Source organism: Manis pentadactyla, chromosome 6 (assembly GCF_030020395.1).
Source record: "Manis pentadactyla isolate mManPen7 chromosome 6, mManPen7.hap1, whole genome shotgun sequence".
Taxonomy (NCBI): Eukaryota; Metazoa; Chordata; class Mammalia; order Pholidota; family Manidae; genus Manis; species Manis pentadactyla.
The window spans coordinates 134,680,480-135,101,984 of NC_080024.1; the positions used below are offsets into that span (position 1 = coordinate 134,680,480).

Here is a 421,505-nt window from a genome sequence, read left to right on the forward strand (position 1 = left end):
TATAACCCCCTTGCTTGGTGGGGTGTACACCATCATGTACTTCTCCTGATGGCTTCTCTGTGCCATGCTCAGTACCTGGCATCTAGTAGGTACTTTAAAAATATTGGTGGTTTGGTTAAGTGATTACTGAATTATCCATTACATTGAATTCTCCCAGCCACCACGTCCACTGTCCCAGCCCTTACCATGGCCAATGGAAAATTAATTGGTTGCAAAGTGCGTATCTAATTACAACATCCCGCCCCTGCCAAAGAGATGTTCAAATGTTAATTATAACATATGCATCTCAATAACAGACGTTAGCATTTAATGCAGCATTAATAACGCCACTTGGGCCGCCCAGTGCATATACAAAGCTTCCTTTTATCTGCCATTCGCACTGTAACCAGAAAAGTCCTCATCCATAAAGCTTTCCTGCCCCTTAAAACCAAACGTTTCCCTGAAAATCGCGAGAGGGCCTAATCCCCGAGTTCTCTCAACGCAGTGGTCTCCGCTCAGGGGTTCGCTAGCGTAGCAGGGGAGGGGTCGTCGGGCGGTGAGTTCCGGTGTCGCTAGACTGGGCTGTCTCGGCTGCTCAGGCGGCATCCCCTGCGCCCCGGCGGCGGCTCCCTACTCTCCAAGGCCCGCCATCCCGGGAAAGAAAGGCGAACTACATTTCCCAGCAGTCCTCCAAACGCCCTCTTTCCTTTCAAGTCTTTGCACGTGGCCGGAGGAGCGGGCGGGGCCTGGACGTCACTCTCCTACATTCTCTTTCCTTGTGTCAGAGCAGGGATCATTTTTTTTTCCTTCCTCTACTCCCTCCCCCCCAACCCGCCCCTCCTTCCCTCTTTCCCTTCCCTCCCTCCCTCCCCTCTCCGCTGGGTTTGTGCGCTGGGGCGCCGGATCCTCTCCGCAGCCCGGACGCGCGGAACTCGAGGCAGGAGTCGGCTCGCTGGAGCCTCCTCCCTCCCTTCCCCTTCCCTGCCCCCTTCCCCCATCCCCGGACTTGGGCTCGGAGCCGTGGCCAGAGGAACCCCAAGGTGAGCATCCCCCCGTCCGCTCCCTTTAGTCATCTCAGCTTGCCGATCGATTCGGGTACCCGCCGGGAGGGCTGCGTGACGTGCGCGTGCTTACAGACAAATCCGGGAAAACCGACCCAAACAATTAACCCCCTTCCTCCTCCCTGCGCCCGGGTCAGCCGGGCGTCCGCGCCCATCCACCGGCCCCCACCTCTGTAGAGGACTTCACTCCACGATGTCGCCCCTCCCCAGGTTTGCCGCTTCCCTGCAGGGTCCTCTCCCGGGGGAGAGCCGTAGCTTTGGAGCTCCTTTGCGGTGGGGGCTCTTAGGGGGCGCACGGCTGGAGCCTGGCTCGCGTTGGAGCCGCGAGGTGTAGCCGCTGTCATGTCCCGGGTTCCGACCCGGGGGTCGGAAGAGAGCGAGCGCGATCCCTCCTCTCCCTTTTGTTTTGAAGCTCACATTTGCTGCATCAAGCAGTTGGTTTAGTACCAGCCAAACTTGCAGCTGTTCTGACCGTGCTCAGCTGAGGTAGGACGCGCGGTTCCGGGCGTGAGGCTGCTGCACTCGCGGCCGCCCTAGGGACCCCGAGAGAGTGTCTCCACGCCGCCCCGCCCTCCTCTGGTGACTGATTGTGTCTGTGGCAGCGGCCGTGCGAGTGAGTGTGCGCGCCCGTCCCCGCGAGCGCGGGGATGTCTGTCGTCTAGACAGGCTGCACCCTCCCTCCGTCCCCGGTGAGCCTGCGGGCCAAGGGGAGCGCGGGGGATGGGAGCAAAGGAGGAAACCGAATCGGTGGATACACTGCGGTCGCAGCTTTGGACATCCCCCACGGTGGTGTTTCTGTTGGCATTTTTTTTTTTATTCCTGTTGCCACGGTGTAATTGGGCCTGGGGAATAGATCCAAGGCCGAGCGGGGGTTAAGTTGACAGGCTCTGAAAAGCCAGCTCGCGGTGGCTAATGACCCGAGCGACGGCGGGGTGGGCTCCGGCTCGGGTTCTTCAGGACAACGAGCAGGTGACTGTCCGGGACATCTGTTGTCGGGGAGAGCGGGCAGGGGGCGGTGGCTCGGTCTGAGGCGGCGGAGGTCTGGGCCCCTCCCGGGCCGCGTGCCCCAGCCTGGGTGCCCCTGGAGGCGGCGTCCCGGCGAGCGCGCGTCTGAGTTGGGTATGTCTCTCCATTGCAGTTAAAAGACAATCGGAGGTCTGAGCCTCTCATCTGGGCGGCGTTGACTGGTTTCCTGGAGTTTTCGGGTTGGGGTAGAGGGGCAGGTGTTTGCAGGGAGGGGAGTGAGGTGTGTAAAGGCAAGGGATGGCTGGCGGCTCCAGGTGCGTCCTCACCCCGGGGAGTGAGGCGTCGCCTCCCCCGCCCAGCTGTTTGTGTGTGTACACACCGCTCTGGCGTGGGGGCGGGGGGCGGGGACCGCAGCCCGCGGCGTAGTGAGGACACGCGTGGGGCCCCGGCTCTCCGCGGGAATCGGACCCGCCAGCCAGCTCGTGGTCCCAGTTGGGCTCGTACGCGTGTGTGTCCCCGCGCTCGCGCCCGCTCCCGGGTGACTTAGGATGAGGGTAGTGTGACTGTGCGCCCTGAGACCAGGGGGCTTGCTTGTGCGCCGATCAAGCGCCGAATCGGTTAGGGAGTCCCGGTCCCGCGGTGCGGTTGGAGACATGCTGTTCCTCACTCCGCGTCCCTGACCTCCCCTGACCCCGCAGACTGGCCTCCTACTCCGTGACGCGGGGACTGGTGCTGCTGGGCTGGGAGGAGCCCCGGGCGCGCGCCTGTCGCCACCCCCGACTCGACACGCTCGGGTTGACCCCTGCACCACTCCGTGGGTTGCATGCCCGCACAGCTGTCGCTGCCCTCGTGGACCCTGGAGAGAACCAACGGGCTCTGCGTCCCTTCTCCCAATTCTTGGCCCCGGAGGCAGTGGGGGCCAAAGGCTGCCGGCCCTGCCCGGCCCGGGCCCAGCCCCAACTCAGCGCTTTCGCCCCCGTTGCTCCCCGGTGCTCAGCCGGCCACAAGCCTTAGCCGGCTTCTCCCACAAGGCTTCTGCGGGCCGGGGCTTATCTCCCAGGAGAGAGGCCAGGCTGCGGGCTTCTCGGCGGCTGGAGGCTCCGGAGAGTGAAAGTGACACAGCACAAGCGCCGCCGCCGGAGCCGGAGGAGAGAGGAAGGAGCCGCCCAGAGAGCCGGGAGGGGCCGCAGGCTGGCCGGCCTCGGTTCCTCCTGCCCAGCGCGGGGTCTGAGCCGAAAACCTCAGGAATCCTGGCTCCGAGCATGCTCTCACCGCGCGAGGAAAATTGCCAGGCTTTCATGAAAACCCAAGTACTTGGAACATAATGCACAGAGCAGACGTTCGAAAATGACCAGTCCCTCACAGGATGTACTCGTGTTGCCTGAGGAAACTTCCTTCGAGTTTTTGAAACAGGATTCGGTTTACACACAGATCATCTCATCTGCTGTGTCAAGTGTCTGTTCTGGATAATGTATACTTGGAGGCAGTAATTTTGTAACACATTCTGGGGTACAGTGTCATCAGTGATTAATAGATTGCTAAAGTAATAATCTGTATGGCTTTACAGGGCAGCCCCCTCACCCTGTATCTTCACATTGATTAAGAGGGTCCTATGAGATGGGGGATGGTAGATAACCCTATTTTACAGATGAGCACACTGAGGCTCAAAAAGTGCCGTGACTTGCCTGAGGCCTTTTGGTGGGGAAAGGGCTACTTTCCTCCTCTCTGTGATTTCTCTTTTTAGCCTATGGAATTTAATTTAAATAGTAGCCACTTTTATTTTTCTTTTCTCTTTTTGAGAGTAGGTTTTGATACCCTGAAGTACTGAACCCAAGAAAGGAGGTAAATTATACTAGTATTTATTTTTTGTCAAAACTCTTTTGATTTGTTATTAGTCCAAATGTTGTTCAGTGGTTATCAGCTTTGATACTTCTCATATATGTCAGCATCATACCTGCATGGAATAAATGCATATGGTATACATATTAATGCGACACATGCCAATATTCATACAGGTATGTTCATGGAGTCCTTATAGAATTCAAGGTTTGTTCTTTAGTTACTAGATTTTCAATCATCTGATTAAAAGTGTAGACCCCTGAGAAACCTCCCTGGTTGTACTCCCCATACCACGCGCTCCTCTATTTCCAGGGATGGGGAAACTGAAAAGATCAGAGCTCATACATGCCTGTTTGTATTTCTTAGAGTTTATGTACAGGAAGGTTCTCAGACACTGCCTGGAGGGTTTTTAGATGTGGCCAACTAATCAGCCATTCATTCACCAGGGTGTATTGAGCACCTATGTGTTTGTGTATCTTGAAGTGCATACAAAGAAAATTTAACATATGGTCCTTGCAACCGAAAGTATATTCTAGTTGCAGAGATAAATGTAAGATTTTAAGTTCAGCATATGTTTATTGAGCACCTATCATAGGCTCAACACTCACCTGTATTTGGGACACAAAGATACTGTAGCAGAAACATCTAAGTTATAATGCAATAAAATGAATGATTCAGACCCTACAGGAGGGAAGAAATCATAAGGATTTTAGAGAAGTCGCCTTGGGAGTTAGACAATCTCACATATGTTGGTTGCAAGGGACTCTTAATGCCTGCTCCTATCCTAGAGCAAATACAGAAGGAAGCAACAGAGGAAGAAGAGCCTTATGTCTCTTGTTACCCTGGACTTCAGGCTGTTTGGAACCTCTCAGGTGGGCCCAAAGGTATGTCCTTCTGTAGAACTTAGACAGCTAATGGGTAATGGCCCTGAAGCCAACCAACAGGTTACTCTGCTGAGCAAGGAGGAGCTGACAAGTTGCTCTCCAAGGCTCTGCCCCAGCTCTGCTGGGCTGTAAGGGGCAGTGACAGCCGATCGTCAGTGATAGGCTGTGGCTGTGGTCAAGGTTTCACTTAGGCCCTGCTGGGTTTGGTAGTTTCTGTCTCACAGGTTTGTATAGATGTTTTAATATATGCTTGCTTTTTATCTGTTCATTTCCAAACTCACTTCTGGAGTTCCTGATACTGTCCTCTAATTTCACCTCAGTTTTGGGGTCCACTGCCCCTGTTTTAAGGTTCTGTTGTTTGCAGTTCAGATGTTGAAGGAGGAAGCAGGAGGTGGTAGTTAGAATGAAGAGAGAATCCAGAGCCCAGATAGAGAACAGGAGGTACAAACAGACGGGCAAATTGCAATTTTTGGGAATTTTCCAAATGTGATGGCATTTCTGCATAGCTTACCCAATAATGTGGCAGCTTCTTCTGATGTTCTTTTGGGGGGATCCTTTACCTCTGGGCCTTGCTGCTGGCTCACTGGTCAACTGAGCTCAGCCGCTCACTTTCAGGTTCTGCTCTTCTGCCCCTCTGCCTCATCACACATGCAATTTAATGCCAGGATGGTGGCCTTCTCCCTGAATTATCACCATGCTGACTATTGACATCTGCCTCTTATTTCTGAATGACCCAGGCCAGAGCTGTGGTTCAGAGCAGTGTGAAAACAGAAGCATCCTCAGATCCTAGGCACCTGGAGGATGGAAGGGCCTTGTTGATGAACTCATCTCCATGTGAAGCCCTGAAGCCCTGAGAGGTGGAATGACTTGCCCAAAGTCACAGGGAGCCCTTGGCAGAGTGGGCCCAGAAATCCTGGATTTTGATGCCTCATCTGATCATCTTTCTTTATACTATGATGCTTTCTAGAAAAAAATGGAGTTCTTACATCCCAAAGAGTGAGAACTCTATGTCATCTTTCCTCTTGTTCTGAGAAAGGCTCTGGAATTCATCGTTTAGACTTGAGATTGCTTTCCTTTGGGATTAGCCTTCCCTACCCTGTCTTTCATCTTTGATTGGCATCCAGAAATCTGGCTGAGGTGGTGGGCCATGGGGCCTTCCAGTACCTTTTGGTTAGGTCTTTCCTTCCTATGGCAAAGTCCTCAGGAACCTCCCAGAACTGTGTGAAAAGCTGTTATGCATGTGCCTTTTCCTAGGAAGAGGACCTACAGATTTCATTTGGTTCTCATCTGACCAGAGTAAAGACAGCAGCAGCTGGGGGAGGGGGAGGGGAGCGGAGAGGGGTTGGTTGCACTGGGCACTATTAAAATTCCAACACTTGATTTGGATTTACAGTTAGCAAAGTATTTCACACAAATTATCTCATCTGCTTTTTACAATAGCCCTGTGAGGCTGTTACCATTATTTCCATTTTTCAGATGAGGAAACTGAGTCTCCATGATCAGTGACATGCCCAAGTCCTGAGTGACTAATAGAGCAGGTCTTCAGACTTTACATCCAGTGCGCGGGGCTGAGGTGGCCTCCCATGTCCAGTGCAAGGGGCACCTGTTCTAGCCTCAGAGATCATGGAGGGTTTCCTAAGGGAGACAATGCGGGAACTGAATGAATGGTGAGGAGGAAAGGGACAAGAGAAGGTCACTCATAGGCGAGGAATGGTATGTGCAAAGGTACAGAGGCTGGAGGCTGCCTGGGTATAGGAAGAGGTGGCAGTCGTGAAGTCAAGTACAAGGGTGGAGAGGCAGACAGGGCTTAGATGTGAGGAGCTTTGTGAGCTGGGCTATTAGCCTGTAGATAGAGCATGGAGGACAGGGCTTTAAGCAGAGACAAGCCTTGCTTCCATAGATCAGAAGGGAACATGACTGGGAGCCAGACAGCCACAAGGCTGATCAGGCAGTGACAGGCTCCATACAGTATCTAGGTCACAGGGGATGAGGCCTGGAGCCAGAGCTGTGTATATGGGAAGGGAGAGAAGGTTATATATTGAAAACATTTGGGCAGTAAAGTCTGCAGTGATGGCTAAGCTTTGGGGAATAAAGGAGAAGCCCCAGTGACCCTCGGTTTATGCCCCTTTAAAGCGGTAGATTGTGGCCTTCACCCACGTGTGAACTGGTGGCCACAGGAGCAGGTCTGCTGGGGAGCGGGTGAGAGGGAGGATGGTAGCGAGTTCAACATCTGACACGTTAAATTTGAATTGCTGGTCAGATAGCCCAGGGAAGCTCTCATAGGCAGTACGACCAGCAGAGTAGACGCCTCAGGAAGAAGCGTGGGCAGGAGCTACAGTCCTGGCAGTGGGGAAGGGTCTGCTGCTGAGTGTGACCACGGTGGGGCTGCTGGAGACAATAAGAAGCCCTCGTCCTCCTATTGTTAGAGAATCCTTTGTCACGCCAGACCGCTGTCGTCAGGGAAGCCAGGCAGGGATGCTGTGTCATGCTGGAGGCCCAGCTGGCAGAATCCAGCCACAGCTGAGAGTGCATTTCAGCTGGAAGCCTTGGAGTGTTCGGGGCCGGGAGGTTTTTCATTTTTCATGCCCACGGTGAGCAGAGGCTGGTCCGAGGACCTCGGCATGACATGGGTCCTGCTTCCGAGGAGCAGGCAGTCTAGCTGGGAGATAAGATGTAGACATGTGAAGTGACTAAAAAGCTGTAACGACCTGGGCAAATAGTAAAGTGCAAATTAAATGGGGAAGTGTTGCAGGTATTTATCTTCCAGCTGTCCTGCATTTTTGCAGAGCTGATGTGTTTTAGGCAGAGCTCCGGTCTTTTCATTTTTGAATCCTTACTACCTAAAATAGCACCTGAAACACTGTAGGTGTTCAGCCTACATTTGTGGATCTGCAGGAATGTGACCAGAGGTGCTTGTTTGAGGTGGGAGACCAGCCAAGGAAGATTCCCATGAACAAGTCCGAAGAGGGTATCCCAACACCGAGTTAAAATATTTTTAGTACCATAGTGGAGTAAAAATCTTGAAAACCTTCCAAGTACCAAACACCTAGAAGTGCTGCATAAAGTATAACTAGCATCCTTTCAGAGAACAGCTGAGCTCATAGATTGTGAGGGAAATCCCCAGAGAACTCACAAGTGAGCGAGGACAGTAAGCTTGCACTTAGGCTAGGCCAGTCCTGGGGGAGGAAGGGACGGTTGTGGGACCATTGAGGGTAGATACTAGGCTCAGAAACAAAGGGGACTGAATCCTGACAATGTCTCCTCCAGCGCTGGAGGTGAGCTGGGAGTTGGTATGGAGAGCCCTGCTAAGGTGGGCCCCTGAAAGGTTTTTACACTTGGAGAAAGGATAGAATGGACGTCAGCCCATTGGTATGGAGGGTAGTGTGGAGCTACTGGATTTGGGGTGAGGAAGAATGTTCCCTGGAATCTTGAAACCTCTTCGGTGACTTTGGATGTCCATGCCACATGGGGTCTGGAAGTCTCCAAGAGGAGGACTTAGCAATATAAAGCCTCCCGGGGCCAGCATCCCCCAGCCTGTAGGCTTGCAGCTCTCTGGGGTGCTAGGAAGACTCAGGGGCTCTACACCCTTCAGTGACTTAGGTCCCCACCTTGGTGAGAGGCTGCAGGCTTTAGGTGGGCTGAGTGAGTGAGGAGGAGGAAGAGAGAGGCCTTGGTGGGAACCTTTTAAAGGGGCTTTCGAGACACCTGCACACTGGTGGAGAAGGGCTGTTTCTGCCCCAGGGCTTCATCTCTTAGCAGAGGCCTGCAAACAATCCCTTCCAGGAATGCCACAGTGTTGTCCCCTGCTCCTTACTCAGGCCAGGCCCTTACAGAAGAGGCTTCTGTCCTGGTTCCCCTAGGGGTATGCTGTGTAAATTCCAGTTGCTGCTGGCCCCTCAGATCATGTGTCTTATTATCTCCCCTAAGCCCAGAGTCTGAGTTCTGAGAACTTCAAACTTGGGAGGCATCGCCGAGATCACCTAGTCCATCACCTACCTGGTGTAGGAGACCTCCTACCCCAGCATGCGCTCAAACACTTCCCACTGCTGGGAGTGTACTGCTTATGAGGCAGCACCATCCCTTCTTAAAAGGCCTTTGCAGCCAGGAAGGCTTCATATGAGCCTCAGGCACTGCCTGGCCCTTGCACCCATCACCCCTTCAGCTGTCCTGAGAGATGCCAGGCCTTTCACCATGCTGCTTGCTTCTGCTGGCAGGGCCTTAATTTGTCAAGCTAAGACTGTGAGAATCTAGCCAACTTCCATTCTTACGTAGCACAGAGGGAGCTTTTGAAGGTCCATGTAAGTTAGCTGATCTGGCTGCAAAGGCCGCAGTCTGTGATGTAGAAGTTTCCGTAAGCTTTGGTTAAGTGCTTTTCAGGTCACTATGAGAGCAGCAACAGCGCACACTGCAGGTTCCTTCCTCCAAGACCCAGAATACATTTCAGCTTGTAAATTAAGTGGTGCGGGAATCTGATGCTGGGAGCTGACGTTTACTGAGTGTCTGTTATATGCCAGGCACGGTGGTAGGTGTTCTCTGTATGCCTCACTAAATAAAAGTAAGTTCTGTGAGGGAGAGAGATGAAGAGGCTGAGACATGGAAATGCCTAACTATAGCTGGGACAATTGAGCCTGAAAGTTTCTCAGAAAGAATGTGTGTGGTTCCATCCAGAGTGGGTGGAGCTGACATTCCCTATGCTGTTCCCTTATAGGGCCTTCCTCTGAGACAGGCAATGTCATGATCTCACCAGTAGCTGAGAACCCATAGGCCTTTGCTGTATTTGTGGCCCATTTGCTGAGATACTCACAAGTTTGAACCATGAGGTCAAGAAGTGGCCTGCTGGAGAATCCACATCTTGGTGTGTCACTGAATAGGATGGTGTTCACAATCAGTGTTTCTTAGAACATGCAGTTTATCTGTCTCCTGATGTCTGCCTGCGGTGCCCCGGCTTTCTCAGGAAGCCAGCGGCTTTCTGCTCCTTTGCCTGTACAGGATGGCTGACGACTGCAGGGTTTGTATGTTTACCAGGGGCTATGTTAGGAGTTGCCTTCACAGTGAGGTGGCAGCAGCCAGCTGGACACCGGATGTGAGCTGCCAGTTTCATGTAGCACTCCATGCTGACAAGACCCAGTAGTGAGGGCCAGGGATTCTCATAAAGCCCCCAATACTCCTCTTTTCCCTCCAAAAGTTGTTCCTCATTTACCTCAATATTTTTAGCTTAAGGCTGTTACCCCCGTTTACATCCAGTTCAGTTTAGCAGATGTACATCAGATGCCTGCTGTGGGTCAGGCAGGTTCAGGCAAACCTGGCAGGGCCCCTACCTCCCATCCTTATCTTGGTGGAGAAGACAGAATGGCTTCGTGTTCATGTGATGTGGGTTCATGTAATGTGCTGGGTGCAGAGCAAGAAAAGTGCTGAGGCAGCCAGAAGTAGGGTTACTATAATTTTTTATCTAAACAGAGGCACTTATGAGAGGTGAAACAGAGTGCTCTTTAATAATCATGCCAGGACACAGGTGTAAACTGGGATTGTCTGGGGCAAATGGGGGCTTATGATCACATGGACCAGGGAGGGTGTATGTGTGTGATTCATTCCTGACACTACTACCAGTCATTTAACTGTGGTATGCTAATAGGGATGATGGAGGGGAGGGGCTTACCTACAAGAGAAACTGCCATCTACTTCCCCATTTTGCCTTGGGGATAGAGAGGAAAGCATTATCTGTTGGGACTATGGACTCAGACTTCTGATGTCTCACCATCATCAGAATGATGTTTTGGCGTTGGAGATGAAATTGTGGAGAGATAAAGACCCCCTGGCTTGTAAGATGTTACTGGCTACAGGTAAGAGAACAGTGGACTAACTGGCTTAAAAGCAAGGCATTTATTTATAGATTTACATAACCAGAAGTCTGAAGGTAGGGGTTTTAGGGTTGGTTAATTCAGTGGTTCAAAGATAATTTCAAGGACTCGTTCTAACTTTCTAGGCAATCATTTACATCATATTGGCCTTTGTCCTCAGGGTTGTCCCCTCATGGTCACAGTATGGCTGCTACTGCTCCACACGTCATGTTCTCATGTGATTGTATCCAAAGGCAGTCAGGAACATGAGTTTCTCCTTGTATCTTACATTACCAAACATGGAAAACTTCCCAAGTATCTCCTGCTAGAATTTCCATCAAGTCCCAATGGAGAGAAATGGGTTGATTCCCACGTCTCAGCTCCCTGGAGGCTGAGAAAGTTTGGTGCTTTCTGCCTCATCTATAGGAAGAGATGAGTTCTGTTTGAAGGAAATGAGGAGAGGAATGGTAGTTTGGTGAGCAATGATTAATATTTGCCTTACCAAGTCTCAATATGATTTTATTTACTTGAGGAGCTGTCAGCCTTATTGAAATAGAATTTTTTACACCTCAGTATAATTGAGGTTAAAAAAAAAAGCATACCCAACCCCTGGTTCTGGCAATCTACCTGCTTTCTTTCCCTGTAATTTTGCTTTTACTAGTAATTACGATTTCTTATCCCACAGGTAATGTTAGGGCCAAGGGGGCCATGTCCTGTGGGTGTTTTCTGTATGGTGTCAATAGGTGGATTCTGTGCTGCCTCCCCCCAGCCCCCCACTTACCCACCACTGGGGCCAGGTGGAGAGCTGCAGCGGACAGAAGTGCCCAGAGGGAGGGAGCCTGTGTTGCTGGTGGCCTGGGTAGCTGGTCTGGAGATGTCTGAGGGGCTGGTTAATGGCAGACAGTGGTCACCTATGCAGGTAGCTGTGAAGACTGAGAGAGGAAATTGTTTCTTAATGGCTTGGTCCTTGGATCCTACAGTCAGTTCTCTTGCCCATGCTGATGAGGAGCTCTGGCCCTAGGGAACAGAGGCTGTGGCAAGATGTGGTGGACACCATCCTCCCCTCCCCAGACCACTATCCCCTTCAGACACACAGCCCAGGCCATGGGGCAACCAGCCAGTCCTTGGGGGGCAAATCTGTCCCATCTGGGCTCTTCTCCACTCTGCTTATATGTGGTTTTGTCCTTCTCCTTCAGCGTTTTGTCTGTAACTCTCCTGTCATTCCAGTCATCCCTTTGATCCTTGCTTGATCCATTCTGGGAGATGAGGAGCACCTTGAATCCTATCCCAGAGTCATCATCAGTGGATTTCTCATAGGGCTAGGGCAGTGACTACCATGGGACCCATGCTCTGTGAAAACAAAAAATGTTTTTAAAGCAAAATGCATATTTGTAGAATGAGGAAAGGTACTTGCCCATTTTGGACATCTCTGCAGATTCCAAACCAGTTCAGTGTGGCACAGCACAGTGTCCTGGTTGAGATTTATGGGTCTCTGCATCAGCCTTCCCTGAAGAGGAGGGGAGGTAATCCACTATATTGTTAGGGGTTGAATTGTATCCCCCCTGCTAAAAGGTATGTTGAAGTCCTAACCCTCAGTACCTCGGAATGTGACTGTATTTGAACTTACAGCCCTTAAAAAGGTGATTCAAGCAAAATGAGGTCCTGTGGGTGGGCCCTAATCCAGTATGACAGGTGTCCTTAAAAGAAGAGGAGACAGGACACAAATGAGACACAGACCTAGGACACCAGGCGCAACCGCGTGAGGGCCCAGGGGGAAGGTGGCCGTCTGCGAGGCCAAGGGCAGAGGCCTCGGGAGAAACCAACCCTCCCGACACCTTAATCTTGGACTTCCAGACTCCAGAACTTTGAGAAAATAAATTTCTCTTACCTAGGCCTTGCGGTCTGTGCTATTTTGTTATGGTAGCCAGGCTACCAGTCTAAGCTTGTGTGGCTCCAAAGCCTGGACTCTGTGAGCCACTGTGTTTGGACAGTGGACAAGATGTCTACCAACTCAGATTGAACAGGTGGTATTTCTCCTGAAACCCTGGGGGCAATTTAATAATAACCTTTAAAACCCTAACATTTGTTAAGTATTACAGTGTTAAAGTGCTTGTGAGCACTTCACAAGTGTCCTCTTAATCACCTTTATAGCCTCTATTTTATAGTTGAGAAAATAAGGGCACAGAGTAGTTAAGTAATGTAACCTAGGGCACACAGCTAAAAGGTGGCTTAGACAATTTCATTCGTTTGCCTCTTAACCATCACACACAGATTGACAGGTTATGCTGAGATTAATAATATCCCTCATGGTGTTCTGAAAAGTTCAGCTGGCCTTAGGTTTGCCATTAGTGACCTGGGTGACCTCAGGCAAGTCATGTCACACTTGCATATTTTCTCCTCGGTGACCTCGGGGATTGGATGAGATGATATTTAACGGCCCTGATTGTCTCCCTCTGAGGTTCCTAGTGCCAGGCTTCAAGGCGGGGTATATCCCCAGCATGGACTGGCATAGGGCAGGCACCTGATGTCATCTTTGCCATTTGCCCACGCTGCGGGTGGCAGCTCTGTGTCTGTCTGATGAGGCCAATTGGACCTATGGGTTGGGTGTTTGCTTCTTCCTTATAAAGCTAATTTTTTTCAAAACGGTAGAAATTATCCTCACCTTGTGCCAGACCCCATTCTAGTCTTTTAGAATGTGGGCTTTGATTTACATCCACAGAAATGGTATGAGGAAAAGGTTGCTGGTGAACGAGGGAATGTTTTCTCCCTTTGGGGACAACACACTGAGGGTGGGTGACCACAGCCTCATTCATGCCACAGAGAAACCAGCCGTGGGGCAGCACACCTCAGAACCCATGTGGAGCCGAAGATCTCTACATCTTTAGCCTCGTCTTGTTTCCATTTCCCATGGGGCCCAGGTAGATGACAGACGGTGGGGGTAAAGGGCGGTGGGCATGGTTCCTGGATGCCACAGACTGAAAACAGTGCAGTAAGAGCAAGCAGGAGGTTGGCTGGGTGGCTTGTGGACACTCTCAGGGACCTGATTTTAAACCTTGGGCAGCCCAGCTCCTGGTTTATCTGCACAGGGTTTTAATGATTTTTAGTTACCTCATTAGAGACAAGTTTACTTAATGTATCTGCAATAGATGTAGAACCAGAAAAGCAGTAAGTGTCAAGTTCCTGGTACCCCAGTGGCCTGCTTATGACCTCCATTGCTCTGGAATCTGTGCTCTGAGCCAGCATGCAGATGGCCGGCTAGGAAGAGGCCTCAGGTCCTAATGGGTGACTAGATGCTGCACAAGCCTGATTGTTTTAAATGGGTAGTTGTCCCTCATCACCTCGTGTAGTGCTCTTGTCCGTGGCACCAGGGGTTTTAACCCCTGGTATTCTTGGGAGGAGGTCAGGGAGCCAGCAGGGCTAATGTGCTTCTTCCAGTGGGGGAAATAGAGGCAAGAGGAACCAGGAGGCTTGGCCAAAGTCACATAGCACATTTGCCAGGAAAACAAAGACGGGCTGGTGCTCCATTCAGTAAACTCCCTCTTCTACACCTTAAAGTGTGACATTCACCGTGAATATTCACTGTACTGATGGAGGCTGATTTTCAATTGAATATCTGTGAACTGGTAAAAAATTTTAAACTATATATTCATTTAAATGTACATTAAAGAAAAAAGGCATAACTAGTACATGGAACTTGTCATTTTATTATTCCATTAAGGGGACATATTTGCAGGAAGCTAAGTTTAATAAAAAGTCAATGCAAGGTCAGTGATTAAATTACAGCAGGTATAGGGGTATGGCAGACAACCCCGAGGTGGTGAATTTGGGGAATGCTGTATAAGCAAGTATCTAGGTTGGGCTTATATCACTTGGCACTGGGAAAGTTTTGAATAATGCATGTCTGATTTCAGCCCAAGGCAGCCTCTTTTCATGTAACAAATGCAGGTTCCTAAATATTTATTCACATAAAACTTTTATACATTTGATTGCAATTTGAGTTCACAGATGGTGGTCATTGCCCAAAGACAATTGTAGTTAATGTTTTCATAAAGAAAAGAAACCTTTTCTATAGATTCCAGTTTTTTTCAAAAGCACCCATTTTGCAAATTTTGGCTTTTAAGCAATAACTTCTTTTATCCAGGATTTTGATATCCAGAAACTTCTCAACTGGCACCTGAATAACTTCTGCCCAATTACAGTTAATAAACTTTTTAGAAAGATCATCTTATCAGCAAACATGCTACAATAAAAAGTGTTCTATTTGATGTCCATTTTCCAACCAATGATAAATACTCTTGCCAAAAGTTAACTGAAGTTAGCATTTTAGAACTAACTCATTCTAATAAACTTGACAAAGTTTTGCTACTCAAATTCAGATAATCTATAAGAGTTATCTTGAAGTTAAGACAACTGCATGTAACACTGGACTCAACATTTTTAGGCCAGAATATTCTCTTCCATATTGTGAGAATGGTGAGTGATGGTTCATATCTTCTGAACCCCAAATCAAGACGTACATTTGAATATTTGAAGTCAGGACTTCTCCAACTGTCATCTTCTATCTACATTAGGACTCTGGGGTCTCATTCTCAAATATGTGCTCATCAAATTAAAATTTCTTTTTTTTTTTTAAAAAAAATATTGGCCCTACCATCAGACCCTTCTGAGACCTGCTTTTTCTTTCTTGTTTTCCCCCAAATATCTTATGATTCTGCTCCCAGTACAATGTGGGGGGGGGGGCAGAGTTCTGTAACACCAAGCAATTCTCTGACACCACCTGAGTGTCCTGCGATTCAACTCATTTCTAAAACTACCTGGAGAAAGAGTTAGAGCCCACAAGTTAAAGGCTCTATCCCACAAGACCATACCTCCCTTCCCCAAGGTCAAACACTGCACTTCTGACTGTCTGGCTATAGACTGGAGGTTCCATTGACCACCCTCCTTGGGTTTGATTAATTTGTTAAAGTGTCTCCCAGAACTCGGAGAAACATTTTACTTACCAAATCACCTGTTTATTAGAAAAGGATGTAACTCAGGAACAGCCAGGTGAAAGAGATGCACAGAGCGAGGTAATGGGGAAAGGGCACAGAACTTCATGTTCTCTCAAAGCACGCATTCACCGCAGAAGCCCTGGGAACCCTATCCTTTGGTTTTAATGGAGGCTTTATTACATAGGTGTGACTGATTCAATCACTGGCCATTGACAGTTGATTCCCAAAGGAAAAGAGAAGTAGTCAAAGCTGCATTTGGAGCACAGACGTGCTCTGTTGTGTTCTGTCAGTTGAAGAGGGCATCCTGAAAAAAAAAGTGACACTGAGGCCATTGCTTTCCATCTACAGCACACACCCTGGGCTTCCTGAAGGCTGGGCACAGGGGTGGGGTGTCTCCTGATTCATCTCTGGAGCCCTCCTGCAGCCAGCAGAGTCTTACCACAGTAGAGTTGCTCTGAGAAGGCCAATAACTGTTCAGGGCCAGGTGGAGGGGAGAGAGACACTCCCAAGGGCCTGTACTTCTGTATTTCTTTCTTCAAATAACTTTACAATTTTTATTTACCAATAAATCAATTCTAATAATATTTGCCATGTGCCAAGCATTGTATCAAGTGCTTTAAAATTATTAAGTGGTTTAATCCTTACAAGACCCCTATGAGATGGCTATTATTATTACCATCCCCATTTTAGAGAAGAGAAAATTGAGACAGCTAACAGAGAGGTTAAGTAATTTGCCTAAGGTCACACAGCTAATAGGTGGCAAAGGCAAGGTTTGAATTCAGCAGTCTGGCTCCAGAGTCCATGTGCTTCTCTGCTGCTCCATGCTGCCACTCACTGGTGACTTGATGTGAAAATTGGGCGGAGTAGGCCCTGCGGACTAGAACTGGTACAGGGGTGGTCAGCATCTTGCCCTCATCCTTGGCTCTTCTCTGCAGCTCCCAGGGCCCTCAGGGCCATATTGGATAACATCAGGAGGCTGTAAGGTTAGCAAATTAGTAGAGTCCTATGTTTGTAGAGGGGATTTTAGCTTGTTTTGTTTTCTACAGGAGCTGATTCTGGTTGTTGGGAACTCAACAGACCTATAATTGTAGAAAGTACTTTATTCCCTGGGAGTAAAGACTCCCGACAAATACCATTTCTAGATGATCATAATTAAATGCCCAATAAAAGTATGTGTGCAGAGATCAAGGTCCACATTTACTCCAGAACATTTATTCCAGAATAATAACTGGAAGAAGGCATCTTTCAATTAATTGCAGTGACCCAAGCAATTATTAAAACCAGTAAATCTGTTTGGAGCCAGTTCCCTGGGCCAAAGTGATTTACCTGAGAATGAAGCCATAAAATTCAGCAAGAGCTGACTTCCCACTGAATGTCACCTTCCCAGCTCCCTCTTACCAATAACCCTAAATCAGCCTTGGACAGTGAAGAGATTAGTGGCAGCATTTCTTGGGGGTGTGGGAACCTGGGGCTACAGAGGGGTCTTCCTTGCATGCAGATTGGCTGTCTTGACGGAGCTCACTTTCCCATGAGCAAATCTTCAGGGAGGAAATACAGCCTTCTCTGCCCTTTGGGTGGAAACAGTCTTAGGAGCAGGGGAGGGGAGGCGAGGCTGACTCACATTTACTGCCAATGGGAAGCTGACCTTGATCTTGGTTGTGGTTTGAAAGTGCCTGGGGTCTCGGGGCAGAGTTTTTTCTTTGGTATTTTGGCTGGTTTCGACTGGTATTTATTAAATTTATTCATTTAAGAGGATTCCTGATTCCATGGGGACCCCCCCATCCCCAATCCTGGCCAGTGGCTCCTTTGCCCTGGACAGAAGGGTCTCCTATTCTGAAGTTTTTGCTGTCCCTGCCTTTTCTCCTCTGTTTGTGTCCCTGGCTGCTACCCTGGGGCTAAGGATCTCAGGGGCATGTAGGGAGGCTCTTTCTAAGTGCTCCCTTCTGCCCGGGGCCCCTGGCCCTGCCTCCTACTCCACCACCCACCAAATGATGAAAGAATCTTCCTGGCAACAGGAATCCCAGTTCCTTCTCAGTTGGAGATTTTCTATTTTGGGAAAAGGATTCTAAAGTCTTCTGATTTCTTTTTGGCTGCTTCCAGGCCACTCTTTGCTCTCCCTCGGTTTATCCACATTGGGGTTTTCCTTGTTCTCAGAAGCCAGCTTCTCCAAAGTGCCCCCTCCCTATGGTCCTGCCTGCTTTAGGCATGACCAGAGTTGATCATGGGATGTTCCAAAGGCCAGAAGGTCCCAAAGGGAATGGGGCCTCTGTGGGCATCAATGGCATCCCTTTAACCAAATGATTTGCCTGCCGCCTGGAATGCAAGTAGAGGCCCGAGGCTGCCCATGTGGGGATGGAGGCCCTGCTGGGGTGGTGGCGGGCAGGGTTCAGGTCAGTGCCAAGGTCCTGAGGCAGCTTCTGTGTTGTGGACAGTCCCTCCCTAGGCCTCGATGAAGGTCTCCAAAGCCTGGCTGGCTAGCTTATCATAGAAGTATATTTGACCCCATTCACCTAATAATTAACTATAGGCCAAAGAGCAGGTCCTTGAACAAAATGAAGCTGTTTAATTAGGGGGGAGATATTTTGGAAAGTAGAAGCTCATTGAAGATATCTCATTAGTATGTTTGGTTGTGTTTTTAACAACTTGTAAAGAATGTTATTGACAATGTGGTGGCCCCATTACCCTCAAGTACATTTTTTTTTTTTAGATAATTATTTTTTATTGAAGGGTAGTTGACACACAGTATTACATTACATTAGTTTCAGGTGTACAACACAGTGATTCAACATTTATATACATGATAATTCTAGGTACCAGCTATCACCATACCAAGTTGTTACAATATTTTGACTATATTCCTTATGCTATACATTACATCCCGGTTACTTATTTATTTTACAATTGGAAGTGTGTACTTTTTTTTTGGTTGTTGTTGTTAGGGCATCTCTCATATTTATTGATCAAATGGTTGTTAACAACAATAAAATTCTGTATAGGGGAGTCAATGCTCAATGCACAATCATTAATCCACCCCAAGCCTAATTTTCGTCAGTCTCCAATCTTCTGAAGCATAACGAACAAGTTCTTACATGGAGAACAAATTCTTACATAGTGAGTAAGTTACATGGTGAACAGTACAAGGGCAGTCATCACAGAAACTTTTGGTTTTGCTCATGCATTATGAACTATAAACAGTCAGTTCAAATATGAATACACATTTGATTTTTATACTTGATTTATATGTGGATACCACATTTCTCTCTTTATTATTTTTAATAAAATGCTGAAGTGGTAGGTAGATACAACATAAAGGTAGAAAACAGAGTTTAGTGTTGTAAGAGAGCAAATGTAGATGATCAGGTGTGTGCCTGTAGACTATGTGTTAATCCAAGCTAGACAAGGGCAATAAAACATCCACATATGCAGAAGATTTCTCTCAGAACAGGGAGGGTGAGGTTCTAAGCCTCACCTCTGTTGATCCCCAATTTCTCACCTGATGACCCCCCTGCGACTGTGCCTGTCTTAGGTTGTTCCTCCCTTGAGGAATCTTACCCGTCTCTGGCTAACCAGTCATCTTCCGGGGCCATACAGGGAAACGTAAAGTTGGTAAGTGAGAGAGAAGCCTTATTGTTTGAAATGGTTAGCTTTTTATTTCTTTGCATATTTATGCCCTGTAGCTTCTATGCCCAGCATTTGTCTTGAGGTATCTTTACCACTTGGAGGAGTTATGATACTCGGTAAATTTGATATGAGGCACGAATTCTATTTAAGAATTCGTTGTAATTAGGAAGGAAGAAGAAAAGCTTTAGAAGTAGCAGGTGGGAGAAAACATGGGAAGATTGATTATTTCTTTGACATATCTTCTTGTAGAGTAACTTCAGCATGTATAGATTTTAAGCTACTACTTAAATTGCGCACACACATTAACATAATAGGAGTATAGTTACATAACCAAAGCATACCTGTAATTACCAGCCATCTCCAGTGAAACCAAGAAAACCAGTTAGGCACCCTAGGCATTTGTGAAAACTTATCAATGATATGATGGTTATTATCTAACTGAATTTGAATAGTTTGAGAAAAATCAGACAAATTAAAACAACCCATTCCTGGGCACTGTTCACATCCCATATGTTCTTTTAACAGTAAATAGTCTGTAGTTGTAAGATTTTGGAGCGCTACAATTTGCACTTCTCCTAATTCTTGGTTGAGTTCCAACAGTATAGATCCAGTCAAATTTGTTGTTTTACTGTATGCACAGGCCAGCTTAGATATCTCCTTCATTCCCATGGCAAGTCCAGGAGCTGGTGGGATGAGTGCATCTACAGCTGTAGCAGTGCGTGGATCTTTGTTGGGGTTTTTTGATGATCATCTTCTGGCATGAGTCTTCCCGAGAGTGCTGATGTTGGAAGTTCTCTTTCATATCGTATCTTAGTTCATTTTCGGGGTAGCCAAATTAGGCTTTGATCCTCTGTATAAACACAAACAGACCCTTTGCCTACACTTTTATATGTCCTTTATATCATTGTGTAGAACTCATTAGAGGTCACCACATAGGAACTGCATTTTTTTTTTTTAATCATTAATCTACACTTACATGATGAATACTTTGTTTACTAGGCTCTCCCCTATACCAGGTCCCCCCTATATACTCCTTTACAGTCACTGTCCATCAGCGTAGCAACCTGTTGTAGAATCACTACTTGTCTTCAAGTACATTTGAAGCAAAGAAGTCACCTCCGCCTCACACTGAATACTGTGTTAATGTATGCATATTATATCCCTTTCCCCCTCTAATAGCAGTTGGTTGATTTGCAGTCATGTTAAATAATTTTGTATTCTTAATTAGCCTGGTTTTGCAATTTGTGTCAAGTCCTGTTTACAACTGTTTTCCACAGACCCCAAGCTCTGTGGCTCTGTTGTATCACCGCCTTCATCAGCCACACATTCTCCACAGAGCATCTAGTTTTAGTTTGTGTTTCCCAACTGTCAAGGGCTTTTCCTTCCCTCCTCCCAAGGGAAACAGCTGAGAAATCGCCAGAATTGCCGTACCCTTAAATAACACCAGCTGCCATTCATTTGTGCTGTATTTGATGAATTTACTAAGGGCTCTCATGCCTCCTGTGTGGGGGTAGGCATTATTATTGTTGCTGTACTCTGAAGGTACTCCGAAAGTTAAGTCTCACACAACACTCAGCAGCTGACAGCAGGGCCATGGGCCATATCTGCTCACTATCAGTCTTGTGCCACACCATGGAACCAGCCATAGACACCAGAGGTGGGGGCTTTAGTGTTGTAAAATGGGGATAAGAATAGTGCCTATTTCATAGGACCCCTGTGAGACTAAAGTGAGTTATGTGTGCTTAGGACAGTTACTGTTGACTGTCATGAGCTCTTAGGATCTGTAGTATTAGGACCCTCACCCCATTGTGTGCCAGACATTGTGCGAGACAGATGGGTCATGTGCTTCAGTGCACCATCCAGAAATTCAGGTAAAACCCAGGCGCCGATAACTGACTGTCATTCAAGGTGGGAAGGTCGGTCTGTGCGTGTGACTTTGTGGCTGTGCTCACCAAGCGTCTCATGTTCGAGCCTCCCTTTCCTTTGCTAGGATAGGTTGACCAGGAGGCCAAGGGTGGACAGAGCTGAAAGCAGGATGGTTTCTGGAAGCATATCGCCCTTCAGTCAGGGATCCAGGGGTGCTCCGGGCGTTTTTAACCTTCAGCAAGTGTCGCCAGCCCATCTTAGGGAGCCCAAGGCTGCAGTCACCGGGCATTCTGGCTCCTCATCTCACTCACTACCCTCTCTGTGTCACCAAGTACACACACACAGAAGAATAAAACCACCAGTGGGGGAAGTGTCTGGTGTGTAAAGGAAGGGGAGCACAATCATTCATTCAGCCAGTGTGTACTGCAATATACCAGGCTCTGTTCTAGCTGCCAGGGGTGCCACTGGGGGCAGGCCAGAGCCTCATGGAGCCCTGAGTAGACAAGCTTGTGAAGGTGATAAAGCAGAGGCCAAGGGCTCAGGTGGGGGGATTCCTGACTGTGGGGTGTCTGGGAGAGGGTGAGGAGCATGATCTGTTTGAGGAGCAGCAGGAGGCCATCGGTGCTGGAGAAGAGGGAGGAAGGGCAGGGAGAGAGGCAGGTCCCCCTGCAGCCAGGTCAGAGGGGCCAGATCTTGTTTGGACTTGGCCCTGCACTCATAGTAGCATAAGAAGCCTTTGGAGGCTTTGAAGGGCATGATCAGAGACTGTGCTTGGGTTATGACCTAGGGAGGGGAGAAACTCATCCTTTGGGCCACCTCGCAGAGGGCTGCAATTTTGGAACCTCCTGCATCTCCTGCATTTCCAGTTTATCCAGGAGCCTCCTGCTTCACACCCTTCAGGACTGCCGCCCTCACTGGGGACATTCCAGTGACCTCCCAGAGGCTGGGGCTGTTTGCTTTTTGGCAGAATTCCCTCTCCTGATTGTGAGCTTGTAGGATGTAACTCATCTTTTTGCCCCTCTTAGTGAGTGACACGTAGTAGGCCTCCCCAAAGCTGGTAGAGAAGAGAGAGGAGGTAAAATCTAGACTAGGTCCTTGGCCAGCCAGCACCTGGGGGGAGGCACTTAGAGGGGAAGGAGTTGAGGTTTTCAAGGCCAAGATGGGCTTGTGGGTGGATGGTGGGGGTGGGGGGATTGCCTTCAGGCGGGTTGGGGTGGGGCTGGGGGCAGATGGCAGCCAGATACAACCCGGACAGACCCAGCAGGGGCAAGCATTCTTCTCAGTGCTGTTGCTGCAACCCGGTTCTAGCACCCCATTCCACTGCTTGAGTTTGGAGTGACAGCTGGGAGGCAGCAGCTGCCTCTGGGGCCAGCCTCTTCCTCCTGCATGCCTCCTGGAGAGGCATTTCCCTTTGGGGTATGAGTTCCGGGACTTTGTCTCCTGCCGAAGGAAATGATAGCTTTGGAAAGATGACAAGAGAGACACTTTTTGGAGGGGATAAATAACGCTGGCGTTAGGCCAAAGGACAGTGCTTCCTGGGCACTCCTATTTGGCTTGCACTATGCCACGGCCGGTGGCCCACCTGTTTCAAGGCCTGGCTGAGAAACTGTAGGTTTGGATTTTTATGCAATCATTATATTTTTTTAATGCCTACGAAGTGCGTAGTAAAAGAGCTGGTAGTTTCTTTATTCAACAAACTTATTCAACAGATATTTTTGAGCAGCAGCTATGTACCAGGCTCTTTTCTAGGATCCAGGAATATAGCATGTGAAGAAAACAAAAAAAATTCTTGTCCTCGAAAGGGGAACCCTCCTACACTGCTGGTGGGAATGTAAATTAGTTCAACCATTGTGGAAAGCAATATGGAGGTTCCTCAAAATGCTCAAAATAGACTTACCATTTGACCCAGGAATTCCACTTCTAGGAATTTACCCTAAGGAAGCAGCACTCCAATTTGAAAAAGACAGATGCACCCCTATGTTTATCGCTGCACTATTTACAATAGCCAAGAAATGGGAGCAACCTAAGTGTCCATCAGTAGATGAATGGATAAAGAAGACGTGGTACATATACACAATGGAATATTATTCAGCCATGAGAAGAAAACAAGTCCTACCATTTGCAACAACATGGATGGAGCTAGAGGGTATTATGCTCAGTGAAATAAGCCAAGCAGAGAAAAACAAATACCAAATGATTTCACTCATCTGTGGAGTATAAAAACAAAAGAAAAACTGAAGGAACAAAACAGCAGCAGAATCACAGAACCCAAGAATGGACTAACAGTTACCAAAGGGAAAGAGACTGGGGAGAATGGGAGGGTAGGAAGGGATAAGGGTGGGGAAGAAGAAAGGGGTTATTATGATTAGAATGTATAATGTGGGGGGTGGGGGAAAGGGGAGAGCTTTGCAACACAGAGAAGACAAGTAGTGATTCTACAACATCTTACTATGCTGATGGACAGTGACTGTAATGGGGTTTGTGGGGGGGACTTGGGGTAGGGGAGAGCCTAGTAAACATAAATAAAAATAAAAATAAAATAAATAAATAAAAAATTCTTGTCCTCAATGTCTAGTCTTACAATAAGAGGTCATCTTTAAAGAAAGACTTCTCAGAATCTTTAAATATGAGCTCCTGCAGTTCATGTAGGTATTGGTTTAAGAATCATGAGCTTTGTGACACGGAGGCATGGGTCGGGGGGGTGGTTGGGGTGTTCCAGGGACAGGGAAGCAGAAACTGCTACCAAAGTCCTGTCAGTCAGGGAGGAGGACACCCTGTCCTCTTGTGATATGGCAGAAGTCAGGTAAGAGTGGGATTCTCCTTACAAACCTGAGCTTGTAAATAGCCTTTTCTGAACATGTTTATGTTGTGGGGGTAACTTATCCACAGCTGGTCTTCTGACAGGCCAAGTATTGTTGAGTATTTTCTTTGGGCCTGGGTACACAGGGCTGGTGAAAAGATGTGCTCCCTGCCATAAGGACTAATGTGGTCAAACAGTTTGCAAACAAAACAAGGGCAAGTCTGTTCAGAGTCACCTCATGTGGCTGGGCCTGAGAGTGCTGTGGAGATAACAGTGGGAGCAGTCTTGTAAGGCTTCCTGGAGGAGGTGACTCTTAGGCTGGTCAGAAAGAAGTGGGCAAGGTGTTCTCAGAGAGGTGGTAACATGTGAGGTAGTAACAGTGCTTGTGTCTGCCGGGCACTGTAACTGGCCTGTCATGATGGTGTTGGCGATGCGAGTGGGCTAGAGGTTAGAGGGCAAGGGGGCAGTGCAAACCTGGTGGGGGCTTGACTTGTTCTGCACCTGGGGGCATTTGGAGGTTTAGCAGCAAAGGAGTAGCCTGGGAATGGTGGTGTTTTCAAGTGTTTAGGGTGTCAGGGATGGGAACAGATGGATATGTCATGGGGTCATGGGTAAATCACTCTTTCTGCACCTTGACTTCCCTTATCTGTAAAATGACGTAAGATTTCTAATCCTGGCTATTTCACAAGATTTCTAATCCTGTTGTGACTCTTAGCTTTAAGAATATGTGACAAGGCTTCAAAAAAAAAAAGTGTTAATTCAAGAAAAAGCCCAGGCTGTTGGTGTCAGGATCCCCTTCTCACTTCAGCTTCCTGTATCTGGGAGGCAGCAAGAAGTGAGCGAGGAATCTCATGTGCTTGTGGGTGAGTGACCCCGTCCACATGTCAGAGAACCAAGGAAGGGGGAAAGTGAGCTCACGAGCATTCTGCCCAGCTTGTGCCCTGCCCCTACCACTGGGGGCGGAGGCGGGAGGGCCCCTGAGCCAGAGCTGCAGCCACTCTGCCCCCTTTCACAGGGTGGCAAGCTCATCAGTGTTGGAGCCCCACGGATGAAGCAGCACTGGCAGACTCTCCTTCTGTACTAGCGCCCAGGCTGCCACCACAAACAGATTTATTTCCTCTTGGTTCTGGAGACGAGCGGCCCAAGATCAAGGTGTTAGCAGGCCTCTCTGCTTGGCTTACAGATGGCCACTTCTCACTGTGTCCTCATGGAGTCTTTCCTTTGTGTGCAGCTGTGTCCTAATCTCCTCTTATAAGGAGACCAGTCTATTGGATTATGACCTCATTTTACCTTATTACCTCTTTAAAGGCACCATCTCGAAATAAAGTCACATTCGGGGGTACTGGGAATTAGGACTTCAACAAATGTACCTGGGCGGGGGACACAATTTATGCCATAACACATGCTTGCAGGATCTCTGTAGTAGGCATACTTCTGGAGGAAAAGGGGAGGGAGAATTGTACAGTTCCTGGGAGCTGTCATGCCCTTGATTTGGGGGAGGTAGGGCCCCACTGAGAAATATGACAAGGCGAACAGAGACGAATGAGTGATTTAGGGCACTCAGCAAACTTAAATTAGATTCACTTAAGTAAACTTCATAAATAAAAGCCCCCTGAATTTCAAAAGAGTTCAATTAATTTGATTTATAAAAGATTTCATAGCAGGTTTCCCTCTCATACCCCACCTCATTGGCATGCTTGAGAAGTGATTCAATTTAACACCATGTGATTAAAGCACGATGTTTTCAGAACCTACCCATTGAAAGCAGGAGGGACAGCCTGTAATTAAAATTCTGCTGAATCTTCCTCCTCGAAAGACCTGATGAGTTCACAACAGTTGACAGTTAAGAAGCTGGGGCATCTACCCTGGTGAGTGTGTGCAGGGATCCCGCCAGACTTGGGGGAGGGCAGCCCTGCCCGGGCTGGACTGTGCCTCCTTGTCCTAGGAGCCCACTGGATCTATGTCAACAACAACTCAACCTATAGTCCTTTTTGACCTCTGTCACTTGTGGGCAGTGGTTTTGTTTCTGTCAGTTTAGAGGTTAGGGAGACACAGACCAATGAGTGCTGAGCGTCCCAACATTATGTTAGCAATTTCAACTTGTAAACATTCGACTTCCCTCATCAGATCTGTAAATGTGGCCAAGTTGATTGACTGATTTCTAGTTCTTCCTATACTTGGACATTGCCTGGCCCAGGGGGAGGAAGCAGAGATCAGAACGAGGCCCTTCCCCATCCCTGAGGGAGTCCATGGGGAGGCTAAGAGGGGAGAGCCTGTGTAACTAGGCTGATCCTAGTTACACGTGTGACTGATCCATTTTAGGGAAGCATGTCATGATTCTCAGAGCATAAAAGCCAACAATTTTGGGGGGGAAGGAACACTAATCATCAAAGGCAGAGGAAATGGGGATTTGATAAAGCTGGCTGCTGGTGGGGTTCTGAGTCCTGTCTTTCCACCATCAATATTAAGAACTTACTGCCCACCGGGAACTGTCCTGTGTGCTGTGGGCAGTCTGGTAGTCTCCTCCAGCCAGAGAGCCTTCAAGGGTGCTTCCAGAAGGTTGAGCACTTGGTTCTGCCCATAGGAGATGCTGCTGAAGGGGTGTATGAATGAAACCATGATCCGGGGAACTCCAGTTTCGATTAGCCACCGACAGGTCCAGGTGACCAAGCATGCTGTATGTGGAGGCATCTCAGAGCATAGTAGGGCTGCATGGCCTGGGAGCCTGGTCCTACCTTGTATTTTACTTACTTTTACTTTCTCTGAGCCTCAGTTTCTCCCTCTTCAGAAAGGGAATAACCCTATCTTTCAAAATTTGAAGCAAGGATCAAATGAGACAATAGACCACACATAACTACTTAAATGTGGTGGTGATATGTAGTTTGTGTAGCCTTTCATATTCACTTCTTCTCCCTCTAGATAAAGTCTAGAAGATTATATTACTTTTCTGAACTCAGTTTTATAGACTTAACCTTCCTTCTCATAGTCTCTGCTATACCTGCCCGGCCATAGGAATCATATCCCCTTGTGTTTCCAGGCATCATTCTTCTAAAGAGCTCAATGCCTCAATTATCTCTGAACCATCTAATATTTCAAGATACAGGGAGGAGAAAGAATTCTCATTTCCATCTGGAAAGTGGGCATGTAACCTACCCAGGGTCAGAGCTGCAACAAAAAGCTGGGGCTCCTGACTGGTGCCACTAGGTGCCCTGGCCAAATAGCTATCTTCCCGGTAACTGCCCCTAACTCTCTTGGGGTCCCAAGGGGAGCTGCTCTTGACCCTTCGTGAAGCTTCACCAGCTGTCCAGTGCTCCGTGGGCTTTGAGTGCTCCTGGCGGACATAGAAAGTAGAAGTCCCAGGCCTCCCCTTAGGGAGAGGAGGAATTTGGTAAGCTTGTGCCAGCAGTAGATGTCATCCCACCCCGCACGGCTCCCACCTGGGGTGGAAACCCTCACCCCAGCCCTGGCTCTCAGCCCAGCTTCATGGCCCACTCTCCCAGTGCTGTGCCCCAAACAGCTTCCCAAGTAGCACTTTTGTGCTTGAAAGAATCATCCATTGCACAGTACAACCACATACCACAAATACAAGTAATTATAATTTATTACATGTTTTTCCTTTTATATTTTTGAATGTTTTCTCCCTGTTTTTTTGTTAGGCTTCCTAACTTTGTAATGAATCTGCCTCTATGTCCTCCTCCTGCCTACTCTGTGGTCCACAGTCCTTGTCTAATGGTCCTATTTAAAATTCATGTGAAGAAGCAGTACACGTATACTGTTCAAAAATAAAGTCAAAATAAGAAGATATGCTCTGGAAGCAACCCAAATGTTCATCCAACCTTGAATGAATAAATAAAATATGACATATCCATACAAGAGAATATTTGCCATAAAAAAGGAATGAAGTACTGACACACGCCACAGCATGGATGTACACATATTGTATGATTCCGTTTACATGAAACATTCAGAGTAGGTACATCCATAGAGACGGAACAAAGGCAGGTGGCTAGCAGGGCAGGGAGGTGGGGGAAAGGGGAAAGAGGGAGTGATTACTTAACGCATATCGGGTTTTCGTTTGGTGTGATGAAAATATTTTGGAATAGATAGAGGTTATGGTTACACAACATCATGAATGTACTCAACGTCACTGAATTACTCCCTTTAACATGCCTAAAATGATTTGACTTCATGTTATGTGACTTTCACCTCAGTAATTAAAAGAAAAGCTATGCTGTGTGAAATGTGGAAGTATTATTTTCATTGTGTCCCCATCCAACACTCACTCCCTTTCTTGCCCTACTCTTTCCTAAAGGTGACAATTAAAAAAAATTTATTATTGAAAATTTCAAGCAGATATAAAAGTAGACAACAGTATAATGAGCCACTGTATACCTGTCACCTAGCTTCCTCAGCGTCTTCATGGTAGGCTTGATCCTTTTCTGCTATTCATTCATCTATGTGTGGATTGTTTGAAGCAAATGCCAGACATTATATTATTTCACTTATAAACAATTCAGTATATAGCAGTAAAATAGAGGAATTATTTTGGAAAAGTATAACCACAATAGGTGGTACTTCTAATATTTTGTTTCTTCAGTCAGTAGTTCCTCATGTGCTACAAGGAACATATTCTTACTTTCCCCTTTCTTAAATCAGAGGGACCATACTGAATATGCTATGCTGTAATCCTTTCATCTAACAATATTCTGGGGATCTCTTCTGCATCAGTACATAGTGAGCCTCCTTATTTTTTTCCAAATATGTAATATTCTATCATATGGCTGTCCTGTAGTTTATTCACCCATCCTCTGTTTCTGGACATTGTGGTGGTTGCCTGATAGTCTGAGCTGGGCATTTTGTAGACCAAGGGGTCAAAAGCAAATCATATTTGCCTCCTGGCCTCGAACCTGGATTAGGTAGGTTCTCCAGAGAAACAGAACTGAGAGAGAGAGAGAGAGAGAGAGAGAGAGAGAGAGAGAGAGAGAGAGAATCCTCCTGGAACTTCTGTTCTTCTCTGTGTGGTATCTCTGTGTGGTTAGCTTGAGCTTCCTTCTAACATGGTGGTCTCAGTGTAGCTGGCCTTATTTCAAGGTGATTGGATTCCCTCAGAACACAACGTGAAAGCTGCCAGACCTTCTTCAGGCTTAGGCCTGGAATAGACATAATGTCACTTCGGCTATATTGTGAATATCCAGTCACTCTGGATACTAATAGGATATACACACAATGCCAGTCATCTGCCTGCCTCACAGAGCTGCTGCCAGGTCCAAATGAGATAAGACAATAATAGCTATGAAAGGCCTTTGTATCTGGGTGCAGCAGGTTTTGGAGAACCTCCTACCCTGGAGCTCCCACCCCCAGACACAGTGAGTGCTGCCTCAGCTGCCAGGACTCCTGGGGGCCAGGCCCCGGGGGTGCAGGAGGAAGGACCTGGCTCCTCTTCCTGAGGCGCCACAGCAGGCCACTGGTCAGGGGCAGTGGGCAGGCCTTGAGCCCAGTGGGGCATGAGGGACTAACTTCTGCTCAGCGTTGAATATCCACCAGGGGATTTACAGCCTTTGCATCTTTCCCCAAATACCCTTAGAGCAGTTCTGTAAGGCAAGTGTCATTTTTACCCCTTTGACAGATGTCCCTGTGGTGACAGAGCTGAGTGACAGAGCCAGAACTCCAAACCCATGCCCCTTACCCACAGAGCTGGCTGGGGAAGAGGCTTATGGCAAAATACCAGAATGTTCCTTACTGTGAACACTGTCAACTTTAATAAGATTAATTTTTACTTTTTGCCTTTGGTGGAGCTTAAAAATGATGCAATGCACTGTGAGTAGAGCTGAGAGTTCCTGTGTGAGCATCTCCAAGCCCGGGAATCAGTCAGCTGCACAGTTTTGTGCCCACACATTCCCTAAGAAGCCCCCTCACCCCACAAGGGGACAGATGGTCGATGGAGGCCCACCCTCTTGGTCTGGCTCTACTCTGCTTGGATGTTCTCTGCTCCCCAGTCCAAGTCTGTCCAAATGCTCTCCTGCCCAGCATGCATTTCTATAAAAGCTCCTCTGTGTACATGTCTGCATTGGGTTGTGGCTTCAGCCCCCAGCTCTGGTTATCTGGATTAAATAAAGGGCAGCAACCACTTTCGTAGTCTTCTCTTTCCAAGGTAAACTGCTGAAGTAAGGGCATTTGCGTGGATTAAGGCCCTAGTAAATGGGTATCTTGCTTTTTCACCCCAGGGAGCCAACAGCAAATATTTGTGGACAGCGCAGGGCATGCCAGGCGGGCCTTGAGCTGGAGAAATGTGCCTTGCAGAACAATCAGCCTTAGAGAGAACAAACAGCCTGAAGAACAATTCGGGTGGGCCTGCCTTCTGGGAGCTGCAGGTGTGGCCACCTGCACTGAGACAGCCCTGGGCAGCAGTGACCTTTGAAAGGACAAACGTGGCCTTTGGGGCTTTGCCAGCCCAGCTGCCAGCCCAGGAGGGAGGCTCTTAATCAGCATGGTGTTTCGCCTTCTCTTCCGCCTGGCCACTTGTACTACAAAACCAAAAAGACATAAGCGGTTTGCAGTGATTGCTGGGATGCCGGGCCCACAGGTACCTTGTAGCCTTTTCCTGAGATGGACCTTTTTGTTCACCTTAGGCCCTGTGCCGTTTCCCCATCTCGCAGGGGTCGCATCCAGGGCCTCCCTTACTGCTCCTGTCACTTTCTGAGTCCTCCTTTGTGCAGTTCTCTCTGCTTGAGCCAGCACAGACACCAGAATAAGTAGGTGAAAAGCCACCTCTGAAGGAGACTCTCCTCTTTTCCAGATTGCCTGCGCCAGCTAAGATGTAACTGTTTAATCGCTGACACTAAGTTCCAGTAAAGCCAACAAAACATCTGCCCATGGAGGCCCATGTGCAAGGTTTGTGTGTCACACAAAAAAAGCAACATAGATTCTATCTGCTCAAACGTGCCTTTAGAAATCCTTCTCTTTAGACTCTAATTCCCTTTTCTACTTTCTAAGCTTGGTGTTTGGAGATTTCAGTGCTGCTTTTTTTTGTGGGGTTTTGCGTTCTAGTTTTCTCCACTGAGAGGATGATGTTCTAAAAGGTTGAAGTTTCTAAGTTTTCTTCAAACCTTGAGAGCCGCTTATGTGGCATGTGTGATATTTGAGCACGTAATGTTGCAACCCACAAGAGTGAGTGTGCATCCGGAGCCTCAGGGAGAGGGCTTTGAAGGGAATTACTGGAGAGCAGTCATTGTACCCATTCTGGAAATGCCATTGCACGGTGAATCTGACCCGAGGGACAGGTGTAGGAGGGAGGTCAGACTGAGGCCCGTGCCCTGGCCTCAGTTCTGCATCAGTGACCTGGAGGAGAGGGCTCTGCCCAGGCCCCCCATGTTGTGTGTGACACAGCGCACCACAAACACACCCACGGGTCTCAGACAGACTCTCAGGAACTTAAGGGCGGAAGGTGTGAGGAGAAACCGCAATAGAAAATCGTGGTTCTGGAAAAATGCTGCCACCCGAGGCAGGGGGCTTGGGGAACAAATGGAAATCTGATGTGACCCCTGCCTCTGACCGGAGGATGGTGATGGACTAAAGGATTTTGAGGCAGGTGTCAAAAGCCATATCCACAAGATCTGTTCTTTCAGCTGGGGGACATTCCTACGGAGTGTGGAGACGTGTCCTTCCTGCCGTCTGACTTCTCTCACACTTCCTTTTAAGTCTTTCTTCATTTTTCTTCAGCCAGGATGCCTAAGCATAGTGCCATGGCCCCTGCTTGCCCCCCATCTCCAAATAATAGGTCTTAACATATTATTTTTTTAAATAAAAGCTTTGTTGAGATATAATTCATATGCCATAGAATTCACTCTTTTAAAGTAGTGAATTAATATTCACTTTTAATATTGCTGTGCAACCATCACACTATCTAGAACATTATCTAGATGCATTATTTTCTAGAACATCACCATCCAGAACACTTCCATCTTCTCCTGTACCCGTTTGCAGTTACTCCCCATTTCTCCCCAATTCCCTCATCAGAGGCAGTGACTAGCATACTTAATTTCTCTACAGATTTACTATCTGCATGTTTCATATACATGGAATCATTTATATGATCTTTTGTGTCTGGCTTCTTTCACTTAGCATAATGTTTTCAAAGTTCATGTTGTAGCATGGATTGGTTCTTGATTCCTTTTTATTGCCAAGTAATATTCCCTTATTTGTTTATACCACACTTTAATTTCTCTATTAATCAATGTATGGTCATTTATGGATTATTTCCATATTTTAGCTGTTATGAATAATGCTACCATAAGCATTCATGTACAAGTTTTTGTGTGGACATGTTTTTAATTTCCTTAGATATGTACCTAGGAGTAGAACTTGAGTTGTATAGTATTAACACTTTGAGGAATTACAAGACTCTTTTCAAAAATGGCAATACCATTTTATGATCTCATTGGTAATGTGTGAGGGTTCCAGTTTCTGCACATTGTCACCAACACTTGTTATTACATCTTTTTGATTATAGCCATACTAGTGGGTGTCAAGTGTTATCTCATTGTGGTTTGGATTTGCATTTCCCTGGTGACTAATGGTGTTGAGCATTTTTTCATGTGCTTTGTAACGTTAAATGCTCAGGTTTACTTGTCATCCAAGGGCCACTGACCACTTATACGTCTTCAGAGAAATGTCTGCTGAAAGTTTTGCCCATTTTTTAATTTGGTTTGTCCTTTTATTGTTGAATTGTATGTGCTGTTTATGTACACTGGATATTAGACCCTTAACAGATGTATGATTTGCATTATTTTCTCCCATCCCATGCATTATCTTTTCTTTTTCTTAATGATACTCTTTGAAGCATGAATGTTTTTAGTTTTGATGAAGCACAATTTATTTATTCTTCCATTGCTTGTGCTTTTGTGTCAATAGCTAAGAAATTACTTAATCCACAGTCACAAAGATTTATTCCTATGTGTTCTAACAGTTTTATAATGCTCTTACATTTAGGTCTCATCCATGTTGAGTTCATTTGTGTGTGTGATGTGATGTAGAGATTCAGCTTCATTCTTTTGCATGTGGATATCCCGTTTTCTCAACACTACTTGTTGAAAAGATTATTTCCCCATTGAATCGTTTTTTTCTTTTTAATAATTCTTTTCTCCTATTCAAAAATAACTATTGGCTTTTTCTTCCTGGACCTGGAATGTGTGTTCTCTCTCTTTCTTTCTCACAGACACACACATGCACACAGACACATGCACGTGTGCACACACACACACACACACACACACCAGCCAGCCTGCCCTGAAGTACTGGCATCTCTGCTGCTTGAGTGAGGCTTCCCTACAGCCCAGGGCCTTGTCCCTGAGTCCCAGGATTTCTTCCCAGATGGATCCCTACCTACTCAGGTCTCTTTATGTGTCCATCTGTGTACCTCAGTGAGAGTATTCAGCTCCATCAGGGGATGGACATGAAGGAGGAGCTGCTTGTGACCAAAAGTACCCTGTGTGTTTTCACACCTGTATTTCTGGCTCCTAAGCCAGATGTAAGCTTTCCTAGACATGCCCTTCTTGGAGCCTTTCACCCTTCTGAACAATCTTCACTGATTGGATAATTAAATGGAAGCTTCTACAAGCCTTCTCACTGATAAATGACTCACTCAAGTAGTAGTCCATCCATCCATCCATCCATCCATCCACCCATCCATCCACCCATCTATCTATCCATCCATACTTATGTACATCTTTCCATCATCTCTCTATCCATCTGCTGAAAAAGAAAATGGCTGGTTGCTTGGCCCCATCTACTGGCTGGGTCAGAGTTGTGCTATAGGGTTGTATTGTTAAAAGCTCAGATTTATCTGATCATCCGACTGGTAGCCAACTTACTGGAAAGCTGGAGTCTGTGGTTACCCTGTCTCTTGACCCTGGCAGGGAAGGACATTGGCACATAGGCCCTTTTGGTATGTGGGGAGGTCTCCTCTGGAGGTCAACGACACATCCCTGCCTGGGTAAGCAAGAATTGAAGTAACAAGGCCATCTCAGGGTCCTCCCCCTTCCCCCTACTCCAGGGATATTTCTGTCGAAATTTTGTTTTCTGCTCATTAGAATTTAGTGCCACAGGATGGAGGTGCAGGCTGCTGAGAAATTCTCACTCTTGGGCGCCCTGTGCTGACCACCAGCTTCCATTTCACCTTGTTTCAGTTATGTTGTGTCCTGACTTTGGGCTCAATCTAGACAACTTTGGGCCCCCTGAACCTTTGGCGGGAGCAGCTCACTGCTATCTGGGTGATTGGGTTTTTGACCTTGACCCACCTGTCAGGGACACTCTGTTGGGGCATTTATTCCTTGGTCGTAGTTTGCCTGGACCACCCCCTTACTGGGAGCACAGGTCCTGTCTGCCCCAGTGTGCCAGGCTGCTCCTCCCACCTTGGGGCGTTCTTCCTTAGGATTCCTGTTCTCCTGCCCTGCGGGCTGGTCCCCATGTCCACTCCTCTGTGACCTGAGTCTTTCAGGGGTCTGACCTGGGCCCCAGTGGAGGGAGGAGCCTCTGGCTGGAAGCCTCAGAGCCTCGCTCATGTAAGACATCCTCTTGAAGCGAGATCCTTCTGCAGGTCTGCCTTAGAGACAACGTTTTCCATTTACCAGTGAGTTACCCTGACTGTGCCATGTCATTACATATTCAACATCATGCCAGCACCAGCTCTCTAACACTTATTTTTCTAAATTTTCCATTTCACAGTGAGAGAAGGTGAGACAGCAATACTCTGTTTTCACAAATACCGCAGCCGATCACCGAATTTTGATTTTGGAGAAGTCCTGAGATCTACCGCATCCCAGTATGAATTGCATCACTTAGCGGTGCTGTATCCAAAATTACACTTTGCTTCTTGTATTTTCAGAAATAATTTTTGCCACCACTTAAGGTTTGGAGGCTTTAGTCAGGTCCTGCTGCCCCCATCCCCACGTTCCAAGAACTTTCCTTCTCATTTTTCTGCTGCCTGCGCCTTTGTTGGAGCTGCAGGTTATGCTCTCCTTGCTGGGTTCCTGCAGACTTTTGTCCTGACATTTCTCTAAGTGCTGGCCCTGACTCTGAGGGAGGCAGAACAGAGGAATGAAGAGCCACTGGCAAAGGAAGGGAATATGTTCTCTCTTGGCAGAAAGGGAGCAGAGCGAGTGGCTGGTTCGTCCCCGGGGCCAGGCAGCCAGTGAGCCCCTTTACCTCACTTCTTTCTTTTTGCTGCCTGGGTAGAGCTTGAAAATTGGAGTGCATATCCATCCTGCAAGTGTTCACCGAGCTCTAGATGTCTTCCTGGGACCCAGAAAGGTGTTCCTGTGCATGGGCTGGAAGAAGGGTGGCAGTCCAGAAGGAGTTAAGGCTCTGCCCAGGGAAAGGTGTGGTTAAGTGGCAGAGAGTGTGACTGGGTAATAAGCACTGGGGACTTCTAAGGAAATGCGAGGTGAGTGTGGCCCAAGCAGGGAAGGCCTTGTGTCTACAGTGGGAACAGTGACCCTGCAGACTGGGTGGGGGTCTAGAGTTTGGTGAAGAGGGACCCATTTTAGAGGGAGAGGGTATCATTGTTCTTCCTCACAAGACCTCCTGTGAGATTTAGTGTCTGAGAGACTGTGAGGAGAGAGGTGCCTGAATGAAGTCTGGGTCCAGGAAGCAGGAGGTGAGGCTGGGAAATGTGTGGCAGGGATCCCTGAGTGTGAGATGGAGCCTGCCCCCTCTGCACAGCAGGGAACTGTGACGGGGCTGTACAGAGACAAAGTGACAGCTTCACAGAGCTGTTCGGGGATGAATCCTGGGACCCATGGGCCCCAGCTCAGTGAGGCAGCAAGGAGTGGGAGGCCCATCAGGAGCTGGCCTGTAGCCCTGGCAGCTGTGGCAGGGAGGTGACTCCAGTGTGGATGGGGTGCCAACATGGGCAAGAGCAAAGAGGAAGACCTTTCAGTGGGAGACCCCAGGCCCACTGCCTGGCTTTGGGGGATGGAGCAGGTGCTCGGGATGGTGTGGATTCTGAGTAGACTGCCAGTGGTCTCCGTCAGACAAGGCAGCCTCCCTGCCACCCCTGTTGTGCCCTCTGGCCTCACAGTCCCCTCTGTGCCTTGATGGGCCTCCAAGGCACACCAAGTCATATTGACCAGCATGCTGTGCTTTTTGGCACAGGGACAGTCTGCTGACTGTCATGGCTCCCAGCTAGCAGGTTAGCAAGTAGGAGCAGTCGTGGTGCTGGTGGGGGTGGAGGACCAGCCCCAGTGGTGGTAAGAATATGGTTGTTTGAAGGACCAGTGCTAGTGGCGGTGATAATGTGATCATTTGAGCTGTTACCATGTGCTAAGCTTTTTACCAACTGTAGTTCATTTGGGTCTTACATCAACCCCCTGGGGTTAGCCCTATTTTACAGATAAGGAAACGGAGGCATAGTGAATTAACTGATTTGCCTCAAGTGACACATCTAATACAGGGCAGAGTCAGGACTCAAACCCAGTCTCATGGCTCCAGAGTCCATGCTTGGCGCATCTGCTCTACCCTCTCTCAGAAGGGTAGGCCATCAGTCACTGTCTGCTGAATCTCATCAACTGTGCCACATTAGAGTGGGGCAAATGTGGGTCAACACCTCCAGTGTACCTAGGGCTGTCCTCCCCAGTCCCTCCCCATGCCATGTCTGTGACGGTGAGGAGGGGACAGCAAATGTGACCTTCAGGGGGCAGCCATGGTGGGACTGGACAGCATCTGAGCACAGTCTCAATTGCACCTGCTGTGTGACTGGGCCCCCACCCAACTTGGCCCTGGCAGAAATCTCCAGGCCCTAGCTGGGTGGGGACAGCAGTGCTGCGAGCATTGGTCCCAGAAGGTTCTTGGGCTTCCTGAAGGGCAAAGGACAGAGAGGTGGATGGGGAGAGGGAAGTCCTGTCCAACTGGTAGTCTGATTTGGATGCTATAGAAAATTGTAACAGATGCCCTGTTACCCTAGTTTTCTTAGAGTGTTGTGTTTAAGCATCATAGGGATGAGAGTGATACCAACCCAAGAGAGCTTTGAGTTCAAGTTGCATTATTCTTAGATTTATGGATTGGCAGGGGAGGAAGCTGGACTATTTTTAGATGGCCCCGTATGAGTTTTTGTAATTAACAGACAGCGTGCCCCCTGCTACACACTCTCCTTGCTCGTACGTTATTGTAATTAGCGTTTTAATCATCTTCAAACAAGAGCCTAAGGTCTTGGCAGGTTTGGAGCAGGCCTTCCCCCGTCACTGCTCCGTCCTCTGCTCTGGGTGCATGAGCGTGGCGGGGGGCTGACTCTGAGCCGTCTGGAGGGCTTGTGGGAGGCGCCGTGACTGGGTCTGGCCAGTGAGAAGTTTGATGGGTGGTGGGAGCAGCTTGACCAAAGCAGGGAGGAACAGAAGGCATGTGATATCTGGGAGGGGCAAGTGACAAGGAACACCAGGATGCGGTGGGGGACTGCGGAAAGGAGGCAGAGCAGGTAGGGATTTGAATATCAAGCCACTTCTTACCTTTAGGGAGCCAGGGATGAAAAACATGTGCCTTGTCAGAGCAACGTGAACGTTTCCTGACCCTGGTCTTCCTGTAGACGGGGCCTCTGTTAACCTATGGGTGCCTTATCTTGGGGGATGAACTTTAAAGGCAGCAACCCCTTCCCACCATGATCAGGGCACATGGCGTGGCAGATGGGATATGAGCTGACTCTTGGCCCTCATTCTCTTGGATGGCTATCTTTATAAGGTCATCCTTTTGAGAATGTAGCTCTGCGCTTAGGCTTTTGACTGGAGAGAGTATGAGTTGGGAAGCCTACCTGTGTCACCCAATTCTGATCATCCCGTTGATGTACACCCTCCGTTGGCCATATGTTGATGTTCTTTCCACAAAGGACCAGGGACAGTTACCACTGGAGGCTAGAGCCTTTGTAAGCACATTGTCCATAGTTCCCAAGTGTTGGTTCTGGACCCCAAAGAACATTACCTTACCATCACCAAAGGAGCTTATCAGAATGCAGATTCCTGGTCCCTAAATGCACACTGTGTGTGATTCAGGAGGTAGGACAGAGCCCAGAAATCTGTATCTTTCATAAGGTCCCCAGCTGGATCTAGCCTAACTCTTCAATTTATGGATAAGAAAACCGACCCAGAGAGGGATGGTGACTTGCACAGGTGCATCCAGAGTAGGGTTGAGACCTGACTCTGCTCTTGTGATTTTTGGTACACACCTCCTGTGGCCCCACCATGCTGCCCTCTATGTTCCCTCTACTCCCCAATCTCAGACATTCTTCAAGGCCCAGAACTTGGCTCTGTACCATTTGGTTTCAGATCATACTTCTTGCAGCCATAAATGGTTTTATTTTCCTTAATATTAACTGTACTTTGTTGAAGTATAATTTACATACAGTATAATGCTTAATAAATCTTGCATGCACAGCCTGAGGGATTTTGACAAATGTTTAAATTCATGTAACTATTGCCCAGATCAAAGGAAAGATCATTTCCACCACCCTGGAAGGTCATCAGTGATTCTAAAAGCATAGAAAGGCTAGTGAGGACAGAAGGCACCCGTTTCGGGGACAGAGACCATCTCTCCCATGTATTCCATGTACATCTTATAGTCTCTGCGATTTCCCTTGGAAGCGTGGGCCCTGTGTATGGAGCAGGGCTCAGGGAGCAGGAGGAATGACTTGTTGCCATTTTCTCAGATCTGAAACACCTTCACTTGCCAGGGCCAGACCAAGCTGCAGAATAAAAGTAGTGCATCTATGTGGCATGTCAACAGCATCTGAAAACTATACCGGAAAATCTGTCTTGAAATAAAGGGATGCATAGAGAGCAGAAGAAAAATCATTTGAATATTAAAGATAAAACATTACCGTTAAAGAGAGCTCCAGCTTGGCCCGGGTGTCTCCCAAGCCCAGTCCTGGCCCCCAAAGGGTAATGCAGTCTTGCTCCTGGCCATCCCCATCCTTGGGGAGAGTTTGCGGAGTGCCAGTGTATGGCATTGCTGGAGCCCGTCAGAGAGCCCCACAGCTTTCTGTGAGGTTGGGGCGGGGCTGGGGCCTGGGAACACAGCCTGGACACCCATACCACCCACATCCCCAAGAGCGACCTGCTGGGTAGGACGCCAGCACTAGCTCCCCTGCAGACTTGGCAGGTGGCCTCCAACGCTTGCTTTGAAGAGTCCATACTTCCAAGACATGTGGACAGGGGCCTATGGGATTTTCATTCTGTCCCTGGAGGGGTGGAGCATGCAAGAGATGCAATTTACACCAGCCTGGAGAGGCTCCCTGGGACTTTGCAAAGGGGCATTGACTGTCATCCCCACCTCCCAGGGACAGAAGCAGCTCCGAGCATTTGAGCAGATGACTCAGCTGCCGAGAACTCCTACTACTCCATGATGCTCCCTTTCTGTTTCCCTTGCTCTTTTCTCATGCTTTCTTTTCTCAACTTCATGACTTTATAGCTGAGTTAAGAAAACAATAACAATTCGCAAATATTTTCCCGTTTGGGTGAACTCCTCATTTGTGAGCGTTATGGTGTTGCCCACGCTGACTCAGAGAGCTTAGGGCTTGAAGGAGGACGTCTGCCCTATAGGTTTTGGCCTCTGCTCTTATTTTTCTACTGAACATACTTGTAGGTGAATTGTCAGATGTTTTTGGTTATTTTATTGATTTCCTTAATTCCTTGGTTATGTGTACATTTAAGGATTTTTGGTCTTAATGCTTCTGTCAAATTGCCCTAGAGAAGATAAGTTATGTACATTTGTATCCCCATTAGCAGAGAGCAAGAATACCTGGTTCCCCAACAGTGGGTATTACCATTCCTTTCCACTCTTCCATATCTGATTAGTATAAAATTGTATCTCATTGTCCTCTGCATTTCTTTGATTACAAGTGAACTTGAAGATTTTTCAGGTGTTTATAGTTTGTTTATATTTTGTTTATATTTCTTCCTTTAGAAATTTACTTTTCATGCTCTTTGCCCATTTTCCTATTGATGTATTTATCTTTTTCTTTCATTTTAGTTAGTGGTCTTAATTTATAGGTTAAGGCCCTGATTTCCAGTTTTAAAGAAAATATTTATCTGTGCCTAGACTTGGAGGCTTAGAATAACTTAAATTAACTCCCAGGTGGTACCAGGTCACCACTGGCCCATCTCCAAAGTGGTCTTTGGGAGACACAACTCCGTTCCTATGTGGAGGGCCTGTTGAGTGACACACAGGTAAGTTCTAGCCGGTTCTGGGTCCCTTAGCCAGGCACCCTGTTCAGAGCAGAGTTGCATAGCCTACACAATCCACATGGCCTACAGCACTATGTGTGGCCACTCTGAGTGTTATAAAAACTGAATTGAGCCAGTTTTGAAAATAATACCAAAACTCCAAGTCATTGAATGATATAACTCTTACGGGAATTGAGCCTCCCAGATTGCTGATGGGGCATTACTGTGTTTTGCAGGGAATCTGCATTAGGTTAGCCTTGATTTGGTTTACGTGGCAGCATGCTGCAGCAACAAGGCCTAGAGGGGGGTTCAGAGGCATGGGCCCTAGTCCTGCCTTTGTAACTAATTCATGATGTGGCTTTGGGCAAGTCAGCCAGTTTTGCAGCGCCTCACTTTCCCCACCAATAGGAGAGGCTGCAACTAGATAAACCTCTAGGTCGTTCTCAGCTCTAAATATCTGTGAGCCCAAGTCCTAGCCATATTTTTCTTTTTTCACAAAAAAGATTATGGCATATTTAAGACAGTTTTGCCTTTTTTTTTTGCCTTGAGGTTTTATATGAGAGCAAAACATTTCAAAATCTGGTACATATGTTTTTGCACTTCCACCAGATTTCTACCTTAGTTTTGCTCTAAGTGTGTCTGAAAAAAGGAATATAATTGACCCCTGATCAACGTAGGGGTTGGGCACACTGACCCCGACCCCTGCCATGTAGTTGAAAATCCATGCATAACTTTTAACTCCCCCAAAACTTAACTGCTATAGCCTACTGTTGACTGGAAGCCTCACCAAGAACATAAACGTTGATTAACACACATTTTGCATGTTATATGTATTATACACTGCATTCTTACAATAAAGTAAGCTTAGAGAAAATTGTTTTTTCAAATCATTACAAATCTCCAAAAATGTTCCCAGTATATATATTGAAAAAAAGTCTGTGTATAAGTGGACCTGCACAGTTCAAACCTGTGTTGTTAAGGGTCAGCCGTACTTCAGCATAACCAGCATAAGCAGTCCCCTCTTCTGTGTTTTACTGAAGGGTGTCCTCAGGGTCTGTGAAGTCACTGGTGCATTTGACAATGGGTGACTGGTGAAATCTGTGTCTTGGGACATCCATCTCTTCCTTCTTTCCTTCCTCATTTCCTTGGTGAGGCTGGGTAGTGAGCAAGGCTTCAGGGACCTCATTGCCTTTTGGGGACCAGTGACACAAGCCTGACCTTACTGGGACCCTCCTTTGCACCAGCTCCGGGGCCATCCTGCCTTTGCTCTGTTGTTTTGCTTGCTCCTGGTGGCCTCTCCCACCGTGATCGCTCTCACCCCCAGCTCTGGCTGCTCTTGGCTCCCAGGACACCTTCCTGTTCCCTGTATCTTCCTACAGGACCTGTTCTCCTAGTCCCAGCCCCTTCTCCAGTTGCCCTCCTCCTGGCCCCCTCTTCCTCTCCAGTGGCCCTGTTGTCACCTGAGTGCCACTGGCTGTCACATCTGTTCTCCACACCAGGCCTGTCCTCTGATCCTAGTCTAGTTCCCACCCGACAGCTTCCTGGATACCTTGAACTCTGGCACCTCCCAATCCAGCTCATGATCTTTGTCCACGTCCCCTGCTGTGTTTCACCTTGTTGCTAATCAGTCCCCCAAGCCCATGACTTAGGACTCATATTCTGTCTCTCCTTTGTCCTCCCCTCCCTCCTGCACATCTGGCCCCCTCCTTACCCTCCCTGGACACCTGCTTCCTCACCGGTCCTGCTGCTGCCTGCACACCTCTCGCTGCATCTTCTCATCTTCGTCCCTCCTGCTGCCGTCTTGGTGCATCCCATGTCCTCTCTTGCAGAACTCTCTCCACTGCTCCTTCTGCCTCCAGTCCCTCCCCCTCCCAATATTCCTTAATTACTTCAGTGTAAATTTAAAACGAGGAAAATCTCTGTCCTGTGGATGAATCTCCCTTGAAATCTTTGCTCTATCTGTTTCCTGCACCTCCATCTTTGTGTGGTAGGGTGCAGGCTTGCAGAGATGAACTTGACTTATCCTTAGTCAAGGTAGTCCTTTCGCCCTGACTGTTTCAGCACAGTGTGGGCAGGGAGAGACCAGCCCTGTGCTTTCTCCATCCTTTCCTGCTTTCATCCCCCATCCCATCACCACCACCCATCATCCCCCAGAAGCTCAGGACATCTAAGAACCTGGGGTTGGATGTCCAAGCTGGAAGGGGCTGTCTGCCCAACTTTTTGCATTTTACAGAAAAGAAAACCAAGACCCAGAGGAAAAGGGCAAGTTCAGGGTCACACAGCTGGGGTTAGTGGTGGATCCTCTCATAGCTGTGTGCATTTGTATCGCAGGGCAGCCGCAACAGATTGCCACCACCTGAGTGGCTTAGAGCCCTGCAGATTTATGCTCCCAGTACTGGAGGCCAGAAGTCTAAAATCATGGTGCTGGCAGGGCCGGGCTTCCTCTGAAGGCCCTAAGGGAGAGTCCTTCTTGGCCTCTTCCTAGCTTCTGGTGGCCAGCAGGCAGCCATTGGCATTGCTTGGGGTGTAGCAGTGTCACTCGTCTCTGTCTCTCTTCACAGGGCCTACTCCCTGTATCTGTTCCTATGTCTGAATTGTCCTCTTTTTACATGGACACGAGTCCCACACTTTAGGGCCTGTACTACCCCTGCAGGACCTCAGCTTTACTTGATTGCACCTGCAAAGACCCTGCTTCCAAATCAGGTCATGTTACAGGTTGGGGGGCAGGTTGGTTAAGATGCCACCTTGTCTCTGTGTGGGATACCCCTGAGCCCACAACCGAGGAGCAGGTGTCACCCAGGTATGTGGGGCTGGAGAAGGGGTGAGATGGGCTCTGTGCTGGGTCATCCTGGGGTAAGGGTCTGCCTGGTGTTTCAGGTTGGAAACTCTTAGTGCTCTACTTGGTGAACCTGCACTTCCAACAGATGGTTTACTCATAGTGAAGTGCTTTGTGTGCGTGTGAAGGATGGAGGGCTAAAGTCACAGGGGTCCCCTTTTCAGGGTGTGACTACCATTTCAGCCGAGGGCAGGGGAGAAACGCCTCACCCAGGCACCATTTTTATTTTTTACCTTTCTGATGTTGTTCCACTCTAGAAAATAGATATGAACATGCTTGGGGACATAACTGGTTTACAGTCTTCTCTGTTATATGAAGCTAGCAGGGCTCCTATTTCCCTTTACAGGCAAGTGCTTTATGCTGCTGCTGGGTTTTGTTGGGTGTTTTCTTTATTGCCCCGGGAAGTTCATTGTTGTTCTGGTCCTCCTGACCTTTGCCTGGCCTTTGCCCATGTGCAGGATTTATGAGTCAGTGCTTGGGGAGGGCTGGAGCACAGGCAGCCTGACTCCATAGCCGCAGGAGGTTTGGGCCCTAGGACTGCATGCAGGTGGGGAGAAGCCTGGGCTTGGGCTCCATATTTAGTCTGGAATCCAGTCCCAGCTGCTGCTCCAAGGCCTCAGTGGATGCCAGAAAGGGCGGAGTGCCGGCCCTGAGCCAGGACAGCCATGACCCGCTGTGCAGCACAGCTGGGGACAAAAGTGGCAATCCTTCTGTGCCAAGCCAGCCTGTACATTAACCAGGAGGCCCAGGGAGAGGGACATTGAGGGAAGTGAACAAATGTCTCTGCATTAGAGATATGAGAACCAGAAAGGACCCACAAGGTAGAACAGGCCAATGTACCTTTTCTACAGACCCAGGCTGGCCCAGAGAGGTGACTTGTTCAAGGTCATATAGTTAGCTAGTTAATGGCAGAGCCGCTAGATTTGGGTTCCTAGATTCCCAATCCTTTGCCCTTCCTTGGAACCGTGCTGCTCAGGAGGCTGTGCTGTCATCCTCATGGGGTTCCCCCAAGCCCCAGCTTCACCAGGGACTGGAAAGAGAATGGCCAACACCCTGGCAGCGCCCAGACTGGGAGAAGACAGACATCCATTTCAGACGTTTCCTTGCTACCCTTTTTGTGTCACTCTCAGTTCCCATTGGCCTCTGCCACTCGTTGCTGCCACCCCTCTCCACTGAAACCTGCTCGTGGTAGTCATGTACACCATAGTGTGAATGCCAGTCCTCTCCCAAGGAACTTAGACAGTGGTCACTTGAAGTCAGACTGGCGCAGCATTCTGGGGCATGTCATCGGGTGAGCGGATGGGGAAGAGCAGACCTCAGGAACGGAGGGCGCTCTGGGGTCCACTCCCTCCTCTCGGGCTCTCAGGGCATCTCAGCTCCTGTCTGGTGCCCGCCCTGACTCCCTTGTCTGCAGACAAGCCACCCATCCCTTGCTCTACAGTCTAGGCCTCCTTGGGAGCCGGTCTGATGGCCTCACCTGCTAAGCACCCTCACCTTCCAGGGCAGGGTCCTCCCACTAAGCCACCTCCTACCAGTGGGTTATGGGTGGACTCCCCTCAGGGGTGGTGCCCACTGCTCCAGGCCGACGGCTACCTGCAGGCACAGTACAGGGTGGCCTCAATCCCTGCGCAGGACACGAGGGAGGGAATAGTGTCAGCATCAGGAAGAGCTCAGCACCAGGACAGCAGTCCCTGTGGCCCTGTGTCCACATGCTCTTACTTGCTGTGTGGCCATTGTGTCTGGAGCTTTCTGGGCCTCAGTTTCCTCATCTCTAAAATGGGATCCTTTTTACAGACTAGAGGCAAGGTTGGAGAGAGGGCACTGAAAGGCTTAGCCGCCAGTAGCCACTCACATACTTACCGTGTTCGTTGTCTCAGTTAATCCTCACGGCAAACTCTGGAGGGAAGGAGGGAGGACCAGTACTATTAACTCCACTTTACAGATGCGGAAATTCACAGTAGAGCAGGCAAAGGACCTGCCCAGCCCTTTGGATTCCTTGGGCTCTGTTCTTTTCCACTGAAACGCCCTGACAATACCTGTAGGTTTCAGGAGTGGTTCTCCGCCTTGCCCCAGTTCACGTAGACACTGTTGAATAGGCTCTGGTGAAGCTCTCTGCTTGTAAGGTACCTCACGTCCCAGGGATGGCCCAGGCCATGGTTCAGACTCAGCTGAGAAGGCAGGGCTTTAACTGCTCAGAGAATGCATTAATAACTGGCATTAATAACTGGCGCGAGCAGGCCTCAGAGCCCTGGGCGCCGAAATTCCCATGATATGCAGCTCTTGTCACTATTAACAGTCAGAGGCTGTGTGCCGGCAGAGGGCTCTGGGAGGAGTGGACGGGAGGGCTTGGCACTGCCGAGGACAGCAATTAGCAGGAGTGGCTGGTACTAATCGCTCTGATCAGCCAAGCAGAAGCCAGCCGGCGGCCGTTCGCAGGCCGCATTTGGCTCCTGGGGCCCCAGGGAAAGATGAACAAAGGGAGTTGCTGCAAAACTTTAGGGGCCTCTTATTCTGGAGGGACTGGCTGCCTCCGGAGCAGGGAATGGTAGGCAAATGGGAGCTGGGAGGCCCAGAAACAGGTGGGGCCCAGCCAGGCTTGCTGATTCCACTGTGCCCAGAGCTTACATCCTGCCTCCAGATGAGCCAGCACATTTTTTAATGAGCTCTATAAAATTCTCTCCTGTCCCTCCCACCCTGGGAATCTTCAGTGGCCAGAAAGACGATGGCATTACATGTCAGGCAGGAGCGAGGCACAGGCAGGTTCAGGAGGAGCCGTCGGGAGGGTTTCCCTCAGGTCAGTATGCAATGGGCAGAAATGCACAGGGGGTTGGGGGGGAACCCTCCATGGGGAGCTTGCAGGAAGGGCAGGGTTTTCAGTGCAGACCCTGGGATTCACCAGGGAAGACTGCAGAAAAGGGCAGGTTCATAGTGCATGTGTGGAAGGGCTCAGCTGCATCAAAGCAAATTTATCTTTCTTATTGTCATCATTATTGGTATTAATAATATGAATTCTGTCTGTATTAGAATTTCAATTTAGAATTCTTCTGTATTTTAGGCCTCGTGGTGTGTTCTTAACAACCCTGGGAGGCTAAAAATAAAGGGGCAAAAAGGTATTGTTCTCATCTGTAAGTAGGAGATAAGCCTGACACAGAAGCTAAGCCAAGGTGAGAACATAACTTTGGCTTTGCAATGAAGCTGGGGCCAGGCCGAGTGGCGCTAAGGACTCATTCAGACTATTTTTTTTCTGAGTATCTGGCATTTACTCATATACTATATGATAGAGGCTACTGAAAAATCTAGGGGGTTCTTTTCTGTCAACCAGATGACACAGACCAAAGGCATTTACCTTTTCTGCATCACAAGTGCCTCCTGGCACATGAACTTTATACTCCCACCCAGCCCCGTGTCACTGTCTCCTGAAATGTGTGGTGGAGGAGAGTTTATTTAGCAACTCTGGTGTCCTGGAGCATCGTGGCTGCCGTCCCGCCTGCCCTCCTCAGTGGGCAGGCCAGCTCGTGGGGATGTGCACCGTGTGTCCACACGGGGCCTCACGCTTGGCAGGCTTGGTGCTTGGTGAGCACCCAGCTTATCACGGTCTTGAAATTCTTATTTTGAACAAGAGGACTTGGCATTTTGATTTTGCACTGGGCCCTGCAAAGTCTGTAGCTGGTCCTGCTGGCTCCAGGTTCTGTTGCTGTTGGGAGTGTGAGGCCTGCATTCCTCCCCACAAGGCCTGGGGTCTGTCGGCTGGCCTAGCTGCTGGGAGCCACAATCTCCAGTGTTTGTGGGGCTGGCATGTGTGGCAGCTGCACATGGGAGCTGTGCAGCTGAGCAAGGCCAGGCAGGGATTTCTGGAATGAGCACACACATTCTCTGGCTGCCATCCTCACCCTGCCCTCCCCGCCTTTCCTCCTCACCTGGAAACACCATGTGCACTCCCATGACCTTGCTGGCAAAGAGCAAGGGGCCAGAAATCTTCATGCCCACAACAGACAGGCATCCGCCACCCACCCTGAAGTTGGCTCCATCCTTGCTCCCCACGGGGTTTGTTTTTAATGGATGGAGAAGAGAAGAACTCTCCAAGGAAGGGAGCTTGCCCTCCTGAGGGCCTCTTTCTCACCTGTGCACCCCTGTCAGGCTGCAGCAGGCTCGGAGCATGCTTGGGAGTCTGGGCGGGCCAGACCCTCGGGTGCAAAACGTCCCCACGCCCAAACCCTGCCAGAGCACAGTCCTCGCCAGGGTCAGGGGCAGCAGGGAGCAATTCCAGAGCTGAGGAGCAAGATCAGAATGTGGATCCCAGCCTGCAGGCACCGTGGCACTCCAGAGACAGGGAATGGGTGGTTAGTGCCAACTTGGCCACCACACCTGGTGGTCTCCCAAGTCGGGTGCCTGGGCACCCACCCGAAGAGACTGTTAGAACTCCTATATATATTTGTGTTTTTATCTTTTAATTTCTTCTTTGGGGTATGTTTCTGTAGGACACAAAATGTGCCAGGGTGAGTGTGTGTATGTATGTGTACTGCATGTAGCATGTGTGCGCACGCACATGTGCACAGGTGTACCATGCACAGACCTTGTGTTAGTGTGCTAGGGCTGCTGTAACAAAGCACCCCACACTGAGTGGTTTAAACAGGAGTTTATTCTCTTATAGTTCTGGATGCTGGAAGTCAGAAATTAAGGAGTCCTTCAGGGTTGATTACTTTTGGGGACTGTGAGGGAGACTGTTTTTATATTGCCCCCGGCTTCAAAGATTGCTAGGAGTCTTTGGCATTTCTTGGCTTGTAGGCACATCACTCCAGTCCCTGCGTCCATCTTCACTTGGTGTTCTCCCTGCGTGTGTGTGTGTGTGTGTGTGTGTGTGTGTGTGTGTGTGTGTGAGTGTGTGTGTGTGTCTGTCTGTCTGTCTATGTGCCTGCAAATTTCTCCTTTTAAGGGCCCACCCTTCTTCAATATGATCTTAACTAGTTACATCTGCAAAGACTTTCTTTCTATAATATAAGATCACATTCTGAGGTACTGGTTATTAGGACCTCAATGTATGAACTTGAGGGATACAAGGCAACCCATAATGGATGGTATAAGCAGTGAAACAAGCTAGAAAACCACTGGCCTAGCGAAGCTGCCCGCTGTCTATGGTCTGCTAACCTTGACTGTGTGTTAGCCAGCCTTCTCGATTTCTCGTCTGGAGGCCCTGGTCAGGTAGTCATGGTGAACAGAAAAAATTGCCGCCAGGATTGGCTTGGCTCTGCAGCCTCCACTCTGCCAAGAGGAGGGGCGTCGGTGGGGAGAGGTGCGGCGCCCTGAGTGCCAGGCATGGGAGGAGCGTCCTGGCGTCCTGCTTCTCTTCCCTGTCCAAAGCATCACCTCGCAATGAGCAGAAGTGTCACACTAAGTGGTCATGAGTGAACAGACATCTGAGCCCAGCCATTCTAAGGATGGAGGTCAGGAGACCTGTGTCTCTTGTGGCGTGACCTCGAGTAGGTCATAGGATTCTAAGATGTTAAAGTTGGCAGGCACTTTTGAGATCACCCAGTCCAACCCTCTCATTTTACTGACAGCGGGTTGAAGCCAAAGGAGGGAAGAGTCTTGTTCAGGGTTTCAGTTAGGATTAGGATTGGCAGCTATGTTAGTTATCTGTTGCTGTATAACAAATTATCCCCAGACAACACTCATCTCACTCTTTATGCAGTCCAGGAGGGACCCACAACATCCACGATGAAAACCATGTGTAAATGGATGGTGAGTAAATGCCCATGCAACAGATAACTCACCAGAAAACCAGTTCTGGGGAGAAGGGGTATGTAAGTTGGGTTTTGAGGGGTGGCTAGGAGTTGTCTGGACAGGAATGGGTCAGGGAAACAGCCCGTGGCATGCAGATCCATCCCATTTGTCTAAAGGAGGGCTCTGCTGAGGTGTTTGTTCTCTCTTCTCCAGCCTGAGAACTTGGGCTATTTCGGATGAGCAGACCCAATGGCCAGTTCAAGGGACAGACCTCTGCCTCCAACAGGACCCATGGTGGGGCCTCTAATCCCCTCTAGTCCCTTGCTTCTTCAGCTTTTCCAATCCATCCTCTGGTTTCTGCATCCAAATTCCTTAGAGAGTGAGCATACACCAAACCCCAGGCCCTGAAACAGTGGGCAGGTAGCCTACGTGTGCAGAGAAACCCCAGCTGAGGTCCTAAGGAATTGGTGAGATTCTGAGGGTCTAATCAGGGTCCCAGATTTCTCCTGTTTGGTGACCTAAGAAACATCACAGACATCCCCCATGTCTTGGTTGCCTTATAAGTTACAAGAAACTGTTAAAACCATTTAGCTTGTGAGCTGCTCATTCATATTTAAGAAGGTTTTGGAGGCCTTGGTGTGAAGGAAGTTAGAAGTGTGGTGTCATTAGCAAGGCGGGAAGGTGTAGCAGGCACCTCTCAGCTCTGGGGCTAAGGTGGCACCATCCCAGGATGCTCAGACATGCCCGAAGCCTGCCTACCCTCCAGCATGATACACAGGAGTACACTAGAGAGCTCACAGGTCAGCAGGGCATGCTGAAGGCTGGGGGAGCTGGGAATAAGCTCATGGTATTTGCCATCTCTGTGCATTCAAAATTTTAAGGTCAGCATTTGGGAACATATTTCCCTTTGATATTCTGCCAGCAGGAGAATCGACTGCCAGGAAGTATGCGAAATGGTGAAATCGCCTTGTGGTGTCAACAGGTGGGCTCCTGTACTTCACTGTGGTGGTTCAGGCAGAGAGCATCAGTAGCAGCACACAGGGCATGACCGAGGAGGACAGCGCCAGAAATGACAACAGTGCTGTGTACGCTGAAGTTTTCAAATGAGTTAAAATTGCTTTGTGGGGATTATCTTCCAAGGTTATTACCGGCTTCCGGTCCCCAACCTCCTCCTTCCCAGCGATGGCGGCAACCTCAGTAGTGCTTCCATCTCCACCTGCAGCCCTTCTTGGGGTCAGCTGAGTCCAGATTATGCGATGACACACAGGGTGACTAGTAGACAGGATACTGCCCACCCAGCAGGGGCCCTAGGGCATTGCCAGAGCAGAAAATTACCTCCGTGCCACTCGGCTCATGGATGCAGAAAGGCCTTGCGAATAAGGCAGTGTCCCTGCAGGAGGGGTGTGAGCAGCAGGCTCTGCCGGTCTGGGCTGGACCCGTGGCTCACAGCAGGTCCGGGAGGGCAGAGGCCTCTCAGAGCCAGCGTTCCAACCAGGTGATCGACAGGCAGGAGGGACCTCACAACCTACCTTTTATTTTTTTTGCCTCTTAAACTATAGTTCCAATTTTTCTTGCTCACTTCTGAGAAGAAAAAAAAAGGAAAATATGGAAGTCAGTTCTAGTGCCACCTCTGAGAGATGTTTATGGATATTTTTTGTTTCTAGATGTTTTTCTATGCATTTTCATGTAATTGAGATCCTAGCATATAAAATATTATGTTTTTGCCCCATAACATGGTTATATAGCCAGATTATTACCGTACTTCACAGATAATTCCTGAGGGCAGAATAACCCATCAGGGAGATGGAACTGCTTTCTGTTGCTGTGTGTGCTGACGTTTCAGCACCCACCAGTCTGTTCCCATCCATGCCAGCACTTTCCTGCTCTGAGCTTCCCAAGCCAACAGGGCACCAGGCTACATTGGTAAGGCGGAGGGAACTTTGAGAAGGAGACCATCCTCCTGGTAGGGTCAGGGCAGTACTTGGTGCTTATGGCAGCCGGAGGCAGACAAGGCCCCCCAGATGCGATGTGCAGTGAGGACCCTGGGAGCCCCAGCTGAGGCTGCCGTGGCTCTTCCACACTCAGCCTGTCAGGGGGCGTCCTGAGCCAACCCAGCGTTCCCTGAGCTTTCCAGCATGTGGCACCTGCAAAGGGACCAGTATCCTGGGGGCCGTGAGTCCTAAGTGCAGTGAAACGTGCTCAGAAGGTGGCTGCCCCCACAGGTGCACAACAGAAGTGTGCATTCCTGTGAGCTGTGCAGGGAGGTCCCAGGGGTGGGAAGCTAGAACTGGTGCAGGAGAAACATGGGTGCCGCACTTGAGTGTGTGATAGACCTGCTGTTTAGGCCCAGGTTCAGTTGGCTGCTAGAGTGTCTCGCCTGTGGCTGCGCCAAGGCCCGGGTGCTTGGTGGGCTCACTCATTTAACCCACCCCTTTGACCCTCATGGCTCAGCACCCATAGTGAGGGGAAAGGAAGGCAAGGCTTGGTGCTCATTCAGCCCGGCCTGCTGTGGACTCAGAGGTGTGACCTGCAGTGGCCCTCTGGGCCTGCTCGCTGGGATTCCCACCAACAGGCAGAGCAGGAAGGGGTGTGGCAACAGGGCGATGGGGCCCAGCAAATGCTCCCAGGCTGGGGTGGCTTCTCTGCAGGGTCCCATTCTGTGTGCCCCTGTCCTACCCTGAGGCCACCTTAGTTAAGTTGATATGCCCATTCTGGGCCAGCAGGTGGGCACATGGTCTGAGGGCATGGGAAGAAGAGCTGCTCTTCTGTCCCTGCCTTCATGGCCAAGGTCTGCTCTGACACCTCAACCCCCTTCTGCCCAGCAGGTTGGGGTGAGAATGGGAGCTGTTTTATCTAGCAAGCCCAGCCACTTGGGCTTGCTGCTGGGGGCATCAGGAGAGGGGACAGTGGCGAGGCCCCTGCCTGGAGGTCACCGCCTCTCAGGACAGTACTCTGGCTTGGTGGTGCCTCTGCGATACTGTCTACATGAAGGGCTTCTCCCGTCCCCCATCTGGCAGACTTCCCACCCTCCATCCAAGTTCAAGTGGCCTCAGACCCTCTTCCCCACACTGTTTTTCCCCCCGACACTTTATTATTCATCACTGTTGTTTACTGTACATCTAGTACGTGTTTGATCCTGAACTAAGACATCAAGCACACATGCCATGTGCTTGCTGCACCAGTCTTACATGTCCATGCCTTGTCCTCTTGATGGTGCCCTGTTTAGAGGTGCACCTGTTGGGAGCTGGGGAGACCGAGCCTCAGAGGGTCCTGTAACTTACTGGAGGCCTCCGACTCCACAGGCTGTGCTGTCAACGCGTCACTGTGCTGATGCCCGCATGTGCCCTTAGGCCTGTGTCTTTGTGGCTTCTGACAGGGATTCCTATGTGCACCATCTCCCTGCCACCCTGGGGATCATCAGCACAGAGGCCACGTGCTTTCACCTGGTATCCAGGGTCCAGCATGGTGCCCAGCTTGTGCTGAGGAAGGGATTGGCGTCCGTTGTGCTCTGAGTCCAGGGTAGAGCTGAATGAGGTGTGCCCTGGGGGGATATTTCTTTTGTGCTCTGACAGTTCCATGTACCAGCTCCATTCTTGGCCAGTCACCACACCTCAGACCGGGATGTTGGATATGTTTTGTCTCCTTTGGGTTTTGCCGGGTGAACTGGACAAGTACTTCATCATCCTTACAGAATAACCAGTTCTTTCCTTTTTCCCCAATATTCTTGACCAGCCCTGTGTGGCCTCCTGTTACATCAGTCCCAGTGCAGCTCATCAGTCTTATTAGTTACATTTTGCACTCATGTGTCCCTCCTGAGGCTAAGCCTTGCTGGAGTCTGAGACATGCCCTCCCTGCTCTCAGCTGCAAGGACAGGGTGTCACCACAAGCCTCTGTTCTCATGCATCGTGGACAGGCACGTTTCTGGTTCGTCTTGCAGGCCTTGGCCTTGCATTCAGGGAAGTCTATCTCAGCCCATTTTAACTGAATCTACCCTCACTAGAAGGCTTTCAGGCCCATTCTTTATCCAGCTAAAGAAAAAGAAAAGTTTTTGTTGAAGCAAAGAGGACCTGACCATGTTAGTCTTTGTTAATGTCAAGGGGCCAGGACTGCAATCCCAGACTCACAAAAGGAAAATGTGTTTTTCCCCATCTTGATCCAGTACCCTGTAAGACAGATATACTGCCAAGACACAAATAGCACTTTTAGATACTGAGAATCAGTGTGGTGGTCTCCTGAGTTCTGGATACTCTGTCCGTGTGCAGCAGTCAGTGGTTTCTAACATCATGTTTGCTAAGGGTGTTGCTACACTCTTGTAGGTGGCCTGGTGGGGAGACTGTCTCCCCAGGTGCCCCGCCCACAGGGAGAGCATGTAACTGTGAACACACCTGGCTAGCCTCCTTTATAGACGTGACACAATAGTGTCGAATGGCAGCCTGGGGACCAGCCTGTGGGGAGTGGAAATGCAGTCTCATGGCAGCTATAAACTAATGGTCCTTCTTTGCCAACTTGCCCATTTAAGCTGGTCCCTAAGATGGCATTGAAACAAGATTTCTCATCACCTACCTTCACAGGCTTGGGGCTCAGGGGCTGTAGGACTAAGATTGAATGTACTGATATGTTAATCTACTGTCATATATGCTCTACAAACTGTTTTTTTTTAAGGTATCATTGATATACACTCTTATGAAGGTTTCACATGCATAACAATGTGGTTACTGCATTCACCCATATGATCGAGTCCTCCCCTCACACCCCATTGCAGTCAGTGTCCATCAGTGTAGTGAGATGCCACAGAGTCACTACTTGTCTTCTCTGTGCTACACTTTCTTCCCCGTGATCCTCCCACACGCCATGTCAAACTGTTTTGTTTTGTTTTTTAACAAGCAAGAAAATGTAAGAGAAGGTTAGAGAAGGCTGTCCCCTGGAGGTGGCCTGAGGGAGTAGAAAGAAAACACATTTGCCTAAATCTTAGCTATCAAGGGCCTTAATCTGTGGTCTGGGATGAGTCCTGTCACTGCTCTGGGCTTGTGTTCCCTCATCGGTAGTGTGAGATTGGCTTGCATATAACATTGCTTCTAGGAGGCATTTTTTTTTCACATTACTATCTCCGATATTAGGGTACATCATACTATCGCTGTCCATCAGCCGCATGGCAGATATGACATAGCCATCATTGCCTGAGCTGGTGTGTAAGCAGTCAGTCATGCTGATCAGACTAACATAACCTCAGTTGACTTAGGTGTGTTGATTAGCCATGTGTTAAGTGTAATTATCACTGAAAATGTCTTCAAAAAGATCTCATCGTAATTAATTATTGACAATGAAAGTTACTGTGTATGCAGAGAACTTGGAAAAGGCAGTGGGCATTGATGTGGTATTAGAAAAGCAAATGTTCATTATTGGGGAAAAGACTGCACTCATATTTTCTTATCAAACAAGATTTGCCAGTCTCATGCATGTAAGCAGTGCTACCAAAGGTGCAAGAAAGCTCCAAATCCCTTAGAAAAAGTGAAACAATCTCAAAGCCACATGAGGCTTGTGTGACCAATTTGCTTCCAGAATCATCATTAAGGCCTTATATCCTAGTAATTAGAATTTTTTCTTTTTTTTGTGGCTCACAAAATAATAGTGGGTCTTAAAACTGATGACGTTGCTGTCTAAGGTTTCTCCTGGTTTTAATATCTAGTAGTTATATTTGCATTTTTCTGTCAATTAGAGCAAGCTAATAAAAATACATTTTTGGTATTTCTTTCATGTGTTGGTGCTGCTTCTCTAGACCCCACAGCATTTGACTCATAATATCAATTGCCTGGTTGCTCTCTTACCTTTCCTATTGTGGCCCAATCATCATTGACCAAATTTGTGTAGGTGCTTTGTAAATGAACATACAGAAGAATGTATGAATGAATGGATGGGGGTGGGTGGCTGGGTAGGTGGATCAGTGGTTGGGTGGATGGATGAATGGGTGAGTTGGGTGGATGGATGGATGGGTAGATGAGTGTGCAGATGAATAAATGAGTGGATGGATGGATGGATGGATGGATGGATGGATGGATGGATGGATGGATGGATGGGTGGGTGGGTGGGTGGAGCTGCACAGGAGATACATCCCCATCTTTGGTGAGGCAGCAGGATCCCTTCTAGGGAAGCTATAGACATTTCTCCCAGATTCAGTGGAAACCTAGACTCAAGAGTTCAGCCTTTTTGTTGATTTATTTGTAGTCTTAGTTGATTTTCACAACTACAGTTTTCTCTGGAGAAACCTCCAAGCTAATCAGGTACAGATTCCAACCCAAGGCTATTATCCTAGGGCCATATTATACAAATACCCTAATTTTTAAAGAACTTTATTGAGATATAATTCCATACCATATGGTTCACTTATCTAAAGTGGACAATAATAAATGGTTTTCAGTACAGTCACAGACAATGGGCAACCGCAGTCAATTTTAGAATACCTTCATTACCTCAAAAAAAAACCTTTATATCCTTTAGCTATTGCCCTCGCCCACATACCCCATCCTCTACCCCAGCCCTAAGCAGCCACCAATCTACTTTCTATCTCCGTATTCTGTCTCATGTTCTGGACATTTCATATGAATGGAATCATATAATATGTGGTCTCTTGTGACTTTTTCTCTTAGAATAGTATTTTTAAGGTTCACTAACATTTTAGTATGTATCAGTAATTCATTCTTTTTTATGGCCATATAACACTCCATTGCATGGTGAGATCTTTTTGAAGACATTTTGTTTGTGCATTCATAAGTTGGGGGACATTTGGGTTGTTTCCATGTTTTGGCTGTTATTAATAATGCCACTAAAACATTCATGTTTTTTGGACATTTATTTTCAGTGCTCTTGGGTACATACCTAGGAATAGAATCATTGGCTTATATGTTAGCGCTATGTTTAATCATGGAACTACCAGACTGTTTTCCAAAGCAGTTGCACCATTTTTCATTCATTCCCACCATCAGTATGGGGGTTCTGATTTTTCCATGTCCTTGCCAACACCTGAGTCAATGATTTTTAAGGCCTTTTCTACTTCTAAGCTCCTAGGATTCTGGGGTGAAACCTAGTGACTGGTGAGACAAGGCGAGGCCCCTTTCTGACTTTACGTATCCTCCTCTCTCAGAGGAGTTTGCAGAGGGCTGTGGAGAATTTCTCAGTTAATTATCTGCCAGTTAACCACTCAGTCTGCTCCCTGCAGTTGTAACTGGCTACAGACTGTTCCTGCTGCGTGCACATAAGGAGGTTATCTGTTGCTACCATGCTTTAGTGGGTGAAATTAACTGCAGGGATAATGAGAAATAGAGCCTGAAGACTGTGATGGACTAATAAGAACAGCTATGCAGGACCTGCCACCAGGTGGGCTCTCTCTGCAGGGCATCTATCTGGTCATGTCTGGGAGTCCTTGCTACGCCATACCAGCCCAGAGGAGAAAGCTCCCAGGACACAAGTCTCAAGATGGGCAATCCCATAGGCCTCACACAGGCGGTCCATGGTCCTGCCTTCCATCTTCTGTGAAATCCTACTTTGTGCCAGGCCTTGGAAATAGAATGATGGGAAAGACAAAATGATGCCTGTTCTTAAGAACACATACTGTAGTGGCTTCCCAGTTGAAGTCATCTGGAGCTCAAATTTTCTGGCTGCCTATTTTCCCAATTACTTGAACTTCAGCATGTTCCAGAGAGAAACACTTGGGGAAACCGTCTCCAGGAGAACTGCCTGCCTGAGTCTTCAACGTGGCGTTGGCCAACAGCTCTCATCTCTGGCTCAGCCATCCATTGCTGGAGACCTTCATAATTGGGCTGCACGTGCTCCAGAGTAAAAGATGTAGCTAGCAAACATTTGTGGTCTGCAATGCCTGACTTTCCCACATGCTCTCTCCAGAAGAAATCTTTGCAGCATGTAGGACCTTCATGTTTTCTGTCCTGTCCTTCCCTGCTTCATTCCTCAGAGCTTCATCCCATTATGGCACATCACAGCCTGGTGGAAAGCTCACTGACTCATTGGCCCATGACACAGGAGTTGGACTCTGAGATGTTGCTGGTTTTGGCGAAACACCCAGGGCTGGAAGCAGGACTGGGTTATAGTCCTGCCCTGTCACTAGGCCCTAGGCACATTGCCCCAGGGTCCCCATCTGTAAAAGAAAGGTGGTGACCCATGCCCTGCCTGACTCATGGCACTGGGTCATTACGAGGTGACTGGTGGGAAGGTGCTTGGCTCTGGAGACCCTGGGTCCAGAGCCCCTTCCCAGACCTCCCCAGATAACTTCTGAGCACCTGTCTGGTTGAGATCTGATGGCAGCTTGCTCTGTTAACCTGCAAAAGATGCAAAGCCTTGACCTAAAGCAGGTTCCAGGGCCCATTTCAGGAATGACCGCAGGTACAGCAGGTTACAGGGGATATCGGCAAGGGATGGGAACACTGAGTGAGTAGAGCTTGGGGCACTTCATGTCCATTTATTCAGAGCAGCCACATCTTGGAGCCGCTCTGTCTGGGTTCAAATCCTGACTCAGCCTCTTACTGGCCCACTGACTTTGGGCAGCTCCTCTCTGCCTTGGTTGCCTGATTTGTACAATGGGGACAAAAATGGTACCTATGTTTTAAGATTGTCTTGAGTATTAAATGAATATACAACAAGCATTTAGCACAGGTTGGCACATAAATGCTCAGTAAGTGTTAGTTGTTATTATCTTTCATATATCAGGGGAGCCATTTAGAATTTCACTTGAAAAATAAGCATAGTATTGGAGGAAAACAGTTTGGAAACCAGTAGCCTGTGGGGAATACAGTATTGAATGTTTGCTTTCCTGCTTCAGTAAAGGTGAAAGGGCAGGTGCCCCCGAGCAGGAGTAGCCCTCCCTGGGTCTTCCAAGGAGAGGCAGAGGTAGCCATGGTGTACTGCCTTTGGGCCTGGAGGTCACTCTAGGAACCAGAGGTCTGGCCTTCCATTTTGTGTGGGTTTTGCACTCCTGGGCTCTTGCTGCTCAGATCTTAATCTTCCCTGCGGTTCATGGAGAATTATAAGAGCACTGGGTACTTGGATCAAGTTCAAGGTTCCCATGGTAGCTGTCCAGCAAGCCTCAGGCATTGTGTGTGATACATATGGGCTACTCAGACAAAGAAGGCCACCCCCAGCCTGTTTCAGGTGGTTCCACTGTCAAGGTGCTACCCACTCTAAGCCCATCAGTGACCATCAGCTGCCTGTCTGCTGATACCAAGGGGAATAGAGCATCAGTTACCTGCTGACGTTTTATGATATCTAGGGGTCCATCACCAAATACTCAGTGATTAACTGAATGTCTTCAGTGGGCCCAGGTCTGGCTCCCATGGGATCAGGGAAGGAGTAGGCATGTCCTTGGCTTCTAAATGCCCATAATTTAGCTAAGGAAGAAGGTAGCCCCTCAGACCATTTCAGGGCTGAACTGGAGTGTGGTGGGGCATTAAGGGAGCCATGGGATGGCCTCGTGCCCTGACTTGGGTCCTCCCCCAAGACACCCAGAAGGGACACCCCTTCTCCTGGACAGAGTTCAGGGGTGCACTGCCTTCTGTGGCCAGCTCTTTTCTTTGCTTCTAATGCAGCCTAATCCCTTCAGAGTGACACCATCTCCTTATAATATCTCTGTGGCTATCTCCAGCCAGGTTTGGGTTGAGTCCTGCTGGTCTGGAAACCTCTTTCTCCCTCCTTGTAGTATATTTCTGTTTTGACTTATCATGTATGGATTTCACATTGTAACTCCCAGGGACAGGCCTTGTTTTTGATGTCCAAGTTGTCAGGGACACTCTTCATTTTTGTAGTCATAGTCCAGCTACAATTAGTTTCTTGCAAGAGGTCTCAAAGTTGGATGCCTGTGAGTGAATGGAGCCATGTGAGAGTGATGGTTCTGGGCAGCGGGGAGACATTAGGGAGTGTTGGGGTCTGTGGAGAACTGGAGATTGCACACTGTCTGAAGAGGTCATCGCTGCTTAGGTATAGCTGATGTGTGTAGTGTAGGAAGGGGATAGTGTTACTAGATCTCCCAATGTTTCAAGAAGATGAGAAATGGGGATTTTTACATGAAATATTTTGATTTGTAAATGTTGGCTCGAATATTTAAAAAATACCAAGTAGGCCAAACGAAACACACCATGGCCCAAACATGGCCCAAGTGGACATTTGCAATCCCTGCTTTGCAATTATGCTCCTGTGCAAGATGAGTTAGTCCTCCTACATGGTGGAGGGCAGAGGCCAAAGGCCCAGTGAGCAGCTGCTGTGGGCGTTCTGAGGGGCAGGGTCACTGTCAGGGTGGCATGCAGCAGATGGGCTTGAGCTGTCCATGAGGATGAGGAGAGAAGAGGATGAGGGGTATTATTCTCAAAGCGAGCCAGCTCTGCCTTCCCAGCTGTGGGACAGGCCTGTGGGGTCACAGCCCCATCCAGGGCCAGGCCAGGTGAAACCTGTTCCCGGCTTTGAAGACCCCTGTCAGGCTCTCCCGAACAGCTCTGTACTGTCCCTCCTCCAGCTGGGCTCTGGTTCAGGAAGCTGTTACCCGGAGGCAGGGAGCTGACTGGGGACCCTGGTTACCCCCATGAGGATGCTGGAGAGAGAATGTCACCTGAGATGGAAGGCCTGGGATGCTGGGGCCACCATGCTTGGAAGAGGTTTCTGGCTTTAACCTGAGGTGCTCCCACAGGTGTGTCCTGGGCTCAGGGCAGGATGCTGTTAGTCTCCCTTCTGGGCATGCTCTGAGTTCACCTTCACTCTTTGTCCATCAGCCCAGAAGGTTTTGAAGGCTGGCGATGGGGCGTGTGAGGATAGTTCCCCTGAGTTCATGCAGTTTGACAGAGCTGAGGTCAACCCAGGAACTGGAGTTCAGGAGAGGGCCAGACCTGAGGTCCAAGCAGGACACAGGCTATTCAGAGTGGGGAGACATTTAGGGAGTGGTGAGGCCTAGAGAACTGGAGTTCAGAACCAGCAGTGACTGTTGTAGCCAGAGTGGCCAAGCAGGGCTTCGTGAACAAGGGGTGTCTAGGCCCAGCCCTGGGGAAGAGGGTGCAGTTTGGAGAGGCACAGGTGGGCGACATTGCAGAAGACAGAGTGGGGCATGGCTGGGGCAGTCGTACTGTCAGATGATAATCACAGCCAGTGATTGAGGGGTTGCTGTATGCTGGGCATTTCTTATGCATTCTCACTTAACCTCCACAACACTTTATGATACTTTCATCATCAGTTTACTTGAAAGATGAGGAAACAGGCTGCCCAAGGTCCCAGAGCTAGGCAGTGCTTTAGCCAGCACTGGAACCCTTAGCTGATACGTTACCCTGCCCAAGGACAGGGAGCAGAGAGGAAGCCACCTGACTCCAGCCAGGGGTGCGACAGGCTGGCCAGTGACGCTGATGACTGTGACAGCTTTGGTACATGTATCTCCTCTGTGGGGCTTCACCTGTGACTTTTATGCCCACTGGTGCCCATAACCAAACCCCAGGGCATGGTTTACAGCAGGTGCTCAGTACCCATTAGCTGAAGTGAATTGCCTTCAGGAGGCTCTTGAATCTGGTGGGAAGAGGTTGGAGACTTCATCTGGGACCAGGTGACGTCAGTGGCTGGCGGGAGAGGTACTGGACAGGTTCATCCCCAGCACCCTTGGCTTTAATGCCCAAGAGCTGGGATGGGCTGGGGGAGACCCCAGGCCCAGTGGCAGCAGGCAGGGGAGCAGAAGAGGCCCATTCTAGGAAGAGTGAGTGTTGGGTGGGCGTGGGTCAGGCTGTCGTCTGGGGCCTGGGGTGGTGGTATAGGTGAACCCAGGCCTTAAGGATCAGGCAGTCTTGTCAAGACAAGATAAAAACCCATAAAGAATTCAAGCACAGGATGAGAGCTGGGTAACAGCACAGGGGAGGATGAGGAGGTGGCAGGAGGCAGCCTCTGCTCCGTGCCGAGGGAGCAGGTGCAGGGTCATGCGGGGAGCCCAGCAGAGGCTGCTGAGGGCCTCAGGGCCCCAAAGGGGAGTGTGGACAGCAACAACTGGAAAGTCCAGGGGTAATTAGGGGTGCGGCCCAGAGCCCACCCTGGTGCCCTGCCCACTGGCCGCCCATGTGCGGGTGTGGAGGCCTCTGCAGAGCTGGGGAAGCTGTTTGTGTTCTTCCTCAGAGAAGTCCCGGGCAGGAGCCTGGAATCCAACGCAGCACCCCGGCGTGGACCCCTCAAGGCACCCTCCTCCCGCCATGGGGCGCTCGCGCTCCCTCTCCCCACAGCCTCCTTTCTCAGACCCTCTGGGGGCAGCGGGCACAGCCAGTGGGCGTGCTGAAGAGAGTCATAGCATCCCTTGCCTTTGTGGCCTGTAGTGACCAGTCCCCTTGTCACAGAATCGAGTTCAGCTTCTCAGTGACTCCTGGAGGAAGTCCTCAGGCAAAGACCAGCAAGGCCCAAGCCCCAACTGTCTTCTCCATGCATGTTCTGGAACAACTAGTACACAACATCATCACAGCCCCTACACAGAGTGGGGGCTCAGGAGAGGGTGAAAGTGATGTGGTGATTTGGGGGCCATCTGCTGTTTACACATATCTGTCCTGTCATTACTGCCTGGCATGTATGACTGTAACCCAGAACTGCTTTGGGGCTCCAAAGACAGACGTTGGAGTGACTGGGAGAGAGGGAGAAGGGGGCTCAGGTCAGCAGGGGTTTCTGTGGATGGCAGAGTGTTGAGGGGTTTGGAGTCGGGGGACCTGAGTAGCAGGCCTAGCTCTATCCATAGGCATCTGAATGACCCTAGCAAGTCATTGCCTTTTTCTGGGCTCCAGTGTCCTGGTCTGTTCAGCGAGGGGCTGGGTTCTCTAAGGACCAGTAAGATCATGAGGCTTAGCTTTCAAGAGCCCCTCAGCTTGTTCAGACCAGTTGCATGTGTCTGGGCCGCAGCCCGGTATGGTGGGTGCTGTTACATATACCTGGCTGAGGATCAGGGCCTAAAGGATCAGGCAGTCTTGTCAAGACAAGATAAAAACCCATAAAGAATTCAAGCGCAGGACATAGAGGTGGGTCCCAGGGTCTGCTAGTAAATAATATTTCAGCCTGTCAGGATCCTGCTTGGCCCCATGTGGGCCACTCTTCAGGGTGCTGACCCATGGGCCAGAGGGTCGAGACAGAGAATTTCCAGACCAGGGTGGGAAATCTGAATAGTGGACGAAAAGGATATGAGAGGTGTCCCAGATCTTGGCTGTTCAAAGTGAGGCCCTCTGACCAGCAACACCATCAGCTGGGAACTGGTTGGAAATGTGACTCTCAGGCCCTGCATCTGACCCACTAAATCTGAATCTGCACTTTCACAAGGTTGCCTGTGATCCGTGTGCACATTAAAGTTCACAAAGCACTGCTGTGGCCACTGTAAACTCTTGATCATGCCTCATGAAAGAAATACATTTCCCATGGGAAGGTAGAGCCCCTCCAAATGTTTCTGACCTTTATCACTTCCAGAGTAGGGGAACTGGAGGCTTCTGTATGCAGAGGTATGCACCAAATCGCCCTGCTTCTCTTCAGCAAATGACAGCATGGCCCCGAGTGCCCAGACCAGCATTGACAGGAGTGGCCAAGTCCTGGGGCTGCAGACAGTCAGGGAAAGGCATTCTCTCTGGAGTCCCATGGGCTGACACGGAGGGGGCAGGTTGACAGCAGGACATTGTGAAAGGGGTTTCCATGGCCTCCTCAGGGAGAGCTGTGAGTGTCTCCTGTTGCCTGGCAGCAAGGCCTCTCTCCTCCCACACACAGCAGGTGGTGTGGCCTGGCTTTGCCCTGGGCCACCTGACAGCCGGCAAAGGAGAAATCCCTTGTTGCAGGCTCTGGGTGAAGGTGTCAGGTGCCAGCACTGAAGGAACTGGGAAGGGGAGAGGGAACTGATCTGTGCCACTGGGAGGGGGACCCAAGGGGGAAGAAGGCTGCAGTGCACCGTGGCCATGGGAAAGGTGGGGAGGCGGCTGTGGGTGTGGTCCAGCATGTGAGTGGTAGTGATATGCTGGGCTCAGCTGCCTATCCACCGCTCAGGCGTGCCCGTCTGTCTCCACCCGTGGAGTGGCTGTCCTGCTGGAACTGGTGGATGGAGCGTGGACCATAGCTTCTCTGAGCTCAGGAGCCCACAGCAAGCCCCCTAGAGCACCATACCACTCCCCTGCAGCTGGCCCAGAGCCCAAGAGCCTGGGCCCCTTGCAGCAGCCAAAAGCCCCACAAAAAGCCCCATTTCTGCATCAGAAAAGCAGAAATGAGGAGCTTCCAAGGCTTCCTTTTTGAGGTAGCAGAAGGGGTGCTGCCCAGGGTGAATTGCATGCTGAGGGGCTGAAGGAGAAGGGTCTGCTAAGAGTGAGGGGTGCAGTGCTGCCTCATTTCAGGGCCTGGAATGGTGGATTCCCCAGAGAAAGGCTGGTGGCAGTGGAGCAGAAGTGTCTCATCTGATTTGCAGGTCAATGAATTTGTCCTGGGCATTGGGAGAGGAGGTAATGCCTCTAATGCCTCAGCTGTTCTTAAAGGGATTGGCTAAATTTACAGCTACTAATGCCATTTGTCACAGGCAGGCTTAAAAGGGTGCTGAACCGGCTCCAGCTTCTAGTCTCAGGGCCTGTGGATGCTCAGTGATGTCAGCCCTCTGTTTTCCTCCTCCAAGCCCCTGAGGGTAGTGCTGGGAGCCCTCGCAGGCTCAGAGGCAGGTGGGGCCAGAGCGGGCAGTGGACTCCCAACCTCAGGCCGAGAGCCCCGGTGTCAGCAGAAGCGCCTTTGCTGAATGCTGGTTTCCCAGGGAAGCCACAGTGCTCTGGCAGAGGGCAGCAACGGGAGAGCTGCCTGGGTCTGGCTGGGGGGACACAGGTGTGGAGAAAGGCGCCTTTTCATCAAAGAACGTAGCTGTTTCTGTTCCTGGCCTTAAAAATAGTCAGCCAGGCCCAGCGGCTATAGTGACAAGCACAGAACATGATTGGCTGCAGCAGGGGGTGCCCTGGGATCCTGGGGCCAGGACAGGGTCCCTCAGCAATACCAGAAGGAGAGAGTGAGGCCACACCTTTCACTGGGCTGTAGATGGGCCTCAGTCCTGTCTGAGCGGCACAGCCAAGGCCCCCCACCCCTCCATGGCCTTCTGCATCCCCAGCCCAAGTGCATTCCTAAAGCTGTGCCCACCCAGGCCCCACCTCCTGCCGGCTGGCTCATGGCTGCCTGCCCTTTGCAGCAAAGAGCAGCCTCAGCGTTTTCCCACTCCTGCTGCTTGCCTTTTTGTTCCTTTGTCCATCACCTGGCAATGGGGGGAAGGGCAGGGGAGGCGGGGAGGGGCAGAGCTGCTGCTGCTGGACACTTTCCCAGGATCCGTCCTCTGCTCGGGATGCTGGAACTACTTCTTCTCTTGTGCCCTCTCCTCTCTTCCTGCTCTGGGTCCCTTATCTCTTTCACTGATCATTAAAACATAAGCTGCCCTTGCTGGCTCTGTCTGCTTAGCCAGCAGCCCAGCTGTGTGGGGATTTCCCTTCCCTGATCTTGCTCTGGATGAGGAACTGAGCCATGGGTTGACCTCTGAGCAGAAACAGAAAGGGAGCAGGACACGCCCATGAGGAAGGCATCTCTTTAGTGCCTCGCGCCTCCTCACTGTTCTCACCTTAAAAATAGAGCAGAACTTCTCTTCTGGGTGCGTACCCAAAGAATTGAAAACAGGGGCTCAGATACCTGTAGACCCATGTTCACAGCAGCTATTCACAGTAGCCAAAGGTGGAAAGAACCCAAATGTCCATTGGTGGATGAATGGATAAAAAAATGTGGTCTATACATACAATATACATACAATTATATTACAGTGTATTATTCAGCCATGAAAAGGCATGAAATTTTGACACATGCTACAACGTGAGTGAATCTTGAAAATATTATGCTAAGTGAAATAAGCTAATCACAAAAGAACAAATATTGTTTGATTCCACTTGTATGAGGAACCCAGAATAGGCAAATTCATAGAGACAGAAGATAGGGCAGCGATTGCCAGGAGCTGAGATAGGGAGAATGAGGAATTGCTTAATGGCACAAAGTTTCTGTTTGGGGTGATGAAAAGGTTCTGGAAATAGATAGTGATGATGCTTACATAACACTGTGAATGTACTTAATGCCAACTGAAGTGTACACTTAAAAATGGTTGCAATAGTACATTTTATGGATATTGCATCACAGTAATTAAAAAAAAAAAATGGGGACGTGAGTACCTGACTGAACTTCCAGCCTGATAGCAGAGGAGATGGATGGTGTGGACAGCGTCCTCTTCCTCTCCCTCCTCCCTCTTCTCTGGGCTTTTCTGCTGAAGGAGGGGCTTTTCAGCTGCTAGAATGTACAGTGAGCCCAAGTCATATGTTGGCCTGGTTCCCCCCTGACCAGGGAAAGCAGAGTTCCTGGAAGTACCACCAAAACAGGAGTCCCTGGGGAGGGTGACAGGAGGGGGAGAGTCAGGCAAAGGGGTGTTATGGATCTGGACACCACTGTGGGCAGCTGGGCTCAGTCCACTGGGACCCACTGAGGAACCATGGAGCAAGCTCCTCAGTTGTCAGCTAAGAGACCAAGGGATATTTTACCTGGTCAAGGGCTGCCCCAGGGGCTGTTAGCATCTCCCACTTCCAGGTGTTGGTACCAGGTGCCACGTGGGTCCTGCAGGTATCTGCCGGCTTGTGTCAGAGGAGCCCCGGGCAGCTGAGGTGAGGTGCTATTAGGTTACCCCACATGAATCTGATGGGGCAGTAGTGACTGGAGCAGGAGGGGGGCCAAGTGGTGGTGAGGACACGGGCGGCATCCAAGACATGTGACCAGTGTAGGGAGTCCTCTTTTTCCCTCTGGGCATCAAATTCTGCAGGGTGGGAATGGGTCTCAATGACTGTCCCTTTCCTTAGTGAGCCGGTGTGTGTTTGGGATGATTACTGACCCCAGGTGCCCTCCCAGCACTATGGTGTGGGCCCGTGAAAGACCCGTGAGAGCTGGCAGAGTCAGCAGGGCAGGACAGAGCTGCTCCTGCAGGCAGAGCTGGGCACTCGATCCTCCTGGAAACACTCCTGTCTAGTTCCTGCAAAACCCAGTCCTCCTCCCTTACCTGTGAAGTGTGCCAGGAAGCCCTAGATAAGATCTTAAGTATTCGAGGAATAATGGGTGAGGCCTGAAGCCATGGCTTTTCAGACTGGCAGTTCCCTTTTCAGCACTCGCTGGGCGTCAGCCTTATCATCCCATCCTGCAGAGGCCAGCCGCCTACCCACAGTCTGGCACTGAGCTAGGCCCCGGGGCCCAGCCCTCCAGAGCCCGTAGCCCAGGCGGGGAGTAAGCATTGAAGGTGGGTATTGGCAGGGCCGTGGGGAATGGAGAAATGGGTGATGCTCTGAGGGGCTGAGCAGGCTGCCAGGAGGTAGGATGAAGAGTCAGTGGGGTGTAGGTGGACTTGGAGCTCTGCTGTGCAAACTTGGGCAAGTTACTTAGCCTCTCTGAACCTCAGTTTTCTCTCCTAAGTAGTATGATCTTGCTGATTTCCTAGAGTTAATGTGAGGGCTGAGCAGGAAAGGCATATCAAGTGCTGAGAAGAATGCGTAGCACATGATTCGGGCGCAGTACACATTAGCCATTCCTATTAGTAGTAGAAGTTGCAGTATTCATACCCATAGGCCAAGGCAGGTGAATGCTTTACCCGTTAGCCCTCATGAAACCAAGTCATTGTGCTAGTTGCCAGATGGCCTCTCAGGTGAGTTCTAGCATTCCATGAGCATAAGGACCTCTAGATTTGGTAGTTGGAGCCAAGGGGAATAATATGAGCAAAAGCATAGAGGCAGAAAGAGCATCATCTGTGACTTCTCTATTGCTGTGCAACAAATTACTACAAACTTAGAGACTTAAAATAATACCCGTTTATTGTCTCACAGTTCTAGAAGTCAGAAGTCTGGCTTAATATATCATGAGGCTGAAATAAAGGTATTGGGTAGGCTGTGTTCTTATCTAGAGGTTCTGGGGGACAAAATCTGCTCCCAAGTTCATTGATGGTTGGCAGAATTAGCTTCCTTACAGTTCTAAGCCTGAGGTGCCCTTTTCTGTGTTGGTCATTGGCCAGGGATTAATCTGGTGTTCCTTGCACATGCTGCCTCCTTCTTCGAGCTAGCAGCAGCACATTTAGTCTTTCTTATGCTTTGAATTTGTCTCTGCCTCCAGCGCCAGATTTAAGAGCTTCGTGTGACTGGATCAGACCCTCCTGAATAGTCTCCCTGTCTTAAGGCCCACTGATTTGGAGTTTAATTATATTTGCAAAGACCCTTCACAGAAGTATCTTGTTTAGGGTTTGACTGAGTAGCTGGGAAAGGTGTACACCCGATACCCCCCTAGGGTTCTGTCTGCCACACATGGCATGTGTCCGGGACAAGTTGCAGGGTAGCCAGGGGCTGGACGGGGTACAGGCTGCCATTGGAGCAGGAGGGGTAAGGTGGGTGTTGGTGGTGGGATGGTTGTAAGGCTACTGTAGGCCTTGAATGGCAGGTGGAGGAAGGGGCATTGGACACCTCCACCCCCACCCCCGACTGGCCCTACACCATGCGAGGCACACTGCTCCCAGTATGAGCTGCTCACAGACCTGCTGCTGCCCAGCCTCCACAGCTGGGTTCCCTCACTCTGACGAGGACACCAGGCCTGAAACCTCGGACTCCTCCCTGGGGATGGGTGGACACGTCTATGAGCCCAAGGCCACTGAGCTCAGGTGCTCAGAGCTAGCCTGGGTTGCAAGGGAGGCTGGCCTCTTGCAGCAGAAACCATCAAGAAAACAATTAAAGAATGTTGCATCTACTAGGACAGTTCTCTGCAATCGCCAACACCAGCCTCCGAAAGAACGGTGAGGGTCTGGGGGGCGTCAGCTTTTACGGTCTCAGCAGGATTTTTAGAATCCAGAGGACCATTCCTTGCCCTATTTTGGATCCATTATGGTTAAAAACTCAACAAACGCTTGATTGGTACATAACTGTGTTCCAGAGAAGTTCTCAGTAATCCAAGGCTTCAAAATTCTGATATTCCTTTAAAATACTAGGACCTTTCCTCTATCGTCCGCAGTGACATTCCAGGGGCACACAGCCCGATGTGGTCTCAGAGCGCTGTGCCTACATTCCTCAGGTCTTGTGTGCGTCTGGAATGGTGGTGGTTTGGAAGACTGTTCTACAAGCTCTGACGGTGAAACCGTGTGCAGTCTGCCCTCTCCAGCTGTGTGGGCTCCCCATGGAGATCATCGATCTCCAAATAATGAAAGGGACACCAGATAAGCTTCAGTGGGTCTCCTAGGAATGCAGATTATGCCAGGCCACCCCAGAGAGAGGGCCTAAGCGCTCGTGCAGAAGTCAGGCTACTTTGGAGGGTGGCCACGCAGCATCTGTGGCCGGGCCATGCCCTCCCAGACAACCTGTCAGGCCTTCCATGTTCTATCATGAAAAGCCGGTCATGTTCCTACAGACTGAGCATAGCATGTGTCCCAGTAGCCATGCCATAACAAGGGTGTAAAATCGTGCTTATAACTTAAGACCTACAGGCTTTGCCTAATTTATGGGAGTTTGGTGTCCAAAGAGAAAACATCTTTTTAGAAGAAGGCTTTTTCTTAGAGGGCCCAGGCTCCTTAGAGGCTTGTATCTGGAGACTCCTCCCTTATCCCAATACCTGGGTCAGAGACATCAAAGCCTATAGTCTGTTGATTCTGCTTTGTGGCAGATTTTGTTAACTCCAAGTTGGAAAGTGGAGGTTGGGTGGAGGCTTTTTCCTTCTGCTTTTTTCCAAGTGGTAAGGTCTAGGTACGGACTCATGCCCAACATCACACAAGTTACCATGTTGGCCAGTTAGGCAAGTTACCTGCCTTCTCTGGGCCTCAGTTTCCCTCCCTACACAGGGGGAATTGCAGCATATTCGTCACACTAAAGGCAAGCCAGCCTCACATCAGCATGTCAGGGATGCCGGGAGAATAAGAGAATGCTACCAGGAGCAGGGACTATATCCCAAGTGGAGGTGTCCTCTCTGCCTCCAGTCATGTCTCACAGAGTCTATCTGTTCTGTCTCCACAGCCCCAACCCAGGCCCCTGAGCTGGAGGGATGGAGAACTCCTCGGCAGCATCGGCCTCCTCTGAGGCAGGGAGCAGCCGCTCCCAGGAGATTGAGGAGCTTGAGCGGTTCATCGACAGCTATGTACTCGAGTACCAGGTGCAGGGGCTGCTGGCTGACAAAACGGAGGGCGACGGAGAGAGTGAGCAGACGCAGTCCCACATCTCCCAGGTGAGCTCTGGCCCAGGAGGGAGGTGGGGAGAGAAGCCCAGCCTGGGCAGGTACAGGGCCTTAGTAAACTTCAAGCGGGTAATAAGGGGACCCGAATTCCAAAGAGAGCCTGGGTGCCTCTCCCTAGATTGCCGCAGTGTGAATGGTCTCACCCAGCAGAGCATGGGATCCAGGCAGGAAGCCCCTGGCTGTGTGCTCTCAGCCCCTCTACTCCCTCCTCTCCCACTGAGCAGCTGGGGCCTAGCCAGACTCACAAGTCATGTAACACATTTATTGAGCACCTACTGTGTGCTCAGTACTGTTCCCTGTCCTCTAAGTTTATGTTCTAGAAGAGGTCTGGAGATAGTAACTTATCCAGAAGGCATATACAGTCAAAAGGCTGTGCCTTGTGGATCGAATACCGGCCCTTGCTGGCAGCCAAAGGGTTGCTTCTCTCAGGCGACTCACCCAGGGGTCTGTGTGCCAGACCTAGTGAGGTGCATGAGTGTTTTGACCAGATCTCAGGTTGCTCTCACCCCATCCTGGGTCAGCATGTGGCAGGTTGGCCTTGGGTGGGAGGTGGACTCGTCTGGAAGACTGGACCGAGATGTGGGCGTCTCGAGTTCTCCAGATTAGAGTATGAGCCATTAAGGACAGTGACTGTACCATGTGCATCTCAGCCAACACTGTAAATCCTCAGAAGATATTTGTGTAAGAGTTGGTTCTAGATTTGCTTCTAGCTGCCTGTGTGACTTTGGGCAAACACCTCAACTTCTCTGAGGCTTGGTTTTCTTATCTGGTGAATGGGCCTTTTCCTGTTACCTCAGGAACGTCGGGAGGTCAAAGGTGATGAGAGGCTCAAAAGCCCCAGAGAAGCAGGGTGTTGCCTGCACGTGGGACACAGGGAGGGTCTCTTCTCCTCCTGTTCAGGGTCTGGGTCCCAGGTGACCACCTCTTACGCTTGCTGTCCCACCTCAAGCAGGAACTCCTCTGACAAGTAGAGGGAGCCACTTGGTGCCCTGCTTTGGAGAAAAGCTGGATGAAGCTTCACCCAAGAAGAATGCTTTGTGAATGGTAGAATGTTCCCAGAGCAGCCATGGGGAGGCAATTTTTGAAGGAGGGGCTTCCCAGTGCCTCTGACTTGCCTGTAGTGATTGATGAGCTCTCAGGGTGGAGAGCAGACAGAGACATGCCCTCAGTCTGGGCCCTGCCCTTCTGGCTCTTGCGCCTGGCCTGACCATGTGTGGATGCCCATATCTGGAGGGACTTTTAAACAGATGTCTGTTGTAAAGCAGAGTGTGGAAAACACTGGATGCATTCCTTAAACTTTCTGTGTCCTAAAAGAATGCAAACACCTGGCAGGATCCCTGGTTCCGCTTGTGTGCTGTGCAGTCAGCAGAGGAAGGGACATTTAATCCTGCCTGCACCCTGCCACCCACCTCCAGATACCCACAAACACAGCTGGGGTACAGACTCCCTTGGGAGAGGAAGCTATGGATAACCCTAAGCAAGGCAGGGATTAGATGTGTCTAACAAACGTCTTTTAAAATGCAATCTCTATTGATACAGATACTGCTAAAGCACTTCTGCTGGTTTTTATTGAGTTGGATGATTATTTTAAATGGAAGCCAAAAACACAAGCAAAACCCTCAGAGAATGTCTCCATCTTTCTGTCTGCGGTGGTGTTTTGATGTTTCTGGGAAAGAAAAATTGTTAAGAATCTTGGAAACCTTGAGAAAACTTGAGGGAGTGGAGAAGAATGTTGTTTTTCTGTTGCTGAGGTCATGTTTTAGTATCTGAGAGATGACAGTTGACACTTAGGAAGAAAATACCTCATGAGGCTTGTATAGCTATATTCCCTCTGGCCTCTTTCTGGCAGCAACTAGAAAGAAAGATGGGTGGAAGAAAGGAAGGAAGGAAGGAAGGAAAGAGAAAGAGAGAGAAAGAAGGAAGAAAGAAGACTGATTGATTGATAGATACAAGCAAGTGAGCTTTCTTTTCTTTTCATGAACAAGAGAATGTATATTCCAAGTCTCCCAACTCTTTAGGGATACCATATTAAAATTACACCCCCCCACCAACCACATGCACATTTTAGGCATGGATTGGATTCCAGGGGATTCCAAGTGCCACATCCTGAAAGGGGTCCTCACTCTGTCCTTGGGAAGAGGGGGATCATAGCCCTATTCTGCAGGAGTGAAGACAGAGGCACAAAGATGGTAAATGGCCACACTGTGCTGCTCGGTGGTGGCTGAGCAGGGCCTTGGTGCCCCTGATGTTGTGGTTGGTCTCTAGCCTTAAAGCAGTGCTCGTGACTGGCTGCACATTGCAATCACTGGGGAACCTTGGCCAGGCCCCACCCCAGAGTTCAGGTGAACAGAGAGGGGCTGGCTTGGCCATTTGTATCTCATAAGCCCCCATGTGACTCTGCTGTCCCACTGAGGTGGACAGCCACCACCTCAGGTGGGGTGTGTCTGTCCTGCTCCCCACCCCTCCACTGCACCTGCCTCTTGCTCCCCTCTCCCAGAAGGATAGAATGTAGGGACATTATAAAAAGTGTATATATGTAATGAAGGCATATTTTCCAATAAATTCTTGTTAACAGGTCAAATGAAGAACCAGTGAGGGTGAGGACGGCTTCCTTTAGGCCCTTCCGATGCTGCCAGGCATCTGGAAGTCCTGGGTTTTGTCTGAAATGTTAAGTGGCCTTACCGAGAGAGGTGCAGCCCTGCAGATAGGGAGAATGGGGGTAGAGTGCTCAGACCAGCGTGATGTCTCTCTCACAAGGTTCTCTCTTCTCTTTCTCTTCATGTTTTTCCTTTCATTCTGCCTCCCTTTCACTGTTCCCTCATCCCCCTTTCATTCCATTCCTTCTTTCCTCCTGCCCTTTGAACCTGTTCCCTGCCATCTTTGCTCATAGGAGGAAGCACTCAATGGCGGACCACCCCTGAGAGGCTTAACTGAAGAAGTGAGTTTAAGGGGAACTGTGGGGTGCTAAGCATGGGGCATTCATCTTATTAAATAATAATTTGTTTTTCATTACACAAGTGCTATATGCATACGCTCTCGTGGTGCACAAAAATTCAAATATTAACAATAAAATCTGCCGTAGCTACTGCCTCGGTAGCTAAGGCTAAAAGATAGACTTTCTATAAATAGGATATGGAAGACCCTGGAGAAACAGCTTTGGGAGCAAAAGTTAAGAGTTCAGTGTTTGGACATGAAAGGTTTCAGATAGTATGAGATGTCTTAGTGGAGAGGTTGATCAAGCAGTTAGGCCTGCAAAGGTGGTATTCGGAGACGGGAATGATTCTGAGACTTATATTATAAATAATAGCACATAGATGGCATTTTAAGCCAAGGAGTGAGAGAGCCTGAAGAAAAAGGTCAAAGATTGATTCCTAAGAAGGTGGGGTGATGAGGTGGGACTAATAAAGGAGATCAAAACATGTTTATGTTAACTCATTAATTCTTCATAACAATTCTATGAAAGAGATGTTGTTATCATTGCCAGAGAGGGCACTGAGGCACAGAGAGGTTGATTAAGCTGCCCAAAGTCACACAGCTAGTATGTGTCCAGGCTGAGGTTTGAACCAGGTGGTCTTGCCATAGTTGCCATACACATAACCTGTTATTAGTAGCTTCTGTTATTATTACAGGTGGGGGAGACTGAATCTTAGGGTGGTTTTAGAGAGTCTTAGGAAGTCTTAGGAAGTCACTACTTGCCAAGGTCATAGCATAAAGGATAGAGCTGGAATAGGAACTCAAGATTGGATTCACTGCTTCAAGAACTCAAGCTCCTAATCATGATATTATGCTGTCTACAGCAGAAGAGTTGTTTGGTTTTCTAATTTTTATTAAAAATAGGAGCAAAGGGCCTTTCTTCCTCTCTTAAATCCCAGTCATGCACTAGGTTGTCTGGAGTAAACCATGGATGGAGAGTGAGTGGCTAGCCCAGCTCTGGTGCCACCTGCCCGTCTTCTTCCTCGTCTCCTGATCACTCAGCCCATGTGCCCAGGATGAAGGAAGCAGTCGAACATGGCTCTGACTGTCAGGAACCCAAGTCCTGAGGCCCAGAGATCCTGCACCTGGCCTCCGCACCTGGGTTCCGTGAGGCATGAGGAAGCCACGCCCCCGTCAGGTTCCTCACCTGGAAAGGAGGGCTTTGGGTGAGAGCAGCGGTTCTCACTGGACCTTCAGCTGGTGGTCCTGACACCTCCTTGATTAAAAAGCCTGGAGAAGACGACTTTTTAAATGATTTTTCACTTTGAAATAATTTCACATGTATGTAAAAATGAAAATAGTAGGACAAAGAATTCCTGGATATCCTTCACCCAGATTCTCCAGTTGTTAATATTTTACCGCATTTGCTTTCTGTCTGTGTTTTCTCAATAGACAGATATATAGATAGATGGCTGCTATAAAGAGCGATTTTTCTGATGTATCTGAGAGTAAGCTGCAGGTACTATTCTATTCCCCTTTACTCCTAAATGCTTCAGTGCGTGTTTCCTGAGAACCGGGACATCTTCTTACATAATCACAGTACCAGACATAAACACTGATACAGCCTATAAACCTGATATTTCACCAGCTTTCCCAATAATATCCTTTATAGCAAAAAAAAAAAAAATTGTAAGTTCCTCAAAAAATCAAACATAGAATTACCATATGATCCAGCAATTCTTCTTCAGGTATCCAAAAGAATTGAAAGCAAGGACTTGAACATATGCATGATGCTCAGAGCAGTAGCCATGTTTATTAGTCACAGTAGCCAAAAGGTGGAAACAACTCGAATGTCCATCAGTGGATGAATGAATAAACAGAATATGGAATATGCATACAATAGAATATTTTTGAAGCTTAAAGAAAGGAAATCCTATCACACACTGAACAACATGGATGAACCTTGAACACTTTATGCTAAGTGAAATTAAACCAGACACAGAAAGATAAATACTGTATGATGTCACTTCTATGAGACACTTAGAGTAGTCAAATTCATAGAGAATGAAAGTAGCATGGACATTATCAGGGACTAGGAGGAGGGGAAAATGGGGAGTTACTGTCTGATGGGGACAGTTTTAGTGATGATAAAATAGTTCTGGAAATGTGTGATAGTGATGGGTGCACAACAATGTGCATGTACTTAATGCTGCTGATTGTACACTTAAAAATGGTTGAAATGGTGAAAAGACATATTTTACCACCAAAAAATTCTGTTTCAGTGTCTGATCCAAGATCACACAGTGCATTCAATATCAGACATTTTTTATTGGCTCTTGGAATTAATCCCTATTTCTGTTCTTCACTCATTCTGTCACTCTTTGGCTCTGTAAGCATGGGTAAGTTACTTAGCCATGCTTTGCCTCCAATTCCGTATTTGCAAAGTGGGAATAATAAATGTGCCTTGATACCTATGACAGTGCTAATGTATGTAACAACAGTGCTGGATGACAATGAAATCTTATCTATTACTCTGGCCATTAATCCATTTTTTACACATGTGGCAAGTAGCCTCTCACTTGTCTTTAATTTTGGTCATGATGTCTTTTGTCACACAGAAGTTTTAGATTTTGATGTCATTTAAAACTTGTGTCTGGGATTTTAATCAACTGGGAATGTGCTGTCCATGGATAGTGGGAAGCAGACATGGAGGGTGATTTTGTCCTCATTAGCTAGCTGGTTGTCTCGTCCCATGTTTATTGATGATCTCTCCTTTCCTCTAATTTGAAGCACTATCCTTATCATAAGCTAAGTTCCCCTTTGTACATCTGTTTGTTCATGGATGCAGTTCAGTTTTATCTCTTTGTCTCATCCTGTGCTGGTTCAGCATGCTGGTGTGGCTCTAGCCTCATGATATGCTGTGATCTCTGGAAGGGCAAGTCCTGGGGGAACCTCAATACCATTGGAAAGTGGGGTGGTTTGTGTTTAGCACCTCCAGCCTCCCCTACTGTATGCTTTCCCTCCCTCAATGCTCAGCATCTCTCCCCTGCCCTTTATCAAGTCTGCACCTAAAATGCTGTCCATCCATTAAAAAATGAATTCTAATTGTTTTTATGAAATAATTTAAATGTACTGATAAGAGCAGATAATAATAGAATAACCATCTCTTTTGAGTACAGAATAAATATCTGTACTCCCTTGTTTCTTAACTCTTAACCCTGAGCCATGTTTGTTTCAGATTTTTAAATTAAGAAATAAATTAGAGCACTATGGTGGAGGCCCAAAACCACTCTCCTGGACTTGGTGTTCGTCATTCCCCTATATAAAAAGTTTCCCACTTTTCCTGCCTCTGTTGAATGACCTTTTCAGGAGGATGCCACGATTACCCACAGAGGACTTGATCCTCGCTGTAAACCAACTTATGCTGAAAAAGAAAGGTTGTATGCACATGGGGGTGAGGCAGAGGAGGGTTTTCCCAGGGTGAGAGCCCTTCTCTTGTTCTGGAATCATCTCACACAGATAAGGACAGGTTCTCAGAAGGTCTGTGTCTGGAGATTTTTCTGAAGCAAAGGGGAGGCGGGGTGATCTCTGTAATCTAAGAAGAAAGAAGGCAACCTTGCTGAGAGCAGAATCCCAGCAGAGGTGGGGAGGGGCTTCAGAGTGGAAAGGGAGAGCTCCCAGGGGCCTTTCGGCCCGGAAGAAACACTTCCCTGCTGAAGGTGATCATGCTGAAGCTGGAGAGAGGAAGCCTTTGAGGCTGCTGCTTGGCTAGGAGTGGAGGTGAGGCCCCACAAGCCTCGTGGGCACAGCTCCGTGGGATAAGCCCAGTGATTTGCACTTACTCTTCCCCTGGGGGTCATGAAAGCCCTACATGGCTGGACCACAGTCCCTCCTCCACTGCAGGTATCCAGTCCTGGCTGGGTCTCTGGGGTGGGTTTCTGTGGACTTTACCATCTTGCTTGCTCTCCTGCATAGACAGCTACCTGTCTGTACCATACTGTCAGACCCACTTTGCTATTTCCATCTCTTCCTCCACTTCCAGTGGCAGCCTGAATGTGGGACTCGAGCGTCCTGACCTGCTTCCCCCCAGGACAGTTCAGCCTCCCCTAACACAGCTCTAAGGATGCAATGCTAAGAGAGTTGCCCACCTCTTCTGACCTTTCTACCCAGGAAAGGTCCCTGCCTTGGTTGGAGACTCGTTCTTGCCGTGATCTGCCCTTAAGGTGGCCCACGTTCCACTGCCTTTGTCCATGCATGGGCTTGCTGTTCTCCAGGAATCCTGGCTTGACCATTTTCCTAACCTGTGCTCCTGCTGAGAGCACACTCTTCCGTCTCTCACCCTCACCCTCCACCTCGCATTACCGTTACTGGACACCTCTCGCCCATGGAGGAAGGAGCTTGTTGTGCAGCCTACACCGAAAGCGTGCAGGAAATGGCCTTTGGTGGCAGATGGAAAGCTAAGGATGACTTTGACAGAGCAGAGCAGTCTCGTCGGAGCTTGGAACTGCTCTTGGAATGCCTAACCTGGGGGCTGAGGTTGCATCTGGCTGTGCGGGAAGCGTCCGTCATTTCTGTGCTTGTCAGGAGGAAGCATCCGGGCTCTGCAGCCCCGCCCTGCCAGGGACCATGCTGACCCCAGAGGAGGTGCACCCGCCTACAAGTCATCTCATCCTTCTATGACATGTCACATCAGAGCTGTGCAGCTGGGGTTGAAGCACTGGGGAGGTTTGGGGGGGCGGAAGCCTTGCTCTGCAAGGCTGTCCTGGGATGGAGTGAGGAGTACATGATCTCGGGGGCCAGTAGTCACTGTGCGCCTTGGCTGTTCCCAGCCTGTTAGCCAGGCTACAACCAGGAAGGAGGAAACCATACAAGTGTATAAAGCAGAGGGACTGTTTTTATAGTGCCGTAAACACACACACACACATACACACACACTTAAAAAATATGTATGTATACATATTTTTTTATTTGATATTATTTTAGACTTATAGCAAAGGTGCAAGAATAGTACAGGATGTTCCCATGTACCTGTCGCCCAGTGTCCCCTTACATATAAACATCTTACATAACCAAAGAAGAATTAAAAAGTTAACAGTGGTACACTGAGACATTATTCAGATTTCACCAGGTTTTCCACCAAGGTCCTTTTCTGTTCCAAGATCCAAATTTGCATCTAATTGTCATGTCACCTTATTCTCCTCCAATCTGTGACATTTTTGGAAAAGTTTAAAGAACAGTGTTATTTGTCTAATGCTATGTATCAAGACACCCCAAGTGAAGAGAGAGGTTTTCAGTACCCTAGGTATCAGGACAACCCCAGAACTGGGCCCCTAAGACACATGTGGGATGGGAAGGAAAGGGCTCCCCTCAGCTTTCCTGGGAGCAGACGGAATTGGGGTAGAGTGCCCACTGAGAGCCTGGGAGCTTCGGTTTTATAAGTGGGAGGGAATGATTTTGAACTTGGGCCCTAAAGAACTTTTTTTTAATTAAGTTATCATTGATACACAGTCTTATGAAGGTTTCACATGAGCAACATTGTGGTTACTACAGTCACCCATATTATCAAGTCCTCTCCCCCACCCCATTGCAGTCACTGTCCATCAGCATAGTACGATGCTATAGAGTGGCTACTTGTCTTTTCTGTGCTATACTGCCTTCCCTATGACCCCCATACATTATGTGTGCCAATCATAATGCCCCTTAATTCCCTTCTCCCTCCCTCCCCACCCACCTTCTTTAACCTTTTCCCTTTGGCAACCACTAGTCTCTTCTTGGGTTCTGTGAGTCTGCTGCTGTTTGGTTCCTTCAGTTTTTGCTTTGTAGTTATACTCCACAGATAAGTGAAATCATTTGGTACTTGTCTTTCTCAGTCTGACTTATTTCACTGAGCTCCATCCATGTTGTTGCAAAAGGTAGGATTTATTTTATTCTTCTGGCTGAATAATATTCCCTTGTGCATATGTACCACATCCTCTTTATCCATTCATCTATTGATGGACACTTAAGTTGCTTCCATTTCTTGGTTATTGTAAATAGTGCTGCAGTAAACATAGGGGTGCATATGTCTTTGAATTTGAGATCTTGTTTTCTTTGGTTAAATTCCTAGGAGTGGAATTCCTGGGTCAAATGGTATTTCTATTTAGAGTTTTTTGAGGAACCTCCATATTGCTTTCCACAATAGTTGAACTAATTTACATTCTCACCAACAGTGTAGGACGGTTCCCCTATCTCAGCATCCTTGCCAGCATTTGTTGTTGTTTGTCTTTTGGATGTTGACCTTCCTAACTAGTGTGAGGTGATATCTCATTGTGGTTTTAATTTGCATTTCCCTGATGATTAGTGATGTGGAGCATCTTTTCATGTGCCTGTTGGCCATCTGAATTTCTCCTTGGAGAAGTGTCTGTTCATATCCTCCGCCCATTTTTTAATTGGGTTATTTGCATTTTGGATGTTGAGGCACATGAGTTCTTTATATATTTTGGATGTTACCCCCTTATTGGATATGTTATTTATGAATATATTCTCCCATACTATAGGATGCCTTTTTGTTCTCCTGATGGTGCCCTTTGCTGTACAGAAGCTTTATAATTTGATGTAGTCCCATGTGTTCACTTTTGCTTTTGTTTCCCTTGCCTGAGGAGATATGTTCAGGAAAAAGTTGCTCATTTTATATTCAAGAGTTTTGCCTATGTTTTCTTCTAAGAGTTTTATGGTTTCATGACTTACATTCAGGTCTTTGATCCATTTCAAGTTTACTTTCATGTATGGAGTTAGACAATAATCCACTTTCATTCTCTTACATGTAGCTGTCCAGTTTTGCCAACACCAGTTGTTGAAGAGGATGTCATTTCCCCATTGTATATCCATGGCTCCTTATCATATATTAATTGGCCATATATGTGTGGCTATCTATATGGACTCTCTATTCTATTCCATTAATCTATAGATCTGTTCTTGTGCCAGTCCCAAATTGTCTTGATTACTGTAACTTTGTAGTAGAGCTTGAAGTTAGGGAGTATAAGTCCCCCCAGCTTTATTCTTCCCTCTCAGGATTCCTTCAGCTATTCAGGGTCTTTTGTGGTTCTATATGAATTTTATAACTATTTTCTCTAGTTCATTGAGGAATGGTGTTGGTATTTTGATAGGCATTGCAACTTGAATCTGTAGATTGTTTTAGGCAGGATGGCCATTTTAACAATATTAATTCTTCCTATCCATGAGCATTGGATGTATTTCCATTTGTTGGTATCTTCTTTAATTTCTCTCAAGAGTGTCTTATAGTTTTCAGGGTATAGGTCATTCACCTCCTTGGTTAGGTTTATTCCTAGGTATTTTATTGTTTTTAATGCAATTGTAAATAGAATTGTTTTCCTGATTTCTCTTTCTGCTAGTTCATCATTAGTATATAGGAATGCAACATATTTCTGTGTATTGAATCCTGCAACTTTGCTGAATTATTAGTTCTAATAGTTTTGGGGTGGATTCTTTCAGGCTTTTTTGTACAATATCATGTCATCTGCAAACAGTGACAGTTTAACTTCTTCCTTATGAACCTGAATGCCTTTTATTTCTTTGTGTCATCTGATTGTGTGGCTAGGACCTCCAATACTGTATTGAATAAAAGTAGGGAGAGTGGGCATCCTTGTCTTGTTCCTGATCTTAGAGGAAAAGCTTTCAGCTTTTCTCTCTTAAGTATGATGTTGGCTGTGGGATTGTTGTATATGGTCTTTATTATGTTGAGGTACTTGCCCTCTATAACCATTTTGCTGAGAGTTTTTTCATGAATGGGTGTTGAATTTTTTCAAATGCTTTTTGCATCTATTGAGATGATCAGGGTATTTTTGTCCTTTTGTTGATGTGGTTTATGATGTTGATGGATTTTCAAATATCATATCATCCTTGCATCTGTGGAATAAATCCCATTTGATAATGATGGATGCTGTTTTTTATGTATTTTTGAATTTGGTTTGCTAATACTTTGTTGAGTATTTTTGCATCAATGTTCATCAGGGATATTGGTCTGTAATTTTCTTTCTTTGTGGTGTCTTTGCCTGCTTTTGGTATTAGAGTGGTGTTAGCCTCATAGAATGAGTTTTTAAGTATTCCCTCCTCTTCTACTTTTTGGAAAACTTTAAGGAGGATGGGTATTAGGTCTTCTCTAAATGTTTGATAAAATTCAGCAGTGAAGTCATCTGGCCTAGGTGTTTTGTTCTTAGGTAGTTTTTTTGATTACCAATTCAATTTCATTGCTGGTGGTTGGTCTGTTCATATTTTCTGTTTATTCCTGGGTCAGTGTTGGAGGGTTGTATTTTTTTAGGAAGTTGCCTATTTCTTCTAGGTTATCCAATTTGTTAGCATATAATTTTTCATTGTATTCTCTAATAATTTTCTGTATTTGTGTGGTGTCCTTAGTGATTTTTCCTTTCTCATTTCTGGTTCTATTTGTGTACACTCTCTTTTTTTCTTGATAAGTCTGACTAGGGGTTTATCAATTTTGTTTATTTTCTTGAAGAACCAGCTCCCGGTTTCATTGATTCTTTCTATTGTGGAAATCAAGAGGAAATAAAATTCCTCTTGATTTTATTTATTTATTCTCTGATCTTTATTATGTCTCTTCTACTGACTTTGGGCTTCATTTATTCTTCTTTTTCTAGTTTCATTGTGAGTTTAGACTGTTCATTTGGGGTTGTTCTTCTTTCTTGAGGTAAGCCTGTATTGCAATATATTTTCTTCTTAGAACTGCCTTCGCTGCATCCCACAGATTTTGGGGTGCTGAGTTGTTGCTTTCATTTTTCTGAATGTATTGCTTGATCTCTGTTTTTATTTGGTCATTGATCCATTGATTATTTAGGAGAATGTTGTTAAGCCTCCATGTGTTTGTGGGCCTTTTTGTTTTCTTTGCACAATATATTTCCAGTTTCATACCTTTGTGATCTGGTAAGTTGGTTGGTACTATTTCAATCTTTTTTAATTTGCTGAAGCTCTTCTTATGGCCTAGTATGTGATCTATTCTGAAAAATGTTCCATGTGTACTTGAGAAGACTCTGTATCCTGCTGCTTTTGGGTGAAGTGTTCTGTAGATGTCTGTTAGGTCCATCTGTTCTAATGTGTTGTTCAGTACCTCTGTCTCTTTACTTATTTTCTGTATGGTGGATCTGTCCTTTGGAGTGAATAGTGTGTTGAAGTCTCCTAATATGAATGCACTGCATTCTATTTCTCCCTTTAATTCTGTTAGTATTTGTTTCACATATTTAGGTCTTCTATATTGGGTGCAGAGATGTTTATAATGGTTATATCCTCTTGTTGAATTGACCCCTTTATCATTATATGAAGTCCTTTGTCTCTTGTTACTTTCTTTGTTTTGAATTCTGTTTTGTCTGATACAAATACCACAACTCTTGCCTTTTCTCCCTATTACTTGCATGAAATTCTTTTCCGTCCCTTCACTTTTAGTCTGTATGTCTTTAGGTTTGAAGTGAGTTTCTTGTAGTCAGCATGTGGATGGGTCTTGTTTTTTATCCATTCTGTAACTCAATGTAGTTGATTGGTGCATTCAGACCATTTATATTTAGGGTGATTATCGATAGATAAGTACTTATTGCCATGGCAGGCTTTAGATTCATGGTTACCAAAGGTTAAAGGGCAGCTTCTTTACTATCTAACAGTCTCACTTAACTAACTTATTATGCTATTTCAAAAACAATCTAATGTTTTTTTTCTCCTGTCTTCTTCTCCCTCCTCCACTCTTTATATATTAGGTGTCATATTCTGTACTCTTTGTGTATCCCTGACTGAATTTGTGGGTAGTTGATTTAATTTTGCATCTGCTTAGTAATTGTTCTACTTCTTTTACTGTGGTTTTTTATTCTCTGGTGACAGCTAGTTAGCTTTAGGAGCACTTCGCTATATTGTAGTCCCTTTAAAATACACTGTAGAGACAGTCTGTGGGAGGTAAATTCCCTCAGCTTTTGCTTATCTGGATGTTGTTTAATCCCTCCTTCAAATTTAAGTGATAATCTTGCTGGGTAGAGTATTCTAGGTTCAAGGACCATCAGTTTCATTGCATTAAATACATCATGCCACTCCCTTCTGGCCTGTAAAGTTACTGCTGAGAAGTCTGATGATAGCCTGATGGGTTTTCCTTTGTATGTCATCTTTTTTCTCTCTCTGGTTGCTTTTAATACTCTATCCTTGTCCTTGATCTTTGCCATTTTAGTGATATGTCTTGGTGTTGCCTTCCTTGGGTCCCTTGTGTTAGGAGATCTGTGTACTTCCATGGCCCGAGAGACTATTTCCTTCCCCAGATTGGGGATGTTTTCAGCAATGATTTCCTCAAAGAGACTTTCTATCCTTTTTTCTCTCTTCTTCTTGTTCTGGTACCCCTATAATGTGGATATTGTTCCATTTGGGTTGGTCACACAGTTCTCTTATTATTCTTTCATTCCTAGAGATCTTTTCTTCTCTCTCTGCCGCAGCTTCTTTGTATTCCTTTTCTCTAATTTCTATTTCATTTACTGTTTCCTCTACCTCATCTAATCTACTTTTAAATCCCTCCTTTGTATGTTTTATTTCAGATACTGTATTTTTCAAGGTTTCTATCTCTTTTTTGAAGCCCTCCCTGAGATGTTGAATATTTTTCTGTAGCTCTTTGAGCATGTTTATGATTTTTATTTTGAAATATTTATGAAGAAGATTGTTGATTTCAGTTTCACTTTGCCCTCTTACTGGTGTTTGAGGGATTTTGGTTTGTACAGAATTCTTTTGCCATTTCATATTTCTACTGATTACTATGGAATAATAACTTTGTGTACACGGTGCCCTCTAGTGCCTAGAAGCTCTACCCCAGAGCTACTCAGCCCCTGGAGCTCTGGTGGGTGTCACAGGTGAGCAGCACCGGTGCCTACTGGGAGGAGAGACCTCTTCACTGCTTCCCTGCTGCATGGCCTCCACTGCCAGGTTCAATGGGCCAAGCACACAGGGAGTAGCCTCTGCATTACACCCCTGTAGCTGCCATTGGTGGGATCGCTCTCTGGCTGGCCTGGTGCTGTGCTGGGGGCAGCAGGTTTGTGAACTGGTGCCTACTGGAAGGAAGGAGTGATAGGCTGCATATCATGGTGGGGGGCCTCAGCACTGTGTTTCCAGCCAAGGGATTAGAGGACCTGAAGCTCCTGAAAGTTCCCAGCCTGCTTGACTGAGTGTGCTAGGATGATTTTTTCCACCAGTCCTTTCTCCTGAGAAACAAGCTCTGTGTAATCCTTGCCCCTTTAGCATCCCTCTCACTATTGGGAAGTCTTTCAAGATGTCCACCTTTCTTTTGTCCCGGAGCACCTGGTTGTGGGTACCTGTTCTCCACAAGTGGCTGGAATCATAGTCTCTCTGAGTGTTCTGCCTGTCTTTGCTTTCCAACCCCACTAGTCTCCAGAGCACAATGTAATGTGGGTTCATGCTCCTAGAGCAGATCTCAGGGGTGGGTCTTTAGCATTCCTGGGCTTATACTCCCTCCCTGCTCCATTTCTTTTCCTCCCACCTGTGAGCTGGGGTTGGGGAAGGGCCAGGGTCCTGCTGGATTGTGGCTTTGTTACTTTATCCTTTTTCATGAGGACTTCTCTTTTCCCCAGATGTAAGCCATCTGTTGCATCTTCTTTCCATTTGCTCTTTCAGGATTAGCTGTATATGATGTATTTTTGTGTTACATGTGGTTTTGGGAGGAGGTTTCTGCCTCACTTCTCACAGTGCCATCTTTTTCCACCCCAGCGCAACCTTGATACTTTTGAAGAGTACTGGCTATTTATTTTGTAGAAAGTTCATCAATTTGAGTTGCCTGACATTTTCTTATCATTTAATTGAGGTTGTACATTTTGGGCATGGTCACCTCAGAGGAGATGGGCCCTTTTCAGTGCATCATATTGTGGAGCCCATGAAGTTGATGTGTTTTAGTACAGGTGATGTTTGTCTTTGATCACATAGTTATGGTGGTGTCTGATGAATGTCTCATTTTTCCCTTTTTCATCCTGTAACTATCTTGGGGAAGATGCTTTGAGATTGCAAATATCCTGACAGAGGAAATTTAATCCAGGGATTGATTACCCAGATGGCAGGAGAGCTGAGAGGCTAAATAACCCAGAGATTAACAATTGCAGGAAGCCATTGCCACCTGTAGGCCTAAGGCATGAAGGGAGGCTATCATGTTGCCAGAGCCCAGGGGTTGGATGAAGCACAGAAGGGCTATCTGCTGAGGGTTGGAGCCATGAAAGAGACCCAGTCACTGCTGGTAATGCCACCTGAGGCATAGAGAGAGGAATACCCAGGCCTCTCCCTACTTCCTATTTCTCATTGGCCAAACCCAGCTGGAAGCCAGCTGACACAGGAGCCTGGGCATCGCAGCTTGCAGGGCTCAGTCCCTCTGCAATGCAGAGCAGGGATGGGCAAGAAGTATCTCAGGGCACACTCACCTGGGACTGGTGTCCTGGCTTTGCTATTCATTTCAAGCTGTGCTATCCAATACGGTAACCACCAGCCGCATGTATCTCTCAAGCATAGGCTGGTTCAAATTGACATGTAGTCTAAGTGAGATTTCAAAAACTTAGTATGGAAAGAATGTAAAACATCTCATTGATAATTTTTATATTAATGTGTTGAATTGATAATATTTTACTATATTGAGATAAATAAAATATATTATTTAATTTTTTTTCCGTTTTATAATATGGCTACTAGAATATTTAAAATTGCTTCCTATTTGTGGCCATCATTTTACTTTAGTGGGACAGCACTGCTCTAGAGTACACTTAGACTGGCCTGGATCATCAGCATGGCCATTAAACGTCTTTCCTGTAACAAAAGGTCATGCCTCAGTGTCATACATAACATTGAAAAATGCTCAGCATCTTAGCACACACAGAATCTATCATGCAGCAGTTGTGTATTTTAAGTTACTGGCAATCAAAAGGAAGGGATCCAGAGGTACAGAGAATGTTTCCTCCTGACATTGCAGAAGATCATCATGAACAATGTTTGGATCCCCTCTCTGTGCTCCCTCCCTCCTACTACATTTTCTCCTGTATTCTTCTAAGGTCACCTACTTTGTGCTATTTTACCAGATGGTGCTACTCTAATTGTTTTTGTTCACGTAATTTAACATTCTTACTGCTTATACTATATACCTATTTAATTTTGTTGGGAGCAAGAATGCTTTTCAAGAGATCGTTTTGTATTAGTGTAGGAATATTATAGTAGACAAGTGGTTTGTTTAGCTGGCTGAATTATGCTTGGTTAAGATATTTATAATTTTAAACATTGCAAATTGACCAGCCAGCTATTGAGGCATAAAATGAATTGGTAATGTTGAAAATAACTTTTTAAAATTTATATCTTTGATGGCTTTAGCCTGTAAGAGCATTTTAGCATATTGGAAAGCATGCTGCTTAAGATTTATTCAATTCAAATTCCAAAGCCTGCTGGGTCATTTCTAAATAGTAGAGATATACTGTTTAGTTATATGTTGCTCAACTGCTGTTCTTTGTTTATTATGAACTTTAGACCCTTTTGAATTAGCAATTAGTTAGATTTCTCAACTGAGAGAGTTAGTGATGGGGTAGGGCAGGGAGGACAGTAGGGAGATGCAGCAAATAAGAAAGAAAAGTCAGTGTCTGAGTTTAGAGGAAGGGATCATACAGATTTTATCAGAACAGTAAGTGGAGAGGATATTTAATTGAGTAATAAAAAAAGGTGTTTCAACCAATTTTTAGTGTAGTTTTATTGACCATTATAGGCTTTAATACAGCTTGCATAAAAATGATCCCAAAGGAAAAGTACTTACCTTCTAAGAATGTCCAAAATATTTTATAGTAATAATTATTGTAAAAATTGAATTTTTGAAACAGAATTTTCTTTGAATTTTTTTATTGTAACAACACAGAATATGAAAGTTACCATCTTAATCATTTTAAAGTGTACACAGTAGTGTTTAGTATATTCATATTGTTGTAAAACAGATCTCCAGAACTTTCTCACTTTGCAAAATTGAAACTATATCTGTTAAACAACATCTCCCCCCAGTGGAATAGAAGTGTGATTAAGTATAAATCAAGAAACACCTGCATTATATTAATAGTTTATTTGTGTTTGCAACATCTAAAACCATGGTGAATATCAAGTTCCTAAAATTTGGGTGCTAGAATTTCTTCCCTCACTGCCTGTTATCATCAGTTGTAATTTAGTAGGGTTTAACTGTCTGTTAATTGAGAGGTTTTGTTATTTCACTTTGTTAAACATTAGAAACACATGTTAAACATTAGAATTAGCTATGATGTTGTACTAAACTGGCAAGATAATAAATTTTCACAAATTATGTGTGCCTTGTTGAAAATTTCATTTGTCTTTAAGTCTACTTGTAAGGGTCTCAAAATATTTTTTTCTCTCAAAGGCCTAATTTTATTTGCTTAAATATTATAGGAATGCTTACTGATATTACTTGGTAATCATGCAGTAGTCTTGGAACTTTAACATATAGACATATATGATTATAGCAGTATTAATAATTACAGTTGTGCTTCTTTAAGACATTAAATTTGAGGAAAAACTAAAAAAAAGGTATAAAGGTCACATCCTTGACCCATAGTCGGAAGATGTATCTTACAAAAATTAAGACTGTACTGGCCTCAAGCCATCCACACAGTTTGACCAAGTGTGACAGCCAGAGAAATTGGATTCCTCTGCTTTTCATGTATTACAGTGTTTAGTTTAGGTCAGTGTTCAACATTAGCCTAGCTAACATTTAACACAATAAAAACACTACCATATAGTTAGGTAGCTCTTTACAAGGGAAGAGACATACTGTTTCTGCTACTTTATATCTCCCCAGTGTTTTTATAGCTTACAAAGTTCTTTCACCTCAGCCTTGCTGCATAGCCCAGCCTTGCTGTCTCCATTTTATAGATAATGAAATGAAGCCTAGCAGCTCACACAGGGAGCTTGTAAAGATGCGGAAGCTTGGGGCCCACCCTCACAGAGCCTGATTCAGTGGGTGGAGAGTAGGGCCAGGGACCCCTGTGTGGCAGGCTTTGGGGGCTGTCACTCTCTGAGCTGGGCTTCTGATGGCCAGTCTGGGGCTTTTCCCCAATACCAGGCTGTCCTGTTCATCCATAGGTCCATCATCTTTTGGAGCTGGTTATGCAGGAAGATCACACATGTGCCTGACTTCAGCTCTGGCCTTGACATTGTAGAGGGCTAGTGTGGCTGAAACCAGATCAGGCTGTCAAACGTGGTGCTGGTTGTTCAGAACCCACAATTACCCTGAGTCATGTAGCTGGGTCTTCATCACTTCAGTGGGCTTGGGTGAAGGAAGATGACCTTGCCTTTCCCAAGCACACACCAAAGGGTCGCCTTGAGGTGGAATTTGGAGATGCCAGCTTGGACCTGCAGGTAGGGAAAGATGTACTGTTGAAAGTGGCTCAGCAGGATTTACACTGGCTCTGCTAAAGAAGAGCAGGGCCCTGCCTGGGGGACCCAGGCAGAGCGGGGATGAGCCTGTGTGTCCAGCCAACACTGACCACTCTTTTCTCCCTGCAGTGGACAGCAGATTGCAGCGAGCAGCTGGATGGCAGCTGTTCCTTCTCCCGAGGGCGAGCCCCCCACCAGCAGGTAGGGAACCAGCCTCTGCCCCATCTGGGGCTTGTCACAGGCCTTTTTTGTCTGGGTTCCTGGGCTGGCCTGAGATGGCTTCCCTGAAAGGTGATGATGAGGAGAGAGCAGGAAATGGAGAGGGATGGGTGCAGTCTGCCCTCTGGAAAGTTCTTCGTGAATACCCAGCCCACAGGGAAGCTATGCATCTCTGGAACACAGAGATTCTTAAGATTTGTTTTCAGCATCAGCATTATATATAACAACAAATATCTACAAATAACCCACAGTCCATTGAGAGGAGAGTGGATAAATGATGTGTGATGGGTTCCTACAGTGGAATAGTATACAGCAGTAAATTGAACTGGAGGCTTCCACATTGACATTGATGATGGATCCCTCAAACAGTGGGCCTCTAGGATTTGGTGCTGGTGGGCCACTTTGCAAATCAATTCTGCTCCAGGTGTACAGAGGACACGAAGGGGCGGACTGTAGGGTGAGGCGTCAGAGACCCATCCATGTGCCCTAGGCAACCAGTTTTCCTGGGACCAGGCTGGAATCTGCCACTTTTCCCCTTGCTGCTCATCTGTGAGATCCCATGGGGGCCCGTGTGGGTCATGCAGCCAGGAGGGAAGGAGGCAGTTGCTCTCCCGGAGCCCTCCCTGTGAACCCCAGGCTCCCCCACACCCTCCGGTTGTCCAGCAGCTCTTGCTGATGCCTCTCCCCTCCTGTGGAGACAGTGGGATTAGAGGCTAGAAAAACCACCTGTCACCAACCCTCAGCCCAGGACAACCCCGCATAGTGCCTGTCCAGGGAGATGGGGGAGCTTTAGGGGCTCCTGCAGTCGCTTCCAGTTTCAAAGCCACTGTACAAACACATTGCCCTGGGCCCACTCTTTGTGTCCGACTTCAGTTTCACAGCACCAATAAAACCAACCCTTCTCTACTGTGTCCTGAGGGAAGACAGCAGTGGCTTCTGTTCTAGATCGTTCTTAAGGCTGCAGGGCTTTGCTGACCATGGCATCGGGGACAGCTGCCCTAGCTAGTACTCTCACACAAGATGTGTGTGTGTGTGTGTGGTTTCTTAAGTAGGAGGCTGTAATGAGGTCCTGGGGGTGGGGGTCGGGGGTGAGCAGGAGACCCAGGCTCCCCTCTTTGCTCTGCCACACACTTGGTGGCGATTCTCTTTGTCCTCAGCTTCCTCATGTAAAAACCACGATACCTGATGGCCTCCGAGGGTCCTTCTGGGTTCTCCGTGCTATTTGTAGATGAGGAAATGGGGGCCCATGGAGGTGCAATGACCTGACCAAACTGGGACTTGAACCCAGGTTGAGCCCAGGGAGCCTGCCTCTCCCCTCATTTGGCCTTTTGTCTTGCCTTACTGTGTAGGTGTCCTTCTATGGAGGACTTTTGTCCCTACCACTAGACTGTCAGCACTTGGTCAGGGACTCGTGTTATACTCCCTGCACCCCTCCAGCTCATGGCCTAGGGCTTGGCATATCGGGGGCACTATCTCTCTTATCTGCTAATTACCCTGGGGTTTCCTACAGTTAAGAGCCCCTTAACTCTTCAGGGCACAAGTGGGTTTGGATTTGAAGGCTCAAGAACAAGAGAGAGCATTCCAGGGAAGGCTTCAAGTTCTTGGATGGGGGACATAAGAGGGTGGTAAATTAGAGACAAAAAAGCCAGCTCTCTGCTATTTGGTCCGTAGGTGTTTGGTTCTGGAATTTCCCAGAATATTCCTTTTTTTCACTTTCATTTTATCACCTTTTCTGGGCCCCTTCTTCCCATCCTTTACCGCTGGTCCCATTCTTCTGTCACTCCTGACACGATTCCAGGGGGCTGAGAGTGGTCGCCCCCACTTGCTCCTCCTCTGCCTCCATCACCCCGAGCTGTCCTTTCACCTGCCTGAAGGAGGGTGGGTGGGGAGTTGGCCTGGGCGTTTGTGGTGGATGGTTGATGGAGTAGGGCTGGGGGCACTTGAGGACCAGCTGTCCCCAGTCCTACCTTCAGGAAACAGCTAAACAGTTGGCTTGGGGTAAACAAGATTAGACAGAATGAAATACAAGTGAATTTAAAGAAGAAATTGTAGAAGGCCCACATTAGATCCTTTCTTTTCAAGAGGAGCTGAGACATAGGTTCATTATAGGGGAGAAACCCCAGGAGAATGGAGATGGGGTCTCAAAATATAAACCCACCTTACCTTACTTCCCTGATGTACCCGGAAGATGAGAGCTTCTTGGAAAGTGTGTTTTTTTCCTACAGCTCTTTCCAGGTTCTTGCACCCAATTCCAGTGGGTGTGTGTATGTGTGTGAGGGCATTTTCCCATGCACAACACCAAGCAATTCTGGAACACTAGCAGGGTGTCTGAGAACTCAGCTCAATTCTGATGCTATCTGCCTGGAGACAGCAACAGATTCCTACAGGTTAAGGGCTCTGTTCTATAATGCTGCCCTCCACTCTCCACCCCAGATGCCGGTTTCAAGCCCCAGGCAGTCCCCAGGGTTCTGACCTACGTGCTACAGACTGGAGGCTCCCACGACCTTCCCCTTAGGTTTTGATTAACTTGCTAGAGAAGCTCACAGAACTCAGGAAAACACTTAACAGTTAAATAAAGGATACAGCAAAGATTTCAAGTTAACAGCCAAATGAAGAGCTACATAGGGTAAGGTCCTAAATAAAGGAGCTTCTATCCTCATGGAGCTTGGGACCTGGCTCAGTGACATGTGGAGGCGTTCTGGTTCCCTATGCATAGAAGCTCTCTCCGACAGAGAAGTGGGATCCAAAAGGGCGATATGCTCTTCTGCTGGGTTTTTGTGAAGGCTTCATTGCATGGTCGAGGTTGACTAAATCATTGGCAATTATCTGATTCAGCCTCCAATCCCTGCTGTTGGGTGGGGTCCAGAAGTCTCTCATTATCATGACAAGACACCGATTTCACCTTTGAGACCCAGAAATGTTTTCAGAACTGTGGACAAAGACCAAATATACCCAGGAAATATATATTTGGTCATGTAAATGACCAAATGTATTTCTTATGCTCATTATATCACAGGAAAGGTCTCCTAGAAGCCATGGGGCTGTTGGCATTCCTGTCACACCATGTAAAGCCCATCTGATCATCTCAGAGGAAGAAAGGGGGAGACATCTATGCCTGAGAAGGCCTCTGTGCCAACCACGGCCTGAGCCACAGGCACCTGGTGCCTTGTGGGCTGGAGGTGCAGAGCCTGTGGTGTCCGTGTGTGGAGAGCTGGCTGTGGCACAAGGGGAGGATGCTTTGCCTGAGTCCTGTGTGGTTGTACCCCCTGGCTGTGTAAAACTGCTCAGAGTCAAGAAAGCCTCAGTAGACCAAAGAGTTCAAGGTGTTTGAGGGGGGATTTCCTACAGATTTAGCAGCCAGGGAGCATTTGGTGTTAAACCCTGGGCAGTCCTGAAGCATGGCCCCTGCCTTCATGGGCTTATCACCTAGTTAAAAAGACAAGATACATGTGTAAAAGAATGACCAGTGCAGGGCAAGAGATGGAAGTGTGCAAAGAGTGGTCCAGTCCTCAGGTGTCCCTGCATTAAGAAGCTGGGCAGGGAGAGAGGGAAAATATGGTGGTGTGAGAAGTAAGGCAGAAATCTCCTCCCAAAACCACGTATAATATGAAAATACAGCAAATACAACTATTCCTAAAAGAGTGGCCAGAGGTAAGATTGCACCAGCCAGTCTACTGGGAAAAGAGATCATCTCATGGAAAAGGGTAAAGTCTTAAAACTGTGACCCTGGGACCTGAGCACTCTCCCCACCCCAGCTCACTGGCAGGAGGAAGAGAATCACAGAGGGGAGGGAGTAGAAGCCCAGCACTGCTAAATACCCAGCCGTAGAAATCTACTCCGGGAGCACAAACCCACATTGCATGGTGCTCTGGAGATTAGAAGGGTTGAAAACCAAAGTCAGAGACGGAGATTCCAGCTGCTTGAGGCAAGCAGGTTCCCACAACTGGCTGCTCTGGGACAAAAGAAAGGTGGATGCTTTGAAAGACTTCCCAACAGTGAGAGGGCTGCTAAAGGGGCAAGGATCAGGTAGACAAAATTGTCCAGGCATACTCAGCACAGCAGGATGGGAACTTTCAGGAGCTTCTGGCAGCCCATCTGCCTGGCCGGAAATGCATCCCTGAGGCCCCCACCACCACAATAAGAAGCCTGATGCTCCTTCCTCTCTGCCAGCACCTGCACGCAAACCTGCTGCCCCTGCCATCGCTCCAGACCAGCCAGAGGGCAGCCCCACCTACAGCAACTACAGAGGCTGCTCCTTGCGAGCATGGCTCATTGGTCCTGACAGCAGAGGCAGGTACTACAGCCAGGAAGCAGTAAAGGGCTCTGTCCTCCCAGCAGGGAGCAGCAAGACTCACCTGCAACCCCCACCATCGTGCCAGGCTGCTGGAGGGCAGCCATGCCCATGGCAGCTTAGGGCCTTAATGCACAGGTTGCTACCGGCAAACGGCTCACTGGCCCAGACAGCAGAGGCAGGCACTGCATCTGGAAAGCAAAAAAGAGCTCTGTCCTTAGGGTAGGCACTGGCATCACTCACCTGTGACCACTGCCATTGCTTCAGATACTGGGCAGCTCTGAAGAGCAGGGTGCCACCTACACTAACCTAATGTTTCTCATTATCCAATAGGATTATGAAAAGGCAGAAGAACCTTGTCCAGTCCAAATCCCTCAAACACCAGAAAGAGGGCTCAGTGAAACTGAAATCACCAATCTTCATAAAAAAGAATTCAAAATAAAAGTCATAAGCATGCTGACAGAGCTACAGAAAAATATTCAAGAGCTAAGGAATGAATTCAAGACAGAGATAGACACCTTGAAAAATATAGTAGCTGAAATGAAACATACAATGGAGGGATTTAAAAGTAGATTAGATGAGGTAGAGGAAATGGTAAATGGAATAGAAACTAGAGAACAGGAATACAAAGAAGCTGAGGCAGAGAGAAAAAAAAGGATCTCTAGGAATGAAAGACTAATAAGAGAACTGTGTGACCAATCCAAATGGAACAATATCCGCATTATACGGGTACCAGAACAAGAAGAGAGAGAAAATGGGATAGAAAGTCTCTTTGAGGAAATAAATGTTGAAAACTTCCCCAATCTGGGGAAGGAAATAGTCTCTCAGGCCATGGAAGTACACAGATCTCCCAACACAAGGGACCCAAGGAAGACAACACCAAGACATATAATTAAAATGGCAAAGATCAAGGACAAGGATAGACTATTAAAAGCAGCCAGAGAGAGAAAAAAGATCACCTACTAAGGAAAACCCATCAGGCTATCATCAGACTTGTCAGCAGAAACCTTACAGGCCAGAAGGGAGTGGCATGATGTATTTAATGCAATGAAACAGAAGGGCCTCAAACACAGAATACTCTTACCTGGCAAGGTTATCATTTAAATTTGAAGGAGGGATTAAACAATTTCCAGATAAGCAAAAGTTGAGGGAATTTACCTCCCACAAACTGTCTCTACAGTGGATTTTAAAGGGGCTGCTCTAGATGGAAGTGCATATGGTTTTTCAATCTGTGATCCTGTTTTCTTAGGGTAAATTCCTGGAAGTGGAATTCCTGGGTCAAATGGTATTTATAGTTTTAGTTTTTTGAGGCACCTCCATATTGCTTTCCACAATGGTTGAACTAATTTACATTCCCCCCCCAACCCTGAAAAAAAAAAGGAGCTGTGCAAGCTGACCAAAGGAGGTGGGACTGAGCAATCCTTTCTGAATGGAAGGAGGGCCATCATCTGGACCTGGGCACTGTTCACATTACTGGACAGAGAGGCAGGAGTTTGACTGAGATCAGCAAACCTTGGTGCAGTGATGAAAAGACCTGTTTTTGAGACATTAGCAACTTGGTCAATTAGGGTACAAACAAGAGCAGTATAAACAAGATAGAAGTTTCTTTCTTTTTTGCCCCCAACCTGGGTGGGTGTTCAGGGGTGGCCTGGCAGCTCAGCAGTAACAGGATGGGCTCCTTGGCCCCCACTGCTCTGCCCTCTCTAGGGTGTTGCCTTTGTCCTGATGGCCCGTGCTGGCTCATGTCCACATCCGCCCTCCTTCTGGGGGGAGTGCCCACCTGGCGCCTCATCTCCAGGAGCCTCTGACTTCCCCTCCCCTCATGGAGCAGCCGCCTTCCGATGCCCCTGGCGGAGGGGTCAACACTGGTCGGCATTCCTGAAGGACTGCCTCACAGGAAAGCCCAACACAGCTGGCGGGTCAGCTGCCCTGCCCACTGTCCTGAGTAGCTCCCTACAGGAGAAGAGCGTGTCCTCTGGGTGCAGCTCCGATAAGATGCTGCCGCCCATACATCTTCACCGCTCCCTTCGACCTGGCCTACCAGAGGCAGGAACACTGGACTAGCTCTTAGCAACACCTCCTAGCCCCATGGACACGCCCACTGGCCCCCTCACAGCACCCTCTTATCCAGGAAGACACCCTCACACTTAGTCACGTTGCAGTCAACTGTTCCATGTACATTTGCCTATTCCCTCAGCCTGCTGGTCAACCAGGAGATGGACACTAAGGCTGCCTGTACATCCCTGAGCACCCCTGGACTAGGGCCTTGCCCACAGTAGGCACTCAATAATGACACCTGAGACTGCAGTGAGTTGGCCCAAGCCCAGGCCATGCAGTCAGTCCCTAGTGGGCCCTCTTTTCTCTGGTCACACCAACTTTGCTGAGGTTATTGGGAGGATATGGCAGCTCTACCCCTCACCCCCCAATGGGAGAAAACTTCAGGGGGAAACTGAGGATAAATTGAAACTGGGGTGGCTGGCTGTTTTGGCACTTCCGTGATAGCCCTGTGTTGGCCACATGGCCCAGGAAAGTGGGGCTGGCAGGAGAATGCTGGGCTTCATGCCTGGGAAGCTGTGTGGTGGATCCCAGACCATGACCTGAATGAGGGGCCCAGGTGCAGGCCCCATCTGGGGATTAGTCATGTGCTGGGATTTTTGATTTTGTTATTTCAATTAATGTGAAAAAAAAAATACCTTGCTTTCTCTGAACCCTTTCAAAGGCACAAGGTGGGGGTGACCTAAGACAGGTCGAGTCCCATGAGATGGGAAGAAAGGGACTCAGATAGTCCTAATGAGGCCTGTCTAGCTGTCAGCATTGGGATTTGGCTGTATGTATTAGAATTGTGTGGATCCTAACAGCCTCTTCCCAAGAGGGCTCATCCACCCCTGAGTCATTTAGTGAGGAGATTAGAATAGTTCCCAACTTTTCACTGTAATAGAGGAAATGGGGGGAGATGATTGAGAGGAAAGCACCTGAAATGAGAGTCCAACCCAATGCACTTTACAAATGTCTCAAGTTGCTCTTCAGGGAAGTAAGCTGAAGGCCTATGAAAGGTTGTATGGAGTCAGGAGCAAGCAGGGAAGAAAATAAATGTGCACAACAGCAGCAGAACTTCTGATTAGACCTTGAGAAGGACTTCTTGATGTGGGGACTTCTTGGTGCACAGTGTTGGCTGTTGAGCAAGGTGATGAAATCTTTGCTGGGAACCTACTGAGCACACTTCCTTACTAGGCAGGTTCTTATGCGGCCCTGGGAAAGGTGGGAGTGTGTCAGAAGTGATGCCTTTGAGTCCTGGTTGATAGTCTATGGTCCCACATCCCCTGAAATGATGAGGAAAGGGCATTCCCCCATTCCGTCATGATGCCCAATAGCAAATTGAAGCATTAGGAGAGAGTGAGAAGAGCCTTATCCCAAGGACCAAGAGAACCAGACGTTGGCCCAGGTGTGACACGCATACCAGTGCCCCTTCTGCAAAATGAAGCATTTTTTGAGCTTCTCTGATCCTCCTGGAAATGTCTTTCACTGTTACATTCTGTGTCTTCATGAAATGACAGTTGGATCCAAATAGCTGCTAAAAGCAACAAGTCCAGATTTTCTCATTTCCTCCACTGTTTCTCCACCCAGCCTGATACCTGTGTCAACCTGCAGGTTGGGTATATCCTGGGTGCCAACATTGACTCTGATCCAGGAGATGACAGGTGGTACGCAGAGGTGAACCTCAACTACAGTGCTTGCCTCTGGCTCATAGAAAAGACTAGAAGGAATTTTCTGCCAGTCCTTGCTGCCCTCCAGTAATTATAGTATTTGGTTCAGTGCCAATTTCAAAACTGGCTAGTACAAATGATATCTTAGTAAAGTGCCTGGGTTTTTCATCAGCTTCTATGAATATTTAAGAAATATTTTGCATGTGTTCATGGTACTGCTCTCTACTCAGTCAGTATTTATTGAGCACCTGCTGTGAGCCTGGCAGACAAATGAGCTAGAGCCTTCTGACTCACTACCTGTCCATAGAATAGAGGCTGATTAACATGAAACAGGCTAAAGGCACACACACTGAGTCTCCCAAAGAGCCATCCTGATCACAGATACTGCAGTCTTTCCAAAGAACAGACCTGGTGGTCTCTCTTAGAGGGCACAAGATTTGATCTCTACCTCCAGGAATGGACAGGATATTTGACTAGATGGAAGGGAAGAGAGAGGAGGATGAACAGAGAAGCGGTGTTAGCAGAGGCTTGAGGTCGGCCATAATGTTGGCAGGTTAGAACAACAGGAGAGCGCATAGCTAGAGTAGATGGGTGGTGCTGGGTAGTCTTAGGGTGGTGGGGGCGGGGGCTGGTGAGAGCCAAGGTGTCTCTGTGCTCTGTTGAGGTGATGGGACTGCTGTCCAGCCTCACCCCTGTTGGTGTACCTTGTACATCTCCTGTTTCCTCTGGCCTTCCACACAGGTAAAGTCTGTTCCCTTGTATCAGTCAGGATAGCCTAGGTAATGCTGCAGTAACGAACAACCCTGAGTCTCAGTAACATTAAGCATCCTGCTCAGGTTCTTGATGGAGCAGCTGCTGTTCTGAGCAGCTGCCATGACAGCGGGAGGAGGGCACTGGAGGGCCTTGCATGGGCAGTTCCACACTCCAACCTGGATGTGCACACATCACTTCCACTCTTAGCCTGTTGCTCAGAAGTGGTCACACAGCCCCAGAACCCATACATACAGCCCTGAGAAGCATGATCCTACTAGGCCTGGAATGGGGAAACCAAATTACTTGGTGGTTGACTGGCTGGAATGACTGTCATGTGCCCCACCTCTGGTAGAAGCTCACCGGAGGCTGGGGCTGACCTCTTCCTCTCCACATCAGATCCGGAGCTAAACAGGTCTCCACCAAACCCTAAAGACCTCATGGGCTCTTAGGCTGACACACAGCTCAGCCAGAAGTCACCTGATTCAATCCCATGCGTCGCAGGACCCACGTCATGTTGGTATCAAGCTGCTGAACTTTTCTGATAATGGGGAGCCCACTGCTTCACAAGGCATATCAGACACTGTTTGGCAGCCCCATTGCTAACAATGTCTTTCTTTGATTCAGCCCCAAAGTGCTCCAGCGGGTGGCTTTGGTTTTCCTTCTCTTGCCCATGGCTATTGAGTCCATCCCCCAGAGTCTAGCACAGCAAGTCTGCTTTTTAAGGTAAATATCCTCAACTCCGCAGCTGTTTCCTTTTGTCCTAGTTAGTTCATTCCTTTATTTATTTGTTCTTTGATCCATTGATCCAACCAGCAAGGCATCCTTGAGTGCTTTGCTAGGAACTGGAATCAAGATGGTGAAGGGGTGTGCATGGCCTCCATGTACATAGAGGGCAGAGTGGAGAGGATAGACACTTAAACCGCAGTGCCTTAAGAAGCCTGGGGCCTGACTCGGTGGTTCTCAGCTCCTGCCTGTCCCTGGGATACCCTGCTGGGAGCACTCTAAATATGAGCTATAATTCCTCTCAACGAGCCTCCCAGGACTGCACACAGTCCTGCTGACGTGATCTGACCATACAGCCCCCGCTGCTCCCAGCATGTGAGTCTCTCTCTTCCAGAAGTTGCCATCTGTCCTCTCCTCGAGGTGCTTTCTGGCTCCAGCTGCCCAGGAGGAACCAGGGTAGAACACTTAAAGTGGTATTGGTGATTGGCTTTTGTAGGGAGGACAGTCGGCTGCCAGTCACTGAATGCCTGCTGTAAACAGTTGTGTGGCCTGGTCTCTGTCCTTGGAGAACCTAGCGTCTACTTAGGGAAGTAAGACTTTCTCAAGTGGAAAAGCAAAAGTCCAGAGTGGCGTGTGAGTGTGGAGAGGAGTGGGGCTGGTGTCTGCAGAGGAGGTCAGATGCACAGGCAGGAGGGAGGAGGCGCCATGCTGCCGTGGTGATGGCATTGGACGGGGGGTGAGACACACACCCTAGCCTCTGCCTTACCGTCCAGTCATAAGTGAGATACATCAATTCATTGTAGCCTCAGTTTCCCCTCTGACAAATGAGATGAACTAGACTTAAGGCCATCAAAATGTTTTATTAAACCTGGCTGCTCCTGGGAAGATGGAGATATTCTTTTTTATATTCCTCCTACTGAGTACAACTAAAACCCTTGGCCATCCTATATAAAAACAATATTAAGAAGATTCTGAAAGGTAGAGAGAAGGCAGACCAGCTAGGGTCCTTGGACCCTGAGCAGTGACACAGTAGTGCCTTCCCTGGGTTTTCTTTTTGCCTCCTGTATCCCCAACTTGTTGCTGAAGAAGCAGATAAACAGGAAATGCCAATGTACACAGATTTTCTTAAGTCCCACTACTGTTTTCTCTATGCAAAGGTCCAGGAAAAGGGTAACCTGGCAAGACAGAAAACTTTTAGATAATAACTGCTATGTTCCAGCCAAACAGCACAGATAAAAACTGTGGCCTCACCCCCACCTCCACCAGCAAAGACCCAGTGGGAGACTCAGGGTTGTAATGGAGGTGCCGCACCCTCTCCCCCATACCGGGGCAGTGTTCAAGATTGGCCAAGTAGGAAGCTGGGATAGTCATCCCTGCTGGCTTGTGAGAAGGCCTCCCACCCTCCCCCATGGTATTGTTGGAGACCATTGGAGGGACCTGGACTTCACCCCCATTCAGAGTATTGAGGCACCCCTCCCCCTCCCTGTTGGGATGTGTCAGAGCTGGTTCTAATGGAGAGCTGGGACTTCCACTACTGCCCAGTGATAATGAGGCCACCCCACGACAGTCAGTGGGGACCGTGTGGGTCCTGAAACTCCCATCTCCACCGGGCCATAACAGTAGGTGCACTCCTGGACTTCTGCCTCCACTGGCAGGTAGGCTGGGCCTGCTGTCCCTCCATGCCCTCTGCCAGAACACTGTCAGAAAAAGCATTCCATTAAAACTGAAGATTTAAATACAGTTCAGAGTCTCATAACCTAACATAAAAGGGTCCTGATTGCAATAAAAAATCATTTGTCATACCAAGAACCAGGAAGATTTCAAACTGTATGAAAAAAGACAATGAATAGATGTCTACACTGAGATGCAAAATTGGACGTCATCAAAATAAAAAACTTTTACTCTGGGAGAAAAAACCCCTGTTCAGAGAATGAAGAGGCATATGACAGAGAGCGAGATTTTGTAAAATATTCCTGACAAAGGACTAATACCTGGGCTATATAAAGAACTCTCAAAACTCAGCATTTTAAAAAATCCAATTAGAAAATGGACAAAATACTTGAGGAGACATTGTCCACTGAAGAGGATATATGTATGGAACAAAAGATGTTCAACATCATTAGCCATCAGGGAAATAAATTAAAGCCACAATGGAATATTTCTACACATCTATCAGAATAGCTAAAAATTTTTTTAAATAGTGGCAACACCAAATACTGGTGGAGATACAGAGAAATTGGATCACTCATACATAGCTAGTCGGGTCGTAAAGTGGTAGAGCCATTCTGGAAAACGGTTAGGCAGTTTCTTAAAAAACTAAACCTGTAAGTACCATATGATCCAGAAATTGTACTCCTTAGTGTTTATCACAGAAAAATGAAAAACTTCTGTTCATACCAAAACCTGTACTGAAATGTTTATGGCAACTTTGTGCATAATTGCCAAAAACTGGAAACAACCCAGATGTCCTTCAACAGGCAATTGGTTAAAACAAGCTGTGGCACTCAGCAGTAGAAAGGAATCACCTAGTGACACAAAACACAACCTGGATGAATCTCAGGGAATTATGCTGAGAGAAAAAAGCCAGTCTGTGATCCATTTATTTAACCTCTTGAATTGACAAGATTATAGAAATGCAGAACAGTCGTAGCAGTTCCCAGGGATTAGGGAAGGATGGCAGAATGAAGTAGGTGTGAGCACAAAAGGGCAGCAGGAGGGAGGGATCCTTGTGCTTAGGCGAAACATGCTTGGCCCCAGCCTCCATCAGTCTCCCATCTGTCCCTGGAGGTCTGTACTCAAAGACAGGAGAGATAGAGGGGGAAGGGACAGAATGGACGAAGTTTCAGAGTGCGGAGAATGGCCTTTCCTACTCCTGAATGAAGCCCTGCTGCCACACAGGAGGCTCTCTCTGCTGGTCTGTGCTCTGTCATTCTCCTGCCTCAAAGGCCTTCTATGAGGGGTCCATCAGCGTCTTTCCCACGAGCATGTGTGGGCACTGTCCTCGGTGCTGAAGCATGCAAACACACACAAAAACACGCATGCGCGCGCAGGACGGGAGTGTTCCTCCTTGGGCCCGCACTTGGCTCCTTAGTTCCTCTCTAATCAAGCAAACAACCCAGGTTACCCTCAAAGTCTGGTGTAATTTGGACCACTGAGGACTCTCAGACCCAGCTTACAGGAAGGCCCTGTTTTGGCCCAGGAGATAACTTGGCTCCTTCTGTCTGTAAACATTTCATGTGTTGTTTAGAGCTCTCAATGGTCAGAGCTCTCCCAGTGTCTCATATGTTCCACCTGCTCTCTCCTGACCCCGATCTGGGAATCTCCAGTCTAGTCCAGATGCTGGCGGTACAGAGTGAGGCCCCCCAGAAGTGGCTTGCAAGCCAAGGATCCTGCTTACCCCACTCTCAGTCCAAACTTAGGCTATGTGCATGAAGTTTCCCCTGGAGCCCCAGAGCCTCTCGCTGTGACCCCCAAGCCAGCAGCATAGGTGCTATGTAGCCTGTCATGCGGTGCTTGGCTACATGTCATCCTCCACTGTTCTGTTAGTCCCCGTGACCCCCCAGTTGAGTGGAAAGGTTTTTGAAGTCAGTGATAATAGCCTCAGGCCTGTCGTGGCCAACACAGTGACCCTGTGTTAATCCACTTATGTAGGTGTAGACTGGCACTTAAGGCAGGGGATGTAGGGAGGGTGAATGTGGGGAAAATGTAGAAGTTCCTATAGCCAGGATTCTCACCTGACCCTAACCACTCGATGTAATTGGCCTACTGCTAGACTGATGCTTCCACACCTGCAGGCAGTAAGCTGTTATTGATGGAGTCACTATATAAAGAGCTCTGCTCAGTGCTCTGGGGCAGAGGCAGAGAGGAGGTGGATTATGGACCTGCAGACTGCTGGATACAGGTGTGATTCTAGTGCTCGAACTACCACCAGGAGAATAAAGCTGGGTATAAAACCCTTTTACCCCAAGAATATTCCATTGTCATTTCTCAGTCTCACTGAATCCATAGTAAACTTGCCTGGGGCTGAAACCCTCAGGCAAGACAGTGACCTTAGGAAGGAGAGAAGCCTTGTTCATTGTCAAGGGGGCATCCCTCCCCGTCAACTCGCCTGGGAACCCTGTGTCCATGCAGAGAGAATCCACGTAAGAGTCAAAGCTTGCTTACCCATAAGCAAAGGTCACTCTGCAGTTCTGTATTAAGAAAAAAGTGGCATAGAAGAGGGGTTTTTTTACCCTCTGCTCCTGACTTAGCATGTTTTTCTCCTGTCCAGTGATTCCCTCTCTCCTTATTCTGTTCATTTATGCACAGGCCCTCCCTATACATCCTGTCCTTACACATCTGTCCACCAGCACTGCCTTCTCAAATATGGGCACAGATGGACTTAGAGAACCCAAATATTTGTAGGGGATGGATATGCTACTACCTTATGGAAATCTGCAGTGGGGTCAGAATTCATTTGAATACTGTAACTGCCTAGTGCAGTGGTTTAGAGCATAAACTCTGAGCTACCCTGTATGTGCTCCCATCCTGGGAACTCTAATTGTGCATGTAACAAAAAAAACTCCAAGTCTCAGTTTTCTCATCGTTGAAGTGGGGATGATGATAATTTCTGCTTCCTAGGGTTGTAAGCAATGTAAAGTGCTCAGATGATGTCTGGCAGGCATGAGTGCTGTGCCCATGTCTGCTCTTGTCATCGTGTGGAGTCTGTCCTCCCTGGAGCGGGGACAGCTGTGCACCCAGTGGGGCCTCTCAGAGGCAGCTCCAGTCTCCCTGCCCGTGGGCAGGCCATTGCCATTTCTTCTGCCACATGGTTTAAAGTGCTCATTATTCCTTTGTGATCTGTTCTGAGAGCAGCACAGTTCACCCTGGCATGGGGCCCCCTAATTGCCAGTAAAAGGGGCTGTTGTTATTCTGCAGCATTTAAGTGCTAAAAATGATTCATTGAAAAGGGTGATTGTTTCTGATAAGGCTTCTCAGAACCCTGGCATTGCAGCAACCTGTGGGGCAGGGGCTGGGTGACCTCAGGACTGGGGAGGCGATGGGAGAAAAGCTGTGGTCACCAGGAATTACAAACTGAATATGGTCTTGAAGAAGCCAGGGAGGTTTTGTGGAGAGCTCTCAGTGCCTAGACACTGAGGCCTTACACCAAATCAATGATGCTTGGGAATCATCCCAAGGCTAGGATGGGGGGCAACTGGACAAGGTGGTACAGCAGAATAGTAAAGCCAGAGTTCCTGCTGTTAAGATGATAACAGACTAATTGGAGAAGAATGTGTTAGATGACTGTTTTACAAAGCAGGATCTGTGGAACCCTAATCCTGCACAATGCTCTGGAATAAAGAGGAAAGATGGGATAGTTTTCTGGCCAGAGAAATTTAGGAAATGCTGTATACCCTTTTGCCACCTACTTGAAGAATCAACATCCACCTAAACCAGTAAAAGCCCTGAAAAGTTATGCAATAAAGTAATTTATTTAACAATCTTTTAACTCAGTGTGTCCCAGACATTGACTAGGGAGCCTTTCTGAACCTCTTTTTTCCCACGGAATTCTTTTCAACATCAAGTGTTTCTTAAAGTGTGGTCCGTGGACCACCCCAGCCACACCCAGTTTAAACCACCAACACTCCTGTCCAGGTGATTCAGGTGCACATTGACATTTGAGAGACAGCACATAGCGTTTCCGAACACCACTGGGGAACTCTGTCTTGAGGAGTTGGGAAGGGAATCAACCACTGGGGCATGCACTGTACATACCTTCTTCTTCCCTTTTTGGGCTGAGATTTGAAGGAGGTAGATGTTGCTTCCAAGCACCAGGCTATTTCTTCAGCCCCTGGTGATAAACGGTTGCATGCAGTGATTATATGCCTGTCACATCCCATTGCAACAGACTCTCAGGAAATGTCCAGATTCTTGTTACATGCTGTAGTTGTGTCACATAGAGGGACACTAAGGAGATTGTTCACTGTGTCCAAGATTTTCACTTTGAGTCTCTCCAGACACTTGCCCTCTCACCTGTTAGGGTGCTCACCCTAATGGGGGTTACCCTCTTACATTCAGCACGGAGAGGCCAATCCGCTTGCTCACAGCCCTTGGAATGTCATTTGATGGCTTGAGGGTCCTCATTCTTGCCCCTTGCTGTCACGTCCGCCAGGGCTGCTGAGTCACACAGCTCCAGGTGTACCATCCACATTTCCTTCCTGGAGGTGTGCCTTCAAGGCACCCCGGGACTATGCGAAGATGGCACTTTTGTTCCTCGGCTCAGCATCAGGGTCTGTGGGGATAATGGAAGTCCCTATGGCCAGGATCCTCACCTGACCCTAAACCACTCGATGATGTAATTGGTCTTCTGCTAGGCTAATGCTTCCACATCCTAGACAATAAGCTGTTATTGCCTGAGTCACTATATAAAGTGCTCTGCCCAGTACTCTGGGCGGAGGCAGAGAGGAGGTGGATTATGGACCTGCAGCCTGCTGGATGCAGATGTAAGTCTAGTGATCAACCTACCACCCAGAGAATAAAGCCAGGTATAAACCCTTTTACCCCTTGGCTGAAACCCTCAGGCAAGACAGGGTCACAGTGTCAGTGGGGAGGGAATAGAGGCAGGAGGTAAATCATTGTGAGAAGTAAGGAGACCTAACCCAGTGGAAATGTAGAGCTGAGAACCAGTGGAGGGGCCCCGGAGAGGGGCCATGAAGGGCACAGAGGGAGCAGGCACAGTGCAGATGCTCCTGCAGCATGGTAGGGCATGGCTGTGCAGGCACAGGTATCTGGAGGTTGAGCTGATGGGGAGGGTGGTGGTCTGAGGAGCAGGATTTTTGCTGGGAATGGATTGTAACATCCCTAAGTTTTCCAGCATTTAAAAGAAGTTTCAGGTTCTATGTGTCAGTTTGGAAATATGTTCTCTGGGTTGTTGTGAGGATGGGTGAGAGTTGTGGGGATTCAGTGGGAAAACTGTGTGTAGAGTCTGTCAACTATGAAGCACTGTAAAAATAGGCAGCCTGGTTGCCACCTGCTGTGGCTCTCCAGCTGGGCCTGTCAACCTCTAGGAACTTCCTTTCTCACCTCAAAGTAGAGGTGGTAACAGTGCCCAGGGGTCGGTATGTGTGCGCACTGGGCAGGAGAGGCAGCTCTCCTTGGGAACTGTCAGCACCTGTGTGCAGTGCTGGGGCATCTCCTCCAGTCTCTGCTCTTTGTCCTTCCCACCCATTAGCCAGGGGCCTTTTCCCTGGACACCAGGAGGTCTAGAGGTCGGCAGGTCTCCATGCCCAGGGCAGGGCCTGAGTTTGAGATGCCAAGGTGCCTCCTGTAGCTGGAGGGCAGCACCCCCGACATCCAGGCTGTGGCATGGCTGCCAGCTCTCTGCAAGGTGCCTCAGTCGTGCAGGAGCTGAGGTGACCTGCACTGGCACAGCCCTCCCCTCCCCGCCCGTTGAGAAGTGGTGGCAGAGAGCCCAGCCTCGGCCCAGGAGGGAGATTTCTTTGCCCTCCGCACTGCCCTTGAGCTGCCTTCCGGGGGAATTGTTGCCATCTCTGTGAGATGCTGGATCTGGCTATGACCTTCCTGCCCCTTTTCCCAGTTGTTCTCTCCCTCTCTCTGTCCCATGTCTGCTCTCTGGTGACCTTGAATCCCAGGAGAGTAATGGATCTTGATGTCCTCATCTGTGACCTGATCTTTCAGACACAGAGACCTCAGGGCTGCGCCTCGTCACACAGTTTTCAATCAGTTGGCATGCATCTGAGTAGACCTACTGTGTGACCGACAGGGAGGGCCTCTGTAGTCCTCTGCAGGACTGGGCTTTGGGGAAGGCTGCCGCCCACTTGTTCAAGGCCTTGGCCAAGCAAATAACCCCACCCCTTCTCTCCCTGGTCTCTTTCAGAACGGCAGCAAAGACAGCTCTCTGGACATGCTGGGCACGGATATCTGGGCTGCCAACACCTTTGATTCCTTCAGGTAAGTCCTCTTCCTCCTGTCTGTGGTGGTGGCTCCACCTGGGACCCCAGCTTACTTGCCTTTATGCCCTGTGGGGCCTTTGGGGGCTGGGTAGAGGCTGAGAGTTCACCAGTCAAGAAGTGGCGAGCAGTAGAGAGGCGGGTAGGCTAGGAAGGGTGAGGCTGCAGAGGAAGCAGGTCAGAGAAGAGAGGGAGGTCCAAGGTGAGAGGGTGAGGGAGACATGCGCAGAAAAAGAGAAGAGGCGGGGAGGTAGTGGGAAACGAGGGTGGAGGGAACAGGAAGACAGAAGCTGACAGTCCCCCCACAGGGCAGCAGGAGGGAAGGCAAAGGAGGACCCTGGAGGTGGAAAGGTGGAAGACAACCTGTGTCAGAGTCAGGGACAGACAGCTGTGGCCACAGACCCCCACCCCTCCCACCTGCACTCACAAGGGCTAGGCAGCTGGCTGCAGAGAGCTCTGGAAGAAGGAAGGACTGTCTGTGGTTCAGACTCTAGAAAGTTCCTGATGGGCCAGATTAGAAAAATAGGTATTGGCCACAGTTCCTCAGAACGTGGGAATGGTGCCTCTCAAGGGTTTGCTAATGGGAGCCTGCCATGGTCCACTCCAATGGAGAGTGACAGCTTTGGGCCATGAATGGCAGTGGCCCTTGGGCTGAACTCCATCCCTGGCCCTACAGCTGGCCGACACTGGGCTTGCTCCAGGCACACCCCTGGCTGGGACTCAGGCTCACCCAGCATGGAAGTGCTGTGTGTCTCCGGGACTGGAACCTGGGAGGCCTGGCCTGTTTCCCCATGAACTCCTACCTCAGAGCTACCTTGTGGATATTTGAGCTGCTGTCAGAAGGCTCTAGTGACAGGTTTTGGCTTGCTTTCTCCAGCCTTTCTCAAGTGTGGGTGTGAAAACAAACTCCGAAGTGTTTTAGGGGGACTGCTGTAGAGTAGGGATCAGGTGCACATGTGTTTTATAGGCACGCATCACCGTCCAGTGGGATGGGAGAGAGATGAGGACTTCATGAGCAGCCCCCTGCCCCACTGTATGTGAGCACAGAGCTGACACCTCAGCCTCCATTCTAAGAGAGGGGTTCCTGCTGACCCTGCCCTTCCCTTCCGTCTGCGTCTTTCTGAGGACACTTCCCTGCCAGGGTTGTGCCGGGGTGTCTGGTCCCCATCAGTAATTGGGCTTGTCCCCCGCTTTTCCTCGCATTTCTCACCCTCCCTCGCCCTCTAGTGGTGCCACCTGGGACCTGCAGCCTGAAAAGCTGGACTTCACCCAGTTCCACCGGAAGCTGCGACACACGCCTAAGCAGCCCCTGCCACACATCGACCGTGAAGGGTAAGGGGCGGCCAGAGGGCCATTACACAGGGGCAGGGTGGGGTTGGGGACAGCTGTGGCTGTACTGGGGCGGAGAGGGGCCCTCCCCTGGGCAGGCAGGCGTCCCTGCTACACAGTTGGCTGATGTCCAGGGAGGCAGTCCACCCAGCACTGCAGGCTCACTGCTGTCTCTCCAGAAACTCCACCCTTCACTGGTCAGCCCCCTCATGCCCCGCTGCCCACTTCTCTTCCTGACCACCCAGTGGCCCTGTAATCAGTAATCAGAGCTCACACTTGGCCAGAACCACTCAGAGGCTCCTCAAAACAGCTGAACTCCCTGAGCTCTGGATCAGAAAGTCTGGGATAGGACCTGAGAATTTGCATTTCTAACAAGTTCCCAGGGAATGCTGATGCTGCTGGTCCAGGGACCCCACTTTGAGAACACCGGTGAAGTGGCTAATTTTACACTGGGTTATCTCCCTCCACTTATTTCATGTATCAGTGTTGCCTTCTCCTTTTAAAGTTGGTGTCAGGGCCTGGGATGACCTCAGGATGAGAATGTGACTCCAGCCAGATGCAGATGGTTTCTTTTCTTTCTTTCTTTTTAAGATAATTTTTATTGAGGTAAAATCCATGTAACAGAAAATTAGCCATTTTAAGGTGTTCATTTCAGGGACATTTACTACATCCGTCACATTGTGTAACTACTACCTCTAGCTAGTTCCAAACAATTTCCAACATCCCAATATAAACCCAAACCCATTACACAGGTATTCCCCCTTCCCCTCTCAGGCCTGGCAACCTCCAACCATCTTTGACCTGGCAACCTCCAATCTTTCTGTTTCTATGGACTTACCTCTTTTGGATATTTATATAAATGGAATCATAGGTGGTCTTCTGTGTCTGGCTTCTTTACTGACATAATATTTCCAGGGTTCATCTACATCATAGCATATATCAGTATGCTCTTCCTTTTCATGGCTGAATAATAGTCCATCATATGGATATACCACCATTTTTTAATCCGTTCATCTGCTGATGGACATTTGGGTTGTCTCCCCCTTTTAGCTTATTGTGAATAATGCTGCTATGAACATTCACATATGAGGATTTGCTTGAGCCTTTGTTTTCAATTCTTCTGAGCATGTGCCTGGGAGTGGAATTGCTAATGGTCCAATTCTGACACCAATTCCAGTGTGGTTTTTTTCTCCCATTACCACCAAACAATACTCTGACATTAGCTGAGTGTCTTATAATTCAAACTCAATTCTGATACTGTCTGCCTGGAGATAGTGTCAGATCCCACAGGTTAAAGGTTAGGTCCTATAAAATGCCCTCCTCCCCCAGACTTCAGGCACCAGTTGCAAGTCTTGGTCATCACCTGCGCTTCTGGCTGACTGGCTGTAAATAGGCTGTTTCAAGGGCCTCTTCCTCCAATTCAATTAATTTGCTAGAGAAACAGAAGCCAGAGAAACATCTTAATAGATCACTGGTTTATTATAGAGAGATAGAACTCAGGAATGGGCAGATGGAAGAGACACACAGGGTGAGATGTGGGGAAAAGACGAAGGGCTCCCTTGTCCTCTCCCAGCACCTCCACGTGCTCACCAACCTGGAAGCTCTCGGAACCCCCTCCTTTTAGGGTTTATGGAGGCTTCATTACAAAGGCACAATTGATTAAATCATTGGCCATTGCGTTTGGTTCAACTACACCCCCTCTCCCCCTCTGGATATCTGGACTGAAAGTCCCAACCCTCCAATCACACAGCAAACCAGACCCCCTCCTTAGGTGGCCTCCAGACATGCCAAAAGTTGCCTCATTAATACAACAAGAGAACTTTTATCTCTCTGACCGCTTAGGAAATTCCAAGGATTTTAGGAGCTCTGTGCCAGGACTGGGGATGGAGACTAAATATATCTCATTACAGAAATCACAATATCACACATGGTAATTCTATGATTTAACTTTTTGAGGGCCTGCCAAACTGTTTCCCAAGCAGCTGAATATTTTACATTCCCACCAGCAGTGCGCAGGGACTCCGATTTCTCCACGTCCTCGCCAACACTTGTTATTTTTCCTTTTTTAAAATTACACTGATGGCTTTTATTTTCCTTCTAATCCTTCCTTGCCCTGTCACTTCCAGTCTGAACTTAAGTGATACTGTTAACTACTTCCCTGCATCTCACCTGTCCTCTGCCCCACCCCACCCCAGGTGGTCACCCTTTCTCTTAGCAACACTGCTGTCCCCAGTGCAACCACTTCAGAAGGCAGATGTTTCCATCCCTATTACAGAGACAAGAGAAATGGAGTTCAGAGAGGCAAAGTAACCTGCCTAGGTAGCAGAGCCATGATTTCAGGCCTTCTGATGCCATCACACCACAGTATCCTTGAATTGGCTAACTCCCTTAAAATTGTAGGCAAAATTGTGTTCACATGAATATATTCTTGGAAAAAGCCCATCACTTGAATCAGACTCTCCCAGGGGACCCCAGCCTCTTACCTTGCCTCCTCTTTTCATCACCCTGCATGTGTGAGTTCATTCAGAACTCTTGGGGTTGATTTTATTTGGGTGGAGAAGGGAGATGGCATTAAACTGGAGGCATCCTGTTAGGAGACAGAGCGAAGTGGAGGCTGGACCCTGAGGCTCCCTTGGCCTGCCTCACACCCAGCTGCCCTTCTCTGCACACTCAAGCCTCCCGTTCAACAGCAGTGAGGCCATTTTCCTCCTGAGCTGCTGGGCAGCACAGGGCACACTGCTCTCCAACTCTGAGTCTAGGAAAGCTGACCTTCCCTCAGCAGGTCAAGTTCAGGAGCTGGTTTCCAGCATATGATGCTTCCTACCTGTCCTGCTGGGGAAGCTAGTTAGAGCTTGGGCTGCACCATGGGAACTAGGTTACTGAGAGGAACACACAGACATTGTATAAAATACGGTCCCCAGAGGGACTGTTCACTCTGCTGTTAAAAGGAAACGTGAACCCATTCATGAATGAGACTGTAAGGAAAAAAGACTGTTGTGTGAGGTAGACGTTCAGAGTGTGGGCTTCATAAAATAAGTTTCTGGGTGTGCAGTTAAACAAAGTAAATGCGAGGGGGTTAAAGAAGAGAGCATTTGGGGGGAATGAAGTGTCTGGGGAAGACTTCTGGAAAGAGATGGCATTTTCCTGGGACACTCCCATCCCTCCTGTGTCCCTTGGGAGCACATAGATGGCAAAACCAGTGGGGAAACTGAGGCCCAGAGACAGAAACGATGGTGCTGCTTTATAGACTGAAGGTGTCCAATGGGGAATGTGAATTAAGTCGAGCTTTCCGAAGGTGTCTGCGCCAGTTCATGCACATTCACATCTTAGCAAAATCCTGTTTGGCAGTAGCAATACATGACCCTCGGGGGAGGAAATGTTCCCCATGTGCCGAGAGCCATTGTCCTTTCTGGAGCCAGAGGAACTGCTTTCCAGCTCCAGGCCAGCTCACCCACTCACAGGAGCCTGCCAGACTCGGGGTCATCCACAGACACACGGCTGTCTGGCCAAGTCCTGTCTCTCTCAGGTTGCTGAGGGAGGCCAAGTACCGTGTCCAGCAGCCCCCTGTGGCTAAACCAGGAACTGTGTCACCCTTAAGAGTCCTGCCATCCTGGGGACAGAGTCCACATGCCCAGCCACTGCAGCATCCCTTGGAAGCAGGGTACCTCTGGGTTGCCAAGGCTTCCCACAGCCCATGTTTCCGTGGAGGGACAGAAATTGCAGCAGGTGGTTGCCTTGGAAACCCTGTTGACAGCAGTGACTCAGCTGGTCTGTAGCAACCTTCTGCTGCTCTCTGAACCTGCAGTCCCGAGCCCTGAGCTCCAGACAGGGCAGGCCTGGGGGGCAGCAGCCCTCATGGCTCACGGCCCACTGACGACCCCAGGGGCTGCCAAGGTGACAATGTAAGGCCAAATCTGTGCTCTGCCAGGCTGGTACCCAGAGTGTGGTTGGGTCCAGAGGTGCTTTATGAGCATGCGACCTGGGAGAGGGGGTGTCAGCCATCCCAGTAGGCCAAGAGCCCCCAGCCCTCTCCTCCCCCACTGCCGTGGCGTGTACACAGCACAAATGACTGCAAGCAGCTGGAGTCTTCACAGGCCAGTCCATCTCTCTTCCAGGCAGATTTGTTAGTTAAAAGGTGGTTGGATGTTTCTAGACCTTTCTCCACCTCCTCATCTGCAGCCTATCACATGGAGAGGCTCCGGTGGGGACAGAGGAGGAAAGAACTCTCTTCTTTTCCCTCAAGCCCACCCATTACACGCTTACCCCGCTCTACCCCAGCTCCATCTCCCAGAACCAGAGCTGTCCTCCCAGCCCAGCCCTCTAGGGCTGTCTTGCCCTTTTGCATACCCCCTTTTGCCCCCTCCACACCCCTCTCCAGTCACTTAAATGCTGATGTCCCTGCTGGCAACACGCTTGCACCTTAGCTCCAGACCTTTGTCCTGCTGCCCTCTGCCTGGGACATCCGGCCGGATTCTTGACTTGGCCAGCTCACAACCCATCTCCCTCCCTCTGCCCCAGAATGTTCAGGAAGCTGATCCTGTGGATTCCTATAGCGTCCTCTCTAGACCCCAACTGAGCACTGCTACTGTGCTGTGGCACCAGAGGCCCCGTCTATTCCTTGTTTACACCAGAGCCTAGCCTGGACAGGAGCCCTGCTGGGGTGTAAGCGCTTGTTTTATGGGGGTGTAAGTTATACTTTCCTGTACCCAAGCCTTGCTGGGTTTCACAGCCACCCTATTTCTCTTCCTCGGGGTTTCAGGGCTCCTCTCTCCCCAGGACTTTAATAACACATCGTGTGCTGCCCCTTAACTGGTGCTCAGGCTTGCAGCCCTGCTAGATGAGCTTAGGCCACGTTTCTTAAGAGCTGTGTGCTGTCTGAGGGAAGAAGCCACACAGGATTTATTTGCCAGGACCCCAGGGGAAGTTGACAGGGCCAAAAATATAAGAGATGCTCTGCAAATATTGAACAGATAAGCTAATCTCTGCAGCTGCAAAATGCTGCCACCAGCCCACTGGGCAGCCCTCACCATCCTTTGGTCAATGATAACAATAACAACAGTAGAAACTAATACTTACTAAGCACAGAGTTGCCCAGTTAGTAAGGAATGCAGCTGGGTTCCAACCCTGGCAGGCTGTTTCCAGAGCCTGCACCTTAAATATGCAGAAGACAGGGACCTTTGCCAGCAAACAGCCCAGCATCTCTGTTCTGATGGTGTGCCTGCCCACAGAGGATGTGAAGACAGAGCATCACCATTTGCATGGGCCTGTCCAAAGGCCAGCCAAGGAGGGAGGAAGCCCCGCTGGGGGCCTGTGTGACCTTGAGAAAGTTGCTTAGTCTCTGTTCATTTATTTTCCCTTTGGTGTAATGGGACATGATGCTGGGCTCTTGCAGGAGCTCTGATAGGCTTTGGGATATTCATCAGCAAGAAGCTGGGTGTTTTTGCCTGGGAGGGCCAAGGGGACTCTGGTACCAGTCTCACCCACCATAGGATGGATGCCACACTAGTGCTCACCTGTCCCCACCGGCTGGTGCCAGCATTCCTGCCTGCGCACAGGGCTTGAGGCAGGATCTGTGTTGTCGGGCTTGGAGTGGGACAGGCTGATCATGCAGGCCTTGAGGGAGGCAGGCCCAGGGTCTTCTGACTGCCCCTGCTCAACCTGCTTGCGAGGCCAGGGCAGGATGCATGAATGTGCTGACTTCTTAATGCTTTTCTGTCTTTTCTGATCCAGGTGTGGAAAAGGGAAGCTGGAAGATGGGGATGGGATCAACCTGAATGACATTGAGAAGGTCCTTCCAGCCTGGCAGGTAGGTACAGGGGCAGAGTCTCCAACGTCCCTCACCCAGGTCCTGACCCTCAGCCTGCACAGGGTCTATGCTTCTTGCCCCAGGAGGGGAAACTAATGGACTGCCTTGGTAGGCGGGTTGGGTGGGTGCCTGCCGAGGCCCAGGGTGCCCCAGCGATGTGTGTGGCTGCTCCGATTGTGCTGTGGGCACTGGTGGCAGGCCCAGCGACCCCCAGAGATGAACTGACAACCCCACACGCTTGGGAATTTTTGCCCCTTGACCTGAAATCTCCACGGGTGAGGCCTCCTGCCGTGGTTGCCACTGGACTGGCAGGGCTGCTGCGGTCTCTAACATGGTCAAGGCCATTTTTAGGGTTTTGGAAAGTGGAGTTGTCCCGCCAGCCCCAGGTACCTGCTGTATTTGCTGATTTTATCATTAACTAGGCCCCTTTCCCTGAATTGGGCCAGGCTCTGGGACAAGAGGATTTGCTCAGCAAAGAGACTTCAAATCTGAGTTTCTAGATGGTTCTGTGCTGGTCTTTGGGCAGAAACAGTGGGCGTCTAGCTGCTCCCAGGTGTGCGTTGGGCCTGCTGCAGGGCAGTGAGAGCAGCAGAACTTCTGGGTGACTGAGGCTCTCCGGCCGGGGACCTGCCACCACCCTCACCATGTCACCCTTTCCTTCTCTTCCGAATCTCTTCACGTGCACCCATTCTTCCCTTCCTGCCCCCCTTGCTTTCCCATTTTGTTTATTCAGTGGTCATTCCTTGGGCCCATTAATGAGAGAAAATGGAATGAATAGTTAACGCCTCAGCAATCTGATTAGGAAGTGCCTTGGTTAGTTTTCCCTCGAGTTTCTTGCACCTGGGGTTTAATGTATTTCTTGGACTTGTAGATTTATAGTTTGTATCAAATTTGGCAATTTTTCAGCCATTATGTTCCCCCAACCTTCAATATTCCAATTCTATGTATGCTAAGCTTCCTGAAGCTTTTCTGAAGTCTTTTTTTCTCTCTGTGTGTCATGTTGGATAGTTTCCATTGCTGTGTCTTCAAGTTCACTAGTCATTTTTTGCAAGGTCTAATTTACTGTTACTCCTGTCCAGTACATTTTTCATTTCAGATATTGTATTATTCACATCCAGAAGTTCAATTTGGGTCTTTTTCTTTATATCTTCCATTTCTCTCTTCTTCGTGCAAAATTGTATGCTTTCTCCTATCTTCTTGAGCATATGGAATATATTTAGAGCTGTTTTAAGGGCCTTCACTACTAATTCTGTCATCCAGTCATTTCACAGTCTCTCCCTAATAATTGATTTTTCTCTTGTGAATGGGTTCTATTTCCTTTGCATGGCTGGTAATTTTATATTAGATGCCAGATATTAGGAATTTCACATTTTAGGTGCTGGACTTTTGTTCGTACTCATTGAAATATTTTGGGTATTGTTCTGGAACACAGTTAAGTCACTTCAAAACAGCTTGATCCTTTCAAGGCTTGTTAGGTGGGAAGCTTTTAGTTTACAGCAACTTTTGCTCCTCTGCTGAGTCAATAACCCTTCTGAGGTTGCTACCCAATGCCCGGTGTATTAGGAAGTATTTCTACTTGTCTGCTGGGAACATAAACTACTTCCAGCCCTATGTGATCTTGAGGAATTGTTCCATCTGTTCCTTCCAAGTAGCTTTTTACAGCTCTAGATGTTTCTCACACACATGCACAAATTAGCACTAAGCCAAAGACTCAAGGGTCTGCAGATTTCTGGATTTCTCTCTCTGTGGAGTTCTCTCCTCTTTCATTCCCTAGTTGCCTTGGACTCCCTGAATTTTGAACTCTGTTCCTTTAACTCATTGAGACCACTGGCTCTGTTTAGAGTTTTCTTCCTGTGTGGCAGGCTGGAAACTCCTTCCAGGCACCAGACAGAGACACACATAGGGATCACCTCATTGCAAAGGGAAGTGTGACTTCATGGTGGACAAACCTGGCAGGCTCTGCCTTGACCAGGTGATGGAGGCCGACATCATTAGCGATGGGATGGATGGATGCCGTGTGTTCCCCGATGTGCTGCATGGAGAAAGCCCAACATCATTTCTAGTGTTTTCCTTCCAAGAAAGCATGGCCTGAATCTGGTCATAAGGAAACACATAGGAGGTCCATTCTCAAAAACTGCTTGGATATGAAAATCAGGGAAAAACTGAGGAATCTTCCAGATTGGAGGGGACTGAAGAGGCTGACCAAATGCGGTGTGTATTCGTTGCTGAGATCCTGGACCAGAAAGCAACAGAAACCTTGGACAGTTGGAGAGTGTGAATGGGACCTGTGGATGGGGCGGTAGTGTTGCTCAGATGTCCATTTCCTGAGTTAGAGGGCTGCATGATGCTCAGGTTGGCAAGAGTCCTTGTTTTTGAGAAATACACACAAGAATGTTTGAGGGAGGTGGGGCCTCATGTCTGAAGCTTGTCCTCAAATGGTTTGGAAGAAGAAAAAGATAATGGGTATGTAGATACATTGATGGAGAGGAGACAAAATGTGGTGCCGTATTAACAGCTGGGGAAACTGAGTGAGGGGCCGAAGGGAGTTCTTCAACTTTCTGTAAGTTTAGAGAAAAAAGAATCAATAGGGCCTAGGGTGTGGTGTGCAGGCCAACGTCATGGAATACCAGCTCATGACATACCCTTTGGGCAGGAACTGTATTAAATTATCACAGCTAGTGTAAAGCTAGCCTTGGGGCAAAAGATAAAAAGGGTAAAGTACTCAGAAATTACCATTTTATTGCTCTATTCCCAAATGCCTACAGCATTCATTAAAGATAGAAAAAATATATTTGAGAGACATGGTGTAGGGAGGAACCAGATGCCCCTGCTTTGGAAGAGGTGTCCACTCCTTGGTGGCCTTTGAGCCGGAAGCCTGGGGCACTCTGGCAGTAGAATAACAGGTTGGACCACTTTTTCCCTGTGTGGTGACTGTCTCCTAGCTCCCTTTCATTCCTGCTCTGTGGGAAAGGAGAGCTCGGTCCCTGGCTACAGGGAAGCAGAGTTCAGGGGTTAAAGGCCTGGTGTTTGAACCCCTGACATTGAATCCTGGCCCTACCACTGACTGACTAGCCAAGGAGTTGAGCTTGTTACTCAGCTTGCTCTGCCTCAGTTTCCTCCTGGGTAAAAAGAGGGTGACAATACCTATTTCTAGAGTTGTTAGGAAGATTGCACACACGAGTGCATGTGAAGGCTGAGAACAGTGCCTGGCACATGGCAGGTGCTCCCAGAGCCCACCTGGGCTCACCCAGAACCTGCCTTTTATGAATGGTTTCATTTGAAGAAATCATTCCACTACTAAACAGTTTTGAAAATCATCAAACCAAGGTCCCTCCCAGGTTTCAGGTTTCGTATTCTAGGGTTTTCTCTCTTCCTTCCAGGGACAGTCAATCAACAAGCACTCTTGGTTCTCCAGGGCCCACGGGACAGGCTGCCAGTAGTAGAGATCTTCACTCCTCATCTCCATTTTTAGTTTGGATCCACACAGTGAAAGGGTTTTGACACACACACACACACACACACACACACACACACACACACACACACACACACACACACTTCAAACCAGTTTTGCCCTCCGAACACTGTCAACAGATGAGTCCCTAAGCTCATGGTGTTGAGCCTGGGCTGCCTGGGACACTTTTAAGTCCACAGATTTCTGGGTCTCACCCTAAACCCACTGCATTAGTTATCTATTTCCGTGTAATAAATCAAAATTTAACAGCTTAAAGCACAGACATTTATTATCACACATACTTCCTGAGGGTCAGGAATATGGGAGCACCTTAGCTGGGGGTTCCGGCTCAGGGCCTCTGCTGAAGTTCTAGTCAAGGTCAAGCTGACGACCAGGGTTGCAGCCGTGGGAAAGCCTCACTGGGGCCCAAGGGCCGGCTTCCTCCCAGCCCTCACACTGCCCCCTCAGCTCCACCTCGGGTGCTGGCAGGAGCCTTTAGCCCCTAGCCACAGCTCTGTAGACTGCCTGAGTGTCCTCATGACATGGCAGCTGGCTTCCTCCAAAGCAAGTGATCTGAGAGAGAGAGAGAGAGAGAGAGAGAAATAAAGTGTGAGGGGGAGAGCATGCAACGTAGAAGTCCCAGTGTTTTCTAACTCGGTCTCTGAAGTGGCATGCTATCGCTCTGCTTCTTGCCCTCTGTTGTCCCGGGCTAGGGTTAGGGTAGGCCAACCCTGGTGCAACGTGAAAGGACTACACAAAATGTGACTGTCAGGAGGCAGGGATTGTTGGGGCTGTTGACCACACTCACTGACTCATACTAGGAACCTGTATCTTTTAAAGCATCACAGGAAATTCTGCAATTTCATCAAAATTATTAGCAAAAGTTGAAAACCTGAAGCTATTGCTGACAATGTACGTGGATTGATTTCATGGGTGTTTACTTACACACAGGTACCATTAGGACAAGGCTGAGAGGCTTTGTGACCCCAAAACAGAGCTCTGGAGGTTGGAGGCCATGAGAGAGGGTGTCAGTTTGACTTTTTCTGAGTTTTCCTCATAGACCAGGATTGCAACTTAAGTTGTCCAGTTTTGAGCTCTCAGGGTCAGCTCACCTAGCTATTGGCATTTGGGGTGGGACAAATATTAATTGGATCAAACTGTCCAATATAATGTAGGATATTTAGTGTTTCTGGCCTCAACCTCTAAATTCTGGTCACTGGGGTGACAAGTCAAGGTGACCACCCAAAATGTTTCTAAGTACACCTGGAAGACCACCGACTGGGAGGGAAAGACTCCCATAGGAGTCTTGGGCCTGAACAGTGATGAGTGGGCTTCCTAGACTTCCTTGGACAGAGACAGGGTTTCAGGAGTAGAAAGAAACCTGCAGCGGCCCCACCTTATCCTTGGTTTTGATTTCCATGGTCAGCTGCATTCCAGAACAGATGATAATACTGTGTCCCAATGCCTGTGTCATTCACTCACTTCATCTCATCACGTAGGCATGTTTTCATTTCACATCGCCGCAATAAAAAGAGTGAATATGGTACTGTAAGATATTTTGAGAGAGACCATACTCACATAACCTTTATTACGGTATATTGTTATAATTATTCTATTCTGTTATCAGTTATTGTTGTTAATCTCTTTCTGTGCCTGATTTATAAATTAGACTTCATCATAGGTATGTGTGTATAGGAAAAAACAGTATATACAGGGTTCAGTTCTAGCTGCATTTTCAGGCATCCACTGGGGGCCTTGGGACGTATACTCCACAGACAAGGGGGCTACTGTGTTGCCCTCCCTCTCCATCTAGAGGCAAGGAGGAAAGAAAACAGGAGGAGGAAGGGAGATTGGCCTGGAATTCATTGCCCACCTGCCCTCCACTTCCACCCCAGAAGAAGAGAGGCAGAAGCTGCTGCTGGCTCTGTCTCCCGAGCATCTCCCTGAGCCCTGGAGACCCCGGCCGGGATCCCAGACCCCTTCCTTCCCTGCTGAGATCCTCAGCATACAGGAGCCTTTGTGGCTGGAAGGCCTCTGTCCAGGCCCCTGCGCCCACCTGCCCTGCTCTTTCATCGCTCCCTGCTTTCTCCCAGGCAGGCCTTCTGGGGAGAAAGCTAGTTCCTCCTTTCTCGGCCTGATGGACCCCTTGTGCTGCCTCAGGACACCTCCCCGTTATGCTTTCTCAGATGCACAGGGCGGAGTCCAGTGGTCCATCTGCCGAGCCCCCGACCCTCTGCGCCACCCCTGGGTCAAGGCTCTCCTCACATTGTGCCTACTTGTTTAATCCCTTCCTAGACCCTGGGCTGCAGGAGGGCTGGGGCCACATTTCATTCTCCATAACTCCAGCACCAGGCGCTCTTGAAAGAATCACTGTAGAAGAACATCACTTGAAGACGCCTCCCCTGCGTGGCTGTCGGGAGGACCTGAGACAGGCAGGGCATTGGTCTTGACCTGGTCCACCCCTCTGCCTATGAGTTTCTCCTACCATTGACCAGTAGAACTTTGACGTGAACCTGGTTGTGCTCTCATAGGTGTAATTTCTGGGATGTGTCTTCTTTTTAATATGTAAAAACAGGTTTTTTTCATCATTTATTGTATTAGGATACAATAGGCCACAACATGATATTAAACAAATCCCAGAGGCTTCACACACAGAATTTTATTTCTCACTGTAATTCTGCTGATGATCCAGCTTCTTTCCAGGACAGCTTCCTTTCAACGTGGGGGCTCAAGGGTCCAGCTGGAATCCATTCTGTATCCCTATGGTCTCAACCCATGGCATCCAGGTGGCCCTGACTGGGGCAGAAAGAGCTGGAGGGTCATGCTGTTGGTCTTAATGCTTTGGCCCAGAAGTATCACTTGCACTCACAGCCCATTGGACAGAACCAATGACGTGACCCTACCCAACTGCATGGGGCTGGAAGGGGTGGGAGCAGTGGCTGTTGGGTGAGCAGCAATGCTTCTGCTATATTCCTGCCTTCACGTGCTCACGTGCCCAAGATACAGTTTGTCAAGAATGCCACAGTCTAGAAGAAGAAATGAGACATGCACACAGATGACAGTATTGCAGAGTTGAAGCTGGTAATGCCTGAGCAAATGCCTTGCCTTGCCCAGGCCACAGTCCCTATAAGCTGATGGCTGGGTCTTCTTCCTGCATACGTCCCTTGCCTCCCCAGTGCTGCTAGAGTCACTATAGTCAGGCACTTGAATGAATGGTTGCATATGAATCAGAGGGTCTCAGTGGCCCCCAGACCTATTACTGTTGCAGATCTCCAGGGAGCTCTGGCATCTCATTGGGAGTCACACAGGGCACTTATCACAGTGAGTGGTCCTGGGTTGGAGGGCCTCATTCATAGCTCAAGTGATGACATCGAGGTGCCTGGCCAAGCACCACCACCAGCCAAAGTTGAGGGCCCCCTCACCCAGTCCCAGTCGCCATCATTTGTAACCCTGCTCTAAGTGTGGCCGCAGGGTCAAGTGTGACTGGTGCAGAGGCCAGGCAGGGACAGGCATCTGCACTGTGTTCTGCTCCCACTAGAGGGCACCAGCGTGCCACTCTTGAAGCTCTACATGCTGGCGTTTGCAGAATGAAATCCTTTGTCCCCAGGCCCAGAACAACTGTCAAGCCCTTCTTCCCCAGAACAAGGGAGAGGATGCTGTGGTGGAAGACGTGGCCACGCAAAGGTATAGGGGAGCTTACCTGTTTGACCAAAATGTCCCCTGTTGTGCAAAGGCCTGACATTCCTCCAGGGAGACCCCCTCCACTCCCCAGACCCCTGGGAATGTGTGGCTGCTCCCAGGAGGGCACACCCCTTAGGCCTCCATCAGCTGCACAGATGGGAAGGGTGCTTTCCCGCGGACTGAGGGGTGCAGGGGGCATTACCCACACCAGAGTGCTTGACCTGGACCTTCAGGGGGCGCCCGCTGGTGTGGGGCTTGGAGAATGAACGGGGTGCTGGCTTCTGCCCTGGGAGGGACACATGTTGGCAGCCCATGCTAGGGGGAAAGATGGGCTCCACCATCCAAGCCCAGATTGATTGGACTAAGTTCAACATGAAGGCAAGGGCATAGAATCTGAAAAAGCGCTGGCCTCCCCCTGCACAACCTGCACCTCACCTCTCGTCCCAGACCACTGCCCAGCCAGCACCCCTGGACTCCTTCCCCCTGAGGTGTGGTAACTCAAGGAGCAATTTCTCCTCGGCATCTCCTCAGGATAGAGTGCAGGGGACCACATGGCCTCAGGGTGCTGCAGAAATACTGCCTCTTTTATTTCCCTCAAGCCCTGGATGGTTCTTGTACAAAACCCTAGTTGAAAGATGTTGAACTGTCGCATGTCTGGCCCAAGGCTTTCTTTAAGGACCTATTTCTATCATTTTCCTTGAATTCTCTGTCAGACAAATGTTATGTCTGTTGTCTTTTGTCTTCCAATAGGAATTGCATAATCCAACTTACTTCCCTTTATGCCTTCCTGTTAGGAAATTTTGCAACTAATTCTGTGTCTGTCTGCAGTTAACTATGAGCTCTCTCTGACCTGGTCAGGTCCATTGCTGTGATCCTCTGGTGACTGACCTAGTTTAGGGGTAGGTAATGTATAAGCCCTCCACTGCTGAGGTCCTCAGGGTCCACACACTGAACAATGTATCTTATCTAAATCAGTGGGATTTCTGACCTTAGGGATGTGCCCATGGTGCTCACTACTGAGGGACCCAGCAGACCCAGGGCCGGAAAAGTGGGATTTCTGACCTCATGAGAGTGTGTGCAAGCACCCAGACTGAGGACAGGGGACCCGCTAAAAGGGGTGGTGGCGGGGAGGGGTACAGTGAGTTGGAGTTAAGCACCCCGTTCCCCTGCTTGGCCCCAAGCAGCCTTGCTTGGCCCCAGGCAGCCTTGCTCGTCCAGCAGGTGGCACTGTTGCCATGTGGAAACAAGGTTAGGCAGAAGCTGCGGTAGCGGGTTCCCGGCCTTCCAGATAGGAAGGAGTGACTTATCATTCCCTAGAGCTAGGCCAGCTCTGTTGCCAAGTCTCAAGAACCTTCCAGGTTGAGCTAACTCACAGGCATAAGAATTAGTGACATATCCCAAGAAGCTGAGGAACAAAGTCATGTGAAAACCAAGCTCCCCTCTTGCCCCCGGGCCTGTCCTCTTCCTCAAGGGCTACTTCGTGTCCCTTATGTCCCTTACCGGTCCCACGGGAGGCACAGTCTGACTTCATTCACTCGGTCCGCTGTATTGGCCAAGCGCCTTTCTGGGGACCAGGCATTGTCTTAGCCGTGAGGGACCGAGTTAAAATGCTGGGGCCTCCTGCCTTTCCAGCCGACCAGGACGTGGAACTAACTGTCCGAAGGTCCCTTAATGAGCATCTAGCAACGACGGCAGCACACCAAGAGTATCACTGCCAACACCCACTGAGAACTGCTCTGAACCTTGCCGAGGCTCGTGGTCCCTAAGAGTGCATGCTGCTGCCGATGTCCCCTTAGACACGAGGCGGTCTCTGGCTGGACAGGGCCCCCGCAGTCAAGCCTGTTGGGCACCATCCCACAGTCCCCTCGCCTGCCTGACTGTGCTTTGTACTGCTCACCCCACTCACGCTTTGTTCTGCGGTCTGCACTCTCCCACCGGAGTGGGAGTTCTGCATGGGCACCTGCAGGTGCTCACTGGACATCGGGGGAACGAGCCCCGACTTGTTCCCATCTCAGAGAACTCACCCGAGCACCCCAGTCTATAGCCTGTGCTTCCTTCATGGGGGCTCATGTGAATTGAGCACAGTCCAGGCTGGTGTCTGTATACGTCATCTCTGGATTCGCATGACTGTCCTGTGAAGTACAGGCTCTACTGTTACCATCATTTTACAAATGAGAGCCTGAGACTAAAGACTGCCCCAAATCACACAGCTTATAGCTGGGGGGGAGGGGGATGGAGACTGGGGTTCAGGCAGCCTGACTTTCTCTGGGGGAGTGACGAGGAGGAGGAAGAGGTGCTGGAAAACCATTTTTAATTCTAGGTGACTGTGGTCACGTACACCAAGTTAGGGGTGAATGTCATTTCCTTAATAAGCACAAGAAAATGGATAGCTTATTTTTTTTCTCTACTGTTGAAGTCACTAAAAATGGAAAGAGAGAGAGAAGCCCCTATTGACCCTTTCGAAAGAGGAAGAGATGTGATTTTTTCCTTTTTTTAAATTGGACATTCCAGTGGCCTCCCCCAGTCCCTGCTGACCCGAGATCCTGCACCTTGGGAGGACTGCCTACCTAGGAGACCCCTCTGCCTCCCGGGCCACCTTCTCTCCCTCCCCCCCCCACCCCCACTTCCTCCCGCAGGACAAAAATAGGCACCCATACAATAAAGGAGGAGACCAGGAATTTTCAATCCAGGGTTCCCCGTGTGAGCCACCAGGTAGCACGGCCCATTGGGAATGGGCAACGTGCTCTGTGAGGCAAGCCTATTTCTTTTTTTTTTTTAGATAATTATTTTTTATTGAAGGGTAGTTGATGCACAGTATTACATTACATTAGTTTCAGGTGTACAACACAGTGATAAAACATTTATATACATAATTCTAGGTTCCAGCTATCACCCTACCAAGCTGTTACAATAACTTGACTATATTCCTTATGCTATACATTACATCCTGGTTACTTATTTATTTTACCATTGGAAGTCTGTCCTTTTTTTTTTTTTTTTTTTGTGAGGGCATCTCTCATATTTATTGATCAAATGGTTGTTAACAACAATAAAATTCTGTATAGGGGAGTCAATGCTCAATGCACAATCATTAATCCACCCCAAGCCTAATTTTCGTCAGTCTCCAATCTTCTGAGGCATAACAAACAAGTTCTTACATGGAGAACAAATTCTTACATAATGAATAAGTTACATAGTGAACAGTACAAGGGCAGTCATCACAGAAATGTTCGGTTTTGCTCATGCATTATGAACTATAAACAGTTCAAATATGAATACTCATTTGGTTTTTATACTTGATTTATATGTGGATACCACATTTCTCTCTTTATTATTATTATTTTTAATAAAATGCTGAAGTGGTAGGTAGATACAAGATAAAGGTAGAAAACATAGTTTAGTGTTGTAAGAGAGCAAATGTAGATGATCAGGTCTGTGCCTGTAGACTATGTGTTAATCCAAGCTAGACAAGGGCAATAAAACATCCACATATGCAGAAGATTTCTCTCAGAACAGGGGGGGTGAGGTTCTAAGCCTCACCTCTGTTGATCCCCAATTTCTCACCTGATGACCCCCCTGCGACTCTGCCTGTCTTAGGTTGTTCCTCCCTTGAGGAATCTTACCCGTCTCTGGCTAACCAGTCATCTTCCGGGGCCATACAGGGAAATGTAAAGTTGGTAAGTGAGAGAGAAGCCTTATTGTTTGAAATGGTTAGCTTTTTATTTCTTTGCATATTTATGCCCTGTGGCTTCTATGCCCAGCATTTGTCTTGAGGTATCTTTACCACTTGGAAGAATTATGATACTCGGCAAATTTGATATGAGGCACGAATTCTATTTAAGGGTTGTAATTAGGAAGGAAGAAGAAAAGCTATAGAAGTAGCAGGCGGAAGAAAACATGAGAAGATTGATTATTTCTTTGACATATCTTCTTGTAGAGTAACTTCAGCATGTATAGGTTTTAAGCTACTACTTAAATTGCGCACACACATTAACATAATAGGAGTATAGTTACATAACCAAAGCATATCTGTAATTACCAGCCATCTCCAGTGAAACCAAGAAAACCAGTTAGGCACCTTAGGCATTTGTGAAAACTTATCTATGATATGGTGGATATTGTCCAACTGAACTTGAACAGTCTGAGAGAAATCAGACAAATTAAAAACAACCCATTCCTGGGGAATGTTCACATCCCTTATGTTCTTTTAACAGTAAATAGTCTGTAGTTGGAAGATTTTGGAGCGCTACAATTTGCACTTCTCCTAATTCTTGGTTGAGTTCCAACAGTATAGATCCAGTCAAATTTGTTGTTTTACTGTATGCACAGGCCAGCTTAGATATCTCCTTCCTCATTCCCATGGCAAGTCCAGGAGCTGGTGGGATGAGTGCATCTACAGCTGTAGCAGTGCGTGGATCTTTGTTGGGGTTTTTTGATGATCATCTTCTGGCATGAGTCTTCCAGAGAGTGCAGATGTTGGAAGTTCTTTTTCATATTGTATCTTAGTTCATTTTCGGGGTAGCCCAATTAGGCTTTGATCCTTTGTATAAACACAAACAGACCCTTTGCCTGCACTTTTATATGCCCTTTATACCCTTGTGTAGAACTCATTGGAGGTTACCACACAGGAACGAGGCAAGCCTATTTCTATTTTTGTTGTCTGTGAGTCTTTTTACAATAAGTTATTATTATAACATTTTGTTGGTGACAGCTAGGCAAGTTCCTAAGGAGCAGGTGACTGGCCAAGCCTGGACCAGGTTCTTACACCAGCTCCAGAGGCAACAGAAGGCAGGGAGCCAGGACTGGAGGTAGCAAGTGCTTTCTGGCTCTGTGGGGGTCCAGGAAACATGTTCCCCCCCTTATGTGACTGCCTCAATTATCCAGAGCACAGCTAGGGTCTTAGACACGGATTGGCAAATTAGTCCACTGACCAAGTCCAGCCCTCCAGCCTGTTTGTGCAAATAAAGTTATACTGACACCCAGCCATGCCCGTGCATCTGCCCCTGTGGCTGCGTTTGTGCTACAAGGCAGAGTTGAGTAGTTGCAACATGGACCCTACCACTGTGAAACCTAAAATATTTGCTATGTAGCCCTTTATAGAAAAAGCTTGCCAAACACCGATCTAGAATATAATCAGAAAAAAAGCCCTGAGAGTTAAAACAGGTGGCAAAAATACTGAGGTTTGTTCACCCAAGTCATCCAAGAGCCCTGTAACTTCACATACAGAACATCGTTGAGTTCACCCAAAATTATTCTCTTCTCGCTTCCGTTTCTCCTGCTGTAAAATGGGGTTGCATATCTGTTAGACTTACACTGCAAGGCTATGCCAAGGGACAAAATGTAAACCAGGTCTTCTAATGACAGTTCTTTATAAACTGAAAACACTACAGATGTGGAGTGGCCTCCCTAAGTGGCACAGTGGACAGCTGGAAGCAAGCACAGAGCCGGTGAGCTTGACAGATCACTGTGCTTGGGAACCTTCCAGCAGGGCCCTTCTGTAACTGGGGTGGGTGGTGAAGGGCTAGAGATGCTGATGAGTTTCCCTGGCTCCTTCTGAGACTGAGATCTAAAAGAAGTGCTGCCTGCCTGTGCAGACCTCAGCCCGAAGGCAGAGCTGCCTCGCCAGTGGTGTTGGGAGCCTTCTTTAGCCACCCAAATCTCACCCTGGTGTGTCCTTACGTCCCCCTTGCCCAGATCTTGACCCTCTTTCATGGCCCTGTTCAAATTTTACCTCCTTTGTGAAACTGTGCTAGGTGAATCAGTCCAGCCCAGTCCTCAGATTGTGTGGACATTTGAAGGATTCTAGGCCAGTGTTGAGGTGTTCTGATTATTTTCTGCCTCTCCATGTGTTTGTGCTTCCTGGAGGGGGCAGACCTCCAACTGGGCCTTGGGGGATGGCCAGGGAGGTGGACCTATAGAGAAAAGACAACAGATATGGCATTAAGGTCTGCAGACGTAAATGAGCTGTGGTTCAGAAGAAATGGCAGCCACAGAGAATGGGGGGCAGTCCAGGAGTCCTGAAGGAATGTTTCCAGAAATCAAGAGAGTAGTAGGTTCAATTTCTTATGGCCAAGGAAGGATATTTTGTTCAGGGTAGGCCAGGGTTCTTTAAAAAAAGGACTTGCCACAGTAGAAAGGTCATCTGGTCCATACCTTACAGAGGGCCAGACCATACCCAGAATCCTTTGCCAAATGTCGGAGGGCTTGATTGGTCAGGTGGCCAGAGCATTGTAGGGAGTAGTGAGCCCAGGACATCACACAGCAACAAGAGCTTCCTGCGCAGCCCTGCCTCTGGATGGCTTGTGCTCAAGTGCCAGGCGCCTAGCACTATGAGCAGGCCCTAAGCCAGCTTGTGGGCACCTGGCCACCAGTGTTCATAGGCAGGTCCCCCCTCCTGCACACACCCATCTTCCAGGGGTACCACAGCCCTGCCAGGAGAGGCCTCAACACCCATGGAGAGTGGGGCCCCCCTGCCTGCTGCCCACCATCCATCCCTAGACAATTTCCAGGGCTAGTTTAACACCCTTGGCCATCTTAGTGTGGCTTGGGTGACTTGGGCCTGTCCTAGTTGAACAAGCTTGCGCCCTGGCCCAGCACCTTTCCTTCTATGTCCTTGGCTTGTGTAAGGAGCTGCTGGGGGAAGAGGAAGGTGTTGCTAAGGGTGTGAAGCATCCATTATTCCTTTATTAACCAATGTACCATTTCTGGTCACGTTCCCCTTCCTGGCGGCAATGAACTTGGGGGTGGAGAAGCCCAGTTATTTTCGTGTATCCCAGCTTTGCTCTGGGAGCAGCCAGAGGTGCAGGCAGAGGGGCGGGGGGCGGACGGGGCTACGTGCTCACCAGCAGGCATTTGTGAATGGGCCCGGGCTTCCAGGCCGCCTGGAGGCAGACCGCCCCCCCAGGCTGCACTGACTCTCACTAGCTGGATGTCGTTGTCTAGCACTGGGCTGGCCAGGCAGGCGGAAGCTTTCTTCTGGCCCAAGAACAATACCAGGGTCAGCCCGGGGACCTCCCTCCTACACCCTCTTCCTTCCATTGTGAGCCTCTGCACAATCCCAGGCCACTTGGCTCTGCGCAGCCTGGGAGGAGGGGGCCCAGGCCCAGGAGAGGTTAGCAGTGTGTGTGGGACACCTCCCGTCATACGCCTCCACTTCCCAGGCTGGGCCAGGGTTCTGGAGGGAGCAGGTGGACAGACAGACCAACCCTGTGTGAGGGGCCACCAGGACGGCCAGCAGGGTGAGGCCCCTGGCTGGATGGCACCACATGCTCACAGAATCCTAGCTTGTCAGGGCTGGAAAAGGATTGCTTGGGCATTTTCCTGCCTACTCTGCCCATCACCCCATTACACAGACCAGGAAGCTGAGAGCCAGAAAGGTAGTTTTACCAAATTTCTTATTGCTCTGCTTAAAAATTCTTCATTGGTTCCCCTCCAAAGCCTATGGGAAAACTCCAGACTTTCCCTTACCCCCAGTGCCTGCTGGCCTTCCAGGCTTCTCTCCTGTGACTCCCCACCTTGTGTTTTAGTCTTATGCACAATCCCAGGCCACTTGGCTCTGCACAGCCTGGGAGGAGGGGGCCCAGGCCCAGGAGAGGCATGACTAATTCATGGGCGTTTGATCCAGCAACCTGGTCCCCTGCCTTAAATTCCCTTCCTGCTTCATTTGCCTGCCTGCTGTACACCTGTTCTTCAAAGACTCTGCCTTACGGTCACTGCCTCCGTGCAGCCCTCCCTGCTAACCCACTTCCCTGTTGATTCACCTGGGCTTCTTCAGCTCTTTGTATGTACATGTAGAATATTGCCCTCCACGTCAGTGGTATGCACGCACACACACTTGCAACCCTGAGGGCCGTGGTTCTCAAAGTGTGTTCCTTAGGCAGACAGTGGTGGTGTCACCTGAGAATTTACTAGAAATGCAAATTCTTGGGCCCCCTTCACTTTACTGAATCAGAAACTCTGGGGTGGGGACCAGCTGTCTGTGTTTTAACAGTCCCTCCAGGTAATTCGAGTGCCTGCTCAAGTTTCAGAACCAGTGCCTTAGGATCTGTTTGCAGGCAATTGGCTCATAATAATTTCTATTCTCTGTCTCTTTATTCCTTTCTTAAAATTAAGATATATTTGACATACAACATTGTGTATGTTTAGCATATACAACATAATAATTTGACACATTTATACTGCAATATGACTGCCATTGTATCATTAACTAACTGACATCTGTATGGGGTCACATTCGTATCATTTCTTCTAGTGTTGGGAATAATTAAGATCTAGTCTCTTAGCAAGTTTATAGCATACTTCTGTTACCTTTATTAGTCATTTCTTGATAGTTTCATGAGCAATTGACATCACCTGTCCCCTTCTATTTGCTGCCAACATTTTTGGTTGTTTATTTGTTCTTTACCATTATGTTGCTCAAATGATGGACAAAGAATCTTGCCCTAGTTGACAAGCAAGGATGGGGATTTGCAAAGGATTGAGGGACTCAAGAACAGCACAGTCCCCCAGACTCCTGTGCCTGCTCCTGTCACTGGCCGTGCCCCAGAGGGATGACCTGTTGGCCCTACAGCCCATGGTGAGCCCCTACATAAATGTATGTAGAAAAACTCCCCTTTCCACTGTTTTTTTTTTCCCCCACTACTTAGGTAAGCTACTTAGTTGAATCTTAAGATTTAGCATTGGATCATTGTTTTATCAGATCTCTAGGGTTCCTGGGAGTCTCATTACCATCCTGCCCATTAAAGGTAGAAATCTCAGGAGAGCCCCCAGGGACCCCACACATTGGCAGGTGTCCAAAGCCACCACTTGCTGGGGAGACACGGTGGCAGCCTTCATTCAGAGATGGATGGAAGGCCCTGGGCTAATCATTCTGTCTCTTCTCTTTGGACACTTTGCTGTATGTGGAGCCGGCTTACTACCTCCGTGTGTTTGCAGCGGCTCATGGTGAAGGGAGTTTGTCCCTGAGCTCACAGCCTCTGTCAGCAGCAGGCAGCAACCTTTACGCATACTTGGTGGCAGGAGGGTGCTGATCTGCGGGTAAAACAACAAACACTAGCTTCTGTCTACAAAGGAATAAAAGTTGATATATTAAATAGACTATGCAAATAGCATTAATGTAGTTGCAGGACTAGCTAAACAGACTATGGAAAAGCTAAACATTGAGACAGTGTCCAGCAACTCTAACTTTTAGAACAGAGGGCTGCGGAGGACAGGGCATTGACCACAGGTGATCGACCACATCCTGCCTCTAGGAGTGGGCGAGCAGAGGCTCTGCCACCTTTCTGGGCCTAGCCCCACACCCGCATACTCACTCTTGGGGTGCTTCTAGAGGGGAGATCTAGTTTTTTCTTGCCTCTTGGCACCTAGCCCCTGGAAGGTTCAGGAAGAAGTCTAACTCCCTAGTCACATGGTGGGGCCCTGTGTGGCCCTGTTGCCTCCCTGTCCCTTCGCATCCCCAGGCTTCCCTCATGCCCCAAAGTTTGTAAGACTTGAGGAGTTGTTTTCATTACTGTTGGGGAATTTCATTATCATTTCGCTGCTTCCTTTGCATCTCAGAGGTTCGCATCCTGGTGGGGATCCGGGGAAAGGTAAAAAGCGGCCTCATGCTTCTCTAAGACAAGCACAGCGATGCTATGAGCTGCCAGCACCGAGGATTCTGGGCCCTGCCCCCTAGTTCTTGCTGGGATCCCATTGTCCTATGAGGCCCCAGGCTGTCAGCCCACAGATTCTGTGCTGAGCGGCGGCTCTGGCATGCACTTGGGTTGCACCACTGCCTGGTGTCCCCTTGTCAGGCGGGGTGCATGCTGGGGCCTGCACAGCTCATCTTCTGCCTCTGTGGCTTGCTGCCCCATATCCAGAATGAGGCTCCATGGCCATTTCTCCGTGGCTCTAATAAAGTAACAGTTAACTCAGAGTCATTGGCACTATGTGATGCTGCCGTCAGTATAGACAGGATTCATAGGATTCAGAAAAGGTGGGCTGGAGAGACTTCATGCCTTCATGGGGAGGTGGGCCCCAGAGATTTAGATCCATCCATCCAGCGTTTCCAAAAGTAGTGCATACCTGTAGTTTGCATAGATTAAGCAAATAATACTTCAAAAAGTACTGAAATGTAAGTAACACTAAATAACTAAATAAGGAATACTAAAAATTATAAAATAGTCCTAAAAAATACTAAAGACTAAATAGTGCTAAAAGGTCTATCTATAACAGATGTTATAACAACTCTCTGTCTCATTTTTCTTCAATCCACCAGTTCCATTTCTCAAAGCAACTACTTTTGCTTAGTTTTCCTCTGTTTTTCTGGCGTGCCACCATAACTCTAATATACATATAAATACCTAATATTTCTATTACTTGCTATACTACTCTTATACAGTTGACCCTTGAACAATGTGAGGGTGAGGGGGCTAACCCTCCTTGCAGCTGCTAATCTGCCTGTAACTCTTAACTCCCCCCAAAACTTAAATACTAATGGCCTACTGTTGACCAGAAGCCTTACCAAGACCATAAACAGCCGATTAACATATATTTTGCACGTTATGTTTACTATATACTGTCATCTTACAGTAACGCAAGCTAGAGAAAAGAAAAGGTTACTAAGAAAATCATAAGAATGAGAAAATACATTTACAGTACTGTACTGAATTTAATGAAATGATAATGTGAAAAAAATCCATATTTATTGACAGGTATAACAATTCATGCATTGATAAGGAAGAAGCAGCAATGATTGCTCTATGGTAGCCTCATGTAATTGATATGATTGCTTCCTGATGGCCTAGCCTATATACTAATGAATGAATCCTTATAAAAACTTTATAGCATACAGTATTATAGTCATATTCATAATACAGTATGGGACATACCTAACTTTCTCTTAACTTTTTCGATATTTCTAGGCTATGTGGTTAGTCTACAAGTTTTTCCAGCTGTCACAGATCTCCAAAAACTGTCCCATATAATACTTGGGAAAAAATCCACGTATAAGTGGACCTGCGCAGCTCAAGCCTGTATTGTTCAAGGGTCAACTGCACTGCTCTTTTAAAATATATTGATTTTAGGTATTATCTGCTGATTTCCTGTTCTGGTAGATAAGAATTTGGCTCTCATATCTTCTTCTCCATGTAGTTATATCAAATTTTAGTTAAACTTTTAGTCAGATTATTACTTCATTACTGAATCCTGCTATACTTTTTTTTTTGGTATCATTAATGTGCAATTTACATGAGCAATATTATGGTTACTAGACTCCCCCCATTATCAAGTCCACACCACACACCCCATTACAGTTACTGTCCATCAGCGTAGCCTGCTGTATTTTTTTTTACTGAGAAACTTTCAGGCTGACAGAAAAGTTGCACAAATAATCCCAATAACTCCTGTATATCCCACAGCCCCATTGCCCAAGTGTTAACATTTTACCATGCTTGCCTCATCACTCTCTCTACATGATTTCCTTATTTTTTTTCTTGATGGTCTGAAAAACAAGTTGTGGACATGGTGCCACTTTTACCCCCAAATAACTCAGTGTGTTTTCCTCAAAAAAGAAACACTTCTTACATAACCACAGTTGCATGGTTAAAATCAGGACATTAGCACTGATGGAATATTGTGTGTAGACTATTACACAGTCTACAGACCTTGTGTACATTTTCCCGCTAAATATCCTTCATGGCTAAAGAAAAGATTGTTTTGCGTTCTGCTGTAGAATTACCGCAAGATCACACTTTGGTTTTTAATCGTCACGGCTCTTTACTCTCCTTGATCTTCTTTCATGACCTTGACATTTTTTGAAGAGTACAGGCCAGTCATTTTGTAGAGACAGCATCCCTCAGTTTGGTTTGCTGCTTCCTCTGATGATCCCTCATGATTCAGTTTATGGAGTTTTGGAAGAAACACCACAGAGAGGTGCTGCGCCCTCAGTGAATGATACCAGGAGGCACAAGGTGCTGGCGTGGTGACATCTTGAGGTGGTAGCTTCCGAGCTTCATCGCTGTAAAGTTACATGTTTCCCTTTATAATTATTGAGTCTCTTGCAGGGAGATATTTGAGACTATATAAATATACAGTTTCTGGTAATACTTTTACTCACTAGTTTTAGCATTCATTGATGATGCCGGCCTGAAATATCATGCCGGTTGGCAACTGGTGACTTTTCTAAGTCCATCTATGTATCATAATTGATTTTCTACTGTAAGGAAGGTCTTTCTTTTCTCCCCTATTTATTTAATTTATTGATTATATGTCTTGGCTTTAGGTTTTTATGTTTTCTAAGGGTTATAATCCACTACTATTATTTATTTTGATGCTCAAATTGTCCCAGATTTAACAAGGGTGAGCCCCTTTAGACTCACTTCTGTGTATTTCTGAGATGTCCCAATTATTCTTTGAGTACTTCCGTTTTTGCTGGCACAAGAAGTTGTTCCAGGCTTATCAGGTACTTTGTCTGCCCAGCTCTGGAATCCACCATTGTCCACGGAGTCCTGGTACTTCTTAGCAGATGGGTTTTAGAAATCCGGATCCAGGTGCTGGCTGTACTCACTGCTACTGAACCCCCTGAGCTGTGGATCCTTTTCCTCTCTCACATTTTCTGAGTGCCTGTGTCCCCAGGTCAGAGCTCTTCTTAGTCAACATTTTTGCCTGAGAGTGGGGATTGAAGAGCAGTCACATGGCTGTGTGGGGTGGGGAAGGAAACTTGGGGAGCCCTACGTTCAGACTTCCCTCCCCACTCCTGAGCCCTGCCTTTCGTAGTACCTCTGAGCTCCCTGGCGGTTTGCAGGCTCAGTCAGTGGATTTCTCATCATCATCCCTTTCTGCTAAGTTACCTGCTATTCTTCTGCTCACTTTCTGCCTCCCCTAAATTAGGTAAAGTCTTTTCTCTTGTTCTCTGTGCTTCTGTGGGTTTATAGCTTGTTTTTATTAAAGAGGGCAGGAAAATTGAAATAGGTGCATGTGGTCAATTCACCATGTTGAGTCAGAAATCTGATTTGGCTGGATTTAAGTAATCAGGGAAAGGGGGAGGGCACTGTAAGAGACACTGAGCTTAAAGTGCTTGTCAGGGGCAGCCGTGGGAGCAGATGTTTGTGTCTGTGAGTGGACACACACACACACACACACACACACACACACACACACACACACACACAGTTTGACGGGCCTGGGAAAAGCTGCCGTCCAGCCACACTCTGCCTAGCTTTGCACCTAACCCTTCTGGTTAGGAAAGACTTTTCCCCCAGTCTCCAGGGTCCTGGGAGCACAAATATGCCAGCAAATACATGTCTGAGCCAACAGTGTGCAAAGTGGGGAGGGGGCACAGCAGCCTTTTCCAGTTGCCTCTGAAAGCCTGCAGTCCTCTCTCCTTCTGAGGCTGCCTGCACCCCTCCCCTTTGGCAGTAGGAGAAACATGACCCCCACCCATCCCCAGTGGTAGACTGTCTCCAGAAGGCCTCGAATAAAGTACAGGCTGTCCCTGCCTTTTGCCAATTTGCATTTCAACAATCCACGCATTCTGCAGTTCCTGAAAACCATTTGGGTAGAACTTCTGGTAGTCTTAATTTCCTTACTTGGGAGTTCCTGCTCATTTCTGGAAATGTTGAAATAAGCAAGTGTGCCCTTAAGGGCAGGCAGGGCGGTTTTGCTGGCATGCCTAGCATTGTACCCTAGTGATAAAGGGCAGCACCCCAAAGAGCCAACCATGCTTAATAGAGGGCTATTTTATGTTCTAGTCTCATCTCAATAACACAAAGCTTTGAAGGACAAGGCCTCTTGATACATCCTTTTACCTGGAAGTGCTCCTTGTCTAGCTGATCACTGGCAGGTATTCATGCAGGATAAAGTTGGGGTATGCTTGGGATGGGGCTGAATATGGGGAGAGGGTCAGAGACGGGCAGACCCAGGAGTGGGGGACACCAAGAATGGGTACCTAGACCAGCAAAACAGAGCAAGGGTCACTTGGCTCCTTCAGCTTGGTCCCTGTGGCAAGGGACAGCCTGCACTGGGTGGTGGGGCAGGAGTGGAAACCTCTCCCTGGAAAGCGTCCATCTGGAAGACCACCTCGCCAATGCTGTAAACCATGAGAAAAGCATTATACATGCCTCAGGCTCCCCAGGAAACTAAGCCCCACCCTCAACATGGGGAAGGGCTACCCTGGAGGGCACGCAGCCAATCCAGTGACAAATTTGGGGTCCAGGATCCACAGGTCACTGATCTTCCTGCAGCTTCATTTATGATGCAGTCTAATAATTGTCCTTGTATAAGGCCCACAGGACATCTGTTTAATAGTGTATTCTAGGATTTTACTAGCGATCAGCATTAGTAGGGGTCTTTGAACAGGCTTCATCACTGAAGTGTCTGTGCATAAAATGTTCTGTAGAAAGGAAATTAGAAAAGGAAGAAAGAAAAGGAAATCACCATCAGAGCTGCTTCTCCATCTCTGCAAACTGGAATCACTGGCCTCCTAAGCGGCTGACAACAGCCCTCACCCCAGTCCAGGTGCTCCCTGAGGCCCACTCCCTCCTCAGCCCTGCTGGGTCTGGGCTCAGGAAGACACAGTGAGTAGGGCCTTTGCAAATATCATACAGCAGGAGGCTTTTCTGCCATGTTATCTGAACACCCTAAGTCCCAGCTCCATCACACCTTCCCGCTGGTCTCTGTTCTAAATGCTAAGCTGTTGAGCAGGCCTGTGAGTTCTTTTTCAGCCTCTAAAAAAGACTTTTTGGAAAGTGTTCTAGTTCATGGACCAGCCCTGCCACTGGCCAATGTGGCCACTTTGTGCAGATTTGAAAAGGAGCTGCTGTCTTAAAACACTCGATAGCCTCAGCCTGAAATCGTCAAAAATGATCCAAACAGAAGCTTATGTTGAATAGCTAGGTCTCTAGTTCATTTTATAGAAGGCCAGCCTTTGAGCTTAGAACACGCCCAGTTAAAGAGAGCCCCCCCTTAGAAAATAATATCTAACAGTTCAGAAGGCAAGGGTAACCCATGCTACTACTTCAGGAGGAAGGAGCTACAAGGCCATAGAATGTTACAGGACGTTCTGGAATGTTAGACCTGAAAGGAGCCTTAAGGTTACCAAGTCCAGCTCCTTTCATGTTTTAGTTGGGAAAATGTAGGCCTGTACAGACTGTCTGCCCTGAGCACAGGTCCCTGCTACCCCCCAGTGCAGAGGCAATGAGCTGGATTCTAGAGGCTGTTGTGACTCTAGAGGTCACCTTACATCAGAGTGAGTTCAGGAGGGGCTGAGTGCAGAAGTGCTCTGCAAACAAGAAAAGCTGCTGCCAGATTCCCCAGATTCTTCAGAATCTGAGCGAGACCCCAGGGGATCCCCTCACTGACCTGCACTCAGCACCTAGGTTGTCTGATGGTGACGTATGTGATATCTGATAGTGCATGTCTGTACTATGCACTTCATTTTAAGGAATTCTTTGCAAAGACCCTCAGCCAAGTTGGCCATAAGAAGCAGACATCCTGACAGCAGAATCTTCGTAGTCCTGGCCTGGACACCCCACCCACCCGAGCCAAGGCGTAGTGGCTGGCTGGGGGCTGCTTACATGAGGGGCAGTTGTCCCTCTTCCACCCATTCCAACACACATGCACACATGCACACACAGACATGCACACAGACTGTGTGCACACAGAGACACACGCACGCAGAAAGTGTTCTCTCAACATCCTAGAAATACTGGGAACAATTTATTCTGGTTCTTGACCTATGCCTCTAGGGCAGCTCTGTGGCCTCAATCATTATTTTGTTCCAACATGTACCCTCCATGTCAAAGCAGAAATATTTGCTTGGCAAGAAAAGAGAAGATGTTCTTTTATGTGGCCTTTCCTGGCGGCAAGAAAAGGGACATTGTTCCCACGGGCTGGTGTGTGGTGTGGTCAAGGAAGCGCGTCGTACCCACCCCGTGAGGTCCTTTCAGGACACCCCAAATGGCGGTGGCAGCCGTGCTGGCTGTGTGGATCAGGCTGGTCGCTCAGGCTGGGCAGCTGGCACAGGATGTGCACGCACTGGAGGAAGGAAATCTGGTTGGTGGAAACAGAGGGTCGGACAAACGAAGCCTACAGACGGGGGTCCCAGGAGGAGTCTTGCTGGGATGGAGTGAGGGGGCCCTCTCAGTGCTGCGAGAACGCGTGACCCAAAGACCTCGGGTGATTCAAGGAGGTGAAAGTTAAGGACCAAGAAGAACCCCTTCCATCCTGCCATCAGCACGGGGCAGAGCCATGGCCCCCTCTCTGCGGAGCTGAGTGTTCTGGGAGGAGGTGTCCCGCACCCCCCTCAGTCCTTGCTGCACATCAGAGTCAGTTGGGGAACTCATGGAAGAATACTGTGCCTAGACCCCACTACAGACAGGTCAGGATCTCTGGGTGATCTCAACACGTAGGTTGTCTGATGGTGTCATGAGTGTCAGTCACGAAGTTCCCAGGTGAGTCTAACGTGCGGCCAGAGCAGAGACCCTCTGCCCTAAAGTATTGAGGATTGATCCCACTTCCCCCTCTTGTGAAACGTTTGCATCACAGAAAAGCATGGAGTCCGGCAGGACTTGATCCAAACTTAAGAGACCGTGAGTGCTGTCACCTGTCTTCCTGACAGTCATCGCATTCGGCCTTGCTTAATACCCCTTCATTTCATATCTGCCCTGTAAGGATGTAGGATTCCTGCAGAGCCGGGACTGTCTTAGTTGCCATTTCTCTCAGATGGTCCCCCATCCCCACCCACATCCTTCACCAAAACTGGTCAGTTTTATTTCTTAAATGATTATAGACTCTCCTCCTTCCTCTCCCATTTCTCTCATTCCTACATTAGCCCTGCCATCTCTTTACTATTGAACAGCCTCCTAACTAGTCTACCCTGTGCTTGGCTTAAATCCCTCAAATCTATCCTCCATATTACGTCCAGCATGATCTACAAAGTCCACGGATCCAGCTATTGTAATGTGTCAAAGCCTTTCTTGCCTCCCTATCACACATAGAAGCAAGCCCTTGCCATGAAGGGCCCCCCCACCAGCCCCTGCTTTCTTCTCAGCCCTGGATCCCACCTTTTCCCTGTCATGCATCCTACCTGACTCATTCTGGGGCCTAAATGCAGAAGGGCCTGGCCCCCGTGTTCACCTGGTTGACCTATCATGCACCAGCGCCTGGCAGGAGGTAGCCGACGGTGACTAGACCGTGAACGGGCAGTGTGCACGCCACAACACACACAGGACCTGAGGGACACCCCCTTGGAGTCAACACAGGATTGTGCCAAGCTTGGTGACTTTGACCAAGTACCTTTGCTTCCCTTGCTTCTTTATATCTAGAATGGGACTAATGAAATCTGCCCCTGCCTTCCACCACCTCAGAAGGTTGTCTGAGAATCAAGGAAGAGGACTGTTAAGGAAGCGCTTTGAAAACTGTGAGGCACTAAGTCAAATCCAAGAGCCTCTACAAGGATGTAGGTGGCGCAGATGGCAGCTCCCTGGGCCCGTTGGGAGCCGCTCGCATGTAACACTGCACGTTCCCGAGAGCAGGCAGGCATGTTGGTGGCGACACCGGCCTCTTTCCTCAGTGTTTTTGTAAAATAAAGGGACTCGGGTGAAGGAAATGTCTCGGAATAGACAATCTTCCTAAACTCCCCCAAAATAGCTTCAGTGGAAACAATTGTGGTAATGTCCATTCTGTAGTTATTGTTTTGGTCTACTGCAACATGGGAAAAATCTCTCGGCATTTCCAGCTCAACTGGGAATCAAGTCCACTTCCAGAGGCCTGGAAACAAAGGGATTGTCCTCAAGGGCTGCTCTGGGTCCTCATGGCCCACTGGAGCCGAAGACAATCCCAGGGCTTGTGAACAGTTTAGTTCTTCCTCCCAGCTTCCCTTTGGGAGTCATGTTTGCTTGAGATCTTTGTATTTTCCCATAGATAACTTCTGGGGGGTCATTACCAAAAAAGTTTATTATAACAATACTTGAGATTCTAGATCTTCCTTTCTCCAGTCAGTTACATTGCCTAGGGTCGCAGATTAGAGACCTGAGAATGTTCAGTGACTCTCTTGGCCACTGCCACCAAATACAGTTAGTCCCCTTCTTTGTAAGGTCGTCTTGATGCCCTGCTTCCCACCTTCTCACAAGTGCTCATCTTCCCAGGCCCAGGTTATAGCCTGTCTTGGCTTCTCCCTCCCTGCTCCTTCTCATACTAGTCTGTACTCTTCAAAGAAACTGTCTGGCACCTTTGTCCAGCCCCCCTCCCATCACCTCTCCCTCAAGAGGCACCATGCAGCTCTCCACTGGCCCATGAGACATTATCAGAAGCCCCCAGCAGGGCCTCTGTCATCCCTGGGATGTTTCCCCACCCATTCTTGGCATTAACCACTCCCCAGTGGTTGCCCCCACTTTTCTAGAGCAACCCTATTTTCCTGTCATTTTATCGTTTTCAGAAATCTCAGCTTGTTAGTTATGTAACTAAATGTGATTTCATTTTCTCCTTGTGTAATGACCCTTTTTGACGCCTCTTATTTCCGGCTCACCATTCATAAAAACCAGTTTTCTGCTTGCCTCTATATGCTGAGTCTCCCTCACCTCCTCGCTGCTCTAATACTCCATCCTTCACAGTCTCCTTCCTTTCCTGATTACTCTGCTGGGACATTCTAGTGTCTTTTCTTTCTCAGAACACAGTCCCCTACAGCAGCACTTCTCCAACTTCAGTGTGCATGCAGTTAGCGTGCAGACCTGGCTCACATGCAGATTCTGATGGAGTAGGAGAAGGGTGAGACCCGAGCTCCTCGTTGCTAACCAGCCCCCAGGTGCCAGTCCATGGATCGCACACTTTGAGGGGGAGGACCTTATAACCGTGGTTCCTTAGTGTTGCTTCACAATGGAATCACCTGAAGATTTTAAAACAGACCCATGCCAGTCTTCCACCCTCAGACATTCTGATTTTATTGGCATGGGTATAACCCAGGCACTGGGATTTTTTTAATCTCCCCAGGTGATTGCAGGGTGCAGTGAAGTGTGGAAACCACTGCCTTATTAGCGTGAATACGGCTACACCTTTTATATATTCCACTGTGCTTACCTTGTCTCCCTGCATAGAACTACAGTCTTTTCTAAGGTAGGACCCTTTTATTTTTATTTGTGGATGATTGATTGATTGCCTGATGATTGAATATTAAGCCATTGGGTGCTTTTTTGATAATTAAACCAGTGTGAATAGAGCACTGAGAACTAGTAGAGAACCGTGCTAGATGTCAAGGGGGAACAAAAGTGACGTCTCGCATCTTGCTAGAGCATGGTGAAATCCACAGTGCCAGCCTCGCCCGAGGGGGACTCCCTGTGTGGCATGGTTTCAAGGGCTCTGGACCTGTGTCCTGCCCATCCCTTCCCTGAGGTAAAAAGACAGACTTTATCTCTCTGGCTCACTTACTCCAAACACACCGTCACTAATTTTTTTTGGTTTCCCTTTTGATCTGAAGCGGTGGTGCTCAACTTGACCACCCTTTAGAATCACCTGGAAAGCTTCTGAAATCCCCACTGCCCGGGCTGCACCCCAGACCACTAGCATCAGAGCCTCTGGAGAATAACCTGGCCATCAGGATGTCTTAAAGCACCCCAGGGGCTGTCAGTGAGTAGCCAGGGCTGAGAGCCACCAACTTTAGATTTTTATTGATTGAAATATAAACATAACCCATTTATCCTCATCTCAGGGGATTGAGCTTGTTAGGTCCCTTCCTGAAGCAAGTTCAAATAGCAGTAGGGGAGAGAATGTGAGGACGCAGGGCACCTATCAAACCCAAGAAATTACCACGCAGTGGGGGAAGGCCCAGAGAGAGAAGATAAACTGCTGCAAAATGCACTTGCTGCAAAATGCACTTGACCTCCCAACAATTCTCTAGGGCAGGGGCCAGCAAACGAAGGCCTGTGGGCCAAATTTGGGACCCCACCAGTTTTTATAAATAAAGTTTTATTGGAACACAGCCATGCTCTTATGTCTGCTTTTGCTATACAATGAGAGAGTTGAGTCGTTGTGACAGAGACCATATGGCCTGCAAAGCCTAAAATATTTACTATCTGGCTCTTCATAGAAAAGGTTTGCCAACCCTGCTCTAGAGAGTTGACCCTGCATATTCTTCCCAGCTGCGGTTTATGCATCAACACACATGCTCGGAATTTTTAAACCACTTCTGGGACTCTTCATAATCTTTTGGTGGTTCTGAAAGCAGAGCAGACTATCCCTCTAGATGTTTGAGAATTAATGCATTTGGGACAAGATATGGCTCCCCTCACTCAGCCTCAGGGTGGCAGATCTGGGGTGGCCCATGCTGCAGGCTGCCACTCTGTAACCCCAAGCAATCTCTTTGGGTTGCCCTAGTTTGCTGGACAGATGTCACTGTCCTCACTATGGCCTGTCATGTGGGAGGGCTGGGAGGCCCCGCATGAAAACCTGTTGGATTTAAGAGCTTGGACAGACTGGGATAGGAACGGACTCCTTTCCTGCCCAGGGAGGATGGAGTGAGGGAAGGGCTGCCAGAGGCAGAGGCTCTGGAGATGGAAGGAGGGCGAGGATGGGGGCTGTGTTTGACCAGGGCAGGAGGACAGCCAGGGGGCGTCGGTCAGTCCTCTTTCCAGGCTCTTGTGTTCCCCTCCCTTCTTGAGCCGCCACCATGCCCCTGAAAGTAGGTCAGATCTCTGTCTGCTCTAGAAGTAAGGGGGGAAGTAGACACCAGCTAGGTTGTCAGAGCTGCCAGTGCCTAGCGAGCCTGCCTCAACCAATGGCTGCCCAATTTAATACAACCCATAAAGACTCTTTAATGTGGCAGGGAATCCTTAATGGCTCCATCCACACGACAAAAGGTCAGCCCTGCTTTCTGGGAACGGAACAAGTAATTGAATTTCTGAAATGGTACATTTCCTGTAGTCAGAGAAAGGTACCACTGTGCCCTTAAAGTGTTCACTTAAAAAATTAATAAGTTGGAAGCACTTATTTCTTTCACCAAAGATGTTTACAACAGTATTTATAATTTCCTAGCACAGTTAAAACGCAATTGCATACAGAAACCTTTTTTTAGGCAAGCAGCTTTTTAGGAACTCATCACTATCCTCTGATATCCTATCTTTCTTCCTAACTGGAATGCTCCATGAGACCATGGTCCTTATACCTTTTAATTTTTGATACCATATTTGTCAAGGAGGTCCATTATTTTTGCATGACATTGGTCATATTAATATTTAGCTTGGCGACATGGCTATTTGTGACTTAATTGGGAAGAAGAGAGGGAGAAGAAGCAAGGTACACCCAGCAGCCCTGTGAATTTATGCTTGTGACACTGCAGTTGTCTACAGAGCAAATCTGGGGAAAAGCGTGAGGGGCTAACCCTTCTCATGGCTTGTTGAGAACTGCTCATCATTCATTCATTCATTTTCTCATTCCATCAACAAATGCTTGTTGAGTACCTGCTATGTAACATCTCTGTGCAAAAATCCATTGTGATGGAACCTGGGGGTCTCGTGCCTGAGAAATACAACCCCACTGACTTCTGTATAGGTGCTTGCTGCGGTTGGCACTGGGTCTCAGATCTGCTGCTCTTATGGGCATTGTGTCATGGTTCCATCCTGAGCCTCTGAGTTAATGTCCCAGCTCTGCCGCCTACTCACTGCATCTCTTTAGGTCTGCTATTTAATCAATCGAATCTGTTTGATTCTCCTTTTCCTGTCCTGTAGAATGGATAATAATAGTATCTTCCTCTCAGGGTTGTTGCAAGGGTTGAATTAGCTAATACATACAAAACTCAAAAGTGGTAGACACTGTTACTATCGTTATCATAGCTCACAATCCTTGCAGACATGCCTTAGTTCCTTCTTTGGTAAGGAGACTTTTTGAATACCTTCCAAGAAAACGGAATTGCTCACTCAGTGGAAGGGGTTGTATTTATCAGGCAGGACTGGAGGGGAAGGAAAGGCTTTGCAGGCTGGCTTCCCCCCATTGTTGGGCCGGCTCATCCACATGGGACCGAGCTCAAGGACGCCTCCTTACTGTGCCATCTCCTCCTTCTTTATCTGCTGGCTGCTCTGAGGTGGCCTTGGAGGGAGCCCTTAGAATCTGTTACAAACAGCCAAGGAGTGTACAGGACAGGTTTTCCCACGTGTCCAAGCCGTCTCCTACACATGCTCATCCCCTTCACCTCTTCTCCAACTGTCAGTGTCATCAGTCAAGTGCAAGATTCTCATTGAGCATCTGCAACATGTAAGATGCTATTTTGGAGGTCAAACTAAGGGCCCTGACAGGGGAGGTAGGACCCTGAAGACACCCAGAGTCTCCTAGCCTTTGCCAAGGCTTTGCTTAACATGAGGAGAGTCTTCTCCCTCCTTGCTCTCTCCTTGTACTTCTTAGACACCCTGTGAGCTGCCTGGTGCCCAATGACCTGGCCAGGCTGGTCTGACAAAATGTTTCAGCCACCGTGTCTCTTTGGTTTGGGAGGGAGTTGAATGTCTGTGCAGAGGAGGCTGAGGCTTCAGCAAGCTGCACTTCTGTCCCCTGAGAATGTTCTGGACATAGCCAGGGAGCTCAGGAAGGGACTGGCTGGTGGTCACAAGTGGCCCCATTCTAGGGTGGTATTTCTGGGGGTTTGGGCTGCAGCTTCCCTGCAGGCTCATGAGGGACACGGACGGAAATGCAGAAATCCGCAGGCAGAGGGCTTTCCTAGCACAGGGGCTCAGGTGCAGGGGTGATATCACAGCCTGCCCCAAATGAAGAAAGGGGAGGTAGAGGTGCAGAGGATGAGGGTGGGGTGGCCATGTTGGGAAAATCACCTGTGATGTCTACCCTGTGCCAGGCCTGAGCAAGGCACCTTACATGTCAAATAATCTCATTTAATTCTCAAGACAACCCTCTGGAAGAGGGTTCTTTATTATTATTGCTATTTCAATGAATTCCTTATTATTGCTATTTTATAGGTGAACATAGAAGCATCAGTAAGGTAGGTATCTATCCAGGCTCCCACAGTAGGTGGCAGGGGTAGCATTTAGACGAAACCAGCTGACTCCCCTTTCCAGCTGGGCAGCCCGAATCTGCCCTGCATCAATTCCCCGAGGCCGGCTCTGTACGCACTGGGGCCCGGGCCCTGCCGCTCTTGGGTGCTCCTTTGTCATGGCCTTCCTGTCCGTCCCCCCATGTTCCTGACCAGCCAGCTCTGGCCTGCCAGAGCAGTGGGTGGGACAGTGATGAACCCATTCATTCACTGGAGGCCTTGGAGGCAACCCCCTGCGCGGCGGAGCCAGTGGAGATCTCAGCACCGGGGTAGAGGGGGTTTGGGGCCGGAGATCCCTCCCCATGGCCCACAGAGGTCCTTAAACTTACTGAAACCCGACTCTTGACAGTTTATGTAAGGAGCCACCCCAGTGTACATTCGGGAGAAGCAAGAGCAAAGCCGTTAAAGCACGTCTCCTGGTAATTTGCACGGGGCCATTGCTTTTCTTCTGCTGCTTCTGTAACTTGAGAGCCTTCTGGAGACGCAGAGAGCAGCCTCAAGGATCCCTTCCTCCAGGCGTTCCTTGCACCATGGATGTCTCCCCAAGTGACTTGCCTCTGAGTATCTGGGTATATGTTCTCCCCAGTGGCGTGTGGACTCCTCTGGGAGACCTAAAGCATGAGAGGGGAAGGATTCCCAGAGTGTGAGGATCGCACTGTCTTCTCTTGAACTTGCTTTGTTCATTGAGGATTTAGGGGGAGTTTTTGAGGTTTTGGGTCTTATCTCTGTTAGGGACCAGAATTGGGGCCATATGTATCTTTATTGCCCAGGCAATTTTTCCAGAGGCTGCAGAACAGACTGTGCCATCTCCCTGGGCCACTTGTACCTCCCACATTTCTTGCACATCTTCCTGCCTCTGGCTGGCAGCAGCGTGAAGGTGTTACCCCTCTGAGTACAGCAGTGCTCCCAGGATCCTCAGTGCATGTCCCTCCTTCGGGGTGGGGGGTAGGGGGTGGGGGAGCAGCTCTTTACCCTACTTCCATTCCCATGTGGGGTTGTCCCTGTGTCCGTGAGCAGCAGGGACACCTCTGCGCATCCCAGAATGCCTCTGGACACTTGGTCCTGGAGTTGTCATCTGGATAAGGCCCTGAGCCTCTTGTCTGTGACACGGAGAGTCATAGTCATTCATCCAAAACCCTTCCCCTTCCCCCTACACACACACACACACACACACACACACACACACACACACACACACACACACACTACAATGTAGAAAAAAATTCTAACATTTTCCTGTTGGTCCTTAGTCCCTGCCCTTTGCATCAGTGTTCTCATCCTATTTTTTCTGTTCATTCAGAAACTATCTAGTAAATGTCCTTTGTGCTTGACATTGCCCACAGGGTTCTTCCTGATGTGGCTACCAATGGGGCAGGGAGGGTCGTGTCTGCCCTCCACCACTTCACGGATGTAATAAGGTAATCACAGCACCACCTACGGTTGTATCATGCTGAATTATTGAGGGCTTTTTTAGTTGCAAGTGACAGAAACCCACCACAAAATATTTCGAAGGTAAAAAAGGAGATTATTGGCTCATGAAATAAAAGGAAAGCTTAAAGAGTCTTGACAAAGGAGGTAAGAAGGGCAAACATTTTTATCCTCATTTTCCATGAGAAGAAGGAGAGGGCTGGAAGAGATAACTGCCCAGGTTTGGCCACAGCTGGGACCCAGGTTGCCTAAAGGGTGTGTGCAGTTCACCAGTCAAGATTCTCTGGACTGTTGTAGTGAGGAGCCCGACTTAAAGGGAAAAGGAGGGGGCAGCTTTTATTGGCTCAGTGCATCCACGGACAGTTCACACAGGCCAGCAAGCTAGCCTCTGTAACTGCGGTAGTGCATGAGACAGACCCCCTGATGTGTGATGAACGCCCTGGGCTCTTACCCCAAAGACTGCCACAGGCAAATATTCCTGTGCAGTTCAGGAGCTCAGAGACTCCACTAAAACCTGGTCAGAGAGCCTAATTTAACTGCTCTTGTACAAAAAGGCCCAGTCATTGTAGAGCCAGCATCCATACGGTATCTAGAGCAGAGCTTCTCAGAGTAAGTGGAATTCAGGGTCACGCTCCAGGATGAGACTAGGGGCTGGAGGGACGTGGGAGTGGATGCTGATGGCTCAGAGGCAGCCTCTGGGTCGCATCCCTGTCTACTTCTCTCCCGTTTTATATTGGCACTCTAGCTAAGGTATTGTTTCTAAAGGGTCTGTGCTGATTTAAAAAAATAAATTAAAAGAAAATTTAGAAAACTGTAAATTAAAAATGGGCCAGCCTGCCCGCCCCTCACCTTTTTTTCTGAAACAGATCAGCTTCTCTGAATAGCCCTGCAGCCTAGTGATTCCAGGAATTTAGAAACATTAACTGTTTATTTCAGCTTGGACGTGACCCACACATCCTGCCCGCATGGAGTGAGGTCTTGGTAGCGTAGCTTCTTAGAAACTATGACAAAACATGACCCCCAGCAGGAGAAAGGCCCCGCTATTGAGACAAGCTCATTGCCAGAGGAGCTGTACTTGGTCTTTTCATGGCCCTCTGAGTTGCCAAGCGTGGTGAGGGGAGCCCAGGGCATCTGAGCTGGCTTTGCCCGTGGGTCTGCCCTGCCTCTGTGGGGCTCCAGCTTCCTGGGGTTCCAATGGGCATGACAGAACCGATATCCAGTTCTTCTGTGCCAGACTATTTGTGGGGGCCTCAACTCTTTTCATCTGGAATTTTATGAAGAGAAGGAATAATTTCTGTGTATTTAATAGCACTCTTGGGAGTGACAAGAGCCTGGTGGGACCAATATGCAAGCTTGTGAAGAAGAGGAGAGGGACCATGGTTTCCAAGAGGCCATGATGAGAGTAGGTGCCTGGGCATAATGGGGGCAGACAGGTGTGTCACTGGAGAGAGCAGGGCTGGGGCCACAGGGCTTACCTGGCCAGGATCCTGGTGAGGGTGATGCCCCCCCTTCCAACCTCCTGCACTACCTTCCCTGGGCCAGGACCCAACTCTGGCATTTCACGGCTCCATGCCTCCCCCTGAAGGCTGCATGGTTGGCGCTGGTGCCCAGGTCTCCTGCAGTCTGGGGGCATCCTTCACACAGCAGGGAAAGCTGAACTGTACAGTTCTCTATCCTTCTGCAAAGAGCTGGCATGTGAAAGACAGAAAGATAACAGACTTGTGAGATTGCATGGCCTGGATGATATGTCAGGCCCAGATCCAGGATTAGTGATTGTAGGTTAAAGGTCACAGAATACCAGGAAACTCTTGGGGGGAAAGTGGACATGGAGTTCCATGAAGTGCATATGGTCTCCTGAGCTCAGGGTGCCTTTCCTGCCCCCTCCCGTCCACCCAGCCCCTCCATGGGGCTAGCCAGGAGGTGAGTGGACCCTGCAGGCACCCTAGGAATTCAGATCTCTTCTCAAATAGACCAGAAGCACTGTGAAGGTGGACGCCTGGGCAGCATACTGAGCTGCTGGTTTGCCGGGGGGCTAGAAGACCTGTCCGGACTGAAAGTCTCTGGCACAGCCTGGCACCCCTCTATGGAGCAGCCCTGTGGGTCATGGCCCTGAAGGCTGTGCAGCAGTACAGGCACGGGGTGGGTAGCCCTCCCTTGCCGGGGAGAATCAGATGGCCTCAGGACCACCCCATGTCCCACAGGGTCCTGAAGGACTGCCGCAAGAGGAGCGAGCTGGCGACGTGGGGCAGCGGCTGGGGGAGGCCTTTGTGCCGCGGACACACAGCTGGGACTGCCGTGCGGGGTCCAGGTGGAAGAGCCAGGAGTGTATCAGTTTTCCAGCTCTTCATAACAAAGTGCCACTAACTGGGTGGCTTGAACAACAGACATTTATTGTCTCCCGACTCCAATGGCTTGAAGTGTGAAATCAAGGCGTCGGCAGGGCCGTGCTCCTTCTGAGGGCTCTGGGGCTCTCTCTGCCTCTTCCCGTCACTGGTGGCTGCCACCAGGACTTGGCATTCCTTGGCTTGAAGCTGCATCAGCCCAAACACCGCCTCCGTCCTCACCTGGCCTTCGCTCCTGCGTCTCTCTGTGTCCAGATTTCCTTCTTCTCATAAAAGGACACCAGTCATTGTATTTAGGGCCCACCCTAATCTAGTATAACCTCATCTCAACTTGATCACCTCTGCTAAGACCTGATTTCCAGATAAGATCCATTCACAGGTCCAGATTAGGACTCCAACTAATCTTTTTGAGGCACATGATCCTACCCAAGGCAGCAGGCAAAGAGGGCTGTACAGATGTCACCAAGCCAGATTCTGTGGTCCGGGGCTCCAGCCATGGCCCTCAGATACCCTGGTGCTTCCGTCTGTGCCCACAGAGCCAAGCACATCTCTACACACCCTGTCCCTGAGCCAGCATCACTGGCCAGCAGGTTGAGGTTGTAACATACCTTCTTCTTCTCTCTTGTGCCCCAGTCAAACCCCTTAGGACTCAGCTCAGGTACCACCCCCCGGGCAAAGCCTTCCCTCACCCTTCTCCCAGGCAGGGCCCTCATTCCTTCCTCTGGGCTGCCAGAGGCATCTGTTCAACTTCTGGGGCACACAGCACACATCAGCTAACTCGTTCGTGTTGTCCTGAGCTCTGACGGCTGCGCCTGGGCCTCTTCAATCTGGGGTTCTCCATCTGATACACATAGTAGGCCTTTAGCACTGGTTGAATGAGGAAGAAGCAAGAGTGGATAGATGGGTGGATAGCTGGGTAGATGGATGGATGTCAAGTAGCAGAGGTCTTCCCTGACACCCCCACCCCAATCCCTGCCACCCTCATCCCCTGGCCCTGCCTTGTTATGCTATGAAGCATTTTTCATCATTTGTTATATTACCTGCTTTTGTGTTTATAGTCTCTCCCCTTTCACTAGAACATGTACGCTATAAAAATAAGAACATTGCCTATTTCATTTTCGCTACTGAATCTGCAGTGCCTAAAAGAACAATATTCATAGGATAGGTGGATGGAAGGGTGGGTAGATTTTAGGATGGGGTGGGGAGGGGAGCCTGGGCCCAGGGGAAGTGCATCGTCTGTCCCAGAGTTGGGTATCTTGGAGCCTTCGGGCACATTGCTCTGGTTCAGTGTGCCCTTCCTCACCCCCAATCCAAGGTTTGCTTGTTTGTAGCTGCGATCTCAGGGCGAGGTCCCTGCACTTCCAGCCTGGGGCCAACAGCTCTGCAGGTCCTGCCTTTAATCCTTAGGAAAATCCCCCTCAGGTTGTGAGATTTCAACCTCAGCCTGCCTGGGAATGGGCGGGTTTTACATAACATGTTTCTGCAGCCAGATCAGTAATGTGCTTCCCCACAGCCCTGCATCTTACAGCATCACTGACCTCCTAGGTGTGTGTGTGTTGTTGGGCGGGGTGGGGGGGTGTTTCACGTGTATTCTGCCAGCCCTGCACACAGAGGGGTATTATCTTCCCTCCTACCCTGGAGAAGCTTGGTTTATATAATCTACTTGTCTCCCAGGTCCATTTAGTTAGCAAAAGTGACCAGGTCTTGGAGCCCAAGGGAGAAGGGTTCTCATGCAGAGAGTGCAGGAAGAGCAGGCAGGGCCTGGGACACCCAGAGGATGCTACAGATGCACACTTGAGTCAAGACTGAACAGCACCCAAAGCAGCTGATAAACCAGAAGGCTGGTGTTCGTTTTTAGGGGGATCTCACACCTGGACTGACATTTCCTGGACCGACATCCACATGGGGCTCTTTCAAAGCGTGGAGTGAAATGCTTTGTTGAGTAAAGAACTAGAGCAAAGGCCGATATGTGCTCTTAAATTATTCAGACAATTCTGACACCTGATAAATTTCCCTTTCTGCACTGGAGGGATATTGCCTATCCGAAAAGCAGAGGGATCTCTGGTTTAAAGCCGGAGCACCATCTACCCTGGCCAGGCCTGGACATAACCAGTTCATGCGCCTTTCCAGGTTCCTTACTGGTCGCTCTGGTTACTGGATGCCTCTTGTCTCGGACATGCCCCCCTTTCCAGCCCTGTCTTATGGACCATGTTGTAGGACAGCTGCTTCCTACAGAGAAATTGAGTAAGAGAGGGACATTTTTCACTGTGGCTAGATCTTTCTTTTTAGCATTTGCTATTCCCTCTACCTGGAATATACTGCCACCACATATTTTTTTCCACCTTTTCAAATTGAGATGTAATTTACATACCATAAAATTCACCCTCTTAAAGTGTACAATTAAGTGATCTTAGTATATTTCCAAGGTGCAACTCTCACCACTATCTAATTCCAGAATATTCTCATAACCCTAAGAAGAAGTTCAGTCCCCATGAGCAGTCACTCCCCAGGCCCCTTCTCCTCAGCTTCTGGCCACCACGAATCTACTTCCTGTCTCTGTGTATTTGCCTATTCTGGACATTTCAAATAAGTGGAATCATACAGTGTGTGGTCATTGACGACTGGCTTCTTTCCCTGAGCATGATGTTTTCAAGGTTCATCCCTGTTGTAGTGTGGATCAAAACATTCCTTTTTATGACCATATACTATTCCATGGTGTGGCTATAACACATTCTATTTACCCGGTCATCTGTTAATGGACATTCGGGTTGTTTCCATGTTGGGCTATTACAGACGATGCTTCTGTGAACCTTCAGGGACAAGTCTTACTCTCTCCAGTGACTAAAGGACCTCTGCGCATCTGGACTGGCAGCTAGTCTGATGGCAGAGAAGTTCTCCCTCTTCTGTCGGCCTCATGTTTGCCTCTGATGGCACCTAGATGCCCTTGTTTCGTGGGGAATGTGAGCAGCGTTTCAAGCTGTGTGTGTCACTTGGGACCAACCACCAGGTGACTGATTGAAGCAGGCCCCCCAGTGAAGCTTTATAAATACAGTGCACCCTGTTTTATGCAGGAGCTCCTGAAAGTCCCGTGTAAGTGCCCCAGGGAAGTGCCTCTGTTTATCCACCAACATGCCGGTAGGCTAGGGCTCTAGGTGGCCTTGTCAGTGGGACAAGGCCTCTCAGGCCCTGGCCTGAATTGTTCCTGAAGGAGTCTAACGTGCAGTAAAGCTCAGAAAGTACCTCTGGTGTCATCACTGTCACCATCAACGTCATCTTCCCCACGACCCTGGCCCTCTGCTCAGGGCTGAGTGTGCCAGGACCAACAAGCCAGCTCTGGGCCCGACCCTCGCGGAACTCCCAGTCTTGGCGGAGAGAGGCCAGCAGGGGTGGTTTTCAGGGAAGGCGCAGGTTTTATTCTGTCACCTTTGTCACTTGTTCAGCTCATTTCTGGCCTTGTACTGGGGTGTGTCAGCCTCAGGCCAGAGACACAGGAGGCAGAATTTCCCCATCCTTCCCCCGTGCACCACCTGGGCATCAGGCTCTCTGCTCAGTCCCTCTGCCTTCCCTCACTTGAGCTCCCCATGCGCCTTCCCTGCAAACCACTTCTGCTGGAGATAGGGAAGATGACACGGCCAGCGTGTCAGGGAAGGAGGCCAGGATGCACAGGTCAGGGCCCAGGACTCTTTGAGGCCCAGACAGGGGAGGCTGGCACTTTCTGGGCTTGTGGAAGTCTGAGTGTTGTGAACAGCTCTCTCTGCCCAGCCTCAGAGCTGAGGTCCTAGGCAGGCCACCAGCTTGAGAGGGAGCCTCAGCTTCCTTCCATTGTCCATGAGGGGCACGCCCAGCATGTTCCTGCAGTGACCTGAGGCCGGGAGGGAGGGAAGGAGCCAGCCTGGAGCTGGATCAGGGTGGGAGAGGGGAAACGAGAGGGGAAGACTTGGTGTTTTTCCTTGTTTGTGTTTTGTATTAAAGAAAGCAAATAATATCCTTTGAGAAAACCATTAAACAAAGCACATCCGAAGGCCTTAGAGGCCCATTGTGGCTGCCTGGAGCCCAGAATTCATTCATGCCTCTTGGCCGGATTGTGGAAGGCAAGACACAGGTGGGACAGAGGGACGACTATTAAAGTAAATTTCAAAATGTGTCATACCGTCCCTGGACTCAACAGGAGTCTAGGCCAAGTGTCTGTCATGCCAACTCCCTGGGTCCTCCTGGGCCTGTTGTGCTCCCGATCCCTGACCTCCCGACCCCTGGAAGCTCCCTGAGGCTGCCAGGGCTGCCAGCGTCCACCCCGCCCTCCACTTGGCTGGGGACCAGGCCATGAGAGGCAGCCGGTGGGGCCCTCCACCCTGGAGCACAAATCCACAGGGTGTCAGGTGACCTCACCTAGAGGGTCTGGGCCACCAGCCCCACAGGAACTGCCTGTCTCTAAATCATTCTAAAGCCCTCTGGTCCTCAGTCTCCCTGTCTGTAAAGTGGGGGCTTGGGCTAAGTGAACTCTGCAGCACCCTGGGCTCTGTCACTCTCCCTCCACGTGTGCACGCTCAGGATCCTGTGCTTAGCATGGGGGTCACACGTCTGCTGTGCACTGTGTGTCAGGGCCTGTGCCCAGGCTAGACCACCGCCCCCCAGACCTCCAGGCCTAGGTACCCTTGTCCCCTACCCATCCCAGGCTGCCCATAATGGCATAGCGTGGCCTGTCCCACCAAAACACACCCTCCCCTGTGTCCCACCAGAACACACTTTTCTGCTGGGAAAAGGGCGATGGCTAGAACAGGGCTGGCCATCAACCCAGCTTCTGTAGATAATTCTACTGGGGCCTGGCATTTGCAGAATCAGCCCTGCATGGTCAGTAGAGGGTCTCCAACCTTGATATAAAGGTATAAATAGTTGCTGTCATAGCACATATACAAAAGCCCATCCTTAGAATTTTCCCCAGTTTAAAGTTTTAAAAGGCATTTAGCTATAATTTAAGGAAATAATAAGCATCCCTAAATTATCCCCAGGAGTATGAGAAATGAGGATCTCCAGTAAAAATTGTACACAGCGTTCTGGACTAGGAGGGGAAAGCACATGTCCTGCCTAGCATGTTCCCTCTGCATGAGGCTCAGGCTTTGCAAGGGAGCTGCATCTCCTTGATCTCCCAACAGCTCAGAGAAGACAGTAACATTCCCATTGTGTTAGGAAACCTGACGTTAGAAATGTAACTTGTCTTCAGTCATCAGCCAGTGAATCTGGGATCTGGTCCCAGCTCTGCCCCTAATTCTCTACGGTCCTTGACCCAGTTCATCCACCTCTCTGTACCTGAGTGTCCTCAACTGTAATTTGAGTGACTGGGTATAATAGGGACACATCTACATGTGTCCCTACTATTCTGTAATTCTAGCATAGTTACCTGACAAATTCATCATTTCTAGTCCATTAATTATAATATTTTCCATTTTTCAGTCTAGGTTTGGCAGTTGGGGCCTGGTCTTTCCAAATTCTCAATTTCTTTTTGTCACAGACATTGCCATTGTTACTTCAGTCCCAGAAGTACCTCGCTGTCTTTAGGAAGTGACTAATGACCCCTGTTCCTCCTCCACCATGCAGGGCTACCACCCAATGCCCCATGAAGTGGAGATCGCGCACACGAAGAAGCTGTTCCGCAGGAGGAGGAATGATCGAAGGTAGGAGAGACTCCATCCAGCTCTGGGTTTTTGTCTCCGGTCGGACGTCTGCAGCTCCATCAGTTCTGGCCAGTGTTTTACTTTTCCCAGTCACCAGCTGATGCCTGTGAGATGAAGTGGTTACCGGTGGGGCAGTGGGGGCTACACGTCTCCTGGCTGGCCCAGGCAGTGGATCCCCTGAGGAGTCCTGGGCAGGGTCCAGGTTTTGCAGGAGGAGAAATGTTCATTCCACCGACCTTACAGTGCCAATAGCCATCCTCGAGGGACTAGACCCAGACGACGTGCGTTTTGAGACATGGCCCCTAGGAGGCTCTGGAGCTCATGATTCCAAGGGTATCTTTCCTCCTCCCCAGTCACTGGGAGTTGTCCCTGGCCTATGCTCAGCTCTGCTGTGACAGGTGACACACAGATCAGCAACTGCATGTGCTGCTGCCCTGGGAGTCTTGGAGGAGCTCACAGAAAGGAAGACAGAAACCAGGGTCTCCTGGGACCTCAGAGAGCTGGGTGGCAGCCAGGGGGCCAGAAAAAGTGCTGTGAGGTGGCCCTGGATAGGAACAAGCAGCAAGGGCCAGCGTCCTGGGAGGGTGTGCCTTTGTTGCCTTGAAGGTTTTATTCTGTGGAAAGGTCTTGAAGGTGTATTTCAAATGGAAAACTCCAGGGGCAGAAAAATGTTTGTAGAATGTGGTCATTCGTGCTGAAGGGAAGTTAGGTTATATTTTTTGCTTGAGTATGCATGCATTATTTCTGCATGGAAATATAAAAAAAGGAAAGAGAGAGAAAGGAAAGGAGGAAGGGAGGGAGGGAGAGGCTCCTCCCTGAGGAATTAACATGATGTGTGTTCCCCCATAATTTCCTCTTAGGTAAAGGTGATGGCTTGTGGTTTTATCCTTAATGAACAGAGAATGTTTTCAGAGAGCTAAGAAAAAGCCCAGCCAACATCCCTTACTCAGAAAGGGCTGTGGCTGACCAGGGTCCCTGATTCTTCCCTCCACACATGGGCTCTGAACAAGGAGTATTGGGTGGTGGCCACAGCTTGGGGTGGATGGAAGACTGGCACCCGGAATGTCTCATCATCAGCTAGTGGGTTCAGTGGGTCTGAAACAGTCCCAGATGACTGTGAATGTACAACTAGCTGGGAGGAAGGCTTAGAAATCAAAACCACTGGGCACGTCATGCAGCAGCATCAGAGGCAGAAACTGGTTGAGGAGAGTCAGACCAAGCAGTACTCCAGGCTTGACCAGAGTGGTTATTGCACTGTGTGCTGCCTCTGTGCTGTGCAGCCATTAGGGGCTAATTCCTGGTTTCTGGTGGAGGGAAGAAGTAGGGAGCACCCTGCTAAAGGGGCATGGGATTCATAGGGTCTGGGGAGGAATCGAGTGGGCAGAGGCTTGACATCCCTCCTCCTCTGTCCTGTGGTTCTGAGTGTGTGTCTGGAGGTGTGGGGAGTCCCCAGGCTTCCAGATGACCTGCTTCCCAGGCCCAGCCCATGTCAGGCTACTACTTAGCATTCAGGTCAGCCCCACCTCCATGTGCAGGCCAGGTCACCTCACTCAGCAGGGATCCCCTGGACAGTGGCAGGCCTCCGGAAAGCAGAGGCATGGCCCAGGAGTGTAGGAAGAGGAGCATGACACGCACACTTTGGGAAGCTGACTTCTGCCAAGCTGCACTCGTGTTAACAAATGCCCGGGTTAGGTCAGCACACCTCGCAAAAGGATGTGGACCTGGGACAAGGTCCAAAGCCCAGCAATAAAGATGATTAAAGGGATGGAAAGTATGTCCTGTGAGGAGAGGTGAACGGACTGGGGCCAGAGAAGAGGAGGTTCAAGGAAAGAACGTTCATGCCGATAAACTCCTGAGGGCTTTAGGCAGAGAGGGGAGGGGCAGCTGCCCCCACATCACAGGGACCCAAGCCAGAGGAAGTCACCTGAAATGGGAGGAGAGAGTGCCAAGCCACACCAAGGACGGACTCAGGGAGCAAACGTCTTGACCATCAGGGGCTCAGACTCTGCATTCAGGGCAGCAGAGGCACCCTGGGCAAGTGCTGTGTGCTGGCTGGGCCGCTGCACCTTTACTCACAGTCTGGAACCCCGTACAGTCCATCACTCAGCCATCACGGAGTCCGGCTTTCAGGAGAAGAGCAGGCAGCCAGGTAGTTTAAGGACCTCATTGTCTGGAAGCAGAAGCTAACACATGGGGGCCTCCTGAGTCCTTGGGGGAGCATGTGACTCTGACATTTGAGAAACGGCTGCAGAATATTACCAGGTCTACTCTGACCTTCCCGGCTGGTTATGGATTAAGTAGGAGCCTTACTATGTCCCAAACCTTTATATTTGACCTTGATAATACTTTTGTACAGCAGAGTAACTTTCCTTGTATGTGGGGGCTTCCAGCACACTGGAAGGGCCTTGCATTCTCTAGGAACAGCAGGGAGCAGAGAGGGAGGTGGCCAGAATCAGGTTTGGTGGCCATGGGGGTACAGCCAGCATCTGCGTCATGCCTCTGCCCGCACCCGCTGCTGTGGGGAGAGCAGGTAGTATTTCCCCATTTAAAAGACGGACAACTGAGACAGGGACAGTACCCGAGATTGCTCAGGTAAGAAGTGGCAGAGCTGAACTCACCTCTACTGGACACAGATCTTGGGCCCTTTTGACACCACAATCTCAGGTGGTCCTTTGGCCAAAAAAAGGCCAAAAGCAGGGAGCTGGCGAGTGCCTAACTGGGCTGTGGCTGCAATGTCCCATGAAGGGTAATGTCCTGCTCTATCCTCCCTTGTCTCTGTGGCTCTCCATGGAATGCCTGCCAGGGTCTGTGGCCTTCTGTCAGCCAGGTGTCCAATAGCTTCAAACTCCACACAGCATGAGCGGGTGGCTGAACCTGGGATTCTGTGATGCTCGGCAGCCTGAAGCACGCATTCTGCATTACATCTGAGCTCCAGCTGGAATTGAGGGTTTGGATACGCTCTTACTGCTTTTCTTTTCAAGATTTCGAAGTCTGGGGCACATACCCTGGAATTAGGCACTGGACATGAACCCCACTCCTCCGATTGCTAACTCGTGGTCTGGGCAAACTGCTACATATTTTTAAAACTCTACTTCCTCTTCTGTAAAATGGACCTACTCATGGAAAGGCTGAAAGGAGCTAATCCTTGTAAGAACCCTGGAAATGGTCTTCATGCCAGCCCACTCTTCAGATCAGAGGGGAGTCTGAGGTGCTTGGGAAGCACTGTAAGATGGGGCACATGCAGCAAGGGTGAGCTGGCATCCCATGATCTGACCCCCCCCTGGGTTTGCTTGTGAGCCAGCGAAGGAGACTCCCCCAGAGCAGCTGTCTGCAGGCTCTGCTCCCACATTCCGTGGGCTGCTTCCAGGGACTCTGTGATTAAAACTGACTTGTGGACGCCTTTTCCTCATTTTGCAGAAAAAGGTTAAGATCATGAGCTGTGCATAGGCTTTCTCCTGAAAAATGTACGCAGCACTTGGACAACTGGTAACCACTTGTTTATTTTGGGAAACTCGTCAGAGATGTTTGCTGACTTCAGACAAAATTATGCATTTCATGATAATGAATGTACTAGATGAGTATTTCATGCATTCCTCAGAGAGCAACGTGCCTCCGGGCACCATCTCCCCCCAAGTTAGAGACCTGCTGACTGGAAGGGGGGCCTGCTGAGATTTGTCTCCCACCCAAGCTACCTCTCCACAGGCTGCGGGGCAGAGGCGTGGGCTCGTGAGAGGAGAGTCCTGGCCACGCCGCTGATGCCACTACCAGCGTCTGTCTCTTGGGGGCGAGGGGGGATTTTCTCTACTCATTCCCCTTCCCTATTCCATTTGAAGAGATGATCAAACTGAGCAGTGAACAAATGTCCGAGTGTATGTTCCCTGGAGTGCCAACTCTGGGAGGGTGATTAGCAGACAGGGTGCCCTGGGATCAACACCTATAGACAGGAAGGCAGGGAGCGGGATTGGGCCAAGGGGAAGGGGAGCTGCAGCACAGTCTGTGTGGGGACTTCTGTCCCTACAGGGAGTTCTGAAGTTGGGGTGACTCTTTAGAGTTCCCCCAAGACAGAGTGGAGGGGCAGGCCTTCCTGCCCCCTGGTCATTGGATGGGGCTGCCACAGACTTGGGCCGGCAGCTCTTTGCTCCCAGGGCAGTACCTGTCCAGGCTGACAGCTGTCTGCCACAGTACGTCCTACAGCTGGGGAGTGATGCATCATTCCTGAACGGGACCTAAGCGGCCATCCCAGCAGACACCACTGTGAAGCACTGTTTAACTCTCCAACTCAGACTGATGGAGCAGCCCTCTGCTCTGTAGTCTGGCCTCTGGAGAACACCAGAGAAATGCCAGATGTGGCCCCTGCGCTCAAGGGCCCGAGGTGTGGCTTGCCCAATGCTCTCTGGCTCCAGACGCCACCGGAACCTGGTGTGTGGCTGTGCGCAACCGAGTGTTCAGGGAGAGGAGCCAGCAGGGGTGAATGAGGAAAGTTTCCTGCAGGAGGTGGGCCCTGAGCTAGCTGCAAGAGCCCGGGAGGGTTGGGAAGGGAGATGGGAGGAGCCTGAAAGCCCCAGCTAAACAGGTGCAGGAGCCAGGATTCCCACCTCTCCAGAAGCCACCCCACCAGCCTCCCTAGAAGCAGAACCAGATGGGCAGGGCTCCCTGCAGCCATGACTCCCACTGACTAACTAGAAGGGGATGCCAGAGTTCCCAGCTCCCAACGACCCTGGCCCAGTGTTGGAAGTCTCAGTAGACCCTGCAGGCTCCAGAGCCCAGCCTCTGAGCAGTTAAGAGTGAAGCAGCTAATGGAGGCATTATCCGGCCATCGCATGAAGCCTGCGCAGCTGGGGAGACAGGAGAGCCCTTCTCCAAATTAATTTGTCTCATTAAGTGAGGTCTCAGATTGATTAATTAACTCCATGTGCAAAGCGGATTTGAAAGGAAGAAGAAAATGCCATGGTCATCCCCGGCTACTGTCAGATGGCTCTACGTACAGGAGGAAGGAGAATGAGCTGTCCCCACATCTGCGAGTGCCACCTCCTCCCTGGGTCCCCAGGTGACGTAGGCAGACCACATCCAGGACGATACAGGATGAGTAGAGCCTCCAGCAGCTCTTGCTGCATCTGTCCTATGATTAACCATGACTATGGCTTGCTGTCCTATAATTGCAGAACCGATTAAGAATCTTGGCCCTCTCTCCCTTCCTCTGCCAGCATGTGCCCAAACCCTCCCTGGGTGCCAGGCTCTTTCCCTAGGGATGAAGTTAGCGTCAGCCATCAGATCTGATTATGCAAGCCCTCTGTGACATCATCTAGGTTACTGAAGAAAACAAACTGGGCAACTAGAGTTAGTGATGATGGGATGCAACTTTGTGATATACCAAAAATCCTGAATTATATAATTTAAAACGGAGAATTCTGTGGTATGTGAATTATGCCTCAATTTTTACAAAAAATTTTTAATGAACAAGGCAGGTCCCAGGATAGCATTCCCAGGGGGTGGCAGGGCCATGGCAACACTCCCTGAATCGAGATGCTTGCAGGGTTCCCCAAATATATCCAGCTAGTAATCCATTCACAAAAGGATACAGATTTGGCCTGGCCAGAACTTGGTCTGTGTGAATCTCTGCTAGCTACTAGTGGTTGCATCTTTTCCTCCAAATCTTCTGTTGGGGATCTCTTTGGAAGACATGATGTCTGTATTTTTCTGATATTTGAAAATTGGAACGGTATACACATGGCTACAGTCTCTAGCACTTTGTTCTCCAAGAGTTCTCAGACATGGGCAGGGGTCATTTATGATCTCGGTGAAGAGTCCTATTTTCCTGAGCTATGTTGCTCCATCTCTTGGGCAAGAAGACGAGAACTCAGAGTGCCCATCTCTCTCCCACGACTTTCCCCCAGGCCCTTGGAATCATACAGATGCTCTAGCAGGGTCTGCCTTTCCTGGTCCAATTCTGTGCTCCAACAGAAGGCTAACCTTTCTTTCAGCTGCTCCCTTAATTTTATATCACCCACTCCATCTGCATGTTCATGCTTCCCTCCTCCTTCTCACTCTAAATACAAAAATATAAGGTTAGAATTGTCATTAACACTCAAGCCCACTCCTTGACACGCCCTGACAACTCTGCCCCATGCTTTGATGGTCAGCACTGGTTCTGGGCGACCCCTCATTCCATTCTAGAATCCATCTGAGCCCTCCTGCTATTCACATCTTGGTCCGTGGACAAGCACCCTGGAGGTGCCCTTGCCTCCTTAAACCCCTTTCTCTAAGTCATAGCTGCTCTCTGGAGCTTGCTGTTCCCCTTAGCACCTTAGATCATTCTGTCAGTCATGGAGTCCTTCATCCTATGAAGATGACTGAGCCCCAGATCTTGCCAACCAGAAACTGATGAGGAATTAACCTCATTTGGAGCCTTGGATCTATTCATCAGCTCATTCATCTGAACTGTTCAATTAACCCTTTTGGAGATATAGCCAATCTGCATTATTCAGGGATTCCATTTTGCAAATTCACCTACTTGCTAAAATTTAGTTGTAACCCCAAAATCAATACTGTGCTTTCAAGATCACTCATGGACATGCACAGTGGTGAAAAATTTGAATTGCCCGACATGCACAGTCCAGCTGAGAGCGAAAAGCAGATGCTTTGCTTTCTTGTTTCAGCTCTCACACTGCAAACAAGTGTCCCTTTCACGATCTATTTAGTGCCTTGTTTTTTACAGTTGTCTACTTTTTTTGGTGAATTTGCTGTTTAAAATGCCCCCAAGCATAGACCTGACGTACTGTCTAGTGTTCCTGAGTGCAGGAAGTCTGTGATGTACTTTATGGAGAAAATGTGTGTCTTAGATAAGCATAATTCAGGCATGCATTATATATGGTCATGATACATATTTTTTCATGATAGATATATTGCTGTTAACGAAGAGTTCACCACTAATGAATCAACATTATATATTAAATGTGGTGTCTTTAAGCAGGAACACACTTAAAAGGAGGTTATATATTGGTCAGTCAGAGAAAATGTGACAAGAGGCTTGCAGAAACCTAACCCTGTATTTCCCCTGGGAGCAACGGTTCAGTATTCCCTAATTCAGTATTTGCAGGGCTTTATAGAACATAAGTACTATGAATAATAAGAATTAACTGTGCTTGCTCTTTAAAAGGGTAGAGAGATCCTTGGGGTAAAGGACTATGTTGTGAGTGATGGGATTTCAGGCCCATGTGATTCATCTTGTGCATGCAGTGGGGGTAAAGCTGGGGAAGGAGAAGGGGGAGGCCTTCCTGTGCTGGCTGTCACCTGGCTTAGGTTTCACTGAGGGGACCACTGCCTCATTTGCCCCATCGTGGGGTGACACCACTGCTGACTGAAGCCCTCCAGACTGTTCAGGCCCACAGTGACCATCATTGTCATCCTGTCACCGGGAGCCCAGGGGACAGCGAGACGGATCACCCGCCCATTGCCCGAGGTTTGTCTTTATATCTCAGCAAGGAAATTGCCCTCATTAAGTCCCTGCTAAAGATAGATAAGAAAATGGAACAGGCAAACCCCCACCTGGCAGACAGCCGTGTCACATTCTAAGCAAAATGAGTCAGATAGGAATTATTTTTAGGATCCTTCTCCTCCTCCCCACCGCCCACCCCCAAGCGGGTGCTCTTGGAAAGAAGAACAGCTCATTTCTTGAAGCCAGATGTCCACATCTGTGTGTGATGGATGTGAAGGCCCTGACACTCCTGGAGAAGCCCCCGGCCTTGGTGCAGATCACAGATGATCCTTTCACCAGTGCAGTGAGTCACGCAGCACTGCAGGCAGAATGGGCTGCCGAGGGGGCCCTGGTCAGGCGGCCCACCACTCACCGATGAGCGAGGCGCTCTCTCAGGGATGCCCTTTCCTGGCACACGCTTCATGCTCAGGAACTACTCTCCGCATCTCACTTCATGGGAAAGGAAACAAGGCCCTGGGATCCTCTCCTAGGGAAGGACCAGCATGTCTCTTGGCCCAGGGCCTGCATTCACACAGGGGCCAGTTTGTGCATCTTGGCAGACCTCCTGGTGCAGGGCCTGCCCACCCTGCAGTGGCATCTCCCAGTCTGTGCCCACTGCTGGGAAGCTGAGCGTTGCTCTTTCTTGCTAACTCTCTTCCCCTTTATCCTGCTATTGGGATTCATTCAGAGCCCCTGACCCCTAGATGGCAGAGGAGGTCACGGAAGCTGACAAAAGAGGAAGTAGGGGCAAATGCCTGGTGGCCTGGAGGGCAGGAGGGTTGATGAGGAAACTGGCTGTAGAAGGGGAAATGCCATCTCCACTGGGTCTGCGTCTGGGTCGGGAAGTAGAATGGACACCCCAGGGACCAGCCACCTGAACTGGTTCAGTTACTCCTCCTCAGAGGTCTTAACTTCTCCTTCTCTGCAATGCTAGGCATTTGGGAGCTGGCTCACAAATGTGCACCCCCAACCCTTCCTGCCTTGCTGGGGCAGATGGAAACAGGCGACTCTGAGGGCCCCGAGTGACTGGGCTTCTGGCTCCAAGCCTTCCCTGGGAGCATTGTGCGTGGTGGGCAGCCCAGGGCCTGAGTCAGCCCTACTGGCTTCAAGACAAGCTTGTCCCTCACCAGGCAGGGGATCCTGAGGAAATGGGGATGCTCGCCAAGCCCGCTCTTCTTCTTGTCCCAAGGACAGTGATGTGCAGCCTGCAGGGATGACATGTGATGGCAGGTACACAAGAAGTCCCAGAGGCCAGCTGGGGCTTTCAGTACAAATAACCAGTGCCCCTTCTATCTTCAGCCCAGCCCATGTACCCTCTCCAGGAAGTTCCAGAAAGGCAGGCCACATCTGCTGCTCCTGCGTACATCTTTTGGGACCAAACCTGGTCCAGGTCTGCCCCCTGGGCACCCAGCCATGCCTGGCTGAATCCTCCTCCTCCCAGCACTCTGGCTGCCTGAGATGGACGCTGCCTGGGACCACCTTGCCTGTTGGATGCACTGTGCATCTCATTGGTTCTAGGGCCTTTTTGCTGGACCCACAGGCAAGCCTAGCCCACCCTCAGTGCCCTGGAAGTCACTTAGCAATTTAATGAGCACTTCCAGAATGCTTAGAGGACCCACTGAGCCCTTTACAAGTATCAGCTCGTTTGATCATCCTGACAACCCTAGGAAGGATGTATGGGGTTTGTATTTCCATTTTACCCATGAGAAAAGTAAGTTGCATAGAGAAGTGAAGTAACTTGCCCAGAGCTGCAGAGCTGGGAACAGCCGAGCCACACCGCAAACCCAAGTGGTCTGGCCTCAGAGCCTGTGCCCCCACCCAGGTCTCTGCTGGAAAACTCTGTCCCCTCTGCCTGCTTGGCCTCCCCCTTCTGGGTCCCTCACTGCCTTCTAACACACACACCCTGATTAACTCATGTGCCAGGGGTGGTAACAGCATGGCAGCTGCTCTTTTCAAATGGACTGAGGGGAGAGCTAGTGCCTAAGTCAAAGGAATGAATGGATGAGGAGGTTTCAGGCAGGTTACCCTCCCTCTGCCCCTGCACCAGGTCAGTCACGACTGTAGATCCCTTCCCTGGTTAGATGATTCATGCAGGGACATATTTAGGAGGTCCCTGTAGTAGCCTAGAGATTTCCTAGGCTGGGGGTTGCCCCACCTGGTGAGAGGCTGGAAGAAGGGGGTGGTATGAGTTATAGAATGGTGGGCAGCTTTCAGGGAGGGCATTCTGACCAGAGAGGGCTTCCTGGAGCTGCCAGCTCCCCAAGTCCCAGGGGGACAAACCTCAAGGGCTAGGGTGCCTTAGGCTCCCCAAGGCTTCCCAGCAGGGATGGAAGCACAGGTTTTAAAAATACCAAAGTGCCTGCTTGCCTGGGTCAGTGCTTACCCTGAGCTCCAAGAGTTATTTCTGAGTCTTCCCAGTAATTTAATTTTAGTCATTTATTCCAATGTATGTGTTTTGGGGAAGACAAAAGTGGCCTCTATTATGGTTTGGAGTATTTTGGGGGGCCGTGGTTTCCAGAAGTGATGCAGGGGCTCAATTAGGTAAGATACCAGCAACAGAATTAAAGTTATTCAAGATGACAGGCCCTTAGGTCCTCAGAGGTGGTGTCTGTGCTTAGCTGCCACGGGGGAAATTCAGACCAATTTACTGGCATGCCCAGTGGTTATCTCTGAAGTGGTAGTTTGTGGCAGTGGACCTGCAGGCACCCCAGTGTCCTTCAAAATGCAGAATGGATATAACTGCCAGTTCTTTCCAAGTAGGTCTGGACAGACAGACAGAGAGACAGACAGCCCAAGCACCAAGAGTGGACAGGCCTACACCCATGGCAAGCTCTGTAGGTCCAGCTTGTGGGTGAACGCTCAAACCCACCAGCAATTCATGGGGCTTGGGAAGCTTAAACCTTACAGTTACCAGCCCATTAACCTTGTAGCGGTTTTTGGAGGCATTCTGAGTTATTAAAAATATTTTCAACAACCCTAGGAAGGAGATACTGCTCTTATGTCCATTTTACAGATGAGGAAAGTAACTCACACAAAGTGAAGTAAATAATAGCATATAACCTTTCTCACAGACCTTCAGAACCTCCTACCAGCACCAGCCACACCTGCCCTTCCCCTCTGCTCCCTGAAGCCGTGCCTGCTGGACCTGCCTGGGCCCCTCTGCCCACCCCCTGCTGCACCTGCCCTTCCCCTCCACTCCCTGAAGCCATGCCTGCTGCACCTGCCTGGGCCCCTCTGCCCACCCCCTGCTGCACTGCCCTTGCCCTCTTACCTGCACAGCCAGCCCCTCTCCTAAGGCCTTTCTCACCTGACTGCCCAAGCTCCTTTTTGCCCTCCCTTGGTCCTCTTCCCTGACCTTCCCCACAGTCGCTGGGGTGGGTCAAGCTGGGGTGGCCCAAGAGAGCACTCCTCTAGTCCCCCGGGTCCCCTGGAGCAGGTGCTGCTGGGGGACTCTGGGGGAGCAGGATCCTTGCTCACTTGTGGGGAGGGGAGGGGTGGCGAGCCACCTCTCCAGGTAAACAGGTGAGCCCAGAACAAAAGCAGCTTCCCCAGGCATCATAATCTGCAGTTAGTCCCCTCCCTCAGGGCTGCAGTGCCCTTCAGTTGTCTTCTACCTCTGGTCTTGTCAGCTTCAAGGGAGGATTCTGTGAACAGAGGATCAGTTTCAGTCTTTCTGTTTGTCAGTCCTGACAACGAACCCAGAAAAGCTGTGTGTGGACTCAAAACAAAGATGAGAAATGTTTTTAAGAAGAAAAATTACTAAATGGGGCTGCGTGTGTGTTTGGTCTGGTGGCCAAGTGACCACAATAAACACATGTTCCAGGCTGGCTCAGTGCGTCAGGGAGCAGATGGCACAGCCTGGTCACCCTGCACAGGAAACCTGGTGCCTTTGAGCTGCAGGTTGCAGCCATGGCTTGGAGGAGCTGGGAGGGGACCATTGCGGGACAGGCAGAGGACAGGATTCTGACTTTGCCCTGAGGTTCCAGAAGGTTGGAGATGCATGGTCAGGAGTGGGATAGGGAATGTGGTCATTAGGAGCCTTCTAGGCAGGACCCACAAAGGTCAGCTCCTTCCCAAGGCCCCACCATCTGATTCTGGTCCCACTGCCCTCAGGACAGCAGGGGCCTCTTGGGCACCCTTTCCTGGCTGAAGCCATCATATATTTTTATTGTGCTGCTTACTCTGCATGCAGTTGGAGAAAACCATCTCTGCTGTGCATCCACCCTCACCTCCCGCTGCTCTCTTGTCTGCCCAGACTTCCCAGTCTTGCATCCTGCCCTGGGAACTGGGGTGTCAGCGGTCCATCCAGCCTTTGTGCATAACCCAGGCAGTCACTTTACATTCCCACTGGAGCCTTCAGAGATTACCCAGAGTTAAGAGAATGAACTAGTACTGAGAGTTCATGGGACACTGGGAGGCCAGTATGTGTTGGGGGTAGAGTAGGGAGGGTGGATGGATTATATTTTTGGAAGGCAGGGTTTTCAGCTCCTAAAAGCCAAAAACCATCCTGCTTTAGGCAGACATCCTTTTTTTTTCTAGAAGTCTTTACATTCTAGAAATCACATAACATGAGCCACTGCAGGGCTTAGGCTACTGCCCAATGTGTGGGTGGCTCCTGGAGTGTGCTGACTTGTTTAGACCTGGTCTGGGTCTCATGGCTAGATGTGGAACCTCAAAGCCATATTAAATAGGACATCTACCTTCTGGACTGTTGTGTGGTTCAAATGAGATGATGCTCTGATAGCAGGTAAAATGCCAAGGTCTACACAAACATGAGGGCTTATGATATTTGTGCTTGTAGTATACACATGCCTGTGTTTATGTAGTGTGTGTGTGTGTGTGTGTGTGTGTGTGTGTGTGTGTGTGTGGAACTCTGCCAGTCGTTATTTCCAATGATAGTTTGCTGGAAATGGAGGCTGTCCTGGATATTTGTATTGGTTATCTATCCGCATAACAAATTACTGTAAAACTTAGGGCTTACAACAACAAGCATTTGTTAAAGCACACAGTTTCCAAGGGTCTGGAACCCAGGAGCATCTTAACTGGGTGGTTCTGGCTCAGGGGCTCTCTCGAGATTGTGGCTGAGCTTTTGTGGGGATTGTGACCACCTGAAGACTTGATTCAGATGGGTCTGGAAGACCCACTTCCATGCTCACTGACACGGCGGTTGGCAGGCCTCAGTTCCTCACTGGCTGTTGGCCAGAGTCTTCATTTCCTTGCAATATCAGCCTCTCTGTATGGTGCTCACGACAGAATGAGTGATTCGAGAGAAAGAGAAAGAAGCTGGTAGGTCTTTTATAACTTAATATTGAGAGTAACATCCCTTCTGCCCCATTCTGTTGGTCACACAGTCTAGCCCTCGTGATTGTGGAAAAGGATGACACAGAGTGTGAATACCAGTGGGCAGAGACCATTGGGGCCCATCTTTATCTGTTTCTAGTTCCTTCCTGTGTCGTTGCCTTTTTAAAATTTTTTTTTTTCATTTTAAATGATCTAGTAAAATCCACCAGTAGCTTTGAGTGCATTGAGGGTTTGTGTTTCTCTTTTCTGGTTCAACTTCAGATCTTTCCAAGAATGCCTTCCTTATCCTGTCCTCTCCTCTTTATTTCCATCCTCCCTGTCCATGACTTCTCTCCACAGCAGAGCATGAGTAAGACAGTTTCCTCTCTGCAGAAGGTTTTAAGCCAGAGGATGGTGGTGTCTGAGCTTTGGAGCATACCTGTCCTCCATGGGGTCCAGCAGGTAGTTCCAGGAAAAGGAACCTCGCCAAGATACACACACTCACACATATACTCATTTTCCCTTAAACTTTATAATCTCAGTGATTATAAAACATTGGGCTTTAATTGGAAGCATGTTGAAATACTAGAATCTGTCAAACACAGACAGGGAAGGCTTCCTTGGGTAGGAGAGAAAAGACTACAAATAATTAACAACACAAATAAAGCTGTTTTACCCAGCAGCCCCGCAGCAGGCCTGGGAGGCAGGTAAGACAGATGTTAGTGTCCCATTAGGAGAGTAACATAGGTGAGACTCAGAGAGACCGCGTGATTTACTCAAGACCTTGCAGACCTGAGGATGGTCCCAGACATTGGAATATCCAGATTCTTTTCCACAGGGTTCAAGAACTTTGGCCCTGTGCCGGGGGACAGGTGCTTCTTTTTCATGCAGTCCAGATTAAGTGGTGACTAGAGTTGCCTGCCTGTCGGGGTGAGCATTGTCCTGCCTGGATAGACCAGATATTGTGGTGGCGAGAGCGGAAATGTCCCTCAGAAGTGGAAATGTTCTGGTGGGTATGATGACAGGTTGTGAGGGGCCACACAGTGGTGATGGTCAAAGGGGCCCTCTTTAATCTGTCCCTTCCAGTCATGCAAATGCTCTTCCCCCTCCATTCTGATGGCTTCACTAGAAGTACTTGAGGAGGCTCTGGCTCCAAAGGCAGTCACTGGAATGAAGTGATAATAAACCCCTTTTGCCTACAGCTGTGCTGTCCAATACGGTAGCCACTGTGGTATTTAAGTCAGTTAAAAATTAAGTGAAGTTAAAATTTTAGTTCTTCAGCCACATTTCCAGTGCTCAGTTAGCGACATGTAGCTAATGGTTACCACATTGGATGGTGCAGAAAGTTCTTTTAGAAAGCCCTGCTCTGTGGAAATTCTCCCGGGCCTAGTGAGCCAGGCAAGGTGGCTGGGAGAGGAGAGAAGCCTGGGGTAGAGCGGTCTGAGTTTGGGCAAGGGGAGAAAGGCATGCAGAGAAGAATTAAGAGGCTGAGAAAGAGAAAGAGGTGGTCACTGAGCACTCACACTCACACACACACACACACATACACACCCATGGTGATCTTCCTTGAGCTGTATCTGGGAATGAGAAACACTGCCCCCCACTGCCAGGGCTCCAAAGACCACAAAGGCCACTCTGTCCAGGGTCTTAGCTCAGAAGCATGGCCTGGAGGAAATCAGAATGCTACCCCTGGGGAGCAGCCTTCAGCCCATTCTGCAGGCCACCAGGCCCGCTGAGGACTGTGCCATGTCCCCTGACCTGAGGGGGGCATCGTGGAGAGAGGTGAATGCAGAGCCCTAATTGAGGTCGATCCAGGGCACATCCTTAGAAATAGGGAGACTCCCAGGGGATTCTGGAGAGAGGAAGTTCCCTGTTCCCCCACCACTGGCTCCTCGTCAGCGCCCCTCTCTATGCCGGAGTGGGACCCGCTTGGCCTCTCTTCCCTTCCTTGCACCAACCACGTCTCGAGCAGTCTCTCCCAGGCGCAGCTCAGGGCACCGGGGAAGAGCTTAGTTTGTTTTTGCTAAGCAAGGGGCTGCAGAGGTGGATGACGTTTCCTCAAACAAAATCTTGAATGGAAACTAAACATACAAACCAGTAAAAGAAGACCTCCTTAGTTCGGATCAGGTTGGGCCTGCAATCCAGCTGAAGATGTAAATGAAGGGACTATGTCCCAGCAAACTTGATTCACAAAAGCAGGTGGCAGTGGAGGGTCAGGCGCACTTGGCCACGGTCAGCAAATCCTGAGCTAGATGGTCACATGTTCCCCAACAACTCCAAAGAGAAGGATATTTCCGTTTCCACCGGACAGCTGAGGATACAAGAGTGCAGCAACCTGAGGTCACCTTTTTGCCTCTGCCCTCACCTGCCTCTTGGGGGAGACCCAGGCCTTCTGGCTGGAGCTCACATCCCCTGCCCCTCCCCACTGCCAGGAATGAGTATCTCCCCAACCACAGGTAACAGGAAAGCCAGAAGAGAGGCCCCACGGGGCAGCAGGCTGTCTTGCCCCATTCCCCAGCGTGCCCTGTGCCTCAGACCCCACACAGCAGTTCTGAGAGACACAGGTCTTAGGGCTGGTGTGCCGGCCATCTGATTAGCCTCGCATGCCTGCTGGCTCCCTGCCCAGAGGATGAAGGTCCCTGGGATTGCATTTTGACATGGAGCCTTCAGAATGCCTTGCTAAATACCACCATGGAGACCCCAGGATTCAGGGTAGCTGGGAGTAGCTAGGGATAGCAACAGAGTTTGGAAGACCAGGAAAACCAGAAGTCATGTGAGCCCTACTTCCCTGAAGTTATTAAGGAAGGACTTGAGAAGGTGGGAGGGGAGGGAGGAAGGGAAGGAGACCAGCAGGGCGGTGCACAGACAGGAGGTCCTGCCAGGGATGGGGCTGGCCAGCCCAGACCCTGCCCTGCGTGGGACCCTCCTTCCCATACCCTCCATGGGGCAGTCCCCACTCCAGCGGGGCCTCTTCTCTAAGTCCGAAGCCTAGCGCTAACACAACAGCGTCTTCGGGTTAAGGGGGGTCTCTCGCCTGTGGTGACCCATCCCTGACCAGCCCCTTCTGTGCACATGCCATCTTTTGGACTGCAGAGCAGCAGGGCCCAGCAGTGTAATGCTCACCACCCACACCAGCCACGTCCCAGGGACAGCCTGGGGTCTCAGCCTAGAGCACAGGCAGAGGAGGGGGCACTGATGTGGTCCACCATCGGGGGTCCTTTGTTCCTCTCTGCAGAGGACGGTGTAGTCTCCATAGACATTCCATCTACATATTAATAATATTAACAATTCTACTGTGAGTGAATGTTCTTCGGCAAGGCCCTGGGGCCTGTTGCTGGGCTTTCAGCAGCAGCACAGGCCTCCTCCGGGTTAAAATCTGACGCTCCTTGTGGTGCCTTCGGGGGTGTAGCTGCCCTGGGGGAGGTAGTTTCCTGCTGCTCTTGGGCATCTTCCAAGGACTGACTTCATCAAGTCCGGATTACAGGTAAGGGTGAGGGGCAAAGCTGGCAAAAGGAAGTGGGAGAAGCCCGGGCGGGGTGCGGGCGAGGAGTCGAAGGCCCAGCTTGGTCACCCAGTGACTGCGTCTCAGTCCTCTGCCACTTTGGGAGTGGCGGTCCCCATGCATCAGGTCCCTCAGATCCCACCCAGCCTCGGTGTTTGAAGAGGACTGGCTGGGCTCCTCACCAGCCACTGCTGTCCTGGGGGAGGACTGGGTGCGGGGTCAGATGTGGGGCCCTCTGGGTCCTGTGGGAGCCATGCCCAAGCCCCAGGGCGCATCCTGTGGATGAGGAGCAAGGGACACAGAGGGCCTGACAGGAGTGTGGCAGCAGGGGCAGGGAAGGAACAGACGCTTACCAGCCTCAGCTTCGGTGAAGAGCTTCTGGGTGGGTGCTCAGAAGCCATGGCGGGTGAGCCGGCCTGTCCCACCACAGAGCGACTAGGAGAGCTGAGAAGAAGGAGGAACGTTCTGTCAGCGTCTGCCCAAGGTTTTTTGTTTTGCAAGACCAGCATTGTGAAAGAAACCAGCTTGCCCCTGTCTCCCTCGGGCCATGCCTGTGAGCCTCTGCGCAGCCCAGCGGGCCCACCAGCCCACCTCAGAGTAGTTGCTCTTCCTCCTCCTCAAAGGACGCTTACCCCCCAGGAAATCACAACTACCTCGCTTCTCACATCTCTCAGGGCGGGGTCACAGAGGTAAAGTACAGGTAGAGGCTCCTGCACTGTGGCAGCCACTCTTCCCATCCCAAGACTCCTGTGTGCCTTTTAGCAGGGGTCTTTATTCTGAAGGAGGTGGATGGCGATTTGGAGTCCAGTAAAAAGGGCATCTGGAGGTGATAGAGCCGGCCATCTCCTCCTGAGGCGGGGTCAGCTCGCAGCAAGGCCACGGGATGTTGGGGTCCTCAGACTCCTCCATCTTGCCCTGTGAGCGCTGGCTCTAATCCAGGTGGGGACCTCAGCAGGGGCGGAGCCAGGCTGGACGTGGGGCTTGAGGCCCCGCCTTCTCCCTCCAGGGCTGGGAGTCTGGGAGACCTTGGAGCTGCACCTTCTCCTGGCAGCCACTGCCCACCAGAAATAGGTTGGACTGCCCCACCTCAAGCATTGCTGAGTGTAAAGAGATGGTATCAGATTAGCCATGTTAAAATTATTCAAATCCCCCGATTTATTGGGATGCATCATTGGGATTATCATTAGGGCAGCATTCTCGGGGAGAGAGGAAAGTTCTTTCAGAGGCCAAAGCCCTTTGCGATGTTGGCCTCATGCACCTCATGATTCCCCAGAGTTGGGGGGAACCATGACCTTCACCAGCCCTTTACAGGGAGGTAAGTGGGACTCAGAGGAGGCGGCTCTGGTCAGGAAGGGAGGGTCTCCTGAGCTCTTCTCACAGGCCTAGGTCTGTGCCAGGCATCCAGGTTTACAGTCTAGCTGGAGAGATCTGAAGATATGCTAAACAATTGACTCAGTAAAATAGTTATGTGTGTATGGTATGTGTTTTTTACATGTGTGTACATAATATGTATGGCATTCATGCATGTGTGTGTGACTGTGTATGCCATGTTTGTGTGCAGCAAGTGCACATGTGTGGGTGTGGGTGTGTAATAATACACTGCAGACCATATGCCTGGGACTTCAGAGAAAGAGAGAAAGAAAAGATTTCTGGAGTTTAGAGTAGCCAAGAAGCCTTCCTGGAGGAGATGGAACATGATCTGTCTCCTCAGTGGGGCCAGGCAGAGGGCAGTGGTGGGGGTGGGGGTGGGGGTGGCGAACACATTTTGGATAAGTGAATTAGCAGAGGCAGAGGTCCCTAGGTGGGACCTGACTGCGGTGGACATTGCTAAGAGGCCAAGGAGGGAAGGCAAGTCAGGGAGGTGTGCCTTCTGTGTTGGCGTCCACGCAGCAAGTCTAGGAGAGGATGTCACTGAGGGGGACGGCAGGTGTCGAGGCACATGGTTGGGTGGCATAAGGCATGTGGAGGGTGGGGAGGATGACGGCAGTGCATATTGGAGGGAAGGAGATGAGACTGGGAGAGGGAAGAGAGGTTGAGAGGTGAAGAGAGTGTACCAGAACAGACTGTGTGTCTACTGGTGTCCAAGGCAGCCTCGGACTTTTGTCTTGTGCCCCAGAGCCTGACGCTCATCCTTTTAGGCTGGCTTCGGTAGACCCTGCTAGCAATTAAGTTCCCCCCATCAAAATAGGTTGTAAGGAACACGTGAAACATCTTCCTCCCCTGGAGCACTTCAGGCTGGTTAGAAGGGGTAGGTGCTCCCATTCCACTTGCTGTGCTCCCTGGAAGCTCCGGCCCCTGGATCTGGGGCGAGACAGGACACACCCATGCTGGCTTGTGGAGGGGAGAGCAGGCGGCCTCCGGTGTCAGGCTGGGCTGGTTGTTGCCCCGTGTGTCAGGGGAAGCGGAGGAGTTGGAAAAGGCACACCAGGGTGGCCTGGTGGTTAGGATGGCTTCATTCCCAGGAAAGGTTGCCATAAAGCCTTCCCCAGCTTCTCCGGGGCAGCCACTCTTCCTTCCCGGAGTGTTACGAAAACCTGCAATTACCGAGCTGCCTGGGGTAGGAGCGTTCAGACCTCTTTTTCTTTCTTCCAAGATACACTGAGTCAGGACCCAGTCAGTGCAGAAAGTCCTCTCCCACGTCCTTCCCACATGGCCCTGCAGGGGCTGTGGTTAATGAGCCCAGGGATTACGTATTTCACATCTGGGATGAGAAAGGTGAAGGGAGTCGGGTAGATAGATGCCTGGGCCTCCCCAGGCTCTGAAGCCAGCTGTCCTGCTGCTCCCAGCATGTCCTGGGGCCATTCGGCAGATCCCATGAGGTCCCAAGGTTTGGGGCCCTCTCTGCCTCTATCTGCACTGAGCAGAAGTCAGTGCCGAGGATGGAAGCTTGGGAGAGGACTTTGGGCTGGAACGGGTGATGCACAGCTTAGTGGAAAGCTCCCCCCAGGCTGCCACTTCGGGATGGCTCAGAGTTTTGCTCTTTCTTGTTCTTCCAACGATTTTTCTTTTTGGCACATTTATTTCCTGGCCTCTTGTCTTTGCATGTATGAGTTATGTTTAGGTTAGGGGTGTGGGGAGAGAAGGAAAAACATACAGGATGAGTGGCTCCAGATCTGCAATTTTCTCCACAGAAGAAGGGATATGCATTGGGAACTTTCTGGACCTGCACCACCAGGGTCCAGTCGGCCCTCCTGGGGACAGCAATATAGGTCCAGCTTTGGGCGAGCAAAGTGCAGGAGCCTCCTGTTGTGGCAGGTCAGCTTTGGGGGGCCAGCCTCCTTATGCCTGGGGGAACATGCAGCCCCCTGCCATCCTAATTGCCTGATCGCTTAATGTTGCACCCAGATTCTGGCATCTGTGAACTCCCAAGAATTGTACCAGCTCAGCTGGCTGCCCCCTGCTGACCCCTGGCTTTGCAAGCTCCCTTCTACCTCCTGCTCATAGCCCAGTCTCCGTGACCCACCGTATGACATCATATCACCCAGCAGCCCTTTGCTGTGTGCAGAGAAGCCAGTGATGCGAGCTGAGGCACTCACATAACCAAACTCTTGTCTTTATCACTTTCCCTAAGATGGGGTTGGCTACTCCATGGCTTTGCCAGGAACAGGTTCATGTCAGCCTCCACCTGTGCTCCTCCTAGAGACCCACAGTGTCCCCTCCAAGGCCCATAGATATCAACTTGTCTTATAGCAAGAGCAGGGTTCCCCAAGGTCAAACAGTTGACCTTGGCAAAGCCAGACTATAACCTGGGTCCCCAGCTCCTGCTCTGAAACCTCTTGGCATTTGACAATGCCCAGCCATGCATTTCACCAAGAATCAGGAGTTCTGGAAGTTCAATATAGGAAGAAACAGAAAAATCCATTCTGTTCTAAGCTTCTGCACATGGAATTCTAGGGACTATTTACCCCTTACCCAGAGTGGTGATGCTTGCTAGAAAGCAACAATGAACCACCTCAGTACAGACAATTTAAAAAATCCTTCAAAGTGTTTGGAAGGAGCCTCCCTAAACATAAAACGCAGAGAGAAACAAATGACCTTAAATAATATTAACTGAAAAAAAGCGAAGTGGAAAAAGTATGTGTAGTATGCCCACTGTTTTCCCAAAAAAGGCAGATACTCATATTTCCTTACATTAAAGATATCAAATGTATAAAACATAAAACAAAATGATTATTTACAGGACAGAGGGAAAGAGTAGATGCTAGGTGTTGCTGAACACCTTGTTTTGCAGATTTGACTTTAGAACCATGTAAATGCTTTACATACTTGTAAATGAAAATTAATTGGAAATAAAACCAGACCTTTTTGCCAAGCCTGAGAGAGCAGGCATGCTGCCCCGGCCAAGTATAGGTTTGACTCCTTGAGAAGCTGTCTCCCTGAGCTCCAGGTTCCTGGATTCCCCAACCTTCTCAACATCCCAGAGGGGGTGGGGTGTCTAATAAACTTCTCAAACTCAACATATCCAAGGCGAAGCTTCTGTCGCCCACCAAGCCTGCCCTTCCCCAGTCTTCCCATCTCAGGTGACGCAGCTCCATCCTTGCTGTTGCTGAAGCCAAATCCCTTGGAGACAACCTTGATTTCTCCCCTCCTCTCACCCAATCCAGCTCGTCTGCAGTTCTTGCCAGTGCCACCCTCAATGCAGATCCAGAATCCACCTACTTCTTCCCACCTCTACCCCTGCCTTCTGGTCCAGCACCCCATTAGCTCTTAACTGGATTATTCCTATAACCTCATTGGTCTCCCTGATTCTGCCTTTTTAGATGTCATTTCTTTGTTCAGAATCCTCCAGTACTTTCCATTTCAGACAGAGTATTCGGTGGTCTGCAAGGCCCAGATGACCTGGGTCCCATGACCTCTGACCCCATCATCTATCTTCCCCCCTCATACTCTGTGTTCCAGCTACCCTGGCCTTCTTGGAGGCCTTGAGAACACCAGCAAACTCCTACTTCAGAGCCTTTGCCCTTGTGTCCCTTCTACCTGGATTCCTCCTCTCCCAGATATTTTCATGGCTTCTCCCTCAAGTCTGTGCTCAGTTACATCTCCATGAAACCTGTCCTAACCATCTATCCAAAAGTACAGCCTGTCCCATGGATGCTTCCACCATACATCAGTTCCCCAGTCCTCCCTCCCAGTTTCATATTCTCCATAGAAATGGATCCTTCTGACATTCTGTGTGATCCAATTTTCTGTTTATTACCTGTTCCTCCCTTCTGAAAGATAAGTTCCACAAGAGCAGGGCTTTTTGTCAAATTGCTCCCACCCATAGCCCCAGTGCCTGGCATATAGTAGACTTGCAATAAGCCTTGAAGAGTGAGTGATGGGCAAGGAGGTAGCCAGCCCTCCCTAGGTGACTCACTTAATCCTCTCAGGGTCTTTCAGCACCTCAGTTAATGCCAGCTCTTAGGAGCACCTCCTGCAGGTCTCCCTACTACAGCCCAGAAATAAGTCTATCAGACAACCCAAGAGAGGCTACCATCAGCAAGCATATTTGAAGCAGAAAGAATTGTCAGTTCTTCCCATCCACTATGTGTGCTTTGTAAGGAAGATGGGGGCCTGGGTCATTAACCAGCTGGTAGATGGGTGGTGAGGAGCATTAAGCCTCAAGTAAGACCCTAAGGGATGAGTCATGGTGACCCTTGTCATGCGCACAGCCTTCTTGGGAGGTGAAGTTCAGGTCAAGTCATCACAAATAAGAATCCTTGACATGTCATCTGGGTGCCTTCCCTGCATCAGGCCTGGTCATGGGTGGGCCTTGAGTATGTAAATGCTGGGTGTCCCTCCTCGAGTCAACACACAGCAGTGGAGGAGGGCTGCCATTGCCCAGTGTTACCACCCCTTCCCCTCCCCGTGTCGTGATGGGGTGGTGGGAAGAGCAATGATGGTCTGGGAGTCAGGACTGCAGTGCACTGAACTCTGTCGCCTTCCCTAAGTCAGTGCAGCGGCCAAACAGGCCACCTAACGTTCAAGGCCTTCATTCCTTCACTGGCCATACAAGGGGAACTGAGTCAGCTGGTCTTTAACTAGTGGGGCCAGCTGTCCTGGTTTACCCTGTACTGTCCCATTTTAGCATGGAAAGTCCCTCAGACCCAGACGACCTGGATGATGGGTCACCCTGTCTTTAAGGTTTCTCCTACCTCCTGGCATCTGACATGGAAATTCCTTGAATGTCACCAGCAAGATAATATTAATTACTCCTTGTACTCCCCAATGACAGTTAAGTAGATATGATTCCTCTTGGCTTAGGAGCCTTCAAAACATGGCAACGGGACTTTCAGGACAGAGTTAGCAGAGGCCAAAATGGGCTATTGAAGGAAACCAGGGTGTCTGGAGGGACAGGCCTAACCGCAGGCTGGGCACTGGGTGAGCATGCCCACTCACCGTGGCCTTGACACTTTCAGGAGGCACAGACTCTGGGAGCTTGATGGGTGGAAGGTCCTTCACTCTGCTTGGCAGCATCCACAGGAGAGGCCGCAGCCCACCCTACTCTGCCTCTCCGCGTACTTTGGCCCATGGACTAAACTTTCTGTCCCTTGTCGGTCTCTTCATCCTTAAAGAGTCACAGAAGAGTCACAGGACCAGTGGAGCGAGCCCCCGTACTGGACGGGTGGCATTCTACAATGGCAGCCTGGTGAAAGCAGGTGTCAGAGGCCACAGGGAGCTGAGAGGCCTGGGGGAATACTGCTCTGTAATGAGTTATGGTTTCAAAGTTCACAGACGTCTTTAGTCAGTCCTTCTGTTAAGGAACCATGGGAGGGAACCCACTGGTATTGGAATATGTACTCCTGTCTGCTCCTCACCCTCTGCGTCCTGTCCTCTCCCACACCCCAGATGTCTGCCTGGCCATCTGGGGTGGCCCAGATTGCTTCCTATTGATGTCATAAAGTCCATCAGGCCTACCCATTGTATTTAATACATTCTCAGAGAGCGCCATCCGTGTTTGAGGGGCTGTACAGCTTTCAGTGCACATTATCAGTTCAGCCACACTTTGAGGTAGGTACCATTATAACCCCATTTTACAGGTGAGGAAACTGAAATGGAGAAAGGTGACATAACTTGCCCAGGGTCGCCCCGCGAGGCAGAGGTATGGTCTGAATCCAGGCAGGCTAATAGAGGGCCCGGACTCCTCTTTGCCTCTCAGCTCAGCCTCTTGCTGCCTCTCTTGGCTTAGCCAGTGACCCACTGGCTGCCCAGCCCTGAAGCCCAACTCCCACCATCCAGCTTCTAGGCTCAGAGAAGGCTTGCTCCAGCCAGAACCAGGAATCCTGCCCTTCTCCACCACCGGCATCCAGACCCCTCCCCAGGCTCTGGTCCTGCCTGGGCCTCTCTGCCGGCCATCCTTCCTCCTCACAGAAGTCAGCCTGTGTGGCAAGGCCGGCTCTGGTCTTCCTGGGCTCCACCCCCAGGGGCAGACTGGTTGTTCCTCCATTTCCCTGTGGCTCTTATGGCCGGATGACAAGGAGCAAGAAGGATTTAAAGCCATTGGTCAGGATGTTAGGGCTTCTCAGGTCCTTGCCCTTGGCCTGCCCTGACTGTCCCTCTGTGTCCCCAGAGAGCAGAGAAGCTCTGGCTTCAGAAGCAACGGGCTCAGCTCCCTGCACCACCCCCATGGTGGTGAGCTCCTGGGAAGCCCAGGGCAGCCAAAATGAACCATTAAAGGATTACTAACCAGGGGTAGAAGTGTTGTTATGTGACAGCTTAATGGAGCACTAGAAACCATTTTCTCCAGCTCCCTCCAGCCCCTCTGTGAGTTTAGGACAGCATGGGCTCCCCAGCCTCCTGTTGGGTAGCCATGTGACCTGAGCAAGTTACTTACCCTCTCCATACGTGTTTTGTCAACGGTAAAATGAGAGTATTAATGTCACTGTCTACCCTGTAGAGTTGTGGGGAATGATTGAATGTAAGTTCGTTTGTGTCTTAAAACAGTGCCTTGGATGTAGAAAGTACCATTCAAGTGTCATTCCTCATCATAGTTGCTATTAGAAAACGGAACTGGGGCCCAGAGAGAGGTGTTTTCAGTAACCCAGAGGCACACAGCTGGTAGCCACAGACCTGGAGTGGAGCCTGTGGCCAAGTCCTCTGGCCTGTCTTCTCTGTTACTTTGCCCCTCCCTCTCCTTTGATACACATTGCCAGGCAGTGGGTGCACAGGGGGTCTAATGCGCCACCAGAAACAAGAATGTGAATCCTGTGTGGGCCTAGCCCTGTCCCATACCTTTGCTAGTACCCAGCCCCACCTGCCCCTCCCCACATCACTTCTCCTTCTGACCAGGGCTGGCAGGTAGAGGTCCACCTTGTTTCCCACCTGAAAAGAATGGGCTCTCTGGGCTTCGCCGAGAGACTATCCCTCTGCCACTCCCACATCCCCCTCACCTGCTCTCAGGGCCGTGTTCAGCATAGGAAGGGAGCAGGGTGCTGGTGAATGCTGCTGGGACCAAGGCGCCCTGAGGCCTGACTCCCCAGCCTCTGAAACACGCTCCTGTTCCCCCGTCTCTGAAACCACTTCCCATAACCCCACAGTAAGAAGCCAAACGTCTGTTTGCAGAGCAGCCTGATGCTTCCTGTAGTGAGCCTGGCAGGGGGCAGAGGAACACAGCGTGGTCCCTGCTCCCGCTCCAGGAATGGGCTGTGGGCACAGGCTGCAAACACTGATATTTACCACCAACTCCAGGGAAAGATCCTAGGGATGGACAGCATTCACCCTGGGCGGGGTGGCCTGGACGGTTCCCTGAGGGGGTGGGCTTGAGCACGCCGAGACTCAAGAGAAGACGTGTTAGGGCTAAGATGGGTTAGGGGACATTACAGTGGGGAGCAGCATGGGTGCCCTGGGGCAGGAGGCAGGAGGTGAGAGCCCAGTGCTCAGGCCTCCGGCAGTTTTCCAAGGCTTTGAGACTCCTCCAGGGGCCAGCAGGAGAGTCCAAACCCTCTGAGCGCCCCACACTAGAGACACAAACCTGAGGCCACATGGAGGAGGCCAGGAACCTTGGGGATTCCAGAGAGGTATCTTCTGGGCTCAGGCCTTGTGGGTTCACACAAGGACAAGGACACTGCCCAAAGTCTTGACTTGTCACTACTGCTCTTTCCTGATGAAGTGCTGAGCAGCAGCGGGAGCTCCTATCCAGCCCTCACTCTGCGTCGGGCACTGGGCCAAGTGAAGCTCATTTAACCCTTGGAACCTTAAGCAATACCCCTTTCATCAGTATGCTCCCTTTTTACAAATGGGAAACTGAGGCACAGGCCACTAAGGCCCTTGCCCAGGGGCACACAGCTGAGAGGTAACGAGGCCCTGATTTGAACCCAGGCCTGGCTAGCCCCAGAGTCAGGCTCCTACTCTCATGCCAGGGGTGTCTTTCCACCTTTAGAACCTTGCAGTAAGAGGCCCTGCCCCTGCCCATGGTGTAAGCATTTCCGGGATGACTGACGAGCAGAGAAGCAGGCTGAGTATTGACTCAGCCCCTTGGCCATTCATCACCCAGTAGCCCCATGAGCCATATGGGTGGTTTTGACCATTACGCAGTTCAAAATTATTTTTATTCTTAGTCAAATATTTAATTTTTACCCATAATGGACAGTTGGTTAAAGGCAGGAAGCACTAAGGAACTCTGGTATTAAAAGGCCAGTTCACGAGGACCAAACAAGTGGTAATAATTCTACACATTGGTCTTGGGTGCTCTGCCCAGATCTGGGAGTCCCATTCACCTGGTCAGAGTCCCCATGTGGCAGCTCCTAGGGCCTGCAGGGCTGCACTGTCCGGGGTGGAGAGAGGTCAGTTCACGCGCCACTTGCCTCTGTTAATGGGGAGCCAATGCCTCCAAGCTCACGCCCTACTATTTGGACAGCCGTGCTTGCAAACACTTCCAGAAAATTCTTGGGTCTCATCATTTAGAAACAAAGCAAGAAAATTACAAAAACAAACCAGTTGATTTTTATTTAAAAAAAACAAAAGAAGTTCCACACAATGGCCCATGAAATCAGTTTTTGCTTTGTGTTTATTTTTCTGCCCTATAAAGTCAAACTCCAGCCTACATATTATGTGTGTCTGGTGCCAAAGCCACAGTGTAATGATTTTGAAATTTCTCTATAGAAAAATCATACTTTTGCTTCCATAACTCAAAATAAATGGAGAAGGTATCACTTGATTCGTGGATGTTTTTAAAGACCATATGAAACCTGAGCCTTAAAATTTGCTCCCAGTAACATATTGATCTAAAAACCAAATAACTTCTTTATCATATACCATCTAAAAATATGTATAATATGTATATATATATATATATATATATATATATATATATATATACACACACACACACACACAAATATATATAAGTATATACCGAGACAAGTATTCATAAAATCCCTAAGTGTATTTGCAAGATAATATATTACTGGGAGAGGAGCTCTCAAGTCTAAAAAGTTGAGTAAGGCTACAACCAGCCCATTGAACTGCCTCAGCTCCCACAGGTATAAAAATACATCCTTTTTCCCATTCATTGAGGAACTAGGTCTCCTGGTGGGTGCCCTGCGGCCCACCCTGGGGAACAGAATCTTGTTTTGAGATGCTCAGCTCTGCAAGTTTATCCAAAAGGACAAACTGGACTTGGTTATGATGGTGCATGGGGTCCACCCAGGCCTGTGTCCCCTGGGATGTGGGAGTTTGGCCGCCCTTCAGACTGTCCAGATGCTTGAGTTCCATTTAGGACTTTCTGTGGGTATCAAGGGCACAAATGCACAGCGAGCTCTGTGTTCACCTCCAGTGGGGCCACCCTATGGTGAGGGGTCCCTGCAGTTCTCCCTACTGCTAGGTGAATGTGGACCCTCTGCAGTCAGAATTATTGTATTTTATTCGGTTTGCCTAGAGCACAAGAAATTGACTTTAAAAAATTGCCACCAAGCCTTTGTGAAGTCTAGTGTTACTTGCGGAATGCATTCTCCATTTCTCCCCTTCTAACCAAATCCAGGTCATTTTTTAAAACTTGAATTGGATAGAACTTCTGGCTCACAGAAAAGTTACAAGAATACTACTAAGAATTTCCCTATATTCTTTACACAGATTCCTCAAATATTAACATTTGCTTTATTTTTCTCTCATATACATTTTTTTCTGACCTGTTGGAGAGTTAAGTTCCCAAAATGATGCCTTTTTACTGCTAAATACTCCACAGTGTGTTCTTTAGAAAGACTTTTAATTTCATTGCCACAGTACAATGATCAAAATCAAGAAACTAACATAGATACAGTACTGTTAACCTTCTCTCCATCTTTATTCATAATTTCTCCAGTGATCTAGATCATGGATTACATACAATTGTCATGTCTCTCTGGTTTCTTTTAATCTGAGGACAGCTCCCAAGTCTGTATTTCACAATATTGTCTTTTTTGAGAATGACTAGTTATTTTTGTTAAAGGTCCCTCTGTTCGGGGTTCTCTGATATTTAGTCTTGATTAAACTCCAGTTGTATACATGTCACTGATGTTGTACCCTTCCCAGTGCCTCATATCAAAAGCCTCCTGCTGTCCTTTGTCCTCTGACCAATGATGTTAGCCTTGATTACTTGGTTAAGGCAGTGTCTGCCAAGTCTCTCCACTGTAAAGTTATGAGTTTTTCCTTTGTAATTAAGAACTAGCTTGTGGGGAGATACTCTGAGACTTTGCCAATATTCTGCTTTTTCTCAAACTCTATTGATGATTCTTGCTTGAAACAATTATTATTATGGTGATTGCCAAATGATTTTCTAATTCCATCATTCCTTCTGATTTTGCTAGGTGTCCTTCTGCTGTGAGGGAGAGTCTCTGGTTGATTTTAAACTCACTACTGTAAGCCTCAGGACCCCGACATCTGGGAGCTAGGGAGAGTAAGTCCTCATCGGCTGTCTGTATGTCCCTGAAAGTATACCCTGAATTCTGACAGATGGGTATTTAATGTGAAGGCTGTCAGCACCCCTGCTACAGGTCCCCTGGTGCTTAGGAAGATTCTAGCCCAAGAACCCATCTGCTGGGCAGCCGTGTCCAAGACAGCTGAACGGGGGTTGGAGACCGTGATGTGCATGAAGCTGTTGAATGGCTCTTGCTCCGCTGTAATGTCTGGCCATGGACTTGTCAGTTCCACCAGCCTTGGCTGAAAAATGGGGCCCAAGGGAGGCCCTACCCCAGCTAATTCCATTTCACATTTCCTCTCTTTCCCAGGATGGAAAAACAGCCCTTGAGGGACAGAGCAAACCTGTCAGTAATGAAGTTGTAAGGAGGATGCTGCTGGGAGGGTGGCTGGGATGTGATGGCTGGTAGAGCAAAGCAGGTGGGCAGGCAGCCTGCAGCGTTTCCCCAGAGAGCCTGGAAGCTCAGTGGTGCTCCGTTGCCCACAAAGCCAAACCAGACCAGCTCAGGGCCTGCTGGGACTCCTGTCATAATGGAGCCATCTTTCCTTCAACTTTCCCAGAGCCCCCAGCAAGCTGGGAAAGCCTGGGGTACCCTCCTGGGGCTGGCCAAGGCAGAAGGGTGAGCGGGCAAGGTTTATCACTGAGCCCTGTGGTCATCCCTTTCAGCTCCACCCCCACCTATTTTCCAGTCATGAGGCCCATTTGATTGATCAGAGAACCGCAGGACAGAGAGGTTAGGTAGCTTGTCCAAGACCACCCAGCTAGATGTGGGCAAAACCAGGGCACAGACCCAGGTGTGTCCAGTTTCCAAGTTGTCCCTGTGTCATGCAGCCTCTCCAGGTAAGTACTCCTGGGAGGGCAGTGGAGACCCATGAGGACTTCCTGGAGGAGGTGCTGATTACAGAATGGGCAGGTTAGGGATTGGAGGTTTCTGTAGTCAACTGTTGGTCAGTGATTGGACCCTCCAGTGACAGGAAATCACTACAGTGCCATGCAGCCCCCTCTATTGTGGGCAGCTCTCCCTGGGAGGGAGTCCCTGATGAGGTGAGGTCTGGCTGTGTTTCTGACATTCCTTCCCATAGTTCTCATAGTTCAGAAGGGCTCCACATTTGGTCACTCTGGGGATTTAAAAACTCTTACAGGATTTTCTCTCCATCCCCCTTCCTCATTGTCTTACCTATGCCAGGGCTATTCTACCACATGGAGATGGTGAGATTAAAATGGGCAATGAAAAGGGCTAGTTTGAGAGTGTGCCTCTGAAGTCAGCATGTGGAGTGAGCAAAATAATGTGGGGCCAGCTGTGGTGGACACTGATGGCCAGGCTCAGGCTTGGAGCAAAGGAAGTCACTGGACGCGGTCCCAAGCCTGTGGGGAGCCCTTGGGCAGTGTTTCCTTGGGATGATGGTGGTGAGTATTCGGTGCTAAATACTATGGTGAGAAACTGTCCAAAGAGTAGCCCTTAAAGGCCAGAATTAGAGCAGAAGCCAGAATCTGGACACTTGAAACAGCCTGTTTTCCCCCTACCTCAATTCTCAGTTCTCTGGGTGTGCTAACAGTCATCACTTCCTCCGAATAGCTGATGGATTCATGCTATACTGCCTGGGAAACCCACAATATAATATTACTATGAGCAAGCAACAAACACATCAACTCCTTTAAAACGCATAGGAACCCTATGAGATGGGTACTCTATTTGACACCATTTTACAGATGAAGAAACTAAGGCCCAGGAGGTTAAGGAACTTGCCCAAGAACACCCAGCTATTGAACTCTGGGGGTCCGGCTCCTAAGTCCATAGTTTGAATTGTGACAGTATATTGCATCTTGGTAAATACCCTGGGAGTTTGAATCAAGTGCCTTTTGTATTCCAAGCAGTGAGGGGCTGTGGAAGGAGGAGCACAGGGGATCAAGGTCGCACCCCTAACCAGGCTTCCTGAGTTCTCTAGGGAAAGTGGGTGGCAGCTGGCAGTATCTCAAGACTCCAGGAAGGTGGCATAGGCAGATTTTGTTTCCTGGTGTTGATTCACCATGACCGGGTCAATTTAGCCACAGGTAGTAAGAGCCAGAAAATCATGCATCCCAGCTGAGACTTAATCTGCATCCAGCCTGTGAGTGAGCACCCAGAGTGGGTATGTAGCTTGGGGGATTCCTGGAATTGCCAGCAGGCTGCACTGGGGGTGCACAGGCCAAACCACACAGAGTACAGGGCTTGGCTGGGCCGGGCAGAAGGGCGAGGGCCTTCCCCTGGAAACAGCCTGCCAGAGCAGCTGCGTGCTCTTCCCATGACATCACACTGCCTCAGAACGCATAAGGCCAAGGATTCTTGGAATGCCTGGTTTACCCTGGAGCAAAAATAAAACCTCACATTTATAATGTGCCTTTGTTCCCCAAAGGCTCTGCAGGGCTTGACTGTATTGTAACCTCAGACCAGCCCTATGACCCAGGCAGGAATGCAGAGAAGGTGGGAACCCACTTTAAGGGAACACCTTGAGTGGGGATTTGGTATTCCTGTTCTGCAGCTGGAAATACTGAGACATGGGGAGTCGAGTGCCTTACCAAAGCCACCCAGAAAATTGGCACTGGCCAGCACTGACTGAGAGCCCTGGATTGCTGGTGGGGTTGAGAAGAGCCCCTCAGAAATGCCTCGGCAGTGGAGTGAGACTCGGAGCCCCATTTAACACCCCAAAAGGCCATTTCCCTGTGGCCTGGGCTGGCCCAAGGTAGATGAAAGTGGCAAGAGCCTTCCTTCCCCCAGGGTACAATAGTAAAGCCAGAGCACTACTACAAAAACCCAACTCCCCCCAGCTCTGCCCCATAGGCCCCAGCCACAGGAACAAGCAGGCCGTGGTGGGGATAAGATTGTTCCCAGCACAGATGGAAACCCTAGGGCCACATGTGGCTTCTGTGGTTTTCACCAGACGCAGTGGAGCCAAGGCTGGAAGGCCGATTTCCAAACCTCAACTCAGAGCTCCGGTCCAAAGCCCTCCCAGGCCTTCCCCTCCCACAGGCCTCAGCTTCCCTCTTCCCAGTGGCCTCCAGCTCAGCCTCTGGCCTTTGCTTCTGTGTATCTGGCCCTGCTTCTGCATCACACATACTGCCAGCCCCCAGCCCCTCCCCACAAAGCCTTTAGCCAAGGCCTTGGGCTCCTCTGGATTCGGATCTCGGTGGCTTATCAGTGGCATGCAGGCTACCCAAGGCCCTCAGGATCCTGGAACAGGCTTCAGAACCCTGAGTTAGGAGAGTGTGGTGGTGAGAATACACAGTCTAAGGTCAGCTACCTAAGTGCTAAGTTCAAACCCAAGTTCTGGTTCTTGCAAGCTATGTGGCCTCAGATGGTACCCATTCTGTAGCTCACTGACCACTCTGTATACCAGCATTAACAATAGTCCTTCCTCTTAGGGGTCAGTGAAAGCCTTTCCTGGCACATGGTCAGTGCTTCTACATGTGAGCATGTGTTTATTATTAGTACTCTGCATCCTTGTGACCTCAGTTCCAGTCTTATTCCTCAGGGCAACTCTTTGGCAGAGCTGGCTTCCTGGATTCACAACCCGTGTAGTCACACCAGAACATGCTCAGGGCTACATCTGGGTTAATGTTCTGCTCTGGCTGTCTTGAAATTCTTAATAGGTTTTGAACAAGAGTCTCACATTTTCGTTTTGCATTGGGTCACACAAATTAGTGACCGGACTGGCCTCCAGAACTAGACAGACTCTGGGGCTCTTCTATGCTTCCCTTCCTTCATGACTCTTGTCCTTAGTTGTAGCCGATACCTGTTTCTGTTTAATGGGCTAGTGTCTATCTCTACGATATGACAGCACAGCCCTGTGTTAGAGTCATCACAGTGTCCCCAGGGCCTGGCACATTGTGGGGCTCACATGAGATGTGAATGAGTGCCCAGACCCCAAGGGAGGTTTAGAGAAGGTTCTACCCCATCCAAAAGAAGTGGATGCTTGTAAGGGCCTGCAGGGGAGCACACAGGGGCGTCCAGTGGCAGACTGGGGAAGTCAGATTATAATCACATTAGGAGTCTAGAGAGAGGGAGATAAATACTCCTGAGGGCTCCTAGGCAGATCTGGGCCTTGAAGTCCAGATGGGATTAGGAGAGGTGCTGAGAGACTCCTTAGGAACAGCTGATAAGCTTTTGTCTCCTCCCACCCCACTCCCAGCTTCCCTGGGAATGTACCAGGAGCTACATGGCCTTCAGTAAACCACTGACACATCTGATTAACCCCCAGGCAGAGCAGAATCTCAGAACATGATTAATTAATGAAGCAATAAATGAACCAGCCTTTCCCTCATCATTTGTCCATTCGTTCTGTAGTTGGTGAAAAGTCTTTTCCAGACCTTCAGGGGGCAGAGGTCAGACCCTCTCATTTCCATTCCAGAGCATCCCTTTGGTCATGTAAACATCTAGTTTCCAAAACTTTCAATCCATGCACTAAATACCAGACTTCATGGGTGGACTTTTGCCTTGGCTGCCAGAGACCTCGATCTTGAATTATTTCCTACCCAACTCTGAGTGAAAGGAGAGTCCACAGTCATTTGAGTGGGGGAGTCCGCAGCTTGGCTGGCCCTCCATAGCAGCAGGAGTATTCCTGAAGGACGTGGGCACTCTCCTTGAGGGATTGTCAGGAAACCCTGGTTGGGTCAGTGGGCCTGGCACTCAGAAAGCCAGCTGGATAGCAAACCGAATTCAAAAATACATCAAAAAGATGATCCATCATGATCAAGTAAGATTTATTCCAGGGATGCAAGGATGGTACAATATTTGGAAATCCATCAACATCATATACCACAACAACAAAAAGGACAAAAATTACATGATCATCTCCATAGATGCTGAAAAAAAAATTCAACAAAATTCAACATCCATTTATGATAAAAACTCTCAACAAAATGGGTATAGAGGAAAAGTACCTCAACATAATAAAGGCCATATATGACAAACACACAGCCAGCATTATACTTAACAGCGAAAAGCTGAAAGCTTTTCCTTTAAGATCAGGAACAAGACAAGGATGCCCACTTTCCCCACTTTTATTCAACATAGTACTAGAGGTCCTCGCCATGGCAATCAGACAACACAAAGAAATAAAAAGCATCCAGATTGGTAAGGAAGAATTTAAACTGTAACTATTTGCAGATGACATGATATTGTACAGAAAGAAACCCTAAAGAATCCACCCCAAAACTACTAGAACTAACAACTGAATTCAGCAAAGTTGCAGGATACAAAATCAATACACAGAAATATGTTGCATTCTTATATACTAATGATTAACTAGCAGAAAGAGAAATCAGGAAAACAATTCCATTCACAATTACATCCAACAGAATAAAATACCTAGGAATAAACCTATCCAAGGAGGTGAAAAAACCTATATCCTGAAAATTACAAGACACTCATGAGAGAAATTAAAGGAACACCAGGAAATGGAAATACATCCTGTGCTCGTGGATAGGAAGAATTACTATTGTCAAAATGACCATCCTGCCTAAAGCAGTCTACAGATTCAATGCAATGCCTATCAAAATACCAATGGCATTCTTCAACAAACTAGAACAAATAGTTCTGAAATTCATATGGAACCACAAAAACCCTAAATAGCCAAAGCAATCCTGAGAAGGAAGAATAAAGCTGGGGGGATTATACTCCCCAACTTCAAGCTCTACTACAAAGCCATAGTAATCAAGACAATTTGATACTGGCACAAGAACAGACCCATAGATCAATGGAACAGAATAGAGAGCCCAGATATAAAACCAAGCATATATGGTCAGTTCATATATGATAAAGGAGCCATGGATATACAATGGGGAAATGACAGCCTCTTCAACAACTGGTGTTGGCAAAACTGGACAGCTACATGTAAGAGAATGAAACTGGACTACTGTCTAACTCCATACACAAAAGTAAACTCAAAATGGATCAAAGACCTGAATGTAAGTCATGAAACCATTAAACTCTTAGAAGAAAACATAGGCAAAAATCCCTTGAATATAAACATGAGCAACTTTTTCCTAAATAATCCCCTCAGACAAGAGAAACAAAAACAAAAATGAACAAATAGGGCTATATCAAACTAAAAGCTTCTGTACAGCAAAGGACACCACCAGTAGAACAAAAAGACAAAAAGGCATCCTACAGTATGGGAGAATATATTCAAAAATGACAGATCCAACAAGGGGTTAACATCCAAAATATAATAAAGAAGTCACACACCTCAATACCCAAAAAGCAAATAACCCAATTTAAAAATGGGCAGATGATATGAACAAAGACTTTTCCAAAGAAATTCAGATGGCCAACAGGCACATAAAAAGATGCTCCATATCGTTAATCATCAGAGAAATGCGAATTAAAACCACAATGGGATATCACCTCACACCAGTTAGGATGGCCAACATCCAAAAGACAAGAAACAACAAATGCTGGTGAGGATGCAGAGAAAGGGGAACCCTTCTACACTGCTGGTAGGAATGTAAATTAGTTCAACCATTGTGGAAAGCAGTATGGAGGTTCCTCAAAAAACTAAAACTAGAAATACCATTTGACCCAGTAATTCTACTCCTAGGAATTTACACAAAGAAAACAAGATCCCAGATTCAAAAAAACATATGAACCCCTCTGTGTATCATAGCACTATATACAATAGCCAAGATACAGAAACAACCTAAGTATCCATCAGTAGATGAATGGATAAAGAAGATGTGGTACATATACACAATGGAATATTATTCAGCCATAAGAAGAAAACAAATCCTACCATTTGCAACAACATGGATGGAGCTAGAGGGTATTATGTTCAGTGAAATAAGCCAGGAGGAGAAAGACAAGTACCAAATGATTTCCCTTATTTGTGGAGTATAACAACAAAGAAAAACTGAAGGAACAAAACAGCAGCAGACTCAGAGACTCCAAGAAGGCACTAGCAGTTACCAAAGGGGAAGGATGGGGAAGGGCAGGTGGGAAGGGAGGGAGAAAGGGATTGATGGGCATTATGATTGGCATGGTGTGTGTGGGGTCACGGGGAAGACAGTGTGGCACAGAGAAGACAAGTAGTGACTCTGTGTCATCTTACTATGGTGATGGACAGTGACTGCAGTGGGGTGTGGAGGGGTCTTGCTAATATGGGGAATATAGTAACCACATGTTTTTCGTGTGAAACCTTCATAAGAGTGTTTATCAATGATACCTTAATAAAAAAATTTTTTTTAATGAAAAAGCAAAAAAAAAAAAAAGAAAGCCAGCTGGCACAGTGCTGCTGTTAATGCCACTGTGCCAATACTGGCCCTGGCAACTACAGGGTCATTTGGTTATATGAGCTTTGTAGTGATACCCCTGTTCTCCAGGGAGCACTAAGACCTCAGATAAATAATTGCTAAATCCAATCAGATAGCATTTCAGGCAGCTCCTTAGAGCAGAAACACACAACTGAGTTCTAGCACAGGCCTTGCCATTAATTAGCCCAGCCTCCCAAGGGGAACAAAACAACATCTGTGAACCTGGGTGTTCTCATCTGTAAAACTGTCGTGCTGTCACTTGTGTGTCCTCACTCCTGAACTGGGAGCTGACACAGCCAGGAACAGAGACACAGGTAGGTGAAGTCAGCCTGAGTGAGTCATGCAACTATAGTGGTAGAGCCAGGCTCTGAGCTGGCTGCAGCCTCACAGACAGACCTGACGAGGGGTGTCCTGCAGAACACACTCAGTGGGTAATTCGGCCCCAGGTGCATAGTAGGTGCTCAGTCAATACAGACCACTACAATCCTTGTCCCTTTATCAAGCCAGTGTCATGTTCCACTTGAATGGTACCCTAGAGATGGAAATCAGTCTCCCCTATGCTTTTGCAGCTCCCCAGTCCTTCTGCAAACTGGGACTGGTGTGTGTGGTAGACAGCCTTTGTTCCCACGCCCCCATGCTGATGCTCAGCTCAGTCCCCTCAGAGCTGCGAAGAAGCCCCACGCCTGCACATTAATGGCTCACCCCATCTCTTGCATTGTCCTGGCAGCTGGGCCAGGGAAGGTGGGACCCCATGCAGGGTGTGTGTAGGTGGGCAGGAATGGAGGCGCCTAAACTGGTCAGAAGCAGTCATCACTTTTCCTGAAGGCAAGAAATATGAGCCTATGCATAGTTTTAAAACCACTTGCCCAAGGAATTTTGCTTTCAGAAATTTTTAGCAGACCTACAAATTATGTGGTAAAGTGTCCGACATTGAGAGAACCATAATAAGTCAGTGGCCCTTGGAATATCTAGTTGGGAACGGTTATGAAATAAAAAGTGAACAGAGAGACATTTGTCTGCATTTGGACTGTTGTTAAAATCATTTTTTAAAACAAGATCTGAAGTTATTCTCCCTACACCCATCTCCCAAAATGCAGCTGTGGTGTTCCGAGAACTTTTTTTTTTTTTTAAATAAAAGAGAGCAGTCTTAGAGTGAAACAAGACATCTGATTTCAGAACCCAAAGAAGAAAGAATAAACTAAATGAGTGATGGAAAAAGCATACCGACAATTTCCATTCTCAAAAAAAAGCATTATTTCCCTAGCAGCAGGTGTTGCCAGTAGCACAAATGGAATATTAATCTTATCTTCTAAGCTTTTCCTCCCCCCACTCGGCCACCGCACCAGAGAAAACTTCCCCAGAGAGATAAGAGGATAATAAGCAGGCTGGGGGGTGGATTTTTGCCCTTTCTGCTTGCAGGGCTGCAAAAGCCCCATGTGGGCTCCAAATCTGGGTTCTCAGACCCGTGTACAAGACCAAATGCGACTTGCTTGCCCGGCTGCCAGGAGCATAAAGCAGCTCATCTCCAGCCCAGCCAACCCTAAACCCACAGGATTCACGGTGAGCAGCCAGCTGGCCCCTGAAGGAAGGGAATCAACAAAACCCAGGGCCAGGAAACTCAGAAGAGAGAGGAGCTTCTCTTGCCCCACTCAGCCAGCGACCCCTGACAAATATTTATGAATGGCCAGAGCAGGGAATCTGCCTGGGTCTCCATGGTTGGGGACCGAGGCATAGCCCAAGTCTGTGCCGGGGGCTAGGGCCTCTCAGGCCTTTCCCAGGCCAAGGATGCAAGCCTCAGATGGCCAGCACTGTAGCGTGCCTCAGGGGTAATTCTGCCCCTCTCGCCTGAGGGGTGGGATCTGAGGGCAAACGGGAGACAGGCAGGAGGTGGGCCCTGGGTGTCCCGACTAGCTGAGAGACTGGACACACTCCTGAGAGTGTATGGGAATTTGCCTTCGTGAGCCTCAGTTGGCTTATCTGTCAAATGAGTAGAAGGATTCTTGCCTTTCTGCACACAGAGTCCAGCAATCATTGGCCCAGAGAACTAAGCAGGGCCTTGAGCAAGAAGAGGAAAAAGGACAGGAAAGAGAGAGGCCTATGCCTGTTGCCTCCAGTGGCATCTGGCCCTTCCCTGCCCTCCTCGGAGCCACCTAGCCAATCTCATTTGCCATGTAGCCCTGTATCAACTCTCCTCCTTTTGAATCCATGTTTTGCTTGTCCAGCTAGGAGGAGGCTCTTTGAGGGTGGATTCCCAGGCCTTCCCTCCCGCCAGCAGACGTCACTCCATGTGTGCAAAGGAGCTGCCACCCAAGCAGAAGAGTCTGAGAACACCCGCTAATGCCAGCACGCTGGGCCATTCTTAGGCTGTATTGATAGGACCTCTGGCTCCACAGTCTTTTGTACGAGGAAGACATGAAATTCCAGGCCCCCAACCAGATTTCCCAGAAAGGAACATCAGAAACTCTACAAGACCTAGCTGATATCTTTCTGAGCCCTTGGCCGCTAGCCCTGTAGAAATTACCTCCTTCCTCCTCCAGGTGGAGAGAGGTTCTGTTCTGTTTTGTTTTGCTTTGTTTTGTTTTGTTTTGTTTTGTTTTTTCTGGAGGGGAGTGGTGAGAGAGGATGTTGGGCAGGGAGGGAAATCCCTGATATGGCAAGTGGGAAGCCAGGCAGTTTCAAGACTGATGCTGGGAAAGGCCTGGTCAGCCATCCTTGGGGGGCATTCCTTGGGCCATAGCTGCAGGCGCCACAGATTTTCTAAATAAGGATGACAAAAGCTGTGAGAATCGAGCATTATCTCCCAGGGAGTTTCCAAGGTTCTTCTCTGGGCTGAAAAATTACTCACACTCAAAGAGAGGGGAAAAAGAAAGGGCCTGTTAGTTGAGAGTAACTGAAAAATAAAAGTAAGGAGAATTCACAGACGGTCGCAGGCACATGGCATCTTGGGGAGTTGGCGGGCCGTGGAATGTCTTCCATGCCCTCCCAGCGTGGGTCAGTCTCAGACTGTGCTTCTCGGAAGGAGGGCTGCAAGCCTCTGAGCCAGCCAATGCCTTGTGCATCCGGGTTTGGGTCTGGGTGGTCCGAAGGCCTGTTGGGGGTCCCTAGGAGGAACCTGACTCTGGCTGATGAGGCTTACCTCTTCCATGGGTGCCAACGTTGAGGATTCCTGCCCTGCTGTGAATGCAGACTGACCATCTTCCAGAACTTGAAGCATTGAGCCCATTGATGATCCCTGTTTTTTGAATGAGCTCATTAGAGAATGAAGCTGAGTCCTGTAGGCATGCCAGTGGGGGAGGGGAGAGGCAGCCTCCACTCCCCGAGCATCAGAGCAGCCCAGCTCTTTGCACCAGGCATGTACTCCAGAACCCAGCAAGATCGAACCCAGACAGGGTTGAAAACAGCACACAGGCCTCCTGAGCAGGGCCCAGGGCATGCCCAGGCAGTAGGACTTGGTTCAGTTCTGCCACACTTCTACAGAGGTTTGTACAAGGACTCTCACAATATTAAATGCAGACAGCCTAAAACCCTGGACATTCTACATGTACCAAAGATTAGGTAGAGAGAAGGCAGAGCAGCTAGGGACTGTGGCACTTGAGCAGTGACGCAGTGGTGACTTGCTTGAATTTTCTTGGCCTCATAAATCCCAGACTTGGAGCTAAAGAAGCTGGAAACCCAAAAAAGTCCCAAGAAAGACCTGCTCTCTCTAGCCAAAGGACCAGGAAACAGGCAGCCTTGCAGGACAGAAAACTCTCAGATGATAACTGCTGTACTCTAGGCAGATAGCCCCCCAAAATGGGCTCCACCCCAACCCATGCTGGCAAAGACCAAATGAGGGACCAAAATCCCAGTATCACCAGACTGTGATGAGGCACCCCACCCCCCTGCCCAGCAGAGAGTCTGGGTGGGGAGTTGGGACTCATCCCCGTGGGGCACTGAGCACTCCTCCTTCTACGTCAGTGGAGGCCACATGGGGCCGTGCAGCACCCTCCTCTTCCTCGCCAGAGAGGCATCAGACTAAGGAGCCAGAACTCCCACCCCTGCCCAGCAGTAAAGAGAAGCCCCTTTGGGGTGTGAAAGAAGGCTGGGAGGGGAACTTGACCTCCACTCCCACACGGGCAGTAACGCAGCAGTGCCCCCCTCGTGCATCCAAAGCAAGGTTAAAAGAAGCCAGCTGCAACAGGAGACTTAGTAAGTCCAGAGTCTCACAATACCCACAATGTCCAGGTTTCAACCAAAAATCTCTTGTCATACCAAAACCCCCAGAAAGATCTCAGTTGAATGAGAAATAGATGCCAATACCCAGATGACAGAAATGTTGGAATTGTCTAACAAAAGATTTTAAAGCAGCCAGCATAAAAATGCTTCGGAGAGCAATTAGGAAGACAGTCATAAATGGAAAAATAGATCTTGTCAAAGAAATAGAACATATAATGAAGAATCAAAGAAAACTTAATAGTTCAATTAAAAACTCAATCGATGCACTCAGCAGCATAATGGGGGACACAAAGGAATGAACCAGTGTACTGGAAGGCAGAATAGAAAAGATATGATCTGAGCCACAGAGAGGAAATAGACAGAAAAAGAACAAACCGAGCTTCATGGACCTCGGGATCCTAATAGCACGTCTAACCTACATGTCCTCATAATCTGGAAAGTAGAGGAGAAAAAAGGGAAGGGCTGAAAAATTACCCAAAGAAATAATAGCTGAAACTTCTCGTGCATTGCTGAAGGCAATGTAAAATGGTACAGCCCTGCTGCAAAACAGCTCAACAGTTTCTTACACTAAATATGTAACTACTCTACAATCCAGCAATGGCACTCCCAGACATTTATCCCAGAGAAATGAAAACTAATTTCCACACAACCACCTGTACACAAATGTTCACAAGCAGCTTTATCCATAGTAGCTAATAACTGGGAACAGCATGGATGGACGTCCAGGAGGTAAAGGTTAAACTAAACCTACTGGTACAGCCACATTTTGGAACACTATTCAGCAGCAAAAAGGAGCAAACTACAGATACACACAACCACATGGATGAGCCTCCAGGGAATTATGCTGAGTGAAAACAGCCAATCCCACTGGGTCACATACTGTACAATTCCATTTATATAACGTTCTTGAGAAGACAGAATTGAAATGGAGACATGATTGGTAGTTGTGAGGAGCTAAGGAGGAAGTGGTGGGAGGGAAGCAGGTGTGGCTATAAAAGGGCAATAAGGAGGGATCCTTGTGATGGAAATGCCCTGTACCTCGACTGTATCAATGTCAAAATCCTGGTTGAGATCCTGTACTATAGTTTTGCAAGATATTATCATGAGAGGAAACTGGGTAAAGAATACAGAAGATCTCTCTGTACTACTTCTTATAAATAACTGCATGTGAAGCTATAATTATCTCACAGTAAAACACTTAGAAAAATGAATCCATGTTCATTTAGAAAACACAAATAAAAAAGAAAAGAAAAATCCTCATCCCATCCCCCAGAGATAACCACTATTAGCATATTGGTGTGCATCGTTGCAGATTTTTCTATGCGTATAAATACTTGCCTTAAAAAGTGCTTTGATTATTTCCTTGAGATAAACTGCCACAAAGAAGAATTGCAAGGTCCAGTGGTTTACATATATCAGAGATTTGAAACAAACTGTCAGATTTCTCTCCAAAAGCATACTAATTTCTACTTCTAATATGCAATGTGTTGTACTTATCATTTGTGTCAAAACAAACTGGAAAAAATGACTATCCACCTGTCTCTCACTTAACTTTAATTCCCCCTGAAAACCTGTCACTTAAGGAAAGCTTTTCAATGGGAAAAAAAAAAAGGGTTTTGTTAATTTTAATAGGAAACGATACCTTTAACCCCAGTCCAAGATAGCCCCAAATTTTTGCAGATCCGGAATTACCAAGTAAACATGGACATTGAGTTTTCATAAGTAATAATAATTTGCAAGTAAATAAATACAGTTTGTTCATAAAATGCAATGCAGTGAAGGTCTGTTGCACCCACCAAAGAGGTGGGTCGCAGAGGAGGGTGTGGGCCTCATTCTGTAGAAGGTATAGTCTTCCCTCTGTGAACTTTCTTCCCTGACTTCACAGCTTTTGAGAGGGCTGTGGTTATCTTGTTCTCCAGCTGTTCTTCAAATAGTTATGGCACAGGAGGCACCATGAGGGCAGACAGAAGGTGGGGCACAGCCAAAGAGACCTCAGAGTACCTCCTCTCCACCCCTAACCTCGCCTTCAGTCTGCAAATCAAAACATTTGGGGTTTGTCCTGTGGTGCCTGCCTCAAATATGTTCCATATGATATTCTCTGCTTAGAAAGTGTTGTGTCAAGTAAGCCACCATGTTAAATATCATTTCTATATTAGCTCAGGCTGCTATAACAAAATACCACAGAGTGAGTGGTTAAGTAGCAAAAACTTTTTTCCTCAAAGTTCTGGAGACTGGGGTCCAAGACCAAGGTGTCAGCAAGTTGGGTTTCTTCTGAAGCCTCTCCGCTGGGCTTGCAGATGGCTGCCCTCCTGCTGTGCCCTCACGTGGCCTTCCCTCTCTGTGCCCATATTCCTGGTGTCTCTGGCCATCCAAATTTCCTCTTATTATAAGGACACCAATCAGATTGGATTGGAGCCCTCCCTAACAACCTGATTTTAACTGAATCACCTCTTTAAAGGCCTTACCTCCAAATATAGTCACATTCTGAGGTACTGGACATTGGGGCTTCAGCGTATGAATGGAGGTGGGATACGGGATAACAGAATTCAGCCTATAAACAACTTTGTGTCACATATTTTATTAGTGGCTTTAGGGGTATAGATGGCAGTATAAAAAAAGTTGTTTAACAAATGATACTTTACAAGAGTCATTATGGTAATAATTCATTAACAGGATAATTGTTATAAATGCAGGTCTGTGTATGTATCTGCTGGCACATGCATAGAATATGTTTGGAAGATTCACAGAATGGTAATCGTTGCTCCAAGGGACCTACTGGGTGGCTGGGGACAGAGTCAGGAGGGTTTGCTGTATATGCTGTTGTGTCATTTAAATTTTGTTCCCTGCATATGTATTCGTACATAGTCTATTAAGGGAATAAAATACTCTAAGTCAAGGATTGACTTAAACCCTATAACCACAGGAAGCTGGCTGGCTGTCTTGCTCTCCGCTACATCCCCGTCACGGAGCCTGGCACATGGGAGGTGCTCATTAGGAATGTTGAATGAATAAATGAACAACTGATGAATTCCCCTTCTAGCCTTTGGGTGCAGGGACCCTGAGCAGCCCACCCAGTGAATCTCTCTGCCTTTCCCCTTTGGTTTGCAGACGGCAGCAGCGACCTCCAGGAGGGAACAAGCCACAACAGCATGGTGACCACCAGCCGGGCAGTGCCAAACACAACAGGGACCACCAGAAGTCCTACCAGGGGGGCTTGGTGCCCCACCCCTCAGGGAGGCCCACCCATCACGGCTACAGCCAGAACCGGCGCTGGCACCACAACAACATGAAGCACCCCCCGGGCGACAAGGGGGAGGCAGGCACCCACCGCAGTGCCAAAGAGACCCTGGCCATGGAGAGCCCCAAGCTTGAGGACGCCCTGGGGAACACCGGTCACGGCAGCCTGGAGCCCCCCCGCAGCCCTGATGCCCCAGCAGCTTCCGACAGGCTGCCCCCACAGCAGCTGGGGGGTCCAGAGGCGGAGGCAAGGCGTAAGGACAGTATTATTCCCGAGCGCAGCGGGGAGAGGCCCAAAATCACCCTGCTCCAGTCCTCCAAAGACAGGCTGCGGCGAAGGCTGAAGGAAAAGGTACCGGTAATTGCATTTTCGTTGTTCTCTTGCACCAGGGAGGACGGCACGAGGTAGGCACTTTGGTGGGTGGGCTTGTGTGTGCAGGGCTGGGGAGCCGTGGGGAGGCAAGCAGGTGGCTCAGTGGACCCATCACACCTGGCCACCGCGGCCTTAGGGATCCCTGGCCACCAGAGGGCACGGCATGAACCCCTCCAGCACATTCCAGCTCCTTACCTTCTGGCCCCGTTAGGAGGCCTCGGTGGGCACTTGGTACCAGCCCCTAGCCTGAACGCAGGGGAGGAAAAGACATATGCCTGGGGGTGATAGGAAGAGTACTGGAACCTCGGTCCTTCCCTTGGCATTTTCCAGGATCAGACCCTGCTCTAGTAGAGCTAAAGGGCATTTGGGGAAAACATGGAGCTTATAAGATAAAGACTGTTGCTTTTCCCCAAGGTAAGTTCCAGCCAGACTGTGGTCCCTACCAGGGTCAAAAACAAAAGTGAGTTGGGCAGAGTGCAAGCCAGCCTCAGCCTCACATTCCTCTCTGTCATCAGCCAGTGGCCAGTGAAAGGCCTAAGGGACAAACTTTAAGCACCGTCACCCCGGCATCACACAGGTGCCACCCTGCACTGACACAGCCCCGAGAGTGGGGGCCTCCTTCACCTTTGCTCCTCAGGAGCCTCCCCTACCCCTACTCCTGGCCCTGGGCTCTAGGGCCAGGGTCACAAAGGAAGAGGTGCCCCTCCATCCCCTGCCTCCAGAGAAGGGATGGGGGTCTGTTCTTGGCATTGGGGCATCCCCTTTCCTGCCCCATGGGGCTCCCCATCCCTGCCAAGGGTACAAGTAAGGTCACCTTGGAGAGAAACTGTTCCCGAGAAAGGCCAGCTTGTCCCCAGCCTTCCCCATGTAGTCCTTCTGGGACTTCTGATGAGCTCAAAACTCTGGGCTACTCCCTGGCCTCTCCATGACCTTAGTTCTCCACCTGTCACCCACGAAGGCCAGCCCAGGTGCACAGTCAGGCAGGACAAGGCACTCAGACCTTTCCTGAAATCAACTCTGAAAGCTGAGATGCTGCCCGTGGCCTCCTTCACAGCCCCGAGCCCCAAGCCCACTGCTCCCCGTGGGGCAAGCAGCTGTGAGGTCCTGGAGGAAAGCCTCTGTCATTCCCTCACGTCCCCCAGGTGGGAGCCTGGAAGAGGTTCCCAACTGGTGACCAGTGTGTGGTCCTCATCTGAAGAGCTTCCAGGTCAGACTGCTGCAGCAGCAAGAGAGGATCACTGACTGACTCCTCTCCAGTTCTACCAGATGTAATTGCAAGTGCCGTGGAGTGGAAACAGAACAGGCCTTAGAGTCCTGCAGACCAGGCTTGGTGTTCCCTCAGCTTTGACTGTGTAGGTGACCTTGGGAAGTCACCTAACCTCTCAGAGCTCCCAGTTTACTCATCTGTAAAATGGGCATAATACTGCCTACCTTGCAGACAATGAAGATTAAATGTCATAACATGTATAAAGACCCTCATGGGTGGTTATTATTCTATATATAAACTGCTGTTCCTGCCCTGGAGTCCAGATGGTTTGGGAGTGGGGTGGGTAAGGGGCTGATAGGGCAGGTAAGGTAGATCCGTAGACCCATACATGGGCTTCAAGGACTCTCCTCAGGTGAGGCCTCCAGGACTCCAGGTCCAGGAGGACATGGACTGAGGCAACGGTGGGGCTCAGGGAAGCTACAGACCTCCTATGAGTCCAACCTCCACATGTTTCCCAGATTGCTGCCCAAAGCCATACGGTTAGAGGCAGAGAGCAAGTTCTAGAAGCCCAGTCTGGAGAACAGCAGGGCAAATGTGAGACCTCACTTTATGTCCCTGACCCCAACCCCTACCCTGATCTCACAGCCCAGCAGTTAAGGCAGTAGCATTCTGGGCCACCTGTCTATTGGGTTTGAGGAAATGCTTCTAAGGCTGTTAGGTGGCATTTTCTTCCTTCTCCAGTCTAGGTCTGGTCCCTGTCACAGTGAATCCTCTTAAGGTTGTAAAGTTTTTTGTCTGTAATTTCCCTCCTAGAAGCGTCAGTTGTTTTAAGGGCACATTGGAGGAGTCCTTGGTGTGGAGTATTTGTTGTGGACGGCCAGCACAGTCCCGCAAGACTCAGGCTTTGTCCACAGGGATCCCTATCCCCAGAGAACACCACCGTCCCTGGGCCATACGAGCTGGGAGTCTGCAGGACAAGGAGGACTTTAACTGCCTTGGGCACCTTTAGCCAACAGAACAAGCACTTTAGATACCACCCTCCTTCCTTACCTAGTCTTCCTGCCCTTGTTTTCTCTTTGGTCCAATTTCTTATTTGTTATCTTATCTCATCTTTTGGAAGCCCCATTAAATCATTTCTAGATAGAGACATTTGATGGGCAAGGAGACAAAGAAGCCAGTGAGAATATATGTAGAAGTAAGAGGTACAGCTTGTAAGACGAATCCACCCAGGCTATCAGAGGGGCCGAGAGAAAGGCCAGCAGAGGGCCGCGGGGGTCCCCAGTGGGGGTTGGCATTCCCCAAGGGATCAGACCTCAGGTTCAAGAAGGTCACGCTCGGTCCTTCCTGGGGGCAGCAGCCCTCCCCCTGTAGAAATCTCAGCTCCACTCAGGCACCACTCAGTTTGTCTCCCACGCCTGCAGGAGGAGGTGGCAGTGGAGACCACTGACCCTCAGCAGAACAAGATGGACAAGTTGATTGAGATCCTGAACAGCATGCGGAACAACAGCAGTGACGTGGATGCCAAGCTCACCACCTTCATGGAGGAGGCCCAGAACTCCACCAACTCCGAGGAGATGCTGGGAGAGATCGTCCGGACCATCTACCAGAAGGCCGTGTCCGACCGCAGCTTCGCCTTCACCGCCGCCAAGCTCTGCGACAAGATGGCGCTGTTCATGGTGGAGGGGACCAAGTTCCGGAGCCTGCTCCTCAACATGCTCCAGGTAAGCCGACACCAGCAGCTGCACGGCGCGCCCCACCCCACCAGCGGGTTATTACTAGAGAGAAGGCTGCCGATGCTGACCACGGTTGAACTTTTCCCAAGTTCCACCCTTGCCCGATTAATTATAGAAAACAAAAAGGCACTCAAGGGGCAAGGGATGAGTGGCCGGCTTTGCCTGTGTTTGTGTGAGTGCTCCATGGTTACGATGGACCAATATAATTTTATAGGTGCTTCATGTTTAACCAGCCTTCCCACGATAAGAGGGCTGGCTCTTGATCTTAACCCGCTCTGTGCTTTGACCTTTCCACCTTGGAGCAGACACACGCTTGCTGGACTTCTCCTCCTCTTCCTCCTCCTCCCCTGCACTGTCCCTGACCCCCACCCCAGACCTTGGAGATGGTACAGTTTATTGTAGCTGGTGCTTAGACGGGTCTGAGCAGAAGGCACGAGGCCTTCGCGCAGGAAAGGTTCAGCCTGTTTGCTGACGCACTGGGCTTCCTAAAGCCACTGTTACAGAGGGGAAGTGTGGCAGTCCAGGACTGTCCTGTTCCCTGGTGCCTTCCCACTCCAGATCCCTCTGCCACCAGAGAACTTAATCCTGCCCCCCCATTCCTTACTTCATGGTGCCAGCATCTGGTGATGGTTTTACCCATGCGAGGGGTGAATTGGCAGGGGGCATGCCCGCTTAGGTGAAATGCCATTCCATCTCACCAATAAAGATCTGGGTGCCAACACCTGTTCTTCTGTCATGGGTGGTAGCAGGTGAGCTGGGAGTTCCAGAACTGGGGCATCAGGGAGAGGTAGCAGGAGGCACAGCATGGCCACCCCAGGCCCTGGGACTATCCTTGGAGACTCTTGACTGGGGAAAAGTAACCTCTACTCTGACTTTGTACATTAGCCTTTGTACCTTAGTTAAGGTACACTTCGAGTTCCCAGTCCAGGTAAGGTAAACATTAGCTTGGAAGGTCTGCAAGTAGAATTACAGAGCTGGAGGAGCCCACCAACAGGTCTATCTTAACTATATAATAGGTCATTCAAACCACAGCACTTCTGAAAGTCAGGGGCTCTGTGCATAATTGTGCCTAGATACCAGGCATAAACCAGGGCACACGGTCACCTGGTCTTAACCACTGGGTTTACGGTCTCCCGTGTCTTCCTAAAGCTGGGAGGGAGAAGCCCTCTCTGCATGTGGTCTGCGAGGCTGTCCTCCCCACTTCCTATGGAACCTGCTCACGGCAACCTGAGCCCTGGCTGGCCAGCCTTGGCTGCTTCATTCCAGCTCCAGTCCCTGATCGGGTTCCCATCACCCACACTCTCCTGGTGATGAATTCCCACACTACCTGAGGGATTTGCACATCAGGCATGTTCCTCGCAGGCCAGAATGTCCTGGGAGAGTGGAGAGGGTGACAGCAGGGAGCAGCGGGGAGTCAGGGATGGGAATAGCCTTTGGCCTTGGCTTTTGTTCTTTTTCAGAGAAGGGCCAGGATAGGGCAGGACTTCAGACAAAGGCTGCCAGCTCCAGGTAACCTAGCCAGAGCCAGTGGTGGACAGACACACAGGGTGTGGGGTGCAATGCACCCAGCTGGGAAGGGCAGCTGGCCACAGGGGCCTCCCAAGATTCTGCCCGGTCAGGCATTTCTTCCAACAACCCGTGGTTAGAGTGGTCTTGCCCACAGCATCTGGCAAAGCATCCATCCTGGGAAATGCTCTTCCACAAAAGGGGCTCCGTGGCCCCTACACCTGCCTCTTTATCAGCCACAAAGTGGACTGGCTTACAATAGAGGAAGGAAACCTATTTGGCTTCATTGAACTCAGCAAAGTCCTTTTTATAGTCCCCAGCAAATAACTTCTTGTGGAATTAGTGAGCTGAGAGACAGTTTGGTAAACACCAGCAAAGGGAGGGAGCTCTAAATTGAAAGCCGGGGAATGGGGCTTCTTGACTCAGCTGTCAACTGGAGCTTGGCCTCTGCAGCTCCCCCTGGAATGCTTGGCTGCTTGGCACTCCGCAGTGGGCCTGGCAATCTTGCACTGGTGGACTGAGTCAGGGGCTGTGGGATGGGGTGTGAGCAGCCCCACATGAGCCTCTAGCTCTCTCACTCTCCCTGCCACTGGCATGAAGTAGTCCTGGGTCACCCAGTCCTCACAAACCTGTTTACCCCATATTGTGGCTCAGTGATAGGTGCCATGTGTGACAGGCTTTGGGAGCCAAAGAGACCCAACCCTACTAATGTCACCTCGTCCCTGGGGCAGAAGAGCCCTCACCCCCACATCTGCCATTTGCCTGGATGGAACATTAGGGGGTCAGGCATTTAGAAATCTGTCCCCTGTGGGGTCCCCACTCACCCCCTCGACACCACCTGCAGCCCCAGCTTTTGTGTAAGCTGGCGAGAAGCCCCTTGAAAGGCATAACCAGAAGGCTTGAGCAGGACCCTCAGAACACCTGGGACCTCAGACTGTTCAAGGCCCCTGTGACTCCCATGAAAGGCAGGCTGGCTGTGCTGGCATGAGGTTCCCTGAGCCCCTCCCTGACCCCCTGACTACAAGGTCCGGAGGAAGCCAGCACCACATGTCCAACTGGGGCCCCTCAGGCTGTTCCTCTACAGCTGAGGAGGTGATAGGTTGGAACAGGCTGTCCTGGCAGCTTAATTCATGGCCACTCCCCAGTCCAGGCTCACACAGTAAGAGAAAGGAGAGCAGCGGACACGACTCATCCAGCCCCACTTACCTCCGTAACACCCACAGGGATGTCTTTTTCCACCTGCTTCCATTTTCCAGCAAACTGATTTGCATCCTTCCAGCAGATGGTCCTGGGCCCCCAGCGCCCTTCCCTCCCCTGTCTCCCTTTGAGGTTCACATCAGCTCCATCCACGGAAGGCCGAGTGCCTATGGATCCCCAGCCAGCCCCTGATTCTGTTCGGTGGCCTCTGAGACGCCCTGCCTGTGGCCAGGCTTGGCTGCTGCTTCCACGCAGAAGTTCTGAGCCCAGCTTGGTGATGCTGCTGCAAAGGGGCCAGGCAGTGGCGCGCCTATAAACGCAGCTCCCAGCAGCTGTCTTTGGAGGTTGCCCTCCTTGGCCGTCCCGCTTTTGCTGCCCAGGCTTCAGCAGTGGGAGTTGGTACCCTGGGGGAGAGAGCAGGCGCGGATGAGGTGGGCACTCCTTGGCAGAGGCGTGAGGGCTGCTGGCCAAGGCCGTGTGCAGCCCCCATGGAGAGGGGCGTGGGGCCAGGGGGAGGTCAAAGGCCCTTTACCCCTTCCCAGCCAGACTCAGCATTGTCATCTCAAGGAACCCAGACGCACTGCCCTCATGAGCCACAAGAATCCCGGAGAACCTGGGATCTCAGTGGATCCCTGTCACCAGTCCCACAGCTCAAAACTGGTCTTTAATTTTTTTTTTTTAATTATTTTTTTATTGAAGGGTAGTTGACACACAGTATTACATTACATTAGTTTCAGGTGTACAACATAGTGATTCAACATTTATATACATGAAAATTCTAGGTACCAGCTATCACCATACCAAGCTGTTACAATATCTTGACTATATTCATTACATCCCGGTTACTTATTATTTTACCATTGGAAGTGTATACTTTTTTTTTGTGTGTGTGTGTGTGTGTGAGGGCATCTCTCATATTTATTGATCAAATGATTGTTAACGACAATAAAATTCTGTATAGGGGAGTCAATGCTCAATACACAATCATTAATCCACCCCAAGCCTAATTTTCGTCAGTCTCCAATCTTCTGAGGCATAACAAACAAGTTCTTACATGGAGAACAAATTCTTACATAGTGAATAAGTTCTTACATGGTGAACAGTACAAGGGCAGCCATCACAGAAACCTTCGGTTTTGCTCATGCATTATGAACTATAAACAGTCAGTTCAAATATGAATACTCATTTGATTTTTATACTTGATTTATATGTGGATACCACACTTCTCTCTTTATTATTATTATTTTTAGTAAAATGCTGAAGTGGTAGGTAGATACAAGATAAAGGTAGAAAACAGAGTTTAGTGTTGTAAGAGAGCAAATGTAGATGATCAGGTGTGTGCCTGTAGACTATGTGTTAATCCAAGCTAGACCAGGGCAATAAAACATCCACGTATGCAGAAGATTTCTCTCAGAACGGGGGGGTGAGGTTCTAAGCCTCACCTCTGTTGATCCCCAATTTCTCACCTGATGGCCCCCCTGCGACTGTGCCTGTCTTAGGTTGTTCCTCCCTTGAGGAATCTTATCCGTCTCTGGCTAACCAGTCATCTTCCGGGGCCATACAGGGAAATGTAAAGTTGGTAAGTGAGAGAGAAGCCTTATTGTTTGAAATGGTTAGCTTTTTATTTCTTTGCATATTTATGCCCTGTAGCTTCTATGCCCAGCATTTGTCTTGAGGTATCTTTACCACTTGGAAGAATTATGATACTCGGTAAATTTGATATGAGACACGAATTCTATTTAAGGGTTGTAATTAGGAAGGAAGAAGAAAAGCTATAGAAGTATCAGGCGGCAGAAAACATGGGAAGATTGATTATTTCTTTGACATATCTTCTTGTAGAGTAACTTCAGCATGTATAGATTTTAAGCTACTACTTAAATTGTGCACACACATTAACATAATAGGAGTATAGTTACATAACCAAAGCATACCTGTAATTACCAGCCATCTCCAGTGAAACCAAGAAAACCAGTTAGGCACCTTAGGCATTTGTGAAAACTTATCTATGATATGGTGGATATTGTCCAACTGAACTTGAACAGTGAGAGAAATCAGACAAATTAAAACAACCCATTCCTGGGGAATGTTGACATCCCTTATGTTCTTTTAACAGTAAATAGTCTGTAGTTGTAAGATTTGGAGCGCTACAATTTGCACTTCTCCTAATTCTTGATTTAGTTCCAACAGTATAAATCCAGTCAAATTTGTTGTTTTACTGTATGCACAGACCAGCTTAGATATCTCCTTCCTCATTCCCATGGCAAGTCCAGGAGCTGGTGGGATGAGTGCATCTACAGCTGTAGCAGAGCATGGATCTTTGTTGGGGTTTTTTGATGATCATCTTCTGGCATGAGTCTTCCAGAGAGTGCTGATGTTGGAAGTTCTTTTTCATATCGTGTCTTAGTTCATTTTCGGGGTAGCCCAATTAGGCTTTGATCCTCTGTATAAACACAAACAGACCCTTTGCCTACACTTTTATATGCCCTTTATACTCTTGTGTATAACTCATTGGAGGTTACCACACAGGAACTGCCTGTTTTTTTTTTTTTTGGTATCACTAAACTACACTTACATGACGAATATTATGTTTACTAGGCTCTCCCCTATACCAGGTCCCCCCTATAAACCCCTTTACAGTCACTGTCCATCAGCATAGCAAAATGTTGTAGAATAACTACTTGCCTTCTCTGTGTTGTACAGCCCTCCCTTTTCTCCTACCCCCCATGCATACTAATCTTAATACCCCCCTACTTCTCCCCCCACCTTATCCCTCCCTACCCACCCATCCTCCCCAGTCCCTTTCCCTTTGGTACCTGTTAGTCCATTCTTGAGTTCTGTGATTCTGCTGCTGTTTTGTTCCTTCAGTTTTTCCTTTGTTCTTATATTCCACAGATAAGTGAAATCATTTGGTATTTCTCTTTCTGCGCTTAGCTTGTTTCACTGAGCATAATACCCTCCAGCTCCATCCATGTTGCTGCAAATGGTAGGATTTGCCCTTTTCTTATGGCTGAGTAGTATTCCATTGTGTATATGTACCACATCTTCTTTATCCATTCATCTATCGATGGACATTTAGGTTGCTTCCAATTCTTGGCTATTGTAAATAGTGCTGCAATAAACATAGGGGTGCACTGATCTTTCTCATACTTGATTGCTGCATTCTTAGGATAAATTCCTAGGAGTGCAATTCCTGGGTCAAATGGTAGGTCTGTTTTGAGCATTTTGATGTACCTCCATACTGCTTTCCACAATGGTTGAACTAACTTACATTCCCACCAGCAGTGTAGGAGGGTTCCCCTTTCTCCACAGCCTCGCCAACATTTGTTGTTGTTTGTCTTTTGGATGGCAGCCATCCTTACTGGTGTGAGGTGATACCTCATTGTAGTTTTAATTTGCATTTCTCTGATAATTAGCGATGTGGAGCATCTTTTCATGTGTCTGTTGGCCATCTGTATTTCTTTTTTGGAGAACTGTCTGTTCAGTTCCTCTGCCCATTTTTTAATTGGGTTATTTGTTTTTTGTTTGTTGAGGCGTGTGAGCTCTTTGTATATTCTGGACGTCAAGCCTTTATCGGATGTGTCATTTTCAAATATATTCTCCCATACTGTAGGGTTCCTTTTTGTTCTATTGATGGTGTCTTTTGCTGTACAGAAGCTTTTCAGCTTAATATAGTCCCACTTACTCATTTTTGCTGTTGTTTTCCTTGCCCAGGGAGATATGTTCAAGAAGAGGTCACTCATGTTTATGTCTAAGAGGTTTTTGCCTATGTTTTCTTCCAAGAGTTTAATGGTTTCATGACTTACATTCAGGTCTTTGATCCATTTTGAGTTTACTTTTGTATATGGGGTTAGACAATGGTCCAGTTTCATTCTCCTACATGTAGCTGTCCAGTTTTGCCAGCACCATCTGTTGAAGAGACTGTCATTTCGCCATTGTATGTCCATGGCTCCTTTATCAAATATTAATTGACCATATATGTCTGGGTTAATGTCTGGATTCTCTAGTCTGTTCCATTGGTCTGTGGCTCTGCTCTTGTGCCAGTACCAAATTGTCTTGATTACTATGGCTTTATAGTAGAGCTTGAAGTTGGGGAGTGAGATCCCCCCTACTTTGTTCTTCTTTCTCAGGATTGCTTTGGCTATTCGGGGTCTTTGGTGGTTCCATATGAATTTTTGAATTATTTGTTCCAGTTCATTGAAGAATGTTGCTGGTAGTTTCATAGGGATTGCATCAAATCTGTATATTGCTTTGTGCAGGATGGCCGTTTTGACGATATTAATTCTTCCTAGCCACGAGCATGGGATGAGTTTCCATCTGTTAGTGTCCCCTTTAATTTCTCTCGAGTGACTTGTAGTTTTCAGAGTATAAGTCTTTCGCTTCTTTGGTTAGGTTTATTCCTAGGTATTTTATTTTTTTTGATGCAATTGTGAATGGAGTTGTTTTCCTGATTTCTCTTTCTGTTGGTTCATTGTTAGTGTATAGGAAAGCCACAGATTTCTGTGTGTTGATTTTGTATCCTGCAACTTTGCTGTATTCCAATATCAGTTCTAGTAGTTTTGGGGTGGAGTCTTTAGGGTTTTCTATGTACAGTATCATGTCATCTGCAAATAGTGACAGTTTAACTTCTTTACCAATCTGGATTCCTTGTATTTCTTTATTTTGTCTGATTGCCGTGGCTAGGACCTCCAGTACTATGTTAAATAACAGTGGGGAGAGTGGGCATCCCTGTCTAGTTCCCGATCTCAGAGGAAATGCTTTCAGCTTCTCGCTGTTCAATATAATGTTGGCTGTGGGTTTATCATAGATGGCCTTTATTATGTTGAGGTACTTGCCCTCTATTCCCATTTTTCTGAGAGTTTTTATCATGAATGGATGTTGAACTTTGTCAAATGCTTTTTCAGCATCTATGGAGATGATCATGTGGTTTTTGTCTTTCTTTTTGTTGATGTGGTGGATGATGTTGATGGACTTTCGAATGTTGTACCATCCTTGCATCCCTGGGATGAATCCCACTTGGTCATGGTGTATGATCCTTTTGATGTATTTTTGAATTCGGTTTCCTAATATTTTGTTGAGTATTTTTGCATCTACGTTCATCAGGGATATTGGTCTGTAGTTTTCTTTTTTGGTGGGGTCTTTGCCTGGTTTTGGTATTAGGGTGATGTTAGCTTCATAGAATGAGTTTGGGAGTATTCCCTCCTCCTCTATTTTTTGGAAAACTCTAAGGAGAATGGGTATTATGTCTTCTCTGTATGTCTGATAAAATTCCGAGGTAAATCCATCTGGCCCGGGGGTTTTGTTCTTTGGTAGTTTTTTTATTACCGCTTCAATTTCGTTGCTGGTAATTGGTCTGTTTAGATTTTCTGTTTCTTTCTGGGTCAATCGTGGAAGGTTGTATTTTTCTAGGAAGTTGTCCATTTCTCCTAGGTTTCCCAGCTTGTTAGCATATAGGTTTTCATAGTATTCTCTAATAATTCTTTGTATTTCTGTGGGGTCCGTCGTGATTTTTCCTTTCTTGTTTCTGATACTGTTGATTTGTGTTGACTCTCTTTTCTTCTTAATAAGTCTGGCTAGAGGCTTATCTATTTTGTTTATTTTCTCGAAGAACCATCTCTTAGTTTCATTGATTTTTGCTATTGTTTTATTCTTCTCAATTTTATTTATTTCTTCTCTGATCTTTATTATGTCCCTCCTTCTGCTGACCTTAGGCCTCATCTGTTCTTCTTTTTCCAATTTCGATAATTGTGACATTAGATCATTCATTTGGGATTGTTCTTCCTTTTTTAAATATGCTTGGATTGCTATATACTTTCCTCTTAAGACTGCTTTTGCTGCATCCCACAGAAGTTGGGGCTTAGTGTTGTTGTTGTCATTTGTTTCCATATATTGCTGGATCTCCATTTTGATTTGGTCATTGATCCATTGATTATTTAGGAGTGTGTTGTTAAGCCTCCATGTGTTTGTGAGCCTCATTGGTTTCTTTGTACAGTTTATTTCTAGTTTTCTGCCTTTGTGGTCTGAAAAGTTGGTTGGTAGGATTTCAATCTTTTGGAATTTTCTGAGGCTCTTTTTGTGGCCTAGTATGTGGTCTATTCTGGAGAATGTTCCATGTGCACTTGAGAAGAATGTATATCCCGCTGCTTTTGGATGTAGAGTTCTATAGATGTCTATTAGGTCCATCTGCTCTACTGTGTTGTTCAGTGCTTCCGTGTCCTTACTTATTTTCTGCCCAGTGGATCTATCCTTTGGGGTGAGTGGTGTGTTGAAGTCTCCTAGAATGAATGCATTGCAGTCTATATCCCCCTTTAGTTCTGTTAGTATTTGTTTCACATATGCTGGTGCTCCTGTGTTGGGTGCATATATATTTAGAATGGTTATATCCTCTTGTTTGACTGAGCCCTTTATCATTATGTAGTGTCCTTCTTTATCTCTTGTTACTTTCTTTGTTTTGAAGTCTATTTTGTCTGATATTAGTACTGCAACCCCTGCTTTCTTCTCACTGTTGTTTGCTTGAAATATGTTTTTCCATCCCTTGACTTTTAGTCTGTACATGTCTTTGGGTTTGAGGTGAGTTTCTTGTAAGCAGCATATAGATGGGTCTTGCTTTTTTATCCATTCTGTTACTCTGTGTCTTTTGATTGGTGCATTCAACCCATTAACATTTAGGGTGACTATTGAAAGATATGTACTTATTGCCATTGCAGGCTTTAAATTCGTGGTTACCAAAGGTTCAAGATTAGCCTCTTTAGTATCTTACTGCCTAACTTAGCTCGCTTATTGAGCTGTTATATACACTGTCTGGAGATTCTTTTCTTCTCTCCCTTCTTGTTCCTCCTCCTCGATTCTTCATATGTTGGGTGTTTTGTGCTGTGCTCTTTCTAGGAGTGCTCCCATCTAGAGCAGTCCCTGTAAGATGTTCTGTAGAGGTGGTTTGTGGAAAGGAAATTCCCTCAGCTTTTGTTTGTCTGGGAATTGTTTAATCCCACCGTCATATTTGAATGATAGTCGTGCTGGATACAGTATCCTTGGTTCAAGGCCCTTCTGTTTCATTGTATTAAATATATCATGCCATTCTCTTCTGGCCTGTAGGGTTTCTGTTGAGAAATCTGACGTTAGCCTGATGGGTTTCCCTTTATAGGTGACCTTTTTCTCTATAGCTGCCTTTAACACTCTTTCCTTGTCCTTGATCTTTGCCATTTTAATTATTATGTGTCTTGGTGTTGCCCTTCTTGGATCCTTTCTGTTGGGGGTTCTGTGTATTTCCGTGGTCTGTTCGATTACTTCCTCCCCCAGTGTGGGGAATTTTTCAGATTCTTTTGTGATCTCCTTTCTGGCATCTGTGATCTCCCTCCGGACTTCATCCCATCTCTCTTGCGTATTTCTCTGCATCTCTGTCAGTATGTTTATGATTCTTATTTTGAATTCTTTGTCAGGAAGACTGGTTAGGTCTGTCTCCTTCTCTGGTGTTGTCTCTGTGATCTTTGTCTGCCTGTAGCTTTGCCTTTTCATGGTGATAGGAATAGTCTGCAGAGCTGGGACGAGTGACGGCTGGAAGGACTTCCTTTCTTGTTGGTTTGTGGCCCTCCTCTCCTGGGAGAACAGCGACCTCTAGTGGCTTTTGCTGCGCAGCTGCACGCAGACAGGGTCTCTGCTTCCTGCCCGGCTGCTATGGAGTTAATCTCCGCTGTTGCTGTGGGCGTGGCCTGGCTCGGGCAGCTACTCCAAAATGGTGGAGTCGCGTTGGAGCAGGAGCTGCTGGGAGGCTATTTATCTCCGTAAGGGGCCTCCCTGCTCCCTGCAGCCCAGGGGTTAGGGTGCCCAGAGATCCCGGATTCCCTACCTCTGGATTAAGTGACCCGCCCTGCCCCTTTAAGACTTCCAAAAAGCACCCGCCAAAACAAAACAACGACCACCAAAAAAAAAAAAAAAGAAAAAAAAATTTTTTTAATTAAAAAAAAAAAAAAAAGGTGGTCGTTCGTTTTTCTTTATTCTCCAGTGCCAGCCTCAGGCCTCTGCTCACCGGTCTTTCTGCCCTGTTTCCCTAGTATTGGGGTCCCTATCCCTTTAAGACTTCCAAAAAGCGCTCGCCAAAACAAAACAGCAAAAAAGCAAAAAAAAAAGTGGTCGCGCGCTTTTCTTATGTCCTCTGTCGCCCAGCCTCCAGTGCCCGCTCACTGTTCTTGCTGCCCTGTTTCCCTAGCATCCAGGGCCCCCTGGGCACGTACTGTGTCTGCACTCTGGCCCGGATGGCTGGGGCTGGGTGTTCGGCAGTCCTGGGCTCCGTCTCCCTCCCGCTCTGCCTGCTCTTCTCCCGCCGGGAGCTGGGGGGAGGGGCGCTCGGCTCCCGTGGGGCCGGGGCTTGTATCTTACCCCCTTCGCGAGGCGCTGGGTTCTCTCAGGTGCGGATGTGGTCTGGATATTGTCCTGTGTCCTCTGGTCTTTATTCTAGGAAGGGTTGTCTTTGTTATATTTTCATAATATATGTTGTTTTGGGAGGAGATTTCCGCTGCTCTACTCACGCCGCCATCTTCCGCCCCTCCACTTTCTTTGTTTTGAAGTCTATTTTGTCTGATATTAGTACTGCAACCCCGGCATTCTTCTCGCTGTTGTTTGCTTGAAATATGTTTTTCCATCTCTTGACTTTTAGTCTGTACATGTCTTTGGGTTTGAGGTGAGTTTCTTGTAAGCCACATATAGATGGATCTTGCTTTTTTATCCATTCTATTACTCTATGTCTTTTGATTGGTGCATTCAGCCCATTAACATTTAGGGTGACTCTTATTGAAAGATATGTACTTATTGCCATTGCAGGCTTTAAATCCGTGGTTACCAAAGGTTCAAGGTTAGCCTCTTTAGTATCTTACTGCCTAACTTAGCTCGCTTATTGAGCTGTTATATACACTGTCTGGAGATTCTTTTCTTCTCTCCCTTCTTGTTCCTCCTCCTCGATTCTTCATATGTTGGGTGTTTTGTGCTGTGCTCTTTCTAGGAGTGCTCCCATCTAGAGCAGTCCTGTAAGATGTTCTGTAGAGGTGGTTTGTGGAAAGCAAATTCCCTCAGCTTTTGTTTGTGTGGGAATTGTTTAATCCCACCATCATATTTGAATGATAGTCGTGCTGGATACAGTATCCTTGGTTCAAGGCCCTTCTGTTTCATTGTATTAAATATATCATGCCATTCTCTTCTGGCCTGTAGGGTTTCTGTCGAGAAGTCTGATGTTAGCCTGATGGGTTTTCCTTTATAGGTTACCTTTTTCTCTCTCGCTGCCTTTAAAACTCTTTCTTTGTCCTTGATCTTTGCCATTTTAATTATTATGTGTCTTGGTGGTGTCCTCCTTGGATCCTTTCTGTTGGGGGTTCTGTGTATTTCCATGGTCTGTTCGATTATTTCCTCCCCCAGTTTGGGGAAGTTTTCAGCAATTATTTCTTCTAAGATACTTTCCATCTCTTTTCCTCTCTCTTCTTATTCTGGAACCCCTATAATACGGATATTGTTCCTTTTGGATTGGTCACACAGTTCTCTTAACATTGTTTCATTCCTGGAGATCCTTTTATATCTCTCTCTGTCAGCTTCTATGTGTTCCTGTTCTCTGGTTTCAATTCCATCAATGGCCCCTTGCATCCTATCCATTCTGCTTATAAACCCTTCCAGAGTTTGTTTCATTTCTGTGATCTCCTTTCTGGCATCTGTGATCTCCCTCCGGACTTCATCCCATTTCTCTTGCGTATTTCTATGCATCTCTGTCAGCATGTTTATGATTCTTATTTTGAATTCTTTGTCAGGAAGACTGGTTAGGTCTGTCTCCTTCTCTGGTGTTGTCTCTGTGATCTTTGTCTGCCTGTAGCTTTGCCTTTTCATAGTGATAGGATTAGTTTGCAGAGCTGGGGCGAGTGACGGCTGGAAGAACTTCCCTTCTTGTTGGTTTGTGGCCCTCCTCTCCTGGGAGAACAGCGACCTCTAGTGGCTTGTGCTGGGCAGCTGCGTGCAGACAGGGTTTCTGATTCCTGCCCGGCTGCTATGGAGTTTATCTCCGCTGTTGCTGTGGGCGTGGCCTGGCTCGGGCAGCTGCTCCAAAGTTGTGGAGTCGCGTTGGAGCAGGAGCTGCTGGGAGGCTATTTATCTCCATGAGGAGCCTCCGTGCTCCGTGCAGCCCAGGGGTTAGGGTGCTCAGAGATCCCCGGATTCCCTACTCTGGATTAAGTGTCCCACCCTGCCCCTTTAAGACTTCCAAAAAGCACCCACCAAAACAAAACAGCAACCACAAAAAAAAAAAAAAAATTTAAATTAAAAAAAAAAAAAAGTGGCCACTCGTTTTTCTTTATTCTCCGGCGCCAGCCTCAGGCATCTGCTCACCGGCCTTGCTGCCCTGTTTCCCTAGTATTGGGGGCCCTATCCCTTTAAGACTTCCAAAAAGCGCTCATCAGAACAAAACAGCAAAAAAGAAAAAAAAAAATGGTCGCGCGTTTTTCTGGTGTCCTCTTGCGCCAGGCCACCGGTGCCCGCTCACTGTTCTTGCTGCCCTGTTTCCCTAGCATCCAGGGCCCCCTGGGCACATACTGTGTCTGCACCCTGGCCCGGAAGGCTGGGGCTGGGTGTTCGGCAGTCCTGGGCTCCGTCTCCCTCCCACTCTGCCTATTCTTCTCCCGCCGGGAGCTGGGGGGAGGGGCGCTCGGCTCCCACCGGGCAGGGGCTTGTATCTTACCCCCTTCGCGAGGCGCTGGGTTCTCTCAGTTGTGGATGTGGTCTGGATATTGTCCTGTGTCCTCTGGTCTTTATTCTAGGAAGGGTTGTCTTTGTTATATTTTCATAAATATATGTGGTTTTTGGAAGAGATGTCTGCTGCTCTACTCACGCCGCCATCTTCCGCCCCTCTCCTGGTCTTTAGTTTTTACATCTAAACCGAGTCTTTTGCCTTAGCTGTAGTCCTTTCCTTGGCATTCTAGTAAATACAGTTGTACTTGTTAAACAGACATTTCTTAAATGTCATTAGATCAGTGCTTCTCAAACCTGAATGTGCGTTTGGATCCCATGGGGTTTTACTTAAAGAGAGATTCTGATTGGGAAGTGTGGGCGGAGCCAGAGACTGTGTATACCTAACAAGCTTCCAGGTGATGCTGGCGCAGTTGGCCTGGGGACCACATGCTGACTAACAAGGTGCCGATGGTTTGTAGCTGGTGGGTCAGGTTCATGACGGCCAGCTGAGGCGCAGTCTCCTCCCCCCTGGTGTCATCGTCAGAGTGGGGATCCCGCCTAGGAGAACTGAGTTTCAGTCACTGGGTTTTCTTTAGGCCAGCTCTCAGCCTAGCTGTCTGAGAATCGCAAGGTGAGGAGCTTTTCAAACATACTGGCGCAGGGGCCTATCCCAGACCCATGGGATTACCCTCCCCCGGGACAGGTCTGGGCATCTGTTTTTAAAGACCTCCAGGTGATTCACGGTGTGGCAAGTTTAGTACCACTGTTAGGAAGATGCTCCAGAGGTAGAGATGCCCTGACTGTGCCACCATTGCCACTTATGAACCACTGCTACCCCCTCTCGCTGTCACCCTGGGAACCAGTGAAAAAATATATCCCAGGGCCTCAATTCTTCGCTGAGTGACAGAGAGGACTGGGGGTCCAAGCCACTGGGAACACACCAAGGTAGGACGCATCGGCAGCTGAGACCATCCCTTCCCCTTTCCCGGCCTCAGTTTCCCCTCTGCGCAGTGAGGAAGCTGCTCTGGACCATCCCAGGGACCCTCTTGCACACTTGCCACCGACATTCTAAGAGTCCTGCCGGAGGACCTCCGTGTTAACCAAGCCAACCAGGTGGGAGGCGAGAGCTGCCTCTCCTCTGCCACTGGCCCCGTTTCTCTGTCCTCAGCTCCTGTCCCCGAGTCCCATTCCTTGTTCCTTTTTCTTGGTCTGGGACATGGGTAGGAGCAGCTATCATATATTTTAGGAAAAGGGCCTCACTGTGAACCCACGTTGCCAGGCTGGGCTGCCCAGTAAAGCCAGGGAAGTGGTTAATTTCCGTGCACAGCCTGCTTTACTCACCCCTTCCCACTCAGCTCCTCACTTCATGCTGGCAGGGCCCCAGCCCCACTAGAGCATGGGCACTGGTGGCTTCTGACCTGTAGGAGAGCGTGGCTTACAGAAGTCAGCAAAACTGCCTTGATCCTTACCAGGGAATTGTGAGTCACTAATGGGGCAGGGGGCTCCAGTTTCACAACGAGGGGAAGAGTGAGTACACCTCTTTTTATGGGACCTTTGGAATGACAGGAATTGGAGGCCTGAGCCCCCTCCGCCCAGCACTGCCCTGTCACCACCCCAGGCCTCCCACTTGGGCTCAGGGAATGCTTCTTTGTGGAGATACGCCTGGGTAGTACAAGTTCAAGCCCTCCTCTGTTGAAATGTGTGTGCCCTGTTTAGCCAAGAGGTGTCTGCATCTGAACTATGCAGAGCAAAGTATTATTAGAGCAGGCATCAGTGTGTCTGTAACTGAACCCCGCTCTCCTTGGCAACCGTTGCCAATAACACATCTAACAGAAGGATGCAATACCTTTTTTTGAAAAAAACAAAAAACAAACAACTCATCTCAACCAAGTCATAAACACAGCAGGGCCATTGTGAAAAGATACCAAATCAGAATCTGGCATGTGACCAGATTTCAAAATAAATTGTTCACTACCCAGCACCTTCTAGAAGACTACCTCTTAAAAGGCTGACCTCGAACTAGAGAACAGATAAACTCTTCAGTTTTTAGGTGGATCGCCATTTAGCACTGTGTTTGGGGGCTTTCAATATGCAGAAACTCAATTGTATGGTGGGAGGGGCTCCATCAGGCCTCTGTGGGGTCTCTGGGAATGATGATGGGTTTGGGCCCCAGAAGGGGCACTTGAGATTTTCCTGTCTGGCTGCCCCATCAGTAGGTCAAATAGAGGGTACATCTTCAGGGTTTGCCTGCCACACCCACCTGACTCCTATCCCATTTCTCCCATCCTCTGCCCCCGTCTTAGTCCCAGGTTTGCTGGCTTGGGCACAGAAACCAGCCCATTTCTCTAACTCTCCTTATAATGGGAACCTTCTTCTCTTTACACAAAGTTTGGTGTTCCTAACCCCATCTTTATGGAGAGGTAGGGGAGGGGCTAATATGGGCTCTTGGGGTCCTAACCAGCTCTGCATTGTAAACACGTCAAAAGCAGGATCCTGGCTGGGTTATCGCCAGGCCCCAGCTCCTGGCGTCATGACGTATATATAGTAGGTGCTCAGTAAGTGCCTGTGGAAGGGAGGCACGGAGCCCTCACCCTCGGATCCTGGTGCTCTCTGGATTGTGATAGGCCTCTGAACTCTTCTGAGCACTTTCCTGCATGTGAACATGCAGGACTCCCTCTCCAGGGTGGATTCCAGGGCAGGCATCCCTCCCCACATCTGCAGATGAGGAAAGTGGCTCAATGAGGCTGCAAGCCTTACCCAAAATCATGGATCTGAGTGGGGGTGGTCAGTCCAGCACCCCAAGCTCCTGGCTCCCATGCCACCATCTGAATAGGAAGTAAGGGTCAGAAAGTTGGGAAAAGTGGGAATCTGTTTCCTGAAGCTGAGTGAGGATTTCAAAATTCACCCTTGTAGAATGGTCCCACTGCATTTCCAGTGGTCTCTGAGCTTTCTGGGCCGATGGACGGCTGAGGGTGTCTGAGGAAACACGTCCATGTCTCCATTTGTTTTATCCAGATGGAGCCCACAGCTGTTACTCCTGAGGCTTGACTCTGCCCCTCACACCCTCTCCCTCTGTTAGACCTTTTCCCTCACTTCTGCACGCCCACCGCTGAGCCGATGTGCACTCCAGGCATGTAAACTAATTTTACTGTTGGCCCAAGCCGGCATACCCAGGGATAGAAGCACATTGTTCTGTGCATTCCAGAGTCTGAGCAAAGCCCTGGGCTATACCTACCCTGAGCTCCTGTCCACTGGTTGCTAGAAATCAAGAGGAGATGAAGAAAAGGGCTTAGCAGGCAATCCAAGCAGCCTTCTGCGTGGGCAGTGTGGAGGGTGATTTTGGAAGCCGACAAAAAGTCTCTGTTTCTAAAAAAAATGTCCCCACCTGCTGGCTGGCATCTGAGCACCCTGTCAGTTGTTGATGCCAATGCTGGGTAACCTGCGAGGGTCCTACAGAACTGGCACTTACATTCCCCCAGTGGTGGGCAACAGCAGGCTTGCATCACATGTCATGGGAGACTGATCACCACAGAAGTTTGACTTCTGTATAAGAGCCTGGCCGACACAGCTACGCCGCCAGGGTAAGCACTTGGCCCACCCTTCTAGGCAGAGTCAGAGGGGGCAAACTTGCTGTCCACACTTGCTTTGGAATGAGTAAATTTTATCTTCTTTCTTCCAATCCTCATTTCTTCCTCTCAGTGAACACTTCATTGAGCATCTGCTTTGTCCACACGCCAGGGCAGAACCCAGGTATGTGCCATCTCTGCTAACCTGCCCACCCCACAGGTCTCCCAGTTTGTGCAGGTGGGGGTACTGCCCACAGTCTGAGTGTTTTCTTCAAGGCCCAGATGGGAATGTCTCTAAGTCAGTATATAGACCAGGCTTCCCTGACTGCTGAGTTTGAGGGGTACGGTGGCTTCTGAACGTACTAAATCTAAGGCCCCTTCTGGAATTTTGGAACGCTCAATGGGATAGAAGCAGCCTATGACTTGAACGGAAAAAAAGGCCTTCTGATTTTTTAATCTGAAAATGAGCAGAGGAAGAAATGATCCTTGACCCTTAGTCAGTTCCAGCACCTCCCAGAAAGCAGCCTGCCAGTGAAGGTTTTCTTGTTGGAGGCTGTGTCCTCAGGTGTCTTGGGGTCAAAAACTATGTCCTTGTCATCTTTGTGTCCCCCCACCATGCTGGTACATGGTGGGTGTTCAGCACGCATCAGATGGCTGGTTCCAGGAGCTTCGGCTCAGTGGGCACAAAGGAGCGGTGGGTGGTTGGCCCAGGAGCAGAAGGAAATGGTGATATGTTCCCTCCTGTTTCTGGGCCAGGGAAGCTTTACACAGGTCAGGAATTGTTTCAGCATTGCCCATGCCCCTTGCCAGGCCGTGTCCTCTTCCCTACACACCCTCACCCCCTACCCCGGCTTCATTTTCCCTGCTAAATCCCCTGAAAGAACTTGGCCAGGCACTTCCCTGTCTGAGCTGCCACGCTGAGGCAGGCCCCGCAGATAAGTGGGTTATCGGAGAAGGCCAGCTCAGGTGTCCCTGGCCCGAGAGGGTCACCCCTGGCTGGCTGGCAGCTCACCCCCAGCACCTCCTCCCTGCTCTTTCCCAGAACCAGGCCAGCAGGAGACAACAGTTCCTTTCCTGCAGCTCAGCGAGTGGCCGGCCCCCAGCCACCACCGGGAATCTGAGCTATGCTAAGCCACTCCAGATCGCAGCATCACTGCCCTGCCCAGGCACAGCCGGCCCAGACAGGGCGCCTCTACCCTCTGGGACCGCCTCTGGAAAGCTGGCACAGCCTGGGCCAATGGAAAAAATCTCCCTGCAGGTTATGTAACTGCTCACCACCCTGTCCCTGGCTCCCCAGGGAGTTCCCAGCCACCACCAAGGGAGAGAGGTGGCCCTGGGCAGAGAGGGGATGACAGAGGATCATCCTTTCAAAGGGCATCCTTTCAAAGGGAAGCAAATAGTGCTGAGTGATTGCCTGAGCTCCTCCTCTGAGCCTGAGGTCCTCAAGGCCCCATGAAGACTGGGGTTCCCTGTAAATACCTGCGGAGCCCAGAGGTCTGCCCAAGCAAAGTAGCCCAGCAGGGTGAGGAAGGGAGCCAGACTCGGCAGGAAAGGTTAAGGAGTGAGGGAAGGGTGGTTTCGCTGTTGGCTTGTTTGGTTTGGTTTGGTTATTTTATTTGGCATTTCGCGTGTGTGGTAAAATATATGCAACATAAAATTTACCATTTTACCTGGTTTTTAAGCACATAACTCAGGGGCACCAAACACAACTGTAATGTTGCACAACCAGTACTACCAGTCACCCCCATAACCTTCTCATCATCCCAAACAGAAGCCCGATAGCCAGCAAACAGTAACTCCCCAGCGCCCTACAATCTCCACTCTACCTTCTCTCTCCATGAAGTCTTGTGCCCTATGCATACCACGTATAAGTGGGATCACACAATAGTCATCCTTTTATGTCTGGCCTATTTCACTTGGCATAATGATTTCAAGTTCATCCATGTGGTAGCATAGGTCAGAATTTTCTTTTCAGGGCTGAATAATATTCCATTGTCCAGATTACCACATTTTGTTTATCCATTCATCCATCCTCAGGGGGCTCCTAGGTTGTTTCACCTTTTGGCTATTGTGAATAATGCCACTGTGAACATGCATGTCCCAGTACCTGTTTGAGCCCCCACTTTCAATTCTTTGGATATATAGTACCTAGAAGTATAATTGCTGGGTCATAGGAAAATTCTAGGTTTAACTTTGTTAGGAACTGCCAAACTGTTTTCCAGAAGGTCTTTTTTTTATGGGGGAAATATAATGAACCAAAACCAAAGAACTTATTTAAGTGAGGGACAGAGGGGACACTGCCTTATCTGGAACACAGAGTCTAAGTAGTGAGTCAAGGAAGATGGAGCAGAAGGGCCTGGCCTTCATGAAGGAGGACCTGGGAGCCACTGTTGGTTCTTGAGATGAATTTGAAAATCATAGAGCAGTATAGACTTGAAGAAAGGAGCTATAGGTTATCCATCTAATGCATTCACGTTGTAGATGAGAGACTGGGGGCCTAGGGAGGTTGGCAGAAGCTATGCTTTAGGGAGGGACATATGACAGGTTAGAGCATGTTATGCTTGGAAGTCTCTTATATTAGAGAACCATGGGTTTTAGGTGACCGCAGTTGTCTCTTTTGTAAAGGGAGCACACAGAGATTCCAACTCCTCTCAGGAGCCTGCTGCCTGGCTTTTGGTGATGGCAAGAGGCATACATATATACATAGCCTTCCAGCCACCACCCCCATAATCCAGAGGCTGCCTGGATTGGAAGGAAGCCAGGGTTGCCTACCACAAGGAGAGTGGCTGGCATGGGAGATGCACCCCTCTACCTCTGTTGCCCTTCCTTCTGCCAGTGCAAAAGCTTCAGGAAGGCTACATCAGTAGGAATCTTTGAACTGAGCCACCCATGCCTATGTGCATTGGCTGTGTTCTGTGATGCCTGGTGCAAATGAGAGGGACATATCAGAAGTTAGTGAAGGGGAGGGGAGGGAGTTGGTGGAATGGGAAGTGGATGACAGGGCAACTATTTAAATGGCCAGCATGAATGCCACACTTGTCTTGGAACTCAGTGCTTTCAGGGTAGCTGGGTTCCATCTCCCCTAAATAAATAAGAGGTCCCTGTAAGTGGACAGAGGTATTTTCAGCTCCCCTCTAGAGAGATACTGAGAGGTCACCAGCCATGCCAGGGTGCAGAGTGCAATGCAAGGAAGCAGGTGGGGCTTGATCTGTGCCCCAGTTAGTCATGGGCCGCTTGGTATCATGTGAACAGTTGAAACCCACGTTACGCCCTGTTGCCAGTTTCTTCCTATCTCTAAACCTTTCCCTCTTTGGTGGCATCTCTTTCCAGAAGAGGTAGTGACACTCAGCCATGAAGCAGAGACTAGACTTTGTGTCCCCTTCCAACCCAGGAACTTTGGGATGGCCTCAGAACCATTGGCAAAGGGAATGGGCCCTCAGAACTTAAAATTTCAGAATCAGGGCTCCCTGCATACCCACAGAGGCTCCACCCTACTCCTGTCTCAACTGCGGTTCAGCTGGAAATTCCAGGTATAGGGTGGGCTTGCCCCTTTGGGGGACAGGTTTCAACCTGCAGGGAGCCACCTTCACTTAACCTTTTGGGACCCCCCCCAAATATCCACTCTTGACAACGCCCAGCTAGGACCAAGCATATTCCAGAGTTGTGCGTCTGTGCGTGTGCACACAGGGATCACTCGCACCCACACCTATTAAGCAGAGCCCACCACACCACCATGCAGAGCCCCACCTCCCAGCTTGGCCTCTGAGCAGGGGTGATGCCAAAGGAGGGAGGAGCTTAGGTGGTATTACGGGATGACTAAAGCTTATGAATATCTATTGGAATATGAGTATGTTCTTAAGCAGCTGCATGGAAAGCTCCACACATTGGGCTCACACTTACCATTGGCCCCCATCAGACAACAGTCATTGTATTGCTCTGGGTGTTGGCAAAAGTCTGGTTATAGGAATAATGTGGGGTGGGAAGCTAAGTCACCTGGAATTCAGCCTGCAGGCCACAGAAACTTCCTCTTGATGACTTCCTGCTGTGTAGCTTAAGAGATCATTGACAAAGCCCTGAGCCCAACACCTACCTTCTAACCCTGGTCCTGGCACCAGTCAGCAGGGGACTTCAGGCAGATTGCTCAGCCTGGCTGCCTTCCTCTTACTCTTCCATCAAATGGGGTAATAGTACCTTTCCCCTACACCTGCTTACCCCACAGATCATCATTTAAAAAATCTGCTGAAACACATATTGTTTTGTCTGTGTCCTCTTTAGGCCCCTCTTCCAAGAGGAACTTCTGAATTTCATAAAAACATGTTTTTCCTTTTGCCCATGATGAACCATTCAAGGTTTCCAGGAGATGCCTCACAGGCCTAGTGGCCCCAAGTCATGCTAGGACTTGAGGTTTGAATGTGGCACTGTGGATAGCCCTGAAGTCGAACCACAAGGAAAGTTCTCATGGGGGCTGTGGGGCTGGCGTGGAGGCCCTGATGGGTGCCCCATGCTCCTCCCTGTTAAACTTCAGTGAAGCAGAGGCCACTAGCTTCTATCAGATAGTTAAACTGCCAGCTCACCCAGTTAGCAGTTTAGGAAAGTCAGAGGAGGTGGCAAGCCATTAAGTGCTGGCAGCTGGGGAAGGCTTCTTGGTGGGGGCAGCATGAAAGAAGCAGCAGGATTTGAGCAACAGAGGGAAACCAGAGAAAGAGCCAAAGCGAAGGCCTGTAGTTGGGAGGAGCCGGGGGTGGGGGCTGGGAGTGAGCAGGGTGGGGTGAAGAGGCAGGCGGTGGAATGAAGTAGGTTGTGCATGGTCAGCCTAGCCAAGGGTGTTGGGGCAGCAGCAAGGGGCTTCACAACCGTCAGCAAGCCCTGGTGTGAAGCTGTGCAGCCAGGCTGTGACCCCAGGTCACGGTAACCACACTGACCCATTCATTTGCTGGCATTTGCCTCTCATCATTGCAGGCCAAGACTGTTTTAATCCAGAACTAAAACTTCTCCCTTAAGAGTAGAGAGTTCTCTGCCAGCCTTAGGTCTCGGTCAGTCTGGGGCAAGAGGCAGGGAGGCCGCGGCATCTGGGGCCCAGGCCAGCCTGCTGGGGGGGCTACGACGCCAGGGTTTCACTGACAGGTAGTGTGGGCCCTGGCGTCCAAGACTGGCAAACCTGCCACCTCCCTTTCCCGACTGGTTCAGTGCCTCGTAGGAGGCGGCAAGGTCCCAAGAGCCCACCTCATGTGACCCACCCAGCCCCACTTCATGGAGCAGCTATTTTCAAGCGCCAGCTGGAGGTGGGAGCCCACACTGTCCACAGGCCTGCAGATGATGCGGCCGCATTGCCTTTCTCCTGCGGTGGCCATTCAGGCTGCAGGGAACCAGAAGCAGGGCTGCCTGTGACGCTGTGGGGCCAGGCAGGTTCACAAAGCAGTCCTCCCCGTGGGTACCTTCCTCCTGCCCAGCACATGCTTTCTGGCCACCTGAGAGTACAGAGGAGACGAGAAGTCTGAAGCCAGCATCTTGCCCTCTGTGGGCTGTGTCTTCCTGGGTTTCAGGGTCATCAGTCTCCCCACTGGGCAGCAGAGCTCCTGACCCACTCTGTCCGGCTCCCATGGCCCCGTGGGTCCTTCAGCCTGTGAAGGTTGCATGGGGGTCCAGGACTAGGGGAGTCTGGAAAGTGTTGGGATGCACTAAGGGAAGAAAAGACTGGCCACTGCTCGAAAGTGGGGGTATGAGAAGTTAAGGATTTAAAGGTGTGGGGCATGGAGTGCGCTTGGCTACAGGGTTCCAGATCCGAGCTCCAGTCCTGCTTCTCTATAGTCGGTCATTCCCCCCTTCTGGTGGCTTCCTTGCCCACAAAATAAGGGCATTAGAAGTGATTTCTCAGGTCCCTTTCAGCAATTTATTATTCTAAAGCAGACATGCCAGGCATACAGAGGGTGCCTGTTAATTGCCCGTTGCTGACTGGTCAATGGATTGACTGAAGAGCAGACTCAGTCACAGACTCTCCTTGCCTGGGGGGTTCTGTAGCCCTTACTGCCCTCCCCACCCTATAGGCTGGGACTATAGTCAGTCCCCAGATGGTGGGCAGAGAGAGTGGCCTGCAGGGGGCGCCAGCGCACAAGGCTGGCCTCACCTGCCAGCAGGCCCCTCCCAGGCCAACCCGCATCTTGGGATCCTGGCAGAAGTCCCACAGGGAAGATTTAAGCCATATGGATGTGGCTGTGCCACAAAGCCTCCCTCCCGTGTGCACTTTCCAGGCCCTCTGGGACCTGGGCCCTGAGTCCAGAAACCTCAAATGGGAGTCCCTTCCAGATTTCCAGGGCAGGCAACTCATTCCACCAGTGTCTGTGGTTCCTGTTAGGTGTCTGACCGGCAGCACTATTTTCTCAACCCTTTCAGTCAGGCAGTCATTGTGCAGGTGTTTATTGTGCACCAGCTGTGTGCAGACAGTGTGCATCCTAGGTACCCATTAGTCCCAGAAAACTTAGGAAACACACCTGAAGTCACACAGCCAGTGACAGAAGCAGAAATGGACCCTAGTCCCCTGGTGCCCCAGAGTGTACTGCCGCCTGAGGCCTCTGTTGGCTGGAAGTGTATTTGTGTTTGGGGACAGGGAAGGGCCAGGTATAAGGTAGAAAACAGATGGCAGGGAGAAGAGATAAGAAGATGCCTTTTAGATGACAGTGTTGATTGGAGCCTTCTCCCCCAAGACTAAACAACGGTCATGTGATGTCCTGTCGTCTCAACGGAAACAATCTGGAAGCAGTTTCCAAGCCAGAGCTCAGTGGGGGATTGGGGTCTGCTGCTCCCTGTCTGTCTCAGAGGGGCAGGGGTTCCTCTCCACCAAGCTGCAGACAAGCAGCAGGATGGCTCCTTGTCCTCCCTGGCCAGCCTCAGCTCTCCTCTGTGGCCATCCCACCAGCTGGTTTCCAGCCCTTCACCGTCATGATTCCTGAAAAAAGGTAAAGAGAAGAAAATTCCGTTAAGTTTGACTTGCTCCCACTGGACGGTCCCAGGGACTAGAGGCTGCAGCTCTGGGTTACAGTGGGTGCTAGTGAGTGGGCGCCACTGTGGCCTGGGCATTTGGGCTCTGTGGTCAGGTGGCAGGTTGAGTCTTCCATGACAAGCCCCCGCAAAGGAAGCCCAGAGGAAGTGAATTGTGTCTCAGACAATGCCTCGTGCCTCCCTCACCTGCCTAAGCCAGAGGAAGGGGTAGTGGCCTCTCTGACTGGTCCCTTCCTCACTGTCCATCAAGCCTGAGAGGACAGGACATCAGGCTTGCAAAGTAAAAACGAAAGAGAGAGAGCCTGTGTGCCCACATGCTGTCTCATGTCTAATGCTCTGAATTATTAAGAAGTAAGGATCCTATGTGTGGGCTGAGGCAGCCCGGGTTGCTCAGTCCTGAAGGAGCCCTTCTAAGGTTTCCTCGGCACACAGCCCACAGGGTCACCCCAGAGAAAGAGCCATGTTGTGAAAAGCTACCTTTGCTGCCACTGCCCTGCGTTTTCTTATTTTTTAACTCCCCCCATACAACTTGATTCATTACGGCCCTATGCATTCCAGCAGCTATAGCTTCATTTCAGAACTGGGTTAAGTAGCCCAGGACTCAGAACGGAAAAGGTCAGAACAAAAGGGGGCCGCAGGAAGGCGAGGAACACTTAATACAGCGTGCTCCCACACACCTCTGCTGCCTCTGGTTGGTGTGCAGCCTCTCCCTGCAGACGTGGTGTGGCCACGCAGACACCCTGGCTCCTTATAAAAGGGAAATTCAAAAATACGGTATGTTGGCACATTGCAGCTGGCTCCCCATGCTCCCTCTCCCTCTAGTCCAGACAGTCTGCGCTCTTGAAAGAAAGCTGGTTGAATGAGAGCCCCACAGGGGCAAGATGGCCACAGGCCAGTTCAGCCTAACAAGCATCTATTGAGCACCCTCTGTGTACCGAAAGAGCAGCGTGCTGGGGTGGAGCTTGAGGGAAGGGGATGCAGATAGGCTCAGAGGCCCCATCTGTTACTTCTCCCTGTCCCCAGGCCCCCCTCTGTCATCCTACCCCTTCCTGGCTGGCACTGCTTTCCTGTACTCAGACCAGAAAGTATATGTGTATAAAGACCCCCATCCGCGCCTTCATGCAGCTTCTGGCTTTGCGAGCCCCCTCCTTGTTGTCAGGCTCCCAAATGACCCCAAAGGGCTTGCTTGCAAAAGTCTGTTCTCTGGACTTTGTGTTTTCCCTGTCTGCTCTACCCTCCCAGCGCCTCCTGGCTCTGGCCCCAGCGCCAACCCCTGTCTGTCCCTGCAAACACAAGTCAGCTGTGTGTGCAGACAAAGCCATGCGTCGCAGCGGGGGCCGGGCCTGCAGAAGGGACATTTCCAGGGAACTCTGGGGGCGGCTACTGGGAGGGCAGAGGCAACTGTCTGATAGCAGGGCTCGGCGTCACCGTCTAGGGGACTTGGCTGGGCCCCAGGGGCCAGTGGCTGTGGGTGGTGACTGGGAGAGGCAGCCAGGCTGGAAGAAATCTGCTGTTTGAGAAGTGTAGGAAATGGGCTGGAGAGGAGAGATAACAGCCCGTTCTCTCTGTGTCTGTGTGTGTCTGCGTCTGCCAGCCAGAGTGGCTGGAGCCAGCCGGTCTGAGACCATATCTAGTGAGATTTTTGTCCTGGGTTGTGAAAGTGACCTATGGAGCCAGCAGCAGGGTTCAGGGCCTGGGAGAGAAGACATGTGGCCCTGCCCTGCCCTCCCCCTTGTCTTTCATTCCTTTCAATGTCCCTCCCCCCACCCCTACCTAAAGAAGGGGTGGGGAGAGGGGAGATGTGGCAAAAGGGAGCGTTCCTGGTACAGTGGAAATGGTTAAAAGGCCTTGGGTTTTGGTCCCAATTGTATCACTAATTTGACATATGAACTTGGACACATCCCCTAATATTCCTGGCTCTCAGTCTCATTGGCTGTAAAATGGAAATTATTTATATCCGCCCTACATATCTCACAGGGTACTTGGAAAGATCTTATGAAATAAGGATGTTAAAATAGTTTGTAAACTGTAAAGTTCCACATAAATGTAAGTTGTAATGATTAAAACTGCTTTGTGTCCGTAAGGGCTACCGATCAGAGTCCTGGGTTAGAGGAACATGATAGCAAGGAGGTTATGGAAGGGCTACGGAAGGTTCCAGGGGGGCAGTGGTAATAAGGCACAGACCCAGACAAGAGTGGGCCCTGCAGGAACTGCGGTAGGAAGGGAGGTGCAGTCTCACGAAGTCTCTCTTCAGGTTGTGTGTTGGTCCCAAGTTTGCTGACTCCAGGAGAAGGTGGCCTGGGTCACCTGCACTGCTCCAGGGGCACAGGGAAAGCTGTGTAAAGCCCCTCGCCGACTAGGGGCTGGGGATCTTGTCTAGCCTAGAGGATAAAGCCCAACGAATTGGCGAGGGGTGGAGGGGGGATGGCGGGTGGTGGTGGGGTGAGGTAGGGAGGGACCTTTGCTTGCCTTTCCGAACCTCCACTGCCCAAGGCAGCCAGGCCACCCTTTCCCTTCCCTCTCCCCCATCCTGACCTGGCAATTAGCTGTCCCTGGTGTGGAAAGTGCAGGAAGGAGCTGGCTGGGGTGACAGGACTGCCAGGCTGAGAGAAGCTGAGCTATTTAAAGCGTGCAGTGTCCAGGGCCATGAATGCCACCCACCTCCAGGCCCTCTCGGCCTTCAGCTTCCCCGTCAGTGGCCCAGGTCCAGGGCCCTCAGGGAACCCAGAGGGCCACAGGTCAGGTGCCCAGGGCTCTGAGAAGCTGCAGGCCTACAGCTCTCAGGGCTGGCATGGGAGGGTGGCCTGGCCTCACCTCTGGCTTGGGTTCCCTCCTCTGAGCCTTGGGGCTGAGCTGGCGGGGCCACACAGACTCCTTGGCTCCCTGTGCCTTATAAACGGGGCCGGGGATGCGTGTGGAGCTTAGAGGAGGAATGCCCGGCGCCTGCGGCCCGGGGCAGCTGCTGCACCCCTCCCTCTGTTGGTCACCACACCGCCAGCCTTGGGGAACCAGAGCCAGCCTGAGGCCGGATTGGAAAGTGGGGAGCTTTGCCTTCCCCTGTCCTGGCCTGCCTTCCTAGCACACCCCAGATTACAAAGGGTTTTCTCCTTTATCCCCAATTACCATTTACCTGTCCCATGTTCTAACCCGTTAGTGAGTGGTGCCGTGTATTGCCCGTCCTCTCCTCTGTGAAAGGCCCAGGCCTCAATCCAGAAGAGCACCTGGGAGGCAGGCGGTTAGACCCAGGCACCACGCAGGCCCCTGCATGTGCGGACGGGCTGAGAGCGCCTGGGTGCCATCCCGAACCAAAGCTGCTCCACACACGCGAGCTGCACCTGCATAGTTCCTGTGTGGTGTGATTTGAACAGTTGCCAACTGCCCTGCCTGGGAAGGACTGGCCATTACTCTGGGAAAGACTGCATCCTTCCTACTCACTTGGCATTCAATTGTCCTTTCTTTTATGAAATGATGGATTGAACTTTTTCTAAAAATATCCTTAGCAAAATAGAACACTGGCAACCCTGAAATTTGACCTATCCAAGAAATCCTGGAGTCCCAGCTGCTGTCCAGAACAGCATAGCTCACCTGGGCACCCACTCTCATGGGCACTGGGGAGCCAGGCCTACAGGCTCACCTGGTAGAAGGAATTGACATGAGTGGGTGCAGCCCAGGGAGCTGAGACAGGGCACTCCTGGACCTGGGGCTGTGTGTCTCAGCCTAACACTAATTTTCAGTTTCAAGGGTTGGCTTTCCAGCCCACCCCACCTGCCCTCATCTCTTGGCTGGAGATGCTTCCTCCCATGTAGCTGGGAATTCAGTGTCCCAGCTGCCCATCACAGGCTGTCACCATGGTATCCCCCACCCAACCACTGGTACCCCCCAGAGAAACTGCACACCTGAGCGCAGCATACTGACCCCTGTCTTCTTGCACACTGACCCCAGCCCCTGGCAACACACACTGTCACCAGCCTTGCATGACTGCCTGACTCTTGCTTGCTTTTTCTCTCTCTCACATTCAGCTTCTATATATTTCACATCACTCCATGTGCATACTGGTCAGCAGCCTTTTCCACAGAGAGACTTGTTCACATATTAGCTAAGCACCTTCTGTGTGCTAGGCAGCATGCTAGTGCAAAAATGGAAAAGACCCACACAGATAAACCAGTCACTGCAAATCCCTATGTTAAGTACTGCAATAGAGGCTGTGCAGACCGCCTGAGAATTTCGAAGAGAAAGAACTCACATGAGGAACATCAGAGACTGTCACTCAGGGAAAGGGACACTGGAGATGAGTCTCAGTGGCTGGGTTGGCGGTACCAAATGAAGGACTGTGCAGAGGAGCATTTTCCAGTTAACAAATGGGCGTCAGCTTAGGCAAGAAAAAGGAAAGAATAGCATTCAGGAAAGGAGGAGGTGATATTATTGGAGGGAGGTATTCATTAGGGCCAGAGCTGGGAGAGGAAGGGCTGGGGAGCCAGACCTGAGCTGGGGGGTATTATTGGCCCTACCATGGAGTGGCAGACCATACACTTTGGTCTGTGGGCAGCACTGAAGCTTTGTAAGAGTGGCAATGTCTCCTGGTTGGCGTTCTACAGCCAGGTGGTGGAGGGCAGGATGGGGACTTGGTGAGGAGCAAGGTATGAGGAGGTGGGCTCTGGAGCCTCCATTCAGGCAGTGACATTGGGACCGAAAGGTCAGGAGGTGATGCGAGAATGCTCTCAGGATCTGTTCTGAGGGACCTGTTGAGTATAAGAATCGAGACAAGGTGATTTGGCAAATGTCCACCTCGAGTGCCCGCTGGGACCCCTTACCTTGCCACACATCAGTGCCATGGGCACAGGAGTCCTGGACGAGAGTGAGTATGTGTGTTTGTGCACAGCCTCTTGTGTACATGCTCAGGGGAAGCTTCGCTGTCATCCTCGCTCTCAGAAGTGGTTACCACCAATATCTCCCCATCGTATGCACCCCAGAGAGACCCGTCCTCAGCCCTCAGCCATTTGTACACATGGAGCACCAGCGTTTCCACACGGGATGGTTCTGCCTTCAGGTCCCTGCTTCTGGCAAAACCAGACACGGAAGAGGTTTCGTGTCTTCTTTCTTTCCCTTCATTCTTCTTCCCTTCCTCCTCCTCCTTTTTCTCCTTCCTCCTTTCTTCTCCTTTCTCTCCCTCCTTCCTCCCCTCCTCTCTCCTTGCCTCCCTCCCTCTTCCTTTAAAATAAGTAACTCAGAGGAAGGCAGGAGTGCATAGAAGATTAACACTTCTCACTCCTGCAGGCTCCAAACCCAAACACAGCTGTGGTTGTCCTGGGTGAATACGAAATTGGCACAATAATTTGCAGGATGCAGAGCCTGACTTGGGATGTCCTTTCAGGAAGTGGTCTCAGTGGCCTTGCTATGTCATGAAACCCCTGCTCCTTCAGGGCTCCTGGCATCCCCAGGCGCAGGGCAGGTTCTCCTCTGTGCATGCACTAATCATCCTGCAGAAACCTGTGCACCTGCAGGCAGGGCACCTGTCCTCTGAAACAGACAAGGAGCCTGGCCAACTGCAAGACCATCGCAGACAGCAAAAGGCTTTCAAAAGTGAGATGCTCCAGAGACCACACCCAGGGGGAGGGATTCTGTGGGATTCTTAAAAGACCGTCTGGGACTGGGAACCATCCTATAGCCTTGGCTGTGCCATGAACCAGCTCTGACCTCTCTATCAGCAACAATAGCAGCTGCCTTTTACCAGGTTTCTACTGTGTACTTGGCTGCACATGGGAACCCTGGAAATGCCAGGACCCAAGCCACACCCCTGACCAACTGAGTCACCATCTCTGGGCTAGGACCTGGGCATCAGCATTGTCGAAAGCTCCCCAAGTGAGTCCAGCATGCAGATAAGGTGGAGAACCACGGCTCCAGGTGTCCTGCTTAGGATTTTCCATGACTTAGGGCCGTTCTCACAGCAACCCTGCCATGTTTGAAGAATGAGAAAGCTGAGGCTCTGAGAGTTTGAATAACTTGTCCAAGATCCTTGAGGTTCTCCCTGGTCTCATCGCTGTTCCTCCTTTGTAGGGCCGGATGTACCTGGGCAGACACCACAGGGCATGAGTGAGTGAGTGGGCCAGACAGTGGAGGTTGGAGAGAAAGGGCGTTCCAACCCAGTGTTTGGGGGTTGGGGGACTTCAAGTCAAAGGTCTCTCTTCCAGCCTCCCTCCCAAATCAGAACTGACCCACGATACTGGGGACTGGAGGGCCACCTGCTCTGCTTGAACCTAAGCGTCATTCAGCAGACACTTGTAGCGCCTCTGGGTCCCAGCAGTGGACAGTGTAAGAGCCTAGCTGACTCGGGAGCTAGCTTCCTGCCTAGTTTCAAACGGCAGCTCCACCACTAAGGGGCCGTTTAACTTTGGGACAAGTGCCCTAATGTTTGTCTCCATTTTCCCATCTGCATGATGGGGATGATAGAGTTATTTTGAGGATTAAATGAGCCACTGCATGTAAGGATTTAAAACAGTGCCTGGCACACAGTAAATGCTCACTAAATCCCAGGTACATTAAGGATTACTGCTGTCACTGCACTCTGTCCTGTGCTGAGCAGAACTGGGTTGAGACCTGGGCCTGAATAGTAGGCAGATCGTAATCTGGGGGCAGAAGTCTAAACCTAGAAGCCTGAAGGCAGAGGAAGTACCCAGCCCAGGGGCCTTCCTCCTCTCTCCACTACCATCATTGCCACCTCCACCCTTTCCCCCCAGGCAACCATGGACTCTATAAAAGCCTATGCTTGGGGGCAGGAGAAGGACTGAATGACCTCGAGGCCGTCCCTCCTGCACTGCAGTAAATCTCCCTTTCCTCACCCTGTCACTCAGTCTATGTCCTGCTGGGGACCACTGCCTGTCCATATGGTTCAGTTGGCGGCCTGGGAGGGGGCCCTGGGGGTAGGACTTTGTTTGGGGCCTCCAGACCATTTAGGCAGGGGTAGAGCCGGGGCCAGGACAGCAGAGCCTTTCACTGGCCCTCTGAGAGCAGCTGTGGCAGGCACCAGCAGGAGGCAGATGATGAGAGCCACCCCAGCCTGCACTGTTTATGAGGGCTGGACAGAGGAGGGGCCCAGGCAGGGCAGACTGGGGCCACATCGGTTCCCATCTTAGACAGCAAAAGGGAAAATAAAAAAGAAAGGGAGGGAGGGAGGAAGAGAGGAGGGGGACCCATATCTCTCAGAGGAGAAAAAGCCGTGAGGTTCTTCCCAAGTAATTAATCTGTCTGCAGGGTGCTTTTACACTCAGGCTACGCAGCCCAGTTCTAGGCCTTAGCTGCCTCTGCTCCCAGGGCCTTAAATACAGCTGTCCCCAAACCAGGTGTTGCAGCAAGGGACCATGATAAGCCCCAGCTCTCAGTCTCCTAGGTCTCTTCTGCTGGTTGAGTGCCCTCACTCCTGGGAAGGAAGAAAGGGCCGGGTGTGTGTACGTGTGAGTGTGGGTGTGTGGGTGTGAGATTGTGTTGCCACGTTACGCATTCCATCTCCCAGACAGTGTGTGTCTGGCTGCTCACTGTCTGCTTTTCTTCCAGAAGACGGTTTGCAGTTTAGATTAAGAGCTCCCGGCTCTAAATGGTATTTTCTCTGCCCCCACCCCAGCCTTCCCATGGTGCCCCTGCTCTCCACAGCTTTCCTGGGCCCTGGATAGGACTGGTAGAGCAGAAAGGGTGGGAAAGCTGAAGGCTGGGTGACCTGATGGGTCCTTGGCTTTATCACCTCTCCTGAGGGGGTGGGACGCTCCTGCCCCTGAAATGCTTCTCTGGGAGAGCAGCTCTGATGACCTTGAGTGGGAGCTTCCCCTTTACAAAGTCTCCAAGTGATAACTCCCACAGGGGACACATGGACAGCTGACCCTCTGACCTTTAGGTTGGAAGAGGAAACACATGAATTTTTTGTTGTCCCTTGCTAGGACGAGAGTCAGAAATTTTCAGGAACAGGCTTGGGGCCCAAGGCACCTGGTTTTGGGGCCTCACTCTGAGGACCTTATGTGTAAAGCTCAGTTATGGCCCCAGAAGTGGGACCAACACCCACCCTTCAGCTAGGACTTAGGATGCTGAGGTCTAGGTCCACACTGCCCCACCACACTCCTAGGTTGGCTCTGGGTGAGCCATCTCTCCTCCCTGACCTCAGTTTCTCCCTGGAAATAAAGGGCCTGAAGCAACTGAGGGTGTCTCAGGGCCAACAGTGAGTCCTGTGACCATATTCCTCTCATTTCCCTGAGCATCCCAGGACCACACCTGGAGCATTTTTCCCCTGCCAGCCTGCACACCTGCCCTTCGGTGGCTGCATTGCAGGGAGAATTCATGGGGACTGGCAGGGGTTCTGGTGTGCTGGGAGATAGAGAGTCCCACAGTACACAGGGTGCTCCTGGGCCTCAGACCCTTATCTTCCTTAACATGGTCACTCCAAGCCTCTGAAATTCTCCATTGGTTCTGCAGTGCCCTCCTTGGTGGGAATACTGAACCACTGAGAAGCCCAAATCATTTTCTTTGGGTTTAGGGATATAGTAACTGGTTTTTATTTTCCAAAAGCATGGAATAGGAAATCCAACATGCGTGGATTCAAATCCCAGCTCTGTCATTTATTAATTGTGTGATCTCAGATGGGTTTCTGAATCTCTGTAAGCCTCCTTGCTGGTAAAGTGGAGATGATAATAATACTCCACAGGGCCACAGAAGAGGGGTGGGCAGTTGACTTAAATGAGATAATGTATGTAAAGGGCTTAGTACTATGCTGACCCTCAGTGTGTGCTCATAATGCTGGCAGTTATTCAAATGGACTTTGCTTTGGCTAACAGTGGAAGGAACTTGTGTTTTGATTTGATTCATCTCATGTGAACTAATACCATGGATCTGTCCCTGTGTAAAGCTCTAGGGAGATACAATCAAGTATAAAAAAGGGACATACCATGTTCATGGATCAGAAAACTCAGTATTGTTAAGATGTCAAATCTTCCCAAATTGATCTCTAGATTCAACATAGTCCAAATAAAAATCCCAGAAGGCTTTTTGCAGAAACTGGCAAGTTGATTGTAAAATATGTCAGGAATCACAAAGGACCTAGAATATCTGAAGGGGTCTTGAAAAAGAAGAACAGACTTAGAAGAGTAAATCAAGGGCTGTTTTCTGCTATCAGGAACGTAAGGCTCTATTGGGAAAACCAGACATTTTAGTTAGAGACCCACCAGCTTGGGGCGCTGGTTGAGTGTAGATGCTAGAGCCTGACCCCTGGGCTTCCAATGCCTGCATGTCAGCTTTGCCATGTACAAGCTTATTACCTGGCAATGATTCAAATGGACTTTGCTTGGGATAATAGTGAAAGGAACTTGTGTTTTGATTCAGTTCACCTCGTGCACTAATACTGTGACAGCCACTGCATGGGGCTGTTGTAAGGATTAAGTGAGGTAATCTACTGATAAGATACATTTCACCGGCAGAATACCAGAGACAGTCTCATTACTCAGGTGGAGTTAGAACTTGTAATCTGGTAGGAAAACTAATACATGTATACACGTGGCCACATGTGGTGAAGACACTGTGACTGGGGCACTCAGTTAACATTCAGAGGGATTCAGAAGGCGAGAAAGTCTTAGACTGGGTGGGCAGCAGACTTTGTGATGAAAAAGTGGAACCGGACGTAGTTCACTTGAATGAAACGCCTTCAGGCCCGAGGCTGGCTGCTGGATGTCGGGGAGGGTTAGGAAGTGGAATGAGGATGTTTCCTGCCCAAGGGTCTCCTGGTCCTGTGGAAGAGGTGAGCAGTGGCCGTGAAGGATAACAGCTTTTCCCAAAGGATGAAACCAGGAGCTGAGGACCTCCTTTTCCAAGACCCAGCCTGGGGAAGTAGCTTGCCCAGCGTCACTTGGCTTAAGATTAAATGCAGAGGAAGTTGCTAACAGACAGGGAGTGTGAACAGATCTGATGTCAAGGACTGCAGAGGTGTTGCTCAGGGCCTTAGGAGAAGGAGAATGTTTCTGGAACCCTGAGTTCGAGGGGGCATTGTGTGTAGGGGATGACCAGCAGGCTTGAGTCACCAAAGGGCAGGCTGCCAAGTCCAACAGGACACCCCACAGGGCCCCTTGGCCCGGGCCCAGCTCAGCCACCTCCTCTCACGCCCAGCTCAGCCACCTCCTCTCACCCCCCGGATACACGTACCTCACCAGGCTTGGAGACGTTTCCTGAAAGACTGAGAAAGTGCCGGGAGCTGGAGGGGCCACCTCAGCCTCCAGGGGCTCAGGGCCAGGTCTCTCACAGAGGAACAGACGTGTGAAGGGAGGACGTGACCGGCAGCTTTCATTCTCAGAGGCCGGGGATTTCAGAGGAATGCAGCCAACGCTGGCTCTGAAGTTCCCACTTCAGACCCCGCCTGGCTGGAGCCAAGGCTGCCTCCAGTCGCCACCCTGGAAATCAGAGAGGCACATCACAGGCCGCGTCCGTGCGGGGGAACACGTCCTCCTGCTGGCTCCTATGAGCCGGCCCACCTCCTGGTGTCCCCGAACATACCTTCTTTTGGAGGGGCTTGAGCTGTCCTCTAGCCAGCATCCCCAGTCTTTTCTTTGGCCCTGTACCTGTCTGCCCAGGAGAGTCTGGGCCCCTGGAACCTCCTAGTGGTGTCATGTCTCTGTCTTTGAGGTCATGAGCAGACCTTGGGGAAAAAGAGGAGGTGCTGTACAAACCCTACACAATGGCTGAAGCCATGAGGGGGGTGACCCAAGGCTGAAGCATGAACACCTGTCTGCAGGTAACCCCAGTGCATTGCTGGCTGGTCAGACTGTGCGAGCCACACCCTGGCCCCATGAGGAAACAGGAGAGGGGTCTGGGTTTTGCCCTAGTCAGAAGCACAGCAGGTTTGACGGGCTAGGTTTCCTTACCCCATGTTCTTTCAAACTGTTTTTCTGTGTTACTTCATTGTCTTTTTTTTTTCATTTTCTCCCTCCTATAGAGGAAAATGGACAAGTTGCGAACAGACTGGCAGGGACACAGGCAAGGCCACTAGAGACCCAGAGAAAAGAGGAGAGGGAACATGGCCCAGAGTCAGGCTCCCTACCTACCCCCAACCCCCTTGCTGGGTGGAAACTGCCCCCTAGTCCAGCCCAGCCCTGGGGTCTCCTCCCCTTTGTGTAGAGAATAGTTGCAGACAGGAATGTGGCTTGCGGCTTGTCCAGATCGCCTGAGTGTGCACTTTAATCCCAGCATTCCTGGGTTCTCCCAGTGGCCTGTCACCATCTTAATTGTAGCTTTTATTTTTGGGGTTTTGTCTTCTGAGCTTCTCTCTTGCGTGTCTTACCTGGATCCAGCTGACCCTGTTTGTATCCTATCCATTTTCCCAGCTTGCCCAGAATCCTCTCTCCTTCTCTGATCACCCAGGCTGCCATAGTCCGTCTGTGCCTTCACTTGGCATTTGCTACCTGGTGATCTTAGCATCATTTCACAGGTGTGTTCCTGTCTCTCTAACAGAAATGTAGGCAACTTCATTTATTCAACATTCAACAAATGTTTATTAAGGGCCTCCTGTGTGTCAGGCACTGGGTTGGGCCCTGGTTTCTGGTAGGATTCAGCAGTGAACAAAAACAAACTACACAGAATGCTCTCATAGAGCTCATTCTAGTGAGGGGGACAATGAACATGAAGACAACAGATCAATCAGTAAGTAAATTGATAAGACTGTGGAGAAAGATGAAGCAGAGAGTGTTGGGCAGTTGGGAAAGGGCTCACCAAGGTGAGCTTTGGATAGACATGAAGGAGTGAGCCATGCAGTACTGCAGGGGACATCCTAGACAAAGGGAAGCAGCTGTGCAAAGGCCCTGAGGCAGGAGTGTACCTTCCCCAGAAAGGACCAACAAGGAGGCCAGGATGGGGGACTATGGAAGGATATCGGGTCAGAACCATGTGAGGGCCCACCCTGTGCAGGGATCTGCAGGCTGTCTTGAGGATGTCATGTCTGCTCTGAGTTGGATGGAATGCCTGAGGGTTTTGAGCAGGGAAGGCAAGATCTGGTTTAGGTTTTAATGGGATCATTTGGTTGAAAGTAGTCTGAGAGGGTGTTATAGACTCAAGACCAGCCTGAAGACTACGGAGAACCTAAATGAGGGGTGGTGGGAAATTGATTAGGGTGGAGAGACAGAGGTAATGGGGTTCCCTGAAGGATGGGATGTAGGTCCAAAAGAATGTTGACGTCAAGGATGGCCCCAGGTTTGGAGGCTGGACAAGTGGAAGCGGACTTCCAGGCACCAAGATAGGAAGGACAATGTGGGAAGAGTGATTGTGGAGGGTAAGACCAGGAGCTTTTGTTGGACACGTCACATTCGAAATGCATTATAGATGGAAGGTGGACATGTCAAGTGGGCAGTTGGCGTTCAGAGGAATGATCTGGATAGAAATAAGCCTCTGAGAGCCATTTGGTGGCATTTAAAGCCATGAAACTGGATGAGATCTCAAGGGAATGAGGACAGATGGTAAAAAGGCCACTTGATTTAGAGCGGAGCCTGTATTTTGGTTGTCCAGAGCCATGAAGGGGTGGCCGATGGCCGGGGCTGTAGCCACCCCACAGCAGGCCAGCTGGAGGAGGTGGGCCACAGCCCCTGCAGCCCTCCCTAGGGTCCTCTTCCAGGCTAGCACAGAGCTGGCACCTGGGAGGCAATTCATTATGCTCCCAAATGAGGAGTCTTCTGCTATAGAGAAAAGGGAGGGGCAGGCTGCAGCCCTATTATCTCTAAGCCTCTTGACATTTCACGGGAAAATGGTGTCATTTTATCATTTCATTCCTTAGTGAGGCTTAAATTTCAGCTTCCGGAAAACCAACAGAGAGGCTGGGATGGGCACCTAGGGCTATCTTTGCTGTGTGCAGTTTTATATAACTGAGACCTTTTCCCCACAGCCATTCACAGCTCTGGTTGGGGGTGCCAGTATGATCCGGTATTTAGCGCCCACTGTATTTTTGTGCTCAGTATTTCTAACACAATGTCTCCTGCCTCCGCGACATCTCTCAGTAAACAGACTACCTTGGAGGAGGACGGCTGGCAGCGTGGCCAGAGGCTCCGGCGGCCTGCTTGCATGCCCCCCTCCGCTCCCTTTTCTTTTTAATGATTGGCATGGCTGGAATCCCTCCTCATTTGTCTACTTTTTCTTAAAATTAACTCCCAAACACTTCTTAGAGGTCACTGTGTTAAATGGCCAAGCAGGAATAATGGAGTAGTTCAAAATATCAGCCCACCCCAGTTTAGTTAGATTTTATTAATCAAGTGCCGTTAGGTCTAGCCATTTCCCTAGGAAAACAGGGAAGGGCTTTTAGGAAGAGCTGCATTTCCAGACAGCCAATGCCCAGACCACGGGGACTATGCTGCTTAGTGCAGCCTTGTAGGTAAGAAGCCTCAGAATCTCCCGGCCACCTATGCCTGCGTGGTCCTGGCAGTGGAACACCAAACTGAACAAACTTGAGTTGGGATCCCCCTGTGCCCCTATCACCTTTTCTCCTGCTCTGTAGAAGATGTCATCCCATCACCAAATGGAGAGCGTGGCCCTGTCTTTGGGTCCTTCAGGCCTGCCGACTCGTGGCTCAAAGAGCCATCTCAGCCCCCCAGTGAAGGGCCGCAGAGGCACCTTCCCCCATCTGTCCTGCTCGAACCCCCAGCTCAGTTCCTGCTTCCCACCCTTCCTCCAAGAGATGGGTAAACAACGCCTCTCACATTTGTTGCTGCTCCTTCAGCAGATTTATCCCCTAAGCTGGGCCTAAGACTGTAGGCAATGGAGAGATTTTGAACAGTCTTATATCAGATTGGGCAGAAGAACCAGCCCGCTTTCGAGCACAGCAGCAATGGAAAGGGGGCGAGCAGGAAAGCTGATTCTAGGGCCACCTGAGGCTAAAAAGCCAAGTCCCGTGGCCAAACTCTCACCTGACACACCCAGCCTCCCCAGAAGGGCCCCAGAGGGAGGGAGGACAGGGCTGTAGGCTAGGAGGGGGTGGGCTTTGGCTGGTGGTCCCATAGACAGCCGCCTCCGGCTGAGGGATGGGGTTGACCTTTCAGTAGCCAACAGCTTGGGGTGGCAGGTAGAGAAAATCTTGGAAGCAGAGGGAAGTTTGGGGACATTCTTCCCAGAATAGCTTTAAAAATAGGACAGCTTTACAAGCCACCTAGGATGATCAAAAGCAGGTGGGATTGAAGCAGATGCTCTCTGGCTATGCCTGTCAGACCCAGCATTTGCTGGAACTCTGTAGGTTTTCCCAGTTGCTCAGCAGATCTCAGAGTGCAGCCTAGGATATACTTAGGTCCCTTGTACACTGCCTTAGAGCCCCTTATCTGACTGAGTAGGTCCACAAACATCTGTAGAATGAGGGAGAGAGGGTATGCAGGTGGATAAATGAATGGACAGAATACAGGTGGTTGTAGACTCCAAATTAGCCAGCTAGAGTTCTATGTGGGGATCCATGACAGAACCACAGAAATCTTAAGTGGTTAGTTTTGTCTTCATTTCTCTGTTGGCTTCATCTGTTGTCACTTTCATGTTAGGAGAAGCCATGTTTGCAAGTAGGTGGCATTCATTACTCCTGGCCAGGTGTTTGATCCTCAGCTGGCAAGTTGCCTTCTTGAAGGATGGTGTGTCCAGCCGTGACCTAGTTGTGGAGGGCGACGCATCAGCACAGAGATATGGTTCTCAGAGTGCAGGTAGCCGTCCTTCTCCCCAGGGTCCCCACATCCCCCTTGCCCTCCCTCTGCCCTGCTGATAGGCCTTAGCTTCTCCCCCAGCCTCATTTCTCCAAGGTCATCAACTCCCGGATCGACAGCTCCCTGGGTTTGTGTTAACTTGCTATTACTGAGAAATGGGCTGTCTCATGGGCTCCCACCAATTCCAGCCTGTACATCTCTTCCTCATCTCTCTGGGAGTGTTCAAAGGGAGCCCCCAGATTAAAGGAAGCCTGCAGCGAGTTCTTCCATGTAATGAAGATGGATAGAAAAAATCACTTCTTAGTTTTATGTATTTATTTATATAAGTTTCTTAAGCTGGCGTGTAAAGGAGTGCCTGTATTCTCTGGAGTCTCAGGTAGGTGATTCCTGTTTTCCCCAATAGCATTTACCTGGCAGGTGTGATCAGGCCTCCTGCCGCTGGATCCCCAGAATGGGGTTCAGCCCTGGGGTATGTGTCCCTTCTTTTTTTATTCCCTTGACTCAGAATTCTATGTGAGGACAAATTTCAGACCATTAAGAGAAATCCTCTCTCTTTGTGTAGGAGTTTCATGTTTATGGAAAATGGGATTCCCCCTGCACACCCACCCAAAAAAAAAAAGAATGGGGACCATCCGTACCTTGGGAAAGCTGTCCACAGTACTAAGCCAGGTGCCATCTTTCAGGTGCTTGTAGTTACTGGAACCGTAGGCTTAGGGCAGAGCAGGGAAACACCCCCTAAGAAAACAGTTTTGAAAATGGCAAACATTCGCACCATTCTGCTTTATTTTTTTTAGCTTTTGGATCAGTGGGAGTCTATGCATAGGAAGAGGGGACTAGCTGGAGGCAGTTAGAGCAGAAAACTTACCCATATGAACATGAGTATCAGGCAGAGACCATCTGAACCTCAGCTGATGCCCCATGCCCACCTGCTCCACACACTGGAGCACGGGCACCCTGATGCACCTAGGGAGAAGGACTTAGAACAAGCTTGCCTCTCTGACATACCCGTGGTTTCTGCAGTCTTTGTAAGCCCTCTCCTGGCTCCATTCCCTTGGGTTCCCGATGGGAGGGACTTGTGTGATGGGAATCGTTTCTCCAATCTCAGTCTTAAGTCTGCTGAAGTCTAAGTCAGAGAAATGTATGGATCCTTCTTGTATGGATCATCTTGTAAGCTGCCAAAGCCTTTTCTCTGACAGCTGGGGTCAGCTGTGCCCAGCCCAGAGCAAAAAGAGCCATGTCAGCAAGCCTGCTTGACAGCCTCTCCTGCCTGGGTCCCCAATATCCTTGTCCAAGTTCCCGTGGTCTCTAAGGCCCCCTATGATCGGCCACCCTGTAGATTATTTCCCATAGTGCTACCACTGAGAAGTAGCTAAGCTATCTCCATTTTCCTCCCTTCAAACCCCACCTATCTTAAGTCCTGTTCTCTCACAGAAGGGCAAGTGTCCCATCAGTTTAACTGTGCCTGCATGATTTGTAGTTGATGTTTCACCCTGTGGTTTCACTAAGGAGTTTCTGGAAGGACAGAGCCTTCTCCTACAGGTGTGGTGCTAGTGGGGTGAGCTCCAGCTCTGTGGGGAGCTGCTGTGGGTGGAGGTGGGATGCTCTCAGGAGGAAGGAAGCCTTTGGGATCACTCCACTGAGGGCTACACTTTGAGGCCTGCAACCAGTGTCTCCCCATTGGGAGGGGAATCTGGCATTTGAATCTCCCAGTATCTGTGAGGGGTGGTAGGGCACATCATATGAACCCCTTCTGCAGATGGTTCTCAGCAAGGCAAATGACTTGTCCAAGTGTGCATCATGGTCTCTGCATTCTCTTTGGAGGTTTTCTAAGGAAGCAGAGCCTCCAAGGTGGGCAGAGCCAGGGCACGTGAAGGGAGACCACTCCAGGCCTCTCCATTCCTCTCTCCCAGTTGGAACATGACATGTCACCTGGGTAACACTTCCTCCGCCTGCAGCAGAGCCAGTGCCACCAGAGGCCAGCAGGCGGGTGAGGAGGTGCTAGACATGATTGGTACCTCCGGCTTCCTGCCCTCTCTCTCTGCAGACCTGTGAGCAGGCTGGCGTTATTTTTATCTGGGGACACTTGTGTGGGAGGTGTTTGTCAGTGTCATCTGGTAAATGCGGTTGAATTATCTGTTGTCCAAGGCACCCCCAAATAAGCAGTGTTAAGTGTGCTAAGCTGTTCACATTTAAAAATATAGTCAGACTGATGAAAGATCATTTGCTCATGTGCTGACATCACAACCTAAGCACAGAGCTGTCAGTTCCAGGGCCCAAGCTTTGTTTTTACCTTCTTGGGTTTTGGATCATCACACATAAGGGCTCATGCTTTTTTTTAAACCGTAATTCTGTGTCTGTGATCCACAAGGGGAAAATGGCCACAGTTTGTGGATTGGAAGCAGGGCAGGCTGTATACACTGCTGCTGGGTGTGCGCTTAGTTAGCACGAGCTCCACTCTGAGTACAGCGAGAGAGCTGCTGGGTGCGCAGGTGTGTGTCACACGCAGAGACCTCCAGGAGGCTGCTAAAGGCAGTTTCAGGGCCGTCCCTCACAGGCCTTGCAGTAGAGCCCCTCACCACATTGCTCCCCGGTGTTAGTAAGGTGCCTCTGAGTCTTGCTCTGTCCTAAGTAGTTGCTCCATTTGGGGGACAGGAGCACACAAGGTTGTTGCACTAGACAGTGACTCAGCCGGGAGTGACTTGGCAGACACTTGGAAGTGTTTGGAGACATTTTTGGTTTCCATAACTGGGAATGAGAGTGGAACATCGAATGGGTAGAGGTCTACAATATACAGGATAACCCCACACACAGAGTGATGATCTGGCCCAGATTGTTCAAAGCGCTGAGACTGGGCAAGCCTGCCCTAGAGGATGGCTCCTCTTCCCACTACCCAGCCTGTGGCTTGACAGGAGATGCCTGGTCAGCAAGAGCACAGGTTGGGAAAGTGACCTGTGCCAGCCTGAAGCCCTTGGTCGTGTGGATCAATTCAGGAAGTTGTCTAGTGAGCCACCTCCCTGGGTAAGGCCAGGACTAAGCTAGACTGCAGGAACTGATGAGCAAGCTGTGGCCTCCGTCCATCAAGACCAACTACCCAGTTTTGTGGAGCACTCCCTGTTCTCCAGGTAGTTTTATATCCATTCCTCATTCCATCGTCACCACCACTCACGGGCCTGATGGGGCAAGTATAATCAGCCTCATTTTGCTGATGACCAAACTGAGGCCCACTTAGGTGAATGACTTGCCCAAAGTCACATAGCCACAAAACGGCGGATCCTCTGGTCTTTCTGATGGTTTCTTAAGGATGACACACCCCTTTCCAATCTCAGGGCTTCCTCTTTTCTCCTGAGTCTTGTTGGATCCTGTGTGAGGGTTAATTACTTTTTCTATCCACCTTAATATGAGTGGAAACCTGAATAAGGACAGAATGAGCTTCCCATCTTAGCACCCACCTTTTCACCTAATAAACTTCCCTGTACAGCCCAATCTAGCTTCATCTTGTGTTCATGGCCTTTTACCAAGGCCAAGCCCAGCTCTAACATGGAAGTGACCTGCTAGTATAGAGGCTAAAACACCACCTTACCCTGTGCGTAGGACTGCACTGCTTCAGAATCTTCCATTCATTTATTCACTTAACTCTGCAAATACTCACAGAGGGCATGCTATGTCCTAGGCCCTGGATGCATGTTGTGAATAAAGCAGAGTATCTCTGCCCTCATGGCACTTGCCTGAGTGGGAGAGGCAATCTCTGGACACATAAACCTATAGGTATATAATTCCAAACTGTGCTGTGTGAAGAAGAGCAAATGATGCAATGATGGGCAGTAACAAAAGAGCACAGGATCTGCTTAGAGAAAGCAGGAGGCCTCTGGGAGGAGAAGAAAGAAGGACAAGAGGTTAAGGATAAGGGTGTGAGCCAGCTGTTCTGGGCCCAGAGGAGAGTATCTCCAGCCCTGGTGAGAGAAGCTTAGGGCAGGGTATGGCGGGGAGAAGAGGGGTGCTCTGTAAGCATGGAGACAAGATGGATTCTTCCCCAATTCTTCCAGTATTTCAGTCATCACGCCCATCATCAGGAGTATCTTGAAGGCCTTCTCTCAAATCAAGTCAACAAGAGTCCCCACACTGCTGTTTTATACCCAGCTCTACTCCCTGCTGGATATGTGAGAGACACGGAGTAGGAAGAAGACATCAAGAGGCTTCCAGTCTAGCCAAGAAAATAAAATACGTGGTGAAACTTGTGTTAGCCAGAAAGTCAGTTCCTGTGGAGGGCTTCCCCCGCTGCCCCCTTCTCTGGCTCAATCACCTGAGAGCTATAACAACCCAATTTTCTTCTTCCTTTGAACAGACACCGTCACCATTGCCCAGCTCTAACTCCTACCACACACTGGCCAAAGAAGTCAGATCAGCCATCCCATCACACCTGGCATGGATGTCCTTAGGCCCCCACTTGGGAAGGCCTGGGAAGCAAGGTGGGGACAAATACCCACTGAGTTTCTGCCCTGGGAAGGCACTTTCTATTCGCATTCTGTCTAGTCCCATTACCCTTTCCCACAGGGAGAATGTGAGACTGTGGGGGGTCTTGGGGCTTACCTAGGTCTGGGGGCTGGGTGGGAGTCAAGTCATCCAGGTGCATCTGGCTTTTGAGCCCATTGTACGTACTCCTGACACACCAGTGGTTTCCAAATATTTTTAACAGTAGAGTTATTTTTTCCAAACCCAATTTCAGGTGTATCTCAACCATGTGAAGTAGATTCAGCAGAGGGGTTCTGCTGGAATTGAGGCCCTCAGAGCCTGCCCACCCGGCTGCGGTCAGCCACCCCGACAGGTGACCCAAGGCTCCTTCAAACAACACGAGGGTCCATCTGGTCTGTGGCCTAGAGTTCACGGCCCATCAAGAGGGCCTGAGCGCTTCCTCCAGGGCCACCCCACCCCCGCGGCACTAAGCACAGAGCAGACCTCAAGTCCAGATGGGTAGGGCCAAATGGAGTGGCATGTTGCAATAGTGGGGCCCCTTCAGATGGAACCTGATGCAAATAGCTTCCATCCCCATCTTTGCAGAAAATAACCAGCATGACAATCACTTCCATGTCCATGTCCCCATGTGGTCTCCAGAGGCAGGGCAGGAGCTGGGCTCCCCGTGTCACAGATGTAAATTTTGGCCTTCCCCAAGCCCACCAGACCTTGGGTCCTTCTCCTCTATCCCAGCCCCCTCCCCATGTGCCCCACTCATGACTGTTGCTTAACTGTCATGCAGTAAACATTTTGGGATACAGCTCAATAGATGATGTGTTCACCCCCATTACAGCTTCCCTGAAGAAGAATACCCCATAAATGTTCATCTGACCTTTGAAGACTTCATCTGTGGCAAAGTTCAAAGTTGCGGGTGGATTTTGTCTTCAAGCTGAGTCATTCTGGAATCCCCATTATATGCCAAATCTTTTTGTGAGCATTTCAGGGGGTTTCTCAAATTCTATAACTAGTTTAATAATGCCTGTATAACCATCTATTTTTATCGCCAGCCTTCCAGTTTCAGAAGTAATAGGGCTGCTCGCTGAAAGTAGGATTTCCCAAGTCTTCAGTTTCCAATTACTTCCTATTACTTCCAGAGTGTGGCCTGTGTGCCTAGCCCCTAGCAGTGTGATTCCGGAAAGAATGTCTGCCTGGTGGAGGTGACTGACCCTCCTGGCAGAAATTATTCCAGGCAGAAACTCTGGAAGCAGACTCCAGGAATTTCTGGAAAGGTGGATAAGTTGGGTTCTGGCCTAAGGTCCCACTTTACTTACACGGAAAACTCTGGACAGGACGCTTGGTGTCTGTATGCCTCATTTCTTAAATTGCAGAATGTGGGCAGAGTAGCCCTTTTCTATTTAGACAGAGCTCTCAGCTTTTCCTGAGGGTTTTTACATCTGTTTCATCACTGCATCATCTTGTCAACCTTGTGTAAGTCAAATAGTCTCCTTCCATCTTACAGATAAGGACACAGAGGCATGGACAGCGATTGGCCTGATAGTCCCACAGTGACTTGCCCAAACTAGACTTGGTGCCCTTTTTATTCTGTAGTCAAGCTGAGGCCATAGTGAATATGTCTTGCTCCCTCCCCACAGAGAGCTCAGCTTAATGGATAAGACCTACAGGCAGGCAGACCCTGGTGCAAACCTGCCTCCAAGCCCATAGCCACTGTCTGGGCAGGACAGCTGCCAGGCAGAGAGGAATCCAAATTCTTCAGAGCCGGCAGCTAGGCCCCCTCATCTGGGGGGACTGCAGGGAAATGCAGGGCAGAGGCAGGCAGCTATCCCGTCTGCAGGTGAGCCTTTTCAAACAGTATGCCTTTGGGGGCAGAAAGTATCAGAAGCAGGATCAGAGACCTTTGTTCCAGCCCTCCCAGCCTCAGAAGGCTGGTCAGATCCCCAGACTTGTCCTCCAGTGTGAGATGCTGTGGTATATATGGGGCAGAGCTGGTACTGCTTGTGGGAAGTGGTTAGAAAAGAAAAGTGCTATGTAAATGTATGACGGCCCTAGTAACAGCAAAATCATGCAGGCAGCAGATGAGGCCAGGGTGCCAGCACCAGCAGGTCTACTGTCTGGTTAGTGCGGCCTGTGGACTTCCGTGCTCTGACTCACCTGTACCTGGCAAGTGGCACCTGTAAGTGTCTTCCTGAGGCTAAATGAATCCTATGACACCCTGTTTGGAAGAATTCCTGCTTGTCCACCCATATTCCTATCAGACTATACAGCCCTCTTTTCCTGCTCAGGCTGCAAGGAAAACTTCCAGCCTCTTCTGAGGGCTTTTCAAGGCCACCGCCACAGCAGGTGCTGGCTCCCCCGTGCCTGAGAATGAGGTTTCACGCCTGCCTAAGTGTGAGACAGATTTCCCACTGAATCAGCCCAGATCCTCGCCTCTCCCCACTGCACTCCAGCTCCACTCCCCCCCGCCCCCGTCCTACAGATCAGCAGAGCTGAGCCTACCCGACCTGATTTTGCCAACCGAGAAATATTCTGGGTGCTAACACCATGAGAAGTTGGGAAAATGTCTCCAGCGTGTTCTAGATTCAACTGGAAGTTGACGGCAGTTCCCAGCCACAGTGTGTTCCCTTCATCTAGAACCGAGTGCCAGGAGAACACATTCTCAGCCACAGTGCCACTTACCTCCAGTCACAGAGGATGTCTCCAGTGATTTTTTTTTAAATTGATAACAGCTAAAGGGCTGGCATTTGGGGCATGATTTTCATGTCTATTGATTAGATTTGAGATCATCCTAGCACTATCTATCACTGTCTATTCTTTTGGGTGGGACTCAGAGGGCAGTAGGCACTCCCAGCACATAGAGAATTTGACATGATGCTCTGGAGAGTTTCAGGCCCATGGGAAACCACCCTGATGGTCCCAGGCCTGGGTCTGTGTTTACAGTGGGCAGCTGTGGTCTCTAGATCTGTGGTCTGGGGATCTGTCAGAGGACCCCAACTACCCAGCCACAGAATTGGCCACATGACTTAGCTCTGGCAAATCAGGGAACCTCACCTCCACATCCACAGTGATTGGTCTGAGGGCTGGTCATGTGATGAGGATGGCTAAGCAGAATTGTTCCCTGAGATTTGCAGAGTGGACACTAGAAAAGAGGGGGATCTCTCTTCCTTTGGGTCCTGAGCCATTGTGATAGAAACCAGGAGCTACTGGCAGCCATCTTTGCCATCACAAAGGGAGACCCTGGCAGGAGAAAAAGTGACCTACATGCAAAAGCTGAGACAGGTAGAGGCCAGAGCAGGGAGGACCAGCTGTGGCATCATTGTTTGGGATGTGGACCGACTGTGTCCTTGGCCCATCCCCTCATCCCTTACGTAAGCCAGTTCAGGCTCTCTGTGCTAGAGCTAGTTTGTTTCTGTGACTTGCAGCCCAGAACACTGACAGCGTCTGGGGGCAGAGTGGAATGAAGCAGTGGAGTGACCAGGGCTCTGGCATCGTGTTGGGGGTTGTCTGGGCCGTGGGCCAGGATGGTGAGGGACACTGAGGAAAAGATCCACCCTGGAGTGGGAAAGGACATGCCCAAAGGCAGGGAGTCATGCAGCGCCCAGTGGGCATCGGAGCTCAAAGCAAGTCACCAGTCCCGGGGTGGAGGCTGCAGCCCTGTGCTCACACCACCCTCTGGGACACCAACTCCTCCAGACAAGATGGGGAGCCACAGCAGACTATTGCCAGTGCTGCACTGACCTGCAGGTCCAAATCTCCCTGTTCCAGAGCTAAGGTGCAGCTGAATCCCCAGGACCAGGCCTCGGCCCAGCAGGACTGAATCAAGACTGCTGGCTGGGGCCACACACACAGCCTGCCAGATGGCAGGGGGTGCCCAGAAGGACTCAGGATACACTGACCAAGGGGCCTCTCTGCCACTTGTTAAACACCTCCTGTGCACCAGATACATTGCACGTGTCAGTCCTTGAAGCCCAGGAGGTCTGTCTGACCCAGAGTGACACCAAGACCTGGTGATCCTTACACGGTGCTGCCCTGAGTGGGTGTGTGGGAGGCAGGACCTTGAGGGCTGCTGCCCGAGGAGGGCTGCCCAAGACACGGATGCTGACCAGACAGCCCTTCCTCCCTTCTCCTCCTCTCCTGACTTGGGGCTCTGTGGGAAGCTTGTCCACCCAGTCTCAGCCCACCTACCTTTCCAACTCTGCCCATCCAGCAATCCTGATGCCTGGTTTCCAGCCCCATTTCATTGTCCTGCCTGTGGCCCGGGGATCCATGATTCCATCACAGGGAGGAGCCTGTTGTCACAATGATCAGTCTTTGGGCCCTAAGTCACAAAAACCAACTTGAGGTGGCTTAACATCCCTGTATCCTTTTTCATAAGGATTCATAGGTGTCTCGTAGAGCCCGAAGTTCCCAGGAGAGGACAGGAGATGGCACATTTGGAGTTCTCTCCTGAGTCAAGGGGTCTGACCTGCTCTGGTGTCTTTGGGTTGTCCCCTCCTGACCTGCCCTAGGCTTGGAAATTCCCCTTGAGGCCAAGAAAGGACCACATTGCCTTCAGGGCAGAGGCTTCCATCCTGGAGTCCCCCTAAATGGTAAAGCCTGAATGGGACAGGAACTTTCCAGCAACTACCCAGGGCCAGTTCCTAGGCGCTGGGGGCAGCCAGTAGGCCTGGGCTGGGTGACAGGGAAGTGGTGTGAGGGGAACCTGAGGAGGAAAGCCTGTGGCTGGGCACTGGTGGCTGTGGCAGCAGCACTTGGGGGACTCACTGGGGGATCAAGACCAGGGAGGAGCAAAAGGAAAATCACAGGTGACCCCTTCATAGAGGGTGACTGCAGAGTGGCATGGCCCTCCTGGACACAACCCTACCAAGGGAAAAATGCCCCAAGTAAGTGAAGGAACCTCACCCAATGACAAGTGTTATGCCTGGAAGAGAAAAGCTGCATCCGGGAGGCCTGGAGCAGGGAGCAGGGCCAGCACAGAGCCAGGGGGAGAAGGTGCCCAGGCAGTGAAATGACCACCGCCAGTGAATGCAGCACACACCCCGCCTCTACTCTCAAGCCTTCAGTTGCGAATTGTAGTAGCCTGGCCTCTGGAGCAGGCTGGCCTCCTGCAGAAGCGGAGTCTGCCCACCTGTCAAGGAATATCTACCCGCCCGGGTCACACATCTTCACTGGACACCTTCTATGGACCAGGCACATTCTAGAGATACAGCGATGGGGAAGACATGCAAGGTCCCTGGGGACACTTCCTTTCTAGTGAAGAGTCAGATCATCAACAGATACGGGACTTGGCATGGGTGATAAGGGCTGGAAGGAGAATAGAGCAGGGTCTGGGTGACCCTGGGGGCTGCTGTTTTGGAAAGGCAGTTAGGGGAGGCCTCCCTGAGGAGGTGGCACCAGAGCAGAAACTCGCTGAAGAAAGTGAAAGTGAGCTGAATCAAATATAGAGCAGCTTCTACTTGAAAATGACTTTCCTCTTCCCAACATAAAGAATTTTGTCAAATACTCCTTGTAAGCCCTCCAATCAGTGACCTAGGACCAACTCCTCACTGCTGGACTGTCACCAGCTCCCCAGCGCCCCTTTCCTCCCATGTCTCATCCCAACTTCTCAGGGAACAGGACATCTTGCCAGCAGTGAATACAAGGGTACTTTCTCCTCCCCACTGGGGAGATGGTGGCAGCAGCCCCTCTGCACAGAACAAGCCAGGCACCAGGGATATAGAGTGTGGATGGACAAATTCCCTTGGTCATCTGTTTGAAAAGAAGGAGAAGGAGATGATGGTGAGTGTGCAGGGATTGGTGGGACTCCCGTCTGCTTGAGGAAGCTGTTGAGTACACTGCGGTCCTTGTGCCCTAACCCCGCCCTGCTCTCAGAGCATCTCCCTGCTGTGGCTGCTGGCCACAGGGGTGGGGGTGTTTTCCCCCTTTGCCTGTACACAGCTGTTTTTGGCTTGACCACAGGACTCCATCATGCCAGAGTTCATGTGGTTATCCAGAGCAGGGAAGAATTTCCCAGAATGCCTTGAGAAACCTGAGACACTGAATGGCTTTCAGAGCTTATTGATGTGGCTGGTGCAGGAAATAGCCGTACGTCAATAAATAGTTTTAGGCAGGAAATGGGGCTTAAATGGTAGCCTTAAAGTTTAGGGAAAGGCACTAGAGGTTGCTGGGAGGGAACTTGCCAGTCAGATGAGAACCTGGAGCCAAATACCAGACTTTGAAATGGCTGCCACCAACCTGAGGCCCCTTGCTGGTTCTGGATGCAAGAGCTGAGGTTGCAGTCACACAGCTGCGACCCAAGGGATGTCTGGTTTCAGTTGGCAGAAACCACCTCCTTGTTCCAGCAGGAAAGCTGGCAACCTACATCACATGTGCCTAGAGGAGACACATAGCTGGGGTTTGGTGGCCTCTGGGCTGGCTTGTTCACAACCCATTTCCCCACCTTCTGGTGAGGTTCACCACTAGCTGGCAGATCACTCACTCCAAAGTGTTCCACTGTCCTAATCAAAAAAAAAAAAAAAATCATGGGAAAGTGTCACAACCTGCCAATTGCTTTCTAAATAATTGTTTTTCTGATTATGTAACAAAGTGCTCACAGAAAAGCAAAGATATCCAGAAAATAATGAACGTGAAAAGTAAAGGTCATCTAATTCCACTATTGAGAAACAACTGCTTGTTAACACTGGATATTTATTCCCCATCATTTTCCTTTTTAAAAAAAAAAAGGTTCATTCATGGATCAAATTCTATAGTACATGCGATTTTGCTTTTGTTAGTTTCACTTAGCATTTTATAGCCATTTTCCTTATTATTATAAACTTCTCATAAACATGATTTTTATTTTGTGCCTGGCTCTTCATTTACCTAATCATTCCCCTATTGTTGGATACTTGTTAGGTTGTTGAATTTTTATGTGCATTGAGCTTTTTTGTTATTTTTAATTATTTCCTTATGACAAGTATCAAAGGTGTAATTCCTGTATCAAACAATAAGAACAGTTTTAAGGCTTATTTTAAGATTCTTTTTAGGAAAGTAATATGTACACTGAGCATATATGCATGTCACTGCCTCCTCAGCAGCATTGGCAATTACTGGTTTTTAAGCTTTGCTAGTCCAGTAGGTGGGGAAAAAAATCGTATTCTCATTCATTTGATTGCTACTGAGATTTAATTAACTTGTTTCATATATTTATCAGCAACCTAATGGTTAGAGCTATGAACTATCTTTTAATGCCCTTTCCCCATTTATCCATGAGGGATTTAGTACTTTTATTGCAGATACTTTTCCCAGCCTATCAGTTGCCTTTTAAGTGTGTTTATGATACTTAGTTGCATTCATCTGTTGTGTTAATGTAGAAAGTACTTCTCCATCAAGCAACTGGATAAAAAATCAATTTAATTTTCTTCAAGTTCTTATGGTTTGTCTTCTTAAAAATAAAGTTGACCTTTTTATTCCATCTGGAATTCATTTTAGGGCCCAGCATGAAGGGAAACTAAATTATTACCCCCCTCCCCCTCCCACCCCACCCATCCTTAGACAGCTATACCTGTACTGTTGCTTGAGTGAATAATGCTTCTTTGTCACTTATTTGTGGTCCTCCAGGGACCATGTGATAAACTTTATGGATGCCAAATTTGTTTCCAGGCTGTCTGATCTAGCTACACATTCTTTTTTTGGTTTAAGATATTATTAGTATACAATCTTATGAAGGTTTCACATGAGTGACATTGTGGTTATTACATTCACCCATATTATCAAATCCCACCCACCCACCCCACTGCAGTCACTGTCCATCAGCGTAATAAGATGCTATAGAGTCACTACTTGTCTTCACTGTGCCGTACTGCCTTCCCCGTGACCGCTGTACATTCTTATATCAGTTCCACACCCTGTTAATTATTAAAGCTTTAGGATAGGTGAAAAGTAACGTAATGCTGTACAATTTTGTTTTGTTTTGATTGTAGCTGTTTCCTCTGTTATTCTTTCAGATTACTTTTAGGATCATTTTTTTTCAAGCCTCCGTTTTTCCCCTTTCCCTCCAAAAAGTCCTCATAGGAATATGGAATACAAATTGGTGTTAAACCTGTGAGTTATTTCACAGAGAATTACCATCTTTACAATGCTGTCTACCCATTAAGGAATTGTTTATGTTTCTTCACTTATTTAAGACTTTCTCTGAAACCTCTCCATTTAGTTTTGTTTTCTTTATAGAAATTTTGTACATTTTTCAGTAATGTGTATTTTTACTGCTCTAATAAATGAGCTTTGGTGCATTAAAATACCTCACTAGTTAATCCTGTCATAAAATGAGCTGTTGACTTTTGTATATTAATTTTGCATGTAAATACTCATTAATTAGTAATGAAACTCTCGTTAATTTTAATCTTTATTAGAGAGTTCTCTTGAGGTTTTCATATATATAATTATACCAAATTGTTTTTGTCTCCATCCTTTCAAGGGTCATAGATGGTGCTCCTGGTTTTTAATCAGGTCTATTGATGTAATATATCACGTTTATAGATTTTCTAATACTAAATCATCCTTGCTGTTCTGGGATAAATCTACTTGGTTATAATGGAACTACTTGTTAGTATTTCATTTAAGACTTTTACATTTGTTCACATTAGGAGATTGGCCCATAGACTCTCTTATTTGTAATTCACTATCATTATGAGATTTGGGGCACAGAGAACTGGAAAAGCCTATCTCTTCCTATGTTCTAGGTGAATTTACAAAGCAGAGCAGTTACCCAATTTTTTGAAAGTTTGAATCAACTTACCTTTTAAAGTCAAATTTAGAGACCTACTAATTATTTCAGAACTTTATGATTTTTAGCCTTGCCTGGCCTCTTATTTATTTTCTGTTTTTTTAGAAAATTTCGGTAATAGTTATTTTCTAAAACATCATGTATTTCATTATTTTTTCCAAAATTATTAGCAGGAAGGTGTAAGTAGTTTTTATTATGCTTTTTATCTACTCTGTATATGTTTTCAATTTTTGTTTTACTAATTTTATTTCTATTCTTTCTTGATTTTATGTATAACTTCCTTTCCCTGTTTTCTAATTAATCAATTTCTGACTTTATCTGTATTATGTCCTTTCACATATTTCTTGATTTATTGGTGCTTTTCTAATTTTCTTAATTGGATGTATAGATTAACAGTATCTGATAGAAGTATAATGTGTGCCATATATGAAGTTTTAAATTTAATAATATATTTTACTTTACCCAGTAGATCTAAAATTACAACATGTCATTAATATTTTTTTAAATATAGAACATTTAATATATTTTTAGTACAAAGTCTTCAAAAACTAGGGTCTGTTTTATACTTACAGTACATCTTGGTCTTTATAGCCACATTTCAAGCATTCAGTGGTCACATGTGGCTCGTGGCTAAATGGACAGCATTGAGTTAGGTGATTTGTTTGCTTCCTTTGTTTAATAGCCGAAGTAGTTGAAACTATAAATTTACCTATCACTATAGCTTTGACCACATCCCACAAGTTTTTATAGCTCTTTATTTCCTAAGTAATCTGTTAATCATGTTTTGATCACATCTTTTATTCCATCTTTCTTTAGGAGAATATCTCTTAAATATCCAAGTAATTCACTGTTTTTCTAGTTATTCTTGATTCTTGGTCCAAGTATATAACCTATAGAATTTCTGTGTTTTGAAGTTTATAATGGAATCACAGCTTAGGAGGCTAATCTCAGTTTATTCTTATTAATTATATTATTTAAATCTCTGAGTTTTTTGAATAATTTATAGAATGCTAGTGGTTTCATTTCAATACTATTTTTCTCTTTTGTTTTCTTATGTTTCAATAGCTTTTGTTTTATGTATTTTGAGTCTATGCTATGTAGTATATAATTTTGTCTATTATGAACTTATTGTTCTCTATATAAATAACCTTTTTTTATTCAAAGATTGTTATCTTGAAAGCCACTTTGATTTTACTAGTCCTTTAATTTTATTTTCATGTGCCCACAATTATTTTTACCCATCCATTTATTTTATATATCCTGTTTTCAGTTCTGCTACTAGTTATTAATATTTACTTTAACTTTTATTGCTCTGATTACCAAACTTAAGAAAGAAACAATAACCTGTGAATGCCATGGTCTCATTTACAACATTCAGTGTGCTTTATGATCTTCTGTCCCTTGCACCAGTATTTATCTCCCCAGTAATTTAATCTTAATTATTAAGTCACTACTACCATGAAATTCTTATTCAAATTGCATTTAAAAATTAAATAGCTTCTCTTTCAAGGATTGTTTCTGGCCTTTGATTCAGTCTTATAACCAAAATTACAATTACTTATTTTGGCTTAACTTCATTATTATACCTGGTTTCAGTTTTCACTTCTCGTCCTTCCATATCATGATTTCCATAAGAGTTGAATCCTAAATTTTATTGGCTGGATCATGCATTCAAGAAAGTTTTTAATTATTTAAATTATTTTTAATTATGGTTAGAAAAATAACATAAAATTTACCATCTCAGCCCTTAATAAGCATACAATTCAGACATGTTAAGTATAGTCACATTGTTGTGCCAGAACTTTTTCATCTTGCAAAACTGAAACTCTAACCAACTAAACAACACCCCATTAACCCCACTCTCCAGCCTTTGGAAATCACCATTCTACTTTGTTTCTATGATTTGGACTACTCTAGATACTGATATAAGTGGAATCATACAGTATTTGTCTTTTTGTGACTTGCATATTTCACTTAGCATAATGTTGTCATGGTTCACCCACATTGTAGCATGTGTCACAATGTCCTTCCTTTTTAAGACTGAATAATATTCCATTAAATGCATGTACCACACTTTGTTTATCCCTTCACGCGTCTGTACCCACTTGGCTATCATGAGAAGGGCTGCTGTTATGAGGGTTGTGCAAGTATCTGTTCAAGATTCTGCTTTCAGTTGGGTAAATACCTGGAAGTGGAATTGTTGAATCATGTGGTAATTCTATTTTTAATTTTTTGAGGAATCACCGTACTCTTTCCCATGGCAGCTGCACCATATAGTTTTTTTTTTAAAGATAAGCATGTAGGTGGGATTTTTGAAAACATTTGCTCATGTAAATGTCTTTCTCTTGCTTTCATTCACTGATAGGTGTATTCTTTTCCCCAAAAACATATGAAGACATTGTTGCCTCAATGTCTCTGAGTTTTAATACTCAATACCTTAAATGGGGAAGTACAAAGCCAACCATACTTTTGTTCCTTTGTAAGAAACCTAGAGTTTTGCTTCCTTCAAAGCTGGTTTTAGAAGTTTTCTTTTTCCTTGAAATTAAAAAGAAAAGTCTCCTGCTAAGTGTAAATGGTGGAGTTCTGGAGAACATGAACCCTTTTCACCTGAAGAAGATCTTTTTTGGCTTTTTGTCTTCAACTTAAAGTTTTCTCTCTTGTCTCTTTATTCCACACATTGTGGTATCTTTTTTGCAAACTTCTGTAATTCATAGATTAGCTGCTGTCCACTGTCTGTCTTCTCTATCATTTTCTATCTTGTTTTCATCTATTTACCTTTGTCAACAGCGTGAGATCATTTTCCAAGTTTGTCTTGTGTTTTGCTTTTTCTTCAGTATCCATTCTGCCCTTGACTGCCAGTAATTCACATTTTCCTTTTGCTGTTGGATTTCTAATTTCCACTGCTTCTCTCCAAATCCCAGTCCCTGTCTCACACTCTCACACTTCATCTCAGCATAAGGTATTTTTAGCTAATCATAATCCCTTCTTCTGAACTCCTTTTCACATGTCACAGAATCTATGTTGTTGCTCTTCTTACAGGCATAAAAGCCCACATTTTATACTTGGGTTTTGTATTTTATTTATTTTTGGTGTAGTGTAGTTACCATTCTTAAAGTCAGGTATTTCCTTCAGGCCCTCAGGATAACACTCCCTGTTCTGTGCAGGATTTTCCCATAGATGCCATACTGCTTTGCTTTTCCCTTACCCTTGGCTGAGGGACCCTTGGTTTGGTCTTGGGTCAGCTGTGTGGATCATCCTTGGAATCGCTCACTGTCCACGGAGATAATAGTAGTGTCTCCCTCCCTGACTGAAAGCTGGTGGGTGACTTCATGTACACATATCGAGTCTAACTGCCAGTATTTAGCAAGCATTCAGTCTCCGGGTGAGTTTTGCTAACCCAAAGCAGAATCTTCTCTTGACACCTCTGATGATCAAGGAGTCAAGCTGTAGTTCTTTGATCAGATGTAATCATTTTTTAGAACTCAGTCCCTGGTAGGCACTGCCCCAAGCCTTTTCCTGTCCCCGAGGGCTCAGACTCCAGGGTGGGAGAACCCCATGCCCTGGCAGGCCGCAGTTGTGCACAGTTCTGCAGTGAGAAGTGGGTGGAGAGGCCTGAGGGCTCGGTGTGAGGCCCATGAGATCTGTGGGCATGAGGGGACTTCCAGGGCACAGTCTGCACAAGGGGCTTAGAGGAAAGTTCAACCTTAGCAAGTGATCGAGAGCTTCAGCTCCGATGCACTACTTTTCCAATTTAAAAAACTGTAAAAAAGAAGGGGAAAAAGAAAAGCTTGGTCTCCAGAGCAGGCTGACCTGAGTTCAAAGGCCAGCTCTGCTATTGCCACATCACCACGGGCAAGTTAGGCATCTCCCCTAACGTCAGATTCGCCGTCTATAAAATGGGGCAAAAATAGGACCTGCCTCATGGGATCATCATGATGATTAAATGAGATATTGAGATTAAGGCCCTTGGCTTAGCATGTAGTGCACAGATAGCAGCTGCTGCTGCTCTTGTTTCATACATACATGTGCACACACACACACACACACACGCACACGCACAGATTTTAAAAGGATGACACTCTGAAACTTAGATTTTAAAAGGATGACACTCTGAAACTTAGAAACTGTGTCCCAGACTCATCAGAAGCTGGAACTGGAGGAACTTCTGGAGATATTCTCATCCATCCCCAAATTTGCCAGCCGAGGAGGCTGATGCCCCACCTGCCCTTTTAGGCTTCTAGATAATGCTTCTACCACATACAAGGGACAGACATTAACCAAGTCATCTGTGAGGATCTGTGTTCTCTGGAGATTCTGAGGTTCTGGCATTGAGGTGAATGCTCAGCCACATTAAGTAATGGGAGGGACCCTGGTCTTGGGAATGGCCTGGATCAAATTCCACAGCCTGTTCCCTCCTCTGTTCTATTTCTCTTGGTAGCACAGTCACCCAGACCCGGAATCTTGGTATTATCTTAAATCTACCTTTTCCATCATGTCTGCAGCCTACCATTTAGTGACTGTTTGCCCCATCAGTGCCTCTTGTACCAATCCTGTAGCAGCCAGATATCGCTGCTCAACAACCTCAGAAATCTTGGTGGCGTGCGGCAATAAGCGTGCATGTAGATAATATGTGTGCAAGTTGGCTGGGATCGCCTGATCCAGGCTAGACTTGGGTGGGACCCTGATTCACGTGTCTCTCACCCACCCCTGGGATCATCAGGCTGGCTCACAGAGGATCTTTTCATGACAGCAAGGTGCATAAGAGAGTAACCATAAATGCCTAAGGCTTGGGATCAGAACTGGCATACTTCCCCCTTGTTCTGTTGGCCAAAGCAAGTCATACGGCCAAATCCAAAGACAAGGGGTCAGGGGAATATAGTCCTGAATACGATCTAACTTAACACAGATTCTTACCTTTCAGTTGCCAGTAAGTTCAGGTTTTATTTCACTTAGCCTGGACATGTGCAGTAGCCTCCTGCCTGGTCTTTGCACCCATAAAGACCTTGTCATTCTCTCCACTGAAATACCCCCATATGCCCATGTCAGAATCTTAGCTCTTCCAAGGCCTGGATTTCTGGTTGCAGGTAGTAACTCCTACCTCAGCTCCCCAAATCCCTTTACCTGGAACCCCTGGTAGCTTTTAACACCTTCTCTCTTATTATCATAGTTAGAAGTGAACATAGCTTATCCTAGCCCTTAATGCAGTGCCTGGCATCCAGGGGGGCAATCATATTTTTAAGGAGGACGAATGAATGAATGAATGCCTCTAATTTTCTTACTATCCTCTAGGCCCCTTGCAGGCAAGGGCTGTAGATGTGTCTCACCCCCAGTGCTGGGGCCTAGATGGGCCCCCATCTCCGATTGCTGACGTGTGCTGGACAGTGTTCTGGTTACCCTCCCTCACGTGGAGGGCACGACCTGGGGGTTAGCAGAGGGAGATAATTTAGCCATAGGAGTTGAATGATAGAAGGTGTCATCTTCCCCTTCATCTCACTTCCTCCACCTCAGTATTGGGGTGAGTGAGGCAAGGCTGAGGGGCCCGCAGTCTGGGAACAGTGAAGCAGAGGTGCTGTGGCCAAAGGTCAGGGTGGTTCTGCTGCCCATGAGTGAGTCCCCAACATTCATTGTCCATACACTGGTCACCTATCCCCATCCTTGTGGAAACATGGGGTTTATCAGTTGCCCAGGACCAGCCCTTAGGCCCTGCAGCAGAGGTGGTGCCTGGGCCCCTCCCCAGTCCCAGCGAGGCTGACATGGTCTCTTGTGCCTCCACAGAAGGACTTCACGGTGCGGGAGGAGCTTCAGCAGCAGGACGTGGAGCGCTGGCTCGGCTTCATCACCTTCCTGTGCGAGGTTTTCGGCACCATGCGCAGCAGCACGGGCGAGCCCTTCCGCGTGCTCGTCTGCCCCATCTATACCTGCCTCAGGGAGGTAAGTAACCCTCACGGCCCGCACACCTGCCCTGCCAGAGCGCCCACACTGGACTGTCTGATCAAAACTCATCTCAGATGTACCAAGAAAGCTCTGCTTATGAAGTGATCTATCTTTTGGTACAGAGAAGTACAGCTCCCCCCTGCTTCTGTTTACTAAAGCCAGGTTTTTATTTACTGAGTTTATGTAAAGAAAAATAGCCCTCCAAAGGAAAATATTATTAAGTCAAACAGCAATAATTCATAATCTAGACCACTGCCTACAGAGAGGAGACCTACAGACGTATTATTTGAATGAATACATCTTTGGACTGGATTGGTTTAACATTGAATCATTTACTTTAAAAAATATTTGCTTTAAATTTTATCTGAAAAAATAACTAAGAATAATGAAATTTTTGAGAAGCAAGAAGTCAGTGGGGTAGTTGCGCTGCCAGGTATCATCACCCACTTTCGAAGGTCATGCTGACTGCTCTCTGGGGATAGAATTGGAAGGGGCAACGTGGAAGCTCAAAGCTCATTAGGGGTCATCCAGTGAAAGTTTGGGAGCTCAGAACACAGCCATGACAGTAGCAGGGGAAGGGCTGTTTGCATTCCAGGTGTATTTTTGAGTTAGAACCAACAGGACCTGCTGACATGAGATACAGAGAAGGGAGGAAGTGACAGGGCTCGTTTATCAGTCTGTGCACCATTTTCTGGAATGGGGAAGGCTAGAAGGGAAACAGAGCAGTGATGAAAAGCAGGAGTCAGTTTTTGATGTTTGTTGGTTGTCCTCAGAGAGCTGTTCCGCAGTTGCTTGGGTGAAAGTGTCTGAATATCAGAAAGAGATCAGCCCTGGTGACACAGGATTGAGCTTTGTGTGACCTGTACCTGGTACCCAAGGCTGGACCGGATGGGGTCACCCAGGGAAGAGGGGGTGGCTAGGGGAGAACACAGGAACCAGCAAGGTGACAGAGGAGAAAGGGCCCAGGCCAGGAGGCCGTGGGTCAGAGAAGGCTCCAGGAGAGGGTGAGAACCCTCTCAGTGGGCGCTGGTGTCAGCCCACACTTCACACGTGCTGTCCCCTGCCACCCCCAGCAGCAGGCCCCAGAGTGCAGCGAGGAGAAGCCTGTGGGGAATGAATTGTACTAGGGTGGAGAAGTGGCTGGCGTTTGGCAACAAGCCTGTGAGGGGGCCCAGTGGGGTGAGCACAGAAGCCATACTGGGCCAAGCTGGGGAGTAAGTGGAGGTGAAGACCTGAGAGCAGACCATCTTTGGAGCAGTGTTTCTGACATTTTTGTGTTTTTGAAAGAAAGAAGGTGATAGAGCCATTTAAGAGACAGGAGGGGGTATTTGTAAATGTTTTTGAAGAATCCGTTTAAAGGACAACAGCATGCTTTTCCCAGACTGTGTGGATGCTTACGGAAGCAGAGCACGCAGGACTCTCTTGAGTACTTTGTTATCCTGCCACTTCGTAGCCAAACATGTCTTTTAACAAAAGTGCGTGAATTAGATTTGTTACCCAGATTCCGACAATGGCCTCTCCCAACTTTATTTCACTCTCAAAATGTTGTCAGGTTCAAAATCCAGCACCAAGAGAGGCTGTAGCTTTGCTTTTTGCCTCCCTAGGAGTTGATTTGAAGGCAGCCCCCTTGGAGACAGGGGACTGGCCAGGATGGCCTCTTGGGGTCCTCTGATCCCGACCTGAGCTGCCCTGTGCCCCTGACAACCTGGCTCAAGGCAGGCAGCAGTGCTTTTCCAGAGCTGTGACCTGGATTCCCCAACACATTTCCCCTGCGTGATCTGGGCCAGGAAGCTGGGCCACAGCTGAGAGCTGGCCTGGCTGCCGGGACACTTCCAACACCGCCTGAGGGAGCGCGAACACTGGTGTGAGATTCGGAAGGTGCCAGGGGATCTGCACAGACAAGAAACAGGAGCCTCCCGTGATACACACTTGTTTGATGCGTTAAACTTTTAGAGGCAGCGTCTCAAACATAAACCCCTGCCATGCTCATGGTAAACTTGGAGAGTAAATAAATCATCTGTGGCTTTTCACCCTTTTGTAAAACAAGACACCAGAGCCCCATGTTCCAGGCTTTCTGCTGGAGGCCCCACAGTGAGGTGGTTCAAGATCAGCAGCCCTTGGCTCAAACCCTGCCTCTGCTGGTTTTTGACTCTGCCATCTTGAGGGAGAGTCCACCTGCTCTGCGTCTCGGTTCCTCGTTCGCAGAGGGGATCATGCTGCTTGCTCTACAGGGGTTTAAGGAGAAAGACGCAGTGTGGAGAGGGTGCTAAGTGCACCAGGGCAACTAGATCAGAGTTGGAATAGGCCAGTGGAAGGAAGTGCCCAGGGGACTCGCTCTCTAGGGCAGGCAGCTCTCAGAGAGCTGGTTGTCCTCCAGTCGGACTTAGGGCTGGGTGCACACCCAATCTTAAAGGGGCATGGGGGCTGAGTGCCCTGTTCAGGGACACACAACCAGTAGGGTTCTTTCCGCTAGAGAGCTTGGCTTCCCTAAAACAGGGCCTTAAGTAAAGCTGGGGACATAAACAGTGCCCTAGGGATCATATCAGTCCCTTTGGAGAGCCTTTGTCATTCCCGGCTCCCTAGAGACAGATGTTTGAATTCTTAGTCAGTTGCTGCCTTATAACACACACACTCATACCCAGGTCTGAGCAACATTCCCAAAGCAGGTTGAGGCAGCTCTAAGAAGTTTCTAGAAGCCACAGTCACACTGCTACCCCTCTCCATGCAGGAAAGGTTTAGGCTCTTCCCCTGGGGCCGTGCAGATGGCCGACCCACCCTGCCCCCCAAATTCGTATTTCCAGTTGCCCACCAGATACGTCAAGTCATGCCTCAAGCCCCCCTGACAAGATGTGGCCGGAGCTGCACCCCAACGCCCTCCTGCTCAGCCCGGGTCCTCACGTGGGCCCAACCCACACCTTCTTGCCTCCTTGTAACCAAGCAGCAGCCCCACAACCCAACCGATTGCCTTTTCTCACAGTCACAGATCCTCTCCACCCACTCCATCCTCTGCTTCTTCAAGGCCCTCAATGGCTTCCCCCTGTTCCTCTTTTCTCAATGCCCCTGAGTCAAACACAAACCCACAGGCCGTCTTGGTGTGAAAAATCTCATTTAGAGAAAAGCTAAGAGGAAGATACAAAATCCTCACAGCCCTGCTTCAATCTCGGGGTGCCCATTCTTATAGAAGCCACCTTGGCTGACACTCAGACCCTGTACCCCTTGAAGATTGAGTGTGTGCTTAGACCCCAGGCCCCTTCAGACTGGAGGACGCCCAGCTCCCTGGGAGCCACCGCACCTAGATTGAGTCCCCTGGGCATTTCCATGCACACCACAGCCTAGCTGAATGAAGCACTCTCTCGTTACTTAAGCTTGAACTGCTGCACCCCATCCTTGGAGTCTCTTTTCCTGGCCCTAACACCTCCCAGGCCCAGCTCAAGTCATCTCTCCCAGGAAGCTCCCCTCACCCTGGCCCCCAGCCTCCAACGGGATGCTCCCTCCTGAGGGAGGCAGTGCTCTCCGTCCTCACAGCTCTTTTCTTTTCTCGTCGCCTGAGAGTATTTAGTAATGGTAACAGCTCAGTGGAAGGCATTGTCCAATCCATGTCATGCATTCTTTTCTCCTTTAACTCAGACAGCACCCTGAAGATCATTATCCCCATTTTCCTGAGAACAGAGAGGTCTCGCAGCTTGCTCAGGGCACACAGCCAGCAGGTGGCAGAGACAATCCAGGTCTGACCACCGAAGTCCCTGCTCCTTACCACGTTGCTTCACTGCCTCGTGAACAGAGCAGCGGCCGCTCTTGTTTTATTCTCTGTCTATAACCCAGCATCTGCTATGTGGCAGAAGCCAAAGAGATCTTCACAGAATTCATTCTGTCTTTGTCTTAAATAACATGTGCCAATCAGGGAACCTTCTTCAAAGGATAGACCCCTTTCATTAAGAGCAAATGGTTTCTGCCAAGATGGTTTCTAAAGTGAAGAGTTTTACTGGTGACCAGAACGTGTGATGGTCTCCTTGCCCTCCTATTTACAGCTCATATCTGCCTAATGAGCTCTTTCTAATTTTTGTAATGTTTCTAAATTTTTATGGTTGTGAGAACACATAACATGAGATCTACCATTTTAACAGATTTTTAAGTGTCCAATACCATATTATTGTCTCTAGGCACAATGTTGTACAGCACATCTCCAGACTATTCATCTGGTGTAACCGAAGTTTTGTGTCTAGTGATTAGCAACTCCCCATTATCACCTCCCCCAGCCTCTGGCAACCACTATTCTATTCTTTGCCTCTATGAGTTTGACTATTTTAAATACCTCGTGTAAGTGCAAATATGCAGTATTTGTCCTTCTGTGACTGGCTTATTTCGCTGAGCACAATGTCTTCCAGGGTTAGCCCTGCTGTTGCGTACTGCAGAATTCCCTTTTCTTTTAAGGCTGACTAGTATTCTACTGTATGTATCAACCAGATTTTTAAATATCCATTCATCTGTCAGTGGACATTTAGGTTGCCACATCTTGGCTACTGTGAATAATGGAACACAGGAGGGCTGCAAGCTCTTCAAAATCTCCACTTCAATTCTGTTGGATAAATACCCAGAAGTGGGACTGCTGGGTCATATGGTACCTCTATCTTTAATTTTCTGAGGAACATTCCTACCGTTTTCCAAAACAGCTGTGCTATTATACATTCCCGCCAGCAACGTACAAGAGTTCTAATTTCTCCACATCCTTGCTGACACTTTTTGTCTTTTTTTTCATATGTATAATAGCCATCCTAACAGGTATGAGGTGGTTTTGATTTGCATTTCTGTGATGATTAGTGACATTGAGCATGTTTTCATATGCCGATTGGCTATTGGTATGTCTCCATTGGAAAAATACCTGTTCAAGTCCTTAGTCCATTTTTAAATCCAGTATTTTTTTTATTTTTTTTATTTTTTTTTTGCTGTTGGGTGGTGGGAGCTCCTCATATATTTTGGATTAATCCTTTATCAGGTATAGGGTTTACAAATATTTCTCCTATTCTTCACATTGCCTTTTCACTCTGTGGATTGTTCCTCCTTTGCTGTGTGGAAACTTTTTAGTTATTTTTGCTTTTGTGCTTTTGGTGTCATATCCATGAAATCACTGCCAAGACCAACGTCAGGAAGCTTTTCCCTTATGTTTTCTTTGAGGAGTTATAGTTTCAGTTCTTACGTTTAATTGATTTTGAGTTGGTTTTTGTGTATGGTGTAAGATACGAGTCCAGTTTCATTCTTTTGCATGTGGATATCCAGTTTTCCAGTTGAAGATACTCTCCTGTCCCCATTGTGTTTTCTGGGCACCTCTGTTGAAGATCAATTGACCAAATATGCATGGATTTATTTCTGGGCTCTCAATTCTATCCCACTGGTCTAAGTACTGTAGCTTTGTAATTTGAAATCAGGACATGAGATGCTTCCTGATCTGTACTTTTTCAACTTGTTTCAAGATTGATTTGGCTATTTGGGGTCTTTTCTGGTTCCATATAAATTTTAGAGTTGTTTTTTCTATTTCTGTAAAAAAAAATCCCATTGGAATTTTGATAGGGATTGCATTGATTCTACAGGTCACATTGGGTAATAGTGACATTTTAACAATATTAAGTCTTCTAGTCCAAGACCAGATACAAGGCAAGGATGCCCATATCACCACTCCTACTCAGTGTAGTACTGGAAGTCCTAGTCAGAGCAATTGGGCAAGAAAAAAGAAATAATAGGCATCCAAATTGGGAAGGAAGAAGTAAAATGGTCACTTTTCAGATAACATGATCTTATATAAAGAAAACCATAAAGACTACACACACACACACACACACATAAACACAACCGTTAGAACTAATGAATGAATTCAGTAAAGTTACAGGATACAAAGTAGAGATACAAAAATGCATTTCTCTCCACTAATCTGTATAGAAATGTACTAATCTGTAACTATCTGAAAAGAAAATTAGGAAAATGATCCCATTTACAACAGCATCAGAAGAAATCAAATACTCAGGAATAAGCTTAACTAAGGAAGCAAAAGACTTGCACACTGAAAACTACAAAATATTGATGAAATAAATTAAACACCAACAAATGGTAAGACAGCCCTCAAGCTGCTTTCTGATAGCGTTCCAAGGACCCCATCGCCCTGCTGAGGTTCTCAGCCCAACTGTGACTTTGAGGGTTCACCACACAGGAGAGGTGTGATTAGTTTTTGTGTCCTGAGCTAAGCGTGTTGTCATCTCTCATCTCAGATGGAGCCGACCTGCCAGGTTTGGGGTCTGGCTCGCTCCACACCAGACCCTTTTCCTAACTCTACCATGCCTTGGCCCCTCCACTCTTCTCTCACTCTGTGACCCAGGGATGATTTTGCTAGATTCCTCCAAGTTATCATTGAATGCTTTTCTACGGGCCCCTTCCTTCAAGAACTTTGTTGAAAATTCCTCTGCTAGAGGCCGCTGGGGTGGCTTTAACCCCTTACAGGTTAAAGTTCTCTTGGGCAGTCATTCCCCATACACTGTGAATCTGTTTCTGTCCACTCCCTCTCACCTTTCCTTTCTCCATTCCAGCCCCTGAGCCCACGTCAACCTGTGATACCCATCCTCCTGACCTCTTCTGAGTCCAGTGACCATAGCTAGAGGTCAGGAGAGGAGGAGAGGAGAAGCGGGGGAGAGATTCCTTCTGTCGGAAATCTCTCATCTCTCTGTACCCCCCTTTGGCTCCCACCAACCTCTGCCTCTGGTTGGCTGTCTTGCTGTCCTCCCCTCTGGGCCCCAGAAATTCCCATCTGCCTTTCCAGAGGAGGGGGGGTGCCTCTGACCAGGGATGCAACTGGCTGGGCTCCTAAGGGAAGGCAGGCCCAGGCTGGGGAGGAGAACTCAGAGGGCAGCAAGTCAGGCTTCTCAGGAAATGAAATTGCTTCGTGCAACAATGAGAGAGCCACTTTTTTAACTTTTTGCGTGAGCGTGCATTCAATTGCTCACATTGTTTTGGCTCCAGGGGAAATCTGACCTCGGAAAAAGCTGAGATGAAGTGGGTGTGGGTGGAGATCCTCTGCTATTTCACAGGGCTGAGAGTCAAGCGGAACATTCTTCAGAGGTACCTTTTCAGTGGGACCATTCCTCCCTTCCTGAGGGCAGGAGATGGGGCTACATTCAGCTGCCCAGCTTTAACGCAAAAAGGTTTAAAAAGCAGCTCTCTCACTGCTGCACGGGGCCAGGGCAGGGCCCACTGTGGCCAGAAGAGGCCGGCGTAGACTCTGCCTGTGGTGGTGGTAGACTCTGATGGGGAGCAAGAGATTTGAAAGTACCCCCATGCAGCTCATTATCCTCGACCCTGCACCTCGGGAACTTTCACAGAATTACAAATTCCCAGACCCTTCCTTCAACCAATTAAATCAAACTTTCTGGGTATGGAGTTTGATGGGGGAATAAAAAGATTTAAGCTCTCCATGTGGCTTCAATGTGCAGCCAAGGTTAAGAAACACGAGCCACATCTTAGGTGCAATTAGGGAGTGGCCATTTACAGTCAAAGAGCATTATGGGAATGATACAGCAAAAGAGTAACAAGAGACCTGAGTTTGAATCCCACCCAGCTCTGCCACTCATTAACTGTGAGGCTTTAACCTAATTCTTTAATCTTTCCACACCTTAGTTTTCTATCTGTAGCATGGGAATAATGGGAATAATACTTACCTACTTACCCTGCAGGTGTGTTTTAAGGTTTAAAATAAGTGAGATGTTCGAGAAGAGCCAGGGATGCTCCAGAGCCCCTCAGTGAGCTGCACCGTTGTGTATTGCTATTGAAAGCAAGCTGTGTTCCAGGTATTGCTCAAGAGACGTCCCGCACCACGGGCAGCCCCAGAAAGTACGGTCCATTCTCCTCAAGGGATGCCAAGGTCCGCAGAAACACCCCGCATTCCTGGAGAACCTCTCATGATCCCTCTACTACACCAGCTGAGCTGTTCCCATTGTATCTCCACGGAAGACCTCCTGCATTTCTCCTGCCTGAGCGCAGTCTTCCTCCTCCTGCTTGACTCTGCCCAGCTTCAAGGCCAGGATCACGTCCCACCATGTCCCCACCCTGCCCTGATTTACTTTTCCTCTAACATCCTAGAGAACTAGCCTCCACACAAGCTGCTGACACCTGTTCTCTGGCCACAGGTGGTTGAATTAATGCCCTATGACCTCTTCGTGTTTGCTTTTACATCATTCCAATCTTCCTTGGTACCTGGGGGTAGGCTGGGTCTCATCTGTCATGTAACTCTGGCTGCATTTTGCTCAGGACTCTCTGCTCTTTCAGTAAGCATGATTTGGTTTGAGGCAATGCTACATTTCTCATTGAACTGCCAAGTTTCCTAAGTTATACTAGAAGGAGAGAGTGTAAGTTGTGATCCTCTCCCCAAAAGGTTTACAATCTACTTGGTGACTAAATCCACAAAGTTAAGCAATAACGAACATTTATGAGGGGTATGCAAGGATAGGGGAGTTCAAAAAATGTGGGCAGCTGCTGGGGGCAAAGGTCAGGGGGAGCTAGGACTTAAGGCGAAATGGACTTCCAGGAAAGGTACTGGAGGGGAGGAGAAAGGCCTCCTGAAATAAAAGTGAGCAGATGCATGGAGGCCAGAATGAGCATGGCCCATCTGTGTTGGCATGGTAAAGAGAAGGCCTGATGGGTGAGTCAGTGACTGGCACTGGCTCCCAGTAGAGGCATTCTGGTAGACACAAGATGATACTGAGAACCTCTGAAAGTGTTTAAGCCAAAGAGCAAAACCATGGAAGGCATAGTAGAGAGTTTATTTATTCATTCAACAAACACTTAAGAAAAACGTGAGTTCCTTATTGAACTGAAAAGTCATCTAGACATATTTCCTGCTAAAAATGTGCTGAGATAACAAAGCCAAATAAACCTAGGGCACTCCCTAGCCAGAGAGACCCACAGATAACTAGGTGCACAATGAAAAATGCCGTGCTCAAAAAAAGTTGAGAGTGGGAAGTGGCTAGAGGGGAGCCCAGACAGCAGAACAGATAAGGAGGTCTGCCTGGCAGGGGCAGAAAACAGCCCTCAACTCCACATCTAAATTGATTCTTACTATAATGGTCAATCATAAAGACTATGAGTGACATGAAGGGCTGGAACGAAACTTGAAAATTCAGGAGAACCTTTCTGAATGAACGGTTTATTCCAGCCCTAATCTTAGGCACAGACTCCACCTGGAATGTTCCTCTGAAAATATAGCCTTCCCAGGGCAGGTACACAGCCCCTGGGCACTGGTTTAGTGGTCCTCTAGATCTAGCAGCTGCTTCTAAGTATACCCCAGCTTAAGCAACCATTCCTGTAACCTCCGTTCAAATAACTCCCCACAATTTTGTGCCCTCCTGAACTGCCATCCCCCTAACTCAGCAGCCACACCACTCTGTAATGTGATGCCCCTGAACTGCTCAGACATCCCCCCAACACACACACGCACACACTGATGCACCCAGCTCTGAAGATGGGGCTCCCTGGCCTCCTTAAGATACAACTCCCCCACCCCACCAACTTACAACCCTCCTGCACCCGCCACTCTTTAACTGTTCTACTTCCTCAGCCAGACTCTGCAAACTGAAATGTGAAATTTGAAGCCAGTGTTTCCCTTAGCAACCATGGTAACACAGGATCTGATAGAGAGCCTGGAGTTATAAAAATACCAGCTTCCACCAGACACTGGTTTCCAAAGGGAAACCAGTCTGCACGCCAGACCTGTTTTTAAACAGCCTTAAAACTCCAAGAGATTTCTGAACCAACCTCAACACACCTTCAGGAGGAGATCTTGTCAGTCACTTTTTGGAGGATGATGGTTGCAAGCTTTGGGTATTTTCTCCAAAAAAGATAGACTTCAGAGAGGCTGTGGCTCTCTGAGGATAAGCTGGCCTTCTGAAGGATGTACAGGTGAGAGCAGTTTTAATAAACATCAAATTTTCGGCAGTGTTTAAAAGTTAGATTGAATTTCTGCCAGTCCTTCTGGATTCCTCCCAGGGCATCCTTGGCTCCATTAATCCTAATTGTAGAAGGGGACTGATGTGATCTATCTCCCCTTCATCGAAAACGGTTTTAATTAACTAACTATGTCCTAGCAGGAATTCTATGTTGAAGGCCTCCGGTGGGCAGGTAAGAGGTAGAGAAGATTAAACTCTTCTTCCTAGGACCAAAAAGTCCTTTATCCCTGTTGACCTGCCCGCCGCTCCCCATGGACACCCCCTCAGGCCCGGCCTGGGTCGGGAGCCCTAAATCTCCTCCTTTTTTCAGCACAGGGGCAGGGGATGCTCCTGGCTTTGTGGTGTGCGGGGGGCTCTTCCCAGAGGCAGGGGGCCTCCCCAGCTCAGCCTCCAGACCCAGCTTCCCAGCCCTGGACAGACTCTCCACACCTCCCTCCCCTCCACTCTCTCCCCCTCCTTCCTCTTATCTCCTGGGGCCATGACTTGTAATTTTGATAAATATTCTAACTCAGTAATTAATGTCTGAACTTCCAGAGGCCCCTGCTTTCTGTAGAGTCACAGCAAAGGCCTTGGTGGGGAGGGGGAAGGGTGCAGATTTTTTCTAAGCTGACAAATGTGTGGTAGAGGATAAATTGTTTCTTGCTGGAGTTATGTGTATAAGCTACACACATGTAAACATATATACATGCACATGCATCTGCCTAGATTCTTTAATCCTTTGGGTTTAAATAAAAATGGAATGCCCTCCTCCCCCTCAGCGGTGGTTCCATAGGCTGATGCCAGACTCTGCCCAGCCAACTTGGGAGCTCGGGGGGGGGACAGGCTGGGCACTCTCTGAGAGAGCAGGTCAGGGTGGGAGGACTGGCCAGGAGGAAGAGAGGGGGTGACCTACATATTGAGAGAAGATAAAGAAAAAACAGGCACTGGGGTGGGGGCAGCCATGAAAAATGACCATCAGTAATTTTAGTTAAGTGGCCCCACTGAAACCTGGCTCCACAGGGACCCACACACACACCTGCCACATGCCTCCTTATGATTTGCTCCCAACCCACCCCCATCCCAGCTTCATGCCTCAGCTCGGGTACCCTCCATGCAGCAAGGTGGCCCGGACGTGAACATCCTATCTCTGGTCTCTGCCCTGGCAGAGCTGCTGCCTGCTGAGCAGGATATGCTGAAAAGCAAATGCCCTGTGCTGGAAGCTGGCTCATGAATCATGGACAGCTCTCTGCAGGACCCACACTGATCTGTCTTTAACCTGCTCCAGCTCTCCAGACCAACCACTTAAAGTTAGCTGTTGATGACAGCCCACTCCTGCTGGCCCGACTTTCAGATGTAAATAAGGTATAGGTAGCACGTGCCAGTCTGGACTAGACAGTTAAGAACTACCCTTTCTCCTCTTTTCTAGAATCCAGTTTCTTACTGATGGCGCCATTATCATGGCCACCAGCATCCATCGGTAGGTTGCAGGTGATCTGGGCCAGGTCCTGTAAGAGGAAACCACCAGAATCAGCCCTTTATTAAAGCCAGAAAGGTGTTCGGGGAAAAGGTGAACTTCAGAGCCAGACAAACTCAGGCGATTTACCCTCTCAGACCCTCAGTGCCTTATTGGAATGAAAATTAAACGTAATTTGGTTTATTTGCCAGTTACAAGTTAACTTCCTCACATCCCTGTAGCAGGACTAACAAGGTATCAGTCAGTAGCATATTTATATCATATAAAACAAAGTGCTCCTTAATGAGAAAAATGTGAAGGAACACAGTAAAATAAGTCTCAGGGCCCCTTCTCTTGCTGTTCCTTCCGGGAGAATGCCCTGCATCCAGATGTCCTTCTAGGGCTCAGCTGGATGTCAGAGGGACCCTTCCTGACCACAAGCTCCCAAAGACTGCTTTCATTTTCTCCATTGCCTTTACGAGTGTCTGGCTCTACCTTAGAGTTTTCTTTGTTACTCTGTTAATTTTCTGTCTTCCCAACTAGCATGGAAGCTTTCTAAAGGCAGAGAATATGTCTGTTCTCTTCATAGCTGTATCTCCGATGTCTAAAACAGTGGCTGGCATTTAGTAGGTGCTCAATAAATACTTGTTGAATAAATAAATGAAATAGAATGTCTAGACTGAGCAAAGCAGGAGACAACAGTTGCCCTACTTTGGGGATTTCTCAGAGAAGATAAATCCAGAGTCCCTGAAGAGGCAAGGTGAACAAGCAGCGTGGGGCTAGCTGGCAGTGATCCTAGAGAAAAGCTCAGAATGGGAGAGGGAAGAGAAACACTCAGCCCAAATCAAAGTCAAAGGAAGCAACTTGTGGTCACACTGTGAGTGACCCAGTGTGAAAACCGCCGTCAGCCAGCAAGGCTGCCTGTATGCTGTTCTGTTTTGCTCTAGTTAAGTGGTCCTTTCTGGACTTTGGTTTGCCAGGCTTCACATGAGATTTAATTGGTCTATCCAAAACCGGAATCCCTTGAGCCACAATCGTGAGAACAAGTCAGGGTGGGTGTCTGGCAGAGCTTCACAGATTGGGAGCAACGGAGAAGGGGCTTTTGAGGGGCTGCTGCGTGAGCACATGCTGTGTGCCGTGCCGGCCTTCCGCTGGACCCCGAGATGCAGGCCAAGTAGCAGGGCCTTCCTCCCCTGCCTCCCCCATGAGGAGGAGGAATAAGGAGGGTGCACAGAGCGCAAGAGGGTGCTCTGAGGGTCAGGAAGGAGGTGAGAGCATGGCACAGGAGGTGGGAGAATGGAGAGGTCACAAATGTTGAGGGCAACAGAAACCTCTTCACCCTTAACAGTGACAACACAACTCCAGCCAAGAAGCAGTGTGTCCAGTGCAATATAATGTGAGCCACTGTGTCATGGCGCATTTTCTAGTAGCCACGTTTTTAAAAAGGAACAGATGAACTTAATTTTAATAATTTTTATGTTACCCACTGTATCCAAAGAAGTAGCATTTCAAGATGTAATCTGTGTTAAAAAGCATCAGTGAGATTTGTTTATATTCCTCTACTTTGTACTAAGTCTTTGAAATCCAGTGTGTATTTTATACTTCAAGCACCTCTCAATTCATACTAGGCATATTTCAAGTGCTCAAGACCTCACGTGCCTTGCGCCTACTGTACTGGACAGCATAGGCCTGGAGGCTCGCTTCTGGAATCCTTGGGATATCCTTGCTTCTGGAAAGTCTGGATCCCAAAGGTATCTGGATCCTCCAAGTATTTTTTACAGCTTCTCTGTCCGAGTGCTCAGAAGCAAAGGGCAACGTTGTTAGCTGAAACCTAATGCTCAACGGCCAGTGTGCTAGCTTTGGTTGCTTGGCTGGGGTTCCCTGAGAGGGTCTGCAAAAGGCAATCCTTTTGACCCTAGAATGAAGAAAGATGCTGGGGAGAGTGAAAGGAGTGGGTAGAAAAGGTAAGAGAGAAGAAAAGCATGGAAAGGCAGGGAGGGAGGGCAGTGGGTGACAGAAGTGGCAGACTGCGTGACAGAGCTAAGAAAAAAATCCACAGAGCAGACAGGGAGGGGGCAGCCCTCGGAGGGGAGGCAGCTGCCAGCTCTTCCTCACAAATGGCTAAACAGAAATCATGGCCCAGTACTTGGAAGGCACAATTAGCTCATTCTTTCATTGCCCTTTTTGATTACACTGTTGTTCTCAGGACTGCCATTTCTGTAATTAAGACCTTGTCCCTTACTCAGAGGTATTGAAACATAAAGTATTTGCTGAATCTGGTTTCCCAGGGTTAAAAGCCAGACTTAGGAAATGCAAACACACTTGTGGAAATGCAAACACACATTCGCTAACTAATTATCCTTTAATTAAGGCCGAAGCCCTGCTTAAAACAATTAGCTCTGGGAATTGAACAGTAGGTACAACCCCAGTTTTTGGTAATTGTTCTTCCCCCCATAGCCAGTCTGGGGGGAAGGGGACAGCAGGGAATAAATTAGGCTGCTGCTTTTGGTCTGGACTGGGCCATGCTATGCTTGGTTTGGAAATGTTAGAAAAGAGTTTGAGGTGTGGGAAGCGCAAGGAGGATGTGGTTTGGGCAAGGGGAGTTTGAGAGGCTGCCCCTGGATTGGACAGGGGCCATGGGAAGTCTCGGAAGCTACTGCTGGCCACACCGAGGTGGCTTGCCTGGCTGGAGTGAGGGTGTGGGCCAAGGATTAGCTGACTGGAAAGCAATTAGATGAGGTGGGGCTGGCTGGGAAAATACCTGGAATCCCAGGGCCAGAGTTGAGACTTGCTTGGGTGAGGCCACAGGCAAGAGGCCCCATGGGCTCTGGGGACAGAGGTTCCCACTAGTGAGAGTGGCTGCCACCAGCCCATTAGGCCACAAGCCTCTTTTGCCTCTTGCTGATAGGGAGAAGTAGGTTCTAGAGTGTGGGAAGTCAGGGGGCATGCTGCCCTCTGGGAAAGAGGCCCCTGGCTGCTTGCCATTTCCCCTCTCCACATGCCCTCTCCAGCCGTTTGCCTGCCCCTTCCCTCTCCCCCTCCTCAGGCTCCCAGGACTTTACTAAGACCTGCCTTTTGCCATCAGATCGTCATACCCCACCCGTTTCTGGGTGGGAGGGATGTGTGTATAGGGTATTATCCTTCCAGGGACTTCTCACATTTTGAAAGGAGAGGTTGGAAGAGAAAAATGTGTGCCCCAGAGGAAGAAAAGATGCTCAGGGTTTTGGAGGAGTTGGGGAGATGACCAACTCCTCCAGTGACCCCTCTCCCCAGAAAGTCTCCATGTGCATTAAAGCTTGCAGAGAATCCCTGGAGCCTGTCCTCTAGGGGCTTCTCAGTCAAGAGACCCTGCTCTAGAAGTGGAATTTGGGGTTTTCATATGGGCAAATGCGCAGAGGAGCCTTCAGACCACCCTCAAAACAATTGTACAGAGGATTCCAAGGGTTGACCTAGCACAGACTAGGACTCCCACGAATTCCAGAAGCCCCTGACAGCCCCCTTTTCTCCCCACAAGGGACCCTAGCTCATCCACTTGCCCTCCTCCCTCCCTTCCTGCCCCCTGCCCTTCCTTCCCCTTCACACTCTCCTTAGATCAGAGGTTAGCAAACTTCTATAAAGGGCCAGACAGTAAATATTTCAGCTTTGCAGGCCAGGAGGCACCGTCGAATTTAACCACAGCCCTGTGATCTGTTCCATACTGAGCAGCAGTGCGCAGCGATGAGAGCAGCTTCTGCTGAAACTACTCAACTCCGCCACGGTAATGTGAAAGGAAAGCAGCCGGGGACAGTATGTAAATGAATGAAAGTGACGGTGTTCCTTCCAACAAAGCCTTATTTATGGGCACTGAAATGTGAGTTTTATATCATTTTTATGTGCCACAGAATATTATTCTTTTGCTTTTTTGCCCTGCTCTTTAAAATTATAAAACCTACTCTTAGCTTACAGACATGTAAAAAGCAGGCTGTGAGTCAGATTTGGCCAGTGGGCTATAGTTCTACTGAACCCTGATCTAGATCTGTCATTCTCAGCTGGGAAGTTGCCCTCCCTCCAAATATGTTGATACATGTTAAAATTTGATAATCGCTGTCAGAAGGGAAATTTGTAATCTCCCAGGGGGTGCTGATGCTTCAAAGGTAGGAGGACCATGCACTGAGTAGCACTGATCTCATCTGAACTCCATCTCCATTTCACAGATGGCCAGACTGAGGCCCAGAGGTGACACAGTCCTGTCATATGAGCACAGGGAGAGGCTTCTCTGTCCAAGGATGCAGAACTGGGAGATTTCGTATCTCTAGCTGCCTTCAGAGATCTGTCTGGCCAGCTCACACTGCCCGAGGCTCTAGCTGAGCCACAGGAAATGTGTATGTGTCCCCTGGAGTCCCAAAGTGGCTGGGTTCCAGTGAGTCATTCTCCATGAGTGGAGACAGTGTGCACTGAGGCATCCCCGTGCTCTCGGTTCCCTCCTGAGCACACCCTGGGTGCTTTAGAGAAACTCCCTGCCAGCTTTGGGGATCGGTAGAGCGAGAACAAGAAGGGAGATAAAAACTCCCTTCGTGGGAAGGGAAAAGGAAAGAAAAAGGGCTTGGACGTCAGACTTACGTGATTTCAAATCCCATGCTGTTGGTACTAGCTGGGGCAGAAGGCAAGTTAATCTCTTTGAGCCTCAGTTTTTCCATCAGTAGAATGGGGAAACAGCCCCTACCTCTGCAGGGTTGCCATAGGATTAGTGATCATGTCTGTCAAGTGTGCAGCACATAGAGTTTTTATGGTATCTTTATTGGCCATCCTGGCTTTAGGCCTTAACTACAGAGGTACCCAGCCACAGCCTGGACAGTGACAGAAAAGGGCTACTGGACCCTCCTGGCTACACGTGAGAGGGTGACTGTGTTGAGCCCTTATGGAGTCAATCACTGTCCCACACTCTTTTGACATTGTCCTTGGTGATTAGGTTGGGATGTGGAAGGCTCATTTCAAAGGTCTGGGTCTTTGGGTGGCCTTCCGGGTTGGGAACCCACTGAAATCATGCACAGATGTCTGTGAGCCTGTGTACAAGTGCCATTTTCTGAGACAGGTATCAGACAGAGCTGCTTCAGATCCCCAATGGGCTCCATGTCCAAAAAAGTCAAAGGACATATACGTATAAACCCAATGCATACGTAAGCACTAAACTTTGGAGACAGACTCCTGGATCTGGCAATCAGCTCCCTGACCCAGATATATGACCTCGGGCACATTGGGGCATCATCTAATTCAGGCCTGAACTTCCATTTCCTCAGCCCTAAAGACTGATGTCCTGCCAAGTTCAGAATCAGATGGTGTCCTGTGAAGGAAAACCCAGGGTGGGATTCTGAAAGCTGCTACTAGGTAGCAAGGGGCCTACTGGAACCACCCTGAGGGTTAGTGTGTTTGCATCAGATTTGAATACCCGGGCAACGCTAAGCTGCAGTGATAAGCAAGATGACTGTGGCCCTTGAAAAGAAGGGGCATGTCAGGACCGTGGGGTGTAACCAAGGTTCTGCCTCTTGCTCGGGGTGTTGGTAGCCCAAGTGTGTTCTGTCATGAAAATTCATCTAACTGCATCCTCAGGATTGTGCACATTTTTGCACATGTGATACTCCTACAAAAAGTCCCCAGAAAACGTTCAACTAAGAAAAGATAGAAATGAAATATAAAATCACCCCCTTGGGGATTTCTCTATGTAATTTTGCAGTGAAATTAGCACATAGCTTGAAGAAAGAGTAATTTATATATAAACACAAATAATAGAGTGAGATTTTAAAACAATCTGAAGGCCAGATTTAAGTATCTTTCTTCTAAACCCAAACTGCTATCTAAGTCTGCTTACATAACTTTTGCTTTCTTTAATTATCTCATGGGGCCCACGGGCTGTCTTGGACCTCTTCACAACCATGATGGATCTGCCTTGGTCTGACCTATTTTGAGTAGCCTGTCTGCCAGGGCCACGGCTCTGCTCAGCACACCCCCGATTCTGGAGTGCTGCCGGCCATGTTCCCTCTCTCCCACTCTCTAGCGTTTCTTCTCATCAGCCCTCCAAATCCACGTAGGGGGGCACAACCTCCCCTTGATCCCACATTCCCTTCCAGGAACACCCCATTTCTCTCTTCCCTTTACAGTCAGAGTTGTCAAAAGAATCATCTCCCACGTGCTGTCTCTGGGTTGACCTCCTAAGCCAACAGCGTGGTCCCTTGTTGAAATCACCTTATTACCAAACCCAGAGGCCACTTCAGTCCTCAGTGCCTCCACTGTAGCAAGAAAGCAACTGTAGATGGCGTATAAAACAATGAGGGTGACCATGGTCCAAAAAAACTTTACCAACACTGAGATTAGAATTTCACGTGATTTTTATGTGTCACAAAATAATGTTTTTTTGATTTCCTTTAAGCATTTAAAAATGTGAAAACCATTTTTAGCTTGCTGGCCCACACCAAAACAGGTGAAGGGCAGGATGTGACTGGTAGGCTGTAGGTTGTCACCCTGCGCTACATCCATGGCTATCAACTGGGGGGCAGATTTGCCCCCCGGGAAGCATTTGGCAGTGTCTGCAAACATTTTCAATTATCACCACTGGGGAAGTGTTACTGGCATCTAGTGGGTGGAAGCCAAGTGCTGCTCACCATCCTACGTGGCACAGGAAGCCCTAGAGCAAAGAATTATCTGGCCCCAAAGGTCAGTCATGCTGAGGCTGAGAAGTCCTGACCCAAATGATCTCATCCCACCTCATGACTTAAAATATAAATACCATCTGCACCAAGGTCTCTCACACGCAGCCCCAGCCGGGACCCTCCTCTGACTTCCAGACCCAAATGGCCAAACCCGTTCCCCCCTCCAGCCAGCCCCCATCTTGGGAGACAGAACCACTGCCCATTTTGCTCAGCCAGGAAACTAGGGAGTACCCTTGATTCCTCCCTTCTTCCCACCCTTCCACTCACACCCAATCTGTCTGCAAATCCTGTAGCTTCCCCCACCCCACCACCCCGTTTTAGTTCATCGGCATCTCTTCCCTCTCCAGGGCCACCTTCTCTCTATTCTGTCATGACAATTTTGGACCATCAGCTTGGATTTTGGCTTAAAAGAGCTCCAAAGGAGTCCACTTCCTCTTGGCTCCATTTTGCTATCTTGAAATGCCTATTGGAAGGCAGATGAGCCACCACCATGGAACCACAGGAGGTGTTTCCGAGCTTCTGCTCCCCTTGTGTTAGGTGTGCCGGGTTGCCCAGGTCTTGAGTGAGGCTCTGAGCTCAGCTCTCACCTGGATGTCTCACCTCAGTCCTTGCACTGGCAGGCAGGCACTCTCATAAATGCTAGAAGAAAACCAAGCAATAAGACTGATTTTTGTATGTCCCCCTACAACTAGTCTCCTTTATAGTCATACTTCATATAAAGCACATAGGTATTAATGTGCCCGTGCACGAGTGTGTAGATGTACACACTTAGGCAGGTTCCAGGTATGTGTGTTTCTGCAGAGGCCAGTATAGGAGCCTTTGCTCTGTGACTACGTTCACCTTTTAGGCCTTCCTCAAAACTTCAGTTGTTGGCCTCTCAACCAGCAGTGTGAAGTTGATTTCCTTTGGGAACCAGAGCTGATAGTGAGCCAGGAGTAGGGCCCCAGATGCAGGCCCCAAAGGCCTGCAGATTCCCAGGGTCACAGGCAAATTCCCAGGGCAGCAGCAGCCCCTAAACTTGACCTGCAGAAACTCTAGATTCACATCTCCGGCCTGAGCATATCCACCTGACATCTCCCCCAACCCACCCACGGATTCCACAAACTTAACAAGCCTGATGAAACCCACCCTCTGCTCCCCATCCTGCTCCTTCTCCTAGGGAAGGAGCCACCATTCTCCCGCTGGGGCTGTTTAACGACCCAAGGCCATCCCTGACTCACCGCCAACCCCCACCCCATCAGTGCCCGCAGTCTGTGGGCCACAGCTCCTACAGGGTGCTCAGCTCTGGCGCAGGTGGCCTTCCACCTGAATTACCCCACCAGCCCTCTGGCTGGGCTTGGCCCCTCTCTGTGTCCTCCAGGCCCACAGGACGCTTGAGGGTAACTTTTCTCACTACCTGGAATGTTCTTCCCTCCCTCATCCTGATCCCACCCTTTCTCCAGCTCGACTTTAAAGGGTCACCTTAAAGCTCCCTCCCCCAGGAGCCCTCACTGTGCCTCCTCTCCCAGCACCGGCAAGAGTGTCTTTCCTGTCACCCACCCCTGCAACACCTCAGTTCTGTGCCACATGCAGCCGACCTAGTGAGACGAGCTGCCTCTGGCCAAGCTGTGTTTACTGTGTGTGGATAACTATTCTAAATATGTCTCATAGGTTATCTCATTTAAGCCTACCCCCACTTCCCTGGTGAGAAAACAGAGACCCAGAGAGGTTAACTGCAACATGATGAGTGAGAGACCGGGGCAGAATTAGAACCCAGGCAGCCTCACTTTGCAGCCTCAGTTCCCATTGCCAATCCACTTGTGCAACATCTGTTTTCCCTGCTACCCTGTCAGACCCACACAGACAGGATTCCTGCCTCTTTGTTAAATGAATGAAAGAAAGAAAGAAAGAAAGAAAAAGCTGTTACTGTCCCTTCAGACTTCCCGGAGGAGGGTGCAGGACCTACCATGCTCCAAGCCCATGTGTCTCGGAGCAGGGCTGCATTTCAGGGAATAGGAAGGCCTTTCTGGGGGGCTGTGCCCCAGCCAGCACATGCTCCCCCTCAAATCCAATCCTCAGGTCTCCTGAGAGGGCCAGCTGGGCACAAGGTCCTGTGTGAGGAAAAAAAAGTGGTCCAGGTAGACCCTGGATGAGACCTAGAACTAGGAGAACCAAGTAGTTGCCTCAGTGCTGTGAATAGAGGGGCTTCTGGCTACACAGGTTAAGGGAAGAGGTCAGGGAAGGCTTCTCAGAGGAGGAGCATCTTGTGGTCTGTCTTGAGGGATCTGGTAAATAGAACCAAGGTGAGAGAAGGCAGGCCCAGCAGAGAGGAACAAAAGCCCGAGGCCAATAAGGACAAAACATGTTGTTTGTGGGCCTTTGAACAGATGGGTCTGGCTGGCCGGGAGGCTATGACCAGGCGGAAGAGGGAAGCAGGGCCCCAGGAGGGGAGGGGAGCCAGAAGAGGCTGAGTGCAGGCTAAGCGCTGTGTGCCCTTGCAGCCCCGCTTGGGCCCTGTAAGTGTGCATGGGTAATACAGAATATTGATGCACACGCTCATTCATCCAAAAAGATTGTCTCAGTTTAGTAAAGAGAGTTGCCCCATTATTATAATTTATATTCTGCTAAAGGTAAAGCTATAAAGCCAAACAAACTTCCAGGTGCCAATTAAATACTCCAATCTCCAACCTTGGACTTGGCAGAGAGTACCTCACAAAGCCCTCTGCTGTCCCTCGGGCAGCCCCAGGCCCTTTCCTCAGCCCAGTCCTGTCTGCCCCTCTGTTGGGTAGCTGCTGCTCTGAACACAAATGCCAGTTAGGCCTTTAGCACAACCCTATTGTTCCTTGCTTAACTGTCCCTGCCCAGTTGGTCCTTGGTTACTGACTTGCACTCCAACCCACGGCAAAGCCAGCTGAGCTCTCTCACCCAAGGACAGACCTCCAGCCCAGCTTCTGCTGGACACTCCAGTGCAGCTCCAGACGCCAGCCGTCACCCCCACCAGCAGAGACTGGCACCTCTGTCTGGTAACCAGGCTACTGCAGGCATTTATTCTTAAACACGGCAGGCCAAGATTATCATACTGAAGGTGTGTGTTAGCAAAGGTTTCTTCAGAATTCTGTGCTCGGTAGCAGAGTGACGGGCCAGTGTGCCCCTTCTCCAGCTCCCTCCCTGATTACCTGTGCCCTCCTCCACCCTGTAAGATCTGAGATTGGTAGGAGGGACACCTAATTAACCTGGCATTTCATGAAGAACCTTCTAAGAAGCTTCTTCCCGGACTCAAGGGAAGATCGGTTAGCGTGGCCCTTCATGTGCCATGAGCAGGGGGCAGGCTCGTGGGCTGGAGCGGGCCCTGGACTCTATGCCCAGGGACCCTTTCCTCTGAAGCCAGTGGGTCACCTTCTGTGGCAGTGCCTCCTGGAGGTTTCCTGTGAGACTGCTCTGCAGAGAAGTTCAGCCCTCTGTCCACAGCTGCCACCCCACCACCTTTCTTCTTCCTGATTAAATTTCTTTGGCTTCGTAGAAAGAAACAGCATGCACCCTCAGGAGGCGTTCCATCTTCCCCGAGCTGCCCAGATATTCAGCTATGTTGAATGTGGGAGAAATCAGGAGGGCGGTGGGTATGCAGGGAGGCCTCGCTCGGGGACTTGCGTGACTGGACAGCTGCTCGGCCACCCGGGAAAGCTTACCCAGAGGAGGAAAGGACTGTTTCGCAAGCGAGGCCGGGCGCTCTGAGTTGGCCCATCAACCCCTGGCATGCAGCAAGGCCTGTTAGGAAATCAAGGAGACACTCTGTCTGCTTTCCAGCAGGCGCCACTTCTGTCTTTCCACTGCTTTGCTCAATTCATGGCGTTGGCTCCGGGGCCGGGGGGGCAGGGGGCGGGGGTCTGGGCACCCTCTGCCATGGGCCTGGTGCCTGGGAAGGCCCACTCTTGCCTTGGCTAGTGTCATCACCAGGGTCCCAGGCCTGGGCTGCAGAACCACACTGATAAGGCCAGCCGGCTACTGGCGGCCGTCTGGGGTGGGGGTGGGGGAAGGCAGGGTGACTCTCGGGGAAGGATTCCAGACTGTTTCCTTCTCCACCGATCTCCAACGCCCTTATCTCCTTTCCTGCCAGGCAGGGACTCCTCACTAGTCACATACAAAAGAAAACCCCACCCAAGACACACAACCCCCCACATACTTGAGGGCAGAGCTTGCCTCTGGTGCCATTAAATCTACCTGGTTATCAGTCAAGAGAGTAGTCTGTATGCATTGGGCTAATATTATAATGTTATATATTTGGACCAGAAAGGAAGGAGGTGTGGGGATGTGGACAGGTTGAGGAGAAGTGTGTCCAAAATAATGGAAATCTTTCTTGAAAAACAACCACGGGTGGACTGAAGACCAGTCACAAAGTTCAGGGACAGTTAGAGCAGAGGGGGGGACTATGGGGTGGAGCAGACAGGGTGGGAGACATGAATAAGAATACGCATGCCCCGGACTGCTGCTCCCTGCAGCGGCTCGCTGGCCTTAGTATCATTCCCATCTCCTAGAAAGTGGGAACACGGGTCATGGAGGGAACTTGGGAATGGAAAAAGCTGGTGCTGGGATGCCAACAGTTAGTCTGGCTCGAGGCTTGTTGCTGTGGGAACTGAAAGTAGAACCCTGGCCTGGAAGCTCCTAAGTCCTTCCCAGGCCCAGGTTCTGCCCCAGAAGGGCAGTCAGCCTGGGACATTCAGACCTGCTGTTGGGCTGCGCTTCCTGGAGGCAGGGGTCTGGCCTAGTTGACCCCTCAAGGTCTGGTTCCAGTCCAGTGGCTCGGCTGATTCTACAGGCGAGTTGCCATGGGAACTATAACTTTGAATTTCCTGGCTCTGGGGCTGTGAAAATCACAACCTGAACCTTCCGTTGATGTGGTTTTCTGGATTAATTTCCTGTTTGATTGTTTACTTTAGAGAGCGGAAAATGCCTTAGCAGGCAGCTTGTTCCCTCCACCAAGACTGTTATCACACCCTCCCCCCAAAGCCAGCAAGGTCAAGTCCAGGCCTTAGGTGGGTGGGGGTGGGGCCCCAGGGGGTGAGGCCGGGGGCCAGGGGCTGGGAGGGGCCAGCTAAGAGCAGATGGCAGCCTGGGTGCCCTCTGGGGACCCAGCCTGGTGGGGGTGGGGGAGAACTGTAGTCCCGAGGCCGGCCTGTGAGGGGCGTCTGCCCACCACCACCCCAGGCCCTAGGCCTGGGCTCCCACAGCCAAACGGCTCCCCTTGTCTCAGAGAGCCGTTTTGTGCTGAGTCAGACCCAAAATGCAGCCATTCCTTCAGAGGGCGTCTGTAGGGTTCCGTGCGGGGGGTGACTGTCCCAGGTGCCACCCGCCACCAGTGCCTCAGGGCCAGTCTCTCTTGGCCGAGCTCCCCTGCCCGCTGCCTGTCCCCTGACTGTTCTCCCTCGGGGTCTGCCCCTCCAGCAGAGAGCAGCGGATGGGGAGCCTCTTACCGTAATTCCATCCTGATCGCAGCTCGGTCCTCGGGAAGCGGGTGGCACTGGTAGGCTCAGGTGCCATGATCTGCCAGAGTAACCACCTCTCCCTGGGAGAGCCCCTCTTCCCACCCCACCAGCTGAACCCCTCAGAGGTGGGCAGGAGCACCCACTCAGTTAATAGGTGGGGACCCTGGGGCCCAAGGACAGCAAGAAGAATAAGCTGGAGGCCAGCTCACTAGTCGGGGGTAATCTGCTCCCCGTGTTGAGGTGAATGTATAATATACCATCTGAATCAGGGCTCTTTTGGGAGAAAGGGATGCTCTCGCTACTTACTTTGGGATGACAGGTGAAAACCAGGACCATCTCAGGCACACGGGGGCATGTGGCCAACCCACGCTGCACGGACCTCCCTCCATTAGCCTTATTGACATGGGACTTACTCGTGGGGCAGCGGTTCCGTCATTTGACTGTGGAGACAAATGAAACCTGGAGTTTTCCATTACTTGCCTGTCCTTGGGGAGGTCATTTCATGGTCCATGCCTCAGTTTCTACAGCGATAAAATGAAGATATTACTGTGGTATCTGATTCAGGTAAACTGCTACTGGACAAGATGGGTCTTAAAATGTACAGACAGCTCAGAGCTTTGAAGTAGAGCAGGCACCCCAAAGATGTAAACCAGATGACAGTTTAGGACCTAGAAGGTGTTGGTGAGCCCTCGGGAGACCCCTCAAAGGTAAAACCTCAGAGGGGCTTCAGGCATTTTCTGTCACCCTTTAGGAGAGCAAGGCTGTCGGGTACTGAACACAGACCTAGACCCAGATAGGCAACACTTCCGGGAAGGATGGGAAGGGCACTAAAAGAGAAACTGGGAGGTGGTGACAGCTGTCACAGCCAGCATCCTGGGGGTCCTGGGAATTCATGGCTGCAGGGACTCTTTGAGCAGGCTCGCCTCCTGTGCCAGCCCCCGGCCAGGGCTTGGCCCCTGAGAAAACCGCTGGAACCACGGCCCCATCCTCTGTCTCCAGTGTCTGCAAGATTAGGTATGTGCTGTGAGCCCAGATTACATTTCCACCCCCTGGGGCCAGTTGTGGGATGAAGCATTCCCCCGTGTGACATTTATGTGGCCATTTTGTACAGGGTGGTTTGCAAGCTCAGCAGGAGAAGGCTAATTATTCCCTCTGGGGCAGGGCACCTGGTCCACAGTTAGGGTGCCTGCCCACCTTAGTTAGGAGGGCTGGCAGCCAGACCACAAGGCACAAGCTTGGAGTGGAGTCCGGGTCAGCACGGTATATTTCCTTGACATTTGACCATAGCTGCCATACCAGGGCTCCTTATTAGGCTAGTGGAAAAGTGACATTGGAGCAAATTTCCTCTCCTGGGGATGTCTGAAATGCAGGCAGGCACAGAGTGACAACGATAAGTAATGAACTTAAAACAACACTGATGATTCCATACTTATGTAATTTTGACACCTGTATCCACAGGCACTGCGGCCCCTCCCGTCCATATCTGAGGAGTCGTAGCCCTTCTTATTCAAGGCTAGTCCATGCACTTGATTCCATCCTCTCCTCTCCTCTGATCATCTCTCTTCTCTCCTGCCTTCTACCCACTCGCCTCTTCCTCTCACTCTTTAACAACCATTCCCCTTGACCTGTGCTAATCTCTTTCTCCTGCCCTTCTTCTCTTCTGAAAGCAAGTTCCCAAAAAAAAGAGAGAGAGAAGAAAGGAGAGAGAGGCAGAAAAGAAGAGAAACCCCCCAAAGAAAAAGAAAGATATGGTGTACTCTTTCTGTCTCCACTTCCTGACCTCCCTCCTGACCCAGGCTTCCACCTGCCCCTACCCCTGCACTGAAGTCAAGGCAGAGGTCATCCGTGCTCCCTAATCACCACATCCAGCAAGCCCTGGTCATTGTTCAGCCCACTTGACCTCTCTAAGCATTTGACCCTGTTGACCTTGTACCGATTAAAACTCTCTTGGGTTCCATGATGTCACTTCCTCCCATTCCTCTTAGCTCTCTGACTGTCCCTGTCCCCCTTTGGTGGTTCCTTTTAGAAGATGCTGCCTTTTCCTCGTTTGAAACCTTTATCCTCTTCTCATTGTATGTCTTCTCACAGGTCATTTCACGCCTATGACCTCGACTCGGGTACCGATGATCACAGATAGTCAGTCTCCCACTAGTCATCTTCCCTGATCATTCCCAGGGACCACGGACTCAGTATGTCAAACACTGAACTCATTCACATTCCCCAGAACCAATTCCTCATGCCTTCTTAGTATCATTGGTGGCACCACCAATGACTCAGTTGACCAAGCCCCAAACCTGGGGGTTACTCATCTTCTACATTGTCCTTTTCCTCACCCTCACTTCTGCCTCTTATAATATCTCCTCCCATTTTGCCTGCCTTGATTCAAGCTACCACGATTTCTCAAAGCAGCCTCCTCACTGGTCTCCTTCCCTACAGTCCCACCACCCTACCAGCTCCAGTCTGTTCTCCACACTGTGCAAGAAAGGATCTTCCTAAACACAGTTATTCTCTTCCTACTCCCCAGTTTCCAATCTTTCCATGGCTATCCAGTCCCTAAGGATAAAATCCAAACTCAGTAGCATGGCATCTAGAGCCCTTTAGGATGTGGCCCTTGCTTTCTTTATCATCATGTTTTCTCTCTCTCCCCCTCCCAGTACCATATATTTTAACAACTTGAAATACTTGTTATTCGCCAGTGCACTCTGATAGTTCATGTTTTTTGCTCTTGGGCATATGCCATATTCTCTTTCTTACACTGTGTGCCTGGTGCATTCACTACCACCATTCCATCCCGTGCTCCAACTCCACCTGCCTACCACACTCTCTTGATTTCCCCCTACTAGGCTATTAACTGAAAGAATTAGTCTGGTTATTCCTACACATACGCAGCACTTAGCACATAGTAAGTGTTCCATAAAAGTTGTTGAAAGAACGAGTAGGTGGAAGGATGGATGGACGGATGGATAAGTAGGTAAGTGGAGAGATGGATGAATAGGTAGGTGAATGGACGTATGGATAGGTGGGTGGAAGGCTGGATATATGATATGTAGGCGGATAAAAGGATGGATGGGTAAATGGATGTTTTGGGATGGATATTTGCACAGGTGGGTGAAAAGATGCATTAATGAGTTGGTAGGTGAGTAAGTGAGTGGATGGGTAGGTGGACAGATGGATAGATGGTGGCCAATGCAGACAAAGAGTAGGTAAAACCAATTCAATTTTTGAAGGCCCCGGTTGATTATTGTTACCAGTGAACAAAATTAAGAATTATGACCTCCAACCAGCAAAAAAAGCATTAGCTAATGTGGGAGAAGTTAAAACAATTCTGCAAGAAAGAGGGTGCTGACCCAGAACTCTTGAGCACCTTCTAGTTCTCAGACTTGCTGTTCTTCTGGTTGGCACAAACCACGTAAGCATTGTGCCTCAGTTTCTCTGTCTGTTAAGGAGAGGTGGAAACACCTGTGGCCTTTCCCTGTCCCCACAAGAGTGTCACAAGGGTAAATGGGATGCACATACAAAGTGCGGCAAGATCTTCAGGGAAGATATGTACTTAAGAAGATAGGCCTTTAATAACAATAATCACACCTTTGAATCAAGCTTTGCACTTTTCAAAGCTCTTTCACATGCACTATCTCAACTGACTCAAACGATTCTGGGCAGGTATTATCCCCCATTCTCAAGTGAGGGAACTGAGGTGCAGAGTGATTAAGTGACATGCCCGGGGTGACTCTTAGCAAGTAGCAGGTCTTTGGAAGGCTATTGCACATTTCAGATGACAGCCTTTTTCAGATAGATTATCTGCCTCCCCATCTCCCTGAAGAGACCCAGACATAATTGACCCTCTTCTCGATGACTCAGGGTTGTTATCAGGAGCATCAGTTCCTGTGCTGCCCTCTGGACTCAGCTGTAGGTGCCAGTCCAGGCCAGCAGAGGCTCAGCGGGAGGGGCCTGATCTCATCCCTGAGGGCCCCCCTAGATGCTGATGGTGGTGAGCAGCCCCCCACCCCTGTCACCACTCCAACTCTTCTCCCTCTCCCCTTTCTCCCCACTGTCAAGCTGTGTGCCCACCACTGTGGCTCCCATGGTCGCTGCACGCCCCCACCTCCAGTGATGTCTTCCACACCTTCAGCTTACCCTGCCACGGCTGGGGCCCTTCTTTGGATCCAGCCAGCCAATCAGAGCTCCCTGGATTTGTTCTCCAGCCAATCACATGTGCTCTCAAATCTTCTTGCTTGGCTTCCTCTTTGGTGCTCCAGCTCACCCACGACTCCCCCGCCAAGGAGGGAGGCTCCTGCAGCAGGGTCAGAGCTGAGCCTTTAGAATGGCTGCATTACCAAGCTGCTTGCGCTCATTCTAAAGGTTGAGACCCTGTGCTGTTGGTGAGCTGAGGTGGTCAAAGGTGGGCTGGCCAGCCTGCTAGCATCACTCCTCAGTGGTAAGGCAAGGAGTTGTGATCTCCCTACATGCTCCCCTCTGTAACCGTAAGGCAGCCCCGTGGGGCCTTTCAGTAGCACCTCCTTTCCCTCCCCATGGGGTGGCATCCCAAGCAACCAGCCCGGTTACATCCTGGGCACTCCTTGGGCAGCACACCCCTGCCCTGTGGACCTTTCCCCGGGGACTCCGGGATGCTCCCACCAGGCCACCTTTCCCCCTGGTCGCCATGGGGCCTCCCACAGCCTGACTGCGAGCACCTTGGCCTCTCCCTGAGGGAGGATAGGATGGGTGTGCCCACAAGTCTCCAGCAGAGACAATGGGACAGGAATGCATTAGCTTCCGAGCAAACACTGTGTGGGCTCGCACAATTGCCCTGGCTTCTCATCCAAGAAACACATTTCGCTGTTGGAGGGTGCGGGTGGCTTGCCTGCCTCAGCCTGCCCACACCCCTTTCTGAGCCAGGGACTGGTGAGTGGGCTGCTCCTCCCCAAGCCCCAGGGCCTGCAGCCCCCAGTAGAGCAGCCTGCCTCCTCCGTCAGCGCAGCTTTTCTTCCAGGGAGCAGTAGCAGAGCAGAGGGGTAGTACGCCTGGGCAGACAATGGCCTGCCACGGCTTTTTTAAGTCATTTGTTATTGTGGTAAATCTGAATAACCTAAAATTGATCATTTGTACCAATTTTAAGTGTACAGGTCTGTGGCATTAAGTACATTCACAGTATTGTACAACCATCACCATCTTCCATCTCCAGAATTTTTTCATCTTCCCAAACAGAAATTCTATTTGCATAAATAAAAACTCCCCAGTCCCCTCTCCCCAGCTCCTGGCAGCCCCCATTCTACTTTCTGTCCCTATGAATCTGATTATTCCAGAGACCTCATGTAAGTGGAATTGTACAGTATTTGCCCTTTTGTGACTGGCTGACTTCACTCAGCATAAAGTCCTCAAGGTTGCTCCATGTTGTAGCAGGTGTCAGGATTTCATTCCTTTTTAAGGCCGAGTAACATTCCACCGTATGGATGTACCACACTTAGTTTAACTATCCATCTGCCGGCAGACACTTGAGTTGCTGCCACCTCTTGCCTACTGTGAGTAGCGGTGTTGTGAACATGGGTGAGCAAGTGTCTCTTGAAGTTGCCACTACTTTTTGAGACTCGTCTTAGAATTAAAGCCTTGTCTCCAGAAGATCCAAATAGAATATGCAACAGCAAGAGAGCTCATTGGCCCCTTCAACATACCAACAAGGATTCATTTATCCAAGAACTAGCTGCCCCTGAAAAAAGCGGAATACAGAACAGGTAAATTTTGGCCACAATAAGAAGAATGGAAAAAACTTGCACTTGTGACACTGTCCACAAAGGCCATGTCAAGGGCAGATACCCAGGAGCTGTTGATCACGCAGAGGCAAGGGAACCTCTAGGAGGGGCGCTGAAAGGGTCCCAGGAGGGAGCCCCTGACGAGCTGCATCAAGGGCTCCCCAGGGTGAGGCAGCACAGCCTCGTCGGGCCACAAAGAGCAGCGAGTGCAGCTTCCAGGCTGTGACTCTAGGAAGTTTGAGGAGGATGCCATCCACAGCCCCTTCAGTTCTAAGGCTCTGAGATTGCGCTCTCAAAGCTGACTATGAGAGGCCAAGACGTTTGCAGAGAGAATAGGGTGCAGCCTGCAGCCACGATTCCTTTCATGAACTCTGCATCCCAGCAACTGCGAAGGAAAAGTCCAATGACAAACTCCCAGTCTTCCCCCATGTCCTTGAGAAAACCCAGCAGGTCATTTGCAAGAGGGCCTATCACAGGATGTGATTCTTGGCCTAATGCAGACTTTCCCAAACAAGAGTGTGAGATAAGGTTAGAGGAGAGGCTCTGGGGTCTACAGCCCACCCACAGCTCTGCTGGGGAGCCCAGGTGGGCACCTCACCTGCAAGAGCCCCCACCCCAACCCTGAGTCTGCCCCCTGGCCAGGCAGCCAAGAGCTCAGAGCCCTGTAATCCACTTCTCAGGGGTTCTGAGCTTTAAGGAAAGAGCGGTAACTCTAAGGGAAAGACTGTGAAGAGCCAGCACCTGACAAGTCCTCTGAAACGTGACTGCCCCTCCCTCCAAGTGCCCCCCCTACCCCCGGACATCTGACAGCACTGCGCTGAAACTCCGAGAAGCAGCATCAGAGGGTTATACACTTGCGATGCTGATATCGCAAGGAGCAGGGCTGCAGGGGAGTCTGGGCATGCAGCTGGAAGGACCGAGCAGAGGCAGACCGGTCACAGACATGCAGGGAGGAAGAGAGGAAGAATACAGAGACTGGGCCCACTCTGCCACTCCCAGGCATCCCTGGGGAGCAGGCCTTGGTGGCAGAGGAAATGAGGAGGAGGAGACAAGGAGACAGGGGCTGGTCAGGGCAAAGCGCTCTGCTGGCAAGAGTGTGGAGGCTCTAGGAGTCTTTCAACGCAGTGCTGTCAGATGTCCAGGGGGGCCACCTGGAGGGAGAGGCAGTCACGTTTCAGAGGACTTGTCAGGTGCTGGCTCTTCACAGTATTTCCCTCAGAGTTACCGCTCTTGTCCTTAAAGCTCAGAACAGCTGAGAAGTGGATTACAAGGCAGAACATGACCCCAGGTTCATCTCAGTTGACCATGAAAAGCATTTACTGAGCACCTACTATGTGTCAGCCAATGTGCTGGGTGCATGCAGAGCAGACGCCTCTCCTCCTGCCCCAAAGCTCCCAGTTCTGTCTGTTCCTCTCTTCCCCACCCAGCTGCCACCACCCACTCCATCTCTAGGAGTTTTTCCCACCAGATACCCTACTTTCCCCCCTTCCTTGTGATTTCTACCAGCAATTTTTATTTTAAGGATTTTTCCCCAGCTGAGCACCACAGGAGGCCTAAGAGGCAGCAAAGTTACAATCAGAAAGAAGTTCCCAAACCTCAGACTTCTCCTTGTATGTATTCATCCCCATCGCCCCTGCAGAGCCCCCTCCCCCACCATCCCAGACAGTCACTGGACCCTCCCAGTCCATGAACTAGCCCCTCCCAGGCTGGGTTGGTTGCTAGCCCATGACTCAGGTCAGCCTGCCACAAGGTCTCTGTCACACCCCCACCAACCTTTTCCAGAACCTGCCTGCTGCCCTTCATTCTGGCCTCCTGGGTCCACCAGACGAAGGCCCCTTCCCTGTGTGCTCCCAGAGTGCCCCCCTACTCCCAGCACTAGCCTGGTGGAAGCCTCCCTTGGCTTTTCCTGAGGGCCTGCAGCCTGGGGAGGCCAGAACTCTGGAGAAGTGGAGGGACAGCCCTAGGCTACAGAGTAGTCCACTTGCAGGTGTATTGCAATTATTTAACAAGTATCCCTGTCAGTGTATGTTCCAGTTATTTTCCATCTTTTACTCTAACAACAGTGCAGCAAAACCTCGTATCCATGTCAGAGTACATGGTGTCAGTACATGTGTGGGGAGATTCCTAGAAGCAGCATCAGAGGGTTATACCCTTGCAATGCTGATATCACCAAATTGCCATCCAGAGAGTTGAACTTCTCTTCCCACAAGCACTGTGTTTGCAGATGCGTTGATTATAACTTTGTGCCATGTCCCCTCTGGCAAGAGGGGTATGTGGGGTAGGGGTGTGTACGTCCCCCTCACTGATGCCTTTTGAAATGTGTGCGTCATGGTGACTTGCAGGTGAGCTGTCCCCTTCCCACATGCAGATTCCCCCAACTGTTGGGCTTTCTCCCCGCCTCCTAAAGCGTTTTTGTTAACGGACATTTCAGGCGCTTATTGTACAGCGGGCACTGTGCCAGATGCCAGGGAAGGCAGTGGACAAAATCGAGGCCCTGCCTTCAGGAAGCTTCTGGTTGGGGGAGACTGACAGCCGACTAACAAGTAGACACTGTCAGACTGAGATATGCAATAGAGAGAAATGAGTAAGCCAGGAGGGAAGAGGGTGCTCAGTTACACACAGGCTGCTCGTGGAAGACATGGCTGGTGAGGTGATATTTGGACAGAGCCCTGAATAGTGAGGGAGTAAGATCTGTGAATATGTGGTGGCTGAGAAATCCCGGGTGACAAGAACACAAAAGCCCTGATTCAGTAACATGTCAATGGGATGCACACTGATGGCCGTCAACACCGGTCACTTTGTGTGACACCACACCATTCTCTTCCCTGGATTATCCCTTGCTTTCCACCTGCTTTTCCTTGAGCAGTTCAAGGTCTACCTCTGCTCTTTCATCCCCAAAAGATTTCTTTTCTGCATGTCTGCTGCAAACCCAGTTCTTGGCCCACTTCTGACTGAGATTCAAAGACGAAAGAGGTCGGGTCCCTGAGAATGTCTCCGGTCAGTGCAGCCAGCATCACCCTGTGCCCTGGACTCCTGACGACCTGCATTTAGCAGAGACTGCCCTTGATCTCCAGCATCTCAAAGGGAATGCCTCTGGCCCCCACTGGGAGGGCCCTTAGACTAGGCGGATGGATGGCAACATGACAAAGAAGGACAGAGGGAAGGAGGTTGTGCGGTATTCAGATTTCAAGCCAGCAGGCAAACAGCCCCCTGGGTATGTGATTCCTTCTCTCCTTAAATACATCATGCTTGGGTCAAAAACTTTGACTCCAGTTCTCAGTCAGTGAATAAAGATGCTCACCTGAAAAAACGCCTTCCTCTTCTGCTGTCCTCACCCTCTACCCTTGCCTTAAAACAAAAACCAATGCATGAATCATATCAACCAACATTTAGTGAAGCCCTACTCTTGCCAGGGGCTAGGTGTTAAAGGGCCACAAATACGAATGTGGCACTGTCCCAGTCTTCCAGAAGCTGGCAGTTCCCACTGGAAAGTGTCTTTTCTCTTTGTGCACATTGCCAAGTGGGTGAGAAGGCCAGGGAGTACTCGGGGAGTGAGCAGCAGGAGGGCATGGCAGGCTGGGTAATCTGGAAGTCTCTAAAGAATGCTTGGAAGTGCCCTGGCCTTGAAGGGTGGGGAGGTGTGGAAGGCTGAGGTGGGGGGGTCCGGTAAATATGTAAGACACCTGGAGCAGATAATCCAGATGTGGGGTCAGCTGATGACATGGTGATCAGTGCAGTGGGGGTTGGTGGGGTGGAGATGGCACTGAGATGTCTCTAGAGACTGGAGGGGCACCAGCCAGCAAAGCAAACAGTGGAGGGAATGGTCAGTGAGGTTTAAGGAGAGCAGGATGGTAGAGCTTCTCTGAGGCTGTGCCCAGGCAGAGTTTCTCCTGGGGGTTCAAGAAAAAAAATGAAATTTAAAATAAAAGCAGAAAACAAGAAATGTCAGCAGGGATGTGAAAAACAGAACCTTTGACATTGTTGGAGAACATATGAAGTGGTGTAGCCACTGTAGAAAATAGTCTGTCAGCTCCTCAGAAAGCTAAACATAGAATTACTGCATGACCCTGAGATTCTACTCCTCGGTGTGCACCCAAGAGAACTGGAAACGCATGTCCACACCAAAACTTGTACATGAGTGTTCAAGGAGCATTGTTCACAATAGCCAAAAAGTGGAAACAACCCAAATGTCTACCAATTGCTGAATGGATAAACAAAATAGGGTGTGGCCACACCATGGAATATTACTCAGCTGTACAAAGGAATGAAGAACTGGTGTTTTCTATGGCATGGATGAACTTTAAAAACATTGTTAAGTGCAAGAAGTCAGTCACAAAAGACCACATATCGTACGATGAAGTGTCCAGAATAGACACATCTATAGAAACAAAGGAGGTTAGGAGTTGCCAGGGGATGAGGGAGGAAGGGGACTAAGTGCTAATGGGCATGGATTTCTTTTGGAGGCAATGAAATTGTTCTGGACTTAATGGTGATGGCTGTACAACCTTGTGAATAATCTAAAAGTAACTGAATGTATACTTTAAAATGGTGAATTTGATGTTATCTGAATTGTATCTCAATTTAAAAAGAGGAAGAGAGATTGAGAGAAGGAGATCAGCAAGAAGAGAAAAGCCTGGCCAGGGGCTTGGCCAGTCCCTGCATCGAGCAGCCTGGCCATGGCTTTGATCAGGAAGCAATTCCATCCCCGGGCTAAGTCAGTGCAGCTGAGGTATTGGAAAAAATCACTTTAAATTTCTGAAAGTCTTAGCCAGGGCCCAGGAGTGCCTGAGAACGTGGTTGAGCCTCCCCTCACCAATCCGGTAGTCTTTGTGTTAATTTCATTTCTCTGAGTATTTCCACTGACCAGTTGTTAATAGCCGATGATCTCAACATACTGGCCTCTGCCTAAAAACTCACCTGCAGCCTTGCTGTGCCATGGCCTCTAATCGCAACCTCTGACCTGGCCGGGGCACCGCAGCCCTACGACCACAGCAGTCCTCCAGCTGCTCAAATCCCATTGGAGAAATCACCGCTTCCGGGAGCATCATTCCTACTGCCTTCCGACCTTCGTGGGCTCTCTGTCTGGCCCACCCCTTGGAGCTGCATCTGAGCTGGGGCTGGGCAGGCTGACTCAGGGGGCTGGGAGCTGGCAGCCACCCCTAAATGGTGTTCTCTGCCCCTCTCTTCCACAGCTCTTGCAATCTCAGGATGTGAAGGAAGATGCTGTCCTGTGCTGCTCGATGGAGGTAAGCAGAACAGCTTAGACATCTCCAACCTCACACCCCGTGTGCCCCTCATGCCTCTCAGGTGTGGGTGAGCAAGGCTCATGGGAGGCATCCACAAGTCCAGGGCAAAAGTATGCTGAGAGGGCTTGTGGACATGGACTCCTCCATCCAGAATTGTTAACCCAAAACCAGGACAAATGTTGATGGACGACCAGCCTACCACAGGCTGGAGGGAGAAAGAATTGCTGGTTCTCTGGAGGGACAAACCTAGTGCTAGCATTGTCTGCTTTCCCTCTGCCTCCAAGACTGCCTCCTTGCACCAGCAGATCATACACATGACCTAACCCCCAGCCCCCAAATACGTCCCTTGGCTTTGGTGGTATGGGGTTTGGGGAAGGTACCTGAAGTTGTCATGTTGTCACCCTTGAAAGGTGCCACTTCTGTCCTCAAGGTATGACCAGTGGCCACTGTTCACTGAAACTCTTCCTGTGGGGTCTTCCAAGGGGAGCAAATTTTGCCCTCCATACACAGCCCAGAGTCATTCCGAGGGGCGTACAGTGGGCTTCCAGTGTGAGCATTCCCTGCAGCTGGCTTCTGACCAGCCTCGAAGGCTGCACCCAGGACCTGAGGCTGCAGTGCTGGGAGCCCAGACAGCAGCCTTATTTCTATGGGACAGTCACTCCAGTAATGTGTTGGACTCCAGTTGGGTACCCTCTGTGGGGCTTGGGTCAGGGGAGGAGGAGAAGGAGAAAGCATGGTCCCTGCCCTCAGGCAGTTCCGGTCTGGCTAGGGATAGATCACACACAGAGAGGACAGGCGGTGTAGAGTTAAGTGTGGGTGCAGAGCATGCACCTCTGGGGATCAGGGGAGCAAGATCATAGGCACAAGGGGGTCAAGGAAGGTTTTGTGAAGAAGGTAGAGCCTTGAAATATGGGTAGGATGAGGCTGTGGGTAGGGCAGAGATGGGGGTTGAGATTCTATCAAGAGGACCCGCAGAGGCTGCTGGCAGTGGGTGCACTGATCCGGACGACTGGGGCTCCTTCTTCCCAATGGGCTTTTCAAGGTTATTGGGGACCTGTCTTGAGGACCCTTGGACTGGTCTTGTGCCCAGGTTCTTCTTTCTTCCCCTTTGTGTCCCAAGTGTGGGCAGAGGCCAGTGCTGAGGGCAGGGAGGTGGGGTTGGGGGCAGGAGAGTCAGGAAAGAGAGAAATAGGAGAGCCCATCCCCACTTTCAAGTTCCACACGGACACAGGCAGGCCATAATGACTAAGCTCATTTCCAGAGAGGCATCCTAGCAGGTGAAAATTAACATGGTGCAGCCTGTTCCCCTGTGAAGGCAGCTGGTCACACAGCCATTGAGGGTGTGGGAAATAATCAGGAAGGCTTCCTGTAGGAGGAAAGCTCTTGGGTGAAAGGGAGAAGCAGCCTGTTCCAGGCAAGGTCTTTTATCAGCCCTGGGCATCAGGCTATGTCCTGACCCCTCTTATTCCTGCCACAATTGGTTGTTAATGTGGGCTCTCACAGTTGGCCATTTCCACCTCCCCACCTCCCTGTCCTTCTCCCATGGCAGAGGCCTGGGCCTGCACCTTCCTGAGAAAACCCAGCCATTTCCTGCCCTAGTCCCCAGCCCATCTAACCAAGGTAGGTTGGGGGGCCATTGTAGGGCCCGAATCCTGTCCTACCCCCAACTTCTCTGCCTGCAGCTGCAGAGCACAGGCCGGCTGCTGGAGGAGCAGCTGCCCGAGATGATGACTGAGCTCCTGGCCAGTGCCCGCGACAAGATGCTGTGCCCCTCGGAGTCGATGTTGACCCGGTCGCTGCTTCTGGAGGTCATCGAGCTCCATGCCAACAGCTGGAACCCTCTGACACCCCCCATCACGCAGTACTACAACAGAACCATCCAGAAACTGACAGCCTGACAGCCAGGGGGCCTGGCGGGCAGCCCATGGGCAGCTGGGGCCTTGGTGCACAGGGCCAGATGGACAGGCAGCAGGACAGGGGTGGCCCTGGCGGGAGAAAGAAATGAGGAAGACAGGCAGGGCCGGCGGCTGGTCTGGAGCCAGACGGGGAAGGGATCGAATCCCTGGGAGAAATGCCCCCCGTAGAGACCCCCCTCAGCCCTGAGCATGCAGCAGTCACACCAACAAGGGAAGCATGTTTCTTTTTCCTGGTGGCCCCGGCCCTGGCCCCTCCTCACTCCTGCTCCTCTCCCACCTCCCATCAAACGCGCCCCCACAGGGCTTTGTGTGAGGGGTTCCATCTCTGTGACTCCTCTGAGGCCTTGGCAGCCCCGCACACCAGGGTACCGCTTGGTCAGAAAGGACCTCAGGAGGCTGCAAAAGTGGGTCGGAGACGGGGCTTGCATTGTTCCCACATACTGTCAGCCACAGTCGCCAACTGGCAGCAGGCGACGTGTAGCAGATGTCCAGGAGGACAAAGGCAGGCACGATCCCCACCAGCCGCCAGTAATTGAGGGCCTTTGTCCGCCACGGTCGAACTGGGGAACAGAGGCGATCTTCTCTAACCTTCACGCTCCACCTTCTCAACTTCAATTCTGCCTGCCTTCAGCCCACCCCCACCCCCCACCCCCCGCCACAGGCCTTGGGGGCTGGGAGCAGGGAGGGGAGCTGGAGTTCGCAGTCCTGTTTGCACTCTCGTTTTGTTGTGTTTTATTTTTCAAAAGTCAGCTGCTTTGAAGTCTCTTCTCTCAATGAAAAGAATCCGTGATGTGATCACAGCCAGCACCATGAGGACCCCCTGATTAGTGGGAGATCAAACTGGCCCCCTCTGCAAGGATGCTAGCCACAGACAGCTTGCCAGTAGCCAATTAGGGTAATTGGAAACTTCTGCCTGGCGGGGGTCCCCACTGGAACCCTGTGCGCCTCAGCCCCTGGCTTCCCGCACCCTCTTTCATTGTAGCTGAGCGCTCTCAAAGGGCTGTTACTGTTGCCACTTGGGAGTGCAGTAAAGCCCATCCAGGCCCAGGGCCTTTTGGTGAACTGGGCACAGAAGTAGGCTGACAAATTAAAACCCAAATGCTAGGTGATGCTTCCTGCTCCACACACAGGTTTTGTCCCAAGCTCTTACTCGGGGAGAGTGGGGGAGGACGGCTGCCTGGCTCCCCGGGACTTGCCTCACTACCTTCCTCCTCAGCCTGGAGGAGGGCTCTGTCGCTGCCCCAGCTTTCACACGGGCATGATCCAGAAGCACAGCCCTCCCACGCCAAGGCCCGTGTGCCGCGGGAGGGCTCTGGGCACTGCAGCCCCTGGGCTGTAGGAGAGGGCACATTCCTTCCACCACAAGCAGGACAGTCGGGCAGCTGGGTGGGCCGCAGACGCATCTCCCAAGGCTGGGACCAAGGTTGGGGTTTCTTGGAAGGACAGGGTCCTGCAGAGCAGCCCTTTCTCTGCTGGAGGAAGACGCCGGTTGCGCACTACAAGGCTGGCTTTGGGGTGGGCCCTGGCCCCGGCATATCCCCATCTCTGGGCTGGAACCCTCAGTTTGATGAGCCCCCAGAAAAAGACCCTAGAAGCCAGCAGCTTCCTGATTTGCCCCCTTCTGAAATTAGTCACTCCCTGGATCCCTGGAGGCCCCCGGCTGCCTGGTCCATTCAAGCTGGCAGGGACAGGAGCTGGAGGAGGCTTCCCTTGGTTGACTCCGAGCCTGGGAGAGCAGACAGGGTTGGGTGGGGGTAGGTTCCCAGTACTCCCTGGCTTTCCCCACCTGCTGTAACCTGCCCTTCAGCCCTGGAAAGGGAGCTGGTGTCAGTCCCCAGAAAGAGCCTGCTGAGGGCCCAGGTTTACTGGGCACAGGCTGGTGGTCTCTGCCAGGAAGCCCATGCTGCCCCTGGCTTTTGCCTTCTCCCTCCTTCCCAGGCTTTCTGAAGCTTCTCCTCACTGCCTTCCTCCTCAGCCTGGGACCTAGGGACACCAGAGGCCCCACAGGAGGCCTCAAGGGAAGAGCGAGGCTGATGTCAAGAGGCTCAGAGAGGGCAGGCACCAGGGAAATCATGGTCTCAGGAGTCAGGCAGCCCAGCCAGGCAAGCAGCTGCTCCCAGGCAGCCCTCAGAGACCGGCACCTGTGCTGAAATGGGCCTTGCTTCCCCCCAGTGAGGGTGTGTGTGTGTGTGTGTGTGTGTGTGTGTGTGGACTAAGCAGGGCCCAGAGGAAGGGCGGTACAAGCTGAGGAGGCAGGGGACTGGGGGCTACCCCCACCGACCTAGGGTCAGAGAGCAGGCTGCAGGAAGGTCCCAGGCCCCCCATGTACAGGGGGTGATGTTCGCTAGAAGGCAGAGATGGGCACACGGGGGCCCCTTCCTCCTAATGGCCTTCATGGTCTTGCCTCAAGGCCACCCCTCCTTGACTGTTAGGATCAGGGTGTGAAGAAGTGAGATATAAATATGTACACATATATAAATATATTTTTAATTACGTGTCATGTCACCGTGGCTCCAGACATATGGTTTGCCCAGTTTATTCCATTGCTTGAAAGCGCTTCCTGGCCAATACGAGTAACAATTTCAGCTGTTTTTCTAAATGCAGGTCGTTGCTACTTTTTCAGACATGGAAGGAAAACATTTTAAAAAAATTATTTTAAGGAAATAACAGTAAAGCCTAAAATCTGAACTCTGAGGCAGCTTCCCATGGATGACTACTCAGCTAGGAACTGAGGGGCAGAAGTGAGTGCCCCACAGGCCTGCTCCCTCCCCACTGAGTGAGGAAGGCCCTATCCAAGCTGACCTCTGAATGTATTTGGTGGGAGGCGAACCTGGATATTGCATTTCTGAGGCTTGTGTTGTTTTCCCTACCTGCCTGCGGCTTTCTTGGCACACTGAAGAGGCAAAGTCCGGCCATCTGACGTTGATCCAGTCTGGGTCTCTCCCCGCTGCCACTCAAGACGAGATAGGCACTGTTTTCCTCTCAGGCAACTAGCCTGCTCACCACAGCCCTGCTCGCCTTGGTCTTGTGGCTTTGCCTCAGCCCTGGGGCCATGGCCCCAAGAGGGCTCCTCACTGCTCCTGGAGAAGGCGGGAGCCCCGTGTCCGTGTCCTCCATGGGGAGTATGCACCCCCAAACTCAGTTTCATCTGTTTGTCCTTAATCTGTCTATAAACCTTTAAGGTTTAGGGATTGTCCTGTCCATCCATGTAAAGTGTACATGTTGGCCGAGTCGGTATTTATTCTAATTTTTATTTTTATTTTCTCTGAGGGATAAGGGAGGAGGGATGTGAAAAATGTACCACTGACCCTGCTCTGGGCAGCTGATGGGGGTGCCCAGATAGCCAGGCCGCCACAAGGAGCAGCCCCCCGGGGCTGCCCGACACCAAGTCCCAGTGTCTTATCTGGCATCAGGAAGCTGCCAGGGTTCCTCAGCTGACAGACCCTCAGGGCCTCCCATGCAGTCCTGCCCCTCAGCTGCTAGGCGCTCTGTTGGGAATCCTCTGGCTGGGCCTTTGAGGATGCAGAGCAGAAAGAAGACAACTGTGCTCAGGTCATGGCACAGAAGGGCTGCCTGCCCACCTGAGCCAGCTGGGAGCCTGGTGATAGGACCTACCTCCCGGGAACAGGGGCCTGGGGCTGCCCGCCAAAGCGGCCATGGAATTCTGCTACTGCAAACACCTTCCCTCCCTCAGTCTGTTCTGCTTTCCAGCTGAACCCAAACTACAAGTGGGTTTAAAAAATAAACACCAAAAAACAAAAAAACACCCTGAATTTGTGCTCTTTGTGTGTTTGGCAAAAGGAACCTTTCCCAAAGGCTTTTGTGCCTCAGCTGGTGCTGGCAGAGATCTCCAAGGAGGCCCTACCCAGGCTACAAGTTAATGAGATTCCCCATAGCCTGGCGGCTACCATGGGGAGCAGGGCAGGGCCTGGGCTCTGGGGCAGGTTGTGAAGGAGTGGTCCAGACAACGTGTGTGAAGGAGATGTGTGTCCTTCAAGCTGGGAACTGTGGCCTATCAGAGGAGGTAGGATTAGGCCGGTCCTGCAGAGAATAGTTCCCACGCTAAGGATTTGGTCTGCTGTAGGGCTAGCCGCCCATCCCCCAAGCCTACCCCTTCTTTACAAATGTCATGGGGGCATTTGGCAGTGACTCATTTCAAGAAGACTGAGACTTAGGCCTAGCAGCTTTTAAAAGCAAGTGGCTGTCCAGTCCCGGTGGGTCAAATCAGTCTTTGATCAAAGGGTTCCAGAGGGACCCCATGATTTATTTTCCTGTGATGACATGTCTCTTGTTTTGCACAATCCCTCCCATGGCAAGAGACCAGGGACACTGCCTCCTGGTAACAGACCTGCCTGGGGATGCTCTCTGTCTAGAACTTGTCAGTCTTTCAGCTTCTCAGGGTGATGGCCAGAGCCTCCACCCCCGCCATATGTCCCTGCCTGGCCAAGACTGTGGCCAGGAAGGCCCAGGAGCCTGGCGAGGACATGTTGAGATTGGTCACTGACCAATCCTGAGTCACATAACACTGTGCAAAGACAGGCAGAAACACACACGTTGGTAGAGGGAGATAATATTTTAAACAATTGAGAGATTCATCAAGGCAAAATTTTTTATATGAATGCAAAGGAGTAAGGGCAGAGAGTTGGAGATCAGAATGAAAGGTGTTTGAAGGTAGAGAAGGAGAAATCTTACCAAACACTGTTCACCAAAGGAGAAGATTTTTCCAGGTGGTTTAGTCCCAGTTCCAGAAGGTTCTAAATTACTGAAAACTGAAACATCACCCAAACACTAAATGCTTCCATCCTGCATTTCACCGCTCTGTCTGCTAATAGGTGTTATCTGTCCTTCTGAGGGTAAGTTACATTTACACTGTGGTCTATACGAGGGGGAGAGGGCAGGGAAGTCTATTTATTTTGGATGAATAAGCTAGAAAACACAGGCACAAGCGATGTGTCTTTCAAGCGGCTTTTAAGGTTCCAACACAAAAATTGCAGCAGAAGAAGGGAAGGAGGAGCTATGCTGCAAAGTTAGTGCTGTTACATAAAAGGATGCCGTGTAATTCGTGCAAACCGTCCGTTGGGTTTCCTGCAGCCCAGTTGCTCAAAGCGAGTGGGAGGAGAAGGAAACCCTGCTAAGGGGCTTTTCAAGGTGTGGGGTTAATATCTGCATTGCCTGAGAACCTTTAAGAACTATATACTGAATATAGCACAGAGAAGACAAGTAGTGACTATAGCATCTTACTATGCTGATAGACAGTGACTGCAATGTGGTTGGGGGGGACTTGTTAATATGGGTGAATGTTGAAACCACAGTGTTGGTTTCCATCATGTGGAACCTTCATAAGATTGTATATCAATGATACCTTTAAAAAAATCTACATACTGAAGAAGACATGCCAACATTTTCAGAATTTACTGGTGGGTGCATATGTGGGGGTGGGAGCAAAGCTGGTTGAGGTTGCCACCCACCAGTGCAGGAACATAGCACAGTGATGACAAAGAAGAGCATGAGTGTCTTGCAGAATTAATGTCTAGAAACGGGCCCGCGTTGCTACGTTCCGCACCTCCTTTGGCAGTCCAGGTATCCCCCGATTTTCAAAAGTTCGCATCATGCCACTTTGCTTTTATGAAAGATCCACATATGTACCTATTTTTACTAACTGAAAGAAATAAGAAGACGATTTTCATTGGTACAATAAAAGGAGAAAAGCTACAAGACTGTTCACAGTTTGTTTGCAGCGATCTGGTGTGGAGGCAGCACACACCCCAAGCAGCGAGAGTGGCCCACCCAGCCCCTTCCCTAGGACCACATCTCAGATCCAGCCTCCACAGCTTTGGACTATGTCCATGAGCATCTGTGCTTTATGTCAATTTGTTTTGTGCATCTGTTAACAAGATATGTCCTAAGCCATCAGAAAAGCCTTAGAGAGGTTATTTTTGGGGTCTGGAAACACTCAAAAAATTTCCATATACATTAATGGTAATTGTTTCTTTGTTTCATGCCATTTCAGCCTACACAGGAGCACTCTGCTTTCAGATAGCGGAGGAAACCTGTCCTGGGATTTGCCATCCCAGCTGAAATGAGGCGGGAAGGCACATTTGCCATGGGAGCAGGGCCTCCGGTAAGTTGTTCAGTGTGGAGTCGGGGCAGTGTTCTGACTTTTGTGAGTCCCAGGCCCTTAATTAAGCCTTTCTTAGGTTCTTCCTCCTTAAAATAATTGCATTTTGTGACTACATTAGTGTGAAGACAAATATATTAATGTTACTTATTAAACTTTTATTTCAAACTTAGAAATTCGTTTCTTAACTCTGATATTTTAAAAAATGAAAGCATTTCAGAGGCTTCTGAAAGTATCGTGTACCCTAGGTACTGTGCATAATGATACATCAGCCCTGCATGGACATCGAACCTCAGCAAGAAAACCCACCTTTCCCTGCTACCCACCCGACCTCAGGATGAGCCAGGGCAGAAGAGGGTGGGTGGGGGTGGCCAGAGGGCAGCTCACACGGCAGGGCTCCAGGGCAGCAGGTGGCCCATGCTGGAAGTAGATGCAGTAGCTGCTTCTGCCCCAAACTGGCTGTGAGCCAGGCAGTCCTGAGTATGAGGGGACCAGCTGTGTCTGCCTGACCAAAGAGAGCCCAAGAGTCACACAGCACTTATCCTTCCACGGCCAAGTTACCTAGTCACCGTCCAGAGCCTGGGAAGGAAGTAAATAACACTCATCCCCATTTGGGGAAGCTGAGCATGCATTCCATATGCTTGAATGGACTTCAGAGTTCTCAGATGTAGATCTTGATGGACCCTCACAACAGCCCTGCCAGGTGACAGACATTATTTCACTCCATTTTAAAGACAGCAGAAACAGGCTTATCCAAGCAGAGTGACAACCCCATGTCATGTGACCAGTAAGAACAAAGGCCAAGCCTTAATCCTGAGAACCAGGTGGTGGGCATGTGTGGGGACCAGGCTGAGATCCAGGCTCGTGGCCTCCAGCCTGTGGCCACCTTTGTGCCAGAGTCCCCTGGCCCTGCTGTGTCCCCCAACTCTAATCAGCCCACTGGCTTTCAGGAACAAACAGGGGTTCAGGCCAGGGCTCTCAGGCACCCTGGTGACCCAGCAGAACATACAGGGATACAGCCCTCAGAAGTACACACATGGACGGGAAGCTCACAACGCAGGTACCCAGTGCCTCTCCCATCTGATGAGGGCCACAGTTGGGGCTCTGCCATGCGCTGGGTTCAAAGACAAGTGCTGGGGCTGGGGAGGGGACAGCAACTCCTAAAGCACGTTACCAGAAAAGGAAGGTGTGCTCGGATCTGTGTCCATTTTACTGTCATGTAACTCTGTGCAACTAGTTTTATAACTAATAAGCTTGAAATCTCAAGGACTTCACTGCTCTTGTTTACCAGTCTACAGATGGGGTGGAGTTTGGATGATCTTGGCTGGCTGAAAGAGACCCAAGCCCAGTCTCTGGCTGACAGACAGCGACTGGAGGTGAAGTCCAGCACTTTCCTTTAGTGCCACCTCCAGGAAGTTCTCCCTGACTACTCCTCCAGTCAGGGGTACAGGTCCTCCCTCTGGGCTCCTGTGAACTTGTGTTGCAGTTTCTAAATCTCCACAGCGGGTTGGCTTCTGAGCACAGAGGGGTGGGAAGCAGGGGTGTGAGGGGCCGGAGTCCAAGAACCAGAAGCACAGGGAGTCCTTCACAGGTCACAGTGGCCTCCCCCTGCTGCCTGGCAGTGGGGCTGACTCGGTCCCGCAGTACGCCAGGAGCGGGCCGTCAGTCCCAGTGGGCAGGCCGCAAGCTGGCCTTCTGCTCAGGCGAGGCTTCTCTCCCTCTGCACGTTCATTAGCTGGCGAGGGGAAAGGTCTCGGCAGACAGAGAGGAATCTGGGGAGGAGAAAGAGGAAAGCGTCCCCACGGGGGTCACGGTGCTGGTCGCGGAAGACCGAGGCTCACATGGAGGGACCCTTGAGGACAGACGGGGTCTGCGGAAGGAAGAAGCATGTTTCGGAAACCACAGGTCCCAACAGCAGAGGGGGCCGCGTCATTTGGAAATGAGCCCCCCACCAGGGACGTGTTCCCCCAGCAGCTGGGGCCCACCTCTCAGTGGTGCCAGAGGACTCTCTCCCTTGGGGTGCAGGGCATGGGTTAGGGAAAACCCAGGGACCCCTTCCATCCCGAGGTTCTGGGAGGGGAGCAGAGCCTCCTGGGACGCTTCCCGTCTAGGAACTGCTGCTGCCCACATCCCTGGAGAGGACTCTATCCTGTTTCCCCAGCTGACCCTCCAGTACTCCAGGCCCTCAGCATGTGAGGGGACTTAGAGCCACCCTCCCGGTTTACAGGTGAGGAAACCGAGGCCCTCACAGAGCAGGGACTTGCCCACGGTCGCAGTGGCACCTAACAGGTATGGGGTGTATCCGACCTGCCACACAACTGAGGGCTTCCCCGCATCCCACTACAACTCCTGAGGCACTGTGTCCACCTTAGAGGCTGAGAAAGGTAACCCCCCTGCCCACGTGGCGCCACTAGGAAGAGGCAGGGCAGCATTCAACAGGGTCCCTTCTGCCACCCAAGCCCTGGCTGGTGACATTTAAGCTCAAAACCCCCGTGTTCCCCCAACAGTAGTGAGGTCAAGTAAGTCCACTGAGACACGTGGACAGTCCCTTTCAGTGCCGACTGCCAGGATAAGGCTGTGGGGCTGGGCAGGTCACTCAGCGTCCCTGAGCCTTAGTGTCCTCTGTCTCATTGGAAGATGTAGATAAAAGGCACATGTCCTCTGATCCCCCACAAATGACAGCTTTCCTCCCCTTTCACTTCCAGGCTCTCCCGCCCTGCTGTCTGTGTGCGGCTCTTACTCTTCTGGGTAACGGATGAGCACTAAAGCGTGCCTGTGCTCCTGCTGGGACCCACCAGGACTGGGGCTGGGCTGGGATGGGTTTGGCAGAAATTACTAGTGCTTTTGAAGGCGGGACTTTGGGCATTGACCTTGCCACCCACACAGAGGCTCTGGATGGGAGCTGATGTGTCACCCACACAGAAACCCCCCCAAGCATCCAGCTGACCTTAGTGCCTGCTGGATGCAAGACACGGAGCTGGCCCTGCCCTGGGAGATTCAGAAAAGACCCCATCTTACACCCCAACCTGCACAGAGTCAGCGGTCCAGACAAGTGCTTAGGAGAAGCAGGTGTTCAAGCCAATGTAACAATCCTTTCTCATGCACCCACTGTGTGCCAGGTCTGTGCAGGGGATGAGGACACAGCAGGGAAGCAGGCAGAGGAGAAGAGACCATGGTGAGGTGTGGTAGGTGACCACGCCAAGCAGCAGGTTCTGGTGATGGAGTCATTAATCCCTGAGGAGGAGGGCCTGGGGTCCCAATTTCCTGTCATGGTGTGATGAGGGGCTGACCCAACACATGAGGTTAGCCTCAGGGGCCTCGCAGTGTGTAAGCAAGTGCCACAGGGGGTCAGGCAGATGACAGTCAATGCTGCACACACGGGAGCCCTGCTGTGGCTGGGGTGGGCCTGATGGGACCCGGAAGGCAGAGAGTCAGGGCACAGGTAGAGGTCCCTGCAAAGCTCCTGCTGTGCTGGATCATTAGAGGCCAGGTCTGTGAGATGCTTAGTGTAAATGTAGGAGGGGCGGCTGGCTGGAGAGGAGTGGGTGCCGGCCAGGCTGAGCCACCATTGAGTAGATATGGGAGTGGTGGGAGGTGCCCTATCAGAAGACACGAGAAACTGAGGAAGATTAATCTTCCACAGGCATGCAGAACAGATTAGAGGGGAGAGAATCTGTGAGAAAAGCTAGAAAATCAGTCAGTTATGCAGGTGGGAGGCACCTTGGTGGGGGAAGGGACAAAGCCAGGATTCTCTGGGTCCTGATTTCCACCCAAGGCCAGCTCTCCGCATCCCAGGTGCCTGGTAGTGTCCATGATGAGGAGTGTTGTCACACATATATTCATTTTCTATAGCTGTAACTTACATCTTTTAACAAAAAAACTTTTCTTTAAAATTTCTTATGCTAGAAATTCCTACTGGCGATACACATCCCTGGGTTCCCGAACAGAGGGCACTGTGTGCTTCATCCTTTTTTGATGATTCAGGGTCATGTCAACAGCTCTCATTAGCAGACTGGACTGTAATACTGGGTCACCCTCAGGGCTTATCAAGGTCTAGCCAGGCTGCTTCACTCTTTTAATTACTGCATCTGCACTTTACAGGGCCGCTGCCTCCTCTCTCACCACAAAGCTCTTCTCACTGCTGTCAGTATGCCTGCTGGGCCTGAGAAACTAGACCACCAAGCCTGTCAGAACTGTTCATCAAATAAGAGCAAGTAGGCCCTGAGTGAGGGCTTGAAGGGCATTTTATAAGCAAAGGGCAATGAGTTTTACTCCATGAATGGATGTTTTAAAAAAATAGTTCACCCACTCAAAAACCATTTTGCCTAGTTTCTATCCACTGATAACTTCCAAGAGTGGTGGACCCACCTTAAATAGGGCTTTGCTGGCCCAGAACTGATGTTGTTTTAGTTCACGTGATCCTCCTGCTGGGGGTGAGGCTGATGGGGTAGGTCTTGCCCTAGTTTTCTAGGAGGAAAGCTGAGCCTGAGGGCTGGGGTGGGCCAAGATCAGCCAGTGAGTCAGGATGAATCTCATGACCACTGGCTTGGGTACCTTGCCTCAAGGCCACACCACAACTCCTGTCATCAGAGCTGTGGGGAGAGGGAGCCAGCGGCCCTGGCTCCTGGAAAGAGCACTGTACTTGGAGTCAGCAGATATGAATTCTAGTCCCGGTTTCACATTCACCAGGTCATCGCCAGTGGAGGCAGTTCCTCTTGGGGCCTCAGTTTCCCCAGCTGGAAAAGGATGAGTACATGAATTTTTAAAGTATCCTCTCTATTATTCTTGAGCTTCCTTTGTTAATTAGTGAGAGAGGGAGGAAGGGAGGGAGGGAGAGAAAGATTGACGCTGCTTTGCCTGAGCCCGCCTGGGCCCCCTGATTCCCTCAGCCCCTGACTTGATCCCCCTTACGATGCACCCCATCCCCAATCTAGTTTATACCTAGGTTGACCCACCCAGGAGAGCTTTGAAATTTCAAATAACTCAACTTCAGATTCTACAGGCATTGGGGAAAAGGCCTAATAATAATGACACCTACATAGGCAAAGGGTCTTGCCATCCAGGGATATCATCCCATTCACAGGGAGGGACTGCACCCCAGGGAGGGGCTTGCCCATGGTGCTGAGCTGGGAGTAAAGCCAACATGTTTGGACTCTGGAATCAATGGTTCTTCAAGTACTTTTGTCTTTGGCACTTTCCACCTGCGTCTTGCACCAGTTCCTTCTTCTTCAATCCATGTCTTCCCTTGTCTGGACTAGAAGCTCCCAGGCTGCCCAGGATGGTCTGTCTGCGGGGGGGCAGTAGGTGGGTCCTGCCACTCTCATGTGAATCAGTGACCACCGTTCCCACCTGAGAAGGACCAGGAGGGAAGACAAAGCAATGACTGGATGAGATCACCAGGCAGTGTGTCCCCTGCACCCCACCCCACCAGCTGGACAGGCTGCCCAGCACTGCCCTGCCTAGGTGGGCACAGGCAGAGCCCAGCCCCCCACCCCACTCCCCCTCCCCCCATCTCCCCACTCTCCAGGTCTGCAAGCTGGAGCCCCATGCAATCCGTGGAGCCCCGGCCCACCTCTCCTGCAGGGACTGCTCCGGCCGGGGACCCAAGCGTGGCGGCTTTCCTGGCCTACTGCCGTATTGATTGTTTCAGCTCCCTTTTTGCTGGGGATATCAATTTAGCGGGTTCCAGGGATGGCTGTGCATTTTAACCTCTCACCCTGGTCTAGACTCTGTCGGCTCCCGCTGTCCCTCGGCCAGAAGGAGATGGAGGGCCCCGGGTCTCTCGGGCAGGCTCTGGAGCCAGTGGATTTCCAGGAACAGATGCTGGGATCACCCGCCGGCTCCGAGGCCCCGCCAACCTGCCTCCCTCCAAACCGGCCCGGTGAATTATTAAACATGCAATTTCCTTTCATCTTTCCAGTAAAATCTCTCCCTGTGCCATGATCCTCTGCCTTCCTGTCACTGGCTGGGCAGGGGCCTTGCCATTACCCTTATTTACCCCACTCCCTCCCCATGCCTGGGCCCTCTCAGAGGCAGGATGGGGCTGACCCCTTCCTAAAAAGGTCCAAGAAGCCCAGGAATCTTGATAGACTGGGTGGTGAGAAGGGGTCTTGTAATCATAGAATGCTAAAGGAAAAGGAGCCCAGAGAGGGGCTGCAGGCAGCCCCAGGCAGCCCAGCAAGCTGCTGACAGAGCTGGCATTGAAACTCAGGGCCTGGTCCCCCAGCTGAGGAGTGCCCTCATCCAGCACCAGAACAGCCTCCGGAGTCCTAGTGTGCTCAGGATGAGCCCCCTGCACTCCAGGGACAGGGAGCTGAGTCAAGTTCCTCACTGTATCAATCAGGTCTCAGGAGTGTAAGTTACAGTCTTTGCTGTTATTTACCATCCTGTCCTCAGCCCCGCTACAGTGGGCTAGCTGAACGTAAAGCCATAATTATTACTGCCCTCTTGTCGGTATTTATTGTTTCAGGTTTTTACTGTCTACTCCCAGGCATCCCCACTGCGGGGCTGGGAGCAGGCAGCTCCCTGTCATGCTGGCCAAAGTACTCCTCAAAGCCTTGCTCCAGATCTGCCTCCAAAACACCTCTCTTGAGTTACCCCAAAGAGACCCAAAGCTCCTACCTCTGCCTTGGCTGAAATCACACCATGCTCTGTTCTGAAAAGGGTGCTTGGAAAATATTTTGGGGTCTTTAGCCAATGTCTTTGTGTCCATTAAGACACCATGCTGTGTGCCCATCCTTGAGCCAACTGCTCTGGAGGCTCCAAATGACCATGGTCTCTTGGGCCAGAGGTCAAGTTCCCTCAGCCCAGGCGAAGGAAATGCAGAGGGACCTTCCCCCAGCTTAGCCTCAGCTGCACCAGGCCAGGCTGCAGCCAGAAAGTGGGCCCCAAGGCTTTTCTCCATGACGGAACAGAAAGCCTCTTCAGATGAAAGAAGCCTCCAAGGACACATGTGGAAAAGCCTGCTGGAGACACAGACCCTCCTTGTGGCAGGAAAGGGTTCCCAGGCCCTTGTGAAGGTATTTCTCCGACCCTGATTTGGGCTTGGGTTCAGGTCTTTGCCCCTCGCCCACAGCTTGCTCCAGCTGAGGCCAAGCCTGGCTGAACACCCCACACTCCCTCACCAGGTTCATGGTGGCCCCTCTCCCAAGTCCCCCTCTACCCCCTATGAAAGTGGACAGCAGGTGCAGAGAGGACTCTGAGCCCTTCTTCAGCCACCTAGCTGGAACACGCCCTGTCTGAGTGTGCTCACTCACCTTCATCCTTGGTGTCAGAACCATCTGCACATCCAGATAACCTGTGCTGGGCACTTCCGTGAACCAGGCACCAGGGTGGGCCCACACTTTACTCAATTTCATAAAATGTGACCCTCACAACCACCTGTGTGGTATGGCTCATCACCTCCATTTCACATAGCATAAAATGAATCATCTTAATTCAGGGGCATTTGGTACATTCACAGTATCATACAACCAACCCCTCTCTCTAGTTCCAAATCATTTTCATCATCCCAAAAGGAAACCCTATACTTATTAAATACTTACTTCCCATTCCTTCCTCCCCCAAGCCCTTGGCAACCATAATCTGTTTTCTGACTCTGTGGATTTACCCATTCTGGATATTTCCTATAAAATAAATTAAACAGTATGTGGTCTCTTGTGTCAGGCTTCATTCACTAAGCATAAAGCATTTGAGGTTCATCTCTGTGAAGTCTGGTATCAGCACCTTATTCATTTTTATGCCTGACTATTCCATTGTATGGGCATCTCCAATTTGTTTATCCATGCATCTGTTGATGGGCAACCCTATTTTGCAGATGAGAAATTGAGGCTCAGAGAAAGAGGGTCCCCTTCATCCTTCTACCTTCTCCTCTTAGGCAGGGGTCCAACCTATGTTCCCCCAAACCTAAGGCATGGCCAGGCCTGCAGGAAGTGAGCTGATGGCCAATAGCAAAGGATTTGCTGTATGTTGGGCAGTGTGGTGGTTAGGGGACTGGGCTCTGAAGCCGCCTTCCTGGGTCCAAAGCCTGGCTCCATCCCTCACCAACCATATGATATGATTTCCGGCAAGTCATTTAACTTCTCTGTGCCTTTGTTTTCCCATCTACAAAAAGGGAATGATGACCAAAATGGTGGTAGCTTCTGCAGAGGATGTTGTAATATGCTAATTACATATAGTTATCCCTACATTCTAGAAAATATAAAAACTAACCTACACAGACTCACAGACCAGTGGAACAGAATAGAGAGTCCAGATATTAACCCAAACATATATGGTCAATTAATACACAATAAAGGAGCCATGGACATACAATGGGGAAATGACAGCCTCTTCAACAGCTGGTGTTGGCAAAACTGGACAGCTACATGTAGGAGAATGGAACTGGATCACTGTCTAACCCTATACACAAAAGTAAACTTGAAATGGATCAAAGACCTGAATGTAAGTTATGAAACCATAAAACTCTTAGAAGAAAACATAGGTAAAAATCTCTTGGACATAAACATGAGCAACTTCTTCATGAACATATCTCCTCGGGCAAGGGAAACAAAAGCAAAAATGAACAAGTGGGACTATATTAAGCTGAAAAGCTTCTGTACAGCAAAGGACACCATCAATAGAACAAAAAGGCATCCTACAGTATGGGAGAATATATTCATAAATGACAGATCCGATAAAGGGTTGACATCCAAAATATATAAAGAGCTCACGCACCTCAAAAAGCAAATAATCCAATTAAAAAATGAGCAGAGGATCTGAACAGACAGTTCTCCAAAGAAGAAATTCAGATGGCCAACAGGCACATGAAAAGATGCTCCACATTGCTAATCATCAGAGAAATGCAAATTAAAAACACAATGAGATATCACCTCATACCAGTTAGGATGGCCAGCATCCAAAAGACAAGCAACAACAAATGCTGGTGAGGTTGCAGAGAAAGGGGAACCCTCCTACACTGCTAGTGGGAATGCAAATTAGTTCAACCATTGTGGAAAGCAGTATGGACATTCCTCAAAAAACTCAAAATAGAAATACCATTTGACCCAGGAATTCCACTCCTAGGAATTTACCCTAAGAATGCAAGAGCCCAGTTTGAAAAAGCCATATGCACCCCTATGTTTATCGCAGCCCTATTTACAATAGCCAAGAAATGGAAGCAGCCTAAGTGTCCATCAGTAGATGAATGGATAAAGAATATGTGGTACATATTCACAACAGAATATTATTCAGCCATAAGAAGAACACAAATCCTACCATTTGCAACAACATGGATGGAGCTAGAGGGTATCATGGTCAGTGAAATAAGCCAGGTGGAAAAAGACAAATATCAAATGATTTCACTCATCTGTGGAGTGTAAGAACAAAGAAAAAAACTGAAGGAACAAAACAGCAGCAGAATCACAGAACCCAAGAATGGACTAACAGTTACCAAAGAGAAAGGGACTGGGGAGGATGGGTGGGGAGGGAAGGACAAGGGGGAAAATGGGGCATTATGATTAGGAGACATAATGTAGGTGGGGGACACAGGGAGGACTGTACAATACAGAGAAGACAAGTAGTGATTCTATATCATCTTACTACACTGATGGACAGTGACTGTAATGAGGTATGTGGGGGGACTTGATGATAGGGGGATTCTAGTAACCATAATGTTGCTCATGTAATTGTAGATTAATGATACCAAAATAAAAGTAATAAATAATAAATAATAAATAATAAATAAAATAAGTAAAGGGTTTGTGTGGACTCTAAAAAATAAAATAAGTGAACTGACCAACAAACCAGAAATAAACTCATAAATACAGAGAACAAGCTGGTGGTTGCTAGAGTAGGATAGATAGCAGGATGGGCCAAACAGGTGAAGGGGACAAAGAGGTACAAACTTCCAGTTATAAAATAAATATGTCATGGGAATGGCTAGTACAGCATAGGGAATGTAGTCAATAATGTAATAACTTTGTTTGATGACAGATGGTAACTACACATCATGGTGAACATTTTGCAATAATTGTATTCTAATTGCTTAATCAGTATCTTGTGCACTGAAACTAATCGTGTATGTCAACTACAATTTTAAAAAAATAATAGAAGAATGTGTTATCATCAATTAAAAAAGAAAACAAAAACAAAAAAACTAACCTACAGAGGGAGAAAGCAGATAAGTGGTTGCCTGGGCATGGGAAGAAGGGTCTGGAGGGAGAGATTTCAAAGGGTTCTGAAGAAACTTTGGGGAGTAATGGATTCATTCATTATCTTAATTGTAGTGATGGTTCAATGTCATATGTGCTGCACGAGTCTATATGACATATGACAAAATGTATCTGATTATATACCTTAAATGTGTGCAATTCATCATAGGTCAGCTATACCTCAATAACACTGTTTACAAACCTCACCTGAGCTAATACGTGTGAGTGACTTAGCAGGGCGTCAAGCCCGCAGCAAGCTGTGTGAATATCAAGGGCTGGCAGTGGCTTTCGTAGCCTGCCACCCAGCCTCCCCCAGGGCTGCTTCTCTCTTCATCATTAGCTCTTCAAAAGCCCACACAGGCTCTAGCCAGTGTCTGGCTCACCCTGTGTGTCATGTTATCAAACTTTCAAAATTCTTCAGGAGCAATTGCTGCATAACCGCTGTCCCAGCCCATCCTCCTCTTGTCCCTCCCCATGGTCCCAGCATCACTGTAGCTGTCCACAGGTCGTAACTCAGGGACCCTGTTCCAGCTCAGTGCTCAGCACGCAGGACCACTGGATGCCAAATATTCTAAGTTTTCCATCTGACCACCTTCACCCGTGGCCCAGCCACACTGCTGGGTTAATTCTGGCACGTGGGGACCCTCCCACGTCCTGGTGGCCAGCAATGCCTGTCCTGGAACCCAGCCACAGCAGAGAAAAGGCAGCCCCAAGAGCATCAGAGGCTCTGAGACCACCCTGGCCCAGGCCTGAGTCATGCCAGAGAGGACATGACTTATTATTTGGTGTTCTTGGCCTTTCTTAAACATTTCCTCCGCCTTATACTGCTCTAAACTCTGAGCAAGGGCTGAGCTGGGCTGGGCGGGGGGATAGGTGAGGAGGGTAAGGCCCTGAGCAGCGGGCCTCGGGGCTCCTGATCCACGCTCTTCTCAGGGCACCTGGCCAGCCTGGGCTGGGTGCTGTCCTGTGGGGCCTAAGTGAGCATAGTACAGAGCACGTAAGTGTTGAGGAGCGGAAGACAGTATGAGATAAAGAACACAGGCCTTACCGGCCCAATGAGCCAACCTAGGGCCCAGGGCCTAAAGCACGTTTGCGCCTTGTTACTCATGGAAGAGGCTACAGACCCGCACAGCACACCCTCACCGCCCACACAGGGTGACCTTCCCGACCTTCCTTCCCGATCTGGGCAGGGCCACCTGGGGCTGTCCCCCGCCCTGCAGGCTTCCTTCTCTCTGAGTCCACTCCCTCTCCACAGCTCTGGAGTCCCTAAGCCAGCATCTCATGGTTGGTCAGGCTGACCTTTCCCCAGTGCCCCAAGGAGAGCACAGGATCGCCCCCTCCTCAGGACACCCCACAAACACACAGCCAAGACCCCACATTGCCCTCAGGGCTGGGAGGAGGCCAGTGAGGTCTGTGGGAGGAAAGACCACATCAGCCCCCCAGCTCCAGTTCTGTGGCACACGCAGGCCCCAGCCCCACACATTCGCAGCTGGGCGAAAGAACCATGTGGGCACACAGGCCTGACACACCTGCCTGAATCATGTGAACTGACCTGCTTTCGCCCAGCTGCAGACCTTGAGCCAGTCTCCACCCCCTTGCCTCAGTCTCTTCAGGAAGCCCAAGAGGCAGGCTAGGACAGAGGCTTTAACATGGGGTCTGGACATGGGACAGGTTGGAGGGGAAACTGCTTCATCCTCAGAACACTTCAATTTTATCTATTTTACATATAGAATGATGGAGAATAGAAAGGGTCCTGCAACTTTAGAAATGCTAGAAAACCACTGGCCTGAGACATTTTTGAAACTCCATAGAAAACTCTATTCTAAGAGACAAAGTTCCTGTAGGTGCCCATTCTGACGACTGAGCCAGCAGGCCCTCCAGAGCCCAGGCTGGGGTAGAACCAGGCCAGCTTGCCAGGAAAGGGGCCCCAGAAGGCCCCTTGTCTTTTTCCACGGGGCCTGTGACTCCCTTCTGTCCCCTTTCCACAGGTGTTCAGGGTCTCCTCCTCCTCCTCTTTCTCCCACAGACTACAAAGTGGTGCACTGGGCCTGGGAATTCCCACCCACCCACCCCAGCCTCGTAGGGCAGGTGCCTCAGAACAAGGAGCTGCACAAATATGCTGCTCAGCCGGTGGGACAGCTTTCCTGTCAGGAAGAGAGAGCTCCATTATTCACAGTCCTTTGGCAGTTGACAGCCCCTCACCCTAGAGGTTTGGAGGAAGCCAACTGGAGTACTCTGGGCACAGCCCATCAACCCTACTCGGGCTGGGGAAGAGGGTTCCCCTTCATAACCTGCCCAACTGTCCCACCACCCACAAAAATCTAGGAGGGCTTCCGGAAATCCCTCTCTGGCAAGGGAAGGCAGTGTTAGGGGACAGACAAGACACCAAGCCCCATGCCCAGGCTCTTCTGACGTTTGGGGCATCTCAGGCTCTCTGAGAATCTGAGAAATACCATAAATCCTTTTTCTAGAAAAAAAAGTCATAGGCTTGCAGATTTCTACTCAAGTTTCAGAGTGCTTTCAAGACCATCCCTGAGTTCCATATGGGTCCCAGACCTTTTAAGGGTACTGGAGCCCCTGACATCAAGCAGCCTGGAATTGTTTTAGATGGCAGGGAACTCAGCTAGAATCACAGCACATAGAAGGTATGGGATAATCTTGGATGAATGAATGCATTCTCCACCTGGCTGTGAGGTGGGTGGTAAGAATGGCGGACTCAGATTCCAGAAGCTAGAGTTCTGGCCTCCACCATAAACAACTTTGGAACTCAAGGCTTTGTTTGTTCATTCAAGGTTTACCTGCTCTATGCCAAGCATGGGCATATGATGAGGAATAAAACAGACATGTAGAGTTCTTCCCTGCCCTCATGGGGGTTCACAATCTGAGAAGCACAAGAAAAGTAACAAAGAAGTAAATATGTACTTTTATGACGTGGGCAGGGATCCTGACAAACCCTCTGGAGCTTCAGTTTCCTCACCTGTAAAATGAAGATAATGCTACTAATTTGCTGGTGTTTCTAAGAGGAAGAAACGAGACAACTTATGTTAACACTGAACACAGCCTGGCACCGTCGAGCTCGGTCGGCACAAGGCGTGAGTGGTCAGCAGAGAGAAGCAGGGGGCAGCCCCGTGGTGGAAGAGGCTTTGCAGAAACCAGAAATCTGCCATCCTGGCCAGTCCAGACTGGGGCTGCAGGGGCAGTCAGCCTAGAAGCAGCCTCCAGCCTCTAGTCATGAACATCACGAGGCAGCAGTCAGGCCCCACACGGAGCGCGAGCAGCTCCACGGGCAAGGGGACGACTCTGTGCAAGGCGATGCCGGCCCCTTTGAAGGTCGAGTCGAAGCAGTGGACTAGGTTGCGTCTCTGCAGGGATGGGTTCTAAGGTCAGTGCAGATTTCTACTTCTGGCTGCTGTGGACCAGTTTATTCACACCAACTTTCTTACCAACAACTAACAATATATTGACAAATATATTTTTTAAATGTGTTCAAAGGCACTGAAGAGGTCTAGAGGCCATGATCCTGAAAAGAAGAGAAATCCAGAGAAACAAGCTCAACATTTGGCCTTATATTTTCCCCTGAGCAGTAGCTTTGAAATTGAGAATATGAGTAGAAAGTGGACACTGAGGTTTTTACAATCTCATAGGTTAGGAAAAAATTGGCAGGGAGGGGTTGGTAGTTAAAGCATCTCCTAGGAAGGGGCAGGGGGGTGATTCCTTAAAAGGTTTTCAGTTGGAACCCTTGAAGAGCATATCAGAAATAGATCAGCCTTCACAAAGATTGAAACCCAACTTCAAATAAATTTAATTCTAGATTGGATTGAAGTGAGCTGCCGACACTCTAACTCCCTTCCAGAAGCAAGAGTAAATTGTCTCTGGATCATCCAGAGCCTCAGAACTTTTCTATACACAATGTCTGACAGTCAGTAAAGTTTACCAGAGACAAGACCATATGACTGAAGCCAAAAGAAAAAAAAATAATAATAATAATGAATAGCAATAGACCCACAGGATATCCAGATATTGGCGTTAACATAACAGATTTTAAAGTAATCATGATTAATATATTCAAAAAGTAAATGAGATAAAGAATTTAAGCAAAGAACTGTCAACTTAAAACTTACCAAATGGGAATTGTAGAAATAAAAAAATGCAATAATCATAATTAACAGTGCTATGGATGTGTTTAATAGCAGATTAGACGCAGCTCACAAGAGAGTGAGTGAACTGGAACACAGGGCAGTATAAAATACTGAGTGTTGACATACAGTGAGAATATTTGATAGGCAATGCAATTGGGGCATAGAAAGAAAATCACTTTAAAAATTCTTAGCTTCACCCCCAGAAAGCACAGCCTGCATGCATGCTTTGTACGTACAACACTCTATAGTGCGGAGTTTGTGTGTGTGTGTGTGTTTGTGTGAGCAATACATGTGATAATGGATGGCATGTAATAGAGAGTATATCTGTACAATTTGGTTACAGAATTTAGCAGATAAGAAACTGAAAGTCTCATGTATTAAATATGAATTTGATGAGACTGCGGTGTATGAGACTCAGAGAGAGAATGGGCTTTGGCGACTGCTGCTGTCTCTGTCTCCCTCTGATGTGTAGACCATGACTCAAGTCACATAACCTTTCTGAGGCTGTTTTGTCATCTATAAAAATGGTGTAGTGGTGTTGTGAGGATTACAGGGGGCAGTGCATATGCATGGTACCCAGGGGGCACTTAGTAAGTAGGAAAGGGACAAATGGCTTTGTTTCTGTCGTCAGGAATGGACGTCTATTGGATCTGTCTCCGGCCTGGGAGCTGTAACTCCGTGCAAGTGTCTCCATCTTAGGTGTCCCATCCTACTACAGTTAAAAAGCAAAAAACAAAAAACTTTCTGCTCCCCCACCCCCACTGAAAGAATCATGTGATGTATTCATTTACACCCAGCAAGTTCTTGATGGAATACTTGCTTTCAGAAGGAACAGGGCAGTGAGGGGCAATGCGTGACTAAGGAATGACTCTTGAGTGGTGGGACTTCAGGCATAGGTGGCCCTGTAGGAGAGGGGCTTTGAGTAGCGGGGTCTTGTTTGTGTTTCTTGACCCACAGCACATGGATGGCCTCCTCAAATGCCAATGTGGCTCTCATGCTGCTGACCACCGCCCCCTCTCAGCTCTGTAACCTACCAGTCTCTTTTTTACTTCAAGGCCTTTTCACAAGCTGTTCCATGTGCCTGAGATTCACTTGTCCACACTCTTTTCACATTCTAGTCCTATGCATACTTCAGGTCTCAGCTCAAATATCACATCCCACCGAGGCCTTCCTTGATGGTCCTGTCTTAATCGTGTCTCCCTTCATGACACTTGCTACACTAAGAAGTCACTTTACTTGCCTATTTTCTTATCCTTTACCTATAAATTGCTTCTACTGCTTAAAACAACTCCTATGGAACCCTGCCTATTATCATCACTATGAGTTTGAGACTAACAGTAAGCACTCAGTCATTTGTTCTTACTCTGTCACTCACATCTCTCACTCAGTCACTGAGCTCTTACTCTGTGCCAGGCACAGCAAAGGTACTGGGGTTACAGGATGAAGAAAACACACCAAGTCCCTACTCGCATGGATTCGGTAAGAGACAGATATAAACAAACATAAACACTGTCAGAGATACTGAGAGCAACTGAGAAAAATACATCTGTGAAAGGAAATGTTGGGTGAGAGAAGGAGAGATGCAATTTTGCATGGGGAGGCACCAAGACCTCTCTGATAAGGTGATATTTAAGCAAAACACTGAAGCGCAAGATGGTGCTGGATGTGAGGACACAGGGGATGAGCCTTCTGGAGCTTCAGAAAAGGGTTTGTTATGCTTGGCGAGATTGTGTTTGTGTTTATTTGGTTTCCAAAGCAAATTGTCTCTTGTGATTTAATAATACAAATTGGAAACCTTAAAATATGCATACCCTTTGGCCTACAAGTCCACTTAGGAATTTGGCCACAGGAAAAATGATGTATACATATATTTCTGTATAAAGATATTAACTAACTAGGGAAAATTAAAAGTATGGAAGTAATATAAATGTTCAACACTAGGGAAGTTGGTAAGTCAATTAAGGCTGTGCATACAACGAAACACTGCGCAGTTATTTAAAATACTTAAAAGAATATTTAAAGGTTCATGGAAATGTTCCTAACCAATCATTAAGTTATAATCTGTATCTCTTCAAGTACTATTCTGCAAAGAAAAAAGTATATGAGTAGAAACCTTTGAAGGCATAAATAACAAAATATTGATGGTAGTTATTAATGTATAATAGTTATGGTTAACATCTGCTTTTTCATGTCTTTACTTTTCTCTTGTTGAGCTTTTTGCACTGAATGCATTCCATATTAATTTTGTAATTTGAAAATGTTATTAAATAAACCTAACTGTCTCTAACACATTGAATATTCATTTATGCATTGAAGGCTATGTGGTGAGTGCCTACTTTGCACCAGGCCCTCTGATGGTCGCTTTCTAGTGATGATGAATAGGCAGATGACAAATCCCCTGAGTCATTCATATACTGTGGTAAGTGCTATGAAGGGCACAGGTTGGGGGGGGCGCGGGGGAGAGCGTGAAACATGCCAGCAGGCTTCCATTCAGATGGTGGAGAGACAGAAACTGCAGGAGGTTTTGCTGAGGTGGAGGCGAGAAGGAAGTTTTTGCTTCCCTGTCCTCAGTGAGGTCCGAGGCTAAGTCATCAACCAAGACTGGGCAGGGGCTGGGGGGCTTTGAGGGGAGTGTGAAGTCTAGAGGGACAGCAAATTTCCCAAGGAGTACAGCAGACTTTCCCGGCACTGATGAGTCCCCCTGGAGGGCAGTGATGTGCCCAATCAGTCTCACTAGAGGATTTTCTCTGGCAAACTTCAGAAATAGTTGGGGAAATAGTTGAGCTCATCTAAGAATGGGATTCTCCAAATAGATACAAGGGGGAGAGAGAATCCCAACAGTGGCGGGATTAAAACAAAAATGGTGAGATGGGAAAACTTTGGCTGTTGATGGTCAATGGATAGAGTTAGAGACCTGGAGGGGAGGGGAGGGGAGGGGAGAGAAGCCTGAAGGTCAGGCTGTGCCCCTGGACTGTGTGGGGAGGATGAGAGTGCTGGCGAGGAGGCAGTCACAGAACTGTCAAAAAAAGCTGGGGTTTCAGAAGGGAGAGGGAGGGGAGAAGTGGCAGTGGAGCAAAAATGGTGTTTCCACCGCTGGTTCTGAGACGGAAGCAAGGGAGAGAGAAGCAGCCTCAGCTGAGAGCGCTTCATGGAAGGCTGAGTCCTCTGGGGCCAAGAGGCTTTCACACAGGAGGCCGGGGCTGAAGGACATCTGTGATCTCTGATCTTGAGTCACAGAGACCAAGAGGGGTGGAGGCCAAGTCCAGATGGGGGCGTCAAGAAGGGGATAGTCTGGGGACCTCCAAGCATGTTCCACCCAGCACCATGGAAGAGAGCCACCAGTTCTGAGAGTGACCCAGAGCCATAGACAGTTCGAGTCCTGCAGCAGACCCCGGAGCATTGGCTCCAGGACAGGGAACCCCAGGCTCGCAACCCCTGCCTCCCAGGAGGCGGAAACAAGGTATGGGGGGTCTTCTCTCTCTACATGGGGTGCTGCTGGTCCCAGTGGGCTACCCAAGGCAGCCCTGACTCGCTGGCCTTAGACAATGTTCCCCCTTTCCAAGCATTCCATTGGGTTTTTATGCAATGCTGGACTTATTAAAAGAGTAAATTTAGCTTTTATGGGGAGAAGCAGCTGGACTTGGTCAGGGAGGCTGAGGTGGGGCCAGGGGCTCCATGGCAACCTCCAGCCTCTCAGGATGAGCCCAAGAAGATGCCTCCCTTCCTCACCTGTCACTGCCTCCCCTTGTCACTTATTCTCCCAGCAAGAGCAGGCAGGGTGAGCTGAGGGACAGGGGACAGAAGGACAGGGCACTCCCCCAAGGTCTCATTACCTGTGCAACAGCATAGGGCCACCCACTGCTCCTCTCTGGGACTCATCGGTAAAACAGGTAGAATGTACTGCCACCTGACAGGGTGGCCAAGCATGTGTCAGAGTGACAGGAGAGAAACCGAGAGGGCCACACCCTCTATCTTCCCTGCTCTGTGACTCAGGGTCCTCAGAACCCCCTCCCAAGATGGGATGATGCGTGAAACATGAGGAAGAGGATGGGGACGTGTGGCAGAGCCCTTAGTTCAGGTGCAGGTCAAAGCCTGGGGAAGAGATGGGAGGAGAGCTCGGGTGGAGGTGTCCTCGACCACTGTGGAGTTTAAGAAAGGCTCAGCACGGCCCTGGGGAGTCCTAGAGCCAGTCTGTCCCTGGGACCCACGTGCCTTCCAGGACCTGGTCGGCCTCAGGCTGAGGGCAGCCGGGGGGCGCTGTCAGTGATTCCAGCACAGGCCTAGAGCCTGGGGCCAGGTTTGCTCCTGTAGCAGGAGGACCAGCGTCAAAGGCCCACATCCAGCCCCAGCCTCCCTCCTGGCGCGATGCAGGCATGCGCATCAGCCTCTCTACTCCTCCATTTCCGTGGCCAGAAAACCACGTCAGAGGAAGCAGCGAGGAGCACTTCACGCAGATGAAGCCAAGAGCCAGGGCCTGCCTACTACACTAGTACTTCGCACCCTGTTACTCCCTGAGACTGTCTTGGGGCTTCTTAACTAGGAGAGAAACCAGCACTCCAGGATCCACCCCTGCTGGCGGGTGACAGACAGACCTCTCTCTCATTCTCCCATTTCTTCACCTTCCTTTCTAGCCCTCCTTACCATTTCCTGTCAGAGCATCTCTGAGACTGGTAGCCACCTCCTCTGGGAAGCCCTCCTAACTTTCAGCCACACACACCCCTCTCCCTCCTCCTTGGAATCTCATTACTTCGTAGAATCCCACCACCCAGGAAGATGCACCAATGTTTAAATATCTCATCCCTGCTCAGCATTGAGCTCCCAAGAGACCTGTTTTGCCTTCTGCCTCCCTCAGCACAGACTGAGCACACCGAAGTCCCTGGATTGATGGGCAATTCCCCAGAATGCCAAGCCAGTGCTTGGCACAGCCTGCTGCAGTGGGGGAGGGATGGGACTATTTATGTGTCCTGATTCTATTAATTAGGCTTATCGCCTGTCTGCTCTGCCTCCTGATCCTGCGTAAGTGTTCCAGTCTGCTCTTTGTGCACACGTTAATGCAGAGCAGGGGAGTAGGACCGACCAGCTCTCTGAGGGAGGCCTGGGCACCTCACCCCGTACACAGCGTCACTTGGCAGGGGGCATTAGCCTCAGAGACTCAACCTGCCCCAAGGGCATGGGGTCTTGGGGAGATGAGCCCCACCTCTCTAAATGCTTCTGCCTGAATGAGAGGGAGGGGCTGGGGCAAAAGGAGCTGAGAGCCTCAACAAGCACCTTCCCCATCCCACGGGCCCAGGGCAGGGCCCAGGGCAGGAGGAGACCAGGGAGCTTGCCTTCCCCGCCAGAAGCGGCAGGCCTGGGCTGCAGGCACAGTAATCACCACGTAGGCCCTATGACACATTCTTGGGAGGAAGGCAGGGACAATACAGTTGCTCCCATAGCACAGATGAGGAAACTGAGGCCCAGAGAAGAGAAATGTTTTGCCCAAAGTTGAAGGAACAGTGAATCCAGGTGTGTTTCTGCTGCCCCACTGCCTGCTGGGAGATGCCCTTCACAGAGAGCAGCCTCCCCTCCACCCCTATGACCTTGCATGTGACTTGTCCTCTCCTGGGCTGTTTCCTCACCTGCAGAGCATTGTTGACAGCACCCAGCTTGCAGGAGTGTAGTGAGGCTGGCAGAGAGGAGGCGCTGATGGACATCTGACCCTGGCATCCAGGGGTGCTTTGGCCTCCCGGCAGCCTATCCAGCCCTGGTAAGGCAAGCAGGTAAGAATGGGATCATCAACTCCCCCAAGGGCTCTGCGGAGGTACATGCATCTCTAAAGAAATAGAAGTCTGTTTCTGAGGGTGGCATAGACCTGGCGAAAAGTTAACAGAGTCCCCTCTGCCTCCACCTGCCTGTGTAGCTTTAGGCAAGTCACTTTCCCTCTCTGGGCACTGGGATCATAATAAGGTCCCTGTCCCTATAGACTGAAGCTGAGGACTTGGGCTGGGGGCCCTAGTGGGGGATGGGAGGACTCTCCTCCTCCTGTAGAGGGAGGTGTGAGTCCTCTGCAGCGCCCAGCGGGTGCGGGCATTCCACGCCCGCATCCAAGCCCTCAGGTCCCGCGCGCACCAGAGGAGGAGGTGTCGCTGCCGGAGGGAGGGAAGCCAGGACCCACGGCGGCAGGCAGCTTGGAGGCCCTCCCGGAGCCTGCCCGGCCTGAGAACGGCCTGGCTCCCCCGCTCCCTCTGCTGCGCCGGGGTCGGGCCTCCCGAGGGAGGAGCCCTGCCGTCTGACCCCCTCGCTCCCTGAGGCTGGCGCGGACGCGCCGCCGCCGTGGTTCCCAGGAGAGCCGGCTGCCCATCCACCGCTGCAGCGTCCCGACTCTAGAGCTGGGCGCGCGCCCACCCACACCAAGCACGGCCGCCCCACGCCCCCGCGCCCTCCGCGCCTCCCTCCTGCCCTTCTTCCCAGGCAGCCAGTTATCTCTGCAGCATCCCAGGCACCTTTAGCTGCCGGGCCTCCCACTCTCCAGCCCGCAATAAGCTGCTGTTCCCTGATAGCCTGCCCCGGCCCTGCCTCGTCTGGTTTCCCTCAGTGTCTTCCCTCACTGCCTGCTGAATGAATGAAGGAGTAACTGAATGAAAGAGCGCCTTTGCAGATGAGCAGTTTTGGCACACTGCCTAGGCCCCAATAGAAAGGGACTGCATTAGGCCTCAAGTCAAAGCAATGAAACACCAAGGAGTGGACCGGGACTGGCAGGTGATGGATAGTTGTCCGGCATGGAGTGAGGAACAGTGGCCTTCTGGGGAAGGTGTCACAGCATTGAAGTACTCAGTTTTCAGACATAAAAGCACCTTATAGTTGAGCATCTCTGGCTTGTGCCGCACAAGTTCTTGAGTCTGCATAGAATGTAGCCTATGGAAGAGGCCAAGCCAGTACACCTCAGGGGGCACATAGGATCCATCTCAACATTTCATTTTATCCCACCAGAACCCCTGTGTGGCAGGCTTTACTATCCCCATTTTATAGATGAAGAAACTGAGTCTCCGAAAATATACTCTACCCAAGAGCACTCAGAATGTGGTTAGAGCTCTTAGAATGTGACTGAGTTGGGATTTGAATAAACCCAGGACCCATCTTACTCCAAAGCCCTTTCTCTTTATTCTATACCTCCTTCCCATGGCTCAAACATAGTCCTTCTGCCTATGGTTCTTCCTATGACCCTGGAGGGCACTGAAAGGTGGCTGTATGTGGCCACAGGTCTGTGGTCATCCTCTAGATGAGATCTGAAAGGGCCAAGCTCTCTGACAGGCCTAGCAAAGTTGCCTGTACCATGGCCAGCCACAGGGCCTGGGATCCTCCCTGTACGATACGTAGATGATCCCTGCATTCTCATCCCAGCTTGGCCACCAGCTACGTCCCATCTCTGTGACCTTGCATCTCTGCCATGTCTTGAAATCATGCCTACAAGTTTGAGGGCACAGTCTCACACACACACGCAAAGGCTTTGCCCTCTGGGTCAGTTGGTGTTGTCACTTCTTTAGTTGTCCACACTGGGGCCCATTATGTGGCAAAGACAAGGTCTTTGGCACCAAAGGACCGCTCGCAGGCCAGAATGCCTGCAAGAGGAGAGTCCCCAGGATGGACCAAGGCCTGAGCCCTCAGGGCTCCACAAATTCTGGAAAGCTCATATCTCCCAGGCAAGTCCTGACCCACCAATCCTGAACTTTTGACCTTCACCTCATTCCTTCATTCCTAGGTGGTTTCCTGAGCACCTAGTATGCTCAGGGCTGAAGAAGGGCAGGCAGAGGAGCACAAGCCAAAGCGCTGCTGCCAGCCTCATCGGGGAAAGTGTGAGCTGTGTCGGAGGAGTGGGGCAGGGGGCTGGCTGTCAGGGAGGTTACCTGGCTTCAAACTGCCCTACTGTGCCTGGGAAGACCACCTAACTCTGTGGAGCTGCAGTTTCCTCATCTGTGAAGCTAATAGTCACACTTACTTCATTTTGGACTTAAATGGTTTCAAAAAATTAAATGAGACAATGAGCATAAAGTATTTTGCAACAGACCTGGTACATGCTAAGTGGTGAGTAGAAGTTGGTCATTAGTAGGTGAACACAGCTTTTGAGGAGGCCTTTATGCAGCCATGCCCTAGGGCCACCAGTGGCAGAACAGGGCTGGAAGGACCCTGGCCTTGTCTGTGACGCGCACTGAGGACAGGCTCCCTATGCCAGGCATACAGGGAAGGAACAGTCTAGGATCCAGCCTGTCAGCCCAAACTCCCAAACTCTGATGCACCAGTTCCTCTGCTAGACCCTTGGGCTGGGGCCCTGGAGCTCCCTGGTGCTCTCCAGGGCTGTTCTCACCTCAGGGGCACACCTGGACCACACCTCACCCCGCCAGACTCTCTCATACAAATGAGAAGCACATGCGTGTGCACCCTCGCACACACAGAATACACGGGTGCACTGTGAGGAGGAGGGCCCCGAATTTGGCAGGTGTGTGCGTGGCTCCATCCCTGGGATGGGGAAGGTGCCAACATGGTCACGGTGGAGGGTAAGAACACCTTTCCAGACGGTGCTGCCAGTCCTAGCCATGTTCCAGCTTGTTGACACAGTGATGGCATAATTACAGTTTCAATCACAGATTAATAGTAAGTCATTTTTGCAAACGAGGAGGCAGGTCTGCACTGGAAAGGGCCCCAAAGGGCCTGTCGCCTCTGCTCTCTGAGGCTGCTGGCCGCTGTTTGATGTTTTCTGCCGAGTTGAGACTTTTCTAAGGATGATCGTAACAACCACCACCCAGGTGATCATATTCCTGCCTGCCCCACTGGTCTCCAGATGGAAGGAGCTGGGGCTGGAGTGTGCTTTGGAGAGGGCATCTGTCTTTGTGTGAGTCTGTGTCTGTGTGTCCATGTGTAAGAGATTTCTAGGTCAATCTAGATCTGGGGCCGAAGGCTCACTAGTGCTGGTTTATTTGCATTTGCTGTGTCTGTGCATGAACATGTGTGTGTATTTGGGTGGGGGGGGTGTTCCCATGTGACATTAGCAGTGCTCAGAGGGACCCATCCCCCACAGAGGCTGAGGCCCTTCCTTCCCTCCTCCACCCCCCAACCCCTGGGGCGGGTGCTGTACTGGGAGACTGGGAGGGACAGAGGAGGCTCTGGGCCCCCAACATGCCCCAAAGAGAGCTTCGGGGTGCTGCAGGGGCGCTGTCAAGGCCCAGGGCAGCCTAGGACCTCCAGGGGCTCCCAGGTAGGGCTGAGAACCTGCCTAGATGGCTCTGTTCCGACTGGGGTTGGCGAGGAGCTAATAATAACAACGGTGACAATAACAACCACTTACGTGTGTTCTGAGCTTTCTTTTCTATTCTCTTTTATCTTTGTGATCTCATTTGATCCTCATAACCACCCTAAAGGGAGGGAGGGCAAGCCTCATGACTCCCACTGGCCCAGTAGAAACAGGGGCTGGACAAGGAAGGGGACCTGCTTCAGATGACACAGCAGAGACGGCAGAAGCTGCTGTGTCAGAGCCTCTGAGGTTCCTCTGGCTGGACTAGCCTCCCGGCCCTCTGCTCTGGCCTCATATGGGCCTCAGACCCAACACTCCCGCAGGGCAGCCTGGGCCTGGGGCCAAAGGGCAGGCAGGGTTCAGACGCACAGTTCACATTTTCCAAATCCTCTTTGGAGCCAGAGGGATGCTGTGCGCATGGGGCTGGGAGTGCGACTCTGTGAACCATGGTCCCAAGAGCAGGTCAGCCGTGGGCCAACCTCTCTGCCTGGCTCTGCACCCCTGCTTCACTGCTTGTGCGGCCTGACCCCGGCCCCTCCTAGGAGAGCAACTTGCTGAGCTCATTCCCCAAGGCCAAGCCTGGACCGGGTGGTTTTAACGACCCTGTGGGTGTGGCCCCGCCCAGGCGGCTGCCTGCCTGGTGCCCCGGGCAAGACCAGAGCACCCCAGAAGAGACGAGTAGCCAAGACGGAGACGAGGAGGAGCTAGCCCAGGCTTGGCTTCCTGCTGCCCAGCCCTGCCCGAGCCTCATGGGCCTCCTGGCTCTCCCTTGGGGCTCCTAGTTACCGCAGGTGCCCACGGTCAGGCCTGGTGTTTGCTCCGCTAGCAAAGGGGCTGCCATGCTGTCCCTCTTACTGAGCTTTCTGACTGCCATGGAGTGCAAAGCAACTGGAGGCGGCCTTCAATTATGCCCGAGTGGAGGAAGGGTCCTGGAAGGTGGTGGACAGCCCCATTTATCTGCTGGGGAGACTGCGTAGAGCATCACACAGAGGCAAGGGATGAGCCAGGCAGGGCACTTCCTAGGCAGCCCCATGGAGCTCAGTTCTGGACCCTCCCCCAGGGCTGAGGGCGGGAGTAGAAGCCCAAGCCCAGGCCTTGTCTGAACAGCACCCCCAGAGCCCCTACCTGGGTAGGCCTGTGGGGCCCAGACAGAACCAAGCCCCTTCTTTCCCAGGAGCAAAACTGGGGCCCCCAGGCTTCTGTTCAGAGCTCTTCAAGGACTCCACAACACGAGCGATTGTTTCTCTAACCTGGTACTCAAGGCCCCTCACAAGCTGACCCCAATCCACCCTTCTAACACAGTCTCAGGATTTTACCTTACCGGGGCCTTGGCCTGATCAGTCCTCCCCACCACAACCCCGCGTCCCTGGCCAATGATCTTCTTCCTCCTCTGTCCTATCTGTCTGAAGCTTGGCCAACTTTCAAACTGCTGCTCAAACTCCCCCCTCCTTCTGATGGCATGCAGCACAGTGTCTGGCTCAGAGGGGCATTCCGTGAGCATTTCCCAGTGAACAAAGGAGAGTGGCTGAGTGACAAATGCCTAGCCGGCTGGCCTGGCCTTAGCTAATCGCTCTCTCCTCTGAACCCTTAGACAGTACTTTAAAGTATAAGAGCTCTTCTCTGAGTAAAGTTTAGGGCAGACTGGCCTGAGTGATCCCCTCCTTGTGTCGTCAGGGGCCCCAGTGCCCCCGTGGGGGCTCCAGATCCCCATTCTGGTTAACAGATGCAGTAATGGGAGGAGTTGGTCAAGCCAGAGACGGGATTTTTTTAAAATATGTTTTCTCCTCCTCTTCATCCCAGACCCTACTCTCCGGTGAGTAAGAGTATGAGACATGTTCTTTGACTCTTGTTTTTAGTTTCTTACTATGTTTTTTCCTCTGTCGCCTTCTTGTAATAAAAACAATACATAAGAATTATTGAGTGCTTCCCCTGGGCCAGGCACTGTTCTAAGTACAATGCATACGTTAATACATTTAAGTCCTACATAACCCTCTAAGCCAGTACTTCTCAAGCAGGGCCCATTTTGCCCCCCAGGGACATTTGGCAATATCTAGAGACATTTTTGCTTGCCACACCACGGGGCAAGGATGTTACTGGGATCTAATGAATAGAGGCCAGGTTGCTGCTAAACATCTCCCGGAGCACAGGACAGCCCCTCAAAACAGAGAATCATCTGGCCCCAAATGTCAGTACTGTCGGGGCTGAGAAACCCTGCTCCAAGCCCAGGATCCCCTTCCCTATGGGCAGCTGTCTGCCCACTCATAAAACTGAAATCGCTTCCCAGTCAGAGGGACAAGCTGCCCCATCAGGATCCACCTGAGGGAGTCCCACATTTCTTTGCCACGTTCCACCATCCCTAAGAACCTGGGACACCCTGTGCCAAGCGTGTCCCAGCCCTGCAGCCCGTGCTGACCTCCTCTCTCTGAACAAGCTCACAGCCTTATGCGTGATGCGGGGACCCATCATGTGCAGGCCCTGTAGGGAGGGCAGAAGAGTGTAGGGCAGGCGCTACATCTCCTCCTGCACCTCCACCGTAACAGGCCCAGGGCCCTGAACCTGTGGCTGGGCCTCAGTCAGCTTCTGTGGTTTGGCCTATGACATGAGGGATTGGGTATGAAGGTTCTGGTATAAAAAAAGAGGGGATGACTGGTGGGCAGATGTGAGGCTAGGGGCTGTCGAGCCACCTCCAGGCGCCACGGGGCCTGGGCTGGAGAGGAAGTGGTGGTTGAAATGAGGAACCTGCTGGGGGCCTTCCAGACAGTGGGCAGGAGGAAGAGGCCCAGTGCAGAGGGTGGGGTGATACCAGAACTGGCACTGGCCATCTCAGGACGCAAGCCCCTGCTTAGCCAGGCCTCCAGCCACTCTCCCACTTGTGAGACAGTTGGCCGGGGCAAGGGGCTAAGGCTGGAACCAGACATAGGCAAAGGGAAGTATGGCAGGAGAAATAGGCCAAAAACAACAAGAGACCCCCCACCCCCCAAGGGGATGTGAGATTGAGTAGAAGCCACAAGATAAAAGATGAAAACCCATGAAGAAGGAAGCCCCACACAGGGGTAAGAGGAAGGCTGCTTCCTGCAGGAACCGTTACAGGCAGCACCGGCCTCCACTGGGCCTCTCAGCTTGGACCCTCCCAGGTCATCGAAGGATGCCCATTTCCCAGGAGCAGCTCCCTAGGCCTCCCTGGAGTTTTCCTCTGGCCTCACCACCACCCAGAGTAGATAGGTCTGCTTCCCTTGTAAATGGTCAGACCCTCCAGCTGCTTGAGATGCATCACCGACTCACAAGCCTTTTCATCTTGAAGTTAAAGAGTTCCCTCCTGCCTCCACAGGAGGCCCTCTTATGACATGCTTCCAGAAAGGGGAGACAGGAAAAGCAGTAATACAAAGAACATCATTGTACCTTAATATGTTATCTCATTCATTCTCATAGCATGCTTGTTGCTGTATCCCCAGCACCTCTCAGAATGCTGAGCTCAATAACCATATGGTTGAAAAATCAGTGGGCAACCCAAAAATAAAGTTAAGGAAACAATTCCATTTACAAAAGCATCAAAGAATGGAATACTGAAACGTAAATTTAACAAAAGAAGCTCAACAGTTAGACTCTCAAACTAAAAAACTTCAAAAGAAATTAAAGATTTAGATAATTGGAAAAACATCCCACATTCATGGATCAGGATATTTAACATCGTTAAAATGGCAATAGTCCCCAATAGTCTCCACCAAAAGTCCCCAAACTGATCTACAGATTCAGTGTAATCTCTATCAGAATTCTAGCTGAACTCTTTATAGAAATTGGCAAGCTGATTCTAAATTTCAAATGGATGCAAGGGACCCAGAATAGCCAAAACAATCCTGAAAAAGAAGAACAAAGTAGGTCTCACACTTCCCAATTCCAAAACTTACAACAAAACAACAGTATTCAAGACAGTGTGGTACTAGCACGAGACATGAAGGCATATAGGTCAATGGGATAGAACTGAAAGTCTAGAAATAAACTGATCCATCTATAGTCAATTGATTTTTGACAAGGGTGCCAAGACCATCCAATAAGAAAGAACAGTTTTTTCAACAAATGGTGCTGGAAAAATTGGATTTCCACATGCAAAAGAATGCAGTTGGACCCTTACGTTATACCACACATAAAAACTAACTCAAAATGGATCAAATATGTAAACGTAAGAGCTAAGAGTATAAAACTCTTAGAAGAAACAGAGGTAAACCTTCAGGACCTTGGATTTGGCAAGATTCTTAGATACGACAACAAAAGAATGAACAACAAAAGAAAAAATAGACATATTGGACTTCAACAAAATGAAAAACTCTCGTGCTTCAAAGGGCACCATCAGGAAAGTAAAAGAACAACGCACAGAATCAAAGAAAATATTTGAAATCACATATCTAATAAGGGACTTGCACCCAGAATACATAAAGAGCTCTTACAACTCAATAGTAAAAGGACAAATAACCCAATTTTAAAATGGGCAAAGGAAATGAACAAACATTTCTCCAAGAAAGATCTTACAAATGGCCAATAAGCACATGAAATGATGCTCAACATCATTAGTCATTAGAAAAATGCAGATCAAGACCATAATGAGACCACTTCATACCCATTTGGATGTCTAGACTCAGAAAGTCAGATAATAGCAATTGTTGGTGAGAAGATAGAAAAATTGGAACCCTTATACATTTCTGGGGGGAATGTAAAATGGTGCAGCCACATTGGAAAATAGTATTGCTCTTCAAAATATTAACATAGGGTTGCCATTTGACCCAGCAAATCCACTCCTAGGTATATATATATATATATATACCCAAGAGTAATGAAGACATACATTCATACAGAAACTTGTACACAAATGTTTATAGCAGCATTATTCATAGTAGGCAAAAGGTGGAAACAACCCAAATGCCCATCAACTGTTTTGAACAAATAAACAAAATGTGGTATATCCATACAATGAAACCTTTTTCAGCCAAAATTAGTGGACCTTCATGTAAACTATGGACTTTGATAGCAATGTATCAGTGTTGGTTCATTGACTGTAACAGTCTGGTACCACACTGTACCCAACTAGTATAGGATGTGAGGGAGGGCTGTGGTTGAGGGGAAGGAATATGTGGGAACTTTGTCCTTTCTACTCAATTTTGCTGTGAACTTAAAATTGCTCTTAAAAAATAAGATATTAACTTTTTTAAAGAAAAAAGAATGTTGATACATGCTACCACATGGATGAACCCTGAAAACATTATGTTAAATGTAAGAAGGCAGCCACAAAAGACTGCATGTTACATGGTTCCGTTTATATGAAATGTTACAAACTTCTATAGAGACAGAAAGTTTAGTGAGTAAGTGGGGAAGAGGTGGGGGAAAGTGGATGATAACGAAAGCATACAGGATTTCTTTTCAGGATGATGAAAATGTTCCAGAATTGAGGGTAGTGATGGTTGCACATATGTGAATATACTAAAAATCATTGAATTGTACATTTTAAATTGATGAATTGCATGGGATATGAACTATATCTCAATAAAGCTGTTAAGAAAAAGACACTATTGAGACAACTGAAACTAGCCTGTGGATTAGAAAATTGTGTCAGTAAAACTTTCTGATTTTGATAATTGAAAAAAAATCAATAGATAATATCAGGTAGATACTATTGTTACTCCCGTTTTACAGATGCAGAAACTGAGGCATGGAGGGGTCAAGGATTTCTTGTCCAGGATCACGCAGGTAAAAAGCTCATAGTCTTTATCCTCTCCTTGTCTCTCCTAGCAACCTGGTCTTTCCCCTTATAACACCTGTTACATTGTAATTTTATACTTTTTGATACACAAAACAGTAAGTTCCGTGAAAGCAGAGACAAGTCTCTTCTAATCACCATTTCTCCAACTATTTAAACAAACATTCATTACACCTGCTATAAGCTAGGCCTGTGTGGGTCAGAGTCCGTGCAAATATCTAGTACAGATCTTGGCTCATCGTGGGTGCTCAGTAGATGTGTAGTTTGGTTGAATAGATGGATGGGTGTGAGGATGAGTGGGTGAGTGATGGATGGATGTGTGGACGGATAAATGTGTGCATGAATGGGTGGATGGTTTTTGGCTGGGTGGACAGGTGGGTTCTGGACAAAGGCTGGGCCTGTCCAGGGCCACTAGTACCTGGCCCTGCCTTGCTCACCTAGCCACCTTCCCCCTCCTACCACTACCTCCTTCCCCTACCCCAATTTTCAGGTCCACCAAATACTGCAACTTATGCTCACTGTGCAGCCCCTCTTCTTTCCCTCCATCAAAGCTGTCCAAACCTCCCCCACCATTCAAAACCCTACCAGGCCCCATTTCCTCCAGGAAGTCTACCTAGCCGTGTGGTCTTCCCCTTTTCTGCACTCCTTATAATGCACAATATTTGATGGACATCCCACATCATCACCAGTCACCTTGTAGCTGTTTCTGTCCTGAGATGCAAACCGGGACTCAGAGAGGGCACTGGCCTGGGCTCCCCACTCCTCTGCTGCCCGAGGGGCTAGTCCATGGCAGGCAATGGGTGAAGCCACTGCTTTGGCAACATGGGTAAGAGTCATGGCTTCCCCCTTGCTGGAGAAGGAGGACCCAGGCCCTGGTGGGAGGAAGGCCCTCAGCAGCCCCATCTCCACAGGGACTCAGGCCCAACCCTGCTGGGGGCTCGGCCAATGCCTGACCCCTTGGACAGGCTGGGACTGGGCTGGCAGGGACACACAGGCCAGGCGTGCTGGCCACAGCAGGGGACAGGCGCGGGCGCCTCCCTCCCCTCCCAAGCCCAGCCGACCAGCCCCCAGGCAGGCTGGAGGCCTGTTTGCCTTGGCCCTGGGCCAGGGCTGCCCCGCCAGTGAGGCCCGCCTGGCTCCAGTTCAAGGGAAACGGGATGAAGATGGGGCCTCCTTGGCCTGCACTGGGCTAGGTTCTGGGGGCGGCTTCCCAGAAAGTGCCTGCTGCGGCCGCCTCAGAGCCACTGCTGGATCTGCCACCTCCTCTCCCCTTCTCCCTCTGCTCCTCTGCAGAGACCTAGTGGAGACGGATCATGAGTGCCCAGGAAAAGATCCTCCAGCACGGCCCAGGAGCCTGGCCACACACCCACACCCGCCAAGTGAGCCGGCCATTCCTTGGTGCCATCAGCCCGCACTGTCTGAGTACCTACTATGTGTAGAGCAAGGACCTGCTGTCCGGGACTTCATGGCTGTTCAAGGGTGGGGCCTGGGGTGAGGAGGCCCCCAAGGGTCTGGGTGCTTGTACTGAAAGCGCCAGACCTGGAAGAGACCTCCAGTTTATCTGCCCACACCCCAGGGCTCCAGGTGAAGACACTGGGGCCCAGAGGAAAGGCGTAACTTGCCAAAGCCACATAGTGAGTTAGCTGCAGGATGAGCCCAGGCCTCCTGGGCATGGGATGGCAGCCCCCGCTGCTCTAAGGGTAGCCCTGGCTGTCAAACCCCATGGCTCCCATGATGGAGCTACACTGCTTAGGACATTGCTATGTCAAGGTCGGGTCCTCTTAGCACATTCCCAGAGGTATCTGTGACTTTACAACTCTGCCCCTGCCGAGTGACCTCTGCCTGCTTAGGACCCGAGTGGCCACCCAGGCGGGGAGGATACTGTGGCCATCATCTCAGGAGGGGCAGGGATTCCCAGCGCTCCTGTCCCGGTGGGATGGCTCTGCAGCCTGCCATGCCCTATGCCTCTCCTGGCCTCTAACGCTGCTCAGTCTACATAGCTGCAAACTACAGAATATTATTAGAGCTGAGTTAAGCACAGAGGAAAACTCATACCAGATCTGGGGTAGGTCACAGAAGCAACAGTGGGCTGGCAAGCTTCTCTGTAACAGGAGTGGCTGCCAGAAACACTCCACAGAGCTGGCCTCTTGAGAACCCACTGGCCCTGCCACCAAGCCCCAGGTGACTCTTCTTCCCCCACTGGCATCGGCACTGGATGCCAGGCACTGGGCCATGCTGCTGGCCCAAGAATCCTACTGTTCCCCAGACACGGGATGTGCCCACTGCCCATCCCTAGAATGATTCTCCTGTATCCCTGTTTCTGTGTTCCCAGATTCTGATTCCAGGACCAGAACGGGGGAGTTTGGTTGGCCAATCCCAGGTCACATGCCTATATACTTGGCTGCTAAGGAAGTTGGGAAAACAGGTATCTTGCAGACTCAAGAAAAGAGAATTCTCTGAGCCAGGAAGAAAGCCCAGGTGACACAGAGCAAACTGACAATAGCAGATGTCCTCTTGATTGCATTCCCCCAACCCCAAGTTCTTGTTTACCCTTTCCCTTCCCAGACTAGCAAATATGAACATATACATAGAGGGTATTGCTGAAGGGCTGTGGGGCTCAGTATGTAAGTGTATCATGTAAGGGAAATTCTTTGCATAGGCACAGCATGTCACGGGTGTTGAACAGTCAGGTTCTCCTCCATGCAGGGCATGCAGGTGGGTGAACTGAGGGAAGGTTACCTGTGGCTCAGCTAGTTGGTGACAGGATCTGGTCTGGATTATGTGACTCCTCTCCCTGTGTTCCCACAGCAGACAAGCATGGGGGTTATACGAACATGTCATATAAAGTGTTACAGAACATTCATACATTCAGGCCTGTGCAAAGGTGTGGAGATGTGAAAGTGCATGGCTTTTACAAATGAGGCAACTCAGAGCTGGGCTTTACAAAAAGTCTGCTGCCATAGCCAGAAGTGTGGATCAGCAGGAGCACAAGCTTGGGTACTGGAAGAACGGCCGGGAGGCATCTGACCTGCTCAGGCCAGAGGCCAGCAGTGACTAAGCTGAGGCAATGGCAGAGGAACAAAAACTATTTGATACACAGAAACTTCCAGTCCAAGGAGAGAGAAAAACATGGAGAGGAGCAGAAGGGAACAGGGAGAAGGTGACTTGGTTTTCAGGAGGTGAATCTGAGGTGCTGGATTCTGCATTCAGGGCCCCTTTATGTGGTGGGAACAGAAGTCACTAAGAGAGCAACAGGATGGAGCATTCCTCGGCAGAGCGTTCTTGTGCGGTTTGAGGCACCAGTGGTAAGCTGTGTGGGGCAGAGAGTGAATTCCAGAGGAGAAGCTCTGACAACAGACGGCCCCTGAACAAGCTTCTGACTGGGGAGAGTTATCTGCAGGGCTTCAGTTTGCTGAGTGGACTCTGCAAGTCCGAGGCCAGAATGGAATTGCTGGAGACAGCAGAGCAGAGGCTGAGGCTGCCAGTGGGCCATTCCCTTTCCTTCTGCCATTCAGTCCTCAGGCACGCTTACAACGTGCGGAGGAGAGGGAGGAAACATGGTACACACAGTATGTAAGGATGATTGGCACCAAGATGAGGGACAGAAATAAACAAAAGAAGGTGAGCTCATGTATTTGATAACAAGAGACCCAAACCAACAGAGAGGTGCAGGGATGCTGTGTAGCAAGCCCACAAGGCAACCTGTCCAGACTTGAGCAGAAGAATAGAGGCTTCAGGTGAGAAAAACAGTGAACTAACAAATTGATAGGTTTGACCTTGAGGAAAACTCTATTGAGCAGTGCCTAAAGAGTGTGAAAAGCAATGGCAAAAAATACAATAAACTGGGAACAAATGAAAAGAACCTAGGCAAGAGCTGTGTGAGAAGGTCAATGCAATCATGGTATGTCCCACGGCTCAACAGTGAATGGTGCTGGCACAGTCCAGTGTAAGTATTAACTACTGATGAGAAAGGAAATAGTGTGAAGATTCAAGAGAGCTAATGCCCAGCTAGAAATTTAATAGATAATATCTGAAATTGACATATCAAGAAATAACATTTCAGAATAAGAATTTATTTCAGAGTAAGAATATATTTAGCAATATGGTAATAGAATCTCATTTCTAAAGTAAATTATGCCTGAAAAATAGCACTGAAGAAATTGAGAAGGGCTTTAACATTTTTCTTAACACACCTCTGCACCTTGTGAATATTTTAAGATGAATATATATTATTACATATTAAACCAATAATATATTCTTAAATACTGAAAAATATATATATGGTGATAATACCAAAAGAAACAGCTGGAAAAGTTAAAAGGGTTCTTTCTAGGAAACTATCAGTGAACTGCTGATTTTCATTGTAAAGTTTTCAATAGTCCTGGACTGTTAAATTTTGTGTATAAATTATTTTGAAAAAAATGAATTAAAATAGCCACAAAGAATCACAAACCAAGAGGAAAAAGAGGCATAAGATACAAACAAGAAATTCATAAAAGATATACAAATACCCCTGAAGCACATAAAAAAAAAATCACACACACACACGCACACACACCATGATTAAAGAAAACAGCAGAAGTGACCGTGCATTCTCAGACCTGAACTAGTTCTGACTATATCATTAAAGGTGAGGGTGCAGTGTACAAAATAATATGATAGTGTGATTTTATGACCATTTAACAACTTTGAACGTCTACTTTGTGGTGGACACATAAAATGTATTTTTAAAAAGTCTAAAGGTGATATGCTCAAATGTTAGGTTCTCCATGATTGTGGAACTAGAGGTGATTTTTAGAAATTATTTTTCTTTTTTATTGATTAAGCCTCTAGTTATCAAATAGCGAACAGAGGTTGCTAAAGAGGTAAAAATAAGTAGCAAAACAAGTGCAATTTTATTTATATGCTTACCCATTTTGAGCACCCTCAAAGGAGGAATAAAACTACAGTGAATATTGGTTTGAATAAACCCCCGATTCCTGAACAGCTCAGACACTGTAGAGATTGTATCATGATGAGTTTTCTACCTTGGTGCCTGGTAGTGGTTGGCACATAGTAGGTCCTCAAATGAACACTGAACAATCAAAATTAAGCAGGAGTTCATGGGCTATTGTAGGCAGGGGGCTTACTGTATGTATGTGAGCCTCCAGTGTGTACATGCTAATAACTACAAGCAGGGATGTTCAAAGGATTCAAATGAATGATGCATATAAAACACTTAGCACTGTGCCCACCACTTGGTAAATGCTCAAGAAGTATTAGCTACTATTTAGTCAAGGGAGTAGTAATTATTGTTGTTGTGATAGCACCTAAGATTCTACAAATTCCACCAACTCATGCAGCTGCGCCCTCTCATGCCCTCCCTGCCCCACAAGATACATGGCAGCACAGCACACATGCTGTGTGCACGCATTAGGTCCTACAAGAAAAAGATACAGAGGCAAAAGAGAAAATGACTGATTTTGGGGGAAGGAACTGCCATTGATCCCCTTTTTGAAAAGTATTCTCTACCTGACATATAGCACACATACAGAAAAGTAACCAAATCTTAAGCATACATACGGCTCAGTGAATTTCACAAGTGCAACATCCCATGTAATCAGCCCCTAGATTAAGAAATAGAACATCCTCAGCCCCCAGAAGTTCCTCCCGTGGCCCTTCCCTGACGTCTAACACCCTAGGTTCATTTTGCCTGGCGCTGAATTTCACACGAATGGAACAGAACAACAAGGTGTCGTACAGTGTGTGTTTTGGGGCTGGCTTCCTCCATGCAGTGTATTGTCTGTGAGACTCACTCCGCTGTAGCATAGAGTTGTCCTTCCATTCCCATTGCTGCATGGCGTCCACTGTATAAACAAACGGCATTAAAAAAAAATCAGTTGGAGTTGTTCCAGTTTTGGGGCTGCTGTGAGTATTCTTGGACATGTCTCTGGGTGGAAATATGTATGCATTTCTGATGCGGTATGGTTATCTGGAGCTTTAGTAGATACTGGCGAACAGCTTTCCAAAAACTGCTGAACCATTTTATACCCCCTCCACCCTCACAAGAGAGTTCCAGTTGTTCTACACCTTCATTCCTGTTCTGTATCAAAGGATACATCTCTTAAGTGAATACTAGCACCTCTTAAAGTCAGCTCCAGTACTAGACAACCACGAAAATAACTGTCTACAGAAATGTCTGGGGTGTATCCCTAAGCAACATACGTGGGTCGGAGGCTGAAATGTATAACATGTTTCCATTCATGAAAACAGTGTATGTGCATAAGGAGAAGCAGAGGCCAAATTCAGAAAGGGGACGTATCAAAGCCCCCACAGTGGGCACCTCTGGAAATGACTTTGGAAGGTATAATTTTAAATGATAATTTCTACATTTGATTTTGTGTTTTTCAGTATTTTTTAGATTTAAAAAATGAAACTGTCTAAGTAAGATAGAATTCTCCATCCCCCATGCCCCATTACCAGCACACACCATTCCATTACCTAAGGCTGGCAGCCTGACCCTGTCTTTCTTGTTTTTCCCAGAAATGTCTCCCGCTCTGGAATTACCCTGGGCAGGGCTTCTGGGACAAGTCTCCCAGGCACTATAATTTCCCCGGCTGCAGTTTGTCATTAGAAGATTGGGTGCTGATGACATGAGACCCAGATGTAGCAAAGATTGCAGGTTCTGATGCCACAGGACTGCCGGTCCATGGAGCATGCCTCCCAGCACAGATACCCCTGGAGTCTTGAGCTGCTTCAGTGTGATATGGGCCTCAGGATGATTCTTAACTTTGCATAAATAACCCCATGAAAACCGCTCTTTCAAATATATGCAGCCTCCTATAGGGGCTCAGGGATGAGAGCAAACTGTGGAATTCGGCGGCTCACCACTCTCCAGCTGTCCCTGGGCCTCCACTTCCTCACCCATAAAATGGGATAATGACAACCCTTGCCTTAGAAACAACATCACTTGCCTTGCAGAGTGTCTGGCACAAAACTCAACCTTCAGTAAATGCAGGTGTTGTTATGATTATAGTGACACTGTCACTGCTGCCACTCACCCGAGAAGCAGTTTTCCATTCACCTTCTGGAGGAAAAATACAAGAATGCACTCTTTCTTTTCATAAATATTAGAAAGCAAGTACAAACCCACTTTTCTTGGGGAAAACTGAATTTACCTGCCAAGGTAAGTCATCACTCAATATTGATTCATCCAAGGTAAGTTTCTTAAGCACCCACTATGTGCTGAGCCCTTAGTTTTAGCTCCTGGGGATATGGCAGCAACCACAGCAGGGTTCCTGCTGTCACTGAGCTTAGTCTCTGCTAGGGGAGTCAGACAATAGCCAAACAACAAACAGGTGTATAGTAAAATGTGAAACGTGTATAAGACAACACATATATGTGTCGAACAGTGCAATGACGAGAAATAAAGCAGGAGAAAAGGAGTGAGTAGTGGGAGCACTACCTGATTATTTGAATCCGTGTGTTCACTGAGCCAGAGCTCTGCTCTAGAACTTTGTTCTTGGCTGAGTGAGGAAGCCAGGGCGAATACTGGTCCTGGCTGGCTCTAGGTTGGCACTGGACTCGGATGGAACTGGAGCTTGCTCTGAGGGAGATGGATGGTTTGAGGAGGAAGGTGGAGAGGAGCTGCCAGTGGCTTGTAGGAGGTGAGGAGCAAGCAAGGGGGATTTTCATGACATGGGGGAGACCATGCCTTGGAGGACACCCCAGCAATCCCTCCAGGGGCATCATGGGACGGGACACGTTTGTTCACGTCAATGATAGCAGGTATTTACTAAGCACCTCTCGGTGGTGAGCCCAGCACTGGGCTGTGTGCTATGAAAGATTCTAGTAAGTATGAGAACTGGTGCCTGACCTCCAGGAGCTCCAGCTGTGCTGGAGATGCAAGACCAAGCTCCATAAAAAGAAGAAAGCAAAACAGATTGGGCCCAGCGCCTGAGTAGGTGAAACAGGCCATGGATTCATCAAGATAGGCAAACTGCCAAGTCTCAGTCGGGTAACACATAAAAGCTGCACATTCACACAGTCTGCTGTAGACCCAGTGGCTTTCTGGGGCAGTGATTCAAGGATGCAGGCTGGGTTCATCCTATGCCTCCATCAGCTCAAAACATATCTTCCAGGTGCCTGTAGCAGGAGAGATTGCTGGATCACTGCTCCCCAGTTCTTGAATGCTGTAGCCCTAAAGAGGCACATGGCATCTCTCCTCACAGCCCATTGGCCAGAACTAATCCCATGGTCCCAAACAAATGGTAAGGGAGGCTCTGGCATAGGCAGCGCATGGCTACTCCCTGAGCAGGCCATTCATTACTGCAGGATCTGGCAGGCGAAGTGGAGGAAGACGGGTTTAAAGGGGGTATTGGAGAGAGCAGATGAGTGCCAGGCTTTGGGGAAAAGAGCTCTGGGATAGGCTCGAGAACTGCCAGGATGGCTTTGCCACCTCTGGGTGGGTGACTCAAGTTAGTCCTCAGTTTCTTCTTCTAAAACCAGGATAATCAGAGCTCCCGTCCAGAGTCATTAGAACATGTGAGAAAGTGCTCTCTGCGCCGTTATCTATGAATTAGCCATGGTTTCTTTTGGGTTCAACACAGCCATAGGAAACACAATCTATTTCTTTCTTTTTTTTTTTTCAATTAAAGTGTCACTGATATGCAATCTTATGAAGGTTTCACATGAGCAACATTGTGGTTACTACAGTCACCCATATTATCAAGTCCCCCCACACACATCCCATTGCAGTCACTGTCCATCAGCCTAGTAAGAAGCCACAGAGTCACTGCTTGTCTTCTCTGTGCTGTACTGCCTTCCCCGTGCCCCCCTACCCCCATTTTATGTGGAGGCACAATCCATTTCTACCTTCAGGATCCTGCTTGTAAATCCAAGACGCAGATTCCTTCTCATGCTTCCCCAAAGTGCCCACACTGGTCTGGGACCACGCAACATCCAGAACAAGGACATAGTATTCAAGTGTCTTGTTTTTCTCGACAGACAATTCATGTCAAGTTTGCATTCTGCTATGTACTATTCATGGGCTTCTCTTCAGATAAAGACAATCATATTCTTTCTTTTCTGAGGCTCCTACCACAATGGCAGCTCCAGGAAGCTGCCCAGGGTTTATTTATCACTTCTTCAGGCCCAGGGCACACATGTCCATGGGACGACCTCAGAGCTGGGGTCTAAGATCCTGCAGCTCTCAAGTATGAGGAAGGTTCATCATACAGGCTCCCTGGCAGGAGGCTCCCAGTAGTCCTAGTCTCTGTGGCTCTGATGAGCGACCAATAGACCCCAGCAGTGAGTCCAGCCTGGCTGGCACCCTGGCCATGCACCCTTGCCCACCCCCAGCCCCCAGCCAATAAATCGTCCTGAATTAATCAAAGCTCTTGCACGGGTCCGAACCCACCAGGGGCCTCCTCCAGTGGCCACTTTGTGTTTGTAGATTAATTGCAGCTGGGGGAGGGGAGGGAATCCATTTTTAGAAAATCATTACTTTCAGAAAGAGGGGGGCGCTTCTGGTTGGGGAAAACTGCTGAGCTGGCAACTCAGGCCTGCTGCTCAAGCGCCAGGAAACCTGGGGCTGTGCAGGCTGCTCCAGGCTCAGCGGGCACTGCCCTGGGGGCCTGTGCCCCCTCCTCCTGAGGCCAGGGCACCCCAGGCCTCCTGCCCTGACTCCTGCCAGCCTTCCCTTCCTGCTCTGACCGGGGCTTAGCAATCTGCTGGCATTCTGAGCAGGAAGGGGTCACCCCAATATCAACCAACCCCCACTGTCACTTAGCTGACTGTCTTCTCTCAGCCCGCTTGCTGTACAGTACATGGAGGCCACTGTCGGCTCCTGCCTGCGGTTCCATGGGAGAAGGTAGGTTGGGGACCCCTCATTGCCACTGCCTTGAATACAGCATCTAGTAGACTAAACGGAATGAAATTGCCATCTTTGTAGGTCAAAATGGTCAGATATTAGCAGTCCCATGTGGCTTGACCTAATTATCACGTGGCCAGCTCTTCAGATGTATTTTCTCTCTAATCCCCCTTTGGCTCCATGAGGCAGGTATAATGCCCATTTTAGATTTCAGAACTTGAGGTTCAGAGAGGTTCAGCTACTTGCCAGAGTGAGTGCTTCAACCCTGGCCCATCTGACTTCGAAACCAGGACCACGAGTCACACCCTGTTTTCTGTCTGGCCCCCATGCTGCCGGCCCCAACACTGCTGTGGTCATGGGCACGCTTTAGCACTGATGCACTGACAACACTTCAAGGAAAAGCTCCTCTCCAGGTTGGGTGCGGGAGCTTAACTGACCCAGCAGGAAGTCTGTGCTTGCTGCAGACTTGGGTGCAGTTCCAGCCTCCCTCATGTGCATGACCTGTGTCAGGTACGGCCTGCCTGCATCGCTCTGTGGCTTAGGGAAGGCCCTTAGTGCACACAGATGTGTACAAATGTCTGGTGTTGTCTGGAAGTCACATTGGCTTGGTCCTCTCAAACCAGAACTTGTTTTAGAAAAAACAGATGCCCTTGAGATTAGATAGCACAGAGATTAGATTACATGGAGGTGATGAAACCTGACACTACCACTTGCCAGCTGGGGGAATTTGGGTGACAATGTTGAACCTCAGTTTCTTCATCTGTGGAATGGGGCTAAAAAATGATAGCTGTCTTTACAGTAAGGATTATGTGGTTCAATCCCAAGGTAATGTGCTTGAAACATCGCCTCACACAGAGACAGAACATAGCTGCCGCTGCTGCTTATCATCGTCAGCCAAGCTAAGCCCACGATTCTCTCTCCCTCCCTAGTTCATGGGACAAGCTCTGTCTGAGTGCTGTGTCAGGAAATGTTAGGGCAATTCTAAGTGGGGCTTAAGTGCATCCCAAATGGGCCCCCACTGAGACGTCAGAGAGCCAAGAGTTTACAGTTCAGTTGGGGGAAAAGGGCAGAAGTTTTTAGAAGCTGGGAGGCTTCCTGGAGGAGGTGTGGCCTGAGTTACATCCTGAAGGATCAGGAAGAGAGAGAATTGAAGGAGCTGGAGAGCACTTGCTTGGAAGCACATCAACAGGCCTGTTTGAGGAACTATAAATTGCCTGCATGCCTGGGCCCAAGGGCCTGGGGAGGGGTTAAAGCGTGAGGTTGGCAGAGGCAGATGCTCAAAGGCCACTTGGACTAGAGGAAGGCAGGCCCTGAACTAAATCAGACTCGAGGGGATAGAGAAAGGGAACATATGTGAGAGCGATTTACATTTTGTAATTATGGATTAAATGAGGCAGCAAGGACAGGATTTGGTTTTTTATTTAAGGATGGCAGACGGGGCAAGGGAATGGGAGAATCCAGGTTTCCAGTTGGGGCTGAGGTATCCACAGGCAGAGAATGAAGCCATCAAAATGCTGTTGCTGCCCAGGACAGGCAGGGTGAGGGGCATCAGCTGCCAACCAGCACCTGGCTTCCCCTGAACATTCCTCTCTCCCTTCCCACCCAGTCAGCCACCCCATCAGGATCCACACACCCTCACCCCAGTTCCAACCTCCTGAGGCTGAAAGTCAAGCCCAGCTAACAGGGGAAGGCATGAAGTTGCTGCCACAGCTCTGCCTGCTGAAGCCAGAGGCCCTCTCCAAACAGCAGGGCCAGGGGGCCACATGCTACCCCATTTTCTCAAGATTTTGAGTTGTGGGACTGGCATCACACAGGATTCTATCAAATAAACATCTCTGCAGTGCACGGACCAAGGAGTAAAACCCCTCAGCAGAAGCCAGACCCTGATCTCGCTAGGCACTCCCTCGCTGAGTCACCTTGGGCAAGCCCTTTAACCTCTCAAAGCCTCCATTTTTGCAGAGGGTCCTAATGAGAACTAAATAATTTCCTAAACACTTAGCATCATGCCTGGCACCTAGTGAAGCATTCAATACATGGTAGCTGTTATTATTATTAAAGAAGTTCCTGGCATGCCAATGCAAGTTAGAGCAAACTAGGATGGCTTTGACAGCTCCCTCATGTAGCACCCTCCACCCCACCCCTCACCCACCACTGCCACTCTGGAGTTGACTAGAATGCTCCTTGGGTGTTTTCCAGAGATGGAATTCTACACTTACTCTTGATTGCAGAACTAAATAAATGGAGGCAGGTTTCAGTTTAACTGATAAAAAGCAAAAAGGTGCTTCAAGAGGTAGTGAGCTCCCCATAGCCTCATGTGAACAAGCTGGCCCAGAGGGCCATTTGGCACTGATGCTCTGGAGCAGAAACGAGCATGTATTAACCTTTCTCACCACACACGGTAGCATTCCCATTCCCCAGAATGAAATGGTGGTGCCAGAAGGCCATAGTGCTTTGTGTCACTATTTGGCAAGATAGATTATTGGCAATCTCACTTTGGCCCTCCAGAATGGGTTTTAGAAATTGTCGGTTTATGATATCCAAAATCTTAACCCCCACTTCAGAGACCCCCTCCCTGTAAGGTTCAAGACCCCCCCAAAACAAACACCTGCGCAACCTGTTTGGTGCCTAGTTTGGACCCATGTCTCGTGCAAGAAGCCTTCAACCTAAAACATGAATCAGATGGAACAGCCAAAATCCAGGGGCAGGACTGAAAAGTCACTTTACCTAGAGGTGCCATTGGGGCTGGGCAGGACCCGGGCACTAGAGAACTCCCACAGAAGAGCTCAAGTGGCCGGGGGAAGATACTGCGGAGCAGGACCTGGACTCAGTGCACTCCGCCTTCTGGAATGAGGTGGCCTGATCCCTCTGCCCATCACCAGCACTCAACTTCTGCCTTGTCTCCCCTGAGGTCCTCAGCCCTCGGGGAACCTGTCCTGCAATCCAGCGTGGCAGTGACCTCCCTTTTGGAAAGGAGCAGTGGGCTCTGGATTTAATGTCAAATGAGGAATTAGTAAGCAAGATCCGGATGGACCCAAGTTCTTGGCATCACACCTCCCCATCCTGGGTCCCAATGCTACCTCCTTCCCAGTCACTTGAAATTCCCTTTTCTCACCAATAAGCTTTGAAAAATCACCCACCTTTGTAACTCAGGGCTCCCTGAGGTTGACAAATGTAGGACAGCGAGCCAGCTACACCCCAGGGTCACTGTCCAAGAGGACTGTCTGTGTAGCTTCAGGATTTCTAGGCACATGAGCAATGGATACTGTTCTGGACATCTGCTCGTGGAAGGGCAGGCTGTTCTGGACATCCCTCTGTGACCTCCCCAACCAACCCTGGGCCAGGACACCCGGAACTGCCCTGTCCCTTTTCCCTCCCCTCCCACCAGAAGAGAAAGGAGTTGGAGGACAACACAGAATCAAGTATACATTTTAAAAATTGTTTAATGGAACATAAACTCCTTTAGAAAAACATTCAGCCAGGTGATAACACCCATAGAAAAAAACACGAATCTTGTGTTTATCTTTTTTTAATTTGGCATTTGTTATTTGCATTTATATTAAAGCAAAGTGCATCTTTTCTTTATTTTTCTTGTTTATACACATTGCACAATACATAAATAATGATGCTTATAAAACGTCTTTATATTTACAAGTAATAATATATTTATATATAACATAAAATACATTTTTTTCTTTAATAAATCTGTTTTTTTTTTTTTCTGGAGTCCTTTCTCTCTCAAAGCACTACAATGCTAAATTTCCAATGAGAATGCTTCTCTTGTTCATTTAAACCTTTGTAGTTAGAAAAATAGCTTATGTTAAAGTCTAAACATGCTCATTGAGCTAAGAGCAGTGTCAACATGTCATACGAGTGTATGAGTTGTAGAAGAAATGAAAGAGTTAGGTGTCAGCCCAGGATGGTACCGTGGGTCATGATGGACCGAATCCTTCTCGGTGGGAAGGGGGGGCTGCTGAGAAGTCTCCCTCCCAGGGCTGCTCCCCTCTCTGATCTAACAGCAGAGCTCAACACACAGGCTGCAGAGGGGAGGAAAGTGCTGAGCTGGTTTTCTGAGTCCGGGAAAAAACCTGATGTAACCAGGGCAGGGGAGAGGCTGAGGGGCCTGAGAGGGCACGGGGTGAGCAATACTGTGACGGGGCTGCCCATCTCAGAGAGATCCAGGAGCAGATGGCCATGAAGGGAAGACACGACAATGGCAGCAGGGTGGCCGGAGGCGGGAGGAAGACAAGCATGAAAACAACTGGTTCTGGTTCAGCCTCTTGCAGGCTTGCTTCTAAGAAGCCTGTGGACAGGCCCATGTCCTGGAAGGGGAGAGGCAGAGCCTCGCTTCTGGTAGCTGCCAGGATACCCACCACCAGTTTGCTCAGGTGCTGCCTCTGCCCCACAGAGCGTGTCCAGAGGGCAGGAGAGACCCCGCAAACCTCTCAGCTGGAGACGGCCACAGAAACACAGAGCACGCCATTCCCCGTCCCTGCACACTCACACACACTCGCTCACACATACGCCCTGACAAGGAGATGACCCCAAAGTTAGGGCCTGCTCCCCATTCATACTGTGTTTGGTGTTACTCTGACTTTTGCTTCCCCTTTTCATATTGGGGTGTTCTGCCAACCACACCCTACCCCCACAAAACCCCAATAATTCTTTCCATAAGCTATTTCTCAACAAAACAGAACATAAACATGAATGACAAGCATGTGCGCGCGCACACACATGCGTGCACACACACATGCGTGCATTCACACACACGCACACGCACGCACACACACGATGACCAGTTTGCATGAAAAGCAAGCACTCAGGAGGAAAATATTAGCAGCAAAGTAGTCTGGACTGGGCCCGCTCGGCTCACGCTCCGTCCTCTCCCCACACGGCTACCGGCTATTGAAGATGACCTCCAGCCAGCACGGGCAGCTGCTGATGAACTGGCGGGTGTAGCACTGGCCCCAGCCCTTCACGAAGCTAATCTGCACAGTGAAGCCAGTCCACGGCTGCTGCATGAACTCATGGTCGTTGGGCCGCTGCAGGCTGTATGCTTTCTCATAGTCAAAAGCCTTGATGGAGAAACCGGGGAACACTTTGTGTACCAACAGCGTCCTGGAGTCCGGGTTGTCCAGTGTGGCTGACTTGATGAAGATGGGGTAGCTGCTGCGGTTGTACACCCACACGCCATCCACTTCCCTGGTCAGCTGGATGCCACAGCCGATCTTGCTCCGCACTTTCTGCACCAGCTGACTCTTGTTATCCGAATTGAGCTGTCCGAGGCAAAAGCCATTCCCCTGAGGTAGATCATAGAAGATATCCAGGGAGGGCTCCTGGACACAGTAGAGCCTCCCCACTCTTGTCTTCTCCTCCCAGTATGCCACCACGCACCAGTGTGACCGATCCCCAGGCTCCAGAAGAAGTTGGGAATCTGAAAAAGAAAATGTCAGACACGGTTGGTGGTGATGGAGACTGCCCCTGCCATCAAGACACAGCACCCCTGTAACTGGCTCAGCTCTCAGGACGTGACAGGAGGCGGCCACGGTGGCGCTGGAGGCTCAAGAGGTCCTGCAGTCCTCCTGCAGGGCCTAGAAATCTTGACCCAGTGATAGAAGACCGAACCTGCCTTTGAACATGGGGCTTGCTGGGGTGCCTCTTCTCTCCACTGCATCATCCTGCCAGGGATCAGGACGGCAGTGCATGTGCCCACCTGGCCAAAAGTGGCCCTATCTCTGCAGAGCTCAGAAGCCAGGGGACCCTTGGTAACCTGGCCGGTCCTTGTTTGGGGGCCAGAAAAGGTCTTATACATGGTCTAGAATTAGTTCTTTAAACTGGATGGAACCTTGAAGGCTGGCTGCTCCAGTCCCTGGTCATCCTCATGAGAAAACTTGGCTGCTCTGGTCCTGGGTCTGGCACAGCCAGACCTAGGACCCAGGTCTCCAAACTCCAGGGCCACTTACTATGTGGGGTCTCTATGTTTGTCATCCCGTTCTCAGATCAGCACCCTGGTCGTAAGGGAGTGCTATCTGGTTAAAAGTTAAAATGAAGGTGATTTGGGGCAAAAACATCTATCTTCCTTAAAAAAAAAAAAAAAAAAAAAGCCACTCTGTCTGTGCACAAAGGGTAGATTCATGTCAAAATGCCAAATCACAACCCGCAGACTGGTGCAAACCCAGGCTACCTTATCGAAGCCCCATCCAGCTGAGACAGACTATCTGTGTAAAATGGGGGTGACCTTCCTTGAAGTTCCCCTTCTCTGCCTGCACCACCTCCCAGAAGCCTCTCAGTGCCCTGCCCCCCTCCTCTGGAGACCCCACCCCAGCCTTCCTAGAAGAGGCCCTTCCTCCGGCAGCCTGGGAGACTGATTCTGGTAAGGTGATATTCCTAACCAGGCACTCAGGGGTCTTTAAAGGGGGGTCATATGGAGGGAAAGGGAGCCCCAGTGGCTGGCATTCTGACTCAAGCTGGAGCCGGCAGGGCAGGCCTCTGGCCGGGAACCATAAATCTCCCACCGGCTGGGCTGCAGGAACGCTGCGGTTTGCGGTGGCAGGGTGGAGACCGGAAGTCTTGTATTTGTTAACAAAAATGGGGAAAGGCAGGGGGGAAAGCCTGAAGCATGGGCCTCCTGTCCTCCCCCTGCAGCCCTGCTTCTCAGCTGTGGCGGGAGAGGGTTTGAGCATGAAGGTGGGATTGGCTGTGAGATGTTTTACGGTTTGGCCTTTTTCGTTTTGGAACAACTGAGGGTCACAGATGATGGGTTGTACAGCCCAGCTGGAGGTGCAGGAAAGCTGTGTGACCCGGTACAGCTCAGTACACTAACTTATTCCGACACTTACAGGCATGTTAGGACCTGGGAACCAGTCAGTCCCATTAACTTTTTTTTTTTTTAATGCAGCAGCCAGTCTTACATAGAGGTGTCCCATGAATAAGTCTGTACAAATGTGCACTGTGACCCACTGAGGCAGCCACACACACCAGAGCAGCCGTCTCCTACAGTCTCCTCGACTGACCTTCTCAAGTGTCTGCCCAGACAGCTACACAAAATGGGGACACGAAAGGCTCATTCCTCTCCCTCAATCCCCACCCCAGAGGACTGGCCTGCCGCCCCCAACACATGCACCCATAAACTACAGGTGTGAGAGAGAATGTGTGTCCAGGAGTGTGAGCACACATATGTGTATTAGTGTGCATACAAACTGGAACATATGGAAAAACGAGAGGGACAAGGGCTCCAAGCAGAAGGTGACTCATCAGGCATTAACTTGTTTCTGCAAAGTATCCATCAACTGCTAGTAAACTCGTGAGCACTGGCAATCTTTGAACTTTCTTGCTGAGGGAGTTTAGCTCCGAAGACTACACTAAAGACCCATAACCTCCATGTAAGTGAGAATACTCTGGCAAGTTTACTAGAAAGGAGAAAGCCTTCTTCTGGAAGGCACAGGGCGTCCACCCGTCTGTTTCAGGGAGGAGAGTGTTTTGAAATTTAAGAAGCTCTCCTTTATCCCAACCCAGGACAAACCGGACCTGGAAAGGAAGACCGGACGGTGGCTGGGAGGGAGTGCAGGAGACCCTCGGCAAAGCCTTACAATACTGCGTTTCATGGAGCCCGGCCCCCCTGAAACCTGGCACCCGCTAGTAGGAGAGAGGCGGGAGAAGAGGTGTGGGGAGGGTGGTGTGGGCTCTGGTGCCCCTGTGCCAAGTCCACTGGCATGGGGGGGGGCCTTGTCTGCCCCGTGGGCCTCGTGGGGCAGAGGAAGCTGGCGGGGGCCAGGCCTTAGGTCGGCTGAGCTCGGCCCAGCACCACGGGGTGGGGGTTGGGGTGGGGAAGCATTCCGGGGCGTTTCTCATCTGTGCCGCCCGCCCGTCCACCCAATTTGCTGCCAGACATCTCCTGGAAAAAGCCTTTTTCTGTTAAGGTTAATTAATGTCCCAGTCCAGATAAACGGCAGCGTATGGGTGTCCCTGTGTGTGAGCAAGGCCACTGAAGGCCCACTAGGGGCCCTACTCTGCCACAGAAGGACCCTTGCTGGCCCCTCTCCTCCACTTACCCTGCCCCCCGCCAACCCCGCCACAGCCTCCCAGTGCCCTGGTGCCCCTTTGCTCTGCACTGCTCCTGCACAATCTGTCTGAGCACAAACCCCCGCTCTCCAGCCACACCATCCCAACAGAGAAGGCCTCTTTAACACATCACACTTCTGGGGGCCTTGTACAGCCCACACTGACAAGTCACAGATCTGCCCCAAATTCCCCACCATTTGGGCTCATTTCTAGGAAACAGCATCACTTTCAGAGAAACACAGTTCCATGAACTGAGTCCACAGCCCACAAGCATCTCCCCACAAGACGTGTGGAGACGCTTAGCTCCTGGGGGCTTCCCAGGCCTCGTGGCAGGAGGCGGGGACGATTCACACGGGGAAGTCTCCCTCGTTACGAGGATGAAGGGCCTCAGGAACCCAACTTCGGCTTCTTATCATGGTTGCTGACACTTCACCTCCAAAGGCAAGGCTCGCTGTCCCCCATGAACGTCCCCCGGCTTTACAACCTCTTCCAGTATTTCAGCAACAACTCTCCCTCCTCAGAAAACTGTTATGTGCAGGGGCTTCATTTAACACTGTATTTGTGCATTTAAAAGCATCTAAAAGAAAAGCTGTGCCGTAGAAAGCTAACTAATCAGATGCCTGCTCACGATTTTTTCTTTTTATTACAGTTGAGGGAGTTTTTGGAGCAACCCCAGCAAAAAGCTGAATCGGCCTAAAATTCCTTCAAGGTTGTTTGTTCTCCTCCCTTTCCCGTTTCCCTTAAAGCATAAAATCTACCCTTTAAAAGGAAGGGGGTTTGTGGGTGTTGAGAAGGGGAAGGATTTCGCTTGTGTTTGCACTTGCATTAGGGAAGACCACGCAACAAGGAGCTCCCTGCCTCTTACAAAGAGTTATTTAAGTACCCTGGTCGTGAAAGAACAGATCAGACCCTTCTGGAAGACCAGAGTCTCGTGAAGGACCCTCAGCTCAGGGTCTCAATGGCATTAGGTGACCAGACCTCGAGGCCCCATTTTAGGTAAGCGAGGAATTTCCCCCCTTTTAACATTTTTCTATTTGAAGGTGTGAGGGGATGAAGGAAGATGGAAGGAGGGAAGCAGGATTCAGTTCAGGGCTTCGGGGGCACCATTTCTGGCCTCTAGCTCATGAAGTCGACCGTTGAGGCTGGAGAGGCAGAACTCTTCCCAAGACACCCAGTGGGATTCTGTGAGGCCAGTGGGGATGCCTGAGAGCAGGGCAACATGAGCCCAGCAGTGCCCTCACACAAAGGCAGTGCTGGGGTGGGGGGCGCTGGGGTGCCCAGAGGTTCTGGCCCTTTAGGAAAGAGGTGAGTTGGGAAACGAAGGCAGCATACATGGAGCCACAGCGGCTGGCCCTGCCTTGGACGTGAACTGCCAGGGCACAAGGGAGCTGGAGTAAACAGTGAGCAACGAGGGGTCTCAACTCTCCTGTCTCTGCGAGGCACCTGGATTATAAAGGGGTATCTCTTTACCAAAATCCAACAGTGGGACAGGCCTGAGCCCTATCCTGTCCCGCCCCACTGCCAGGGGTCCAGCAGAGCACAAGGCTGGGGATGGAGAAGGCAGGGAGATGGCAGACTGGGCGAAATGGCTGCCTTACCGCAGGCTGACGGGGCAAGCAAAGGGCACCAACGGAGAGACTCAGCAGTTAAAACCTGGCAAGCCGGGAACGCAAACACCACCACGCCCCGCCGGCCGCAGGTCCAGGGTCCTCCCCTTCCTCGGGACTCAGGCACCACCAAGGGCTGCCTCATCCTGTCCTCCCCCACCTCAAAGGTCAGCAGCCCCAGCCAGCCCTGCTCCCCACCCTGGTCAGGAAACAGGCTGTTCTGAGAACAAGCAGCCCACTTCAGGGATAAGGACTGAGACGGATGGGCCAGTCGGTCTATCCAATCTATTATCATCCCAGATACTTGCAATGAGGACCCTTGCTGGTCTCTTGATTTTAAGAAAGAAAAAATGACCAAGAACTAAAGCAAACACGTGAAGTTTCTGGACGCAATGTGGGTTCTGGGGTCAGCTCTGATCGGCCAGGTTCACCTCACTTGGAACATGAGGGGATTACACCAGGCCTCCCACAGACGCCTTAGGGCAGCACAGACAACTCCTGGGCTACCCATGGGGGTTGAAAGAAACTCCAACAGTTCAGGTTAGCTCTCAGTTACCCACAAAACACTCAGACCTACCCCATCATCACTACCCCAAGCTGGATCGGAGAATGTCATCTGGCTGGTAGAAGGCAGCACTGAAAAGGTTGGATTTCTTCTGGAGCTTTTCAACAAGGTTTTTCCACTGAGGTCGCTGGACCTGGGAGCAGGCAGGGGGTGCCGGAGGGTCTCCTTCCAAGGCTGGGTGCTTCCTCAGGTCCCTGGGACCAACCAGCTGAACTCCCCAAATCCCACCCTTAGGGAGTTCCAGCCATAGTATGTCACCCCTACCCCGTGAGAGGTGACCAGACATGGAGCCAGACATCCCATTCAGATCTACCTTGGCACCTTGGCAATGACAGACATATCCCTAAGACAGAGCTGCCCATACCAGCCTCATAGGGTTGCTGTGATGACGTGACAGTGGCAGGGGCCAGTGCCCGGCTTTCAACTATATACATGGAATAAACACCTCTTGGGTATCTCAGATGTTCCAATTGCTCCATAAATTGGTGACCCCCTGCCCCCGGCCCCCTAGGCTAGAGAACAGTTCTGGGCTGTGCCTACCTACCTCTGACAAGCATTTACTATGTCCAGGCCTGGTTGGAAAGGGCTCCTAACAACCCTATGAGGTTGAGGTTGCGTGCTATTACCATTCTTACACTACAGAAGAGGGAAATGAGGCACAGGCCACTGGCGAACAGCAGAACTTAGATTCAAGGCCAGAATACTGACTGGGGTGAGCCGTGGTGGGCAGCCACCTCAGGCCCGTAAAGCCACCAGTACTCTCCAGATGGCAGCGGGGGAAGTAAGTGCCCTTCAGAACACTTTGGCAATGCTATTCCTACTTTAGGGCTGAGTGTGGGGTCCACCTCCCTCACATCAAGAATCAGGGAATGCGTTGGCTTTGCCGGCCATCTGCTCTGGGACCTTGATCAAGTGACTTGTTCTCTCAGAGTCTCAGCCTGACCTGTCCTCAGCTCCTATGATGGGGGACTGGGGCAAAATGTGTCCCCTTCAGGCTCTAGGAGAGCCTGCTTACACTCTGATTCACAAATGTGCCCGAGCAGTGTTTAACAGCACTGGGTTCCATTTATTTTTACTACCTTCCAGAGAGCAAGAAAATCATTATTTGGGGAGCAGGGCACGTTTTTGCATTTAATTTGCAACAGTAAAAAAAAAATCAAAAGGGAAAGGGGATCTGAGCCTGATTTTACAGTGTCCATCTCTAAACCAATTAAAAAAAAAATCTCAGAGCTGCAGACTTGTGCTCTTCCCGTCTTATCATTCACAGCCCTCAGGAAAAGGTGAGTCTCAGAGGGCAGGGTCTGCTTTATCGCCATCACTTCCAATGCCCACCCAGGCTTGGTGCTCTGACGTTTCTCACCCACCACTAACCACCCTCCGCCCTCAAGCACTCCCAAGCTTACGTTTACTGCAGGTCCTGCTAGGCCAGAAGACTGACTTGTTACTGTGCCTTACAGACAAATGAGGATGAGTAATCAGTTACTAGAGCTAAAATGTACCCTGCTGCTTCCCAAACTGGCCCCACCCCCACCTCCCAACGCCCCTCGAATGTCTGTGTCTGAGGCCCCCAAACCGGGGGTCCCACCAAAGAGCAGTATTTTGCCATCAGAGCATACAGTCGAGGGTAGTGCCAGCAGGGGAGGGGAACCACACAAATCAAAAGCTCCTGCCTGTCTCGCCGGCAGGGCTGACGCAGCTTCCTGTGCCCCAGCCTTCAGCCATGCAAATTATAGCGCGCACCCGGCCGCTCGCCTTCTCAGGAGGCCAGCTCTGCCCGGCGCTGAGAGGACTCAGAGGAAGGGTGGGGACGCCCAGCCAGGCCAACTCCATTCATAATATTCACAGTAAATGGCCCTCTCTGGCTGCTGTTCAGCGTGCACCCAGCCTCATCGTTTCTCAAGTTTGAACTTCAGGACTTCCACTCCCTGGTTACCACAAAGCTCCCTCTGGTACCCCCACTAAAGAACTCCGCAGCTCGGAAAGGGGGTTCACACAGAGTCCCCCAGACCTGCATGGTTTTACCTGCTTATCTGCCTGCCCACTGGGGCCTGGTCATCCCCAGGAAGACCTAAGAGGGGAGCCCCTCAAAGAGCAGGCGGAGGGCCAAGTCAAATCTCTACCCTCCATCACCCACCTCCCATCCAGAGAATCCAGAAAGCCCCCCCAAATTCCACATGTGGATCCCCAATTGGGAATGCACACACACTCGCTTGCATACACAAATGCAACAAAAGAACCTTCCCTTAAATGACCAAAATGCATTCCTTTTCTTCTTTTTATTGACTTCTCATAAGTAGGAGGCTACATGCTAATGCATAAGCCAATTTTCTGAAAGGACACAAACCCCAGGGGTACAGCATAGGTTCTGCGGGTCTGGGAGCTCTACAGTGAGCAGCTTTTGCTGTGGGCCTCATTTTAATAAAGCCCCGTGCACAGTGACTTCCAGTTCCCTGAAAAGTACTACAGGGCCCAGACGCAGGCCCTATCCTTTCCCCTCCTCTCCTCCCCCCACTGTAGTTTTTCTAGAGGGTAGGAAAACCATCGAAGACATGGAAAAATACAGTGAGAAACAAAAGTCCTTTTCATCCCTCCCCTCCCCCAGATCCCCTTGTTCCATAACAATTATGAAAACTGCTGGATGGGATGGCATTTTGAACATTTACTGCATTCCGGCCAATAAATTCCAGCGCAGGATCTGATGGAAAAGCCTCCCTCTCCAGCCAGCTCCCTGGCTCCCCGCCCCCTGCTCATTCCCAGAGCCCTCATTCCTTCTCTTTCTTTACAACCCAACACCAGCCCTGGCCAGGCCAGGGCCACACTGTACTCACAGGGAAAACAACAGAACGACCGACTGGAGACGGCGTGCAGACTGGAGAAGTTAATCATTACTTCTGTCTGCCTCCGTAATCTAATCTCTCTGGCTTTGACACACTCCCTGTTCCACCATCCCAGCCCTTTCACCCCGAAAGTACCCAGGACCTCCTAGGCCTGCGGCCCCCCTCCCCGAGGCCCTCCCTCCCTTGTGAAAGAGGAACAAAAGTCTGCCCCTCCCTAGACTGCCATCACAAGACTCCTGGAGTCCAACATAAATCGCTGCCTGCTCTGTGCAATGTGCCCCACATTTCAGAGGACTCTGGGCCTCACACAACTTTGGGTTCCAATGTGGATTGTATCACTGTGAAGAGCCGGTACCCGCCCCCTCCACCCCCAATCCCTGGGCTCACCCTCAAACCCACCCAGGTGCGTCCAGGAGTAGGATGGGCACTCGGACTACCCCCCACACCCCAGGTGATCAGCCTGCGCAGACACACAAGTAGGGATGGCCCTGCCTCAAAAAAGTAAACATAGAATTACCCGTGAGCCAGCAATGCCCCTTCTGGGTACATACCCAAGAGCGTCTCAAAGACAGTATTTATACACCCATGTTCACAGTAGCATTATTCACAATAACCGAAAAGTGGAAGCAACCCAAGTGTCACTGAGAAATGAATGGATAAAGATGTCATACATGCATATTTAAAAAGACTACTACACAATACAATGCAGATAAACATTATGCTGGGGGCATAATAAGCCAGACACAGAAGTTCAAATGTTCTACGATTCTCCTCATGAGATTCCTAGAGTTGTCCAATTCTTAGAGGCGGAAAGTAGAATGGTGGCTGTCAGGCACCGGGTTTGGGGGGGAAGACTGGGAGTGAAGGTTTAGTGGGAGAGCCCCAGTTTGGGAAGATGAAATGTTCTGGAGACGGACAGTGGCAATGGCTGGGCAACTACATAATGCTGCTGAACCCAACAATCAAAAATGGTCAGGATGGTAACGTTATGTGCACTTAACCACAAAAAAAGAAAGAGAAGAGAACGGCCCTGTCCCTCCTAAGGCGCTCCCACAGGCTCCCCATCAACCTGCCTTCCTGACATAGGGGATTCCATGAGAACAAGGACAAAGGCCCTCTGGAAATGTATGCAAATTTTGTATGCATATGCATTTTTCTGGGGAAAGATTCCTCAGCTTTCATTCATTTCTGGAAGAATTAGCAAGCCAAGAAACACAAATAACTACCACTTTTTATTTGTGAATGACAGAGGCCATTAGCTACCTCCCACCTCAGCAACTGGGGTCTCCTTTCCACACGCCCTCAAATCTAAGAATTTAAGATTACAGATCACAGGATGTCAAACCACAAGGGACTTGGAGAGCAGGTCCAATCTCTTATTTTGCAGATGAGAAAACTGAGGCCCAGGACACAACAATGGCTCACGTTAAGACCTTGCAGCCGGCTGGTGCCCAAGCCCCCCACCTTCAGCCAGGAAAGCAGTCCAGTCTCAAGGGACAGAGGGTGCTTTCCCTCCCATTGTTATTCTCCAAGCCCCCTCGTGAGACTCAGGCATCCGGCAAAAATGGAGATGGGGACTGGGGGGCCTTTGGAATCTTTGCAGCTGCCCCCACCTGCTCCAGGCCTCTTCCCCAGGAAATGCCCCCCAAGTGGGGTTTTAATTGTGACCCCACTGAGCTGGAGATGGGGCCCATCTATTTTTAAGAACTATGCTGTGCCACCCAGGTTACAGAGAGAACTCAACTTTTGCTTTTTCCTCTTGGTTACTGATTAATGAGGGGGAGGGGCTGTGCTAGCTAAGAGGCTGCCTGGGGCTGGCAAGGTCCCCGGGCTGAGCAGCTGTTCAACGCCCTTCCTTACCTCTGAAGTTCACTTAGCCTAGTGGGTAAGAGGACCCTTGCCACTAACTAGGTGACTGGAAGCAGTGGAAGGTGGGGAAAGGGGAAAGGCGACAACAATTTAACCTCCTAGTGGAAAATGCAGAAAGGCAAGTCGACTGATAGGACAGTCATATCTTGGCATCCTATTGTTTTTGTTCCTGTTGAGCGACCAACCCAAGTTAGAAAATAAAAAGGTAATACTGAAATGAACAAACCCGAGAGCCACCAACAGTCCCTGACCTGGTTATCTGAATTATCTTCTGTCTGAAAGGCAGAAACTCCCAACTTTGCAAGATACAATTCAAGTTGAGATCAGTTCTTTCCTTTCTCCCCTGGCCCAAACCAGCGCTCTCTGACTTTTCTGGCTGGTGGGGCTCCATAGAGGAGCAAGAAAATGAATTAAATCACTGAACTCCCCGAACCAAGCCATCAGTCAGCCTGGGGGGAATGGACAGGGGCAGGATGAGCCTGAAAATGAAACACTTGATAATTGTGTATTCAATTATCTCCAAGACCCCAGGCGGGACAGGACCTCAGAAATGGGCTTGACCCTCAGATTTAAAATTAAAAAGCAAGAGTTGCACCCCAAATGGTCTGAGTTGCACCCCAAATGGTCTTCAAGAGAATCAAGCCCACCGGAGTTACAAAAGGAAGTCAAACTCTTGGACTTTGAAGACATCCCACTTCCCCTGTGGCTGTCAAGACATTAGAATACTATCTTCCCAGATGTTCACATCCATTGCCGCTGCCCCCCAACCCTCTGTGGTCCTATGGAAGAGCCAGCGCTAGGCTGGTCCCCTCCACGCAGCATCACGCTCCCCAGGTAGGTACCAACAGGTCTGGACTATAACCATACCTCCTAATGCTGCTTCTGTCATCTTACAATCAACAAGTGGGGGCAGGAGGAGACAGACCTCTGTTTATTCACAAGCTTTGCTTTATCTCAGCTCCCAACAGACCATACAACCAAAGCAAAAGCAAAAGCCAATGACAGAAGAGTTCCCCGCCCCCGCAGGCTCAGACAGTCACCTCGGGGCCCAATCCTGTACCTCTGTTGCGTCTTACACTTCACCCCGGGAGCCCAGGAGACCTGGCTCCTTCTGTCCTGTAGAAACTGCCTGCAAGAAGCTGCCCTCTGCCTGACTCCCGACACTGCGAAGTCCTGTCAAGAGCCTCCACCTCACTGAGCCCATAGCTTCAGACCGACCATTACATCTGCTGCTCTTCATTCTGCCAGGGCCCCAATACTGCCTCTGTCACACCTCAAAGAGCCTGGCACACAGTAGGTGCTCAGGAAATAGGTGTTAAATCTATGAACCACAAAGACAGGCTGGCTCCTCTCCAAGCAGCTGGCCCACCCAGCTTTACACCTGGCAGAGGGAGGCATGTGTGAACCCCACCACATACACACACCCAGGGTGAGGTTCTTCCAGGCAGAGGTCAGTCAGAAAGGCCCAGAACCTGTCCTGGCTCTCCATGGAGGCGGGAAGAAAGGAACCCGCCTCCTCAGCTACTCCCCAGCTAGCTGCGGCAGATCCCCAAGAGCTGTTTGCAGGCCAGGTGCCGGCCCGGCAACCTCTGTGGGCACACCACCTACCCACAGCACTCTGCCTTGGCGTCCTGCTCTGTTTGGACAAGTTACCCTCACCAAGTGTTCAACAATGCTCTTACACACACCCCCCAGGGCCCTTGTTGTGTTATGAAAACAAAACAGAGCACACTAAGGAGAAAAGCTGGGGGGGAGAGCAGGCATGGGGGGAAGACAGCAAGCCTGGCACAAGTCTCTTTGTCGCCTCCATCCCAAGGATGGCTCCTTGGCAGCGCAGCTGGGTCAGAACAATGACATTGTCACAGACGGGCTCACAAACCCGGAGATGAATAGATGGGATGAAACTGTTTTCACCTCCAGGACAATACCACCTTCTTCTCCACACCAGTGTTGGGCTGTGACAAGCCCTCTTTCTGGCGGAAGCTTCTAAATGACTGGTGGGGCACATGACCTCCTTCTCCCAGGGCAGAGCACAGCTATGGGGCACAGTGGTACCAGGACACAGTGGACAGGGCTCAGCTCCAACCTGCCAAATGCCCTGCACCTCCATGAGAGGGAGGAAAGGCAGGGGTGCAAGGGCTAAGGGCCTGAGTAAATCCCCACCTACCCCCAACCAAAAAAAAAATAAAAATTTTTTTTTTGCAAGTTACAACTGAGCTAATGATACTGGGTGGGGCTCAGTGTTGAGGGCCCACACAGCCAAACCAAAATTCACTGCCAGCCAAGAGCTGCCTGGCCTCCCCATTTGGGGAAGGAAGCTGAAAAAGTCATGAAAGATTCTTTAGTAAACCAGGAAATAAGCCTGCAGTTAACATTTCAACTGAAGGTGACCCTTCTGGTAAAATATTTTTTTAAATAATAAAAATAACATAAAGTTCTCAAACAGCCTCTTTCTCAAAGAAAATGGCCTAAAAGTTCTCGTGAGAGTGGAAGAAGGGGGGAAAAGAAAACAGGGCAGCCTCCTCTCTCAGCCATTACCTTTCACGAACAACTTTTTTTCTGGAGTTCTTCTCATAAAAGGAATGATGCAATTTCCTGTCTTGTCCCAATATTTCCTGCTCATTTACAAGGTGAAAGTTATCACCCTGTTTAAAACAACTGTTCTAAACTCTCTATAGAAAGTTCCTTTGTCCATCTAGTGCTCCAACCCTATCACAAAATCTACCCCCCTTAGAATATAAATACGCTCACTTTTTACACCTTTAAAGAATTGGCTTAATAAAAAGCCTCGTTCTCTCTGTAGCATTACTGCCTCTATGATCACAGCTTCCCCAGGAACTCAGCTAGGGGTCCAGATTCCCAAGGAGACCCTTGGGACAAGTGGAAAGGGTGGGAAGCAGCCGAGACCTGCAAATGAGCCAGCATGCTTTGGTAAAGTTGCCACGACAAAGTGAATGTTGCTTTCTTGGTGTGTTTAGCCACTAAATTGAGATCTGTGCCTCAGCAGTTAATAATATCTTCTTCCTGCTCAAAATAGCCTGCAGAGGAAGCCTCTCTGTGACAGTAGGCATGCAGCCAGACTCTGGGCTAGCCATTCAATCCTGAACGAGAAAGATGGTAGGACCAGTGGTGACCTCCCAGTGGCCGCTCTGTACAGTAGCCTTTCACAAGGCTCCCACAAAGGGAGGGCTCCGGGCACCAGTCATCTGCCTCTGCCGCCCTGTAACTCAGCGAGAATGTCGCATCCACCACAGGCTCTAGCAGCAGGGGCAGGGGAGGGGTCTAGAACACGCTTGGGGGAGGGGAGCCCCAGGCTTTAGAAAACAGCCCCTCTATCACACTGGTTACCAGTTCCTGGACTGGCTGGGCAGGAGGAAAGCAGCAGACAGGCCAGGGGAACATAGTGTCTGGGACAGAGAAGGAACAAGTGCACTGGCTTCCCCTGCAGGAAAGTCAGGCTCGGAAATGAACCACACGGAACTTTCCCACCTCTCATTTCTGCAACCTGTGTGGAAAAGGGGGCACAGAAAGGGGAGGTTGAAAAATCAACACCGAGGTGTGCCTGCTTCTTCAGGTAATAGACAGGTGATACTAGAGAGGCAGACTAGACAGGCTTCCAGCCCATGACCATGACCCCCAGACCCCCACCCCAAGAGACCTCAGAGGTGCTTTGGAAACAAGTGTCTATTGACAGCAGATCCCAGGCACCTAATTCTCTCTATTCTTATTCTCAGTCACCATTCTTTGTTGATACCCAAGTATCTGCAGGTACTTAAAAGATAACACAGGTCAAAACTTAAAAGAACTGTGGTAAAACAAGCAAGACATACAATTAACCTAGTGACACCGAGTGCATTCACAGAGCTGCATGACCACCACCACCATCTAGTTCCAGAACATTTTATCACCCCAAAAAGGAAACCCTGTTCCACAGGAGTCACTTTTACAGTGTCACTCACAACAGCAAAGCCAACTGGAAGAAGGTGCAGAATCAATACACCCTGTCAAGTTTCTACAATCCAGCAAAAATCTAATTTGAGAAGAAGCTCAATAAGTAAAATCCTTCAATTCTTCACTACGGAAACATATATAAAAATCACAGAAAACATGCATGGCCACCTAGAAAAACCACCAAAGATGCTCTGCACGGGAACACAGACCCCTCTGGGGGCTTCCCCAACTTGTCTGTGCACTGCAATCACCTGGGGAGCTTAAGGAAAATAAGGATGCTGGGACCCCACTGACAGATTCTAATTTGGGAGATCACAGGGGTTCTAATGTGCACTCAAGTCTGGGGCCCACCACCGCTGCCTTTCTTTCCCCACCAGGTTAACCTGCTTCCAAGTTGGTGCTCTAGCTTCCAGGCCTGGCCTGAAGTGAACAAATACCAGCTTGGCAATCACAGCCCTACAGGAACAGTATTACGGTACAGTAACAGCAACAATAAGGAGCAAAGGAAGCCAAACTTGACCATGAATCCTTTGCCATTTCCTCCCTTTTCACTGCCCCACTGGCTGTGAGCTTGCCAGAGGTCCCATAGGTCTAGAAGGCTGCTCAGCTACAGCCAGGCTCTGCTAAGAAAAGGCTGAGAGGAGAGGACTGGGGTGGGAGTGGGGGTTAGTGTACTAGACTGTAGCCAAAAAGCTACTCGCTGGAACCTGGCATTCACCTGGCCTCCTCCCCCTTTGCTGGCCAGGGTTCTGCCTCAGTGACAGGATGTATGAGGCAACAGCCCATCTAATCTGGCCTAAATGCTGTCACTCTGCTTTTAAAACTCCTGCCTGATGCCACAGTCTTTCCAGGACGAGAGGGGTTTTATCAATGAGCCGGTCTCCCGGGTGAGTGCATGGCCTTGAGCACTGGAGAAGCCTGAACTGCTGTCAGGCCTGGCCTTCACTGGAGAGTGGTTGTGCCCCAGGTGAGCTGACCTTAGGCCCAAATCAAGACACTGGCATCTAGGGAGATGTGGACTGGGCCCCTGGAGACCCAGACAGTCACTTCTTAGGGGGCAGGGGGTAGAAGAGGAGCTCACTAATGGTCACATGTGCTGGTCCATCTTACTCCCCAAGAACATGACCACCTGGAGGAGCTCAATCCACCAGCACCCTTCATGGCATCAGAGACCTCAGTGAAACCACCGCTGCTTGTTCCCAGGCAGGGGAAGGAGACATTTAAAAACACAGCAACAGACACTCAGGCTAGTTTCCCAATTTGCCATCACCATTCCAAGCCAAACAACGAATAATTGTTCACATGCAGCAGAGTAACTCCTTAAACACCGGATGGAGCGATCTTTCCTAAGCTACTTGGTTTGAGCTCAAGTTGAGCATGGGCTGAGCCACTGCACTTTCAGATTATATAGATATTGTTGAAGACTCCCCCAGGAGGCTCTCATAGATGGCAGCAGGGATCAAAGAGGAAGAAAAGATCCTTGAGTGGCTGCTGACCATTTGCATTGCCCAGACTTGGGAGCTGAAGCTGTACGTGGATCTTAAGACCTCAGCCAAGGAGTTGGCCTCCCTTAGATTGGTGGGCAGTCTCTCCAATAAACATAACTTTGTACAGCCAAGAGATTGGGTTCCCTCAACTCCCCCCCAAGCCTCACAAGACACCTTATGTCACCACACCCCCCTTGATATCCACAGTGGCACCCCCTTTTGAAGTTTGAATAACTACAAATGGTTGCTGGTCTCTAATACCTGCCCCAACCAGTGGAGGCCAATGTGGCTGAGGCCCACCCAGCAAAATAACCTAGAGCTTGAAAGTGAAATGGTGTTCCTTCCACCCCCAAACCAGGATAGCAAACAAGCTAAATGAAAGCCCCACCAGAAACTCCAGATGGAGGCTGCAAAGATGACAGCTTCCAACACATGCTTTTAATTACCAGTGATGCAGTGAAAGCTCTGGGAGCAAAGCCTTTCCATTTCCACCACCGAGCTGAACTTAGAAGCTTCCTGTCTTCGCTGGACCTCTCCAAGGTGGGTCTTCCTGGGCCAGGACACATTCCAGCAGCAAGGGCCTATTCTGTAGTTGCATGCCTTTCAAAAGGCACCATACCCAGAGAGCTTAACCTGGGCTGCCACATCACAATGCAGAACCAATGCACCGCTACTTCCCCTGCCCTCAAAGTGGAAGGCAAAGCTGCCCTGACATCCACCCACCAACCCAGACCTATCCCAGAGCCTGCCTGCGGGCACCTGCCTGCCCATGTGTCTGCACATGGGATCGTCTATCTGTAGGTCGGTCTGCAGAGTGTGCATACGAGAGCGCGCACACACACACACACACACACACACACACACACACAAAACCGTGCACAGAGCGATCCATCTGTCTCTGCGTGCCGGCTGTCAGAAATGAAAGTACAATCTCCTGGAACCGAGTCCTAGCATTCTAAAAATGTGCCATTTTCCCAGACTGAGGAAACTTGTAGGGGTGGGGTGTGTTTCACTGCAAGTCCCAAAGGCCTGGGCCTGTCATCTCAGTCTCACCGGCCAGACCCAAGCGGCAAGGCTGGAATTCCAACCTGCAGCCAGCAGGCTGCCCCCAGGGCTCCTACCCGCCCACTCCCCTTCCTCCAGGAAAGGGAGGGGCCAGCCTTGGAGTCACCCCGGTATTTAGGAGGGGGCATGCCTTTGAGCACATCCCCACTTCCACCTCAGAGGCACCACATTTTCACATTTGGCTGCTTTTTCTTTCCCTTCTTCCCTTGCCAAGAGAATCAAGCCCTGGCTCCCGCTCCCGACCTTCCTCCCACCCTAAACTGAGCCCCATTCATTAAGCCTGCTCTCAGCCAAGGCAGGACAGGAAGGGAAACAGCACACAGGGCCTGTGAAAGAGACACTCAGGTTATTTCAAGGGGGAGGAGAACTCAAATCCTACTGGGTGCTTTTCACTGCTCCCCACCTTGACGCCCACTTGTCCCCATTCCTGGAAACCAGTTCCCACCCCTTAGCCTCTGCTAACCCCTTCCCCTACTAGCTGCCCAGCCCTGCCTGTCCCTGCCCTGCTCCATTCAGCCGCCACTGCAGCCCCACCGGCCTCAGCCTGGCGGCCTCTGCAAGGCAGACACACCCAGGCCACCCCGCCATGGAAAGATCAACTTCTTGGGAAAGAGGAGGTTTGGGCTTTCTCCATTTGCACCCCTCTACCCTGCACCCAGCCAGTAAAGCCACCTTTTAGAGGCATTCTTGCTACAAAGGGAGTAGCCATGGGGTTTTCTCCATGCCCATCCCCACCCTCGACACCCCCAGACCCTGGCATCAACCCAAAAGCCAGTTTCTTCAATTTCCCCAAGGCACATTATTAATAAACTGCTCCAACTCTGAACAGAAAGAGCTCAAACTTTGAAGCCTTGGGAATTAGTAAATTCAGAGCTAAAATTCAAAACAAATGCTCTTTCATGTGGAGCCCCCACTTTTTTCTTTTTGCAGTTGTGTCAAACCACACAATCCCTTCAGAGGCAACCACTCCTTCCTAGTAGCTCCTCATTAATTTAAATGGTTGCAATTACCTTGGGGAGTGGGGGGACTAGTTAATAATTGTTTTACCCCTGGTTTCTTCCTAGGACTGGAAAAGCTTTTGGAACATAAAGCCCACCCCTCTTAGAAGGGGCTGCCTGGGGCACACTGTTTAGCTCTCAGGGCCAGGGAAGGAGGCGCCCCGCCTGGTGGCTCAGCCTGGTGTCGTCATTTCCTCCAGCAGAGGAGACAGACAAGATGTTATCAATAAGACAAACCTTCCGAAAAGCCCCCTTTCAAAAGCTACCACTTCCCTTGCTTATTTCATGTGGTTCAGAGAGGCTGGGGCTCCTCCCTGCACATTCAGGATTTAAAGAATAAAACCATCTAACAACATCCTGAGTGTGTTATTTTGCCCAGACCCTTTCCTCTCCGTGGCCTTCTTTCTTTCAGGAACTCTCTCTCAGCCTTGGAAAGGAGAAGAGCTGGAGTTCACGTGCTGCTTCCTGTTCTGCCTCCCCCTGGCCCTGGTCCTCTCCCATCCTCATGCCCAAAGCCCCCTCCCCACAGGGCTCCCTTTTTTCTGCCCAGTTCTCATTAGGAGCTTTGAGTAAACAATGCCCTCTGTCTCAGATAACAGGCAGAGTATATACTGCACTGAAATAAAAACAAACAAGGGTCTCCCTTAAGACATTCTCAACAAGCTCAATTCCTAGAGAGGAGAGCCTGGGAGGGAACTGACCTGGATGAACACGGCCGGATGGACGCATGGAGGCAATGCTTGACCATCAGAGGTCACCTCAGGAAAGAGGGTGCACAAGACAGTTTCACAGCTTCATTCTGAGCTGCCATGATCCTACCCCAATATCCCAAAGGCAAGAAATGACAAATGCCTGGAACGCTGCTGCAATTTTTCCCCACCAGGTAGGTTACTTTCCCTCTTTAGGTAGCTCTTAGAAACTCCAGCGAAGGCATACTGGGGGTGGGAAAACCAGATGGAAACAGGATGTCTTTTGAAAAAAATGGAAATGCCTCCTACTTACACTGCTAATGAGTTTGTCCAGGTTTATCACTCCCTTCTCAGGTCCCCCGGGGCCAGTGATTCTCAGACTACCCAATGCCCGACATCCAATCCCATAACCCTCCAGTACTGGCATTGCAGGCCTGCTCACACCCTTGGGTCCCGAGAAAAACCTTCCTTGCTGGGTAGCAGTGGAGTGCCTATTGCCTACAATGCCTCTACCCTGTTGCTCCCATTCTGCCGCCATGCATTACAGAATCCTGCGCCAAGCTGGCATGAGAATTAGGACTTACAGAGAAGCATCAAGGGCATCTACGCTTAACTCCTATCCTACCCCTGAGATCTGTTTCCAACAAGTTCCCTCCACGATGGATCCCTCCCCTCCAAGGCACCCAAAGCACCAAGGGCAAATACAAAATGAGCTCAAGCCTATGAACTATGAACCACCTAAGTCACCAAGTGGAAGCCCCTTGAGTGAGAAGCCACTTAACTGTGAAACACAGCACACCACCAGTCCTAGGTGGCCCCCACTTTAGCATCTATGGAGCAGGCCCAGTGTCCCAATGTGTACGGGTCTGCAGAGTGATGAGCTGAAGGGCCCCCCACAGTCACCACGGATGCAGCCAGTTTAAAGCACATACTAGTGAGAATTAATTCCAGACCAGTTGGGGTGGCAGAAAGCCACCCCCATTCCTCTGGTCTCCAGTAATTTCAAAGGTCTTAGAATTGCCAGGAAATAAGAGAAAGCATCTCACCTGAAAGCCCCCCAGGGGCCAGATAATTCGTTCCCCCTGTTTCAGCGGAGGAAGGCACAGCATCTGGACAGTCTGCTATGGGTTTGAAAAGAGGAGAGAAACAAATAAATACACAAATAAATAAATAAAAACACCCAGATTCATTTTTAAGTACATTCTAAACAGCATTAAAGAGAAACCACACATTCCAAACAGCTGACTCCCAGCCACGATGCTGATTATTAATGGTCTACTCAGGCTTCACTGCCCATCATAAGACAACCACAGCTCCTTGTCACCCGTCTGGGCTCCCGGCGGCCAGTTAATCATTAGTCAAGTCAGGCTGGATCACAGACTGGCTGGAATTTCTTTTTATTGCAAGTCCTCCATTGAGGAAACCAGGTAGTTCCCAAGGTCAACGGAGGCCCAGGTTCTGCCCTCTCCGCCCTGGCTGCTGTCTCCCTGCCATCTTTCCCAGAGAAAAATCTAGGGCAAAGCCTCCTTGCCTGGATCCAGTGGCCTCTCTGCCACTACCACAGACCAGTGCTTCTCCCTCATCTTTTTATACACAGACTTTCCAGTTCTTTAGGACTGTTTTCCAGACTGGCATTGGGCTGAAGGGACTTCTTTTCCCTTTTTTACAGGAGGTATATAGTAAGGACAGCAAAGCCTCCATACCTCAAGTACAACTCAATGAATCTAACGCACGTATACACCTGTGTAAAGCCACCACCAGATCAGGACAGAGGGCATTCCCGGCAAGGCTCCCAGGTGTAGGGGAAATGTTCCCTCTCCCTCCTTCCAGGCCTAGTCCAAACTCCCCATTTCTGGGATGCTCCCAGGCAATCCCAGAGCTGCAAGGTTCTTGCCCTCAGTCCCTTTAAAATTGTCCTGGCACCAGCACTTGGGAGTTTTTACTTATGTTTCACCTTCAAACCCTGTCCGCCCTATGAGCTTCTCTTCAACATCTCTGTCATCCTCAGGTGCTGGGCAGTGACCTAAATGTTAACAAGGATGATGACAATCCCAGCTAACACACAGACAGACTTGACAGTTTCCCTCCAAGCAATTAAAACAAAAAATAATGCCTACGAACCACAACTTATTAGTCTCATGAAACAAAAATACATAAGACCCTATAAGCTTATCATGTACCACTGCTGATGCCAAACTTACTGAAATCCATAGAGAAAGGCCAGCTCAGGAGAGGTGCTTCCTAGCACCACAGCAAACACACCAGGTGGGGTGGCCCAAGTTCCAGCTCCCCCACCCCAGCCCACTAGCAGGATGGCCTTGGGGTGTGATTACATTTCCCACTGGAGCCACCTGGCTGCACCAGCAAATACCAAGCCAAATGAAAAGGGCAGACCAGAGGCAAGCAGCCCATGGGAGCCCTTTAGGAGCCCAGCACCCGTCTCCATTCCCTGATAAGGGGAGGTAGAGGGCTGCGTCTGGCCTACCCATAGCCCCAAATCACCTCTGGGTTTCTGCTGCCTGCCCCCCTCAATTCAGATTCTCTCTAATCAAGAGTCCCTCCCTTTGCGGAATTCTCTGGCATTCTCTCCCCAGCTGGAAGAACTTTCCAAGAATTCTCCTAAACAGGGGAGAGGGAAGCGGAGGAGTGGAGGCAGTGGGCAGGGGAGAGTGAGACTGCGTGTGATCTTGTTTTATCAGGGTAAAGTGTAATTCCTAACAGGAATATACAGTTTTACAGGATACACTTAATTAAACGGAAAACAATAGGGGGAGGCAGGAAATGGAGTTACTTGTTAAATGGTGTGCGTATACCCTGCACTTTCTAAACTACTTTGATGGCCTTCACCATGTTCTAGAGATAGGCTTCTACCTACCTGCAAACGGAAGACACCCCCATACTGGACGTGATGATTTATCCATGCCCACTGCCTCCCCCGACCCCAGACTTGGCTGGTGTGTTTCAAAGAGCCAGCATCTCAGGGCAGACCTGGGACCACATTCAGGGTGTCAGCCTGTCTCAGATCAAAGGTAAGCCAGCTCGGCACTGGCAACCACAGGCGTTTTTATGAAATGGTGCTCTGCCCTTCTGCAGTACCTTTGATCTCAGGAGGGATTTACAAACATTAATTAGGCCTTCCTACCACCCCTGTGAAGTAGCAGAGTATACTGTGCAACAGCACCCAGGTAAACTGAGGCGTCACTGACTAGCCCAAGGGGCCACCCAGTGAGCTGTGCAGTACCCAGGAGTTCAGCACGTATCCCGTGGTGCTCCCTCCCCAGGCAGGCCCCAGAGTCCTCACTCTCCTCCCTTCAGGGCCTTGGGCTAAGAGTCTTCAGCATCCACACTGGCCTCAAGCTACTGCCAGGCTTGGAAGGTCAACAGGCCACACCTCCATCCTTCACCCACAAAAAAGTTCCACAAAGGTAGATTGCGGACATCAGGATCTCAGCTTCTGCCTGTGTTACCTGCTCCCCAGAGCCGGGCTGGCGCATACTCAGCTCTAGGCCATTCTTCCATCCATCACAAAACATTACCAAGCACCCAGTAAGCGCTAGGTTCTGTGAGAAAAAAAAGACTCATTCCCTCTCCCAGCAGACACAGACACAAGCCTGAGGATAAGCTGATTAGAGGGGCACAAGGGTAAGAAGCTGGGGATCGCACTTCTTGAATCAAGAGAACGGTTCCCAGAGAGCCAGGATATTCTCCTGAGTTCTGAGCTTCCCAAGTACCACCGGGGAAAGAGGAGCCACCCCACACCCCCACTGCAGCTACACGCAAAGTGTCCCAGTCCATAACCCGGATGAACACTGGTTGCAGTATGATCCATTGCATTGCAAACATCACAGTTTTTAGGCAACCACATCATCAGGCCTGTAGAATGAATGACTGAACCAATAAACGAGCGAATGAATGAATCATCCAATCTAACTCTTTGATCATCTGGACTTAAAAAGAACACTTGGGAAGCCGAATGGTGTGAGTTAAAAGGTAAAGGGAGGGCCAGATCCCAGACTTGTCAACTAGCCTTTGGAGGCTTGGTCTGGGTACCCAGCTGAAGTTAATTAGAGTGTACCCTAGCAACACGCACCCCTCAAGCCATTCTTCAAACCTTTCAGACCATCAGATACAGAGGGCACAGAGAGCAGAGCCCACATAGCAATCCCCGGAATCTCCACTCCATAAACTGAGATCAGTTTCAAACCCCATGTTCTTATTCCTTGGGCAACTGGGGGATGTCTTCCTGACTTCTGATAGCCACAAGTCACAGCCACCTTGACCCTAGGTTCAGTCATATCTAACTCCTCCCCAGAAGATCCTGCTGGTTTGGGGTCACCCAGCCCCCAGGTCTACGAAGGTTAGGTCCACCACAAAGGCTACTCTGGAATGGCTTGAATCACAGCAAAATGGAGGTTCCTTGAGTTCCTCCAAATGCTGCAGGTTTATCAGGCCCTGGCCCCCATCCCGCCATCTCCTCCCAGGCTGTAGACTTCAGAGAAGAGATTCCCTTATTTGTGCAACTGGTTAAGATTATAACAGTTGTCCATTGTGAAACTTTACGCTTGATTCTCACCTAGTAACCCAAGACCAACAATTCAACCTAGGGCTTAAAAACTTAAGAATGTAAAAGGCTCATCTGAATTCCCCAGCCAAATCTCTCCTCCATGTACAAGATGAGGATAAAAACCTGGGGCAGCGTCCCATCTCTGTGTCTGACCTACCCACCCCTAGCAGCCAGCAAATTCGGCCCTGGACCTGTCCATGGCCCCTTGGCTCCTAGATCTAGCTGCTCTCCACCAAGGCAGGACAGCTCCATCCATGGGGCTGCACCTATGACCACTTCAAGTCCTCAGACAGCAGCACTTTTTTCTATTCCTTTTTTTCTTGTTTTGTTTCAAACAAAACGTTTTGGGTGAGTACCCAGCTGTTTGAGTTTCCGACTGGAAGGTTAATCACTTCCTATTGGCTGATCTTGAGAATTTTTCTCCCCCTTGGAAATGGCACATTCCTGTCTTTGTGGCTTCTGTATTTACACACATTTTGCTACCTAATGTCAACGCTTGCTAATGAAAAAATATATCACTCCACTCACTGAAAGTGAGGTCCCGGCGTGGTAGAATGACTGCTTAAAATCAGTGAACAGATTTATCCCAGTATCTTTGCAGGAAACCCAAGACACTGTGACCCTTCTTTTCTGTGATTTTAGGAGGTTTCTGGGAACATTTACCCCTAGGGGGGTCTTTATTATCCCTGGGGCCAAGGCGACTGGTCTCTGTCCTTCTCTCTCTTTTAAGGAGAACCTCCAAATTTTAAACTATGGAAGGAAAAACAAAGACAGGACAGGGATGGCCCCTTGGAGAACTAACCTCATGAAAAAATTCTTAAGTCTCCATGCCAAAAAAAACCAGTCAAGTTACAGTCTGAAAAAACAGGCCTTGGTAATTTCAGTTAACATTTGTTACAAATACAGAGAGCTGGTTATCTCCTCATTAATGACCATTTATCTGGTGTTTTGTAAATCGAAAGCAAAATATCACATGCTTTGCAGGCCACTTATTAGACAGGCACCAGGCAAGCAGCCACGCCTTCCCGAATTGAGGGAGCGGTGAAGTCCCAGGAGGACTGGCTGCGGGAGCATGGGCTTCGGTTACACCAGTTCATTAAAGTATTTAATTTATGGCAACGCCCCAGCAAAAGTTTTAATTAGTTGGGGGAAAGAACCAACAGCCAAAATTCATGAGGTGGAAGGACTTGTAGAATTCCAAGAGCGAAATGGGGCCCAACCCTTTGCTGCTTCTCCCAGAACACTGGCAAAATAAAAATGTCACGAGCAGTGTATTTTTCAGGCACAAGCACACAGACCTGAAGACAACAACAGTTACAATCCGTACTTTTCAGCTCATGAACGTCCCACTTTACAAGGGGCTCCAGGCACAGGGATCCATCCCCGTTGCCAGCCCCAAGTCCCACTTTTACTGCTCCCCGTCCCCTGGCACTGTTAGCTCCAGAGGGTGAGCCCCTGCACTGCCAGCCTTCAGAGGCTGGATGCAGGCAACTGCAACAGGACTGCCAGTCTCAATGGGCTTTGCTCTGGCCCCATGCCACCCTGTGACAAGGCAACAGGCAAGCAGAGCTGAAAACTTTCACAGCCCCTAACAAGAATCCCGAGAAAGCCTGTGAGGATGCTGTTGTCTTTGCTCTTAGATTTCCTAATTTCTTACTCCAAACCAAGATTTTCTCTGCACCTTTTTAAACTGCCGTCCCTCCCATCGGATTATTCGTTCTTCCCACTGATTCCTCTGGCACTCACAAAGTCTCCAAAGTTTCCCATCAATCTGTCCTATTTGGCTCCCAAGACACTTATGTGTGATCAAATTCCACGTGTTAAAGCTGAGCCAACTTCGGCCACGGAGTACGAATACATGAAAAAGGGACAAAATGTAAAACGTTTCTAGGAGATGTCTGAAAAAGTGTGTGTGTACCTCCAGCCACAAAACAGAAACAGAAAAATCCATCAAATTTCCAACAGAAGAAACCCATAAGCACCTCGGAGCAAGCCCAACGCCTCCCCCAAGCCACTGCCTAGACATAAAAATCCGCGTTCTAGAGTCTCCATTTCTTAGGGAGGATATTTTTAAAATCATCTACTCACCAGTTGGTTTCAGAAAATCCATTGGGTATCTGGAGTAAGGAGGAGGGGGAGACTCTGGAATAAAAAAGTAATAGAAAATAAAGGCCGAGCCATGAGAAAGAGAGATAGAAACTTATGATAACAGAGGCATTCTTTTAGCCCAACTGTTTGTCTTAGCTGTGGGGGTTGGAGGCAGGGCCGCGAGGCGGTGATTGCCTTGATATTTAGCTGTCAGATAAACAAAAGAGGCCGCCTGGCGCCAGCCTCGGCGCTCCGCTCTTCCACGTCTGCAGCCGCCGCCGCCGCGCTCCGCCAGCCCGGCTGGAAACTACCCGCTCGGCCGCAGCTAGGCCGGGACCGCTCAGTTCACAGTCCACAGGGCTGGCAGAGACAAACCCCCCTCCCAATCCTCGAACTTCAGACCCCGCTCCCCACCCTGGGGGGCGCAAGGCACCTCAGCCCCCCGCCACCCTGCTCGGAACACGCGGCTCCCATCTCCCAGCCCACCCGGGAACTCGGGAGATCTGTGGGCGCCCAAGGTGCATCCTCCGCGCTGCACACATAGGAAGAAGAGGGTAGCTGGGAGGCTAATGAGAAATGAGGCTGGGGTTTCTGCTAAGAAGCCTAGGCCCCAGCGCAGTAAGGGGCAGCAACGTCACAGAGGTGCTGGGGGCAGACCGCCCGATAGCCTATTCTGTGCTTCCCCGAGCTGGAAGAAGGGAGAAAGTAGGGGACACCCAACTTCTCTTGACTGCCTGTTCTTTTCCACTATGGGCTGGCATAGTTCAAAGGAGATTTACAGTTCCGCGTCCCATTCTAACCCTCTTTGCCCCAAAACCTCAAAGCTTCGCGACCAGAGCAGTATCCGACCCACTACTGCCAAACATGACTATTTACTAAAGGAGCACAGCCTTTCCAGCCTTCCTTGGCGGGCTTGGGGCGATTCCAACTCGGCCACACACCTCAACGCCTTTCCGGGTGCAGGGGAGGCGTGACCCCAACTTCCCTCTGCACCCCCTAGCTGATCCGGAAATGAGGGCGTCTAATTTTTAACCGCATTTCTCCAGAGCTTGTTCATGAGCGGTTCCCATAGCCGCACCTCCGGGCAACAAAGGAGAAAAAACTGGAAGGGAACCCCCCAGGGAATGCCCTTCCAGGCTCCCCTCGTCCCTTCTCTACTTTTGTCTCCCAAATCTTCTCCGAGAAGGATATGTATACACACTCCCGCCCCTTCGCACCCCCACACCACCGAGAAGTGGCTGCACACAGATAGCCCCGCGGGGGACTTTTCTCGAGCCACTCGAGCGCCAGGGGGAGGAGAGGGTGGGCGCAGACCAACTTCTTACCTAGTTCGCAGAGTCGGCTAAGGTGATGGGGGTTGCAGCACACCAGCTCGGGGTTGATCTTCCCGTAAGATTCACAGCAACACAGCCTCTTGACTTCCGAGGAATGCCTGAGATCCGGCCACCTGAACACTTTGCACAGCAGGAGTGGGAGCGAGTAGGATGAGGGTGGCTGCGCGGGCTGCGAGCCGGCTGGCGTCCCCAGGCCCAGCCTGCAGTCCAGGCGGCCGGGCAACAAGAGGCACGCGGTACGCGTACCGCCGCGGGACTCCACGGCCTGGAGCAGCAGCTCCAGCTGCCGTTCCTTCAGTTTCTTGAGCACCGAGTGCGTAAGCGCCTTCAGATCCGCTTCGGCGCCCCCGGCCGCGCCGGCGCCCGCGGCTGGGGGGTGGGGGTGGTGGTGACCTTTGGCACCTCGGGCCGCCTTGCCCAGGCAGCAGCCGGCCCTGCCCGCGCCGCCGCCACCGGCCCCATGCGCCCGGCCGTCGGTCGCCCCCTCTCCCCGCAGCTCGCCTCCTCCTCCGCCTCCCCCCGCACCCTCCTCCTCGTCCTCGCCGCCGGGCGCACGGCTCCTCCAGAGACGCCGGACGAGCGCAGATCGTTTGGTCCTGAACATGCGGGGTGAGGAGGCGAGGAGAAAAGTCGTTTGCCGGCTAAGGAGCGAACATGACCTCCGCACACCATGAAGAAGTCGGGCGCCGAGTTGGGGCAGCAGGCGCAGGCGACAGCAGCAGGGGCCCGGGCAGGAGCGGCGGCGGCCCGAGGGGCGCTCCGTGGCATGCGCCAGTCTCCCGGAGGCCGGGGCGCGCGCGGGGGCCCGGGGGCGCCCGCCGGGGCTCGGGGGCCTGCGCTGTGGCTGCCCCACCCCGCGCGGGCCGCGCCTTGCGCGGCTCTCGGGCCCCGGCGCACCCCGGAGGAACGCGGCGGCCGCTTCCCTGGTGTCGGCGAAGCCTGCCCCGGTCGGCGCCTCCCCGAAAAGAGGCCCCCCCGCAGCGGCTCCCGAGTGTCGGGCTCGCCAGCCTCGGCTTCCTACATGGAAGATACACTGGGGCAAAAAACGAAAGGCTGGGCTGTTGGAGGGAGGAAAAAACCTCTTTCCCCCTTGTTAAGCAACTTAATTTGGGGGTGGGGAGAAGCAGGCAATTAAAAAAAAAAAGCAGGCACGCGATTTATTTTTTTCCTCTATATCCTTAGTAACCGGATCTCCTCGAATTCCGTGCACACGAAGACTCGGGGGAGGGGGCCGAGTGGACTTCACCCGCATGAGATGTCTGGCGAAATAAGGAGGGGCTCTCAAAATCTAAAAATCAAATATGCAAAGACCCAAATGAAAAACAGCACCTTCCTCGCACCCGGGAGGTCTGGGGGCGTCCGACTGGAGCTGGGGTTTAAAAAAAAGAAAATGTTTACGAAGTAGAAGAAGACATCTGAGGGGTGGAAAAAACGTATCCACGAGTTACATCCCCCTTTTTCCCTTGCAGTGTCCCGCTGGTCTTCCTCTCCTTTTCTTCTGCCAAAAAATAAAAGAAAAATCGTATTTTTTTAAATCCACAGAAAGCTCTGGCTAGGCTGCTTCAGTCCTCTGCATTTTAGAGGAGTGCCTGGTCTTTCCTCCTGCCGTCCCGGGGGCCCCGGTCGTCGGCGGGGACTTCCTGGGGGCTGGTGGGGGCGCGAGGACAGAAGATGCTGCTGCGGCGGCTGCGCCCGGTGGGGCTGACAGCGCGGGGGAGGGCGGCGCGGCGGCGGCGGGCCCCTAGCGAGTCGCGCGCTCTCGCCCTCCTGGGCGCAAGCTGCACACTTAGTGCGGGGGCCGCCGGCGCCCCCTCCCCTAGTCGCGGCTGGCAGCCGGGGCTCCGCGTAAGGGATGCCCTTCCCGACCCGGCTGCAGCGGCAGGGAGGCCCCGGTGTCCTCAAGCCGCTTTCTCCTCAGAGACTCTCCTCGTCGCGCCCGGGAGCCTCCTTGTCCCCCGTTCGCCCTCTCCTGGCGCTCGGGTTTTTCTGCCGCCGCCTGGGGCTCGCAACGCCGCACTCAGGGGCTTCGGGGCCGGACGCTAGGCAGCTCGGCGCCGGCGGGATGGCTCTGTCTCAGGCAGCTCTCTACCGCGCGGCGAGCGGACCGAGCACGGCGCCCGGCTGGCTCAGCTGGCACAGCTCGAAGACGGGCTCCTCGGTGCGCGGCGACAGCAAGCTAGTGCGCCCGGGGCTCGCCGCCTCCCGCAAGGCCTCCCGCCCCCGCCCCCTTCCCTCCCCCTTCCTCCTCCTTCCCTCCCCCGCCCACAGCAGCCGCCGCCGCCTCCTCCCCGCCCCCCGCCCCTACCCCCACCCCCGCACCCCCCTCCGGGCCCTCTGCTCTGCTGGTTCCACTGCGCAGTGGCGCGCCCGGCTCCGGCCTCGTCACGTGGCCGTCTAGACACCCTGTCGCTTTAAAAAAAAAAAAAGGCGATTGTGTTTCGCAAACAACAGATCGGGTTTCTAAAAGCTATTTCTCCCCCCCGCCCACCCCCTCGACACCACCACCCCCTCCCCGGTCTGCTGGGCGGCGGGATTATGGGGGGGGCGAATAAAGGTGGGGAGCAGAGAAGCTCCCAGGATCGACTGAGACCTGGCAGGATCAGAAGAGAAATGGGAAGACCCAAGAGCACCGAGCGGGCTTCGCGGACGAGTTTTGGAGCGGAACCAGCCGGTCGGTGGCCCGATTTAGACCCAGCCCGCTGAGCTTCGCAGTCGTTGTCCCGCGCGCGCTCGTCCTAGCGCTTCATTCATTCGTTTTGTTTTAAAGGCCCTGGCGGCTGATCCCTTGGCCGCGCGGGAGGGAGGGGAGGAGAGCACTGTCTCCGTTTAAAAGTCATTTACACCGGACTGGACCGAGGCCCTGGGAAGTGTGCGCTGGAGGGAACAGCCGGGCCGCCGAGGGCGGGGAGGCGGCGCGAATGTGACCTCAGCGGCGGGCGCACGCTGCCTCCCGCCCCCTCCCGCTCCGGGCTCGGGTTTCTAGGACTGCCGGGAGAAGTGTGTCTAGTGCACAGCTCTGGAATGCATTTGGCCGGCTGACGAGCTGCGAGGGGCAGCATCCTGGTGGGAGAAGGAGGCGGGGGTTCGCCCGCCCGCCTCGGGCAGGTTTCCTCCCGAGCCCGGAAGACCTTCGCCACTCCGCCTCCCGGCGCGGGAAGGTTACCTTCTGAGCAGACCTGCTTAGGACGTGCATATGCTTGCGGGCTCTGTTTCTGCGCCCCACTCGGTCTCGTACCTTTCAAGGTGCTTAGGGTCACAGAGTTTAAACCCTGGCCCCAGGTTCGGGAGAAGCATAGACCTAGCTGGCAGATCACCCAATGGAAATGGGTAAAGCATTGGTAGAGCAAAGGACCAGACAGAATGCGTTCACCTCGTGAAAGCCGATGGTACCGAGAAACGTGATGATTTAAATATATATATGAATCAGTATTGACGAGGCCACTAGTTGGCATGGTGATCTAACCTCACATCTTATTTAGTGAAATAGATGTTTTTTAAGTCATTTAGAATTGTGAGATCAGGACGACAATGAAGCGCAGTGGCGATTTTCACCACTCTTCAGAAAAGATGAAATGTACTGTTTCCATATTTCCTGCTAAATTGTACGTTCTTAATAGGAAAAGGCACAGATGAATCTTAGCTTAACTCCCTCCGCTCCAGGATTTTAAAAGGTGCCTGACATGCAGAAGATGCTCAATATATTTTTAGGAATCAATAGAGTTGGGCAGGACTTAAAGGGGCATTTGGATCACTCCCCCCAAACCCATCAAAAGCACCTTCGGAGATATGTGAGAGAAAAACCATTAACCCTGATTACATGATCATCTCCAGGCAAGGGGTCCCTGAATTTTATGGACCTAGAAGACAAGAGAGTGAAGCTGGCATTCTAAACATTTATTTTGCTGCAACTCTATAAGACCATAATTTTGTTAGAAATGAAAATGTTTCTTATGGAAAAGGGGATTGAAGTGTGTGTGTGTGTGTGTGTGTGTGTGTGTGGTGTGTGTGTGTGTGGTGTGTGTGTGGTGTGGTGTGGTGTGGTGTGTGTGTGTGTGTGTGTGTGTGTGTGTGTGTGTGTGTGACTTTTTAAAGACAGCAGCCAAAAAAGCCCAGGAGAAAATGGACAAGGGGAAGGTTTGAAGCTGGATGATCCCATTACAATAGGCAGGGAAAGACAGAAGGAATAAATGGAATTTTTTAGGTGTCTGGAAAATATATATTATACTCAGAAAGCAAGCTTAGTAAGAAAACCAACCTAAAAATCAGAAAATCTGATTTCTGGCTGGGGATCTGCCCCTCACTGGTTAAGTAACTTGCCCTAGTGGTTCCCCTCACTGCAGGTGAGCACCTGGTAGGGATTGAAAAGCTTTCTGGGTAAGTTGGCACCCTCAGGGTCCGGTTCCTTCTCTCTGCTCTTGGTCTCACTAGAAGAGCTTCGATTTTCAAGAGTGGCTAGGCCAGGCTGCAAAGTGACCGGAAGGACATACGTAAACAGAGAAAGGAAATGTCATAATTCCAATTAAGCTTCCTGGCTAAATGGAGAATCTGAAGACGTTTGGGAATCTGACCAGTGGTACTGACACTGCAGAGAGGCCAGAGCACACACAGAGCAGGTAGGTTCAGTAGGCATTTCAGGAGTTGAATGTGACGTCACAGCTTGTCTGATGGACATGCATACACTTGCAGAGATATGTTCCCATCTAGTGTAATTGTGGGTGTTTTAATTCAGGCGTCACCCCTATCTTGCCCTCTCTACATGGCTTTCCTCCTCCATTTTACTACCCTAGGTAGATGATGGGTGGGATGCTGGGCAAGTAGCTACAATGCTTGGTGCTGCTTTATGGCTCCCTGGCATCCCCTGAATCAGTTGAAGTCCCAAGCCTTCCTGAGAGCCAACCCCACCCCATTGCATTCTTACTCCTTTCCTTTCCAAGAAAGAAGCTGGGCTGTAGAGGAATGCCTGGCTGGCTGATATGCCTAGAAAGGAGTTCCTTTCCTTTTTCCACAGGCATAAATGAGGCTGACGAGTACCCCATTTTAAACTATTCTGATCCTTTAAAAAAAAAAAGTTTAGGAGTTCACCAAACTATTGTGAATGAGTTTGATTCTAATCATTTGCTGGCAGGGAAGATGGAATAAAATATCTCATTTGCAGTTGTTTATTTCCTGTTGTGGCTTCTATTTTCATCTTTTAGTCACTTTGGTGATAGTAATCAAATCCTAATCATGGTGCAGCCACAAGTCCCAGAGACCAAAATAACTTGTAGCGGAGTCATGACAAACAAGGATGGAGTCAGTTAAAGGCCTGGCTACTTAATCACTGGCTCCTGGGCCCCCAGAGGACTGTGGGGGCTGCCACTTGACTGACTGCTGGCCAAGCACCTAGAAGGGAGAGAAAGCCACAGGGAGACTGCACCAAGGCCCCTGAGCTCTGAGAAGTCAAGGCCCCAGTATGTACAGGAGGTGGAGGAGAAGCTGGCAGACCCTCCAGACCTGCCAGGTAGAGATTGACTTGAGAGAGAAAGAGGACAGTGAAAAAGAGAATCTGCAAAACCACACCTACAAGTGCCCCTAAGTAAAAACAAAAACTCCTGATAGGGAAGACAGGACTCTCTTTTCCATACTTTTTCTCATTTTCAGCAGTTCCTGGAAGAGAAGCACAGAGAGGTCCCCAAAGAACATGTGAGTGTGTCCTAGTGGGGCCAAGATCCCTGGCGAAGCAAGGGTGAGGGTTTTTCCTTACAAAATCGACAAGAAGAAACCATTGAAGAGGCCACAAAAGTGTCAGAAAATATCGACATTTCTTGCACAACCATGCCCTAAAAAATGTGTGAGCAAGCTCTAAACCATCCTGACCTGGCAGAGGTACAAATGGAAGTGAGGTTCATGAAAGAAAGGCGGCAGGAGCGAGGCCAGTGAGACAGCACTGCTTGGCTTATCTTAGAAGAACAAGAACATGAGTGAATGAAAATGCATCTAATTCACAATCAAATAAAGATGCTATAAGCCTGACTCAACAAATATTCTTATATTCTGGACATGCTGTAAGTGCCAGGTGGCTGTCCAGGGCACTCAACTCCATACTGGAGACTGGTGGGGAGGTGCAGGATGAAATGAACATTGTGACAGAGGAAATGAGAAACTTCCAGAAAAAGTAAAGATGGAGGATAACAGAGACATTCAAATATATAGTCACATATAGATGTGGATTCCTCCAGGGAGGGGACCTGGATGGCTGAAATACAGAGCTGAGAGGAAAGACTTCACTGTACATAACTTCTTTTGAATCTTGCACCATGTGCATGTGTTACTTATTCCAAATATACTTTTTTTAAAATCCTTGCCTGCTTTTCTCATTTCCTGAAATTCCATGCTCTGATGTCCTTGTAGAAAAGGACTATTTGGCCAGGACCCACGTGGAAGTGAGGTTGTAGACAGCTTCTCTGTGTGTGGGGCATTTACTACAGGAAGGCTGATGACAACAGAGGCCAATGTGTCATCCCAGACAGCAAGGGTGAGGCTGCCTCGTCATGACCCTGGCAAGAGTCAGTGAGGAAATACACCAGTCCTAATCAAAAGTCATTCTAGATTATCAGTCAGGTGCAAGTCCTAACCCGGGATGGACAGCCTCATAAATACTGATGTCGTGACGGCCAAGGCACCCGGAAGGAGCCTGCCCAATCTGAGAAAACGAGTTTGCATTTTGGAGCAGAAGCTGCTTCACATGATTCTCAATCCACTTAGCCAGCGTTGATTCAGGATGTGGTGCTAGGCACCAAGCAAGACCTTGAAGGGACATAAAGGTAGTAATAAACAGCCCTTCCTTCAAGAAGTGCAGCTAGAAAAGGACTAGAAAAATGAAAACAACCGCAACCGTCCCAAAATGTGATCAAAGCTACCCTGTCAGTAAGAATGGAGACACTTACTTGGGGGAATAAAAAAGTAAGATTTTTTTCTGTCTGGAAGGGGTCTCAAAGAAAGAAATATTTTGTACTAGATTGGTTGAGTTGACTGATCAGACAGAGGTGCTCACAGTATGAAAGCTCATGTTCAAATGGAAAAACAATGAAAGGGGAAAAATGCATTTTTTTGTCAGCTTCAAGCTAACTGTTTAAAACCCAAGCCATGTCTGTCAGTTTAAGTCACTAACTGTATCTATAAACTCCTGAGCCTCAGGAAGTTAGTGATGGAGGCAAGACCCCCGCAATGGGTATTCTGGGAGATCAGCTGTCCCAGAATGAAGTTTGCTTTGTAGAAAGAAATTATAGGAACAACACTAGATCATTTATAGTTACAGAAGTTTCCCCTGACATAACTGGGAAAAATCTCCATGATCTCCTCTCCTCAAATCAGCCGTCAGGCTTTACTTGTGTCCAACTGGTTCATGTCAGGAAACGATGCTGGTTATAACACAAATGGAAGGGAAATGCCTTCAGCAGTCGGCCTGTGACAGCTCAGTAATGGGGGGACTTAGTTAATGCTCTCAAATGCCAACAACAGAAACTACCATTTGCCACTGAAGCACAGAGAGACATCCAGTTCGATGATTCCCACGGGCGCTAAAAAATTGATTTTAAAGACAACAAAGCAAGTAAATAAACCTTGAGCCTGACTCAGAAGCACCCTGCTGGGCCCTAGTGTTCGGCTTCATTGCCCACCTGCAGGGAGGGTCTTCATTCAGACACCTAGCCACATGCAAACGGACTTCAAGCTCCTGGTCATATGGGAGTCCCAAGTTAACCTGAGCTGATTTCTAATTTTCTCGTGTCCTATTCCTCTGCCAAAATCTTTTAAGGATCAATCCTGCCTAGTAAGTGCCGATTAGGATCTGGGTGTCTAGTAATAGTGAATCAGAACTGGCCAGCCTCCAGGAGGGAATGATGTTTGGTGTGTAGTAGAGCAGAGTCATAGGGGACTACACAGACTGCCCCTGGCACATTCTTGGACCTATCGAAGGAGCCCAGCCTCATAAGTGATAGCCAAGGCATTTCACCTGCGGAGGACCTGGGGGAGCAGAAGGGACCCTCAGCCCAGTTTTATGATTAAAAATACTTTTCTGCCATTACTAGTTGCTAGGCCTTTGGAAGCCCTGTTTCTGTAGTCTGTCTGCCTTCCTCAAATAGCAAACACTGAATTAACATCTTGTGTGTTCCAGACCTGGTGTGAGGCTCAAAGAACAAAACCCTCACTCCAGGGTTGCTGGGATGAGGCGTGGACACTCCGATAGCACAAGCGCTATGTAAACTAAGTGGTATCCAGATGCTAATTACAAGATTATCATGGATTCTGAAGTAGGAGCCACCCAATAAGCTGATTTTGCCTAACCTTCTGAGCCCCAGGAAGTGGATTTTTGAAGGAATTGTGTCCCAGGGAGAGATAAAGAAGGAGGACACTTCTAGTGTCTGGGACTTTGTGTGATTTTACTAGGGTTAGTCGGGGTGCTGTCAAAGACATAAGGCCAGTATCAGAGTTTAAAAATAAATTAATAAGCCTGGGAAGCCTTTTTCTTAGAATGAGAGAGGGGTAAGTGAGAACACAAAGAAAAGTTTTTCTAGCTCTTTTCTAGCATTACTGTGAGTCAAAAACATTTTCCTATGTCTAGAAATAACTTTGTTGGTAACTATGACAAGCAATGAGGAAGTGAGAAGAGGTCCACCTTCTTGGGGATGGAGGTACCCCGTGGGCAGGCTGCTGCTCTTGGGGTGCAGTCTTGTTACCCCCCGTCATCCTATAAACATTCATTTTGAAGGCCTTCAAGGTCAGTGAAATGCGATGTTACTGAACATTCCTACAGTCTGGTAGCCAATAACAGAAGGTAAGGAAAACTGCAATAAAATGAGGTTAGAGCTAGAAAGGACTGTAAATGTTAAAGTGCAAAGGTTCCTCATCTCCAGTCCTAACACCATGACACGCTGACCATGGTCAGTTTTGCATGATGTAGTGCATTTTTTCAAATGCTAAATTATTCGGTAGTTTTAGTCTTCTATTTCATTGATTTTTGAATGTGTAATATATGCATAGGGGTACACAATTCAAAGAGTACCAGAAGGGTAGGAAGAAAAAAGAAAGGCTTCCTTCTTCCCACGCCCCTGGCCACCAACTTCTTTCCCAGGGGGCCACCACCATTACAGCCAAAGGGGCAGAAAGGAAGGTGAGTTAAGGACTCACCTCTGCTTTGATTCTAGTCCCACATATCCACCTGTCTATTTGACACCTGCCCCTGGATGTCTCAAAGGCACCTCAAGCTCATTTTGTCCCAAATGGGGCATCTTCCTCCCAGAACCTGCTTCTCTTCCAGAGCTCCACCCTCGGAAGGCCCACGCCTCTCCATCCAGCACTGGGAGTTAGAAACCAACAATCAGTGTGACAGAAACCCCTTTCTTCTCATCCCTTATCTACAGCAGCCTCACCATCCAGTCAATTTCACTGTCAAGATGCTTCTCAACCCATCTGCTTCTCTCCAGGTCCACCCACCACAACCAGCACCAACACAAGCCACCAGCGTGTGTGGTACCTGGCGCACACAGCATTTTCCTCACTTTCGCTCCTCCCTCACTGGGATCCACTGGCTCTCTGCTGCTGGCCTGACTGCACCATCACCCAACAGTCTCCTACTGCGCTGGGAACAAAGACGAATTCTCTTCCTTGCCCCACAAGCCCTGAGTGGCCTAGCGCCCTCTTTTCCCCCTCGTTGTCACCTCAGCATCTTCCTTCCACCCCGGGGCCTGTGAGCACGCTGTCTCTCAGCCTGAAATGCTCCTCCCTCTTCTGCTGGGGCTCCCCCAGGATCCCAAAAAATTATTTGAGATTAGGTTCCCCGGCCCCATCGTTATGCACCCTCAGGTCCCCCAGGTCCCCAGTCATCTCCCTTTGGTAGCATTTATAACACTTGAAAATTTACATTTAATTCCTATTCTTTCATTAATGTTGGGCCCCCAACCCCCAACTGTAAACTCCATGAGAGCAGGGACTGTATATTACAGCACATGAAGTCCTGAGACTGGCATAGCGGAGGCAATCAACCAGTGTCAGCTGAATAAGTGACTGACCAATTACGAAGGAATCCATCATTTATTTAGAGATGTGCCTTCCTAGTTTGGGGAATTCATGTGCCCTCACTTTTCAAAATGGTAGTGATAATAGATGGTATTTATTTACCGACTTACTAGCAAAATTAAATGTTGGCAGTTGAATTGAGAGTTGCTTATTCAAAAGTTGCTGCATTACTGCTGAAAGCCCAGGAAAGACTCGCCAACTGAGAGAGACTCCGTAGGAGTCTAAATAGTAATTGAGAGAATGCAATAAAAGCTCCTACTTCCTATTCAGTGCCCTTCCCCCCATCCCTGCCCTTCCTTTCTGAGTGTCTCCCAATCATCTGCTCCTGCAGAGCTCCAGGAAGAGGGAGAGAAATTTCTCCAAGCTCATATGGCTGATTAGTAGCACCTTCAGGTCCAGATGTCACCTATCCCCCCTCCCCCCATCTACAGGTCCCTACACCCAAGAATGCACAGTTGTCCCAAATATCTACAAGATGACATAGCAAATGTACAAATAAAAAGAAATGGAAAGAAGCAGTCCAGCTCTCCCTGGCTGACAGTGAGGGAGGAGCGAAAGTGAGGAAAATGCTGTGTGCGCCAGGTACCACACACGCTGGTGGCTTGTGTTGGTGCTGGTTGTGGTGGGTGGACCTGGAGAGAAGCAATTGGCTGTTTTGCACAGAGTAGGTGCTCTGTGAATGAATGAAGGACTGATTGGTCACTCTGGCCTCCCTTCTGAGACTCTAATGGCACTTATGATCTGGGTCCCACAATTCACAGGATCACACTTCACAGTCCCCGGAGTCCTATTGCCCCAGCTGTACTGTGGGCCAGGCAAGCAGGTACACTTGGCAACCCTGTGCACCAGCTATGTGCCAAGCATTGTTCCAGGCAGAGTCTTGCCTGTGGGGAATTTGCGTTCCATGAGGAGATAGATAATAACTAAGGAAATAAATACATAAAAAATGAATTTCCCACAGTTATGAGAGCTTTGGAAAACACAAAGTAGACTGAGGGACTCTGGGTAGCGTGGGGCTGAGAATGGCTATTTCAGCCCTGTGTTCAGGGAAGGCCTGTCTGGGGAGGAGAAAAGATCAGGGACAACCCTTATGGGAAAGGGAGACAGCCAGGACCGGACCCTGAGACGACTGAGCTGGCATGTTAGGAGGAACATCTGGGAGACCAGTGTAGCTAGGTGGTGACAGCACTGGGATAGAGATTGGATTTCTGGAAAAAAGAACCTCTGGGGCACCAGGTTGTACAGAAACCTCCAGGTATTCATGCTTGTTAAATGGAATGTGCCAGCAAACAGAAGGCAACAGAGACAATCATGGTATCGGGGAAGCGCAAAGCATCCCAATGTTGGAGCCAGAAGTGCTGTGTTCAAGCATCAACTTTGTGTCACCTAAGACCTCAATTTCCCCATGGAGAAATGGGGAAAATATACTTACCAATGTAGAGCTGTTTTGAGATTAAATGTGATGATGTAGCCAAAGAACATTGTAGAGATGGAGCTAGAGAATCGTGATGTAGTAAGAAACTCCAATCAGGCATTTCTGAACCCAGAATAGAGTAATTCCTAAGAGCATCCATTTATATAGGCTAGTTGACCAGTAAACCTTCCATATATGGAATCACTACTGGCTGCATTTGTGTAGTAAATGTGTTATTATTTTATGGTGATACATACAAACATATATAGCTCATGTCCATTCCTCTTTTTCTTCTTGAACATATTAAGCATATTCCTTGAGCATCTCCTTAAGCATATTAAGCACAGTTTGATGATGAAGATGGTAAAGAAACTCTGTGACCCCAAAATAATCTGAAATTGATCATTTGTTTTCAATTGCACAAACACACAAATCTTTCTTTTGAAAAAACACAAGAAAAACTCCTAAAAGAGGCCTAGGTAAGCAGCTATAAAAGCTCACTGTAAAAGGCCTCAAGTCCTAAGCCATTGGCTGGGTGCTAGCCTTTCCAACGGGGCTCCGTATTTCTTGCATTTGCTTCTAATAGATCCTGATGCAAAGAGAGGGTGGTAGAAGGCAACCAGATCAGGGAGAGGTAGCAACAATCGCGTGCAGGCCCAGAACTACTTATCTAGATAGGCATTTGCTGGTTCTCTGTCAAGTCCGAGACACTTAACAGCACCCACTCACTCTATGAGCAGTAAAACCCTCTGGATGCCAGAGAAGGGTGGGCACACCCATTCCATTTCTGGCCCACCCCTCCACCCCACGAATCAAACTTGCCTTTAGCCCCAGCCAGCTGTCTCCTTCCATTGGCTTCTGAGGTGTAGAAGTAGAAGAGGAGCGTGGAAATACATACTATGCTCATGGCTAGGAAGAATTAATATCGTCAAAATGGCCATCCTGCCTAAAGCAATCTCAAATTCGATGAAATCCCTATCAAAATACCAACAGCATTCTTCAACAAACTAGAACAAATAGTTCTAAAATTCATATGGAACCATAAAAGATCCCGAATAGCCAAAGCAATCCTGAGAAGGAAGAATAAAGCAGGGGGGGATTACATTCCCCAACTTCAAGCTTTACTACAAAGCCACAGTAATCAAGACAATTTGGTACTGGCACAAGAACAGACCCACAGACCAGTGGAACAGAATAGAGTCCAGATATAAACCCACACATATATGGCCAATTAATATATGATAAAGGAGCGATGAATATACAGTGGAGAAATGATAGCCTCTTCGACAACTGGTGTTGGCAAAACTGGACAGCTACATATAAGAGAATGAAACTGGATTTCTGTCTAACCCCATACACAAAAGTAAACTCAAAATGGATCAAAGACCTGAATGTAAGTCATGAAACCATAAAACTATTAGAAGAAAACATAGGCAAAATTCTCTTGAATATAAACACGAGCAACTTTTTCATGAACATATCTACTCAGGCAAGGGAAACAAAAGCCAAATTGAACAAGCGGGACTACATCAAACTAAAAAGCTACTGTACACAAAGGACACCATCAGTACAACAAGAAGGTATCCTACAGTATGGGAGAATATATTCATAAATGGCATATCCGATAAGGAGTTAACATCCAAAATATATAAATAACTCACATGCCTCAACACCCAAAAAGCAATAACCTGATTAAAAAAATGAGCAGAGGATCTAAACAGACACTTCTCCAAAGAAGAAATTCAGATGGCAACCGGCACGTGAAAAAATGCTCCACATCGCTAATCATCAGGGAAATGCAAATTAAAAACACAATGAGATATCACCTCACACCAGTTAGGATGGCCAGCATCCAAAAGACAAGCAACAACAAATGCTGGTGACGATGCAGAGAAAGGGGAACCCTCCGACACTGCTGGTGGGAATGTAAATTAGTTCAACCATTGTGGAAAGCAATATGGAGGTTCCTCAAAAAAATAAAAACAGAAATAGCATTTGACCCAGGAATTCCACTCCTAGGAATTCACCCCATAAAACAAGATCACAGATTCAAAATGACATATGCACCTCTATGTTTATTGCAGCACTATTTGCAATAGTCAAGACTTGGAAGCAACCTAAGTGTCCATCGGTAGATGAATGGATAAAGAAGAGGTGGTACATATACACAATGGAATATTATTCAGCCATAAGAAGAAAATAAATCCTACCATTTGCAACAGCGTGGATGGAGCTAGAGGGTATTATGCTCAGTGAAATAAGCCAGGCAGAGAAAGACAAGTACCAAATAATTTCACTCATTCGTGGAGTATAACAACAAAGCAAAAACTGAAGTAACAAAACAGCAGCAGACCCACAGAACCCAAGAATGGACTAGGGGTTACCAAAGGGAAAGGGGCTGGGGAGGATGGGTGGGAAGTGAGGGAGAAGGGGACTAAGGGGTATTATGATTAGCACACATAATATAGGGGGGCACGGGGAAGGCAGTATAGCACAGAGAAGGCAAATAGTGACTCTACAGCATCTTACTATGCTGATGGACAGTGACTGTAATGGGGTACGTGGTGGGGACTTGGTAATATAGTGTTGCTCATGTGAAACATTCATAAGATTGTATATCAATGATACCTTAATAAAAAAAAGTACTTATAGTAGTAAAATAAAAAAAAATTTTTTTAAGGAGTAGCAGAGGAGCAAAGCAAATCCCAGCCCAGCTAGGAAAATACAGGCCCCAGAAGGCACTCAACAAATGTGTGTTGCCTCCCTTCTCACTCCAGGTGATGGATAGGGGCTCTGGGGGTGTATTTCCACCTTCCAAGAGAAAATGCTCCATTACTCCAGGACTTCACTTGTCCTCTCGGCCACCACACAGTCTTCCAGCCCAACACTCAAGTCTCTCCTGGAATATTCTTGATGCTTTAAACAATCTGGCCAGCACTTAAGCCAATGTGGCTGCATTCTTTAATTAATATTTATTGAGTGTCCCTCTTAGGTGCCTGGCAAGCTCAATGTGTTGTGTGTTGCTAAAATATCTATTCCCTTTCCTCTCCAAGAAAGGACATTCCTGGACAACCAGGAATGTTGACATGCCAAGTGAAGGAACAGCACACTCTAGCAACAGCAAGAGAGCACTGGGAGTTAGCGAGAGGACAAAGGCAGTACACAGGGTTGAGGAGACAGCAGCTTGAGTCCTGGGGTCCCAAATGTACCATGCAGCCCCCAACAGGGAGTGTCACTTCTCTGAACCCAATGTGACTGACAATATCACCCTGCTGGGACCAGGGATGCTATAGAAACCAGGTGAGATCATGCACGTGATGGCATTTGAAAAGTTTAATGCGCTCTACAAATTCCAGATGTTTCCTCCCAAATAAAATCTTTGGTGCCTTTCTTGGCATAAAAATTGTAGAAACACAAGTTAAATTTAATTGGTTTAAAAGAATAGAACCCTGGGAGATATGACAAATGGCAGTTTGGGCATTAGTTTACATTCTGAGGCTCTAATCCAAACTATGGAAGAGCTCCTTTATCTTTTGATAAATACTAAATATGCTCATCTTCAGTTATGTGTGTGTGTGAGTATCACACACAGATACACACACACACACACACACACACACACACACACACACACACACCAGGAGAGAAGGGAATCCTTTGGGGGTCTCTTTGCAACAACTTTGTGCTGCATAACTACAAACGCAGAAAACTCTTTGCAAGTACAATATGAGTAACTATAATAGAGTTAGGTGAACAAACTTCAGAACTTTAATTGCATACAAGTCTGGCAGACATGCAAATTGGTGTGATCTTTCTGGACAGCAGTAGACAATTTGAATCAAGAGTCTTCAAGATGTTCCTATGGATAAATAAAATGTGGTCTATATACACAAAAGTATATTATGCAACCTTAAAAAGGGAGGAAATTCTGATATGCTGCAACAGGGGTGAATCTTGGAGATAGTCTGCTAAGTGAAATAAACCCATCACAAAACTACAAACACTGTGTGGTTCCACTTATATGAGGTACTTAGAGTAGTAATATTCAGAGAGACAGGAAGTAGACTAGAAGTTACCAGGGGCTTGGGGAGAGAAGAGTATGGGGAATAAGTGTTTACCGGGTACAGAGTTTCAGTTTTGCAAGATGAAAAAAGTTCATTTAAGCAAGGGAAATGGATGGTGGTGATGACTGTACAACAGTATGAACCATAAACTTTTAGTTGGTCCAAATGGTAAATCTTATGTGATGAATATTTTACCACAATTTTTTTTAATGTTCCTAATTTCTGACCCAGTAATACATCTAGGAATGTATTCAAAGGACGTAAGCTGAAGAAGAGGGAAAAGACGTTTGTACAAAACTGTTGACTTAAATCTTATTTTTTAAAAACTGGAAACAACGCAAGGGCAAAATAACACTAGAATGAGTAAATAGCAGATAGAATATCTGTTAGGAAATAACAAGCAGCCATTAAAAAGCTGTTTTTGAAGAATATATAATGACATGGCAAAATATTCATGAGAAATAGGATTCACCCAGAGTGATCTCAACTTTGGAATATGTGTTTCAGTATATGCACAGGGAAAAAGATCAGAAGATATCAGACCAGTCGTTATCTCTGGGTGGTATGAATTATAGATGCATTTTTATGTTCTTCTTCCTACTTTTCCTAATGTTCAATGACGAGTACATGTCAATTACTTTTCTATTGGAAAAATGATAAATCAATATGAAACAACTGCAGAGCTTCTGGAAGTGTCTCGGGATCCCTGCTGGATTTGGGTGTTCTCAGGAAGTGGTTCACAAAGGAAGTGTTCTGTAGGGATGCTTCCATCAGGTCTCCTGAGGATGAATCAGTCTGTGACGTGTCCGCAGGACCCAGGGCACAATGTGGACACTTGTGGTACATATTTGTGATTAGGAAACTATGGCCCAAAATACTTTATACTGCTTTGGGGCATCTGCAGCGGTTTTGTTGAAACTTTTGGGATATATACACCAGTTGCCTAACGATTATTATTCGTCAGATGTAAGAGAGAAACATAAGGTCAGATGTGTATTTCATGTTTGAAGAGGATGTGGTTGACAAGTATGATTCATATGGGTTCAGCTAAAATGTCCAAAACACAGTCTTCATTACATGTTAAAGAGAGGTTTTAGAAATTGACCAACTGAAACTACAAAATATAATTGACTAAAAGCTCCCATTTCCAATGGCAACCAAAAAAGACAAAATACTTAGGGAAAATATTCCCCAAAATATGCATGATCTATATGAAGCAAATTTTCAAACACTAAAGACTTGAATAAATGAAAAGTCATGCCCTGTTCTTGGATAGGAAGACTCAGTGTTATAAAAATAATCAATCCTTCTCAAATTAATGTATAATTTAACTTGATCCTAATAGAAATTCCAATAGGATTTAAGCAAGAGATATACAAGGGACCCCACCAGGCTAACAGTCTAGCCCTGAAGTGCAATGAAAGGCAAACGCTAGGTAAAAATTGAAAGAGAAGAGTGAAGGACATGGACCAGCCCAACCAAATATTAAAAGATGCTATAAAGCTTTAATATGAAAACAGGTTTTTACTGATGCACAAATAGAGAGATCCCTGCAACAAAACTGAGGGGACAGAAATTGGTTTAAATGTGTGTGCAATATATATATATATATATATATATAATTTACCAATAAAACTGACATATATACATATATATGATTTTTCCAAAAGCCCACTTACGGCTTTGATAATTTTCTATATTATATGTCTATTTTCTATTTTGTTCATTCCACTCTATTATTTTCTTCCTTCTTTGGGCTTAATATGCTTTTTTCCTCTAACTAATGAAGTAGATACTTAGATCATTGATTTTCAGCTTTTCTTCCTTTTATAATAGATGCATAAGACTTTATTTCTTTCAGTGTAACTTCAGCTGTGGCTTACAAGTTGTGATATTTTATATTTTCATTATTATTCAGTTAAAAATATTTTCTACTTTCCATTTGATCCACAGGTTATTTTAGAAGTGTGTTGCTTGGTTTCCAAACATTTGGAGGGATTTTCAAGCTATCTTTTTGCATCTTAATTTTACAGTGGTAGAGAACACACTCTAAATGATTCCAAATATATATGGAATTTAGTTATATAAAGATGATACTTCAAAACAGTTGAGAGAAGATGAATATCTGATAAATAGCATTGGGACAACTCAGTGGGGACATGGAAGGAAAGAACAGTGGTTATCTACTTCATTCCATTCCAAGGGAAAGTCCAGATGGATCAAATATTTAAATACAAAAATTAAAGCCATAATACTATTAGAAGAATACAAGAGACAATTCTTCTAAAATTTTGGAGTGGGAAAGTTTTTCTAAACCCAGAAGCCTTAAAAGATTGGTTAAGTTGAGCCGACATAAAATACCCAAATCTTTGCTAAGCTAAACCACCATGAAATCACTCTTAACAGGTTAGATGAGATGGTAAGTCCTGGGAAGAATACATCCAGAAACTATGCACCATCTGACTTCAGGATTCAGGAAGCCCATGTCCATGACCAAGTTTCAAGGTCTTGAATGATTGGTAGGACTTGTATACAGAGACAGGAAGTGGGGAAAGTGCTTCATTCCAGGGAAACGGGGAGAGCCACACATCTCCCCATGTTAGGAAAGCATACGGCTTATCCTCAACTTGCTGGTAGATCAGGAGCATGTGCTTCAGTTTTCATGGCATAGTCATCTCATCTAATGCAATAAATTGTCTAGGACCCTCATCAGATGTGTGGGTCATAGGTGATAAAATACTTCCACAAGGAGCACATTGGGGTAGCTAGGGGACTGGGTTCTGTCCAAATCTAGGTACCACCACTCAACTAGCCCTGTGACCATGGACACATCACTAAATTTCATTAGGCACCATTTCCTCAGCTATCAAAAAGGGGTATCATGAGACGTTAGAAGCACAAACTCAAGAGTCAGACTACCTGGATTCAGATCTTGGCTCTGACCCTTATTAGCAATGTGCCTTAGTATTCCCATTTGTAAAATGGGGAGACAATTCTTCATGTAATTGTAGATTAATGATAAAAAAAAAAAGAAAGAAAAGGGGGATTACTCCCTGATAGGATAAAACTAACTGCAAATCACCGATTAATGCATGCTTTAAATATCCCTAATTTTGATCATTTAAAGGGTGTCAGATGATCAGCTATGGAAGTACATTTTTCTGATAATATTCCTTTCTCTTAAAAAACAAAAAAGAAAAGAAAAAAAGGCAGTTCCTGTGTGGTGATCTCCAATAGGTTCTTCACAATGGTATAAAGGGCATATTAAAGTGTGCGCAGGGGGTTTATTTGTGTTTATACAGAGGATCAAAACCTAATTTGGCTACCCAGAAAATGAATTAAGATACGATATGAAGAAGAACTTCCAACATCAACATTCTCTGGAAGAGTCATTCCAGAAAATGATCATCAAAAAACTTCAACAAAGATCCTGGTGCTGTTGCAGTTGTAGCTGCATTCATCCCACCGGTTCCTGGACTTGCCATTGGAATGAAGAAGGAGATATCTAAGCTGGCCTGTGCATACAGTAAAACAACAAATTTGACTGGATCTATACTGTCGGAACTCAACCAAGAAGTGCAAGTTGCAGCGCTCCAAAATCTTGCGACTATAGACTATCTACTGTTAAAAGAACATATGGGATGTGAACAGTTCTCAGGAATGTGTTGTTTTAATTTGTCTGATTTTTCTCAAACTATTCAAATTCAGTTAGACAATATCCATCATATCATTGATAAGTTTTCACAAATGCCTAGGGTACCCAACTGGTTATCTTGGTTTCACTGGATATGGCTGGTAATTGTAGGTCTGCTTTGGTTATGTAGCTGTATCCTATTATGTTAATGTGTGCATACAATTTAATTAGTAATTTAAAACCTATAAACACTTATGTTACACTACAAGAAGATGTCAAAGAAATAATCAATCTTCCCATGTTTTCTTCCATCTGCTACTTCTATAGCTTCTTCTTCTTTCATGATTACAACCCCTAAGTAGAATTCGTGCCTCATATCGAAATTACCGAATATCATAATTCTTCCAAGTGGTAAAGATACCTCAAGACAAATGCTGGGCATAGAAGCCACAGGGCAGAAATCTGCAAAGAAGTAAAAAGCTAACCTTCTCAAACAATATGGCTTCTCTCTCACTTACCAACTTTACATTTCCCTGTATGGCCCCGGAAGATGACTGGTTAGCCAGAGACGGGTAAGATTCCTCAAGGGAGGAACAACCTAAGACAGGCACAGTCGCAGGGGGCCCATCAGGTGAGAAATTGGGGATCAACAGAGGTGAGGCTTAGAACCTCACCCCCCCTGTTCTGAGAGAAATCATCTGCATACGTGGATGTTCTGTTGCCCTTGTCTAGCTTGGATTAATACTTAGTCTACAGGCACACACCTGATCATCTACATTTGCCCTCTTACAGCACTAAACTATGTTTTCTACCTTTATCTTGCATCTACCTACCACTTCAGCATTTTATTAAAAATAATAATAATAATAATAAGGGAGAAATGTGGGATTCACATATAAATCAAGTATAAAAATCAAATGAATAATCATAATTGACCTGATTGTTTATAGTTCATGATGCGTGATCAAAACCGAAAGTTTCTGTGATGACTGCCCTTGCACTGTTCACCATGTAAGAACTTATTCACTATGTAAGAACTTGTTCACCATGTAAAAACTTGTTTGTTATGCTTCAGAAGATTGGAGACTGTTGAGAATTAGGCATGGGTTGATTAACGATTGTGCATTGAGTCCCCTATACAGAATTTTATTGTTGTTAACAACCATATGATCAATAAATATGAGAGATGCCCTCTCAAAAAAAAAAAAATTGAATGGAAAAAAAAAAACGGGGGAGACAATAATGGTACTTTTGTTGTAGGATGGTTCTGAGAATTCAACAAATTAATAATTTTATTAATATATGTAAAGAACTTAGAAAAGTACCTGACACATAGTAAGTGCTCTATAAGTGTTAGCTATGATACCACAATCATCAATATTATTATTTTAATTGGCCTGTATATGAAAAAGACCAACTCTTGTACTAAGAGGTAGATGACTTCGTTTGTAGTTAAAGTTGAAATTTTAAATCCTGAAGCAAGAGATGCTGCAAAGCCTCAGGAATTATGGACTCACAATTGGGAAGAACATTAGAAATGATCAATAAGAGATGCCATCAAGCCTGTTTGAACACTTCCAGGGACTGTGAATGCCGCATTTTCAAGAAAACCTGTTTTCTTGGTGGACTTTCTACTTAAAAGGCTGACCCTGAATGGAAGTTCACCTGCTTATGACTTCCACCCACTGATCCAACTCCTGACGTCAGCGGCCACATAAGCAATGTACTCTACTTCCACCCACTAGCCTTTCTTGAAGACTTTTACATCCTCCTTCACTTCTTCTCCAGTTAACTAGATGTGCCCTGTTCGGTCAGATGATCATTCCAGGACAGAATTTCCAGGTCTCTCACCTTCAATCGCCCTGCTCAGGCGACCTTCAGTTGGTCGACATTCCTTTTGAAAGTTGGTACCCAGATAAAATTTTTTTGATCTGGAAGGTCCTAGTCATGAGCGTTGAATGAATGAATGAATGAATGAATTAGTTCATTTAGCACCATAATGTACCAGAACTATCATTATTATATTATTAATTAACACAGCCCCAGATTATATTAGCCTTTCCAGGAGGAGCTTCCAGAGCTCATTGGTTTGAGGGTGCAGGCATGCCTCCCCAGATCCCTTCCCTTCCTAGGGAGATAAGACTGTAGGACCCACTGACAGGTGCCCATCCCCTGAGAAGACGCCAAAGCAGCAGCACAACAGAAAAGGTAAAAATCAGAAAACAAGCCCTCTAATCATGCAAAGAAAGATGCTTGCCAGTGACAGAATCCAAAAGGCCTGACTCTACTGATAAACTGAGGGTTTGGGGGTCAGTTCATTAGAGCTACTCAACAAATATTGATTCCATCCACAGGCAAAAGATAGAAATGTACTTTGTTGCCCCTTGAAGTTAGTGTGATTTGACTCTGAAATGCGAGTAGTAGAGCCAGCATACAAGCGCCATGTTCCCTCTTTAATGCCGTTGGTAACCATGCGTGCAGAGACAGAACTGCCCCCATGGGGACCACACAGAGCAGAGTCCCCAGCCAACTCACGATACATTTGGAACTTGAGTCAGATAAACTTGCATTGCTTTACCACTGAGAAAAAAAGATGGTGTCTACCTCTACCTACCACACCAACCTAATCTCAGGTTTGGAGATCACCAAGTGAAACTCCTTGCAGACAAAGCCACGGAGGCCCAGAGAAAGTCCAGACCCTGCCATTCCCAGATGCGGGCCTGGGAAAGCCACTAGCCACCCCCAGCTTCAGTTTCCTTATCTCTGAAAGAAGAGGATTTAGCTAGATGATCTTCCATGAAGCTGTAAGTCCAACGATAACACAAAAAGACAATCTTAATGTAAGAAGTTATCATTGGTGGAAGGCAGGGGAAGGGTCTACAGGATCTCTCTGTAGTATCCTTACAACCGCAGATGAATCTACAATGCTCTAAAAAAAAGAGTTTAAAAAAAAGACAACTCAACCTTAAAGCTGAAGCCAGTTTTCAAAGCACCGGTTTGTAAGTTTGATGGCGTCATTCTGCAGGAGAGAAACCTCACCAAAAGCCTCCATGCGAATTTTTGGGTGTAGGACAATTTGGCCATGTCCACCCCCCGCCTCCCTCAGCACATCTCCGCACCTCTGGAGAAGTCCCTGGAAACCCTGTCAACTCCCAACAATGGCAAACCAAGCGTTCCCAGCCTCCTGCTTAACTTAAAACTGTAACATTACAACAGGGATTATTTTGCCACATAAAACTTCCAGATAGTTGCATTTTTGAATGCTAGAATGACAGGTACACTCTGGTAGTTATGCTTTTCATTTTCCACATTCTCTAGATTTCTTTAATGAATAAATTATGAAGAAAGGAACTTTAAGGGAACAAAACTCATGGTCACAGTGGCAGCCTAGTCAGTCCATATTCTTAGCGGACACTACTGAGATAAGAGCCTTTAGGGAGCCCATTAGCCGAGTGGCACTGGGCAAGTCATTTAATCCCCATGAGGCTCAGTATCCTCTTTGCTGGACCACTCGTGGTCCTCTGAATGGCCCTTTGAGGTCAGAGGTCCAGACAGAGCAGAGAGCAGACTCTGTCCTTTCAGCTCTGGTCCAGCCCCTCTCCCCTTTATCACCAGCATTTTCTCTACTCCCTATTTTCCAGGCACAAATCTTCCAGGGATCTAAGTACACAGTGGAATCTGAGGAATCAACAGACCAGGACTAGCCTAACTTAATGACAGAGTGACATTTTTGGTGATCTACAGAGTATAGTAGTTGGAGAGCCTCATTCACAGTGGGTAAACTGAGGCACAGATGAATAAAGTTCAGCTGAAGGTCCCCCCCCCCCCCGGGTGGTGCTGGTGCTGCCCATCCTTGTGCCTGTGCCCAGAATGGCCATTGACTTATTAAAGAGTTCTTCCTGCTGCCTGGGGCAGTCCAGTGGGAAAGTCCTGGTGAGCAGGGGTGGGGACACCACAGTACTGGGATGGCCCACCGCATCTGCTTCATACCCTTAGGCAAACGATTGGGCCTTTCTAGGTTTTGCCTCCTGGGGGGAGAAGAGAGAGATGTTGGTCTCTCTTAGCTCTAAAGTTTAATCTTTGAAATAAACTTATTTTATGACTTACAAACTTTTTACTGACTTACAACTTATGTACAGAAAAGTGCATGGATTATAGCATACAGCTTGGTGAATTTTTACAAACTGAAAACACACCAGCTCCCAGGTCAAAGACCAGAACATCACTAGTACCTAGAAGCTCACTCTTTCATTCCTTTCCAGCCAGCCCCCAACACAGGTATTGCTCTCTGACTCCTCAATCTGAGATTTTGCCTGCTTTCAAACTTTATATAAATGGGATGGTCACATTTTTTAAATGCACTTTTCTTTCCCACCAACTAAAACTTCAGGCTTACAATTAGAGGAATCAGAATGGTGGTATTCTTGGTCTGGGCAACTTACAAACTGTTTTAAAATTACTCTATTGGGACCATGAAGTGATTTTTAAAACCAAATTTTTTAATTCTGCCTGATCAACTCACCAGTTGAGTCGGGAGGTCTCTCCTGGGGCCCCTGGGCTCCACTGTTAGCCCATTGCTGCTTACCTTTGAGCATCTAATTTCTCTGATTCTAAGACCCAAACTAGACCAGCTTTTAAAAATTTTTTTATTTTAGAGTAGTTTTAGATTCACAGAAAAGTTGCAAAAAGTTTCAGTTTCCCCTATCGCCAACATCTAACATGACTATGGTGCGATTTGTCACAACTCAGAGAATGCATTGGTGTATTACTGGTAACTAACTCCAAACATTATTCTCATCCCAATAGTTCTCCCCTAACGTCCCTTTTCTCTTGCAGGACCCATCTAGGATACCACTTTACATTTAACCCTCATGTCACCTTAGGATCCTCTGGGCTGTGACACTTTTAGATTTTCCTGGTCCCTGATGACCTTGACAGTTTTGAGGAGTACTGTTCAAATATTTTGTAGAGTGCCCCTTAGTTGGGTTTTCTGATGTTTTTTCATAATTAGACTAGGGTTTTGGGTTTGTGGAGGAAAAGACCACAGAGATGAAGGCCATTGACTTATTAAAGAGTTCTTCCTGCTGCCTGGAAGTTCTCACCACATCACATCAAGGGCACATCCTAGAAACACGACCTACTCCTGATGATGTTGATCTTGGTCACCTGGCTGAGGCAGAGATTGCCAGCTTTCTTCCCTGCAAAGTTCTCTCTCCTATCAGCCTTTCCATACTGTACCCTTTCGAAGTAAGCCACTGAGTGCAGCCCACACTCAAGCTCTATTTTGAGAGGAAAATATCAAAGAGAAGGAGACCATACTCCCTTCCATACTGGCATTGCTTTAGCTTCTCCCAGATCTGCCACCATACAGGTAACCTCACTTATGGGCTGCCCAAAGTGAGGAGCAAGAATGTCATAAGGGCCCAAAGAGGGATGGGGGAGCCGTGTAAAGCACCATATTCTTCATCCCCACGGTAAATAACTCCTCATCCGGGCCAGAATTCACTGGGCTATAAATGGCATAAGTTACTTGCAATTATTTATATGGGACATTTGACTCTTCTTTCTTTCTTTATTCAAGCAATCATTTCTTTGTATCAGTATGGATTCACTCATGGCTTTTATTTTATACTTTGGATTAAAATCCAACACAATGTTATCACTTTTTATTTTCCTCAAATTGTTCCAGCATTTGCTATCAGGAGTTCTTTCAGGTTGGCTCCTGTATCCCTTTGACATATACCCATCTTTTTTATCTTTGAGCACCTCCTTAACTTCTGGTACTACAAGACACTCCAGGTTCACCTTGAGTATTTCCTGCCTCAGCCCTAGAATCAGCCATTTGTTCAAAGAGCATGGCTGGTTTTTACCTATATTTTCCCCTCAAGCTGCAAGCAGTGCTCATGGTGGGAAACGACCCCACCTTACTATCTGGTGCAAACCACATTTGCAAACAACTTTAAATCTAGTTTGGTGTTTTGTGAGGGGTTTCCCCTATTTTGGTTTGTTGCTAGGGTTCAAGTAACTATGTCCTAAGGACAGCATGACTACTGTCCCTTCTTCCAAATGGTTTTCAGTTGGCTTGAAGACACTTTTCTCATTCATTTTATTTAGACTACGAAATAGACCCGCCCCAAGTGAGTCAGGCTACAGAGCTGGGAGAATAAATTAGAGAGGTCCTCCCTCCCGCAAGGCCTCTGACATGCCAGCTTGGAAAACTGCTATATAAAGATAGGTAAGTAGCAAGCTAGCCACATACACACACACACACACACACACACACAGTCTCTCTCTCTCTCTCTCACCCATAGGCCAAAAGGGAGAAGGCACAAGGGAGAGAGAGGGCAAGAGAGGCATTTACTCTGAGAGCTGCTTTCAAAGAGGGAGACAGGAGACACTTGGGTGATCCAGAATGGCAGGTCTGAGCTGGCCTGGGGTTTTAGCACAGGAGGAGTGAGTTCAGAACAGGGCCAATTAAAACCTTTTAAAGTAATTGTTCCCCTGCCTTCTTTCAAAGATGAGCACTAATCACCTTCTCTTCATTCTTCCCACCATTCCATCATTTTAAATTAAACCCTTTGCTTCTATCCCACTGCCGCATCTGGCTCATCACTACATGTGTTTACATGTAGAAATGCGACTACACGTGTTTGCTGCTGAGGGGCCATGGAAGGGGAATCTGACCCTCGCTTCGCTTAACACAGAATCACTATGGGCTCCGTCCCACTCTCACCCCCAACCCCAGCCCTGCTGAGCAGAGGGGATTGGGGAAGGAGCCAGACAGGTTATCAGAGGTCATGGTAGGCTGGGCAGGCCCCCCCCTGGCCAGGGCCATAAACCTTTTGTGGCTCCCCGAAATATGACACGTCATGTTGACATCACCAGTTCTCCTTCATTCTTCTTTCTTTCCAAAGTCCCTCCTGTCAGGCCCTTGGTGCCCCTCCTGGCATGTCCCTTTGGGGGAAGATTGTACAAAGGTCTGAAGGTTCTGAAGTGATGTGGGAAGTAAAGTTCTCTGTTGAGGTTTCCCACGGTGATAGGGTAATATATAATTAATGGAAGTGCACGGTCCATGAAGGTCACCGTGACCTTGACTGTGATAAATGTAACTAGAGTTAGGAATAGAGCACACCATTCAGAAAAGCAAACTGCTTTTCCATTTTTTATTATTAATCTCATCTCCACTCCGCCTCTCTGTAGTATCAGAGCATTTTCAGGAAGGAAAACCCAGTCTCCTGTCTCTTACTGGTAGGCAGCTCACCCAGCCTCTCCTTCCCAGGTGGGGGCTGGGGGATGTCGTTCTTACACTGTGTCCACTTTCCTAACGCTGGGTGGGAGGGGCGGCTATGTGCCTCAGTCGCTTAGCCAGTTGGTGGCAGGGCTGTGACGGCAACCTGGGCCCCCAGACTCCTCTCGCGTCTAGGTGCTTCCCATAATGGAAGGCTTCGCCCCATTAAAAGTTATTTTAGGGATTCCACAAGCCCACCACCATCCCCTCAAAATGGAAAATTTATGTAAACGAGTCAAAATAAAGCAACAGTTTCTTAAGTATGTTTGGAGTTTCACTCTGGACTCAGGCAAGGGGATGGGGACTTAAAGGTTCCAGTGTTCTCTATACGGCGAGACTATTTTTAAAAATTTGAGGACATGTTCCGGCCCACACCAGGTCCAGCAGTCCACACTCCCTCAGCATAGGCGGGGCGCTGGTTCCGGCCGGCCCTCTCCAGCGCGTCCCCTCCGGGTGACCCGACCCAGCGCCGTCCTCGGCCCCCACCCGCTCAGCACGGGGTCCCCTGCGAAACTGCCTCCCTCCCCCTGCTCCCCGCGCCCCGCAGTGCAGTTCCACTAGGTGGCGAGGAGGCCAGGCGTCGGGGAGGGGCTGAGGGGCTGAGGGGCTGTGGCACGGGGGTCTCGCTGTTGCCAGGGGCTGGCAAGGAGGCCCGCTTAGGAGACGAGCAGCGAGGAGGGGAAGAGGAGAAGGGAGGGGAACATTACTCAGAGCGGGGCTCAGAGAGGCCGAAGCCACCGAGGCTGAGGATTTGGGGGCGGCGGGAATCCCAGCTACCGCAGATGGGGATGCTCGCGGCCCCTCCAAAATAGCTGCGAAGAACATCGACGGTCAGGGATGGGGACACGGGTTGCCAGCTCCCTTCCGGGCAGCAGAGGTCTGAGGCCCGAGTCGTCCGTGACTCAGCCGGGTGGCGACGGCGGCGGCGGCGACGCGAGGCCAAGCCAGCCCGGAGGACTCGCTCTGCGCGCGCCCGGGAACCGAGGGGCGGGGGTGGGTCGGGCAAGGCGGTGCGCGCGCCCGGCGGCCGCGCGGGGGGCGGCGGGAGCGCGCGCGCAGCGGAGGCGCCGGGCGGAGACGAGGGCCCGGCCGTGTGCCGTCAGCCCGGCGCCGAGCCCCGAGCGCCCGCGCCGCCTCCCGGGGCGCCGCGCGGGTGGCGCAGGTAGAAGCTGGGCGGGGGCGGGGGCCACTCGAGGGCTCGGGTTCCAGCCGCCTGGCTTGGGCCGAAGCGCCGCACTGCCAGCGGGCGGCGCGGCCCCGGACAGCCGGAGGAGGGCGACGGCGGTGGTACTGCGGGGCGGCGTCCGGGGCCCGGGGCCGGGCCGAGTCCGCCTGCAGCGCCCCGGCTCAGCCCTCGGCGGGCGGCCGGGCTCCCGCAGCGCCCCCCCCACCCCCCGCCGAGCGCCGAGGTGTGGTGGCCTGAGCGGGGCGCGCCCGCGGCGGGGACTCGGGCCGGGCGGGGCGCGGGCCGCACAGCCGCGGCGGCGGCGGTGGCGGCCCCGTAAACCTTAATGACAGCTATCTCGCCTGTCTGCGCCGCTGACTCACGCGGTGACCCAGCCTCCAGTCAGCCGGCGGCCGCCCTCCCGCCCTCTGGCCTCAGTTTCCCCGGCCGCCAGACAATGAGGCCACTGTGTCGTTATTCATTCCTCAGAGCCCATTCACTCGGGGAGGACCGCCGCCTCCCCAGGGAAGGGACCGAGGCGGCGAGCTTTTAATTATCCCTGGTGGGGGCAGGGAAGGCCGAGCCATACTGGATAATTGAGCACGGGAACCATTCCCAAATCGGCTTAAGTAATTTATTTTAAACCGTCCTTTCCACTTGATCATAGTGAAGTTTTACCCCTTCCTCTCCACGGTGGGGCTGCTTGAAAAGCAATAAAATGACTCACCACTTCAGTCCGGCGGTTTGTGCGTTTCACAAATACTGCACGTTTAATCAGTTTACTCGCTAAAAACTTGAGTGCCTACTATAGGCGCAGGCCCTGTGTGCTTAGCACTGATTACAGCTGAGCAGGAGATGGTCGGGCTCCTAAGTCCAGCCTGTCAGAGGAGGCACACGAAAGCACCAGCTCACTTGTTAGGTCCTTGGGTAGGAATAAAAAGGATCAAATTGTCGACGCGAGCAACCCAGGGTGAATCAAAGTCAGACACATGCTGAAGGACCCCCCTGTAAAAAATTTAGGGAACAAAGCTAATCTGTAACCCACTGAAAACCCATCACTGGTTCTCTGGAAGTTGGCTGGGAGAAGGTGACCGGGATGGGGACAAGGGAACCCTTTGGGATGACGCAAATGTTCCATATCTTGATTGAGGTGGCTATGTGGGTGTATGTAGTTGTCAAAACTCACCAAACTTTTACAAAGAAGGAAACATAAAATGACCTGCCCAGCCCCACAGCCTTATCCTGGCAGTCGGCACTGAAAGGGACTGTCCACGTGTCTCAGTGGACTTACTTGACCTCATTACTGTGGGGGGAACACGGAGGTTTTGAGCTTAAATGTCACCAGCCAGGGCTTGGGTGGCAGAAGGGACCCTGTTGAATGCTGCCCTGCCTCTTCCTAGTGGCGCCACGTGGGCAGGGGGGTTACCTTTCTCAGCCTCTAAGGTGGACACAGTGCCTCAGGAGTTGTAGTGGGATGCGGGGAAGCCCTCAGTTGTGTGGCAGGTCGGATACACCCCATACCTGTTAGGTGCCACTGCGACCGTGGGCAAGTCCCTGCTCTGTGAGGGCCTCGGTTTCCTCACCTGTAAACCGGGAGGGTGGCTCTAAGTCCCCTCACATGCTGAGGGCCTGGAGTACTGGAGGGTCAGCTGGGGAAACAGGATAGAGTCCTCTCCAGGGATGTGGGCAGCAGCAGTTCCTAGACGGGAAGCGTCCCAGGAGGCTCTGCTCCCCTCCCAGAACCTCGGGATGGAAGGGGTCCCTGGGTTTTCCCTAACCCATGCCCTGCACCCCAAGGGAGAGAGTCCTCTGGCACCACTGAGAGGTGGGCCCCAGCTGCTGGGGGAACACGTCCCTGGTGGGGGGCTCATTTCCAAATGACGCGGCCCCCTCTGCTGTTGGGACCTGTGGTTTCCGAAACATGCTTCTTCCTTCCGCAGACCCCGTCTGTCCTCAAGGGTCCCTCCATGTGAGCCTCGGTCTTCCGTGACCAGCACCGTGACCCCCGTGGGGACGCTTTCCTCTTTCTCCTCCCCAGATTCCTCTCTGTCTGCCGAGACCTTTCCCCTCGCCAGCTAATGAACGTGCAGAGGAAGAGAAGCCTCGCCTGAGCAGAAGGCCAGCTTGCGGCCTGCCCACTGGGACTGACGGCCCGCTCCTGGCGTACTGCGGGACCGAGTCAGCCCCACTGCCAGGCAGCAGGGGGAGGCCACTGTGACCTGTGAAGGACTCCCTGTGCTTCTGGTTCTTGGACTCCGGCCCCTCACACCCCTGCTTCCCACCCCTCTGTGCTCAGAAGCCAACCCGCTGTGGAGATTTAGAAACTGCAACACAAGTTCACACTTTTATGCGCACACTCCCCCTGCAGAGAGTCTCACATGCAGGGTGCAGGTTGTGTCCCACATGAGGGGCCCAGCTGAGGGGGTCCGGGCAACTCACCAGGTCTTGGGCAGGGCTGGTGCCCGGGAGAGAAGACAGCAGAGCAGACCCCCCACCTCCAGGCCTCTCTTGACTGTTTGACCTCAGCACCCCAAGGCTGCCCCAACCCTCCACTGGAAGTCCCTGTCCTGTGTGGGTACCCTCATCCCTCCACCGCTCTGGGGGCCCCAGCTCCAGGACCTGGCTTAAGGCACAGCTCAGATCATCCCCCCCATACCCCTCTGTCATTTATTAAGTGGACCTAACTGGCACAGTTCACCTGTTTACCCCCCACATGCTTATTCAGCATCTGCTTAGGTACTCATAGTGGCTATTGGCTGCTTATGCATCAGTGGTCATCCACAGTGAACAAGGCCATGGTAGGAACATTCCTGGGAGCTGCAGAAGTCGGGAGGGGGTGTCTATAACTAGGGTGGAGGGGGGCAGTCAGAACTTCCTGGAGGAGGTGGTGCTAAGGAATGGTACATGGCTGCACTGCCAGCTGCTGTGACTCACTGTTGGCTGAGCTCTGTCCCCCGTTACCATAATGGGAGGCCTTAGCATGGGCTGGATACTGGGCTTGAGTCCCTGACCTTGGGAAAGGGTATCTGACTCAGCCTCAGGGTCCTTGTCCGTGAAATAATAACGTCAGCTTTGTCCTTGCAAGAGAATAGTTGAGGCAGCATAGTGAGGCGGGTGCTGGAGCCAGGCAGGCTGCCTTTGAATCCCAGCCTCATCACCATGAGATAGTCAACCTTGGGGACGCTAGCTGACCTGATTCAGGGTCCTCATCTGCAACATGGGAGCCTAACAGGAAGCCCCTCATGGAGTTTTTGAAAGGATTTAAAGCATTTTGATTGGGAAAGGGTTTAGAACAGTGCTTGGCACATAGGGAGCCCTAAGCATGCATACATACTTAGCAGCCCCTGGAACATAGTAGATGCTTAACTAATCTGCCAGGATGAACATGACCTTGAACATGTCTCTCCATTCTGCCAGACCTTGGTATATTTATCTTTAACTGTCTCTGAAGGGAGAGATGCCAGGCTGGGGTGCAGATGTGTTTGCTCGGCTCCCTCGAGACTTGCAGCTATGGAGGGGCAGTGACAAGGAGGTGTCCTTGGTCACTAGGTGGGTGGCCACAGGTGTTGACCCTGTGCCTGTTACCTCCCAGTTGGCACTGTGACTGGGAAGATGGCAAAGCCACTTGCAGTGATCTGATTTTCCTAACCTCTCTCCCTTCCCTGAACACAGGCTCATCTTGGCTCCAAGCAGACTTCCATTATTACTGCCATCTCTTCATTTCCTTGTCTTCAGAATAAACATACAAATACCAAACAGTCTGGCCATTCCTCCATTAGAGTTACCCTGTGACCCAGCAGTTCCACTCCTCCGTATGTACCCAAGAGAAATGAAGACATATGTCCTCCTCTGTAACATGGGAGTCATTGCAGGAATGACTTGTACAGAAACTTGTACAGGAATGTTCACAGCAGGATTATTCATGATAGCTAAAGGGTAGAAACAACCCAAATATCCATCAATGGGCAAATAGGTAAGCAAAAAGTGGTGTGCTCATACAACAGGATATTATTTGGCCATAAAAAGCAGTTAAGTACTGATACAGGCTAGAACATGGATGGGCCTTGAGAACATGCTAAGTGAAATAAGCCAGATGCAAAAAGCCACAGGTTGTATGATTCCATTTAGTTGAAATGTCCAGAATAGACAAAATCTACAGAGACATAAAGTAGGTCAGTGGTCCTTAGGGCTAGGGTGGAGGGAGACTCTCGGGAAGGGGCATTGGGGGAGCGATAGCTTCCTGAGGTGGGGAAAATGTCCTAACGTTGATGGTGCTGGTTGCACGTATCTGTGAACACTCCAAAGACCATTTGAAGTACACTCTGATGAATGAATTGTATGAATTATATCTCAATACAGCTGTTAAAGAAACAAATCCATGAATAAATACAATGCTTTTCTTCCTGTCACAGGTGGGACAGAATCTGGAGTGCAGAGGCTGGCATGGAATCGTGGTTCCCTCCAACTCACAGCCCCCACAGACCAGCGTGCCCCTTCCCTTTCTTCTGTGACTGCATTACCCCACAGCTTCTCTGACTTTTCAGCTCCCCTTCCTCCCCACTGCCTGGGAAACCCCTCTGCACTCACACTTCAGTGTCCAAATCCACACATCACCCCTGCATGGCCATGCTCCCCCAAAATTCGTTGCTCCCTTTTGGGGGTCCTGGATATTTTGCTCATGGGAGTAAGACTGTTTCATTGTCTCCTTCCCTGGATGGGCAGAATTTCCTTGACACTGCCCCACAGTCATTCCTGGAACAAAGTAGGTACTAAATAAATGCTTGTTGATTTGATTGGAACAGCAGGGACTTGAACTGAACCAGTGATCCAAACCTTCCACCTAAAATGTTAAGACCTTAACTCAGAGATTTTTCTTCACTGGCTCATTACTTGAATCCATTTTTTTTTTTTTACTCAGAAATTACACAATGAACCAGTTTGAGTTGGAACCAGATCCCTGCGTTTTGTAAATACATTCCAGTTGAACCAGAAAACAATTAGAACATAATGTTTTCCAAGCTGAAAATGTCCCGAAGTGAAGAAAGGTCTGCATGGCTTTTGTTTTGGGGACTCCTTTTCCTCATCCCACCCTTGCAGGTCGGGACCCCTCCTAGCTCTGGGGGCCCTGCACACCTCCAGGTTCTCTACCCTCTGTGAAGCTTGGTGGCCTGGCAGCTAAGGACAGTCATCCCCAGCCACATAATGGGAGTCATCCATACCACAGAATGGGAGAGGGTAAGGCCTCTTTCAACATCACACACGCAGGACTTGAGGCCGGATCATCCCCTGCAGCTACTTGCTGTCATGGTAGGAAAAACATCCGCCCAACCAATTCCCTTAAGAAGTCCCAGTAAAAAGGCTCATGGTATCAATCTTCTTTGGGGGATTTGCAGACAGTTCTCGGGGAATAGGTGTTTGTGAAAGGAGCTGACTATTTATGGGTCTGTTCTTTTTTTTTTTAATTGCATCTCTTAAATTATAAACTCCTTATAGAAAAGCACTTGCCATTGGTTTCTTTGTTTTCCACTTGCCATCGGTTTTGTATTCAAATGCAGCCTTAGATGCAGGACCCAGGACACAGGCGGTTCTGATGCAGTAGATCTAGTGGGTGGGGAAGGGCATTCTGCATTTTTAACAAGTCTCCTGTGATGCTGCTGCTTGCCATAGTTTGAGGACAACTGGCAGGCAGCACCAAGCACTTGGATTTGCTTATGAAGGAAAGGAAAATAGAGAGAGGATAGCCTGCTAGCTCACTAAACTCTTTCACAAGATCATCTTTTTCTGCTGGGAACACAGTAGGTGCTTAATAACTGATGCAGGTACATGAATGAATGCCTGCGGTAGTCCAGGTCAACAGGGGAGGGGACAGCTTCTCTGCGCAGCCTGAGAGGAGCCTGTGGAACCCCTCAAGGGTCACTGTGTTGTCCAGGAATGGTAGCCACCAGCCACATGTGACCATTTAAATTAAAATTAAAGATAGACATCCATGTTTGTGAGCTCAGGAGACACTGGGCGCCTGAGGGCTTACAGGTCGCTGGCCTGGGCTGCTCACTGACACAGCTTCAAGGCGCAGGGCTCAGTTCTCTTCTTGCCCCCAACAGTGCTTCAGGGGAGCTGAGGAGCTTGCTGGAATCAGAGCTTTGTGCAGCAAAACTTCTCTTCCAGCTCAACGGAAGGAGTCGCCTGATGCTCCAGTAAATGAGTGTTTATCCATTTAAAAGACAGAGCCACATTCATTGTGCACTGCTGTGTTCAATTTTGAATAGCAATCTTTCTAAAATCCATCACACATCCTCTGAGCAGAACTGAACACTTTCTTGGTGACTTGCGATCCCCCACCCACCGTGTGACGCTGTTATTTCCTTGGGCCGTGCCTTGGGGTGCTATGACGGTGAGCCCCTCATCCTTTTCCCAACAGTCCAGACAGCAGGTTTGGGTGCATTTCTCTCTTTTACCAGTACTTCCCCCTCCTTTCCTTACTCAGGTACGTACTTCCCTTATGACCTCTTACTAGCCCATGGTTTAGATATCAGCCCATGCCAGCAGTTACAACTGTACATAAAGTGTGAGGTCAAAGGTCTTGACTAAAGTCTCACTAATACAGAGCTTGTGTTTTTAGAGCACTTGTTTTTGACATCTGTTTTGGCTACCAAGAAGTCTTTTCTACTTTAAATCCTGTTTCTATGGGGTTATTTTAATTAGATTTCTGACTAGTTGACATGACACCACTGTCATAAATACAGTTACTAAAGAGATTAACAAGTCCCTTCCTTCAACGCTTATTTTAAACCACCATGTCTACTATGTGCTTGAAAATGGGGACAAGACCCAAGACTGTATTCATCACATTCTCCTCATCCTTTTCTTCCTTTCTTCTCCCTCCCCAAAACCATGGGCTTTAGATTCTTCTTCTGTACAATGAGCCATCAAGCCCTGACTTTGAGGCCACTGAGGAGAGCACTGGGGACAGGTGGCTCTACCAGGAGAAGGACTAACCCAAAGCCCCTGGCGTGGGGCCAGGCCCTCTCTGCCCCGCTTGCCGTGTGGGTCAGAGGCACACATTCTCAGAGTCAGCCCTCTCTAGGGTATTTGCATTTTCAGATAAGAACTTGGGGAGAACAGTGTCTAACTTAATAGGTCACTCTCTGAGGGTGGAATGTCATGTCTGGGGAACATATTTATAGGCTGAGACTGTGGCCCCACCCACAGGCCTGCCAGGCCCTCGGAGGTGGCAGGGGCTGAAACAGAGAGACTCCTCGGGCTAAGGCCAGAATGAGCTAGGGCCCAGAACCCTCCAGCCTTCTGCCCTGTCTTTCCCTTGGAAGACAAGAACCAACCATTATTTTCTTCCTAGATGTGATATGGGAGAGGGCAGAGTGTAAATTCACCCCACACGGCCACACCCACCCTCTGGAGCTTACCAGGCTCCCAGTCTGAAGGAGGGTCTAGACAATGTGTAGGAAAGAGGTCACATTTTGCAGCCTATCTTTAGTTAGGACTTTTCACACCCCAAGATGGCTGTCCAAATACTTCGACCTGTAACCCCGTAAAAAGTTGAGAATTTTCTGTCCCTAGGCCCTGGGGAATTCAGCCATGCTCTCCTGCACCTCCAGGTCCTCTTAGGACCACCCACCTACCCATCATTGGCATGCTACCCTTCCTTTCCTCCTGAAAAGCTCCCCACCCTCACCCCTGCACCAAATTCTGTCCTTGCCCTGTTTATGAAAGTCTATTCCATTTTGACTGGTGAGTCCTGGTTCAGTTCTTCATTGCTCGTGGCTCTGAGTATTTTTCTACCCGGGTGTCCCAATGCTCCTGTTGCTCTTATCTTCCTAGTCAGCACCTAGCAGGGCCTGCAGGGCTGCAGGTGTCCCCTCAGCCCCCAGAGCAGAGCCCCATAGCACCAGGGAGACCTGGCAACAGCCACATGCTAAGAGAACTGGGCTTTCCTCCTGCAGGGATGAGAATGTGTCTAAGGAGATAGGAGGTGGAAGTGCAAGAGCTAAAGGAAGGCCCTGACCCCAAATGTTATTTTACCCAAACAGGACAGTCCAGCAGCTTCTGGTTCAGTCTGAGAATAAATAGGCCGTTCTGCAGGGCTGTTTTTCTTCCTTCAACCACATATGCTGTCTTCTGTCTTTCCCCTCCACACCGGAAACTCTACTTAGGATTTTTAAATGGTCCTAACTGGGGAGAGGAGGTGGATTGGCTGGGGAGAGAATTCCACATCGGTCTATATCCCACTGGGCCAAGAGGCAATAGAGGGGCCCTCGAGGCTCCAGGCAGCAGGAGACCAGACAAGCCACGAAATATTTATTTTCTGTGGCTTTGCTCAGGCCTCTGAAGACAGAGTTTTTATTGAATCTGGCCCCAAAACTGCTGGGATTAGGCCTTGCTTGGCTACTCAGAGAGAAATAAGTGTTCTCAGGAAAAAAAAAGTTGCCCTCTCCTGCCCTCCCCTTCTTTCCCCCTTTTCCACTCTTCCCACGTGATTTCTTTGTTTAAAAGTTTTCCAAAATTTGCTCGTACTGAGGAAGAGAGTTATGTTTTTCTCAAAAGCCCAGCATGGCTCCTCTGGAACCTGTGGCTGGTGCAGGTCACGGGAGCCCCTGCACCCCCAGCCAAGCTCCGGGAGGAGGGCCCGGCCTCGCTGCTGCCTGTCTGGCACCAAGGCCCTGCGAGGTGGGCAGGAGGTCATCCCCAGGCCTTCCCCTACAGCTCAGGGTGGCGCCCAGTTCCCAGTGGAGCCTCGGTCATGGCAGATGCAGCCTCTCGGAGGTGACAGCTAAGGGAGGATGCCGAGGGCCTTGGGTGGGAGGCAGGCCTTGCCTGGCAGGGCCGACATCAGAATCAGGCAGAGCTGGGCTCCCCATCTGGGGGTCCAGGTGCTCCTGTTGGACCTTGGGCAGTAGACTACTGCGTGCTTCAGGGGGCTCATGAGCTGACACCAAAAACAGCTGTCTGGCCGTGTCCCGAGGCTGGCCTGACTCAGATCTCGTCCTGAGGAGGCCTCTCATGGCCCCACTGGGGCCCCTCAGAGGCTGAGAGGTGGATTCCATCTAACCACTGCCACCCTGCTGGCACTGAGGCAGTCACTCTGCAGGAAGAACCAGGGTTAGATGAACAACTGCATCTGGGGAACAAAGACTCTCCTAGCATGTTGGATGGACCAGTGAATGGGAGACCTCTGGACACAGGCTGTGGCGTGAAGCCATTGCTTTGCTATATGACCTAAACCCAGCCATGCGGGGTCTGGTGGTTTGTTTATCTAGTTCGTTGCTCCAAACTCAAAGAACTGTCCGTGTTGTGACGAGGCGGGTGGGGCTGGGGCTGGCTTATCACTGGGGTTTACTGCTATTAGTATGTAATGAGTGCGCCCCTCCCGAGTAATAATGGCCTATCAGCCCAGTACCTGGAGCCCCTTCCTCCCACTCTGCCAAATTCCTCAGAGCCCAGTGGGTAAGATTAGCTGTTTCTACTTCCCAGAGGCCCTGGCCTCCTCGGTTAGCTCAGGTGGGGTGGAGCCAGGCTTCAGAGCCAGGAGCTCCGCGACCCCAGTGAGCGGCAGACAGGGCAGGGAAGAAGCCCCCAGTCAGGGGGACTTGAGTTCCGAGTCCTTGGTGCTGCCCTGGGGAGCCTTCTGCCCCATCCCCAATTCTAGGCCCCCATTATTCTCCATAGCCACAATCCTAGGGACAATTTTGAGTGGGTACCTCAGAGTGGATACACACAGCAATGGGCGGGACAGAGAGAGGAACAGGGGAGCCACGTCTGAGTGCAGCCTGGGGTCCCCACCTAGGCCGGGACCTCGCCTCGGTCCCTGCCTGCTCCACTCCGCACCCTGACAGCTGCCCTTGCTCTGGCACGGCAGGACCTGGTCTCGGGACTGGCCGCCTCCCCACTGGTCCCTACCTGTGGTTGGTGCCCCTGGTAATTCCTCTTATGCCTTTTGCCTGCCTCGCTGCTCACCCAGACCCTACCTGCCTCTCACCAAGACTGATCTGAGCAGAGATACCCCCAGACCCAACCCCTCCAACTGTCTGAGCACATGGAGGGCTGCCCTGCAGCGTGCCCGTGGGCACTGCATGCAGGTCTGCCTCAAGACATTTGGTCACTTTTGTGTGTGCATGAGGGGTCTTTGCCATTATGCTGCTGGCTCCTGGGCCACACACACACACACATGTCCTTCCCTTCAATGAAGTGGGGACAGGGCATAGAACCCATGCTCAGTATTCATCCAACTGTGAAATGACTCATGTGGTACATTTAAAATTCCCTGGGTGCAGGCATCAGAAGCCCTGGACTTGAACGGGCTCAACTAACTTGCTCTGTGTGACCTTGGGAAAGTCACCTAACCACTCTGCAGAGTTTTCATTTCCTACTCCAAGAAGAGATTAGATTAGCCTATCTCTGCAGAACATGTAAGGAATGAGGCCAGGACGAGGTTTCAGGTCACAGCAGGGTCAAGTCCTGCTTGAATGCCTTTTGGGAGGGGTGCTAGGGCCCTGCCCTGAGGCTGGACGGGGACCCTGATTCTGCCTGTCATCTCCTGATTCCCAGCAGGCTGCCATCTCCCCTGCCCTTCCAGAAGCTCTCCTCCAGGGCAGAGGGCCGCCATGTTGACTTTGAACCTTCCCCACTTTCTCCTGGGCTCCAAGCTGCCAAGCCTGCTGGCCTCCCACTGGGAGTCAAGCTTGACTCTGAACTCAGTGACCCCAGTGGGCTGCCCCCTAGCTATTCTCTGATTCAGTCCAAGGACAGATGCAGGCTGAGGAGCCTTCAGAAGGTCCTTCCTCCTCGTGTTGCTGGAGGGGCTTCAGGATTGGCCCCCATAGGAGGCCAAACAGGGTGGTTTTCTAGAAGCACCGTAGTTGCCTGAAGGCCTCCCCTCTGGCAAGGAGAGTGAGGGCCCTGAGAGGATTTTGCTGGGTCAAGACTTGGGACAAGAGTGGTCCTTATTGGAGTGGACAGCACCCTGGGCTTTGAGGGTTACAGGGCGAAGGAAGCACAGTAGGAAGACTGGCACTGCCGGGGCAGCCCAGCGCCTCTGAATCCAGTTTCTTTGTGGGCAGGGGCAGCCCAGCACCTCTGAATCCAGTTTCTTCATGAGGCTTTGTTGTAATTAGACCTAAAATGTACACAGAGCCCCACACCTGGCTTCTGCTGTCCCTAGACTAGTTGTTTCCCCCTGTCAGGGTTGAAACACCTGGAGCACTTTGCCAAACACAGGTGCCCAGGACCCACCACTGCAGAGACTCTTATTTCTTCACTTGAGAACCTGTGTCTTAGAGTCCAACCTGTCACCGGGTGGAGGGCACCTTCCTCAGGACACCTTCCCTCCCCCAGTACCCGAGCGTTCTTCCTGCCCCCGCTCCTGCCAGAGGACACGGTGCTCACCTGGGATGACTGCTGATAGCCTGGTCTCTCCTGCAGGTGAGGGGCAGTCACTTTACCTGGCCACCTCAGCCAGGTGAGTGAAGTAGCGTCTTCTGCTCAGGTGGGAGTAAAAGCTTATCCCACACCTGCCCCTCAGCCTCAAGCTCAAGTCAGTAGTGTGGGGCGGGGCGAGGGTGTGTGTGCCATGGGTCTGTGCCCACTCTGCTGCCCTCTCCAGCACTGGCCAGACAGTGAGTGCCCCCACCTGCTACTTCGCAGACAACGGCCTCCTCGGCAGGAAGAAGCGTGGGTGCTGAGCAGGGCCCTGTCTGCAGGCCAGGCCAGCCTGGGCACCCACATCTCCACTGACGCGGAGTCACTGAGGTCTCGGCGTCACCTTATCATCACGTGGTGGCCACTTCTCAGGCTCTCCTGCTGGGCCCTCTCCTTGACGTCGCTGCCACAGACCAGCCCCCTCTCCTCTGGCTCCTGCCTCAGCTTCTAGAGTGCCCCTTCCCCTGATCCTCCACTCTATGGGTGCTTCAGTCTCCCCTGCCACTTGCCCCAGATGTGGAGTCCTCTGAGGCCAGTCCTCAGCCCTGTCCTCACTCCAACGCTCAGTTTCAAATGCTACCTGTTTCCCAGCTCTTAGCTCCAGCCTGGATCTGTCCTCCGAGATCCAGGCCCCCACGTCAGCTGCATTCTGAACCTCTCCCTGTGTCCCACAGGCACAGCCCACCCGTCCACACCGCAGCTCCCCCTCCTCTAGCTTTCCTGTCTCAGAAAGCACAGCTTCACCCAGCAAATAGCCTCCACCATGTCCTGGACTCCTATCTGCCCACCCTCCGACCAAGCTCCCATTTCATTTCACCACCTAAGTCTCCATTGCACCTACTTCTCTCCATCTCCCTCCTCCAGCCTGGTCTAGACCCTAGAACAACCTCTTAACTGAATTTCCTGCATGGGAACCTGGATATGCCACTTCTCTGCCGAGCACCTCCCCGGGGCTCTCCACTGCTCTTAGGACCGAGTTCCTTCATTCCAGCCCCTGTCTGCCCTCATCTCCTGCTTCCAACTCCCCCCCTCCACCCCCTACCCACATTCCAGTTCTTTCCCCTTAGAGTTCTCCAATATACTGCGGCCGACAACTCTGAGATATCACACCTGCTCTTGAATGCCCTCCCCCACTTTATCCAGAAAGCCCCTGTTCATTCCTCAAAACCTCACTTGAGTGCTGCTTTGACTCAGAAGCCTTCCGGGACCTCCTGGTCTGTGTGCAGGAGTGACTTGGACTGTGTCTTGGTGTTTCACAGTGCGGAGCACCTCTGCTCTGGCTTTCCAGGTGGCAACCCTTCCAGTTGCCATGACCCGTAGGGAATCTGGAGCCCTGAGAGGGGACCACAGAGTGTTCAGATGAGGGGACAAGATCATCACACAGCCCTTGGGGTGGGCAGCCTGCACTGCCCGGGGCTTATCAGTGTGGGGCTTGTCAGACTTCCGTCGGGTGCAGCCAGCAGAGCCTGCAGTGTGAGCTTTGCCCACATGTCTTAGATGAGAACTTGGTAAGGAGGCTTCTCAAGTAAGAAGCAGAGGCCCAAGTGAGGGAGTTTTCTGGAGGGATGCCCATGTTCTGAATCTGGCTGGGTCTGGGTTCCATGGTATATTCAATTGTTCAGACTCCCCAAATGTATACTTAAGATCTGTGCATTTCATTCTATATACATTTTATAAAAAAAGAATACACACTTTAAACAAATATTGAACTCCAGTGAATGTTATGCATGCTGAAGTATTTAGGGGGAAGTGAACTGATGTCTGCAATTTACTTTGAAATGTGTCCTGAAAAGCATGGCAGAGGGAGAGAAGATGACAGACAAAAAAAGCAGGTGCATCAAAAAGTTAATCGTAGAGTATAGGTGGTGCATAAGCAGGTATTCCCTGTAAAATTCATTTCACTTTGCTGTATGTTTGAAATTCTAAAAATAGTTTTGTAATAAAATGCCAAGCAGAGAAAGCGGAGGCCCAGAGCTGGAGACGGCTGGGGCAGGAAGAGGCCCTCTGCCACACGGTGCGGCCCAGGCTTCGGGGGGCAGTCATCCCGGCTCCTCCCTGAGGGGCCCGGACACTGCTGGGCTCTATGGTTTGCATTTACACAAGCACAGTGAAGGGGATATGCTTCATCAGAGAGCAGAGGCCCTGCCCTTTTCAACAAACCCCTTCTTGTCCTCATGGACTCCCAGTGGGGGGACTCTACCAACACTGTGATCAACACCAGGTAAGCAGTGCCTGCATGCCACCCCCAGTTCCCAGCAGAAAGCTATTCTAAGGTGACTACTTTCTGCCACAGGGGGGACAGTTACCCAGCAGGATTCTCTGTTTCCTCCAGTTTGCCCCCTGCAGGTGGCGCAGGGGCCACTTTTGGGTTTTCTTTGCCTCCCCAGCACTTGGCACGGTGTCTGTACAGGGCAGGGGCTTGGCCCGGTTTGCTGCGTGAGGGGATGCTCTCGGCTATGCATGTATCCACCGATTCGGCTGGCCTGGGAGCTCTGACAGTGCATGGAGCTGAGGAGGAGGCCAGGCCCCCACTGCTGCCAGCAGAGACACCGTAAATTTGCTTCCCTAGTGAGTGAGGGGTGTAGTTAGAGCTCAGAGTCCCTCTGTCCTCTGTCAGGACAGAGCCACCCAGTCTGGCACTCTGAGGGCCAGTGAGCTTACCTCTCCTCGCTGGCTTTATTCCTACTGAGCCCGATAACCTCCATCTGCCCCAGCCACACAGCTTGTCTTGCTCTCTACCTCCACCTGACATTGTTCAGCCTCCGCACCTTCGCTGGCCCGGTGTCACCTGTCTGGAATGCCTTCTCCACCTCCCCTGCCTCCTGAGCTGGCATCGGCCTCCACGGCCGTCTACCTCCCTGACTAGGGCAGCAACTGTTTCTTGTGACTTGTCTGTTGCCCATTGGTCTTTCTGCTGACCTAGCACTAAACAGTATTATTAATCAATTATTAAGCATTACCAATGGTTTCTTGTGGTTGTCCAGCTGCTCTCCCAAGGTCTACCTGTTATCTGCACCCCTATCTCTCCCCCAGGGTGCAGTACAGTGACCAAGAGGGACAGACACCCCAAATAGCTGGTTTATAGAGAGAGCGAATCTTCAGAGCCAGGGTTTCGGCCCAAGTCCAGAACAGGAGCCATTTTTATGAATGAAGCGTCTGACACTGAAACCCGCCAACAAGAAGACAGAAGCAACGTTGCAACTTTGCCTACTGGGCCTCCGCTAGAGACATAAGGACAGAAGATGCCTCTCCCAGTTCTCTTCATCCAGAGCCTCATCTTCATCTCCTCCTTGACCTGGAAGGGGTCTCACATTTGCCTGCTCCCCCATCTCTTCCCAAGCTGCCTTCTGTAAAGTGATCTTTCTATATTTACTTAAACTTCTATTTAAAGAGGAATTCCTCATAATTACTCAGCCACAGAGAGCTGACACTGTTTGGCTCTGTTGATTTAGTTTCTCCTAGCGATTGGCAAAATGTCCTCAGTGGCTTTAAGGAGCAGATATAGATGAATGACCTATTGGTCATAAAATAAAGCATCATGTTCTTTTCCGTCCTCATGGGAGATGGCATGTGGAGGGGACGTGCCTCACCGTCCCATCCCATAAACGTGCTAAATCCAGTCATCTCTGAGGTTGGATTAATGAAGCAGTTTTATAATTTTGGAAAGACACCCATAGTATCTGGCTGTGAATATGTATATGTATACAGTATGTGTTCAGCACACACACTGTGAAGCCCTTCTCAGGCATCCACAGGGTCATTCACAGCCACACACAACCTCCCAAACAGCCAAAGTCAGACATGCCAACAAAGGGATGAAGTGGGGATCGAAACATCTATTTTTTTCTTCAAAATAATTTAATTGATATTTGGCTTTTAGTCCAGTTGTGAACTAAAATAGTAAGTTATTTATGTAGAAATATTCCCAAGGCCCTTCTCTCTCTTCTCCCCAGCACCTCACTCCCCCTCTACCCCCACCTTCCCCCCAAAATGACCTTAGAACATTCAGGAAAATTGTGCTGTGACAAACCCAGAGAAGAGCTGGGCTGAATATCATTCGTAAAACTCTGGCCAGTAGGTGGGCTCGGAGATGGTTGGCAATTTGGGGGATCTCGGGGGTAGTGGTGTTGTGCTGTGGGCTCTCTAGTTAATCCCAATGAGTTCAACAGGGTGCAGGCAGTAGGGACAATTGCCCTGCCTGTCCCAAAGTTACCAAACCTGCCTAAACCCCAGAACCCTCCCCTCCTCCCACAGCTTCCTGTGAGCCCTTCTCCGCTCCCTGCCACCACAAGCCCTCCCAGACCTGCCTTGTCCACAGACATCCTATGTCCACACCCCATTTCCCTTCCCTTCCCGATGTTTCCCCACCCAACCAGTTCTTGAACTAACCTCTCTGTACTGGGGCACCTTCAGAGGACCCCACTGCCTTTTTGCAAAGGGCTTTTCAGACAGTTTTGTGTGGCTGCATTTGCCCTCTGCCATCAGAAGGCCCCTGTGTGTGGGGACAGGGCCTTGAGTCCCTGCAGTGTCCCCATATCACCTGGTGCACAGAGTGGGGACCAATGTGGAGTAGGTGGGGCCAGTACAGCACAGCTCAGGAGCCCCAGAGATGTCTGTTGTTGATCAAGGGCCCTTCCTGGAAGCCTCCTTCCTGCAGGGGCCAGTGGGAAAGGCCATCAGAGCTTCTGAGCTCGGCCACCCTTTCTGAATCCACCACAGCCTCCCCTCAGAGCTGGTGAGCAGACTGGAAGCAGAGCACAGGGCAGACAACAGGCCCATCCAGAGCAGGACTGAGATGGGCCGAGGAGTAAATGACACATCTGCCATTGGCTCTTGTGTTCCAAAAATTGTTGAGAGGCGTCTCAGGAGCCCCAGGCTAGTCTCCAGTTCATGATGATCCAGCTTCACTTCCCTCTCTCTCAGTGGCCTTGCTTCCCAGAAAGCCAAGGGGACCATGTCTATAAAGAGGCTGGATGAACAAAGACAGCGCGGGATCAGAGGACCTCCCCTGTTCCTCAAGGGACAGGGCCAAACGAGCCACCGGCTGCCTCAACCTGAGAAGCTGTGGCTCTCGGCCCTGCATGTGTTTGTAGCGCCTTTATCACCCACTTCCCAGAAAGGCCTGCCAACACGCGAACGTTAACAGAGATACCCACTAAACCACTTCCCGCTGCTAAACTCTAGCTTGAATGGCATTGTCATTGTACAAACATTTATTGAGCATCTGCCATCTTCCAGGAGCTCTGCTTTCGCCTAAGGAAACAGAGCAGGTGGATCACCGCTTTCAGGGAGTTTACCGTCTAGCACAGGAGTTCCCAAATGTTAGGTGCATCAGAATGACCTGGGGAGCTCGTTAAAACCAAAGGTTGGGCCCCAGGCCCGAGCTGCAATTCAGTAGGTAGCTGGGCCTGGGGCCGGGGAATGTGGTTGCCTAGAAAGTTTCCAGGTGGTCTAGAGACGGCACTCAGAAAACCACTGGTCTAGCAAATCCCCAAAGGAAAAGGACCCTGGGCCCTGATTTTTAAGGAGAAAAGACTGGTGGTCTGGAAAAACCAAAGGATGCCTGGCAGGCCAGCAGCACATGGCCTACAGACTCTGCATATCAGAACCAGAGATTTCATCGGAAAGCTACCGGACTGGATGGGCTCTCAGATCCTCTCTAGGTCTTGCTTTCTGAGGGATAAGCAAAGGGGCATGAGGGAGGGGGATGGCAATTCAACAAGTGGGCTTGAGAGCAGGGGTGGAGAAGCTGGAGCAGAAGGTTCTGGAGACCAGTGGGGTTGGGCGAGTGTTGGAGAAGAGGAGGCTTTGAGCCTTCCTGTGCCTCCCAGCATGTCTTGGCTTGGCCTCCTCCTCCTGGGCACCACCCTGCCCCCCGGGCCCAGGCCAGGCCGGAGACCTGGGAGCCTTTCCTGCCGGCGACACCTACGGTTTTAGAATCTGGAGAACAGATGCCTCTCCTTGCTAAGCAACTCCTGAAACAAACAGTTTGCTTCAGGGCTTTCTTTTTTGAAGTAGACTTTGTTGTTGGGGTGAGATGTGCATACAGATAAGCTTCTCAAAGTGATGACATCACAACAATAATAAAAATGCCACTTTGCACTCTGTGTCTTTCACCTCTGAGGCATGTTCTTCAACATAATCACAGGTCCGTCCCCCTTATTACCAGCTCCAGGGGCTGGAAGAGGGAGGGGGGCCCCTGACCAACAGGAGACAGCTCTCAGAGGGGTCTGAGCCTCAGTTTCCCTATCTTAAAAATGGTCCAGACTAGCTGGTTTTAAGGTCCCTGCCTATTCCCAATTATATACATAGAACAGATTTTAATTGGGTGTTTGGCCAAATCTTTTGTTAATGGGATTTTCACTATAGTGGTGTTTACTGTAAAGGAATTTGACCAGGATATGCATAAGTACATTTTTTCTTTTGTTATAGTAAAGGATCAGAGGTTGCTCCAGGTTTGGTGTGGGGCTGGGGGGGGTCCCTGAAGCTTAAACAATTTGTGAGGGCGTCTCCTTAAGAAAAACAATACATAATACTAATCAAAATTAGGTGCAGGGCCCCGGCAGGCGCCCAAGCTTTGAGACGCCTTGAGACTCCAGTTTCTCAGCTCCACAGAACCGCCTCTCTGTGTGTGGTTGCAGGCCCGCTGGGCAAACTGCAAGGTCCAGAGTGTTGGAGACCCTGAGGCCACCATGGGCTTCAGCTGACACTTTGTAAACCTGAGTGTCTCCAGCGCCCATCCTGTCCTGGCCCATGTTTTGGCTTTGACACTGTGGTTGCCAGGCAACTGTCTATCCTATAGGAATTCACACTCGTTCTTCCAGGCAGACACACATTTAATTTCAGATCCAGAGTGCTCAGTGACGCGGGGTGTCACCAGCCTGCACCCTCACAGAAATAACCCGAAGCACTGAGTCAAAAGTAGCTGAGGGAACTGATACTCACATTTGATCTTATTCCCCTAAAATAGCTTGGTCCTGTTTATGGGGCTGCTGGGAGAAATGGGACATGGGAGCCTGGCTGTGCTCAGTTTCCTCCCTCCCGCCAGGCGCTTGACTCTCTGTGGCCGGTGCCAGAGACCCTGCGGTGACTCAGGGCCCTGAACATGATGTAACACTCTTGGCTCCCGGGCAGGGTGACGGGGAGCGTGTGACAGCCTTGGGATTCCAGGCAGGACCCTTGGGGCCCGGCTGCCGGTTCTTGACCAAGGTCAGGTGTGACCCAGAGCTGGACTCTCAGGCCTTGTGGCGGGGGCTGGGAAGGACAATGCTGGCCCCAGGCCGGAGCTCCCTCTGAGGACAGTCCATTCTCTAGGACAGTGCTTCTCAGCCGTGGTCCCACAGTAGAATCACCTGGGGAGCTTTAAAAACTATGGATGTGATGTCACGGTGAGATTCTGATGTGCAGCCAAGGTCCTGCCTAGTGTCACTTCCCTGGCCAGCTGCTGGGCTTTTGCCTTTTGGCGAGTGTGTCTGGGGCCCTGGGCACCCACTGGGCTCTGACATCCCAGGCGTCTTGAACAGAGCTACTTTCCTGCCTGGAGCCCAGCATTTCTCAGGTTCCCAGGCCCTCAGCCAGGCCTCAGGTCTTAGCTGTGGGCCTACTGTGTGTCCTTCCCAGATGCCTCCTGTGTGAGTGCATGCAACCTTCTAGGTCCTGGGTTAAAGGTGAGACCATTGAAAGGTGCTGGGCCAGGACAGGGGTGGGAGAGAGGAGGGCCTTCCCAGAGGGCTGGGCAGAGAGAATGGAGGGAAGAGCTGGCTGTTGGTTCTGAGAATACAATCACAGCAGTGTACATGTTGGTAAAAATGGAGTGCTACGCTTACAAATGAGCAAGCACAGACTATTTACTGAAATAAGGCTTTAGAATTTGTTCATTGGTCATTTATTTTTTTATTGTGGTAAAAATCGCATAATGTAAAATGTCTCCCTTGCCATTTTTCTCATCATGAACTATGATCATGGCGCCGTGTCTTGGTGGCCAGCAGGTTTCCATCTTGTGTACTTCGATAGAATGACTCCCCATTGTCTCCCCACCTCACGTGATGTCACGCGGACTCCCCGGCATCAAGAGGAGCAACACCCCACCTCAGCCACAGTAAGGGTCCAGCCTCCAGGGAAGGACCTCTAGGCCTTAGTACTGGGAGAGGAAGTGCCTGGGGCTTCCTGGTTGCATCCAGCCCCTTGGGGCTCCATTGGCAGCAACAGCTGGCCCAGGGGCCTCGGGCAGCCTGGTCCGCTGCGTGGAGTTGAAGTGGGGTGACGGCAGAGTCTATGTGTCAGCCAGACAGGGCTGAGGCATGCCGGAGAGCTGGCGAAACATTATTTCTATGTGTGTCTGTGGGGGTGTTTCTATAAGGGATTATTAGCATTTGACTAGGTAGACCAAGAAAAGAAAATCACTCACCAATGTGGGTGAGCAGTGCCCAATCCCTTGAGGGCCAGGCTGGAACTAAAAGGGGGGAAGGGCCGATTGCTTTCTTTGCTGGAGCTGTGACACCCATCCCCTGCCCTCAGACACTGGTACTTATGGCTCTCAGGCCTTCAGACTTGGACCCCTGATTTTGCGGCCTCAGCTGCCACCAGCCCTGTTCCTCTAGCGAGCACTCACTGGCACAGACAGGGGGAGAGGGTGTTTGGGCGGCGCCTCTGCCTTGGGGGCCCGCAGGGCATCCCTGCCAGGGATGGGCTGACAGCTACCTGGCCACTTCTTGGCGCCTCCACAGGCCTCTGCCCTCCCCTGTGCCCACCCAATTCCCCAGTCGGCCTGAGGTGAACTCAGATCTGTCCCAGGACCCCCACCCTGCCCGAGGCCCTCCTGGTCTCCTTTCCTCCGGGCACCGTCGCCTCACATCTCCTGAGGTCTCCTGAGCTGGTTGACTGAACCAGTCTCAATCACAGTGATTTCGGGCTGCCCTTTCCTCCCCAGTGGAAATGTGAAGGTATGACCACCAGACAGAGTCTGAGACCCCAGCAAGTCATATAACCTCTCTGGGCCTCAGTTTCCTCTTCTGTAGGGTGGGAGTGATTTCTCTGCCCTGCCAGGTGCCAAAGGCCAGGATGTGCCCTGTGCCAGGTGCTGCAGCTGAGAGAGGATGCAGGTTCCCGCCAGCACTCAGTCAACACGCAACATGATAATGGTTTAACCTGTAGTCGAATTCAAGGCTCGAGTGAGCCCGAACCCCAGGGCTGTCCCTGAGGTGCCTCTCCAAGCTCTGCCCCAGGAAACGCCCTCTGGGAAGGGTCTGAGTCCTCGGCCCAGCCACACTATGATCATTAACTTGCATTTTGGTCCTAGGTCAGCCATTCAGCCATCATCGTACCCACATCCCCATTCACATGGATTTTATTAGTGTTAATTTAGTCAGCAGTGATTTTCTTTGCCAGACGAATATTCTAGCTCGGAGGGCTTTCCATGGCAGTACATAGGGTCTTCTTGTGCTTTTCAAAGGTGAAATGTTATTCCAGAGTTTGCAAGGACTATAACCTATTCCCTCAGTCTTCTTTTGATGGCAAAGTACCATGAAAAGGTAAAGCTCTCAGGAAACATAGGGGATCCTGGGATGGGAAGGAGAAGGGAAGGGCAGGTGGAGGCTGGGGAAGAAGAGGGGGCTGTTTGGTCCTTTCCATGTAATTCTGCTCTGTGCAAGGGCTGTTGCCACAAATAATTAGCTCTCTAATCCCTGCATGTGCCCAGTGAATTGGGCTAGTGGGTGGGACAGTTGGGAGGTTTGGCGGAATGAGGGGTGCCTTGTGACTGGGGCCTGCCATAACCTTCAGAGCCCCCAGATCGGGGGTCCAGCCTGGAGGTTTTTTTCCTTGCACCTACGGCTCTGACCCCTCTAATGAGGCCAGGGGCATCACGTCCTTTGACACAACCCAGGTTCAAGTCAGACCTGAGCACAGGTCTTTAGGGGAACGTGAGAGAATGGGCTCAGGGCAGAGCCTTCTCGGGATATAGGTCGGCCCCAAGAGGGCAATGAGTTCCTGAAATAAGTACATTTTACTTGAATCTGAGGCCTGCCCCTCCACCCTGGCCTCTGGGGCAGCTATTCTCTGGCAGGGGTAAGGGGGCTCTGGAGGTGGGGCTGGGAGGGGCGCAACCAAGGAAGAAAGGAGAAAGTGGGGCCGGTCAGGCACTGTGTGGGTAATTGGGGGAAGACCCCCACATGCCCCCACCCAGGACACTCCTGGCTCCATGTGCACAAAGCCAGCACTTAGTAAGCATAGGAAATGACTTTATCATAGAAGACCGGTTAGTAAGTTATGCTAGTGACATAGGGGAGTGACAGGGCCCTCAGCTGACTACCAATATTTTCTTTTCCTCTGGTGTGTGTTTGTGAAGAATGAGAATGGAGAATTTCTGCACAAACACCTTGCAGTAGCCAAAGCGCTTTCTGTGTGTTGGGGGACCCCTGACCCTGCCTCAAGGAAGGATGAGGGCTGTTGTTTCTCCATGGCCCTGACCACACCCAGCACATAGCCCAGCCCAGAGCTGGTGCTCAACAGGTGCCTGAACAAAGGCAGGGCTGTTACGAACCCGAAGGAATGATACAACCAAAATAACCTCCACGCTCTGGCCCCGGTGCAGGCTGTCAGAGCTCTCGGTGCCCATCTGTGACTGGCATCCAAGCAAGGCCGGCCCCTCCTCCTCAACTCGGCGGGCACCACACTCCTGCTTGTCCCCTTCCGCTGCCTTCTCCACCTCCTCTTCCTCTTCCTCCCTGGCCACGTCCACCTCTTCTCTCCTCCTCTCCAGTTAGATTCCCAGAGCTCGGTTCTCGGGCGCCTCTGTGCTGCGGCTGGAGGAAGATCCTGCTGGTCTTATCCGGCCTCCACTGTCTGCCGGCAGCTCCCAGCCTCACCCTCCAGCCCAGCCTTCTCCCCTGAACTCCAGCAGCTGCTTCTGCCTCCCCACGCGGATGTCTGAGGGCCTAAATCATCAAGTTCAACGGGACAAACCTCAGCTCCTGAGCTCCCCCTCCCCTGCTCCGCCTGAGGGTTTCCCGGCTCAGTCACTGGCAATCCATCCTTCTGTGACTGGGGGAGAACTCTCACTGTCACCCTTGACCTCCCTTCTCTGTGTCACAGCTCACGTCAGATCTGTCAGGAAATCCCACTGACTCTGTCCTCAAGGCATAGCCCGAGTCCAAGCACTTCTCACCACCTCCATTAGCGCGGTGATTTCTTCTGAAAGTTTCCGTTACTCACTCGTGTCCCTGTACCTGCCCTTGTCCCCCTGCAGTCTAATCTCAACCATCGAGCCACAGTATCATTTTGAAATGCCAGCTATATCATGCCTCTGCGCAAAACCCTAAACCTTCCAGTGACTCCCCATTTCACCCAGAGTAAAACCCAAAGACCTGATAGTTGTTTGTTACAGTGATTCTCAAAGCAGAGACCCCAGACCAGGTGCATTCCCACTTGGGAACTTGTTAAAGATGCACTTTCCTAGGCCTCATCCCAGACAAGCTGAACCCAAGACTCTGGGGGGTCGGGGGCAGCGCTCTGTTTCATAAGCTGTCCAGTTGACTTCGATGTACGCTCAAGTTTAAGAGCTACTGGTCTAGCAATGACCTGCTCCATCTGGCCCTACTGCCTCCCTGATCTCACTGTCTCCCTCTCCCCACCCGTCGCTCTATTACAGCCAAACACACCGCCCTGTTAACCCCCAAGCACTGCAGACATACTCCTGCCCTCCGTCTTTACCCTGGCTGTCTACTCTGCTCACTCTCTCACCTCCTTCAGGCCTTGGCTCTATGTCACCTTCTCAGCCTGCTTTCTCTTCCCATCCTATTTAAAACCTCAAGTCTATTGTTCATTACAGCATTGTTTACCTTCTAATGTTCCATGTAGTTTACTTATTTGTGATGTTTCTTGCTTAGAGCTAACTTCTCCCACATGTCACCTCCCCTTGGGCAGAGATTTGCCTCTGGTGTTCACTGATGCATCCTGAGTGCCAATAAAGGTGCCCAATTCAGGGTGTGTTTGTCGAATGAATGGATGAAAATCCACATAACCCCAAAGAACAAACACTAGCATGTATTGAACATTTATTTTGTTTTTTTTTCCTTTTTTCAAACATTAACTCTATTTCTCTCAAAATCCTTGCAAGGTATGCAGCATGGTCTCCATTTTATGGATAGAGAGCTAGACTTAGAGAGGTTAGGCATTTTGCCAGAAGTTGCACAGCTAGAGGGGTCGGTGTTTGCTGTCTTCCTGATTTTGAAGCCTCCGCTCTGTCCCTGATACCAGGCAGGTACCCCCAAACACGCTCTACCTGTTCCCCAAAAAGGCCACTGCAGACACCCGTCAGGTGGTGACACGCAGCCTCATTAAGCTGCCACATGAATAAACCCACCACGTCTGAGAAACATAGAGTAAAAGGCCAGGCAGGAGCCACCCGACTGGGAGCAGGCCATCTGTGGTTAAGAGCACAAAGAAGAGAGCGCCTGGCTCCTCGGAGTCTGCCGGTGGCCAGGAGGGGCTGGGGAGCAGGGTGGGCTGCTGTGGTGGTCGGCTGCCATCCAGCTTTCTCTGGATTCTCATGCAGCCCTTTAGAGAATGTGCCCCTTCACCCAGTCTCTAAGCAACCGCCTTCTACAGCGGGCGGGAAACGATCCATTAATGATACGTTAGGAAACCCTGTCTGAAAATAATTATACCCTCTTCTGAGCACGACATGTCAAAACACGCTGGGAGGATAGTCAGCTCAGGCAGGGCCCAAAGGCCAGCCCCTTCCCTCCGGCCCCCTCCTCCCACTCACTCCTCTCAACCTGGCATTTCTTCTGCTCACAGACCCTCTCTCTCCTCTTACTCAGACTGGCAAAGAGGGGGTGGGGGGCACCAGCAAAAGCCACATCCCTTCTCATTTACAAACCACACTACTCAGCTGAGACAGGGCTGAGGATGGGCATCATGCTTTCGGCAGGTTGGACATCAGGACTGTCCTGGGAAACTCAGGGCGGATGTCATCACAGCTGTGGGACCTGATACATGATTCCTGTGGTGGGGTTTGCGGAACCATCTAGGGCTTAGGGGTCTGGCAGAGCTGGGGCTCCAATCCCAGTGTGACCTTTGACCTCTCTGTGCCCCTGTTTGCCTATATATAAAGTGGTCATAACAATTTTGTAGGGCTGCAATAATCAAATGACATCGATTGAAGGACATTCAGCTTGTCTCTGATTTTTTGCTAATTCACACAAAGCTGCACAAACATCTTTCCCAGACCATCCTTAGGAGTTTGCACAAGTCCTTTTGTGCAATATTTTCCCAGGAGTGGAATTGCGGTTCAGACTTAGGTGTATTTAACCATTGGATAGCCAATTGAACCTATGGGCCTCACTCTGTGTAATGGAACCAGACACATCATAGGGGCTTCATAGAGGTGCTTGCCACTCTCATAGGACAAATGTGACTTGATAGAGAAAAATAAAATACAGAGCATGATGTAGTGATGGAGAAGTCTGGGACAGGAGAAGATCCAGGGGTGCTGGGGTGATCAGGAGAGGCCAACATAAAGGTTGTGCATTGTCAATAGGAAAGTAAACTGGTGTTACCTTTTGGGGGGTTTACTTCGCAATTCCTGTGGTGGGGAAGCCATCCAAATGGAGTATCTGTCTGGTTCTCCATCCTTGTAAATAAGGCCTGGTTCCAGCCTTCCAAGGCCACAGCAAAGTGGCGGGCCTGGGGCACAAGGCACCCGGGCACCTCCAGGGTGAGTGGAGAGGGGGCTGGCCACCATTTGCAAAGTCAGAGGCACAGCGGGCAGAGCAGGGGCGGGTCCTGCTAGAGGGAGAGAGAAGCACTTGGCAGTACCCAGGCCTAGCCCCTTCGCTCGCCCGGCGTCTCCCTCCTCGGATTTCTGGCTCCCTGTGGACTGGAGTATCTGTCTGGCTCTCTGTCCTCGCACGGCCTGCCCACGGCAGAGACTCAGTGGATAGTTGTTGAACGAAGAAAGGAGAAAAACGAGATGTGTCAGGCAACACTGATCATGTAAGATCCCAACCCCAGGCCGAGGAGCTGACT

General features: G+C 49.5%; 2 protein-coding genes and 1 long non-coding RNA gene across 14 annotated transcripts; 1 reads left to right on the forward strand and 2 right to left on the reverse strand.

Moving 5' to 3' along the window:
* Nucleotides 1-828: 828 nt before the first annotated feature.
* Nucleotides 829-295,770, forward strand: CTIF (cap binding complex dependent translation initiation factor). Of its 10 annotated transcripts, XM_036918630.2 has the most exons (14): nucleotides 830-1,019; nucleotides 30,641-30,735; nucleotides 68,652-68,859; nucleotides 71,759-71,806; nucleotides 87,352-87,423; nucleotides 104,789-104,862; nucleotides 106,089-106,193; nucleotides 111,921-111,996; nucleotides 151,493-151,569; nucleotides 194,305-194,791; nucleotides 197,435-197,734; nucleotides 255,385-255,540; nucleotides 290,037-290,090; nucleotides 291,773-295,770. In XM_036918630.2, the coding sequence occupies exons 3-14, from the start codon at nucleotides 68,680-68,682 to the stop codon at nucleotides 291,986-291,988; spliced, it is 1,845 nt and encodes a 614-aa protein (XP_036774525.1). In that variant the 5' UTR covers nucleotides 830-1,019; nucleotides 30,641-30,735; nucleotides 68,652-68,679; the 3' UTR covers nucleotides 291,989-295,770. The 10 variants fall into 10 exon arrangements, with proteins under 10 accessions (XP_036774532.1, XP_036774525.1, XP_036774524.1 ...); XM_036918629.2 differs by lacking the exon at nucleotides 30,641-30,735; XM_036918634.2 differs by lacking the exon at nucleotides 30,641-30,735 and having other exon boundaries at nucleotides 831-1,019; nucleotides 194,305-194,785.
* Nucleotides 295,771-340,736: 44,966 nt separating this feature from the next.
* Nucleotides 340,737-370,642, reverse strand: SMAD7 (SMAD family member 7). 3 transcript variants are annotated; one of them, XM_036918627.2, is made up of 4 exons: nucleotides 368,418-370,642; nucleotides 367,093-367,146; nucleotides 361,487-361,558; nucleotides 340,737-342,745 (listed from the first exon to the last, which is right to left on the reverse strand). In XM_036918627.2, exons 1-4 carry the CDS (start codon nucleotides 369,028-369,030, stop codon nucleotides 342,207-342,209), a joined length of 1,278 nt encoding a protein of 425 aa, XP_036774522.1. In that variant the 5' UTR covers nucleotides 369,031-370,642; the 3' UTR covers nucleotides 340,737-342,206. The 3 variants fall into 3 exon arrangements, with proteins under 3 accessions (XP_036774522.1, XP_036774520.1, XP_036774523.1); XM_036918625.2 differs by having other exon boundaries at nucleotides 361,487-361,561; XM_036918628.2 differs by lacking the exon at nucleotides 368,418-370,642 and adding an exon at nucleotides 367,579-368,319 and having other exon boundaries at nucleotides 361,487-361,561.
* LOC130684149 (uncharacterized) lies at nucleotides 342,752-350,721 on the reverse strand. Its single transcript, XR_008998343.1, has 3 exons — nucleotides 346,313-350,721; nucleotides 343,319-346,256; nucleotides 342,752-343,217 (listed from the first exon to the last, which is right to left on the reverse strand). It is a non-coding gene; the product is annotated as an uncharacterized LOC130684149 (long non-coding RNA).
* Nucleotides 370,643-421,505: the final 50,863 nt, after the last annotated feature.

Bases quoted from the DNA above. Each gene is read 5' to 3' on its own strand.
- CTIF (XM_036918630.2), top strand. From the start codon at position 68,680: ATGGAGAACTCCTCGGCAGCATCGGCCTCCTCTGAGGCAGGGAGCAGC. The intron at 255,541-290,036 runs GTAAGTAACCCT...TCTCTTCCACAG, and splicing joins TCTATACCTGCCTCAGGGAG to CTCTTGCAATCTCAGGATGT. The intron at 290,091-291,772 runs GTAAGCAGAACA...CTCTGCCTGCAG, and splicing joins TCCTGTGCTGCTCGATGGAG to CTGCAGAGCACAGGCCGGCT.
- SMAD7 (XM_036918625.2), bottom strand. From the start codon at position 369,030: ATGTTCAGGACCAAACGATCTGCGCTCGTCCGGCGTCTCTGGAGGAGC. The intron at 367,147-368,417 runs GTAAGAAGTTGG...TTTTTATTCCAG, and splicing joins TAGCCGACTCTGCGAACTAG to AGTCTCCCCCTCCTCCTTAC. The intron at 342,746-361,486 runs GTGAGATGCTTT...TTTCTTTTTCAG, and splicing joins GGCCCCTGGGGGGCTTTCAG to ATTCCCAACTTCTTCTGGAG.